Source organism: Dysidea avara, chromosome 6, assembly GCF_963678975.1.
Source record: "Dysidea avara chromosome 6, odDysAvar1.4, whole genome shotgun sequence".
Classification (NCBI taxonomy): domain Eukaryota; kingdom Metazoa; phylum Porifera; class Demospongiae; order Dictyoceratida; family Dysideidae; genus Dysidea; species Dysidea avara.
The window spans coordinates 35,440,732-36,017,447 of NC_089277.1; the positions used below are offsets into that span (position 1 = coordinate 35,440,732).

General features: G+C 37.6%; 25 protein-coding genes, 6 long non-coding RNA genes and 1 pseudogene across 53 annotated transcripts in view; 11 read left to right on the top strand and 21 right to left on the bottom strand.

The window, feature by feature from the left end:
• Positions 1-948: 948 nt before the first annotated feature.
• LOC136258111 (talin-like) lies at positions 949-14,541 on the top strand. The gene is made up of 48 exons (XM_066051410.1): positions 949-1,137; positions 1,198-1,301; positions 2,768-2,842; positions 2,892-2,946; positions 3,038-3,251; positions 3,295-3,367; positions 3,601-3,678; positions 4,905-4,954; positions 5,218-5,281; positions 5,329-5,691; positions 5,741-5,817; positions 5,865-5,959; positions 6,016-6,101; positions 6,157-6,297; positions 6,346-6,509; positions 6,559-6,712; positions 6,769-7,137; positions 7,185-7,538; positions 7,582-7,824; positions 7,879-7,992; positions 8,047-8,181; positions 8,231-8,359; positions 8,410-8,546; positions 8,623-8,797; positions 8,848-8,967; positions 9,040-9,210; positions 9,261-9,421; positions 9,468-9,561; positions 9,726-9,938; positions 10,000-10,143; positions 10,203-10,364; positions 10,409-10,731; positions 10,781-10,913; positions 10,964-11,065; positions 11,114-11,284; positions 11,336-11,584; positions 11,643-11,762; positions 11,814-11,960; positions 12,007-12,363; positions 12,409-12,534; positions 12,586-12,702; positions 13,018-13,203; positions 13,251-13,355; positions 13,408-13,513; positions 13,563-13,693; positions 13,747-13,920; positions 13,972-14,154; positions 14,216-14,541. The coding sequence occupies exons 1-48, from the start codon at positions 1,002-1,004 to the stop codon at positions 14,453-14,455; spliced, it is 7,620 nt and encodes a 2,539-aa protein (XP_065907482.1). The 5' UTR covers positions 949-1,001; the 3' UTR covers positions 14,456-14,541.
• Positions 14,542-19,096: 4,555 nt separating this feature from the next.
• Positions 19,097-31,146, top strand: LOC136258170 (NACHT, LRR and PYD domains-containing protein 12-like). Of its 2 annotated transcripts, XM_066051490.1 has the most exons (5): positions 19,115-19,205; positions 20,822-20,871; positions 24,952-25,311; positions 28,316-30,962; positions 31,008-31,146. In XM_066051490.1, exons 3-5 carry the CDS (start codon positions 24,963-24,965, stop codon positions 31,054-31,056), a joined length of 3,045 nt encoding a protein of 1,014 aa, XP_065907562.1. In that variant the 5' UTR covers positions 19,115-19,205; positions 20,822-20,871; positions 24,952-24,962; the 3' UTR covers positions 31,057-31,146. The 2 variants fall into 2 exon arrangements, with proteins under 2 accessions (XP_065907561.1, XP_065907562.1); XM_066051489.1 differs by lacking the exon at positions 20,822-20,871 and having other exon boundaries at positions 19,097-19,205.
• A 9,253-nt stretch (positions 31,147-40,399) lies between these two features.
• LOC136259435 (zinc finger protein 77-like) lies at positions 40,400-41,391 on the bottom strand (annotated as a pseudogene).
• A 319-nt stretch (positions 41,392-41,710) lies between these two features.
• On the bottom strand, positions 41,711-55,904 carry LOC136259436 (uncharacterized). The gene is made up of 6 exons (XM_066052922.1): positions 55,811-55,904; positions 50,528-50,583; positions 48,976-49,094; positions 48,846-48,922; positions 41,866-42,071; positions 41,711-41,779 (listed from the first exon to the last, which is right to left on the bottom strand). Exons 1-6 carry the CDS (start codon positions 55,830-55,832, stop codon positions 41,711-41,713), a joined length of 549 nt encoding a protein of 182 aa, XP_065908994.1. The 5' UTR covers positions 55,833-55,904.
• Positions 55,905-68,209: 12,305 nt separating this feature from the next.
• Positions 68,210-79,404, top strand: LOC136257880 (NACHT, LRR and PYD domains-containing protein 12-like). Its single transcript, XM_066051197.1, has 4 exons — positions 68,210-68,316; positions 73,355-73,714; positions 76,584-79,224; positions 79,270-79,404. Exons 2-4 carry the CDS (start codon positions 73,366-73,368, stop codon positions 79,316-79,318), a joined length of 3,039 nt encoding a protein of 1,012 aa, XP_065907269.1. The 5' UTR covers positions 68,210-68,316; positions 73,355-73,365; the 3' UTR covers positions 79,319-79,404.
• A 9,405-nt stretch (positions 79,405-88,809) lies between these two features.
• On the bottom strand, positions 88,810-105,960 carry LOC136257881 (zinc finger protein 431-like). The gene is made up of 5 exons (XM_066051198.1): positions 105,860-105,960; positions 99,015-99,070; positions 97,437-97,555; positions 97,307-97,383; positions 88,810-90,543 (listed from the first exon to the last, which is right to left on the bottom strand). The coding sequence occupies exons 1-5, from the start codon at positions 105,879-105,881 to the stop codon at positions 88,940-88,942; spliced, it is 1,878 nt and encodes a 625-aa protein (XP_065907270.1). The 5' UTR covers positions 105,882-105,960; the 3' UTR covers positions 88,810-88,939.
• A 3,864-nt stretch (positions 105,961-109,824) lies between these two features.
• On the bottom strand, positions 109,825-111,460 carry LOC136259437 (NLR family CARD domain-containing protein 3-like). Its single transcript, XM_066052923.1, has 4 exons — positions 111,167-111,460; positions 110,801-110,852; positions 110,543-110,686; positions 109,825-110,279 (listed from the first exon to the last, which is right to left on the bottom strand). Exons 1-4 carry the CDS (start codon positions 111,458-111,460, stop codon positions 109,825-109,827), a joined length of 945 nt encoding a protein of 314 aa, XP_065908995.1.
• Positions 111,461-114,977: 3,517 nt separating this feature from the next.
• On the bottom strand, positions 114,978-126,986 carry LOC136258506 (zinc finger protein 431-like). The gene is made up of 5 exons (XM_066051822.1): positions 126,873-126,986; positions 122,715-122,770; positions 119,219-119,337; positions 119,089-119,165; positions 114,978-116,651 (listed from the first exon to the last, which is right to left on the bottom strand). Exons 1-5 carry the CDS (start codon positions 126,892-126,894, stop codon positions 115,222-115,224), a joined length of 1,704 nt encoding a protein of 567 aa, XP_065907894.1. The 5' UTR covers positions 126,895-126,986; the 3' UTR covers positions 114,978-115,221.
• Positions 126,987-133,171: 6,185 nt separating this feature from the next.
• On the bottom strand, positions 133,172-135,083 carry LOC136259438 (zinc finger protein 709-like). Its single transcript, XM_066052924.1, has one exon. It carries the CDS (start codon positions 135,081-135,083, stop codon positions 133,416-133,418), a length of 1,668 nt encoding a protein of 555 aa, XP_065908996.1. The 3' UTR covers positions 133,172-133,415.
• A 4,880-nt stretch (positions 135,084-139,963) lies between these two features.
• LOC136259439 (protein NLRC5-like) lies at positions 139,964-176,902 on the bottom strand. The gene is made up of 7 exons (XM_066052925.1): positions 176,830-176,902; positions 173,279-173,572; positions 167,630-167,734; positions 150,661-155,781; positions 140,321-140,376; positions 140,240-140,250; positions 139,964-140,162 (listed from the first exon to the last, which is right to left on the bottom strand). The coding sequence occupies exons 1-7, from the start codon at positions 176,879-176,881 to the stop codon at positions 139,964-139,966; spliced, it is 5,838 nt and encodes a 1,945-aa protein (XP_065908997.1). The 5' UTR covers positions 176,882-176,902.
• Position 176,903: 1 nt separating this feature from the next.
• Positions 176,904-193,477, top strand: LOC136258352 (uncharacterized). Its single transcript, XM_066051668.1, has 8 exons — positions 176,904-177,289; positions 180,912-181,078; positions 184,522-185,320; positions 185,373-185,527; positions 185,917-186,505; positions 187,871-189,710; positions 192,295-192,917; positions 193,144-193,477. Exons 1-8 carry the CDS (start codon positions 176,929-176,931, stop codon positions 193,173-193,175), a joined length of 4,566 nt encoding a protein of 1,521 aa, XP_065907740.1. The 5' UTR covers positions 176,904-176,928; the 3' UTR covers positions 193,176-193,477.
• A 3,412-nt stretch (positions 193,478-196,889) lies between these two features.
• On the top strand, positions 196,890-220,939 carry LOC136257813 (uncharacterized). The gene is made up of 8 exons (XM_066051118.1): positions 196,890-197,311; positions 198,476-198,642; positions 201,912-202,725; positions 203,239-203,393; positions 206,579-207,167; positions 210,076-211,897; positions 212,529-213,166; positions 220,665-220,939. The coding sequence occupies exons 1-8, from the start codon at positions 196,915-196,917 to the stop codon at positions 220,700-220,702; spliced, it is 4,620 nt and encodes a 1,539-aa protein (XP_065907190.1). The 5' UTR covers positions 196,890-196,914; the 3' UTR covers positions 220,703-220,939.
• A 2,240-nt stretch (positions 220,940-223,179) lies between these two features.
• Positions 223,180-241,794, bottom strand: LOC136257677 (probable iron/ascorbate oxidoreductase DDB_G0283291). 2 transcript variants are annotated; one of them, XM_066050963.1, is made up of 4 exons: positions 241,744-241,794; positions 232,013-232,239; positions 230,101-230,575; positions 223,180-223,621 (listed from the first exon to the last, which is right to left on the bottom strand). In XM_066050963.1, exons 1-4 carry the CDS (start codon positions 241,766-241,768, stop codon positions 223,293-223,295), a joined length of 1,056 nt encoding a protein of 351 aa, XP_065907035.1. In that variant the 5' UTR covers positions 241,769-241,794; the 3' UTR covers positions 223,180-223,292. The 2 variants fall into 2 exon arrangements, with proteins under 2 accessions (XP_065907035.1, XP_065907036.1); XM_066050964.1 differs by lacking the exon at positions 241,744-241,794 and adding an exon at positions 237,648-237,770.
• LOC136257676 (52 kDa repressor of the inhibitor of the protein kinase-like) lies at positions 224,431-227,942 on the top strand. Its single transcript, XM_066050962.1, has one exon. The coding sequence runs from the start codon at positions 225,167-225,169 to the stop codon at positions 227,927-227,929; it is 2,763 nt and encodes a 920-aa protein (XP_065907034.1). The 5' UTR covers positions 224,431-225,166; the 3' UTR covers positions 227,930-227,942.
• A 3,033-nt stretch (positions 241,795-244,827) lies between the features above and the next one.
• On the bottom strand, positions 244,828-260,062 carry LOC136257678 (probable iron/ascorbate oxidoreductase DDB_G0283291). Of its 3 annotated transcripts, XM_066050967.1 has the most exons (5): positions 257,210-257,331; positions 256,855-256,963; positions 251,589-251,815; positions 249,686-250,160; positions 244,829-245,237 (listed from the first exon to the last, which is right to left on the bottom strand). In XM_066050967.1, the coding sequence occupies exons 3-5, from the start codon at positions 251,688-251,690 to the stop codon at positions 244,909-244,911; spliced, it is 906 nt and encodes a 301-aa protein (XP_065907039.1). In that variant the 5' UTR covers positions 251,691-251,815; positions 256,855-256,963; positions 257,210-257,331; the 3' UTR covers positions 244,829-244,908. The 3 variants fall into 3 exon arrangements, with proteins under 3 accessions (XP_065907040.1, XP_065907039.1, XP_065907037.1); XM_066050968.1 differs by lacking the exon at positions 251,589-251,815 and having other exon boundaries at positions 244,828-245,237; XM_066050965.1 differs by lacking the exons at positions 256,855-256,963; positions 257,210-257,331 and adding an exon at positions 259,878-260,062.
• Positions 260,063-263,356: 3,294 nt separating this feature from the next.
• On the bottom strand, positions 263,357-313,688 carry LOC136258805 (probable iron/ascorbate oxidoreductase DDB_G0283291). 2 transcript variants are annotated; one of them, XM_066052150.1, is made up of 4 exons: positions 313,549-313,688; positions 268,174-268,400; positions 266,760-267,234; positions 263,357-263,828 (listed from the first exon to the last, which is right to left on the bottom strand). In XM_066052150.1, the coding sequence occupies exons 1-4, from the start codon at positions 313,571-313,573 to the stop codon at positions 263,500-263,502; spliced, it is 1,056 nt and encodes a 351-aa protein (XP_065908222.1). In that variant the 5' UTR covers positions 313,574-313,688; the 3' UTR covers positions 263,357-263,499. The 2 variants fall into 2 exon arrangements, with proteins under 2 accessions (XP_065908222.1, XP_065908223.1); XM_066052151.1 differs by lacking the exon at positions 313,549-313,688 and adding an exon at positions 269,793-269,860.
• Positions 275,526-277,730, bottom strand: LOC136257692 (uncharacterized). Of its 6 annotated transcripts, XR_010702111.1 has the most exons (12): positions 277,463-277,730; positions 277,318-277,415; positions 277,225-277,266; positions 277,149-277,182; positions 276,658-277,084; positions 276,526-276,611; positions 276,396-276,471; positions 276,228-276,346; positions 276,098-276,173; positions 275,975-276,038; positions 275,823-275,928; positions 275,526-275,771 (listed from the first exon to the last, which is right to left on the bottom strand). It is a non-coding gene; the product is annotated as an uncharacterized lncRNA (long non-coding RNA). The 6 variants fall into 6 exon arrangements; XR_010702112.1 differs by lacking the exon at positions 277,149-277,182; XR_010702110.1 differs by having other exon boundaries at positions 276,228-276,272; positions 277,149-277,266.
• Positions 277,700-282,635, top strand: LOC136257693 (uncharacterized). Of its 7 annotated transcripts, none has more exons than XR_010702117.1 (6): positions 277,700-277,835; positions 277,897-278,008; positions 278,060-278,216; positions 280,522-280,705; positions 281,186-282,420; positions 282,472-282,635. It is a non-coding gene; the product is annotated as an uncharacterized lncRNA (long non-coding RNA). The 7 variants fall into 7 exon arrangements; XR_010702121.1 differs by having other exon boundaries at positions 277,703-278,008; positions 281,186-281,503; positions 281,639-282,420; XR_010702116.1 differs by having other exon boundaries at positions 277,704-278,008; positions 281,186-282,179; positions 282,230-282,420.
• LOC136259013 (uncharacterized) lies at positions 284,636-289,957 on the bottom strand. Of its 4 annotated transcripts, none has more exons than XR_010703157.1 (6): positions 289,782-289,957; positions 286,739-286,867; positions 286,468-286,684; positions 285,842-286,236; positions 284,858-284,937; positions 284,636-284,806 (listed from the first exon to the last, which is right to left on the bottom strand). It is a non-coding gene; the product is annotated as an uncharacterized lncRNA (long non-coding RNA). The 4 variants fall into 4 exon arrangements; XR_010703159.1 differs by having other exon boundaries at positions 285,842-285,989; positions 286,086-286,684; XR_010703158.1 differs by adding an exon at positions 288,851-288,916 and having other exon boundaries at positions 285,842-286,684.
• On the top strand, positions 290,015-292,296 carry LOC136258374 (uncharacterized protein C14orf93-like). The gene is made up of 6 exons (XM_066051684.1): positions 290,015-290,089; positions 290,382-290,819; positions 291,285-291,346; positions 291,397-291,500; positions 291,802-291,890; positions 291,944-292,296. Exons 1-6 carry the CDS (start codon positions 290,015-290,017, stop codon positions 292,253-292,255), a joined length of 1,080 nt encoding a protein of 359 aa, XP_065907756.1. The 3' UTR covers positions 292,256-292,296.
• Positions 313,689-334,626: 20,938 nt separating the features above from the next.
• On the bottom strand, positions 334,627-365,869 carry LOC136258029 (uncharacterized). The gene is made up of 7 exons (XM_066051332.1): positions 365,630-365,869; positions 360,068-360,155; positions 356,198-356,313; positions 355,515-355,599; positions 352,072-352,220; positions 336,133-336,259; positions 334,627-334,825 (listed from the first exon to the last, which is right to left on the bottom strand). The coding sequence occupies exons 1-7, from the start codon at positions 365,797-365,799 to the stop codon at positions 334,754-334,756; spliced, it is 807 nt and encodes a 268-aa protein (XP_065907404.1). The 5' UTR covers positions 365,800-365,869; the 3' UTR covers positions 334,627-334,753.
• Positions 365,870-367,823: 1,954 nt separating this feature from the next.
• On the bottom strand, positions 367,824-401,537 carry LOC136257999 (uncharacterized). Its single transcript, XM_066051299.1, has 8 exons — positions 401,249-401,537; positions 398,782-398,869; positions 397,988-398,103; positions 394,869-394,953; positions 390,477-390,622; positions 368,569-368,695; positions 368,168-368,216; positions 367,824-368,113 (listed from the first exon to the last, which is right to left on the bottom strand). Exons 1-8 carry the CDS (start codon positions 401,446-401,448, stop codon positions 368,076-368,078), a joined length of 849 nt encoding a protein of 282 aa, XP_065907371.1. The 5' UTR covers positions 401,449-401,537; the 3' UTR covers positions 367,824-368,075.
• A 785-nt stretch (positions 401,538-402,322) lies between these two features.
• Positions 402,323-425,012, bottom strand: LOC136258030 (uncharacterized). The gene is made up of 7 exons (XM_066051333.1): positions 424,788-425,012; positions 420,980-421,067; positions 419,914-420,029; positions 416,903-416,987; positions 414,193-414,329; positions 406,594-406,720; positions 402,323-402,608 (listed from the first exon to the last, which is right to left on the bottom strand). Exons 1-7 carry the CDS (start codon positions 424,949-424,951, stop codon positions 402,534-402,536), a joined length of 792 nt encoding a protein of 263 aa, XP_065907405.1. The 5' UTR covers positions 424,952-425,012; the 3' UTR covers positions 402,323-402,533.
• Positions 425,013-435,627: 10,615 nt separating this feature from the next.
• On the bottom strand, positions 435,628-438,444 carry LOC136258010 (uncharacterized). Its single transcript, XR_010702507.1, has 2 exons — positions 437,797-438,444; positions 435,628-435,847 (listed from the first exon to the last, which is right to left on the bottom strand). It is a non-coding gene; the product is annotated as an uncharacterized lncRNA (long non-coding RNA).
• Positions 438,445-442,954: 4,510 nt separating this feature from the next.
• LOC136258778 (uncharacterized) lies at positions 442,955-460,604 on the bottom strand. The gene is made up of 7 exons (XM_066052131.1): positions 460,367-460,604; positions 455,630-455,720; positions 449,528-449,646; positions 449,052-449,136; positions 447,363-447,475; positions 444,082-444,208; positions 442,955-443,187 (listed from the first exon to the last, which is right to left on the bottom strand). Exons 1-7 carry the CDS (start codon positions 460,519-460,521, stop codon positions 443,104-443,106), a joined length of 774 nt encoding a protein of 257 aa, XP_065908203.1. The 5' UTR covers positions 460,522-460,604; the 3' UTR covers positions 442,955-443,103.
• A 1,914-nt stretch (positions 460,605-462,518) lies between these two features.
• LOC136258540 (uncharacterized) lies at positions 462,519-479,963 on the bottom strand. 2 transcript variants are annotated; one of them, XM_066051854.1, is made up of 7 exons: positions 479,745-479,963; positions 473,075-473,165; positions 471,355-471,473; positions 469,280-469,364; positions 467,416-467,531; positions 464,845-464,971; positions 462,520-462,922 (listed from the first exon to the last, which is right to left on the bottom strand). In XM_066051854.1, the coding sequence occupies exons 1-7, from the start codon at positions 479,900-479,902 to the stop codon at positions 462,839-462,841; spliced, it is 780 nt and encodes a 259-aa protein (XP_065907926.1). In that variant the 5' UTR covers positions 479,903-479,963; the 3' UTR covers positions 462,520-462,838. The 2 variants fall into 2 exon arrangements, with proteins under 2 accessions (XP_065907927.1, XP_065907926.1); XM_066051855.1 differs by lacking the exon at positions 464,845-464,971 and having other exon boundaries at positions 462,519-462,922.
• A 12,298-nt stretch (positions 479,964-492,261) lies between these two features.
• Positions 492,262-496,297, bottom strand: LOC136258031 (zinc finger TRAF-type-containing protein 1-like). The gene is made up of 4 exons (XM_066051335.1): positions 493,787-496,297; positions 493,302-493,537; positions 492,970-493,166; positions 492,262-492,709 (listed from the first exon to the last, which is right to left on the bottom strand). The coding sequence occupies exons 1-4, from the start codon at positions 493,949-493,951 to the stop codon at positions 492,351-492,353; spliced, it is 957 nt and encodes a 318-aa protein (XP_065907407.1). The 5' UTR covers positions 493,952-496,297; the 3' UTR covers positions 492,262-492,350.
• Positions 496,298-497,536: 1,239 nt separating this feature from the next.
• Positions 497,537-512,255, bottom strand: LOC136257989 (uncharacterized). Its single transcript, XM_066051288.1, has 7 exons — positions 511,986-512,255; positions 508,593-508,686; positions 505,905-506,023; positions 505,269-505,353; positions 501,489-501,604; positions 499,987-500,113; positions 497,537-497,770 (listed from the first exon to the last, which is right to left on the bottom strand). The coding sequence occupies exons 1-7, from the start codon at positions 512,144-512,146 to the stop codon at positions 497,687-497,689; spliced, it is 786 nt and encodes a 261-aa protein (XP_065907360.1). The 5' UTR covers positions 512,147-512,255; the 3' UTR covers positions 497,537-497,686.
• Positions 512,256-523,272: 11,017 nt separating this feature from the next.
• On the bottom strand, positions 523,273-543,073 carry LOC136258080 (uncharacterized). 2 transcript variants are annotated; one of them, XM_066051383.1, is made up of 7 exons: positions 542,851-543,073; positions 541,459-541,552; positions 533,346-533,473; positions 527,829-527,910; positions 526,552-526,670; positions 524,464-524,590; positions 523,273-523,473 (listed from the first exon to the last, which is right to left on the bottom strand). In XM_066051383.1, the coding sequence occupies exons 1-7, from the start codon at positions 543,024-543,026 to the stop codon at positions 523,378-523,380; spliced, it is 822 nt and encodes a 273-aa protein (XP_065907455.1). In that variant the 5' UTR covers positions 543,027-543,073; the 3' UTR covers positions 523,273-523,377. The 2 variants fall into 2 exon arrangements, with proteins under 2 accessions (XP_065907455.1, XP_065907456.1); XM_066051384.1 differs by lacking the exon at positions 524,464-524,590.
• On the top strand, positions 528,597-558,655 carry LOC136258081 (uncharacterized). Of its 2 annotated transcripts, XR_010702563.1 has the most exons (4): positions 528,597-529,050; positions 529,105-529,452; positions 557,802-558,172; positions 558,361-558,655. It is a non-coding gene; the product is annotated as an uncharacterized lncRNA (long non-coding RNA). The 2 variants fall into 2 exon arrangements; XR_010702564.1 differs by lacking the exons at positions 528,597-529,050; positions 529,105-529,452 and having other exon boundaries at positions 556,852-557,940; positions 558,097-558,172.
• LOC136258082 (uncharacterized) lies at positions 549,566-551,291 on the top strand. The gene is made up of 3 exons (XR_010702565.1): positions 549,566-550,540; positions 550,627-550,657; positions 550,709-551,291. It is a non-coding gene; the product is annotated as an uncharacterized lncRNA (long non-coding RNA).
• A 12,334-nt stretch (positions 558,656-570,989) lies between the features above and the next one.
• LOC136258205 (uncharacterized) overlaps positions 570,990-576,716 on the top strand; it is a 23,005-nt gene continuing 17,278 nt past the window's right edge. The window contains exons 1-2 of the mRNA XM_066051535.1: positions 570,990-571,275; positions 573,037-573,133. Coding sequence (XP_065907607.1) covers positions 571,100-571,275; positions 573,037-573,133 — 273 coding nt within the window. The 5' untranslated portion in view covers positions 570,990-571,099. The remainder of the gene's footprint in view (positions 571,276-573,036; positions 573,134-576,716) is intronic.

Consider the following 576,716-nt stretch of genomic DNA (forward strand, 5'->3'; position numbering starts at 1 on the left):
AATACATGCCTGAAAAACCTCGGTCACATGCACAAAGACTGGTTCCAAAATTGAAAACCAGTGTGGGCATGGCAAGGAAATACAAAAATATAATGTTATAGCTACTTATACATCAAAATAAAATTAGACTACAAGTTCTAAGTAGGGCATAGCCACTCTCTGCAGTCGTTCTACTTAACCTTTTTCTTGTATGTAGATTACTAACTTGTATATTCAATTTGTTTTTTGTAATGTTTAACTACTGCATGTGTGTTTTCTTGTTTTTATATTGTTTTTTTGTAGGTGGTAGCTACCCCTATAGGCTTTGTTGCTTCCTGAACACCCACCTTTATTTGCCTTGTGGTGAAATAAATAGCTAATTAGTTAGCTAGATAAAAACTTCTAATAAATCTACGTAGCTAGGATTTTTCGAAAGGATCTTGACATCTCTTAAAAGAATCTTTAAGTTAGTAGGAATATCGTCATGACTCATGATCTATAAATCTATAGCTAGTCGGAATCCCACAAAAACTAATCAGAATAATAAAATTTTAATACAAACAAAATAAGAGGAACCCTGGAATCCGCAGAAAATTTCATGACGGATTCGGAATCTCGTCAACGGCACCGGATATCCGGCAATACTCCCATTATAAGATAGTGTCGCTTCCTCGATCTATTAATTTTTATGTTAATGTTAGCTATTATCTACTGACTAATTGTAACTAAGGTAAATGCGGGTATTTCCGGACAGCGCACAATTCCGGACACTTTGGCACCTTTACCAAGCTAGCCCAGGAACGAAACAACGGATTGCCTTGAAATTTCTGGTGTGAATAGCTATTCTTATAGGGATTATAAAAATCGAAAAGTGTGTTCTAGTTGATTCATTCTTGGGTGCTATACATAAAGTGTCCGGAATTGTGCGCTGTCCGGAAATACCCGCATTTACCTTACTTAGTTCCTTCACTGTCCCGTCCTGTTAGCTAATTGTCACACTTGAAGAGAGGAAAGGGGACAAGATGACGACCCTGTCACTTCGTATCAGCATTGTGAAGAGTAACAACATAAAAACCATGCTGTTTAACGACACTGTAGAAGTGCACGACGCGGTGAGCATCATCCGAGAGAGAGTACCAGACGCGGTTCATGGACAAGGTAAACTGCAGCTGAAACAACACCCCCTTCATGATCATCACAATTTTTGTTGCATTATAGCTGCTGATAATGAGTATGGACTGTTTAAACCTGACGAGGACCCTGTAAAAGGTCGCTGGCTAGAGCAAGGAAAGACTCTGGGCTACTACCATTTCAAGAATGGAGTGAGTCACGGTAGCTAGCTATGTATGATTATAATTAGCGGTTTCAGATCACACCGTCGATATAACCATTATACCTATATAACTAGCTAGCTATGATTAGTCTATGTCAGTACGTACGTAGCTATAGCTAATGCTTAACACCTTGAAAATGCTTAAGCCATACACCTTTTAATGCTTCATTGCTAACAGAGTACTTTCAACTAACCAAAGTTTAAATTTATTATAATTAGTCTAGCTATATGATATTTCTTTCGACTGAGTCATATAGGTAGCTACAGGTTGCCAGAGTCAGTCTTCACACAAGCGAACATCTTAGCTGGTATAGCTAGCTAGTACAATCATGTGCAACTTTTAATACGTATGGGGCCCCGAAGAAGAAAAAATGTGCCGATAGTAATGTGAAAATGCATTTTACCTTGTACGGTATACTTTGTGTAATAATGTATGTATAATTATTAGCTTTAGGTGTCTTACTAGAGATTTAATTAAAATGTACTAAATCAGCATAGAGGTTTAGCGACCATTATAGTGGACAAACATTAAATTTTTAATATGTGCACTAGGTCATACAGTTAATCTCTTAGCAAATGTTACTGCGGTGCCGTATTTTTAATGGGCAAGCGTGTATTCAAAATTCTATACACAGTCAGACATTTTGAGCAATATATAACAGATATAAAAATCTTGTTTATGGAATGATCTTTATAGTGGCAAATCTAGGATTTTTTTTTTTAAAGTTGGTAGCTATAGCTAAAAAATAAGGCACCTGAGTACATTTCTTCAGAAATTTTCGAGATTTCAGAAGCTTTGAGATTGGATTTTATGCTGCTTTCGGTTAGCAATATAATAATCCAATGCTTTTAACTGTAATTATTATAGCTAACTATAGGGCAAAAGTTATGACTAAAGAAAACCATCATTATTAAATGAGAAAACATGTAAATACATTACAATAATGATAAGACCTTGGTCTTGTGAGACCACAACTAGATTCTTTAAAGAGATCTGTGTGGGAACGGCAAGGTTAAACAAACAAAGAAACAAAAAAACCTAAACTATTACACACAAAAATAGAAAATTTGGTACATTTACTATAATTTTGACTGCTCTATTAGAGTATCTCGATCGTTTTTAATGTTCTGGGAGGTGAAAAGTAACATGTTGCTGAGAATTTAATTAATAGCTATGAATGGTGTTAGTTAAGTGTAATTGCATGCGTACTACTGACATACAGTGGTATATAGTTGTTTGTTATGACAAATTGTCAATACAACAGTAATGAAGCTAGTTAGACTGCCACAAAGCTAAATTTAAAAGGGGGTTTCTGTCAAAACTACAAAAACCCATCTAGATCTACCACTGTTTACAAACCCAGAATTTTAAATAGTCTTTATTATAAATGGTCTGAAATTGCCACTAGTGGATGGTGTTAGGGTATTATAAAAAAATACTGATTATTGTGGTAGGATTTATTAGAGTATCGTAAGAAGATTAGGCCCTTACGTGTGAAGACACTGGACGATACTCAGAAAATGATATTGGTAAGATATAATAGCATTAAGTATCATGTTATTACTTGATGTATACTAGGTGGATGACAGTCTAAATGTTGGGGAACTGATCAAGACTTGCTGTTTACGGATTGGTGAGTAGGGGATGTGGTCATTTAGTTGTACAATCCAACAATACCTTTATTCCATTGGTGGGCTATAATAAGACATATTATATTGTTACAGGATTGAGTAATCCTGAGGAGTTCTCATTCTCCTTGGATGAGGGTAGCTCAGCTGCTGCTGAACAGAAGACAAAGACTAGTACTATTGTCAGGGACCAGAAGAAGTTGGATGCTATGAAGAAGCGTCTTCATACAGATGATGAACTGGCCTGGCTGAACCATGACAAATCACTACGGGAACAAGGGATTGATGAAACACAGATGCTTGTTCTAAGGTTAGTCACTACTTTGCAGCTACCGCAACCAATGACTCTTTAGGAAAAAGTTTCACTTCTCTGATCAGAATGTTGACCACAACGATCCTGTACAACTCAACCTCTTGTTTCATCAGGTGTGTGTGTATGTGTGTGTGTGTGTGTGTGTGTGTGTGTGTGTGTGTGTGTGTGTGTGTGTGTGTGTGTGTGTGTGTGTGTGTGTGTGTGTGTGTGTGTGTGTGTGTGTGTGTGTGTGTGTGTGTGTGTGTGTGTGTGTGTGTGTGTGTGTGTGTGTGTGTGTGTGTGTGTGTGTGTGTGTGTGTGTGTGTGTGTGGTGAGTGTGTGAGTGTCATCATCCTGTCTGTCATAGTCACATGATGGTATTCTCAATGGAAGTCACCCAACAACCAAAGATGAAGCTGTACAATTTGCAGCTCTGCAGTGCCAAGTGAGATATTATTATGTAGTTAAGTGTGCATTACATGTTAGTGTACATTATTGCCTTATTGTCAATCCTGGGAGGTGTATGCATACAGTGTGCGTGTGTGTGTGTGTGTGTGTGTGTGTGTGCGTGCATGCGTGTGTGTGTGTGTATGTGCGTGTGTAAGTGCATGTGTGTGTTGTGTATGTGTGTGTGTGTGTGTATGTGTGTAGTGTGTGTTGTGTGTAGTGTGTGTGTGTGCGTGTGCGTGTGCGTGTGCGTGTGTGTGTGTGTGTGTGTGTGTGTGTGTGTGTGTGTGTGCACGTGTGTGTAGTATGTATGTATGTAAGTGTGTAGTGTATAGTATTGATTCTAGTTTCCAGTAGCTGCATGACATGTTTATGTTTAGCAGCCTACTATGAGCCTAGCTGATTAACAAGATATTTAAACCAATGTCATATTTTCACATTGTTTTGTTAGTGCAAACATATCACACAACTATATCTTCCCAGAGCACTTAGTGATGGAGCTTTTAACAGCATGATGTTAATCTTTGCAAAATTATTTGATAACCTTTTTATCATGGCACCAAAAATAGTCGCAAATTGAAAAAATTTAGTGAATGTCCTCAAATGCTAAACTTTATGTCTCGCCATAGAAACCCACCATAATTGTATGGTGGTCAGCAATTTAGCTGTGGTTCTCCATAATAATTATCCTTATTCCATTTCTTAAATTAAATCAAACTGCTGGGGGGTTGCAATTGTTTTTGCTTGGAAAGTAGTGGAGCAAACCAGATCCACATCCCTAGTATGATTTTCTTCAATACTTTACATGTTTATATTTAACTATAAATCTCTCTCCGTTCAAAACAGGGAACTTGGCTGTTGATTACGTACATAGCCTTTAATAATATTTCAGGCGGTTACGTACATAGCCTTTAATAATATTTCAGACGTGACTGCTCTCAGATTTTGTTACACAGCACAATAATCCTAGCTGTTGTTTATAGTTAACAAAACACATAACATGTTAACATGTGTTGGGACTACATGTTATCAAAAGATGTCATGTATCACTGTTGGTCTGAACCCAGAAACATTGTAAGCATATTGTACTGCTTACATCAGTCACACCATTTACACTATAAACAGTGTGCATACTACATTACACAATACACAATACGTAAACACACTATACTCACCACACATATACTATTATGCATTAACCCTATAATAATATTTTCTCAATAGATGCAGTTTGGTAATCACAATGAGGCTAAACACAAGCCAGGATTTCTGGAGTAAGTAATACCTTTTAGGGCTTGTATGTAGTCAGACCCAGTAGCCCATGCCACTAATATGTATTTGGTTGTGTTGTAAACTTGTAGTGTATCAGTAGTGCAAAATGATAGTTTGGCAGATCAAAGTGACAAACAGTTAGTAGGTTCAACTTTGAATTTGGCAAAATTACTTTCAATTTCAACTATCTTTATTCTGCATGCCAAACTTAATCCCACTAGAAGAATTTTAAATCATTTAGGCACATTTTTATATGGTGGTGTAGGCTTAAGAAGTTTCTACCACGAGAATATGTCAAGATCAAAGGGATTGAGAAATCCATTTTTGCTGTAAGCTGAGGTGTGTCTATAGTAGTGTTGCTATGGTGATGACATAGGAACATCGTAAACTATACAATATGTCAGAACTCAATGCAAAGTTACGTTACATCCAGCTATGTCGATCGTTGAGAACTTATGGAGTAACTTTCTTCCTTGTTAAAGACAAGATGAAGGGACGTCATCGTCTTGTACCTTGTCTCCTTGGCATCAGTAAGAAGTCTGTCATGAAAGTGGATGAGAATACCAAACAAGTATTAAAAACATGGCCATTGACGGCAGTGCATTGGTGGAATGCCTCTCCTAATGCCTTCACACTGGACTTTGGTGACCATTCTGGAGGTTGTTACTCGGTACAGACCACTGAAGGAGAAACTATATCACAATTAATTGCTGGATACATTGATATCATTATTAAAAAGGTTTTTTGTTGGTTAGCTAATATGACACAATGATTAATTTGTTAACTAGCATCCAGCCATTCACAAACAACTTGATTCTGATGATGAAGAAAGTATCATTAGTGAATTCCAAGTTGGTGGAATAAGGTAAGGAAAATTCCACATACTGAAGAATGTGTTACATATTGCTGCAGGGCAGACATGACATCACTCATAGCTGGTGGACAAGGCATGGGCTCAGAAGAGGGTGTGGTCCATCATGGCGAAATACAGAGTGTTAAACAAGACAGTATGTATTCTAATATATTAGAGCAAGATATGACATGCATGTACATGCACACACAGACCAGCTACAGGTACATCTGAATGAAGGAGCCCAACATGGAATCATGACAGGAAGTGGAGCTTACCGGGAATACCCCAAAGGAATGGTAAACCTTCCCCCTACTTCTGGGGAAATTGTGTCATACGCATACTTTGCTGTAGGGACCAGTGAAGGGACAACTATTAGAAGCACAGAAGAAACTACAGGCAAACTTAGATGGTGCTCTTGAGATTTGTAATACAGTGTTGACCGAATGTGAAACTTCAACCGACCTGTCTCCCATTGCAGGGGGCACTGATAGTGTATGTTACCTTAGTTACTGAAGATGCAATATAATGTATTTGGAACAGGAATTGGCTGCTTTGGGACAAAACAGTATGAATGTTGCCCAACAGAATGTCAGCTCTGCCTTGTCAGCCATTTTGGCATCAACTGCTGCCCTAGTAACACTAACTGGTACAGGAGATCCTTCAGACATCAATTACACTGCAGCTGGAGCTGCTGTCACTACTATGTAAGTGACAAGGTGTATGAGCTTGTAACCCTTACTGGTTGCCTTGTAGTTCTACTAACTTAACTGCACTGGCTAAAGCCTGTCGGCTGATTGCTGCTTTAAAGGGACACAGCAGAGGTAGTGATGACTTGTTGGATGCTACTAGAAAACTAGCCTCAGCCACTGCAAACTTGCTAAACTTAGCTCAGCCAGAAAAACTAGAGGTAACTAACTCATTGATCTTGCTGTATCAGTGTAAATGCTTCCTTCTGATAATTAGCACAGACAGGAGTTGCTGAAGGGTGCAGTAGAAATGGCTGAAACAGGTGGTTACCTGTTACTATTGGCTGGAAGTTGTGAAGTGGACAAAAAGACACAAGATGAATTAGTAACTATGGCTAAAGCCATAACCACAGCAACAGCAGTACTTGTAAACAATGCTCAGATAGTTGCTCAGAAGTGTGAAGACCAAGCTCTCCAAAATCAAGTCATGAATGCTTGTAAACTGACCACTATGGCCACACAGGCTCTGAATACATGCACCAAAGTGCTGGCTCCATGTATAGACAGTAAACTGTGCCAAGAGCAGCTCATGGAGGCATGTAAACTGGTCACTGCAGCTGCTGAAAAGATTGTGATGTTTGCACAGGTGTGTATCTGTCTGTATGTGTGTGATGATTTCACTACTACCTTCAGGTGAACTGTGGAGATGATGCATTCAAAGATTTTGGAGCAGCTGCTCGTGCCGTCACTGAGGCACTAAATTCTCTCATTAACCAAATAAGTGATGGACATAGTCTGGCTGAGTCACAGAAGTATGATGAAGCTTGTGAAACCATACTGGAATCTACAGAGATGTTGGTTGGCTCAATGGGCAATGCTCAGGAGATGGTTAAACAAGCTAAGTTAATAGCTGAAGCCACATCAATGCTGGTTAGAGCTATAAGGGCAGAGTCGGATGGGCAAATGGATGCCGATGCTCGACGTTGTCTCCTTGACTCTGCCAAAAACCTTGCTGATGCTACATCTCGTATGGTTGAGGCTGCCAAGGTAATCATCACCTGATAAAGTTTGGTTGTATGGCCATTGTTAGGGTGCTGCTCATGATCCAAATAATATTGCTGCACAAGAGGCTCTTCACAAGGCTGCTGAAGGTGTTTGTATGATCACTAATACTACTGCAAGTGTTGCATTGAAGAAGAAAGCTATTAAGAAACTAGTAATTGCAGCAAAACAGACTGGTGTCATTGCTACACAGTGTATAGCAGCTGCTCAAGGGGCCGGAGCCTCTAACAGAAATGATGCCTCTCAGCAGCAACTGATAAACCATTGCAAAGTAAGCTAGTGTGTCACAAGATCTACGTATGAAACCATGATTACATCACTACAGTCAGTGGCAGAGCAGATCAGCAGATTGGTCCAATCTGTTACAACAAGTGTGAATAATCCTGACAGTGCCAGTGCTCAACTTGGTCTAATTAATACCTCCCAATCCATGATAGCAGTATGTCATGATGTCTGTCATCACATTGTAATCATGTGTGTTGTGTCCCATTAGCCGGCTGGAAAAATGATTGCTGCAGCTAAGGGTGCTATGCCTACAGTGGGTGATCAATCTGCTGCTCTCCAATTAGGGAACTTTGCCAAATTAATGGCAGCTACACTTGCTGAACTGTGTACAGCATCTACTAAGGTGGTTGTGGCTGTGTGTAGATCACATGATCATAAGTACCTCCCACTAGGCTGCAGAAGTGTGTGACAGTTTAGAAATAGACAGTGCAATAGATTTAGTCAAGGGTTTGTCACATGATCTTACTAAGATGCAGAAGGAAGCTAAGGAAGGCAAACTACTGTTGTTGCCTGGAGAATCAGTGAGTGATCCACTATAGTATAATATCAACTGTAATGCTGTCATTATTAGCCTGAGAGCTGTGCACTGGATTTGGGAGCTATCAGCAAGACTGTCGGTTCATGTATGGCTCAGTTTTTAACAGCTGTTAGCCAAGCAATTGAGTCCTATGCTGGAACAGCTGCCTGGGACACCGCTAATGCCTTGAAGTTAGTAGGTCATGTGATCTGATGTTGATCATGTGATCCTTGTTGTATGATGCATGATGTTGATCATATGATGCAGGGTGCTGGCTGGAGCAGTGAGGGGTGTGGCCGCAGGATCAAAGGACAAGTCAACACAGAAATATATTTTGACAACAGCTCAAAAATTAATGGATCAAACAGTGGCCCTGATTACAGAGGCTAAATATGCTGTAGAAAATCCAACACAACCCAATATGCAAATGAGACTGGCTCAGGTGATGCATTGTCATGCCCATGCTCAAATATTGACTGTCAGTTACTACAGGCAGCAAAGGCTGTGTCCCAGGCTCTTAACACTGTAGTTAACTGCTTGCCTGGAACTAGGGACGTAGACCAAGCCATCAAGAGTATTGCAATTGCCAGCCAGGCTCTGCAGAGCAAAGAGGTCTGTTATTGTTTTGTACTTGATTGATTGATGGTGTACTCCAATCTCTATTTCACATTCTTCCCATTTCAGTTCCCTTGTGCCAAAGGTGAAACTTACCAAGTACTACAAAGCAAACTTAGTGCAGCAGCTGCCAGTCTCAACATAGCTAGCAATGAATTAGTATCTGGTTCCCATGGTACTCCTGAACAGCTGGCTATAGTGTCCGCCGATATTGCTACCAAATTCCAAGAATTGCTAATTGTAAGTAATATTGTATTTATTGCAAAAGATAAGTGACATACAACCTTCAGGCTGGCCTCACACTGGTGGGAAATTCCGAAGACCAAGACGTTCAGAACTCCATTATTGGATATCTTCGCTCCATTTCAGTAACTACTAGTAAACTGCTATTAGCTGCTAAAGGACTCAGTGTTGATCCTAATGCTCCAAATGTACTGGCAGCTGCAGCCCGGTAACTTCACAACATGATATGATAATGTATCATGTGATCATACTAGGGCTGTAACGGATTCAATCAATTCACTGCTCAACAATTGTTCCACCTTCAGACCAGGCCAGAAAGAGTGTGATAATGCTCTTCGTAACATTGAGGTCTGTTTTGTGCCTTTGTGTGAGTGTGTGTGTCTGTTTGTGTGTAGTGGGTGCGTAATGTGTGTGTGTGTGTGCTCACTGTACATATGTGTCACTGTTTCCACTTCACTGAATGTGCGTATGTCACTGTTATATACTCACGCTATTACATGACTTATACATAGGTGATTGCCGCATTGTTGGACAGACCCAATGAGCCAGTCAATGAGTTCACCTATTTTGACTGTATGGATACAATTGTGCAGAAATCTAAATTGTTGGAAGAGACTGGAACACTCATTACTACACATGCTAAGAATGTAGACTATGACCAGTTTGGTAAAGTTGTTAATACCACATCTGAAGCTGTTTGTCAACTGACCGAAGCTGCTGCCCAGGTGTGTCACCACTACCCTCTGTCTGGATCACACTGTGTTTCATTTGTTACCCACTGTGTAGGCAGCTTACTTGATTGGCATAGCTGATCCCACCAGTACCAGTACCACTCCAGGGATAGTAGACCAGTCACAGATTGCTAGAGCCAATCATGCTATCAGTATGACTTGCCAGAGTCTGCTCAACTCCGACTCCTCCCAGCATCAGGTAGCCATAATGCATGGGTGTGGATGAATTATGTGCCTGCTATCCCATGTGATCCACAGGTGCTGTCTGCTGCCTCAGTGATAGCTAAGCACGCGAGTATTTTGTGTAATACTTGTAAATTGGCTTCTGTAAAAACTAGCAATCCAGTTGCCAAACAACACTTTGTACATGCAGCTAAAGATGTAGCCAACAGTACAACCACCTTGATAAAGAATATCAAGGTAAAAACTGATTGTGTTATCAAGTTATTGATCCTTCTTGTTAGGCACTTGCTGGACAAATGACACCAGAGAACAGAGAAGCTTGTTCTCAGGCCACTAAGCCAATCGTAAAAGCAGTGGAAGCTTTAACTACATTTGCATCATCTCAAGAATTTTCCAGTATTCCTGCTAAGACCAGTGCTCAGGCTCACAAGGCACAAGAGCCAATAATATCATCCGGCAAAGGCGTGATCAAGGCCAGCACTAGTTTGTTGACCACATCAAAGAGTTTGGCAATCAACACAAATGATGCTGCCACTTGGCAGTTACTGGCCAGCCATTCAAAGGCAATCAGTGAATCTACCAAAGCTCTGCTCAGCGCTATGAAGTATGTATTGTTGTGATAGTGATGTAGTAATCATGGATATGGTTACTAGGGAGAAATGTCCAGGACAGAAGGAGTGTGAAGAAGCCATAAGAGTGGTCAACAGCACAATTAATATGTTGGACCAGGCAGTACTTGCTGGATTATCACAAAGTCTCAAACCAAACACCTCATCCACCCACCAGGTAAACTGTAGCTGTATCTACAAGCGGTTGTCATGGTGAAGTACTTGTAGGGATTACTGGAGCAACTAGTTGAGAGTATCAATGTCATCAAGGGAGCTATTGAGCCAATCAAAGTTGCCGCTAACACTGCAGCAGAGAAAATTGGTCACCAGGTATAGTATGCATGGTGATGATACTTCATGTGATAGACATCATGTCAGGTGATGGCTATGATGAACATGTTTCCGGGATTAGCTGAGTCAGCTATTGGACTAGCTAGTAAGACCCCATCATCCCAGCAACAAACAATGTTACTAGAGCAAACTAAAAGTCTGGCTGTGATAGTCATACAACTGCTGTATGCTGTACAAGAATCTGGGGGAAATCCCAAGGTGTAGTTGCCATAATGAACTGGAAGAATGTATGGTGCTGTTTATTGCTAGGCAACAGAGGCATACAAGAAGACAGAGGAAGCAGCAGAGAATGCACAGGAAGCAGTTAGAAACCTCACAAAGACTGTTAAACAACTTGGAGGAGATACTAGCTGGGTGTCAACTATATTGGAGGATGTTATCAAGGTGATGGAGAAGATTGATGATGGCCACAATTTCACAGTGGAGAAGACATCTGTTGGCTACCAGACATCAATGTTGCAGCTATGCCATAGTTTGGCCAAGAATTTGCAAGACCTGGTAAATACTCTGGGGATATTTACTGTACATGTGTACTATACCATTGTTGTTACCACAGACACTGAAGGGTACATCTTCTCCAGAAGAAACGGCTGGTATATGTCAAGTGATTTCAGCCAATTACACCGAGTTAGTTGTGTCCACCCAAGGAGCACTGGCTACTACAGAATCAGAAGATGTATGTTGAAACCTGTTGGAAACATCACAATGCAGTACCACACTTTTACAGGCATCGCAGAAGCTACGTTCCAACATTCATGCAGTCGGTGATTCTACAATAGATCTACTTCACTGTATGGTAAACTCTCAGATTGCTCCTGATGATGCACAAGCAATCAAGGACCTTAATGACGCATCGAAAGTGTTAGCTGAAAAGGTGCTGTCTGTCTGTCTGTAAGTATTGTTACCCTGCTACACATTAGTTGTCATACGTCATCACCATGCTGAAGGCAGCTAGTAAGGGAACACAAGCTTGTAATGAAGCCATATCAACAATCAATGGTATTATGGGTGAGCTTGAAACCATGGCAATGTTTGCCACTGCTGGAGCCCTCAACAGTGAGGATGGGTCAAAGGGAAACATTGCTCTAAACAAAGAAGAGATCTTGAAAACTGCCAAAATTCTTGTAGAAGACACAAAATGCTTGGTAAACAGTGCTAAGGGATCACAAGAACAACTAGCTCAAGCAGTACATGCTGCAGTTAACACTATTTCTCAAGAAGCAGAGGCTGTGAAACTGGGAGCCATTGCTCTGGGTTCTGATGATTTTGACGCTCAGGTGATCTTGAGTGATAAATAATTTAGTAGTCAAGGTTACACACAGGTACTGTTGCTGAATGCTGTGAGAGATGTTGCTAATGCTCTCTCTAATTTGATTGATACAACACAAGCAGCATCTGGTAAGAGTATTAATGACCCAGCCATGGAACAGCTGAAGACTTCAGCTAAGGTGAGCCTAGCACTGTTCTAGTATACTAAAACATACTGTTGTGATAATTAGGATATGGTGACTGGGGTCAGTGCACTTTTAAAGACTGTGAAGGATATTGAAAGTGAGACAAGCAAAGGGCTCAGGTCCCTGGAGAATGCCATCGATGCTATTAATGAAGGATTGAAGGTATTGCTGCTATGGTAACCTGTGTACTAGTATTGATAACTCAGTACAAAATAATTATGTTAAAAGCTGTGACTCTCCCTTGAGACCAATTAGTGACAAACATGCAATTGATTAATTTTATGTTAGTGAACCATAAATCGGTTTTGTAACATAAAAAGTTCCCCAAGTGTAATCAGATGCAACACAATAGGTAATACTCAAGTTAGTCCAACTTTTCAAGTTGGACACCAGTTACCCAGTGTGTGTGTGTGTGTGTGTGTGGGGGGGGGGGGGGGGGGGGTAAGTACATTATTACCTCTGCTCCCATACCTACAGGAGTACGAGTCAGATAATGCCCCTAAAAGAGATGCTCTACCTGAGGACCTTGTCCGTGCTACTAAGGGAGTCACCTTGTCTACAGCTAAAGCTGTGCAGGCAGGGTCATCATACCGGCAAGAGGACATTATGGCTTGTGCTAACATGGGTAGTAAAGCACTAACTAATATGATGGTGATATGCAAGGTGTGCTCAGTGTGAAAAATGTTTCTGGCTTATAATTACAGCAATAGGGTACTGCTGCTCATTCGGAAAGTCCCAAGCTTAAGCGTAGAGCGATGGCTACTGGGAAGCACTGTGCTGTTAGTTATTGTAAACTATTAGAGCAAGTACATTTTGTAAGTGTTAATGTCATGGATATCATAGTAATATGGTTATGTTGGGTTGTAGATTGTCCAAAAGCCAACCTACCAAGCTAAACAACAGCTAGCTGAGTTGTCACGAGAAGTAGCACAGAATGTAGCACAGATGGTGCATTGTGCAGAAATATTGAAAGGTGGGTGGGACTAGATCAGGTGATTAATATGTTGTGATCATTATCGCAGGATCTGATTGGGTGGATGTTAAAGATCCTACTGTTGTTGCTGAAACAGAATTGCTTAACGCAGCTGCTGCCATTGAAGATGCTGCTAAGAAACTGGAACGGTTGGAACAGATACAGCCTCGACCAGAAGCTGTAAGCTCTAACAGATTATAAAGACACTCTGTTATGTTGCTCTGTGTAATAAGGATTTGACATTTAATGAGCAAATTGTTGAGGCTGCTAAGAGTATTGGCAAGGCAACTTCTGCTCTTGTCAAAGCTGCCACAGCTGCTCATCGGGAGTTAGTAGATCAGGGAATGCTGAAAGTTTTTGAAGCAGAAAGTGATGACAGCCAATGGTCTGAAGGTCTTGTATCAGCTGTAAGTATTTGTAAATGTTAGTAGAGTGTATTAATTAGAGTAATATCACAGGCTAAACTTGTTGCTGCAGCAACTAGTAGTTTATGTGAAGCAGCTAATCTTGTTTTAACTGGAGGTGTTATTGAGGATAAACTGATTGCTGGGGCTAAAGCAGTGGCTAGCTCCACTGCTCAACTACTGATGGCTTGTCAGGTGAAAGCTGAGGCTCGATCTGAGAACAACAAACGATTACAGGTTTGTATGTCTACATCACTTGAGCTATTGTATTAATGCATGTTTGTCATTATATACATAGTTGGCTGGATCTGCAGTCAAGAAAGCAACAGAGGCATTAGTTAGGGCAGCACGCAATGCCTCCCAAGAAGTTACACATGATCTGAACATAAATCAGCCAAAGTCAGCCATCCAGCAGATGATGCTCAAGCTTGAGGCTCAAGCAGCAATAAACAAAAAGGAGCGTGAGCTACATGAGGCCAAACAACGACTTAAGGCTATTCGAATGCAATTTAATCATCCCCAACATAGCCAAACTTGAACTATGGGCTGAACAAAGCTAACTGTTATTGTACTGTTCATTGTATGTATTTGAATTTTATTGTAAGTGATCAGGTGTAGTATAAAAGAAATTGGTCCTTTTTCACCTGCGTGGTTAGTACTTAGTAAGTATTGGCCATGCATACGCCATATCAGGACACTGTAAACACTCTGGATTGCTCCTTGACTACTTGGCTGCACATATGTATACCACATTGATCCATCCTTTTATCCTTAGTCAGTCCAAACTGAGCAAAGAATCCTTGCTCCACCAAATTAGACATTACACAGCAGTAAATATGGTTGATGGAAGGTGGTGTATCAAACTTATACATAGTAACAAAAAGGTAAGTATTAATTAACTTTGTTGGCATGAAGATTTTGACATAAATTTATTAAAACGTTGAGCAATTTGTGTTGTTGGTAGAACACAAATTAGTCAACAACATGCTTGAGAATCTTGATCAGTGAAAAATAAACTAAGAATACAGTGGAATTTCAGTTATCTGAACTCTTTGGGGTGAGGGGTGGTCCATAAGCCTGAAAAGTTCATATCTCAGAAACTGCATAAATAAACATTTTGCAGTATTCAACTACCCCAATAGAGCAGTCACTACTCTAATAGAGCAGTCATTTCTGTAGTATCCAATGACTGTATCTGGAAAACTGAGGTTCCATTGTATATAAATTGTTGTGTAGAAGAATCAGTGCAATAGGCTAAATTTATGAAGACTAACTTTGGCAGCATGCACACATGCAGCCATTTTGAGTGCTAAAGATGGTGGGAGAGTGGGCATATCTACTGACTTACAACTCCTTATGTTGCCAGAGAAGTATACACATAATATAAACATATTAGTGCATATAACTGTACTAGTAAAATGTGCCAATAGTAATAGTTGCTTTTTTTTTAATGTAAGTAGAAGGATTACCACTACTTGTAGTGGACATGTAAACAGTAAAGTATCGGTGCAGCTACCCATAATACTTTCTTCATGTATGGCATTGCAAATAGTTCATGTAAAAGATATCAAATCCAAGGAGTTGTAATACACAACTGAGTTAGCAACAAGCTTAATTTGTGCTGCTATATACAAATGTGTTGCTCATCTGTGAATTTTGTACTATAGCTGGTTAAAGGGACAGGTCACCTGTTTTCTACTTTTTAAAGAAAATACCTAAAATATTATGCATTGAGCAACAGATTCACATTCACCAAAGCTATTGAATAAGTGCAAAAGTGTGTGTGTGTGCATGTGTGTGTGCATGTGTGTGTGCATGTGTGTGTGCATATGTGTGGGAGGGGGGGTAAGCATAGCCAAGTGGTTAGGGTGTCCGCCTGGTAATTGAAAGGTTCCAGGTTTGATTTCCAGCTGGACCACTTTGGTGTTGCTGTTGTTTCCTTGAGCAAGAAACTTTACTCACATTGTTTCAGTCTACCCAGTTGTTAAAATGGGGACCTGGTGGCCCGGTGCCAACTAGAGAAACAGCCCACTCAGCTGTAATATCAATGGGTACCTGGTGTAAACTGGGGAAGCAAATGCTCAACTGTCCATGTCTCATATAGTAGTTGAAGGGACTTTGGGGTACCCACACCTTCACCTGTGAGACCTGGTACAGCCTGCTGCAGGTTACTAGTCCTGCCCCAGGAGGGCATACCTGCGCTGACTCATAGCACCTGAGTAGTGCACAGGTGCCCCAGTGCTGGTCACTGGGCAGCGTGACCGCATAGCGGCAGCTGAAGGCCTTTGTGTGTGTGTGTGTGTGTGTGCGTGTGTGTGTGCGTGCATGCGTGCGCGTGGGATAGTTCAGCTAGAAGAAATCACCCTGTAAAGAGATAGTTCAGCTAGAAGAAATCACCTTGTAGAATTCAGCTACAAACAAATCTCCCTGTAGAGAGATCAGCTAGAAGAAGTTACCTTGTAGAGAGTTCAGCTACAAAGAAATCATCATGTAGAGAGTTCAGCTGCAAAAAAATCACCTGTAGAGAGTTCAACTACAAACAAATCTCCCTGTAGAGAGATCAGCTAGAAGAAGTTCCTTGTAGAGAGTTCAGCTTCAAACAAATCACCCTGTAGAAAGATCAGCTAGAAGAAGTCACCTTGTATAGAGAGTTCAGTTACAAAGAAACCACCATGTAGAGAGCTCAGCTACAAACTAGTGACCTTGTAGAGACATCAGCTAGAAGAAGTTACCTTGTAGAGAGTTCAGCTACAAGGTGATTTCTTCTAGCTGAACTATCTCTCTACAGGGTGATTGTTTGTAGCTGAATTCTGTACAGGTGATTTGTTTGCTGCTGAGCTCTTTACAGAATGGTTTCTTTGTAGCTGAACTCTCTACAAGGTAACTTCTTCTAACTGATCTTTCTACAAGGCAATTTGTTTGTGGCTGAATTTTCTACAGGGTGATTTCTTTGCAGCTGAACTCTCTACATGATGATTTCTTTGTAGCTGAACTCTCTACAAGGTAACTTCTTCTAGCTGATCTCTCTACAGGGAGATTTGTTTGTAGCTGAACTCTCTATATGATGGTTTCTTTGTAGCTGAACTCTCTGCAAGTTAACTTCTTCTATTGATCTCTCTACAGGGCGATTTGTTTGTAGCTGAATTCTACAAGGTGATTTCTTCTAGCTGAACTATCTCTTTCCATAGTTGCATGAACTACCTACATGGTAACTTCTTCTAGCTGATCTCTCTACAGGGTGATTGTTTGTAGCTGAATTCTGTACAGGTGATTTGTTTGCAGCTGAGCTCTTTACAAAATGGTTTCTTTGTAGCTGAACTCTCTACAAGGTAACTTCTTCTAACTGATCTTTCTACAGGGTGATTTGTTTGTAGCTGAACTATCTACAAGGTAATTTCATCTAGCTGATCTCTCTACAGGGTGATTTGTTTGTAGCTGAATTCTGTACAGGTGATTTGTTTGCAGCTGAGCTCTTTATAGAATAGTTTCTTTGTAGCTGAACTCTCTACAAGGTAACTTTTTCTAGCTGATCTCTCTACAGGGAGATTTGTTTGTAGCTGAACTCTGTACAGGTGATTTGTTTGAAGCTGAACTCTCTAAAAGAAATTTTTCTTTGTAGTTGAACTCTCTACAAGGTAACTTCTTCTAGCTGATCTCTCTACAGGGTGATTTGTTTCTAGCTGAACTATCTACAAGATAACTTCTTCTAGCTGATCTCTCTATAGGGTGATTTGTTTGTAGCTGAATTCTGTATAGGTGATTTGTTTGCAGCTGAGCTCTTTACAAAATGGTTTCTTTGTAGCTGAAGTCTCTACAAGGTAACTTCTTCTAGCTGATGTCTCTACAGGGCAACTAGTTTTTAGCTGAATTCTTTACATGGTGGTTTCTTTGTAACTGAACTCTCTACAAGGTAATCTCTTCTAGCTGATCTCTCTACAGGGAGATTTGTTTATAGCTGAACTCTCTACATGATGGTTTCTTTGTAGCTGAACTCTCTGCAAGGTAACTTCTTTTATTGATCTCTCTACAGGGCGATTTGTTTGTAGCTGAACTCTCTACATGCTGGTTTCTTTGTAGCTGAACTCTAAGGGTGATTTCTTCTAGCTGAACTATCTCTTTCCATAGTTGCATGAACTCCCCACAAGGTAACTTCTTCTAGCTGATCTCTCTACAGGGTGACTTGTGTGTAGCTGATCTCTATAAAGGTTCCTTGTTTCTAGCTGATCTCTTGAATTCTCTTCAGGGTGACTGCTCTATTAGGATGACTGCTCTATTAGAGTATCTCGATCTCGCACTTGCTGCACCAAGTTGGATTTCGTGTTATAACTCCGTGGCTTTAAGTCTGATTCTTCTACACCATTGATGAGCCTTTCTAAGATGATTACTCCATCTGTACAACGATTTTCAAAGCATTACCCCAAGTGGTTTATCTGGTAGGCGTGGCAAGCAGTCGTTTTTTTTATTAGCTAATCTCGATTGCGTAATTGTTACACACTGTTGGTTTTTTCGTTGTATCTTCCTGTTTTTTAGCTCGATTACTTTCAAACCACAAAAGGTTTGAGGTTCAATAGTTAACCTATTCACCCATCGATTTTCAGCTTCTTCCCATACGCGGTTTACCCTACAACATATTGGTGTTATTGTTCGTCAATAATCGCTCATAACTCTTTGCCTGTTTATTGTATTCCAGCCAAAGTTGGTACCGAGGTGCGCCTTTATATCCCCCTTCTGTGTGCCAACTTTCAAGGCAATCGGATGTGGCGTTCGCGTTTTATAACAGTTTTTGTAAGTGTGCGACAAGAAAAAGAAAAATAAGAAAAAAAAAACGAAGAAACTGAGCCAATTTTTGAAGTCGCATACGTACGTATCTCGGGAACGCGCGAAACGATTTCGCTCAAATTTGGAATGTGGAGTGCTGCAGTTGGGGGGCATGTCCACAGCAAAAATCGTCTTGTTTCATCAAGGAAGCACAGAGCTACGGAGGTGCGAAAATTACGTTTTCTTTCTTCCTGTCAATATACTCACGGGTGTTACGCGCCGGCTTCTTGGGCCGCACGACACACTACCGTGTGTCTTGATAAAGTCTGATCTGGCCTCACTGTCATAGTCTCGTTCACAGCATAGCATAAATATCTGCGCAGCGACAGTTGATCGATAAGCGCCTGGCGAGGGAGTGACCACATAATTTGCGGTTTGGCGTCACGTGAGATTTGTGGTGTAGGAAGCGGACTCTGCAAGTGGAGTTGGAACGATCTGATATTAGAGTGATCACTGTATCGATACTTATCGTGAGTATGATTGTGCTGTATGAAGCATAATACAGTGGAATTGGTACCTGTCTTAGTGACTATACCTGGGGAGTAGGGAGGAGTCTCGACCTGGGGGATATGCTCGGGGATATGACACCTCTAACAGACACTAGCATTCAAAAATCAGAGAAGTTTCCATCCGTGAAAATAATTAGAACTTTCTGAAAACTAAGTCTCACAAACATACTACTAATAATGTAAGCTTGTGATGACACAAAGCTAATAGAGGATATGCATACCGAAAACCTTGAAATTAGGTTAGGTAATCCTAAGGCTGCATCACATGTTGCTGTAGACCTTCAGTGCTGGTCACTGTAAAGTGTTAATAATAATAAAAAACAATAAAAACATTCTAATAAGCACTTGATATTTTGACCGTGAATGAAGTGTGAATTGATTCATAGTGTGGCAGTATCAGCGATTCTTACGGAGAGGTGATTTCTTCTACCCAGGAGATAGTATAACTGGCGAGCGAAAGGCTTCCCGTAGCGTCAGTGGTGAGTAATAGTCCTAGCGAAGTTATCAGCGTTTCTTACGGAGAGGTGATTTCTTCTACCTAGGAGGTAGTACACCTGGCGAGAGAAAGCCTGCCCATAACATTAGTGGTGAGTTATAGTCTGAGCCGCATTAGCTACCCATACTTTTGTATGGGATTTTTACAAAATTTCAATTGTTGTTCACCGTCAACTTTTTTTGGAAAGTGCCGCCACGCTACTGTAATTGAGCATTTTTCTTTAGTACACATATCCTCTATTATTATTTTTCAAACAATACATAATAAGCAAATACAAGTGAAGCTAATGTTAAATGGCATGGCATGACTTATGTCCCTTTAGAACCCAGTAATAGCCTCACATGTCGCACTACGGCAATCACGCCAGGATTTTCGAATCATGAAAAGATAGCTTACAGAATAATTTTTTTTTTTGCTTACAGAATAATACAGTGTGTGTAGCTTCGGTCCCACCCCAGTCCAGAAATCTAATAAATCATTTATTTGGTAGCACTAATAATGATGTCATTTAGTACATCATAGCTTTAGCAGTCTAAACTTAACTCATCACTCAGTCAGAGAATGATCCATGAGCCTTTTTAAGATCTATTAGAGCAGTCAGATAAATTCTATTCATACGGAGAAGTTTGCTACAAGGAACGGACACCACTGTGCTCAATCACAGAAACACTGTAATTTTCACAAACTAACCTGCAGAACTATATTATAATACTTTTGTTTTATTGTAAAACTAATGTAATGAAGGTTAATGGGTGTCAAGATGTCGAAATAGCTTCAGAGCGTTCCCTTCTAAATATCCGCTATTCGATTCCTTATTAAAAAGTAAGTGATTTTCAACCTTAAAATGATGCGCTTAAATTTCCTCTGATTTCCTTCTGCTATAGCTCATTTAATTCGTTATTCACTGCTATTTCCAAATCTGGTCTGAGATCTGATGTATCTATCATGTGTTGTGCACCTTTTATTACATGCCCCCAAAATATTCAATACAAAATGTGTGGGGAAATTTGCTACACCAGGTTGGTTTAGGCCGTTTTGATGTGCCTGAATTGGACTTATTCTGGCATCATTGTACTTGCAGAGAGTTGCTCTACACATATCACACTTGGAATGTTACTAAACGGACTTGAGGTAGGCAGTACACAATAATTAATTTAATTTGTAATGGTGCTTCAGTCGAAATGTATTGGACATGCCTGTTCCAGCTGGCATTATTGCCATGAACAAAAGTATAGCAAATGTCTGCAAACTTCTTGATATGAGAGCAGTAAAATAGTTATACTATATATATATATATATATATATATTTATTAAGAGAAACGTCTTTGTTGAAAATGTGTAAGGTGCTAAATTCAGATATTTACATGATATTTTTTAGTAAGAACTGCATCCAATCAACTTGTTCATTGGGATTTTAATTTCACCTCATTAGAGAAGTGACTTTCTATACAGGTAATCAGGGGTATAGCCAGGATTTCTCAAAGCATAAAAGAACATAGAGTCACCAGATTCAGGGGACAACCCCCAGACACACATATGCACAAAGAGATCTTCAACAGTCCAAAACTCAACAAATTGCTATAATATACGTTTCATATACATTACAGGTATATTAGGTTGTATTATTAGTTTGTAGTATGGTGCAGATCACAGGCTGTGCCTATGCTACAAATCAGTTTTAATAATGAAGTCGAAGAGGAGAATGTCCAGCACAGTACAAGACCAATGTTACTGCCTTGGTGGTTTGCTAATACATTGTTGATTTACCAGCATATGATATAGTGATGCCAATTCAATTAACTGCTTCCCATTCAGATGATGCATGGCTGAATAATATGGTGATGAAATAAGTCTTCCGTAACTTAATCAAATTATTCATAAGTCTTCCTTTAATTGTTCATAGTTTGTCTGAAATTAGTGGCCAGACTGTGTGGCCAAAAGGTGGTGCTTTGCCATCTTGCATTCATTTGTGGACCAGCAAACAACCAAGAGGTGACAATAGAACCTCTATACAAATGATTCTGTAGTGATTCCTTAGTAAAACTCTGTAATTTGTAGTATATTGTACAGGTGTTTTTTTTGTTCTCCCGGTGTGTACTTGTTAACACATTTGATGGAATCCCTTTGACTCCCACAATCTCATCAAATGTAGTCACCTTCTTACAGTAACCATTTAAAGTCCGTTGGTCTGTAGAGACCAGCTCAGTGTGTAGTTCCAGTGTAATTATATGTAGCTATGTATATAGCTGTGTGTATTTGTAGCTATGTATTTCTGTATGTGTTGTTAATGTTTTAGTTTCTTTGTCATGCTTGTGTTGTGTATTCTATACAGATCGTCTCATATTTCTGATTTGTCTGTAATTGTACAAGTACAAGAAAAAAACGAAACTTTAACCTTGATTGAAAAGAAATGAAGCAAGGAAGGTCACCTACACATGCAGATATACAAATAGACACTTAATCCCTACTTCAGTCTATACCCCGCATGACTGAATTAGGGATTAACCACTTGTATATCTGCACGTATTATAGGTAACCCTCCTTGTTTCATTACCTTTATTCCCTGTGATCCTAAATCCAGGAGTTAAATTTTAAAGTTTCCTTGTACTTGTTTGTTTGTTTTTTGCAACATAGTTATGACTGGTGAACCTGTGCAAACCACATTAAAAGAAAGAATGGCAACAGATTAATTGTTTTTGTATGAATGCATTTCACCACCTATCAAGTACTGAAAAAGTGAAGTAGCCCTTTTAGCTAGTTCAGCGTTGTAAGTGGGTCAGTACTGTTGGCCCGTTTGACCCACTGACCTGAATAGTAATCCGGATGGGACCCGCATCTGACCCAGTTTAATTAAAATAGAGGTGTGCCCCAAGAGCTAGATTAAAAGTCCACAAGTTCCCCTAGTCAGCCCTACATTTTTTTACACAATAAAAAAAATTGTCTACAAGAAGTGAGTAGCTACATATTATCAAGTGGGGGTGGCTCCACATAAGTTTACATGCAGCTACAGAATTTCCAGAAGTTAGTTACCTACATTTCAAGTAGCAACACGGATCTGGTGATGCATGCAGCCCACAGAGCACAGCTGGTACAATTTCAATAAGTAGGCGTGACTCTACAAACCCCGCACAGACAGCAAAGCATATTCCTGAATAGTGGGTGTGGCTCCACATAAGTTTCTTGAGTGTTTACAACTGCATTTCCATCAATACAATCGAGCTTGTTAACTTATAGTCATATGTGATCTCATCCGGGTCAGACCCAGATATTCAGTGAAGTGGATAAGACCCACTTGACCCAGACAAAATGTGACCAGATAATCCGGATGATCCGGCCCACTTATAACGCTGAGCTAGTTGCACAGCATTACAAACAAAGAACAATACAAGAAGTACCTCTGCAATCAATCAGTTGCTACAGAGAACATGGACAATTCCTGGAAGCCACCATGTGTGCTACTGCGAATTAATACCTCAAGCTGTCAGTTGAAAAAGAAATGGAATACAAAGGAGGACAAAGGTATGTACTGTAAGCCCATGATGTGTGCAGTATACATTCTGTATTTTGCCCAAAGGCATCTGTTGGGCTGAAGTGACATCGAACAGTGAAAAAATCAAGCCCGTAGCCTTAGCAGTTATCGAGTTGTGCTTGCCTGAAGGCATCATGTAGTCAATCAGTCAGTAAACAGAAATTTCTACTGAATAAAAATATATTTGTAGCGACCTAGTGGAAGCATTTTAGCTTGCACTGAAGACACTTTTGTGCTTGATTATATACCTAACCAATACTGTCAAGGTGCCATGAAGGTATTGTGAGGCTAGTTTGGGATGATATTTGGCCAGAAAAGCCAAAACCTTTATGGTCCCTAAAGGGAGCACACGCAGCTATTGACACAGTACCCACAAAATAGTGCCTACATTGTAGTGGAGATAGAAATGAGGCATAAAGGAGGACAAAGCTAAGTTCGCAATGAATGCACTATAGCTGCGGTGGTTGCAAAAAGTATGGTCCGGGCATAAGTAACATTCTAACAGTGAAAAAATGAAGCATGCAGCATCCATCAACTGTTGTTGAGTTATACTTGTATTGCAGTAGTTCATTTACTATTTGCTAAATCTTTGAGTGTGTACTTTAAATAAAAATTTGAATGTCTTTTTTGATATGTTTGCACTGCACAATGCTTGATGCTTTTCCTACCCTGCTTTGCTGGCCTAATAGGCATATAATAGGACAACAGTATCAACAATAATTATTGTGACCGGATCACAATCGCGCATTTTTTCAACTTCCTGTTTATTAAATATTTATGATCTACTTAGCCAAGTGTATACTCTGGCAAAGTTTCAGCCTGATATGCCAATAACTTTGTGAGTTACAGCCCTATAAAGTAACAAAAGCAGAAACATCGATTTGTACAGCGAGTATTAGGAAAATAGATTACAGGCGCTTACTAAAATGTTTATAATTTACAAGCAGAGTGACATACGGAGTTGAACTTCACACCATCATGTTCACATGAATAGGGGAATCAATTACTTGGTAGGTTTTTTCCTTTCACCTTCTTCACTACGTACAAAAGCAGAAAAATTGATTGCTTCCTATTGTTTCGATGTGAAACGCCCATAATTTGCATATCCTTATGTCTACTGCAACGAAACTAAGATTTTCAAACTCTTCTTGAGTAGCCGAATAAGTTGATATTCAGCGTTTTGTTGTTAGGCCCTTTCTTCACTACGAGCAAAGTGTTTAAAATTTTTTTGATAATGTGCAAGTATTTCACCTATTGTATTCAGTGCTTTATTATAGTGTAAATTTAGGCTTGCACAATTGTGTTGGGTTTTCACAGATCTTATATAGTAAAATGAAATATCTCACAGTCTTAAGGTAAAGACTCATAAGCTGCTAAAAGGGACACTGCCCTTTATTTGAACAGGCAAACACTCTAATAGAGCATTCAGTTATCTACAGTATGATCAGAGTTTAAACAATTCTACAAAATTTGGCAGCTTTAAGCCTGTAACTTCTATGCGTCTGTGCTGTTATTATAACATTGTATCACCAAACATTGTACTGCTCTAAAGTTGCTTCTGTGTATGGTTTTAAAATACTAAAAGGTAATTCTAAGTTACTCATTTGAGGTAAGGGAGTATAGAAATGTACGTATGTTTAGTGTTGGTGTTAATTATTATTGTATCTGTTTTAACATTATAGGGTTAATCACAATGTCTATTTCCCGACCTAATAAGGAGTATACTGTCTTCACAAATCACTATGCCCAACTATGTGACACAATGGTGGATGTTTGTAACTTGTTGCCGTACTTTGTGCAAGAGAAATTGATCAAAGTAGGTGACCTGGAAGAGATAAATGCTAAAGAAAGAACAAAGTATAAAGTAATGAGGCTATTACACTTCATTGATGGTCCCTTACAAGCTGGTAGCATAGAGTGCTTTTACACTTTGCTGAGAATAATGGAACGTCATGGTACAGTATCAACAGCTGAACTAGCCAGTACAATGAGAGGTCGTGTCAATACATGTGAAGATCTGTCCAGTACTACTTGCTGTGTAGGTCAGTTCACACGTCATGCACTTATCCAATGGTCAACAAGAAGAAGGAAAAATTAGGCATTCTGAAATAGGGATTAAATGTCCACTAGTATATCTGTAGGTGTAGGTGACCTCCTTGGTTTTTTTTGTTACCTTTAAATTTGTTGTACTTATTTGTTTATTATAACTGGTGAACCGACACGTACGGAAAAGTAAAGTGGCCATCACACATTGCTTTCAGCTATGTTCAGCTTGTTACACAGCGTTACGAATAAAGAACATTAATTACCCTGAAATTAATCAAGTTACAATGGAAAATACGGATGATTTCTACTACAAACGTAGGGAAGCCATCACATGCTCACTACTGTGAACTGTGAACAACTGCCACTATAAAAATGTTACTTTAAAAGTTTGGATGCCATTGTATAGAGAAATTCAAGGGTTTTGTTTTTATATGCAGTTTGTCGGAGAACTATTGATTCTAATGGATGCGTTTTGTATTTTATTGCATATGAGGTAAATACATGTATTTTCCATTGGACAAAACACAAATTACAATGGCTATGTTGACAAGATTTTTAACTGATCGGTGGGACTCTAAAACTACCAAAAGAACATGAAGTAGTTTTAGGCTTGCTTCATAAGAATTGAGGTTAATATTCAGTGCTATGTAAAATTTTCTCAAGTTGATAATTTTTAGTAAAATGTTTATAATTTTTAGCAGCCTTTTTTGATATGGGAATGGCAAGGTGAGCTTGTTATGAATGTTGCTATTGGCCATTATTACTTTTAAGAGATCATATAACAATCATTAAGAAGACAGGAAGTGTGATAATTGTGACTTTATTTAAACTGTCTGTTGCGGTACCAGATTATTGGCTGAACTAACTGTTTGTTACCAGACAGCAATCGCTATTATATGAGTTGAAGTTATGTACCATATAGTGATTCAGGCGAATGCTTGGTTTGCTATTGTGTGCGTTAGACAGGTGACAGCAGGGGCGGAGAAATAGGGGAGCAGCTGCCCCCCCCACTTTTACAAGTGCAGGGGCAGGGCCCCCTCACTTTTTCCAATGCCCAGTTGCCAACTATTTTAGTCATTAGCCAACTTACTTTGCCTTTATTTACTGGAATTTGTGCTAAAGGTTATGCAAGCATGGAAGACTGCATGAATCAATACTGGGAGTGCACGAGATCAATATACTCTAATAGAGCAGTCACCTAACTACTCTAATAGAACATTCAGCGGAATCATTATTAGTTTGTCCTACTATATGCAATTAATTCAATAAGTCTTCACTACACCACTTATATCTATATGTATATAATCAACAGCATGAGTCTATCTGAAATGCCTTCATTTACTGATGTATCTAATTGTACAGTGTCTCAATGATAGTCATTGCATAGGAGTATCCTATTCAAGTACACATGTTCCACTGAAAATGCTCTCAGATTCAATCTCAAAGCATCCAAATCTCAAAATGTTCCTGTGGGGGCATGCCTCCAGACCCCCTTCGTATTGGCGTGCTTTGCATGCTAGAGTGCAAAGCACACTAGTTACAGTTAATGATTTTAAAACACTTTGTAACTTACAACCAACCCACATGACTTGCCCCCCCCCCCCCACTCTTGAGTACTGTTCTCCGCCCTTGGGTGACAGACCATAATGCAAACATTTATAAAGGAAAATGTTTGGGACCTTGTGACCATGGTCACTACACAAAGGTGACCACGTAATTGTAGTGACTGTTAACACAGAGAGTTACAGTACAGGAACACAACCCATCTACAACAGGTTTGCTAGACACAAATGTGACGGATACTTTTGTGGATGCAGTCACATAGATATTGTCTGGGTGATTACCAACTAGTTACCAGATTTCATGTTTTGCCTGATAATCTTTATACCATTGCTCTCAGGATTGTATGTGGCCCTTACGTTTTGGGTGCTTATAAACGGAAGTTGTAGTTTACTACACCAGAACATAATTTCACAGATCATGGAAAATTCTAGATTGTTTCTAGAGCATTCTATGTGTGTTGTATTAGAAATGCTTGGGAAATGTGTGAAAAAAGTTTAAAAGGCTATATACCAAACATACACAAGAAACACATGGATAAGATACTCTAATAGAGCAGTCCGCCTTGCTGCAATTTGTTTTAAAGCCTCCAGCTAAACTACTTATATACAAACTAGTTGAATTTTGTTACACGTGTTGGGTAGTTACAGTATTAAAGTACCTTCAGTAATGCAATGGAAATCTGTTTAAATATCAATGAGTTAAAACGTGAAAACCAACCATAAATCATGCACTTACCAAGCGCATTTCACCTTTGATATCAAATCTTTTTCACACTATATAGCTTATTTTTGGTCACACCTTATTCTGCAGCTTGGCTGTGCTACTATGTATGGATTATAGTTGTATCACAGGCCTGATTAATTTACCTGAAATTACAAAAATAAAGTGAGGGGAGCACCTGAAAGCAGTGGCAGAGTGGTAAAGGGCCAGATGTGTAGGTGTGTAGGTCTCTGATTTGATTCCTGGACTTTCCCAATGTTTTATGTGCACAATTGTTTTACTTCTCAGAAACTGTTCTATTAGAGTATCTCAGTCTCACTTGTTTCGCATGTTTAATTTTTTACTTTATATAAGTACTTTCAAAAGGTGCGCACTAAAATGGACAGCTATCCTATCTGCAAACCAATTTCAACTTGTTTCTGTGAGTGGTTTATCCTGCAGGCATGACAAAAAATCACAATTGTAATTTTTGAAAATCGCTCATAACCTTGTACTTGACCGATTTAGCTCAAATTTGGTAAGGAAGATGTCTCACCCCCAAAGAATGTTTCACAGAAAATTGTTTAGCTGTTAGTGAGGTACGAATGTGTGAAACTCATGTTTTGTTGGTTCCTGTATTGCATGCCTAGATACATTGGCTTTCCTTAGCTACATGCACAGCACACTATTGTGTGTCCTGATCTGTTTGTACATAAATTGAACTCATGGTTTCCACAGGTGTTGGCTCAAAACAATGTAAAGAATATTTGCAGTCATGTTACCAGAAGAGAGGAATGGAGCCTACCAGGTGGTCTAAACTGGGAGGGTCAACAATTTATTTGAATGTTACTATAACACAGTCAGTTTGTCTTGAAAACAAGTTCCATGAGGAGCATGCTATGGGTCATGCAGATGGTGTAAAATATGTTACTATTAGCAACATTTTATCAGCTGGATATCAAAAGATCTCATTGATTGAGGGAGACCCTGGAGCTGGTAAAACTACACTAATGTCTAGACTATGTAAGCAATGGGCCGACGGTAAATTACTACCAAATGATTTCTTGTTTTTGATCCCACTTCGTGATAGTTACTATCACAAAATAACAAGATTGAATGAACTGTTTGATAAACTCAACTGCCCTAAAATGTTAGAATATGCTCAACAGTACAATGGTAAAGGTTTAGTATTTATTCTAGATGGATGGGATGAGCTCCCTGACCATTTGCAATGTCAGTCTTTCTTTCATGATATAATATTCAAAAAGAGTGCACTAACTTGTTCTACCATCATAGTAACTTCTCGTCCTTCTTGTTCTGATTGCATAGCTGAAACTGTAGATGATCGTTATTATCAAATACTGGGGTTTACTCCACACATGGTTGAAATTTATGTCAAAGAATACTTCGAAAGTAATTTGCGAGCTGCAGTTGCTTTGCTTGATGTCTTAAGAGGCAATGAAAATCTATGTCAACATTTTTACATCCCCGTCACAGTGGTCATAATGTGTTTTGTGTATCGCAACAGTGACTACCAACTGCCAACACATCTTTCAAAACTCTATGAAAAGTTTGTTCTTTTGTGCATTCGCTGTAATATACCTGAACCTCAGAAAAAGCAATTTAAAAGTCTGCAAAACATTCCTAAAGTAGTGAGACCAACGTTTGGGAAGTTATGTGACTTGGCTTTGAAAATGTTGCTTGATAGTAAGCTGGTTTGTGTTGAAGATGATTTGGAGAATATTCTTGCAAATACAGAACAGTTTGACGGGTTTGGATTACTACACATTGAACACTTTACTGATGAGTTTAGTGAAACAGTAAAATACTACAGTTTTATTCATCGTGCAGTGCAAGAACTTATGGCAGCCATATCAATATTGAACTCTGACAGTGTAGAGGACACAATAGATAAACACTTTTATGTAAGATCTTATCTAATCAATGTGTTCCCATTTGTTATTGGGTTAATGCCCAGAGAAGGTTTAAAACCTCTTGTTAAGCAGTTGAGAAGGGTGTTTATCAAATCAGAGAGAAACCCCACATTGCTCAATGCTATTCTTTATTGCTTGTTTGAGGTGCAAGATAACGTCCTTTGCAATAAATTTGGTCAAGTGTTTAAGGAACAGAATGAAGTCTACTTTTTGCCAAACTCTTTTTTAGAATATCACTACGTGTTTTACTTTCTTTTTGCCTGCAATTGTGCCAAGTTAACTGTTTCATTTCCTACATTACGTGAGTTGAGCGACAATCATATTAAAATAATGGAAAGATATTTTTATGGATCTTCTACTGAAATGTTATCTTTCAGTTGTGGTATACTTTTGTCATTGAGTGGAATTGAAACTTTGTCTAAAATTCTTTCCTGTCAGCATAACCTGGTGTCATTAGTACTTCCTTCTACAAAAGTACATATGCCAGGCTGTATCAAAGTGCTGTGTGATAGTATCTGCATTCATCATCTTCACCTTACTACCCTTAAATTGCCATCAGCTAAAATGAACAAACAAGATCTAGACAGTCTTGGCCGTGTTATTGCAACCTTAAAATCACTTGAGACATTGGACTTGCGTGGATGCTCTTTTAACGATGGAACAAGTTTAAAATTATCAGATATTTTCTGTAATGCACTTTGCAATACAAAGTGCTTGAAGATGTGCATATTTGGCGGTTGCCAATTTTCAATAGATGATGGTGACTTGTTCAGTACAATAATTACTCAAAATGAAAGCTTGAGAATGCTTACTGCATTTGATGTTGTTGATAATGTCATGATTGCTTCCATTTTGCAGGGCCTTTCATTTAACACAACTATAACATCACTCACTGCATGGCCGGGTCCTTTGAGTGCTACTCATATGCTAGGGCAGTGCTTAGGGAAATGTCTTGCATCAAACCAATCACTAACTGTCATAGATTTTACCAGCTCTGAGTACAAACAACCTATTGATTATGTTCGTTGGTCATCAGAGCATGTTTGCTGTATCTGTACTGGCCTACAATCCAACAACAGTTTAGTGACACTGGACATTTCTGGTTGCTGCATAGACAAGGCAGCCAGTGATGCTGTATGTGACATGTTGATAGCAAACACATCATTAAAACATCTCTTCCTTAATCCAAGCCACATGGAGAAGCCAGAAGCTATAACAATTCTCACTGGTTGCAATAATAACACAACACTAAAATTATTGGCATTGTTTTGGTTGTCGGGATGGCAATCACCTTATTTACTTCCTGCAACATGGTCACCATCTGATGACAAGTCATTTTGGTCTCGACCAACAGGTTTTACATTCATCAATGACAGAGATGTTGTCTTCATAATGGAACAAGTACAGAAATGCCGACAGAACAGTAAACAACCACCACTGAGAATTCTATGGTGAGTGTGTAATCATTGTAATAATTATCATTGTCTTTTGTGCAGGAAATACGATGAAATTAGTAAAGCCAAGTTTGATATTTACTACCACTAATTGTTGGTGCAATTATGCTACCCTACACCCTGTACATATATTACATTGTGTGTATTGGTATTATTATTATGTTTACTTGTAATGACTGCATCTGGATCATAATTTTGCCATCTGTACAATTTATGTAAATGCAAATTGTACAGCACATGGCTGTACAAAAAGGGTGCATCCATTAGAGTAAAAGTTACTGGTGACTAAACAAGAATTGATATCTAATGTGGTCAAAAATGAAATTAATGTTAATGCAACTCTTTATGATTGACTCATGTTCTACATTCAGTTTTGCTGCATCACTACTCTTAACAGAAGCTAAGGAGCCTGATACTAGTGGTTTCAACATTACTTATACCTCAAGTCCATATAGGGTATTCATCCTTTATTCACTGCTGCTCAGTGGTTTATTGCATCATCACCTTCAAGCTGTTTATGATACTGGTTCTTCAAAACAAAGCCATGATGAGTCTAAGCACTTATGTGAAATTTGTACACTAAAGAGCCTGAACAACTCTTAAAAAGTAACTATTTTGTAAGCTCTGTTCTGTAGAGGACCAGACCAGAAACAGAACTTTGTTGAAATCATTCTTTTAATTACCCTACTAGTATTACTGACATTCTATGGCTGCATATTAATTGCTAGGTTAATTAGCATAACTAGGCAATGACTGCTCTCATCATATAAGGACATGTGGCTACAAAGACATTTCAGAATATATACAGTTTACAGGAAGAAAAGCTTTATTCAGGTATTTGGAATCCCCAGTAAATGTATTTCTGTACATTTCCGGTGTTCATGAAATTTGCACATTTCCTTGACATTTCCTGAAGTAGTATAGGGCACAATTTCCATGACATTTCCTAATAGCAGGATTGATAGTAGAACAGCTAAGCAACAAATTTTGATGAAATTGTTCACTTTGTGATAAAAGCACCAAATTTTCTGTGGAAGTTGAGATAATACAGTGCCATGTCAAATTATTGCCAAAGGGCATGTTTGGAAGCTTTCAAACGAAGTTATAAGCCCATTTCTAGCTGGTCAGGAAACCATACAAGTGCATTTAGAATCTTCATTTTTGTTTAATAGTATGAATTGAATGTATTTCAAATTTACAGGAAAATCTTTCAAAATGTGGTAAAATATCCTGTTTTTAAACACTTTTAATGGAGCCAAGATTTCAGTGTAAAATGTACAGGCACAACCCAATAGAAACATTACATTACATATCTATGGCTTCATATACCTTGACCCTCTGTGCTTCTTAACATGGCTAGCTAATGACCTGGATAGACACTTCCATAGATCAGCTTTTGGATATGACCATCCCTTGCTCATCTATGCAGATGCAAAGTTCAAGTACATTTCCTATGGAGTACTTTATGGCTTCTCTAATACATTTTCTATTGATTTTACTCTTCAGGTTCTTTAGGCGTGATATTATTGGTAATTTTAATGGTAGTATCTAATATGAAATAGTATGAATTAAGCAAATGTACCAAGTTAGGTGCTTTTATCAAAAAGTGAATGATTTTTTTGCTTAGCCACTCTACTATGATGGTATTTCTTGACATTTCCTAATGCAGGATAGATGAAATTTACTGACACTTCTGAGCACAGAAAAAATCAAATTTTCAGAAATTTCTTGCATTCAGGTGTCAAAATGCAAATTTTCTATCTGGCCATGGGAAACGTCAGTAAATATCATGTGTCATCACATTTCTGAAATACAGTATAGATGGGGGACAGTATGGTGCCACTAATGTGCATTATCCTCTCCACCAGTTCAGGACACATCACATTGCATGACATTGATGGACATTTCCTAAATGGCAAGAAAAAGACAGCATTAGTACATTACAACTAGCTACCTTACCTACTTTAATAGAGTTTGATAACTTCCAAGATATTATTTCATTGTGGGTTTGGGTTATCACATTTCCTGTTACTGTAGGAAATTAAATATCCAGTAAATATGACATTTCTTGAAATTATGATGTGTCCTTGGCCTATAAGAATGTCTATTATGTACTGTATAAATTGCACTTTCAAATACACAGGTTACACAGAGACCTTATCCTGATCTGTAAAGTGTTACAGTAGTCAGGTATGACAACAGTTGGAGTGACAATCTTGGACTAAAGTGTCACTACATGCCATGTGTCCTTGACATAGGAAATCTCATGTAAAATTATCAACTTTCTGAACTGCTATATACATACAGGAAATCTAACAACATGTCAAATTTTTGGCAGAGGAAATGTCTATATATACTTCCAATGTTTTAGGAAATGTCACAACATGTGACATTTACGGTATACTGATTTACTCCAGGTTTGATATAGTAAATTCAATACTGACATTTCCAGTACATTTCATTGCTGATTTTTGGTCTGAAAATGTCACTTTTTTCCTGTGGCTGTATCCTGAGTGTCACACTCTCCTTTGCAACTTATGACGCATATGTTCTTAATCAGCTAGTAATCTGCATGTAGTAATGTTGAAATTAAATGTTTGATGGTATACAGTAGTGGTTCCCTTACATGAAGTCAAGCTCATACAATCATTTTTACATTGTGTGTGTTGAAGTATTCACAATGGTTTTTTAACTGTTTGATACTCCAATCCTTACTTTGTCATTTCATTCGTTCTTCTCAAAGATAACTTTTCCTACTACCAGAATGTGGACATATAAGTGTAAATCGTAGCATAGCCTACCCATGTTTTTAAGAGTGTAAAATATTTTTATTGCCTAATTCTGTATACTGTTCTTCAAAAATGGAATACTGCCCATCTTAAGTAATCTGCAATATAGCCACCATAGAAAAAAGGCAGCCAAATTACTGGACAACTAGAGTTAGCAGGATTAGGAATGCAGCAAAACTGAAGTATCTGTAAAATGTGAGTCATGGGTTTTGCCATTAAAAGTCATTTGTATTTTGTAAATATATAAATGCAGTGGTATGCACAGCTGATAATAAGTATGATAATCATTGTTCAAAACTTCATAATGTACATTATATATTATATTATAAAATATAATTCATGGATAAACACAAAGTGCAGTGGGACCTCCAGGGGTAGGTAGATCTAGGGGAGTACTAAGCTAAGGGCATATAGTGGGGGTAAAAAAATGTGGCAACTGGTTGACACAACTAGGTGTAGTACTAATGCGAGAAGCACATTCAGCACTCAGCATGAGGAGCATGCTTTATCTATATAGGGCATACTAGACCTGCGTCAAGTGTGACTGGATCTGGTCTGATAGCCTTTTCAAATTTCCAAGTATGATGAGTCATAGCACATCATGATCATGTGTTTAACCTATTGTCTTAAAATTACACCCAGGAATAGTGCTATGTTAGGAGTGTAAATGTCAGTATATATGGTACCATACTCACAAGTCAAATTATGGATTGCCAAGTACATGCAATTGGAAAGGCTATAGGACCCCTTTTTTGTTGATCCCTTCACAAATACGCCAGCATTATAAAAAGCATAATATGCTGGAGTGCTATGCCAGCATAATGCTGGCATAATAGGTGGATATTTTAAACTTTGGAACTTAATTCTATGGAAATAGATTGATACTCCCTAATAGAGAAGTCAGTGGAAACTGAAACTCAAAATGCATTGTACCATAAATACTCTCTAATAGAACAGTCACTTTGTAGTAAAATACTTTAACAGAGCATTCACTGATTAAAATAATCATAGATAATTGTAAAAAATGTTGTTAATCTAGGAGCATAATGCAAGAATAATGGGAACACACTGAAGAGCATAATAGGTGAAAATTTAAGGAAATTACTGAAAGCATTTAGGGAAAAGGTTTGAGCATATTTAACTCAGGCCTAATTCGGCATGTCTTTCTGAATTCTGAGATCGAATTTGGCAATAGCATTGTCTTTTTGAATTAGCTAATTATGCATTGTGAGCCACTTTAACTAAGTGAAATCATTTTCTAGCAGTATGGTTTGACTTCAAGGTGAAGTTAAAGGGGTTTATATAAGAGTTGGTCTTTGTTCTTTATATATAAAAAGATTTTAATGGTGGATGTTCTATTAGAGTATTTTGATCTGCTCGATTAGCTCTTCTCTTATCACTCTTTCCATGTTTTCATTGCCCATGCACATATGCTTTAGATGTAACTGCACTTGTGCTGTAGCTTATACCATCTTTCCAGTTTAGCACCTAGTAAAGTTTTGGAGCCGGGGAGTGATTCAGCCCCCATACGCCCCCATTATCCTTCCTCAATTACCTTAAAATCTATGTGCTAGCTCAATCACAAAAGTATTCAAATTGTATATAACTAGCATGCATGATGTACTTTGCATGTTGGGGTTGGGTGATATTTAATTTGTGACTAGTGCATGAGCTATTTATGCAATTATTGCAATATTGCATGTGAAAGTTGAAACACAACCATACATTTTGAAAAGTCTGCAATGTCAATAATTATAAGTGCTTGTTTTTACTTAGAATTAGTTTACTAGTTTTCTAAAAGGTTAACCAATTGACAAGGTCAATAATGTGCACAAACTGTAATTCCGTGACACAAACACACACACACACACAAAGATCCCCTACCCACTCCCCAAAAGGGACTAAGTGTGAGCCCGACCCACTTGCTTGTATGCCAAACCTTAATGCAAGTGAGCTGGGCTCCTTGCACCTCCCCTGAAGGGGGGAAGGGGATAGTTATTTTCCACCATAAACACATACATCTACTTAACCTTACCTATCATACAATTGTTTTAAGTAATTAGCCCTTTGTCACTCCAAAGTTAGCTAGTAAATGCTATAAACACCACAATCTGTTTATAGCGTGCAATGCGTGCAATTTTTTAGTTGTAATCATAAATATACAGACATCAATGGCATACATGCAGAGGCAGATCCAGACTTTTTAAAATGGGGCTTCCACCCTGGATCGCACTAGCTGTAAGTCAAAGAACAAAAAAGTCATTACATGCTGACCCCTCACCAACTACATCTCTTTATTTATAACTACATACATAGCTTACTACACTGCTCTTCTGAAGAATACTGTGACTGCTCTATTAGAGTATATCGAGTAAGAGGCTCTACCACAAAAGGGGTTCCAAGTCATCCACACTGAGTAGTGCTTATTGTTACCATGAACAAGAGAAGCAATGTACATATGAGGACTTGAGAGGTGGAGCATAGCTGCTTCACTCTGTGGTTTTTCAACATCTGGTGGAATGGGAAAAGCTGTCACTGCTATGCACAAGTGTTTAGCTAACCTCCTGTCTAGCTGATGAAACACCCCTTACCCTTCATTAGCTACATTGTACCATAGTAAGGTATATAATATCTATGATTGTACCTTGAATTTTTTACTACTTTTTTAAGTCTTCCATCTTGTGTATTCGTGGCTCCAGATCAAGACCCGTACACCCTGCGTGCCCTGTCAGTTCTGACTGACCTCTTAATTGCTAAGTCCAGGGTGTTCACTTTTCATAATTTACCCCCCTAGTAGGCTCCTTTTCTCTCCTCTCAGTTCTATTCTTTGTTCTCTTTTCTAGCTCTGTAGGTGTAGGTATAGGCAAAACCATTTTATCAGAACATCTTAGCATAGAGTTAAAGTGTGGCAGATGGGCATGTCATTAGGGCCGGTTCTTATTTTTATTAATCTTATTCATAACTCTTACTCATTATAGGTAGCTATGGCCTAATGCGGTAGTATAACTAATTAAAAGTTTCCCCTTTATCATAATAACCCTATAACCTTTATCATAATAACCCTATAACCTTTATCATAATAACACTATAGCCTTTATCATAATAAGCCTATAACCTTTATCATAATAACCCTATAACCTTTATCATAATAACACTATAGCCTTTATCATAATAACCCTATAACCTTTATCATAATATACCGTAACCCTATAACCTTTATCATAATAACCCTATAACCTTTATCATAATAACCCTATAACCTTTATCATAATAACCCTATAGCTAATCTATGCAAGACTGCAACAGTTGTGTTTCTAGTTACCTCTCTATGGCATTTAGGGAATTAGTGTGTATACGTACGTAGACCAATTTCTTGCAGTACCTTGCATGTACCATCTGGCTATCAGCCTTGGTGTAGCATCTGCCAGTTTAGGCCACTCCAATTAAATTCTCTGTTTCCCGTCCACCGCCCGCATCTGGTTACTGCCAGTTCTAAATATTCCATTATTCCGTATTCTTCCATTATTTTCCGGCTATTCTTGCATACTGACAATACCTGACAGCAATACACTCACGGGTGTGGCGCGCCGGCTTCTTGGGCCGCACGACACACTACCGTGTGTCTTGATACTCTCTAATAGAGCAGTCAGCAAAACTGCAACAGAGCACTAAAATAATTACACATAGCTCCCTTTGTAGTGAAATACTCTAATTGAGCATTCAAAATGTTGTCAACTTAGGAGCATAATGCCATAATGGGAACAATGAAGATCATAATTATTATTATTAGTACTTTACAGTGACCAGCACTGAAGGTCTGACAACATGTGCTGCAGCCTTTGGATTACCTAACCAACAATAACTGGAGACTTTAAATGATTACTTAACCTAACTAGTAATGCAAGCATGATGGGAACACTGAAAAGCATAAGTGAAAAATTTGGGAAATTTCTGAAAGCATTTTGGGCAAATTAAAGTTTTGAACATATTTGACTCAGGCCTATGTTTGCCACCCTAAACCTCTGTTTTGAGCTTATGGTCTTGAGAAGTCTAATGAACAATTCCACTTCAATGTCATCTATATTATGCTTCTGGCCACTTCCTAGCTAACAAACTAAAGGATGCAGGTAGCCAAGCAGATGATCAGGACAGGACTTCAAGACTATAGATTCTTACATGTACACCAGTAATGTATACTGTAGTGACATACTGTAACCTGATTTTACTGTACAATTTCACTGATTCTTAACCAAGCAAAGCTTCTGGAGTTCACTCTCCCAGATCCATTGAGCTTCAACCTTTAAACTCTGCAGCATTCATACAGTGCAAATTAACTAAAAGGAGTTAGTTTTAACTAAAAACTAGCCAGTTGTGTATGTATGTAGAAGTGACTTGTAATAGTGATGGGACCAGTTATTTAAATAGCAACCTATAGCTACCTCAAAATTGAATATTGTTTTAGTAGTGCTTTGTAGTATCATATAGCTTAAATATAGGGGCAAATTGTTTGAGGTTGAGCAATGTAAGTTGCTAAAAATTTTTTTAATTGTGGATTTGCAAACATTCCCAAAACATGTTAAACTATATAGATATGTTTTTCACTGGTAACCCCCAAAACCTCAAAATCAGTGAAAATAATCTCCCTTGATCTATTTAGGCTATACGGTAGTGCTGAAAGGAATCAATTATTGACTAATTAGTGGCTTGAGATTTTTTGATTCATTAACACTATTTGAATAGTTGTTAGAGCTGTGACAAGAAGACCAAGCTTGAATTTGTGAACAAAGTGATACAGTAAAAATTCTATTGTAGCAGACATATAAAAAGCTCTCAAGCTTTACTACCTCACTCCTTAACAAATGTCTCAGTACTTATTCAACAAGTACACAGAAAAATTTGGAATTTTCAACTAGATTTGGGACCATAGCACATCAATAAAAAGTACTGAAACAAGCTGGAGTAGTGCACAATATTAAATCACAGTAAAACAAGAAGTGTTATATCCCTACTGTGCATTTCCATAATGGTATCTTGAGCACAGTAGGGATATAACACTAGGGATGCGGCAATTATGCCGGCAAGAATTATGCTAGCATTTTGACGTGATTATAAAGCTTTAACAGTAGGAAAATCAGCAGATTGTATAAAAAATCGAGATACTCTAATAGAGCAGTCAGAAACTCTAATAGAACAGTCACTGAAGATTATTTCCTCTAATGAAGCAGTCACATTGAAATATACTCTAATACAGCAACCAGCTAAAGAATTCAAGACTGTTTGAAGCTTAAACATCAATGAAAATGGTCTGATACAGCAATAAACTGGCATTATTAGCCAATTATGGTGGCATAATTTTGGGAATAATGGGCAATTCTCAAAAGCATAATAGGTGTTTTTTTGAGCACTGCTCAAAAGCATAATGCTCAATTTTTGGAGCATAATAGCCTCATGCCTATATAACACTTCTTATTGTTTTACTGTGATTTAATATCGTGAACTACTCCAGCTTGCTTCAGTACTTTTTATCAATGTGCTATGGTCCTACTCTACTTGAAAATTCCAAATTTTTCTGTGTACTTGTTTGGTAACTTTTTTTGTAAATAATTATTATGACTGGTGAACCCACGCATACCGCATCTGAAATGATCCCACGCGCCCCAATTATTGTCTGAAAAGTGAAGTATTCATTACTCTTCATTGTCAGCTTTGTTTCCATTACGCAGCATTTCGAATCAAGAACTGCTCGAAAAGCTCCACGCATATTGAAAGAAATGGTGCCGCGTGCCCCAGGTTATAGCAATAATTATTTTCTGAAAAGTGAAGTATCCATTATGCTTCTTTGTCAACTATGTTCAACCCATTACACAGCAGTACAAATCAAGAACTGTTTGAAAAATGCCTCTGCTATCAAAATATCCACTATGACAAATATAGACAATTTCTGTGCGAAGGGAAGCCATCACGTGCTATCCCCAAATCGACACTTTTCTCTGTCAACAAAGATAAATGGGACACAAAGGAGGACACTAGTAAGTACATGAAGAAGGCATTGCATGTACTGCGTTCGGTATGCCAAAAGGCACCTGTCGGGCCAAAGCAATGTCGAACAGTAAAAAATCAAGTATGTAGCCTTGGCTGGTACCAAGTTATGGTATGAAGGCATCAGTCAGTCAGTTACTGTCAGTAGAAAATTTCCGTTACATAAATTATTTTTAAAATTCCATAGCAACTTGTTGAAAGCTTGTTTGGGCTTTGTTTTACCTAACCAATACTGCCTCATTGTCGTCAGGGAAAATTGAGGTTGTTTTTGGGTGATTTTATTTTGTGGGCCACGCCTACTCCTTTGTGGTCACTACTATACACTACTATCGTAGTGTATGATGAAATCCACACTTAAGAATATTTGGTCATTTTGTTCACAACTGGTAAAAAAAGCTATTCATTTCAGCACTAATGTTTAGATTATACATTATGCACACATTCTGAGGGTAATTAGTTTCAACTGTTCCAAACAACAAGATTTCTACTTCCAGCCAGCAAGCTATAGTGCTTTGCTACTAGATTGTGCATGACTGATTAACTGTCCACAGTGAGTGACACTAAAGCTTTTGTATGCAATATTGTCAACTATAGTATACACATATTGATACATCAGAGTAATTGATGTGTGTGTGTGGTTGATTGCTCTTATATACAAATAGTTTGAATACATAATCTACCAGTGTTAACATCAGGGTACCTCTCCTGAATAGGTTCTTAAATGTTTCTTTAGATTCCGGTTGACTGTACATGATTTACTGCAATAATGACATTGGTAGGGCTTTTCTCCGGTATGAGTCATTAAATGTGTCTGTAGATTGCCTGTTGCTGCAAATGTTTTACTACAAATCTGACATTGGTATGGCTTTTCTCCGGTATGAGTTCTTATGTGTGTTTTTAGATAAGCTCTACTACAATACTGACATTGATATGGCTTCTCTCCAGTATGGGTCCTTGAATGTATTTGTAGATTGCTTTTCAACGCAAAAGCTTTACCACAATATTGACATTGGTATCGCTTCTCTCCTGTATGGGTTCTTACATGTCTTCGAAGACCTCTAGTGGTTCTAAATCCTTTACTACAATGCTGACATTGGTGTGGTTTCTCTCCTTTATGGTCCCATAAATGTCTTTTTAGACTACTCCCGTTTGCAAGACTTAGTACAATGCTGGCATTGATATGGCTTCTCCCCTGTATGAGTTCTTACGTGTGATTTTAGAGCACTTGATTGTATAAAAGTTTTACTACAATATTGACAGTGGTATGGCCTTTCTCCTGTATGAGTTCTTACATGTGTTCGTAGACAACTAGTTGTTGCAAATGCTTTACTACAATGTTGACATTGGTATGGCTTTTCTCCTGTATGAGTTTTTACATGAGACTGAAGATTACCATTTGTTGTAAACACTTTACTACAATATTGACATTGGTATGGCTTCTCCCTTGTATGACTTTTTGAATGCATTTTCAGAGTATTAGATCTTGCAAATGCTTCACCACAAATATGACATGTGTAAGGCTTCTCGCCTGTGTGAGTTCTCAAATGTGTTCGTAGACTACTAGACCTTGCAAATGCTTTGCCACAATTTTGACACGTGTAAGGTTTCTCACCTGTATGAGCTCTTAAATGTGTTTGTAAGCCACTGTTTTGATTGAACGCTCTACCACAATATTGACATCTGTAAGGCTTCTCACCTGTATGAGTTCTTAAATGTGTTCGAAAGCCGTGATAATCTGCAAATGCTTTACTGCAATATTGACATGTGTATGGTTTCTCTCCAGTATGAACTCTCAAATGTGCTCGTAGATTCTTTGTTGCTGAAAATGATTTACTACAATATTGACACTTGTATGGTTTTTCTCTTGTATGACTTCTTAAATGATTTTGTAGAGTAGCACATCGTGGGAACGATCTACTACAATATTGACATCGGTATGGCTTCTCCCCAGTGTGAGTCATTATGTGCCTTCTTAGACCATTGGATCTTGAAAAAGTTTTATTACAATATTCACATTGGTTGGGTTTTTTGCCATTAGAGCTTTTGACAAACTTCTTCATTGTACTGCTTACGTTCTTTAAACCCAGGGAATCATTTTGGTCATGTCTCCTGATATGTTGTTGAAGGTTGATCAGTGTAATCAACTCTTCTCCACATTTTCCACACTTGAACACTTGTGGATTAGCATCACGACAAGCTTGCCTGCATTTCAAGTGAATATCAAAATTACTTTTGTTCATGAATTTTACTTTGCAGTGAGCACAAGTATAGTTGTCATCTGCAACAAGAACAACTGAATGCCACGTATGATTATTGTGATTAAACCCACAATCAAAATTTGAACTACAGAAACAAGAGTTGCTGTTGTTTATTGCATCCTTCACATCATGTAAGCCTATGCACACTTCCAATCATTGTGTAGTTTTATGGTAGCTAGGAAGTAGTGTTGCCACGATATATTGATACATCAATAATATCGATATAACAAGGTGGTGATATAGCCAATCAGTTATATCAATGGTTGCACAATAGTGGCGCTGCTTAGTATAATGATGTGGGGGAGGCCAGACATATGGTATTCGGCATCTAATTAAGTTATGTGTTGATGGTGTAGTGTGGTAAACAAGCCAATGTGTGGTAAACAAGCCAATCCTAAAGCAAACTGGGAGCTTTTAAGGTTTCTATGCAGTGCCAGCCACTTGTCTCAACTGTAAAGTAGTAGTAAAATGCATTTAAAACCTGATAAACAAGAGTAGCTTTTGCTTGTGGTATACATCCAACTGAAACATACAATGAAGAGCATGTATATGTTTGTCTTGCAGATGTTACAGTTAGTTCTATATCGTGACATGTTACACTTTCACACTTCAGATCAAAGGAAAGCCAGTGCAAATATATCACATATTGCACTGGTTCAGAAAAGTTAATGAGATATAGCATATCTCGTTAAACCAGTGCATATATCTCGTTAACTCGAGATATTGCACACCTAATAGGAGTGCACACTATATCCAGAAATCATTAGATTTCTTTGATACTTTATCTCTCTTCTCATATATACGGAAGCAAGAAAGCTGTGATTGTGGGTTTGAATTTTTCCAAACAAGCTGTGATTGTGGAATTCAATTTTAATACATCAACAGTGGTTTTTAAAATTTTTTTTTTTTTTTTGCTTTTGTAAATGTAGAAATTAACACTAGTCTCTTAAAATTGCTATAATTTTTTTTATTAGCAAAAGTAAAATCAAACTACTGTTTGATGTATTAAAATTGAATCCCACAATCACAGTTTGTTTGGCAAAATTCAATCCCACAATCACAGCCTACTTGGTTCCCTATATAAATGAAGGGTATAGCAACTAAACATTTTGCCAATTAGGCAAGTCTGCATGTTATACCACAGGCATTTGTGCTTTGCCTGTATATATGCACTCGCCCTCGAGCCTGTGGCCCTTGGGCTTGTGCGTATATATCAGGCAAAGCACTCGTGCCCATAGTATAACTATTACATAAACCTTGGTGATATATGATATAGAGTTTTTCTATATATATCGAGGCAGCACTAGTAGGAAGAAAGGCATTATTTCTACACATGGTTGACACAAAATTAAATGTTGGCAAATTGTGTTTTGAAATATTTCGTGCTCTGTAGCATCATGATTAAATATGTATTTATACCAAGAGCAAGAGTGAATAATAACAGAAAAGAATATCTAACTGCAGTATAGTACATCAAAGATGAGCGCCGAAAGTCCATAGACTTTCCGCTAATTTGGAGGAGGAGTGTCGATATGCTTTGGTTTGCATACACCAGGGGCTCGTGCTAACATATATTCAATTAACTTGGTGCATGTGATAAAGCTTTATTTTTAATGGCATCACAAGTAGGACCTCAAGGATGGAAGGTGAAGCCAAAGCTAACACATGGGTCGAAGTTGAATGAATGGCCTATCTGTAAAAATAAATCTAACAGAACAAGAAAGTTCCAGAAAATTTATCCATGGCGGATCAAGGGACTACAGCTTCTACAGTTGTTAAAAGAACTCGCAAGGTACTCAACAAAAAAATAAAGGAACAGCTTTAGTGACTACTTAAACTCTGTTGACTATGATGCTTTAAACTGTGCTGTTCACACTAAACTAGCAGAACAAAGCTTAGCAGATTCACTTTCTCAGTTCATGGACGTTTTGCTCAAGAATGAACCGCTTCTTTGCAATATTCTAATCCACCACGGCTGCAGATTTTTGGAGTTATTCCTTGAATGTCAGAAGGGGATGGACTCATTCTTACCCTTCCAACTGCAGTGGCACCAGCACTGTAGTGCATTCCTACCCTGCAGAAGTTATCCACTTGCATCAATTCAGTTTATCAAGGATGCTGAGGCTTCAGTAGCTGATTTAAGAGCCAGTGACTTGATTTCTATGAGAACAATGGCATTTCAGATTTAGACAGCAAGAAGATAATGATCCCTATTTTATCAGCAGTGTATGAACTATTGTTAGAAATAACTGAAGAGTTTAAAGAAATCTCAATCCCGAGATTTGTGGCTCAAGTAGTTCTAGCTGTGTTGGTGGTAATGATGTGTACTTTACTTCAGTGGTGCCACACTTTGTGATATGTTGCATCAATGTTACCAGCATATTAAAAGTTGTCAGGACACACAGAGGGATATTATTTCACAAGAAATAACTATTTACAGGCTATAAATACAAAAGACAAAGGCCAAAATACCCTAATACCTTTGATACCGTGACAGAGGGTTTATGTATTTCCCAGATATTTCTTTTATACCTTTTTAGTGGAGTCTAGATGAGGTTGTGAAGGAAGTTGTGAGTAGAGATGTCGAAATACAACACCACAGGAGCGCCACAGCAACAACTTCACTGTCAGAACTGATTTATTAAAAGTAAGAATAAAATCTGTATAAGCACAATTTATAGGTACAGATAAAGATTGTTCTAGAAATTCCTGGATCTGATATACAACGTTATAACTACGTTTATTAATTAATTACACAATAAATAATACAATTACGTAATCGTTCATTACAACATGAGACACTTTGCAAGAAAATGATGGAATCATTTAGGTATGTCATTTCTTCTAACATCACCCATGCCTTAATATTCTTCTTTGTGTACATAGGCTGCACATGACAGAATTAAAGGAAAAAGATGACCTTAAAATGACCTTCCTGACAACATTAGAAGAGTGACTACCAAATATTGGTACATTCAGTCAGGATGTATTGGATAATGTTTATGATGTGTTTGTTCGGAAATTGTGTAACACTAGAGTCCAAGAAGTTGTGTCTGCTACAAAGCAACAGATGGACAGCAAGAAAGGATTAGTATCGACAGTCGATGTTAACCTGTGACCAGTTTTGTTGGCACCAGTGAATTTCTCACAAAACCTGCTCTTGCTGTAGTTTTAAAACAACCAAAAGTAAATAACTGTTTAACAATATCAAGAGTGAATGATAAGAGCATATTTACTCTTGACAATGTACTATACTGTATTTTGACCACAGAATTAACAAAACTCACTTACTTGCATAATCTTTGCAGGATGTACATTCAGTTTGGTCCAGGCATCACGCATACAGTGTGCCTCTTTGAGATGGGGAACCATTCTTGTTAGATTCTGGCTTACTCGTTCCAATTTCCATTGGTACAAGTCATCAATTGTTTGCCAACCAAATGTACCCTTGTCTGCTTATCTGAATTGCATTTACATAAATTCATGTGGACTTGGGTTACCTGGTGAGATGGACAAATAAAACAACACATCTTGTGTGGAGGATTGAAAGGATTGAGCATCCAAGGTTCCTCACTGTATATATCTGTATCACCATCCTCACAACTCTTTACAGAATAGGCTCCACGGCAACCATGACTGGCTTTAATAGCAGCAACATTAGAAGACCCACCATGACAGTCTAAAACGCTTGTCTTCAAATTGTGCAACTGGAACAACTTGACAGTTCCCAATACACAAACCAAAACAAACTTCCCATCAACTGAATTTGCACGGGTAAAGTATGGGCCGACAATGTCGAACTCACTAGTGAGGTCTCTCCACAAGGACTGTAATATGTATGATGTCTGTTTACTGGTGTCAGAGCTGTGTAGCAGGGTATATATGTCATACAATGAAGCCAGAAATTTTGGAGTCATAGCCAATCCCATCAACTTATTGTTTCTAGAGTTCCACATTAGTTGACAAGCAACCTTAACCTCATCAAAAATAGGTGCATACTGATGATATCATTGCCCTGTGTAAAATAACAAGTGACGGCTCACACTATAAGTTTTGTCCAGGAATTGATCCCAAAATATATATGAAGGAATATAATGCAGCCATTCAATTCTATTCAAAAATGTATGCCTCACTGACTTTCCGTTCCATCGTGTGGACTCAGTGAAGTGTGACTTGTTGTTTGAGCTGGCTCACAATGCAAGTAGGGAGGAGAAGGATGCAGTAGAAGTAAAATGCTACCTGTGTAAATGTCTAGTTGGAATCCTGGATCGCCAGAAAGAGGACTTTTAGAGGAAACCCCAACAAGAAAGGCCAAGAGACAGCGCCCTTCTTCCAAAGCTAGACTAACCTATACGAGTCCTGCCAGAATTAGCCTGGTATGACAGAACCAACAACATTAGGAAGCTAGCATCACATGAGTGAGGAACATGAAGTCACTTTGGATGGTGATCAAAATGAAGAAATGTGAGCTGTAATGAAGAAATAGAAGACGAGGAATTGCAGAAGTTGTGTGATGAAGGAGAGAAATATGGCGTCAGCGGAATAATAAAAGATATTTGGACTACAGCTTTAGACCATCAAAGAATGGAATTTTCCCATGATCAGGCCTCCAACAGAGAGTTTATTCTGATTGTATATCTATATTTAAGTGGTTTTATGCAGGTAATGGTGGAAGAGATAATCATAATCACAATAAGAATTGGGTAAATTACATAACTGCAGTTGTTATAATTGTTTGTCAAGATTGAAAACAACTCTAATGTCTTTTCAGCTTTAGCAATCTATCTACTCACTAAGTCCTGCAGCATACAAGGCATTGAAAGATTTCAATATTCTTAGTTTACCAGCCAAGTGTATATAGTTTGCAGGCATATTCCTGTGCTTTCATTCATGCACCAGGAGCTAGCACAGCTTGCATTGCTGATCAAGTGTCACAATACATGGTCTGCAAGGAGGAGTGTACAGGTTTGCTGATTGTTAAACCGGGAGCTTCCTTGCTGTCTACTGCTACATGTGACATCGCAAAACAAAGGCTAGGAAAATGCACTGCAATTTGTTCGTGGATCTTGGATAGAAAATCCTCTTGGACTTCCAATTGAAACTTCTGGTAAACTCACTACAGTGTTAGGCAGCGTAGAAATCTCCGGAGATGGTATCTCCTGGACCATATCGTTTTCAATAACGGCATCACTGACAGGGGGGTTGTTAACGCTGCCAACACTGGAATCGTTGTCGATAATACTGACCAGCGATGCTTCGACTAGGCGTAGTCATAAGACGAGTTCAGTGTCGAAGTGGCTCTCACCTTCGAGAGTGTTAAATGGCTCCATCAATACTTATAATCATATGCGTAAGTTTACTATAATAACCGGAAAGACTTTTGGAGCTCAGACCATATCACAGTTACGTATATACTCTCTGTGTTATTATTCACTCTTGCCAAGAGGTTGAAAGAAGTCTTATAATTGCATGTGTTCTAGCTAGAGAGGGGAAGTGGGGGGCATGCACTCTTCTACTTGAGAAGCTATCACAGGATTGAATTTTAAGCAAAGAGTAACCACCTGTAAGTATACACAATTGATTTGATAATTTAAATTTTTTTTAAAAATTGTAAAAAATTATAAAGCATTCTTAGATTTTAAGGAGATTTTTAAATAAATTATTCAAAGCAGTGTAATCATCAGCACACCTCCATTCAAATATTGGAAGGCAGCTTATTGATCAAACTTATAGCACAAGATATCAATTTGTCTAACAAAGCAGACACAGTGTAGTACTACTGTTACAGTGAATTTTACAAAAATTGAGATACGTACTCTAATTGAGGAGTGTTAACCTTGCACCTTCAAGTATATCCGGTTGTATGTAATGGAAAATAATTATTCAAGTATTAGGACAATCACTGTAGCCATGAATGTATGGAAAATGAGCAATCTTGGACACAAAAGCTATTTTCATATACAATTTAAAACAGAAATCTAAACATTAGAAACTACATTTATTTCTACACTATGTGACATTTATTTACTGTAAATATGTTAAGTCATTGTATTGGTAACTTATCAGCCTATAAGAATTTAGTTGAAAAAAATGTTTTGTGGAGATGAAGCACATAAGCAGCTACTGAAGACACAATAAAAGAACAAGACCCATATGGGCTCACTGAATACATTGATAACTTGTTGGCCTGTCATGGTAATTTAGTATTTTCCTGCTAAGCAATTCACAACCATACACTGTGCTAGGGTTCCTGAATGGTTTTCTAATTCTCAACTCATGAATACCAACTGTGGGAAGCTTGGTGTGGAAACATTTCTAATTTCAGCCCAATAAATCAGGTCTTATTCATCCTATTTACAGCAGATGACTACAGAAGAATATAGAGATATCAACATAGTTTCTTTCCATGTACAGAAAGTTGGAACACACCATATACTTTGTAAGTAACAGAAGTTTTACGGCTGATTATCACTATTTTTTCAAACATTTTTATGGTATCCATAGCATCCAATGGTTGTGCAATACACTGATTGCACTCCTAAGGTCTTACATGCAACTGGACCATTAAGACTAAATTTTCCAAAGGGATCTCCTGATTCAAGAGTATGTATTGTACCAATTCCTAACAGTGTCCCTGCCTGTATCTACAACACAATCAAAGCACAACCAGCTTAAGTACATAGAAGTACTCGAAAAAGAAGTGATCATAAGTACAAGTACATTTATAAAGCTGAGAAAGTACATACTGTGTATATCTACTGGGATCCATGTCTAATGTACATGCATGCACTCACACATGTTGTCATCATCATCTGATACAACTGGTTCCTCATAATGAGTAGTTCCCTTCTTAGTTAATTTCTTTGATCTTCTACACATCCAATAAGACACATGAATATATTGCAAGTGACGATATATACAAACCTTTTGCTCACAGCAACCTTATCAGTTTTACTCCTCTTCGGCGTATTAGTGATAGCTTCATCATTATCACATGAAGATCTACTCCTTTTGGTTGAACATGTCTTTGTAACTGTTTCTGACTGAAATAATAGTCACATGTGATAAACAAGTGTTGCATAAAATGGCAGACCAATATGGAGTTTGTTTTTTAAAACTGTTGGTATAGTGAACCCTCAGTAACCTGAACCACAATGTGTCTCAGGCAATGATAAAAGTGTTCACATCAGTCAATTGTTTGGATAACTGAAGCCCATACAGAGCTCTGTTGAAATATTCTAATAGAACATACACATGTGCTCAAAATACTCTAATAAAACAGTCATTGATAAACGAGGGTATGGATAACCGAGGATCTACTGTATAGCTAGTTATAGTGCTACCATTGAATATTTATAATCATTGTCTTCGTCAAAACAACTCAACCACTTTATTACAACAACATAATTACCAACACTATTTCCAGCCTGTTATACATCATAATTTATTTTGCTAGCATTGCATTTATGATGATAGTTATGATTACGATTGGCACGAGTGACTATTAATCAGTATCAGAATACCTAAATAACCGATACTGATCGATACCAAAAGCCCAATATCGGCTCCAATATGATACCGATCCGATTATCAGTAGAACACCATATTACACAAGCACAGCCTACTTGTACTCAACTACATTCTTCGGTGTTTTGGGTTGCATACCACTTCAGATAGGCCCACATAGGCCCAAGAAATGATGCAATAGTCACAGTAACAAGTCAACTATATACTGATATACTGTGATAATTTCCTTCAAATTTCAATACTGCTGAGCACTATTTTATATAGAGGTTCCAAAATACCAGACTTCCTAGTTGGTATGCTAAAAATCATACCTATAACATTAGGGGACCAGAAACATTTCTAAAATCCCCCTTTCAAAAAATGACCATTGATCCAGTGCAAGGCCTGATATTGACAATTAACTTACAAAATAGCTTTAGTGTATTTGCTATATTAACCTCAGGCCAATCACAGAATTGGAAATAGAACCATCAGGAAGTGTAATGAGAGAATATGGCTTTCGCATTGGGTATAACCCTCTAAGGAATACTGTACCTCGAGAAAGAGGCTCAGTGGGTAGAGTGATTGGTCCAATTAGTGACAAACCCTTAGCAGTTCAAATTAATGTGTGTGATTCTGAAACACCACCAACCAGGAAAGTGGAGGATTATAGTACACCTGTCCTCCCCTGACAAAGCCAGTGTCAATGATGGTATTAAATGTTTTCTCTGAGCTATGCATCTGTTGATGATGCACAGTGAAGCAGCCTTTAGTACAGGTTGTCTACCATTTTGCTCACATGGTCTCTATGGACAAGCACTGACAGACATACAGGTATAGTTTCATAGCTGACCACAAACTGTTACAAGAAAAGTCTGTACCCACAACCTGCCTAATTTAAAAAGTCTCAGACTAGTATGACACACATCAACACACTCAATTTACAACTGTTAATAGCTCTAACACATACCTGTGGATCATGTGATGTCACCTTCAAGTTGTCAGGAACACTCTTGAGATCACGATCTACATGTCAAGTAATATCACAAAACAAGCTGATGACTAGCGCCGACTGGTAAAAATATCCCCCCCCCTAAGTTTTTCCCTATATACCAACTCTCCTTCCCTAAACAATATTAAGATGTTTTGTGATTTCTGCACAGCAAAACAAAACTACAACACATTACAGGGTATATCAGTGCATTATATCTACTGGTATTAAGATGGGTCAACTGACTTCTCTTACATGCCCGGTCTAGGAGTTATTTGAATTGCCAGGATGCAATGCAATTGAACAATTTGCACATGTGATTGTTCGAACACGTGAGCTGTTTCCTTTCAACCAAGCTCCTTTTAATAATAAAACTACATTATTCGCCTTCTTAGATCATTAGACAATGCCAGGGGCATACTGAGGTAGTTATTCAATACATTAAAACACTGCACATAAGCATTCACACGATCACATTCGAAAATCATGTGTGCAAATTGTTCAATTGCAATTGCAAGCAACCTGAAATTGACTGTACTTTACCTTGCATTGCATTGTTCTAAACTGTGGGATGATTATGAGATGATTATATAAATCATCTCACTACCACTTACATCCAATGCCATCTGGTGCACACAAAGAAATAATAACACTTGAACCAAACTAGATAAGAAGTTTATGAGAGAACCTGTACCATATCACCAGCCAAGCTGTTTAATTCAAGGGAAGTGTCAAGTAGAAGAAATGAAGTACACATACTAACAGTCTGTTTACCAGCAACTTCACTTTTCTTAATTTAACCAAATTTAGATATTTGCCTATATATTATAGCTAATGGCAAGATACACAGCTAGGGTGTAGCATACTGGACTATTATTAATACTAACTCCCACTTCATGTCAAAAAGTTTGGCTTAAAAGTGAGCATCAGTTGCAGTTTGGTGAGCATCAATTGGATGAGTATCAGCTGCTATAACAACTTAGGTGATTAGTCCAATCAAGATCTTAAGCAACTGCAAATAATTTAATTTCTAAAGACTCTACTGTTGCTGAATTTTCATTTTTTAGGTTTTGGGACATTTCTGTAAAATGAATCACCACAGACCGGCTATGCTGAGTAGTGCAACTGATGACGGATGTACTAGAAATTTTTGTACGCACATAGAATTTCTTTAAAGGGGCAATGCATCATGAATGATTTACACATGAAGCCGTTCAACTTTATGATGTAATCATAAACAAATTATGTCATTGTTAAGGAGCACATGTGCCATTATGTGACAGTCTTTGTATATTTGTCCTTGTATTATGATTGTAAGCCTGTCCAACAATGTAACAAATGTGATACATTATAGTAGAAGGGTGATTATCTTGTTGGACATGAAGTGATTGTTTTATACAATAACATTGCTGTTACAAGTTGTTGTGTAGTGTCATTTACTCCCCAGCTGCTTGTTTATCAAACCATATCAAACAATAGTACTGTTTGAGTAGGATCCCTAAAAATTTTGCACACCACCAAAAATTACGCCTTTAAAAAACATCCTAGAGACATTTTACGCCACGAAAATCACCCTTACAGAATAGTACTAGTCCTTATAATACCACTAAATTTAACAAACACTTACAGGTGGCCGGATATAGATCTTTTTAAATCACCAAAACTTGGATTTTAGTCTGGCTCACTGCCTGCCTGACCACAGTTGCAAGGCTAGAGGCCAAATGAAGCAGTGCACAGCCACTATTTTATGCCACAACAACAAATTCACCAGTGGAGTGTGCCTTTTGGGGTTCTGATGAGCATAGGCCCTCTGCGCCTCATCTTTTCTTTTATTTTCAATTGGGCTGCTTGTTTTTTTCTTCAACCAACAAAATCCATATCGAGGCATTAATTTCTATATCAACACTTTCTTTCAGCAGCATATTTAGAAGCAACAGAATTATTTCCGAGCTGCATTTCAGAAGTGTTTCAGTCCCGGCGCTACTATAGAAGAGATAAACTAGCTAGATATCTGCCTGCAACTCCACAATTGGGATCCTGTTCGCGATAAGTTTGCGACCACGCCCATCAAAATAAAGACCTGTAGCCTATATAGCGATAGAGTATGGAGACCACATGCACCTCTTAACAATCTAGCTATTTACTTATCAGTAAACAAGATTACCTCACCCCAGCCCTTATTAGTCTAGCTAGGTGCACACCCCTCGGCTGACTTGAGATATACTCTAATAGAACAGTCACTCTAATACAACAGATATTCTAATAGAACAGTCACAAGTTACATTGTAGCTAGCTGTGCTACAAAAAACTAGTATTTTTCGTTAAAAAATTTGTTAATAAAAAGGAACTAGGGATCTTTGCAATAAAAAGTAGTGAAACAATTAAGAGATGAATGATGCATGCTATTACAGCATAACTCGATGGGAAAGTCCCTACCTTGGCACATTAGCTATAACAATTATTTTATTCAGTGCTAAAGTAGGGACTTTCCCATTGAGCTATGCTGTACAGGGGCGGATCCAGAGTTTCGAAAGAGGGGGGGCACCTTTCTGAAAAACAGTTGAAGACCAAAAAAAAAAAAAAAAAAAAAAAAAAAAAAGGTCACTACAATAATAGCTAGTTATCCTTACCAACTATATCACGTCTGTTATGTAAAATAAAATCCTATTTATAGCTTCATAGGTAAGCTACACTGCCTCATGAACATTGTGACTGCTTTATTAGAGTAATTGACTGCTCTATTAGAGTATCTCGATCTTGTATGCAATTTCTTGAGGGGGGGGGGGGGGGGGGGGGGGGGCATTTGCCCCAAATGCCCCATCCTGGATCCGCCACTGCTGTAATAGCATGTATCATTCATCGCTTGTTTCACTACCTTTTATTGCATAGATTCCTACTTCCTTTTTTAAATTAACAATATTTTAAAATACTAGTTCCTTTTACAGCCATATGTGATTGTTTTATACAATAACATTGCTGTTACAACTTGTTATGTAGTGTCAATTACTCACCAGCTGCTTGTTTATTCCTTTTACAGCCATACAATAAAATCCATGGATAGTTTTTAAGATTGTTCTCCCAGGCACTGAACACAGTGATTTTATTGTACACAAAATAATCATGTGTTTATGCAACCTTGAATGGCTTCACAACAAATTTGAAAGTTAATTGCATACCTTAAAACCTTTCATCAATAAAACAATACTCTATGGTTCACGTGTCGGCCCTCCTCTGCCTTCAGACAAGCGTAACTCAACTACAGCTAAGGCAACAGGCTTGATTTTTTCACTGTTTGACGTGCTTCAGCTGGACATGTGCCTTTTGGCATACCACACTACAATGTATTCTTTGTGGACTTACCAGTGTCCTCCTTTGTTTCCCATCTATCTTTGCCGACAGCAAAAGATGTCGATTTGCGGTACTGTGTGATGGCTAGGGGTTCAAAACCAAGCAAAATTGCCTATGAGATTTTGAAATCTTTAAATTTAATCCAAAATTTCAAGATTCTGGTGAAGATTTTTAAAGACACCACTGGTGTTGTGACTCATGTAATATTCGGGTGTATCCAAAAACTGCCGAAAACTTAAATCTTGACCTGCCAAAATTCTGCTTTGAATTGTGACTAATTTCCTTCTTCAATCTTTGACCGGTGACTTAGTGACTACATTTCAGTACATTTTGATTGTGGGTTAGAATTTTTTACCCTTGACCATTGACTTGACCTTTGACTTAGACCGCGGTTGCAGATCTACCTACAGTGAGTGCCTGTATCACCCCCTTGTAGTAGGGAGGTTGCCTACACCTGCAGATATACTAGTGGACATTCAATCCCTAATTCAGACTAGCTGTAGCTACCTAGCATGACCGAAATGCCCACTGGCATATTTGCAGGTGTAGACAACCTTCCTTGTTTCCCTCTTTTTTCTTTCTATGATATCTAATTGAACTTTAATTCTAATCTCGCTCAGAATTGTCTGCATATTTCACCTTTGAATTCGGAATCATTTTGACAAGTGATAATTCCAGCTATCACTGGACTCAGTGCTCACTATGACTCACTAGAATCGCTCAAGAAGAGGCTAAAAAAATCCAGCAGTGAATCTGGAAACATGTCATGGTATATGAATGAATGTATACGAATCTTCAGAGAAACTGAGTGATAGCTTTCTTTCATTGCTGAAATGACGAGTGCAATTGTCATATAGTACCATCCTGTTTGCCGACAGTTGCTCTTTCTCATGGTACTTGCAAATCTGTGATAAGCATTTGAATGAAAAGATATGTGAATATAAAGTGTCAATAAAATAGAAACTATGGTGAACAAATCGGTGCAGCTCGACCAAACTTCTTTCCAGGGGGGCATACATACATAGGGGATTACCAAGGAATTAGACCCAGTTGACCTTCACAGGTGGGACATTTGACCATTCAATGAATTTAAATAATACTTTACGCAAGGAAATTTTGGCGGCAGAAAAATTTGACAAATTGATTTAATTCATCAAATTTAAATTCGTCAATTGCCTATAAGCGTCTTTAAAAGTATAGGTTTTATCTACAATTTCTTGATTTTTGTCAACATCATATTTGTCAAAAACTGCTGAAGTGTGAATTCGTCAAATTTTCTTGCGTCTAAATTTCTTTGTGTACGGTACAGGCTACACACCTCCTGCATGAATTACCTACAGTGTACTTTAGTACTGTGTGGGGATTTGTTTGCTACCACTTGGTGTATCCTCACAAAAATGATATGAAAAGCTACCATGCAATAGAGAAGCATAGATTTTAGAGAAGGGGGTATCACATTGGTACGCACTGTAGGTAGGTCTACAACCGCGGTCAAAGTCCTGACCCTACAAAACTTCGCTTTGACCTGTGACTAAGAGCCTTTTTCAGGTGACTTAGCGACGATATTTTAGTACTTTTCGATTGTGGGTTGGAAATTTTTACTCTTGACCGTTGATTTGGCACGAATTTGGTGACCTTGACCTTTAATCTACCTACAGTGAGTACCTGTGTGTCACCCTTGTTTAGAGGCTCTAAAATATATGGGGAGCAGGGAAAAGCAATCATATGAATACACTTACATGCTTTACTACATCTGAGAGTAAAATATTAATTTAAAATAACCACGATCCAATAAATAGCAGGTCATTTGAGGACGATGAAACTTAATTAGGACCGGCCATTGGAAGAGGGATATTGATTCGTAGGTACATAAATCTAGGCTTGAATACGCGTTAAGAACTGTCGAGCACTCACTTCGAAGACTGTATTTCATCATGAAAACGTCAACATCAAACTCTACACTGAAGCACACCACGGACACGAACACTGTACACGTGGCATTATTCTGGCGCCGCCGACCCTATTTTAGGCGCTTATAAGCCTTAGTGATGGGCGATATCAGGATTTTCAGAACGATACGATATCGATACGATATTGACTAAAATTGACCGATATTGATACTTTTCGATACGATATTGTAACATTATTTGTTCATGTAAATTGCCAGTTTTCTTACATAATTTGATAGTAGGTAGCTATAGCTATACACAATGGAGATTCCCCGCCCACATACACAAGAGTAAGTGATTTGAAAATTGCTGAAGGTAATGGAAAGCTACAATTAACAATTAAATAAGCTAAAATGCATTTTAAAATTAAATTCAGATCACGTGATGTATCGTATCGAAATATCGGATTCTGTAAAATATATCGATACTTTTCGATATCAGCAAAAAATCAAACGATACGATATAATATCGATATATCGCCCAACACTAATAAGCCTATAGGCGCCTAAAATAGGGTCGGTGGCGCCATGCAGACTAACGTGGCATACGCGCGGGAAACTCTGTTGCTTTGGCTACAGGTGGGCGATACCAAAAAAAGTTTTATTTTATAAAAATATAAATCAATAATAAACACTCAAACAGTGGGCAGAGAGTCAAACTCTGCCCAATCCTGTGATGATGGAATTGTTGCCATCACAGAAGCATGTAGTATCAGGCACTGACCTTTCTTGGGACAGTGGGACCTTCACCAACCAGGTAGTGTATTTATCGTTCTACTATCAATTACTCTTATTCCCATTAATTCCGAAATTCTTTGTCACAAGTGACGGTATTATATATTGATCAGAAGTGACAGATTAATTAGCGGTATCAAGACACACGGTAGTGTGTCGTGCGGCCCAAGAAGCCGGCGCGCCACACCGTGAGTATATTGACAGGAAGAAAGAAAACGTCATTTTCACACCTTTGTATCTCGGTGATCACTTATCTGATTGGAACCAAATTTGCTACACAGTTGCCCGCCAGCCAAGGGAGTCTACATTCCAAATTTGAAGGAAATCGCTCCAGCCATTTCCGAGATACGAGCTGCCAAAGTTTCGTTTTTTTTCTTCGTTTTTTTTCTTCTTTTTCTTCTTCGTCTTTTCGCACACTTGCAAAAATTGCTATAACAAGCAAACGCGTACTCTGATCGCCTTGAAATTTGGCACACAGAAAGGGAGTCTAAAGGCGAATCCTAGCATCAAATTTGGTACAAATCCGATGAATGGTTCAGGAGTTATGACCGATTATTCGCGTAAAACAAGATTGATTTGTTGTCACGCCTACAGGGTAAACCGCTTCATGGAATGAGTTGAAAATTGCTATGTAGATGGAGTAACTATCGTAGGAGTGCCTTTTGGTGGTTTGAAAGGAATCGATATAAAGACCACGGAGATATGACACAAAACCCAACCTGTGTCACAATTACGCGTTCGATTTTTATGAATAAAAAAGTATTAGTTTTCACGCCTACTAGGCAAACCGCTTAGAGCAATGAGCTGAAAATCGGTGTATAGCTGGAATAATCTTCATAGAAAGTCCTTGAAGTAGTACAGAAGAATCGGATTACAAACCACTGAGTTATGATTCGAAAGCCAACTCCGTGTAGCAAATGCGAGATCGAGATACTCTAATAGAACAGTCGCCCTAATAGAGCATTCGGCTAATTTATTTACTCCATTATAGAATTTTATTACATCACAAGTTATTCTGTAGGGAGTTCAGCTGCAAACAGTTAATCTTATAGACAGTTCAGCAAGAAGACAGTCACCATGTGGAGAGTTAAGCAAATATACCACTATAGAGATTCAGAACATTACAAGTCACACTGAAGAAAGTTCAGCTATAAACAAGTCATGCACTGTGTAGAGAATTCAGCTACAATTAAGTCACTCTCTAGAGAATTCAGTTACACAGAATTCAGCTACACACAAGTCACTGTGGAGAGAGTTCAGCTACAAACAAATTACCCTTTAGAGTGATCAGCTACAAACAAAACACTTTGCAGGGTGTTCAACTGCAACAAATCAATTACCTTTAGAGCAATCAGCAATGAACAAATCAACACAAATCTACCTGTAGAGAGATCAGCTAGAAACAAACCACCCTGAAGAGAGTTCAGCTACAAAAAATCACCCTGTAGAGACATCAGCTACAAACAAATTACCCTGTAGAGAGATCGGCTACAAACAAATCAGCCTGTAGAGAATTCAGCTAAAACAAATCAACCTGCAGAGAGATCAGCTACAAACAAATCACCTTATAGAGAGTTCAGCTACAAACAGATTACCTGTAGAGAGATCGGCTACAAACAAATCAACCTGCAGAGAGATCAGCTATATACACACAAATCAACTTGTAGAGAGATCAGCTACAAACAAATCACCCTGTAGAGAGATCAGCTACAAACTAGACACAAAGTAAGGAGTTCAGCTACAAGCAAATTACCCTGTAGAGAGTTCATCTACAAACAAATCAACCTGTAGAGCAATCAGCTAGAAAAAAATCACCCTGAAGAGAGGTCAGCTACAAAAAATCACCCTGTAGAGAGATCAGCTAGAAACAAATCACCCTGAAGAGAGGTCAGCTACAAAAAAATCACCCTGTAGAGAGATCAGCTACAAACAAATTGCCCTGTAAAGAGATCGGCTACAAACAAATCAACCTGCAGAGAGATCAGCTACACACAAATCAACTTGTAGAGAGTTCAGCTACAAACAAATTACCCTGTAGAGAGATCGGCTACAAACAAATCAGCCTGTAGAGAGTTCAGCTAAAACAAATCAACCTGCAGAGAGATCAACTACAAACAAATCACCTTATAGAGAGTTCAGCTACAAACAAATTACCCTATAGATAGATCGGCTACAAACAAATCAACCTGCAGAGAGATCAGCTACACACAAATCAACTTGTAGAGAGTTCAGCTACAAACAAATTACCCTGTAGAGAGATCGGCTACAAACAAATCAGCCTGTAGAGAGTTCAGCTAAAACAAATCAACCTGCAGAGAGATCAACTACAAACAAATCACCTTATAGAGAGTTCAGCTACAAACAAATTACCCTATAGATAGATCGGCTACAAACAAATCAACCTGCAGAGAGATCAGCTACACACAAATCAACTTGTAGAGAGTTCAGCTACAAACAAATTACCCTGTAGAGAGATCGGCTACAAACAAATCAGCCTGTAGAGAGTTCAGCTAAAACAAATCAACCTGCAGAGAGATCAACTACAAACAAATCACCTTATAGAGAGTTCAGCTACAAACAAATTACCCTATAGATAGATCGGCTACAAACAAATCAACCTGCAGAGAGATCAGCTACACACAAATCAACTTGTAGAGAGATCAATTACAAACAAATCACCCTGTAGAGAGATCAGCTAGAAACTACACACAATGTAAGGAGTTCAGCTACAAATAAATCACCTTATAGAGAGTTCAGCTACAAGCAAATCACCCTTTAGTGAGTTCAGCTACAAACAAATTAACCTGCAGTGATATCACCTACAAAAAAGCACCTTGTACAGAGTTCAGCTACAAACAAATTACCCTGTAGATAGATCGGCTACAAACAAATCAACCAGTAGAAAGATTAGCTACACACAAATCAACTTGTTGGGAGATCAGCTACAAACAAATCACCCTGTAGAGAGATCAGCTAGAAACTAGTCACAATGTAAGGAGTTCAGCTACAAGTAAATCACCCTGTAGAGAGTTCAGCTAAAACAAATCAACCTGCAGAGAGATCAGCTACAAATAAATCACTTTATAGACAGTTCAGCTACAAACAAATTACCTTGTAGAGAGATCGGCTGCAAATTAATCAACCTGCAGAGAGATCAGCTACACACAAATCAACTTGTAGAGAGATCAGCTACAAACAAATCACCCTGTAGAAAGATCAGCTAGAAACTAGATACAATGCAAGGAGTTCAGCTACAAGCAAAATCACCCTTTAGTGAGTTCAGCTACAAACAAATCAACCTGCGGTGAGATCACCCATAAAAACGCACTTGTACAGAGTTCAGTTACAAACAAATCACCCTGTAGAGAGATCAGGTAGAAGAATTCACCTTGTAGAGAGTTCATTTACAAAGAAACCATCATATAGAGAGTTCAGCTACAAAGAAATTACCCCGTAGAGAGTTCAGCTAGAAGAAGTCACCTTGTAAAGAGTTTAGCTACAAAGAAACCATCATGTACAGAGTTCAGCTACAAAGAAACCACCTGTACAGAATTCAACTACAAACAAATCATCCTGTATAGAGATCAGCTAGAAGAAGTTACCTTGTAGATAGTTCAGCTACAACAATTCACCCTGTAGAAAGATCATGCTAGAAGAAGTCACCTTGTAGAGTGTTCAGTTACAAAGAAACCATCATGTAGAGAGTTCAGCTGCAAACAAATCACTCTGTAGAGAGTTCAGCTACAAATAAACCGCCATGTAGAGAGTTCAGCCTCATACAAACCACCTAGTAGAGAATTCAACTACAACAAATCACCCTGTAGAGAAGAAGTTACCTTGTAGAGAGTTCAGCTACAAAGAAACCACCATGTAGAGAGTTTAGCTGCAAACAATTCACCTGTAGAGAGTTCAGCTAGAAACAAATCACCCCGTAGAGAGATCAACTGGACGAAGTCACCTTGTAGAGAGTTCAGCTACAAAGAAACCATCATGTAGAGAGTTCAGCTGCAAACAAATCACCCTGCAGAGAGTTCAGCTCCAAAAAAATCACCCTGTAGAGAGTTCAGCTAGACGAAGTCACCTTATAGAGAGTTCAGCTACAAAGAAACCATCATGTAGAGAGTTCGGCTATAAAGACACCACCATGTAGAGAGTTTAGCTGCAAACAAATCACCTGTTACAGAGAGTTCATCTACAAAGAAACCATCCTGTATATAGTTCAGCTACATTTCAAGTCACCCAGTAGAGAGATCAGCTGCAAAAAAATCCTGTGGGGAATAATGAGCATGTAATAAATATATGTATATAATTTGTATAATTACTAATAAAATCAAAAATAATTGAAGTACTAAAATTCTTCTTTAAGTTCTTTTCTTCTTCCTGTGGTAAAGAAAAAAACACATTGGTTAAAAAAGCCCCAAAGCCAGCCATAGGCCGGCTTCGCAGTATACAAATACAAAAAGAAGTGATATCTAACCCAAAACAGCCAAGCTGTAAAAAAAGTGTGCGGCCCTCAGAAAGGCTATGGTGAAAAAAGATGTGAAATCCAAGGTGGCGGCCAAGAAATGGCTGTGATGGTAGGTTAATGGTAAAAATTTTAATAATGACAATTTAGGTAAATTTTGTGAAGCGGCACAAAAATTCACCTGAATTGTCGTTATTAAAATTTTTACCATTAACCTACCATCACAGCCATTTCTTGGCCGCCACCTTGGATTTCACATCTTTTTTCACCATAGCCTTTCTGAGGGCCGCACACTTTTTTTACAGCTTGGCTGTTTTGGGTTAGACATAACCCACAATAGCTAAGTAGCTATGCGAAGCGGGTGAAATAAAAGTGCCACGCCCTAAAAAGTCAAGAGGTCTGTAAGCGCCAGACGAGGGAGTGTCCGCACAATTATGCGGTTTGGTACGTGTCACGTAAGACGTATATATGAACGGTATGATTTGTGGTGTAGGAAGTGGACGACCTGATTTAGAGTTCTCACTGTACTGACACTTATCGTAAGTATTGCTAATGATCTTTATAATTATAATGACACATGACTGTGCCGTATGAAGCGTTTACAGTGGAATCGAGCCCTTTTAGGGCGTGTCCCTGTGTAAAGTTTTTTTGTTTTTTTCACTATAAGACTTTTGAGATTTTTTTTTTTCAATCATAAACGCTCAAACAGTGGGCAGAGGAGCAAACTCTGCCCAATCCAGTGCTGATGGAATTGTTGCCTTTAAAGAAGCAGCATTGCCATGTTGAACATCAATAACAACCTTCTGATTCAAAAATTAGGTGACCCTATTATTACCAGACTGTTCCATTACCGTGGAACCTATCCGCCTCACTAATGAGTGTGCACATGATCCCCAAGCACCCAGGGTCTCAACACAAATATAGAGGGGAGAAGTGAAATGATAGAATCAGAGAAGAATACTTTCTGGACTTAGCTGACTCTGCAGAGTTTGCCAGCTGGCTGGCACCACTTGCAGAAGTAGGTAAATTAGATGGGGCCAGGGTGTCTGAACAGGTAAAGTCCCAGAGCAAGGGTAAGCCCCGTGACCAAGGAATTAATGACATGCCATCTGGCCTCTTACCATCACTACAATTCACACTGACAGGCTCCAAAACATCAGGTACACCTCCAAACACCAGAGCACGATGAATAGTTTCATTCACTGCAGCGTACCGAGGAATACGGCCTCCACTATGCCTGCAAGATTAACCGTGAGTTCAAAAAACATCAACTTTACTGCCACAAACACTCATATGCTTGACAATGATGGGAACACCAAGACGTAGATCAAGAGCAATCTATTTGAGATTATAATCAACTCAGCAAAGATACAAAATAAACATTAAACACAGGAGCATATGCTTTTGTTTTGGCATAGACTACCATATATTTGTGGCCAAAACAAGGGGTCTGACACCAACTGGAATCCAAAACAAACTGATCCCAAGAGGAAATTTAGAATCCAAGAATCTGGAATCTCGAGGAATTTTGATGAACCTCGAGACAAATCTTTTGTCAGTTCGATTATTGTTGCAATCAGTCGTGAGCTGTCTCAGCAGAATCATGAGAATTGGTTCTGAATATAGTATGTACACGTTGAGCTGAATCCTCAAAAACATTTGATAACTCATGAATGCAATTACACACAATCTTGAAATTTGGCTCATTTGTAGTACTGCTTGACCCGCTAAAAATATTTCAAAATCTTTTTGTTTAAATGTCTGAAAATAATATTTACGGCCAATCAAATTTTTCACAATAGATTTCCTATGGGAAGCCATATAAGTACACTGTCCATTACAGCCCTTTCCCGCACTTGTAATGGAGCCAAACCGTACGTGTCTGTTGTTGACACCTTTGCTGTTGCCACTAATCATCTGGTTGGCTGAAATGTTAACTCTGTTGAGAAAAAATCCACTTTTAATTTTTAGCTGTTTTTCAGGACTCAGTTCAACTTGTACATACTATAGTAAGGGCACATTAGCACCCTTTTACTCCAGAGGAACCTCTTCTCTCTAATTTTATAAAATGGGCCCAATAAAATTGCCCTGCCTCGACACATTTGTACACAACATTAATCTGTATTTCTGGCCTCGCCAGTGATCCAATTAACCTTGAAGCCAGCTGAGTGCATAAAAGTGTTAATACAAATTTAGGATTCTGGAATCTTTGTTTAGAATCTAGAATCTTTGCAAAAATTCGGAATCTTGCATGCGATTTTTGAGCGGTGTCGGACCCATCAGGTCAAAAAATCAACAGAAAATTCATCTTTGTAGATGGTATGGAGTATTCTATGATACATAACATTTTATAAGCATTTAAGTAGTAGTGAAGTCTGAATTGCAGAGTACATTTTCAGCAACTTTTTGCTACCCCCTAAAACTCAAGATTTGTGACTTCATACAGTACTAAAGAATGTAAGCTCACAATGATACAAAACCAGTGTTAATCATGGCATGACTTCAGAAGCCAGCTCATATAACACACACTATACTATGACAGTCATGCCTGAATTTTTTAACCAGATTTCAAATCACAAATTAATTTTGGTTTCAAATCACAAAAGATATTTCGATCACATACAGAGTGTGAAGCTTTGATCTCGCTCCAGTCCAGAAATCTTTATCTGGCAGCACTAATAGTGACGTACCTTGTAGCTAACAACATTCAGTACATCATAGCTATAGCAATGTAAACTTACATTCATCTCTCAGGGAATTATAATTTATACAGGAGACATGAGCCTTTTGAAAAGTTTTTTTTAAGATCTAGCTATTAGTCTAAGAGTAGTCAGGTATACTTTAATAGAGCAAAGTATACTCTAATATTTACAAGTATAAGGGAAATTAGGAATTTTAAGTTTGACAAGTACAGTATCGCTCATATTTAATGTCATGTTGCAAGTGTGGGAGTGATTAATAACTCGCTAATTAAAGAGAGTGGCCCCCATTTTGCTTGCAAGTATTCAGCTCATTTCATTTGGGATGAATACTTGCAAATGAAATAGGTGCCACTCCCTTTAATTAGCAAGTGTTTTTGCTCACGCTCTCGCAAGACAACATTACATGTACTGTATAAGGAAAGATCATGAATTTTAAGTTCAATTAGGGATCATAAAAAAAGTAGTGAAACAAGTGACACCTGCAGATATACTAGTGAATATTTAATTCCAAACTTAAAATTCCTAATACTATTATTTTTTCTTTATACTTGTGTTTGTGTACTTTTTTATAGCATTATTTTGACTGGTAAACTCACACATGCCACATCAAAAGAAATTAGAGCATCAGAGTTAATGTTTTCATCTGAACGTGCACCCCAGTGTTCAGACTCTAAATTACTAACTATAAATTGAATGGCCATTATGCTTCGTTTTCAGGTATGTTCAGCCCGTTACACAACACTACAAATGAAGAGTAATAGGGCCTCTGCAATCGATCCAGTAACCACGAAAAATAGGGACAATTTGCACTCCCCAACTATGAAATACTGACTTGTATGTGGATATCACGCTTCGCTTTCAGCTTTGTTCAACGTATTTCACAGTGTTACAAATGAAGAACAGTAGAAGCGCCTCTGCAGTCACCATGGAAATACGAACAATTTCCATAGGGAAGCCATCACGCTAGCTACTACGAATCAACACCTTGAGCTGTCAAGAAAAATAATAAAGAAAGACAAGGTAAGTCCATGGAGGGTGTATTATATGTACTGTGGTATGCCAAAAGGCATGTCTCTAGATGAAACGATGTCAAACAGTGAAAGAATCAAGCCCATAGTCTTAGCTGTTATCAAATTACGTTTGTCTGAAAGCATTGGTCAATCAGCCAGTCAGTCAGTCAGTCAGTCAGTCAGAAAATTTCACTAAATTTTAAAACTTTGTTCATCGCTGTACAATTGATTTTTCTGCTGTTGCCACTTTGTTGTACTGTAACTTCAAAAGTTTTTTCTTCTATTTTGGTTGGCCATTCCTTTGGCTATCTAGATAAAGTAGTAGTTGTCTATATTCTTGCTACCACTAGACTAACTAGTAGTACTTGTAGTAGTTGTCTATATTAAAGAAAATGTAGTAAAATGGAATTTGAAAAAGGCACTAACTAATGAGGTTCTTGCATATCCGGTCATCTATGTTTGTAAACAGGAATCGTCTGTATTTTCCGTGGTGACTAGATTGATTGTAGAGGTGCTTCTTCATTTGTAACACTATGTAATGGGCTGAAAATACATGAATTGAAGCATAATGGCTACTTCGCTTTCGAGTCAGTAATTGATAGCTGGAGCGTGCAAATCATCCGTATTTTTTGGGGTGCATGACTGGGTTGATTGCAGAGGCACTTCTACTACAGTTCTTTGTTTGTAGCACTGTGTAATGGGCTGAACATATAATAGCTGAAAGCGAAGCATAATGGCCACTTCACCTTCGAGTCGGTAATTGATAGCTGAGGCATGCATTCAGATGAAATCTTTAATTCTGGCGCCATCCTTTCTTTGATGCATCATAATAATGTTACAAAAAATTAAATGAACAAAGTATAAGAAAAATTAGGAGTTCGATTAGGGATCATAAAAAGTAGGGGAAACAAGGAAGGTCACCTACACCTGCAGATATTCTAGTGAACATTTAATCCCTAATTCAGTCAGCGATTAAATGTTCACTAGTATACCTGCAGGTGTAGGCGACCTTCCTTGTTTTCCTATGATCCCTAATCATGCAGTACGGTAGTACTCTGTATTAGGGATCATGAAGGTGGGCTTTTCTGGCCAAAAATATCACCTAAAACCAGCCTCACAATACCTTCATGGCTCCTTGGCAGTATTTGTTAGGTATAACCAAGCCCAAAAGTGCTTTCAGTATGACCTGAAATGCTTCCAAAAAGTTGCCTACAGGAAATTAACTACAGGCGCTTAAATAAACGGTCATAACTTTCGAATGCAGTCCTCTACCAAGATGCAACTTTCACAATTGGATTCTCCATTAAAAGGCGAATCCATCGCTGGGTGAGTTTTGTCTTCCAGGCCTTTCCTACAAGTTGGGATAAGGCGAAAGCATGGGAAAAAACGATGACAAAATGCTTGTCCAACGTAAGGCAAACTAACACTCGTATCTTCTCTCTCCTTAGGAGTACTGACACGAAACAAAGATTTTGAACTCCTCTTGCTTTGGGGAATACAATACCATCATAGTTTGTGCTGTTATCACCTTTCTTCATTGTGAAACAATTAAGTGCTCAAAGATTTTATGGAATTATTTCCGATTTCATAAATATTTCACCCAGTGCCAGAGGAGGTTGGATGCGCTTTAAGCACTACTTAAATATATTGCTCTTAATTGCATTCTTTTGTTTGGTATTTCACGTGACCCTCAATAGTCGCAATACTAAACTGAAAACCTATGGGGTTCACTGGGGTTTGTTAGATATTCAGATCGTCCTTCATGTAAGCTTCAAGGCAATGTACTTTGTTTTCTAAAAGCACTCTAGATTTGGGATGAAATTAATAAATTGTGATTTGATACATACAACTTCACCAGACTTGTCATGTACATTTTCTATAATGAAACAACGACTCTTCACTGCGTTATACTGAGATCGCTCCTCAATAAAACAGATTTTGCGTAATTTATTTTATTGGCACTTTAAACTCTGGCTTTTTTACCAGCTTAATCAGTGGGGTTGACTGGGGTTTATCACGCCGTTAGATTTAGAAATACATAAGCTTTCAAATACACTATGTTTTTAATTAAATTGTCTTTAAATAAAGATTTTCCAATGAAAATGTACAGCTCACATGAACGCGTCCATCCTCCTCTGACCTATTGCAATCACTGTAAACTAGGCTTGCACTAACATATGGGATTCTTGCAGATCCAGTCACATAGGGAAGACATGCATTGTGCTACCATGAATCGACACCTTTGCTGTCAGCAAGAGAAATGGGACACAAAGGAGGACAAAGGTAAGTCCATGATGCGTGCATTGTACATACTGCAGTGAAAAAAATCAAGTCCATAGCTTATTCGTTATCGAGTTACACTTGCTGAAGACATCAGGCAGGCAGTTAGTCAGTAGAAAATTCCATTGAATTTTTTTTTAATTTTGTAACGAAGCATTTAGGGTTGTACTGAAGGCACTTTTGGTTATACCCACCCAATACTGCCAAGGTAAGAATGGTATTGTAAAGCTGGTTTTGGGGTGATATGTATTTTTTACCAAACCTTCATGGTCCCTAATTTACAGTACTACCGTGCTGTATGATTAATTATGATAAGGAACTTTGTTGAAATGTAAGGTGCTAAATTTAATATATATTTGCATTGTGAACCATATTTTTAGTGAGAACTGTGTCCAAGGAACTTGTCAATTGGAATTTAAATTTGGCCTTATTAGAGAGGGTGGCTTTCTATATAGGGTTATGGCTATATTTGCATTGATATAGCGAACCATCAAGGCAAAAACATTGTGCTGCCTCTCCACTCCAGCTCTATTTACTGTTTCCCATTCAGAGCAGACAAGTGCTTCAGATATTCATTACTGAGGTAATAAGTCTTCCTTGACTTACGTAATCAAATTATTCATAGTTTGTGTTGGTGCTTCCTACCTTTGACCAGACTGTGTAGCCAAAAGGTGGTGCTTCATCATCTTACAACCATTTGTATACAACCATGAGTTAATAATAACACCTCTACAAATGATTCAGTGTGAGTCAAAGGGATCTCTTTGTATAACTCTGTAATTTGTAGTATACTGTGTAGATGGGGAATCACTGCCAGTGTGTACTTGTTAACACGTTTGATGGAATCCCTTTGACTCCCACAGAATGATCCAATGGTCTAATCAAATGTAGTCACCTACTTACAGTTACCCATGTAAAGGCCATAAAATTTTATACTATGATACGGCTCATTTACAGGTTTACTAAATCACCGACTTGTTCACTTAGTCACCTACACATGTTCACTTAATCAGCCTCCCTCAAGCTATTTTGTACATGATAAATATTTCTAACATGAAAGGCACACTGCAGTATTTGATAACACTGTATTACTATTCTCCGTGTTCTGCAAATAATTCTGGACAAATAGTAGACTAAGTGGCGTATCTACTGTAGCTGTAGTTGTTACTCTGGTTACTGGTTGAATAATTATTTTTGTCGGTGTTGTAAGGACTTCAGGAAGAAACCGTTCCACTGTTCTACATTGCTCTTTCACCCCACCCTCATACTTGGCTATAAAGGTATGTACTTTAAATCAGTCAAAATAAGTTAAACACCATGACCAACAGGAACTAAGCAATTTAGTAACCCCTCAGGCCCTTAGTAGTGCCCTCAATGTGATCAGGATGCTACAGCCTCAGGCCATTGGGGTTACTAAATCACTTAGTTCTCTTGGTCTTGGTGTCTAACAATTATTTGGTTTATACGATTAGAAGATCAGCTTAATGTGGTTCCAGTGTAATTACATGTAGCCATGTGTATAACTATGTGTATTTGTAGCTATATGTAACCACGTGTTTTTGTATGTATTGTTTATGTTTCTTTGCCATGTGTATACTGTACAGATTGTCTCATATGTTTGATTTGTTTGTAATTGTACAAGTTCAAGAAAAAATTGAAATTTTATTGATTGAAAAGTAATGAAACAAGGAAGGTCAACAATTTTTGCTTAGGTTCCTTGGCTAATGGTAAGCACCTCATACAGGCTTTGCCTCCAGTGTTCTGCCTCCAGTGTTCTGCCTCCAGTGTTCTGCCTCCAGTGTTCTGCCTCCAGTGTTTGCCCTCCAGTTCTTAACTGTTAGTTTAAAAGCAGATAAAAACAACAACAAAAAAAACAAGGTCAACTATGTCTGTAGATATACAGGTAGACATTTAATCCCTATACCCCACGTGGTTAATTTAATATCCACTTGTATATCTGCAGGTATATACGTTACCCTCCTTGTTTCATTACATCTAATTGTAAATTTATTTGTACTTGTTTATTTACAACATCGTAACCTGTACATACCACATCAAAAGAAAGAATGGCGCCAGAGTTAATTGTTTTTTGTATGAATGCATGCCCTCACCTATCAATTACTGAAAAACTGAAGTAGCCATTATGTTCTGTTTTTAGCTAGCTGCACAGCATTACAAACAAAGAAGCACCTCTGTAATCAATCAGGAAAACGTGGACAATTTCTGGAACTCACTACATGTGCTACCGACAGGGCCGGGGGAACTCTTGCCGGGGCAATATTTTTAATTTGTATTTTTAATTTGTGGTAATTATTACTTTATTTAAAAGAGCAAACCCACAATCGAATCGAATTACGTTTTTGGCATGCACGCGGAAGGCTGCGGCAGCTCTGAACAGGTGCCCATGGAAGTTGATTATAACGAAGACTTGTTTCTTCCAGTGTTGGGTGATAAACCCAATCACCCGAAGACTTTTGCTTTTCCGAAGAGGAAGTTTGGGGACAAAAAGCCGACCTATCATTCCTTCCAATCTTCGTGGTTCGATAAGTGGCCATGGATCACGTACAACGAGACGGAAGATAAAGCTTTTTGCTTTGTTTGTATTAAGGCAGTGCAACAAGAAAAAATCAGGAATTGCTCACTGATCAGAAAAACATCGGATGCATTTCTCACCCGCGGCTATATGTATTGGAAGGATGCCACTGGAGAGAAACACGGAGGATTTCCTCTTCACGAACGCTCCCACGTAAGGTTTTATTATTATTCATAGCTATATCGTAACAAACTGCTTTGTTTAATACCGCACTAGTTTGAGCATCACTACATTCGTTTCTCTATTTTTTAATTTAGATGCACAAGTGGGCAGCTGATTTAGTCATGAACAAATACAAAGATATTGGTGAGCATTATGCTGCTGCTGGTACCAACCAAAGGGCAATCAACAGAGCTTACTTGCAAAAAGTTCTTCAAAATGTCATCTTTCTTGCCAGACAAGGCCTACCATTCAGAGGCAATTGGATTCCATCAGAAGATGGCGGTGGTGGCTGTGAGAAGGAATCCAACCTTTACCAATTAATGCTGCTGCGTGCAAATGACAATCCAGGGATCTTAGAAATAATGAAACGTAAAACAAACAAGTACACAGATCACCACATACAGGATGAGGTGATTAAGCTTTTGGCTCACAGTCACTTGCGTAGAATTGCTGCAGACATAAAGGCAGCAGGTTATTTTGCAGTGGAGGCAGATGAAGTCACGGATTCTTCAAATAAAGAGCAGGTTGTTGTGTGTATAAGATGGGTCGATGACAAGTTCGAAGCACATGAGGATTTTGTAGGCCTCCATCATGTTGATGACATAACTGCTGCTACCATTGTTCATGTTGTCACTGATACTGTGCGCTGCATGACTCTTTCAATGTCAATGTGTAGAGCCCAGTGTTATGATGGGGCTTCCAACATGAAGCCAGTGGCATCTGACATTCAAAAACTTGAGCCACGAGCACTTTATTTGCATTGCTATGGCCATAGTTTAAATCTTGCTGTATCCGACACTTTGAAAAGTATTAAATGCATGTGTGATGCTCTCAATGTAGCGCTTGAAATATGCAAGCTTTTCAAATATTCACCTAGGAGAGATGCCATTTTTCACAAGTTTCATCAAGAACTCACACCACAAGCCCCAGGCATACGAAACTTTTGTCCAACCCGTTGGACTGTGCGTGCTTTATCCCTTGAGAGCATACGCGTCAACTATTCTGCTTTAGAAGCAACGTGGGATGAAGCATTAGAAGTTTGCTCACAATCAGAAATAAAGGCTAGAATAAATGGAGTTCGATCAAAAATGAAGGATTTTGATTTTTTGTTTGGTCTTTTGTTAGGTGAGCGGATTCTAAAGCACACCGACAATTTAAGCAAAACTTTGCAAGCTACAGCCATGTCAGCAGTAGAGGCTTATAGTGTGGCAAAACTATGCATAGAAGTTCTCAAGAAAATTCGAACAGATGACGATTTTGATTTGTTTTGGGAACTTGCTAAAACTACCCAAAACTCATTGGAAGTCAAAGATCCAACCTTACCTCGTGCTCGCAAACGTCCTAGACGTTATGAAGATGGCACTGCTGAACCTTATCACCCTCCTGATGTCAAACAGCATTATAAGCAAATATACTTTCAAAGTGTTGATTCAATCATTGCTACAATTGAAAATAGTTTTCAGCAAAAGGATTATAAAACATACTCAACATTAGAGCAGCTTATTATTAAGGCTGCAACTAAGAAAGACCATTTGCAGGAGCTCAATGAAGTGGTGTCTTTTTACGCATCAGATTTTAGTAAATCTGAACTTGAAACTCAACTTGAGCTACTTGAACAAATGAAAATTGCAGTTAGTGGCCGTCACCTACAATTCTGTGACATTCATAAATGTTTTCAATCTTTGCCTCCAGCACAGCTATCTCTATTATCACAAGTGTCTTTGCTTGTAAAGCTGATTGCTTTGATGCCAGCCACCAACGCTGTTTCAGAGAGAAGCGCATCAGCACTCCGCCGTGTTAAAACCTATTTGGGGTCTTCAATGACACAATTACGTTTGAGCAACATGATGGTAGTACATATACATAAATCTCTAACTAATACCGTAGATGTTAAATCAATACTAACTGAGTTTTCAACTGCCAATGAAGAAAGAAGAAAAGTGTTTGGCAGCTTTGAACTGGAAATCATTTGATGGCTATGTGCATGTAACTATTGTATTTGCGTCAGTGTCCAGTGTGACTACCTACATAAAAGAAACATTTAAATTATATTATTGTTGTACATGTATATGTCTTAACATGCAGGATGTGCATGTTTATATTTTCATAAAGTGTACAGCAATACTGAGAGTTTGTTAATATTAACCTATGCAAATGGGTTTTAAGCATATTATACAGCCCATAGCTACTATTTGCTGTACTAGTATTACATAAATCAAATACCACATGCTTAAGACAAACAAAACTTCTTTTTATCTGTATGCCAATTTTCAGTCAAAATTGTCACCAAATTTAAACTCAGAAGGTTATATTTTCAAAATTTTTCTGAGGGGGCATGCCCCCAGACTCCCCTAGAAGGCGAAATGCGAACGCACACTGTACGGTTACTCCTTTCAGTGTGCTCCCCTAGATAGTGTGCCTGACCAAAAATATTTTTGCTTCCTCCAGCCCTGGCTACTGAAAATTAGCACCTCAAGCTGTCAGCTAAAAGAAGTGGAACACAATGGAGGACAAAAGTACTAAAGTCCATGATGTGTGCAGTATACATACTGCATTATGCCCAAAGGCACCTGGCGGGCTGAAGCAACATCAGACAGTGAAGAAATCAAAAGCTCATAGCCTTAGCAGTTATCAAGTTGTGCTTGCCTGAAGGCATCATGCAGTCAATGCGTCAGTCAGCAGAAATTTCCACTGAATAAATAAATATTAATAACTTATTGGAAGTATTTTGGGTTGCACTGAAGACACTTTTGTGCTTAATTATATGTACTTAACTAATACTGCCAAGGTGCCATGAAAAAAGACTAGTTTTGGGGTGATATTTGGCCAGAAAAGCCAAAACCTTTACAATCCCAAAGGGCAGCACAAGAAGCCATGGACACGATACCCACAAATTATCACCTACACAATAGTGGAGAAAGAAATGAGGCAAAAGGGGGACAAATCTAAGTCCACAATGAATGCACTATATAGCTGCTGCGGTAGGCAAAAAGGATGTCTCGAGTAAAAGTAACATCCTAACAGTGAAGAAATCAAGCATGTACCATCAACTGTTGTCGAGTTATACTTGTATTGTAGTACTATTTGCTAAATCTTTGAGTGTGTGCAGTGCCCACTTTAAATTTTTTTTTAATTTGAATGTATTTTTGTTGATTTTTTGATGCTTTTCCTATCCTACTTTGCCAGCCTAATAGGCATAATATGTGACAACAGTATTAACAATGAATGATTAGTAAAATGAATATCTCACAGTCAAAAGAATATTCCTAGGAGAAGGCTCATAAACTGGTAAAGATACATTGCACTATTAGGCAAACACTCTAAAACAGCTTTCAGTTATTGTATGATCAGAGTTTACACAATTTTGCAAAATTTGGCAACTCTAAGCCAACATTGTACCAAACATTGTACTGTTCTACAGTTGCACATGCTTCTGCGTATGGTTTTAAAATGCTAAAAGGTAATTTCAAGTTACTCTTCTAAGGTAAAGGAGTGTAGAAATGTACGTATGTGTAGTGTTGGGGTTGATTGTTATTGTACATATATCTGTTTTAACATTATAGAGTTAATCATAATGTCTACACCCCAACCTAACAAGGAGTATACTGTCTTCACAGATCACTATGCCCAGCTATGTGACACAATGGTGGATGTTTGTAACTTGTTGCCGTACTTTGTGCAAGAGAAATTGATCAAAGTAGGTGACCTGGAAGAGATAAATGCTAAAGAAAGAACAAAGGATAAAGTAATAAAACTATTGCACTACATTGATGGTCCCTTACAAGCTGGCAGCGTAGAGTGCTTTTACACTTTGCTAAGAATAATGGAACGTCATGGCACAGTATCGACAGCTGAATTAGCCAATGCAATGAGAGGTCATGTCAATGCACGTGAAGATCTGTCCAGTACTGCTTGTTCTGTAGGTCAGTTCACACATCATGCACTTTTCCAATGGTCAACAATTACAAGGAAAAAAACCAGGCATTCTGAATTAGGGATTAAATATCCACTAGTATACGTATCTGCAGGTGTATTTGTTTTTTACCTAATTTCATGTTAAATTTGTTGTACTTATTTTTTTATTATAATTGGTGAACTGGCACATACTGAAAAGTAAAGTGGCTATTACACATTGCTTTCAGCTATGTTCAGCTTGTTACACAACGTTACGAATAAAGAACATTTGCAAGAAGTACCCCTGCAATCAATCAAGTTACAATGGAAAATATATATACGGATTATTCCATTAAAAACGTAGGGAATCCATCACATGCTTGCTACTGTGAACTGTGAACAACTGCCACTATAAAATGTCACATCATGCAAAAGTTGAATTCCATTATATAGAGGAATTCAAGGGCTTTGTTTTTATGTATGGTTTGTCGGAAAATCTATTGATTCTAATGGATGTGCTTTTGTATATTTTTTTTGTATATGAGGTAAATTCCATTGGACAAAACACAAATTACAACTGATGGTTATGTAGACAAGATTTTTTAACTGATCGGTGGGACTCTAAAACTACATAAAGGATATGAAGTAGTTTTTAGGCTTACTTCATAAGAATCGAGGTTAAAATTTAGTGCTGTGTAAAATTTTCTAAAGTTGACAATTTCCTTAGCCTTTTTTGATAAGGATTGAGAGCTTGTTATGAATGTTGCTGTTGCATGGCCATTAATATTGTTAAGAGATCATATAGCATTCATTAAAAGACAGGAAGTGTGATAATTATGAGTTTATTGAAACAATCTATCATGGTACCAGATTATTGGCTGAACTAACTGTTCGTTACCAGACAACAATTGTTAGTTGAAGTGATGTACCACATACTGATTCAGTGATTCATAGGCGAATTCTTGGCTTGCTATTGTGTACGTTAGACAGATGACAGACCATAATACAATCATTTGTAAGGGAAAATATTTGGGACGGTCACTACACAAAGGTGACCACATAATTGTGGTGACTGTTGACACAGAGAGTTACAGTACAGGAACACAACCCATCTACAACAGGTTTTCAAGACACAAATGTGACGGATGCTTTTGTGGATACAGTCACATAGATATCATCTGGGTGATTACCAATTAGTTACCAGATTTCATGTTTTGCCTGATAATCTTTATACCATTGCTCTCAGGATTGCATGTGGCCCTTACATTTTGGGTGCTTATAAATGGAAGTTGTAGTTTACTACGCCAGAACATAATTCACAGATCATGGAAATTGTATTAGAAATGTTCTGGAAAAATGTGTGGAAAAAAATTTAAAAGGCTATATACCAAACATACACCAAACATACATAAGAAACACATGATTACAGTGCTCAAAATAACCAAAAAATTATGTACTGCAGTAATTGCAGACCAAAACGGACTTTGTCCTGCAGTTACTGATTGTTGGCCTACACTTTGCAATGTTACAATATGTGTTACAATATGATTTAGCCATTGAGGCAAGCAATTTTGCTTGCCCAAGTTTATTAAGCTTGTTCTTGTAGTTCACGCCTTGTTCCTATGTTGATTCTAAGTAGTTCCAGCTACACACACTTGTCACAAGACATGCTATTGTATTCAAATGCCTGGTAGTAATTGCAGATCAAGCAAATGTTGCTCGGCTATTTGTGGCATTTGTACTGAAAACTGCCGACTGCCAACCATTATTTTGAGCTCTGTGGTTAAGATACTCTAATAGAGCAGTCCGCCTTGCTACAATTTGTTTTAAAGCCTCCAGCTGAACTACTTACAGTAATACAAACTCGTTGAATTTGTTGTATGTGTTGAGTAACTACAGTATTAATGTGCCTTCAGTAATGCAATGGAATCTGTTTAAACATCAATGAGTTATAATGTGAAAACCAACTATACATTATGCACGTACCAAGCGCATTTCACCTATGATATCATATCTTTTCCACACTAGTTTATTTTTGGTCACACCATATTTCACAGCTTGGCTGCGCCTCGGATTAAATAAGCTATGTATAGTTGTATCACAGGCCTGATTAATTTACCCAAATTACAAAAATTAAGTGAGGTGAGCAACTGAAAGTAGTAGCAGATTAGTACAGGGTCCAGATGTATAGGTGTGTACCGTATACATAAAAAGTTTCGAGGTGGAAAACTTTCATAGATGAGCAACTATGGCAAGATTCGGAGGAAAATTGTTGTAGCTAGGCAATCATAATAGCTAATTATATGCATAATTGCTGGTTTTGGAGGAAAATTTTCGTAGGTAAAAGATGATCTTTGAAATCTACAATTTTTACGTATACGGTAGGTCCCTGATTTGATTCCTGGACTTCTCCCAATGTTTTGTGTGCACAATTGTTTTACTTCTCAGTAACTGTTCTATTAGAGTATCTCAATCTCACTTTTCACATGTTTAGTTTTTTACTTTATAAAAGTACTTTTGAAAGGTACGCACTACAATGGTCAGCTATCCTTTCTGCAAACCAATTTCAACTTGTTTCTGTCAGTGGTTTACCCTGCAGGCATGACAAAAAATCACAATTGTAATTTTCAAAAATCGCTCATAACCTTGTACTTGACCAATTTAGCTTAAATTTGGTATGGAAGATATCTCACCCCCAAAGAATGTTTCACAGAAATTGGGTATTTTTGTTTAACAGTTAGTGAGGTACGAATGTGTGAAACTCATGTTTTGTTGGTTCCTGTATTGCACGCCTAGATGCATTGGCTTTCCTTGGCTACACAGCACACTATTGTGTGCCCTGATCTGTTTGTACATAAATTGTGTGAAATACGTAAGTTGAACTCATGGTTTCCACAGGTGTTGGCTCAAAACAATGTAAAGAATATTTGCAATCATGCTACCAGAAGAGAGGAATGGAGCCTACCAGGTGGTCTAAACTGGGAGGATCAACAATTTATTTGAATGTTACTATAACACAGTCAGTTTGTCTTGAAAACAAGTTCTATGAGGAGCATGCTATGGGTCATGCAGATAATGTAAAATATGTTACTATTAGCAACATTTTATCAGCTGGATATCAAAAGATCTCATTGATTGATGGAGACCCTGGAGCTGGTAAAACTACACTAATGTCTAGAATATGTAAGCAATGGGCTGATGGTGAATTGCTACCAAACGATTTCTTGTTTTTGATCCCACTTCGTGATAGTTGCTATCACAAAATAACGAGATTGAATGAACTGTTTGATAAACTAAACTGCCATAAAATGTTAGAATATGCTCAGCAGTACAATGGTAAAGGTTTAGTGTTTATCCTAGATGGATGGGATGAGCTCCCTGGTCACTTGCAGTCTCAGTCTTTCTTTCACGATATAATATTCAAAAAGAGTGCACTAACTTGTTCTACCATCATAGTAACCTCTCGGCCTTCTTGTTCTGATTGCATAGCTGAGACTGTAGATGATCGTTATTATCAAATACTGGGGTTTACTCCACACATGGTTGAAATTTATGTCAAAGAGTACTTCAAAAGTAATTTGCGAGCTGCAGATGCTTTGCTTGATGTCTTAAGAGGCAATGAAAATCTATGTCAACATTTTTACATCCCTGTCACAGTGGTCATAATGTGTTTTGTGTATCGCAACAGTGACTACCAACTGCCAACACATCTTTCAAAACTATATGAAAAGTTTGTTCTTTTGTGCATTCGCTGTAATATACCTGAACCTCAGAAAAAGCAATTTAAAAGTCTGCAAAACATTCCAAAAGCAGTGAGACCAGTGTTTGGACAATTATGTGACTTGGCTCTGGAAATGTTGCTTGATAGTAAGCTGGTTTGTGTTGAAGATGATTTGGAGAATATTCTTGCAAACGCAGAACAGTTTGATGGGTTTGGACTACTACACATTGAACACTTTACTGATGAGTTTACTGAAACAGTAAAATACTACAGTTTTATTCATCGTGCAGTGCAAGAACTTATGGCAGCCATATCAATATTGAACTCTGACAGTGTAGAGGACACAATAGATAAACACTTTTATGTAAGATCTTATCTAATCAATGTGTTCCCATTTGTTATTGGGTTAATGCCCAGAGAAGGTTTAAAACCTCTTAAGCAGTTGAGAAGGGTGTTTATCAAATCAGAGAGAAACCCCACATTGCTCAATGCCATTCTTTATTGCTTGTTTGAAGCTCAAGATAACGTCCTTTGCAATAAATTTGGTCAAGTGTTTAAGGAACAGAATGAAGTCTACTTTTTGCCAAACTCTTTTTTAGAATATCACTATGTGTTTTACTTTCTTTTTGCCTGCAATTGTGCCAAGTTAACTGTTTCATTTCCTACATTACGTGAGTTAAGCGACAATTATATTAAAATAATGGAAAAATATTTTTACGGATCTTCTACTGAAATGTTATCTTTCAGTTGTGGTATACTTTTGTCATTGAACGGAATTGAAACTTTGTCTAAAATTCTTTCCTGTCAGCATAGCCTGGTGTCGTTAGTACTTCCTTCTACAAAAGTACATATGCCAGGCTGTATCAAAGTGTTGTGTGATAGTATCTGCATTCATCATCTTCACCTTACTACCCTTAAATTGCCATCAGCTAAAATGAACAAACAAGATCTAGACAGTCTTGGCCGTGTTATTGCAACTTTAAAATCACTTGAGACATTGGACTTGCGTGGATGCTCTTTTAATGAAGGAACAAGTTTAAAATTATCAGATATTTTCTGTAATGCACTTTGCAATACTTCGTGCTTGAAGATGTGCATATTTGGCGGTTGTCAATTTTCAATAGATGATGGCGATGTGTTCAGTACAATAATTACTCAAAACGAAAGCTTGAGAATGCTTACTGCATTTGATGTTGTTGACAATGTCATGATCACTTCCATTTTGCAGGGCCTTTCATTTAACACAACTATAACATCACTCACTGCATGGCCGGGTCCTTTGAGTGCTACTCATATGCTAGGACAGTGCTTAGGGAAATGTCTTGCATCAAACCAATCACTAACTGTCATAGATTTTACCAGCTCTGAGTACAAACAACCTATTGATTATGTTCGTTGGTCATCAGAGCATGTTTGCTGTATCTGTACTGGCCTACAATCCAACAACAGTTTAGTGACACTGGACATTTCTGGTTGTTGCATAGACAAGGCAGCCAGTGATGCTGTATGTGACATGTTGTTAGCAAATACATCATTAAAACATCTCTTCCTTAATCCAAACCACATGGAGAAGCCAGAAGCTATTAAAATTCTCAATGGTTGTAATAATAACACAACACTAAAATTATTGGCATTGTTTTGGTTGTCGGGATGGCAATCACCTTATTTACTTCCTGCAACGTGGTCACCATTTGATGATTCATTTTGGTCTCCACCAAAAGGTTTTACATTTATCAATGACAGAGATGTTGTCTTCATAATGGAACAGGTACAAAAATGCCGACAAAACAGAAAACAACCACCACTGAGAATTCTATGGTGAGTGTGTAATCATTGTAATAATTATCATTGTCTTTTGTGCAGGAAATACGATGAAATTAGTAAAGCCAAGTTTGATATTTACTACCACTAAATGTTGGTGCATATATGCTACCCTACACCCTGTATGTATATTATATTGTGTGTATTGCTATATTATGTTTACTTGTAGTGACTACATCTGGATCATAATTTTGCCATCCATATAATCAAGAGTTCATAATACTCTCTATTATGAACTCTTGATATAATTCATAGTTGTATAGCACATGGCTGTACAAAAAGGGTGCATCCATTAGAGTAAAAGTTACTGGTGACTGAAAAAGAATTGATATCTAATGTGGTCAAAAACGAAATTAATGTTAATGCAACTCTTTATGATTGACTCATGTTCTACATTCAGTTTTGTTGCATTACTATAACAACATTTTACTAATTACTTAAACCTCAAGTCCATATAAGGTATTCATCCTATATTCACTGCTGCTCAGTGGTTTATTGCATTATCACCTTCAAGCTGTTTATGATACTGGTTCTTCAAAACAAAGCCATGATGAGTCTATGTACTTATGTGAAATTTGTACACTAAAGAGCCTGACCAACTCTTAACAATGAACTAAAGTAACTATTTTGTAAGCTCTCTGTTCTGTAGAGGACCAGGCCAGAAACAGAAACAGAACTTTGTTGAAACCTTACTAGTATTACTGACATTTTATGGCTGCATATTAATTGCTAGACTTGTTGATTTACATAAATAACCAGGCTATGACTGCTCTTGCAGTCATAGCCTGGTTATTTGCTCATATATGTAAAGTTCCAGTATATTTCCTATGGAGTACTTTATGGCTTCTCTAATACATTTTCCATTGATTTTACTTTTCAGGTTCTTTGAGCATGATATTATTGGTAATTTTAATGGTGCTGTATCTAATATGAAATAGTATGAATTAAGAAAATGTACCAAGTTAAGTGCTTTTATCAAAATATGGGAATTTTTTTGCTTAGCCGCTCTACTATGATGGTATTTCTTGACACTTCCTATAGTATGTTCACGTTGAGCTGAATCCTGAAAAACAGCTAAAAATTAGAAGTGGATTTTTTCTCAACGGAGTTAACATTTCAGCCAACCAGATGATTATTGGTAACAGCAAAGGTGTCAACAACAGACACATACGGTTTGGCTCCATTACAAGTTCGGGAAAGGGCTGTAATGGACACTGTACTTATATGACTTCCCCTAGAAAATGTATTGAAAAATTTTTGATTGGCTGTAAATATTATGTCAAACATTTGAACAAAAAGATTTTGAAATATTTTTAGCGGGTCAAGCACTACTACAAATGGGCCAAATTTCAAGATCGTGTGTAATTGCACCCATGAGTTATTAAATGTTTTTGAGGATTCAGCTCAACGTGAACATACTATAATGCAGGATAGATGAAATTTACTGAAACTTCTGAACGCAGGAAAGATCAAATTTTAGGAAATGTGATGACACATGATATTTACTGACATTTCCCAGACAGGAAATTTGCATTTTGACACCACCTATCCTGAATGCAAGAAATTTCTGAAAACACAGTATAGATGGGGGACAGTATGGTACCAATGTGCATTATCCTCTCCACCAGTTCAGCACATTGCATGACATTGATGGACATTTCCTAAATGGCAAGAAACAGACAGCATTAGTACATTACAACTAGCTAGCTTACCTACTTTAATAGAGTTTGCAAAATGTATAACTACCATCGGATGGCTGCAGGTTCAAGGCTACCTAGGTCCAGTCATGGATTTTTCTCCTTTCTCCAAATTTTCAAACACGCATTGTGTGGCTACCTGGTCCAGTCTTTGAGCAGGCTGTAGGTGTCCTATACAGACCTTCAGCACTTGTGCTGTAAAGCATTAATAAAAAATAAAATACCAAGATACTATTTCATTGTGGGTTTGGGTTATCACATTTCCTGTTACTGTAGGAAATTAAATATCCAGTAAATATGATATTTCTTGAAATTATGATGTGTCCTTGGCCTATAATAAAGTCTATTATGTACTGTACAAATTGCACTTCCAAATACACAGGTTACACAGAGACCTTATCCTGATCTGTAAAGTGTTACAGTAGTCAGGTATGACAACAGTTGGAGTGACAATCTTGGACTAAAGTGTCACTACATGCCATGTGTCCTTGACATAGGAAATCTCATCTAAAATTATCAACTTTCTGAATAGCTATATACATGCAGGAAATCTGTCAAATTTTTGGCAGAGGAAATGTCTATATACTTCCAGTGTTTTAGGAAATGTCACAACATGTGATATTTACGGTATAGCTGATTTACTCCAGGTTTGATAATATAGTAAATTCAACACTGACATTTCCTGTACATTTCATTGCTGATTTTTGGTCTGGAAATGTCACTTTTTTCCTGTGGCTGTATCCTGAGTGTCACACTCTCATTTGCAGCTTACGACGCATATGTTCTTAATCAGCTAGTAATCTGCATGTAGGGTTGGGTGGATTAATAAAGGTAGTGTTAGCCAAAAGGCACCTGTTGGGCCGAAGTGAAGTCGAACAGTGAAAAATCAAGCCTGTAGCCTTAGCCGTTATCGAGTTACGCTTGTCCGAAGACATCAGTACTGATGTGGGTTTTCTAAAAAATAATACTGAATACTGAATTTAATGTTGTAATTAAATGTTTGATGGTATATTATAGTGATTCCCTTGTCATTTCATTCATTCTCCTCAGAGATAACTTTTCCTACTAGCACAATGTGGGCATATAAGTATAAATTGTAGCATAGCTTACCCATGTTTTTAAGAGTGTAAAATATTTTTATTTCCTAATTCTGTATACTGTTCTTCAAAAATGGAATACTGCCCATCTCAAGTAATCTGCAATATAGCCACCATAGAAAAAAGGCAGCCAAATTACTGTACAATTAGAATTAGAAGGATTAGGAATGCTACAAAACTGAAATACCTGTAAAACATGCATTCGTGAGTCATGGGTTTTGCTCATTAAAAGTCATTTGTATTTTGTAAATGTATAAATGCAGTGGTATGCATAGCTGATAATAAGTATGGTAATAAATCATTGTTCAAAAACTTTGTAATGTACGTTATATAATTCATGGCTAAACACAAAAAGCAGTGGGACCTCCAGGCGTATGTATATCTAGGGGAGTACTAAGCTAGGAGCATATTTTAAACTTTGGAGCTTAATTCTATGGAAATAGATTGATACTCCCTAATGGAGAAGTCAGTGGAAACTGAAAACTCAAAATGTATTGTATCATAATTACTCTCTAATAGAACAGTCACTTTGTAGTAAAATACTCTAACAGAGCATTCACTGATTAAAATGTTCTAAGATAGTTGTAAGAGATGTTGCTAAACTAGGAGCATAATGGGAACACATTGAAGAGCATAATGGGAACACACTGAAGAGCATAATAGGTGGAAATTACTAAAAGCATTCAGGGCAAAGTTTTGAGCATATTTGACTCAGGCCTAATTCAGCATGCCCTTTCTGAATTCTGAGATCGAATTTGGCAATAACATTGTCTTTTTGAATTAGCTAATTATGTATTGTGAGCCAAGTGAAATCACTTTCTAGCAGTATGGTTTGACTTCAAGGTGAAGTTGAAGAGGTTTATATAAGAGTTGGTCTTTGTTCTTTATATTTAAAAAAAATTAATGGTGTATGTTCTATTAGAGTATTTTGATATTTAGCAGCTTTTTACCACTTTTATCCGCTCTTGTTGATTCCTACAAGAAATCAGCTCTTCTCTTATTTAGCAGCTTTTAAAACAGTTTTACCACTTTTATCTGCTCTTGTTGATTCCTACAAGAAATCAGCTCTTCTCTTATCACTCTTTCCATGTTTTCATTTCCCATGTACATATGCTTTAGATGCAACTACTGTAGCTTATACCATCTATCCAGCTTAACACATAGTAAAGTTTTGGAGTCGGGGAGTGGTGCAGCTCCCTACACTGCTTGAAGTTTCTTAGTTTACTAGAGTAGTATATCTCCAGTATATGGAACAGTTAATTGATTGGTATTTTAGTAGTTTTTCAGTAAACCCGCATTCACTGATGTTTTACTGAGAGTTTAAAACTTAGTAAAACAATTATGTTCCATATACTTAAAGTTACTGACATTTTACTGTCAGTATAACTGGGTACAACTGCAGTAAAGCAGCTTAACAATTTAGTAAACTAAGAACCTTCAAGCAGTGCTATGCACCCTGTAAATCCACCCTTAACGTCCCTCAATTACCTAAACTAGCATGCATGATGTGCCTTGTGTGTTGGAGTTGGATGATATTTACAGTAAATTCTTTGAAGTATAGCTTCACTGGGATATAATTTAAAGTGAGATATCCAGGTTATCAAGCCTGAGGCAAAGTCGAGCGTTTACATATTATCCATCTCTTAAGGTAAATCACCATAAAAGTGTTCTGCTACACTGTGATTTATAGTGCCTAATTGTTTACATACTCTTGATATAATTTTGTCATGCCTATGTAATATACCATACTAGATATAATGTAATGTACATACCTATATAGTATGTGCAAATACCTACTGTATGTTACGAACACAAACTTATGTGATGCCTGTATATTGCTAGCAATGTATAGACTGTACTGATGGAGCTACAGTTGGTAAAATACAACACAGCACATCAACACAAATAACAGATTATTGGGATGTGCATGCACACTACTGTACACTACCTGATCATAGACATAATCTAAGATTGAACTATGTACATTGTTAACGTTCTTTAACACATTTCTCAGCTTTTAGTGGAACAGTTTTGACTTTTGTAGGATACACTGATAATCCTGAGTGAGGAGAAACAATTTTGTTACAGAAAGTAGTGTTGTTCCAGTATCAGCTAGTTATTACAGTTCTAGTTCCAGTTTTGGAACCATAACCTTTAGAATTACAGTTCTTGAACCATAATCTTTAAAATTACAGTTCTAGTTCCAGTTCTGGAACCATAATCTTTAGAATTACGGTTCTAGTTCCAGTTCTGGAACCATAATTTTTAGAATTACAGTTCTAGTTCCAGTTCAGGAGCCATGACATTTACTTGATATTCTAGAACAACACTTATTTTAACTTAAGTATTACCAAAAGCCCATAATGAAATATGGAAACTCACTATTAAGTTATATAAGCTAATATGCTACAGGTTTACTTGTTTCATATATGTAGCTAATACTGTATAGTATGTAGCCAATACTGTATAGTTATCAGCATTGTTACACTAACAACTATAACCCTAACACTCTATAGGGTGGTACTAAAAGACTTGTAGCTACATGTAATTATCAAACACTGAACCAGACATAACATGTGACTGAGCCAGCATTTTGCATTCTGTTCTAATATTATAGCTAATCAGTTGTTTCAAGCAGTTTTTAGCACATTGATGTATACATGGTTGTAATACAGACATCTTTTATGAAGTTATATACTACATTAAGTGCTTTTGTCAGCAGATAAATTCTGGTCTTATAAGAACATAAAATCTCATTGGCTAAAGCTGTATGGTTATGACCAATTCCAGTTCCAGTATTAGTTCCAGTACTTGATAAAATTTCTTTATAGTTCTAGTTCTAGTTCCAGTCTTGAAGAAAGTAAAATTATAGTTCTATAGTTCCAGTTCCAGTCTTATGAAAAGCAAAATTATTGTTCCAGTTCCAGTTCTAGTTCTAGAACTGGAACTGGAATAAAAAGGGCAGAAACTGGAATTATTTTAGTTCCAGTACTGAGAACTGGAACAACACTAAGTCAGAAAGCTAGTATAACTGAACACCATACAGTTGAATGAAGGAAATGCAGTTTTGATAAAGCACATATTGTATGATGTGCAACTAGAATCAAGCAAAGCAATGACCAGAATAATTGTAGACTACATACTTGTAGCTACATTTAGTCTGCACTAAAAAGTAGTTTTTTAGTATTGAAGAAGAGGTTGAAGGGAATAAATAGTTAACAGTAATGTTGTGGGCATTGTCAAGTTGCCATTACAGATATTTTACATTTGAGCAGGTAATGTAAAATACTTGTCAAGTACTAAGTATTTATTCTGGACTATAATAAGCACAATAATTGTGTGAAAAGACTGAAAACTGGTATTTGTTTTTCACCAAGAACAAAAAAAACTACATGAATAAAATATCAAATTTCACAATCAACCTAAAATTTGCTTTTATTGGCTGCTTTTCACAAGTACAGGGGTAAGCCATAAAAAGCAGTCTGAAACCTTATTGTTGTTTTGAGGATGGTTGTATGTGGCTGCATGGCTCTGTGGTAAAATGACATGCACTTTTACTTTAGCAACTTTTGAGACCTGAATGGGCCTCATAATTTTGCCTAATTCATCCCTACACATTCCCCTTTCATTTCTTAAACAACCTTTGTCACTAAGCCTGTATCAAATATGTCAGCATAATGCTAGTGTATTATATAGGTGGATATTTCAAACTATGGAGCTTAATCCCATGAAAATAGATCAATACTCTCTAATAGAGCATTCAGCAAAACTGCAACAGAGCACTAAACTAATTACACATAGCTCCCTTTGTAGTAAAATACTCTAATTGAGCACTCGAAATGTTGATAACCTAGGAGCATAATGCCATAATGGGAACAATGAAGAGCATAATTATTATTATTATTAGTACTTTACAGTGACCAGCACTGAAGGTCTGACAGCAATGTGTGCTGCAGCCTTTGGATTACCTAACCAACAATAACTGGAGACATTAAATGATTACTTAACCTAGCTATAGCTATAGTAATGCAAGCATGATGGGAACACTGAAAAGCATAAGTGAAAAATTTGGGAAATTTCTAAAAGTATTAAAGTTTTGAACATATTTGACTCAGGCCTATATTATATGTTTGCCACCCCCACCTCTGTTTTGAGCTTATGGCCTTGAGGGTCTGCCAGAAGTCTAATGACACAATTCCACTTCATTGTCATCTGTGTTTCTGGCCACTTCCTAGCTAACAAATTAATGGATGCAGGCAGCTAGGCAGATGATCAGGACAGGACTTCAAGACTAGACTCTTACATGTACACCAGTAACGTTATACTGTAGTGACATACTGTAACCTGATTTTACACAGTGTATGTACAATTTAGCTAATTCATGTTATAAGTTAGCCAAGCAAAGCTTCTGGAGTTCACTCTCCCAGATCCATTGAGCTTCAACCTTTAAACTCTGCAGCATTCATACAGTGCACATTAACTAAAAGGAGTTAGTTTTAACCAAAAATTAGCCAGTTGTGTACGTATATAGAAGTGACTTGTAATAGTGATGGGACCAGTTATTTAAATAGCAACCTATAGCTACCTCAAAATTGAATAATATTTTAGTACTGCTCTGTAGTATCATATAGCTTAAATATAAGGGCAAATTTTTCGAGGTTGAGCAATGTAAGTTGCTAAAAATATTTTTTATTGTGGATTTGCAAACATTCCCAAAACGTGTTAAACTATATCAAGGATTAAATATTTCAAGGATATGTTTTTCACTGGTAACCCCCAAAACCTCAAAATCAGTGAAAATAATCTCCCTTGATATATTTAGGCTATACGGTAGTGCTGAAAGGAATCAATTATTGACTGTTTGGTGGCTTGAGATTTTTTGATTCATTAACACTATTTGAATAGTTGTTAGAGCTGTGATAAGAAGACTAAGCTTGAATTTGTGAACAAAGTGATACAGTAAAAATTCTATTGTAGCAGACATATAAAAAGCTCTCAAGCTTTACTACCTCACTCCTTAACAAATGTCTCAGTACTTATTCAACAAGTACACAGAAAAATTTGGAATTTTCAACTAGAGTTGGGACCATAGCACATCAATAAAAAGTACTGAAACAAGCTGGAGTAGTAAATCACAGTAAAACAACAAGAAGTGTTATATCCCTACTGTGCATTTCCATAATGGTATCTTGAGCACAGTACGTATAGGGATATAACACTAGGGATGTGGCGATTATGCCTACATAATTTCGGGCATAATAGGTGTGTGGGAATCAGGAATTATGCTAGCATTTTGAGGTGATTATAATTAACAGTAGGAAAATCTGCAGATTGTACAATTCCGTTTAAAAAATCGAGATACTCTAATAGAGCAGTCAGAAACTCTAATAGAACAGTCACTGAAGATTATTTACTCTAATAAAGCAGTCACATTGAAATAACATACTCTAATACAGCAACCATCTAAAGAATTCAAGACTGTTTGAAGCTTAAACATCAATGAAAATGGTCTGATACAGCAATAAACTGGCCAATTATGGCGGCATAATTTTGGGAATAATGGGCAATTCTCAAAAATATAATAGGTGATTTTTGAGCACTGCTCAAAAACATAATGCTCAATTTTTGGAGCATAATAGCCTCATGCCTATATAACACTTCTTATTGTTTTACTGTGATTTAATATCGTACACTACTCCAGCTTGTTTCAGTACTTTTTATCAATGTGCTATGGTCCTACTCTACTTGAAAATTCCAAATTTTTCTGTGTACTTGTTTGGTAACTTTTTTGTAAATAATTATTATGACTGGTGAACCCACGCATACCACATCTGAAATGATCCCACGCGCCCCAATTATTGTCTGAAAAGTGAAGTATTCATTACATTTCATTGTCAGCTTTGTTTCCATTACGCAGCATTTCGAATCAAGAACTGCTCGAAAAGCACCTCTGCAATCCACGCATATTGAAAGAAATGGTGCCGCGCGCCCCGGGTTATAGCAATAATTATTGTCTGAAAAGTGAAGTATCCATTATGCTTCGTTGTCAGCTATGTTCAACCCATTACACAGCAGTATGAATCAAGAACTGTTTGAAAAACGCCTCTGCTATCAAAATATCCACTATGACAAATACAGACAATTTCTGTGCAAAGGGAAGCCATCACGTGCTATCACCAAATCGACACTTTTCTCTGTCAACAAAGATAAACGGGACACAAAGGAGGACACTAGTAAGTACATGAAGAAGGCATTGCATGTAATGCATGCGGTATGCCAAAAGGCACCTGTTGGGCCAAAGCAATGTCGAACAGTGAAAAATCAAGTATGTAGCCTTGGCTGGTATCAAGTTATGGTATGAAGGCATCAGTCAGTCAGTAGAAAATTTCCATTACATAAATTATTTTTAAAATTCCATAGCAACTTGTTGAAAGCTTGTTTAGGCTTAGTTTTACCTAACCAATACTACCTCATTGTCATCAGGAAAAATTGAGGTTGTTTTAGAGTGATTTTATTTTGTGGGCCATGCCTACTCCTTTGTGGTCCCTACTATACACTACTATCGTAGTGTATGATGAAATCCACACTTAAGAATATTTGGTCATTTTGTTCACAACTGGTAAAAAAAGCTATTCATTTCAGCACTAATGTTTAGATTATACATTATGCACACATTCTGAGGGTAATCAGTTCCAAACAACAAGATTTCTACTTCCAGCCAGCAAGCTATAGTGCTTTGCTACTAGATTGTGCATGACTGATTAACTGTCCACAGTGAGTGACACTAAAGCTTTTGTAGTATACAATATTGTCAACTACAGTATACGCATATTGATACATCAGAGTAATTGATGTGTGTGTGTGGTTGATTGCTCTTATATACAAATAGTTTGAATACATAATCTACCAGTGTTAACATCAGGGTACCTCTCCTGAATGGGTTCTTAAATGTTTCTTTAGATTCCAGTTGACTGTATATGATTTACTGCAATAATGACATTGGTAGGGCTTTTCTCCGGTATGAGTCATTAAATGTGTCTGTAGATTGCCTGTTGCTGCAAATGTTTTACTACAAATCTGACATTGGTATGGCTTTTCTCCTGTATGAGTTCTTATGTGTGTTTTTAGATGACCACTTGTTGTAAAAGCTCTACTACAATACTGACATTGGTATGGTTTCTCTCCGGTATGGGTCCTTGAATGTATTCGCAGATTGCTTTTCAATGCAAAAGCTTTACCACAACATTGGCATTGGTATGGCTTCTCTCCTGTATGGGTTCTTACATGTCTTCGAAGACCTCTAGTGGTTGTAAATCCTTTACTACAATACTGACATTGGTGTGGTTTCTCTCTTTTATGGTCCCATGAATGTCTTTTTAGACTACTTCCATTTGCAAAAGACTTAGTACAATGCTGGCATTGATATGGCTTCTCCCCTGTATGAGTTCTTACATGTGATTTTAGAGTATTTGATTGTATAAAAGTTTTACTACAGTATCGACAGTGGTATGGCCTTTCTCCTGTATGAGTTCTTACATGTGTTCGTAGATGACTAGTTGTTGCAAATGCTTTACTACAATGTTGACATTGGTATGGCTTTTCTCCTGTATGAGTTTTTACATGAGACTGAAGATTACCATTTGTTGTAAAAACTTTACTACAATACTGACATTGGTATGGCTTCTCCCTTGTATGACTTTTTGAATGCATTTTCAGAGTATTAGATCTTGCAAATGCTTCACCACAAATATGACATGTGTAAGGCTTCTCGCCTGTGTGAGTTCTCAAATGTATTCGTAGACTACTAGACCTTGCAAATGCTTTGCCACAATTTTGACACGTGTAAGGTTTCTCACCTGTATGAGTTCTTAAATGTGTTTGTAAGCCACTGTTTTGATTGAACGCTCTACCACAATATTGACATTTGTAAGGCTTCTCACCTGTATGAGTTCTTACATGTTTTCGAAAGCCGTGATGATCTGCAAATGCTTTACTGCAATATTGACATGTGTATGGTTTCTCTCCAGTATGAACTCTCAAATGTGCTCGTAGATTCTTTGTTGCTGAAAATGATTTACTACAATATTGGCACTTGTATGGTTTTTCTCCTGTATGACTTCTTAAATGATTTTGTAGAGTAGCACGTCGTGGGAATGATCTACTACAATATTGACATTGGTATGGCTTCTCCCCAGTGTGAGTCATTATGTGCCTTCTTAGACCGTTGGATCTTGAAAAAGTTTTATTACAATATTCACATTGGTTGGGTTTTTTGCCATTAGAGCTTTTGGCAAGCTTCTTCGATGTACTGTTTATCTTCTTTAAACTCAGGGAATCATTTTGATCATGTCTCTTGATATGTTGCTGAAGGTTGATCAGTGTAGTTAACTCTTCTCCACATTTCCCACACTTGAACACTTGTGGATTAGCATCACGACAAGCTTGTCTGTATTTCAAGTGAATATCAAAATTACTTTTGTCCACAAATTTTACTTTGCAGTGAGCACAAGTATAGTTGTCATCTGCAACAAGAACAACTGAATGCCACATATGATTATTGTGATTAAACCCACAATCAAAATTTGAACCACAGAAACATGAGTTGCTGTTGTTCATTGCATCCTTCACATCATGTAAGCCTATATGCACACTTCCAATCATTGTGTAGTTTTATGGTAGCTAGGAAGTAGTGTTGCCACGATATATTGATACATCAATAATATCAATATAACAAGGTGGTGATATAGACAATCAGTTATATCGATGGTTGCACAATAGTGGCGCTGCTTAGTATAATGATGTGGGGGAGGCCAGACATATGGTATTCGGCATTTAATTAAGTTATGTGTTGATGGTGTAGTGGTAAACAAGCCAATGTGTGGTAATCAAGCCAACCCTAAAGCAAACTGGGAGCTTTTAAGGTTTCTATGCAGTGCCAGCCACTTGTCTCAACTGTAAAGCAGTAGCAAAACGCATTTAAAACCTGATAAACAAGAGTAGCTTTTGCTTGTGGTATACATCCAACTTAAACATACAAAGAGCATGTATATGTTTGTCTTGCAAATGTTATAGTTAGTTCTATATCGTGACATGTACCACTTTCACACTTCAGATCAAAGGAAAGCCAGTGCAAATATATCACATATTGCACTGGTTCAGAAAAGTTAATGAGATATGGTATATCTCGTTAAACCAGTGCATATATCTCGTTAACTCGAGATATTGCACACCTAATAGGAGTGCACACTATATCCAGAAATCATTAGATTTCTTTGATACTTTATCTCTCTTCTCATATATACGGAAGCAAGAAAGCTGTGATTGTGGGTTTGAATTTTTCCAAACAAGCTGTGATTGTGGAATTCAATTTTAATACATCAACAGTGGTTTAAAAAAATTTTTTTTTTTGCTTTTGTAAATGTAGAAATTAACACTAGTCTCTTAAAATTGCTATATTAGCAAAAGTAAAATCAAACTACTGTTTGATGTATTAAAATTGAATCCCACAATCACAGTTTGTTTGGCAAAATTCAATCCCACAATCACAGCCTACTTGGTTCCCTATATAAATGAAGGGTATAGCAACTAAACATTTTGCCAATTAGGAAAGTCTGCATGTTATACCACAGGCATTTGTGCTTTACCTGTATATATGCACTCGCCCTTGGGCCTGTGGCCCTTGGGCTTGTGCGTATATATCAGGCAAAGCACTCGTGCCCATAGTATAACTATTACATAAACCTTGGTGATATATGATCTAGAGTTTTTCTATATCGTGGCAGCACTAGTAGGAAGAAAGGCATTATTTCTACACATGATTGACACAAAATTAAATGTTGGCAAATTGTGTTTTGAAATATTTCGTGCTCTGTAGCATCATGATTAAATATGTATTTATACCAAGAGCAAGAACGAACAATAACAGAAAAGAATATCTAACTGCAGTATAGTACATCAAAGATGAGCGCTGAAAGTCCATAGACTTTCCGCTAATTTGGAGGAAGAGTGTCGATATGCTTTGGTTTGCATACGCCAGGGGCTTGTGCTAACATATAATCAATTAACTCGGTGCACGTGATAAAGCTTTATTTTTAATGGCATCACAAGTAGGACCTCAAGGACGGAAGGTGAAGTCAAAGCTAACACATGGGTCGAAGTTGAATGAATGGCCTGTCTGTAAAAATAAATCTAACAGAACAAGAAAGTTCCAGAAAATTTATCCAAGGCGGATCAAGGGACTACAGCTTCCACTGACTCTACAGTTGTTAAAAGAACTCGCAAGGTACTCAACAAAAATAAAGGAACAGCTTTAGTGACTACTTAAACTCTGTTGACTATGATGCTTTAAACTGTGCTGTTCACACTAAACTAGCAGAACAAAGCTTAGCAGATTCACTTTCTCAGTTCATGGACATTTTGCTCAAGAATGAACCGCTTCTTTGCAATATTCTAATCCACCACCGCTGCAGATTTTTGGAGTTATTCCATGAATGTCAGAAGGGGATGGACTCATTCTTACCCTTCCAACTGCAGTGGCACCAGCACTGTAGTGCATTCCTACCCTGCAGAAGTTATCCACTTGCATCAATTCAGTTTATCAAGGATGCTGAGGCTTCAGTAGCTGATTTAAGAGCCAGTGACTTGATTTCTATGAGAACAATGGCATTTCAGATTTAGACAGCAAGAAGATAATGATCCCTATTTTATCAGCAGTGTATGAACTATTGTTAGAAATAACTGAAGAGTTTCAAAGAAATCTCAATCCCGAGATTCGTGGCTCAAGTAGTTCTAGCTGTGTTGGTGGTAATGATGTGTACTTTACTTCAGTGGTGCCACACTTTGTGATATGTTGCATCAATGTTACCAGCATATTAAAAGTTGTCAGGACACACAGAGGGATATTATTTCACAAGAAATAACTATTTACAGGCTATAAATACAAAAGACAAAGGCCAAGATACCCTAATACCTTTGATACCGTGACAGAGGGTTTATATATTTCCCAGATATTTCTTTTATACCTTTTTAGTGGAATCTAGATGAGGTTGTGAAGGAAGTTGTGAGTAGAGATGTCGAAATACAACACCGCAGGAGCGCCACAGCAACAACTTCACTGTCAGAACTGATTTATTAAAAGTAAGAATAAAATCTGTACAAGTACAATTTATAGGTACAGATAAAGATTGTTCTAGAAATTCCTGGATCTGATATACAACGTTATAACTACGTTTATTAATTAATTACACAATAAATAATACAATTACGTAATCGTTCATTACAACATGAGACACTTTGCAAGAAAATGATGGAATAATTTAGGTATGTCATTTCTTCTAACATCACCCATGCCTTAATATTCTTTTTAGGCTGCACATGACAGAATAAAGGAAAAAGACGACCTTAAAATGACCTTCCTGACAACATTAGAAGAGTGACTACCAAATATTGGTACATTTAGTCAGGATGTATTGGATAATGTTTATGATGTGTTTGTTCAGAAATTGTGTAACACTAGAGTCCAAGAAGTTGTGTCTGCTACAAAGCAACAGATGGACAGCAAGAAAGGATTAGTATCGACAGTCGATGTTAACCTGTGACCAGTTTTGTTGGCACCAGTGAAGTTCTCACAAAACCTACTCTTGCTGTAGTTTTAAAACAACCAAAGGTAAATAACTGTTTAACAATATCAAGAGTGAATGATAAGAGTATATTTACTTTTGACAATGTACTATACTGTATTTTGACCACAGAATTAACAAAACTCACTTACTTGCATAATCTTTGCAGGATGTACATTCAGTTTGGTCCAGGCATCACGCATACAGTGTGCCTCTTTGAGATGGGGAACCATTCTTGTTAGATTCTGGCTTACTTGTTCCAATTCCCATTGGTACAAGTCATCAATTGTTTGCCAACCAAATGTACGCTTGTCTGCTCATCTGAATTGCATTTACATAAATTTATGTGGACTTGGGTTACCTGGTGAGATGGACAAATCAAACTATATATCTTGTGTGGAGGATTGAAAGGATTGAGCATCCAAGGTTCCTCACTATATATATCTGTATCACCATCCTCACAACTCTTTACAGAATAGGCTCCACGGCAACCATGACTGGCTTTAATGACAGCACCATTAGAAGACCCACCATGACAGTCTAAAATGCTTGTCTTCAAATTGTGCAACTGGAACAACTTGACAGTTCCCAATACACAAACCAAAACAAACTTCCCATCAACCGAATTTGCACAGGTAAAGTATGGGCCGACAATGTCGAACTCACTAGTGAGGTCTCTCCACAAGGACTGTAATATGTATGATGTCTGTTTACTGGTGTCAGAGCTGTGTAGCAGGGTATATATGTCATACAATGAAGCCAGAAATTTTGGAGTCATAGCCAATCCCATCAACTTATTGTTTCTAGAGTTCCACATTAGTTGACAAGCAACCTTAACCTCATCAAAAATAGGTGCACACTGATGATATCATTGCCCTGTGTAAAATAACAAGTGAGGGCTCACACTACAAGTTTTGTCCAGGAATTGATCACAAATTATATATGAAGGAATATCATGCAGCCATTCAATTCTATTCAAAAATGTATTCCTCACTGACTTTCCGTTCCATCGTGTGGACTCAGTGAAGTGTAACTTGTTGTTTGAGCTGGCTCACAATGCAAGTAGGGAGGAAAAGGATGCAGTAGAAGTAAAATGCTACCTGTGTAAATGTCTAGTTGGAATCCTGGATCGCCAGAAAGAGGACTTTAGAGGAAACCCCAACAAGAAAGGCCAAGAGACAGCGCCCATCTTCCAAAGCTAGACTAACCTACATGAGTCCTGCCAGAATTAGCCCAGTATGACAGAACGAACAACATTAGGAAGCTAGCATCACATGAGTGAGGAACATGAAGTCACTTTGGATGGTGATCAAAATGAAGAAATGTGAACTGTAATGAAGAAATAGGAGACGAGGAATTGCAGAAGTTGTGTGATGAAGGAGAGAAATATGGCGTCAGCGGAATAATAAAATATATTTGGACTACAGCTTTAGACCATCAAAGAATGGAATTTTCCCATGATCAGGCCTCCAACAGAGAGTTTATTCTGATTGTATATCTATATTTAAGTGGTTTTATGCAGGTAATGGTGAGAGAGATAATCGTAATCACAATAAGAATGGGTAAATTACATAACTGCAGTTGTTATAATTGTTTGTCAAGATTGAAAACAACTCTAATGTCTTTTCAGCTTTAGCAATCTATCTACTCACTAAGTCCTGCAGCATACAAGGCATTGAAAGATTTCAATATTCTTAGTTTACCAGCCAAGTGTATATAGTTTGCAGGCATATTCCGGTGCTTTCATTCATGCGCCAGGAGCCAGCACAGCTTGCATTGCTGATCAAGTGTCATAATACGTGGTCTGCAAGGAGGAGTGTACAGGTTTGCTGATTGTTAAACCAGGAGCTTCCTTGCTGTCTACTGCTACATGTGACATCGCAAAACAAAGGCTAGGAAAATGCACTGCAATTTGTTCGTGGATCTTGGATAGAAAATCCTCTTGGACTTCCAATTGAAACTTCTGGTAAACTCACTACAGTGTTAGGCAGCGTAGAAATCTCCGGAGATGGTATCTCCTGGACCATATCGTTTTCACTAACAGCATTGCTGACAGGAGGGTTGTTAACACTGCCAACACTGGAATCGTTGTCGATAATACTGAACCGAAATCCAGCGATGCTTCAACTAGGCGTATTCATAAGACAAGTTCAGTGTCGAAGCGGCTCCCACCTTCGAGAGTGTTAACTGGCTCCATCAACATTTGTAATCGTATGTGTGAGTTCACTATAATAAGCGGAAAAACTTTTGGTGCTCATTTTTGATAGACCATATCACAGTTACGTATATACTCTCTCTGTTGTTATTCACTCTTGCCAAGAGGTTGAAAGAAGTCTTATAATTGCATGTGTTCTAACTAGAGAGGGGAAGTGGGGGGCATACACTCTTCTACTTGAGAAGCTATCACAGGATTGAATTTTAAACAAAGAGTAACTACCTGTAAGTATACACAATTGATTTGATAATTTAATTTTTTTTTAAATTATAAAACATTCTTAGATTTTAAGGAGATTTTTAAATAAATTATTCAAAGCAGTGTAATTCCACAATTATCAGCACACCTCCATTCAAATATTGGAAGGCAGCTTATTGATCAAACCTATAGCACAAGATATCAATTTGTCTAACAAAGCAGACACAGTGTAGTACTACTGTTACAGTGAATTTTACAAAAATTGAGATACGTACTCTAATTGAGGAGTGTTAACCTTGCACCTTCAAGTATATCCAGTTGTATGTAATGGAAAATTAATTATTCAAGTAATTGGACAATCACTGTAGCCATGAATGTATGGAAAATGAGCAATCTTGGACACAAAAGCTATTTTCATATACAATTTAAAACAGAAATCTAAACATTAGAAACTACATTTATTTCTACACTATGTGACATTTATTTACTGTAAATATGTTAAGTCATTGTATTGGTAACTTATCAGTCTATAAGAATTTAGTTGAAAAAAATGTTTTGTGGAGATGAAGCACATAAGCAGCTACTGAAGACACAATAAAAGAACAAGACCCATATGGGCTCACTGAATACATTGATAACTTGTTGGCCTGTCATGGTAATTTAGTATTTTCCTGCTAAGCAATTCACAACCATACACTCTGCTAGGGTTCCTGAATGGTTTTCTAATTCTCAACTCATGAATACCAACTGTGGGAAGCTTGGTGTGGAAACATTTCTAATTTCAGCCCTATAAATCAGGTCTTATTCATCCTATTTACAGCAGACGACTACAGAAGAATATAGAGATATCAACATAGTTTCTTTCCATGTACAGAAAGTTGGAACACACTATATACTTTGTAAGTAACAGAAGTTTTACGGATGATTATCACTATTTTTTCAAACGTTTTTATGGTATCCATAGCATCCAATGGTTGTGCAATACACTGATTGCACTCCTAAGGCCTTACATGCAACTGGACCATTAAGACTAAATTTTCCAAAGGGATCTCCTGATTCAAGAGTATGTTTTGTACCAATTCCTAACAGTGTCCCTGCCTGTATCTACAACACAATCAAAGCACAACCAGCTTAAGTACATAGAAGTACTCGAAAAAGAACTGATCATAATTACAAGCACATTTATAAAGCTGAGAAAGTACATACTGTGTATATCTACTGGGATCCATGACTAATGTACATGCATGCACTCACACATGTTGTCATCATCATCTGATACAACTGGTTCCTCATAATGAGTAGTTCCCTTCTTAGCTAATTTCTTTGATCTTCTACACATCCAATAAGACAAATGAATATATTGCAAGTGACGATATATACAAACCTTTTGCTCACAGCAACCTTATCAGTTTTACTCCTCTTCGGCGTATTAGTGATAGCTTCATCATTATCACATGAAGATCTACTCCTTTTGGTTGAACATGTCTTTGTAACTGTTTCTGACTGAAATAATAGTCACATGTGATAAACAAGTGTTGCATAAAATGGCAGACCAATATGGAGGTTGTTTTTTAAAACTGTTGGTATAGTGAACCCTCAGTAACTTGAACCACAATGTGTCTCAGGAAATGATAAAAGTGTTCACATCAGTCAATTGTTTGGATAACTGAAGCCCATACAGAGCTCTGTTGAAATATTCTAATAGAACATACACATGTGCTCAAAATACTCTAATAAAACAGTCATTGATAAACAAGGGTACGGATAACCAAGGATCTACTGTATAGCTAGTTATAGTACTACCATTGAATATTTATAATCATTGTCTTCATCAAAACAACTCAACCACTTTATTACAACAACATAATTATCAACACTATTTCCAGCCTGTTATACCTCATAATTTATTTTGCTAGCATAGCATTTATGATGATAGTTATGATGACGATTGGCACAAGTGACTATTAATCAGTATCAGAATACCTAAATAACCGATACTGATCGATACCAAAAGCCCAATATCGGCTCCAATATGATACCGATCCGATTATCAGTAGAACACCATATTACACAAGCACAGCCTACTTGTACTCAACTACATTCTTCGGTGTTTTGGGTTGCATACCACTTCAGATAGGCCCACATAGGCCCAAGAAATGATGCAATAGTCACAGTAACAAGCCAACTATATACTGATATACTGTGATAATTTCCTTCAAATTTCAATACTGCTGAGCACTATTTTATATAGAGGTTCTAAAATACCACACTTCCTAGTTGGTATGCTAAAAATCATACCTATAACATTAGGGGACCAGAAACATTTCTAAAATCCCCCTTTCAAAAAGTGACCATTGATTCACTGCTGGTATGTATAGCAGTTGTTATGTGCAAGGTGTGATAATGACAATTAACTTACAAAATAACTTTAGTGTATTTGCTATATTAACCTCAGGCCAATCACAGAATTGGAAATAGAACCATCAGGAAGTGCAATGAGAGAATATGGCTTTCGCATTGGGTATAACCCTCTAAGGAATACTGTACCTCGAGAAAGAGGCTCAGTGGGTAGAGTGATTGGTCCAATTAATGACAAACCCTTAGCAGTTCAAATTAATGTGTGTGATTCTGAAACACCACCAACCAGGAAAGTGGAGGATTATAGTACACCTGTCCTCCCCTGACAAAGCCAGTGTCAATGATGGTATTAAATGTTTTCTCTGAGCTATGCATCTGTTGATGATGCACAGTGAAGCAGCCTTTAGTACAGGTTGTCTACCATTTTGCTCACATGGTCTCCATGGACAAGCACTGACAGACATACAGGTATAGTTTCATAGCTGACCACAAACTGTTACAAGAAAAGTCTGCACCCACAACCTGCCTAATTTAAAAAGTCTCAGACTAATATGACACACATCAACACACTCAATTTACAACTGTTAATAGCTCTAGCACATACCTGTGGATCATGTGATGTCACCTTCAAGTTGTCAGGAACACTCTTGAGATCATGACCTACATGTCAAGTAATATCACAAAACAAGCTGATGACTAGTGCCGACTGGTAAAAATACCCCCCCCCCCCCCTCCCCCCAAGTTTTTCCCTATATACTAACTCTCCTTCCCTAAACAATATTTGATGTTTTGTGATTTCTGCACAGCAAAACAAAACTACATCACACTACAGGGTATATCAGTGCATTATATCTACTGATATTAAGATGGGTCAACTGACTTCTCTTACATGCCTGGTCTAGGAGTTATTTGAATTGCCAGGATGCAATGCAATTGAACAATTCGCACATGTGATTGTTCAAACACGTGAGCTGTTTCCTTTCAACCAAGCTCCTTTTAATAATGCAACTACATTATTCGCCTCCTTAGATCATTAGACAATGCCAGGGACATACTGAGGTAGTTATTCAATACATTAAAACACTGCACAAAAGCATTCACACGATCACATTAAAAAATCATGTGTGCGAATTGTTCAATTGCAATTGCAAGCAACCTGAAATTGACTGTACTTTACCTCGCATTGTTCTAAACTGTGAGATGATTATATAAATCATCTCTATAAATCATCTCACACCATTTAAATCCAATGCCATCTGGTGCACACAAAGAAATAAACACTTGAACCAAACTAGATAAGAAGTTTATGAGAAAACCTGTTACCATATCACCAGCCAAGCTGTTTAATTCAAGGGAAGTGTCAAGTAGAAGAAATGAAGTACACATACTAACAGTCTGTTTACCAGCAACTTCACTTTCCTTAATTTAACCATATTTAGATATTTGCCTATATATAGCTAATGGCAAGATACACAGCTAGGGTGTAGCAAACTGGCCTATTATTAATACTAACTCCCACTTCATATCAAAAGGTTTGGCTCAAAAGTGAGCATTGGTGAGCATCAGTTGCAGTTTGGTGAGCATCAATTGGATGAGTATCAGCTGCAATAACAACTTAGGTGATTAGTACAATCAAGATCTTAAGCAACTGCAAATAATTTAACTTCTAAAGACTCTACCGTTGCTGAATTTTCATTGTTTAGGTTTTGGGACATTTCTGTAAAATGAATCACCACAGACCGGCTATGCTGAGTAGTGCAACTGATGATGGATGTACTGGAAATTTTTGTACGCACATAGAATTTCTTTAAGGGGCAATGCATCATGAATGATTTACACATGAAGCTGTTCAACTTTATGATGTAATCATAAACAAATTATGTCATTGTTAAGGAGCACATGTGCCATTATGTGACAGTCTTTGTATATTTGTCCTTGTATGATGATTGTAAGCCTGTCCAACAATGTAACAAAGGTGATATATTATAGTAGAAGGGTGATCATCTTGTTGGACATGAAGTGATTGTTTTATACAATAACAGTGCTGTTACAAGTTGTTGTGTAGTGTCATTTACTCCCCAGCTGCTTGTTTATTAAACCATATCAAACAGTAGTACCAAGAGTTAATAATAAGAGAGGAGAGTGTCTAACGCAGGCTGGCTAGTATATTTTCGCATTTAACCACAAAGGCTATCCCAGACACAAGGGCGTGCGTTCGACTCGATGTTCAAGTTCACCACGAGGAGCATCGCTCTGTTGCGTAAAGAAGTGTGGCTGTTAACCTCGAAGGTAACTCTGGGGGAGAGCGTCTGAGAAACCAATAAACACTGAATCAAAGGCGGAGTATCGCTTCGAATTTTCACTGCATCGCCATGTTACCCTACCTTTGAGCATTCTTCAATTGAAGGAGTACTGTTCCCTGTACATACAGCTCAGTCTTTGGTTCAGTCTTCGAATATTCTCGAGGATTCATCACGGTGCGGCTAAACTAATTGCGGTAAGGAAACAAACAAATACTACAAGCCTATACGTTACACGGAAAGGAAGCCGTTTAACTTTTGCGCAATCATCTATTACAGGACTATACAGCATTAGACACTCTCCTCTCTTATTATTAACTCTTGGTAGTACTGTTTGAGTAGGATACCTAAAAAGTTTGCACACCGCCAAAAATTACGCCTTTAAAAAACATCCTAGAGACAGGGCGTCACTATTCAGTGGACTGGACTACTGGACTGGAACACTGGACTGGACTACTGGACTGGAACACTGGACTGGACTACTGGACTGACATATTTTTGGTTTTTGCACATTCTATGGTTGGATTTTTGCTAGTAAGAACCCTTTGGGCACCTGCAGCCCACTTCTAAACACTTCTAAATACTGAAGACAAACAGTGGAGTATGCGAAAACTGTCTCTTAATAATTTCGCTACTGTTCATTATGCCACTATACAACACTTAGCTATTCCTTACCTGGTGTGTAGTAATGCTGCAGGCAGTGCAGGGAATTCCGCCAGTGAATGTGACAGCAATAGTTAACCAGCAATCAACTAGCCAGTAGACAATATCCTTCAAGATATATCCTTAGAGCAAGCTAGCAGCAAGCTAGTCTCATTAGTCTTGCTCTCACTAGTCTCGCTGTTTCAGTGTAGGGGCTTATCAAATAAAGATTATAAGTACCCATGCTGAAAAATCTCTAATTGGTAAGCCCCTGCACTGACTGGCCATGCTGGCGAGACTAGCTTGCTCCTCAAAGATATCTCGAAAGATTGTCTACTGGCTAGTTGATCGCTGGTTAACTATTGCTGTCATATTCAGTTCCCTGCACTGCCTGCAGCATTAATACACACCAGGTAAGCGGGAATAAGTGTTGTATAGTGGCATAATGAATAGTAGCGAAATTATTAAGAGACAGTTTTCACATATTCCACTGTTTGTCTTCAGTGTTTAGAAGTGGGCTGCAGGTACCCAAAGGGTTCTTACTAGCAAGACTCAATAAAACCAACCTCAGAATGTGTGAAAACCAAAAATATGTCAGTCCAGTAGTCCAGTCCAGTGTTCCAGTCCAGTAGTCCAGTCCACTGAATAGTAACCCCCCTAGAGACATTTTACGCCACAAAAATCACCTTTACAGAATAGTACTAGTCCTTATAATATATAATACCACTAAATTTAACAAACACTTACAGGTGGCCGGATATAGATTTTTTTAAATCACCAAAACTTGGATTTTAGTCTGGTTCACTGCCTGCCTGACCACAGTTGCAAGGCTAGAGGCCAAATGAAGCAGTGCAAAGCCACTATTTTACGCCACAACAACAAATTCACCAGTGGAGTGTGCCTTTTGGGGTTCCGATGAGCATAGGCCCTCTGCGCCTCGTCTTTTCTTTTATTTTCAATTGGGCTGCTTGTCTTTTTCTTCAACCAACAAAATCCATATCGAGGCATTAATTTCTATATCAACACTTTCTTTCAGCAGCATATTTAGAAGCAACAGAATTATTTCCGAGCTGCATTTCAGAAGTGCTTCAGTCCCGGCGCTACTATAGAAGAGATATACTAGCTAGATATCTGCCTGCAACTCCACGATTGGGATCCTGTTCGCGATAGGTTTGCAACCACGCCCATCAAAATAAAGACCTATATATTGACTAATAGCGATCGAGTATGGAGACCACATGCACCTCTTAACAATCTAGCTATTTACTTATCAGTAAACAAGATTACCTCACCCCAGCCCTTATTAGTCTAGCTAGCTGCACACCCCTTGGCAGACTTGAGATATACTCTAATACAACAGTCACTCTAATACAACAGATATTCTAATAGAACAGTCACAGTTACATTGTAGCTAGCTGTGCTACAAAAAAAACCAGTATTTTCCGTTAAAAAATTTGTTAATAAAAATGAAGTAGGGATCTTTGCAATAAAAAGTAGCGAAACAAGAGATGAATGATACATGCTATTACAGCATAGCTCGATGGGAAAGTCCCTACCTAGGCACATTAGCTATAACAATTATTTTGTTCAGTGCTAAAGTAGGACTTTCCCATTGAGCTATGCTGTAATAGCATGTTATTGTATCATTCATCTCTTGTTTCACTACCTTTTATTGCATAGATCCCTACTTCCTTTTAAATCAACAATATTTTAAAATACTAGTTCCTTTTACAGCCATACGTGATTGTTTATACAATAACATTGCTGTTACAACTTGTTGTGTAGTGTCAATTACTCACCAGCTGCTTGTTTATTCCTTTTACAACCATACAATAAAATCCGTGGATAGTTTTTAAGATTGTTCTCCCAGGCACTGAACACAGTGATTTTATTGTACTCAAAATAATCATGTGTTTATGCAATCTTGAATGGCTTCACAACAAATTTGAAAGTTAATTGCATACCTTAAAACCTTTCATCAATAAAACAATACTCTATGTATGGTTCACGTGAATGTGTCGGCCCTCCTCTGCCTTCAGACAAGTGTAACTCAACTACACCTAAGGCAACAGGCTTGATTTTTTCACTGTTTGACGTGCTTCAGCTGGACATGTGCCTTTTGGCATACCACACTACAATGCATTCTTTGTGGACTTACCAGTGTCCTCCTTTGTTTCCCATCTATCTTTGCCGACAGCAAAAGATGTCGATTTGCGGTACTGTGTGATGGCTAGGGGTTCAAAACCAAGCAAAATTGCCTATGAGATTTTGAAATCTTTAAATTTAATCCAAAATTTCAAGATTCTGGTGAAGATTTTTAAAGACACCACTGGTGTTGTGACTCATGTAATATTCGGGTGTATCCAAAAACTGCCGGAAACTTAAATCTTGACCTGCCAAAATTCTGCTTTGAATTGTGACTAAGTGCCTTCTTCAATCTTTGACCGGTGATTTAGTGACTATATTTCAGTACATGGGTTAGAATTTTTTAACCTTGACCATTAATTTGACCTTTGACTTAGACCGCGGTTGCAGATCTACCTACAGTGAGTGCCTGTGCCACCCCTAGGGAGGTTGCCTACACCTGCAGATATACTAGTGGACATTCAATCCCTAATTCAGACTAGCTGTAGCTACCTAACATGACTGAAATGCCCACTGGCATATTTGCAGGTGTAGGCAACCTTCCTTGTTTCCCTCTTTTTTCTTTCTATGATATCTAATTGAACTTTAAAAAAAATTACTAATGGTAAAGCTTCTATCCAGACTGAGCTAAACAGGCAGAGCCTGCAGTAAAAATACAGTTCTAATCTCACTCAGAATTGTTTGCATATTTCACCTTTGAATTCGGAATCATTTTGACAAGTGATAATTCCAGCTATCACTGGACTCAGTGCTCACTATGGCTCACTAGAATCACTCAAGAAGAGGCTAAAAGAATCTAGCAGTGAATCTGGAAACATGTCATGGTATATGAATGAATGTATACGAATCTTCAGAGAAACTGAGTGATAGCTTTCTTTCATTGCTGAAATGATGAGTGCAATTGTCATATAGTACCATCCTGTTTGCTGACAGTTGCTCTTTCTCATGGTACTTGCAAATCTGTGATAGGCACCGGCCTATTATGCCCAAAATTTTACCTATTATGCTTTTGAGCATTGCTCAAAAATTCAGCCTATTATGCTCAAAATTATGCTTTCAAAATCAAGATTATGCTCTAGAACTGACTGTTTTATTAGAGTATATCAGCCTTTCCTGACTGCTGTATTAGAGTAAGTGACTGCTCTATTAGAGTATCTCGATCTTATTTCTGCAAAGTGTGAATAACCAACAAAGAAATGGTTTAATAAGTTATATTACGTGTTTTTAAATGTGAAATTCACTAATAATACTATTGGCAGTGAATATTTGCTTTCTTTCAGGCGCGCGTATGCGCATTTTAATTAAATTTTCAAACATCGTCCCTATTATGCTGGCATTATGCTTGATGCTTTTGGTCACCTATTATACTTTAAATTATGCTGGCATAATCGGCCGGTGCCTAATCTGTGATAAGCATTTGAGTGAAAAGATATGTGAATATAGTGTCAATAAAATAGAAACTATGGTGAACAAATCGGTGCAGCTCGACCAAACTTCTTTCCAGGGGGGCATACATACATAGGGGATTATCAAGGAATTAGACCCAGTTGACCTTCACCGGTGGGACATTTGACCATTCAATGAATTTAAATAATACTGTACGCAAGGAAATTGTGGCGGCAGAAAAAATTGACAAATCAATTTAATTCATCAAATTTAAATTCGTTAATTGCCTACAAGCGTCTTTAAAAGTGTGAATTCGTCAAATTTTCTTGCATCAAAATTTCTTTGTGTACGGTACAGGCTACACACCTCCTGCATGAATTACCTACAGTGTACTAAAATACACTGTGTGGGGATTTGTTTGCTACCACTTGGTGTATCCTCACAAAAATGATATGAAAAGCTACCATGCAATAGAGAAGCATAGATTTGAGAGAAGGGGGTATCACATTGGTACGCACTGTAGGTAGGTCTACAACCGCGGTCAAAGTCCTGACCCTATAAAACTTCGCTTTGACCTGTGACTAAGAGCCTTTTTCAGTCTTTGACTGGTGACTTAGCGACAATATTTTAGTACTTTTCGATTGTGAGTAGGAAATTTTTACTCTTGACCATTGACTTGGCACGAATTTGGTGACCTTGACCTTTAATCTACCTACAGTGAGTACCTGTGTGTCACCCCCTTGTTTAGAGGCTCTAAAATCTATGGGGAGCAGGGAAAAGCAATCATATGAATACACTTACATGCTTTACTACATCTGAGAGTAAAATATTAATTTAAAATAACCACGATCCAATAAATAGCAGGTCATTTGAGGACGATGAAACTTAATTAGGACCGGCCATTGGAAGAGGGATATTGATTCGTAGGTACATAAATCTAGGCTTGAATACGCGTTAAGAACTGTCGAGCACTCACTTCGAAGACTGTATTTCATCATGAAAACGTCAACATCAAACTCTACACTGAAGCACACCAAGGACACGAACCACCACTTAACTGTACACGTGGCATTATAATTCTGGCGCCGCCGACCCTATTTTAGGCGCTTATAAGCCTATAGGCGCCTAAAATAGGGTCGGTGGCGCCATGCAGACTAACGTGGCATACGCGCGGGAAACTCTGTTGCTTTGGCTACAGGTGGGCGATACCAAAAAAAAGTTTTATTTTATAACAATATAAATCAATAATAAACACTCAAACAGTGGGCAGAGAGTCAAACTCTGCCCAATCCTGTGATGATGGAATTGTTGCCATCACAGAAGCAGCATTGCCATGTTGAACATCAATGGCAACCTTCTGAATCAAAAATTGGGTGACCCTATTATCACCAGACTGTTCCATTACCCGGGAACCTATTCGCCTCACTAATGAGCGTGCACATGATCCTCAAGCACCCAGGGTCTCAACACATAGAGGGGAGAAGTCAGTGAAATGATGGAATCAGAAAAGAATACCGGCTTTCTCAGTGGACTTAGCTGACTCTGCAGAGTTTGCCAGCCGGCTGGCACCACTTGCAGAAGTAGGTAAATGCCAGAAAAATTTGCTCTCGATACGATTCCAAGTACTTCTGTCATGGTGTTGATGAGTACCGATACTGAGTACTCAGACATGCCAACTCTCACGCATTAGACGTGAGTCTCACTCTTTGGCTAGTAATCTCACGCTCTCACGCCTAACCCACTCTATTAGCTTAGTTCTCACGCATTTGTCCTTGCATTTGTCACGCCTTATCTGCTTCATCATTAGCCCTGTGCTTAAAATTGGACAGCCCTGAGCTTATTTTTGTACTTTGAGCATGCAGTGACCTTTTTTTTTTTTTTTTTTGGTCTTCACTACCAAAAATACTGGAGCTGCACTGGAGTCTGGTCCACATTGCTGGTAGTATTTGAGGTCTCACTCCTAAAATTGTTCAGAGGTTGGCATCTCTGAGTACTTGTGATTTTTGTGCTTAGTAGCCAATTAGTAACCTCACAGTGCTGAAAATTTCTCAATGATGACTTTTGGGTTGAATAAAGCTTGCATTATAGTACAGTATTGGCTGAAACATTCCATTTTTTTAGTGTTTACATCCGTAACACATAGCTACGTTTTGCATGCACAATGTAAGAAAAATATTACATGATCACCAAGTATCGAATTTTCCGATTCTTCGTAGAAAGTACTGGTGAGATAGCTGAAATTAAACCTCTTCATCTTCAACTGTATAATATGTGCACTGCTATCTCACCATTACAATTATACATATTATTGAATAATAAGACATCAATTCTTTTTTGAAAGACAAAAAATTCTTATGATTTAATTGGGTAGGCATAGTGACTTAGTGGGTAATTAGCCGCAAACTTGATGTTGGGTTAAAATGCTTCATGGTTACAGCATCTACATGGGGGGCTGCATGTACCCAAGAAATTACAATACTTAATCAAGCTCCATGCCACACAGTTTCTTAAATTCCCAGCTTTAGAACAAAACAAAATGTGAACATTTCAATAGCGGACCCAGGATGGGGCATTTGGGGCAAATGCCCCCCCCCCCCCCTTCAAGAAATTGCATACAAGATCGAGATACTCTAATAGAGCAGTCAATTACTCTAATAAAGCAGTCACAATCTTCATGAGGTAGTGCAGCTTACTTATGAAGCTATAAATAGGATTTTACTTTACATAACATATGTGATATAATATATTTGGTAAAGGATAACTAGCTATTATTGTTGTGACCTTTTTTTTTTTTTTGCTCTCAACTTTTTTCAGCAAGGTCCCCCCCCCCTCTTTCCAGACTCTGGATCCGCCCCTACATTTGTTAGTATGTTTTATTAAAGTACATAATAGGTGTATCAAGCTTAAGTTCTTTATCATCATACTGTAAATGTTGAAAGCACACCATCACCTTATAGTCCAACTTTCCAAAGGAGACAGGAACTCTTGTCCATAAGTGATTACCTATCTCTGGTGAATATAATCAAAACCTATTGAAAGCAGTTGCAACATAGATCAGTAATATTGCTGGTGGTTTTATTTCTAGTGTTATTAGCATCAGTTTAGGCTAATATAGTAGAGCGGCATCTATAGCACCAAATAATGGGCATTTCGTGCACTTTGTGATACAATTATGAAACTTTCCACACAAATTGTGCTCCTCACAACATATGTTTTTGATGTAGAGCCATCATGGATTTGACCTTTGGTGACCTTTTGAGCCATGTTTTCACTGAAAATTAATCATTTTTGCCTTTATCTCCCTGAGGCATTATTTTACACTGCTAAAACATGGTATCAAATTAAAGGTGTTGATCTAAGAACTATATTGACTTTTGTTTGAAGTTTGTATCTCATTCCACTACAAAGTTATGATCATTTTTGTAAGTCATGAAATTCTTTGCCCTTGGGGTATAAATTACTAATGGGCAAGTAATTCATAGAATTTCATGGTTATATAATGGGGAGGGCCCATTGATATAAATGATCATAACTTTAAATTTTGGAATGCAATCACACATTTACTTCAAATAAAAGCCGAGTAGTTCATTTTAACAGCACTTAATTTGAAACTGTGCAAAATGATGCCTCAGGGAAATAAAGACAAAAACAATGAATTTTCAATACAAAAAATATGGCTGTAAAGGTCACCAAGGTCAAATATGTGATGGCTCTATATCATGTCACAAGGAGTACAACTTATATGGAAAGTTTCATAATTGTATCAAAAATTGCACAACTATCACACTATGCCGCTCTACTAATACAATACACAGCTTCTGGAGGTTGCATTTCTGTTATAGGCCCCAACTTTGAACTCAAGCCATACTGCAGCTTCAAAGGAGATGCTGCACATGTGCAATAACTACAGTTTGACCTGGTCCAAGATTTCCCTTCCACAACTTTTTATTATAAAGGAGGCATTTCCCTCCCTGGTGAAAAAGTTCTGTCAGTAAAGCACCAAATACAATCAAAGTATAAAATTTCAAAAAAATCTGTGAGTGCATACTTACTTCCGACATCAACATAGCCCCCCCTCTGGATAACACATGCAGAGTCTGTTGCTTTGCCAAAACACTGCACCAATAGTCCAGTTATTACATTCATTTTTGCTAAATCCCTATTAGCACTTTCCATTTTCTAAATCCACACCTGACACACATCCTAAATTGTTATAAATTAAAATCTTTTAACCTAATGTTGCTTTTGTGGTGTGTATACATAGTAATAATGTATAGTGATTAGCTAGGAGGTTTTGTGACAAACGTTGCTTGCCATGCTTTTGGTGAGGGGTACGCAACCATAGGCGATTCTAAGGGGGGGCCAAGGCCCCCCCTGTTAAAAAATAACTTTTAAAAATTCTTGGGGAAAAGTTGCTGTATAGATTGGCATTGTTATTTTTAGCATTTTTCATCTTTTTAGAACAAATTTTAGGCTGTTTTCAAGCCTTTAAATTGCAAAAATCCTACAGCTTCTGGGGGTTGCACCCCCAGACCCCCCTGAAAATTCTACTTTATTCTATAGCCAAACAACAATAGTTATGTTGTTCCCTACTGGGCCCCCCCTGCAGGTCAGGTCTAGAATCGCCACTGTACACAACATGCAGTTAAACTCATAATATGCATATACAATATAAACACTCAAAACTATTATATTGCTGTGTTGTAGCTAATCAAAATTCCATGGAGTTGGGAGTACTTGGCTTTATGAAATGTTAATCTTTAATGTAGAAAATATCTGAGCACTATCAAAAAATACTTTTGCCCCTTTACTAGTGATACTATTTCCAGACAAATTTAGCTCTTCTAATGTGTTGTTGTTTCTTAGACAGTTACAGATGGCCAATGCTCCATCATCGGAGATGTCATTGCATGAGATATCAACTAATTTTGTGTTAGTATTCTAGATCTTATATAAAATATTTGATATTATAACTGCACCAGTGTTGCCAATGCTCTTATAAGACAACTTATAAAACAAATCCACCGTGCTAATAGTAAATGTGTCATATTTCCATGACAGTTTCAGTTCTTGTAATGTTTCACTGTATTTGTAAGCATCACTGATTGCTATGGCCCCTTCATCAGGTATGTTGCAGTAAGAAATATCTAATGTTTTCAGTGTGGTGTTGATTTTAATTAATTCTGCAATCTTCTTTGCCCCATTGTTACTGATGGTGTTACATGACATGATAAGCTCTTGTAATGTGGTGTTTTGCTGACTTGTAAGACTATCACAAATGATGATGATGCAGTCATCTTTCATCCCACACATTGAAATATGAAGTTTTGAAATGTGCAAATTCATTTCAATCAATTCTCCAATTCTTTTAGCTCCACTGATACCAATACAATTTGCTGAAATATTTAGTTCACGTATGGCACTGTTATTGTTCAGACAGTTACAAATGGCTATTATTCCATAATGTTGTGAGAAATGTCAAGCGTTGTTGTCTTTGTACTGTTGTGTAAAAGATTAGATATTATTATTACTCCAGTGTCACCAATGTGTTTGCTAGGTAAATCAAGATGCAAAGATTTTGTATTGATGGTAACTCAGTTGTTTTTCAATGACATTATGAGTTCATTGAGTGTTTTGTTGCTTCTTGTGTAAGACTTACTAATTAGTAATGATCCAGCATCAGAAATGTTGCAGTAAGAGACGTCAAGTTTCTTTAATGCTGGCATGGCTTGAACAGGCTCAGCAATACTATTCGCTCCATCAATGTCAATGTTGTTGTGTGACATATTGAGGTCTTGCAGTACTGTATAGTGTTCTTTGCAATGTCATGGCAAATATATTTAATGCTATCATTTTGAAAACAGTTTGAAATGTCAAGCTTAAGAAGAGTGAAGTTGTTTGCTATATATAGCTTCACCTATTTTCATTGCTCCTTCATTACTAACAAAATTCATTGACACATTTAATTCCTGTAAAGTAGTATTTTCCATAAGACAATAACTGATGGCTATCATACCATAATTTGATATTTTGTTAGACGAAATATCAAGTTTCTTTACATTAGTGTTTTTGCACAAAATTGCATTTTATTAGCCACGTTGAATACAGATTTTTCTACATTAATACACAATGATAAAGGACAGCATGGAACTGTTATAATAAATTCGCATAATTTATTGCTCTTTTTAAAGTAGTTGCTGATAAAAAGAATGCTGCGTCTAGTAATTTTGTTTCCTGAAATGTCTAGCTTTTGCATTGTATTAGATACAACATTGGCATTTACAATCTTGATTGCTCCTGGGGCTGTGATAGCATTGTATGATAGGTTAAGTTCTTCTAGTGAATTAGTACACTTGAGACATTGGCTGATAGCTAAGGCTCCATCATTAGATATGCTATTATTTGAAATGTTGAGTATTTTTATTGCTGTATTAAATTCAATTACTCGTGCAATTACTACTGCACTTTTGTCATCAATGCCATTATGAGACAAGTTAATTTCATTTAAAGTATTGTTGCTTTTTAGGCAATCATTAATAGCTACAATTGCATTGTCAGATATTTTATTACAAGACATATCAAGTTTTTTTTATCGCATTGTTATTGCATACCACTGCAAATGCAACTGATGCTGCAGAATCATCTATTTCTTTACTGGATATACCAAATACTATATCACCTCTACTCAGATACACCATATTTTTATCTGTGGTAGCCGGTAGAACAAAACCTACCATTGAAGAAGACATCATCAGATGAAATAGTTCGACCACCTACATGTGGCACTGATATACTAAGTCCTAATAATGTGCTATTACTTTTGATACAATTGATAATTGTTTCAAAATTAGATATTGAATTTTGTGACTCATCAAGTTTCAGCAGCACTGTATTTTTTATGATACTTGTAAATATTTCATTCATACCACTAGTATCGATTTCATTTGTAGAGATGTTAAGATGTTGAAGTGTGCTATTATATTTAAGACACTCACTAATCGCTACAGCTCCTTCGTGACTTATCATGTTCCATGAAATGTCAATTGATATTTGACTTGAGTTTCCCATTATATAGAATTGAAAATATTACTTGCTCCAACATCTCCTATATCTGATTATTGGAGATGTTAAGTCTTTGAAGTGTACTATTGTATCTAAGAGACTCACCAAATACCACAGCTCCTTCATCACCTATATTGTTATTTGAGCTTTTGTACTGATGTGTTAAAGTATAAACCAAATGCGATCAATGCAGCAGAATTATTATTGATTTTGTCTCTAGGAATTTCAATTGTGTTTAGGGAACACTCAACATGACTGTCCCACCATATATTGACATGTATTTTGTGGCTACCTATGTTTCGTTGATCACTTTTAAACTCTGAACATAGCAGAATGTCTGAATTAGCCTTTAAGTTGCTACCAAATTTCTTGCATGACAAATTCACATCACATAAAGTTGTGTTGTTGGCTAAAACTTTATAAAATGACTGTACAGTCTACACCAATCTTGCCAATATTGCACAATGTCAGTGATATTATAGTTGTGCATTCCAGAGTGTGACTTTTCTGTACAGGTGGTTTATGAATGCAAAATTTAAATCACTTAATTCCCAAAACTAACTTATAGTGTTTGAAAAGTAACTGATTATTCCATGCCCTAGTTTATTAATGGTTTTAGTCTTCAAAGTACTCACTTTTAGTGTTGTTTGATAAGTTAGTTGCAGTTGACATTACATTTCTTTTGCTCTACAATAATTTGCACACATATATGATGCAATTTTATGACCACACCTCCTCTACAAGGTGACTTGTTTCTAGCTGATCTCTCTAAAAATTTTAGAACTATATATATATATATATATGTGACCAGATTTTACAGAACCGAACCAAATCGCACATCAGGCAAAATCAAACTAACACCACCAGTGGATAGCTACACTATCGTACTACAAGTTTTGACCCTCAGCACTACTCAAACTACACGAGGTTGGTTTTAATAGACGTCTTTTCTGGGTGGTGTGGAGTGCCCAAATGGCGGTTTCAGGCCTTGTGAAGGACCTGGCTTGGCAAGAATCAGTGGTTTACTGGTGGACAGCCTTATAATGTTGGCCAGACGTGTTCTCTGTAGATTTTGCTACATATCAGCCACTAAGGAGCCAGCACAGCCCTGTAATCTCGTGTCTGGACTCCAATCGTGGTCTGCCTCCATTTTGATGCCTATCTCCATTTTGATGCCTATCTCCATTTTGATGCCTATCTCCATTTTGATGCCTATCTCCATTTTGATGCCTATCTTTTGCCCTCCCCGCCACCCCCAGCCTCCACCCCTTTGTGAGCACTCGTGATACTACTTCGCTAGTCCAACTGCTCAGATTTTCTATCTTATTTGGCGGGAAACTCTACTAGCAGCTACAAGTACTGGAAGTGGCTTGAAAGGTAACAGATTGATGCATCTTTTGTGTAAATTTCATACGCGTGCTTGCTATCCTTGGAGAGTTATGCTGGCTTCAATTCTTTAAAACCGTTTATCTCGAAACTTCTAATAATGTGCGATTTGGATCGTTTTTCCAAAATCCAGTCACATATATATAATGACTAAGCCAACCTTCAATATTGTTAGCAATCAATTTGTCAGTCATAAAGTCTTCACCTTAGTAACTATTAGTAATTTTCTTGCTATAGTCATAAATTTGATCACCAATAACACAGTTTAGGAGCAAAGTATTTTTACTGCATATCCACTGTTTATTACTTTTAAAAAATCATTAGACTAAACTCACAAATGTAATTCAGTTAACCTTTTTCCTGGAATTTTTTCACCTATTATTTCCAAAAACTTTGCAGAGTTTTTCCAAGAGTGATAGCATACATAAATCAAGTAATAATGTAATTTCTCTACAATGGCCAGATGTTTTCCAATTGTACTGTATGCCAGCATAATTGACTAGTAAAAGCATCAAGAATTATACCAGCATATTACATAGGATGATTTTCAAGATTTTTGTATAAAATGTACAATGTGTATGCTAATAGGACAGTAAAACTTGATTACACTACACATTATACTGCATTTCATAAGGTAAATCATTGACGATATTAACAACAACAACAAGAGGGGACCAAGTGCTGAGCTCTGTGGTACACCAGAAACAACTGGGGATGGTGCACTAAATTATTATCGAAAACAACTTGCATTGTTGACTTCTACTGGTAAGAAATTCTTTAAGTACAGGCCCCTGATTCCATAGTAATCAATAGCTTGCTGAATAGTTGTGCATGTAGACCTTACCAAAAGCCTTAGAAAAGTCAAGTAAGAGGACGTCACTCCTTGGTTGAGTAGAGAAGCTATTTCATTAATGGGAGTTGTGTCTCACAAGAGTGAGACTTTCTGAATCCATGCTGTGCATTACACAAAACAGAATTCTTTACCAGATGTTTGCAGATTGAAGTGATCAAAAATCTTGCAAGGAATTCTTGTTAATGATACAGGTTATTGGAAGGATACTTGCGAGAGCCTTTCTGAAAAATAGGGAATACATGAGCCATTTTCCAGTCCCAAGCAAGTTTGCATTGCATGATGTAGAAAAGCCTTAAAGATGAGGGTGAGCATGGGGATATCATCAGGACCATGATGAGCCTTATACCTTGAAGGTCTGCTGGAAGTCTAATGACACCTTCCACTTCAATGTCATCTGTGTTTCTGGTCACTTCCTAGCTAACAAACTAAATAGTGCAGCATGTAGCTAGGTAGATGATCAGGACAGGACTTCAAGACTATAGATTCTTACATGTACACCAGTAATGTATACTGTAGTGACATACTGTAACCTGATTTTACTGTACAACTTCGCTAATTCATGTTATAAGTTAACCAAGCAAAGCTTCTTGAGTTTGGACTCCCAAATCCGTTGAACTTTAACCTTTAAACTCTGCAGCAATTCTATTGAGCTAAAAGGGGTTAGTTTTGACCAGCTTTACTTTACTTCTTAACAAATGTTTTAGTACTTATTCAATGAAATCCATGCTTAAGAATACTTGGTCGTTTTGTTCACAACTATTTGAATAGTAAAAAATGTTATTCATTTCAGCACTAATGTTTAGACTACATTATACATACATTCTAAGGGTAATCAGTTTCAATTGTTCCAAACAAAATTTCTACTTCCAGCCAGAGCGCTCTGTCCACAGTGTGTGACACTAAATCTTTTGTAGTATACAATATTGTCATCTAGTATATAAGTATATTGATACATTACAGCAATGTGCATGTGGTTTTCTTGGGGTTGAATGCTCTTACAAAAATAAGTAGTTCTACAGTAATAACATCAGGGTACCTCAGTCTCCTGAATGAGTTCTTAAATGATATTGAAGAGTCCAGTTGACTGTAAATGCTTTACTGCAAAAATGACATTGGTATGGCTTTTCTCCTGTATGAGTTCTTATATGTGTTTTAAGATGACCACTTGTTGTAAAAGCTTTACTACAATACTGGCATCGGTGTGGCTTCTCTCCCGTGTGAGTCCTTGTATGTATTCGCAGATTGTTTTTCGTTGCAAACGCTTTACTACAATATTGACATTGGTATGGCTTTTCTCCTGTATGGGTTCTTACATGTTTTCGTAGATCTTTCTTGTTTGTAAATCCTTTACTACAATACTGACATTGGAATGGCTTCTCCCCTTTATGATCCCATGAATGAGCTTTTAGGCTACTCCAGTTTGCAAAAGACTTAGTACAATGCTGACAATGATATGGCTTTTCCCCTGTATGGGTTCTGACATGTGATTTTAGAGCATTTGATTGTATAAAAGTTTTACTACAATATCGACAGTGGTATGGCCTTTCTCCTGTATGAGTTCTTTCATGTATTCGTAGATGACTAGTTGCTGCAAATGCTTTACTACAATGTTGGCATTGGTATGGCTTTTCTCCTGTATGACTTTTTACATGAGACTGAAGATTATAATTTGTTGTAAACACTTTACTACAATACTGACATTGGTATGGCTTCTCCCTTGTATGACTTTTTGAATGACTTTGTAGGGTATTAGATCTTGCAAATGCTTTGCCACAATTTTGACACGTGTAAGGTTTCTCACCTGTATGAGTTCTTAAATGCATTTGTAAGCCACTATGTTGTTTGAATGCTTTACTACAATATTGACATTGGTAAGGCTTCTCACCTGTATGAGTTCTTAAATGTGTTCGAAAGCCGTGATGATCTGCAAATGCTTTACTACAATAGTGACATTTGTATGGTTTATCTCCAGTATGAACTCTCAAATGTGCTCGTAGATTACTTGTTCCCGAAAATGATTTACTACAATATTGACATTTGTATGGTTTCTCCCCTGTATGGCTTCTCAAATGTGTTAGTAGGGCAGCGTGTACTGGGAACGATCTACTACAATATTGACATTGGTATGGCTTCTCCCCAGTGTGGGTCATTATATGCCTTCGTAGACTGTTGGATCTTGAAAAAGTTTTATTACAATATTCACATTGGTTGGGCTTTTTGCCATTAGACCTTTTGACAAGCTTCTTCGTTGTACTGTTTACCTTCTTTACACCCAGGGAATCATTTTGGTCATGTCTCCTTATATGTTGTTGAAGGTTGATCAGTGTAGTTAACTCTTCTCCACATTTCCCACATTTGAAGACTTGTGGATTAGCATCACGACAAGCTTGACTGTACTTCAAGTGAATATCAAAATTACTTTTGTCCATGAATTTTACTTTGCAGTGAGGACAAGTGTAGTTGTCATCTGCAACAAGAACAACTGAATGCCACATATGACTCTTAAGATTAAACCCACAATTGAAATTGAACACAGAGTAATAATTTGAACCACATAAACATGAGTTGTAGCTGTTGTTCATTAATTCCTTCACATCAAGTAAATGCAGAGTTTCAGTCATTGTGTAGTTTAGGGTAAAGGAGTTAAGTTACCCATGCACCTAACATTTTCATGCATACCTTTATTGTGTAAACACTTGTTCCCCAAAAGTGTAGTGGACAGGAAGAAAGGCATTACTACACATGTTTGGCACAAAATTATATGTTGGCAAATTGTGTTTTGAAATATTTCGTGCTCTGTAGCATCATGGTTAAATATGTATTTATACCAAGAGGTTGAAAGAAGCCTCATAATGGCATGTACATGTACATGCTCTAGCTAGAGAGGGGATGTGGCTCTTCTATTGGAGAAACTTTTGAAAAATCACTGTAGCCATGAAATGTACGAAAAATGAACAACTTTGGACACAAAGCTATTTTCATATAGAATTCAAGAAAGAAATTTAAGCACTAGAAACTACATTGATTTCTATGCTGTGTGGCATTTGTCTGCTGTAAATATGCTAAGCCATTGTATTGGTAACTTATGAACCTGTAAAAATTTAGCTGAAAAAAATGTTTTCTGGGGCCAAACCTACTGATTACTGCAATGAAGGCACCAATAAGAGAACAAGACTCATCTGGGCTCACTGAATACACTGATAACTTGTTGGCCTGTCATGGTGATTTAGCATTTTCTTTGAAGTGATTCACAACCATTACAATGTGCTAGGGTTCCTGAATGGTTTTCTGATTCTGAACTCATGAATATATCAGTTGTGGGGAGCTTGGTGTGGAAACATTTTCTAATTGTGTGGAAACATTTCTAATTTCAGCAGTGACTCAGGTCTCACTCATCCTATTTACAGTGTATGACCACAGAAGGATAGAGAAATTAATTTAGTTTCTTTTCATGTATAGATAATAGGAACACATCGTAAGTAACAGACGTTTTACTGCTGATTATCACTGTTTTTTTTTTTGAATGGCTTCAATATGTTTTTAGGGCATCCAATGCATTCAATGGTTGTGCAATACACAATTAGTACTGATTGCATTCCTAAGGCCTTACATGCAACATTACCATTAAGACTAAATTTTTTTCCAAAGGGATCTCCTGATTTAAGAGTATAATGTATTGTGTAGTAACTTCTAACAGTGTCGCTACCTGTATCTAAAATACAATCAAAGCAGGACCGGCTTTTTAAGATCCTAAGCAGGGGCGGATCCAGGGGGGTTCAAAGGGTTCCATGGAACCCCCCTTATGAAAGAACCTCTCTTACTCGAGATACTCTAATAGAGCAGTCACAGTAGTCTCAGGCTTTGAGGAGCAGTGTAGCAAGCTATGTATTTAGTTATAAATAAGGAAATATAGTTGGCCAGTGAAGGCATCTATGGTGAGAGGCAGCTATTGTCAGCAGGTGATGACCTTTTTTTTGGTCTTCGTCTTCAACTTATAGCTAGGCTGAAGTTGCTTTTTATATAACAGTTATTTTCATACCTAACATTGTTTTTACAGCAGTCTTCGCTTCCAGACCTGGGTGTCGATCTTATCATAGCGCTTATCCATTTATAAGTGCATGTGCGAAGGTCTAGACCAGCACTCCACAGAATGCCATATAGTGTTGTAAACATACTATAAAGTCTAATACAGAGTTAAATAATCGTAGAGATTAGCTTGTACCCCATGCAACTTAACTTTGCAGGCCAAATCCACAATCTTACGTCTTTTAGTACAAGGCGCAGGCGCTTATACCAACTGTTGAGGATTTCAAGGACCTGGCCTACACGAATAGGTTGGGATATGCCAGTTTAATCTCTATGACACTGAATTAGATTTCTAGAGCACGTGTACAACATTATATGGTCTTTAGAGTGCTAGTCTATCCTTCACACATGTGCTTATAAATGAATAAGGGCTATGACAATATCAACGCCTGGGTCTGGAAGCGAATGCTGCCGTATAAACAACGTTAGGTATGAAAAATAACTGTTTTGTAAATGTAAAAGTATATTTTTTAAATAATCGTGTCCATGTCTGCATCCAACCGTATCTGCCTTTTCAAGATAGCCTTTGCTTCTTGATAAATATCAAAGGCTTGTTTACTAGATTTAGCCCCAATCAAGACATTGTCTACATATATATTACTCATGATATTCAGGGCCAACTACCCCTTCCCCTCTGCCCACTAAACTACATAGTACTAACTGATAGCCATAATGGCAATATTTGTTTTTCAAATTATCACTTTAGCATAATAGCATGCTATTCTTAGTTACGGACATTTCTGAGATACAGACAGTAGTATGTACCAGACCGCCTGGATAAGAGAGGCTTCACTGTACATGTATACTACTACACTCACACGTGTCATCATCATCATCTGATACAACTGGTTCCTCATAATGAGTAGTTCCCTTCTTAGCTAATCTCTTTGATCTTCTACACATCCAATAAGACACATGTACATATTGCAAGTGACGACATATGCAAACCTTTTGATCACAGCAACCTTATCAGTTTTACTCCTCTTTGGTGCATTAGTGATAGCTTCATCATCATCACATGAAGATCTACTCCTTTTGGTTGAACATGTCTTGGTAACTGTTTTTGACTGAAATAAAAGTGACACGTGATAAACAAGTGTTGCATAAAATGGCAGACCAATATGGAGTTTGTTTTCAAAACTATAACTGGTACAGTGAACCCTTGTCGTCCGAACCACAATGTGTCTCAGGCAATGATAAAAGTGTTCAACTAAGTGAATTGTTTGGATAACTGATGCCCATACATTTATATACAAAGCTCTGTTGAAATACTCTAATAGAACATATACATGTGTGCTCAAAATACTCTAATAGAACAGTCATTTCCAATTTTGGATAAACAAGGGCACGGATAACTGAGGATCTACTGTATAGCTAGTTATAGTGTCGCCATTGAATATTTACAATCATTGTCTTCATCAAAACAACTCAACCACTTTATTACAACAACATAAATAAAAATAACAAACACAGCTAACACCCCAGCCTTGATTCTATTAAACAGATTGAGATACTCTACTAGAACAGTAAACCACTCTAATAGAACAGTCACTTAATGACATCTATTCATGATCACTTGGTCATTGTGATTTGTTATACATTATTTGTGTAACAGAGAGCCTAGCAACAGTTGAAGTGGTAGGTATCAAGTACCTATAGCTACATTAAACTGACAATAAAATAAAAATGGTTAGCTTACCAATAGTGCTCGGTGATATACTGGTAATATACTTGTACTGAACTACATTCTTCAGTTTTTGGGTTGCATACTATTCAGATAGGCCCAAGAAATGATGCAATGGTCACAGTAACAAGCTAACTACAGCAGTAACATCGCACTCACTCGCATCTCTCAATTGTGTAAAAACTCGCTAATTAAAAGGCGTGGCACCAGTTTCCTTCATGAGTATTCTCCCATACGAATCAGGATGAATACTTGTGAAGGAAACGGGTGCCACGCCCTTTAATTAGCACATTTTTTAATCACTCGCAATCGACATTCCGTTTGAGCGGTACCGCATTTACCAATATACCGTGACAATTTCCTCAATACTGCTAAGCACTATTTTATATAGAGGTTCTAAAATACCAGACTTCCTAGTTCGTATGCTAAAAGTCATATCTATAACATTAGGGGACTAGAAACATTTCTAAAATCCCCCTTTTAAAAAGTGACCATTGATCCACTGCTGGTATGTGTTGCTGTTGTTATGTGCAAGGTCTGATATTGACAACTAACTTACAAAATAGCTTTAGCGTATTTGCTAAATTAACCCCAGGCCAATCACAGAATTGGGAATAGAACTATCAGGAAGTGTAATGAGAGGAGAATATGGCTTTCACATTGGGTATAACCCCTCTAAGGCCAAGTGTGTTAATGCTAAGAGAAACATTCAATCAGCCCAACAGCATTAATCAGTGTTGGACGAATACTGTACCTCGAGAAAGAGGCTTCAATGGGTAGAGTGATTGGTCCACTTAGTGACAAACCCTTATGAGTCCAAATTGATAATGTGTGTGATTCTTAGGGATGAGCCTATTTTGCTTTTTTCCCCACCTATTTTTCTTTCCAGCAATTCTTTTATTTTTCACCTATTTTGCTCAATATTTTGCTCGGGTTTTTTCTATTTTGCTGAGCATCAGTAAAAATTAATTGCAGTATCTCAAGCTTGCAAGCATGTGTGACTGCTCTATTAGAATATTTTGTACATAGTGACTGCTCTATTAGAGTATCTCGATCTTTTGTCACCATTTCCTATGAGCTCATGTTATCCTAATTATGCTAATACCATGCGTGACTGTTCTATTAGAGTATCTCGATCTTTTTCATACAAAATGTGCTAAGTTGCCATTCCTTGGTGCCTATTTTTCCAATTTTCCACCTATTTTTCCAGCATTTTGCTCTCTGCTTTTACCAACGTATTTTTCCAAAAAATTTGCCGGCAAAATCGGCGCATCCCTAGTGATTCTGAAAAACCACCAACCAGGAAAGTCAAGGATTATAGTACACCCAGAGCTTATGATAAGAATTCTGTTGTCCTGTCACAATGTCTTGGCAAACCAGAATTGGCCGGACAAAATAGCCAAAATTGACTGGACATGTGGAAGATGAATGCCTAATATGTCCACTATAACATAGCAAATGAACATCATAGTCTGTCACATGCCTTACTGCAGCAGCATGTGCTTACAGTACACCAGAGGGTTGGCATTGGTACAGCGGTTCTAAGAGACCTTGCGCGACAACAAAACAAGCGAAAATCACATGCACAAGATTTCGTACAATCAAATCAATTCATTTTTGATGTTCTTAGGGAGCAAGGCATTTCATCTGACCAATCTTGTCCTGGCAACATATACCACCCTGACTTCATCTTGGTCGTCCTGCCTATTTTGATCTCTCCGTCAGGAGTACCACTCAGTCTGCTGTCATATCTTCTGCTTCTTCTCAGGCTGGGGTGGCTGCTGCTGTTGGTGAGATAGCTAAGGACAACCAATACCAGGACATTGTGAATGATAATGGAGATTTTATCCCTCTTGTATGTGAGACCTTTGGTGTTTGGTCACCATATACCCTATCAATTTTAGGATCCATAGCTGACAGAACAACTGTTAGAAACGATTTACCTCAAAAGTTTGCTAGGCACCAACTTCTCCAGCAACTGTCTGTGACTTTGTGGAGGTACAATGCGAAAATGATACTCCGCCAGTATTCACTTACTGCTGAGGACGAATTTCCTGACTTAGACATTGGTTAAGTTAAGTACGTAGGTAGTAATAAGTATATAGTTAGGTAATAAGTAGTAGTATGGTGTAGTTTTCAGTATGTACGTGTGTTATGTCCCATATTCTTATCATTCATTTTTGAAGTTCAAACTATAATTATCGCACGTGACGTTTTGTTGTCGCGCAAGGTCTCTTAGAACTGCTGTACATTTGTGGTCACTCCCTTGGGTTGTAAGAATGTATATTATCTTCTGGCAACCAAGTGACCATTACTGTTGAAAGCATGCCAGCTCAGCCCTCAGGCTCCCTCCTTGCTTTGATGGGACACCGTGTCTGGACAAATTGCATTATGGTCAGACATCTATGCAATTTGACTGGATTTTGTCCAGTGTCTGGACATTATCATAAGCTCTGTACACCTGTCCTCCCCTGACAAAGCCAGTGTCAATGATGACATTAGTCAAGAAATGTATTCTCTAAACTATGCGTCTGTTGATGATGGACAGTGAAGCAGCCTTTAGTACAGGTTGTCTACCATTTTGTTCACATGGTCTATATGGACAAGCACAGACAGACATTCAGGTATAGTTTCATTGCTGACCACAAACTGTTACAAGAAAAGTCTGCACCCACAACCTGCCTAATTTAAAAAGTCTCACACTAGTACAACACACATCAACACACTCAATTTACAACTGTTAATAGCTCTACCACATACCTGTGGATCATGTGATGTTACCCTCAAGTTGTCAGGAACACTCTGGAGATCACGATCTACATGTCAAGTAACATAGCAAAATAAGCTGATGACTAGACTTCCCCCCTGCTGTAAGCCCCTTTCCCACTACATTCCCTGAGATGCTTTGTGATTTCTGCACTGCAAAACAAAACTATTACACTATACATCACATTATATCGGTGTAGTATATCTACTGGTATTAAGATGGGTCAACTAACCTCTTACATGTCTGGTAATTCATACACAGTAGTTATTATTGAACAACACACATCTAGCAGTTATTTGAATTGCCAGGGTGCTAAAATCGTATTCTTATAAACGCCAGAATAGTGTACTACATTGGCATTTGCATACTGGATAAATATACTCCACCTCACATTTCATTGTTGAGCTGTAAGTTGATTACGGTACCATAGTCTCAAGAGGGTGTGAGTAAAATTAAATAAAGGAAATCATCCGTATTTTCTTAGTGGCTATACTATGATTGTAGAGGCACTTTTTGAACAGTTCTTCATTCGCAATGCTGTGTGATGGGGCTGAACATAGCTGGCAACAAAGCGTAATGGCTACTGACTTTTCAGACAGCAATTGATGGTTGAGGTACATGTTCAGACGAAAACGTTATGTCTGCCACCATTCCTTCTTTTGATGTGGTTTGCACGGGGTTCTATAACGTTTAAAAAGTAAACAAACAAGTAAATGGAAAATTTAGTAATGTTAAGTTCAATTATAGAAAGAAAAAGTAGCACAGGGATGCCACATAGATATGCATCTGCGACCACGCAGTGTCAAAGTGCGACTAAGTGTCAGGTTGTGACTAAGTGCCTTTTTCAATCTTTGACTGGTGACTTAGTGACAATATTTTAATACTTTTCGATTGTGTTAGAAATTTTTACCCTTGACTTGACCTTTGACTGAGACTTTGACTGCGGTCACAGATCTACCTACAGTGAGTGCGTGTGTCACACCCTTGTAGTAGGGAAACAAGGAAGATTGTCTACACCTGCAGATATACTAGTGGAAATCCAATCCCTAATTCAGACTAGCTGTAGCTACCATGCATGACTGAAATGGCATACAGTGGAACCTTGATTACCAAACTAATTGGGGGAAAGGGTGTTCATATAATCAAACAGTACATAAAATCAAACTTCCATACATTTATATACAGATCTTTGCTCAACTACTCTAATAAAGCATACACTTGCTGACAAAATACCCTAATTGAACAGTCAATTTGGTGTTCGAGAGTTCGGTTAATCGGTGTTCAGGTTCCCTGTATTAGCAGGTGTAGGTAACCTTCCTTGTTGCTATTTTTTTCTTTCAATGATCCCTAATTGAACTTAAAATTACTAACTGTTCCATTTTCTTGTTTATAGGTAAAGCTTCGCTGTGCATCACTAACCAGACTGAGCTACATAGGCAGACCCGGTGCCAAAACACAACACTAATCTTGCTCAGAATTGCCTGCATATTTTACCTCTGACTTCGGAATCATTTTGACAAACAATAATTCGGTAATCAGGGCTGAACAAGGTGCGAAACATCGACAACACTAATCCGTACAAGGAAACTGTTAAAATAGTGTACAAGACCAGCATGTGTTATCTTTGTGCTGGGGGTGGTAGGAAAGGGCAGTCCATCCAGCCTGGGAAAAAAATTTAAAAAATGGTGAACAAATCGGTGCAGTTGGACCAAATCGCTGCATACTTCTTGATATGCCCCTTCCAGGGGGCATACAGAGGGGATTACCAAGAAATTAAATCCAGTTGACCTTCACCAGTGGGACATTTGAGGAATTTAATCACTACAGGCTATGGCCTCCTGCACAAATAACCTGCAGTTTACTAAAGTACACAGTGTGGGGATTTGTTTGCCACTACTTGGTATATCCTCACAAAAAAATGATACGAAAAGCCACCTTTGCCCTAACTGGTCGGTTACCTAAGGGTGACATACAGACAATTACTGTAGGTAGATCTGTGACCACAGTCTAAGTAAAAGGTCAAGGCGACCAAAATTTGTACCAAGTCAACGGAGTATGTATTATCGTGGCACAGCCATTGGAATAGCCTTTCCACCTTATTAACTGAAGTGGAATCACTACATAGGTTTAAGATGAATTATTTAGTAGGGTCAGCAATGAAAAAAATCGACCCTCTTTGGATTAACTTGTAACTCAGGGGATGGAGCCTACCAATGGTCTAGTTTTAAACGGTGGGTTAGGTAGTGACCAAATGCCTTCCATTTGGGATATAGCCATGTCGTAAATTTTGACGGATTTTGGCTCATTTTCATAAACATGGGCAGGAACATCTAGAATGTTGTCCATTGCTTTTTTGGGTTATTGGGTGAGGTGCTCTACAAAATACACTTGCTTAAGGTTACGGGATACTGTAAACCCCACATGTACACTATCAATCATTTTTCATGATTAGGAGTTTGATTTTTCTTAATGCATTGTTATCAAATATTTATGCATTCTTAACTTCTCATTAATTGACATGAAATTCAAATGTTGTTATGGAAACATGAGTTGTCCCCATGGCAATTAATGAAAACTATGAACCAAGAATCAGACCAATGAAGAGCCATGAGAACTTACTAACAATTCTAAGATTTGAAGAACATCACTTGTGAGGGACTGACAAGAGGATTTGTGAATAATGTGTATAGTTGTTGAAATACGACTACAATATGGCCTAAAGCAAGACACTGTAGTCACAAAATTTATTTTTAAATTGATATCACAAACACTAGAAACATTATTTCTAACAAAAGGCTCCGTCAGGACCTAGACAAGAAGTCAAACTAGTAGTCTGTTTATACAAAATGTTAACAACTAGTTTGACAGTCCTGATTTTTGGTTCAGGAAAATATCGCCATTAGTCAGCAAAACTACGCATGCACTTACAGGTGCCTAAGTGTGTTGTATCTATGTTATCTTGTACTGTTACGTGTTTTCTTGTACCTTGTACCTGTCCAGTCAGCACGCTATGATTCTCCCAACAATTTAAGCCTGTTACCAGCTGATACACAACACAACACAACACCAAGCTGGCCTTATTTACATAATAAAATTTTGTTTGACAGTCGCTCAGTATCCCGTAACCTTAAAAGGTGATTCGCGGTACTTCAATTTTCGCTAAAACGGCAATTGACGGGACTGCAATGAAAAATCAACCCACTGAAACTCAACAAAGTCCAAGGTTGGTTTACTAACTCCCAGGAACCTTTTTGCACCTTATTAAGTGGAGCTTTACAGTGTTTATGTACCAACGCAAACTGATGCTCTCGCTCACGCCATGGTTTAGAAACTCACAGCATCTGTTTCACCAAGAATACGCATCTGTTTTCGATAGTATAATTACCACCATCTAATGCATCATTCATGGAAACATTGAAGCGTTCTAAACAGCATCACTTATACTGCTGCCCATTTTTATTTAAAAACGCGAAAACTTAAAATGCGCGCTACAGAAACAGCAAGGGGAATCACCGTATTCCTACCCTACGGTTTTGATGTAGACTTCGGTAGGATTAATCACCCAGAGTTGGAGGAGAAACTATAGAGGTTGATTTTTTTCATTGCCAACCCTATATTTAGCCATGCTTTAATTTGTAATTTATTGATGTATGTTTGGGGCACAGCTGAAAATCAGCTTCGCTGATGCTGTCTCCTTGTTAAAATAACTATTTTAAAAACGGTCATGATCAAGGGTGAAAGTTTCTAACCCACAATCGAAAAGTACTGAAATATCGTCGATAGGTCACCAGTCTAAGATTGAAAAAGGCTTAGTCACAGGTCAAAGCGAAAACTTCGGCCTGTAAAGACTTTGATCGAGGTCGCAGATCTACCTACAGCGCGTACCCCCTTTCCATTCAATCTCAAACGCTGTACTGCTAGTAGAGAAGCATAGATTTTAGAGGCTCTGAAATCGATGGGAGCAGGGAGAAACAACCATATGAATACACTTTACTATAACTGAGAGTAAAATAATTTTAAATAACGATATTCACGATCCATTAGCAGGTTATTTAAGGCTGATGAAACTTAGGAAGGGCCGCATAGATGGAGATATTGACTCGTAGGTGCATAAATCTAGGTCTGAATACGCGTTAACAACTGACACTCACTTCGAAGACCGTACTTCATCATGAAAACGTCGACACCAAACTCAGCACTGAAGCACACCACGGGCACGAACCACCACTGTCTCGACCACTATACTGTACACGTGGCATACGCGCGGGAAACTCTGTTACTTTGGCGGCGTGCGCACAGTGTATTTAAAATTCAGTAAAATAAAGTGGTACAGTATACAAAACATTTATACTGAATAGCTATCATTCCTGCTAATCTTGTTGTGACTCATGTGACACCTTGCCGCAGCCATGCAGCTGACACCAATGAATAGGGACCCGCCGATTATGCTCATAATTTTACCTATTATGCTATGCTGCACTGCTCAATAATTCACCTATTGTGCTTAAATTAATGCTCAATATTTACCTATTACGCTCGATTATGCTCAATGTTCATGCCTTAGTTCATATGCTTTGCTGCTAGTATAGAAAGAAAAAAAATGAGTGGCTGGAACACAAATAAATTCTTGCTGCATGTAAGAGAAAAGATCGATATACTCTAATAGAACAGTCAGTTTGATGATTGTTCTATTAGAGTTACTGACTGCTCTATTAGAGTATATCGATCTTATTTTGTAATTGTCATTTTTCCAGCAAGAATTTACACTATCGTACAAATATTTAACCTATTATGCTGGCATTATGTTCAATGCTTTTAGGTACCTATTATGCTCAAAATTATGCCAGCATAATCGGCGGGTCCCTACCAATGAATTTTAGTGATATTGTTGCCGCACGAATGCTGGTTTTTGTGTCCAGCACTTAAACACCTAATGCTGGGGGTGGTGGCAAGGGCAGTCTATCTATCACAGGAAAAAAATGAAAATAAGTAAAGAACCTGACAAAAATAATAGCAAAAAAAAACAATGAACACAAATTTGGCCAGATGGAACATGATTGTTAACTTGGCCAGTTTGTGTCAGTCAATAGGGACCCGCCGATTATGCTGTCATAATTATGAGCACAATAGGTGCCTGAAAGCATTGAGCATAATGCTAGCATAATAGGTAAAATATTTGTACAGCTATCACAGAAAGATCGATAGACTAATAGAACAGTCAATAACTCTAATAGAACAATCAAATAGCTGACTGTTCTATTAGAGAATATCGAATTATCGATCTTTTCTGTGATATGTATTTTGGCAAGTAAATTTTTGCTTCAGCAACTTATTATTTATCCATAAACTGGAAATTATTAGCAGAGCATGAGAACTGAGGCATAAACAATTGGGCATAATTTGAGCATAATAGGTAAGTATTGAGCATAAATTTAAGCATAATAGGTAAATTTTTGAGCAGTGCAGCATAGCATAATATGTAAAATTATGAGCATAATCGGCGGGTCCCTATCAGTCAACCCAGCTGACAAGTCACAACTAATCATATTTAATCTCCATGACTCTTGATCAGGGCTTGGGGAGATGCATGTACTATGATTGGTTTTGCAAGTACATTTGTTCCCACTCTTCAAGAGAGATTTACCTCCTAGCTTATTACTGGTTTGATTGACTATTTTTTTAACCTCATGGTAGTCAGCAAAAGCTGTTCTTCCCTACCAGAGCACATACAGCAATAAACGCAATACAAAACACAACTACTACAAAACACAACTACAAGCTATATAACCATACTGATAATAGAAGATAAGCTATCAAGTAAAAGTCCTTAACTGAGAATGTAAGTTCATTATAATTAAAAGTAGCCCATGTGGCTACAGTAAGAGAATTCCACCAAGCAGTGGCTGACAAACGGGAAAAACTTTTTGGTAGAGGAGAGACAAGTTTGTAGGTTAGCAAAGCTGTCCTTGCAACATGTGAGGTAATTATGTTGGGGACCAAATAGGATTGGTGGATCAAGGACTAAGCAGGCCTTACTGTTACTGTTATAGTAACGAAACATAGCACAAGTAGAATTCAATCACACATAGATAACCAGTTTAATTGTTGATGATGTCCTGAAACATGATCATATTTCCTTAAACTGGTCACCCTTATCTTGTTAGCATTATATTATAGCCATTCCATCTAACCTCTCATCTCCATTAAGCAGACCTAGACTTCCATCATATTGCTTGACCTACCAACTAATACAAGCATATAATTATTATTATCATCTACTGGCAGCCATATACAGGAAACAAGATTGCTATGGCTCAATGTTACACATATTGCTCTCTGCTGAGCTTGTGACAATCAAAGTTGGAAGTTTATGCCAACAACAATTTAAAGTAATATCATCTACCCAGAAGCCCTATCCAATGCAATCCCTTGTTCATACAGAATTGATTATCAACATCATGGGACGTCGTCAAAGAATATAAATAATGGAATCGATGGTGAGCAACTGTACATGTTTACATTATATTATTTTTTGTCCATATAGCTATTAAAATGAAACTTGATATATACACTCACAAGTCAAATGTAACACCAGAAAACATGCATGGTTTTATAATACATTTTGCATACCTGAGAAGTACTGTACAAGTATAGGCTGGTGTTCAAACCTGTGTGTCGTCAGCACAAATTAACCATCAACAAGTTGCTTAATCAAATATACCACAGTTACCACTACTACTATATATGTTATAGCTTAGTTGAGCAACAATAAAGTTGAGAGACCAATAGACTTATCACACATAGTGGATCGTGCAACAACCTTAACTATATATGTGACCGGATTTGCGAAAACGTACCTTTTCCACACATTTGACATACCAGTACACAAAATGATGTAACACTTGACTCCTTATACTGAGTAACTTGCTCTTAGTATCAAAATGTAGCCAGATACTGTAGCTACATTTATTAAAAAATTCAAGCAATTATGTTTCATTATCAAAAAGTTATGAAGCTTTGAAGTTCAAAAAATGGGTCAAATTTTGTGTGTGAAAAAGGTACCTTTTCGCAAATCCGGTCACATATGTTACATCATCCATGCATTGCATAACATCTTGTATCATGCACTTCTGTTGCAGGCAAACACAGCTAGAAATAGATAAAGCAAATAGAAAGTTCAAAACTGCAATATTTTATACTCTAAAGCTGCTTGGCAATTAGTCTATAGATAAAATAACTCAAAGGCCTGGCATGGGTGGTAACTTGGTTTTATAATAAATCAACAAAACCATATAAGATATCAATATTACCATGCCATGGTAGCTATTTAATCTCACTCATGTTATTACAATGTCTGTGCAGCGTGCAGTGGAATTGGTTGATAAGAGGGGGAAGGGACCATTGTAACTGTACATGTATTATTATACTTTTAGCTTTGATGCAATATGTCTTAATGTTCACCGGAATAATTAATTAATTAATATTGAAACATTGTAACTACAAACATCAATTTATATGCGTATTTAAAAAGACTGTAATTGACTGTTTCAATGAATATCAATCTGTCAAGACTCAAAAGTGCTATTACTACAGTTATTGTCCAAGAGGGAAAGGAAAATGGGTAATGACACAGAAGGAAGAGAGCAAGGTGGAAATAATTCCAGTGGTAGGAGGGGAGAAGTGGAGTTTCGTTCATCTCGGTGCAATTTTTAGTGCTATGTACTACATCTTGGTAGGATTAATACAAAGCAGTCTTTAGGCTATTGGAAACAGTTGGTATATAGTGGGGAGATACAACATTAAACTACTAAAAAATTGGAAGTATACCATACAAAATTTCGACAGGATGACTTTTGTATGATACTCTAATAGTAGTCTCGCGTTGCCAGACCGCTTTTTCTCCCACGGCGCTTATTGATTAGAAATTATAAGTGCCTGCTATAGTAATTAACAAGCGTCATGGGAGAAAAAGACTACACACAAGACTAATAGGATGGTCAACTACTCTATAACATCTGCAATGATTTATACTACTTCACATATTGCTTTATATCTCCTACATGCATTACAAGGAATCACGATGAAATGAGTTATATGTGCATCCTAGTGACCAATTGAGAACATTGGCATGATTATAGAATAATTGACTAGATGGATTTAAATGTAAAAAACACTTTCATTGATTTTTATACAGAGCTATATTGTATTGGATAGCTTAACAGGATTCAGCTACAAACTAAACAAAAAGGGACATTCTGTGATGATTATTTTTATGACAGGAATAAGACTAACTTTTGCTATATAAGAGGTTAATGATCCAATAAAATGGGTGTTTATACAAAGCACTTTCCATCCAGCTAAAAAAATCATTTCAAAGAGGTGCATGGGAAATAGATGCTGGGAAATTACTGTGTGACCATTCAATTTCAGACCACTGTGTGAGCTGAAATTGAATGTCTATTTTCGTGCATGGCTATAATACCATTGTGCTGCCATACCAATTGCTTAAAATTTTAAAAAATTGTATCAAGGGCAGATTTAGGGGGTGCATGGGGTGCTGAGGCACACCCCTTCTCCAAACTTTTACCATGTGCTAGCTAGAAGACTAATAAAAGCTACAGTACAGGTGTATAACATCTAAAGCATAATTATTTGGGCAATGAAAAGATGGAAAGAGCAAGTAGGGAAGAGCCAGTCTCTTCTAGGAAATTAACAAATTATTTTTTAGCAGTGAATTAAAACCACTAGATATAATTTAAAGCTGCATGCTAAAATAAAAATGCTCTAATAGAACATCGATCACTAAAACTGTAAGGAACAAAGACCAGTGTGTGAGCTGAAATTGAACCTCTTCCTCTTCACCTATTCATGTACACTGCACATGAACAATTACAATACTGAAATACCAATTACATAAAAGTTACAAGTCTATATATATACCTATTATGTACTAAGACATCAGTTTTTCTGAAAGACAAAATAACTTTTTAATGTGTAGTTAAGTTACCTGGTGGGTAATTAGCTGCAAACTTGCATGCTTGAGTTAAAATTCTTCCTTTTAAAAATTTAAGCATCTATAAAATTAACAGGGTTACAGCATCTGCATGGGTGGCTGCATGCACCCACGAAAATACAGTACTCGATCAAGCTCCTCCACACAGTTTCTAAAAATTCTCAGCTTTAGAACAAAACAAAATGTGAACACTGTATGCTTCATTTGAAAGTTATTATTGGTGCCCCAAGCTTGGGAAATCCTAGATCCACTCCTGCATATATGTATATAATACCTTTTTGTGCATTGAACCATTACAATCAAAAACGTCTGGTGAATCAAATTTGAAAGACCATTCTAATAATAACTTATATTAAATGGCTTATACTGGTACTTATTAGCTAGAAACTTGATGCTTGGGTTGAAATGGTTCCATTTGTAACTAAGCTATTAATTTTAGTAAACATTTTAATATTAATTAAGAGTGACATCTGTGGTTGCGCTCCCAGACTAGACCCCCAATTATCAGACATTTTATGCTTGATCAATTCTCTACACATTAACATTTACTTTTAGTGTAAAGAAACTATGATCTTGACCACTGTATATATATATATAGGTTTTATCCCACTAGAGACCAGTGAGAATGCTATAATCCCTCCTAGCTACTTGCAAATAAATTGCACATTGGACATTAACACTGGTGAAAGGCTAGGATTGCAGAAGGATGGTTAGCTAGAGGCCTTAAACTTTTTATAGGTGGTTCAGCCTTCTTACTTATGAAAAGCAGTTAGCTATACTAATAGAGCTTAAACATACACCTATTGAGGGCTTTGTCAACATAAACAGCTAATTACAGCATCCCTTTAAATTCAAAGGGAGGTGCTGCACATGTACAACTACAGTTTGACCTGTCCAGGAATTCCCTTCCACAACTTCATAAATGCTTATTATATAAAGGAAGCATTTCCCTTCCCTGGGATATCATCAGGACCATGATGAGCCTTATACCTTGAAGGTCTGCTGGAAGTCTAATGACACCTTCCACTTCAATGTCATCTGTGTTTCTGGTCACTTCCTAGCTAACAAACTAAATAGTGCAGCATGTAGCTAGGCAGATGATCAGGACAGGACTTCAAGACTATAGATTCTTACATGTACACCAGTAATGTATACTGTAGTGACATACTGTAACCTGATTTTACTGTACAATTTCGCTAATTCATGTTATAAGTTAACCAAGCAAAGCTTCTTGAGTTTGGACTCCCAAATCCGTTGAACTTTAACCTTTAAACTCTGCAGCAATTCTATTGAGCTAAAAGGGGTTAGTTTTGACCAGCTTTACTTTACTTATTAACAAATGTTTTAGTACTTATTCAATGAAATCCATGCTTAAGAATACTTGGTCGTTTTGTTCACAACTATTTGAATAGTAAAAAATGTTATTCATTTCAGCACTAATGTTTAGACTACATTATACATACATTCTAAGGGTAATCAGTTTCAATTGTTCCAAACAAAATTTCTACTTCCAGCCAGAGCGCTCTGTCCACAGTGTGTGACACTAAATCTTTTGTAGTATACAATATTGTCATCTAGTATATAAGTATATTGATACATTACAGCAATGTGCATGTGGTTTTCTTGGGGTTGAATGCTCTTACAAAAATAAGTAGTTCTACAGTAATAACATCAGGGTACCTCAGTCTCCTGAATGAGTTCTTAAATGATATTGAAGAGTCCAGTTGACTGTAAATGCTTTACTGCAAAAATGACATTGGTATGGCTTTTCTCCTGTATGAGTTCTTATATGTGTTTTAAGATGACCACTTGTTGTAAAAGCTTTACTACAATACTGGCATCGGTGTGGCTTCTCTCCCGTGTGAGTCCTTGTATGTATTCGCAGACTGTTTTTCGTTGTAAACGCTTTACTACAATATTGACATTGGTATGGCTTTTCTCCTGTATGGGTTCTTACATGTTTTCGTAGATCTTTCTTGTTTGTAAATCCTTTACTACAATACTGACATTGGAATGGCTTCTCCCCTTTATGATCCCATGAATGAGCTTTTAGGCTACTCCAGTTTGCAAAAGACTTAGTACAATGCTGACAATGATATGGCTTTTCCCCTGTATGGGTTCTGACATGTGATTTTAGAGCATTTGATTGTATAAAAGTTTTACTACAATATCGACAGTGGTATGGCCTTTCTCCTGTATGAGTTCTTACATGTGTTCGTAGATGACTAGTTGTTGCAAATGCTTTACTACAATGTTGGCATTGGTATGGCTTTTCTCCTGTATGAGTTTTTACATGAGACTGAAGACTCCCATTTGTTGTAAAAACTTTACTACAATACTGACATTGGTATGGCTTCTCCCTTGTATGACTTTTTGAATGCATTTTCAGAGTATTAGATCTTGCAAATGCTTCACCACAAATATGACATGTGTAAGGCTTCTCGCCTGTGTGAGTTCTCAAATGTATTCGTAGACTACTAGACCTTGCAAATGCTTTGCCACAATTTTGACACGTGTAAGGTTTCTCACCTGTATGAGTTCTTAAATGTGTTTGTAAGCCACTGTTTTGATTGAACGCTCTACCACAATATTGACATTTGTAAGGCTTCTCACCTGTATGAGTTCTTAAATGTTTTCGAAAGCCGTGATGATCTGCAAATGCTTTACTGCAATATTGACATGTGTATGGTTTCTCTCCAGTATGAACTCTCAAATGTGCTCGTAGATTCTTTGTTGCTGAAAATGATTTACTACAATATTGACATTTGTATGGTTTCTCCCCTGTACGGCTTCTCAAATGTGTTAGTAGGGTGGCGTGTACTGGGAACGATCTACTACAATATTGACATTGGTATGGCTTCTCCCCAGTGTGGGTCATTATATGCCTTCGTAGACCGTTGGATCTTGAAAAAGTTTTATTACAATATTCACATTGGTTGGGCTTTTTGCCATTAGACCTCTTGACAAGCTTCTTCGTTGTACTGTTTACCTTCTTTACACCCAGGGAATCATTTTGGTCATGTCTCCTTATATGTTGTTGAAGGTTGATCAGTGTAGTTAAGTCTTCTCCACATTTCCCACATTTGAAGACTTGTGGATTAGCATCACGACAAGCTTGACTGTACTTCAAGTGAATATCAAAATTACTTTTGTCCATGAATTTTACTTTGCAGTGAGGACAAGTGTAGTTGTCATCTGCAACAAGAACAACTGAATGCCACATATGACTCTTGAGATTAAACTCACAATTGAAATTGAACACAGAGTAATAATTTGAACCACATAAACATGAGTTGTAGCTGTTGTTCATTAATTCCTTCACATCAAGTAAATGCAGAGTTTCAGTCATTGTGTAGTTTAGGGTAAAGGAGTTAAGTTACCCATGCACCTAACATTTTCATGCATACCTTTATTGTGTAAACACTTGTTCCCCAAAAGTGTAGTGGACAGGAAGAAAGGCATTACTACACATGTTTGGCACAAAATTATATGTTGGCAAATTGTGTTTTGAAATATTTCGTGCTCTGTAGCATCATGGTTAAATATGTATTTATACCAAGAGGTTGAAAGAAGCCTCATAATGGCATGTACATGTACATGCTCTAGCTAGAGAGGGGATGTGGCTCTTCTATTGGAGAAACTTTTGAAAAATCACTGTAGCCATGAAATGTACGAAAAATGAACAACTTTGGACACAAAGCTATTTTCATATAGAATTCAAGAAAGAAATTTAAGCACTAGAAACTACATTGATTTCTATGCTGTGTGGCATTTGTCTGCTGTAAATATGCTAAGCCATTGTATTGGTAACTTATGAACCTGTAAAAATTTAGCTGAAAAAAATGTTTTCTGGGGCCAAACCTACTGATTACTGCAATGAAGGCACCAATAAGAGAACAAGACTCATCTGGGCTCACTGAAGACTCATCTGGGCTCACTGAATACATTGATAACTTGTTGGCCTGTCATGGTGATTTAGTATTTTCTTTGAAGTGATTCACAACCATTACAATGTGCTAGGGTTCCTGAATGGTTTTCTGATTCTGAACTCATGAATATATCAGTTGTGGGGAGCTTGGTGTGGAAACATTTTCTAATTGTGTGGAAACATTTTCTAATTGTGTGGAAACATTTCTAATTTCAGCAGTGACTCAGGTCTCACTCATCCTATTTACAGTGTATGACCACAGAAGGATAGAGAAATTAATTTAGTCTCTTTTCATGTATAGATAATAGGAACACATTGTAAGTAACAGACGTTTTACTGCTGATTATCACTGTTTGTTTATTTTGAATGGATTCAATATGTTTTTAGGGCATCCAAAGCATTCAATGGTTGTGCAATACACAATTAGTACTGACTGCATTCCTAAGGCCTTACATGCAACATTACCATTAAGACTACATTTGTTTCCAAAGGGATCTCATGATTTAAGAGTATAATGTATTGTGTAGTAACTTCTAACAGTGTCGCTACCTGTATCTAAAATACAATCAAAGCAGGACCGGCTTTTTAAGATCCTAAGCAGGGGTGGATCCATGGGGGTTCAAAGGGTTCCATGTAACCCCCCTTTTAAAAGAACCTCTCTTACTCGAGATACTCTAATAGAGCAGTCACAGCAATTTCAGGCTTTGAGGGGCAGTGTAGCAAGCTATGTATTTAGTTATAATTAAGGAAATATAGTTGGTCAGTGAAGGCATCTATGGTGAGTGGCAGCTATTGTCAGCAGGTGATGACCTTTTTTTGGTCTTCGTCTTCAACTTATAGCTAGGCTGAAGTTGCAATTTCAAAGTGGAACCCCACTTTTTAAAAGTCTGGATCCGCCCCTGCTAAGTATATAGAAGTACTTGACAAAGAACTGATCATAAGTACAAGTACATTTATATAGTTGAGAAAGTACAAACTATGTATCTACTGGGATCCAAGACTAACGTACAGTGGAACCTCCCATATCCGGACCTCTATTATCTGGACAGCCTAAATTGGTCATGTGGTTTGTAGTTTATTGACCATAATGAAGTTTGGTTTAGATAAAACCACAAGGAGGGAGCCTAAAGGTTGCTGTTTACCTATTTTGTGGCTTGTTTAATAACCACAAAATAGGTTGGTTGCTAGGTGATAATGCATTTTTACAGCCCAGGGGAGTGACCATGAATGCTCTGTAGTGACTTCCCCTTGGGTAGTTGGAAAAGGTGGATACAGTCGGACGCGGACATTTTCAAAAAGCACTTTATATTTATATAACAGTTATTTTCATACCTAACATTGTTTTTACAGCAGTCTTCGCTTCCAGACCTGGGTGTCGATCTTATCATAGCGCTTATCCATTTATAAGTGCATGTGCGAAGGTCTAGACCAGCACTCCACAGAATGCCAAAGACCATATAGTGTTGTAAACATGCTATAAAGTCTAATACAGAGTTAAATAATTGTAGAGATTAGCTTGTACCCTATGCAACTTAACTTTGCAGGCCAAATCCACAATCTTACGCCTTTTAGTATAAGGCACAGGCGCTTATACCAACTGTTGAGGGTTTCAAGGACCTGGCCTACAAGATTAGGTTGGGATATGCCAGTTTAATCTCTATGACACTGAATTAGATTTCTAGAGCACGTGTACAACACTATATGGTCTTTAGAGTGCTAGTCTATCCTTCACACATGCGCTTATAAATGAATAAGGGCTATGATAATATCAACGCCTGGGTCTGGAAGCGAATGCTGCCGTATAAACAACGTTAGGTATGAAAAATAACTGTTTTGTAACTGTAAAAGTATATATTTTAAATAATCGTGTCCATGTCTGCATCCAACCGTATCTGCCTTTTCATGATAGCCTTTGCTTCTTGATAAATATCAAAGGTTTGTTTACTAGATTTAGCCCCAATCAAGATATTGTCTACATATATATTACTCATGATATTCAGGGCCAACTACCCCTTCCCCTCTGCCCACTAAACTACATAGTACTAACTGATAGCCATAATGGCAATATTTGTTTTTCAAATTATCACTTTAGCATAATAGCATGCTATTCTTAGTTACGGACATTTCTGAGATACGGACAGTAGTATGTACCAGACCGCCTGGATAAGAGAGGTTTCACTGTACATGTATACTACTACACTCACACGTGTCATCATCATCTGATACAACTGGTTCCTCATAATGAGTAGTTCCCTTCTTAGCTAATCTCTTTGATCTTCTACACATCCAATAAGACACATGTACATATTGCAAGTGACGATATATGCAAACCTTTTGATCACAGCAACCTTATCAGTTTTACTCCTCTTTGGTGCATTAGTGATAGCTTCATCATCATCACATGAAGATCTACTCCTTTTGGTTGAACATGTCTTGGTAACTGTTTTTAACTGAAATAAAAGTGACACGTGATAAACAAGTGTTGCATAAAATGGCAGACCAATATGGAGTTTGTTTTCAAAACTATAACTGGTACAGTGAACCCTTGTCGTCCGAACCACAATGTGTCTCAGGCAATGATAAAAGTGTTCAGCTAAGTGAATTGTTTGGATAACTGATGCCCATACATTTATATACAAAGCTCTGTTGAAATACTCTAATAGAACATATACATGTGTGCTCAAAATACTCTAATAGAACAGTCATTTCCAATTTTGGATAAACAAGGGCACGGATAACTGAGGATCTACTGTATAGCTAGTTATAGTGTCGCCATTGAATATTTACAATCATTGTCTTCATCAAAACAACTCAACCACTTTATTACAACAACATAAATAAAAATAACAAACACAGCTAACACCCCAGCCTTGATTCTATTAAACAGACCGAGATACTCTACTAGAACAGTAAACCACTCTAATAGAACAGTCACTTAATGACATCTATTCATGATCACTTGGTCATTGTGATTTGTTATACATTATTTGTGTAACAGAGAGCCTAGCAACAGTTGAAGTGGTAGGTATCAAGTACCTATAGCTACATTAAACTGACAATAAAATAAAAATGGTTAGTTTACCAATAGTGCTCGGTGATATACTGGTAATATACTTGTACTGAACTACATTCTTCAGTTTTTGGGTTGCATACTATTCAGATAGGCCCAAGAAATGATGCAATGGTCACAGTAACAAGCTAACTACAGCAGTAACATCGCACTCACTCGCATCTCTCAATTGTGTAAAAACTCGCTAATTAAAGGGCGTGGCACCAGTTTCCTTCATGAGTATTCTCCCATACGAATCAGGATGAATACTTGTGAAGGAAACGGGTGCCACGCCCTTTAATTAGCGCATTTTTTAATCACTCGCAATCGACATTCCGTTTGAGCGGTACCGCATTTACCAATATACCGTGACAATTTCCTCAATACTGCTAAGCACTATTTTATATAGAGGTTCTAAAATACCAGACTTCCTAGTTCGTATGCTAAAAATCATATCTATACCATTAGGGGACTAGAAACATTTCTAAAATCCCCCTTTTAAAAAGTGACCATTGATCCATTGCTGGTATGTGTTGCTGTTGTTATGTGCAAGGTCTGATATTGACAACTAACTTACAAAATAGCTTTAGCGTATTTGCTAAATTAACCCCAGGCCAATCACAGAATTGGAAATAGAACCATCAGGAAGTGTAATGAGAGGAGAATATGGCTTTCGCATTGGGTATAACTCCTCTAAGGCCAAGTGTGTTAGTGCTTAGAGAAACATTCAATCAGCCTGACAGCATTAATCAGTGTTGGACGAATACTGTACCTTGAGAAAGAGGCTTCAATGGGTAGAGTGATTGGTCCACTTAGTGACAAACCCTTATGAGTCCAAATTGATAATGTGTGTGATTCTGAAAAACCACCAACCAGGAAAGTCAAGGATTATAGTACACCCAGAGCTTATAATAAGAATTCTGTTGTCCTGTCACAATGTCTTGGCAAACCAGAATTGGCCAGACAAAATAGCCAAAATTGACTGGACATGTGGAAGATGAATGCCTAATATGTCCACTATAACATAGCAAATGAACATCATAGTCTGTCACATGCCTTACTGCAGCAGCATGTGCTTACAGTACACCAGAGGGTTGGCATTGGTACATTTGTGGTCACTCCCTTGGGTTGTAAGAATGTATATTATCTTCTGGCAACCAAGTGACCATTACTGTTGAAAGCATGCCAGCTCAGCCCTCAGGCTCCCTCCTTGCTTTGATGGGACACTGTGTCTGGACAAATTGCATTATGGTCAGACATCTATGCAATTTGACTGGATTTTGTCCAGTATTTGGACATTATCATAAGCTCTGTACACCTGTCCTCCCCTGACAAAGCCAGTGTCCATGATGACATTAGTCAAGAAATGTATTCTCTGAACTATGCGTCTGTTGATGATGCACAGTGAAGCAGCCTTTAGTACAGGTTGTCTACCATTTAGTTCACATGGTCTATATGGACAAGCACAGACAGACATTCAGGTATAGTTTCATTGCTGACCACAAACTGTTACAAGAAAAGTCTGCACCCACAACCTGCCTAATTTAAAAAGTCTCACAACACACATCAACACACTCAATTTACAACTGTTAATAGCTCTACCACATACCTGTGGATCATGTGATGTTACCCTCAAGTTGTCAGGAACACTCTGGAGATCACGATCTACATATCAAGTAACATAACAAAATAAGCTGATGACTAGACTTCCCCCCTCTGTGCAAGCTGTAAGCCCCTTTCCCACTACATTCCCTGAGATGCTTTGTGATTTCTGCACTGCAAAACAAAACTATTACACTATACATCACATTATATCGGTGTAGTATATCTACTGGTATTAAGATGGGTCAACTAACCTCTTACATGTCTGGTAATTCATACACAGTAGTTATTATTGAACAACACACATCTAGCAGTTATTTGAATTGCCAGGGTGCTAAAATCTTATTCTTATAAACGCCAGAATAGTGTACTACATTGGCATTTGCATACTGGATAAATATACTCCACCTCACATTTCATTGTTGAGCTGTAAGTTGATTACGGTATCATTGTCTCAAGAGAGTGTGAGTAAAATTAAATAAAGGAAATCATCTGTATTTTCTTAGTGGCTATACTATGATTGTAGAGGCACTTTTTGAACAGCTCTTCATTCGCAATGCTGTGTGATGGGGCTGAACATAGCTGGCAACAAAGCGTAATGGCTACTGACTTTTCAGACAGCAATTGATGGTTGAGGCACATGTTTAGACGAAAACGTTATGTCTGCCACCATTCCTTCTTTTGATGTGGTTTGCACAGGGTTCTATAACGTTTAAAAAGTAAACAAACAAGTAAATGGAAAATTTAGTAATGTTAAGTTCAATTATAGAAAGAAAAAGTAGCACAGGGATGCCACATAGATATGCATCTGCGACCACGCAGTGTCAAAGTGCGACTAAGTGTCAGGTTGTGACTAAGTGCCTTTTTCAATCTTTGACTGGTGACTTAGTGACAATATTTTAATACTTTTCGATTGTGTTAGAAATTTTTACCCTTGACTTGACCTTTGACTGAGACTTTGACTGCGGTCGCAGATCTACCTACAGTGAGTGCCTGTGTGTCACACCCTTGTAGTAGGGAAACAAGGAAGATTGTCTACACCTGCAGATATACTAGTGGAAATCCAATCCCTAATTCAGACTAGCTGTAGCTACCATGCATGACTGAAATGGCATACAGTGGAACCTTGATTACCAAACTAATTGGGGGAAAGGGTGTTCATATAATCAAACAGTACATAAAATCAAACTTCCATACATTTATATACAGATCTTTGCTCAACTACTCTAATAAAGCATACACTTGCTGACAAAATACCCTAATTGAACAGTCAATTTGGTGTTCGAGAGTTCGGTTAATCGGTGTTCAGATAATCAAGGTTCCCTGTATTAGCAGGTGTAGGCAACCTTCCTTGTTGCTATTTGTTTATGATCCCTAATTGAACTTAAAATTACTAACTGTTCCATTTTCTTGTTTATAGGTAAAGCTTCGCCGTACATCACTAACCAGACTGAGCTACATAGGCAGACCCGGTGTCAAAACACAACACTAATCTTGCTCAGAATTGCCTGCATATTTTATCTCTGACTTCGGAATCATTTTGACAAGCGATAATTCGGTTATCAGGGCTGAACAAGGTGCGAAATATCGACAACACTAATCCGTACAAGGAAACTGTTAAAGTTAAAATAGTGTACAAGACCAGCATGTGCTATCTTTGTGCTGGGGCCAGTCCATCCAGCCTGGGAAAATTGTTTTTAAAAATGGTGAACAAATCGGTGCAGCTGGACCAAATCACTGTATACTTCTTGATATGCCCCTTCCAGTGGATATACATAGGGGATTACCAAGAAATTAAATCCAGTTGACCTTCGCCAGTGGGACATTTGAGGAATTTAATCACTACAGGCTATGGCCTCCTGGATGAATAACCTACAGTTTACTAAAGTACACTGTGTGGGGATTTGTTTGCCACTACTTGGTATATCCTCACAAAAAATGATATGAAAAGCCACCTTTGCCCTAACTGGTTGGTTACCTAAGGGTGACATACAGACACTTACTGTAGGTAGATCTGTGACCACAGTCTAAGTAAAAGGTCAAGGCAACCAAATTTGTACCAAGTCAACGGAATATGTATTATCATGGCACAGCCATTGGAATAGCCTTTCCACCTTATTAACTGAAGTGGAATCACTACATAGTTTTAAGATGAATTATTTAGCCAAGCTTTAATTTGTAATTTATTTTGGGGCACAACTGAAAAACAACTTCGCTGATGCTGTCTCCCTGTTAAAATAACTATTTTAAAAACGGTCAAGGGTGAAAATTTCCAACCCACAATCGAAAAGTACTGAATATCGTCGATAGGTCACCAGTCTAGGATTGAAAAAGGCTCTTAGTCACAAGTCAAAGCATAATTTCGGCGTCGCAGATCTACATACAGCGCGTACCCCCTTTCCATTCAATCTCAAACGCTGTACTACCTAGCTATACGTGCAATAGAGAAGCATAGATTCCATCAGTAAAATGGAGTAAGCGTAAACTCAAGCATTGGTTCTCCCATTCAACCATTGAACTAATTCACAAAAAGCGACAACTATACAAAGCTTATAAACTCAATCCCACTCCAGCACTTCATGATCAGTATAGAAAATTCAGTAATGTTGTGCGCAAGTGCTGTCGGGACGATACTATCAATCATTCAGTTTCTGTGTCTGCGAGTTATCATTCTAACCCTAAGAGATTTTGACGATGGATTAACTCAGTTAAGAGGTTTAGAACTCCAATTCCTCCACTGTCTCATGCTGGACATAACGTTGCAGATGATTCTGAGAAGGCTGGTGTTTTTAATCAGTATTTCTGTTCAGTTTTTACAAAAGAAAATGTATCGAATCTTAATGAGCTTAAACCTAAGATCTCCCCAGTTACTACTATTGATTCAATCATAATTTCACCTGATGATGTTCTTGGCCAGTTGAGCTCTCTGGATGTTACAAAGTCCTGTGGCCCTGATTGTATTACACCTCGTATGCTGAAGCTAACAGCTGATCATGTGTGCTATTCACTGAGTAGAGTGATGAATAAGTCTGTTATTTCAGGATCGTTACCTTTTGACTGGATTTCTGCCAACATTGTTCCCATTCATAAGAAAAACGACCGACATTCTCCTGACAATTATCATCCAATTAGTTTGACCTCAATCATTGTGAAAGTTTTGGAACGTATAATTCACAAACATTTATATTCAGTATTGAGAAAAAATGACCTTTAGAGTCAACACCAGTATGGCTTTCAACCGAATCGTTCTACAACTACACTTCTGCTTCAAGCTTTAGATGACTGGACACTCTCACTGGAGCGCCGTGAGTCTGTTCACTGCTTGTTTTTGGACTATGCCAAAGCTTTTGACTCGGTTCCACATGAACGGCTACTTTTGAAATTAGAATCCCTTGGGATAAGTGGTAATCTGTTAGAATGGATGCGCTCCTTCCTTACTAAGAGATTTCAGAGGGTGGTTGTAAATGGTTCTTACTCAGATTGGGCACCATTCACTTCTGGAGTGCCACAAGGGTCTGTTCTGGGCCCTTTGTTGTTTTTACTTTACATAGATGAGCTGTCTTCAATACCTAATGTGTGCAAATTAAAGCTGTTTGCCGATGATGTACTCCTTTATTTTTGTGTGAAATCAGTGAAAGATTGCCAGCTATTACAGAATGATCTCTCTGCTATAGTCTCATGGTCTAAACTGTGGCAGCTTAATTTGAATCCTCTTAAGTGTGAGGCTTTATCTATTACCAACAAAAGGAAGCCTATTACTTTTACTTATTTTATTGGAGATCAACCAATACAATGGACTAATCTTGTGAAGTATCTGGGGGTTCAAATTAATAGCAAATTACAATGGTCTACTCAATGTCAGGCTGTTGCTACTAAGGCTACTAGGGTTTGGAATGTTTTAAAACATACCATGTTTGGGTGTGATTCGGAGGCTAGATGTAGAGCATACAAGGCTATAGTAAGGCCACTGTTGGAGTATGCTTGTGTAGTGTGGTCTCCACATACTGCTAAAGATGTGAATTTGTTGGAGGCTGTCCAGAGACGTGCTGCACGGTGGGCTTGTGGTAGTCGTTGGAACCCAACCACATGTTCTTGGTCTCTTCCCCATGAAACCTGTTATCAAAAGTTGCATTTACCTCCCTTGTGTTCCAGGCGTGACTATTTATCAGTTTGTACTCTTCAGGACATTTGTCACAATGGTTCCTGAAGTACTGTACTTACAACACGTTGGCTACACGTAGTCATTCTCTTTCTCTTGTACCACCCCTGTCAACAATTATGCTAGGAGGTATTCTTACTTTGTACAGGTATGTTTTGTCTGGAATCAAGTGCCTATTGATATCTTGGGAATTGCAACCCATACTGCCTTTCGCCATGCTGCATATAAACACTTCTGTGGCATTTTCTAAGTAATTTATTGTTAATGTTGTATTGCTTTCGTGTATAGGTATTTTGTTGTGTAATGTTGTCTTTGTTTTATTTTGTAGTTATTTTTGTATTCTGGACAGTACCTTGTACAGGCTTACACCTTTTGTACTTGTCCTTCCCGGTCTGTGGTAAATTGATAATAATAATAATAATAATAGATTTTAGAGGCTATGAAATGTATGGGGCCCAGGGGCGTAGTCAGGATTTTTTGAAGGGGGGTTCCAGCACCAGCATTGAGTTACTAGAAGCAGGGGTCTGGGGGCGCAGCCCCCAGCCGCTGAGAGACTTTCAATATTTTAATAAATTAAAACTCAGCAAATTGCTATATTTTATGCAAAAAGTACATTAATTATGATGCATTAAGTGCCCCTGGGATGAAGGTAGTACTAGATAAAGTCACCTAGTGGAAACAGACAGCATAACACATAGAGACACATATAGCTAGTAATCTGTAAGTGATGGTTATATCTCACTGTGGTATAGGAGCCATGAATCCACTAATACAAATGACGATCGAACAATATAACTATACAAATATGCATAGCATGAATTCATTTCGCATAACACAAGTGATAAATTACTGGAGCTCTATATCTTTAAACACTGCACACCAAAGCTATAGCAGTATAAGGTCATGCTAAGTTTTGCATTTAATGTTGGAATGTCTGAAAAACTTCATATGGACATGGATATTTACATGCATGTTCTATTAGAGTATACCTGACTGCTCTATTAGAGTATATACCTGACTGCTCTATTAGAGTATATCGATCTTTTTAACAAGTTTTGAAGAGGGCTCATGTTACCTTTGTAAATCCTTCCCTGAGAGATGAATGTAAGTTTTATCAATTGTTGTGCTGTGCCATTACACTATATTGCTCACTTATTTTGTCCTGCCACACTAAATGGTGTGTTAGGATCCTGCTTGCAGAAGTCTAAACTTTACAGGGGGGTTCCTGAACCCCCCCTCCCTAAGCCCTGTGGGGGCAGGAAGAAACAATCATGTGAATACACTTACTATAACTGAGAGTAAAATAATTTAAAATAACGATATTCACGATCCATTAGCAGGTTATTTAAGGCTGATGAAACTTAGGAAGGGCGATGGGGATATTGACTTGTAGGTGCATAAATCTACTGTAGGCTTGATACGCGTTAACAACTGTCGAGCACTATTTACACTCACTTCGAAGACTGTACTTCATCATGAAAACGTCGACACCAAACTCAACACTGAATCACACCACGGACACGAACTACCACTGTACTGTTCACGTGGCATCTATACGCGCGGGAAACTCTGTTGTTTTTGCGGCGTGTGCACAGTGTATAAAATCGCTCGAGTAAAATATAGTCGTGTGACACCTTGCCGCAGCCATGCAGCTAACACCAATGAATTTGAGTGATTTAATATTGTTGTCTTGATAGAGTGAATGCTGGTTTTTCCAACTATCCACCACTTAAGGCACCTAGTGCTGCATGGGGGTGGTGGCAAGCGAGGTGGCAAGGGTAGTCTATCTATCACGGGAAAGAAATGAAAATAATTAAAGAACCTGACAACATAGCAAAAAAAAAAGAAAAAGATACCCACAAATTTGGCCAGATGGAACATGATTGTTAACCTGGCCAGTTTGTGTCAGTCAACCCAGCTGACAAGTCACAATTTTTAAACTGGCTGTTCCATGACTCTTGATCAGGGCCCAGGGAGATGCATGTACTATGATTGGTTTTACAAGTACAATTGTTCCCGCTTTTTAAGAGAGATTTACCTCCTAGCTTATATTACTGGTTTGACTAATTGATTGATTATTTGTTTAACCTCATGGTAGTTGGCAAAAGCTGTTCGAGTACATACAGCAATAAACACAATACAAAACACAACTACTTAGCTACAAAACACAACTACAAGCTATACAACAATACTGATAATACAAGATAAGCTATCAAGTAAAAGTCCTTAACAGAGGATGTAAATTCATTATAATCACAAGTAGCCCATGTGGCTACAGCGAGGGAATTCCAACAAGCAGTGGCTGATGAGCAGAAAAACTTTTTGGTAGAGGAGAGATGACAAGTTTGTAGGTTAGCAAAGCTGTCCTTGCAATGTGTGTAGTACTTATGTTGGGGACCAAATAGGATTGGTGGATCAAGGACTAACTACCCTGTAAGTAGGGCTTACTGTTACTGTTATAGTAACAAAACATAGCACAAGTAGATTTAAACTTGATTTGATCACACACAGGTAACCAATTTAATTGTTGACAATGTCCTGAAACGTGATCATATTCCTTAAACTGGTCACCCTGCATGGATCTTGGTAGCATTATATTATAGCCATTCCATCTAACCTCTCAGCTCTATTAAGCAGACCTAGACTTCCATCACATTGCTTGACCTACCAACTAATACATGCAGCATATACGTTTTTGGCAGCCATATTCAGGAAACAAGATTGCTATGACCCAATGTTACACATACTGCTCTATCTGTTGAGCTTGTGACAATCAAAGTTGGAAGTTTAAGCCAATAATATCATCTAGCCAGAAGCCCAAGCATGTTTTCTGGTGTTACATTTGACCTGTTAGTGTATATATCAAGCTTCATTTTAATAGCTATATGGACAAAAATTAATAATATGTAAATATGTACGGTTGCTCACCATCAATTCTGTAAGTTGTATTCCTTGACAACATCCCATGATGCTGATAATCAATTCTGTATGAACAGGGGATTACACTGCTGGTTAAAAGATTGAGGTTTTATAATACATTTTGTATACCTGAGAAGTACTGTACAAGTATAGGCTGGTGTTCAAACCTCAAAGTTTGTGTGGTTCAGCACAAATTAACCATCAACAAGTTGCTTAATCAAATATACCATAGTTACCACTACTACTATATATATTATAGTTTAGTTGAGCAACAATATAAAATTGAGAGACCAAAAGACTTATCACTTGTGCAACAACCTTTACTATGTTACATCATCCAACCCATTGCATAACACCTTGTATCATGCACTTCTGTTGCAGGCAAACACAGCTACAAATAGATAAATAAAGCAAAATAGAAAGTTCAAAACTACACTATTTTACACACTACAAAGCTGCTTGGCAATTAGTCTATAGATAAAATAACTCAAAGGCCTGGCATGGGTGGTAACTTAGTTTTACAATAGTAAATCAACAAAACTATACTGATATTAATAATGAAACATTGTAACTATACAAACATCAGTTTATATACGTATTTAAAAAGACTATAATTGACTGTTTCAATGAATATCAATCTGTCAAAAGTACTATTAATACAGTCATTGGAAGGGAAAATGGGCAATGACACATAAGGAAGAGAGCAAGGTGGAAGTAACTCCAGTGGTACTAGGAATGGAGAGGAGGAATTTTGTTTTTCTTGGTGCAATTTTTAGTGCTATGTACTACATCTTGGTAGGATTAATACAAAGCAGTCTTTAGACTCTTGGAAACAGTTGGTATATAGTGGGAAGATACAACTCTCACATTACGTTAAGCTGCTAAAGAATCAAAAACTACATTGTAAAATTGGAAGTATGAATATCATACAAAATTTCCACAGGATGACTTTTGTATAATACTTATACTTCTGAATTTACAGTGTAATACTCTAATAGTAGTCTCGCGTGGCCAGACCACTTTTTCTCCCACAGCGCTTATTGATTAGGTATAAGTGTCTGCTAAAGTAATTAATAAGCGTCGTGGGAGAAAAAATACACACAAGACTACTCTAATAGAATGGTCAACTACTCTACAATGATTTACACTACTTCACATATTGCTTTATATCTCCTACATGCATTATAAGGAATCACGATGAAATGAGTTATATGTGCATCCTAGTGACCAATTGAGAGCATTGGCATGATTATAGAATAATCGACTAGATGGATTTAAATGTAAAAAACATTTTCATTGATTTTTATACACAGCTATATTGTATTGGATAGCTATACAGTAGTCAGCTACAAACTAAACAAAAAAGGACATTCTGTGATGATTTTGTGACAGAAATAAGACTAACTTTAGCTATATATGAGGTTACTGATCCAATAAAATGAGTGCTTATACAAAGCACTTTCCATCCAGCTACAAAAAACATTTCAAAGAGATGCATGGGAACAGATGCTGGGAAATTACGGGTTAGGCCACTGTGTGAGCTGAAATTGAATGTCTATTTTCATGCACGGCATTGTGCTGCCATACCAATTGCTTAAAGATTTAAAAAAAATTATATCAAGGATGGATTTAAGGGGTGCATGGAGTGCTAAGACACACCCCCTCTCCAAAAGTTTACCATGTGCTAGCTAGAAGACTAAAAAAAAGCTACAGTACAGGTGTATAATATATTGCATCTAAAGCATATTTGGGCAATGAAAAGATGGAAAGAGCAAGTAGGGAAGAGATAGTCTCTTCTAGGAAATTAACAAATTATTTTTTTAGCAGTAAATTAAAACCACTAGCTACAATTTAAAGCTGCTAAAAATCAAAATGCTCTAATAGAACATCGATCACTAAAACTGTAAGGAACAGAGAGTGGCTGTATGCACCCAAGAAATTACAGTACTCGATCAAGCTCCTCCACACAGTTTCTAGCATTCTCAGCTTTAGAACAAAACAAAAATAAACACTGTATGTATCTCTTCTACTTGCATGTTTCATTTGAAAGTTCATAATTATATTATTGGTGCCCAAAGCTTGGGAAATCCTAGATCCGCTCCTGCACATATATATATATCTTTTTATGCGTTGAATCATTACAATAAAAAATGTCTGGTGAATCAAATTTGAAAGACCATTCTAAAAATAACTTATATTAAATGGCTTATACCGGTATTTAATTAGCTAGAAACTTGATGCTTGGGTTGAAATGGTTCTATTTGTAACTAAGCTATTAATTTTAGTAAGCATTTCAAAAGTTATAATTAAGAGTGACATCTGTGGTTGCACTCCCAGACTAGACCCCTTATATATTTATAGGTTTTATCCTACTAGGGACCAGTGAGAAAGCTATAATCTCTCCTATCCTAGATACTTGCAATTAAATTGCACATTGGACATGTGAAGAAATTAGCACTGATGAAAGGATTGCAGAAGGATGGATTGCAGAAGGATGGATTGCAGAAGGATGGTTAGCTAGAGGCCTTAAACTTTTTATAGGTGGTTCAGCTTTCTTACTTATGAAAAGCAGTTAGCTATACTAATAGAACATAAACATACACCTATTGAGGGTTAACCTTCTTTTATCAACATAAACAACTAATTACAGCATTTCTTTAAATTCAAAGGAAGGCGCTGCACATGTACAACTACAGTTTGACCTGGTCCAGGAATTCCCTTCCACAACTTCATAAATACTTATTATATATGTGTATGTGTGTGTGTATATAAAGGAAGCAGAAGCCAAGAATAAATTTTCAAAAAAATTCTGTGAGCACATTATGTGCATCCAACGTCGGCCTGGCCTTCCTCTAGATAACGCATTCTGAATCAGGTGCTTTGCACATTGCACTGATAGTCCATGCTGTTATTACTTTCATTTTTGCCAAACCCCTGTTAGCACTTTCCACCTTCTAAATCCACACCTGACACACAACATAAAGTTTTATAAATTAAAATATTTTAATTTAATGTTGCTTTTGTAATGTGTATACATAACAACAATGCACAATAATTAGCTAGGAGGTTTAGTGTCAACAGTCGTTGCCATATTTTGGTGAGGGGTACACAACATACAGTTAAACTCATATACAATATAAACACTCAAATCATATTATTGTGTTGTCAGTGTAGCTAATCAAAATTCCATGGAGTTGGGAGTGCTTGGCTTTAAGAAATGATCTTTAATGTAGAAAATATCTGAGCACTATCGAAAAACACTCCTTTACTAGTGATACTATTTCCAGACACAATTAGCTCTTCTAACGTGCTGTTGTTTCTTAGACAGTTACAAATGGCCAATGCTCCATCATCGGAGATGTTATTGTATGAGATATCAACTATTTTTGTGTTAGTATTCTTGTATAAAATATTTGATATTATAACTGCATCAGTGTCGTCAATGCTCTTATAAGACAACTTATAAAACAATTCCACCGTGCTAATTGTAATTGTGTCATTTTTCCATGATAATTTCAGCTCTTGTAATGTTTCACTGTATTTGTAAGCATCACTGATTGCTATAGCCCCTTCATCAGGTATGTTGCAGTAAGAAATATCTAATGTTTTCAGTGTGGTGTTGATTTTAATTAATTCTGCAATCTTCTTTGCCCCTTTGTTACTGATGGTGTTACATGACATGATAAGCTCTTGCAATGTGGCATTTCGCTGTCTTGTAATGCTATCACAAATGATGATGATGCAGTCATCTTTCATCCCACACATTGAAATGCGAAGTTTTAAAATGTACAAATTCACTTCAATCAGTTCTCCAATTTTTGTGGCCCCTTGGATACCAATAAAATTGCCTGATACATTTAGTTCTTGTGCAGCATTATAATTTTTCAAACAGTTACCGATGGTTATTATTCCATCACCACATATATGGTTGTGAGAAATTTCCAGTATATTTATTATTGTATTTCTGTACAAAAGGTTAGATATTATTACTGTCCCAGTGTCGCCAATGTGTTTACCTGGCAAGATGAAAAATAAAGATTTTGTATTAATTGTAATTTGGTCATTTTTCCATGATATTATGAGCTCTTGTAATGTTTTGCTACTTTTGTAAGACTCACTAATTATCAATGCTCCACCATCAGGAATGCTGCAGTGAGAGATATCAAGCTTCTTTAGTGCATTTGTAGTTTGAATAAGCTCAGCAATGCATCTAGCTATCTCAATTGTGTCAATGCTGTTAAATGACATATTGAGCTCTTGTAATGTTGTGTTTTTAGGAATCCTGCTACAAATTATTTTAATGCTATCATTTTGTAAACAGTTTGAAATATCAAGTTTGAGAAGGTCAAAATTATTTTCAATAGCTTCACTAATTTTTACTGCTCCAATGTTGCTAATAGAATTCATTGATACATTGATTTCCTGTAGTGTAGTATTTTCTTTGAGGCAGTGACTAATGGAAATTATACCATCATTAGTTATTTTGTTAGATGAAATATCAAGTTTCTTAACAACAGTATTCTTGTGCAACATGGCCATTATGACTGATGTTTCAATGTTACCAATCATTTTATTGGCCATGTTACATACTGAGCTTTCTACATTTATAGTCAATGGAATATTACTCCATGGAAATGATATTACTAATGTTAGCAATGTGCTGTTACTTTTAAGAGCATCACTGATGGAAAGAATGCCATCTTTTACAAATTTGATTTGTGAAATGTTGAGCTTTCTTAGTGCTTTAGACACAGTAATGGCATTTATAACCATCACTGCTCCCTTGCTAGTAATGGCACTGTGTGAAAGGTCAAGTTCTTCTAGAGATTTATTACACTTCAGACACTGACTGATAGCCAATGCTCCATTATTAGATATGTTGTTATGTGAAATATTGAGTAATTTTATTGCTGTATTAAATCTAATAGTTTGTGCAATAATTGCAGCTCCTTTGTCAGTAATATTATTATGGGAAATGTTGATCTCCCATAAATCATTATTATGTTTAAGACAATCATCAATAGCTACAACTCCACTGTCAGATAACCTATTCCATGAAATGTCAAGTTTTCTTGTGATAGTATTGTTGTGCAACATTGCTAGCACTAAAGCAACCAATTCTTCAGAATCACCAATTTTATTACCAGAGACATCAATTATTTCATCCCGTCTATTTAAAGTTATCATTGCAACCCATAAATGCTTTAAACCTTTTGGCATTGACACAGTAAGTTCTAATAGTGTGCTATTGATTTTAAGACAATCAGAAATAGCTTCACAGTCTGATAATTCATTGTATGATATATCAATTTTCTGCAGTGTTGTGTTTTTATTCATGGCATTAACAATTTTTACTATTCCATCATTATTTATCTTGTTATAAGAGATGTTAAGATTTTGAAGTGTGTTATTATATTTAAGACACTCAGCAATTGCTGTGGCTCCTTCATCACTAATTTGGTTGTTTGAAATGTCAAGTAACTTTAGACTTGAATTTTCAATAGCATTAATAAAAATACTACTTGCCCCAGCATCTTTTATTTCATTATTGGAGATAATCAGAATCTGCAGTGTTTTATTGATCTTAAGACTCTTGCCGATGGTAACTGCTCCATCATCATTAATACTATTATGGGAAATTTTAAGATTATGTAGTGTCTTATTGAACTTAAGACTCTTACCAATGGCAACTGCTCCATCATCATTAATAAGGTTATGGGAGATGTCAAGAGTCTGCACTGTGGTGTTAAAATATAAACCAAATGCTATGAATACTGCAGAAGTATCATTTATATTGCTGCTATACAGGTGAATCGTGTAGGGTGGCCATTCATGATAACTATCCCACCATATGTTGATTTTGACCTTGTGGTTATCTGTTCTTGCTTTGTTCATAAACTCTGTGTACAATAAAACTACTGGTTTATCATCAGAATTGCTTCTAATTTTCCTCTGTGATACGTTTACTTCAAATAAAGTTGTGTTTTTGACTAAAACCTTTTTGATTGATTCAATGCCATTCCTACCAATACCACAAAGTGTTAGTGAAGTTAGCATTGTATTTGATTCTAGACAGTCTGTTAGTTGCTCAATATATGTTTCTATGCCGTTATCTCCACAAACAGTTAAACTATGGACACAGCAATTTTTAATAAAAGCACAATAGACAGCCCAAGGGGATGCCTCGTTATCACTGAGATCAACATATTCCAGTGTTGATGTGTTTATTTCATTTTTAGCAATATGTTCTAGTAAAGTGTTCATACCAATGCTTCTGAGATTACATTTTCCTAGTTCCAGTGCCTTCCACTTCTGTGAGGTCGAAGCTGACATAAAAAATACTAGAGATGAAATATGATGTGGTAGTAGTGTAATGTTACTAAGTGCAACAACACCATCTTTAACCATGGACGAAATTGATTGTGGTATACTATGATTCCTTTTGGCCTCTATGAAGCACTGAAATATATGTAAATATTTCCTTTTATCACTTTCCAAATCCTGACGTAATAGTGGTGACCTATCAGGAATTGTGAATGGCAGCTTTAATTCCACTTCACTCATCGAATTGTCGTCTTTAGTGTCAAAAACATCTTCTGCTTCAATAATATCATCACTGCTTTCTTCAGTGCTTACATCGTTAGCATGATCACTATGCATGTAAGTAGTAACGCCATAATCCATAATAACATCATCAACACCAAGTGAATTGTCAAGAGTAAGGAGATTATTGCTATCACTGGTGTTAACATTACTTTCATTGCCAGTGTCAGCATTATCAAGAGTATCAATTATATTTGAGGCAGATAAGTTATCAGTGTTAACCTTTAACTTGGTAGTGTTAACAACATCAAATTCATTTGTACTGATAAAAGCATTACATTTGTTAGTAATGTTAGAAATGTCATGATGTTCATCATTAAAGACCATAAAGTAATCAGAGTCCATGGTACCGGTATCACTTTTATCATCACTTATTTTTGACTCTTGCAGTTCATCTCTGCTGATGTATTTTGAGAAAAAATTTAACACATGTGAACGTATTCCAAGAATTCCAACATACATCATCCACATAAAGTTATACTGGCCATCCCAAAATGTCTTTTCCATCAGTTCTGACTGTTTAGAAACAGTAAGAGTAGACACATGTAGGGCAGCAAGGTATTCTTGCATTGTGAAGTGAAGGAAATTAAAAGATATGGTCCTTCCAGCTCCTCTATGAACGTAATGGCGTACAGCTTGCAAAAGACCATACCCATATATATCTCCAGTGGTGTTACATATTTCTGGACAGACATTGTTCATTTCATCATATGAAAATACTAACTGGTTTTTTTTCAGCCCAGTAAAGGCTAATGCAGACAACTTTCGGATAACTTGATAAATGTTTTTAGGCAGATCAGCAAGTCTTTTTATTTCATGCTCATCATATGGATCTAATTTATTCAAATGTCGATACACTGTATGGACAATAAAGTATTCGTTCATTTCAGTTAAAGTTTCTGGCAAGCTATCCATCTGAAGAAGAAACAAAAGAATTGCTAAATGAAGTGGAACAAAACAAAGACTGTTTATAATGGGATATTTTTGAAGATGTTTATCCAATTTTTCTCTCTTATTGTCAGGTGCACCAAGAAGTGATAGTGTGATATACCTGTCACGTTCTTCTGTAGAAAATCCCAGTATTTCAATTTTTCTGTCAACTAAATCATGTAGGAACAATGTGGCGGTTGGTCTTGAAGTGATCACTACTGTGGATTTTGAAAATTTGTAACCTTTAATAATGTCTGTAACCAATGAATCTTTTTGTAGCGAAGGGGAGTATTCATCAAACCCATCAAACACAAATGCTATGTTTTTTCCTTTGGACTCTTCAATGTCTTTCTCTAAATCTTGTGCTAATTCATCACTGGTGAACAGCTGCAATAAATCTTTCACTGATTTTATTGTATGCACTCTTGGGTCCCTAAGAAAAATCAAGAATGTTAACTTGCATTCTTTAAGCAGTTCGCCCTGAGCCCAAAAATAAGTAATTTCTTTAGCTAATATAGTTTTTCCAATTCCAGGAGCACCTTCTATTAGAATGCGCTTTGGGAGTTTAGAAGAGCTAGAATGGGTCGTAGTATGGTCTACAAGAGGATCTGCTTCAAAAATGTTTTGAATGTTTTTTGTGACCTTTGGATCTGTTGACACTAACTTATCAATAAAAGGAGCACCTTCTTTGAATCGTGTAGATATTTCAATCAGTTCTAGTTCGGTTCGTCTAGTTTTATAATGTATCAGTGCAACACTTACAATTGAATTTGGCTGGTGTGGAGGCCATTCTTCTTCCTGAGGCTTTTGTCTGGTTTCAATATAATCAAAACGCAAATCATCAGCTAGTTTTTTTACTGTACAAAAATAACACAGATTACGTTAAATACAACGTAACTTAGAGGAAGAAATGTGTATCTATTAATAACAATTTTTCTGGCTACTTTATTTTTCTCAAAGCTATTGCACATTGTAGTGATAGACACTAGTATGGTTATGTATTGTGATTTTGTAATTATAGTACACTATGTAACAGGGTATGTGAGATGTGAACATGTCATTAGGGAGGGACAATGTGATTGTACATGGTGTAAGTTGTATGATTTTCAATCAGTCTTAATCTCATCTATATAAATCTCTGAATGTAACACTACATTGTAACAGGAGTCTATGAACCATTTCTTTAACATTTTCAAAGTTGTACACTATCACTTCACCCAGTTTTCAGCTTAACACATGGCCAGTTACTAAGTGGTAGCACCTGAGCTGGTTAATGTCAGTTGCCCCTCTGAGTGGGAGAAATGGATACGCTAATTTAAACGATGTACATTAGCATCAGAAATTCACAAAAAGGAGGAGGCCTCACAAATAAACACTGTAATATACTCAATGGGCAATACAGCGGATGATATTTGATCCTTATGTCTCACTGAAGAAGATGCAAAAGAAATACAAGACTGTTAAAGAGAAATTTGACAGTTACTTTGTTAAGTGGCACAATACAATTTAAAGCAGACTTGATTTAATGTATGCAAACAAGAACAGGGCAAATCAGTTGATGTAGCACTATATTATAAGTTAGCCGAACATTGCTCCTATGGCCAACTACACAATGAAATGATTAGTGGTGGGCATCAGAGACTCCAACCTCACTGAGAAACTGCAGCTCGATGACAAACTAACTCTGAAAACAGCTATCCATTGGCAATGTGTCCGTCAATCTGAAACTGTTAAGCAGCAACAAGAGAAGAGCAACAAAGTGGACACACATAGATGATATTCCAATTAGCTCTGTTTGAAGCTGCCAGTAAGTTACTTCACACATGTAATGTACGTAGATCGCCCACCACAGCACATAAATAAACAGTATTACCCTTGTTTGTATTTACGTGGTAAAACAACTACTTGTGCACGTAAATACTGGATACTATTATTTTGCAGTCTTTGTGAAAATTGGGCCACTTTTAAATTATGCATCAAAGTTCAACAACAACATGTGATATGTACACACACAATCCAGTTTCACAGGCTTGTGTTAATTTACTAAGCAACTATGACAGAAGTGACAATGGGTAGTGACTTACAAGACACCACTACAAACCTATGGCAGCAACAATCCAACTCCCATCAAATTCCAGGAGCTGAGGTCATGATTATTACTGTGGCCCTTGGTTCCCTCCCCTGATGGCACCAGATGAAACCCTCAAGGGTACTAACAACCAATCTCTCAGTGTGAAAGGCATGTTTGTATAAACTGTATCAATTACTGTGATACTTACACCGATCAACACTCCTATGCTATTACAGATACGTACTGTTGGGCTGGTGGTCCAGTCATAGAGAAGTTAAATTTGTTGGCCAGGGTATGAGCTATACAAAAAGCTACATCAGCCACTGAACGATTTCCACAACTATTTACGGGCTTGAAAAAGCTTCCAGGGTCATATATGTACTAGCAAGTCTCAGACAGGGCTAAGCCCTTTTCTCTGCATGTGCTCCACCAGGTAGCTGTGCCCTTCATGGAAGCAGTGAAACAAAAGTTAAATTATATGGAACAATTGGGGGCCAGTGCTCGGGTTTAAGAGCCAACAGCCTGGTGCTCGAGGATGGTAGTTGTTTCAAAACCTAATGGTCAAGTGCAAATCTGCATGGACCTAACCTAATTCAATAAGAGCATCTGTAGAGAGAGGTATCCACTTCCAGATGTAGAACAAATTCTCTCACAGTTGGCATGCGCAGGTGTGACGATTTTTTTTCAGAACTGGATGCAACTTCCAGTTGACCAGAGTTGACTCTTCTGACAATGTTTATCACACCTGTAGTAACATCAACTTATATTTATCACTGATTATTGTAATTATAATTATAATTGACTATGTATTTCTTAAGTGTTTTGTGTACACAATTAGAGTCAGTATGCTGTAAATAGAGTTGTGTGTGAACATGTGTTGAGAAGCATTGATTAATATTGTTTTACACTGGTAGCAGAGGATGGCAGGTCACATTAGTCTTCCCAAGCCTTTCGCAAGTGGTGATGTAAAAGAGTGGCTTCAGTGATTCGAGATCTGCTCGCGAGCAAATGGATGGGACGCAACAAAACGGGCAAAGAAATTACCAATGCTACTTGAAGGTGAAGCATTGGCAGTCTGGATAGAACTGACTACTGAACAACAAACTAGACAATTATGATCAAGTTAAGATGGCACTGGAAAAAGCGATGATGCCCATCAACCTTGTGCCACTAGATGATTTTCATCATAGAAGACTTCGACCAAGTGAAGCCATCACACTGTATGCACATGATTTGAGGAAACTGCTCACACATGCTATTCTGGGTATGGCTCAAGCATCAAAAGAGCCTCTGTTGCTGCATCAGTTTTTTGCAGGAATCCCTGAGCCAATCTCATGACAACTAAGAGCCTCAGGTGAAGTAACAACTTTAGACAAGGCAATTGAACAAGCGAGACTGCTGATGACCATTAACCCAGAGCCAGTGGCTGCTCTTCAGGAGCTCACAAGCCAGATGACATGCAGATTTTAAGAGAACAAATGGCTGCTCTTACAGAGAACAAGTGGCTGTGTTGACAACCAAGCAGTCAAGGGTTAGACAACCAACAAGAAGACTTCCTCCTCGCTGTTTTAATTATAATCAAGTTGGCAACCTGCAACGTTACTGTCACAATCAAATATACTTCTTCTGTGGTAAACTGAGTCATGTCTCCAAGGATTGCTGGCATCAGGGAAACGCCAACAGGGCGCCTGTACAGGGCAGCAGGCGTCCAAACCAATAAGCCCTGATATGAATTACATTGACAATGATCATGCAGTTATAACAGTAGCAGCTATGAAGCCCATAGCAACAATGATTAAAGGACGATTTGGAGGAGTGGAAGTAAAATTAATGCTGGACTCTGACTCATCAGTCTCCTTAGTACAACATGATGTTCTGCAAAATGCACACAATATCACTCAAGTAGCAGCACGGCCGATACAGTTGGTGACAGCATCAGGTGATCGGCTGCCTATTCTACAACACATCAAGGCTTCAGTGCAGCCGGGTAAGTTAAATGTCTCACATGAATTTTTTGCAGTTAAGACCCTTGTTGCCCCTGTGATTTTGGGAATTGACTTCTTACAGGGAAACAGGCTAATGTTAGATTTTACACAAAATCCAGTAGCAGTTACTAACCAGCCACTCCAAAGAACTGCTCTGACAGTGGATAGTATGGCAATAGCCCAAGTGGTCCCAATATTTGAAGCATCTCAGAACTTAACTTTTCAAACATGTCCCATACCTATATGTGACTGGATTTTGGAAAAACGATCCAAATCACACATTAGAAGTTTCGAGATAAATGGTTTTAAAGAATTGAAGCCAGCATAACTCTCCAAGGATAGCAAGCACGCGTATGAAAGTTACACAAAAGATGCATCTATCTGTTACCTTTCAAGCCACTTCCAGTACTTGTAGCTGCTTGTACAGTTTCCCGCCAAATAAGATAGAAAATCTGAGCAGTTGGACGAGCGAAGTAGTATCACTAGTGCTCACAAAGGGGTGGAGGCTGGGGGGTGGCGGGGAGGGAAAAAGATAGGCCTCAAAATGGAGGCAGACCACGATTGGAGTCCAGACACGAGATTACAGGGCTGTGCTGGCTCCTTAGTGGCTGATATGTAACAAAATCTACAGAGAACACGTCTGGCCAACATTATAAGGCTGTCCACCAGTAAACCACTGATTCTTGCCAAGCCAGGTCCTTCACAAGGCCTGAAACCGCCATTTGGGCACTCCACACCACCCAGAAAAGATTTTTATTAAAACCAGCCTAGTGTAGCTTGAGTAGTGCTGAGGGTCAAAACTTGTAGTACGATAGTGTAGCTATCCACTGGTGGTGTTAGTTTGATTTTGCCTGATGTGCGATTTGGTTCGGTTCTGTAAAATCTGGTCACATATACTAATCAAGAACCAGGGGTTGATATCATTGATGACTGTGCCGTCCCTAATTATGGTGCCCCATCAAACTCAGAACTGCCGACATGTTTGCTCCTTAATCTTCAACATGTCATAGAAAAATACTGTGACCTGTTCAGTTCTAGACCTGGGTACACTGAAGACGCATGGCATTATATCCCCACAGTGTGAAACCCGGTGAAGGTACCACCTAGATGGATCCCTGCTCATTACCGCACTGAGGTTTGCTAGCAACTTAAGACCATGTTAGATGAGGGAATTATTTGACAAAGTAAGAGTCCCTGGATGGCACCAGCTGTTTTTGTCCCCAAAAAGTCTGGGCAACTTAGAATTTCAAAATTGTTTATCGTAAAGGTTCCTCCAACAGTAATGCTGATTCTCTCTCTCGTCTTTCCTCAAAACCTTGTGCTGTCACTATAAGCTTACCTCACTATTCCCACGAAGAATTCCGCAGTGGTCAGTCTAAGGATAATACTTTATCTATGGTTCTCCAAGCTAGTTTGGAATTAACAGACACTCCACAAGCTCCAATGTGGAACAAAGCTCCTTTCTATAGATGGAAACAACTTTGGCACCAACTTAAAAGTAGTGGATGGTGTACTGTATTGTCTTGAATTACAGCTGGTCTTGTATAAATGCCTGTTCCCATTTAGTTGCCGGGGGTATACAGCATCATTACAAAAATAAATTCCAGGTCTTGAATAAACGCCGGGTCTCAAATAAACGTCTAGTGCAGTCATTATTTTTAATAATTCCACGTGGTATTATAAACGATGAAGTGAAGAACGTTTTATAGAGTTCTTTTTAAGCTTAAATCTGTGAAATATGCTGAGGAAAACATCAAGGAGAGTCCAGGAGAGCACAACACCAAAGTATGAAGTTGACTTGTGAATGCTGATCAGGTATATAAATGCCAGGCTTGTATAGTTGCCGGTCTCGTTTAGTAGCCGGGGTAAAAAGTTGCTTGAAAGAAATAAACACCCAGGCCGTAATTCGAGACAATACAGTATTCTGTTGCCAGTGCTCACCTAGCCCTATATGCATCAGTCAGTCACAGTACCTGTATTACCACATGATCTCCAACAAGGTGCAATTAGTTGTCATCATGATGCTCCTACTGCAGGCCACTTAATAGGTGTGGAAAAGACTCTTAATCGTCTATGCCACAATGCCTTCTGGATCAACATGGCCAGAGATGTAGATGAATATTGTAGGCAGTGTCCCATTTTCCAACAGTCTAAGCTCACTATACCACAACCAGCACCACTACAAAACATTTCTATTGAACAGCTATGGCAAATGGTAGCCATTGATAACTTACAAGTGCCATTATCAACAAACAATAACTGTTATCTACTGGCAGTTTTGGGAGTAACGCGTTACTTATGTAACGTGTTACGTAATATTATTACTTTTGTGGTAACTAAATAATATAATGAAATACGCTATAAATCAGGTAATATACGTAACTCAAGTTACTTTACTTACAAATCTAATGCGTTACCTAAGTAATATAGTTACTGCAACGAGTCTAATATTACATAATATTATTACTACAAGTAACTAGGTTACTAGTCTCGTTAATTATCGTCTAAGTAACGCCTAGCCACAACGAAGTAACAAAGCCTACTGAACGAAGCTTATCACCTGCTTCTTACTTATAACTAAGATTGCACATTGTCCAACAATGCAATCATGTCACGTGATAAGGTGGTAGTTTCACACGTGACAACTTAAGGCTGTGGACACAAAGTAATATAATATTTATTATTATATATAGTTACTTTATTTTATGGGTAATATGTAACTGTAACTAAATAGTTCAGTTGCAAGTAATATATAATATGTAACTAGTTACTTTTACCAAGTAACTTGCCCAACACTGTCTACTGGTGATCCAAGACTACTTCACCAAATGGGCTTATGCTATCTCCATTCCAGACCAAACAGCTCCTCGCATTACATCTGAGCTTATAAAGTTTTTCAGCACATATATGGCCTCCACAGATTCTCCACTCGGACCAAGGCCGTATTTTGAAAGTACTATCCTTACTCAAACCTTGGATGCTTTTGGTATCTGAAAGTCACGCACAACTCCCTATCATCCTCAAGGAGACGGTATGGTAGAACGATTTAATAGAACTCTGCTACAACTTTTGAGGGCTTATGTCACTTCACAGCACGATTGGAGCCTACTTGCCTTATGTTCTGTATGCATATAGAACATCTCAACACTCTTCCACTGGAGCCTCACCGTTCCTCTTGATATATGGTAGACATCCAACACCTTGCCCACTGGCAACACAAATAGGGTATGAAACTTTATCCCACCCAGCACAAATTCAAGATAAACTTGCAGAACTTCAGGACTTTGTTCATTCAAATCTCACTCAGGTAGCTCATTCACAAAAATGTTACTATGATCAACATGCTAAGTAACACACGTTTAACCCTGGTGACCCAGTGTGGCTATCCATACCAACAGCAAGAAAATTGGACCCCTAATGGGAGGGGGAATGGGTTATCCAATCAGTTAAAAGCCCAGTTACTATAGAAATATGTAGAGGTAGACAGACTAAAGTTGTACATATCAATAGACTGCAGTGTTGTTATGTTCCAGGTACTCAAGATTCTGTTGTTAATGATACTGAGATCAATCACAAGATTCCTAAATGGCCACCCCCTTCAGTATACCACATGATTCTTCCATCAGCTCAGCAAGCTGAGACTTCCCATTATCATCAATGCCACCAAAGACCACCAGACCGCTACAGACCATAAGCTTGTGGTCAAGCTTTAACTGGAAGGGGCGAGTAACACTAACTTACATTTATCATTGATTATAATATCATTGTAATTATAATTGTAATTGACTATGTATTTCTTAGTAGTGTTTGGTGTATGCAATTAGAGAGTCAGTGTGCTGAAAATAGAGTTGTGTGTGTGTGAATAAGTGTTGAGAAACATTGATTAATATTGTTTTACACACCCTTTGGTCATTATTGTTTTTACAGACTTCCCTTTGGCATTATGTGTGTCTGCCCCTGGACATTTCCAACACCAAAAGACACAAATCTTCAAATATCTGTGTGTTTCCCTATATATGACAATATGACAAGATGCAATAAAAGCACTATTACCATTGTATTACAATTACAATCTACTGGTATGATTCTGAACAAGGCAAAACATCAGTTTTGTCAAAGACGAGTCCTTTTTTTGGGACAGTTAATTGATGGAATGCAGATTGAGCCAAAGTTTTAGCAATTCAGATAATGCCAACTCCTAAGAACAATTTCATGCTACATAGATTTTAGGCATTGTTAACCATCTTAGCAAGTTTATGCCATGCTGGCAACAAGACAAACCCTTGAGAGACTTACTCGTGAAAGATTGTCATTGGGTATGGGGAGCAGTGTAAATTAACTTAAGGCATTTGAAAACCTAAAACAAATGCTCTGGTACTTACCTGCTTTGTTATCTAAGGTACCCTATAATGGTTTTGGCTGATGCATCTTCATATGGCCTAGGGGTCATGCTGCTCCAACAACAACTACATGTCAAGGGAACCATAAACCGTGTTCAGTGCTAAAAATCTCAATTATTTGCCAATTCAAGTTCAGAGGTTCCACATGGAAATGACTATACAATATCGTGTGTTTCAGGATATGTTGTACTGGATACCAGCAGACCACCTAGTACCAGTGATCTTCAATTTAAGCCCAAACACAAGCATTTGTCAATACAGTCCTACAAAGTATTCCAGCTACTGAACAGCACCTCACAGAAATCAAAGAAGCACAATCAACAGATAGAGTCTGTGTTCAAGTGAAGAATACTGCCAGTGGCTTAACAGGACCTATCTCTTAAAGAATTTCTTCTATACTACGTACCTCATTTGTACAGAACTATCAATTGTAGATGGATTGTTAATGGGAGGTTACCAAATTATAATTCCAATACAACTGCTGTATGAGATTTTGGACAAGCTACATGATCGTCACCTAGGATTATAAAGTACTGGGCTTGAACCAGACAATCTGTTTGGTGGCCAGGACTTGCAATTCACCTTGCAGGGAAAGTTACATAAGAACTGTACAGAAAATACACCAGTGCAGAACCCATGTTGTCCTCTTCCTTACCTGATCTCCCATGGAAAAAAAGTTGGCACAGATTTGTTTGAATGGAAGAAGAATCATTCCACTCTGTAGAGAATTCAGCTATAAGCAAATTATCCTGTATAGAGTTCAGCTGCAAACAAATCACCCTGTGGAGAGTTCAGCTACAAACAAATCACAGTTCAGTCACAAATGAATAACCCTGTTGAGAGTTCAACTACAAATAAATCACCATGTGGAGAAGTCAGTTGTGAACAAGTCACCTGGTGGAGAGATCAGCTACAAAATAAATCACCATGTGGAACTACAAAAAAGAGAGCAAACAAATCACACTGTAGAGAATTCAGCTACAAACAAGTCACAGAGTTCATCCACAAACAAGTCACCTATAGAGTTCAGCTACAAAAAGTCACCCAGTAGATTGCTTAGCTACAAACAAATCACCCTGTAGATACTTCAGCTACAAACAAATTACCCTGTGGAGAGTTTATTAATAAAAAAATTTGCCTTGTGGAGAGTTCAGCTACAAGCATGTCACTCTGTAGAGAGTTCAACTACAAACAAGTCACCGGTAGAGAGTTGAAGCTACAACTTGTGGAGAGATCAGTAATAAACAAGTCACCCGTAGAATGTTCAGCTGCAAATCAGTAACCCTGTAGAGATTTCAACTATAAACAAATCACCCTGTGGAGAGTTCAGCTACAAACAAGTAACCTTGCAGATAGGTCAGCTACAACAAGTCACCCTGTAGAGAGTCCAGCTATACATTGGAAGTGACTCTGTGGAGAGTTCAAGTTGCTTTGTAGAGTTTCTGCTACAAGCCAACCTGCAGGAGGGTTCATGTGATAATTTTCATACAGTATTAATTTTAAAAAGATTGGATCATTATAAGCAAAAATGGAAATATCCACAGAATTCAGCTCTTAAACTCTTCCTCCTTTCTGCAGTAAAGAAAAAAGACAGGTAAAAGAAGCTCCAAGCCAGCCATAGGCCGGCTTTGGAGAATATACGGTGGAACCTGTCTATAACTTTGGGACCAGATATATCTGGCCTTTATATACAGGTGGCTGTTATAGAGAAAACCTGCATAAGGTGGTCAGCAGCATTTTAGTGGCTATGACCGTTATAAATGAGTAATTATTATTAAGAGGCTCGCGCCAACTGCAATACAAAAATATTGTACTAGTTTTTAGTACAGAAAGGGCAAGGTGAATGCTAGTTATAGCTATTGAATACGTGTATGAAGCTTAATAGATTACATAGCATTCATTGAAAGGCAGGAAGTGTGACAATTGTGCATTAATTGAAACGGTGCTGTGGTGCCAGGCAATTGGCTTAACAAGCCACCACAAAAGGTAGCGACTGCTATACGGAGGATGAAGTTATGTATACAGTGATTCATAGGCAAATTCTTGGTTGGTTATTGTACACGTTAGACAAGTGACCACTTAATACAGACCACAATGCATACTTTTGTATAGGGAAATATTTGGGACCTCTTGACCATGGCTGTTATTAGTCTCATGCCTAGACCGCTTTTTTCTTTTTGTGTGGGGGCGGAGAAAAAAAGGGTCTGGTGGATCTCCAATGCTTTTTTTTGTGCAACCAGATCTACAACTTTTGGGGATCGTTGATTAGTGGTGATGAATAGCAAAGGCCTGTTAACGAAGCGACAATAAGAAATACGGCACACGTGCCCAAGGATGCAGCTTTGCCAAACAAACGCACGCCATCTTTCCTATTGTTGCTTCATTAACAGGCCTTTGTTTTTCATCACCACTAATCAATGATCCCCAAAAATTGTAGATTCGGCTGCACACATTGGAGATCCACCAGACCCTATTCTCCGCCCCCCAAAAAAGCGGTCTGGGAACGAGACTAGGCTGTTATGCAAAGGTGACCGCTTAATCCAGGTGACTGCTTAATCCAGGTGACCATAACACAAGTTCCACTGTACATGTAAATACAAAAAGAAGTAATATCTAAACCAAAACAGCCAAGCTGTGAATTAATGGTGCTGCCTCCAAAAAGACCAGGGTGAAAAAGATTATGAAATCCAAGGTGGTGGCTAAGACATGGCTGTGATGGTAGGTTAATAGTAAAATCATACAGTACGCTAGCACTGTATATTAGGGATCATGGAGATTCCGGTTTTCCTAGCCAAAAAATTCACCCAAAAACCAGCTTCACAACTCCATCCTGGCACCTTGGCAGTATTGATTAGGTATAACCAAGCCCAAAAGTACCTTCAGTACAATCCTAAAGGCTTCCAATAAATTGTTACAAAATTTAAAAAAAATTATTCAATGGAATTTTCTACTGACTAATTGCCCGCCTGCCTGCCTGCCCGCCCGCCCGCCCGCCCGTCTGCCTGATGCCTTCAGGCAAGCGTAATTCAATAACAGCTAAGGCTATGGGCTTGATTGTTTCACTGTTCAAATTCGCTTCCTCCCGAGATGTGCCTTTTGGCATACCGCAGTACATAAAATGCACACATCATGGACTTACCTTTATCCTCCTTTGTGTCCCATTTCTTTTTGGTGACAGCCCAAGGTGTCGATTCGCGGTAGCGTGATGCATGGCTTCCCTACAGCACATTTGTAAATGGGAATTGTCCGTATTTTCCGTGATGACTCATATCAAACATTTGTAAAATTTACCATACATTACGTTTTTACACATTCCGGCATGGTTGTGGTTGTATCAAAAATATACCAACTTTACACATGGTACCATAACTTCCCCATACTATGGTTTATGGAGGTGAAATACGGCTCATTGTAATCCTTATTGACTGAATTAGGCATTAAATGTTCACTAGTACATCTGCAGGACTGGTGTAGGCAACCTCCCTTGTTTCCATACTTTTTTTATGATCCCTAATTGAACTTAAAATTTCTAGTTTTTCCTTAAACTTGTTTTAATAACAATAATTCAGGTGAATTTGGTGCTGAATGGAGAAGGCAACACAAAGTTCATTTGAATTGTTGTCATTAAAATTTTTGTCATTAACTTGCCATTTCTTGGCCGTCACCCTGTATTTTACAATAGTTTTCACCCTTGCTTTTTTGGGGACCTCACCTTTTTTTGCAGCTTGGCTGTTTTGGTGTAGATATACAGTGTGATGATGCCAAGCATGGGTATAAGCGATCAAGATTAAAAACATAGTTTGTCACTTCTAGGAAACAATTTATTGGTGCATGGATATTATAGCCTAACCATCATGGTAATTGAACATATGAGTTGAATGGAGTTATAGAAGACACAACTGCAATAATAATGAATGTGCAGTAATTGAGGGCTACACAAAATTAGCATAATTATCTGTGTATGTACTTACATACTTATATAAAAACTTTTTTCACTTTACTCCAGCTAATTCTCACATGTTCAATATCATGACATCACGCTAGATTACTACACAGTTCTACACCTTAAGTCACATAAAGTCCTACAAGTCTCAGTTGTATTACATTTATAATCCTTGTATTAATTTTCTGGTTGCTTTTGTTAGTAATAACTATTTAACATAATAGTAAACAATCAGTTACTCTTCATTTATACACCACTACTTATAATGGTGATGGTCTTCAATCAACAAATTACTGCTAATCTCACCTTGGGCACCGTCAGCTTTTGGTTTATCAGTCTGGATCTCCTCACGTTTGTTACTATTTGCAATTTTCTCACTAGTAGTGGTGGGGATATCACTTATTTCAGATTCTAAGAATAAAAGATAAAATTTAACTTGTTAAATGATTATAGCAAATTTTGTACCAAATAAATAGGAAAATGTGTGGAATACAGCCAAGGTAGAGTACCATTATGGAGTGGGTGCATGGGCTGATGAAGCTACATACGAACATAGTTTGTGGAGTGCAGTGGTGGCAAAGACTGAGCAATAGTAAAACTACACTGCACATTCCCTTAATATGTACGTAATGACATAGTTAGCCTCTAATTCCATTCTGTATTGTACTTCCCCAATTATGGTGAGGAAGTAGCCACGAGACTATCATATAAAGCTACAAAACTTTCTTTGTATTGCAACATCATCAGAAGTAGAGATGGCTAGTTGGGCTACAGTTTCCCCACCTCTATTTAGAGGGGATTCAAACTCAGAAGGCTAAAATTAAAATATATATATATACATATATATTCCTGTGTGGTATGTTGTTTTTATACCCCTGTAACAAGTCTGATTAATGCTCAGCACATAACTACTACATCGTGTGGCACAAAATGACTAATTATGGCTACAACCAACATAGTAACAATAGCATCACCCGCGAGTGCCTTTAGTATTATACGTTACTTCCCCTTTCTGGGCTAAACAAATTACAGGAAATAATAACATATTGTATTCACATGTGATTATTAATACAAAATCAATTGTGCGTAGTGCTATGTAATGATTTCAGTTTTTTCATGTGTGAGCATATAAGCAAACAGTCAATAGTCAATCATTTTATACCTATACAGGTGGCCTGATTACCATGCCATACCTGGACTGCCTCTCATCCGCAGAGGCGTAGGCAGGTGGGGTTCGGATGGTTTGGGCGAACCCCCTTTCAGTGACATTTTTTAAAATTTAACTGTCAGCCTTGGAACTCTTCAGTAGGTATATGCTTGCTGTTGCGGATCCCTGAGAATCAAATTGTGAATCATTAATGATAAAACAAAGTGATTCTATAGGGTGTATCATGTGAGCAAATTGTGCACGTGATACCTGGTGGAAACAGGAAATCTGATTGTGAAAATGTTGGAGATTAGTCGAAGGGCAGCAGCTGCAATAATCGTGATATACACATGTCAGGTTAGTACAATGTATTGAATATGATATATTTACACTGTGAATGTCTGTTTATTACAATGTTTAGTGCCATAAGGCGTGCACGTGATGTCTCGAATGTATTGGAGTACAAGCCAGTCTAGTGACGAGTTGAGAGAGAACCAAGAAAGATGTTAAAGTTTGTACTTGAAATAACGCTTTGCTAACAAAAGGAGCTCAGGAGAGGATCCTGGAGAAGGACGGTGCGCTAGAAGATTAAAGCTGGGAATCAGTTTGCTATCCAGAAGTGAAGTTTCATACATTAGGGTTATAGTGTTTATAAGCTGCATAAACAGCAGTGTAGGTTTCAGCTAGATAGATGCACACACATTTTAATGTTACTGCCTAAGGGCAGATTATGTGTATGCATGATTTTCATCTAGATACTGGCTGTAGGAGAATACCCTGGGAATTTTCCAGATATTCCACTTCCAAATTCGAACCACCTTCCAAACTTTCCTGGCTACACACCTGATCTGGTTGTGGTGGTGTTAGGTATGGAAGCACTTCAAGTGGTGGTTGATTGTCTGAGGAAGTCAGTACTATTTTCATTATCAGTAAAGTCATTAAGTGTGCTACCAGCATCTTTGGTTTGTTTCATGTGATATCTGGATCTTCTAATCACAGTTCTTTGAACAGTTTAAATGTGAATGGTATGAAAATGAGTTGTCATACTGTAACAGGCTTCCAAGATCTGTTAACTTCGTGGTCTAGGTCAGGTAGTGGTTTTTCTCCTGATGTTTCTGTTTCTGTTGGTGCTGTGTAAATTTCTCCACTGATGGTAGGCTAGAGCATGGCAGAAATTGTTGGCATGCATGTGTGTGATCACAGATGTCTAATCGTTAAGAATGGGGCTGGTGACTTATCCAGTCCTCTGATAGAGGTATTTTGAAGTAGAGAATTCAGAGCATTAGCCAAATCATGGAATTTCCAGATAGTCACATTATCCACAATCAAATGGTCTGGTGGATTGCAATGTGCATACTTGTTCAACAAGGCTCGAGATGACGACAAAGGTACGGAGATGGCTTTATTTGGGTGAGAGTTCTTGAAACGAGTTTCCCTATTTGAAGTAGGCAGGCTCCCAGTCCAGACTGGATAGCATAAATGAATAATGCCTACAGCTATTGGGTCAAAGTAGTGCAAAACTGGACCAGAGTAGATGATAAAAACATTTCTCAGTGCTGTAGTTTGCTTGGCTCCCTAATCAGAGAGCACATCAAATTTCAACAGACATCTTTAAGGGGGGGGTAGTAATGTGATACGAGTCATTGGCTTCAAGAAAATTGATACCGAGCAAGCGTGGATGTCTGCCTGGTCAATAAATTGGTGAAACTATCTCAGCTATTGCCTTCACATTAGCTCTGGCAGTAAAGCACACTGAACCACAATGGTTTAACACAACAATTGACAGACAATTACTACACATGATTACCTGCTCCTGCGAGATGACACAGCTTGATCATACAAGGGATCACCACTGGAACGGTAGTAAACTTTTCAGAAAACAGACTCCACACTCCAGTCAACTATTTTCAGTATGCAATCCCAGAGTCAGTGGCAAACTGAGGATGAAGCACCTCTTGTGGAATGTGCTATAAATGTAGTAACATCAATGCCTGACAACTCCTTTAACCACTGCTTTGCAGTTTATTGGGCTGCCACGGTGCAAGTTTGAAATATGGAGAACATTTGAAGACATTGTAATTTTCCGATTAGCTGTACGGGTATAAAACTACCAAAAATGGCATATTTGTAGGGCGCACGCTAATAGTCATGTGACCATTCAGAACTCTTTTGAACTTTAATTAATGCTGTCTTGTATGATTTGTTGTAACTGTTGTGATTTAATATTCTGATCAATATCATCATAACCTCCGCAACAATTGGTGACCCTGACACGGAAATGACAGAAGAAAACAACCAACAGTAAGAGCTCGCTTGCGTTGCCGCAATTCAGCTGAAGATTCAAGCTTTCGCCATTTTGGCCAGCTGACCCCCTAGTATGGTTCGCACAAGTCGAAGCCCAATATACCAGAGACCAGAGGTAATTCATGACCAGAGGTATCATGATGCAGAAGACCAAGTTTGACTATGCTGTGGCCTCCCTTGCTCCTGAGTTCACAATGGAAGTCTGTGACCTTATATTACAGCCTCCTGAGGCTACCCCATATGACAAACTCAAAGAGCTACTGATCAAATGCAGTGCCTCCTCAGAGCAATGCCGCTTACAGCAATTGTTTAATGCAGAAGACCTGAAACCAACACAATTTCTACGACGAATGCAACAGCTCCTTGAAGAGAAAGTGACCAACACAGATGAGAGAATTATTTCTACAACGTTTACCATCAAATGTCTGCATGGTCCTTGCTTCCACTCCAGACACTGAAAACAAAGAAGACATATCTGTAACTTTGTAGGCTACCAAGAATAATGAATTCCTTGAAAGCGAAATGGGTGTGCCCCATTCATCCTCGAACTAATAAACGGCAGCCTCAATTTTTTTCTCTAGAGAATTTGCACAAGAAAATACTGTATGATAGATGGACCATAAAATTGTTGAGAAGAATGTTTTGTGTATACAGTGTGCAAGGCGGTTTGTTTGAAATACAGTACTTATTCTTACCTGTGCATAGCAATATAATGGATTACAACACGATTCATGACAAATACACAAGCTTTTTACAAAATTAATTGTCTAAATTTGTAATATCATAGAATTTAATTTTATACACAACTGAATGATTAACTGCATGCCTTTTAGACCTAGCATAATATCAACTTGTTAAAGGATTCCATTACTACGTATTACCTTTGGTCTACGTTCTTTAGAAAGACTATGAGCATGTCATTACCATGTGTATGTCTATGACTACACTTTCACACTTTCAGCCATTTCTAGCACACTAGTTTTGATTGTTTTTGTATCTACACTATTGAATTTTCCATCATGATACAGTTACAGTACCTGGAGATTACTCAGAAGTACTTGCTCCTATGCAACAGACACTTATAAGAATGGAAGAACACCTGCTAACTGTGCAAGCTGATGTGGAGAGTTTGAAATGCACTCAAACTCCAAGAGGGTAGGTAGGGAGCACGTCTCTCTGAGAGTCATAAAATCTTGCTTGTTACAAAGTAAAACAGTGCAAAGCATTTTTTCAACCCCAGAACTGGATTCAGCAGTAAGGATGACGACAACATTGCCACATGCCTGATTTGGGAAGCTTGAACACTATCCAGAAAGAGTTATAAATCCACAGTCCAGTCACACTCATGCATTCAGGCACTGTTCCTGGATTCATTTGGCCCTCTCACAGATCTATTAGATAATATCAACAAGGAAAACCCAAATTGTAGAAGATGTAGAGCCTACAGTAAAGGCTGCTCTGATCTATCATGAGAAATACATATCTGCATGCACATGTACGACAATACTCAATCTGAGTCTGTACAGTACTGAAATAAATGAATACATTTTTCATCCCAGTGCAACACTGAAAGGAGGACAACTGTATCAGAAGGGTACAATAAAGACCTTGCCTGACTTTGATCAGCAGACCACCCGGATACTGGCCAAGAGCCACATTCGGTGGTCAAACCAGGGAGATAATTAGATCAACATTGACACATACTTGTGTCATTCGGACAGAGTTTGAATCTGTTCTCTTCAGTAACAAATACATTATTTGGACTGTCTTTTTCAGAGAAGGTAATGGAGCACCTCACAAAGCTTATGACCCTCTGACAAGCTCAAGGTGCTGGTCTGAAGACAAGCCAGGCTTTTTCCAAGAATCCCTCACAATATAATCAGTAAGGGGGCAGATTCAAAACAAGTGGCAAAGCAGTTACCAACATTCCAGAGGAGGGACCAGCTCAATGGACAAGGGTCCAGCAGCCTACAGTCAACATACAAGGCCCAACAAATGAGTAGAACTCAATACATGCATCCCTTTAATATCAACTTCAAAAGTGTAAATCGAAAATTGTTCATCTTACACAATAGGGTTTTGTGAAGCCTCAGGCAGCACAGCTGTTACAGTACTACAGGCTCTATTCATTACTCATAATACAGGCCATTTTTAGTGCAAAGATATTGTTCACAGGAGTTCAGAAAGACAAACAAATATACGAACACACACTTCAAGGAAACCAGGTTTGTACCCACAGTCAGCCTGATCATGAGGTCGGCTATGGGCATGCGTTTGGTTTAAAAATTCAATGTCCTAGACAATAATTATATGATTTTCTACACATACACATATAATTTACTTAAGCACAATCGCCACATTCTAGCTTCTTCTTGTACACGACGTATATATATACACCTACACATCAATGCCTACACACAAAAGCTAACAAAACCTCAAGCTTTGCACGCTGTTTCACAATGATTAAATGTATAATTTGACAATGAAATGTAAATGCTCTGTACCTTCAGTGGCTTCTAATAACATTTCTTCAATTTTAGTTGCTGCATCATTCATTTCAATACCAGGTGCCCTCACAGCTTCTATTAACATTTTCCAAGTTGCCTTTGGCTGTTTGCAAAGCCATAACTCCAACATCTCTTCACAAGCCTTACCGATGTTAGTAGCATGGTTTGTTTTAATTATATGTAAGTCTTTTACATCTTCTTCATCCATCAACTCCAACCCAACATCATACCATTTTGGAGCAACTAACTTTCTAATATGTCTCAAATGCTTATGAGCAGGATGATCAGAACCTGTTATGGGGAAGGAACAACATTATTATGTACAGAGTGCTATCACAAAGCAACCTTGCAATGAGACATTTTGAGATCTTAATTAAGATGTCTACATATTAAAAGTGTGAAACGTGTGAACCTAAGTGGTTTGATGGGTGGGAAAGTTGACAAGTTGATGAATATACAGCATATTGGTGGATTATTAATTTGGTAAAGGATTGCTTTTAAGTCATGCGAGACTGTATCGGCAAAATACTTTGGCAGAGGCATATTTTGGTAAACAAAGCTACCATGTGCTAAAATTCTTGCAAAACTGACCATGTATTTAGTGTACATATATTGCTATGAATATTAATGCAACTCAGTGTTAATGCCATTTTCATGTATCCAAAGCTTGATATTTCCTGAATGGAAATTTACCATGTCTGCTGTGGAAGTGTAGGTAACTCACACATTCTTTAGTTGGTTTACTTCAAATTTGGATGGCAGTAGGAGCATAATGCAGCACAATAACAGTGTTACTTATGTATAGATGGGATTACGAACAAAAAGGAGTTTATTGTGAAAAGTTTCCAGTCTTATAATGGACTAATGGAATGCACCACGTGCACCAGCCTGTATGCAAATATTCTGGATAGGAAACATGCAAAGAATTTATTAGTCTGGTGCCGCCCACCCTTTCACGAAAAGTAAGGGTCAGATAAAATACAGATCCCATATCAATTTTAGCATAGAAATTCCATGCTAGCCAATTAATGTGGGCCAATGACATTCAGCAAACACGAAACACAAATTGCCTTGGCAATGCAATGTCTGTATTCAAATATCTTACATACAGTAACTAGTAGTTACATACGTTGTCTAACTGAATTAATTTGAAACTGATAGGGGATCTGAAAAGGACCAACCAGACTGAGAATTTATTTGGAGTGGCCTAAGCAGAGATGTGTCTGGAAGAGTGAAGGGAGCCCAAGCTAGTCTCTTGAGATCGCTACCTTTCTTTCCTCTCTGGGATGGAAAAGAATTGTTATAGCTATATGACCTTACCCTGCCCACACTGGTTTCATCCTGTGAGCAGTCTTTGTGATCATATGTGACTGATCATGAGGTTGAGGTTATCACACATAATATTAAGGCCACTCCAAGAAAATTCATTTTTCCCATTTCCCGCCCGCATGCAGATTCTCTTCCCACATGGTCATTCATTATTGCTGTCAACTGAACATTTTATTCATTATTTATCCTGTGATTGCATAGCAGCAAGAGTAGCAGTAACTAGTTTAGCATTCAGAAAGCTCATTTAGCTAGCTTTTCATTGTACAGGTTCTTATAGTAGTTCAAATATTTCTACTGTATTCTTACCTGTAAGTTAGTTATGAATTTCGAAAATTAGTGGAAATATCTATAATGGATAATGAACCGCCCTCCCGCATGTATTTGTGAGGTCAATGAAATGGGAAACAAGGAATTTTCTTGGAGTGGCCTAATGTTCACTGGATATGCGAGACCAAATTCAAGTTTACGTGCACATGACCATGATCATGAGTGCCCAAACTTAGCCCGGTGATCAGGCGTAATATACAGTGAAACCTGTACATGCGACTCTCGTGTACATGTCTATGGATGATGATGATAATGTCATGAAAAGTATGACAACATACAAGAGAAAATGGGGCCCAGACTGAGGGGTATCGAGTTGAAATAACAAGGGCCCTGGCAAGGCTGCTGACATAAAATGGCCTTAACAGCCAACTTCAACCGTCACATGCTCAACAAAAATTTAAGATCTTGTAGCAGTGGACCATAATGATATTGTTTTCTATGGCTAGCAGCTAATAAGTAGTGCTTGGTATTAGTAACTACAGAAAGTTATAATAATGTGAAGGAATCGGAGGAGACTAACACCAAGTCTGGTCTACTTAACGATGTTGAAAGATTAGAAGGAATGGTGCTAGGAGGGCTCTCACTAGTAAGATGGCCAGGGAGATCAGCATAAAGCTTAGAACTGGGTGACAAATCTTTCAGAAGACTACGAACAAAAACTTGTAAAACCAAGTCATGGTGCCAAGTGTATCAAGAGCCACAGAACAGCCAGTTAAAATGTGGTTGGTTGTGGGCTGAGTTGACTGACACAGAGCACAAACTGGATTAGTAATCATTTTCCAAATTTATTGGTGCTGGCAGTGTATCACAACCAGCACGGAGAAGAAATGACAGTTACTTTTCCGGAAGTCCAAACATCAGCCTCTTCCACAGAGGACAAGCTTGTTCCAAGTCAACTATATCCAAGAATTTGTTCTGTACCGTCAGTGACTCAAGCATAGAATCCAAATAACTTATATGAGATTATCTCAGATTGCTATGAGCAGCCTTAGCAATAGTAGCAGAGTGGATATTAGATACAGAAGCTTTAGCAGCAGATAGAGTGCCACAGACAGACAAACTGAGACTCAGAAGCCAATAGGGAATGGCGCAATTCAACAATCAGTGGTCTGAAGAACGTTCAATGGCCAAAACATATGACAGCTTTACACGCACCTTAAAATGAGGTAGAAAAGGAAGATCTAACACTAGGATGAAAATCGGTACCAGGCCAGTGGGGCACAATTCCGAGGTAGATTCAACCATCTTTCAACAAAGTTGATTGAATGGATGTAATTGAAGACACACTGAGCCTCTCTATGGCAGTATGAAAATGAATAACAGAAGACACGTAATTTTTTAAGATCCACACTTTGTATTCACCTCTTATAGAACAGTTATCAATATGTTGTAAATAACCTAAAATTTGCTGCTTCATATTGTCAGAGGCTAACTTCTGGGTAGCTGAAAAAGAATAACCAATGGTCTTACCCAGGAACTTTGTTCAATTGACATCACATATATTGATAGTAGCTATTACCATTAGACATGGAAAATTTTGTGGTGGACTGATATAACATGATGGCCATTAAAGTGAAGAGAAACACACTTGGAAAGTTGGAACTGAATCGAAGCAGATCTCAATTGCCTTTAGGACTAAAAAGTATACCTATATATGGGCCAAAATTTTCATCAAGCAGGTGGTTGCATTAGATAGATAACTTTGTAACATTTGGCGAATATTACAATGGCCTATTTAGACAGGTGACCTCTTTACAATAGCAAGAGTAAATAATGGAAGATTATTAATTTTACTCTTGATAATAGTGACTGTGACTAGCTAGACAGGTTTCACTGTAGTGATAACCTGAATAAAGTTATATAGAAATCAATGCAAATAACAGCGTACTTACGTTTCTGAGGTATTCTCACAGCTCGATTAACTTGCTGGTATTTCCCAGCCATTGTCACGAACCACTCCCTTCTCAGTCACGTGATACAGGGTTTTCAGTATGGCGGACGTACTGGCGAATAATTTACAGAAACAGTTCGACTTCATAAATTGGCCTCCAACCAAGCCTTTACAGTCATTGACTACAGATACAGAAGGGCAATTAGATGAAACTCTTTGTGGCAAATTTCTAGACGAGTTATGCAAGCTACTAAGGAACCATTGCGGACGCCAGAACCACATTGATGGAGTAGCTGTATCTCAGCTCATATGCTACACAGATAAATTACTTGGAGTGTTCAATCATCCAAATATATGCGTGCAATTACAAGCAGCTAAATTGTTATTTTACGATGAATTTAAAGTTGTAAAACTAGTGACGGAATTATCACTTGGTGATCTGGACGCCAAAGACATAAACAGTAAGTGCATTTGTGTTTTGTGTCAAAATAATTGTTCATGATAACTCACAATGTTGGCACCAAGCTATACAAATGCAATCAGTATAATAGCCCAGCACGATGTCAAGGTATGTCAATCCTATAATGTGATCTAGTGTGGAAAGCCAGTCTTATGCTGGTTTAATTAAATTTTAGTGTGATGTAGCTCGACAATGGCTGAAGCTGCACGTACCAATTTTTCACAGCTTCTAAACTGTCCACTGTGACTACAAGTATAGCCAACAACCAGTGGCGATTCTAGACCTGACCTACAGGGGGGGAGCCAAGTAGGGAACAGCTTAACTATTGTTGTTTGGCTGTAGTATAGTGCTGGACATCATAACTTTCCAAAATCGTAACGTGCTGTATAATTTGGTTGACCACTACTCATGTACACTGTATATAACCAAAGCGCTGTAATTTTCATAGTGTTTGTCCTATGACTACGCAATCAACGTCAGTTTACACTCAGGCATATGGCTCACCACTGGGCTTGGTAAAAACAGCCAGCAATAGTAGACAACTCAAGCCTGGCTGATTTTGACCGTGAAATTTGATAGTGTTTGTGGTGAAAAATCAAACCTGCTGTCATGGGTGATAAGACCGGCTTTCCCGGATTAAGTCACCTATTAGTCTTACTCTGCCTACTCTAATTTCTTAGGACAGGCAGTACCGAGACATACTGAAAATGTAGTCATGCAATAAAAATCCTTACAAGATAAAAATAATGCTCTCTTTTAATCCTGGCACCATAACTTCTGCATACTTTAATATACAGAGATGGGATTAATTAAATCATCTGAACCCTTGATATAGTGATTCAAGTGATATAAGAGTTTGTGCAGGAACATAAGGAAAAGGCAGGATAGAATCTTGCATCAGAAAATTATGTCTATATATATACGTGTGTATAATACAGCAAAAACTTAGGATTTTATTTGCGAGTTCCACAATGTATCTGTATACTGTATCTCTGTAAAATAAACAATGACTCACTTTGGACAAATTCTTAATTAGCATGCTTCAATGTGGAATAACACCAAGGTTGCTAAATTCAAGCTCGCTGTACTTTAAATTTGTAATTTCCTAGTAACTCTGGTCGGAAACTTCTCCAATAGAAAAATATGAGGTAGTGAATGAATCTCACCATGGTAACATCACAACAAAAGTTCGGGTAGCATTGTATAGAGAAATACAAGAGCAGCTTTTGTGTTTGTTTGTTTGTTTGTTTAGAACACTATGGACATTATGGGTGCTAATGACTACACTTAGCATTTTTGTAAGAACAGTAAAGTACATGTAAATTGCATAGGACAAGGACAATGTCTGTCAACAAAAGTTTTTAATTAACTGGCTAGCTAATCAAAAGGACATTGATGCATAATTCATAATTACCAAGGGTAAATTCAGTGTTATGTTAAAATTTTGTTCAGTTGACAAATCCCAATACTGTACGTATATATACCATGTTTTAATATGACTAATCAACTGCATACATGATAGCAACTTGAAGTCGTCTCTAGGGGAACATAGAATGACTTCAACTTTATTTTCTGTAATGGATGGAAATGACATTGATGGGTACATAAAACCTGTGAGAGTAATGGAACTTAGCAAATGTAATAAAAGTTTGTAGACTGAAAAAAGAAACTGACTGAGATTTCAGATCATATTGAGTAGATAGTATTTTTTATCCGGCCATGCTTGTAAATAGATTTGAAACAACCATGGATTTTTAGTATTCTCTAGTGTTAGCTCACAAATTCTGCGACATGTTTTATTCCAGACCTTCAGCAGTTAGCAACTTTTCAAGTAACAGCACATGTGGTGTATTAAAGTACTGAATCAGATGTTGGTGTTCCTGACAAGCATTAAATTCAAACTCTACAGCCTTCATGATGTCATTTCATAACAAATACATCATGTGATCTGAGTTCTAAAGGAGTACTCGAGTACCAATTTACTATCAAACTACCAAATGAAAGCAGCACCATGCACATGAGTACTTTTCTGCCTTAGTTGCAAATGCCCCTACCCTGGGTATAACTTTTGGTAGCAAATCTACCCAACTTACAGTAGGTTGGGCATGACATTGGAGGGTATGTTGACTGTGTCCACTGAACATACTGTATAGCACAGTGTCTAAGTAACAGATGTGACGTTGTGGTTGACGTTTTTGTAATAACTTTATACCATACATTCTGTAGACAAAACCACATAGAGCCTATAATAATTGAATTGCCTGCACGTAGTGTGATCTATATGGATACAGTGCAGAGGAGGCTGTTAATGCATTATAATATAACCATAATGACGTATTGTTGTGCATTGCTGTACAACTAAGCATGATGCCCTGAATTGGTATAAATTGATATTTTTGAAATATTTTTGTTACATCATGCGAAATATAGTTTCACAACACTCTACCCCAGTTTATTTGGTTAGTGGAATTATTTCAAGGAAGATATTTATTTTTGTGATTTTTGTGGATCCACGAAAATTTTCTCCATCGAAATTTGCAGCTCGATCTAAATAAACATTATAAATTCATGAAGAAGCAAAAGTTTCCGCCCTCAAAGTTTTGGATGGTGGCAATCATTTTCCCATCAAAAATTTCCCACTATACGGTACTTCTAAAAATGTTAAGGTGGGTACAGTTCCGTATATGTACAAATTTTCAAGAGACGTAATTTTAGCAGATTTTGCAGTTGCTTGGCTGTCCACGAAATTTTCATTCTGAAAAATTAGCAATTATCAGGGTTAGCTCTGTGCTTTCTAACAGTGAAAAATGAGTGGTCCTCGAAAATAAAACCATGAAAATCCTGAAATTAGTCAATCCACAAAATTACGTCCCTTGAATATTTGTACGTGTACAGTACTTGTTTGTTAGCTAGGAAAGCCACACAAAGTGTTTGGTGACTAAAAGAAGGGCTCTTGGAGGTGTGACACATGGATTTATTAATTTATGCATTAGAGTACTTTTGGTCTAATACTGCAGAGTCAGGGTGAATTGTTTATGGGCTATTCTCAAGATGTGATTTTTGACGACCCACTTGGATATGAATCTTGCCATAGTAATGCTATGTGAGACGAGATCATAAATGACTCCTGATATAATTGTAAACAACTTTAACTTAAATTTATGAATAATAATTGAATAGTTTAATGTGCATGGCATCCATTAATTTTTTACCTCAGACTCCTAAAATAATTTTTTTTAAATTATACACATGTGGTTTCAGGAGTGTGCACAGGAATTTTGAAATGGGGTTCGATAGCAGTTATATGACTGTTTTATTAGAGTACCTGAAAGCCCTGAATATCTCAACCTTTTCACTATAATTATGTATTGTTCAGAATAGCATTAAATTGATATGCTATAATGCATATCATGTGATAAATCATTGTTATCTAAAATAAGGAGCTGTGAAGTACAGTACGTATGTCCCACTTTTCCGTGATCTTTAAATTTGGAAACCTGAATTCTTAGTTTCGTAATATTCCAAGCATTGTGTAAAATCTCCTGAAAACCCTTGGGTATGTCGCTGAATTTGAACTGTATAGTTTCTGATTATGTATTAATCATGTACTTTTACCATTTTAGACAAACTTATTTTCAGCCAAAGCTTGTTACTGTTGGAATGTGCTATGCTAAACTGTTTGTCATCATTTCCAGCCACTGAGATCACTAATGATAATGGAAAAGTGCTCTTGTCCTTATTGTATAAACATCTCATAAATATTCCGCACTTGAATAAGTCTCAAAACATGGTAGGCATTTGCATATGTGTATTACGTGCATGTAGTGTGTGTGTGTGTGTGTGTGTGTGTGTTTGTGTGTGTGTGTGTGTGTGTCTGTGTGTGTGTTTGCGTGTGTGTGTGTTTGTGTGTGTTTGCGTGTGTGTTTGTGTGTGTGTGTGTGTGTTTGTGTGTGTGTGTGTGTGTTTGTGTGTGTGTGTGTGTGTGTAGTGTGTGTGTGTAGTGTGTGTGTGTGTGTGTGTGTGTGTAGTGTGTAGTGTGTGTGTGCGTGTGTGTGTGTGTAGTGTGTGTGGGTGTGTGTGTGTGTGTGTGTAGTGTGTGTGTGTGTGTGTGTGTGTGTGTGTGTGTGTGTGTGTGTGTGTGTGTGCGTAGTGTGTGGGTGTGTGAGTGGGTGCGTGCGTGCGTGGGTGTGTGTGTTGTGCGTGCGTGTGTGCGTGCGAGTAAGTGTGTATTTGTATGTGCGAGTGAGTAAGTGTGTATTTGTGTGTGTTTAGTGTGTATGTGTGTGTTTGTATTGTGTGTTGTGCACGTGATTCAACATCTCTTTTTATTACATCATTTTACATGCATGACGTATACTATACTAATGTGCTGGGTGGACTTAAGGAGCAAAACTACAGAGAACTTTTTGTGAAACATTGGTGGAATTTATCTTGGGAATGCGTGCGGAGATGTTAATTAAGTACTCTGATTTGGTATATGGACTACTGAAAGAGAATCATGCAATTGTTTGATTTGGAAAGAAGAAAACAGCCATGTTTGTAGGAAAATTTTATACTAGCACACTCAATTGTTGCACTGCCTTCTTGGGCAGCATCGCTCTTCTTTGTTTAATTGTCCTATTTTCAGTACATCGTACCTGTATAATGTATATACACATTTAAAAGTTCCAATTCCTGCAATTTGACATGATCTGATGAATAAGCATTAATTAATCATCTACCATTTCATGCACTACACCGATATATGTGCAGCATGCACTGCTCAAACGCAACGTCATCTCAGGGTGTGAGAGATTAAAACACTTGCTAATTAAATGGCATGGCACCCATTACGCTTGTGAGCATTCATCCCAAACGAAATGGGATGAATACTCGTGAGGAAAATGAGTACCACACCCTTTAATTAGTGAGTTTTTTAATCACTTAAAATCTTGCGAGATGACGTTGCATTTGAGCGGTACATGTAATAGTTGTAACACAAGCATGAGGGCTTTGCCTGATATGTATGCCCGACTTCCCGAGGGTCGCAGGCCCTAGGCAGAAAGCATACATATCAGGCAAAGCCCAAATGCCCCATGTTATAGCTAATATGTAAGGCTGATGGCCTGTACAGGGTGATCAATCACCCAAGCCAATACGAGTGCAGCCACTGGATGTATTATATATGCATACCTAAAGTTTTCAATTATGGATCAGTTGCTATTTCGTTCTGGTTATGTTTGGTTATGATGAACGGACATATCCTAGAGATATCACGGAGAATTTCGGTTACGTGAGTTTAATGTTTTAATCAGTGCTATTGAATCGTGTATGGAAAAATTATGAAGTTTACTAAGGGCCTAGATAGGTAAGCTTGCTTGTAGAGTTGTTACTCCATGCAGATGATCAGTGAATAAGCTATAGCACCAGTTCTCACCTTAGCTCAACGTTTTTCAAGTGGTAGGATGGCGAGGATAACAAAGCACTCTCCGTCTGAGTGGTTTTCATGGCGAAATCCAAGTTGTGCATTCTAATCACATGAGTATTAATCGATCCCCGCATTCAATTTCAGCCTCAACATCTATATAATCACTTCCCAGTTGTAGCCCGGCTACATTTTGTATGTAGCCTGGCTAACTGGGCTACATATGAAATGCAGTCAGGGCGGTTCCTTTGATCTGAGGTGTGAAAGTGTTACATGCTGTATTAATTGATGTCAACAGTTTACAAAGTGAATAGTAAAAACTTGCAATGTCCATTATCAACTTACTTTTTTGACTCAAGTATTATAAAATTTATTAAATTATACTGGAATAATGCCTGATGTTTTTGCTACGCTATTATGCTGGCTTTTTTAGTACAAGCCCATTGAATGTGCGGTAGCAGTTTTTTCTGAAGTATGTGAAAAGCATAAGTAGGGCCTACGCAGCAGGTGAAAATTATTTTTTTCCAACACAAATCATGTGGGAGGTAACTCATTCAAAAATGAGCAAGTTATTTCTTCAGGGTGGGCCATAACATGCTTGATTTGAATTAGTCCAGCTAATTTTAAAATCCTCGTCTTTAAAGTTTCTGCATAATTCATTTGTAACCTTTCCTTGGCAGCAAGACACTATGCTGAAAATTTTGTGCATGCTCTACATAATAGTTAGACATCGAAACACTATGTTCTATGGAATTTAGTAGCCTGAAAGGCCTTGAGTTGTGGTGCCCAGGCGAAGGAAGGGTGCTACTGCACATAGTAGATTATAACTGGTCTTCGTTGATCTGACATTATGTCAGATCAAAGTCAAAGTTGATCTGACATGATTTGACATTGTATGACAATGCATGTGCAAAGCAACAGCATGCTAAGCTAGGGGAATCTGGGGTGTGTTCCCTGCAGAAAATTGTGGATTCTCATTGCTTGGAGATTTCAAATTATGAATATTCTGACACCCAAAACTCCTTCAACAGCCATGCACTGCATCACTGTTAAGCCACATACATAAGAATAAATCTACATACTGTAATAACATTATGGTGATATTATCCATGCATATATGTACTGTAGCTATAGAAACTACTATAAAATTGTGTGAACACGTGGTAGAATAGTGCAGATTATGCTTCACTGAAAGGTGCAGGTTTGATTCCCTAAGTCAGACGACTTTCCCCCAGACTTTTTAGGTACACCTTTTTAGAAACTCTTCGATTGCTCTATTAGAGTAGCTGACTGTCCTATTAGAGTATATTGATCTTTTTAGCGGAAAGTGGTTGGCCATCCTTGACAGGTGCAGTATGTAATTGGGTGGTCTTCGAGCTAAATTGGTTGATGGCAAACTGTTATAATCTGCTCTGCTACTACAGGGCCTGAGGGTTTCTAAATTCCATGGAACCCTGTGCCTCGATGTCTAACTAATTTAGACCACAGCTTGTTGTACCATCACAGCTGCTTGTGACATGAGAAATTTAGCGTTCAGTAGTAGAAACAAGCCCAATACACCTCCCTGTAACTTGTAACATCACTTAATTGCTATCCAGTTAAACTCCCATGTGTTGCCAATTTTACATGTGTTAGTGGGTGTCTATTGAGACATAAGGAAGGGATCTATAGGATTTAGATACCTGTAAGTAGCCAATGAAATTTGAGTATTTCATCTTGCTGTGGTCTAAAGTATACGTATATGCTTGAATGTATATGAACACTTTTACTTCTTGTGCACTGAGAGAATATCTAAAGACTGAGTATTATTGTGATTTCATATTTGGTAGGTCAAGTTGATGGTGATACATTCTGTCCTTGGTACAGTTTATCACTTGCTAAAGAATATGTCAACAGGCTCGTGTGTTCTGCCTGACCCAGAATGTGTTAAAGCTATTGAAACAGTAGCTGTTTATCCTATTCAAATGCTACGAATCCTTGCCAAGTCCATTCTCGGAACTCTGTATCCTTATGTGTCCACTATCAAAAAGGAGTCTATGCTTTTAGATGATGCTGAGATTTTAAGTTTCATCAACCTCTTGTATGCCAAGCCATGCTATAACAAGTCTGTGATTGTGCCAATATGTAGTTATATGGAAAGCATACTGGCTATCAATGAAAACAGAATTGCTCTTTTGCAGTGCAATCTTCCTAAGATAATACTGGCAGTAAGAGGAAAACAAAATGATCCAGTTATCATATCACTTTTTGACAAGGTAGTATCGCTATTAACTATACCAGTGCAAGAATCGAAACTTGATAGTATTCAGGAAGTAGCAACACAGTCTTCTCCTAGCTGTTTGAATTCTGATGACTCAAATGTTGCAGATTACAATCATTTAACAACTTCAACGCTGGAATTGTTTGATGTGTTTTTATGTGCACTAAAGCATTTCACATTGTATGTCAAAAGCATTCTGTCATCATCAGTTGAGTTAGGCATCTTTACAATGAACAGTGTTACCTTAATGTTGGGTTTTATCAGACATTTGGTGACTTTTCCGAGCCTGAGAGTTAAAATTGTTCATTTTATAGCTGACAACTCTAATCTCCTGTCACTGCTATTAAAGCTTCTTGAGCGATGGAATGGTATGCTATAATGTGTGTATTTGTACGTGTGTTCTTTCATATTGTGTAATAGTAATTGCAGATATTCCACTGTTTGGTAATGCTATGTATGGGTGTCTTATGACTGGATCAAACTATGATCGGTTTTGCTATGAGTTAGGAAGGAGTGGTTTTCTGTGTTGGATGCTTTCATTTCTTTATACAGGATTTCAAGGGGATATGCTGAAAGTATGTCATTATAAAGGTTTGCCCATGCCAATGGGTATATGTATGTTTTGTGTGTATTTGTGCATAATGTGCAATGTACATACTGTACAGTATGTATAGAGGGAAATTTTGGCAGGGAAAACTTTGGCGAATTTGGAGAATTGCTACAAATTTGCCAGTTTAACCCACCAATTACTCGTAGCACCTGAGATTAGCATCTTTATAGCTAAAGACTGACTTAATTCGCCAATAGAATTTTCCAAATGCAATTTAACTTGCTATTCGTCAAAGTTTATCCCTCCCAAAGTTTATCTCCACCAAAGTTTCCCCCTATATGGTACGTACATTAAATAGATTAACTATATAATAGTTGTTACTTATATTTCTAAAACATCACTGTTTTCATACAGTTTGGGGATGTTGGTGAAGTACTTGGAATTCTTGCTATAATTTACAATTGTGCTCAAAGACAGCAGATGTTACCGGCATTAGAGCTGGTCAGCACTGTAAAAGTTCTTTCGTTGTACGCACAGTGCTCCAATCTGCGGGTGAAAATGTTAGCTAAATTTATTCTATGCTTGATGGATTTTTCATTGCATGACAGTTGCATATTAGATTTAAGTGGTGAAGAAATTGAATATTACAAAAGTCAACTGATTGAAGCTATAGCGAAAGGATCCACATCTCACTGGTATACATATCAAGAACTATTACAGCTATTAGTTTATTTTATCAGAAATGATTTAAAACATTTTCCTGCATTTTTGGATGCAATTTTTGATTTATTAATGGAAGCGGTGAGGTCAGATGACATAACAGTGCTAAGAGAATTCCAAAAAGTTGTCGTAAATTTGTGCACAAGGTCAGTATACAAGCAACTGCCTAGTATTCGATTGTCACAAGTTGATGAGAAGATTAATCTACTGTGTTTGCATGAAGAACCTACTATTAAAGATTCAGCGATCTATATTAAACTACTGATAGGAAATGCGTTTGAAAGTAAGCTGCATACAACTGTATATACTTCTGTGTAAGTAGAATCTATACTAATCTGTTAAAAAGCGTGTGGCCCCAGGGGTGTATTTAAGGGGATTTCCTGGGGTTCCAGAAACCCATTCGAAATTTGAACTTGTGCGCTTGCAGCAAGAAAATCAACCATCACAGTTTGGAAGTATACAGAAAGATGGGAATAGAGTAGATCTACAGTGCATGTAATAGGAAACTTGCTCAGCGAAAGGGCTTTGTGGAAAAACAAGAGTATGTACGTATACAAGAAAAAACATTAGTAGAGATCGAGATATTCTAATAGAGCAGTCAAGAGTACTCTAATAGAGCATTTATTATTTACTATTATTAGCACTTTACAGTGACCAGCACTGAAGGTTTATAATGGATGACAGGCTCGTACATATATATGTATGCATGTATGTATGTATGTATGTATGTATGTTTGTAATGTGGTGTGTGAACGGCTGCCACCAATGATTTGTAAACTGGTTACAAATGGTTGTAATGGGTGACACAGTCTGACCACTAATTAGTTCAAAGGCATCAAAAGAAACCATACATTGCAGCACCATAGGAATTCACAAAATATCAGGCTATGAATTTGGCCAATGCACCAAGCTCATAAATTGCTCAGGAATGAATATCTACAACTTCGGTTTTGCACTTACTGTCTGAATGAATGGAAGGACTGAGGCCAGCTCAGCAGGGTGGGCCATGGCCACCTACTAATGTTTGGCCGAGATCAAGATACTCAATTAGAACAGTCATGTATAATAAAGCAGTCATATGCTGCAGTATACTAGCTTTGGACTAACAAAACCATAATCGTGATTGGTATCCATATACCACCTGCTCATTCTTCCATAAATTAACAAAGATTATTATTGTATATCACTAAATCACTCAGCAATGAATATCAATTTAGCTAGTCTAAATGTGAAACAGTACACTAATTGGCATCTACGCATTCAGTGCTACCAACTAATGAACTAGGTACCAACTAAATATCAAGACAATAATTAGTGAGTAAATCGTTTCTTGGGCATAGAATTCAGCAATAGCCAATATTAGCTTTTTCGCAAATCTTCCTTGTTACAAATAGGTGCCTTTGATCTGTGCATGCTCCATACCTCAAATCGGTTATACGTAACACACTCATTCATTCAGTTTGTATCTGATTTGTAAACACTCCACCCTCGGGCCTGCGGCCATTGGGTATCATCTTTATAAATTCAATACGAACATGTTATTAAACAGCATAAACAACATTATACAGTACATGTGCATGATGTACGTATGTATGTATGTGTGTAATTTAGGCATAAGATTATTATAAGTATTTCAAATTTGTTTCAGGCACAGAAGAATTACTTAAATGCATTGAATTTTGCCACCAGTTTACTTTACATGAGAAGTGTTGTGAATTGTGTAGTAACCCTTTGGTTGTCAATATGCACCAAGCTCAACTATTTAAGGCGAAAAGTTTGTACCACTGGTATAGATGGGAACATAAGTACCTTTCAAGACATTACTCCTTAATCAGTAGGGAACTAGCTGATGAAAAAATGAAATCTTGCTACTCAAAAGCAGAAGAATGCATTAGATTACTGAGTCGTTTGTTGGACAACAATGAAATTGATTATGAAGGTTCAAAATTTCTTGACCAGTCATTATTGGATTACATACACAGAACTAATAAGCTTGACAAATTGAAGAGGTGCCTTCTCTGTAGAACAAGAAGCGACCTTAAGAGGAGTCACTTATGGCCAAAGTCATTTTTAAAAAGATACAGTACATATGTTAGCAGCAGTGTTGCTACTCGAGTGTTTGTTTCATGTGCTTCACATTCAACTACATCCAAGGAAAAATCACCTGGTGAAGTGACGTATTGGATGTTGTGTGGTAAATGTGAGCAAATACTTAGCCAAAATGGTGAAGATACATTTTTTACTGAAATGTTTGACCTAGTTTGCTCCAAAGGTGACAATGTTGATAGAAACGTTTCTTATGGGTCTTGGTTATATAACTTTGCTATTGGCTTACTATTTCGAAGTTTTATCTTCTTTGATTTGGAAATTGAAGAGAACTACTTAGTGTTTCTTCATTGCCGTAATCATTTGCTTAGCCTCCCTGTCAAGCATGTTGATTATGCGGAAAATTCTCAAAGGAGTTTAAATAATGCACAACTATTTTATGATGTTAGTCAAGTAAGCAATCCACTTTCAGTTTTTATTTTAGTCAATCCGACTACACTGAATTTCGATCATCCACGAAAAGCAATGTTATTTCGTGCTTTGATGGATGCAGGGTCTGCCAAGATGTCACCTTTTTATTTAAGCACTGGCGAGCATGATTGCAGTGGACAATATCATTTCATTGTTGTGCGACTTCGAAATTTTAATTTTCTCATACAACTTAGTGGGTCAACAGATTATACCCCACCACTTACAAGTATCGTTAACCCGTCAGGTGGTCTGTTGTTTGTTCCGTGTGAAAAGAATAGGTGGGATTGCATTCCTGATGGTTTGTGGGCTGCAATTGATGAAATAGCTGAAGTTATTGAAGAAGCAACTCTCCGCCACTATGCTTATAAAGCTCGTTCAGGTACTTTAAAACCATTCAACTCACCAGAATTGCAACAATATCCATTATCATCAGTTAGACTGGAGATCCTGGACAATGAAAGAAAGTTACATGGTGCCCTCCAGGAATCTTCCAGAGGTGTATATTCCTCTTTTGTGACCAGGTTTCTAGAAGGAGCACAACCTTCATTAAGCTTTCTTCCAAAAGAGTTTCAGATAATTCAGAAACATTTTCATACACATAAAGAATATTTGGAGCTGCCTCAGTCACACAAAATTCTCTCTCATCTCACACTGTGTTTTACTGAAGCTATCATAACTGTATTTTTAGCATCGTATTTTTACAGTAATAATTCTGATCCAAAGTTTTACGTGATTGTTGTGGAGCAAATTCATGGAGTCCAAGTAGCCTATGGAGTTCATGTTGTAGGTAGTTCAGACCACAGTCAACTTGAAGTAACTGAACCTCTTATTGACATGAGCAAGGTCTCGGAGTATCATAAAAATCGCTTTCAGCATTATTGTACTGTTATTAAGAGAGTTTTCATCTATTTCTTCAAGATCAAGCAAGTAGAAAGTTTTGAAGTACTTACTCAGCGTGTAAAGTGTACCAGGTTAGCTAAGTGTAACAGACAGTGGTTAAACTGTTCTATGTAACATAGTTTATGCATATGTGACCAAAACCGGTCTTATTGCCCATGTCAGCAGATTCGATTTTTCACCCAGGACACAAAGCTACATGAATAAACTATCTAATTCCACAATCAAAATCAGCTAGACTTGAGTGGTCTGGTTTTGCTGGCTGCTTTTCCCAACCCAGTGGCGATCCATACATGCAGTGTGGGGCCTTAATGGAGCTCTGGTCAGCTTGGGGATGACTGTATGTGGCTGTACAGCTCTGTGGTGTTGAATAAGTACAGTACCTCTGCTGTGAATCTCCTTTCATTTTAGCCAATTTTGAGACCTCAATGGCCCAATACTTGGCCTAATTCATCTCTACGCCTTCCTTTTCAATTTTTGAGCACCATCTTGCCCGCTTTCCAGGCCCCCCCCGCCTTCCACCCATTTTGCAGCTTGCCTTATACAGTCAACCTCAGTTTAAAAACTATCTAAAATGGCGGGAAACTTAGTTGTTGGCTACTTGCACAGTGGATACTGTGGAAGGTAAGGAATTGGTGTAAAACGTGTGAAATTTGGTACACATAGTTTCAACCATTGGCAAGCTACAACACACTAAATACTTAAAACCGGCGAGCATAGCTATAAAATACACGTGCTGCTATGACTGCTGTATTAGAGTATTTCTATCTATACACCTGTACACCCCTGTACTCAGCTACACAGGTGTGTGTTTGTGTGGGGAGGGGATGGTACAATGCCTTGTTTTCTATGGAGCTAGATCATTGATAGCCTCAGCACTGCTTACTCAGGAGGTTTCATGGCATGTTCTGTTCGTTAAAGTGGGTGTGGCTCATTACTAGTATTTTTTAAAAATGAATGAAGTAGGGATCCATGCAATAAAAAGTAGTGAAACAAGAGATGAATGATGTTATTACAGCATAGCTCAGTGGGAAAGTCCCTACTTTGGCATCGAACAAAATAGTTGTTATAGCTATTGTGCCAAAGTAGGGACTTTCTCACTGAGCTATGCTGTATTACCAGCATTCATCTCTTGTTTCACTACATTTTCCCTACTTCATTTTTAAAATAACAGTTTTTAGTTTATTTAGTTTTTGTTGTAGCACAGCTCAAGTAACTTGTGACTGTTCTGTTAGAATATCATACCTAACTGTTGTATTAGAGTATATCTCAAGTCAGCCAAGGTGTGTGCAGCTAGCTAGTCCAACGAGAGGTGAGGTCATCGTGTTTACTGTTAAGTAAATAGCTAGATTGTTAAGAGGTGTGGTATCCATACTCTATCACTGTTAGTCCACCTAGATCTTTAATTGATGGGCATGGCCGCAAACCTATCGTGAACAAGATCCCAATCGCGAAGTTCCAGTTATCTAGCTAGTATATCTTTTATAGTAGTGCCAGGACTAAAGCGCTTCTGAAATCCAGCTCTAAAGTAATTCTCTAGCATCTAAATATGCTGCTGAAAGGAAGAAAAATTAATGCCTCCATATAGTTTTGTTGGATGAATAGCAGCTTGATTGAAGATAAAAGAAAAGACAAGGCGCAGAAGGCCTGGAACCCCAAAAGACATGTCACTGGTGAGTTTGTTATTGTGGCTTAAAATGGTGGCCTTGTACTGCTTCGTTTGGCCTCTAGCCTTGCGACTCTGGTCAGGCATGCAGGCAGTGTAGCAGTGAGACTAAAGTTCGAGTTTTGATGATTTAAAAAAAATCTATATCGGCCACCTGTAAGTGTTTTGTTATATTTAATGCTGCATTATATATTATATAGACTAGTACTATTCCGTAAAGGTGATTTTCTTCTCGTAAGATGTCTCCAGGATCATTTTCAAAGGCAGAATTTTGGGCAGCGCACAAAATTTCTGATAAGCACAGTTTAGCTGCTACCTGATACTACCAGAGATACTACAGTCCATTAAATGCTTTAAATAGCTTTGTGACATCTGAATACACTCCTGCAAGAAGAGTGCCAATGCAGAAAATTAATGCCTTGGTATGGTTTCCTGAAGACGACCATTTTCATTTAATTGAAGATAAAAGGAATGGCTCAGCACAGAAGGTAGAATTCATTGGAACCACAAAAGGCACATTCCACTTGTGATTTTGTTGTTGTACGTAAAATGGTAGCATTGCATGTGCTGCTTTGTTTTAGCCTCTAGAAATGAGTGAGGCAGGTAAACAAAAACATGAGATATGACTTCTTTTAAAACATTCTATATCTGGACACTTATATATAAGTGCGTGTTTTCTTGATTTTAATGCTTCGATGTTGGACTATTCTGTAAAGGTGACTTTCAACGTGTATGATTTTACTATGATGGATTTTAGATGTGGGATTTTTAGTAGCAGTCAGGTAGGTAGTAGACCCAAAATCTGGTTTTGGCATTTGTATAAATTTAGTACTGATGATTCTGTACGAATCTTCTTAGTTTTAATACTAGTCACTAGATATACCAACACTGTAATAGACATAATACATGGTAGCCAAAGCAGATGTTTATTTGGTTTGTTTGATTTAGTAGTATATAGAGCTGCACATAAGAATGTGTACTTCTGTTTGCAGGCTAAAGAAGTTACTACTCTCTGTGGATCTTAAGTGTGTGGATGGATGCTGGTATTGTAATGAAAGATGCCGGCACTGTTTACAACCAGCCATGCTTGGTAATTCACTTAGAAATATCGAAGGAGAAGTAATAAAGTTTTGTAAAATTAATCCTTGCTATGTGTTCTACACTTCCTCACCTGATAACACACCTGCATTAATCCTTCCACTACCTCATGATGCTCCAAGAGATTCAGAACTGTTACTACAGATTACTAAGCTAATTGGTACTGGTTGGAGCAGCAATACTGTGTTAGTGATACAGTTATGTATTAACACTAAATCATTTGATGAACACAAGGGTGAATTATATGTTCTCATGCAGTTCCGTACTGCTACATTTCAGTCATTTTTTGACTTCTTCATTTCAAAGGATTACAACCCACTGGATGTACTGTCATACATGAAACACAAAAAGTCATTGATCATGAAGAATTGTACACTTTTCATGTTGATGTTGAAGTTGATTGTTGAAGATTCACTGCTAGCTACTACACATCATGACTTGGATAGTCTACTTAGAGCTTACTATCAATCTTGTGCTAACAAAGTTGATGATCAAAATGAAGCAGTAAAAGAATCAGGTAAAGCAAATTGACAGCATGTACAATGTTGTACTGCATGACTTCACGCTGTACGCCTGGATAAATACACACATGTGCTAACACGTACACACACACACACACACACACACACACACACACACACACACACACACACACACACACACACACACACACACTACACGCACGCAAGCACACACACACATGCACACTTACTCACTTGACTGATTATACTTGTTACATACAGGTGATGATGATGATTTGTCTTCACTATTTTAAACCCACTGCTGATGTGCATCACCACTAATTATTATTTATGCGTACATGCACATAACTGCTTCCTATACTTTGTTCATGTTGAGTATACACTTTTTTGTAGAAATTTAGACATAGCAATATAATATTTTGAGTTTGTGTGTAGTTCTGTTATCTAGTATAAGAGCTCTATTATTTGCTCTTGATAGTACACACTTGATTTTCTTTGCATCTTTGTCATTTCCCTATTGTTGTTAAAAACTTTGCATACCCTGTGTACATCTTTGTGTGAATGCATACGTATGAGATCCATATACTTTTAATCACAGCTACTGTAAGTGAAGGAGCAGGGTTTGCTCTGCACAACTGCTTAGCTTAAGTAACTTGTGTATATATTTTAATGCTCAGCGGTATTGCAATTTAAATACACAGTATTAGGCCACAAATCATATGTTTCTGGTTCCCTTCCTGGTCACTTTTTCGCTGAATGAATTGCACAATCACTGTACAATAATTTATAACATTTTATATCTGTTCAAAGTTTTCATGTCTTGTAAACACTGTTTTCTTATAAAGATGCACTAACTTTATGCGTTAACTTTGTTTTTTAATAATTTCATATACTGTTATGTCAAATGAGTGTACCACATCAATAACAATAATAAAGCCTGGTCACCTGGCCAATTTAGAGGAATTGGTAGGACATATAATTAACTTTGCACGGCCTTATTAACAGGAAATTATCATTGTATATAGTTAGCTTGTTATTGTAACTATGAGCCTTATCTGTAATTACATCACAGACATAAAATGGCCACTGTAGTGTGGGGACGTCCATAAAATTTGTATGGGCAACTATGGGAAGAAAATTTTTGAACAGCGATATCTCAGCTAAGACGGAAGATGTCAAGCTCTAACCAGCAGGTATGGTTATAAATTAGCTGAAAGAATAGGAATCTAGCGTTGTTTTGAAAATCATTTTTACGCACTTACTGTAATATCTTATAGCCATACCTGCTAGTTAGAGTTCGATATCTTCCTTCTTGGCTGAAATATTGCCATTCAAAATTTTTCTTCCCATAGTCGCCCGTACAAATTTTACGAATGTCCCCACACTGCAGCGGCCATTTTTATGTATAGCTGTGACGTAGTTTCGGATAAAGCTCATTTCTGTGTTTTATTTATTTATTAGTACTTTACAGAACTGTACAGATCAAAAAAACAAAATTAAACAATATAGCTTAAGCGATTAAATTACAGAACTGAAGGTCTCAAGACACTGGTAGCCAAAATTAATTACTTATAAATTACAATAAGCTATATAACTACAAATAATAATTACAAGAGGTAGCTATAAAGAGTACAGTTAAAGAATAAAATAGAACAGGGCAACGGAAATAAAAAGTACATAGATTATTACTGTCAAAATTATTAACGAAATGATTCCAAAAATAATGTAGTTCAGAAAAGTAGGCAGGTGCTTGTAATGTGACATCATCAGTGTTTATTTAGGGTATAGCTTAATTCTTTTCACTGCTAAACCATCAACAAATTGAGTAACTAAACACCAAAGGCTGCAAGCAACCACCAGAATCTGGTTTTCAAAGACTATCTGTCATGGTATGATAACTGATTATGTTATTTTTGCAATAAATGGTATATCACCAAGTTTATCTAATTAGCATAGTCTTTTTCTCTCTTTTCCATTTGTCATGCAGCCTCTTAAATTTTTTAGGCCACTTAGGTGACGTCAACATTTTTTCTATGCACTTGTTAGCACTGGGCAATATAGCTAAGCCAGACAAACTGATCACTAGTTTCTCATCCTGGTATTTGCAACGTAGGTGCATTGCCATGGGAGTTCATTTTCAGTATTCATTATAAATATTATAATGCTCTGTATCACAAGCAGCATGCTGTATGTCAAAGTAAGTACATTTTCCTGCCTTTAAGATGTTTTCTGTGCTGTAAAATGATTATAATTGCATGGCCAATCCTTTCCACACCAAATATATAAACATCATCAGTGGTTGTAATGAAATTTGAGGTGAGCAGCAATAAGTAGCAACTAATCAGGTTTTGCTATGGATGATTAATAAATCTATGTACAGCAGTGGAAACTACAAAGTGTTGATGTAGAGTTAGTTGCATCCCACATCAAAGGCAGATATAGGGTGAGGGAGGAGGTGCTGAACACTACTGCGCTAGCTAGAAGGACAGAAACTACAGTACAGGTACGATTGCATGCACACTTGGGCTTTGAGAGATGGAAACAAGAAGCTAATCTTGGAACCAACAAAAGGGGGTCAAAATTATATTTAAGGGGTAAAAGCCACTACAAGTCAAACATCCCAGCTGACATATACCGATTGCTCAAAAGTATTATGTTCGGCTCGGGCTGTGATTATAGGCATCAACAGTTCTATTTTAAAGGCAAATAACTTCTTTGTATGGTTTTATGTGCATGTATATATTATAGTGGGTAATTTCATTTGTAGATACAAACTTGATGCTTGCCCAATGGGTTGAAATGCTTAATTGGAATTAACAAGTATTCCCACTTCTTACTTAGATTGCTCATGCTTACGATATAGATGAAAGAGAATTAGTTACATATACACCACTGATCAAAATATTATTGTAAACTGAAAAAGATATTTGAGAATAGTTGCAACATAGATATACGAATGGTACAAAGATGCTTTAACTGTGCACTGTTATCTCACCATTGCTGCAATGCCAACTAGTAATTAAAGTTAGAATTCTATATTATCTTGTCCTTGAATCATAAAAATTGAAAGGTTATAATATATAATATTGGTTTAAACCCCCCCGCCAACACACACACACACGCACCATGGACGCACCCACACACACCTAAAGTTATGAGAGTTGTCAAATCATAGATTTATATATATATGCACGTGGGCAAATAATTATTTGGGGATCAAAAAAAACAAGTTGATGTTGTGCTACTTCTAAAAACCAGGCGCCAAGCAGCTAGCTAACTCATCTGGAATAACTATAGACAGTATATACTACTATGAATTAACCAACTATGTATTACTACTTTACAATAGGGTAGTTTGATAATATAATTAGCTTTTTCTCGTATTTCGTAATTCATGAAATATTCCTAATTCGTTCAATTACGTTGCTATGCACTGCTAAGGAAGCGTTTGTTAAATAAACCGCTTTAACCAACATATTATGCACAAAACTATCTTCTAAACTGTTTTATAGTGTGACTAACGTGTTTTTTCCCACAAATTCTCTCGACAAAGCCTTAAAGCTGCTCTTCATTTTCGTTCGTGTACGTAAGGGATACGCCCCCTTTCAACTCGAAGCGATAGGCTATTCCTGGCAGTGTACGAGGCCTGCACCGTTGTTTTTCAGTTGCTAAATGCCTGAAAACCTCAAGGGGAAGGTAGTCTGAGGAAAGTCACCACACCCGTATTTCAGTCCGCCGAAAAGAAACCACCTCAGAGCAAAGTTCACCTGTGCAGAAGTTTAATACAGACTTCATTTCACTTTTACTTCTTACGTAAAAGCTGCTTTTACCGTTATTAAACGATTTTGCTCACGTGAGTGCGTACGGACAAACATAGGTAGATAGATAGGTACACACACACACACTTTTACGGAAACAATTACAGTAAACCAAGCGCACGCCCACAGCCGGCCTTCGGCCGGCTGTGGGCGTGCGCCTGGTTAAAAAAATTTGCGGTTTTAATTATTTGGTTGGGGGAACATTCTCGCGGTAATGGCTAAACAGGCAGACATTCAACAACGCTGGACTGAACATCCAAGCAAAGGCTTTGACTTTGTAAACTGGCCGGATGTAAAGGGAATGGAACCGCTCACAAAGGAAGGGTATTTAGACGAAGTGACGAGTATCGAATTTCTGGATAAGTTTTATAAATTTTTGCGTTTTTACTCGGCAAGATTAGTTGGACGCAAGGACGCACATAAAGGAGAGGTGGACGGAGTTACCTTATCTCAAATGTTATTCTATATGGACAAACTGTTAGAAATATTTTCCAGCACTAATCAGTGTGTACAATTGCAAGCAGGAAAACTGTTGTTCACAAATAAATTGAGCATATTAAAACTCGTAATGGATCTGTCATTGAACGAGATGGATACAAAAGATATAACTAGTAAGTGAACCAATGTAGCTATGATGATCAAATCAGGCAATTCAGTAGCCCAGTTGTTTTTACAAGTCCAACTGATCCACTGTGTTATAGATAGCTAAAAATCTATTTATTATCAAACTAAAGCAAAATCATTACCCTTTTGGGCAAGACTTTTGTACCCTTTCTAATGTATCTACTCATTTGGATACTAAAGTGCATCACCTCAAAATTTACATACAGTGTATAATGTAATATAAACTACAGTGAATGTTTTGTTGTGACCACACCCTCTTGCTTGAATATAAGTGTAACACTTCAATTTCTGTACTCCTTTTTAGCTAGTTTTATTCAACCTACCAACCTTGTAGTCCTGACGATTACAATTAAATCTTTTTGCATTAGTCTCTTTGATCAAGGAAATACGGACCAAGGTTATGGGTTAGGGGTCTCGTCTAGTTCAAATACCCATTCATTTTGGCGTCCACCTGAGGTGGACATTGTTAAGTGGAATATGACCAAATTATTATCTTTAATCACCACAATTTTAGTACTATTGTTACATATTTAGGTCACTTAAACATACATTCATAATAACATAACAACAATATGGATCTATTAAAACTTGTATATTCTATGGTTTGAATTGTTCTAGTGATATTATGCTGTTTTAATCAAAATGTGACATATATAAATTAACAACCTCATGCGGTAAATGGAGGTGTATATACTCAAGAAACCTACACCCATTTATCGAGAATTGTGTGTTGCTGTTAATATGCCATGGTCACAGGGGCGGATCCAGGACCTGGCTAGGGGAGGGGCACAAACAGGCTGCTAAGTTGTAGGTGGTTGGGGAGAGCCAGATTCTTTTGTTAGTTGCTGCATTTTTGAAGCAGCAAATGTACACCTCTTAGTCCTATTATGAACCCACTATCGTGGTTCATGATATTAATCCCTTTTAAATATCATACACAATATACCATACCATAGATACCCATGTTAATAATCCTTTTTGTCATTGACAGTGACAAATTATCAGTGTGCGTGTGTGTGTGTGTGCGTGCGTGTGTTTGTGTGTGCGTGCGTGTGTGCGTGTGTAACAATGTTTGGCTGTATACTGTAGGTGCAGTGCAATTGCACAGTATATGCCTTGGTAAATGTTGTGTGTGCATTTTACCGGTATAGATGCAGTGGCTACTACCAGGGGCTTGCTTCTACTTGAGTGTGCCATGCTAAATTGTGTGTTGAAATTCCCGTTATCTGAAATTTCTGAAGACGATGTGCAATTACTGTTGTCCATGTTGTATAAACATTTGGAGGACATTCCACACTTAGAGGATTCTCAAAACATGGTAATTAAGTGTAATGGAATAGCATGCAATAGTTTATTAAAGCATGAGTAGTATAGCTGTAGTTCAGCTATAGTTCTGGCTGGTGTGATTATCAGTAAATCTGAAACATTTTAGCATTCCTAAAAGTGATGAGATGATCAGGAACATCAATGACTAAAATCTATAATCAATTAATCACAATGTAGTTTTACTAAAACTTTTAATCTTGATACACATGTAAATTTCTCAATGACCAATGGGTCATGGATACTGAACCTGATGACCCACAAAACTAAATAGCTATCCAGGATGTGATTGAGGTACCATATACCAGGAATTTTATGGTATGTATGTTTCACGGTTATGAACTCTTGTTACAGCAATGGGTAATTACGTGTGAATTATTTTCAACCTATTAACCAGTACAGGCTCCGTATGGCACACAGCAATATAACTTGTGAGTAGAATATAATTTTGACTCACTATCAATGATGCTGTGTGTCAGTATAGAGTACCTAAACTGAAATAGGCGTGAACTACATACTGTTATTATAGTCACTTATAGTGTTGTGTATTACAATAAAGAACAGATCTATAGTACTTACCTGTGGTGATTGTACTCCCATCGTCTGAAGAAAAAAGAAGTGGCCACATGCTGTTTAGCACATGCACGAACAAGTTTTGCTGAAACTAGCAGAAAGCAGCCTTAGAAGAAGGGAAACACTGTAGTGATAGAGACTGATTCAACTTACTTGTTTGATGCTGTTACATTTGCAATACCTTTTAAAACAAATTATTATATAGTTATACAACGGGCATGAGTGCTCTGCCTGATATAAAGGCAAGTGCATTTATACAGGCAGAGCACGAGTGCACGTTGTATAACTGTTATGTACCACTCACCTAATAGGTGGGGAGACAGCTGTAACACTTATAAAGGCGAGGTTTCTAACATCGATTGTGGGTAACCAAGCCGAACGTTGTGATGATGTTCCTCTACAGTACTGCAGCCACCCGAGATATTGAAAGCTAGTGCGCTATGGGTTATATCACTAACCTGCATTTGCTGTTCGACTCTCATCATGTAGTGCTCAGCATGCCAGCGTGATGACTCAATCGCCATATAGACTAAGCACCAGACTAAGGCCAACAATTGTAAATACCTTGTTTTCTGTCCTAGTCAGACAAAAAATACCATGCGGGCGGGCGGGCGGGCGGGCGGGCGACTATTATTTATTATATTGTTAAAATCTATTATTAAATATCAAGGATATCAAAGGGAGCCCATTAACTCCAATTGCTTTTTTCTCTCTTAAATTCAGGAGAGCTAGATTCAAGGTTAGTTAAAGATTTTACTAAGATTCAAACCTCTAGAAGGTTAGATTTGATGTGTTGCAGTGTTTCCGGAAAGGCATTTATGTATAGAGCTGCTGGGCTGCCATGCTTGTGGTGATACGTGCTAGTTAGTACTGTACTTACTAGCCTGACTCTGTACCATAACTTCAACAGTACGAATTTTCCGAGTGTTAACAACAGATTGAGAATGCTCGTGTTGATATGCATCTCAAGTTTAGAAGAAAATTCACTGTTTCCCATTTCCCGCCCGCATGCAGATTCTCTTCCCGCATGGTCATTAATTATTACTGTAAACTGAACATTTTATTCATTATTTATCCTGTGATGCATAGCAGTAACTAGTTTAGCATTCAGAAAGCTTGCTGTTCAGGTTCTTGGTTTAAATGTTTCTAGCTACTGTATTCTTACCTGTATATAAATTAGTTATGAATTTTGAAAATTAGTCGAAATATCTATAATGAATAATAGATAATGAACCGCCTGCCCGCATGTATTTTTGAGGACAATGAAATGGGAAACAAGGAATTTTCTTGGAGTGGCCTTACCAATGGCTACTAGAAGAGATTCACTGCTAGTATTAGGCCGGATGCCATGCACTAAATAACAACACAAACTCACATCAGAGTCCACCTATCCAATAACCTAGTCTTCCAATGACACGACCACACAACTAGCGAGTATTAAATATATTTAGCTCACGTGACTATCAAATGCAATAATAAATTTGCATGCGGCTCGAAAATTACCATGAGGGCGGGTGACAGGAAACAAGGAATCTACAATTGGTGGCCTAATCGCCATAGTGATTCTCTCAAGTGAAAAAAGCAGCTAATAGATGGTTTAAGTAAACAAAATCTAACTACTAAACGATACCAGTCTAATTCTTACTATTCATACTGGCTAAACTTGAATCTGGTGGCATGACAAAAACTGGTTACCACTATTGAACATAAAGATGAGCATTATTTAGAATATAATAGTTTTATTGAGTCATTGTTGAAGTAGACTACAGTTTAATCTGGGCTCAGATGGCACCAGACTAATAAGGTGTATAAGTGCGTTTATATATATGTAGACCAGAGTTGTGTCCACCGCATTGGCTTTTCGATCGCCATTGGCTGCTTGGTAAACATTATACATATTGGTGACGTTATGGCCCACAATCGACCTTCACATGTCAGGCTATAAAAGAACTCTAGTAATCTGTGAGGTGTCTTTCCACCTATTAGGTGAGGTGTCATAGTGGTCTAGGCTGCCGGCACTTGTGCATTGCTGCACAAAATCGCAGCCAGTGCAATATCTGTATATTGCACCACGGTTCGGTGCATTATAACTTATAAGCACTCGTTGTGGTCTGCAAAAACTGCAACCAGTGCGTTATAAGTTATAATGCACTTGCTGCGGTCAGCAAGAGTGCCATATACAAATTATGGCACTGGAGGGGCCTTTGAACTGCCCACGCAGAGTGGTACATATCTTTTACATGTTTATTGTTTAATATCAACTTTGTGGTTAACAATATGTGAACAAAAGCAGTCCATGACCTATTTATAAATGTATATTGCAATGATAACATCCATTTTAAAAGCGAATTTGGCTGTTGTAGGTTTGCTTTGCCATTGAGTAGCAGTGTACGTTAGAACTCTGTATGACATTGTATTCATTAATTTTACTCATTGTAGTTTATTTTCTGTTATTGCTGTAGAAATCTATCTTTTCTGGTATGACTGTTATACTTTTGTAGAGCTGTAGCTTTTAAATTTCTGTAATGCTACTGAAACTTTTAAGAATACCTTTCAGCTATTAGGATAAAGGTAATACAATAAAAAAGAAGTGCGATTACCTGGAAGGGGGGATTGAAAATCATGTCAAAGTTTACTACTATAATTATTCTAGAAACACATGTAAGTTCATATTTTTACTTAAATTTACAGGTTAAACTGATAGCGATTCAATCAGTACTGGACACCATTTACCACCTGTTGAATTATTCTACCACTGGTCCCTGCATTTTACCACGTCCATCTTGTGTGAAGTGTATTATGACAGTAACAACATCTGGTATACAAATGCTAAGGATTTTAGCTAAAGTAATACTCAGCAGACTGTTTCCCTTCCTTACCTGCATAAACAAGCAATCCATGATTTTAGATACAATTGAAATACAAAGCTTTCTCAACTACCTACAATCACAGCCTACTTATAATGAAGTAACAACTTATCCTATTTGTCATTACATGAAAGATATTCTAGTGTTGGATGAAAACAGAGTTGCCTTTCTCCAATGGAATACTCCTGCCTTGGTACTGGCTTTTCAGAAGAAACACACTGATCCCGGTATCCTGGAGTTGTTTGATCAATTGGTGTCTATGATGATAACACCAGAAGTGGTAGTACCACTGAAGAAAAACACAGAAATAGTTGTGTCCGATGGTGAACATGTACGTTCTGATCCTGCCGAGCTGGTTATTGAGTCTGCTGAGAATTTTGATAATCTGACAGCAATGTCATTGTGTCCTTTCGATTTGTTTATTTGTGCTATGAAGCACTTTTCACGGTTTGCTCAGGAAGTTTTGTCTGCATCAACTGGACTTACTAAGTTTATCCTGAATAGTCTCACCATTTTGTTAGGATTTATCCGAGATATGATGACACTTAGTCAAGATATTCAGGACAGAATTGTAGCTTTCTTTGCTGAAAACTCAGTTTGCTTATCATCACTGCATGAGCTGGTAGATCACTGGCATGGTATGTACATATTAATTTATACTATGTCAGCATTCATTAAACATGCATACCACATGTACATACCATACAACACAGAAGTTTGATGGGCAAGGCAAAGCTGATTGCTGTATTATATACATGGTCTTGAGACATCCTCAAGTGCTGTGTTTTTTGTGTGCACAAGCATAGCCAGTGCTTTTAAGCATTCTATTGTACAGTTCACTTACAACCTCACATATGCATGGTATTTTATACATGATAGCCATGTCTCTTTCAGCATGTGTAAAAGCAAATGTCTAAATAAAGCTGAAGCCACACATGGGTGCACCAAAGTCCACGCACCTTGCCATACATGGAGAATTCCATGGCTACATGTGGGCAGTGATATGTATTAAATGTCAAATAATTTTACTGTTTTGATGCATGTTCAGGTAAATTGAGGTGGAGTTTTGCGACTATTTGAGACCAATTAAATTTTGTACTTTAGTACAACTTCAAGTGACAGTTATTACATATAATTTATGTATTGTTTAGTGCTCACAGATTTTCCTTTATTTGGCAATGCTGTCTACGGTTGTCTCATGACTGGATCTAATGATGATAAATTTTGTTTTCAATTGGGAAAAAGCAAATTTTGCTTTTGGATGTTATCATTTCTTTATGTTGGAATAAAAAATGATTTTCTTCAGGTTTGTTATTTAGTATCTTTATGTGTGCATACATAGGGAACCCCACTATAAATCCACCATGAATTGTAGACATGGGGAACCCCACTATAAATCCACCATGAATTGTAGACATGGGGAACCCCACTATAAATCCACCATGAATTGCAGACATGGGGAACCCCACTATAAATCCACCATGAATTGTAGACATGGGGAACCCCACTATAAATCCACCATGAATTGTAGACATGGGGAACCTCACTATAAATCCACCATGAATTGCAGACATGGGGAACCCCACTATAAATCCACCATGAATTGCAGACATGGGGGACCCCACTATAAATCCACCATGAATTGTAGACATGGGGAACCTCACTATAAATCCACCATGAATTGCAGACATGGGGAACCCCACTATAAATCCACCATGAATTGTAGACATGGGGAACCCCACTATAAATCCACCATGAATTGCAGACATGGGGAACCCCACTATAAATCCACCATGAATTGTAGACATGGGAACCCCACTATAAATCCACCATGAATTGTAGACATGGGGAACCCCACTATAAATCCACCATGAATTTGCAGACATGGGGAACCCCACTATAAATCCACCATGAATTGCAGACATGGGGACCCCACTATAAATCCACCATGAATTGTAGACATGGGGAACCTCACTATAAATCCACCATGAATTGCAGACATGGGGAACCCCACTATAAATCCACCATGAATTGTAGACATGGGGAACCCCACTATAAATCCACCATGAATTGCAGACATGGGGAACCCCACTATAAATCCACCATGAATTGTAGACATGGGAACCCCACTATAAATCCACCATGAATTGTAGACATGGGGAACCCCACTATAAATCCACCATGAATTTGCAGACATGGGGAACCCCACTATAAATCCACCATGAATTGTAGACATGGGAACCCCACTATAAATCCACCATGAATTGCAGACATGGGGAACCCCACTATAAATCCACCATGAATTGCAGACATGGGGAACCCCACTATAAATCCACCATGAATTGCAGACATGGGGAACCCCACTATAAATCCACCATGAATTGTAGACATGCAATTTCTTATAGTGAAAATGTGCCAATTATAGTCAGCTCACATTCATCAGAGTCCTGCCAAATATAGTAATATCAAATAGGTGAACATGTGTTCACTCCCAATGGTTTTGCACTGGAACAAGCATGTTTTCGTGTTGTAAACATGTTTGCACACCTGAATTAATTGTCCATACTAAATGTATGAGATATTTTAAAGGCCTCATAACTCACTTGTTCTTGTCTCATAACTCACTTGTTCTTGTCTCATAACTCACTTGTTCTTTTCTCATAACTCACTTGTTCTTTTCTCATAACTCACTTGTTCTTGTCGGTATAAAGTGCTTGTTTGATGAAAGTTGCAGTATTTATAGGGTTTCATGGTACTACTAAATGTTTGGGCAGCTGGACCATGTTATTAACTAGAAACAAGGGCTCAGGTTAATGCAAACTGACTGTTATAATAATAGTCCACACACCCTCCAAATAAGGACAGTTCTTCAAGAATAAATTCCCAGATAGTGTCCATCTTAGAGAAGTTCCACTGTTATAATTTTGTTTACTGACTGTTTACTGACTGTACTTCAGGTACCAGTATGAAAGTAGGGCCCCATTGTAATGATAAGCATCCTTTTTGTATGCATGTTGTTATCAATGCTGAGAATACTTAATCAAAGTTATGCACTTCATTCATGTTAATGTTCTTACACTTCATTAAGAATTGATTAATCTATGACAAATTCCATTGGTAATGTGGGATAAATTGCACATAATTATAATCAACCATATAGAGCTGGGCGGTATAAGAATTTTAAAAGCCGGTATGGTATTATAGAAAATATCACGATACAAATACACACCATGCTATGGATTGTATGTATATGTTAAAACATAGCCGCGAGTGCTATATGAAAAATAAAGTACGAGGCGCACGGCCAAGATGCTAATAAAGCACGAGGCGAAGCCGAGTGCTTTATTAGCATCGAGGCCAAGCGCCTCGTACTTTATTTTTCATATAGCACGAGCAAGGCTATGCTTTAAATGATTTATGGAACTTTCTAGTCGTGTAGCTTCACCATACACTAGGACTCGCAATTAACAAGCGTTGCACAAACTATTAGTAGCCTGAACGCACACAAACTAGTTTAACAAAGTAACTCACGCATATTTCACCATAGTTTGGCATAGTAGACATTCATCGCGTCTTTTGGCAGGTTTTGCTCGCAACCCACAATCGATTCTATTGTGAGTCACATGGTGAAGTATTTCCGTGATATCTCCAGGACTTGTCCGTTTACATTAACAAACGTAACAGCAACGTTACCTTCTCCCACCCATCATCGAAGCATTTAGGTATGTCTATAAAAGCAATCCAGTGGTGGAACTCGTATTGGCTGGGGTGATTGATCACTCAGCCCGGCAAGGCTATCAGCCTTCACCGGCTTGGGTGATTAGTCGTATTGGCGCGAGCCCCGTAGGCTATTAGCCTACACTAAGGCACGTGGGCAACTGTACTTTATTTCCCACAAAGAGTGCTTTATTGAACGAATAAAGCACTCTTTGCAGTGCAATAAAGCACTCTTTGGGGTCGATGAAGCAGTTGGCCGGCTGAGAGTGTACTTTATGATATTTAAAGTACACTTTTTCCTTTGATCTCGCCCACGCAAAGTTCTATAAATTTTAGATAATATGTCAAATGAACTTTCTTTTGGAAGTGTGAAGACAGTTGATGAAACATGCTAAAATGACTTTAGAAGGTTATCTTTCACATTGGTAAAGGCAGGAAAAAACATGATGGTATGAATCAGCTGTCATCTACAGACTGTAGCTCTAGACGATATGGCGGTATTTTCTAAATTCGTCCGGTACAGTAATGAGTGAATAGTAAAATTCACTCTTGGTATCATTAAAATACCTTCTCCTACAATACATACTGGTATATCACCCAGCTGTACAATCATATACGTAATTATAATTATCATGGTTGAATGTCGTCAGGAAATTATCACATTTTACTCATAAAGTGGTTTGTGTACTGCTAGATACGTATATCTTTATGCTGACATACAGTACGCTATATATTTCATTATATTGTAGTATTACTGTTGTATTTCACCTTTAGTTTGGTGATATTGGTCACATTCTCGGAATTCTCATTGTGATATTCAACTGTGCTCAGAGACCACAGATGCTGCCTGCATTAGAGTTGGTCAGCACAATGACTGTTCTTCCCCTTTATGCTCAGTGTTCTAATATGCGAATAAAGATGCTGGCAAAGTTTGCTTTAAGCTTCATGGACTGTGCACTTCAAGACTTCTGTGTACTAGAATTAAATAGTGAAGAGATAAAATATTGCAAGGAACAGCTGGCAGAAGCCGTCGCTAAGGGATCAACCTCTCACTGGTACACACATTCTGAAATATTACGAGTGCTTATTAATTTGATCAGAAGTAATCCCAAAAATTTGTCACTGATTAATCAGTGTGCCAATCCAGTTATTGATTTAATAATTAAGTCTATGCTATCTGACAAAGAGGAAGTACAGAAGGAGTCACTTAAAGCATTTCTAAACCTGCATACACTGTACAAGTTGTTCACCGATGAACAAATACTGCAGAGCAATAAACACATTGCAAAGTTGTCCCAGAATGAAGACAGTGATGTTAAAGATTTAGCTTTGTGTGCTGAAAGGCTCATGAAAGATGTAGAAAGTATGTTTTAGCTTCATGTACAGTATTACGTACATCTGTACATATACATGTATGCATGTACATATATATGTAATAGTTGTAACATGAGCATGAGGGCTTTGCCTGACATGTATGCCTGACTGCCCGAGGGCCGCAGGCCCAAGGGCAGAGGGCATACATATCAGGCAAATGCCCCGTGTTGCAGCTAATATGTAACACTCATCAGGCTGTTAGCCTGTACAGGGTGATCAATCACCCAAGCCAATACGAGTGCAGCCACTGAATATATATAATTAATGCATACATAAAATTTTCGATTATGGGTCAGCAGCTAGTATATTCTGGTTATATTCGGTTACGATGAATGGACATATCCTAGAGATATCATGGAAAACTTCGGTTATGTGAGTTTAATGTGCTATTGAATTGTTTATGGAAAAAATATGGAGTTTACTAAAGGCCTAGATAGGTAAGCTTGCTTGTAGAATGACTACTCCATCCAGAGTGGTAGCTTCATGATGGGGGCGTGTCCATATTTGAAAACATGTGGAAATGATTGGTGAATAAGCTATAGTACTAGTTCTCACCTTAGCCCAACGTTTTCAACTCATAGGATGGCGAGGATAACAAAATACTCTCCATCTGAGTGGGTTTCATGGTGAAATTCAAATTGTACATCATAATCACGTGAGTATTAATTGATCCCCACAGCCTCAACGTCTATATAATCACTGCCTAGTTGTACATTTTGTATGTAGCCCACTAGCTGGGCTACATACGAAATGTAGCCCGGGTGGCTCCTTTGATCTGAGGTGTGAAAGTGTTACATGTATGCATACACTTCAATTATGCACAGTACATTAATTTCACCCCACAAAAATTTATGTACATGCATTTGTATGTGAGAATTGTCCAGTGAATACAGTGTTTATATTGTAAGTCACAAAGTGTGCTAAGTACGCATGCTTGTGGAAAAAATTATTCTTGAAAATTTCTCTGCTGAAAAGTTAACATTATGGTGTATGCTTTTGTTATTCCCTAATTTTTAATGTTTTCTTTACTTCTCTGATCAAAATGTTCAGCAAGACTTTGAAGCAGCAAAATTGCTAAATCTACAATTTGCCTGGAAAGCTAGTACAAATGATACTTAGTGACTAATGTAATAAAGTAATGAACCATTCCGCTGATTGTTCTACTACAAAAGTAAGTGACTGCTTTATTAGAGCATCTCAATCTCACATGTATTTCATTTGATGTACAGAATGTCACTGGTAATATTATTCACACCAAGCCACTCTTTTTATAGCAATTTCGTGCAATTCACATGTAATTAATAAATTGGTTTTTTGCTTTATATCTATATTAAAGCCGGGCTCAAATAAATGCCGGAATCTAAATTAAGACCAGGGGGTGCCATCCTAATGCGAGGTTTTGTACAATATTACAATGGCTTGATTAGTTGAGCAAGGCTTACTACAACTAATGAAACCTGTGACTTGTCACAAGAATGCTGCTACAATGAGCAACAACATTTTTCAGCTGGTTCGCAATTATCCAAAATAATCGCCCAGACATCTACGTATCAAAAAATACAGTATATGTTTGGAGCTGCATAGTAATAAATTTAAGATCCTTTCTGAAGAATTCCTACTATCAAGAGTTCATTATATATATGTATACTGAGGAGAGTATCCTACTCTCATATACCCCTGTAGAAGGGGGTATCGTGAAGTTATGACGTAATGACAAGATGTTGTGGTTTGTGACGTACGGGCAGCTGTAAAAGTGCAAGAATCATTAGTATCATTCTACACTCGCGATGCTCAGGATAGCCGTATTTGCGAATAGCCTAGCAAAAAATGCCTATGAAGCGGTCTGAATCCATGAAGGAACGATTGTAGTTCTGTGAGGAACGCTTAGAGCTAGAGTTAATTTGGTTGCTAATGACATTGTTAGGCATGTGTTCAATCAATATTATGTTCAATTTATGACATCATTAATTACACAAAGAGAAACAGGAGAACCCGGAAGCATTACATCATCACAATACGCCCTTCTACAGGAGTATATGAGAGTAGGATATACTCTCCTCAGTATATATATTATGAACTCTTGCTACTATTAATGTACTACTTTAATTAATGATTATTGATTATTATAGAACTTTGCGTGGGCGAGATCAAAGGAAAAAGCGTGCTTTAAATATCATAAAGTACACTCTCAGCCGGCCAACTGCTTCATCGACCACAAAGAGTGCTTTATTGCACCGTAAAGAGTGCTTTATTCGTTCAATAAAGCACTCTTTTCGGTGCAATAAAGCACTCTTTGTGGGCAATAAAGCACAGTTGCCCACTTGCCTTGGTGTAGGCTAATAGCCTACGGGGCTCGCGCCAGTACGACTAATCACCCAAGCCGGTGAAGGCTGATAGCCTCGCCGCGCTGAGTGATCAATCACCCCAGCCAATACGAGTTCCACCACTGGATTGCTTTTATAGACATACCTAAATGCTTCGATGATGGGTGGGAAAAGGTAACGTTGCTGTTACGTTTGTTAATGTAAACGGACAAGTCCTGGAGATATCACGGAAATACTTCTCCATGTGACTCACAATAGAATCGATTGTGGGTTGCGAGCAAAACCTGCCAAAAGACGCAATGAACGTCTACTATGCCAAACTATGGTGAAATACGCGTGAGTTACTTTGTTAAACTAGTTTGTGTGCGTTCAGGCTGCTAATAGTTCGTGCAACGCTTGTTAGTTATGAGTCCTAGTGTATGGTGAAGCTACACGACTAGAAAGTTCCATAAATCATTTAAAGCATAGCCTTGCTCGTGCTATATGAAAAATAAAGTACTCGGCCGCGCGCCTCGTACTTTATTTTTCATATAGCACTCGCGGCTATGCTTTAACATATACTTATTGTTTTAGATGCAGATATACTTGGACTAATCGAGCATTGTTACAAATCTGATTTGTATGACAAATGCATAGAGCTGTGCTCACTGTCTTCAGTTGCTGCTTCACCTCAGGCTGTTTTGTCTAAGGCAAAATGCTTATACCATCTTTACAGAAAAGAACAGGAATATCTGAACAGACATTATTCAACATTTAATCAACAAGTGGCCAATGAAAAAATGAACTCTTGTTATACCAAGACAGAAGAATGCATTAAATTGCTGAGTACTTTGTTGGACAGCAGTGAAATTGATTCTGAAGGTTCAAGAATACTTGATCAGTCATTGTTGGATTATATCCACAGAACCAACAAGCTTAACAAACTCAAAAGGTGTCTCCTTTGCCGTACAAAGAGTGATCTTAAAAGGAGTCATTTGTGGCCAAAATCATTTTTGAAAAGATATCACTCACATACAAGTTCTAGTACTTCTTCTCGGGTATTCGTTTCTTGTGCATCACATTTAATTTCACCCAAGGAGAAGGCTCCCGGTGAGATAACTTATTGGATGCTGTGTGGGAAATGTGAGCAACGACTTAGTCAAAATGGTGAAGACAAATTTTCAACAGAACTGTTTGATGTTGTCTGCTCCAGTGCAGAAGATGACGGTGATGTGCATGTGTCATATGGATCATGGCTTTATGATTTTGTTATTGGAATGCTGTTTCGTGGTTTTATATTCTTTGATTTGACCAGTGAGTTTTATCCAATATTCCTTCACTGTCGCCATCATTTGCTTGGCTTGCCTGTGAAGTATACCCAAACAAAAGGTAAACCTGCAGAGGGTGAGCCAGTACCAAGCCAGTTAGCTTTTGAATCCATATCAGACAGTTTTCTTTCTCTTTTTATGCTCATTAATCCCAGCAACTTGGATATAAAGCACCCCCGAAAATCAATGTTAACTCGTGCTTTGTTTGATGCGGGATCTGTGAAACTGTCACATTATTCATTGAGTACAGGGAAACGGGATTTCAGTGCTCAGAATCATTTCATTGTAGTTCGACTGGCTAATTTAAATTTTATTTTAAAACTTAATGGATCAGTTGAGTACACTCCACCACTTGGAAGTGTTGTTATTCCCGAAGGAGGTAAAATGTTCGTTCCCAGTGAGAAAAACAGATGGGAGTATATCCCAGAAGCTCTTTGGGTAACCATTGATGATGTTGCAGAAATGATTGAAGCCACCACATTACGCCATTACTTGTACAAAGTGTCTTCAGGAACTTGGAAGCCATCAGATTCACCAGAAATGCGTCAACTGCCATCCTCTTTAGAAGTGGAGTCAGATAAGGAAAGAGAAATGCACACAATATTGAAAGAGTCATCAAGTACAGCTTACTCCAGTTTTATTTCAAGATTTCTACATCAGGCACAGCCTTCCTTAAGCTTTCTCCCTAAAGGATTTACTTTAATTCAAAAGCATCCTCGTACTCACGAGCCATATTTGCAACTACCTGACTCTCATGCTATTCTGTGCCACCTTACATCTTTTTTAAAGGAAGCTAATTTTACTCAATTTCTAGGTGCTCACTATGAATATGGTACAACCAAACTTTATGTGATCATCGTTGAAAATATTCAAGGAGTGCAGCTGGCTTATGGGGCTTATGTTGAGAGTGACCAAGACCAGAAATTTGTAATCAACAAGCCTCTAATTGACATCAACAAAATTTCAGATCACCACAAAGCTCGTTTCATTCATTACTGCAAAATTGTTGAAAGTGCTTTTCATTTGTTTCTTGAAATAAATAAAGTTGATAATTTGGAATTACTCATCCAAAGAGTAAATTGTACTAGGTCAGCAATGTATTATGTATGGATCAGATATATTTAAAAGTCACTGTATAATGTATATGTTTAAATTTATACGTAGTGCACTTCCTAAGAATTTTCCTCTAATCTGCAATTTTTTTTTATAAAATGCAAATATATTGCTTAATTCCTTGAAATTTAGGTAAGATAAAAAGTGAATTACGCATGTACAATGCTAAGTTTGCTGATAAGAAAAGATTGTATATTTGTCATGGCTACAGGGTAAACCTCTTCAGGGAATAACTTTATATTATGTACATACTATAAGTTAACCATTATACCCTTACATTTTAGTGATTTGAAAGAAATCGGAGTACTGGCTACAACCAATGTAGCCATTGAGCTATGCTGTAATACCATCATTCGTCTCTTGTTTCACTACTTTTTATTGCTTGGATCCCTGCTTCATTTTTAAATTAATAATTTTTAATATACCTGTAGTAGTACTCTAAAACTGTGTGAATAAGTTTCCTATTGTCACTGCAGCATTGCAACTTATGAACCTGTACATACGACACACCAAAATCTTACACATGAAATATTAATATCTTTATAATTGGTATATAGCCACATTGCTTAATTTTATGTACTTCTGTAATGTTGTTTAATTGCACAGATTGGACCATTCACTGATGTCCCTACTCTCAGTCGATTCCAAGTGTAATAAAGGATGCTGGTATTGTGAAGAAAAATGCTATCACTGTTTGCAACCAGCTGCGCTCGGTCATTCATTAAGGAAGGTGGATGGGCTAATTAAGTTTTGTAAGGTTAATCCTTGCTATGTGTTCTACACTTCCTCACCTGATAATGCACCTGCATTAATCCTTCCACTACCTCATGATGCTCCAAGAGATTCAGAACTGTTACTACAGATTACTAAGCTAATTGGTACCGGTTGGAGCAGCAATACTGTGTTGGTGATACAGTTATGTATTAACACTAAATCATTTGATGAACACAAGGGTGAACTATATGTTCTCATGCAGTTCCGTACTTCTATGTTACAGTCATTTTTTGACTTCTTCATTTCAAAGGATTTCCAACCAATAAATGTACTCTGGTATATGAGAAAAAAGCAATCAGTGATCATGAGGAATGGTACGCTTTTTATGCTGATGTTGAAGTTGATCATAGAAGAGTCACTACAAGCTACAACTTATCAAGACTTGGATGGTCTACTTGGAGCTTATCAAAAGGCCTGTGCTGACCCAAATGATTGTCAAAATGAAACAAACAAGTTGGAAAAGGAGTCAGGTAAGTTCATAAGCATATTATGTACACAATACAGGAACAGTGCAAAAGTAGGGATTATAAAATTAAAAGTAGCAAAACAAGGGAGGTTGCCTCTACCTGCAGATACACTGGTGGACATTTTATTTCTGTTTCAGTATGTGAAGTGAATGTTATGCTTTGTTTTCAACTATGTTCACCCCATTATACAGGGTCACAAACGAAACACAGTATGAGAAATTCCTCTGCCACCAATCCAGTCACTACGAAATATAAGGGCAATTCCTGTCATAAATGTGACTGGGTGCTGCAAACTTTTTAAAGTGCTTACACTCGGTGGATACCAGTAACTTCACGATAGGTTCAATACCACACAATCTTGGTTGATTAATAAAGATTGAGCACCGAGACCACACCTATTAGCAATCTATTTACTTGATCACGATGACACATCCCTTTATTATAGGTCTAGTTGTATTCATAATTGTAGCACAATGAAAATATGAAATAGTGACACACACTCTGCTAGGTAAAAGACTGACACAAGATACTCTGATACAGCAGTCACTCTTATAGAACAGTCACACATATGCTATAACAAAAAACACCCCAAGCAAACTAGTATATTATAAAATATTAAAAATGAAAGAAGGATCCAAGTTATGAAAAGTAATGAAACAAGAGATGAATGATGGTATTACAGCATAGCTCAGTGGGAACATCCCTACATTGACATTGAACAAAATCATTGCTATAACATGCAAATGTAGGCCACCGAGCTATCCTGTAATACCATCATTCATCTTTGTTTCACTACTTTTTATCACTTGGATTCCTAACTTTTTAATATACTAGTTTATGATATAGTGTTTATTCAAACTAGAGCATTAGTGTTAAAGCTAATCCAAAACAGCCAAGCTGTAAAAAAAGAGTGCGGCCTACAAAAAGGCTATGGTGAAAAAAGATGTGAAATCCAAGGTGGCGGCCAAGAAATGGCTGTGATGGTAGGTTAATGGTAAAAATTTTAATAACGACAATTCAGGTGAATTTTGGTGCCACTTGGTCTTGGCACAAAATTCACCTGAATTGTCATTATTAAAATTTTTACCATTAACCTACCATCACAGCCATTTCTTGGCCGCCACCTTGGATTTCACATCTTTTTCACCATAGCCTTTTTGAGGGGCGCACTCTTTTTTTACAGCTTGGCTGTTTTGGATTAGATTTCACTTCTTTTTGTATTTAGGCCAGCTTTGGGGGTTTTTAACCTATCTTTTTTTTTCTTTACCACAGGAAGAAGAAATGATGAAGCAGACGTTAAATACTTTAAATATTTCTGATTTTATTAGTAAATGTACAAATTATATATATAATACATATATTTATTACAGAACTCTCTACGTGGTAGTTTCTTTGTAACTGAACACTCTACAAGGTGACTTCTTCTAGCTGATCTCTCTACAGAGTGATTTGTTTGTAGCTGAACTCTCCACATGATGGTTTCTTTGTAGCTGAACTCTCTACAAGGTAACTTCTTCTAGCTGATCTCTCTACAGGGTCACTTGTTTGTAGTTGAACTCTCTACATGATGGTTTCTTTGTAACTGAATTCTCTACAAAGTGACTTCTTCCAGCTGATCTTTCTACAGGGTGATTTTTTTGTAGCTGAACTCTCTACAAGGTAACTTCTTCTAGCTGATCTCTGTACAGGGTGAATTCTTTGTAGCTGAACTCTCTACAGGTGATTTGTTTGCAGCTGAACTCTCTACATGATGGTTTCTTTGTAGCTGAACTCTCTACAAGGTAACTTCTTCTAGCTGATCTCTCTATAGGGCGATTTGTTTGTAGCTGAACTCTCTACAAGGTGACTTCTTCTAGCTGATCTCTCTACAGGGTGAATTGTTTGTAGCTGAACTCTCTACAGGGTAATTTGTTTGTAGCTGATCTCTATACAGGTTACTTGTTTCTAGCTGATCTCATTCTCTTCAGGATGACTGCTCTATTAGAGTATCTCGATCTCGCACTTGCTACACCAAGTTTGATTTCGTGTTATAACTCTGTGGCTTTAGTATCTGATTCTTCTACACCATTGAAGAGCCTTTCTAAGATGATTACTGTGTGATAACAATGCATGCGCAATAACTATTATTCCAAACAAAGTACAACATACATATAAGTTACAACAAACATACACTATAGTATACAGCAACTATAGTGATACAGTTTACATGTTACATCTTCCCCCCTAGGTCAATACCTCAGACGATCTGGAGCATGGACAACAGTCAGTTAGAGATCTAGTGGCTGGTCTGCTGGGCCCAATAAAAGACTGAGTGGGAACAATAGTCTCTTCAGCTTCAGAGCGAGTTCTTAAATGGGGACGGTTCCTTCTTAAATCCCCTGAGGCTGTTTCAACAACATATTACCTCGGTGTATCAGCTGCATGTGAAACTCGTCCTGGGGTTTTAAGTCCTCTGGTCTCAACCCAGACTGATTGGTCTTCTGGCAGTGATGGTAGTGGTCTTACTCTGTGGCGCTTGTCATAGTATTCCTTTTGCAATCGTTTGTACTTCTCATCAAGACTTCTAAAGTTTGAAATGTGAAGCCATTTGGGTATGAAGTTCTCTTTCACCTGGGGAATATCTGTCCGTATTCTTCTCCCCATCAGCAGTTCTACAGGACTGAGGGAACACCAGGGCATGGGCGTTGACCTGTAGCTGAGGAGAGCCTTGTAATGATCTGTAGAATTCTCAAACAAACGTTTGATGGTTTTTACCATTCTCTTTGCTAACCTATTGGCTTGGGGGTAATGTGGACTTGTTGTAATATGTCTAATCCATAAGTCTCAGAAAATTCCGTCATTTCCTGTGAATTGAATTGTGGCCCATTGTCTGATATCATCTCAGCTGGAATGCCAAACCTTGCAAAAATAGATTTTAAGTGTGTGATGACACTGGATGATGTTGTTGAATTCAGCTTTTGCACTTCTACAAACCTGGAGTAATAATCAACTGTCAATAGATAGGTAGAATTCTTAAGCTCAAACAGGTCTGAAGCAATGTGCTCCCAAGGATGACCTGGTAATGCTGTACTAATCAGAGGTTCTCTGTTGGGAGTTGTGGTTTTCTGACAAACAGGATATGATTGTACAAAATTCTCAATTTCCCTAGATACACCTGGCCACCAGATTGAAGAAGAGACACGCATCCTACAGCGTTGGATGCCCTGGTGACCCTGATGAATCTTCTCTAGGGTTGCTTGTCTCATACTCACTGGGATGACTATCCTGGATTGGTAAAGTAATAGTGCGTGTGTCACTGAGGGTGAGTTCACCTCGAAATCTCCAAAAGTCTTTCAATTCTCTAGACAGGTTATTTCTATTAGGCCAGCCTGAAGTGCAGTACTCGATTAGCTTTGAACAAATACTGTCCTCAGCTTGGGACTTACGATAGCTGTCCAAACGGTCAGGGCTTGCAGGAAAAGCTGCAGTGATTGCTTGTACAAACTGTTCGATTTCTTGAGAGGAGTAAGAGCTACTGTCATCTGAAATATCCTTAACTGGTGCTCTTGACAAGGTGTCAGCTGTATACAGAGTCTTTCCAGGTACGTGCTGAATGAAATACTGGAACCTCATCAAACGAAGTCTGAACCGAAGCACTCGTGGTGGGAGCTGATCTAAACTCTTCCTACCTAATATAGGTACTAAGGGCTTGTGGTCAGTTTCTAATATAACACTCTTGCCAAAGACATACTCAGCAAACTTCTCTAAAGCCCATGTCAAAGCCAGTGCCTCTTTTTCAATTTGGGCATAACGAGTTTCAGCTTCATTGAGTGCCCGTGAAGCAAAGGCTACTGGTCGCCATGCTCCTTGTTGTTGTTGCTGCATTAGGATGGCTCCAATCCCATAGGCTGAAGCATCAGCACTGACTTTTGTCTTTGCTTCTATGTCATAGAGGGAAAGTACATGGGATGAGCATACCTCCTTCTTTAGTTGAATAAATTCCTCTTCTTGGTCAGCTATCCATGTCCATGATGTCTTAGAACTCAACAATTCCCGGAATGGCTTTGAGATATGTGCAATATTTGGGGAGGATTTACTCATCTGGTTGATCATACCCATGAATCTTCTGAGCTCAGTAACTGAGGATAGTGGTGTCATCCCTAGTATCACAGTGGTTTTCTTTGGGTCAGGTGAAATTCCGTGCTTGTTTATCACATGGCCTAAGAAACATATGCAAGACTGGTAAAAGCTGCATTTACCTTCGTTTAAGGTGATACCGGCTGACTGAATTCTTTGAAGTGTGGCCTGTAGTCTAGACTCATGTTCAGCTGTGTCTTTACCATACACCAGAATATCATTGACATGACAAAGCACCCCTGGTAGGCCTGAAAGTACTTCATTCATGTGGTGTTGAAAGATTTCTGGAGCACTGGATATTCCGAATCGTAGTTTATTAAAACAAAACTTCCCAAAAAGGGTTATGAAAGTGGTCAGCAACTTAGACTCATTGGCTAAGAGGATCTGCCAGAATCCGCTATTGGCATCCAATTTACTGAACACAGTTGCTCCTGATAATTGTGCAAGTGTGGTATCCACTTTTGGCATAGGGTGCACTTCTCGTAATACATTTTCATTTAGTAGCTTAAGGTCAACACAGATTCGGACTGCCCCTGAGTCCTTGGGCACCACCACCATTGCTGCACGCCATGGGGTTGGTTCTTCGACAGGTGAAATTACCCCCAAACTTTGCATGCGTTTTAATTCACACTGCACTTTTGAGCGTAGTGGGAGAGGAATGTTTCGTGGAGCATATAACGCAAATGGTTGGCTGTTTGGTCTAAGCTTGATTGTATATTCACGTGCAAATGTTCCCAACCCTGTAAACAACGAAGGATACTGTGAAATGATAGTTTTTCCAACAGAGCATACATTAAACAACAGTTCTAATTCCTTTATTGCTGGAAGTCCCAGAAGATCACTCTTTAGGTCTTTAATGATGTACACATCTTGTGTGCAGCATCTCCCCTGGTAGGTGAGGGAAAGGTTTATCTTACCAAGGATATTCAAGCAGTCTGGTCTGGACCATAAAGTGACACTTCAGTCTCTTCCAATAGCATGGCAATGTCCATGGACTTCCAGGTTGAATCTGATATGGCAGTAACTTCAGCACCGGTGTCTACTTTAACAACTATCGGCTTGCCTTGGATTTGAATCGTTATAGCCCACATGTTATTTTTATTACCTTCCACTGTGTCTAAATACCTGTCAGGTGTTTCTGGCTGTGAGTAATTTGATTGGCTGGAGAGTTCATGCACATCCCTGGTCTGCCAGGCAACTGTGGTAGATAAACACTGACTGCTATAATGTCCTTTCCTGTTGCAGCAGTAACATGACACATCTCTTGCTGGGCAGGACTGTCGTGGATGAGAGCCCTTTCCACATCTTCTACAATTCTGGTGTGTTATTGTTTGCCTTACTGCTGGAGGTGGTATTACTGGTAGCTTCCTTCTGGGACCTGTTTTAGCTACTGCATCAAGGGATGTCTCTTCTTTAACAGGTTTTTTCAATACTTCTGGTTGCTCCTTCACAGCTTCACGTTGGCAGCTTACCCGTTTGGCTTTGTCCAACGTGAGTTCCGCCTCCATCTGCAAAAGTTCAGACAGGGTATGGTCGCGGATCCCGACTACAAGACGGTCCCGGATGAATTCTTCCTTCATCTCACCAAATTCACAGTTATCACCTAGTCGGTGTATCTCAGTTATAAATTGTTCCACTGACTCGTTCGGCAACTGACTTCTCTTGTTAAAACGCGCCTGTTCGAAGATTAAGTTCTTTCGCACCTTGAAGTGATCGTCAAACGCGTCAACAACTTTACTGTACTTCTTCCTATTCTCAGAGGTTATTTTCGTTGTGTCTAATACGTCTTCCGCGTCCTCTCCAAGGCAGTAAAGAAGGGTGCTTACTTGTCGTTCTTCCCCCTTGTCTGCTAGTTCTGACGCCAGTCAATATTGTTCGAAGCGACGCTTCCATTAGGCCACTTGTCAGTCTTTTGAAAACAAAACAGAGCTGGGGGCTGTAGGTTCACCGTAGCCATCACGAAACGACAGTCACTTCTGACACCATGTGTGATAACGACGCATACGACGCATGCGCAATAACTATTATTTTAAACAAAGCACAACATACATATAGGTTACAACAAACATACACTATAGTATACAGCAACTATGGTGATACAGTTTACATGTTACAATTACTCCATCTGTACAGCAATTTTCAAAGCAATACCCCAAGCGGTTTTTCTGGTAGGCGTGGCAAGTAGTGATTTTTTATTAGCTATTCACAATTGCATAATTGTTACGCACTGTTGGTTTTTTCGTTGTATCTTCGTGGTTTTTAGCTCGATTTCTTTCAAACCACAAATGGTTTGAGGTTCAATAGTTACCCTATTCACCCACTGATTTTCAGCTTCTTCCCATGCGCGGTTTACCCTGTAGGCGTGACAACATTGGTGTTATTTTTCGTGAATAATTGTGCTAATAACTCTTTGCCTGTTTATCATATTCCAGCCAAAGTTGGTACTGATATGTGCCTTTATACCCCCCTTCTGTGTGCCAAATTTCAAGGCAATCGGATAAGGCGTTCGCGTTTTATGGCAATTTTTATAAGTGTGCGAAAAGAGGAAGAAAAATAAGAAGAAACATAAGAAGAAAATATGCTAATTTTTGAAATCGCATATCTCTGGAACGCTTGAAGTGATTTCGCTCAAAGTTGGTATGTGGAGTGCTGAAGTTGGCGGGCATGTCCACAGCAAAAATCGTCTTGTTTCATCAAGGCAGCACAGAGCTACGGAGGTACGAAAATTTGCGTTTTCGTTCTTCCTGTCAATATACTCATGGGTGTTGCACGCTGGCTTCTTGGGCCGCACGACACATTACTGTGTGTCTTGATTTAAGTACACAGCTTGACTAGCAGACACTATTAAAAGTGCTACATGTAAAATTAGTATAGGTAATCACACACATTTGAGTGTGATTAGGGAATAATTGTACAAGTATTAGTCAAAATTGCACAAGGCAATTTGAGCTGAGTGCAATTTTGAGTAGAATTATTCCATAATTGCACTCAAATGTGTGTGATTACCTACTAATCACATAGTGATCACCCTTCATGGTTTCTAGTACACATCTATCTAGTTCTGTGTGGCCATTAACTTCTAATAAGTGATTGCATCATTCTTTCAGCACTTAAAAGGTTTCTCAATATCACTTTGTTGTAGCACTTGAAAGGCATCTGTAATTCTGTTATTTTATTGGCTATTTTACAGTGCAATTACGGAAACAAACCATGCCAATTGGGATTAATTATGCTCCTACATAATACTATTGGGACTAATGTATGGCAAACTAAATCACTATGTGATTAATGTAGTATTCAACTATGTGTAAACTGTTTCTTGGAATGTGATATACATATTCTATAGATGACATAAAGTTGATACGATGCTCTTGTTTACTTGTAGGTGATGATGATCTGTCCACTATTTTTCAAGCTAACTAAACCACACTCCAATAATTCATTACACTAGTACTGCAACTACACACATACAGTATACACTATACTTGGACTAGATGTTTGCTATAGACATTAATAGTGTAGCTAGCCACCTTATGTATGATACTTGTTTAACTAACTAATTAGTATATAGTTTAGCTAACTAATTTACATATAGCTATGTCACCCTTTTATCTTTTTGTCGCATAGAGCTTATTACTAAATTGTTGTTCTCGCATGTGATGTTATTATTTAAAATGCATGTACATGTACACATGGTGTAAATTTAGGCTGAAAGCATACTACAGTATTGTATAGTAAGAATCATGAAATGTGTGTTTTTCCAGCCAAAAATATCACTTGATAAACAAGCTTCAAAGCTGCTTCATTAAATTCTTTTTGCGGCAATTTAACAGGTAGAATATGATTAAATCCAAGCATGCACTCAGTGCAGCTTAAATGCATTGGTTATATAACAAGAAACATACAGTTACTTTATTGTGCCTATTAGGCTAACATTATGCTTGATGCTTCGGTTCACCTATGATGTTCAAAACAGTGCCAGCCTAATAGGCTGGTACCTAAACTTGCATCATTATACAGTGATGCAATCTACTTATTTAAACCAATAAAATTAATGTAGTATCATAGCTAACTATACTACATACTATTCACTATATACACCTTTCATTCTGGCCTGTCAACCATAACATCTGTGCACCTGTATATTATGGACTGGTATATGTTAACCATGTTAGTTAGCTATAATATAATGTGTTACGAGTTGCCAAGTTTGTCAGCTTTTTTTTACTTTATACTTCAATACCAATTAACATAGTGTTATTTTGTGACATGTAATAGCTGGTCATTTGATGACTTCTAGTCTGTGCAAGCAAGAAAAGAGATCAAATTGCAGCAACTATCTAAACAAGGCTCGCTCCACAATGGTATACATTCATCTTAGACCAATAAAACTGATAAATGCACAATACTTTTGGCAACGATTTATAATTATGGTGCTTGTTGTACATTAATAATTATGAATTTAATAATTCTTGTCAGAAACATAAGCAGTGCACAATAAATGCAACTCTGACATATGTATCTTTGGTCAGAGTGATTATAGTTGAGTGATTTGATTGAAAGCCATGCTGGTTTTCAATTAAAACATTGTTTTGGTTAAAATGGTCCATAATGGAATGGTAAATAACATGCACGTATTCCATAGTAGTAAAAAACCCAGGATTTTTGCACTGCATGTATGTCAACGTTACAGCAGGTGTTTGTATGAGGTCTCTTTGTGGTTGCTTATAAGATCTTTCATTACCATATATTTCAAGTTGGTGCTGTGTCAGCTGTGTGGGATCCGTACTATAATTCACATATCCAACAATTAGAAAGGTGCAATGTCATGCAGCCCAATGGATTTATAACGACTATAGTAGATTTAGTTCAGTCTGGCCATGTTAAGGCCATCTCTTGAGACCCATGATAAGATATCTAGATATGTTCTACACAAGGCACTGTATCACCAGCTTGCTATTTCCATTCAATCATAATTATTACTTACCGTCAATGAGAACAACCAGATCATATTACCCATTAACCATCTTCATCCACAAAGTCATATCAGAACAGTTATTTCTCCAGAACTATTAAAGAATGGAACACCTTGCCTCTTATTATTGAAACCTCTGACTCTGATTTATTTATGTCACCTTTAATTGCATTTTATAATTAGACAATTAGTTAGTGTATTGTAACTCTCCTTTTTCCTGAGCATATGTGACCAAATTTTGGAAAATCACCCATATGAGTGCGCGTGAAATAATTAGAAGTTTCATGTTTGGTGGGTTACTATTATGAGCAGCGGAGAGCTATAAAATATTTCTAAAATTTTCTAGTAATTTAAGGTATTGAGAATGGCTTAAAACCATCAACAAGTACATTTGCACTATAAAGCTTATTATTTGGTCATTGAATATTTTAAGTGTCAAATGTGCCCATATGGTTGATTTTCCAAAATTCGGTCACATATATACTAGCAGGGCTGACCACTCAACTAACAAATAGATAAACAGCTCACTGAATTACCCGCCTGGAACTGAGACATCTGTATTCCAATATATTGGTGCAATAACAATGAAATGTGAACTCCCAGAGATCAAAGCCGTACTGTGCTATGACTGTCATGGTATAAGCATGCATGTATATATTCTATGTTATATATCAATATGCCAGTGGTTTCTTCTTAAGCAAATTCAAAGTGTTTCTGTACATGTGAAGGAAGTAGGGCTGTAGCTATAGCCACTTTTCTGCTATGCTTGACTGAATGCATCAGGCAGGCAATGTTGAATAATTTAAAAAAAAATTCTGTTACGGCAACTTGATGAAAATGTTTGAAGGCATTGTAACCAATCAATACTGTCATGTTGTTGTGAAGGGAAATTTGTCTCTATACTATACAGTACTATTGCACTGTATGACAATAACATAAAATTAATGTATTATTAATACTTATGTGATCCATTCATAGTTGCATACAGCAAAGAAATAAAAACAAACAATGAGATGTTCACATACAGCAATGTTGCAACTAGTCTTTTGTTAAACTATGCACCAGCTGTTGGGTAGCGTGTTCCCCTGCACTGGTGCAATGATTCTCTTCAATAATATTCCTCACATGATCACTGACCCCATCACCAATGTGTTCCACTGACATGTCCAGATCAAAGTGAGGAGATACAAAGGTTGTTACTGAGTATCGATCACTTGATGTTGGCTTTAGTACTCTGTGTACACTTGATTTGCAGTATCCATTAGTGATGTAGTCAAGATAATCATTGACCAGAATTATTACTGCTTCCTCAACTACTGGAACATCAACCCAAATATTAGCATCTGGAAGCTGCACTTGCAGGCCACCTGTATAATTATGTTTTGTAAACATTAAAATAATATGCAATGTATGTAAGTATATTATAATAAGGTGATTTAGGGTTGTAATAAATTTATCATCATTATGCATTTATCAAGTAAAGGAATATTTAAGAGCTGGAATGAAGGGTGTTCATCTAAAATTACATGCAGAGCTGTGGTGCACAGCCCTCGCCATATGCCCTATCTGTCGCCTGCAGCTGACAGAACAACAGTCAAGAATGGATTGTTTCCTAAGTTTGCTGGGATACAGCAGGTTTCAGTGACTTTTTGGCAGTATAGTGCCAAAATGATGCTCCACCAATATTCTCTTTCTTCTGAGAGTTAGTGCAATGACTATAGAGTTACTGACTATTCTATTAGATTATTCCTAAAAGCTAAGATAATTTAGATCAATAGGGAAATCTTATCTGTATTTGTAGAAAACATTTTAATGGCTGTTGATCGATGATGCAACTAATTATAACGATATATATTTGCCATACAAGCTTCCTACAGTAGGTTGTTATAGAACAGTCAGGCTTGTCTCACTTTCTAAAATTTTCTGGGCTACACTCTTGATATCATAAATCACAGATAACATATGTGACCAGATTTGCGATATCTTCTATACACATCCAATTTACCAACTGGTTGGAAAATGTTATTGACTTGAACTTTAGTCAGTGGTGAGTACCAACATAGCTTATAAGGTTAGAGAATTTCAGGTTTATGTGTTACTTGAACACTAAAAAATTGATATGTGTGTGGAAGACCACTTACCACAAATCCAGTCACATATTATCATACCAGGGGCTGATCCAGGAATAAATGAAAGGGGGTGGCTGGCTTAGTTCACAAGCTTTACATGTGCAGTAAGGGTGTAGCTATACACTGGTGAGAGAGGTGACTGCAGACAGCGTGCGGAGCACGCTTAGCGAAGTGCGAAGCACGAGCTGTCTAGGGGGGTCTGGGGGCATGCCCCCCCAGGAAAATTTTTAAAATTAGGTGTTCAAAACATGCTATTTAGATCAAATTTTACTTAGTTTCAAAACTTTTGTTCTTATACAGTAACTGTTGGCTGCTACTGCTACTGCCCTAACTACACTATAGTGTACAGATACAATATCCTAAAAGGGTCCCTTTAGGATAAATTGTATCTGTACACTGTAGTGTAGTTAGAGCAGTAGCAGCTAAGAAAAGCAGTAGCAGCTAACAGTTACTGTATAAGAACAAAAGTTTTACCGTAGCCCCCTTCCCTCCACCCTGAATCCACCAAAGAATTAGATTGAATCTGGAAGTGATTTTGACTGAAAAGAACAATTGTATGTAGCTACTAGCTAGAATTTCAGACAGTGTACTAGCTGTTTAGAAGAAACACTGTAAAGCTAGCTACAGCATATAGTTTAAAAACTTGTTGGCAGCTGTGCTATTATGTCCATTTAACAACTGCAGCTGTAAATGAACAAAACCATAATAATAAATGTCCACCTGAAGGTTTTGCTTCAAATAAAGTGCACTGTTAGTGTAGATGCCATGTGCTAGTTTGTACAGATGTCCAGGTCTATTTTAGATTATTTTAGATCAAAAGTTATAGCCCAACAAGGACAGAATCCTCTAAGTGAAACCCTTACTACTGATGGAAGTAACAGTGACAGTGAAGTTGGGGAAGAAGGTTTGATTGACAATGAGACTGAGTCTGGAAGTGAAACTCCAGTCACAATCACTAATGAAAGTGGTATCAACAATGACAGTGATGGGAATGAATGTCAATCTCAGGGCATAAATGAAGAGACAGAGGCTACCCCTTCCACTACTGAAAGTATTAGAGTTAATGCGGATTTCATTGAAGCAGCTAACTGGCCAGATAATTTGACAGTGAGCCTTCAACAATCAACTGGTGAGCTTTGCCGTGAGGTTGCACCAGAAACTTTCCATGATAGTGATCCTGTTGAATTTAATAGCAATGGTGAGCCATCTTATCCTAACGTGAACTTTGTATCTAACTCAGAATCTAGTGATATTCTGCAAGTGGCCATTAGTAGATCAAGAATAATAAAAGATCATGAAAAATATGAATTGATTACTTCATCACAAAGCAATCTAAGGAGCACTGATTTTGACACAGTCTACTTCACTGTTTCTGGAGGAAGGAAAAGAAAACAGATAACTTTTCAATCTCGATGGCTTCAAGATTACAAATGGTTACGTTATGGTTTGGAGAATAGTCAAGGAGGATGGTGTTTGCCCTGCATTTTGTTTTTAACTGACAGTGAAAAGACACATCTCGGTGCATTTGTGTGTACGCCCTTCAAGAATTACAACAAATCCAAGGAGTTGATGGAGAGGCATGCCAAACATGCATATCATTTGAGAGCAGTAGATCATGCCTTTGAATTTACAAGAAGGTGGGCTAATCCTGAATCAAGAATCGATAGTCAGTTAATTGATAAAAGCTCTAAGAATTTTAAATTTAATACTGAAGTATTGCCAACAATTGCTGAGACAGTATTATTGTGTGCAAAGCAACGAATTTCTCTCCAAGGTCACAATCAGGATAAGGTGAACTTTACACAGGAGCCATTAAGAAATGAAGGAAATTTCATTGCCATACTTAGATTGCTGGCAAAGAACAATAAAGCACTGAGCGAACACTTAATACTTTGTCCAAAGAATGCAAAATATACCAGTAAGACCGTTCAAAACGAGATACTGGAAATAGCTGCTGACCAAATTCGTGCATTTTATCGAACCTGCATACAGAAGTGTCCACATTTTTCATTAATTGCTGATGAAGCTACATCTCATGGTAAGGAGATTTTGTCGGTTTGCTTAAGGTTCTTGGAAATTGATAATGAAAATTTTCGTGTGAAGCCAATAAAGCACGAAGTGTTACTTGACTTCCATTTTCTTCAGAGGATAACTGGGAAAAGCATTGCAGATGGCATCTTGCAAGTTTTACAAAAACATGAAATTGATGTTAAAAATTGCCGAGGGCAGGCATACGATACAACAGCTTCCATGAGCTCTTCAAATTCTGGTGTACAAGCACATATAAAGAATAATGCACCAGATGCAGAATTTCAAGGTTGCTGCCTGCATAGTTTGAATCTAGTAATATGCCATTCTTCAAAGGTTCAAGCTGTAAAAAATATGATTGATAACTGTCATCAGGCGTTCTTATACTTCCACAACTCTCCAAAGAGACAACGGTTTCTTGAACACATAATTCAGCGCTTGTGTCCATCTGCCAGGAAATCTAAGATAAATGGGCTGTGTAAAACAAGATGGGTTGAACGGCATAATACTTTCACCACAATTTTAGAATTGTATCCTTACCTTATTAAGACTTGGGAACATATTTGTTCACCTGCTGATGATGACAATGAAATTTATCCTGATGGAAATACTTGGAACTGGGATTCTGAATCTCGTAGCACTGCTAATGGTTTGAAGCACATTTTTACTAGCTTTGAGCACGTGGTTGCATTTTTGCTATCAAAAGAATTATTGGAGCCGATTAAACCAATTGCAGAATGTTTACAAGGTAGACTACAAGAGGTATACTTTGGTTTTAAAAAAGTTGATGAAGTCAAGGAGCATTACAAGCAACTTCGTGAAAATGTAAATGCTGAACATAATAGAATTTATCATAAAGCTCTAAATCTATGCAGGGATATTAGCAGCAGCGAAAGTATGCCCCGTGTTATAAGAGGCCGTCAAACTAGACCAAACCCTACAGTAAGCTCACCAACTGATTACTGGAGAGTGACAATTACCATTCCTTTGTTAGACTCAATTATAAGTGAATTGGAAGCCAGATTTTCTGTAGATACACGAGCACATTATGAACTGTGTGCATTGGTGCCCACTGTAATTACCACAAAAGACGAACATCAACTGTGTACCATCTTAAAATCTAAATGGAGTCATTTGCTACCAGCAGAAGATGACCTTGACAGTGAACTTGCTAGATGGAAAGCTCACTGCAATAAATTCCATGCCACTTTAAAGGAGAAGTCTATAACTCACTTGCTGAGTGAAGATGCAGATCCAATATTCTTCCCCAATATAAGAGAACTCCTGTGCATATTGGTAATACTTCCGATTGGAAGCACTGAAGCAGAAAGGACCTTTTCTTGTCTCAGGCAAATTCATTTGTGGTTGCGCACCACTATGACGGATGAAAGACTGGGCAACCTTGGGGTGTTAGCAATGCAAGGATTTAGCTTTCAACTGAATGTTGAACAAATATGTAAAGAGTTTGCAACTAAACATAGCAGAAAAATGTGTACAAGTAGTGTTTTATATGATTAGTATGAGCTGTTAATGCTTAATTTGCATGCCGTGATATATAGTTTAATCCAGGGTGGGTGGCTAGCCACCCCATCCACCCCCCCTGGATCAGCCCCTGCATACAATATGGTAATGCAATACAGTACACTAGTGCAGGGATCATGGAGGTTTGGGCTTTCTAGCTTGCCCAAGAATCAGTCTCACGTTTCTTCATAACAACGTGGCAGCAGTGGTTAGGTATAACCAGCTCAATAAATGTCTTCAGATCAACCCTAAACCATTCCAACAAGTTTCTATAAAGTTTTAAAGTGATTTAGTCAGCTACATTTTTCTACTAACTGATTGCCTGCCTGTCTGCCTAACTGAAGATGCTTTCAACCTAACATAACTTTGACTATGAATAAATTATGGGCTTGATTTCTTCACTATTCGATATCACTTTGACCAGAAGTGTTTTTTTTTTTTCCAGCCACAGTAGTTATAATGCATGCATCATGGCCTTATATACCTTTGTTTCCCATTTCTGGCACTGTGTATATAGGTGTTGATTGGCGATAATGTGTCCTGGCTTCAATATTTTAATTTTCATGGATTGATTACACATATGCTTCTAATATTCTTCTTCGTTAGTAATGCTGTATAACATAACTGAAACTATAGTGGAGTGGACATTTTTCATTTCAATAATTGATAGTCGGGCATGCGTTCAGTTGTAATTTTGTTATTTCTGTAGTGATTGGATTGATTGTAGAGTACTGTTCTTTGTTTTTTTTACTGTTGTATAATGGATGGAACATACTGATATTTTCATCAGCATGGGAATCATGCATGACTGTGTAGTGTCATGCATATAGTGGTTAGCATGATGACAAACGCGTGAGTTTGCAGTAATGATCAAAACTTTATGAACATGCTCACACCATACACAATCGTTATGTGATTTGAATTCTGATGAAAATATCAGTAGCTAATAACAAAGCAGATTGGCCACTTCGTAATTGATAGTTGAAGCGTTGATGCACATGCTCAGTCACTTTATAATGTGTCTGGTGCCATTCTTTCCTTTAATGTAGTATGCCATGGTTCACCAGTACTGAATTATGTTGTTACAAAGAAGTAAGCAAATAAGGGTAAGAACAAAATTAGATATTTTATACTTGACATAGTTGAAGCACTGAAACAAAGGAGGTCATCTATCTACACCTGCAGCTATACCAGTTGACATTTAATCCCTGCTTTATACTATTTACAGGCCGTGTATGAAGTAAAGTAGGAATTATATGTCAACTAGTAATGTACAGTGTAGTTGCAGATGTAGATGGTCTCCTTTGTTTCACTGCTTTTTATTTCTATGACCCCTACTCAAATGTAGAATTTCTGTTTTTCCTTACACTTGTTCATGATATACATAGTCACATAATAAACACCACCCACAAAATGGTGTAACTTTCTGTATGTTTTAGGCCTTCACTTAACATGCAGGCATAAGAATTATAGGTCTCCAATTTTGTCAGGATGTTATACCAGCATAATTTGAGCCATTGACAGGAATAATCTTTAAACAGGCTGTAGGACCAGGTGTCCTACAGACCTTCAGCACTCGTGTTGTAAAGTCTTAATAAAAAAAATTGTCTTCTTAATTAGCCAAAAGAATGGCTTACAAATGATGTCTTGCTGATATACCGTATACTAGCTGATGATGGGGAAAAGAAATCTGATGCCTGGGCAATGCAAGGGTCTGGCTATGCCAAGTGGCAGACTGTGAATGTTTAGTGTCAGAAACAGTATATCCATGCTCCCCAACTTAAATAACAGATTTAGTAATGTGTTTTACTGCAGTAACTGAATAAAGTCACATGATGGCAAATCTATGTACAAAGGTAGCAACTGAGGACAAGCAGGAAAGCAAAATCACTTAATGTGTTTTTCTTTGAAACTCCAGTATTTGACTTCATTGTAATTTTCTGTTATAGCAACAGGCAGGGATAATTTAGGTATAAAATCACATACCATTGTTTGAGGAATTTAAAATCATGCATTGTATTAAACAAAGGAACATATGGAACGGATAAATTGCAGCCCCAAGAACCATTAGCAATACCAGACCATAACTAAGTGCCACTGCACACTGTCTATGTATCTGTGAAGACATAGACAATGATATAGCTAGCAAGTATATACACGTAACTTACCAGCATCACTAGTTACCATTGTGATTAATCCACGATCAGAATGTGCACCAACTCCCCAATCTGATTGGATGCTATCATCTTTGATTTTGTGATATCGAAACATACCAAGCTGTTTAAATGTGGAGATTGTGTTTACACTAAAGTAATCTGTTCCCCATCCTAGTTCACTGGAAATACATCTGCATATAGCATGAGCTGTCTGATCTACTTCATCAAAATGTGACTCAACTGAAGACTTGAACTTTGGAAAGTCCTTCTGGCATGGCCACTTGTTGGGTCCTCTTAAAGCAAACCCAGAGAAAATAGCATCTCGGCTTGACATTTCAGATCGCAAGTAGATACCTTCCTTCATATCTGGTACTCCTTGTGTCCTCTCCCCTAACAATCTAAAGTGGCCCCAAATTCCATCACCCTTTGATGCTGCTATTTTCTTGTCAGTGGAACTACTAAGGAAGTGCTTAGACGTATCAAGTATCTGTAGTAATACCATCAATCAATACAAAGTTGTACTGTACATAAAGCAGTTACTCACAGTAATCGGTGTCTAATTGTATAACGGTATGTGATTGTTGTATACCACTAACTAACTTTCATTTAGCAAACTACTACAACATGCTACTACTGTGCACAACAACTAATTTTACAACAGAAGAGGGTGGAAGCATTTTAGGTGCTTATGTTAATTGCATTAGAATATCATGCACATGTACCTCAATAGTCACAATACAAAGACAACAAATGGCAGGAATTACTAGGGATCATTGGCCCTTTCGATTATGCTTCATGAAGCCTATTACCCCAAACCCAGTGCTTATAGTTCATACCCCCAAACCCAGTCCTTATATTAGAAATAAGATGATGTATTTTCTTTAGAAAATGCGGCTTAGTTTATTTATTTATTATTGATACTGTGCAGACCTCCATTAGGGAGTATAAAGCACAGATACACGCAAGAAAACATACATAAGCACAAAGTGTACAGCATTTTAGTCTACAGCTGGGCTAATACAAAAATCGTCTACAATCCTTTTCTTAAAGTCATCTATATTGCTTGCTTCAATTGCAGTAGCTGGGAGGCTATTCCATATTTTAATAGTGGCAGGAAAAAATGAGTGAGAATAAATATTTAAGTGAGCTGACACCAGTCTGAATCTTTGAGAGTGCCCTCTTGTACATGTAGTTATTGGCATAGGAAGGTGGTGACTGGGAATGGAAATTTCATTATGCAAAATGTAACTGTTTTTTTGTAGGTAAAACTGATGAACACTCTTTTGCACATAATTTATATGTACAGTATAGTGATCTAGTACTAGTCAAGTGTGCATATTCTAAACATAACAACGATGCCACACTTTCTCCAATCATCCACACATTTTGGCTCATTTTAAAACCAAGCTTAAGGGTTTTGTATAATTCTTTTTAACAACACTTAACCGCGTCCACCATCCACTGATTTTATAGGGAGCTATGGATTCCATCAATTAGAAATATTCCCATCAATAAAAGCTTATGATAGCATTTTTGCAAGCTCCTATAGTGGAACGGTAATTATTAGACTAAACTCTTAAATACATAAGGTTCTTATTCATGAAACTTTTAGTTCACTACATAGTTACAACACAACAATCGGATGCAGAAAAAGCCCACATAATGTGGTGACTTGATCCATAGCTTGGCATCACAAATCCTTTTGTAAGTCATTCAGTTGTGACAATTAATTGGTAGCTATAATTTCCAAAATTCTTTTTTATTTTGTGGATTTTTTATGCAAAAGATATATAACTGTAATTTGTTTTATGGTTAATATTTCATATAGTGTACACCTGTAATAATTATAATTATTGTGGAGTCTTTCTCTTTTGATCTAATGCTACATTATAAATGACAAATATTTTGCACAATAATACGATACCTGTTTGGTGCTTATTCCATGATTGATAACTTGAAATGCACCAACTGTATTGGCTGCAGAAATAATGTCTCTGGCCACAGTAGCCTTATACCTTCCCCACATAATGGCATCAACATCAATTACAGGGATTTGTGGTGACAAAGTAGATGTGGTACTCTGAAGTCCATAGCTCAGTGATCTCACTCGAAGAACACCACAAGCCTTGTACAAATTTTGCCATAATCTGACTGTATATAAAGTTAGTATTCAAGATAATTACGTTATGCACCACATCTACAAGATTGAACAATATTGGTTTAGTTTAACCACAAAGGTAAGGTGCGTAAAATGGCGCAGGCCTATACGGATATCACTTACTAAAGCACAAAAAACGAAAACTATATTATATATAGCAAAACAACTATAATACACACCAAACTACAGTATAATGATAAAATATTGTACATATGAATGAAATTAGCTACTGTGAACACAAACATTGGTACAACAAATTTCCAATTGTAGAGGGACAAGATATTGCAAAGGATACAATTCCAAAAACAAATGTGACCCAGTATGACAAAATGGGGCTTATAGCCCATCAAATTTTAACCATAATTTCAAAGTTTGAAATTTTATAGCTTTTTCTGTGGACATGGTAACTATTTAAAGTTTTCATCACTTATGTAGAACTTTATGGAGATGTTACTGAAACTTACAGAATTGTTATAGCTTATACAGAAACGGAGATGCACATTATTACGCAAACAGATGTATTTCTGGCTATAAGCCCCATGTTGTCAGAATACCATTTAGCCTGTAATTTTACTAAAGAGGTTTCTGGAGAATTTGACAAATTGAGCAAACTTTATTTGCCAATTTCAGTAGTTATCTTATGTTGCCCAATGTGGCTGCATGGTAAGTAAACTTTATCTACCACCCTATTTCGTATCTTTGCTGATTTGCTTTAGCAAAAATTATGCATCAAATTCTTGGGGTGGAAGTGAAAGATCACCCGAAATGTGGATTGATCACTATCGTAATTTCTACAAAGTGATGCAGCCCATGACCAACTACAAACTCCTCAACTGTTTCAAGAAATGCAAGCTGCACAGATACAGATTAGGTATGAACAACACAATTAACAATGATGACAATGAGTTTCCTGATAATGACAAGTATGTGAATTCTTACACTGAGAACAAGGTCAGTGGATGCAACTACGTGAACTAAATTCTAGATTTTCTACATCAGTTCAGTCTAGCTCTACTACTGATAGGGAAGCAGCTACACGTGAACTACCACCCCCTCTACTCAGAGATGCCGCAAAGTGCAAGGACATCAATATAATAGATCTCTTTCCACTACACACCAATCACAAAATAATAAAGTGTCGATATTCAATCACTTAATTCTAAGCAACCGTATGCTTATACAGTCATTCAACAACATAGTACACAGTATGCCTTAATCCAAGATATTCAACAAATGTATATATTATGATACTATTTAGCACTGCAGGAACTGGTAAATCATATATTACCTCATTACCACTATCTTAGGCTCACAATGCCTACCACTGACTTGTACCACAGGAATGACCTTTTTCAATAACTCAGGTTGCATTCTATATTCTGCTCTTTCTCTGCCAGTTAATCACCATGCATGGCGCACAGGAAATACAATACAATAACTACAGATAAGGTTATTACCGATATAATTGCATTATGTATGTGTGCATAGGTGAACAAACATCTATACCAAGCAACTGGTACTACTGTTAACGCAGTAGTACCAGAACAACACGTCTATTTGATGACTTTAAATTTGAGTGTTCCTACTGTAGCTCACTGAAGCCCACACCAAGAATTTCAGATTGCATCACGAAAGCCCTAGCGATAGGCATAGCAGCTCATTACAAGTGATAGCTTCAAATAGTGTAACCTTGGGTACAAATGTAGCTATCTGGGATACATCAGTAGAGTCAGTAGACAAGGAATACCCCTAACCCACATAAACAATTACAGAGAAACGTTTGGCTGAAGCTGTGGGATTATGCTCAGTAGCTACCAATGTTAGCTAGGTCTTCATCAGAACAAGCTACATAGGTTCATAGGCCTTTACTTGAATTTCTCTGTGTTTTCTATCTCTTTAGTTAGCCAGATACATATTTGAATTTGACTAGCTATTTCAGTGAAAATTCACCAACCACCAAAATTAATTCCCTGTTGAATTTTCTGCTTGTACAGTAGTTAGTGACTTTGGTCTGCAGCTGTTGGAGACAAACCTTAGTATACTGTACCCATTAGCAGTGAATGACACTTCGCCGATCATATGACACTTTATCACTATCATATGACACTTTGACATTATCATATGACACTTTATCATTATCATATGACACTTTGACACTATCATTATGACACTTTGACATTATCATATGACACTTTATCACTATCATATGACACTTTGACACTATCATTATGACACTTTGACACTATCATATGGCACTTTGCCTATCATAATTATGCCACTTTTATTATGACACTTTAACTCCTACTATATGATGCTTGCCTAGATCACATGACACTGCCTATCACAATATAACACTTTGTTATGACTTTTTTCCTATCATAATATAGATGCTTTGTATTCATGTTAGGGCGCAGCTAGAAATTTTAAATGGGTGAGGCAGATCATGAAATGATGCACATTCTCTAGTGTGTGAAGCATCTGGTGTGTGAAGCATCTGGTGTGTGAAGCATCTAGTGTGTGAAGCATCTAGTGTGTGAAGCACATGGCTAGGAGGTCTGGGGGCAGGGAAATTAGGTGTTGCAAGTTTGTATTTGGAGGTAATTTTGATCACACTATTAACTATAGCAATTGCAAAAGATGTGCATATATATTATATCAATTAGCTGTAGCTCACACCTTGACTCTGGCTGAAACGTACGAGCACCACTACCCAAGTTATCATAAACAATTAAAATCTAGATAATTAAACTCACCCCATAGTTGTACAATAGTCTTTTGGAACTTCATTTTTTCATTCAACATTAGCAATCTGGTCCTTACTGTACCCACACACACACCACACACACTACAGATGCATATGAGCTGAACCCTCAAATGCATTCAATAACCCAAGGATGCAATTACACAAGTTCTTGAAATTTGGCTCATTTGTAGTACTGCTTGACCTGCTAAGAATATTTCACTATCATTTTGTTCTAATGTCTGACACAATATTTACGGCCAATCAAAATTTTCACAATCAATTTCCTATGGTATGTCCACAATTGAAAATTGACTTTTACCAAATTAGCTAGCTACTCCTAACCATTTCAACATGTTAGTATTATACTATACATACCATCAAACCGGATCATTCTTTACATGACAGGAATTGCGATACTTTCCCACACGCAATTAAATATATTTCACAATCATTTTGTTCAAATGTCTGACACAATAATAGGCAATCAAAATTTTCACAATAAATTGGCTATGGAAAAGCCATAAAATGTACTGTCCATTATGCCCTATTTCCGGACTTTTAGTGGAGCTATACCACACATATCTGTTGCTGACACCTTTAGACCAGGAAAACTTGATTAACTGTTTCTCATCCCTGCCTGCGTCACTTTTTACCCCACCGCCTCAAATTGCTATTATCAATCATGTTCGCCTATACAATAATATTGTAAAGTTTGTCTTTTTGATAGCACATCACAAGCTGCACTGCTGACCTTCCTAGAGTATAATTGTACTACAGGCAAAACTGGGAAACTGTAGTTTCATAGCCCCAGCATGTTGCTGAAAATTATTGGATAATTAGAGACACTTTAAGAGTACGTTGAAATTGGTGCAACACAACCCCTGCTAAGAATATTTAGCCAAAATTCAAAGTTGTATACATACAGCATGGTAGGCTGTTTCTGTACAAAACATATTTTTTCCTTAGTCTCTACCATATCCATTGAGTCCAAATAGAGATCTGTGTGTAGGCCTGCATCAAATATGGCAGCATAATACTAGCATAATAAGTGGATATTCCAAACTTTGGAGCTTAATTCCATTACAATAGATCAGTACTCCCTAATAGGGTAGTCAATGGAAACTGCAAACACATGCATACCTCAATACTCTCTAATAAAACACCACTTTGTACTCTAATAGTGCATTCACTGATTAAAATGTTCCACAAGATAACTGTAAGAGTTGCTAACCTAGGAACATAATGGAAGCATAATGGGAACACTATAAAGAGCATAATAGGTGAAAACATTGGGAAATTACTGAAAGCAGTTTGGGCAATACTTTTTACTCAGGCCTATCTGTATGATTGTGTGACAATTTGAAGTGCTAAGAGTAACTATGCTGAAAACAACCCTTGGCTTGCTAAGAATATCACATGTAGCTAGCTGCCTTTGCCATGTCTAAAAATTAAAAACGGTATGCGTTTTCATGCATGTTAGCTATACAGAAACATTCTCAGTAGCTACTCATCTGCTCCTGATTTATGTTCACTTAGTCTCTAATATATCCAATTGAGTCCAAACAGAGATCTGCAGCTGTGTGTGACAATTTCAAGTGTTAGGCTTTTAGGCATTTGACATGTCCCACTGTAGTCCTAGAACAGTTTACCATGCTGATTTGTTTGACTATTTTCTTTTGTTTATTTTAGCAGTCTCCATTTCCCATATTTTAAAATAATAATACTATACATTATAAATCCATTTAAGGATACCATGATAATGATATAAAACAAAAGATGCCGGTGATGCTTGATACAAAATTATATCGAGCCAATTATTAAGTTGCATGTACAGTATTCAGTTCAAACCAACGTTAACAACACTGGTGTATTTTTTCCTTACAGTTGAGTGTACTTTGTACTATAGAGTTCTGATCTATCCACCTGTGGCAGTGTATAGCATGCTGTGGTCACCAATGTGTATTTGTGTTTAGCTTCCAGTGTGTATGCACACATGTGCAGCTCTATGATCATGGTACGTCAAGTAGGCTTAAGGGTGCTTTGTACAGTTGCGCGTATGGCTTCCCATAAATTATTTTTTCTGCTGTAACTTACGAACGCATTAAACTATTCTGCTAAACTCTTTTTATTTGCAATAAGCTATCACTACTGCACAGTTTAGTCCAAATCCCATGTCTTAACTCACTGTAGAAGGCAACTTTTAAATTTTCGCTTCAAACTAGAACTAGTCCCACAGTTTATGCCCTAGAGACTTGATTCTTTTAAAATACATTATTGAAAACTGTACAAACAAACGTGCGTTTCTATTTTTTTGTTCTCTCTGGCTTCTCAGTCATCAGATACTCTTCTTCCCCTTTTGTGCTGGCACTAATCAGTCTTCTTTACCTCCACGCCATTCCTCGCCAGAAGGAGCTATCAAAAAACGACAAGCGCTCTTTTAATGCATAAATACCATGCTTGCCCATCTGAAATTTTCATGCCTATCGGGTCTAAAATGACGAACTAGTTCTAATTTTAGTATCAAGGTGTAGAAACTGAGGCGCACGCAGCTGTTCTATGGCCACAGTTATTGTTTCTTAATTGCGTAACCGGAAGATAATCGGTAAATTACGGATCGCCATATTCATTAGACCACGATGAAGAAGATACATCACTTACTTCGCTTCCTTCATGTATATCGATCTTCTTTCTTCGTTTGTGGTAGGTTATTTCATCATAAAAGACATTTTCTTGTTGGGCGCGCCACGCGTTAAACAAGCCACAGACTAATTAGATAATTACTGGTGACCATTAGTAAACCCCAGCTGTGCTAACCTCAGAAGCCATACGCGGAACTGTACAGAGCATACTTGCATGTTTTCAGCAGAAAAAAGCCAAATGACAGCTGCTGTGTTCTTCCTCAATAGTAAAAATGTTACTTTAGCATGTATACATAGTTTGTATCCAAAGGAACATGTTAACTTGTTAACTAGTTAATACTATTATACACTCAATTACACAAAGCACTATAGCTGAATCAAACTAACTTACCTTCTTTGCTGACTCTTATGTACTCAACTATATACTCTCAGTTAGCTATATCATGTAACCTCTAACACAATGTACATTGAACATCTATAGTAACAATATTTTGGTCTGTACTTTTCACATCATAATTATATAATAGATATTTTATACTTATGTGTGAGGCTTAATGGCTTATGCACAAGTGCATCACCTAACCTATGTAGCTATTTTTTGCTGATCTACAAGAAAATCTGTTTATACTCTTTGAGAATAAAACTACATAGCCTTTTCCTTCCTACTGCATGTCGTTCTTCATACTGCAATGATGTTTCCATTCTCAAGCTATTCTTGTAGGTTTGCTTTGCCATTGATCTAAAGAGTGAAGCCTTATGCTGCAGGGAAACCACAACATGTCAATTATGTTAGGGTCCGCAATCCGAAAAATCAACTTCTACAAATCAATCCCCCTACCATTGTGGGATGTTCATTGTAGTATCCCAGTGCTTGATCCACCATGAAACCGGAGGCACGATTGTTGTCTTCACAGAAATATTGTTTTCAGTATTTCGCAAGATGCAAACTTTATTTTTAAAACTTCGTGCTCCACACATAGGACCGGATTAAACTTGCTACTTAGCCAAATGGTATCCAGAGTTGTTGTAGTTGAAAAGTACGCACAGAAATAAGTAAATAACTCGCTGGGTGCCCGGCACAAGGTTGCTTTCTTTGAAAAAACCGACAGACAAAGAGATACGACGTTTCGAATTCAAACTGCCCTACCACCCAGGGCAAGAGAAGCCAACTCTTCCTCATAGTGTTTCGATACGGTTGGGTGCATAGTCTGTTTATGCTGTTAGTTTGGAAAAGATCTGAGACTTCTCACCATCTGGGTGACGAACGTCAAAATTTTCTGCAGCATCAAAGAATTGTGTCGCGCTTTCTAGCCAATTCCAGCGCCTCTGCAGCCACAACAATCATCAATTATAAACTAAAACTATGGCAAAAGATGTCCCTGAACGTTTGGTAGCAGCGGTTGTCAATTATTATTTCATCTACGGCTTCCACGCCTCGTTCTAAGCTATGCATCAAGGGAGGCAGCAAAATCGTCCAAATTTGACTTCACCTCTTACGCTCCACAGCGGCTTCAAATCTTCACTAGATCACCCTACATCACCATTATGCTGCAAAACATACCGAAAAAAGCACATAATCTGTCATTTCTGATTCGAGCTGGGTGGAGCTCCTGGTGAGCTGCTGGTATACTGCATCACCTACAGATGATCTTACCCCTAAACTTTCAAGTTTAAGGAGTGGCTACTATCACCAACCAATGACTCTAATTGATACATACAAATTTTCCTTTTTCCCATCAACCATCAAATTATGGAACCAACTCCCTGCTGATGTAATTAATTCCTCTACCCCTATAATGAGTTTTGTAATAACTTAAGTAACTTTTATGATCACACCTGTGCGTTATAATCTTTTGATTTCTGCACAGTAATAAATATAATAATAATATATATCATATGAAATCACAGAAACACCAACTACTACTACCAAGAGTAAATAATGGAAGAGAGAGTATCCAACTGCCATATACTGCATCAAAAATGAGCACATCAAGTAGAGAAGTCATCCTGTAGTGCTTTCAAAGACAGTGTTGAATGAAGTAATAAACACCTGCTAGGTCAGTCTGTTTGAAGTGCCCAGGTATGATTTGAAGTCAAACAGTCTGAGCTAGAAGGTGTTTATTACTTCATTCAACACTCACTTTGATAGCACTAAGGGATGGCTTCTCTACTTGATGTGCTCATTTTTGATGCAGTATATGGCAGTTGGATACTCTCTCTTCCATTATTTACTCTTGCTACTACTACTACCAAATGTTTTGATCCATCATTTATCATCATTCTAAACAAAACTAAGTGACCAGTGTGGCATCAGAAGTACTGGAAAGCACTTTGGTACCATTGAGAGAATCCCTTGAAATGACGCACGAAACTTTTGACGTTCTTCACCCAGATGGTGAGAAGTCTCAGATTCAATCCAGACTAACAGCATAGACAGACTATGCATCCAACCTTATCACATTACTATGAGGAAGAGTTGGCTTTTCTTGTCTTGGCTGGTATAGGGCAGTTTGAATTCGAAAATTTGTGTTTCGTTTTCTGCTTTTTGAGAGAAAGCGACCCTGTGCCGGGAACCCAGTGAACCATTTGCTTATTACTGTGCGTACTTTTTAACTACATTAACTCTAGATAATATCTAGCTAAGCAGCAAGTTCTATCCTGTTCTTTGTGTGGAGCACGAAATTTAAAAAATAATATTTGCATCTCACGAAATACTAAAATCGATATTTCTGTGAAGACAACAATCGTGCCTCCGGTTTCATGGTGAATCTTGCAATGGGATACCACAATGAACATCCCACAATGGTAGGGGATCGATTTGTAAAAGTTGATTTTTCGAATTGCGGACCCTAATTATGTGTTAATAAGTATCAAGTTAACATGTTCATTTGGAAACCCTATCCCATTATCCATTATGTTGTTGTGTACTACTACCTACTTGTGATCACAGAACTACAGGTTTTGGATTAGATAATAATAGTGAATAAATATTTAGATTCTTGATGCGTTCTTGGTAAGGTAGATTTGCTAATCGGGGTATCAGTTTTGTAGCACGGTGCTGGAGTTTCTCTAACATATCTGTATCCAGAGGCGTAGCCAAGGGGTGGCAAGGGGAGGCATTTGCCCCCCCATCACCGTAGTGGTTTTGTTAAAAAACCTCCGTCACAAGCTTACCAGTATTAAACTAACACGCAAATGACTATAAATTATGTGCGCTACTACGCGGTATCACCAGGGGTTGCTAGTGAACGCGCAAACACAACATTCAACTCGCTCGTGAATCCACCGAACGAAAATATTAGAGACACACTTCTATATTTAGCCTAGATTACTCATGTGATAGGGCATTTTCGAATCTAAAGAGTTACCGCTCTAAGGACCTCGCCGCAGCAGGAGTCACAACTCACAAGTGACAAAGGAGACCAGATGACGCTACGAACCTACTGCCTACGAGGTGATAAAGTGTTAAATGTACCAAGTTTATTTTCTCGAGTCGATCACACTAGATCTTTGTACGGCAGTGCAGTCTAATTTTTTTACTTTATCAGTGAGTCAGGCGGATCAGTCACAAGCTTAGAAATTCTGCTAGCAAGAAAGACAAGTGGGATTTCAAGCAATACGTGGCATTTGAATTTCGCCGTGTGAAGTGAGTGAACATGTCATCCTGTCAGCAGTGTGCTAGGACTGCAACACAAGCTGTGGCTAACGTAAAGTAACTTGTATTGGCACTAAAATATATAGCTCTACCGGACTGTGCATGAATTTGTTGGAGTACAGTTGTGGCACTTGCGGTGATGCTCGACGAATATACCTCCACTGAATCATTGATATAAGTGATAAGCGATCAGTGCATCTACTGAAATAGTTACGTAGCTAGTTACATAAGCTGTAATAATACAACACCGTATGTTGGCTAGCCCACCATTGGGTCATTAGCCCTTTTTGCAACCATGAATGATTTTGAGCGTTTCGTGGGGACATGCCTGCCCCTCCATCACCTTCTGGCTAGCTACGCCCCTGTCTGTATCCTTAGCATAATGGACTCCAATCCTGAATACAGTACTCAATATGTGGTCGAATGGCATCAGTAGGTATTACATAGCTATTACGCTAACCTGGCCCGTTGACAAACTGTTGCATGATCAATCAAACAATCAGATGAGAGGCGGGTCCGACAGAAAAATATTTGAACTGATAACTAGTTAATCAAAAAAAATTCAATCAATCAGATGAGAGGTCCTATCCTTTGGGTCCTATACTCGTAGCTACGGTAGCTACCAACAAAACCCTTGAGAATCCTAGATTCCCAATTCCAAGAAATGAGTTGCTGTAATTAGTTATTGTAAAGTAACTATGTGACCGAATTTGACAAAACAAGGCTTCCACACACATCCACTTTTATGGCTTTGAAGTACCATACCTCAATGTCGGAGTATGCCATTAGTTTCAAATTTTACCTGTTATTGCATGTACTATGCTATGGAAGGACTTTGTGAAAAGGTTAGGGCAATAGCTTGCTAAGTAGTCAAGTTACAGTTGATTAAAGTCAGAAAAGTGGATGTGTGTGGAAGCCTTGTTTTGTCAAATTCGGTCACCTATAGTTCTGTAGCTTTTGAGATTTCAGATTACATAATATTATAGCTATCACAACGGGTTTGATTTCCCAGCGCCGGCAAAATATTCGCGAAATTTATTTCTAATAGAAGGGGCGGCTGTGCCAGGTGACTAGCTAATGCTTCGCAAGAATTACCCCTTTAACTGGCAAGAGTATACTAGCTACGTATGTCAGGATCTGCCTAACATAACATACGTGTACATACCAAAATATGAATGAAGTTTTTGATTTCATCCCTAAAACTACACTGATTTTCAATCACAAAATAATAGAACAAAAGTCACTGTGACCTTTCAAAGTAGGACTGCGTACAGATTATATCACACACACACACACACACCACACAATTTTGTACTTATTCAATAGCCTTAGTGAATGTCTGTTGCTCGATGTATTATGCATGCTATGCTTTGGTAGCTACAGAACAACAACTATAAGTGATTAACCACATGTGCACCTGTACACATGCAAGCATTGTCAAGCAACAGTGGCAGATCTAGAAATTTTTAGAGGGGGGTTTCAGGTTCAGAAAGTTTTCAATAACTGTAATCCCAGCTGGGGTGAATTGTTAACTTGATAGCTCAGTGGCCTATAGCTATATACAGATCTATAGCAAAAACTAGCTACTAGTAGAATCAGTAAAATAGCTCCACACTATTGTTTCACAGTTGAATCTTGCTAATCCAGGACATAATGGCATTTTCAGTGATTTCAAAGGCAAAAGTATGAAGAGTTTGGCCAATAGAAAAAGTCCCAATATAATGTGATTTCATCCTCCACACAAATCGTAAATAAATTTGGGGCGCACGCACTATTTTCAGAGGGGGTTTCAGCTGAAACCATAATTGCAAACTCCCTGTATATCCACCACTGGACAAATCTGTAGAGCTCCATACATTGCACTGAGTCTGTAAAAGCCAAAACAAAAACTGTGTCTTTATATAAGTAGCACACAAAGTGATGTTAGGAATAGGGGTGGATCTAGGATTTCCAAGGAGGGGTGCTAAGCTGAAGGAATCAATAGTGAGGACAAAAATGTGGTAACTGCATGGTTGATGCAACTATATATTATAGTAGTGCAGCGCATGTGAACACACTCAGCATGCTTTATCTAGCTAGGGAGTCTGGGGGGCATACCCTCACATTGACACACTCAAAGAATTTTATTTATTTTTTTTGCATTCTGAGGTTGAATTTGGTAATAATATTGACTGAAGCTTATTGAATAAGCATTGTGATCCATTTTAACTAAGTGAAATTATTTTCTAGCAGTGGTAACTAGCTGTCATATAAAGGGTGTAAATGTTGCAGTGTGGTTTGAGTTCAAAGATAATTTCAAAGGCTCTAGAAGTTGAAACTGCTGAATTGACTACTAAACATCACAATACTCAGTCAACTACTCTAATAGAACATCCATCATTAAACAAAAAGAACAAAGACCTTATAAATGCTATCCTCTAGGGACAGTGTTTATTCTAGGATTTCTCCTTTTGGGGAATCAGGAATTTGGGGGGTGACCAGGTGAAAGTCTGCTATATAGTTGTCCAAGTTCACAACTATGTTAAACACTTGAAATAGTTGCCAAACACTAGTTAGTCATTTAACGTTGTGTCATGAGTGTTGATTTTGATATTTGTGATTGGGTAAAGCCAGATTGTATGATCAGGCTTTCTGAGATTAAATCCGGTGGGTATTTGTGGTGACTGTGTATGCCATTTTGAAAGTAGAAATTTTTACAAATCACACTTTCTGAGATTGAATTTATAAGGACAATTTTCAGAGTTAAGCATGCTAGTTGGAAAAACTGGGTAGACTTTGGCTCTCAGGTATTGAATAGCCATCACTTGCATGAAATTTAGTTTTGTATATGTACCCTATAGTTGTAGCAGATTTTTAAAAATTAATTGATCTGATACTGAATCTGATAGCATTTTAAGGTTGCATTTGCAATTTTTAACCTGGGAAAATTTTTCATATTAACCACTCTGAGAAGGAATCTGAGAGCATGTTTGGTGTGCCATTTTAAAAACAAGCTTAACCTGTAAGTATAGTGTAGTAGTCACTCACAATTTTAGGGGGTGAGTCTGAGATTTTAGGGGGGGGGGAGGAAGTTCCCCCCCTAACAGCCCTAGAATAAACACTGTCTAAGGACCTGTGAGAAGACAGTTTTACCCACCTTGTTAATTCCTAGAAGGGATTTATTAGCTCTTTTTCCTCTTTCCAAGAATGTTTTCAATTTTTCATTGCCCATGTATATACGCTTTTAGATGCAACTGCTATACTAAAAAAATAATATTTATTTATTTGTGATGTACAGGACTCAAAGTTGAGCATAATTTACATGTATACAGATACATTAAAAAGAGATGACTTTCTAAAAGTGTTGATTCTGGATGAATATGCTTCACCCTACCCCCCCAATCTACCCTTGTGGAATTATCAGCAGTTTTAGTTGTCCAATCAAACTCTTAGCTAACCCGTTGGTCAGTCACCAGCTTCAAGGAAAAGCACAGCGTTGTATGTGATATGTATGTGAGAATTTATTGTATATATCAACATACAATTAATAGTTTATGTAATGTACAAGATAAACAAAGCAACAAAATTAATAATTATATAAATTGAAATATATTAATGAAATATAGCAATTTTAACAATGTTGTAACTAGTCCTTTGTTAAACTATAGACCAGCTGTTGAGTAACATGTTCCCCTGCACTGGTGCAATGATTCTGTTCAATAATATCCCTCACATGATCACTGACCCCATCACCAATGTGCTCCACTGACATGTCCAGATCAAAGTGAGGAGATACAAAGGTAGTTACTGAGTATCGATCACTTGATGTTGGCTTTAGTACTCTGTGTACACTTGATTTGCAGTATCCATTAGTGATGTAGTCAAGATAATCGTTGACCAGAATTATTACTGCTCCCTCAACTACTGGAACATCAAACCAAATATTGGCATCTGGAAGCTGCACCTGTAGGCCACCTGTATATATTTGCAAATATCAAAGTATTCAAGTATTAGTAAAACAATAAGGTGATTTAGAAGAATAATACATTCATCAAGTAGAGCAATATATATTAAGATCTGGAATGAATCCAAAATAACATGCAAAGCTGTGGTGTACAGCCCTCACCATGATTATATGATATTATGTCCTGTCAATAGCTGACAGGACTACAGTTATGGTTAGTTTGCATCCTAAATTTGCCAGGTGAGAATTGCTACAGCAGGTTCAGTGACTTTGTGGCAGTATCTAGTGCTAAGATGATACTAAGCCAAATTCTTCTAAGGATGACTCGGACTTGCATTGGTTATAGTAAATAGTGCAGTTAAATACACGTATGACTGAATGTACGCCCAACTATCAAGTACTGTAACATCAAATGTCCACAGACTGCACGCCACTTCACTTTCAGTTGTGTTATATCTATTGTACAACATATCCACAGAAATTAAAGTAATAAAACTAGTCTAACTTTCCGTACATTTTAGGCCTGCCCTAATATATATGCAGACATAATTTATGTCTCCAGTTTTGTGAGAACAATTCTAGAATTATGTGTAGGATGTTTACCAGCATAATTTTTGAATAATTGGGCCATTAACAGGAATAATCAGTAGAAGGGGACATAGTTGCAAAGCTCTTCTCAGTTAGCTAGAAGAATGCATGCATGGGTTAGAAGTGATATCTTGCTTTGTAAGAGTGTGGTCTGCTTTTGTTCATTTTGTAAACAATTTTCATGTAAAAAAATTATAATTTCTTGCACAAATTGTTTGCACAACTAGCTATTGAAAGTTTCCAGTATACAGTGGAACCTTGATTATCCAAACACCAGTTAACCGGACACTCAATTATCTGAACACCAAATCGACTTGTGCGATTAGAGTAGTTTGTCAATAAGTGTATACTTTATTAGAGTAGTAGAGCAAAGAAATGTATGGATGTTCAATTTTACATATTTATATGAACACCCTTTCCCCATATTAGTTTGGATAATTGAGGTTCCACTATGCTCTGTATTACTGCAACCACGTCTGTGTGGTTCTTTGTCTTTAGCTAATACTTCAGCTATTGGTAACCATGTGTCCAGTAACTACTTAACTACTTTAAAATTACTTGCCTACAGAGTATCTTTAAATTTATCATAGATACATAATTATTATGGCAGATTCATGAAGGATCTGAACCAGTTCCAGATACCACACATAGATGTTTTTCAATATAAATACTTGTTATTATAACAATAGCATTCATAACAATAATAATTATTATGGTAATGGAGACTGAGGTAATGATGCGCCTATTAAAACAACTACCAGTCCAGTGTTGGGCAAGTTACTTTATAAAAGTGACTAGTTACACATTACATATTACTTGCAACTGAACTATTTAGTTACAGTTACATATTACCCATAAAATAAAGTAACTATAATAATATTACATATTATATTACTTTGTGTCCACAGCCTTAAGCTGTCACGTGTGAAACTACCACTTTATCACGTGACATGATTGCGTTGTTGGACCATGTGCAAATCTTGGTTATAAGTAAGAAGCTGGTGAATAAGTTTCATTCAGTAGGCTTCATTACTTCGTTGTGGCTAGGCGTTACTCAGTGGATTACCAACGAGATTAGTAACTTCGTTACTTGTACTTATAATATCACGTAATATTAGATTCGTTACAGTAACTATACTACTTAGGTAAAGCATTACATTTGTAAGTAAAGTAACTTGAGTTATATTACCTGTTTTTATAGCGAATTTCATTATATTACTTAGTTACCACAAAAGTAATAATATTACGTAATGCGTTACATATGTAACGCGTTACTCCCAACACTGAGTCAACTACATAAGGCGTGAGCAACAGAAATGGTTGTACAAATTACATGGTATGAATTCTCAGCCTGTTGTAAGGTCAAGTTTAGACCAATTTAAAGCAAGGCTAGCTGAACATCAATTAACCACATAATTAATTTTGCTGATTTATTATCTGTGCTTGTATATACTCTTTGTAAGAGGTTTTGCACAGTAAACAATAATAATAATAAGGCCAAAAACTGCATGGGGTGCAAAATTTCCTATAGAGATCATATGAACTGTGGTTCGCTGTGAGGATTGCAAAACCATTGCTACGCATAAATAACTTATGTAGTGGTTGCACTTGCATTCACGTTTACTTTCTTGGCCACGTGAATCATTATGGTGAGTCTTGATATATAAACAAACAAAAAATGGACACAATTCACTTTGAAGTCTCTTTAATTTTCCAGTCTTGGAGTTAGCTATGGTACCAACATGCCTTGCCACAACCTGTAGCAATAAGTGCTAGACAAATACTGGAATCTTTTCATAAGCCAATGAGCTGGAGCCACCTGAACCACAGCAAGTGAAAGGTCAGGCAAAAATGACACGGTTAGTGTTATTTACATCCTCACAAAAACAGCCAAGCTGTGAAAAAATGGTGCGGCCTTAAAAAACCTGGGTGAAAAAAGTTGTGAAATCAAAGGTGGCGGCCAAGAAATGGCTGCAATGATGTTAATGCTAATAAATTTTAACAATGCACACAGCCATTATTAAAATTTTTAGCATTAACATCATTGCAGCCATTTCTTGGCCGCCACCTTTGATTTCACAACTTTTTTCACCCAGGCTTTTTAAGGCCGCACCATTTTTTCACAGCTTGGCTGTTTTTGTGTTGATTTCACTCCTTTTTGTACTTTACAAGGCCCCAAAACCAGCCTATGGCTGACTTTGAGGTTTGTCTTTACTCACATTTCTTCTTTTCTATGTAGATACAATGATGATTATTGCAGACAGACTTATAAATGTATTTCATTGCATGATTTAATTCAATATTTGATAATATTATTGTAATACTCTAATAGAGTGCACATTTTTTGAGGACTTCTAATAGAACATACATAGAATGTTCTAGAACAGTCTAGAACTTCTATTGGTAGATCTATGAAATTACAAACGTTTGACTATAAGCAGATTTCAACTAGAAATTTCATTTATAAAGCAGAAATTAAGTAAGGTGATCAGTCAAGGTAGCAGTGGTTCAGTGGTTAAGGATGGAGATGTTAGGTATGGAGGTCCCTGGTTCGAACTCTGGTAAGTTTTGTTTTTTTCGACATTTTTTGTGCACCTTTTTTACCCTGTGGTGACTGCTCTATTAGAGTATCTCGATCCCGCGATTTTACACTTGCTTAGTTTTTGCTTTATAACTTTGTCGCTGTAACTCTATTGCTATTCAAACTATCAAAAGGCACTGCTACGATGATCAGCCTATCTACACACCAATTATCAAGTTATTTCTAAGCTTGGTTTACCCTGTAGCCGTGACAGAAGTTTGATCTGTTTTTATGTGAATAAACGTCCATAACTCCTTGAATACTACTCAGACTTACAACAAACTTGGTACGTGAATCCACCGTTACACGTTCTTAATTTGTGCCAAAGATCGAGGCAACCGAGGTACACGTTTGCATTTTATAGCACTTTTTGCAAAGTGTGCGAAAAGAAACCGAAGCCCCCGTAGCCCCCCGTACGGCATAAGAAGAAAAAAACGAAGAAATTAAAACGAAATTTTGGACGCCCATATCTCGCAAATGGCTGTTGCGAATTTAATCTAATTTGCTGTGTGGCGTACCCTACCTGGGGGACAGCTATAATGCAAAAATAGTGTGCTTTAGAGAAGAGGCCATGGAGCTATGCATACGTGAAAAAGCTGTTTTCTTTCTTCCTGTAAATATACTCACGGTGTGGTCGCCGGCTTTCTTGGCCGCACGACACACTACCGTGTGTCTTGATGTAACGTGTGCTACTTATTCTTGTATAATCATGGATGTCATCTTAGTTGAGTATGGATCCAGCCCATGTCTTTAAATACTCTGGGTAGCTGATGGTGGGGCAAAGAAGTCTGCATGATACCTGGGCTTGCCCGGTCTGGCTATGCCACTGTTACAGACTGTGAATTATTGGTGTCAGAAACAGTATATCAAGACTCTTTAGTATTATATGTACATTCCCTAACTAAAATAACAGATTTAGTAATGTGTTTTACTGCAGTAACTGAATAAAGTCACATGATGGCAAATCTATGTACAAAGGTAGCAACTGAGGACAAGCAGGAAAGCAAAATCACTTAATGTGTTTTTCTTTGAAACTCCAGTATTTGACTTCATTGTAATTTTCTGTTATAGCAACAGGCAGGGATAATTTAGGTATAAAATCACATACCATTGTTTGAGGAATTTAAAATCATGCATTGTATTAAACAAAGGAACATATGGAACGGATAAATTGCAGCCCCAAGAACCATTAGCAATACCAGACCATAACTAAGTGCCACTGCACACTGTCTATGTATCTGTGAAGACATAGACAATGGTATAGCTAACATGTATATACACGTAACTTACCAGCATCACTAGTTACCATTGTGATTAATCCACGATCAGAATGTGCACCAACTCCCCAATCTGATTGGATGCTATCATCTTTGATTTTGTGATATCGAAACATACCAAGCTGTTTAAATGTGGAGATTGTGTTTACACTAAAGTAATCTGTTCCCCATCCTAGTTCACTGGAAATACATCTGCATATAGCATGAGCTGTCTGATCTACTTCATCAAAATGTGACTCAACTGAAGACTTGAACTTTGGAAAGTCCTTCTGGCATGGCCACTTGTTGGGTCCTCTTAAAACAAACCCAGAGAAAATAGCATCTCGGCTTGACATTTCAGATCGCAAGTAGATACCTTCCTTCATATCTGGTGCTCCTTGGGTCCTCTCCCCTAACAATCCAAAGTGGCCCCAAATTCCATCACCCTTTGATGCTGCCATTTTCTTGTCAGTGGAACTACTAAGGAAGTGCTTAGACGTATCAAGTATCTGTAGTAATACCATCAATCAATACAAAGTTGTACTGTACATAAAGCAGATACTCACAGTAATCGGTGTCTAATTGTATAACGGTATGTGATTGCTGTATGCCACTAACTAACTTTCATTTAGCAAACTACTACAACATGCTGCTACTGTGCACAACAACTAATTTTACAACAGAAGAGGGTGGAAGCATTTTAGGTGCTTATGTTAATTGTATTGGAATATCATGCACATGTACCTCAATAGTCAAAATATATACAAAGACAACAAATGGCAGGAATTACTAGGGATCATTGATTATGCTTCATGAAGCGTATTACTCCAAATCCAGTGCTTATAGTTCATACCCCCAAACCCAGTACTTTTATTAGAAATAAGACGATGTATCTTCTTTAGAAAAATGCGGCTTAGTTTATTTATTATTGATACTGTGCAGACCTCCATTAGGGAGTATAAAGCACAGATACACGCAAGAAAACATACATAAGCACAAAGTGTACAGCATTTTAGTCTACAGCTGGGCTAATACAAAAATCGTCTACATTCCTTTTCTTAAAGTCATCTATATTGCTTGCTTCAATTGCAGTAGCTGGGAGGCTGTTCCATATTTTAATAGTGGCAGGAAAAAATGATTGAGAATAAACATTTAAGTGAGCTGACACCAGTCTGAATCTTTGAGAGTGCCCTCTTGTACATGTAGTTATTGGCATAGGAAGGTGGTGACTGGGAATGGAAATTTCATTATGTAAATTGTAACTGTTTTTTGTAGGCAAAACTGATGAACACTCTTTTGCACATAATTTATATGTACAGTATAGTGATCTAGTACTAGTCAAGTATGCATATTCTAAACATAACAACGATGCCACACTTTCTCCAATCATCCACACATTTTGGCTCATTTTAAAACCAAGCTTAAGGGTTTTGTATAATTCTTTTTAACAACACTTAACCGCGTCCACCATCCACTGATTTTATAGGGAGCTATGGATTCCATCAATTAGAAATATTCCCCTCAACAAAAGCTTTTGATAGCATTTTTGCAAGCTCCTATAGTGGAACGGTAATTATTAGACTAAACTCTTAAATACATAAGGTTCTTATTCATGAAACTGTTAGTTCACTACATAGTTACAACACAACAATCGGATGCAGAAAAAGCCCACATAATGCGGTGACTTGATCCATAGCTTGGCATCACAAATCCTTTTGTAAGTCATTCAGTTGTGACAATTAATTGGTAGCTATAATTTCCAAAATTCTTTTTTATTTTGTGGATTTTTTATGCAAAAGATATATAACTGTAATTTGTTTTATGGTTAATATTTCATATAGTGTACACCTGTAATAATTATAATTATTGTGGAGTCTTTCTCTTTTGATCTAATGCTACATTATAAATGACAAATATTTTGCACAATAATACGATACCTGTTTGGTGCTTATTCCATGATTGATAACTTGAAATGCACCAACTGTGTTGGCTGCAGAAATAATATCTCTGGCCACAGTAGCCTTATACCTTCCCCACATAATGGCATCAACATCAATTACAGGGATTTGTGGTGACAAAGTAGATGTGGTACTCTGAAGTCCATAGCTCAGTGATCTCACTCGAAGAACACCACAAGCCTTGTACAAATTTTGCCATAATCTGACTGTATATAAAGTTAGTATTCAAGATAATTACGTTATGCTCCACATCTACAAGATTGAACAATATTGGTTTAGTTTAACCACAAAGGTAAGGTGCGTAAAATGGCGCAGGCCTATACGGATATCACTTACTAAAGCACAAAAAACGAAAACTATATTATATATAGCAAAACAACTATAATACACACCAAACTACAGTATAATGATAAAATATTGTACATATGAATGAAATTAGCTACTGTGAACACAAACATTGGTACAACAAATTTCCAATTGTAGAGGGACAAGATATTGCAAAGGATACAATTCCAAAAACAAATGTGACCCAGTATGACAAAATGGGGCTTATAGCCCATCACATTTTAACCATAATTTCAAAGTTTGAAATTTTATAGCTTTTTCTGTGGACATGGTAACTATTTAAAGTTTTCATCACTTATGTAGAACTTTATGGAGATGTTACTGAAACTTACAGAATTGTTATAGCTTATACAGAAACGGAGATGCACATTATTACGCAAACAGATGTATTTCTGGCTATAAGCCCCATGTTGTCAGAATACCATTTAGCCTGTAATTTTACTAAAGAGGTTTCTGGAGAATTTGACAAATTGAGCAAACTTTATTTGCCAATTTCAGTAGTTATCTTATGTTGCCCAATGTGGCTGCATGGTAAGTAAACTTTATCTACCACCCTATTTCGTATCTTTGCTGATTTGCTTTAGCAAAAATTATGCATCAAATTCTTGGGGTGGAAGTGAAAGATCACCCGAAATGTGGATTGATCACTATCGTAATTTCTACAAAGTGATGCAGCCCATGACCAACTACAAACTCCTCAACTGTTTCAAGAAATGCAAGCTGCACAGATACAGATTAGGTATGAACAACACAATTAACAATGATGACAATGAGTTTCCTGATAATGACAAGTATGTGAATTCTTACACTGAGAACAAGGTCAGTGGATGCAACTACGTGAACTAAATTCTAGATTTTCTACATCAGTTCAGTCTAGCTCTACTACTGATAGGGAAGCAGCTACACGTGAACTACCACCCCCTCTACTCAGAGATGCCGCAAAGTGCAAGGACATCAATATAATAGATCTCTTTCCACTACACACCAATCACAAAATAATAAAGTGTCGATATTCAATCACTTAATTCTAAGCAACCGTATGCTTATACAGTCATTCAACAACATAGTACACAGTATGCCTTAATCCAAGATATTCAACAAATGTATATATTATGATACTATTTAGCACTGCAGGAACTGGTAAATCATATATTACCTCATTACCACTATCTTAGGCTCACAATGCCTACCACTGACTTGTACCACAGGAATGACCTTTTTCAATAACTCAGGTTGCATTCTATATTCTGCTCTTTCTCTGCCAGTTAATCACCATGCATGGCGCACAGGAAATACAATACAATAACTACAGATAAGGTTATTACCGATATAATTGCATTATGTATGTGTGCATAGGTGAACAAACATCTATACCAAGCAACTGGTACTACTGTTAACGCAGTAGTACCAGAACAACACGTCTATTTGATGACTTTAAATTTGAGTGTTCCTACTGTAGCTCACTGAAGCCCACACCAAGAATTTCAGATTGCATCACGAAAGCCCTAGCGATAGGCATAGCAGCTCATTACAAGTGATAGCTTCAAATAGTGTAACCTTGGGTACAAATGTAGCTATCTGGGATACATCAGTAGAGTCAGTAGACAAGGAATACCCCTAACCCACATAAACAATTACAGAGAAACGTTTGGCTGAAGCTGTGGGATCATGCTCAGTAGCTACCAATGTTAGCTAGGTCTTCATCAGAACAAGCTACATAGGTTCATAGGCCTTTACTTGAATTTCTCTGTGTTTTCTATCTCTTTAGTTAGCCAGATACATATTTGAATTTGACTAGCTATTTCAGTGAAAATTCACCAACCACCAAAATTAATTCCCTGTTGAATTTTCTGCTTGTACAGTAGTTAGTGACTTTGGTCTGCAGCTGTTGGAGATAAACCTTAGTATACTGTACCCATTAGCAGTGAATGACACTTCGCCGATCATATGACACTTTATCACTATCATATGACACTTTGACATTATCATATGACACTTTATCATTATCATATGACACTTTGACACTATCATTATGACACTTTGACATTATCATATGACACTTTATCACTATATCATATGACACTTTGACACTATCATATGGCACTTTGCCTATCATAATTATGCCACTTTTATTATGACACTTTAACTCCTACTATATGATGCTTGCCTAGATCACATGACACTGCCTATCACAATATAACACTTTGTTATGACTTTTTTCCTATCATAATATAGATGCTTTGTATTCATGTTAGGGCGCAGCTAGAAATTTTAAATGGGTGAGGCAGATCATGAAATGATGCACATTCTCTAGTGTGTGAAGCATCTGGTGTGTGAAGCATCTGGTGTGTGAAGCATCTAGTGTGTGAAGCATCTAGTGTGTGAAGCACATGGCTAGGAGGTCTGGGGGCAGGGAAATTAGGTGTTGCAAGTTTGTATTTGGAGGTAATTTTGATCACACTATTAACTATAGCAATTGCAAAAGATGTGCATATATATTATATCAATTAGCTGTAGCTCACACCTTGACTCTGGCTGAAACGTACGAGCACCACTACCCAAGTTATCATAAACAATTAAAATCTAGATAATTAAACTCACCCCATAGTTGTACAATAGTCTTTTGGAACTTCATTTTTTCATTCAACATTAGCAATCTGGTCCTTACTGTACCCACACACACACCACACATGCATATGAGCTGAACCCTCAAATGCATTCAATAACCCAAGGATGCAATTACACAAGTTCTTGAAATTTGGCTCATTTGTAGTACTGCTTGACCTGCTAAGAATATTTCACTATCATTTTGTTCTAATGTCTGACACAATATTTACGGCCAATCAAAATTTTCACAATCAATTTCCTATGGTATGTCCACAATTGAAAATTGACTTTTACCAAATTAGCTAGCTACTCCTAACCATTTCAACATGTTAGTATTATACTATACATACCATCAAACCGGATCATTCTTTGCATGACAGGAATTGCGATACTTTCCCACACGCAATTAAATATATTTCACAATCATTTTGTTCAAATGTCTGACACAATAATAGGCAATCAAAATTTTCACAATAAATTGGCTATGGAAAAGCCATAAAATGTACTGTCCATTATGCCCTATTTCCGGACTTTTAGTGGAGCTATACCACACATATCTGTTGCTGACACCTTTAGACCAGGAAAACTTGATTAACTGTTTCTCATCCCTGCCTGCGTCACTTTTTACCCCACCGCCTCAAATTGCTATTATCAATCATGTTCACCTATACAATAATATTGTAAAGTTTGTCTTTTTGATAGCACATCACAAGCTGCACTGCTGACCTTCCTAGAGTATAATTGTACTACAGGCAAAACTGGGAAACTGTAGTTTCATAGCCCCAGCATGTTGCTGAAAATTATTGGATAATTAGAGACACTTTAAGAGTACGTTGAAATTGGTGCAACACAACCCCTGCTAAGAATATTTAGCCAAAATTCAAAGTTGTATACATACAGCATGGTAGGCTGTTTCTGTACAAAAACATTTTTTTTCCTTAGTCTCTACCATATACATTGAGTCCAAATAGAGATCTGTGTGTAGGCCTGCATCAAATATGGCAGCATAATACTAGCATAATAAGTGGATATTCCAAACTATGGAGCTTAATTCCATTACAATAGATCAGTACTCCCTAATATAGGGTAGTCAATGGAAACTGCAAACACATGCATACCTCAATACTCTCTAATAAAACACCACTTTGTACTCTAATAGTGCATTCACTGATTAAAATGTTCCACAAGATAACTGTAAGAGTTGCTAACCTAGGAACACAATGGAAGCATAATGGGAACACTAAAGAAAACATTGGGAAATTACTGAAAGCAGTTTGGGCAATACTTTTTACTCAGGCCTATCTGTATGATTGTGTGACAATTTGAAGTGCTAAGAGTAACTATGCTGAAAACAACCCTTGGCTTGCTAAGAATATCACATGTAGCTAGCTGCCTTTGCCATGTCTAAAAATTAAAAACGGTATACGTTTTCATGCATGTTAGCTATACAGAAACATTCTCAGTAGCTACTCATCTGCTCCTGATTTATGTTCACTTAGTCTCTAATATATCCAATTGAGTCCAAATAGAGATCTGCAGCTGTGTGTGACAATTTCAAGTGTTAGGCTTTTAGGCATTTGACATGTCCCACTGTAGTCCTAGAACAGTTTAGCATGCTGATTTGTTTGACTATTTTCTTTTGTTTATTTTAGCAGTCTCCATTTCCCATATTTTAAAATAATAATACTAGTTTTATAAATCCATTTAAGGATACCATGATAATGATATAAAACAAAAGATGCCGGTGATGCTTGATACAAAATTATATCAAGCCAATTATTAAGTTGCATGTACAGTATTCTGTACAAACCAACGTTAACAACACTGGTGTATTTTTTTCCTTGCAGTTGAGTGTACTTTGTACTATAGAGTTCTGATCTATCCACCTGTGGCAGTGTATAGCATGCTGTGGTCACCAATGTGTATTTGTGTTTGGTTTCAGGTGTGTATGCACACATGTGCAGCTCTATGATCATGGTACGTCAAGTAGGCAGTGGTATATGCAACATACATTGCTGGACTTAAGGGTGCTCTGTACAGTTGCACGTATGGCTTCCCATAAATTATGTTTTCTGCTATAACTTACGAACGCATTAAACTATTCTGCTAAACTCTTTTTATTTGCAATAAGCTATCACTACTGCACAGTTCAGTCCAAATCCCATGTCTTAACTCACTGTAGAAGGCAACTTTTAAATTTTCGCTTCAAACTAGAACTATAGTCCCACAGTTTATGCCCAAGAGACTTGATTCTTTAAAAATACATTATTGAAAACTGTACAAACAAACGTACGTTTCTATTTTTGTTCTCTGGCTTCTCAGTCATCAGATACTCTTCTTCCGCTTTTGTGCTGGTACTAATCAGTCTTCTTTACCTCCACGCCATTCCTCGCCAGAAGGAGCTATCAAAAAACGACAAGCGCTCTTTTAATGCATAAATACCATGCTTGCCCATCTGAAATTTTCATGCCTATCAGGTCTAAAATGACGAACTAGTTCTAATTTTAGTATCAAGGTGTAGAAACTGAGGCGCACGCAGCTGTTCTATGGCCACAGTTATTGTTTCTTAATTGCGTAACCGGAAGATAATCGGTAAATTACGGATCGCCATATTCATTAGACCACGATGAAGAAGATACATCACTTACTTCGCTTCCTTCATGTATATCGATCTTCTTTCTTCGTTTGTGGCAGGTTATTTCATCATAAAAGACATTTTCTTGTTGGGCGCGCCACACGTTAAACAAGCCACAGACTAATTAGATAATTACGGATGTAGCTACAGGCATAAGCCTTTATCCTTAAAATACAAATACAAATTACTGGTGACCATGGGAATCCATTAGTAAACCCCAGCTGTGCTAACCTCAGAAGCCATACGCGGAACTGTACAGAGCATACTTGATTAATATAGGGTATCCAAAGGAACATGTTAACTTGTTAACTAGTTATACGCTCAATTACACAAAGCACTATAGCTGAATCAAACTAACTTACCTTCTTTGCTGACTCTTATGTACTCAACTATACTCTCAGTTAGCTATATTAATCATGTAACCTCTAACACAATGTACATTGAACATCTATAGTAACACTATTTGGTCTGTACTTTTCACATCATAATTATATAATAGATATTTTATACTTATGTGTGAGGCTTAATGGCTTATGTACAAGTGCATCACCTAACCTATATGTAGCTATTTTTTTGCTGATCTACAAGAAAATCTGTTTATACTCTTTGAGAATAAAACTACATAGCCTTTTCCTTCCTACTGTATGTCGTTCTTCATACTGCAATGATGTTTCCATTCTCAAGCTATTCTTGTAGGTTTGTTTTGCCATTGATCTAAAGAGTGAAGCCTTATGCTGCAGGGAAACCACAACATGTCAATTATGTTAGGGTCCGCAATCCGAAAAATCAACTTCTACAAATCAATCCCCCTACCATTGTGGGATGTTCATTGTAGTATCCCAGTGCTTGATCCACCATGAAACCGGAGGCACGATTGTTGTCTTCACAGAAATATTGTTTTCAGTATTTCGCAAGATGCAAACTTTATTTTTAAAATTTCGTGCTCCACACATAGGACCGGATGAAACTTGCTACTTAGCCAAATGGTATCCAGAGTTGTTGTAGTTGAAAAGTACTCACAGAAATAAGTAAATAACTCGCTGGGTGCCCGGCACAGGGTTGCTTTCTTTGAAAAAAACAGACAAAGAGATACGACGTTTCGAATTCAAACTGCCCTACCACCCAGGGCAAGAGAAGCCAACTCTTCCTCATAGTGTTTCGATACGGTTGGGTGCATAGTCTGTCTATGCTGTTAGTTTGGAAAAGATCTGAGACTTCTCACCATCTGGGTGACAAACGTCAAAATTTTCTGCAACACCAAAGAATTGTGTCACGCTTTCTAGCCAATTCCAGCGCCTCTGCAGCCACAACAATCATCAATTATAAACTAAAACTATGGCAAAAGATGTCCCTGAACGTTTGATAGCAGCGGTTGTCAATTATTATTTCATCCACGGCTTCCACGCCTCGTTCTAAGCTATGCATCAAGGGAGGCAGCAAAACCGTCCAAATTTGACTTCACCTCTTACGCTCCATAGCGGCTTCAAATCTTCACTAGATCACCCTACATCACCATTATGCTGCAAAACATCCAAAAACAAACCGAAAAAAGCACATAATCTGTCATTTTTGATTCGAGCTGGGTGGAGCTCCTGGTGAGCTGCTGGTATACTGCATCATATGAAATCACAGAAACACTAACTACTACTACTACCAAACGTTTTGATCCATCATTTATCATCATTCTAAACAAAATTAAGTGACCAGTGTGGCATCAGAAGCACTGGAAAGCACTTTGGTACCATTGAGAGAATCCCTTGAAATGACGCACGAAACTTTTGACGTTCTTCACCCAGATAGTGAGAAGTCTCAGATCCTTTCCAGACTAACAGCATAGACAGACTATGCATCCAACCTTATCACATCACTATGAGGAAGAGTTGGCTTTTCTTGTCTTGGCTGGTAGGGCAGTTTGAATTCGAAAATTTGTTTCGTTTTCTGCTTTTTGAGAGAAAACGACCCTGTGCCGGGAACCCAGTGAATCATTTGCTTATTACTGTGCGTACTTTTTAACTACATTAACTCTAGATAATATCTAGCTAAGCAGCAAGTTCTATCCTGTTCTTTGTGTGGAGCACGAAATTTTAAAAATAATATTTGCATCTCACGAAATACTAAAATCGATATTTCTGTGAAGACAACAATCGTGCCTCCGGTTTCATGGTGAATCTTGCAATGGGATACCACAATGAACATCCCACAATGGTAGGGGGATCGATTTGTAAAAGTTGATTTTTCGGATTGCAGACACTAATTATGTTATTATTATTTTTTTATTATTATTGTTTACTGAGCAGTCAGCCCTGCTGGTGTGCTCAGGAATCACATAAACAAATATATTATGTGTTAATAAGTATCAAGTTAACATGTTCATTTGGAAACCCTATCCCATTACCCATTATGTTCTCAGTGCCAGAGCAGCAGTGTTGTTGTGTACTACTACCTACTTGTGATCACAGAACTACAGGTTTTGGATTAGATAATAATAGTGAATAAATATTTAGATTCTTGATGCGTTCTTGGTAAGGTAGATTTGCTAATCGGGGTATCAGTTTTGTAGCACGGTGCTGGAGTTTCTCTAACGTATCTGTATCCTTAGCATAATGGACTCCAATCCTGAATGCAGTACTCAATATGTGGTCGAATGGCATCAGTAGGTATTACATAGCTATTACGCTAACCTGGCCCGTTGACAAACTGTTGCATGATCAATCAATCAATCAGATGAGAGGTCCGACAGAAAAATCTTTGAACTGATAACTAGTTAATCAAAAAAATTCAATCAATCAGATGAGAGGTCCTATCCCTTGGGTCCTATACTCGTAGCTACGGTAGCTACCAACAAAACCCTTGAGAATCCTAGCATAGATAGTATATACTACGTACCCGGGATTGCGTACCGCCGGTTTTCAAAGGAACGATCATCGTTGTACTCGTTAATTGAACACTTTTCCTTTGGCCGCGCAAGTGTTGTATTAGGCGGCATAGTACTGGAGCTCAACAGCATCATATCTGCTACCCTATACAGTTCCAATGGCTAGAGAACAGATCCTGATAGGCTAAGTGTCAAAGCTAGAAAATCGGCTCGAGCTGAGTGGTAAAATAGTGGTGTCCGCTTCGTGTTGTTAGAAGGTGTTTGGGGATCTCAGCTCTTGTTAAATGGCTAAATATGTCACTTACTATGATGCTGTTGGTTGAGTGGACACAGACGAATCGTTTAAGATAGACATGACGATTGTAGCTTGGTTTTTTGAGTCGTTACTCGATGAAATATGGTGGCGGATTTGAGGCTTGTAAAATCACTTTCACGATGCTTATGCTGTATTTCAAGCGTTTTCCTGGTAATTCAGTGTATTGAGAAGTGTTTGAGTGCATCCTTTCACTGTTTACATAATGTTGAAGAGGTTAAATCTTTCGCATTAGTAAAATCGCCAGGAGGTGGCCAGTTTTACGGGAAACGTTTACGATTTCTAACAGAAGACCGTATATTGAAGTACAACGCGGATTGGCAGTGTTGATAAGTGTTAACGAAGTCGGTACGCAATCCCGGGTACGTAGTATATAATATCTATGATCCTAGATTCCCAATTCCAAGAAATGTTGCTGTAATTAGTTATTGTAAGGTAACTATAGTTCTGTAGCTTTTGAGATTCAGATTACATAATATTACAACGGGTTTGATTTCCCAGCGCCGGAAAAATATTCGCTAAATTTATTTCTAATAGAAGGGGCGGCTGTGCCAGGTGACTAGCTAATGATTCGCAAAAATTACGCCTTTAACTGGCAAGACTATACTAGCTATGTCAGGATCTGCCTAACATAACATACGTGTACATACCAAAATATGAATGAAGTTTTTGATTTCATCCCTAAAACTACACTGATTTTCAATCACAAAATAATAGAACAAAAGTCACTGTGACCTTTCAAAGTAGGACTGCGTACAGATTATATCACACACACACACACACACCACACACAATTTTGTACTTATTCAATAGCCTTAGTGAATGTCTGTTGCTCGATGTATTATGCATGCTATGCTTTGGTAGCTACAGAACAACAACTATAAGTGATTAACCACATGTGCACCTGTACACATGCAAGCATTGTCAAGCAACAGTGGCAGATCTAGAAATTTTTAGAGGGGGGTTTCAGGTTCAGAAAGTTTTCAATAACTGTAATCCCAGCTGGGGTGAATTGTTAACTTGATAGCTCAGTGGCCTATAGCTATATACAGATCTATAGCGAAAACTAGCTAGTAGAATCAGTAAAATAATTCCACACTATTGTTTCACAGTTGAATCTTACTAATCCAGGACATAATGGCATTTTCAGTGATTTCAAAGGCAAAAGTATGAAGAGTTTGGCCAATAGAAAAAGTCCCAATATAATGTGATTTCATCCTCCACACAAATCATAAATAAATTTGGGGCGCAAGCACTATTTTCAGAGGGGGTTTCAGCTGGAACCATAATTGCAAACCCCCTGTATATCCACCACTGGACAAATTTGTAGAGCTCCATACATTGCACTGAGTCTGTAAAAGCCAAAACAAAAACTGTGTCTTTATAAGTAGCACACAAAGTGATGTTAGGAATAGGGGTGGATCTAGGATTTCCAAGGAGGGGTGCTAAGCTAAGGGAATCAATAGTGAAGACAAAAATGTGGTAACTGCATGGTTGATGCAACTATATATTATAGTAGTGCAGCGCATGTGAACACACTCAGCATGCTTTATCTAGCTAGGGAGTCTGGGGGGCATACCCTCACATTGACACACTCAAAGAATTTTATTTATTTTTTTTGCATTCTGAGGTTGAATTTGGTAATAATATTGACTGAAGCTTATTGAATAAGCATTGTGATCCATTTTAACTAAGTGAAATTATTTTCTAGCAGTGGTAACTAGCTGTCATATAAAGGGTGTAAATGTTGCAGTGTGGTTTGAGTTCAAAGATAATTTCAAAGGCTCTAGAAGTTGAAACTGCTGAATTGACTACTAAACATCACAATACTCAGTCAACTACTCTAATAGAACATCCATCATTAAACAAAAAGAACAAAGACCTTATAAATGCTATCCTCTAGGGACAGTGTTTATTCTAGGATTTCTCCTTTGGGGGAATCAGGAATTTGGGGGGTGACCAGGTGAAAGTCTGCTATATAGTTGTCCAAGTTCACAACTATGTTAAACACTTGAAATAGTTGCCAAACACTAGTTAGTCATTTAACGTTGTGTCATGAGTGTTGATTTTGATATTTGTGATTGGGTAAAGCCAGATTGTATGATCAGGCTTTCTGAGATTAAATCCGGTGGGTATTTGTGGTGACTGTGTATGCCATTTTGAAAGTAGAAATTTTTACAAATCACACTTTCTGAGATTGAATTTATAAGGACAATTTTCAGAGTTAAGCATGCTAGTTGGAAAAACTGGGTAGACTTTGGCTCTCAGGTATTGAATAGCCATCACTTGCATGAAATTTAGTTTTGTATATGTACCCTATAGTTGTAGCAGATTTTTAAAAATTAATTGATCTGATACTGAATCTGATAGCATTTTAAGGTTGCATTTGCAATTTTTAACCTGGGAAAATTTTTCATATTAACCACTCTGAGAAGGAATCTGAGAGCATGTTTGGTGTGCCATTTTAAAAACAAGCTTAACCTGTAAGTATAGTGTAGTAGTCACTCACAATTTTAGGGGGTGAGTCTGAGATTTTAGGGGGGGGGGGGGGGGGGGGAAGTTCCCCCCCTAACAGCCCTAGAATAAACACTGTCTAAGGACCTGTGAGAAGACAGTTTTACCCACCTTGTTAATTCCTAGAAGGGATTTATTAGCTCTTTTTCCTCTTTCCAAGAATGTTTTCAATTTTTCATTGCCCATGTATATACGCTTTTAGATGCAACTGCTATACTAAAAAAATAATATTTATTTATTTGTGATGTACAGGACTCAAAGTTGAGCATAATTTACATGTACAGATACATTAAAAAGAGATGACTTTCTAAAAGTGTTGATTCTGGATGAATATGCTTCACCCTACCCCCCCAATCTACCCTTGTGGAATTATCAGCAGTTTTAGTTGTCCAATCAAACTCTTAGCTAACCTGTTGGTCAGTCACCAGCTTCAAGGAAAAGCACAGCATAATTGTATGTGATATGTATGTGAGAATTTATTGTATATATCAACATACAATTAATAGTTTATGTAATGTACAAAATAAACAAAGCAACAAAATTAATAATTATATAAATTGAAATATATTAATGAAATATAGCAATTTTAACAATGTTGTAACTAGTCCTTTGTTAAACTATAGACCAGCTGTTGAGTAGCATGTTCCCCTGCACTGGTGCAATGATACTGTTCAATAATATCCCTCACATGATCACTGACCCCATCACCAATGTGCTCCACTGACATGTCCAGATCAAAGTGAGGAGATACAAAGGTTGTTACTGAGTATCGATCACTTGATGTTGGCTTTAGTACTCTGTGTACACTTGATTTGCAGTATCCATTAGTGATGTAGTCAAGATAATCGTTGACCAGAATTATTACTGCTCCCTCAACCACTGGAACATCAAACCAAATATTGGCATCTGGAAGCTGCACCTGTAGGCCACCTGTATATATTTGCAAATATCAAAGTATTCAAGAATTAGTAAAACAATAAGGTGATTTAGAAGAATAATACATTCATCAAGTAGAGCAATATATATTAAGATCTGGAATGAATCCAAAATAACATGCAAAGCTGTGGTGTACAGCCCTCACCATGATTATATGATATTATGTCCTGTCAATAGCTGACAGGACTACAGTTATGGTTAGTTTGCATCCTAAATTTGCCAGGTGAGAATTGCTACAGCAGGTTCAGTGACTTTGTGGCAGTATCTAGTGCTAAGGTGATACTAAGCCAAATTCTTCTAAGGATGACTCGGACTTGCATTGGTTATAGCAAATAGTGCAGTTAAATACACGTATGACTGAATGTACGCCCAACTATCAAGTACTGTAACATCAAATGTCCACAGACTGCACACCACTTCACTTTCAGTTGTGTTATATCCATTGTTCAACATATCCACAGAAATTAAAGTAATAAAACTAGTCTAACTTTCCGTACATTTTAGGCCTGCCCTAATATATATGCAGGCATAATTTATGTATCCAGTTTTGTGAGAACAATTCTAGAATTATGTGTAGGATGTTTACCAGCATAAGTTTTGAATAATTGAGCCATTAACAGGAATAATCAGTAGAAGGGGACATAGTTGCAAAGCTCTTCTCAGTTAGCTAGAAGAATGCATGCATGGGTTAGAAGTGATATCTTGCTTTGTAAGAGTGTGGTCTGCTTTTGTTCATTTTGTAAACAATTTTCATGTAAAAAAATTATAATTTCTTGCACAAATTTTTTTGCACAACTAGCTATTGAAAGTTTCCAGTATACAGTGGAACCTTGATTATCCAAACACCAGTTAACCGGACACTCAATTATCTGAACACCAAATCGACTTGCGCGATTAGAGTAGTTTGTCAATAAGTGTATACTTTATTAGAGTAGTAGAGCAAAGAAATGTATGGATGTTCAATTTTACATATTATTTGATTATATGAACACCCTTTCCCCAAATTAGTTCGGATAATTGAGGTTCCACTATGCTCTGTATTACTGCAACCACGTCTGTGTGGTTCTTTGTCTTTAGCTAATACTTCAGCTATTGGTCACCATGTGTCCATGTAACTACTTACCTACTTTAACATTACTTGCCTACAGAGTATCTTTAAATTTATCATAGGAAATTAAAGTTACATATGGCAAATTCATGAAGGATCTGAACCAGTTCCAAATACCACACATAGATGTTTTTCAATATAAATACTTGTTATTATAACAATAGCATTCATAACAATAATAATTATTATGGTAATGGAGACTGAGGTAATGATACGCCTATTAAAACAACTACCAGTCCAGTGTTGGGCAAGTTACTTTATAAAAGTGACTAGTTACATATTACATATTACTTGCAACTGAACTATTTAGTTACAGTTACATATTACCCATAAAATAAAGTAACTATAATAATATTACATATTATATTACTTTGTGTCCACAGCCTTAAGCTGTCACGTGTGAAACTACCACCTTATCACGTGACATGATTGCGTTGTTGGACCATGTGCAAATCTTGGTTATTAGTAAGAAGCTGGTGAATAAGCTTCATTCAGTAGGCTTCATTACTTCGTTGTGGCTAGGCGTTACTCAGTGGATTACCAACGAGATTAGTAACTTCGTTACTTGTAGTTATAATATTACGTAATATTAGATTCGTTACAGTAACTATACTACTTAGATAAAGCGTTACATTTGTAAGTAAAGTAACTTGAGTTATATTACCTGTTTTTATAGCGAATTTCGTTATATTACTTAGTTACCACAAAAGTAATAATATTACGTAACGCGTTACATATGTAACTCGTTACTCCCAACACTGAGTCAACTACATAAGGCGTGAGCAACAGAAATGGCTGTACAAATTACATGGTATGAATTCTCAGCCTGTTGTAAGGCCAAAAACTGCATGGGGTGCAAAATTTCCTATAAAGATCATATGAATTGTGGTTCGCTGTGAGGATTGCAAAACCATTGCTACGCATAAATAACTTATGTAGTGGTTGCACTTGCATTCACGTTTACTTTCTTGGCCACGTGAATCATTATGGTGAGTCTTGATATATAAACAAACAAAAAATGGACACAATTCACTTTGAAGTCTCTTTAATTTTCCAGTCTTGGAGTTAGCTATGGTACCAACATGCCTTGCCACAACCTCTAGCAATAAGTGCTAGACAAATACTGGAATCTTTTCATAAGCCAATGAGCTGGAGCCACCTGAACCACAGCAAGTGAAAGGTCAAGCAAAAATGACACGGCTAGTGTTATTTACATGTAACGTGTGCTACTTATTCTTGTATAATCATGGATGTCATCTTAGTTGAGTATGGATCCAGCCCACGTCTTTAAATACTCTGGGTAGCTGATGGTGGGGCAAAGAAGTCTGCATGATACCTGGGCTTGCCCGGTCTGGCTATGCCACTGTTACAGACTGTGAATTTTTGGTGTCAGAAACAGTATATCAAGACTCTTTAGTATTATATGCATATTCCCTAACTAAAATAACAGATTTAGTAATGTGTTTTACTGCAGTAACTGAATAAAGTCAAATCTATGTACAAAGGTAGCAACTGAGGACAAGCAGGAAAGCAAAATCACTTAAGGTGTTTTTCTTTGAAACTCCAGTATTTGACTTCATTGTAATTTTCTGTTATAGCAACAGGCAGGGATAATTTAGGTACAAAGTCACATACCATTGTTTGAGGAATTTAAAATCATGCATTGTATTAAACAAAGGAACATATGGAATGGATAAATTGCAGCCCCAAGAACCATTAGCAATACCAGACCATAACCAAGTGCCACTGCACACTGTCTATGTATCTGTGAAGACATAGACAATGATATAGCTAGCAAGTATATACACATAACTTACCAGCATCACTAGTTACCATTGTGATTAATCCACGATCAGAATGTGCACCAACTCCCCAATCTGATTGGATGCTATCATCTTTGATTTTGTGATATCGAAACATACCAAGCTGTTTAAATGTGGAGATTGTGTTTACACTAAAGTAATCTGTTCCCCATCCTAGTTCACTGGAAATACATCTGCATATAGCATGAGCTGTCTGATCTACTTCATCAAAATGTGACTCAACTGAAGACTTGAACTTTGGAAAGTCCTTCTGGCATGGCCACTTGTTGGGTCCTCTTAAAACAAACCCAGAGAAAATAGCATCTCGGCTTGACATTTCAGATCGCAAGTAGATACCTTCCTTCATATCTGGTGCTCCTTGGGTCCTCTCCCCTAACAATCCAAAGTGGCCCCAAATTCCATCACTCTTCGATGCCGCCATTTTCTTGTCAGTAGAACTGCCAAGGAAGTGCTTAGACATATCAAGTATCTGCAGTACAATACAAAATTACACATAAAGTCTTTACTACACATAGTTGCAGTTACTCAGTGTCTAATTGTATAATGGTGTATGATTGCTGTATACCACTAACCAAATTTCATTTAGCAAACTACAACTTATATTAATATTATAGATATCACAACATGCTACCATTGTGCACAATGACTAATTTTATAGCAAAAGAGGTTGGAAGCATTATATATAGATGCTACTTGAAAATAATATTATTACGTATGTGGGATATCACATGTACCTCAATAGTCACAATACAAACCCACAAAATGGCAGGAATCGTTAGCTTTTTCAATTGTGCTTCATATTTGGATTAAGATGATATTCTTTCTTTTATAAAAAGCACTTTGAAACACTATTTCACACGTAGTGATTAATACACACTTAGCTATAGTTTAAGTACTATAGCTAGGTGTATATTCCAAACACAACAATGATGCCACACGCTGTTCTATCATCCACACATTTTAAATCAGTTCATTGCAAAACAACACAATGTATTTTAATGGCACTTAAACTGCTTCCACCCTCCTCGGATCATGATTTTATAGATTCCATGAATAACACTGATTTCTCACAATTGCAACACAGGAATTTGATAGCTTTCTTGCACAATCTTAGTGGAATGGTATTTAAGTACTTACATAAATGCATGTAAAGTTTGTAATTCATGGAACCATTAGTTCACTATGAATGCAGAAAAAGCCAGTGACTCAATCCATAGCTTGGCATCACAAATCCATTTGTGAGTCATACAGTTGTGAAAATCATTAGCTATAGTTTTCCCAAATACTTTTGTTATTTTATGAGTTTTCACACATAAATATATAACTGTAATTGGAGCCTTTCTCTTTACAATGCTTTGATTTACAACCACATTATAAATTACAAATATTTTGCCCAATAATACGATACCTGCCTGGTGTTTATTCCATGATTAATAACTTGAAATGCACCAACTGTGTTGGCTGCAAAAATAATATCTCTAGCCACACTTTCCCTATACCATCCACACATAATGGCCTCAACATCAATTACAGGGATTTGTGGTGACAAAGCTGACGTCACACTTTTAGGTCCATAGTTCATTGATCTCACCCAGGGAATAGCACAAGCCTTGTGCAAATTTTGCCATAATCTAACTGTACATAAAACAGTATCAAGATAACATGATAGTATATTATATGTTAACAAAGGTAAAGTATACAAGTACAAAAAGAATAGGCTATAGGGATATCACCAATAAAACATGAAACTAGCCAAACAACTACTTATATAAATACACACCACAACTAAATAATGAAAAACATGTACATACAAAAGGAATTAGCCATGCACTCTGAACACAAAACAATGGTACAACAGATTTCTATATGTGGAACAACAAGACACAGATAGTATATTGTGAGGGCAAAATTAGTAATATTGGCCTATAATATTATTAAAGAGGCTTCTGTACTATATAAATGGTCACTTCATAGTATATAATACATATATACAATAAGTCAAGTAGGCAGTGGTATATGCAACAACATTGCTAACTGGACTTACTATACTGTGGTTAAAATGTATAGGTAATGATATCGGATTTCCAATGGAACGTGTAACCAGAATTCACTGCGGACTATTAGCTTTTTATGTACGAATATTATGTGTGTGAATTTTATTCCTTTGCACTGATAGAAGGGTTGTGAAAGCTTACATAAACAATCTGGAAAATATGCCAATCAACAATATGAAAGAGAACTCCATGTAGATACCAGACATGTGCATTCACTATCTAAAGTGTGCGTGGTGCATGTACATGTAGCTATACTGTATGTAGATTTTTTAATGCTAAAGAATAAGTAAAAGAAAATTCTTTTTACATGTCTTCAGCATGCATGCAGTGAAAAATAAATAACATATAATATTATGTATTATGTACTGTATTTACAACATTTCCAATGTAAAGGTTCAGTTGACATATGCTCTACTACAGGACGAGTTTCAGAGATCTTATGACAGATACATTTACACATGCAGATATCTTGGTGTGTACTACAGTGGAAGTATTCATGTTTTGTCCTGCACTAAGGTTTAGTCCAGATGTACTTGGAATGTCCTGCATTATATAAGAAAGATGCAGAAGTTCATGTGGAAGGTACAGTAAATCTACTGGAAATCTGTGGCCTATGTTTCCTGCATTTCCTGAACTCACAAAACCATTGGAAATTAGATTTTTCTCCCATGCAGTGATAGGTAGCGGATTATGATTGACAGTAGCTTTGAGGTTTGTTTTTTGCACAAATCATTGATCTTTTTATCTACAGATGCAATTGAGATGATATAATACAAACCAGTGCTCTACCAATACAGAAAATACCTGCATACCTAGTATTTTTATAATAAAGTGAAGTTCTTCTAAGTTAGGTATCAGTACTGTTTATCTATAAGGACTTTGCAGTGACTTTTCTATTATAGAGTGTCTTGATTTTTCATTTAAAATGTGAAAAGTTGGAGTTGCTCAATTATAAACATAGCAAATACTGCACCTTTTATGCTAGAATACGATTTTAACCTGTTGTCACACTTTTTGGGCACTCCTCAGGGGCGGATCCAGAGTCTGGAAAGAGGGGGGGCACCTTGCTGAAAAAAAGTTGAAGAGCAAAAAAAAAAAAAAAAAAAGGTCACAACAATAATAGCTAGTTATCCTTTACCAAATATATTATATCACGTATGTCATGTAAAATAAAATCCTATTTATAGCTTCCTAAGTAAGCTACACTTCCCCATGAACACTGTGACTGCTTTATTAGAGTGATTGGCGATTGACTGCTCTATTAGAGTATCTCGATCTTATATACATTTTTTTAAGGGAGGGGGGGGCACGTGCCCCCTGTGCCCCCCCCTGGATCCGACACTGCTCCTAACTGATAAATTTTCTGTTTCCCTTCCTGGACTCCGAATATTTGAATGAGGGCGGGTGGTCCATTTGCATTATTCCATTATATTAACAATGACAGCTTTTCAAGTCATTATCTGCTGGGCACTGCCAACTATTAAAAGCTGCATAAAAACATGCTTAAGCTTGTTCCTTCTTTTTTCATGTTACTTTGTGCTGACTTGATCGCATACTGCACTCATTACAAGATCGCTTTTACTGAGTAGCTCAGGTATAAATATCGATCACTAATCATTTATGGCACTATTATAACAGGCCTGCCAACCTGGAAAGTAAAAAAATCTTGAGATTTCTGTACCTTTATTGTAATACAATACAATACAATACAATAATACAGTATTGCAGTGTGTAGTAAAAAAAAACTGGTAGATGCTATGTGAGACCAAATAAAAAAGGTCTCGACTTTTTAAACTTGAAATCCGTGACATTCGCTCTACAAACCGTGAGATTCTATCCAACGAAGGTTAGTGAAACCGTGAGAGTTAGCAGGCCTCAAAAACCGTGAGATTCGATCTGCTGCCCTTGAGCAGGGTAGTGAAACCGTGAGACTCACGGTAAACCCGTGAGAGTTGGCAGGCCTGTTATAAAGACCTATGACTATAAACTCACGTATAAAATTAGGTTTCAGTGTGTGGCTTGGGCTAGCTCCATCAAACATAATGCATTGCTATATTGCTTTAATCCAATACTTGTGTACCAGTCATAATACTGATCACAAACAGAAACAAATCAAAATAAGCAAACCTTTTCAGGTACCATTTCCAGACCATATCAATTTGCCGCAGTACAACAGCTTTTAAATTTAAGAGGTTGAGAAGAACACCACACAACCCACAATCAGTTGTTTCATCAAGGTGGTTGTGACTATTATTACTATTGTTATTACTGCACTGGCCTCTGTTCAGAGTGCACATAAGTGCACAAAGATTACAATTACAGAAAAGACAGTTACATGCTAACTGGAAATCATCTATGGAGTTAACACCAATCACTGAGTTGGAAGTGAATTCCAGAGTCCAATTGCTGTAGGATAAAAAGAGTATTTGTAGGCATCAATGTTTGTATGCAATTGAATAAATCTTAATGGGTGACCACGAGTGCACACTGAGTGCTCCTTTGTACTAGGGTTAAATACTATCTGGTAATAGAACATTACCAGCATTATTTCTCAAACTAAGCTCTGGTCTTGTAGCCGACAAGTATCAGTGCAGTAAAAGGTAAACACCACAAGAAATTATTTGGTGAAGGTTGATTTTATTTCAATGGGAACCTTACAGTATTGTAGCTACAGCAACAATGCGGCAAATAAATTACAATCTCTTTAATTATTTTATCGATCATAACTCACAACTAAAACAGTCTACAAAGGTGGGACTTGGTTCACTATGAATTTACAAATTCATCAAGGTATAGTACTTTCCTCTGTGCGAACAAAGAGGTGGGCAATTTCAACGATGATTTTCAAAATAGAAATTAGGAATCACAGTGATGAATTTTGTTTCTACTGCATCATAAATAAGCACCCATAAACATGAAACTAAGGTTTTTTTTTTTGTTCTCTTCATGAACAGACAAATCTGATGGTATATAAGTTTTATTGATTTGAGCATTGCTAGCTAGCTAAAATGTCTGCTTACACTATTAATCACATAGTGATTCAGTTTGCCATATATTCATTAGTCCCAATAGAGTAGGAGTGCAATTAATCATGGCTTAATTCTGCAATTGCACTGTAAAGTAGCCAATAAAATAACAGAATTACAGAAGCCTTTTAAATGCAACAAAAGTGATACAATAATAGCCAATCAAATAAGCTGACAATGAAAGCCTTTTAAGTGAAACTTGAGTCAGAATTCCTGACATGTGAAGCCTTTTAAGGTGCAACAACAGATGATATCATAATTAGCCAATCAGATTAAGAGACCTTTTAAGTGCTGGAAGAATGATGCAATCACCTGTTAGAAGTAAATAGCCATAGAAATGTGTAGGGTGTCACAGTGTGATTAGTATGCAATCACCACATATTTGTGCAATTATGGAACAAGTACACGAATAATTTTTTTAACTAGAGTAGGGACCATAGCACATCGATAAATAGTACAGAAACAAGTTGGAGTAGTCCATGATATTAAATCACAGTAAAACAATAAGAAGTGTTATATCCAGCACTACTCCACACTGCACTACACACTCCACACTCCACACTGCACTACACACTCCACACTCTACACTGGGTTCCAAAATTATCCAGCACTACTCCAGCTTGTTCAAGTTACTCTAGTGTTACTAACATGCTAAGCACACTTAACTTACCCCCTTTACAACAAAGAAGAGAGAGAGCTAAACTTATAATGATGTATAAAATTATTAATGATCTTATTGATATCCCCAAAGAGTACTTTACCCCTAATGATTCGCGATTAAGAAAAGGATACTACAGGCAACTGACGACAAACATTGACTCGTATAAATTTTCCTTTTTCCCCTCTGCAATTAAACTTTGGAACCCCCTTCCCCCCTACATAATTAATTCCCCTTCCCTGGATAATTTTTGTAACAACTTAAGTAATTATATCTGTGCATTATAATCATTTGTGATTTCTGCACAGTAAAAACAAATAATAATAAACAAATAATAATAATCCCTACTGTGCTCAAGATACCATAACGGAAATGCACAGCAGGGATATAACACTTCTTATTGTTTTACTGTGATTTAATATCATGCACTACTCCAGCTTGTTTCAGTACTTTTTATTGATGTGCTATGGTCCCTACTCTTAGTTGAAAATTCCAAATTTCCCCATGTACTTGTTTGTTAACTTTTTTTGTAAATAATTCTATTATGACTGGTGAACCCACGCATACCACATCTGAAATTCCCAGCCCCTTATTGTCTGAAAAGTGAACTATACATTATGCTTCATTGTCAACTGTGTTCAACCCATTGCAGGGCCAGGGCCCAGAGATTTTGAGTGGTCCAGCCAGACATAGACCACAATGAAGGTCTTAGTCATGCACACTACTCAGTTTTCATTGATCTAATATGATCTGTAAATCAGAGATTATGTGCTTTGGTGTGTTACTTAACTGCATGTGCTATAAGCACACACACCATGCTAAGCTGGAGCATGCTACCCCATGGAAACTTTTAAAAACAGATGCTCTGAAATGGCATCTGCATGGAGGCTATTTTACATGTAAAGTCTCCTCTTTTTATTAACACATCAATGGTAATTTTGTGCTATATTACCAATTAATTGAGTTTCATATCTGACTATTTAGCTAGTAGCTAATTTTATTTTCATGATGTATACAAAAGTTTTTCAACATGAAAGTTTAGTTTTAGATTGTAACTGCATGTTAATGTATGACATGCATGATCAATTAGCTCAATGCAGTGTGCCATGCAGATGACTCACTGGGTAATTTTGGGACAGTTAACACAGATGTAATGGCTTGGACTATAAGCTATATTCTATACTGAATGCTTTATTAGAGTATCACGATGACTGTTCTTTTAGAGTATATTTTGATGACTGCTCTATTAGATTATCTCGATCCTTTCACTAAAATCAAGTAAGTAGCTGAAAAATGATTGGCCGGACCTTGGGCTCCCGTCCTGACCCATTGCACAGCATTTTGAATCAAGAACTGTTCGTAAAGTACCTCTGCAATTCACGAATACCAAAAAAATCGTACCGCGCGCCCCAAACATATAGAGCAGTTTCAAAACCATGGTAACCAAAAATTACGCAATGGACCACACCCAAATCGCCATGTTTTTGTACCAGATTGCTAGATGTTGCAAGTTGAATTCCTCGCTAAATCCATGCCAAGACTTATTAATACGTGAGTAAAATAGATGCCAGTGATAGAATAAAATGTGCAGGTGAGTTATTAGGCATTAAAAGATACGTACTGCCTCCCAACAGGGCAGTTTCGAAGGAAAGAGAAATGCGTAAAAATGGATTTGGCCAAATTACGACCTATTCACCGCCCAAAGGTGGTTAAAACTAGGGAAAACTTACAGTATACGTCTTTACCCAGCACCACAGCAGCGTACAGCCACATCCAGCTATCCCAGGATTAGCCAGAGCTCCTGAAAGGCACGAGACCGGTAATGGCGTACTACCAAACTGTGATAAAACGCCAGAAAAAGAAGACTCTTAGTGGTGAATTTTGCTAGAGTTAAGTTTTATTGTCGAAATCAACCATCAGTTAAACTTTAGCGGTCTTATTTTGGTGTCTGCTTTTTCACACGAAGTGGAAATCCCAGCACATGAGCGATTCTGGCTAACTCGGGGATAGCTCGATGTGGCTGTACGATGCTGTGGTGCTGGATAAAGACCTATACTGCAGGTTTCCCCTAGTTTTAACCACCTTTGGGCGGTGAATAGGTCGCAATTTGGCCAAATCCATCTTTACGCATTTCTCCTTCCTACGAAACTGCCCTGTTGGGAGGCAGTACGGATCTTTTAATGCGTAATAACTCACCTACATACTTTATTCTATCACTGGCATCTCTTTTCCTTACGTATTAATAATCTTGGCATGAATTTAGCGAGGAATTCAACTTGCAACATGAAACAGTCTGGTACAAAAACATGGCGATTTGGGTGTGTCCATTGCGTAATTTTTGGTTACCATGGTTTTGAAACTGCTCTATTAATAATTATTGTCTGAAAAGTGAAGGATGTCGATGTTCAACCCGTTACACCAGGGGCTAAAAAAGGGGGCTAGTTGTGGCCAAAAAGCTGACTTTTGGCTATTTGTAAATGGTGATTTGGCGGCTAGTTGTAAAAGTCAATGGAATACGCTAGTACGACCGTCAATGGAATACCGTCAATGGAATACGCTGCAGTGGAATACGATAGTACGACCGTCAATGGAATACGCTGCAGTCATCTGGGACCCATACCACCATAACAATATTCAACAGCTAGAGAAAGTACAGCGTAGGGCAGCTAGATGGGTCCTAAATGATTTCAATCGATTCAGTTCAGTCACAGCCACCATGCAAAAAGTTTGAAATACTTAGGTGTATAACTGATGTATGATTATGATATACGCTAAGAGTACACATGTGTGGCACATCTGTTATACACCATGGTTGCACCTGTGTATAGATACCATTTACAATACTATGTATAATTATGAGTATAATTGACTCATACACTACTGGTTAACCATGTGTATAACCTCTGTTTACATAAGTATAATGTGTGTATATATAAGATATACATACTTAGATATACAGACCATTGTATAATTGTGGTGTAACAGCTGAGTATAACTGATGCATATTTCTGCTATTATAAGATTAGAGGTTTTTAAAAATTTAATTAAAATATTTTATACAACATTAAATAAACATTGTTGCATGTGTTCAGTACAGTGTTCACATTTCTTGGATAGCTACAGCTACGTTGTTCTTCCTTCCTCTATATAGGTCTCATCATCAAACAATGAAAGAGATCACTTGACAATGATTCGCATGCTCTCTTGCTATATCACCACTGAAAACAATTATATTGACCAGGTGTACAGTACCGACATATTCCTCTTCCTAGAAAAGGCACAATTATAATAATTAGACAACTGTGCAAAGCCATTATACCTGTTCACTACATAAACACATTTAGATCAAAGGCTGACTCAATTGTGATCATGTGCCTGTACATCTAAACATGAAGTATCAGTGGGATTGATTCTACTAGCCAACCCTACAAGATGAAACTTAACAGTCAGTAATTCAACATTAATACATACCTGCAAAAATATTGATGTGCCGTACAGTCGTAATAAGCAGTGGCAGTTCCACTGTCACTTATTCCTGGAATTAAAAATGATTGGACATTAAAACTGACAAGAAAATGTAGTACAACTGCTTACCTATCCACAATGTGGCAAAGTGATGCCAGCATTTCTAGCCATCTGAAATGCATCATCTGCCGTTTAAAACACACACCTAGCAAACAATAAGATTTAGTATACCCCTATATCAAAGAATTGACAGACTCACATGTGGAAGTGCTCCTGTAAAAGTGTTCCTATGACTAGCAACATCCTAGAACAATGCACGATGAAATAAATGAAATGAACTACCAGAGTCTGCACATTTGAATAACTTGCTGAAATAAGCTATCGTCATTCACAGTTAATTCAAATGTTGTTTTATTTGTGGTCTCACCATTGAATCTGGTATATTCCCGTGTGTGTTCTTCTTTGGAGTTTACATCTCTATAAACCCCAGTGAATTACAAATACTAATGTCAATAGGAATAGCACATTGTTAAATAGACAATGTAAGCCCACTATACCTGTTGGTTACACAAACACAGTTAGATCAAAGACTGACTTGATCAACACTGTATTCCTGTACATCTACTGATTGTACCAACCAGTCCTACAAGATTAATTTTTAACAGTCAGTAATTCCACATTAAACATACCTGCAAAGTACAGGCCTTATGGTTGTAATGAGCCTTATCCAAATCACGTCACAAACATAAATAGGCCACCATAGTAGGGGCACTTTCATGACTTTTGTATGGGCAACTATCGGAAGAAGACTTTGAATGGTCATATCTCAGGTAAAAATGAAGATATCGAGCACTAACTACCAAGTATGATTATAAGGCATTACAATAACTACAAACTAGCGGTTTTCAGTTGATTTTCAAAACAACATTAGATCCCTCTTCTTTCAGTTAATATATAACCATACCTGCTGGGTATACCTCGACATCTTTGTTCTTGGCTGAAATATGGCCATTCAAAAATCTTCGTCCGATAGTTGCCTACACAAAAGTCATGAGAGCTCGCATGAGAGTCCCCTACTATAGCAGCCATTTTTATGTCTGACATATTCCACTATTACTGGGATGAAAAAATGATTTAATTAAGTAATTATAACTGACAAGAACATAGTGCAACTACTTACCTACCAGCAATGTGCCAAATTGATGACAGCATTTCTAGCTGACAGTTAAGTTTAGACAAGAAGTGAACAAACACACCTTTCAAATGTCTCATAATTGCTATTGTACTCCAAGCAAAATCTAAATTAAAACAACTTCAACAAGCACAGGTACAAATTGATGTACACTCACACCACAGCAAGTGACACACGACCCCTGTCTCTAGCCAAGTGAACAGAGAATACAGCTTGACAGGCACAGCTACACGAGCCTTACCAGCTAACGTACACCTAAAACAATAACATTAACACCACTAGAATTGAACATAGTCGTTCACCTGTGTGGAAGAATGGCTATCGGAAGAACGGCTATCTTTAACCCAGAACAGGAGGTTAATAAATAATCAATTACTTCTGGAAGTGCACCTGTAAAGGTGCCCCCCTACCCGCCACATCCCAGAACAATGCGCGATGAAACATATCGACGAAATAAACCACCAGACTCCACACATTCTAATCACTTGCTGCTCAAACTGTTGAGTCTTCACCCAATGGTCCAGAATGATCTAACCGCATCCGGTAGTAGCTAGTGTGTTTATAAATTCGAGCACTTAGTTAATTGATTCAAGTGTATATGTTTACTTTTGTCTCCAGGAATCTGCCCCTGGTTCAGTCCCGTCTTTCCTTGCCCCGTACAGAATTTCCATCGAAGTTAAGGCAGATCTGTTTCTCTCGAGCGTGCGTGTCATTGATGTTTTCCTTCTTTGCTTAGTGATCATTATTTAGAGTTTAAGCGTCTCGACATCAAAGAACTCGTTGCCCTAATATGTCACAACTGAACAGCCAGTAGTCTTGTGAGGGTGGTGTTACTGATATTTCGCTAGGTGAGTGGTTATGTTGTTAATGCACCTATCAATGTAATCCTTGACTACCAGGGATACTAGTGTCGCGTGTTTGGGTGGGGAGAAAAGAATCTGGTGCAACTCCAGTAGCTGTTTACTTCTGAGCCGTTCCCAGAATCTGGGGACGTTAATTGAATAACATTGTCCACAAAGGAGGCGTGTGAGGGTGGTGTTAATGACATTTCGCTAGGTGAGTAGATATGTTGTTCTGCACCTATCAATGTAATTCCGCGACTACCAGGGATACTAGTGTCGCGTTTTTTCCGTGTATTGGGTGGGGAAAAAAGAGTCTGATGCAACTCCAGTAGCTGTTTACTTCTGAGCCGTTCCCAGACTTTGGGGACGCTAATTGAATAGCATTGGCCGCAAAGGAGGCGCCAATGACATCAGTAAGTAAACTCGAGATGGCTTCGATCTGTTTATCCTTTAAATGATTCTTAATTTGCTCCGATATCTCTTTCATAGCATCTTGAAAGTTCATCCTCATTGTGTAGCAAGACTCACAACCACAACAGGAGTGTACGAATATTTCATTCTTTTACTGATGTTATGATGCCTCTTTTGCAGTCAATGTTATTCAATTAGTGTCCTTAGAGTCTTCAGAAGTAAACAGCTATTGGAGTTGCACCAAACCCTTTTTTCCCACCCAATATATGGAAAAAAGTGGTCTGGCCACACGAGACTACAGGGATATGGGCTAAGGTGGGGGAAGGTGGGGATTTGCATCACAGAAGATTACTATTCCTCACCTACTGGGGAAGTATTGGTCATACAAACCCTGACTAAGCCTCGACTAGCAAACCCTGGGGATAGTGTGGCTTGGAGGGGATTTGTATGATAATGTGGCATTCAGGTGTTGGCCAAGAGATTCAGGTTGTGAGTGAGTACAAGTGGATTCTAGTAGTTAGCTAGCATCTGAGTAACTCCTTTCTAAAACACACGCCTTTGTTTCAGTAAATTTCTTAGTGAAGACAACCCCCCATGGAAATTTGGCGATTGATTCCCCCATCATCCCCAACCTTCCCCCACCCTCAGCCTGTATCTGTGGTAGTTGGGCATTACATTGATAGATGCATTATAGTGCAAGGGGGTGTCACACATATACTCACTGTAGGTCGATCTGCAACCGCAGTTAAAGTCTTGACCCACCCAAAATTTTGCTATGACCTGTAACTAATAGTCTTTCGATCTTTGACTGGTGACTTTAGCAACGATATTTCACTAAGTACTTTTCAATTGTGGGTTGGAAATTTTCACTCTTGACCGTTGACTTAGCACGAATTTGGTGGCCTTGACCTTTGACTTAGACTTTGGTTGCAGATCTACCTACAGTGAGTGTCTGTGTGTCACCACCATGTAGTGCCGTTCCTTGAAGTTAAGAATACCCATAGAGCATTCACATATCCATGGTAACATAATTAAGGCCATGTTCTTGTACCAAGCTGAAACTTCTATCAGCTGAATTGGGCCAGAAACTAAGTCAATAAGTAAGTGATTTAGGTGTAGATAACAGGAATGATATTTTAAAAAGGTACCAGGCCTAGGAGATCTGTACTGAATCCCAAAAGGGCAGTTTTGTAGGGAAGGGAAACGTATATTGATCTATTAGGCCAGGTTACAGGCAATTCACGACTCCAAACTGGCTAGAACAACACAATCTGTAGTACAGGATTATATCCACCACCACAGAACCATACAGCAACGTTCAACTTCAGCCAGAGCTCCATCAATGTCCCATACCAAACGCATTCTAGCTTACCACTCAGTTCGGAAAAGTAGCTAGCAAAACCAAACCACTTAACTCTGGTTGGTTTTACACATGAAGTTCGAATGTAACATATTTATTGTCAAAAGTCAATTAAGTGGTCTGCCTTTACTGGTTCCATTTAGGACGGGTCTCCTATACCTGGTAACTTTTCTAAATAGCATTCCTGTCACTTACACCTAAATCACTCACTTATTGACTTAGTTTCTGGCCCGATTCAGCTGATAGAAATCCCAGCTTGGTACAAGAACATGGCGTCGATTACGTTACCATGGATATGCAAACGCTTTATGCTGAAGCATACACACTGTGATGTACTATGACACATTGGGCATACAAAATAATAGAAGGCTCTATAGTTGAGATAAGGCTAGTGGGATCATTACAGTGATGGTGCAGCCATTAAACAGCCCTCCACTAATAATCCTACCTCCCCAGAAATGCATTCATTAATGATGGTTGTAAGTGCTTGAGTGTGACGGTCCCACTCTGTCATGTTGGTCATTTCACTGTGTCATTTTGTATGTCCGCTGTGTAACTTTTTGTGATGTGCAATTGTAATATTACATATTATGATGAGTTTCTATATTCATGAGTGTACACTACAAATGGGACCATGGATTAAAACTAAAAGTGTCTTGATTAGTATTTGACTGAACTTAACGTTTGCTACATGCATGTGCTTAATCTTTTCCCAGATTGCAAAATTTATATGTGTGTGTGTATGCAGAGCTGTGTTGTGGGAGCCATGATTATATGTAAGCACTGATGTACATAAGTTGGAATACATTATGATATTCAAAATGATGAAGTACCAGTGCTTTATATTGATGTCAGTGGATTGGTCAGTTAGTACGCCCATCCTAGACGTGCTGCTTGTCACTTGAGAGATTATCAATTACCCATTAATGCTGGTGAGTATATTATATGCTATATACGTGTGTATTGAGTATAAACTAAACAAACATGAGCAAAATCGTTTATTCTCATTTGTAACTCTGTGCAAGTGAAACATGTAGAGTCAAAATAAAGTAAACGACTGGAATTTTTAAAACAAATAATAATCTGTGCACACACAGTACATACACTGTATGTAAAGCCGTCAGCTTTCTAAAGCTCTTTGCTACATAGTTGATCTTGTATGTTTCACAAAGCGAAGGATGTAATGTACTTAAAAGGAAAATTACTTATGGGTATAAATGCAAGTGTGCACTATTAGGAATTCACTTGGGTGTCTGAGTGGTGCATAAGCACCCCAGTTGTCATTCACTGGGAGGTGATAGTTATGGTAGTAGGGCTGGGCTGCCATTTGTAGTGCACACACACATACACTACACTACACACACACACACAAAACATGGGAGGTGTTACTCATATTTCGTGGTGTTGATTAGTATGAGAGGCGCAGGCCAAAGTCAAATGATGGTGAAAGACACATTCTTCTACTGAACGAGAGGACGCGGCAAATCAATCCGAGGTTGGGTTCCATATCATGCATTTTTGCAGGATGATCCAGATTGCTCCAATCACCCAGTATGTGCACGATGGTAAGTCCCCTTATACTTGCATGTTTTACCCTCTCTTTGGAGTTTTTCTCTAGCAAACATTGTACCAATTTATAAAGTGATACTTTTATTTGTAAATCATTATTGTTAGTGTAATAGTGTGGATGGTCAAGTTTAAGGAACTGCAAGTTGAACCATTATTAAGAGGTAAAGGTGTGGACTCAGTGCATACAGGGTAGGCTTTTGTGATATACTGGGCGACTGTTCGTGATACGTATGTAAATACTTACACATAGTGTATGTGTCATACACACTGCTATACCTCTATTGTGTTTCATACAGGCTGCTGTCGGTGATGAAGATAAGATTGTCCATAGTTCTTTTCCTAGTTCTAGTGTGTTTGTGTGTGTAGTGGTATGTCGTGTTTGCATTGCACAACCCACAGTGTCACGCACACAGACACTCTCACATACACACATGCACACACACATGCAATATATACACATGTGACAAGATGTGGGAAGAAAAATTGTTACATGTGCGCACATACATACACGTACGCATGCACGCACGCGTGCATGCACACACACACATGCACAACACGAGCACGTACACGTGCACATACACGCACATGTACATACACACTCGCATACAAGCATATTCCTGAAATTTACAGTACAGTGTATTTGTTGCTTTTTTAAATTAGTGCTTGTTGAAGATACTCATGATCACTTAGGGTTGTCTATTGCGATTACGTCGTTTGCTTTTAAATGCATTCTAAATGCATTGTATGCTACATGTTTGCAATGGTCAAGCCTTGTTTCGTAATATCTACTGTACCATTGCAACTACAGAGCACAATGAGTATGGTATATGCTCATAAGTTAGTCATTTATACTGTTACATTTCATTTCATGCTGTTTGAATTTATAGGGGCTGTTGAAATGTAGTCTTACCATTGAGACAGGTATCATGTGGTGTACTGCAGTGTTTCTTGCTTGTTTGTTTGTTTTGTTTTTTACAGTATAGGTACTCATGCAATCAATATTTTATATACTGTGGTCTTTAGTATTTCTACAATGCATCCATATGCATCTACCATATTGAGTATGAGTGGATAAATAGTGAGTTCTCTCTCATGTTTCGTCTAGTCCATTTTATGCTTCAATTTATAGAATTCCATTTGTGAACGTGGGTGGATTATCATGCAGCTCGGACCTCTTATCATCATGGAAATTGTGACAGTGTCTTGAATGTTTATATGCATAGTACGCATGATTATTATATTATGTATATAGTATGTATGATTTTATTTTATCAAGTGATAGAGAATTTATAATAATTGTAGTATAGAAAGGTAGTGACGTACTGGAGCAGTTGGGTGGTTTATCAAATTAAGTTGCATGGCTTCATAAATAAAATATAAACAGCATTAATAGTAAACAGTGTAAATATTTCATACAATTGTTAAATAAATCATACAAAACTAACAATTTCATTAGTGATGCTTACCCATCACTTATTTGTAAAGGAAGAGAATTTCCCGTTGGCTCATATGGCTTCTCAAATAATTGAGTTGGACAGGTTGGTGGCAAAGTATAAGTTTCACACTCCTTGTACTCTAATAGAACATCACTGCTTGGAAACACAATCAATTGAATGAATAATAAGACCACCCATGGCCACACATGGTAAATTCACTGTCTCACAGGTGTGAGGCATAAAGTGCTGTGGAAGAGTTTTGATACTAAAGTCAGATTGAGTGGAAATATGTAATTGATCATGATGACTTTCAGTTTACGGAATTTGACATCCTATAAAAGAATCGAACTTATTGCTAACGACATGCACGCATAAGTACAATTCTTTTTTGCATACGTGGATACACAATACCACTACCCACCACTAGAGTTTCACCCATTAAATAATTATTATTATTTTATTGAATTGCGGAGATTAACATAATTTGAAATTCATTCCATGTTCAAGTTCATAATATTATTCTGACCACAGGATACACCCAAATATGTTTGTTATGGATTTTTAAGTTTATTTATGGCCTCTATGACACTTTACATCATCCAAAACATCAGTATTGATGCTTCAAGTGCCTATAGGTTTACAAATTTGAGGTACTATTAATTTTTATGTTTTAATAATCATAACTATTATAATATTTTTAAGGATACTCCCACTAGGCTCAATTTTTTTATAGAAGGTATTACTTAAGGCTTGTAATATTTTTTTGGCCAAAGGAACCTTGTACATCACACGCTGTTTGATATAGAGAGCAAATAGTGATAAAAATCCTGTAAAAAGTACACTCTTTGCAAGGCAAGTTAAGGTTACTGTAGGCACTGTAGCTATTTTTATGATGTGCACCTTTAGCCAATTTTATCACTATTTGCTCTCTATATCAAACAGCGTGTGATGTACAAGGTTCCTTTGTCCAAATAAATATTACAAGCCTTAAATAACACCTTCTATAAAAAAATTGAGCCTAGTGGGAGTATCCTTAAATATATTATAATAGTTATGATTATTAAGTTTAAACTAAATTATAAAATTATTGTTACCTCAAGTTTGTAAACCTATAGGTACTTGAAGCATTAATTTGATGTTTTGGATGGTGTGAAGTGTCATTGTGGTCCTAAACAAACTTCGAAATTCGTAACAAACATATTTGGGCGTGTCCTGTGGTCAAAACATGAACTTGAAACAGGGAATGAATTTCAAATCATGTTAGAATCTCCGGATGTCAATAAATAATTATGTAATGGATGAAACTCTAGTGGTGGGCAGTGGTATTATGTATAAAATTGTACATCCACATGGTTAGCAATAAGTTATTTTATGGGATGTTGAATTCTGTAGTCATCATGAACAACGCATATTATATTTCCACTTTATTTGACTTAATGTTTTTTATCAAAAAACTCTTCCACAACACTTCATGCCTCACACCCACTGATCATGACTCTGTGAGACAGTGCATTTACCATGTGTGGGTGGTCGTACGCGTATTATTCATTCAATTGTGTTTCCAAGCAGTGATGTACTATTAGAGTACAAGGAGTGTGAAACTTATACTTTGCCACCAACCTGTCCAACTCAATTATTTAGGAAGCCATATGAGCCAACAGGGCAATTCTCTTCCTTTACAAATAAGTGGGTAATCACCACAAAAAATTGTTAGCTTTGTATGATTTATTTAACAATTATATGAAATATTTACACTGCTTACTATTAATGCTGTTTATATTTTATTTATGAAGCCATGCAACTTAATTTGATAAACCACCCAACTGCTCCAGTACGTCACTACCTTTCTATACTACAATTATTATAAATTCTCTATCACTTGATAAAATAAAATCATACATACTATATACATAATATAATAATCATGCGTACTATGCATATAAACATTCAAGACACTGTCACAATTTCCATGATGATAAGAGGTCTGAGCTGCATGAGATAATCCACCCCACATTCACCAATGGAATTCTATAAATTGAAGCATAAAATAGACTAGACGAAACATGAGAAAGAACTCACCCAGTGTAGCCAATATGGCAGATATAAATCAGGTTGATTGTTAACTAATATGTGTGGTAGCAATAAGTGACAACTCCCATCTAAAGAAAAGAATAATTTGTATGTGTATCTGTATTGTTCACATATGTGTATGTATGTGTATGTGCATGTGAGTGTGCGTACATGTGTCTGTACATGTGTCTGTACATGTGTCTGTACATGTGTCTGTACATGTATGCACATAAATAATAACAAACACTGCAGTACACACAATTTAATAATGAATTCATTACCAGCTCCCCTACAGCTACTATCACCTCTCACGATTCCAATATCACAACTGTGTTGAAGCTAATTTTTTACAGCTAGTCCTAAATCAAGAGTTTGGGAAGTGTAGCAGTATGGAGGAAATTGACGTATACCACTCGCAATCTACTTTGACCTACACAATGATCCTGTATATAAAAATGGATACTCTGAATGTGTGCTTACATTATTACCCTTAAGTTTGACTTTTATACAGTTCTGTGATGTACGTAACTTACATCTATCGCCATCACCATTTGTTAGATCCACAAAAGGCCATTCCAGGTTTGACTAATCTTACCTCCTCGTGTTTTAGCCTATCACCTTCAAAGCAATATTTATAGGGATACAATGTGATGCTGGTACCACATTCACAAGCCAAGGTATGGGTTGCCAGGTAGTAATTATAAGTCCCTTTATTGCAGATCTGGTCACATTAATTTTGCTTTATGCTCTGATCTCTGATTTTTGACAGCTTTGGAGTAATAAAACAACTTTCAAGGTCTGAAGCTATGTCCCAGCACTAGTGTACGTGTGCACACACACAAGTGCAATCAAATGTCCTGAGACAGAACCAGTAACCCACAGGAGTGCCAATTTTTGTATGAGGTCATGTAATTGGTACATGTTAACATCAGGAGTAAATAAGCACCACTATAAAATAATGTTTTTTTTATGGGCTACATGTATGTTGCTTACTTATTCCCCAGAAAATTTGGGACTGCTACGTCACCTGCTGTGAGTTGACCAGAACTAGTGATTCCATGCTACAGAACATTTTGTAGGAATTGGCAAATACCACTCCTTAAATCGTCATTGGGAAGCCATGTAGCAATCTCTGCTGGACCTGCCAACAGAACAGCATGGCAACAATGAAAATGGCAAATAATTCAGACCACCAAAAAGAAATGGTACTGTAGATACACCATGCATATTACATTACCAATGATCGCCTTTACACAGATCATTGATGAAGACACAGTAACGACTAAAATGTTATTGGATCACAATGCCTGCAAATCCAGCAGAGAAACCCTGAATTTTCACCACAGAAGACTTGTTCCAGCCTCCATCATACTCACTGTATCTATTACCTAAGAGTCACAAGAGTACAGCACATTACAGCTTTGGCACGACATGACAAGTGAAAATATGCTATATGTAAATGCACAAAACTTTACTACTAATAGGTTCACTATCTCAGCAAGCATAAGTAAAATTGCAATATCAATACTATTAAGTGACATACTTGATTGGCCTTCAATGTCAGCAAGAGAACTAACTCTATAATGCATGATGTACTACCTAATGTGGCGAGTTCTTACCGGTCTACATGAGGAGGTGAAGATCTTACTTTTACCATTCGAGCACACAGAATTAGGACTCCTTACACAGAGATTCTGGGTACAAAGATTGGGGATTTTGACAATACCACCAACAGCGTCCCTCTGTCTTCAGTAAATGTAGCACAGCTTGGTGGTTCACTGGATGGCACCAATTTTGTTTCTATGTACAATTGGAGTGAAGATCAGATCATCATAACTGCATTGAAGGGATTTAATCAGATGCACCATTTCAGATATATTTCATGCTCACCTGGTGTAGTATTTGTCAAGTCAGTGGGATCAGGAGCAGGGTGAAAGTGCTCAAGAACACAACATGGGCATGAACTGCCTGCTGTAATAGTTCCCATGGGGCTTAATTTCCACTGAGATTAAGCAGTATCTATTTGACAAAATTAGAGAGCAATGTCAAAAACCAAACTAACAAAACACCTGTACGTATTACATTTATCATTAACTGTGTAGCTAGTATTTGGTAAAAACTGACAAGAAGGTGGTTGTTGAATGAAAATTCACTAAACCAAGGCCATTTGCTGTACTTTTTTAACTTCTCATATGTAGTAATGCACAGATTAATTGATAAATAATTGGAAATCAGTTTATGGCCAAATTTCAGCAATACTGGTATCAGTAATTGTGACCGGATTTGCGAAAAGGGGTCTTCCACACACATCCAATTTACCAACTTTGGCAATCTGTAACTTCAGCTTGGAAAATGCTAATGACTTGAAATTTGGTCAGCAGTGAGTACCATCTTTAACTTAATGGATGGAGAAAATTTCAGGCTTATATATTACTTGAACACTAAGTTATGGTCTTCCAAGTTCATAGAATTGGATGTGTGTGGAAGACCCCTTTTCGCAAATCCGGTCACAATTATTAGCAGATTATTCAGCTGATTAATTATACTGACCCTTATGCTACAATTTTCATCAAGTTCAAAAATGACAATTTTTCAATATACGTGTGAAATTTCAGTAAACATAAATATCAGATTGGTTATCGGTATCAGACATTTCCTTATATGAATTTCAATAACGGCTAACTGGTAAAATCTCTTATCAGTGCATCACTACTCATAGGACCATATATTGACATTAATATACTGTGCTCCATCCCTTTGTAATGCTTACCGGTGACCATGTGTATCTGGAATAAAGAATGTTATATATTACTAGGTAAATAACTAGACTGGTTTTAGTATCAACAGTATAAGGGTCTTGTTACAATAGTGACACTTTACCACTATTTGAATTCCAGGAGTCACTCACAACCATCCAAAATAACATCTGGTCTTGAATCAAGGCTCCATTGAATTGTAGGTCTGGTCAAACTACACTCTTGAGCCTTCTTTATAGTACATTTAAAGTACTTTTGTTGGCGAGATCAAAGCAAAAATAGTACTCTATTTTCTGTAACGTATTCAAGTGTGCTATATTTTTCATTTGCATCACAATAAAGTAGTTATGGAAGATAAAGAACAGTTATGCATTGATTGGAAAATAAATACTAAAAACAAGATCATGTGCGTAACATTTCTAATCACCAAAAGTAGCCAAAAAGATACTATTTGCTTATATTACTACCACAACTGTACTACATAGACACTAACCGATTGTCTGATGGCTGAAAGCTGACGCGGTTCAAATTCACTAAATGAATGCTCCAAGACAAGACAGCACTCTAAACCAGTTAAAGCACCGCTATACTTGTACAATATGAAAATAATAGCACTTGGGCATGGTATAAAGCCTAATATAGCACGAGGCGAAGCCGAGTGCTATATTAGGCTCGATACCATGTTTGAGTGCTTTTATTTCCATATTGTATGCGTGGTGGTGCTTTAAATAGTATGTAATTGGTACACATTAACATCAGAAGCCCATGCACATAAGCATTAAACTCCACTGATACAGTTATTAACAGTCATCAATTTGTGACCCACTGAGCAAAAACCCAACTTGTTTGCATGATTCTGTTTTAGAGATAATGTCATTGAAATACATTAAGTAAAAATGCATAATTTTATGTAACGTTTGAATCACTTCAGTATGCAGTGAAGGAAGACTCAAAGTGAAATGTCTAAATATACCAATGGATTAGCATCTTCATGGAGAGTACGAATAATTATAATTGTTTCATTTCTGTGCTATGAAGTAAATGTGAGTTAGCTTACATTGCAGTAAAACTCAACTTTATTGTCGCCATTTTAAAGCACCTTCTTACTTGATAGCATGGGTGTATTTAGGTCAAAACATATACTTTTATGAATTCTCCAGTTCATTGTAAATAAGCTCATTGAGCCATTACAAAAATCATGCTTAACATTTTACGTAGGACACATACGCACACACACATACCATACCTTCCTGTTGCACCACTGTGTGCACATGCTATTTACTTGGCAACAGGTTCAGCCTCATTTTTATACCTACATAAATATTTAATTTCACATGCAGTACACTAAAATGTAGCAATTTTAAAATTTTAGTAAGGATGGTACAACTAAAAATGCAACGTTTCACATACGTAGTGTGGAGCATGTGTGCACATGTGTGTGTGTGAGGCAGCATAGCGAGGTGGTTAGAACATTGGCCTGGCAATTAATTTGGTATTTTCCTTGTGTAAGAAACTTTCTCTGTTTTCTCCAGTATTGTAAAAAAAGCAGCCCATCCAGTTGTAACATAAAAGGGCACCCGATATTGACTGGGGAAGCAAATACCAAACTGTATTTGTCTCACTTAGCTGTGTTGAGGTCACTGTGGAACTTTGGAATCCGAACCTTTCCGTAAGACCTGGTAGTCCTCCTGCGGGTTACTGTATGTGCGTGTGTGTGTGTGCGTGGTAGACATGTATCCCATATACATTAGCAGCACATTCATCAATTTGTATATCATATAAGTTAATAACAACTGAGACAGCCAAATTAAGACTGTGACCTACATGTACCACCACTATTTATACAATAATTCTAAGAAATTCTACACATAATTATAGTGAGGCAATTATTTTTCGTGCTGCGGTTAACCTGTCTACGTTGCTACAGCCGCCTCATCAATTTTTTTTATATAGCTAACAGCAAGGAATAGAGTACATCATTCCGTGAGGCCGCGTGGGCGAACAACTGAAATACGCCTGCATTTCCACATTGACTAGCGAGGTGCATCGTTGTTTAGTGTGTAATGTAAAACAAGGACCTGTAGAGCTGATATTATACCCTCATATTATCCCTGAGCCTTGGTGGAGGCTCTGCATAGCAATATTAAAGTAAATAATATTATTATGGAAAAACTGACCTTATATTAATACTCATCATTCAAAGAGGCAGCGAGAGTTGCGCCACTCCATTGTCAATCACACGATTTCAAGGGAAGCCGGTCTTCATCTCTGTCATTCGCCCCTCTTGGTGAGCCCACAGATAGTATAACTACGTACAAGCCTTTGAGTGTTTCTTTTTCCTTTCCTGTCATCACGTGCTATCACGTGAACTAGAAATAAACCCGCGAGTTTCTGGTACCTTTGGCGCAAGATGACTTCTCTATCAAGACCTGCAACTGGTGTACGTATACGAGTATCTGGAAACAGGGCACCCCAGCAGCATCCGGTAACTATTTTTATACAGTGACACTTTAATAGCTAACATTATGTCAACATGAGCAGCTAGACGGGCGCACCGCATCATCGAGTGCTGAAACTCGAGGCAAAATTATTATGTTTAGGGATATAAGCATCAAGGCGCTCATGTAGTAAAAGTGTAACTATACCTAGTCTGGTAAATTCATTCCAGCATGTGCTCACTGCCATGTCCCTATAGCTGTTGTCTGTGTGAGTGGGATAGCATTGTGGAAATTGTTTTATTCGCAGTAGCTATATTTTGTACTTTATCATGATTACAGCCTCCAGCAAGACGCAACTTGTTTGTTTCTGGATCTGCAAATTCTGATGAATGGTCAACTACCAGCGGCCTTGAATATAACACAGCAGTTCCCACCAACCGGTTCTATGGCAGTAGCCAACCATTGTCTACTCACTATGATGCTGAGCTCGAGCCCCAAGACTCCACTCAACGCTGGCTACCTGGACAGACAATCCCCATTGTGGCTAATGATATTCATGCCATTTTGGCTGAAATGCAATGTTGCATCACAAGGGAATTTGATAGGCTAAATGGTGCTATTGAAGACATTTCGCATCGCCTTGATGCAATTGAGAATACCATGGCTTCTCATGCTGTTACAATTGAATCTCTTCCTTCAGTAACTCCAACTACATCTCCATCATGTGAGGGGGTTGGTAGTGGCAAACGAAAACGTCATGTACCGACAGAACTCACTGTAAGTGAACAAAGGGTTTACAATTGTTTGTCAATGTAGGTGTCATTGCTTTTTATTATTTATTATTATCAAGTCTACCAGTTGGGCACCAAAAAGTTTGAACAGAAGGCAGAGCCTGTACAAGTACTTCACCGCTTGCTAGTGTTGGCTTCCCTTTACCAGCCTGCTGAACTACATGATTCCATAGCTATTAATTTTGATCATGCAACCTCAAGTCACTATTACTAACCACAAGGTGATGATGAATAGACCTCTCACCTGAAACCATACAAGAAAAACTATCAAACTTATTAATAATTAGTCTTGAGTATTAGCTAATTATTGTCAAGTTATAAATTTTCAAAAATAGCTACATTGACGATGTGTCAGCTATTTCCAAGGCCAATTAAATGGGAAACAATAACTATTTATCACATGTGTAGAAGTACTATTTATTAACTATACTGTATTGTTCCAATTTTCTAGAATTTGGTCCATGTTGTATACAACAACTTTCCAAATGAAAAACGGTTGAAGTTGGAGGAACCGTATGTTTATCTAGTAGTAAAATATTGTACCAATGACATTTAAATTGCAGAATTAATAGTGAGCACAATAACCGTGTAGTTGGGTGGGTGATGGAGCAGGTAAATGCATCTAAAACAAGTGAAGAAATTCCACACTCACTAAGTGATGTCAAAAGTAAGTAAATAGATTAGTGAAATAGGACTTTTACACAACTTCTATGGATCACTGATTCATTAATGTTAATGACTAGAAATCAGCAGTGAGCAACAATGGGTACAAAGGTTTGGGAACTTTAAATTTTAGAACTTTATGGTATGGTATTTGAATTTCATAGAATTGGGTGTGTACCCTTTTCACAAACCTGGTCACATTATAGCAGAGTGTGCACAACCACATAGATCAATGCACATGAAAACACTAGTAAAATATATACATTTAGTTACAGGTATAGATTAGATGTTGTTATCTATAATAGGTTCTTTGCAAACATACCGCAGAACATTAAACCGAAAGCATACAGATGAAGAAAAGGAGAAACGCTTAACAAGATCAAGAAAGCAAAGGGTAAGGATTTTATGCAAATGTTTGTATTTCTATATATCCTGTACATATATTAGAAATATGAAAGGAGGGGAAGGTACGTTACAGAAGAGGAAATGGATAAGTGGCAAGACATCACGCCTATGATGATGTCAGATGAGGAGGAAATGGATGGGAAATTCAAAGTGCATCGACCAGAATGGAGGTCTAGGGAACTAAATGATTTATTTAAGACCCTGGATATGAGGGCCAATACCTCTGAAAGAGCATCTGGCCATCCAAGAAAAGAAAGGGTGGATGGAACTCCTATAAAGTGCCCCCCACCTTTATGCATTGGTGATGGCTGCTGGATGGTGGCAGATGAAGCACCAAATAGTGATTTAGATTAGTTACTGTTATAGTTATGACATATTAGTGTAATATTACAATTTTTTGGCAAATTAGTTATTTATACATATAATAATGACTTAAATTAGTTACTGCTATATAGTTATGAATACATATGTGGTATCTTTAATGTAATGTTACAATGTTTTGGTAGTATTATTTTTAAACCATTAGGAAGTGCATAAGCACCATTACATTATTATTACACAACTGGCTTGAGATGTTCGGTATAACAAAATATATCTAGATGCATGTTAATAAATAAATATATTGTGATCTGACTATAGTACAGTAGTATCAGTGTGAAGTGCTGTACAAGTGTGATCATATTACATTTTCAAATTGTTGGTAACCTGCATCATATAATTACTTCAACATAATGAATTACCTCATAACATGTATTGTCTTTACATGGTTTTGGAACTATGCCTATATTGTATTTCCTTTGCAATTATATCCTGTCAGTCCTTATATGTATAAAGTTCACTGAAGCTGATATGACATTACACTAACCTCAACTACCAAAGTGATGATATGCCTGGCAAAGGGACTTCTTACTTAATTTAGTGCTTATGAATACACTACCATGCACATATGAATACACTACATCACATCCTACACTGCCATATAAAACAAGATAAAAATAAATTTCATACATTGTAGTTGTTAGAGTTAGATATATCTGTTTTGATGGCAAGTGAAGCGGCAAGGAAACGAGGACGAGATAAGTGCATTAAATGCAACCAAGAGCTTTCACATGCTGCTTTGAACCGTCATAAAAATCCAGCTGTCTGTCCTGGTAGACAGACTGCACAGCAAGTACTTAATGACATAACTGCTGATGATCACGAATCATTTAGTGTTGATGAAAGCTTGGAGCAGTTAGATTACAGTGGTAATCACGCAGGGTATCATGAAAACTCTGAGCAACAGCAGCAAAATATTATTTCACCTTTAGCCACAAGCACAGATTTGAACAATGACTACAGTGGAAGTGATACTGATAGTAGCTCAGAAAGCACAGTAAGTGAAGGGAATGAAGATACAATCCTAGTAAGTGATAATGAAGAAATAGATGACTTTGATAATCTCTTTGCACAAAATAGCCAAAACAGCAATGTGTATACTTTACAAGTTCCAGTCTCAAACAATGATACTGAAGTAAAGGAGGTGAAATCTATAGTATTTCATATTTGTTTGTTTCTAAGCTTTTTTCAAATATTTTATCGAATATCTGAACGTGGAATTTCTTTGCTCCTGGAGTTTATCAAGTGCTTATTAACATGGTTGCTGTCACTATCTTCACAATCAAGTTACCTGCAGTTACTACGTGATCATATGCCATCAAATGTTTACTACTTCAAAAAGTTGCTTGGAGATGAAACTAACATTGACTTGCAAGTTGTATGTCCTAAATGCAATTCATTGTATAGATTTACAGACTGCATTATCAGGCATCGGACAGGAGATGATGAATCAGCCAAGTGTTCATTTATAGAATATCCTAACCATCCTCAGTTAGCTCGTCGTAAGAAATGTGATACTGCTCTTCTCAAACGCATAAAACATGGCTCATCCTACAAGTTTATACCAAAGAAAGTTTATGCCTATTGTAGCATAACCACATCCATTTCAAAACTATGCAGCAAGCCAAGTTTTCTAACTAAATGTGAACATTGGAGAGATTCATTTCAACCCTTTACTTCAATTGAAAATTCAAATGGATTATTAACTGATATTTATAATGGCGAAATCTGGAATAAGTACCAAGTTGTAAATGGAAAGCCTTTTCTTGCAGTTCCTCATAACCTTGCACTGATTATGAACTTGGATTGGTTTACTCCTTTTAAACACATTCAGTACAGTATTGGAATACTCTATGCTGTTGTTGCAAACCTTCCTAGATCAGAAAGATACAAACTAGAAAATGTAATTATTATTGGTTGTATTCCTGGTCCAAAAGAACCAAAGAAAAATGTCAACTCATTCTTAAAACCTGTTGTAGCAGAGCTGCATAGACTTTGGGAAGGAGTTTATTTGAAAACATCTTCATTCTTTACATTTGTACCAGTGAGGTGTGCCTTGATATGTGTCACCTGTGATTTACCAGCTACACGAAAACTATGTGGATTTACGGCAGTTACTTCATTCAAAGGTTGTTCAAAGTGCAACAAGGAATTTCCTTGTAAAAAATTTGGTGAAAAGTCTGACTATTCTGGATTCAATAGACATGACTATACAATGAGAACGTACAGTGAACATAAGCAACAAGTCGATGAGCTACTAGCTGCTAATACATTGACCAAGAAAAAGGAAATACAAAAGAAGTATGGAGTTCGATATTCAGAACTGTCAAAGCTTACTTATTTTGATATTGTCTCATGTCATGTAGTTGATCCCATGCATAACCTCTTGCTTGGGACTGCTAAACACATGATGGATGTATGGAAGGAATTAAAGGTACTTAAAAAAGAAAATTTTACAGAATTGCAAGAAAAGGCAGATAAAATAATGGTACCTGCTAGAGTAGGAAGGATTCCATTCAAAATTGAGTCAAACTTCAGCTCATTTACAGCAGACCAGTGGAAGAACTGGGTAACTATCTATTCTTTGCACTGCCTAAATGGAATATTGCCCTTAGAACATTACTCCTGTTGGGATTTGTTTGTAAATGGATGTACTATCATGTTGCAACCTACTATAACAATGCAAGAACTTATTAAAGCAGATGAATACTTAATGGAATTCTGTTTAACATTTGAATTATTATATTCCAAAGAACATTGTTCGCCAAACATGCACATGAATTTGCACATTAGGGAATCTATTTTAAATTATGGACCATCACCTTCGTTCTGGTGCTTTCCTTTTGAGAGATATAATGGAATACTTGGAAGCTTACAAAAGAATTGGATAAAACCAGAGGTGCAAATGATTAAAAAATTTTTAAATTATCAAAGTTTACTAATGTCAAACATATCAACTGCTCTACCACCACAACTAAAAGAATTCTTTGAAATGCAGCTTGGAAAACAGAGTACAGATATAATGTTAACTGAAGGCTCTGTTGAACAAAGTCATGCAGACACATCTTCACTTCTGGAATTTAAAGCAAACCACCACTGCACTTTGTCAAGCATTAATGCCACCTACTGCAGCTTGTATAAAACAAATAAGAAATACGAAAAATTCTTTGATTATGAAGAAGTAGCTTGGCTTACAGTAATCTATAAAACACTGTACACAACAGCAGATATCATGTTTGTTCCAATGGCACATGAACGGTTTAATGAGGTAACAATTGCTGGGGAAAAATATGTGGCAAATAGAGCTAAGGGAAATCATTCAGCAGCAATAAGTGCTTATTGGTCAATGAGTTACAATGATGCAGATGGAATTTTGTCATCTGCAACAGTAAAACTTCATGTAGGTATGGTCGAGTACTTCTTCAAACACTCTGTTACTATAACAATTGGTTCCAATGAAAAGGTGGTCACCCATGTATTTGCCTATGTTGAGTGGTTTGAGGTGCACCCAAGAGAGAACTGGTTCCATCCTTCGATAATTGTTGTATCAACAGAGAAACAAATTGGTGGACCATCAAGGTTTCTTCCTATGAGTAGAATTTTATCCCGCTGTGCTCTGGTAAAAGAGCAAGTAAGTTTTGACTATGGGGAAGACAGTGTAATAATAGCAATACAATTATCACCTAAAATTGTATAAACTAAACATGCCCATCTACTGTATTATTGATTATTAGATGCACAATGTCACCAAAACTCTTCACACTTTCTTGTATGTATATAATTAGTTTAACATTACATTACTACTTTGTTTGAGAAATGTATTATATGCATGTGTGCATGATTAATGTATTTCAATACATTAACACAGAAAATAGTAATGTATATGCATGTACAGATGGTACATAGCAATCATTTATAACTGAAGTTATAATAATTAATTTCATACACTGTAGTCAGGTCAAGTGGATTTATTATACACTTGTTTCTTTGATTTAAAGCAGCAATATCGCTGGCTCATTCTGTGGTATTTTTATATCTGCACTCATTCTCACTCAAGTTTCCTAAATAATTATATTGACAGGTGAAAGCTATTCTACACTCAGTTTCACACATGCAGTATCATATACTATCTAGCAGTGGTTCATGTTACTGGTATGTACTTTATATACACAGAGTTGTCAGATTAGTGATTGTTATAGACCACAGCCATCAAATAATTTACATATAGCTATGGCTGCAAAATAGCTGAACTTGCTAATTGCTACATGCAACTCAGATAAGGTATACTCCATTGTGTATATCATGACCATATGTGCACATGTAGTCTACGCCATGTGTATAATTGTATCATTAGCACACTTAAGCTATACACACTGGTGTATATTATCCAAGTGGTTATACACAAGATATACATAATAAGTATATCATATTCATACATGTCTGAGTATACCACATGTATAATTGAATTATACACACTGTGTATACTTGAGTATAACAATTTTTTTGCACAGTGAGCTATGTTACAGCATCTTTCTTGGCCAAGCCTTCAGCTGAGACGTAAAATATCCAGATTACAAGCACTTTTTAAAATTATACATCAAGATTATTCACTGTCAATTCCTCCTCATTTTATTTCAATGACAAGATCCACCAGACTATATCACCCACATCGTTTTATTCTACCAAATTCATCTACCTATTCATACCAACAGAGCTTTTTCTCCAGATCAATTAAGGATTGGAACAACTTACCATCTTCCATCATTGAGAGCAACAATATTGACTCTTTTTCAGCGGAACTACAAACATTGTATGGAACCCAATAACTGTAATCTTTGTAACTACGTAGCTAAATTCATTTTATGATTGCTTTTTTTTTTCCTGAGCATATCAGCTGTGCTGTCTGCTCAGTAACAATAATAATAATAATAATAAAGTCAGACTAAAATAGCAAGTTGCACCACAGAAAAGAATAGGGTCAAAAGTTATATGTGCTGTGCATGCTTACAGTGTAATACAGGAATTTGACTAAAAGTACCTCAAGGTCCAATCTTGAGATAGCCATTTTCAAAAATTTTCCATTTGTGGTCCACTAAAATTGCAACTTATAAGTTATGGTCATTTTCACAGTCCACTATAGACATAAAATAATTGCTTTAAAACTAATACAACAATATAAAGAATTGGCTTGTACGTCACAGTAAGTTTGTTTGCTATTTCCAGATCTCAGTCAGTGATCTCCAATTGCTTCCCCTTGCCACAATTAAATATGCATGCCCCTGAAATCCCTTCAATCATTCCCTTCACTGCAGACATTTCACTACATAACAATTGTGATACTAGCTATAGAGCACAAAATACAAAATATGTAATTCTAATGCAAAAGCAAATTTGTTTATATGTGCTATACCTCCCCCGGTCTCAGGTTTGGGCTAGTAGTTTTTTTTAGCTACTGCGTTACACAGCTCGAAAAGCACCTCTGCAATCAAAATAGCCACTATGAAAAATACGGACGATTTCCGTTTCGAAGGAAAGCCATCACGTGCTACCCTTAAATCGACACCTTTCGCATTCAGCAAAGATGAATGGCACACAAAGGAGGACGCTGGTAAGTCCATGAAGAATGCATTGTACGTACTGCGGTATGCCAATAGGCACCTCTCGGGACGAAGCGACGTCAAAATTCAAGCCCATACATAGCCTTAGCCGTTAACGAGTTGCTCTTGTAATTGTAATTTTTTAACACTAGAGGGGATCCACTCAGTAACTGAATACTGATTTTCAGTGGAACCCTGTAAAGATTAAAAGTATAATACAATATAGTTACAGGGGCGGATCTAAGATTTATAAAAGGGGGGGCTAACTCAAGGTACTAATCTCTTGGGTAGAGGTGTGCAAAGCATGCTGGAACTAGGGGGTCTCAGGGGCGTAGGGAGGGGGGGTTCCGGAACCCCCCCTGTAAAATTTAGACTTCTGCAAGCAGGATCCTAACACACCATTTAGTGTGGCAGGACAAAATGAGTGAGCAATATAGTGTAATGGCACAGCACAACAATTGATTCATCTCTCAGGGAAGGATTTACAGAGGTAACATGAGCCCTCTTCAAAACTTGTTAAAAAGATCGATATACTCTAATAGAGCAGTCAGGTATATACTCTAATAGAGCAGTCAGGTATACTCTAATAGAACATACATGTAAATATCCATATCCATAAGAAGTTTTTCAGACATTCCAACATTAAATGCAAAACTTAGCATGACCTTATACTGCTATAGCTTTGGTATGCAGTGTTTAAAGATATAGAGCTCCAGTAATTTATCACTTGTGTTATGCAAAATGAATTCATGCTATGCATATTTGTATAGTTATATTGTTTGATCGTCATTTGTATCAGTGGATTCATGGCTCCTATACCACAGTGAGATATAACCATCACCTACAGATTACTAGCTATATGTGTCTCTATGTGTTATGCTGTCTGTTTCCACTAGGTGACTTTATCTAGTACTACAGTACCTTCATCCCAGGGCCACTTAATGCATCATAATTAATGTACTTTTTGCATAAAATATAGCGATTTGCTGAGTTTTGATTTATTAAAATATTGAAAGTCTCTCAGCGGCTGGGGGCTGTGCCCCCAGACCCCTGCTTCTAGTAACTCAATCCTGGTGCTGGAACCCCCTTCAAAAAATCCTGGCTATGCCCCTGGGTCTGGGGGCATGCCCCCTCCAGGAAATTTTTGAAAAATAGATGCTAAAATACTGCAATTTGGAGACATTTCCACATAAAATTCATAATATTTTCTGCCTGTAGATATTTTATATACTGCCTTTAGATTATAGGTATGGCTCTCTGAAGCATTTTTCTAATGAAAAAGTTTGGGTAGGTACAAACAACCAAGTACATGATGCACCCCTCTCACAATTGCACAACACTGAATAGGTGCTTGTTAGAATAAGAATGTTGAAAGTGGAAAATTTTGAAATTTGAACAATACAAGATTGAATCTGAGAGCATTTTCAATGGAAATTGTGTACCTGAATTAAGTATTGCCATACATATTAACTACACAAGTAGATGAATGAAGCCCTTTAAAGAGACCAATGCACTTCATTGTATGTATAGGTGCAGGCAGATTTGGAAAAATTCCATAACAGAACCAACTACGTGTTTCCAGTGAATGTTCTATTAGAGTAGTTAGCTGACTACTCTATTAGAGTATCTCGATCTTGTACACCTCCAATCCTGATCCGAGTCCTTGTTACACAAACTTTAGCATAAATCCACTGATAATACCTTGGAAAGATGTTTATAAGGTGGTTTTATGAGTATTTGTATTATTAGTGATCATATAATTATGCTAAGACAAAATTTCATTATAATACTCAGCATATTGATCAAGTAAAGCCTACATATGAAGGGGGGGCTTCAGCCCCCCCCCCCCCTGGATCCGCCCCTGAGTTAAATACAAAACACACATACACTAAATAATTGCAAACAGGAATACACACACATACAAAACAAGTTAATGAAAGTACAACTTTTTAAACAAAACAAAGAAGCAACCTCTACAACAGCAGATCTTAAATTGTTCTACAGAACAGACCCAGTCAGTCAGGCAGTCAGTAGAAAATTCTATTAGTATATTTTTAAAACTCCGTAGCAACTTGTTGAAAGTGTTTCTGGTCGATTTGAAAACTTGTTTGGGCTTAGTTTTGCCTAACGAATACTGCCTCATTGTTGTCTGGTTTTTATTGATGTGCTATGGTCCCTACTCTAGTTGAAAATTCCAATTTTTTTTGTTTATATATAGGGAGGGCCCTATGTATTATATGAACTCTTAAGAGAACAAAGGATTATCATATAGAGGTTGCTTCAGATTTTTATTGATAAGTAGACTCATCACATGACCCTTCCTCAAGTGTGCTTATTGATTTTAGATTATAAGTGCTCATCAAAAAGCACTTATATTATAATCTAAAATCGATAAGCACGTTTGAGGAAGTGTCTGGCTGACAAAACTAATTGATAAATGATAAGATAGAAAATATGGGATATTAGTATATCTGACCGTCTCAGCAAAAAACCCGACTTGTTCGCACAATAAAACAAAAAAAATTTTATTCACTCAGCAATATCTGCAGTATCCAAGGAATGGACCACCAAAGTTTCAGCCTTCTCTGGTGTGTAGTTTTGGAATTATAGCGATAGACAGTAGGAAGAGCAAGATAATCGATTTGTACAGCGACTATACTGAAAATAAACTACAGGCGCTTACATTCGCAGCCATAACTTCCGTTTGGATTAGTCTACAATGTAGCAATTTGGCTTAAAGGTTCACCATGGATCAGCACATCAGCCAAGGAATAGTATTAGCCCTGTAGATTTTTTTTTTTTTTTTTTAACTTATTATTTTATTTTATTTTATTTTTTTAGATAAAACAGTACATAATAAACAAAAACAAATTATCTTACATATGGGCCTCAGCGACCTGCACTGCAATCGGTGCCTCAGCAATGGGACAGCGCAAACTGGACCTGGCACCGCGAATGCACATAATTGCAGACCTCAACAAAGAGAAGCTCAATTTGCATCTCAGCCATCCCATCACTATTCCGTAGGAAAGACTGTGCTTTGCACTCAAAAGGTTGGCCAATCTCTTATAAAACTGAGTAGCAGCATCACCCATTCCACCAGTAGTGGTAAAAATTAAGGGAGTAAATGAGGCATTCTCTACTTCATGAACCCGTTGTTGGTATTCACGTCTCTTTTCCTTGTCATGATGTCGGTATGTAGAGTGTAGGGGTTGATTTGAGGGTGCACTAGGGTTAAAAATTCTGACATCAAAGTATGACCTCTCAAACCGTCCTCCCCAAAAACCATTAGCTACAATGTCAAGCCTTGCGTTATCATCACGATTAGCTGTTTTGTATTGAAGGGTCTCACCAGAAAGAGGCTGAAGGTGGGGTTCAGTGACAACATTGTTACAGACCTCGGAAAGTAAATTGGCAGTTAGATCACGCACTTCATTATGTCTCAGAGAAGGAAACCCACCCTTTGGGCAAGACAGAGCATGTTCTATGGTAAAAGAGTGACCACAGGCACAGGAAGTAGGGCAGGCAGATGGTAGCCAATGATAGCGAAGCGCAATTGCATCACGAAAAGCAGTTTTATGAAGCACAAAATTATGCGACTTCAATGGAAGACAAGAGAGCCAATTCGATGCACCCTTCTCCTGAGCCAACATGACTGAGGAACGCAAAGCCCTGTAGATACTTGCGTATATGGATATGAAGGCGGTTTGGTAGAAGAAATGACGATTTTGTTTACGTTTACCACATTGTAAACAAACGCACGTGACACGCATACCGTTGGAGCTAGAGAAACGAAACAAAGATTTTCAAACCCTCCATGTACAGGCGAATAAGATAGTATATAGTTTTAATTGATTTGAGTCTTCCTTCTTCAAGTACTGGCCCGATAAAAACTTGCGTAGTTTTTCTTATAGTATGCGTAATTTTACGAATTATTTTATTATTTCGATTTTCTCAATACGCATGCTTGTGCGAACAAGTCGGGTTTTGCTGAGACGGTCACATATAGCTGGTAGCGATTCTCTTTACGGCATGAATGCCAGACTCGATTCCCAAGAGAACTATGATTAGTTTAATACCCTTTTTGGTGACATGTTTTTGTTTAAGGTTTTTCAATTAGTTAACATTCCTTCTACCAGCTTTATATCCTCTACCAAAATGCTTTAATGAGTGACCAGGTTAATGACTCAATAAAGTAAAGATGTATGTGGTAAGAGTCGTGGTTGCACAAGACTAGACATTTCAGGGTGACAGTTGACCAATTTTTGTATATTCTATACCACTGAAGCCCTATAGAAAGTAAAAGATTAGGAGGATATGGTAGTTAAATGCTGGGAGTGGAAGTTAAACCCCAATAGGTGAGAATCCTTAAAGATGAGGGACAGGTTGATTTGCGCATTCAGTTGAAACACAAGGAAACTTGAAGCCAAACAAGGAAAGATGAAACCTATGAAGGAAACATTGAGGAAACAAGGAAGTAAACACTAAACAAGGAAACAGGAAAATAAGGAAACGTGTAGATAAAATGAGCGCTTCTTGGAAACACAAGCAAACATGAAACCATATAATATAAAATTCCAAGCACAGCAAAATTTAAACCATACACAACTTTACTTGCCTCATTGTAGTTCTGTACAAGTAAAAGTTAGGAATTTTAAGTTTGATTAGAGATCATAGAAAAAAGTAGGAGAAAAAGGTCACCTGCACATGCAGTACTATAGTGAACATTTAATCCCTGATTCAGTCATGGTATAGACCATGACTAAATTAGGGATTAATAGTTCACTAGTATAGGTGTAGGTGACCTCTCTCCCATACTTTTTTTGTAACATTATTATGACTGGTAAACCTGCGCATACCGCATCAAAGAAAAACAGTTTTCGTCTAAACGCGCGCCCCAACTATCAATTAATGACTCGAAAATGAAGTGGTTATACGCTTCGCTTTCAGCTATGTTACATAGTACTACAACGAAGAACAGTAGGAGAAGCGCCCCTGTATTAGCAGCAATCAATCCAGTCATCACGGACTATTCCCGTGTACAAACGCACGGAAGCCATTCATCGCCAGATCGCGCTACCGCGAATCGACACCTTGGGCAGTCAGCAAAAAGAAATGGGAGACAATGGAGAACAAAGGTAAGTCCATGATGCGTGTATAGTACGTACTGCGGTATGCCAAAAGGCACGTCTTGGGACGAAGCAACGTGGAACAGTGAAAAGATTAGCCCGTAGCCTTAGCCGTTAACGAGTCTGGCTTGTGGCTTTTTTTTTTTTTTTTTGGCTTGTGGCTTAAGACAAACAACATCTTAACCAGCCCATGACAACAGAGTAGTTATCACTCCACTTAAAAGCAAGTAAAGAAGCCAAGTGTTGTTATAATAGCTGCTTCATGAACTAGATCCTCAGAAGCAGACACAACTTGGGGTGGGGGGTGCATGCTCCACTTCACGAATGTGTGTGCTTAAGCATGCTTCTTGGTATTTTCATGCCTCCAGAAGCAAGAAATTAATAAGAATGATGCATTAGAAGCGGACAAAGGTTTAAATACCTGTACATCCACAAAACACCATTTAGTTCTTCCACCCCAGAAACCGCTCATTGCAAGGTCAAGTCGAACACCATCCTGGATGTTGGCAGATAAAGGATAGTCTGTAAGACCATGGCAGCACTACAGAAGAGTGCGGAGACAAGAGATGGAGGTCACACTAACAGAATTAAGGCAACGAGAGGAGTGTGAACACAATGAAGGAGTAATGTTATCTTGTAGTCTATTATTGAATGTAACACTTTCACACCTCACATCAAAGGAGCTGCCCAGGCTGCATTTTATATGTAGCTCAGCTAGCCAGGCTACGTATGAAATGTAGCCCGGGCTATGTACAACTGGACAGTGATTATATAGATGTTGAGGCCGAAATTGATTGTGGGGATCAATTAATACAGCTTGCTTATAGAGTGATTACTCCGTGCAGAGCAGTAGCTTCATGATGGTGGCATGTCCGTAATAGAAAATGTGTGGAAACGATTAGTGAATAAGTTATAGCACTAGTTCTCACCTTAGCCCAACGTTTTTCAACTCGCAGGATGGCGAGGATAACAAAACACTCTCCGTCTGAGTGTTTTTCATGTGGAAATCCAGGTTGTGCACCCTAATCACGTGTATATAGTACATCCAATGGCTGTACTCGTATTGGCTTGGATGATTGATTGCACTGTACAGGCTCTTAGCAGCCTGATAAGTGTTACATATTAGCCATAACACGGTTCATTCGGGCTTTGCCAATTGATATGTATTCCCTCTTCCTTCGGGCCTGCAACCCTTGGGCAGTTAGGCATACATATCAGGCAAAGCCCTCATGCCTGTGTTACAACTATTACTTGTAAATCATCAACAATTTTGTGATTATAAAATCATTGCTCAGGTCAAACAGTGTATTTAACCAGCGCACTATACTACAACTTGGAGGTCTGATAAGTGACAAGATTAGTGCCAACAATTACAATCAGTGATTTCAGTATTACAGTTAGTTCCTGCTCACATCAGAAGACTTTAGAATGGACTTCTGTTCCAATCAAATGCTTTTCATTAAGCTGTTAAGATTTTTAATGGTGCCATACATTACTATGTATTCGTGTTGTTGTTTTTTACAAATATGTTTTCTGTGTAATTATTTGGATTACTGTGTAAGACAGCTGTATGATGATGCAACACAGGGGTGCAACTGCGCAACCCCAAATAATAAACACAATGCATTATATAATTATAATAAATATGTGACCAGATTTGACAAAACCAGGTTTCCACACACATCTGATTCTTTGACTTTAACCGCTTGTAACTTCTCCACTCATTATGCTATTAAGCTGCAATTTTCACAATTCTTTCTATGGACATTCCAAGCACAGGTCAATAATTGAAAGCAATAGCATACTCCTGCATAGAGTTATGGTCCTTTAAAGTCACAAATCTGGATGAGTGTGGAAGCCAGCTGGTTTTGTCAAATTCAGTCACATATGAAGTTACATCAGAGCACAAAGCCATGGAATGTGACTTGTGTGATTAATGGCAGCATGTCACTTGTGTAAGGGAGTGTGATCAAGTGGATCAAGAATTATATCTTGCCCTGTGGCTTGGGAGTCATTTGACCATAGATAGTATGGTTTGACAGGCTCTTTACTTGAGTCATAACACTGAGGGTAGGCATCACCATGCTCTTTATACTGGAGTCGGCCTTGTAATAATATTTACATGGTAAATCCACTCAGTAAAACTGATTTTTAGTGGAGCCCTGCACATATACACACAAATATTGTACACAAAATACTAACTACTGTAGCTATATACAAAAATTGCATAAAACTCAACTAGCTATAATTACATACAACACAAAGGCAAACAAAATAAAACTACAACACAACTAAAAACAACAAAAAATCACGAATTCAGGTAAAAATTCTTAATGATGGCAATGTGGCAGCCTCAGAAACACTTGCTGATAGATTGTTCCATAACACAGCCCCTCGTTAAAAGAAACTCTTTTACCATAGCTGGTAAATACTCTCAGTCTGGGGACAAAGAGTCAATTAATGTTATGACTAACATGACCAGTTATGTCCTTTGAAAAGATTATGTAAATAAGGAGAAGAAATCTGATGTAAAGACTTGAAAATCTGAATCTGTCTCATTGAGTAGTATGAATATACTTAACAGTTGTAAGGATTTCATTACCTGAATAAGTAACTAGTTGACCACTAAAGAAGGCAATATAGAGCAACTGATTTTAACTACAATTGTTTCTGGCATATGATAACAATTATTTTGAAGTTATCTAATAAAGCAGTGGGCCAGATTTGGATTTAAGTTTTTTACAATAAACAGTGATAATTTGAAGAAAAGTTGAAGGGTTTGGTTAAAGAAAATCAATGCAAGGTAGAAAAGGCTTACTGTCACATATTGACATATGAATATAATTTGTACTTGTAGGGATTTCATTGGTTAGATAGGCAACTGATCAACAACTAAAGACGTCTGTATACATCAATCATCTCTCAGTATAGCTTTCTCTTTTACATGATAGAAAGATTTTCAAGCACTCTAATAAAGCAGTCTGTCATTATTTTGTTCCATATGTAAAACTATAGTTGCTGGAGCATCAACAATGGAGTTGGTAACTAAGCTGTTCCAGTAATTTTATGACGTAATTACTAAAAAAATGCGAACTTGAACAACAGCTGGTATGAGACTTGAAAATCTTTTATTACCATGGGTAACATCATTCAGTTGATGTAGGTGAGAAAATGTTGAGGGGTTTAGCTACATCAACTATAGTATGAAAAATTTGGTAAACTACAATCATATCTTCTTTCCAAAAAGAGACGGCAAAATAAGAGTTTTTAGTTGCTCCTCATATGCATAACACAAGTTCTTTAAGCTTGAAACCATGTGAGTGTGGCATGTCTTTGTACCTTTTCTAACATCATAGTAACTTGGTGAGTTGAGAAATAGGGACCCCAGACAACATTGGCATACTCGCGTACTGGTCAGACTAAAGGCTTGTATAGCTAATAGGGGAAAACATACACAAAATATTCTTCCTATGTGACTTCATCCACATCAGAGGTTGCCAGCTCTACCAAGACGAGCCCACACCCTATTGGATTCCTAGTGTTAACCAGTTGAGGAGACAAGTTCAGTGGCAGGCAAGCAGAAGACAACTTCCAGTTCTGGCTGCAAGATTGTGTAGAGCTACTGGCAACTGTGCATGCTGGGATGATCAAATGGGCTAGGTGGTTTTCTGGTTCCTGGAAGGACATGCTAAGGCTACCTGGCAACAGACAATGTCAGCAGAACACAAGGCTGACTATGGTAAGATATTATACACTGGCCCAGTCTTTATCCAAGAACAGTTTATGAGTGTTGCCATGAACTACGATATGGGCAGTTAGGGTCAGCCAAGGGCTACTTAATGTCATGAGGGAGTAACAATGCATAGCTCTGCTCAAGCTAACTAATGAGGTACTAGCGTCAGTCTTGTAGTGAATATTGCCGAGAATATTTATTTGCTATGAAATATAACTGCTAGGCACCTAGACTGAAGTTGCAGTTGCCATGTTCCAGAGTGGACCCCCTTTTGAAAGTCTGGATCCACCCCTGCAGAGGGTGACACTGTCCCTGATGATGGAGAGGATGAGGAAGTAACTGAGAAACCAACCAAACGAGCCAGAACCTTGGATGTGAACTATCACCATGGACTCCAGTGCTAGTGATGTGGACCGGGAGGAACCTAATCAAGTGGCAAGCAGATGGCCTACATACAAGGTAGGTGTAACACTGGATAGCGTATGCACTAGAGGACTGTTGGACCATAGCGCTCAGGTTTATTTTATCAAGTGCTTACTATTTAAGAGAAACACCATCCTTCTCACTTTGTATATCTACTAGTCTCAGCCACATCACATTACTTTTCAAGAACAATAATGAGTGGAACAACTTAAAAACATTTATCATTATCCTAGACACAACTTACTATGACATTTTCTCAACAAATAATTACTCTTAATCACTAAATGTAAACGGGCCTATGAAAACAGTGCATGTGGACACAAACTACACCCTATCACACAATAGTAGGTTATATCGTAGTACTGGAACAGAATATCTGCATTTTGTAACTTGCATCATAAAAGCCAATTAAATGCTTACCACAAGCTGAAATTTGCATTGCAATAGCATAATGGTATAAAAAGGTATGAGTGATGGAAGTTTGAAAAGTAGGCAAAAATCATGTGCCCACATGCCCTATTTTGTAGGCCCAGTCACAATTAATTGTGCATATGTGAAATAAAGACCTTACAATTATGATGTAATGTGTGAATATTTTGTAATATGTGCTTTTTTTTGTAATGTGTCTAGTATATACTGTAGCAGACTGATTGTAGTTTGGGCTGTTATTGCTGCCGCTGATAAAAATTACTCTGCCTATAATCTTTCTATTGAGATCCTGCTACCAAGGAACTTCTGAGTTTGGCAGGATTGAAACTTTTGGAGGAGGAAGGAAGATAAAAGGTCATAGATTTGGCAGTGAGGTACTATTATTATTAATAACCTGTAGCAGAGTAGAGTAGACATACTGTAGTCTAAGACTTTTGTTGATTAGTATAGTAGAACTGTTAGTGGATGATGAATTCTTCACCTAGTGTGGTGGAAGGAGAAGCCTTCTCCCCTTCTGACTCAGCCATTAGTGACTAGCAATACATCAACCGTAATGCAAGTGCATTCTGAAGGAGATATTTTTTATCAGGAGGAGCTGTTGTGTCAAAATGTCAGTCTAGCCAAAAAATCCCATTGCGTAGAAGTAAATGTGGAGGTAACCGGTGATATTGATACTGGATCTTATATCACAATTTTGAAAGCAGACATGTTCTACAGCATCTGATCTCAATGTACAGAATCGCAAGGCTGCAGAACAAGTTTAAACCTTGTACTTATGATCATCAAAGGCCAATATGTTTAGATGGGTAAATGGATATCTAATCCAAAACGGCCAAGCTGTAAAAGAAGTTTGCGGTCCTCAAAAAAGCTATGGTGAAAAAAGATGTGAAATCCAAGGTGGTGGCCAAGAAATGGCAGTGATGGTAGGTTAATGGTAAAAATTTTAATAACGACAATTCAGGTGAATTTGGTGCCGCTTGGTCTTGGCACAAAATTCACCTGAATTGTCGTTATTAAAATTTTTACCATTAACCTACCATCACAGCCATTTCTTGGCCGCCACCTTGGATTTCATTCACCATAGCCTTTCTGAGGGCTGCACTCTTTTTTTACAGCTTGGCTGTTTGGATTAAACTTCACTTCTTTTTGTATTTGTATACCCCAAAACTGGCCTATGTCCAGCTTTAGAGCTTTTTAACCTATCATTTTTTCTTTACCACAGGAAGAAGAACAATTTTAAATACTTTAGCTAATTCATTTTTTATCAGTAAATGTACAAATTATATATATAATACAAATACACACATTTATTACATGTAAACTATTTCCTATAGATAACTTGTTTGCAGCTGATCTCTCTACTGGGTGACTTGAAATGTAGCTGAACTCTCTAGTACAGGGTGATTTTGTTTGTAGCGGAACTCTCTACAAGGTGATTTGTTTCTTACTGATATATCTACAGGGTTACTTTGTCTGGCTTATCTCTCTAAAGGGTGATTTGTTTTTGTAGCTGAACTCTCTACAGGTTGATCCTTCTAGCTGATCTCTCTACAGGAAGACTTGTTTGTAGCTGAACTATCTGCAAGGTGATTTCTTTGTGACTGAACCCTCTACAAGGTGATCCTTCTAGCTGATCTCTCTACAGGATGACTTGTTTCTAGCTGAACTCTCTACAGGGTGATATGTTTGTAGCTGAACTCTCTACAAGGTAACTTCTTCTAGCCGATCTTTTTACAGGGCGATTTGTTTGTAGCTGAATTCTCTACAGGGTGATTTGTTTGCAGCTGAACTCTCTACATGGTAGTTTCTTTGTAGCTGAACTCTCTACAATGTAACTTCTTCTAGCTGATCTCTCTACAGGGTGACTTGTTTCTAGCTGAACTCTCTACAGGTGATTTGTTTGCAGTTGAACTCTCTTACATGGTGGTTTCTTTGTAGCTGAACTCTCTACAAGGTGATTTATTCTAGCTGATCTCTCTACAGGATGACTTGTTTCTAACTGAACTCTCTACAGGGTGATCTTTTCAAAGCTGAACTTTCTACTGGGTGGTTTGTTTGCAGCTGAACTCTCTACATAGTGGTTTCTTTGTAACTGAACTCTCTACAAGGTAACTTCTTCTAGCTGATCTCTCTATACAGGGCAATTTGTTTGTAGCTGAATTCTCTACAGGGTGATTTGTTACAGCTGAACTCTCTACATGATGGTTTCTTAGTAGCTGAACTATCTACATCGTGACTTCTTTTAGCTGAACTCTCTACAGAGTGATCTTTTCGTAGCTGAACTCTCTACAGGATGATTTGTTTGCAGCTGAACTCTCTACATCATGGTTTCTTTGTAGCTAAACTCTCTATTAAGTAGCTGATCTGACTACAGGATGGCTTGTTTGTAGCTGAATTGCCTACAGAATAACTTGCAAGGTAATTTAATTGAGTAAATTATAAAAGCAGCTGAATGCTCTATTAGGGTGACTGTTCTATTAGAGTATCTCGATCTCGCATTTGCTACACGTTGTTGTATGCCTTTCGAATCATAACTCAGTGGTTTGTAATCCGATTCTTCTGTACTACTGCAAGGACTTTCTATGATGATTATTCCAACTACATACTGATTTTCAGCTCATTGTTCTAAGCGGCTCGAAGCGGTTTGCCTGGCAGACACGAAAACTAATAGTTTTTTATTCATAAAAATCAATCGCGTAGTTTTGATACAGGTTGTTGTTATTATAGTGCTTTACAGTGACCAGCACTGAGGTTGGGTTTTGTGTCATATAAAAACGAAGAAATTAAAACGAAATTTGTTCGCTCGTATCTCGGAAATGGCTGGAGTGATTTTCTTCAGTCAAATTTGTATGTAGACTTCCCTAACTGGCCGGCACTTCTCTAGCAAATTTGGTTCCAATCGGATTAGGAATCACAGAGCTACATAGGTGTGAAATTGCGTTTTCTTTCTTCCTGTTAATGTATACTCACGGTGTGGCGCGCCGGCTTCTTATTTTTCTTTTTTGGGCCGCACGACACACCTACCGTGTGCCTTGCCGGATATATGAAGAACAGTTTTGCTGAGAAAGTACCTGATTACAACTGCTGTTTACATCAAGCTAATTGCACCGGATTAGTTATTACTGTCAGAGAAAGTGTGTCACCAATTAGAAATCATCCCAGTGAGAAGTATGTTGAAGTATGTTGACAGATGTCAGCCAGTTGTTGATATAAGTTTTGCTAAAAAGGAACCTACATCTTGTAATAGTGAAGCATCATGTGTGATCAAAATAGCAGTGAGTTGATTGATCACAAAGCGCCAGCCAAGAATTTATTAACTCCAGGGATAGTTTCTGTGAACAACAATCAAGAGATCCTACTCTTAAGCCCATGATGTCTTACCTTAATTTTAGAAGGGATTTTGCCTGATGATTCACCTGAGGAGGCAGCAAAGATAATTGTCCAAGTTTTGTTGCATACAATAGTAGATGGAACATTGAGAGAGAGAGAACCATCATTATAGTAATAAAAATTATGATGATACATACAATACATTATTAGTCCTCGGTCTCGTGCGACAACAGTCAGATCAAGCAAAATGAGATCTTGTGGGCACGGCAAGGGGTGTGTACATGTAAAAAAAGCTCTGTTGACCAATCACTACAATTCCTGGCCAAGAAAATCTTTTGCGAACATGTCATACATTGACGAGCTGCATTGTCAAGGATCTTTTGGATGGAAGATTTGGTGGTTACACAAAGTTGTTCAATATTATAATTATTGATCAAAAGAGTGACAAGAGTGACTTCTATAACTGATTCAATCATTGGTAGATGCCAAAGCAACTTAGACATTAATTAGTTTGTAAATGGGTGCTTGTGATTCATAGACGCGAGTGACTATGTACTTTTTGAATATGTATCACGTTTCTTTGCTTAACACTACCCAATTATCCAGGTAGTGTCGGGGATTCGAACCAGACTGGACCCTTTTTTTCTCCCTACCCAATGACAGAGTAAAAAGTGGTCTGGCCACATGAAAGTAGCTATTGAAACTGATCGATTGTCGATTTCAACAAGCGCTATAGCTTGCCTAGAACTCACCAAAAACTTTCCTTCATACAGACATTGAAAGACATCATAATGCTTAATAATTAATAGGCAAACTTTAGTGTTAGCATTAGAGTTAGGTTTGGGTCCAGCCTTAATTGGTTTCTTCTTCACTGGTCTTCTTAAATATATATAACATCTCTTTCCTGCTTATTTATTTATTTATTTGTTTATATTATTGTTTTACAACACCGGATACAAGATTACAGAATTAAAATGGCTATGTACAAAAATAGTGTTGTGGTGTTGAGGGTCAGATGGCAACATGTGCCAACTGCTCAAATTAATTACTTACAGTATAATACTAGTTAAGAAAGAAGAGAAGTTGATATACAGCTGGCACCAGCATAGTTGAATGGTTATCACAGTGGACTAGAGCATCCTAATGGCCAAAACAATTATTGTGTTGCTGGGTATTTAACGGCTTTCAAGACTTTACGAAGGCCAAAATAGCAAAAATAAGTAATAGGACAATACTAAGAGGTAATTATTTGCTGCTTCAAAATACAAGAGAATATATGCTCTCCCCAATCACTTACAACTTAGTCTGTTTGTGCCCCTCCCCTTGCCAGCTCCTGGATCCGCCCCTGAACATGATCATGCCTGTGCAGTGATATTCCGACGGACTCCACAATTTAGCAGTGTCTTTGCAGACGCTGGAGTGAGTGACCTATTTGTACTTAGCAAACAAAGCCAGGGGCAAAGGTTCACGTCCGACCAGGCATCCTACATACCCAGGCTGAAGCCTTTATAATAAATAAATAAAACGTTAAGACATAGTAAACTATCTTCAACCTTAGTAGCTACAAGGGCTCACGTTATATTCCTCTATTCATGGCGAGCATGATGGTGCAGATTTTAACGCCATGTGTCATTTTGCTCGTAAGTTACTAGCTACCGCCAATTTTAGTAAGTTCCTATAATTTACTTGCTGTAAAAATCGATTTTACTATTACTAGCTAATTTATAGGGCTTCAACTTCCAAAGTTATTGCCAAATCAGGCTGAAACTTTTCCAGACCATTTTGGTAGCTGGTCGAAATAATTATGTGCGATTGAGCGTTCGTGCGCGATTCAGTGTTTCAGTTGGGTTTTTGCAGATCTTTATTATGATTATGATTTAATACGGGTAAAGGCAAAGCCTGTATACCCGATCAATACATTAACATTATACAAAAGTAAATCTAAAATCTAATAAATAATTATCTAACAGCGATTTAAAAGTGTTAGCTAATTGAAGTACTTTCTACAACAAAGGTAGGCAAACTGTTCCAATCGTTAGCTAATCACTCTATTCATAAAGTAAGTTGATCTGCATAATAATCTTGAATGTTGCTTAAAGCGGCCCTAAAATGGCACTCTCTTCTCGCCGATCTCAGTCTATAGCTAGAAGTAAGACTAGTTTGCTTGCAAGAAAAACTAACCTACTGAGCCTACATAGACATTTTTGATGGTTTGGGCAAGGAGGCTATTCTTTATTACAACCGTCTGGCAAATCTTTTATCACAGAAGCACAATACAACCAGACACTCTCCTGGGTGCACTGTGCTTTGTCATTTTCACTACTACGTTCCGCTGCACTGGCTATTCGTGTGAGTAGAAAGCTGCAGTCAGCAGACCTCCCTGCATGCTGTCTCCACTGAGCTGCCTGTAGTGGAGAGCCGTATTCTTGTTGATTAGAACAATTGTTGTTTTGTTTATTTTTTCATTTCTTTTAAAAATATTAGCTATAATAACATTGAAAGTAACAAGTAACACAGCATTGATTTCCAGCTAACACAAAATCAACCCCTAACAGGGGCTTTGACCAGGAAGCCCTACATTTTTGCAATTTACAGTATAGCTAGCTATTACAGAGCAATTACGCTAACCTGGACCGTTGACAAGTTGCTGCATGATAAATCAATCAGGTGAGAGGTCCGACACGTACCAACAAAAAGTCCTATAGACGGATACGGCTAGATTTAGCTAGCTACGGCACTCTATAAAATCATGCACTACATATTCTTCTGTATAACCACTCCTTTATCATACCCACACAGGCCTTTTTAGGTCATACTAAACTTGCGGTTGCATTTGACCGAGGACTCACCACATTAATTTTGTTGATTGGAGTTTAAATTCAAACGCAACTAGCTCGGCAACTAGCTATATCCCCACCACACCCCTCCCTGCTGCACTCTTCCCTTTCCCTACCGATTCTGGTGCCTGTGTGATGTACTATTGTTTGCATATACGTGTATAGATATATTTATGATTGAAGTTTGACTAAACGTAGAATCTACGGAGCTCCGGACACTCTCAGACGCGCGCCCACCAATTAAAGGTGACAAACAGATATTGTACAGCACTTATACCTTTGTGATTGTTTGGGCTTAATCAGCTTTGCTGTCTGCCCTTTTCCTCCAAATAATAATACTTTATAATATATTTTAAACAGGATAATCAGGTTGGGTGACATCCCGTTGTTAGAAACCCGATGTCACTGCAGCGTAAAGTCTGTTGTGAGGTCTGGTGCTGCTTCTCATGATGCAGTCAAGGTTTATTCGCTTTTTAAGGACGTCCGAGACAGTCTGGCTACGCTTAGAGAAGAAGTATACCGGTCACAGTGTATCATACTGAGCCCGTAAAATAAAATTACAAGACTATTCAGTTCTATATGCACCCGATGGAGTGTCGGTAGGGCCCCGTACACGACATGACGACAGGCTCACTCCAGCCTTTCCAGTCAAGGTGTATATATGTTTTGTCAGTGTACCAATGCAGTTGGGTTTAGGCCACTTCAGCTAAATCCTTTTTTTTCTTTATTATTAATTACTATAGGCAGGCAGCACAGCTGGTTTTCCTAGGATGTAAATCACAGAACACGTTACAATCAATAAGTTAAAGTATGTATGCTACATTGTGTATGTAATAAACAGTGCATGTGTTGATTACAATTACTATTCATAAATAATAAGATACAGCATACAATACATACATATAACTGCTAGTTATAATCAATCAGTGAGTTATATGCATATATTACAATAAAAAAGAAAAGTTACGATAATATAGTTATACAATTAATAACTTACGTAGTTGATTAGTGAAATTATCTAGAGTAGCAGCTTCGATAGCAGAAATGGGTAGTAAGTTATGTTTCTCGGGCGAAATTCAGCCAATTATAAAAGGTCGGTAGGTCGGTAAAATTTAAAATTACATTTAATTTTGCTAGCTGAAGAGTGAATTTGCTAGTCAAACAGTGGCTAAACTACATTACGGTTGCTGTATCACTTGTAAGTAGGCAGCTATATGGTGAAATATCGAGTGCTCAGAGGAGGATCCAGGAGCTGGCAAGGGGAGGGGCACAAAGAGGCTAAGTTGTAGGTGGTTGGGGAGTGGTTAGTCAGGGGTGGATCCAGAGTCTGGAAAGAGGGGGACACTGCTGAAAAAAGTTGAAGAGCAAAAAAAAAAGAAGGTCACAACAATAATAGCTAGTTATCCTTTACCAAATATATTATATCACGTATGTTATGTAAAATAAAATCCTATTTATAGCTTCATAAGTAAGCTGCACTACCTCATGAACATTGTGACTGCTTTATTAGAGTAATTGACTGCTCTATTAGTATCTCGATCTTGTATGCAATTTCTTGAAGATGGGGGGCATTTGCCCCAAATGCCCCCCATCCTGGATCCGCCATTGTTAGTAGCTGCATTTTTGAAGCTGCAAATGATCACCTCTGAGTAGTGTCTCACTTTTGATTTTTGCCACTGTGACCTTTGAAAATGGCTGTGAAGACTTCAGAACTGTTTAAATGGCTCTTACTACGGATGATATATATGTTGCACATATCTGACTGTCTTAAACCACAGCAACACGAAAATTATTTTTATAGGCGCTTATTACATACGAAGGTGCTGGCTCGGGTGCTGGTGACAATTCCACCGCGAGTTTGACTTTGCAATTGGTTCGCTTTGGTCTCAGGTGAATTTATAATAAATTCTAGTAAAATGTGCATATTTTCATGTGTTTTATGAACTGATCGTGGCCTGACAAAGTTTAGTAGAAGTCCTCCGGGGGATCCTGGATCTGCCATTGGTGTTACTTACTTTTTGAGAGCTTAAAGGTAAATTTGTAACTCCTTCGTGGCGTTATGCCTCTTTGCTGCAATGCAAGGAGAACACGTGATTAGCATAATTATTTTATGCTGAAAAATATAGGGTCGGTGGGGCACGAGAAACAAAAGATTGGGTTGAAGTGGCCTTAATCAACTTTGCTGTCTGCCCTTTTCCCCCGGTTACTGAACCTAAAGGTTTTTATTTTCGTATCTAGTAGTTGCCCCGAGCACTCGACTTTAGGCATAGATTATTATTATTATCGTATAATGTACAAACCTCAATCACGAGTATAATGCACATGATTAATTAACAAACTAAACGTTAATAAATTTAATGAATTACATGTAAGTAACTATAATAGTAAAGATTTAAAAGTATCAACATTATCAGTTTCCACGAGGTGATTCCATAGTCTAATTGCTCTAGGGAAGAATGATTGCATGTAGGAACCAATTCTTGAGGGTAAATAGACCATATGCGCAGTCTAAAAACTCGAACGGAATTTTTTTCAAAAGAAAGTTGATGGTGATCGACTATCGAGTTGTAGTTTTGCGAGGCATACAGTGTGACACTGAAAGCTCATGTCTAGACGACAGTGTTGTATATGGGCTTGCCATAAAAAAAGGGACGATGTGCAGAAGATATTGATGGAAATCGGCTGTGCGGATGCCCAGTGCTTCAAGTAGATGGCTGTCCCCAACCGGAAATATTGACTCTCCACGCCATCAACAGAATGCCAAAATCGGTCAGAGAGGAGGTCATTCATAAGATAAACGGTACCAGACAAAATCCCCGTGGTGGCAAGTGGCGTCCTCCTCAAGGCGCCTTTATTTGCAATATGCATTATTACGATTTTAAAGGGCCAGGTAAAGCAAACAGAGATGTTATTCCAGTCTATTTTAAAAAGCCTAATAGCCGTGGTTCTACTCCTCCAAAGAGAAGAAGAGTGTTACAGAGAGGATGCTCAACTTCTGGAGAAGCTCAAGATGTTACACGTAGTGTGGAAGATGACGTTATACGTAGTGTGGAAGGTGATGTTACACATAGTGTGGAAGGTGACATTACACGTAGTGTGGAAGGTGACATCACACGTAGTGTGGAAGGTGATGTTACACGTAGTGTGGAAGGTGATGTTACACGTAGTGTGGAAGGTGATGTTACACGTAGTGTGGAAGGTGATGTTACACGTAGTGTGGAAGGTGATGTTACACGTAGTGTGGAAGGTGATGTTACACGTAGTGTGGAAGGTGATGTTACATGTAGTGTGGACGGTCATGATACTGCACATTTTAGCAGTACAGGGGTTGGTGATTTAGATGTATCTTGTCCTGTTGATGGATTTATTAGAGACCACGACACAGAACTAGAACAATCCACAGGGATCATTTCTGTGAGCCGTGGCAATACTGAACATGAACCTGAGCCTGAAAATGTTCCTGCAAATGCTGTTTCTGTTTCTCCCAATCAGCTGGAGCAAGAAAATGCTAAGTTGCGTTTAGAAAATTTACAACTGAAACGAATTATTGAAACTTTGAATACAACAGTGCAGCGGTTGGATTTGGCTTTACTTAATGATTGCCAAGTACTAATGTATACTGGTATTTCTCGTCAAATATTTGAATGCCTGGTAGCATGGTTACAACCAGTATCACGAAAAAAGAAAGCAAGTGATGAGTTGTCTACAACACAGAAGTTGCTTCTTGTGCTGATGCGGCTTCGTCACAACTTCCCACAAAGTGATTTAGCTTGTAGGTTCAACATTGGCCAGAGTTCAGTCTCCCGTACACTGAACCAGTGGATACCACTATTGCGAACGCAACTGAATACACTTATAAGGTGGCCACAAACTAATGTAGGGCCCACTGAACCACCATACAATTTATTGCCAAATGCAGTCGGTATAATAGATGGCACTGAAATTTTTATACAGAGGCCTAGTAACTTGGAATCCCAGAAGTCATCTTACAGTGATTATAAAAGTCACAACACTGTAAAATACCTAGTCGGTATCGATACTTTTACAGGTGTTTTTATTTTTGCTTCACCAGGATTTTCTGGCAACAGTAGTGACCGGTTTACTATCCAACACAGTGGGATTTTGGAGCAGCTTAAACCAGAGCAAAGGGTGCTGGCTGATAAGGGGTACAATGCAAGAGACCTCTTTGCCCAGAAAAGATGCTTTTTAACTATTCCTAGTTTCCTAAGTGAAGGACGTCTTTCTGCACAGGAAGGCATGCAATCCCGATTAATAGCCAGTGCAAGAATCAGAGTGGAAAATGCCATCAAAAGGTTGAAGGAATATAAAGTTTTCTCTGAAACGCTGTCAAACCACACTAACAAAAGGATAGTTGATGATATGCTTGTCATTGTATGTGCACTATGTAATTTAAAACAAAAACTCATCAAGTAGCTATGTGTGCCATTTTTAAGAACTTGTAACTTCCAATTAACATTACATTGATAAGTAATTACAATTACAATGGTTACAAAAATCAATCATTTAAAGGACAGAAGTGCTGATTGCATCACATATTACATAATCTATCCAATGCTTGTACACCTAAACATGTATAGTAAAAATGAGCAAGTCTTTCCTTCATTTCCGTCCACAGAGCAGCGTCAAGTAGAACTCGTTCAATGTGAATGTCTACTTCCGTCCAGACAACGAAATCGCAAAACTCAGCTTTTGTAAGTGCGATCTGCCCTGTGACTTGAAAGTAGTAGTTGTGCTGTCGGTTTAGTTGTACTTGATCATCTGATTTCGACAGGCAAAAAGCCTTATCTTCACAGGCCACTTCAATCAAGTTCTGTCGATGTTTATAAGGGCATTTGACTTCTAGCACAGCAAATTTTCCGGCGTTTTCAAGCTGAATAATGCCGTCAGGAGTTGTGGCCAAATACGGAAAGTCTTCACTCAAAAAAACTCCACATTCCTTAACAGTGGCTCCTGTGAATTGTACATACTGTTCAATGGCATCTGTCTCGTAATCACATCCCCACTGCAAAGCTGCAGTCGTAGGAAAACCATAGTCTCCAAGAAGTGATTTCACTAGTGACGGAGGGTACGACTGACTAAAAGACCTGTTACAGACTTTCCCAAAGTTGCTAGATGTCACCCGCCACTGCCTTGCATCTAGCCATAGCGGATTATTTCTTTGGCCAACGCTCATGCTTTGTACTAGCTCCACTTCTTCTGCTGTTGGTTTCAAGGCCTCAACTAGATCATCTACTGAAAGATCTTGGGTTGCAGCTAAATCACGCAATTTGTCAATCAGGTCAATTAAAACTGGATTGTTACTTGGTGGCGGAACTGACTGACTGCCTCTATCAGCTTCCTGGTTAAAGTACTGTTGCACTCCCACATCACATCCAGCACTCTCCATGGCCAATTGTTGTAGCAAGTCTTCTACTTGCAGCACAGGTCCAGTGTATTCAACATACCCAGTTAGCGATGACTGTCCAAAATCTAAGTCGGTGACAAAGGATGGCTTTCCACCCTGTGTAGGCCTAGACCATGCACACCGCATACTTGTACATGAGTTTGGAGTGACTTCTGATAAAGTAATAAGAAGTGCAGCAACATGCACGCAAGTCTGGGTCTCCCCAGCAGGGCATTTACAGTTAGCAGCTGTTGGTATACCATTCTTTACCTCCACAAAAAGTGAATAAAATGCAGGTTCCTTTCTCATGGTTGGTCTGCACTTGGCCTTGATGTGGGTAGTAGTAGCTAACTTGGCCATCTCCAGATCAAACAAGTGTCCACACTGGCATAAACGAACTCCCGTACGAAAGTTCTTTGTGTAGCCACTTCGTGCCTTTAGATACGTGGTAACACTGCTTTCCATGACGAGAGGAAGGTCATCATCAACCCAGTTATCAGCTGGCAGCTTGTCGAAGCCAGGAGGCGGTGGGAACTCGGTATTCTGGAATGGTATAGCTTCGATATCTTCCTCGAGCCTGTCTGTGTGCACAATATCCGTCACTTTTTGAACCAGTTCTTTCTTGTTCCCTGACAGTGGAATCCGCCTTTCTCATACAGCTGTACAACAGTCCAGGAACGATACGATTCATCACTTTCAGCCATTATCCGTTCACCGTCAACTATTATTACGTCACTAAAAATCACGAGATATTTAGAAACTTACGGCATGCATATGGTCTATGTGCGGCCCAAGAAGCCGGCGTGCCACCCGTGAGTATATTAAAAGGAAGAAAGAAAACGCAATTTGCACACCTATGTAGCTCTGTGATCCCTTATCCGATTGGAACCAAATTTGCTAGAGAGGTGCCGGCCAGCAAGGGGAGTCTACACACCAAATTTGAAGAAAATCGCTCTAGCCATTTCTGAGATACGAGCGCACAACATTTCGTTTTTATTTCTTCGTTTTTCTTCTTCTACTTCTTCATTTCGCACACTTCGCAAAATCCTCCATAAAACACGAATGCATGCTCGGATCGGGCTGAAATTTGGCACACTTAATGGGCTCATTAAGGCGGATCTCTGTACCAACTTTGGTAGGAATCCGATGAACATTCACGGAGTTATAACCGATTATTTGCGTAGAATAAGGTCGAAGGTGTGTCACGCCTACAGGGTAAACTCCTTTAAGGAATCAGTTAAAAATTGCTATGTAGATGGAGCAACCATCGTAGGAGTGCCTTTCTGTGGTTTGAAAGGAATCGGGATAAAGACCACGGAGATATGACACAAAACCCGACCTGTGTCAAAATTTCGCGATCGATTTTTATGAATAAAAAAACTATTAGTTTTCGTGTCTATCAGGCAAACCGCTTAGAGCAATGAGCTGAAAATCAGTATGTAGCTGGAATAATCATCATAGAAAGTCCTTGCTGTAGTACAGAAGAATCGGATTACAAACCACTGAGTTGTGATTCGAAAGGCAACTACGTGTAGCAAATGCGAGATCGAGATACTCTAATAGAACAGTCACCCTAATAAAGCATTCAGCTGCATTTATAATTTACTCAATTATATTACATTGCAAGTTATTCTGTAGGGAATTCAGCTACAAACCAGTCACCCTGTAGTCAGATCAGCCAGAAGAAGGTACCTAATAGAGAGTTCAGCTACAAAGAAACCATCATGTAGAGAGTTCAGCTCAAACAAATTGCCCTGTAGAGAGATCAGCTAGACGAAGTTACCTTGTAGAGAGTTCAGTTACAAAGAAACAATCATACAAAGTGTTCAGCTACAAACAAATCACCCAGTAGAAAGCTCCGCTATGAACAGATCACACTGTAGAGAGTTTAGTTAGAAACAAGTCATCTTGTAGAGAGATCAGCTAGAAGAAGTCACCTTGTAGAAAGTTCAGCTACAAAGAAACCACCATGTAAGAGAGTTCAGCTGCAAACAAATCACCTGTAGAGAGTTCAGCTAGAAACAAGTCACCCTGTAGAGAGATCAGCTAGAAACAAGTCACCCTGTAGAGAATTCAGCTACAAACAAATCACCCTGTAGAAAGATCAGCTAGAAGAAGTTACCTTGTAGAGAGTTCAGCTACAAACAAATCACCCAGTAGAGAGTTCAGCTAGAAACAAGTCACCCTGTAGAGAGATCAGCTAGAAACAAGTCACCCTGTAGAGAGTTCAGCTAGAAACAAGTCACCCTGTAGAGAGATCAGCTAGAAACAAGTCACCCTGTAGAGAGTTCAGCTAGAAACAATTCACCCTGTAGAGAGATCAGCTAGAAACAAGTCACCCTGTAGAGAGTTCAGCTAGAAGAAGTTACATTGTAGATAGTTCAGCTACAAAGAAACTACCATGTAGAGAGTTCAGCTGAAAACAAATCGCCCTGTAGAAAATTCAGCTACAAAAAAACCACCCTGTAGAGAGTTCAGCTACAAACAAGTCATCCTGTAGAGAGATCAGCTAGAAGGATAACCTTGTAGAGAGGTCAGCTACAAAGAAATCACCCTGCTTCATCTTTTCTTCTTCCTGTGGTATAGAAAAAATGATAGGTTAAAAAAAGCCCTAAAGCCGGCCATAGGCCAGCTTTGGGGTATACAAATACCAAAAGAAGTGAAATCTAATCCAAAAACAGCCAAGCTGTAAAAAAAGTGCGGCCCTCAGACAGGTTATAATGAAAAAAGATGTGAAATCCAAGGTGGCGGCCAAGAAATGGCTGTGATGGTAGGTTAATGGTAAAATTTAAATAATGGCAATTCAAGTGAATTTTGTGCAAAGACCAAGCGGCACCAAATTCACCTGAATTGTCGTTATTAAAATATTTACATAAAACACGAATGCGTACGCGGATAGGGCTGAAAATTGGCACACTTGAAGGGCTCATTAAGGCGGATCTCAGTACCAACTTTGGTAGGAATCCAATGAACATACACGGAATTATGACCGATTATGTTCGTAAAATAAGGTCGAAGGCAATGGCGGATCCAGGATGGGGCATTTGGGGCAAATGCCCCCCCCCCCCCCCCCCCCCCTTCAAGAAATTGCATACAAGGTCGAGATACTCTAATAGAGCAGTCAGTTACTCTAATAAAGCAGTCACAATGTTCATGAGGCAGTGTAGCTTACCTATGAAGCTATAAATAGGATTTTATTTTACATAACAGACGTGATATATTTGGTAAAGGATCTCTTTTTTTTTTTGGTCTTCAACTGTTTTTCAGCAAGGTGCCCCCCCTCTTTCCAAACTCTGGATCCGCCCCTGGAAGGTCTGTCACGCCTACAGGGTAAACTCCTTGGAGGAATGAGTTGAACATTTATATGTAGATGGTGTAACCATCGTAGGAGTGCCTTTTTGTGGTTTGAAAGGAATTGAGATAAGACCATGGAGATATGACACCAAACCCAACCTGTGTCAAAATTACGCGATCGATTTTTATGAATAAAAAAACTATTAGTTTTCGCATCTACCAGGCAAACCGCTTAGAGCAATGAGCTGAAAATCAGAGTGTAGCTGGAATAATGATCATAGAAAGTCCTTGCAGTAGTACAGAAGAATCGGATTACAAACCACTGAGTTATGATTCGAAAGGCAACTACGTGTAGCAAATGCGAGATCGAGATACTCTAATAGAACAGTCACCCTAATAGAGCATTCAGCTACCTTTATAACTTACTCCATTACAGAATAATATTACATTGCAGGATATTCTGTACGGAATTCAGCTACAAACAGTTAATCTGATAGACAATTCAGCTACATGCAAGTCACCCTGTAGAGAGTTCATCTAGAAACAAGTCACCCTGTATCAGCTAGAAGAAGTCACCTTGTAGAGAGTTCAGCTACAAAGAAACCATCATGTAGAGAGTTCAGCTGCAAACAAATCACCCTGTAGAGAACTCAGCTACAAACAAACATGCCCTGTAAAAAGATCAGCTAGAAGAAGTTACCTTGTAGAGAGTTCAGCTACAAAGAAACCACCATGTAGAGAGTTAAGCTGCAAACAAATCACCCAGTAGAAAGTTCAGCTATGAACAGATCACCCTGTTGAGAGTTCAGTTAGAAACAAGTCATCCTGTAGAGAGATCAGCTAGAAGTATCACCTTGTAGAACGTTCAGCTACAAACAAATCACCTGTAGAGAGTTCAGCTAGAAACAAATCACCCTGTAGAGAGATCAGCTAGAAGAAGTCACCTTGTAGAGAGTTCAGCTACAAAAAAACCACCATGTAGAGAGTTCAGCTGCAAACAAATCACCCAGTAGAAAGTTCAGCTAGAAACAAATCACCCTGTAGAGAGTTCAGCTAGAAGAAGTCACATTGTAGAGAGTTCAGCTACAAAGAAACTACCATGTAGAGAGTTCAGCTGCAAACAAATCACCCTGTAGAGAACTCAGCTACAAACAAATCGCCCTGTAGAAAGATCAGCTAGAAGAAGTTACCTTGTAGTGAGTTCAGTTACGAACAGATCACCCAGTAGAGAGTTCAGCTACAAACAAATCACCCTGTAGAGAGTTCAGTTACATAGAAACCACAATGTAGAGAGTTCAGCTGCAAAAAAATCAATCACTCTGTAGAGAGTTCAGCTAGAAGAAGTCACCTTGTAGAGAGTTCAGCTGCAAATAAATCACCCTATAGAGAATTCAGCTACAAACAAATCACCCTGTAGAAAGATCAGCTAGAAGAAGTTACCTTGTAGAGAGTTCAGCTACAAAGAAACCACCATGTAGAGAGTTCAGCTGCAAACAAATCACCTGTAGAGAGATCAGCTAGAAACAAGTCACCCTGTAGAGAGTTCAGCTAGAAGAAGTCACATTGTAGAGAGTTCAGCTACAAAGAAACCACCATGTAGAGAGTTCAGCTGCAAACAAACACCCTGTAGAGAACTCAGCTACAAACAAATCGCCCTGTAGATAGATCAGCTAGAAGAAGTTACCTTGTAGGGAGTTCAGCTACAAACAAATCACCCTGTAGAGAGTTCAACTAAAAGAAATCATCATTTAGAGAGTTCAGCTGCAAACAAATCATCCTGTAGAGAGTTCAGCTATGAAAAGATCACCCTGTAGAGAGTTCAGCTAGAAGAAGTCACCTTTTAGAGAGTTCAGCTACAAAGCTACCACCATGTAGAGTTCAGCTGCAAAAAAAATCAATCACTCTGTAGAGAGTTCAGCTAGAAGAAGTCACCTTGTAGAGAATTCAGCTACAAATAAATCACCCTGTAGAAAGATCAGCTAGAAGAAGTTACCTTGTAGAGAGTTCAGCTACAAAGAAACCAGAGTTCAGCTGTAAACAAATCACCTGTAGAGAGTTCAGCTAGAAACAAGTCACCCTGTAGAGAGATCAGCTAGAAACAAGTCACCCTGTAGAGAGTTCAGCTAGAAGAAGTCACATTGTAGAGAGTTCAGCTACAAAGAAACTATCATGTAGAGAGTTCAGCTGCAAACAAACACCCTGTAGTGAACTCAGCTACAAACAAATCGCCCTGTAGATAGATCAGCTAGAAGAAGTTACCTTGTAGGGAGTTCAGCTACAAACAAATCACCCTGTAGAGAGTTCAACAACAAAGAAATAATCATTTAGAGAGTTCAGCTGCAAACAAATCATCCTGTAGAGAGTTCAGCTATGAAAAGATCACCCTGTAGAGAGTTCAGCTAGAAGAAGTCACCTTTTAGAGAGTTCAGCTACAAAGCTACCACCATGTAGAGAGTTCAGCTGCAAACAAATCATCCTTTAGAGAGTTCAGCTATGAAAAGATCACCCTGTAGAGAGTTCAGCTAGAAGAAGTCACCTTTTAGAGAGTTCAGCTACAAAGCTACCACCATGTAGAGAGTTCAGCTGCAAAAAAATTCAATCACTCTGTAGAGAGTTCAGCTAGAAGAAGTCACCTTGTAGAGAATTTAGCTACAAATAAATCATCCTGTAGAAAGATCAGCTAGAAGAAGTTACCTTGTAGAGAGTTCAGCTACAAAGAAACCAGAGTTCAGCTGCAAACAAATCACCTGTAGAGAGTTCAGCTAGAAACAAGTCACCCTGTAGAGAGTTCAGCTAGAAGAAGTCACCTTGTAGAGAGTTCAGCTATAAAGAAACCATCATGTAGAGTATTCAGCTGCAAACAAACACCCTGTAGAGAACTCAGCCACAAACAAATCACCCTGTAGAAAGATCAGCTAGAAGAAGTTGCCTTGTAGGGATTTCAGCTACAAACAAATCACCCTGTAGAGAGTTCAGATACAAAGAAATCATCATGTAGAGAGTTCAGCTGCAAACAAATCATCCTGTAGAGAGTTCAGCTATGAAAAGATCACCCTGTAGATAGTTCAGCTAGAAGAAGTCACCTTTTAGAGAGTTCAGCTACAAAGCAACCACCATGTAGAGCGTTCAGCTGCAAACACATCACCCTGTAGAGAATTCAGCTACAAACACATCGCCCTGTAGAGAGACCAGCTAGAAACAAGTCACCCTGTAGACAGATCAGCTAGAAGAAGTTACCTTGTAGAAAATTCAGCTGCAAACAAATCACCCTGTAGGGAATTCAACTACAAACAGATAACCCTGCAGAGAGTTCAGCTAGAGTCAAGTCACCCTGTAGAGAGAATCCTGTAAAGAGTTCATCTACGTACAAGCAGATCACCCTGTAGAGAGTTCAGTTACATTTCAAGTCACCCAGTAGAGAGATCAGCTGCAAATTATCCTGTGGGGATTAATTGACATGTAATAAATATATGCTCTCTTTTATATTATGAACTCTTGATATATATATGCATTATATATATAATTTGTACATTTACTGATAAAATCAGAATGAGTTAAAGTATTTATAAAATCTGCTTCATCTTTTTCTTTTTCCTGTGATAAAGAAAAATATATAGGTTAAAAAGCCCCAAAGCTGGCCATAGGCCGGCTTTGGGGTATACAAATACAAAAAGAAGTGAAATCTAATCAAAAGACCAAATTGGCACAAAATTCACCTGAATTGTCGTTATTAAAATTTTTACCATTAACCTACCATCACAGCCATTTCTTGGCCGCCACCTTGGATTTCACATCTTTTTTCACCATAGTCTTTTCAAGGGCCGCACTCCTTTTTTTACAGCTTGGCTGTTTTTGATTAGATGTAGATATTTCCTGCTACTACTACGGGTGGTGCTTGGGACTTTATGAAGGATATGATCATAAGAGATATCTACATACTGATTAATAATTTTGTGAAACATAACTAAGATTTAGTCATCTCTTCACTTTTCTAATGATTTCCAATAAAGTTCATTCAACATTGCTGTAACACTAGAATGTCGAGAATAATCATTGAACACAAACCTAGCAGCCTTCCTTTGAATCATCTCTAATTATCATATCACACACCACATGCTCACTAACAGTTTATTTTCTCCAAGCCAACATGGTTTCATTGCTGGCAGGTCGAGCACAACACAGCTTCTTAGAGCAATGGACTACTGGACCCAATCACTTAATGATGGCTATCCTGTTGACATTATATATTTAGATTTCCGAAAGGCGTTTGATTCTAGTGTTGCACCGATAATCGATTCAATAATCGGTATCGGGCCGATATTGGCTACTAGCCGATTAATCGGTTTTGATTAAATCAAGGCCGATGTTAATCTCCACTGCGCTGTGTAGTATAATGATGTGGGGGAGGCTAGACATAAGTTATTTGGCATTTTAATTAAGTTATGTGTTAATGGTTTAGCAGTGACTACAAGCTATGCCCATAATAAACTGTCAGGGTTTAGGCCATGCCCAACAATAAACTGAGGTTTTTAGGTTTCTATGTAGTGCCAGCCACTTGTCTCAACTGTATAGCAGTAGTAAAATGTACTTAAAACCTGTTTACCATGAGTAACTTTTACTTGTGGTATACATCTTAACTTTACATTTTAGCCTATAATGAGCTGTATATCAATGGTTATGTCACTAATATGAGCCATTTAATAATGATGAGGATGAGTGTTAGTGTTATTAGTGTATATCGGATCGGTTATCGGTATCGGCTAATTCTGTTGCTTAATATCGGTTATCGGAATAATCGGCTAATTTGGATATCAGTGCAACACTATTTGATTCTGCCCCTCATAATTGACTACTGATGAAATTGAAGGCAAATGGCATGGGCGGGTCTCTACTAAGATGGGTACAGAATTTTCTTTCTGGTAGAAGGCAACGAGTTGTGCTTAATGGTGATCACTCTAGTTGGTCCATGCACAGTCTCTAGCGGGGTTCCCCAAGGTTCAGTCCTTGGCCCCCTGCTCTTTCTGTTATATGTTAATGATATTCCGTTATCTGTGGACAGCCCAATCTTACTATTTGCTGATGATGCCAAGATCTTTCGATCAATTAGATGTGAAGCCGATTACTTACAACTTCAACGGGATATTGATATATTGTTTGAATGGTCGAGAACCTGGTTGCTTAATTTTAATATTAGCAAGTGTTATGTTTTGCATTTAGGTCTCACCCACTCCTATGGAAATTATTGTATTGACGGTAATGTTATATATAACATCTACTGAGTCAGTCAAAGATTTGGGAATCGTCGTTGACTCTTCTCTGAAGTTTGATAACCATATTGCTATAGTAACTGCAAAAGCTAATCGTATACTAGCTGTGATTAATAAATCGTTTGAGTACTTGAACACCAACGTGTTACTCCAACTGTACAAATCTTTTGTTCGTCCCATATTAGAATATGGAAATATTATATGGGGTCCACAGTTCATACTTGATCAGCAGTCAGTTGAAAAAATTCAAAGAAGAGCTACCAAGTTAGTGAGCGAAATTAAAGACTTGCAATATGTTGACAGATTAAACCACCTAAACTTACCATCTCTCAGATATCGACGTCGTAGAGGGGACTTAATTTACACATACAGACTATTTCATAACATGCTGGACATGGATAGTTCATCTTTATTTACCCTTTGATCATCTTCTATAACGAGGTCATGATTTAAAGATCTACAAACCACACGCTACCTGCTTGCCACGCCGTCACTTTTATTCAGTAAAAATTATAAATGATTGGAATGGACTCCCATATGACTCAGTTAGTGTTAATTCAACCAATTTGTTTAAGACACACCTAGATAGATTTTATTATGATTACCAGTATGATATTGTATAGTTATTTTTGTAGTAGTTTGATTGTTTAGATCAGGTTTTTACAGGCTTTGCCTCCTTACCTGTACTCCCAATAATAATAATAATAGGTGGATGTTAGTCTGTACGTGGGGTGACCAGATGACTGCATAGATTATAGGGGACCTATGCTTTAGGGGATCTACTGAGTCCTAAAGGGAAACAGTAGATCCCCTGGGACCACTGAGTCCAAGTTGATCTACTATTAAAATATCCGCCACAGAGGACTAAATCTCCTAGTCTTCTGTGGAGTAGATCCGTGTCCGTAAATGTCCGTATTAACACATTCTCTCAGCAACATCAACTATGTATTATATAGACGCCACAGAGCTAGAATTATTTCAGAGTTGGATTTCAGAAGCGCTTCAGTCCTGACGCTACTATAAGACTACCATACACAAGGAAATTTTGACGGCTAAAAAATTTGACGAATCGGTTTAATTCGTCAAATTCAAATCAAATGTTTATAAGTGCCTTTAAAAATACAGATTTTCTCTACAATTTCTTGATTTTCGTCAAAATTTTATCGTCAAATTTGCCGAAGTCTGAATTCGTCAAATTTTTCTTAAGTCAAAATTTCCTTGCGTACGATAGATACCGTATATAACTTAATTCACTGAATTAATTTCATAACGCTTATAACTCGTTGCGAAGGAGTTGTCCGCCAATATTCGCCATTTGCAGTACAAAACCATAGTAACATCACAATTCTCCGCCAAATTCTCCATTTGCAGTACCATAACTATGGTAACATTTATTTATTTATTGATTGATTAGCAAAACCCATCAAAGGTATAACGCTAATGTACAAAAAAAAGGTCATGTAAGTGATTAACTAGATAAATAATCTTTAAAAATTCTAGATTACAATTACTTAAATTATCAATATTCAAGTTATTCCAGTCAGGGATTGTCCTTGGCAGAAATGAATAAAGATATCGGTTCGTTCTGGCATACTGTTGCACAAACTTTTGATCGTGGTTAGCCCTGGTAGTTGTTAAGGGGGATGGCACTGGCAAATACTGGGTAGGAATATGTATCAACAGTCTGTCTATGCTGTTAGTTTGGTAAGGATCTGAGACTTCTCACTATCTGGGTGAAGAACGCCAAAATTTTAGTGCATCATTTCAAGGGATTCTCTCAATGGTATCAAAGTGCTTTCCGATACTTCTGATGCCACATTGGTCACTTAATTTTGTTTAGAATGATGATAAATGATGGTTCAAAACGTTTGGCAGTAGTAGAAGTTGGTGTTTCTGTGATTTCATATGATGCAGTATACCAGCGGCTCACCAGGAGCTCCACCCAGCTCAAATAAAAAATGAAAGATTTTGTGCATTTTTCGGGTTTGTTTTTGGGATGTTTTGCAGCATAATGGTGATGTAGGGTGATCTAGTGAAGATTTGAAGCTGTTGTGGAGCATTAGAGGTGAAGTCAAATTTGGACGATTTTGAGCGAGGCGTGGAAGCTGTGGATGAAATAATAATTGACAACCGCTGTTACCAAACGTTCAGGGACATCTTTTGTCATAGTTTTAGTCTATAATTGATGATTGTTGTGGCTGCAGAAGCGCTGGAAATTGGTAGAATTCGCAACACAATTCTTTGATGCTGTAAAACATTTTGACGCTCGTCACCCAGATGGTGAGAAGTCTCAGATCTTTTCCAAACTAACGGCATAGACAGACTATGCACCCAACCATATCGAAACACTATGAGGAAGAGTTGGCTTCTCTTGCCCTGGGTGGTAGGGCAGTTTGAATTCGAAACTTCGTATTTCTTTGTCTGTTTTTTCAAAGAAAGCAACCCTGTGCCGGGCACCCAGCAAACCATTTACTTATTTCTGTGCGTAGTTTTCAACTACAACAACTCTGGATACGATTTGGCTAAGTAGCAAGTTTCATCCGGTCCTTTGTGTTGAGCACAAAATTTTAAAAATAAATCTTGCATCTTGTGAGATACTGAAAATGATATTTCTGTGAAGACAACAATCGTGCCTCCGTTTCATGGTGGATCAAACAATGGGATACTACAATGAACATCCCACAATGATAGGGGGATTGATTTGTAGAAGTTGATTTTTCGGATTGCGGACCCTATCTATGGAAACATCCAAGCTCCCTGAGAACAATTCCAAGTAACAGACAAATGATTCTTACGCCGTTTTGACTTGGTTATCGCTCTCATCCAGTTGGTTTTTAAGGGAAATAGCAAGGAAAATCGCTTTCCATCGCGGTTTCAAATGTCGAAGTTTGGAGGTTTTAGAGCATTGCCAGAGCTGTTATCATTAGGTTTGCTGTGTATTTCCAAGAATTCAGTCTTATAGTAGATGTTTTGTCGGTTTTTTCTGGCTGCTGTCAGTAGGCATTGCTCTGAAATATTTATTTTTAAAAACCTGATGTGTTGTATGTGTATCATAATTACTTAATTTGTCTGTGTTTTTACAGCACAATGACAGGAGAAGGAAAAGACCACTCAGGCTCGCTCACTAGTAGAAAGCATTTTAAGTCTAAGCCTGATGGGTATCAATCCCATTGAGTGAAGTTTCAGTCCTGAAAGTTTCTTTGCCCTTGTCGTTCAATGTCAAGCTACCATTGTCAGCATAGCTACTGTGATGCACCAGTCGAAAGCTTAGAAGCACTACACAGTAGATTGAAGGAGTGTGCTGTTGTACCTACAGGTATGCGTATTAATATGAAACATTTGTATTAGCTCTTCATGTGACTGCAGGTTGGATCGAATCATATGATAATGATCAAATTATGATCTACAAATTGGATTCCTCTGAATATGGCTGTGTAGTTTTGCTATCCTTAACCGTCAGGAAGAACTTGAGCTCCTTATAGTTGAGCGGAAGCTATTACCCTAATCAAATAAATATTTTGAAGAACATATAGATTGCAATAATAATTGTACAATTATGTAATTGAACAATCTTGTTGCATAATAAATCTACATACTGCTGTCGTATAAACCTCTACAAAGACTCTTGGATCGCTGTGTACTCTTTGGTTTTCTGTTTGTATTTTTCAAGCCATGCACTGGTGAAAGAAAAACCCTGTATATGCACAGTTCCACTATCTTGCTTAAGAGTTCTTGATGCACTTCTCTTTCATCAACTTCAAAATCAGCTGTCCAATAGAATTCAACGTCATCATTTGCAGAGTGACCCTTTGAATAATTTCATCCTTTTTGGCATCCCAGTGAGTGTGTGAAGACACTCCTTCAATTCTTCCTCAATAGCTAGAAATACATTAAAAGTGGCCTCCTTAGCTTGATATGACATAATCCCCTTCTATTCATCTTCACAGTCCATTCTTCAGAATTGTCACAGGTGCTATCTTTATCTTTGACCATGCAACTCCATAAAGCACAATACCATTTCTTCTTTGTAGTCATGTTTACTCTCAATTTTTTTTCCCGATGCCTTCTTACATATGTAACCAGCAGCATATATAGTATGGCATTTCCTTCATGCTACATAATTGCAGAAGATAATGATTCACTGTGGGATGAGGTTGTGCAATGATCATCTAAAGGTTTCCGAAATAAAATCAGTGTCAATGAGATGCTGGTACAGGATTGGCATTAGAGATAAATCCGCCAGCTGAAAAATGTAAACCACTGAGCTATAAACTTTTCTGATGACAGTAGCAAAAAGTATTTCTTCCATAATTTTTCTCTGTTGAAGTAATGTTTTTTTACTAGAAAGGATAGGTTGGTTTACTTCCTTTAATAGTGTTGTGGTGAACAAATAATAATTATCCACATTGACTCCATTTGAACACCAGGCTAACAAATTCATTGCAACCTTTCTAGCCTCAGCTGCAACCGGAGACTTTATTTCAAATGAACTCTCTTCCAGAACCGCGTTTCTAATGGCCGCTATGAATGTATCTAGGCTTTCCTTTTCCTTTAGGCCACTCCAAATAAATTCTCTGTTTCCCGTCCTGGACTCAAGCATATTTGCATGCGGGCGGGCGGTCCATTTCCATTATTTCATTATAAGATTGGCAGCTTTTCAAGCCATTATTTGCCTGGCGTAATCATGCTTAAGCTTGATCCTTCCTTTTTAAGTTGCAAAAATAACACATGCGTGAAGTGTGGGCCAACTTGATAGCACTGCTGACACGTAAGCTGACACCGTTTCGAGATGGCTTTTACGAAGCCTATCAGTATGCAAGAATAACCGGAAAATAATTGAAGAATACGGAATAATGCAAGTTTTAGAGCTGAGTAACCAGATGCGGGTGGTGGACGGGAAACAGAGAATTTATTTGGAGTGGCCTTATATGATGGGACAATAGTTCAGTACGAAATTTCGAGGATCCTTATAATTATATGAAACTTACTCTTCAGTTTCATCTGTATCGTTTGTAGCGTCTTTAGTACTCTTCTTTCATACTCCTTTTGGCCTGCCATCACTTGTGACATCTTATCGCGTAGAGTCAAGAACACAGTATAGTGAAACGAGATTCCGTTATACTACACTACAACGCTGAGTGAAACTGTTGATTGGTGTAAATTGCCTTGGTTTCCAATCCCGGTAAGGAATATATAATCTATGCTATTAATTGCAAAAGACAATTCAACTGAATTTGTGTCAAGTGGCCTAGTGAAAGTAAACTTGGAGAAGGCAGCACAGATTCATAATTATGAATTGCTATTAAAATTTTTGCCATTAACCCACCATCACATGCAGCCATTTCTTGGGCGCCACTTTGGATTTCACATATTTGGTCTTTTGGGGAACTGCACCCTTGGTATACGTATATAGATTATGTCATCCTAGGGATGAGATAATCTATCAATGAGATAAAAGATGCAGTATGAAGACCATTTACAATCTCTATCTGTCCAATCCAAATTTCAGAACTCAGCTGAGTTAGAAACTTCCTGTAGAACTTGGAACAGGCTGGTGATGGATTTTCACCCTAGTCAATTGTCTTTTCTCCTTCGTGCTGCATCTGATACTCTACCCACTGCTGTTAATTTATTGAGATGGTCTATTCAATCTGAAGCTAAGTGTGCTCTTTGTGATTCTCAGCGCCCAACAACTGCTCGTGTTAAGTAGCTGCCCTGCAGCACTCAATCAGTCACGGTATACTTATCGTCATGACCAAGTTCTTTTCGTACTGAGCACTAAGCTTACTGAATTCTTTGCTGGCACCCCACACATTCAAGTATTTGCAGATCTTCCTAATTTCCATGCAAACCATTGCCCCCAGTCAACAATTCCATCTAGTCTGCTTATCACATCATACCGTCCAGACATTGTGTTATATAATTCTCAGAGTTCATCTGTTGCTTTGTTGGAATTAACTTGCCCTCTGGACTCTAACCATCATATCGAGTCTGCTCATGCACGAAAGCAGAAAAAACCAGAATATCTCCAGCTGTTGGCTGAGTAAATATAGCCTGAGTTTGATTGCTTGAATGTTACTAATTATTATGACACTATTGAAATAACAGTACTGGGCCACTATCAAGTTTCCTCTATCAAGAATTTACTCAATCTTTTAAAGTTTGTTCACCCCGATATTGATTCTCCAAAGTCTGCTGTCAAGAATTGGTTGGATGATGCTGCCTTTGCCAGTATTTCTGCTTCTCAGAGGATATTTCTGGCAAGAAACTGTAAGGAGTGGTACACAAACTAATGATAGGCTCTTTTATTCTTTATTTTTGTATTGTAATAGCTACTTTTTTTTTTGCCTTGCCATGCCCACGGTATGATTCTGTTGTGGTGATTCACTTTGTGGTCGCATGTTGCCCAAGGCCTCACATACAATTTAAGTTATGTACATTTAATTTGTTCATCATTATAATGATGGTTTCTCTCTTACCTTTGCATGCAATTAATGATAAAATGCATAAAATTAATTTAATGATTGCTAACGATTTATTACATTGTTAATCATAATCAGTTAGCTATAACACCTAACCAGTTTGAGTAAGCCTTTATTTGAAATACACACGTATACCAATTCTGATGTGATTACATTATCACTTGTAAATATCATTGCACAGTCAGAAACACTTTTAAAATGTTCTATTATTAAAGAAGCCATAGCATGGAATTTGAAATGAAACTTGGTGTGTGATTTTGTCTCATGACAGACTGTCTATGTGTCAAATGTGAAGAAATTTGGAGATAGTGTCAATTATTAAGATGTGACAATGAATGACCCCAATGCTGAGTTAATATCTTATGCGGTGGTTTTGAGTAACCTTTTGTAGCATAAAATGAACTATAAACCACATTGCAATGTTCAGCCAAAAAACCTTTCTTCTGCCAGAATAACAGTACATGAAAATTTAAGTAGAATGTTTGCATGTACCAATGTAGAAAAATATGGTCTATGAAAATAATTATATCAATTAACAAAGTACTGTAACTACATTTTGGAGTATCCACCTCCTTTGTTACAAGCTGCACGACAAGGAGTGAATGTGAGGACAACACCATCCTGTAGAGAGAGAGAGAGATGTACATTGACAAATTAATAATCACACATGTATATACAGCCCAAAGACGTTTTGACTAATGACATAGGCACAAAAAGTACTATTGTGAACAAATTACACTACACACAAAGCCTAAAAGCAAAGCCTATAGCAGCCGTACGAAACACAGTTATTGCCGCTGAACCAACAATGGGATGCCTATGCACCACTCAGGTATTTGAGGCAAATCCTCCTGGAGCAGGGATAATAACCAGCAGGAGGACTGTCATACAGCCGGGTAGACTGGAGCAATGTGAGTAAATATTCTTTGCTCATGGAAACAATAACATCAATTTGACATAGCCAGGCATCAAATCTGGAACCTTTCAATTACCAGGCCAATGCCCTAGCCACTTGGCTATGCTATCTCACCATGTACTAGCCACATACACCACACACACACACACGCACGCACACGCACGCACACACACACACGCACACCCGCACGCACACCCGCACGCACACACCCACGCACACACACACACACACATGCACGCACACACACACGTACATACACACGCACACACACACGCATACACACACGCACACGCACACACACGCGCATGCAAACAATCACACACACACACGCGCATGCAATCAATCACACACACACACACACACACACACACACACACACACACACACACACACACACACACACACACACACACACACACACACACACACACACACACACACACACACACACACACACACACACACACACACACACACACACACACACACACACACACACACACACACACACACACACACACACACACACACACACACACACACACACACACACACACACACACACACACACACACACACACACACACACACACACACACACACACACACACACACACACACACACACACACACACACACACACACACACACACACACACACACACACACACACACACACACACACACACACACACACACACACACACACACACACACACACACACACACACACACACACACACACACACACACACACACACACACACACACACACACACACACACACACACACACACACACACACACACACACACACACACACACACACACACACACACACACACACACACACACACACACACACACACACACACACACACACACACACACACACACACACACACACACACACACACACACACACACACACACACACACACACACACACACACACACACACACACACACACACACACACACAATCATAGTAGTACAATGCCATTTCCTTTACCTTCACAAGAGATGGTAGAGCAAACCACAGCCTCTTATTAGGAATAACATCACCACCTGTCTTATCATACTTCACTCTCATCACTATCATACCAATCACACAATAGGCAGTGACAGCTATCAAGAACCTGAAGAGAAAAAAATACATTAGGCAGTGATGGCTATGAAGCATCTTTGGCAGGAAATGGAACATTTGTACACCTAAACACTCACTCTCAAGGGCGTAGGCAGGGGGGTTTGGACGAACCCCCCTTTCAGAGGCAGAATATTTTAAAATTAAAGATCACACCAAATCTTACAGTTCTGGAGCTCTCCAGTAACTACTTTCCCACTGGCGCTCCTCTGTAATACTCTTGAGGGTCACATCACATTAATGCTGAACCATTGCAAAGCATATCTATTGAATCACTTGATCAAATACGCACGTGATGCATGGTTGAAATGGCGCGAGTGAAATGGCGAAGGGCTGTTAAATGGTCGGTTGGGACATATTACAAGGCAGCAACTGCTAAACTTGAGTGGTTGTGTTATACATGTGTCAGGTTAGCACAAACTGTGAACTGTTGATGTATATGTGACTGAATTTGACAAAACAAGGCTTCGACGCACAAAGCTTTGTTAGGAGATATGGCGATTTTAAGGAATCATTGTGTAATAACTTCCCAGTGCCTACAGCTGTGCAAACAAAATTTGCACCAATTGTTCATCTGTTCACTAGCTATCACTGAGTGGGTGTATACATTTCTGATACCCAAAATTTGCCCTGTTTTGAGCAGCTTTTTTCGAGCGGGTAATAATATCACAGGTGGTAGTAATAGGGTGGGAGGGTGGGGGTGGACGGTGGTCTTAATATACGGGTATAAAATGAAGTAAGAAGACGATTGGAATCCAGAGGCCAAGTTTGGGCTCTCCATGGCCCTCCATGGCCCTCAAATTACTCCAAGTTGACTGAGAACACTATTGGCGAGCTCTCTGTGAAGTCCCAGCTCACTACACACCATTATCACAAAGCCTTGGCCATTTAATGGTGCCAATCTCACACTCGTGGCTTTGACAGGGTCGGAAGAAAGCTGCTACAGAAACCAGACTTGTCAGTGCTGAAGGAAGTACAGTGTGAAATATGATAGTGTATTAGACCAGCAATCCATTTCTGGTAAAATCGTAAGTTTGATTTTGTGTGTGTGGAAGCCTTGTTATGTGAAATCCGGTCACATATTTACTTGATGAATGATTTGTTTGTTACATGTTGTGGGCACATGATGTCTCGAACATATTGGAGTACAAGCCAAGTCTGAAGTTATTGACCATCATCAGGAGGACCGGCCTAGAATATTGTATAGCTGGAAAGAAGCATTGCCAACTAAAGGGACTCGAGTGTGGAGGGCTTTCGTGTGCTATGAGGTTAAAGTTGGCTGTCATTATGCTGTCTAGAAGTGAAGATTAGTTAGTTTTACAATAGGTTTATAGTTTCTATAAGCTGCATAAACAGCAGTGTGTAGGTTTTAGCTAGTTAGATGCACAAACAGTACCTTTTATTGTTACTGCCTAAGGGCACATTTTGTGTATGCATCATTTTCGACCCAACATGGTATAGGGGAAGCACCCAGGCCTTTCCCTTGAGACATTCCACTTTAAACCGAACCCCCTTCAAAAAAATCCTGGCTATGCCCCTGACTCTATATAAATTCCAAACCAAACATAATCAAAACTTAACATGAATGTTAGAGTTATGAGTTATGCCAATTCCCACTAAGCCAATATCCAATAATCTTTTGCTTTATTAATCCCCAATTGTAGAGATAATTACAAGTACATGAAAAAAATTGGAGTTTTCAACTAGAGTAGAGACCGTAGCACATCGATAAAAAGTACTGAAATGAGTTGAAGTAGTTCATGATATTAAATCACAGTAAAACAATAAGAAATGTTAAATTCCTACTGTGCTCAAGGTACCATAACAGAAATGCACAGTAGGGACATAATACTTCGTATTGTTTTGCTGTGATTTAATATCATGGACTACTCCAACTTGTTTCAGTACTTTTTATCAATGTGCTATGGTCCCTATACTCTTGTTGAAAATTCTAAATTTTTCATGTACCTGTTTGTTAACGTTTTTTGTAAATAATTTTATTATGAATGGTGAATCCACGCATACCGCATCTGAAATGGCGCAGTGTGCCCCAGCCCCTTATTGTCTGAAAAGTGAACTATCCATTATGCTTCATTGTCAGCTATGTTCAACCCATTGCAGTGCTGGGGCCCAGAGATTTTGAGTGGTCCAGGCAGACATGGACTGTAATGAAGGTCATAAGCATGCACACTACTCAGTTTTTATATTGATCTAATATGATCTGTAAATCAGAGATTATCTGCTTTCGTATGTTACTTAACTGCATGTGTTATAAGCACACACAGCATGCTAAGCTAGAGGGGTAAGGGGGCATGCTCCCCCAAGGGAAACTTTTAAAAATAGATGCTCTGAAATGGCATCTGGAGGCTATTTTGCATGCAAAGTCTCTTCTTTTTGTTAACATCAATGGTAATTTTGTGCTATATGATCGACAAGTGAGTTTCATATCTGACTATTATAACTAGTAGATAATTTTATTTCTATGATGTATAAAAAGAATTTCACAACGTAAAAGTTTAGTTTTAGATTGTAACTGCATGCTAATGCATGATATGCATGATCAATTCACTCAATGCAGTATGCTATGCAGATGACTCACTGGGTAATTTTAAGACAGTTAACACAGATGTAATGGCTTAGACTATAAGCTATATTCTATACTGAATGCTTTACTAGAGTATCATGATGACTGTTCTATTAGAGTATCTCGAACTTTTCACTAAAATCAAGTAGCTGAAAAGTGATTGGCCAGTCTGTGGGCTCTGGCCCTGACCCATTGCACAGCATTTCGAATCAAGAACTGTTCGTAAAGTACTTCTGCAATTCGTGCATACCAAAAGAGAAATCGTGCCGCATGCCCCAATCATCAAGACACACGGTAGTGTGTCGTGCGGCCCAAGAAGCTGGCGCGCCACACCGTGAGTATATTGACAGGAAGAACGAAAACGTCATTTTCACACCTTTGTATCTCGGTCATCACTTATCTGATTGGAACCAAATTTGCTACACAGTTGCCCGCCAGCCAAGGGAGTCTACATTCCAAATTTGAAGGAAATCGCTCCAGCCATTTCCGAGATACGAGCTGCCAAAGTTTCGTTTTTTTTTCTTCTTCTTCGTCTTTTCGCACACTTGCAAAAATTGCTGTAACAAGCAAACGCGTACTCCGATCGCCTTGAAATTTGGCACACAGAAAGGGAGTCCAAAGGCGAATCCTAGCATCAAATTTGGTACAAATCCGATGAATGTTTCAGGAATTATGACCGATTATTCGCGTAAAACAAGATCGATTTGTTGTCACGCCTACAGGGTAAACCGCTTCATGGAATGAGTTGAAAATTGCTATGTAGATGGAGTAACCATCGCAGGAGTGCCTTTTGGTGGTTTGAAAGGAATCGAGATAAAGACCACGGAGATATGACACAAAACCCAACCTGTGTCACAATTACGCGATCGATTTTTATGAATAAAAAAGTATTAGTTTTCACGCCTATTAGGCAAACCGCTTAGAGCAATGAGCTGAAAATCGGTGTATAGCTGGAATAATCTTCATTGAAAGTCCTTGCAGTAGTACAGAAGAATCGGATTACAAACCACTGAGTTATGATTCGAAAGCCAACTCCGTGTAGCAAATGCGAGATCGAGATACTCTAATAGAACAGTCACCCTAATAGAGCATTCGGATAATTTATTCCATTATAGAATTTTATTACATCACAAGTTATTCTGTAGGGAGTTCAGCTGCAAACAGTTAATCTTATAGACAGTTCAGCAAGAAGACAGTCACCATGTGGAGAGTTAAGCAAATATATCACTATAGAGATTCAGAACATTACAAGTCATACTGAAGAAAGTTCAGCTATAAACAAGTCATGCACTGTGTAGAGAATTCAGCTACAATTAAGTCACTCTCTAGAGAATTCAGTTACACAGAATTCAGCTACACACAAGTCACTGTGGAGAGAGTTCAGCTACAAACAAATTACCCTTTAGAGTGATCAGCTACAAACAAAACACTTTGCAGGGTGTTCAGCTGCAACAAATCAACCTTTAGAGCGATCAGCAATGAACAAATCAACACAAATCTACCTGTAGAGAGATAAGATAGAAACAAATCACCCTGTAGAGAGTTCAGCTACAAAAAATCACCCTGTAGAGACATCAGCTAGAAACTAGACACAATGTAAGGAGTTCAGCTACAAGCAATCACCCTGTAGAGAGTTCAGCTAAAACAAACCAACCTGCAGAGAGATCAGCTACAGACAAATCACCTTATAGAGAGTTCCGCTACAAACAGATTACATGTAGAGAGATCGGCTACAAACAAATCAACCTGCAGAGAGATCAGCTACACACAAATCAACTTGTAGAGAGATCAGCTACAAACAAATCACCCTGTAGGGAGATCAGCTAGAAACTACACACAATGTAAGGAGTTCAGCTAAAAACAAATCACCCTGTAGAGAGTTCAGCTAAAACAAATCAACCTGCAGAGAGATCAGCTACAAACAAATCACCTTATAGATAGTTCAGCTACAAACAAATTACCTTGTAGAGAGATCGGCTACAAACAAATCAACCTGCAGAGAGATCAGCTACACACAATTCAACTTGTAGAGATCAGCTACAAACAAATCACCCTGTAGAGCGATCAGCTAGAAACTAGACACAATGTAAGGAGTTCAGCTACAAGCAAATCACCCTGTAGAGAGTTCAGCTACAAACAAACCAACCTGTAGAGCGATCAGCTAGAAACAAATTACCCTGAAGAGAGGTCAGCTACAAAAAATCACCCTGTAGAGATATCAGCTAGAAACAAATCACCCTGAAGAGAGGTCAGCTACAAAAAATCACCTTGTAGAGAAATCAACTACAAACAAAACATTTTGCAGAGAGTTCAGCTACAAACAAATCAACCTTTAGAGCGATCAGCAACAAACAAATCAACCGGTAGAGAGATCAGCTACAAACAAATCAACCTGCAGAGTTATCAGCTACAAACAAATCAGCTTGTAGAGAGATCAGTTACACACAAATCAACCTGTACAGAGATAAGCTAAAAACAAATCAGAGTTCAGCTAAAACAAATCAATCTGCAGAGAGATTAGCTACATACAAATCACCTTATAGATAGTTCAGCTACAAACAAATTACCTTGTAGAGAGATCGGCTACAAACAAATCACCCTGCAGAGAGATCAGCTACACACAAATCAACTTGTATAGAGATCAGCTACAAACAAATCACCCTGTAGAGAGATCAGCTAGAAACTACACACAATGTAAGGAGTTCAGCTACAAACAAATCACCCTTTAGAGAGATCAGCTACAAACTAGACACAATGTAAGGAGTTCAGCTACAAGCAAGTTACCCTGTAGAGAGTTCATCTACAAGCAAATCAACCTACAGAGCAATCAGCTAGAAACAAATCACCCTGAAGAGAGGTCAGCTACAAAACATCACCCTGTAGAGAGATCAGCTAGAAACAAATCACCCTGAAGAGAGGTCAGCTACAAAAAAATCACCCTGTAGAGAGATCAGCTAGAAACAAATCATCCTGAAGAGAGGTCAGCTACAAACAAAACACTTTGCAGAGAATTCAGCTACAAACAAATCAGCTTGTAGAGAAATCAGTTACTTACAAATCAACCTGTAGAGAGATAAACTAGAAACAAATCACCCTGTAGAGAGTTCAGCTACAAGCAAAACACCCTGTAGAGAGTTCAGCAACAAAGAAACCACCATGTAGAGAGTTCAGCTGCAAACAAATCACCTTATAGAGAGTTCAGCTACAAACAAATCACCCTGTAGAGAAATCAGCTAGAAACTAGACACAATGTAAGGTGTTCAGCTACAAGCAAATCACCCTTTAGTGAGTTCAGCTACAAACAAATCAACCTGCAGAGAGATCAACTACAAACAAATCACCTTACAGAGAGTTCAGCTACAAACAAATTACCCTGTAGAGAGATCGGCTAGAAACAAATCAACCTGTAGAAAGATCAGCTACACACAAATCAACTTGTAGAGAGTTCAGCTACAAGCAAAACACCCTGTAGAGAGTTCAGCAACAAAGAAACCACCATGTAGACAGTTCAGCTGCAAACAAATCACCCTGTAGAGAGTTCAGCTACAAAAAAATCACCCTGTAGAGAGTTCAGCTAGACGAAGTCACCTTATAGAGAGTTCAGCTACAAAGAAACCATCATGTAGAGAGTTCGGCTACAAAGACACCACCATGTAGAGAGTTTAGCTGCAAACAAATCACCTGTAGAGAGTTCAGCTAGAAACAAAATACCCTGTAGAGAGACCAGCTAGAAGAGGTTACCTTGTAGAGAGTTCAGCTACAAAGAAACCATCCTGTATATAGTTCAGCTACATTTCAAGTCACCCAGTAGAGAGATCAGCTGCAAAAAAATATCCTGTGGGGCATAATGGGCATGTAATAAATATATGTATATAATTTGTATAATTACTAATAAAATCAAAAATAATTGAAGTACTAAAATTCTTCTTTAAGTTCTTTTGTTCTTCCTGTAGTAAAGAAAAAAACACATGGGTTAAAAAAGCCCCAAAGCCAGCCATAGGCCGGCTTTGCAGTATACAAATAGAAAAAGAAGTGATATCTAATCAAAAACAGCCAAGCTGTAAAAAAAGGTGCGGCCCCCAAAAAGGCCATGGTGAAAAAAGATGTGAAATCCAAGGTGGCGGCCAAGAAATGGCTGTGATGGTAGGTTAATGGTTACATTTTAATAACAACAATTCAGGTGAATTTGGTGCCAAGACCAAGCGGCACAAAATTCACCTGAATTGTTGTTATTATATTAAAATGTAACCATTAACCTACCATCACAGCCATTTCTTGGCCGCCACCTTGGATTTCACATCTTTTTTCACCATGGCCTTTTTGGGGGCCGCACCATTTTTTTACAGCTTGGCTGTTTTTGATTAGATATTAATTATCGTCTGAAAAGTGAAGTATCCATTACGCTTCACTATCGGCTATGTTCAACCTGTTACACAGCAGTATGAATCAAGAGCTGTTCTAAGGCACCTCTGCCATCAAAATAGCCACTATGAAAAATGTGACTGAATTTTGGAAAATCACCCTTATGGGTGCATTTGACACATTAAATATTTAGTTCTGAAACACAGCATTATAAGTTAAATTCCTATCCAAGTAAGGGTAGAAAAAACCATAGATATCCTGAATTACAAGAAAATTTTTATAAATATTTGAAAAGTGCTTTCTGCTTTTAACAGCACCATGCTAGTTTCAAAAATTCTAATTGTTTCAGGCATGACCATAAGAATGATTTTCCAAAATTCAGTCACAAATACGGACGAGGGAAGCCATCACATGCTACCGCCAACTCGACACCTTTTGCTGTCAGCAAAGATGAATGGGACACAAAGGAGGACACTGGTAAGTCCATGAAGAATGCATTGTGCGTACTGCGGTATGCCAAAAGGCACCTCTCGGGACGAAGTGATGTAGAACAGTGAAAAAATCAAGCCCGTAGCTCAGTCATTACCGAGTTATGCTTGTCTGAACACATCAGTCAGTCAGTTAGGCAGTCAGTCAGTAGAAAATTCCATTAAATAAATAATTTTTTAAATTCTGTAGCAACTTGTTGAAAGCATTTTGGGTCGATCTGAAAGCTTGTTTGGGCCTAGTTTTACCTAACGAATACTGCCTCATCATTGTCTGGGAAAATTAAGGCTGGTTTTTGGGTGATGTTATTTCATGGGTCACACCTACTCCTTTGTGGTCCCTACTATACAGTAACTATCATACATTATCATGGTAATGGTTCATAATAGGTATGGCCTATGTTTTTCCAAAATCCTAATAAAACACTCACCTAAACACCACCATAGAAACCTCAAAAGAGGCCTTATACGTTAATTTGTAAGAAGTTTAGGTCCACTAGCAATTATGAAGTCAAAATGACCTGATAAAAGTATATTTTAAAGAACAAAATTATTTTTCCACAGGGCTAGAGCAAAATGGGAGTACTTTTTGGGGATAAAAACTACAAAACTTTCCTTCCTATGTCTTTCTTCATGTATTTTTAAATACATAGTACATTGAAAATGCCCACTCTCAAATAAATTGGCTTCTTGTGGGTTTATTTTGTCATTGATCTTCTGACCTAGTTTCTGCAAGGGTAACCAATGTGTTAATATGTAAGTATCCATCTATTCATTTTAAACATGTTCAATTGGAAACCTTATATCATTACCTATACTTTAACCACAGTATATTAAGTTCATAACAAGAGCAGCAATGTTGTTGTGCACATTAGATAACTGCATAAGTCTGCAAAAGCCATACTACTGCTGGCTACATGCAGCATGCTATATGCTACCTCTATAGTTGGATATATCAAAGTTGTATAGTACAAAGTACATTCTATTGTAAGGAAACAATAGAGCTACTGTACATGACCATACTAACTTGATAGTTGATACACATGTTTAGTACTATCAAGCACCACCAGCACCTCTTATTATCATGTTAGCTATCCATATATGGATTTATAAAAAGTAAACAAAAATAATTTTAAAAGTTAAAACATGGGAATAGAGATCTTTGAAAAAGTAAAGAAACAAGAATCAGCATGTTAAACACAGAGAAATCTCTAGGTTCAAATAAACATTTAATAATAGTGCTTGGCAGTATTGAAATTAGAATACATGGTTAGGGATGAGTCTATTTTGCTTTTTTCCACTTATTTTTCTTGCCATAATTCTTTTATTTTTCACCCATTATGTAGCAAGAAATATCCATATATAACTTTGTGAATTGACCATTTCTACAAATACCACAGCGCAACTGGAAGCATATACGGATATATACAAAACCATCATTTTCAGACTTATATGGAGAATATACAGACTAGGGCTGTGCAATAATGGAAAAACCTACATCTTGATAAGTTTTGATAACAAGAATCATTTTATCACGATAAACGATATTATCTCGATAACAAAATATTGCCATAGAGTACTTTTACAAGCACAGTTTTGTCTAATAATAATTCTTTAAGACTACTATCTCTTGCAAAAATTGCCGTTTTCAGAATTGCCACAGCTGGTTGTGGCCTACTCACAAGACCTACTTTTATTATACAATGGTCTGTGGAGATTTACTATTATTATCGATAATAAGAAAATTCATTATATTTGTACTAGTAATAGCATGGGTAGCAGTGAAATTTGGGATAAATACAGTACCATGAGTGTTGTATTGGAAATTTACCATTTCCAATACAACAAGAGTGGTATTCATCCCAAATTTCATTGATATACCCATGCTATTCTCAGTTAATACCATACTCGCTGCATATACGCATGCTGTGCATTAACGCTGCTATGTACACAATTTGTCACTATGTACTAAACACACGTTAACACTAATTGGCGCTACATTGTTAACATAAATTCTAGCCAATGAAATTGCAATTACAACTTTTTCACTGCTACCAGTGAAATACGGGATAAATTTCACTGCTACTATTGAGACTTTTGTATGGGCAGTGAAACAGGTATGGTATTAATCACGATAATCACATAGATAAATGATAATCACGTTATTGCTATTATTGCACAACCCTAGCCTACCTAATACAGAAACGGAGAAAGATGGCAGGCCGTATACAGGCATATAGCTTGCCAATGAATGGCGTTACATATACATGAACGCCTTCTTCTGTTCACATAATTGTGGTCAAGACTACATTGTGTGAAACATCAGGGGCGAATCACTATCATGGTAGAGAACCAGCTACTGAATGACTGACACTCGAGTGGCAGTATGGTGCAGAAGTGACTGATGTTTCGAGTGAGTATTAGTTTATATGTACAAATATAACAAGAGTTTACAGCAGTTAGCTGCTGTCCTTGTCGAGTTACCGGCTGCCCAACGGGAGGGAAGAACTGGTTTTGTTACTCGTGGTATATCATACGCCTTTGCTCATTTGTCCCTTTTATTCTTTTAGTCAATGGGTTAGGAAAAAGAATGAACCATGGATGAAAAATCATGCGGCTAGCTATACTCAGAAAGAAAAGAAAGTCTTTGGGTAACATGCTGCCACAAACAGTGTCATGTACAGTCTTGGTGGACATGCATGGAACCATAGATAATATAACCCCCCTCCTGGATTGGGAACTAGTAAGTACCACTGCTTACAGTGCCCCCTTCAATAACAAAACAAGTTTCTCTGCAGCTGGGTGAAACAAGACTCACCTCTGGTAAAGGGTTCTTTCTCAAGATGTTTTGTAAGCCAACAGCAAGTTTTGAAGCAAATAGGCTCTTTATTGTGTGAAAGGTAGAAGCATAACTGAATGCAAGATGTGATGGTTTGGACACATTCAAGGAAAAGACCAAAACCCTGTGTGCTACCCAGACCAGTCCACAGAGCATTATTTGATGACTTCACAGTTATATAATAAATTGTGTAGGGATACTATTTAGAATCACAGAGAGAATGTGCTTCCCGTTTTACCAAAAAATACCATCTCAAAACCTGCCAAAGAAGTTATGGGAAGGAATATTATTTAGCCGAGGCCATTCTATAATGCATAGTTAACATTGTGATACTTTCTTTTTCTACCTACAACACTTTGTTTAGCCAAGAATGTTCTTCCCCCAAAGCATGTAATCCGTCATTGTAAGACTTCTAACCAAAAGTGATGCGAAGTGGTCAAACTTGCCAAAACAATTATCATAACAACACCACAAGTCATTCTCGTTATAAAATAAAGTCATTAATGTTTGTAATAGACAAATGTCATAATAAGGCTTTATATTTATAGAAAATAGAATTAACCGCTGTCCCTAGCAACCTGAATTTCCCAGTATCATTAGGTGATAACGTCTAAAGTAACTTCTCCAAATAAGATATGACATTTTGAAATTTGTGGTTTTCCCATACATATCTATGTGAGAGGGCTACAGTTGCCCCCTCTGGACAATCACAAAAATGTGGTATTTCAACGTATGCAAAAACTAAAAATTCAAAGGTACATATATCTCAGTATTACATAATTTGTAGGTGTGAATGACACCAATAATCTCTCCAAGTTTTAAATGGATAGTGTATATAGGTCATAAGATATGACCATAGATACTACACCTTGAATCTCATGATTTGCGTGATTACTGAGAAAGGGCACTGTTGCCCCTCTCATTGACAATGTATGGGAAAAGTGCAACTTCAAATGTCATATCTCATGACTTATTTATGCTATCCTTTTAAAACTTGAAGAAGTGACTTAAGACATTGACACCTACGAAAAATGTAAAATTTAAGTTGCTAGGGGCAACCATTGAATTTTTTATCATTATGAAATTTGTCTATTAAGTAATTAAGTTTGGCTGTAATAGAATTAAATTGTTGAGGTGCAAAACCAGCCTAAGGACACTGCATGGTTCTTGTACAAAGTCTATGGCCATGCGGTGCAGTTTCCAATCCTCACAACAGACTAGTAGAGCCAATCCAATGGTCCCAGCATAGAATCTGGATTGGCCTGATTTCTATGGTCCTGGAACAGAGGTATAAAAGTCTGAGTGGGTTAATGAAGGTGAATCCACCACAGAATTAATTTTTGTTGAGTCAGTCTGGCAGTGCTCACCCCTTCAAAAAGAACAACAGAAGCTTGCAAATGCACAGTAGTAAGCATGGAATAGCTTGAGTGTGGGATTGTAATGGGTCATTCTCTACATGTACTCATAAAACTGTCAACACGCTTTACTAACCAGTTTTACTTGTCTAACTTACCTGACACAGATGGGTCTGTCAATGCATTGCACAGATGCAAAGGATCTTACAGAATGTCTACGCAATAGACCAGACATAATAAATACTTTATTGCTGTGATATTCTTGTAATGTGCTTTAAATCTCCATGCCATGTTATTATAAAGTGCCCAGTTAGTTAATATAATATAATATGGTTACAGACAAAAGTGTAATTGTTGCATCTTTGTCTCATCTCTCTTGGGTGTGGTGCATGTGACTGACCAGCCCAAGCCCAAGACAACATGCAGCCTTGTATACCCTTTAGCTTTGTGTGCTAATAGTGTACAGTATCCTCTACTTATAGCTGCATGTGGTCTCAAGAACACCAAATGATGACACAGGCAATTTTAATTCTTAGGAAGGATGTCGGTGAGCTGTAAAGTCAGATAAACAATGCAAAATCGTAGTAAGGGAAAGTCCATGCAGTGAGCCATTACCAAGCACTTTGAAGGTAGTGTTATTATCACTATTAATTTTTATTTATAACAACTTCATATTATAGGTTTTTTGACTGTTATATTCAACAGCTTGCTAACGAGTTTACTCAAGGAAAGCTGATGACTAATATCTTAAGTTGTAAATTTGTCTTTTATTCATTTATATGTCTAATTCCGTTCACAGAGCAGTACATCGACACTATGACACAAGTGTTTGCAACATCAACCATAAAGGAGTGAGCGGATCGCACAAACAGTTAAAAAAAGAGGTACACATGAACTACAGATAGTCAGATATTGTAATATGCAAACTGTGCATTGACTCTGCATATGTCTTTTCGTAGTAGAATAATTACATGCAGGACATCGACTTAAGAGAAGAGTGACGATGAAGGTGATAAGGTGCTACATGTCCTACCAATCACTGTGGAGATCTGATAGTATGTTTATATGTGCGCCCTATATGGTGACTGTGTGCTGCAATAAAAGCTACATTATTATTATATTGTGTAATGTACAAGACCTCAATATGAGTATAAAGTACATGATTAGCTACCAGCTAAACTCGAGTAAAATTTAAAAGTGTTAATATTGTCAGCTTCTACAACACGATCATGAAGAGAAATCCACAATCTAATAGCTCTGGGGAAAAAGGAGTTCAGATAAGAATAAATCCTGGAGGATAAGTGTAAATATTTCTTATTACTTCTACAGGTGGAGTTAGGAGTGATTTGAGGGATGTGATCATAAGGGATGTCTACTTGATCATTTTGTAAAACATTACTAGTAGAGGTGTACCGATAGGGAAATTTTCAACCAATCCGATATAAACCGATACTGAGTCTGAACACCGATACCGATCCGATATACCGATATAACTAAGTGTAGCTATTTATATTGAGGAACCACATATGCCATGTTCAACTTTATTTTAACTACTGAAGACAGTCTTAAGATTATTGGCTATGCTTGGTTACCCATGGTGGTGTGGCCTCTATTGATAGCTCAGACTAGAAGGCACCCACAAATATTTTAATACATGCCCCTGCCAAGATTAGTCCGGATTACTCCGCATTTTAATGGCTTGTAGAGATGGCTGGTTGTTTTATGCTGTTCTCTTGGTTCATCTTAATGCTGTTTCCCCAGGCCCACCACTATGAGTGTATATTGTATGATTGGTAAGCTTTGTGACAACAAAACAGTAAGTATACATGCACTTAGATGACTTTGCGTAGCGTACTGCTTTTAGACAAGGAAGATAACTACTGTTTCCCGCCCTTGTTAGCTAAATAATAGAGTTTATAATGTGGCTTGATCATTGGACAGTGTCCTCAAGATAGTTCAGTTGTATATCGGTGTATCGTATCGGTTTTTAGCAGCAATATTGGCTTCCACTGATATAGTAGAAATGTCTATATCGGCCACCAATACAATATGTATCGGTATATCTGTACACCTCTAATTACTAGAGTTAGTTAGTCTCTTCTTTTTCACTGTTTGCCAATGAAGTTGGTGTAGCATAGTTGTAAAACTTGAATGTCTCGAGTAATCTCCAAATACAAATCTAGCAGCATTGTTTTGTAACATCTCTACTTGCTGTGTGCTAGCTTGTATATGAGGAGACCAAATTACTGTGCATTAGGCTTGTGCCAATTATGCTTTGAAAATTGCCTATTATGCTTTTGAGCAGTGCTCAAAAATCCAGCCTATTATGCTCAAAATTATGTTCTAAGATTATGCTCGAGAGCTGACTGTTTTATTAGAGTATATCTGCATTTCCTGACTGTTGTATTAGAGTAAGTGACTGCTCTATTAGAGTATCTCGATCTTATTTCCTGAATAATCAGTCAAGAAATACTAAAAATAATAACACCGCAAGGTTTTTGATATGAAATGCAGTAATAATGTGCAGTGTGTTCATGTTGTGCAGTACTTTTCGCACGCATTGTGCGTTTTAATTAAATTTCTTGAAAATCGTCCTATTATGCTGGCATAATGCTTGATGCTTTTGCTAGCCTATTATGCTCGAAATTATCCCGGCATAATTGGTGCAAGCCTACTGTACATACTCAAGAATAAGGCATACTAAACACCAAAGAATGTAGTTCAGTGCAAGTAGGTTGGTACTTGTAATGTGGCAACCTCAGTGTTTGTTTAGGGTGTGGCTTGCTAAATCATTAACAAATTGAGTAATTAACACCAAAGGCTGTGTTAAAAACAATCCTGTACTGGTATTTCGATAAACCAGTTATCAAAGACTGTCACGGTATGATAACTGGTTACGTATGTTAATTTAAACAGTATTACTGGTATATCACCAAACACTATTTTAATACAGAAGCATTCTCAGTACTTATCTGCCAGTGATTGATATAAAACTATTTCTTTTTCCTTAGTCTCTAGCTACCATATCCATAGAGTTGAAAGAGAGATCTCCGTGTGTTTAACATGCTGGCTTGTTTGACTCTTGTTTCTTTACTTTTTTCGGCGATCTCTATTCCCATGTTTTAATTTTTAAGATCACTTTTACATGCACGTTACTGTACACTTGTGCATTGTTGGGTAATGTTCTTAAAGCTAATGCTATGAAGTTGTACACATACGTATGTACCAAATTCAAAACTACTAATCAGACAAGTGAGCTAGGGCTCCAATATTTGTGGTTACCACAATCCAAGGGGACCCATGTGAATTTTATAGACGCAATGTACATTCCATACTTCTACTAGATAACTTTGTAAGTCACAATGCATAGTTTTGTATATATAGCCAAACCACTCTTTCTCTGTTACAGTGCCTCATACAATACCTAAAGCATAGATAAACGCCTACTAAAATGGGTCTGGGTGCAAATGGATAGTATTGGCAACTCATTCATCACATTTCCAGCAACTGGTGGTATATATGTGTTAATCAAAGGCTACAAATTCTAATAACATGTACCACATGCCACACAAAGTCTGTTTCTTGAGCTGCTTGTGTAAATTGCAATGATCACTTCATTGCAGTAATATTTGTTTACACAAAGTTTCTGAATTTTAGCAGCTAGACAACATAATAGGAAAGTGTGCTCATTTTGTCACATGAGTGGCCTAATGCAGTTAGTTGCAGATCCCTTTTTATAAGCAATTATAATTTCTACTTGACATAAACATTATTTGAGAATATACATACAAACACACACTACACACGCACGCACGCACACACGCACACACACACACTCACTACACACACGTACACTCACTACACACACGTACACACACACGCACACCACACACACACACCACACACTCACTACACACACACACACACACACACTCACTACACACACGTACACACACACTCACTACACACACGTACACACACGTACACGCACACCACACACACACACCACACACTCACTACACACACACACACACACACACACACACACACACACACACACACACACACACACACACCCGCACTACACAGTCACACAGTCACTACATACACATACAAATACACACCATATGCACACGTACATATAGAGTATATATACACACAGTACACACACACTACACTTACAAAGAGAGGACCACTAGTCCTGGTATTCCTATTCTACTAGCTTTACTATGGTGACTTCCACTCCCTCCTTTACCACTGTGTCCTCCTCCACTTGGTCCATTCTCAGTACAGTCCCCAGGGCAGGCACATACACTGGTTAAATTGAATGTCTATATACAGTAAAACAAAACAAAAGCAAATCACAGTTTTTACAGTTACACATTACAGTGGTATGCATTTTATCAGTACATACAATATTACAGTATACATAAATATAATTATTTACGGGTATATGGGTGACATTGTTGTTAGGACACAAGACTGAAGCACAGCCAAGGTTGAGTGTAAATGTACAGTAGATAACAATAATATCATCCAAGATTGCAGGATATTTTTATCCCAGTGCAAATGAGGTTATGGATATTAGACTAGGTTCCTGTTTGTTTCCTGTTAGTGTGCACAAGATTTTGTCTGGATACTGCATAGATTTAATTAACCTCTTAGCTCCTCCAAAGATACTAGATACACAGCAACAGACAGTTTTATGAAGCAGCAGTGTACAGGTATGATTAGTCTTATTTGGTCAACTTAGTAGAGTGGTATGTGGCATACAAAAGCTAAAACAACTGGTGAGCAGTGAGGATTACTCTGAGAGAGTGAGGGGTTGTCATAAGAAGTCAGTCTACATCACACACTGCTGGGACTGATTACTAGACAAAGCATCAACACTGACTGTTTCATTTAAACACTTAATTACTGCAATAGTATAATGGCACTGTGTAAAGACATAACTGTAAAATTTAGCAAGAGTACAAGTAAGTGTGATAGTAGTGTTTTTTGGAATAACACTTCATATTTGACTATTATTTTGTTTCATTTGCAACAATACACCATTTGTGGTTGTTAAGAGTGGCTCCACTACTGTGTGATAAGTTTGTCATCACTATAGTATGTACAAGTTGAGCTGGTTCCTGAAAAACAACAAAAATTAAAAGTGGATTTTTTTCTCTAGAGAGTTAACATTTCAGCTAACCAGATGATTAGTGGTGACAGAAAAGGTGTCAACAACAGACACGTACAGTTTGGCTCAATCACAAATCCGGGAAAGAGCTGCAATGGACAGTGCACTTTATGGCTTCCCCATAGGAAATGTATTGTGAAAATTTTTAACCGTAAATATGTGACTGGGCCAGCGAAAACAGGGCATGTGGGCACAAACTACACCCCCTCACAGTACAGGTCATATCTCAGTATTGGAACAAAATATTTGCATTCTGTAACTTGCATCATAAAGCCAATTACGTAAATGCTTACTATTACTTGAAAATTGCATTGCAATAGCATAATGGTATTAAACGTTATGTGTGATGGAACGTTGAAAAAGTAGGCAAAAATCATGTTCCCACATGCCCTATTTTTGTAGGCCCGGTCACATATTATGTTGGACATTTGAACAAAAAGATTTTAAAATATTTTTAGCAGGTCAAGCAGTACTACAAATGAGCAAAATTCCAAGATCATGTGTAATTGCATCATCCATGAGTTATTAAATGTTTTTGAGGATCCAGCCCTACAGATACATACTAGGTGATATCACCAAGTAACGGAGCCATTCTGTCTATTAGCTGTGTCAGCGTTGTAAGTGGACCGGGTCATCTGGATTATCCGGGTCATTTGGGTCACATTTTGTCTGGGTCAAGTGGGTCTTATCCACTTCACTGAATATCTGGGTCTGACTTGGATGAGATCATGTGTGACGATAAGTTAACAAGCTTGGTTGTATTGGTGGAAATGCAGTTGTAAGCACTCAAGAAACTTACGTGGAGCCACACCCACCATTCAAGAATATGTTTTGCTGTCTGTGCGAGGCATGTAGAGCCATGCCCACTTATTGGAATTGTATCAGCTGTGCTCTGTGGGCATGCATGGCATCACCAGATCTGTGTTGCTACTTGGCATGTAAACTTACAGTACGTGGAGCCACACCTACTTGAGAATACGTAGCTACCCACTTCTTGCAGACAATCTCCTTTCTATAGTGTAAAAAAAATGTAGGGCTGACTAGTGGAACTTGTGGACTTTTAATCTAGTCTTGGGGGACGCCTCTATTTTATATTAAACTAGGCCACATGCGGGTCAGATCCAGGTCCCATCTGGATTACTATTCAAGTCAGTGGGTCAGATGGGTCAACAGTACTGACCCACTTACAATGCTGAGCTGTGTAGTTGTTATAATGCAGCACTTCACATTCACACTCCCATGCACTAGGATTAAGCAGTTATAATTTCAAGTTCAGCATATAACATTTTTGACCATCTCTGTCAGTGCTACACAGTACACAAGCTTATGTTTTGCTAATTCTAAAACCAGATATCCAGTAGATACAATTACAGAGAATCAATCAATCATGCATAAAAATCAATTTATTAAAGTACATGTAAAAACAAGCTATGCTATTGTTTAATTTTTAGGTATGTAAATTGCAATTTTTTTTCATTTTGTAGTGTATCAATTATGTGCAGTAGTAATCCATTAATTCATTGTTAAGCTAAGGAAGCATAACTTGAACAAACTACTTTAACACTGTCAGTGACAGGTTGGTGTTTTGTGTAGATCACACGTAAACAAACACACATAACCTATATTCACTTAATGATTCAGAAACAACAAAGCAATATATATACATCAATTCAAGTCTTCTTTTACTGCTTACTGAGAAGCAACTTGTACGCATAAAATCTTTGAGCACACATTTTTTATCCATTTCATTTCAAATGTAACAGTTGGGTTTTCACTCAGCAGGTTACATTTGCTATGCTGGTAACCTGCTATAGGATACCAACTCTGTTCATTTGGTTTCTTCAATGCCCGTAGAGTCTGTTAAGGATGGTCCTTCAGAAACTCATACCATGTAACCTAAATATTTTGAGGGAGAAATTTTTGCTGATTTCACAGTTTTGGGGGTATCAGCAAAACTTTATCCTTGAAATATTTAGACCTCCATATAATTGGAATGTTTGCAAATCTGCAAAATATTAAATTAAGTAACATTGATCAACCTTGAACAATTTTCCCCTTGAAATATTTAAGCTATACATACAGTAGTTATTATACCAGCACAATCATGACACATCACAACAAAGCATACTGTTGCACATACAGCTTTCGTTTTTCATGTACTGGAATTATTTAACATTAAGTATTTAACATTAAGTATTTTGTTCACAGACATTGGAAAACAATTTCAAGAAATTACCATGTGCCCACAACCAATCTTTAAACAATTTACACGTCTATATATCATCATAATGTAGCACTGATATACAGCAGTTTGTAAAGTGAGTAATTTTGCTCTTCATTTAAATATCTACTACAAAATAGTACAATATCTATGTACATAACAATACATACACAGCAAACATGGTTATATTAGAACTTTCGCATGAATACATATAATACTTACATATTGATTCTTGGAAGTTTCACCAACAAATCCAAATTCAGGCTTGTTTTGACTTTTCTTGCACACAAGATTAACAACCATATTCCTGAGGAAGTGATGACACAGATATATGCACTTCACAGAGTTTATACATGTGAAGCTCATGTGGCTAAAAATTTTTGAGGGACAATAATTGGGCCTGAGTTTATTATGTTTTTGAAATTACCTATTATGCTTTTGAGTGACTCTAAAATTCCCCTATAATGTTCAAATTATGCTCAGTTGTATCCTATTATACTCCAAATATGCTCTCATATAAAATTGTGTCTTGACTGCTCTATTAGAATATCTAATGCATCTGTGAAAGTTCTATTAGGATATTTCAACATGCGCTGATTAGTATATTGATCTTTAACTACTATTCAATTACAAGTAGCCATAAAACTGATATTTCACTTTATTCCATTACACATATGCAGAGTTTCAGCTTTTTTTCATAACCAATGAACAAAACTGTGCCTATTGTGATGGAATTATGTTCAATGCTTTTGCCAACTTATTATGCCAATAATGTGAGCACGACTTCTCACTATTGTAAGAATACATGTTCTAACTATTACTTGATGCATATGGAAACTGTCTTGGACATTGTGACATAATAGTATTGGTTGTCCCCCAGCTCCCACTATAACATTTCAACTAACCTTCCTCCATTTCCTCCTATATATGCAATAGACACTGCCCCATTATCGGCAGTGTTGAATGATGCTTTGTCTGGTGTTCCAATGGACCGGTATGATCTACCATCCTTTTGACAACCCTGTACATGTACATGGTGTTCACCTTACAACATTTTCTAATTTGGGAACTTCACTTAAACTAAAGCTTGCAATTGGGTGCTGGGCAGTCAGCTCAACTGGTTTGCCAAGAAATGTTTTCCATAGATTTTTTGGTATATAGTGACTAATGAACACAATATCCATGCAAGCAAAATGACTATACATTGTGATTATTGTATATACCACATCTCATAATTTTAGATCAATATCTTCCTACATTGATCGTATACTCAGTCAATAATAACAAATTTTCAGGGCAAGCCATAATTTTGAAGATTTCTGGTTAATACATATTGAAAACCTTAAAGTTCCCCCTACTGTTAAGCACTGTCAACTTGAAGGGAATGCATTTTTCATTAAAGGCAGAGTACGAATGCTACACATATACAGCTACTATTGCTAGCATGGCTACACACGTTGTGTGGGCTTTAGCAGTAAAAAAAAGATTATTGTACTACTACATGTATTGTAAATGCTTGTAAACTAAGAATTTTAACAATATGCATGTTGGTAAATCAAACATAATCATGGCACACATATCCGAATATTCTACGCAATTAACTGATACCATTTTCTCCGATCTGCACTGTTATCAACATGAAAAGGATATTGTTAGGCACAATCTGCAGTTTATAAATTGTGCTGCACATTTTGTGAATTCATAAAATGCGAAACAATTTATATATTGTGCAGGTGTCGTGCTGACACATGGCAAGACGAGATGAGAGTCATGCGACACAGTGCAGTTGTATCAGTTGCTGAACTACTGTCGTTCCAAGTGTTGGATCACGAGATTTCCTCGTGGCAGTGTATCATCGGTGAGGTGTGAGTTTCATTATATAAGTTTAGAGATACATTAAAAGAGGATCACAGAGAGCTATTTGAAAGGTTCTGTAGAGGAAAATATCTTGATCCCAATCACACTTCCTAAAGCAAAACAATAACGGAGGAGGAGAAGGTGTAGAAGATAACAGACATTTTGAATGGATTGGAAAGAAGTAATATTTCTAATTAGCCCTTTCATTACTAAAACAAAGAAGTTTGTTTTGTTAGACTACCCAGAGCTGAAGTTGGAAGATGTTACAAAACTGTCTTTGGCCACCATCGTTTAATTACAACAGTTGAGAAATTTTATGACATAGAGCATGTGCATTCAACTGAAAGTGTACATGTAGACTACAAGAAAATACTTGCAGAGGTATGGAAGCATAGTGAATTATGTACGCTATAATATTCTCAAGCATCACAAAAATTTATAGCCACCAGTCATAAGACACTGGACATTGTGGAGATGGCCGGGTGGTTAATTATATTGCAATATTCTATACTGAACACGTAGTCCGGTTCCCAAGTTTGTAATAATGCCAAGCTGTTGTGAAGGAAAAGTCAGGCTGGATTTTAGCTGGTATTTTTGCAAGAGACCAAACTTTTGTGATCCCCACAGGCATAGCAACCACCTATCAATTTTCTGATATATTATTTTACAAAAAGATTAAGACACTCTAACAGAACAGTCATTTGTTCTGATAGAGCAGTTAGTAAGTGATCTCTGAAGAAATCTGTAGGGGCATGCCTCCAGACCCCTAGTAAGACCATGTGTGTATTTTGCACACGGTACTTAGCTTTACAACTATAACTGGAACAGACACCCTAATACAAACTTGATTTCTTCACTGTTCAACGTTGCTTGGTACCATAATTTGGCATACCACAGTACGTATAATGCGAACATCATGGACCTACTTGAGTCTTCTTTTATGTATCTTTGCTGACAGTGGAAGGTGTTGATTTGTGGTAGCTAGTACCATGTAATGGCTTCCCTACACATGTAACAGAAGTTATCTGTATTAATTTTTCTGTTACTGTAGTAACTGGAATGATCGCAGGGGAACTCCCATGCAATCATGTGAAACTGGCTGAACAAAGCTGAAAGCAAAGTGTGTGTGTGTGCGTGCGTGTGTGTGTGATAGCCTAATTATTGTTGGGGGCACGTTCAGATGAATACATAAAGTCTGGCACCTCTTTACTCTGTTTGTGCAGACTATACCCACTCAAATAGTTACATAATCCTTTGTTTAAAATGAAATGTATTGAAATACATTATACTACAGTATGCCACAAAAATTATTATAATTATGCACCTTATTAATTGCTGTAGCTGACAGTTTGATATACATCATCACATTCTGTGTATTCATTTGTACCATTAAGTAAACATGTTTGCGTTTGTCCATGTTGCGGTAAAATTAATCTATATTGTTCTAGCTTAAATAACTTTCTTGGTGAATAGTTGGATTTATTTTCATAGTCTGTTGTATATTCCGATGAGTTATGATCGCATGCATTAACTGATAATGTTTGTTTATTTAAAATCATTGGATGACTATTGTCATTCTTGTGGAAACAATAATTAGTTTGGATGATGATATGACTGATATGCATGGTGAAGTCTAGTTATGCAAACAAATTGTCTATTCATGTGTGGATTCCATAGGTCAGGTGCAATAGTTACTCATCGGTGTACCATGAACAGTGTTTAGGAAGACATGTGGTTACAGCCAGGCAAGATGAAAATGAAAATAACTTTTCTAAGTCTTGTTGTTCATCATTAATGGAGTTGTGCTTTTGTAGCTCATGTATTGGAGTATACTTTACTATAATATGTGTAACACAGTTTCCAAACACTGTATGTTTGCACTAATAACTGTATCACACAGAGGTGGCATTATGTAACCGCGTGTTGCATGCATGGGATAATGTGAGAGTGAAACTATAAGTACATGTACCATTTTGCTAAACTAGACATTAAGGACATAATGCTGGGCATGATTTACAATGCACCAAACCTTTTGTGCTGGTAATACATTTCATTACTGGTGCAGCATGTACAGAGTTTGTATGTGCTGGGAAACTGCTAAAAAAAGTAAAACATACAGGCTGGACTGAGCCCATCAATATCAGCTGATTAAAACGAGATGTACCACAAATGCTGTAGTACACAGAGGGCGACACTGACATAGAAAGACAGTATGCACCTTAGCTATCCAGGCCAGTTGTAGAGTATGCAAAGGAACCTTGGAGGGAGAGATAGTCTGCAATATAACTAGGAACCGGCCAAGAACGTAATGGCAGTACGCTGAATGGACCAGAATACAGTTCATAAAAATTCGCAGCTCTTACGGTAGTTCACAAACTGCGCAACCAGGGCCGCCCACAGGGGGGGAAACTGGGGCATTTTTCCCTAGGTCCCAGCCTGAAAGGGGCCCCAGGAGGCCCCATGAAGACCCTTTGAATACCTGTTTAAAAGATTGATATACTCTAATAGAGCATTCAGATCTAAATACTCTAATAGAGCAGTTACAGTATTCTTCAGAGGAACAGTGTAGAAAGCTTATAGGTAAGGAGATTTGTGGTTGGTGAGGGGTAGCTATTGTCATTGTTAGCAGGTCATGACCTTTTTTTTTCTTTTTTGGTCTTCAACTTACAGTACAGCTTGGGTGAAGTTGTCATTCAGAATGGAAACCTCCTTACCTCTGGGGCCCCACTTTAACTCTTTGCCCTGGGCCCCTTAATTTCTCTGGGCGGCCCTGTGCACAACAATTTATAAATTATTGCGCATTTTATGAATTCACAAAATGCGCAGTGCAATTTATAAACTGCGCAAATTCACAGATTGCGCCTAACAACTATATACATACATACATAATGTTGTACTACAGTATAGTTTGAACATACAGCAACATCTTTGCAGTCTTTTTCAGTGAACCCTTTACAAGGGTTGTAGTAGTACGTTGCTTTATCACTTCCTACCACACTAAATGCACTATGAACAATAACACAAAGACAACAATAACACAAAGACAACAATAACACAAAGACAACAATAAACACAAAGACAACAATAAACACAAAGACAACAATAATGTACAATTTATGAACAAACACAATTTCTGAGGCACAACATGTATGTAACAATAATAATCTTAACTGTGGGATGTCCAGTAAAGTTATTTAGTGGATAATAGTTTTGTTTGACTGGACACAAGTCAGGTATACACATGAACATGGTGCATCGTGTTGTTTCAAACATTACTTACAGGTTCTACACTTTGTTGCCATTACCACTACGGCATGCGTGTTTTATTAAATAATGGATAGCTTATTATTATTTTATGGTGTACTTATTATCACTTGCATCAAGAGTTTGTAATATATATTTAGGAGAGTATCCAACACTGTATTTCCCCTTCAAAACGCACTGCATAATAATGTTATGCAATAGTCATCATCACCAAAGATGTTAACTTGCTTCAAGAGCTATAAAAGCCTTGAAGTACTTGCAAGTCTTCACTTTGGTATATCAATGCCTATCAATAAGTCTTTCAAGGCAAAGCCATGTGTTGGAGTTTACTGGAATTATACTAAAATATTCGAATATGTTATACAATGTTGCACAATTATTACACAGTGCAGTGCCTTTCGAAGGGGCAATACAGGCATTGGATACTCTCCTAAATATATATATTATGAACTCTTGCTCGCATTAAAGAATGGTTTCAAGCACAGGGCTTGATATCAGTTTGAGTACACTTTATAATCACCATCAATGGGTTGTGATAGCTGTTTGTTGATACTGTCATTGGAATACTCCTCGAGGTATGTTCCTGAACCATTATTGGCAGGTTTTGATAAACCTACTTTTTGCCATTTTTGGCAACTTTTAGAGCTTCCAAAACTGGCAACTTCAAAAGCTGCCAAAACTGGCAACTTCATAAGCTGCCAAAACTGGCAACTTTAGAGCTGTCAAAACTGGCAACTTTTAGAGCTGCTTCAAAAATGTATCACTAGCAGCTTTATGATACTTCCAAAAGTGGCATAAATTCCATGTCCTTTTATAGTTGCAAAAGTATCTTTTAAATGTGGGATTGAATTTCAGTGTGGGGTTTCAAAACTGGAAGCTTTTATAGTTACCAAAATTGGCAAGTTGTAGTAAGTTTATAAAATTTCCAAAACGGGAAAGTTCTGTAGTTATCAAAATTGGCAAGTTTTGTAATATCCAGTGTTGGTAAGTTTGGATTTCCAAAATTGGCAAGTTTGAATTTCCAAAATTAGCAAGTTCTATAATTGGTTGATTGGCAAGTTTCAATTTCCAAATGTAGCAAGTCAAAACTATTTTAATTTCTAAAATCAGCAAATTTTGTAATATCCAATTTGTACATTCCAAAATTAGCAAATTTGGTAATGTTAATTTGCAAGGCAAACACTGTCATATTTGGCTTCATGACTGATTTAAGAATCTACATAAAATACAAAACTGCAGATTATAAACATAACAATTACACATTACATTAATCCTTCTCTACATAGTCACCAACTTTTAAAAATGTATATGGAATCGTGTTGATAGATGATCATCTTTTGGAATGCCTAATTTCTTAGTAACATCTTGTTTTTTTTATTGCTAAGAAGAGTGATACAGTGTGCATGAAATTTTCATGTGACATATAGGCTAACTGGCTTTTTATACGCTGCAAACCAGCATTGGCTTGTTCGTTGACTTGACTGTTGATGGTGTTTGTCAGTGCTGATTTGTAAAGGTTAAAATTGTAGCCTGACGAACAGCTTACATGAACTTTCCAGTGAAATCAATCCACAGATAATTGTGTGCGACTGAAAAAGGCTGGTTCACGATTAAGACAGTATTGATGTAATTTGCAGGCATTATCATAGATGATTAACTTTGGGGCACTTGTAAATCTAGAGCGAAAGATTTTAAATGGATAGTGTGGTGATTCATGTGAATCCATTACTTGAAAACCATAGCAAATTCCATGCTGATAATATATGGTAAAGATTCCAGGTGTAAGAACTGGATGAGAATCTGGATATTTGTGACATTCATCCGGCGTAGATTTAATGTTGAGGTGATCAATAGCATAGTTTCCTTGGCCATGCAGGTAAGTTTGGAAAAAGCTAAGTGAATCTTCTTGAGGAGGTAAATAGTGAGATGAGCTGGGCTCTGGCATAGTATTTGGTATTGTTTACACTAAACAATAAAAGACCAAGAAGAGACGTTTAGCTGAAGACTTTACTCCACTTGCTATCAGACATCCTCGAAGAAAATGACTTGCATAGTTATATAAGATTTAGTGTATTATTGTTCTCTTTAGTATGCATATTAATGATTAAAGTATAATAAAAAAGTTTGATTGGGGAACAACAAATTGATTGTGGGTTTCAGCTTGTGGTATTCTATAAGTGCAGAACTTTGATGAATCAGTGATTTGTAAATGTTTTGCACTAGACTATAATAATTCATGTAGAGATAGCATTATGCATTGTTGTCAACATCAAAATGCAGACTTGAAAGTTGTCAGTTTTGGTAGCCTATAAAATTGCTAGTTTTGGAATTTGCCAGGTTTGGCAGCCCCAGTTTGACAGCCTTGAAAGTAGCCAGGTTTACTTGAGCAGCCTTGGAAATTGTCAGTTTTGGCAGCCTTGAAAACTGCCCTATTTAAATTGCCACAATTGACAATTAGATATTTCCCATTACTACCAAAATTAGAATCTATACCACAGTCAGATATATCACACACCAATATATAAAGTACAATACAAGTGTGGCATTGTGCATTGTTGTCAATATCAAAAGCCAGACTTGAAATTTGCCAGTATTGGCAGCCTTGAAAATTGCCAATTGTGGCAGTTTTTTTTTTTGAATTCACAATTGGCAAATAGATAATTTCCCATTACTAACAAATATGAATCTATACCACAATCAGATATATCACACACCGATATAATTTGCAATAAGTTGCCAGTTTTGGCAGCTTTGAAAGTTGCCAAAATGGCAAAAAGTAGGTTTACCAAAACCTACCAAAAATGGCTTGTGAACATACCTGGAATACTATACTGTAACACCTGTACTGGAAAATCCATGTTTTAGGGTTGCACGAGCCAGTTCATTGGGTCTGTTTTCCAGTCTGTTCTGCATTAGTCATGTCCATTATTCTATGCATGCGCCCCAGCTCATGTTACAGCATACGAACCTAAGTTTAAAATCCTGAGTTAAAACCACACTGCTGACTCTGGTAGTGCGAACAGGGTGTTAGATGCACAGCTGGGAATCCAGAATTCCCACTTGCAGCTGATAGTCCCAAGACCTTCTTATTAAAGGAGCTGCCCTCAGATAAGAGCCACTGTTAAACATACTGATTGGAAGACACGTTTGAAGCAGAAACCATGGTTTAAGCCACAGTTATAGTAGTTGGAGTTTACAAAATATAGCTAGTCTAGTGCATATCAAATGGTCGAGGAAGACCAGTTAAACATGGCCAGTCATCAAAACTCCACGCACACCCGCACACACACACACACCATGGGAATACTGCTACACAAGCCCAGAGTAGCTGCCCACAAATGCTCTAGTAGACATCTTTGCATAGTAATCACAAGTACTTTTCTTCATGCTGAAAGTATAGTATTAATAATGGTTGTTACCACTAAATACTGTACTCTTAAATGGCATGCCTTATGTATCATGGCATGCCATGATGTATATGGTCTTCCTCGACCATATATGGTCTTCCTAAGGCATGCCTTATATGGTCTTCCTAAGGCATGCCTTATGTATCATGGCATGCCTTATGCATGCCTTATGTATCACAAGGGTTGTTCTTAATTAAAATTATCTGCCAGCTACACATGTATGAGGAAAGTCAGAATAGCGATATCGATACATTTGCTTGCTAGACATCTAATCATTTATTAGAGAAACCTTTATCACCATCTTATGTACACACAAAAACCTCAAGGGGGTTAAAATTCAACTGTGGTTCTCACAACACCTGAAGTTATACTCACTGGTTTATATTGTGTGGTTGTGTGGCTTTGATTTCATCATTTCTTTTTATCACAGTTCTAAAAACAGGATTATGTCTAGCTTATGCAATCATTGTGCTTTTGTCAGTTGACCAAACGTTTTGAGATGAACACAACAAGTGTAATTCCTTTCAACTCAAAAATGTAATTTCTAAATGATAAAAAATGATCACAGATTTTTAGTATTCCAGTAAATATTCTCTTGTGTTACCGATCGACCACTCACAACCACTCACGAATATCAGCTATCTGTATTTGCACCTATGTGACATGTTTTATACCAACTTTATCTGATGATACACACAGTCACACACTGCTATTATATACTCTTGATTCTATGTCTCACTTCTTGGTGACAAATGCATAATATGAAAAAGGTTACACGGTACTACACAAATGTTACATCGCACTTGCTCAAAGCAAGTGATTAAAAAACTCACTAATTAAAGGGCGCGGCACCTGTTTTCTTCACGAGTTTTTATCCCATGCAAAACAGGATGACTACTCACAAAGGAAACGGCTGCCACACCCTTTAATAGCTAGTTTTTTAATCACTCGCAATTGAGCGATGCGACATTACGTTTGAGCGGTACTGTACTTAACAAAAAAATATCCAAGTATTTATTCAAGTATCTGTTTCAGCCCTAGCCATATTTGTTGCATGCCCTACAGTTTCCATACAGCATGTAACAAAGCACTCATTACAAAATCAATACACTAACTTAAGAGCTATAGACACTACACATGACTGCATCCAACAGATCTCAATTTATGGCCAGTACCTGTTTCATATAATGCCAATTCATGATCTTTTTTAGTCTGCAGAGGTAACGAACGTCACAAGTGAAGTAAACACATTAGCACCATGTATTAAATATCTATCAATGCTGCGAATCAAATACTTGAGCAAAATGCCTTGTTGCAAATTATATTTCCATTAATGTACAGACTCAGGTATGAGTATTGTCGTACATGTATAGATGCCACGTCTCAAATAGATGTTAGCTATTGTAAGTATCAAATAAATGCTGGGTATCAAATATTTCCTGTACAGTCAGAACCGGCTATGCAGTGCCAAAAATAACTAAAAAGCATCTCTTATAAATTTGTGAAATATACACTATCCCTAGCAAAACATCAAAGCGGATGGTGCATCATGAATCTGATTTCAAGGAATTAGCTACAGTTTTATTTTTTATTATTTATTTATTTTTTGTAGTGTCCAGCACTGAAGGTGTATCATTTGCTCATCAGCTCAGTACTGTAGCTATAGATACGTACGTTACAACTCTCGACAACTCTTAATAAGACCTAGCTAAGAAATGAACGTCCTAGCGGTCCTACAATGGCAGGGGGGTTAGCTACTTTTCGGAGCCTAGCAAAGGCTCTTATTTTCACACAACTAGCTGAACTTACGCAGTTCCATCTTTGTGCCCCAAACTTCTCAAGTCTACACTTTTCTTGTCAAAAACACACACGCAGCCTTTGTTGTTCGGGTCTTCCTCGCACTGGTCTGCACTGTCACATCTTGAGGCGAACAGAAACAGCAAACATAACAAAGCACCAATCAGTCGTGACATCTTCATCCTAACGCGGTAATGAACTGAAGCGGGGGCACTCGAGTGCCTCACGTGAGAGGATCCACATGAGACATGATGTAACTCGATGCAACATAGATATAATTTATATGGGTGCGTAGCTATGGATGCAATCATTCAGTGTTTTTTTACTCATCTACATGTATCCAACTTGTATTGTGTATTGATTGATTGATTGATTGCCAGTGATCATTCGTTGTTTGATGGATGCTTTCCTATGAGGTTAAATTGAAAGTCGATAAATCATTGAGCTTCACCTGGAAACACTTTATGGCAGTGGTAGCTACGTTGTAGACAAGTTTTTAATCTCACTGTGAGGATCACCTCCAAAAACTATTACAATTCAGTGCAACTCTGATGATTTAGCTAAGCTGGAAGCTATCTTGGAATCAGGTTTCTATTCCTTTCTGTTATGGGTTTCATCTGACACGTTACCAACTGCTGTTAACTTACGAAGATGTAATATATCCAGTGCTGTGCACCATGTGTCTTAAGTTAAGTGATTCCCACATCCCACTACTGCCTAATAGTATGTTTTGAATGGCTGCCCCGGCTTTGTCACAGAAAAGATATACTTACCAACATAATTTAGTTGGCATCCAACATTTTTTGAAAATCTACCGTTTATATCAAGTTTTTGCTGACCTCCCAAACTTACAAGCCAGTGATTCACCTCCAGCCACAATTCCACCAGCTGTGACGGTGACTCCTTGTGATTCAGACCTTGTTATTCTTAATACTGCCACTAATTCAATCACCTTACTTGAGTTGACCTGCCCATTGGATTCAGAATACCATCTTCAGTCAGCCAGGTCATGTAAACAGAACAAGGGTAGAGTATCAACAACTATATTGGCAGAAATGGATCACAGCATTTGCAACTAGTAATATATTTATACTACAAAACTCTCGAAGTTAGTGTTTTGCCACCATTTCTTTATGGAACCTGTTATATTTTATAGACCAGGATACACTAGTGTCAAAAGTAGCACCATGGAAAGTTCTGGATGATGCAGTGTTACGGCTTTCCAAAAATATTAATTTTATGGCTTGGAATTGCTGCAAGTGGTTCCCCTCCCCAGACTAACTTTCTTTGTACATGCATGCTTTAGATGCATGCAATTGCACCTGTAGTTACTGTAGTAGCTTCAACTATATTATTTCCAGCTACCACACACACACACACCTAAAATATAAATCCGCCCTTGCAGCCCCTACTCCCTCAGCCCTTATGAGGTTATGCATTTATATTAGGCCTGAGTCAAATATGCTTAGTCAAAATTTTGTATACTTGTTTGTTTTTTGTACTCTCTTCATTGCCATACCCAGTGGCGGATCCAGATGGGTTTTTGGGGTTTCGACAGAAACCCCCTTTCAAATTTAGCTCAGTGACAGTCTAAATACATAAACATTGTTGTACTGACATTTTGTCATAGCAAACAACTATATACCACTGTATTTCAGTAGTATGCATGCAGTTGCACTTAACTAACACCATTCATAGCTATTAAACCCTCAGCAACACTTCATTTTTCATCCCCCACTGCATTAAAATCGATCGAGATATACTCTAATAGAGCAGTCAAGTAACTACTCTAATAGAGCAATCAAAGCTACAGCTCATAGTTACCATCTTTGCCTAGTTAGCTACAGTTTAAAGCAATGGATTTATTGTAATTGCTAACTAAAAGTAGCCTAAAATCCAATTTCACTGCTTCTAAATCTCAAATTTTTCTGGAGAAGTGTTATCAGATTCCTTATTCAGCTATACTAACTTACAGAAACCCCCTTTTAAAAATCCTAGATCCGCTACTGATACCCACACAGGTGTTAATTCACTAACCCTGTTTGGTGGTTGCATGCAACCGAAGACTCATTTATGTACTTTTATATTGGTTCATCTCCTTTTGGAACACGTGATGTTTTATGAAGCATTATAACTGCTCTACTGTGAAGAAACTCTTGCTAGTGTTAGCCCCAGTGTCCGGCTGATGTCCATGAGTTATCAGTGGTCTTATTATTATTATTATTGTTTACTGTGTAAAACCTCTTACAAAGAGTATATACAAGCACAGATAATAAATCAGCAAAATTAATTATGTGATTAATTGATGTTCAGCTAGCCTTGCTTTAAGTTGGTCTAAACTTGAACAGGTGATGAGGTCGTTGGGTGAATTATTCCAAATCTTTATACTTGAAGGGAAGAATGAGTTAAGGTATGAGTTTACTCTTGTGTTTGGCTGTAACAGCCTCATTGAATGACCTCATAGAGAGTAGTTAGATGGAGCCAAAAATATATGGTCTATGAAAAAATATATCAATTAACAAAGTAACTACATTTTGGAGTATCCACCACCTTTGTTACAAGCTGCACGATAAGGAGTGAACGTGAGGACAACACCATCCTGTAGAGAGAGAGATGTACATTGATAAATTAATAATCACACACGTATAATATACAGCCCAAAGAGGTTTTGACTAATGACACAGGCACAAAAGTACTATTATGAACAAATTGCACTAAACACAAAGCCTAAAAGCAAAGCCTACGGCAGCCATGCGAAACACAGCTATTGCCACTGAACCAGCAATGGGATTCCTATGCACCACTCAGACACACACACACACACACACACACACACACACACACACACACACACACACACACACACACACACACACACACACACACACACACACACACACACACACACACACACTACACACATCATTGTAGTACTATGCCATTTCCTTTACCCTCACAAGAGATGGTAGATCAAACCACAACACCTTATTAGGAATAACATCACTACCCGTCCTATCATACTTCACTCTCATCCCTATCATACCAATCACACAATAAGCAGTAACGCCTATCGAGAACCTGAAAAGAAAAAGCAATAATACAATAGGCAGTGAAGGCTATGAAGCATCTATGGCAGGAAATGGAACATTTGTACACATGAACACCCACTCACTCTATATACATTTCATACCAAACATAATCAAAACTTAACATGAATGTTAGCTTGATGTTAGAGTTATACCAATTCCCACTAAGCCAATATCCAATATTCTTTTGCTCTATCAATGCCCAATTGTACGGGTCTATATATAATCTAATCAAAAACAGCCAAGCTGTAAAAAAAGGTGCAGCCCCCAAAAAGGCCATGGTGAAAAAAGATGTGAAATCCAAGGTGGCGGCCAAGAAATGGCTGTGATGGTAGGTTAATGGTTACATTTTAATAACAACAATTCAGGTGAATTTGGTGCCAAGACCAAGCGGCACAAAATTCATCTGAATTGTCGTTATTAAAATGTAACCATTAACCTACCATCACAGCCATTTCTTGGCCGCCACCTTGGATTTCACATCTTTTTTCACCATGGCCTTTTTGGGGGCCGCACCTTTTTTTACAGCTTGGCTGTTTTTGATTAGATATCACTTCTTTTTGTATTTGTATACTGCAAAGCCGGCCTATGGCTGGCTTTGGGGCTTTTTAAACCATGTGTTTTTTTCTTTACCACAGGAAGAAGAAAAGAACTTAAAGAAGAATTTTAGTACTTCAATTATTTTTGATTTTATTAGTAATTATACAAATTATATACATATATTTATTACATGCCCATTATTCCCCACAGGATATTTTTTGCAGCTGTTCTCTCTACTGGGTGATTTGAAATGTAGCTGAACTATATACAGGATGGTTTCTTTGTAGCTGAACTCTCTACAAGGTAACCTCTTCTAGCTGGTCTCTCTACAGGGTTTTTTGTTTCTAGCTGAACTCTCTACAGGTGATTTGTTTGCAGCTAAACTCTCTACATGGTGGTGTATTTGTAGCCGAACTCTCTACATGATGGTTTCTTTGTAGCTGAACTCTCTATAAGGTGACTTCGTCTAGCTGAACTCTCTACAGGGTGATTTTTTTGCAGCTGAACTCTCTGCAGGGTGATTTGTTTGCAGCTAAACTCTCTACATGATGGTTTCTTTGTAGCTGAACTCCCTACATGATGGTTTCTTTGTAGCTGAACTCTCTACAAGGTAACTTCTTCTCTACAGGGTGATTTGTTGTAGTTGAATTCTCTACAAGGTGGTTTGTATGAGGCTGAACTCTCTACATGGCGGTTTCTTTGTAGCTGAACTCTCTACAGAGTGATTTGTTTGCAGCTGAACTCTCTACATGATGGTTTCTTTGTAACTGAACACTTTACAAGGTGACTTCTTCTATAGCTGATCTTTCTACAGGGTGAATTGTTGTAGCTGAACTATCTACAAGGTAACTTCTTCTAGCTGATCTCTATACAGGGTGATTTGTTTGTAGTTGAATTCTGTACAGGTGGTTTCTTTGTAGCTGAACTCTGTACATGATGGTTTCTTTGTAGCTGAACTCTTTACAAGGTGACTTCTTCTAGCTGAACTCTCTACGGGGTAATTTCTTTGTAGCTGAACTCTCTATATGATGGTTTCTTTGTAACTGAACTCTCTACAAGGTAACTTCTTCCAGCTGATCTTTCTACTGGGTGATTTGTTTGCAGCTGAAATCTCTACATGGTGGTTTCTTTGTTGCTGAACTCTCTACAAGGTGAATTCTTCTACCTGATCTCTCTACAGGGTGATTTGTTTGTAACTGAACTCTGTACAAGTACGTTTTTGTGGGTGATCTCACTGCAGGGTGATTTGTTTGTAGCTGAACTCACTAAAGGGTGATTTTGCTTGTAGCTTAACTCCTTGCATTGTATCTAGTTTCTAGCTGATCTCTCTACAGGGTGATTTGTTTGTAGCTGATCTCTCTACAAGTTGATTTGTGTGTAGCTGATCTCTCTGCAGGTTGATTAATTTGCAGCCGATCTCTCTACAAGGTAATTTGTTTGTAGCTGAACTGTCTATAAAGTGTTTTATTTGTAGCTGATCTCTCTGCAGGTTGATTTGTTTTAGCTGAACTCTCTACAGGGTGATTTACTTGTAGCTGAACTCCTTACATTGTGTCTAGTTTCTAGCTGATCTCTCTACAGGGTGATTTGTTTGTAGCTGATCTCTCTACAAGTTGATTTGTGTGTAGCTGATCTTTCTACTGGTTGATTTGTTTGTAGCCGATCTCTCTACAGGGTAATTTGCTTGTAGCTGAACTCTATACAAGGTGCTTTTTTGTAGGTGATCTCACTGCAGGTTGATTTGTTTGTAGCTGAACTCACTAAAGGGTGATTTGCTTGTAGCTGAACTCCTTACATTGTGTGTAGTTTCTAGCTGATCTCTCTACAGGGTGATTTGTTTGTAGCTGAACTCTCTATAAGGTGATTTGTTTGCAGCTGAACTCTCTACATGGTGGTTTCTTTGTTGCTGAACTCTCTACAGGGTGTTTTGCTTGTAGCTGAACTCTCTACAGGGTGATTTGTTTCTAGCTTATCTCTCTACAGGTTGATTTGTGTGTAACTGATCTCTCTACAAGCTGATTTGTTTGTAGCTAAATTCTCTGCAAAGTGTTTTGTATGTAGCTGACCTCTCTTCAGGGTGATTTGTTTCTAGCTGATCTCTCTACAGGGTGATTTTTTGTAGCTGACCTCTCTTCAGGGTGATTTGTTTCTAGCTGATTGCTCTGCAGGTTGATTTGCTTGTAGATGAACTCTCTACAGGGTAACTTGCTTGTAGCTGAACTCCTTACTTTGTGTCTAGTTTGTAGCTGATCTCTCTACAGGGTGAATTGTTTGTAGCTGAACTCCTTACATTGTGTGTAGTTTCTAGCTGATCTCTCTACAGGGTGATTTGTTTGTAGCTGATCTCTCTACAAGTTGATTTGTGTGTAGCTGATCTCTCTGCAGGTTGATTTGTTTGTAGCCGATCTCTCTACAAGGTAATTTGTTTTGTAGCTGAACTATCTATAAGGTGATTTGTATGTAGCTAATCTCTCTGCAGATTGATTTGTTTTAGCTGAACTCTGATTTGTTTTTAGCTTATCTCTGTACAGGTTGATTTGTGTGTAACTGATCTCTCTACAAGCTGATTTGTTTGTAGCTGATCACTCTGCAGGTTGATTTGTTTCTAGATGATCTCTCTACAGGTTGATTTGTTTGTTGCTGATCGCTCTAAAGGTTGATTTGTTTGTAGCTGAACTCTCTGCAAAATGTTTTGTTTGTAGTTGATCTCTCTACAAGGTGATTTTTTGTAGCTGACCTCTCTTCAGGGTGATTTGTTTCTAGCTGATATCTCTACAGGGTGATTTTTTGTAGCTGACCTCTCTTCAGGGTGATTTGTTTCTAGCTGATCGCTCTACAGGTTGGTTTGTTCGTAGCTGAACTCTCTACACGGTGATTTGCTTGTAGCTGAACTCCTTACATTGTGTCTAGTTTCTAGCTGATCTCTCTACAGGATGATTTGTTTGTAGCAGATCTCTCTACAGGGTGATTTTTTTGTAGCTGACCTCTCTTCAGGGTGATTTGTTTGTAGCTGATCTCTCTACAGGGTGATTTTTTGTAGTTGACCTCTCTTCAGGGTGATTTGTTTCTAGCTGATTGCTCTACAGGTTGATTTGTTTGTAGATGAACTCTCTACAGGGTAATTTGCTTGTAGCTGAACTCCTTACTTTGTGTCTAGTTTGTAGCTGATCTCTCTACAGGGTGATTTGTTTGTAGCTGAACTCCTTACATTGTGTGTAGTTTCTAGCTGATCTCTCTACAGGGTGATTTGTTTGTAGCTGATCTCTCTACAAGTTGATTTGTGTGTAGCTGATCCCTCTGCAGGTTGATTTGTTTGTAGTCGATCTCTCTACAGGTAGTCTGTTTGTAGCTGAACTCTCTATAAGGTGATTTGTTTGTAGCTGATCTCTCTGCAGGTTGATTTGTTTTAGCTGAACTCTCTACAGGGTGATTGCTTGTAGCTGAACTCCTTACATTGTGTCTAGTTTCTAGCTGATGTCTCTACAGGGTGATTTTTTGTAGCTGAACTCTCTTCAGGGTGATTTGTTTCTAGTTGATCTCTCTACAGGTAGATTTGTGTTGATTTGTTCATTGCTGATCGCTCTAAAGGTTGATTTGTTGCAGCTGAACACCCTGCAACGTGTTTTGTTTGTAGCTGATCACTCTAAAGGGTAATTTGTTTGTAGCTGAACTCTCTCCACAGTGACTTGTGTGTAGCTGAATTCTGTGTAACTGAATTCTCTAGAGAGTGACTTAATTGTAGCTGAATTCTCTACACAGTGCATGACTTGTTTATAGCTGAACTTTCTTCAGTGTGACTTGTAATGTTCTGAATCTCTATAGTGATATATTTGCTTAACTCTCCACATGTTGACTGTCTTCTTGCTGAACTGTCTATAAGATTAACTGTTTGCAGCTGAACTCCCTACAGAATAACTTGTGATGTAATAAAATTCTATAATGGAGTAAATAAATTAGCCGAATGCTCTATTAGGGTGACTGTTCTATTAGAGTATCTCGATCTCGCATTTGCTACACGGAGTTGGCTTTCGAATCATAACTCAGTGGTTTGTAATCCGATTCTTCTGTACTACTGCAAAGACTTTCTATGAAGATTATTCCAGCTATACACCGATTTTCAGCTCATTGCTCTAAGCAGTTTGCCTAGTAGGTGTGAAAACTAATACTTTTTTATTCATAAAAATCGATCGCGTAATTGTGACACAGGTTGGATTTTGTGTCATATCTCCGTGGTCTTTATCTCGATTCCTTTCAAACCACCAAAAGGCACTCCTAGGATGGTTACTCCATCTACATAGCAATTTTCAACTCATTCCATGAAACGGTTTACCCTGTAGGCGTGACAACAAATCGATCTTGTTTTACGCGAATAATCGGTCATAACTCCTGAACCATTCATCGGATGTGTACCAAATTTGATGCTAGGATTCGCCTTTGGACTCCCTTTCTGTGTGCCAAATTTCAAGGTGATCGGAGTACGCGTTTGCTTGTTATAGCAATTTTTGCAAGTGTGCGAAAAGACGAAGAAGAAGAAAAAAAAAACGAAGAAAAAAAAAACGAAACTTTGGCAGCTCGTATCTCGGAAATGGCTGGAGCGATGTCCTTCAAATTTGGAATGTAGACTCCCTTGGCTGGCGGGCAACTGTGTAGCAAATTTGGTTCCAATCAGATAAGTGATCACCGAGATACAAAGGTGTGAAAATGACGTTTTCGTTCTTCCTGTCAATATACTCACGGGTGTGGCGCGCCGGCTTCTTGGGCCGCACGACACACTACCGTGTGTCTTGATTATACATTATCATGGTAATGGTTCATATTAAAGATCGTCTATGTTATTCCAAAATCCTAATAAAACACTCACCTAAACACCACCTTAGACATCTCAAAAGAAGCCTTAGAAGTTATTTAGTAAGAAGGTTAGGTCCACTAGCAAATATGAAGTCAAAAGGACCTGATAAAAGTAGTTTTAAAGAACTGAAATCTGCCATTTTAAGCCTCTTTTTTTACCTTCTTCGTATTATTCCACAGAGCTAGAGCAAAATGTGAGTACTTTTTGGGAATAAAAACTACACAATTTTCCTTCTTATGTCTTTCTTCATGTCCATGACCTATTTTTAAATTTGGTACCATATGGGGTACTTTGAGATAATAAGTTACTCTCTAGAGTTCCTTGAATACATATACATGAAATTGACAAGGAGAAAACATTCTGACCACCTGGCAGACTCCCGTAAGCGTTCAAGTGTTAATCGGATGGCTGTAGGTTTGAGGCTGCCTATGGAATTTTTCTCCTTTCTCCACCTTTTCAAACACACTTTCTGTAACAACTTTAAACAGGCTATAGGACCAAGTGTCCTACAGACCTTCAGCACTTGTGCTGTAAAGCCTTAACAAATAAAGGAAATAAATAAATAAATGTATCTTACAATGATAACAACCATTCTCAAGCAAATTTGCTTCTTGTAGGTTCACTTTGCTATTGATCTTCTGACATAGTCTCTGCAAGGGTAACCAACTTGTTAATCTATTCATATTAACATGTTCAATTGGAAACCTTATATCATTACCTATATTTTAACGAAGTTCATACCAGAGCAACAATGTTGTTGTGCACTTTAGATAGCTGCACAAGTGTACAGAGGCCATACTACTACTGATCACATGCAGCGTGCTATATATGACCTGCTGGGCGAAAATCAACCGTATTTACAAAATTCTATTTTGCCATAAAATTGTATTGAAATACACTGGGTAAAAATATGTGTGCTATGTACATGAAAAATTTATTAGTGCTTTAATTGCATCTAAAATTAAAAAACCTATTTACCACTGGATTTTCCTGTTTATGGAGTTTAATATCTTTGTTTCGTGTTCACACAGCAAAGGATACGTGAGTTATGGGCATTTATTTATGATGCAGTAAAAATTTCTTAGTTGGAGTGGCCGTCTTTTTTGTCAACATGGAGGAGTTCATGCAGGGAAAGCACTATACCTTGATTCTTTATGGTACACAGATCAAGCCAATTCCCATCTTCGTAGCTTGTTTCAACGTGAATTATGATCGATTATCTAAGCACCTCTGATTTTTTTTTGAATAATGGAGAATGATCATGTGAAAATGACAACAAATGCTATAAATTGGAATTTACAAAACAAAATATGTGACCCAGTCTAACAAAACCGGGCTTATCGCCTATTTAAAAGTATCGAGAAATGCCAGTTTTAAGTATTTAGTGTGTTGTAGCTCGCCAATGGTTGAAGCTATGTGTACCAAATTTTCACACGTTTTACACCAATTCCTTACCTTCCAGAGCATCCACTGTGCAAGTAGCCAACAACTAAGTTTCCCGCCATTTTAGATAGTTTTTAAACCGAGGTTGACTGTACCAGGCGAGCTGCAAATTGGGTGGGAGGTGGGGGCCCTGAAAGGCGGGCAAGATGGTGTTCAAAAATTGAATAGGAAGGCCAAGGGATGAATTAGGCCAAGTTTTGAGCCAATGAGGTCTCAAAACTGGCTAAAATGAAAGGAAACTCACAGCAGAGGTACTTATTCAACACCACAGAGCTGTACAGCCACACACAGTCATCCCCAGGCTGACCAGAGCTCCATTAAGGCCCCACATCACACGTACGGATAGCCACTGGGCTTGGAAAAAGCAGCCAGAAAAACCAGACCATTCAAGTCTAGCTGATTTTAAATGTGGAATTAGATAGTTTATTCATGTAACTGTGTGTCGTGGGTGAAAAATCGAATCTGCTGACATGGGCGATAAGACCGGTTATCTCAGACTGGGTCACATATAGCTAACTACAACCAACTATGGAGAAAAAGAAAGAACAACTACGGGGAAAGGGGAAAGTCATCATCACCACCTTGCAGAGCCCAATATCTTACAAGCATTATTCATCCATAAACACACAGAAAGTTGTTGAAATTAATTTTCTTCTGGCCTCTTTAGGTTAATACCACTTCCGGTGGTGGTACGATCAGCAATACAACGAAGAACTGACAAAGCAAAAGGTGTCCATATCCCAAAACTTTCTACAACTAGAGGAATGAAATCTCCTCCTGCTTGTAATAGCATCTGTAATTTATTTCCCATATTGTAGCTGTACAAATTCAGTTTAATTTATCACTGTTCCAACTGTCAAGCGCTATAACTCCAAGACCGTTCATCATAAAAGGCTGAAACTTTGGCTGTCTACTCTTTTGTTATTATAGATCACAGAGGTACAATAAAATGGAATTCGAGGAATGTGCGAAAATGGCTGGGTTTTGCTCAGCCGATCACATATTATGTTGCCTCTATAGTTAGATATATCAAAGTTGTATAGTACAAAGTACATTCAATTGTAAGGAAACAATACAACTACTATACACGACTATACTAACTTGATATACATGTTTAGTACTGTGTAATATCAACACCTCTTATTATCATATTAGCTATCCATAAATGGATTTATAAAAAGTAAACAGACTAGAGTAAAAATAATTTTAAAAATTAAACTTGGGAATAAAGATTACTGAAAAGAAGAGTCAAACAAGCCAGCATGTTAAACACACAGAGATCTCCATTTGGACTCAAATAAACATTTAATACAGTGCTTGGCGGTATTGGCATATGTAATAGGACAGACGACTGTGGTATTTGGGATTAATAGGCAAGCATTGCAAACAGCAGCAGGAAGGAGTAAAATAGTGCGAGGTGAAGGCGAACACTATTTCCTTCCTGATTACAATGCGAGAACTATTAATCCCTAATACCACAGCCATCCATGCTATTGCAAATTAAAACAACCAAAAATTAACCACTGCAAAAGTTCAATCACACATAGCAACCATTGCCTAGCAACTGTTGCTGAGGCCTCAAAATGATGTTTACCTTAGCAATGGTTACTTAGAAATCATTGCTAAGCAACCATATGTCATTGGGCATCTATCACTATGGTAACACTAGTTGTCAAGTCGGACATTTACTTCTAATAGGAACACACCACACTACCTTAGCCAATTAAATTAGTATTACAGATTTTTATCAAGGGGCCTTGTCAAACAAGTGTAATACTAATTCTATTGGCTAATCGCTTAACATATTTCAAAATAATTATGTCAAATTGCTATTGAGAGTATTATAGTGTAACACATTCACTTGTTGAATTAGGATCAAGACACACGGTAGTGTGTCGTGCGGCCCAAGAAGCCGGCGCGTAACACCCGTGAGTATATTGACAGGAAGAAAGAAAACGCAATTTTCGCACCTCCGTAGCTCTGTGCTGCCTTGATGAAACAAGACGGTTTTTGCTGTGGACACTCCCTCCACCTTCAGCACTCCACATTACAAATTTGAGCGAAATTGCTTCAAGTGTTCCCGAGATATGCGACTTCAAAAATTGGCTTAGTTTCTTCGTTTTTTTTCTTCTTATTTTTCTTCCTCTTTTCGCACACTTACAAAAACTGCTATAAAACGCGAACGCCATATCCGTTTGCCTTGAACTTTGGCACACAGAAGGGAGATATAAAGGTGCATCTCTGCACCAACTTTGGCTGGAATACGATAAACAGGCAAAGAGTTATGAGCGATTATTCACGACAAATAACACCAATATGTTGTCACGCCTACAGGGTAAACCGCGTATGGGAAGAAGCTGAAAATCGGTGGGTGAATAGGTTAACTATTGAACCTCAAACCTTTTGTGGTTTGAAAGAAATCGAGCTAAAAACCAGGAAGATACAACGAAAAAACCAACAGTGTGTAACAATTACGCAATCGAGATTAGCTAATAAAAGAAACGACTGCTTGCCACGCCTACCAGGTAAACCGCTTGGGGTAATGCTTTGAAAATCGCTGTACAGATGGAGTTATCATCTTAGAAAGGCTCTTCAATGGTGTAGAAGAATCAGACTTAAAGCCACGGAGTTATAACACGAAATCCAACTTGGTGTAGCAAGTGCGAGATCGAGATACTCTAATAGAGCAGTCATCCTAATAGAGCAGTCATCCTAATAGAGCAGTCATCCTAATAGAGCAGTCACCCGAAGAGAATTCAAGAGATCAGCTAGAAACAAGTAACCTGTATAGAGATCAGATACAAACAAATCACCCTGTAGAGAGATCAGCTAGAAGAAGTTAACTTGTAGAGAGTTCAGCTACAAAGAAACCATCATGTAGAGAGTTCAGCTGCAAACGAATCACCTGTAGAGAGTTCAGCTACAAAGAAATCTCCCTGTAGAGAGATCAGCTAGAAGAAGTTTCCTTGTAGAGAGTTCAGTTACAAAGAAACCACCATGTAGAGAATTCGTTTACAAACTAGTGACCCTGTAGAGACATCAGCTAGAAGAAGTTACCTTGTAAAGAGTTCAGCCACAAAGAAACCATTCTGTAAAGAGCTCAGCTGCAAAAAAAATCACCTGTACAGAATTCCACTACAAACAAGTCACCCTATAGAAAGATCAGCTAGAAGACGTTACCTCGTAGAGAGTTCAGTTACAAAGAAACCACCATGTAGAGAATTCATTTACAAACTAGTGACCCTGTAGAGACATCAACTAGAAGAAGTTACCTTGTAAAGATTCAGCTACATAGAAACCATTCTGTAAAGAGCTCAGCTGCAAACAAATCACCCTGTAGAGAGATCAGCTAGAAGAAGTTACCTTGTTGATAGTTCAGCTACAAACAAATCACCCTGTAGAGAGATCAGCTAGAAGAAGTTACCTTGTAGAGAGTTCAGCTACAAAGAAACCATCATGTGGAGAGTTCAGCTGCAAACAAATCACCTGTAGAGAGTTCAGCTACAAACAAATCTCCGTGTAGAGAGATCAGCTAGAAGAAGTTACCTTGTAGAGAGTTCAGTTACAAAGAAACCACCATGTAGAAAGTTCAGCTACAAACTAGTGACCTTGTGGAGACATCAGCTAGAAGAAACTACCTTGTAGAGAGCTCAGCTACAAAGAAACCATTCTGTAAAGAGCTCAGCTGCAAACAAATCACTTGTACAGAATTCAGCTACAAACAAATCACCCTGTAGAAAGATCAGCTAGAAGAAGTTACCTTGCAGAGAGTTCAGTTACAAAGAAACCACCATGTAGAAAGTTCAGCTACAAACTAGTGACCTTGTGGAGACATCAGCTAGAAGAAACTACCTTGTAGAGAGCTCAGCTACAAAGAAACCATTCTGTAAAGAGCTCAGCTGCAAACAAATCACCTGTACAGAATTCAGCTACAAACAAATCACCCTGTAGAAAGATCAGCTAGAAGAAGTCACCTTGTAGAGAGTTCAGCTACAAAGAAGCCACCATGTAGGGAGTTCAGCTAGAAGAAGTTACCTTGTAGAGAGTTCAGCTACAAAGAAACCATCATGAAGAGAGTTCAGCTGCAATCAAATCTCCCTGTAGAGAGTTTAGTTAGAAGAAGTTACCTTGTAGAGAGTTCAGCTACAAAGAAACCATTCTGTAAAGAGCTCAGCTGCAAACAAATCACCTGTACAGAATTCAGCTACAAACAATTAACCCTGTAGAAAGATCAGCTAGAAGAAGTCACCTTGCAGAGAGTTCAGTTACAAAGAAACCACCATGTAGGGAGTTCAGCTAGAAGAAGTTACCTTGTAGAGAGTTCAGCTACAAAGAAACCAATCTGTAAAGAGCTCAGCTGCAAACAAATCACCTGTACAGAATTCAGCTACAAACAAATCACCCTGTAGAGAGGTCAGCTAGAAGAAATTACCTTGTAGATAGTTCAGCTACAAAGAAACCACCATGTAGAGAGTTCAGCTGCAAAGAAATCACCCTGTACAAAATTCAGCCACAAACAAATTGCCCTGTAGAAAGATCAGTTAGAAGAAGTTACCTTTTAGAGAATTCAGCTACAAAGAATCCATTCTGTAAAGAGCTCAGCTGCAAACAAATCACCTGTACAGAATTCAGCTACAAACAAACCACCCTGTAGAGAGATCAGCTAGAAGAAGTTACCTTGTAGATCGTTCAGCTACAAACAAATCACCCTGTAGAGAGATCAGCTAGAAGAAGTTACCTGGTAGAGAGTTCAGCTACAAAGAACCATCATGTAGAGAGTTCAGCTACAAACAAATCTCCCTGTAGAGAGATCAGCTAGAAGAAGTTACCTTGTAGAGAGTTCAGCTTCAAACAAATCACCCTGTAGAAAAATTAGCTAGAAGAGGTCACCTTGTAGAGAGTTCAGTTACAAAGAAACCACCATGTAGAGAGTTCAGCTACAAACTAGTGACCTTGTAGAGACATCAGCTAGAAGAAGTTACCTTGTAGAGAGTTCAGCTACAAAGTAACCATTCTATAAAGAGCTCAGCTGCAAATAAATCACCTGTACAGAATTCAGCTACAAACAAATCACCCTGTAGAAAGATCAACTAGAAAAAGTTACCTTGTAGAGAGTTCAGTTACAAAGAAACCACCATGTAGAGAATTCAGCTACAAACTAGTGACCCTGTAAAGACATCAGCTAGAAGAAGTTACCTTGTAGAGAGTTCAGCTACAAAGAAACCATTCTGTAAAGAGCTCAGCTGCAAACAAATCACCTATACAGAATTCAGATACAAACAAATTACCATGTAGAGAGATCAGCTAGAAGAAGTTATCTTGTAGATAGTTCAGCTACAAACAAATCACCCTGTAGAGAGATCAGCTAGAAGAAGTTAACTTGTAGAGAGTTCAGCTACAAACAAATCACCCTGTAGAGAGATCAGCTAGAAGAATTTATCTTGTAGATAGTTCAGCTACAAACAAATCACCCTGTAGAGAGATCAGCTAGAAGAAGTTAACTTGTAGAGAGTTCAGCTACAAAGAAACCATCATTTAGAGAGTTCAGCTTCAAACAAATCACCTGTAGAGAGTTCAGCTACAAACAAATCTCCCTGTAGAGAGATCAGCTAGAAGAAGTTACCTTGTAGAGAGTTCAGCTACAAACAAATCACCCTGTAGAAAGATCAGCTAGAAGAAGTCACCTTGTAGAAAGTTCAGTTACAAAGAAACCACCATGTAGAGAGTTCAGCTACAAACTAGTGACCTTGAAGAGACATCAGCTAGAAGAAGTTACCTTGTAGAGAGTTCAGCTACAAAGAAACCATTCTGTAAAGAGCTCAGCTGCAAACAAATCACCTGTACAGAATTCAGCTACAAACAAATCACCCTGTAGAGAGGTCAGCTAGAAGAAATTACCTTGTAGATAGTGCAGCTACAAAGAAACCACCATGTAGAGAGTTCAGCTGCAAAGAAATCACCCTGTACAAAATTCAGCCACAAACAAATTGCCCTGTAGAAAGATCAGTTAGAAGAAGTTACCTTTTAGAGAATTCAGCTACAAAGAAACCATTCTGTAAAGAGCTCAGCTGCAAACAAATCACCTGTACAGAATTCAGCTACAAACAAACCACCCTGTAGAGAGATCAGCTAGAAGAAGTTACCTTGTAGATCGTTCAGCTACAAAAAAATCACCCTGTAGAGAGATCAGCTAGAAGAAGTTACCTTGTAGAGAGTTCATCCACAAAGAAACCACCATGTAGAGCGTTCAGCTGCACCCTGTATAATATTCTGCCACAAACAAATTGCCCTGTAGAAAGATCAGTTAGAAGAATTTACCTTGTAGAGAGTTCAGCTACAAAGAAACCATTCTGTAAAGAGCTCAGCTGCAAACAAGTCGCCTGTACAGAATTCAGCTACAAACAAATCACCCAGTAGAGAGATCAGCTAGAAGAAGTTACCTTGTAGATTGTTCAGCTACAAATAATTCACCCTGTAGAGAGAGCATCTAGAAGAAGTCACCTTGTAGAGTGTTCAGTTACAAAGAAACCACCATGGAGATTTCTGTAATCAATATATGTATTATATATATAATTTGTACATTTACTGATAAAATATTTAAAGTACATTTACTTCATCTTTTCTTCTTCCTGTGGTAAAAAAAAGATAGGTTAAAAAAGTCCCAAAGCTGGCCATAGGCCAGCTTTGGGGTATACAAATACAAAAAGAAATGAAATCTAATCCAAAACAGCCGAGCTGTAATAAAAGTGTGCGGCCCTCAAAAAGGCTATGGTGAAAAAAGATGTGAAATCCAAGGTGGTGGCCAAGAAATGGCTGTGATGGTAGGTTAATGGCAAAAATTTTAATAATGACAATTCAGGTGAATTTTGTGCCAAGACCAAGCGGCACAAAAATTCACCTGAATTGTCGTTATTAAAATTTTTACCATTAACCTACCATCACAGCCATTTCTTGGCCGCCACCTTGGATTTCACATCTTTTTTCACCATAGCCTTTTTGAGGGCCGCACACTTTTTTTTTACAGCTCAGCTGTTTTGGATTAGATTATCTAAGCGCCTGTAATTTATTTCCCATATTGTTGCAGTACAAATCGAGTTTATCACTGTTCCAACTGTGAAGCACTATAACTCCAAGAGCATTCATCACAAAAGGCTGAAACTTTGGCTGTCCACTCTTTTGTTACTATAGATTATAGAGATGCAATAAAATGGAATCCGATGAATGTGCAAAAATGGCCAGGATTTTGTTCTGTGGATCACAGATATCTATTTTACTCAGCATATAAATTTGTTAATTTCTATAAGTGCAAAGCTACCATTTAACCGTAAAGTGACTGTTCTATAAGAGTATCTCGATCTGCACTTGCTCTAACTATATATAGCAGAAGCTAGCAATATATTATTACTTATGTGATGGCTCAATTAGGGTATCTTGTTCACCACTTGCTCTTCCCGTAACAAATTAGCTAGATATTTTATCACATGTCACTGTTCTATTAAAGCCTCTCTATCTTTTGTGCAATACTTTGTCCACTTCACAAAATTGCACCTACTATGCCATCATTTTGCTATTTGTGACTGAAATTGACAAAACAAGGCTTCGACGCACAAAGCTTTGTTAGGAGATATGGCGATTTTAAGGAATCATTGTGTAATAACTTCCCAGTGCCTACAGCTGTGCAAACAAAATTTGCACCAATTATTCATCTGTTTACTAGCTATCACTGAGTGGGTGTATACATTTCTGATACCCAAAATTTGCCCTGTTTTGGGCAGCTTTTTTCGAGTGGGTAATAATATCACAGCTGGTAGTACAAGGGTGGGAGGGTGGGGGTGGACGGTGGTCTTAATATAGGGGTATAAGATGAAGTAAGAAGACGGTTGGAATCCAGAGGCCAAGTTTGGGCTCTCCATGGCCCTCCATGGCCCTCAAATTACTCCAAATTGACTGTGAGCACTATTGGCGTGTGAAGTCCCAGCTCACTACACACCATTATCACAAAGCCATGGCCATTGAATGGTGCCAATCTCCCACTCGTGGCTTTGACAGGGTCGGAAGAAAGCTGCTACAGAAACCAGACTTGCCAGTGCTGAAGGAAGTACAGTGTGAAATATGATAGTGTATTAGACCAGCAATCCATTTCTGGTAAAATCGTAAGTTTGATTTTGTGTGTGTGGAAGCCTTGTTATATGAAATCCGGTCACATTTGCTTTTATCTACCCATTATTCCCAAAATTTGCTGGCAAAATGACATGTCTCTATACACGGTATTAATAACAGGAAATTATCACAGTATATCGGTATATAGTTAGCTTGTTACAGTGACTATTGCACCATTTCTTGGGCCTATTATGAAGTGGTATGCAACCCAAAAACCAAAGAATGTAGTTCAGTGCAAGTAGGCAGGTGCTTGTAATGTGGCAACCTCAATGTTTTTTTAGGGTGTGGCTTGTTAAACCATTAACAAATTGAGTAATTAAACACCAAAGGCTGGGTTAAAAATAATCCTACACCGGTATTTCAATATACAGGTTATCAAAGACTGTCACCATATGATAACTGGTTATGTTAATTTATCACAATAAATGGTAGTACTGATATATCACTATTCACTATTTAATGAGAAGCATTCTTGGTACTTATCTGCCCCTGATTTATATAAAACTTTTTCCTTAGTCTCTAGCTACCATATCCATTGAGTCAAAATCAAGAGCGGTGGAGCAGGCAAAAGAGTGAGGGGGCCAGGCCAGCTGTAAGTTGAAGACCAAAAAAAAAAAGGGTCACAGCCTGCTGACAATAGCTGCTCTCCACCAGTTACATCTCCTTATTTATAACTACACATACGTAGCTAAGAAATTTTCTACACTGCTTCTCTGAATACTGTGACTGCTCTATTAGAGTATCCAGATCCTGACTGTTCTATTAGAGTATCTCGATCTTTTCTTGCAAACAGTGTCCCAAAAAGTGGGGAAGGGGGGGCATGGCCCTCCTGGCCCCCCGTCTCCACCGCCTATGGTCCAAATAGAGATCTCTGTGTGTTTAACATGCTGACTTGTTTGACTCTTGTTTCTTTACTTTTTCAGCAATCTCTATTCCCATGTTTTATTTTTTTTAATTTATTTTTATATACAAGTTACTGTACACTTGTGCATTATAGGGTAATGCTCGTAAAGCTAATGCTATGAAGTTGTACACATATATATGTAACACAGTTCAAAACTACTAATCAGATATACACAAAAAGTTGGGTCACCTAGGATTGTGATAACCACAAACCAAACCTAAAATAAACTGTGATGATTGGAGCCCAAAGAAGTAGGCGTGGCCCACGAAATAATATCACCCAAAAACAGCCTCAATTTCCCCTAACGATGATGAGGCAGTATTGGTTAGGTAAAACTAAGCTTTCAGATTGACCCAAAATGCTTTCAACAAGTTGCTACGGAATTTTTAAAATATTTTATTTACAGAATTTTCTACTGACTGACTGAGTAAGTAAGTAGCTGACTGACTAGTGCCTTCAGACCGAGGGGTCCTTCACTTCCAGAAATGTCGTCGATGACCATAGAAATTTGGCAATTTTTATTAGAAATGTAGAAATTTTTGTTGGGAATTCAGAAATATTAACTGAAATTTTAAATACATAAATCCATACGATTAAAATTTTTATAATGTTTGGCATTGAATTTTGATTATTTGTAAGTTATATTACATGGATTTATATGTGTATATACACGAGGCCAGATGCAAGGAAGAGGGGTCACTATCAAGACGTATAGCGCCATCTAGATTATACGCACTAACATTTGTCCGTAATCTGCTTCGTAAATTTGTTGTATACTTTCGAGCTGATTCGATTCCCACAGTGCAAAGGCCACAGTACAAGTCGTTTTGGTGTGTCCGTGGATTACTGGTGAGTGTTTCATTCAAATTCCTACCTCACCCCAACCATGATAGAGTCACGACGACTTACCAGACCTCTAGTGAACCGTTCGGCTCGGCTTGAACCCATACTGAAACCATAATACAGTAGCCTAAGGCACGGAATATACTACAACTCAAGCTACAACTTCGTAGCACTCAAGAATTTCCAAGTCAGAAATTTGGAAATTTGGTAGAAATTTATCCAGAAATTAGAAATTTGGTTGGCAAATTTCCATATTTCGAAATTTCGTAGATGGATTTTGTATGTGAAGGACCCCCCGCTTCAGACAAGCGTAACTCGATAATGGCTAAGGCTACGGGCTTGATTTTTTCACAGTTTGACATCGCTTCGGCCTGACAGGTGCCTTTTGGCATACCGCAGTACATACAATGCATTCTTCATGGACTTACCAGTTTCTTTCTTTGTCTCCCATTCATCTTTGCTGACAGCGAAAGTGTCGATTTGGCAATAGCACGTGATGGCTTCCCTTCGTAATGGAAATTGTCAATATTTTTCATTGTGGCTATTTTGATAGCAGAGGTGCTTTTCAAACAGTTCTTGATTGTACTGCTGTGTAACGGGTTGAACATAGCAGCGTAATGGATACTTCACGATAATTGATATCTAATCCAAAACAGCAAAGCTGTGAAAAAATAGTGCGGCCCTCAAAAAGGCTATGGTGAAAAAAGATGTGAAATCCAAGGTGGCGGCCAAGAAATGGCTGTGATGGTAGGTTAATGGTAAAACGTTTAATAATGACAATTCAGGTGAATTTTTTTGCCGCTTGGCCTTGGCACAAAATTTACCTGAATTGTCGTTATTAAATTTTTACCACTAACCTACCATCACAGCCATTTCTTGGCCGCCACCTTGGATTTCACATCTTTTTTCCCCATAGCCTTTTTGAGGGCTGCACTCTTTTTTTACAGCTTGGCTGTTTAGGATTAGATTTCACTTCTTTTTGTATTTGTATACCATAAGCTGGCTTTGGAACTTTTTAAACCTATCTTTTTTCTTTACCACAGGAAGAAGAAAAGATGAAGCAGATGTTAAATACTTTAAATATTTCTGTTTTATCAGTAAATGTACAAATTATATAATACATATATTTATTACAGAACTCTCCATCGTGGTTTCTTTGTAACTGAACACTCTACAAGGTGACTTCTTCTTGCTGCTCTCTCTACAGGGTGAATTGTTTGTAGCTGAATAATCTACAAGGTAACTTTTTCTAGCTGATCTCTCTATAGGGTGATTTGTTTGTAGCTGAACTATCTACAAGGCAACTTCTTCTAGATGATCTCTCTACAGGGTGATTTGTTTGTAGTTGAACTATCTACAAGGCAACTTCTTCTAGCTGATCTCTCTACAGGGTGATTTGTTTGTAGCTGAACGATCTACAAGGTAACTTCTTTTAGCTGGTCTCTCTACAGGATGATTTGTTTGTAGTTGAACTATCTACAAGGCAACTTCTTCTAGCTGATCTCTCTACAGGGTGATTTGTTTGTAGCTGAATTCTGTACAGGTGATTTGTTTGCAGCTGAGCTCTTTACAGAATGGTTTCTTTGTAGCTGAACTCTCTACAAGGTAACTTCTTCTAGCTGATCTTTCTACAGGGCAATTTGTTTGTGGCTGGATTTTCTACAGGGTGATTTGTTTGCAGCTGAACTCTTTACATGGTGGTTTCTTTGTAGCTGAACTCTCTATAAGGTGACTTCTTCTAGCTGATCTTTCTACAGAGTGATGTGTTTGTAACTGAACTCTCTACAAGGAAACTTCTTCTAACTGAGCTCTGTACAGGGTGAATTGTTTGTAGCTGAATTATCTACAAGGTAATTTCTTCTAGCTAATCTCTCTACAGGATGATTTGTTTGTAGCTGAATTCTGTACAGGTGATTTGTTTGCAGTTGAGCTCTTTACAGAATGGTTTCTTTGTACTTCTTCTAACTGATCTTTCTACAGGGCGATTTGTTTGTAGCTGAACTCTCTACATGGTGGTTTCTTTGTAGCTGAACTCTCTACAAGGTGACTTCTTCTAGCTGATATTTCTACAGAGTGATTTGTTTGTAGCTGAACTATCTACAAGGTAACTTCTTCTAACTGATGTCTCTACAGGGTCACTAGTTTGTAGCTGAATTCTCTACATGGTGGTTTCTTTGTAACTGAACTCTCTACAAGGTAACTTCTTCTAGCTGATCTACAGGGTGATTTGTTTGTAGCTGAACTCTCTACAAGAAAACTTCTCCTAACTGATCTCTGAACAGAGTGAATTGTTTGTAGCTGAACTCTCTACATGGTGGTTTCTTAGTAGCTGAACTCTACAAGGTGATTTCTTCTAGCTGAACTATCTCTTTCCGTAGTTGAACTCCCTACAAGGTAACTTCTTCTAGCTGATCTCTCTACAGGGTGACATGTTTGAAGCTGATCTCTATACAGGTTACTTGTTTCTAGCTGATCTCTTGAATTCTCTTCAGGGTGACTGCTCTACTAGAGTATCTCGATCTCGCACTTGCTACACCAAGTTGGATTTCGTGTTATAACTCCGTGGCTTTAAGTCTGATTCTTCTACACCATTGATGAGCCTTTCTAAGATGATTACTCCATCTGTACAACGATTTTCAAAGCATTACCCCCAAGCGGTTTATCTGGTAGGCGTGGCAAGTTTATTATTATTATTACTATTATTGTCAATTTTGTCAAAATGACAGGGTCGTACAGAAGGACAAGCCTGCAAACGTACTCCCACAATTAAACATACATACAGTAACATTAAATGCACACTAATACAATAACTAAGACGAGACAGATAGCTAATAACAGAGCAATACACAACAGGACAAGAAATAGAAAGTTATTTGAATAGAAATCGGCGAAGGGCAGCACGTAATGGATTTGACTTCTTAATCTGTAGGATGGAATGCGGTATGGTGTTCCAAAGAAAAGGGCTGTTTACAAAAAAAGAGAAGCGATATGAATTAATAGTAGATACAACTGGCCAGATCGATAGAGGATGAGATCTAGTTGAGGTTTCAGGTAACTGAAAATGATTGTGAAAAGGAAAAGAGCTTCTGTGGTGCAGACTATCATGTACATGGCAAATGGAGAAATACTTGTGGCGCTGCTTGATGGTAGGCTAGTGTAACTCTTGCATACAGTCATCAGAAGATTTACTCCAGCAATATGATAATGGATTCCACCTACTATTGGAAGCCCAATGGGTAGCCTTATGTTGTATGGATTCCAAATGGTATTGGAGTAAAGATGCCACTCTGGACAGGCATATTCCAGGACAGGCCGGACAATACACTTATAAGCAATGGACTTAATAGATATTGAATAGTTGTAGAAACGATGACGGAGGAAGTTTAATGATCTAGAAGCCTTAGCTGAAACATATTTACAATGTTCATTCCAATTGAGTTTGGAGTCAACAAGTAGTCGTTTTTTATTAGCTAATCTTGATTGCATAATTGTTACACACTGTTGGTTTTTTTGTTGTATCTTCCTGGTTTTTAGCTCGATTTCTTTCAAATCACAAAAGGTTTGAGGTACAATAGCTAACCTATTCACCCACCGATTTTCAGCTTCTTCCTGTAAGCGGTTTACACTGTAGGCGTGACAACATATCGGTGTTATTTTTCGTGAATAATCACTCATAACTCTTTGCCTGTTTATCGTATTCCAGTCACAGTTGGTACTGAGATGCGCCTTTATATCCCCCTTCTGTGTGCCAAATGTCAAGGCAATTGGATATGGTGTTCGCATTTTATAGCAGTTTTTGTAAGTGTGTGAAAAGAGGAAGGAAAATAAGAAGAAAAAAAAACGAAGAAACTAAGCCAATTTTTGAAGTCGCATATCTCAGGAACACTTGAAGTGATTTCGCTCAAATTTGGAATGTGGTGTGCTGAAGTTGGAGGACGTGTCCACAGCAAAAAATCATCTTGTTTCATCAAGGCAGCACAGAGCTACGGAGGTGCGAATATTGTGTTTTCATTCTTCCTGTCAATATACTCACGGGTGTTGCACGCCGGCTTCTTGAGCCACACAACACACTACCGTGTGTCTTGATAACTGGGGCGTGCGGCACCATTTCTTTCGGTATGCGTGGATTGCAGTGGTGCTTTTCAAACAGGTTGAACATAGCTGACAACCAAGCATAACTTCACTTTTCAGACAACAATAGGGGCGCGCGGCGCCATTTCAGATGCAGTATGCATGGATTCACCAGTCATAATAATTATTTACAAAAAAAGTTAACAAACAAGTACACAGAAAATTTTGGAATTTTCAACTAGAGTAGGGACCATAACACATCGACAAAAAGTACTGAAACAAGCTGGATTAGTGCACGATATTAAATCACAGTAAAACAACAATAAGTGTTATATCCCTACTGTGCATTTCATCGTGTACTAATCCAGCTCATTTCAGTACTTTTTATCGATGTATTATGGTCTCTACTCTAGTTGAAAATTTCAAAATTTCTGTGTACTTGTTTCACAATGGACATTCCATACTTCTACTAGATAACTTTGTAAGTCACAATGCATAGTTTTTTATATATAGCCAGGCTACTCTTTCTCTGTTACAGTGTCTCATACGATACCTAAACCATAGATAAATACCGGTCTGGGTGTGGATGCATAGTATAGGTCACTCATTCTTCACATTTCCAGCAACTGGTGGTATATACATATTAATCAAGGGCTGCAATACTGTATGTACCACATGCCATGTTTCTTGAGTTGCTTGTGTAACTTGCAGTGATAACAGCTATTTCCTTGGAATATTTGTCTCATTTTGCCGCATGAGTGGCCTAATGCAGTTAATTGCAGACCCTTTTCAGAGGCACTTATAATTCCTACTTGATATATACATCATGTGGGAATACACATACAAACACGCACTACACACACACACACACACACACACACACACACACACACACACACACACTACATGCACACGCACGCATATAGTATAACATTATACACAATACACACGCACTACACTTACAAAGAGAGGACCACTAGTCCTGGTATTCCTATTGTACTAGCTTTACTATGATGACTTCCACTCCCTCCTCCTCCACTGTGTCCACCACTTGGTCCATTCTCAGTACAGTCCCCAGGGCAGGCGCACACACTGGTTAAATTGAATGACTACAGTAAAATAAAACAACTTGTTATAAAAGCAGATCACGATGTAAACAGTTACCAATGACGATGCCATGCATTCTATCAGTAAGTACAGTACACTATGTTACAGTATATATACATATAGTTATATACTGGTGTACGGGTGACATTGTTGTTATGACACAAGACTGAAGCACAGCCGAAGTTGAGTGTAAATAGGTAGTAGTGATATCATCAAAGATTGCGGGATATTTTTTATCCCAGTGCAGATGAATTTATGGATATTAGACCAGGTTCCTGTTTGCTTCCTGTTAGTGTGCACAAGATTTGTCTGGATAGTACATAGATTTAATCAACCTTTTAGTTCCTCCAAAGATACTAGATGCACAGCAATGGACAGTTTTATGAAGCAGCACTGAGTGTACAAGTATGATTAATCTTATTTGGAGTTAGTGTCAACTTAGTTGAGTGGTATTATGTGACATGCAAAGACTAAAACTACTGGTGAGCAATGAGGATTATTCTGAGAGAGTAAGAGTGAAGTCAGTCTACATCACACACTGCTGGGACTGATAACTAGACTGAGCATCAACACTGACTGTTTCATTTAATTACTTAACTACTGCAGTAGTATAATGTCACTGTGTAAAGGCATAACTGTATGATTTAGCAGGAGTATACGTAAGTGTGATAGTAGTGTGATTTTTTAGAATAACATTTTCATATTTGACTATTACTTTGTTTCATTTGCAACGATACCGTTTGTGGTTGTTATGAGTGGCTCCACTACTGTGTGATAAGTTTGTCATCGTTAGGTGATATCACTAAGTAGTGGAGCCATTCTGTCTATCAGCTGTGTAGTTGTTATAATGCAGCACTTCACTTTCACACTCCCATGTACTGGGAAATAAGCAGTTGTAATTCAAGTTTACATTTTTGACCATCTCCGTCAGTGTTACACAGTACACAAGCTTATGTTGTGCTAATTCTAAAACCAGACATCCATTAGATGCAATTACAGAGAACCAATCAACCATGTATAAAAATTAATTTATTAAAGTTGTAAAAACAGGCTTGTTTAATTTCTAGGTACCGTACGCAAAGAAATTTTGACGTCAAAAAAATTTGACAAATTTGACGAATCGGTTTAATTCGTCAAATTTAAATTCGTCAAATGTTTATAAGCGCCCTTAAAAGTACAGGTTTTGCCTACAATTTCTTGATTTTCGTCAACTTTTTATTCATCAAATCTGCTGAAGTCTGAATTCGTCAAATTTTTTTGACGTCAAAATTTCCTTGCGCACGGTATGTCCAATTAAAATTTCATGCATTTTTGTAGTGTATTAATTATGTACAGTAGTAATCCATTTGTGACCCAATTTTTGAAAACCATCCTTTTTAGCACATTGGTCAATTTTGTCTTTTTTAGCTTAAATGAGTCATTGAGAGGTTAACTAGTCAAAATTTCAGCTTGATACCTTGTAGGGTTCTAGAGATATGGTCAATTTACTGTCTAATACATTAAAAAGTAGCTTTTCATAGAAATGCATTGAATTCTGTGAGTGATGAAATTCGACAAAGTGTGACAAATCACTTTGTTTACAAATAATTTCATTCCTACTGTCTAGAAGTGTTATAAAGAGACTTCTGATAGTTAACTCAAGTGTTCCTGGTCCTTTTCTTCAATTAAATAACATGTATCATAGTCTAAATACTCAGTTTTAACCATTTCATCACCTGAACAAATCACCCCATTAGTAAGTTAATTGGTGTCCCACGCATTGTGAAATTACTACATGATCTGATAAAATCATCCATATCTCCTAGCAGAAAGAAGCTTTGGGTGTGAAATTTCACAGCAAGAAAGTTTAATAGTTGCTTTATCAAAATGTGCAAAAAATGGATTTTTTTAAAAAATTGTTGAAAATTTCAATTGAGTTTTCCTGCAAATTTAGCATGTGCCAAAAAGGAAAATTGGTTCATTCATTGCTAAACACTAAGGAAGCACAACAAACTAATTTTAACACAGTTTGCTGTATTTGTGTAGATTACACGTAAACAAACACACATACATAACCTATATTCACTCAGTGATTCAGAAATAACAAAATAAATACCGTATATTCCCTAAAAATTTGGCAGAAATAAATTAATTCAGTTTGTGTCTGGCCAAACAATTAGGAAAAAATGTACCAACCCGGTGTTATTGTCAAATTTTTAGGGATTTATCCCTAATACAGTCTGCACGCTTCATGGCTATGTTATTTGCGATCCGTTTACTGCTTACTTTCTGGATTTCTTTCTACCGAGACCAACAGGAATACCTTGCGGCGGAACTGATGATACTGGCCGCAGCACTCACTTGGCTGCTGCACTAACTTATATACCGTGATTGCCTACATTATCCAGGAGAGATGATCAATGTCATTACTACATCGCTTTTGTATACAGTCACTCGACAACTAATAAAAATAGAAACCACAACCAATACTATTAAACTAGCTATATCTTGTGATAATTAATTAATCTCGCTAGCTCCCAGTTGCTGCATGAAGTGTTCCATGACTTAACAGAGTGTTACATCTGAGGGTGTATCGTGTTTGTGGGCTCCAGGAGAGATGTTATTCTGTGAACAGAAACGAAGATCGTTTTGCAGTGGACACGTTCGCTGAACAATTTCACACTTGGTGCTTCATCCAACATTGAGGTAGCATATTATGTGAGGCCACTGGGAATCCTCAGTACTAAAGAAACCTTCATCAACTAGTACTCCAAGTGCCAAAAATCAGCACACTTTTAATAGAAATTTTCTTTCCCCTTGCCAAAATTTAGAGCACATTGTATTCAAAGCACGGGGGGGAGTGCCAAATATTTAGAGATGCCGAAATTTTAGAGAATCTACGGTATACATCGATTCAAGTCATCTTCACTGTTTACTGAAGCAACGTATATGCATAAAATCTTAGAGCACATGTTTTTTATCCATTAGTTTTCATTTCAAATGTAATGGTTGGGCTTCACTGAGCAGGTTACTGTACATTTGCTATGTTGGTAACCTACTATAGGAGACCAGCTCTGTTCATTTGGTTTTTTCAATGTCTGTAAAGCCTGTTAGGGATGGTCCTTCAGGAACTCATTACATCCATACTGTAGAGCCTAAATATTTCAAAGAGGAAATTTTTGCTGATTTCAAAGTTTTGGGAGTTATCAGCAAACATTGTATCTTTGAAATATTTAGGCCTCCATATAGTCTAATAAAATACTTTTTGGGAGTGGTTGCAAATCCGTGAAACATTTAAATTAGGTAACATTGATCAACCTTGAAAATTTGCCCCTAGAAATATTTAGGCTATATACACAGTAGTTTAAATACCAGCACAATTATGACACATCAGAACAAAGCGTACTGTTGCACATACAGCTTTCATTTCTCATGTACTGGAAGTATTTAGTGTTAATTATAAGTATTTTACTCACAGACATTTGGAAAACAATTTCAAGAAATTACCATGTGCCCACAACCAATCTTTAAACAATTTACACCTCTACATATCATTGGGGGTAACGAGTTACATTTACATGTTACATAATATTACTTATGTTGTAATGAAGTAAAATAACACATTACATGACAAAGTAACAAGTAATATATAACAGATATTAAATACGGAAATTGTAACGCGTTACTTCTTTTTAATGCGCATTGTGTCCAGTATGTGATTGGCTGCATTTATAGCACTGAAGACGACTTTCCAGACAAGAACAAAGAGAGATAGTGTAAGGGGAGTGCCCTTGAGACCAAGATGCTACAACAAAGTATGTTTTGGAGGCTTAACTACACCAGAGAAACACGTGTCTCACTCGTGTCACTTGTAGTTGTAGGTTGGGAGCATATAGTTAGAAGGTTGGGCTTAGTTTAATGCTTGTAACAAACAAATGTAATATGTAATAATATTACTAGTTACTTCCCTTAGAGTAAGTAATATGTAACCCGTTACTTGTTTTCTGGGAGTAATATGTAACTGTAATGCATTACATTGTATAGAAGTTACTAGCAATATGTAACTCAATGTAATGAGTTACAGTTATAGAGTAGCGACCCCACTTCTGATCATCGTGATGCAGCACCGATATACAGCAGTTTGTAAGGTCAGTAATTTTGCTCTTCATTTTAAATACCTACTGCAAAGTAGTAAAATACGTACATACATAACAATACATGCAAAGCCGGTACACAAGTATATACTAGAAGTAATGCATTAATACTTACATATTGATTCTTGGCAGTTTCACCAACAAATACAAATTCAGGCTTGTTTTGACTTTTCTTGCACACAAGATTGACAACCATATTCCTGAGGAAGTGATGACACAGATATATGCACTTCACACAATTTATACATACAAATGTCAAGCTCATGTGGCTAAAAATTTTTGAGGGACAATAACTAGGCCTGAGCCTATTATGTTTTTGAAATTACCTATTATGCTTTTGAGCAACTCTCTACAATTCCCCCTATTATGCTTGAATTATACCCAGTTGTGTCCCATTATGCTCCAAATATGCTCTCATATAAAACTCTGTCTTGACTGCTCTATTAGAGTATTTAGTACATCTGTGAACATTCTATTAGAATATTTCAACATTTGGTGACTGTTCTATTAGAGTATATTTATCTTTAACTACTCTTCAATTGCAAGTAGTTGTAAAACTGATGTTTGTACATAATATGCAGAGTTTCAGCTTTTTGATAATCAATGTACAAAAACCATGCCTATTATGCTGGAATTATGTTCAATGCTTTTGCCAACTTATTATGCCCAAAATCATGCTGGCATAATCAGCGCAGGCCTAACAATAATCCCCAGTAGAGAACCAAGGCTAGTGAATGTGGCAAAATGTACACTACCACTGGTGCATATATCTGAGAAAACTACATGTATTGGCCAATATGGCTTTTGTGATGATTCAGATGAATTCTTACTTGCACCTCTGGACAAAATACTTTAATAGAACATACTGTAAATACTCATTTGTGCAACATTGCTGGTTACTAAGGTAAAATGTGTCTTACTGAGTTGGATGGAGCACAAAAGGAGTACAAATAACATGTGAGTTGGCATGGTTTCAACAAAATAACATTAGCACATTTGCAGCCAAAGAGTGTTTTAAAGAAGTTTTTTTTTAGCAGGTGAATAGTGCAAGAGAGAAATCTGGCCTAGGCATAATTGGTGAAGTTGATATTGACCACAAATTTTCTCCATCTAAATATTTTGTTCATGAGAATATGTCACAAAGTGACTTGATAATCAGCCACTTGATTTTCTCTTTTGTAGACATGTCAATTTTGCAATGTTTAAAGTGTGTAAACAAACAACTGCTATATATTGATGAAACCTCTGTGCCACAATGGCTACTGTGTAATAAAGCTAAAGATAACAGATCTGTCAGATCCCACAGTTCTGAGGAGCAAGCATTGAAAATTCCGTATATTAAGTAGGATATTACAATTCTGGCAGCTTGATCAAACAATGGCTTACAGCTCTGGAAGGAAACTTGCATGCACGAGATATGTTGATCACTGCATCTTCTAGTCTTAGAATATGATTATGGTTACCATTGAACTACTGAACTAGGTAGTTAGTACGTATACTATACTCATGGTATTCTCACCCTAACGTTGGAGTCCAAACAAAATGTGACTGCTGCAATATTCCAGAGGGGTGATTCAGTGTACTTAATTACCACAAAGACTGCATGGTAACCATCTACATTTGCATGCTATGTATATCAATTAGTAATAACTAAAGCAGGCGTACTGTGCAAAAATTTAACTTAATTTTAGTTTGCTATTCACCAAAACGTCAGTCCACCAAATCAAAGTCTCCTTCTGTATTTAAGCCATACTAGGATTATCCTCAAGTGGTATATAATTTCAAAACTTATTTTCAACACCAGGTAGGCCTGTGCTGTAGGGACCTGCTGATCATGCTCATTATTTTACCTATTGTGCTATGTTGCACTGCTCAAAAAGTTTGCCTATTATGCTTAAATTATGCTTAATATTTATACCTCTGTTCCCATGTTTTTCTAATAAATTGTAAGTGGCTGAAGCACAGACTGTAAATCCCTGTTGTCAATGCATGTCACAGGAAAGATTGATATACTCTAATAGAACAGTCAGCTACCTGATTATTCCAGTAGAGTTATTGACTATTAGAGTAGATCGATCTTTTTCTGTGATATGCATTTTGATCAGCAAGAATTTATAGTATAGCTAGCATTATACTCCAACGTTGAAACCGGGTCACTACTGCTGACCCGGATGACCCACTGACCCGGATGTGACCCGGATTAATTAAAGCCGAGACGTGTTTCGGCTAGTCTCGAGCGAGCGAACGAGTCTACATTTTGAGCGTTCGATTCATGTTGAGTAAATATTGCAACTTCAGCCTAGCTGTAGGTTGAACACCAAAAAAAAAAAAGAAAGGTCTTCACCTACTGACAATAGCTACCCCTCACCATAGATACCCTCAGTTTCGTGCTACATACTACACTTACTAACAAATGGACGTGGCTGAGTGTATGTTGGTAATGCGATAAGTGGGCGTGGCTCACGAAAGAACTACGCGATAGCGTTTATAAGTTTTCAGCCATCAAAAGAACAATTTCGTTTCTCACGTGATCCAATCCGGGTCAGACCCGGATAAATTGTAAACCGGGTCAGAGAGAAAATGTGACCCGGATGACCCGACCCGGTTTCAACGCTGTTATGCTCAATGCTTTCAGGCACCTATTATGCTCATTATTATTCCAGCATAATCGGCGGATCCCTGCTGTGCTGTGGTTTACCTGGCCCAATCCATCTTAAAAGTACAGTAATATGGCCTCTCAAAGCATCCTTTAGAAAATTTATAAGTAAAATTTTCTTTGAAATTAAAACCTGTAGTGGAATTACCAAAATAGTTATATATAAACTTGTGGTCTAGTCCATGGTTGTTTACTGCATTTTATCAAGCAAAAATTGACTAAGCCAAAAGCAAAATGTCCTTACTGTTAGCTTACTCTCTGGACAAGACAGGCATTACTGGGCATCACTAGTACTTTGTACAGTGTGGCACTCACACAATAAACTCAAAGGGCAACCATCAATGCCAGTACATACAGTTCGCCACTCTTTCATTATCTGCTTTACTCAGGGAAACTTTCTAAAGTACTTAGAATAAGCCAACAAGTTTTCTATGCCATTTAGATGATGTGAGCACGACTCCTCACTATTGTAAGCATGCAAGTTCTAACTATTACTTGATGTATATGTAAACTGTCTTGGACATTTTGACATAATAGTATTGGTTGTCCCCAGCTCCCACTACAACATTTCAACTGACCTTCCTCCATTGCCTCCTTCGTAAGCAATAGACACTGCCCCATTATCGGCAGTGCTGAACGTTGCTTTGTCTTGTGTTCCGATGGACCGGTATGCTCTACCATCTTCTTGACAACCCTGTACATGTACATGGTATTCACCTTACAAAATTTTCTAATTTGGGGACTTTATTTAAACTAAAGCCTGGGTGCTGGGCAATCAGCTAAACTGGTTTTGCCAAGTAATATTTTCTATAGCAATTAACTAGATTTTTTGTATATAATAGTGACTAATGAACACGAGATCCATGTAAGCAAAATGATTACATTGTGATTATTATTATATACCACATCTTTTAGTTTTAGATCAATATCTTCCTACATTGATCGTACACTCAGTCAATAACAACAAATTTTCAGGGCAAGGCATAATTCTGAAGTTGATACATAATTGAAAACCTTAAATTTGTTCCCCTACCGTTAAGCACTATTACCTTGAAAGGAGCACTATATACACTACAGAGAGATAGTGACTGCATAACATTGTATGGACTTTAACAGTAAACAAAACAATTCTGAGAATTACAACATGATTGATGCTATAGTTTATAGCAAATTTTACTACTGTATTTTTAACGAAGAATTTGAACAATGTACATGTTGGTCAACAAGCATATCATGGCGGCACACATATCCAAATATTCTACTAACACAATCCATTTTCTCCAACCTGTACTGTTATCAAAGTGAAAAATGATATAATTATGTACATACAAATATTGACATAATGCTGTACTACAATATAGTCTGAACATACAGCAACATCTTTGCAGTCTTTTTCAGTGAATTTTTCACAAGGGTTGTAGTAGTACGTTGCTTTATCACTTCCTACCACACTAAATGCACTATAAACAATAACACAAAGACAACAATAATGTACAATTCATAAACAAACACAATTTCTGAGGTACAAAATGGGATACACACAAAAATTTAATATGGATGCTTTACATTAGCTGTTATAATATAAAATATTCAGTTCTCCATAAACAAACATGTCTCTATGTATTGTGTGTAATGAACCATTGCCACCTGCTTTTGAAATTCACTAGATAAAAGACACATTCACTACAATACAAATTGATGATCTTTACACCATTCCATAATTTACACACTCAGGCTCGCCCCATGATGTTGATAGTAATCACCAGAGTAATCACCATCAATGGGTTGTGAAAGGTGTCTGTTGATATTGTCGTTGGAATGCTATACTGTAACCTGTACTGGAAAATCCATGTTTTAGGCTTGTATGAGCCAGTCTATCGAGTCTGTTTTCCAGTCTGTTCTGCATTAGTCACGTCCATTATTCTATACATGCTCCCCAGTTCATGTAACAGCATACGAACCCAAGTTTAGAATCCTGAGTTGAAAACACACTGCTGACTCTGGTAGAACAGGTTGTTAGATGCACAGCTGGGAACCTAGAATTCCCACTTGCAGCTGATAGCCCCAGGACCTTCTTGTCAAAGGAGCTTCCCTCAGATAAGAGCCACTGCTAAATATACTGATTGGAAGACACGTTTGAAGCAGAAACCATGTGTTTACTGAAACCAGTGGAATGTACAGCTATAGTAGTTAGAGTTTACAATAAGCTAGTCTAGTGCATATAAGGAAGACCAGTTAAACATTGCCAGTCATTTAAAACTCCACACACACACCACCACCATGGGATTACTGCTACACAAGCTCAGAGTAGCTGCCCTCAAATACTGTAGTAGACATCCTCCCATAATAGCCACAAGTACTTTTCTTCATGCTGAAAGTATAGTAGTAAGAATTATTACCACTAAAATACTGTACTCTTAAATGGCATGCATGACTTATGTATCACAAGGATTGTTTTTAATTAAGCAAGCAAACCTGTATGTACATGTATGCAATGAAGAATAGTGATATTGATATAATTTGCCTGCTAGACATCTAATCATTTATTACAGAGAAAACTTTATCACCATCTTATGTACACATAAAAACCTCAAGGGGTTGAAGTTCAACTGTGGTTCTCACAACACCTGAGATTATACCCACTGGTTTATATTGTGTGGTTGTGTGGCTTTGATTTCATCATTAATTTTTCTTTTTATCACAGTTCCAAAATAAAAACAGTTAATCTACCTTATACAATCATTGTGCTTTTGTCAGCTGACCAAACTTTTAGAGCTGAACACAACAAGCATGCCTTTCAACTCAAAAATGTAATTTCTAAGTGATAAAATGATCACAGATTTTTAGTATTCCAGTACGTACTCTCTTGTGTTACTGATCAACCACTCATGAATACCAGCTATCTGTATTCACACCTACATGACATGTTTTATACCGGCCAACTTTATCAAGTAACACTGATGATACACAGTCACACACTGTTATTATGTACTCTTGATTCTATGTCTCACTTCTTGGTGACAAATGCATATTGTGAGCTGATTGAAAAAGGTTATACTTAAGTACCAGCTCAGTTATTACTGGAATAATAGCATGGCCAGTACCTGTTTCATATTATATGCAAATTTCTGATCTATTTTAGTCTTCAGGAGTAATGAACATCGCAAATGAGGTAAGCACATTAGCACCATGTAGCCACGAATCAAATACATTCTTCCCTTCAAGTATAAAGATTTGGAATAACTTACCCAACAACCTCATCACCTGTTCAAGTTTAGACCAATTTAAAGCAAGGCTAGCTGAACATCAATTAACCACATAATTAATTTTGCTGATTTATTATCTGTGCTTGTATATACTCTTTGTAAGAGGTTTTGCACAGTAAACAATAATAATAATAATAATGAGCTAAATGCTATTGTAGGTATCAAGGTATTAAATAATTATCGTACAGTCAGAGCAGGCTAAACAGTGCCAAAAATGCCTACAAAGCATCTCAATATAAATTTGTGAAATATACCGGCACTGTCCCTAGCAAAACATCAAAGCCGGATGGTGCATCCGAGTCATGAATGGTGTAAATCTGAATAATATATAAGAAATTAGCTACAAGTATTTTATTTTGTTTATAGTGTTCAGCACTGAAACTGTATCATTTGCTCATTATAATTAGCTCAGTACTGTAGCTAGCCGGCTACGTACGGTTAACTACAACAACTCTTGACCTGGCTAAGAAAAGAATGTCCTACAATAGCTAGGGGTTAGCTAGCTACTTAGTAAAAGTTGACTTTTCGGATTGAGGAGCCTAGCAAATTCACTGCACAACTAGCTGAACTTACGCAGTTCCATCTTTGTGCCCCAAACTTCTCAAGTCTACGTTTTTCTTGTCAAAAACACACACGCAGCCCTTGTTGTTCGGGTCTTCCTCACACTGGTCTGCACTGTCACATCTTGAGGCGAACAGAAACAGCAAACATAACAAAGCACCAATCAGTCGCGACCTTTTCATCTTAAACGTGAGAGGATCCACGTGAGACATGAACTTAGCTTGATACAATCATTCAGTGCTTTTTACTTCACCATTCATCCACATGTATCCATAGGCGATTCTAAGACGGAGGGGGCGCTGAAAAATAACTTTAAAATCTTGGGCAGTATAGCTAGATTCTCTTCCAGCAGATGTTATTTCTGCACGGTTGCATTATCTGAAGTCCTGTTTGGTGGTTGCATGCAACTGAAGATTCATTTATGTACTTTTTATGTTGGTTCACCTCTCTTTTTGGAACACATGACGTTTTATGAAGCACTTTAACTGCTCTACTGTGAAGAAACTCTTTTGCTAGTGTTAGCCCAGTGACCAGCTGATGTCCATAAGCTATCAGTGGACTAATGCTATTTTATCAATGGCTTTTGTTTACCTTGTGCAGTTAGTTGCTTATTTCCCAAGTGTAAAGAGCTAGTTGTCAAAAATTTGTATATTTATCACTCAATCAAGGAAGATCATAAACAAAATAACAAGTGCCACTCATGTAAATGTTTAGTAATGGTGATGACATGTCATAAAGAGCTTATAAGCACCGAAGGCACCTACACCTTTGGCACTCATAAGCTCCCAACAATACAAGTCAGTTACAGTGTACATCAGAAATGGTCACTTGCTGAGTTCATGTTTTAAAATTTACTTCAAATATCTTTTATTAGTTATGCTGCAGTTTAAAAAAATGTATGGATAGATTGCCATAATCTTCATGATTGCACATTACTGAGAAATAAATTGTACATCTAGACTGGAATGACAAAGCCTGCCTGGATGTGAATGAAAGTCTCACACACCATATACCAACATGTGTAATTGCTGTATACGTTTACTGTAACAAGAACGTCTCAAATGTAATAATATACAAATAGAGGCATTCTGTGAAAACATTTAATCGACATGTATATCATGATATCAGTGATTACGTGTATCACACACAAAACATCTAGTAGTTGCTGTACAACTATACAGTAGTGTGAATATTAATACATAGTAAAACTTAAGAAAAAGATTGTAGAATGTTTGCATGTACCAATACTGGTCTAGGAAAAGTAGATTAAAATAATATTATAATGATTGACTAAGTGTCACATTTTGGAGTATCCTCCTCCTCCTCTGTTACAAGCTGCACGACATGGAGTGAACATGAACATTACACCATCCTGTAGAGAGAGAGAGAGAGGTACAGTACATGACTAAATCAACAATCAAACACATGTACTGTATAATTATTGCCGAGCGCCTTAGCGTGAGGCAAATAATTGTGTCATTTTGAAGTGTCTGTATAATGTCTTTATTTTTTTAATTTATTTATGTGTCTGTCTGCAACGGAAGTTAAGTGGATGATGTAATTCGGCGAAGGATTGCAGAAGCAAAGAGTTTTTGAGTCCTGGATACTACCGATTTGTATTTATAACCTCTACAAATGTTATTTGAAGTGATTGTGGAACAAATTATTAATATTTTAATAATTAGTTCAGCTATAAAATATATCAATCGTCAATACCGTTATCAATTCCAGCATAGGCTAGCTATGTCTAAGTCATCAGTTTTTTGCTGCAGTACCTTTTAATTTTGGTAACTAATGAATAGTACAACGCGTTTGTGACTATCTAGGTCTCGTTTTACCGAGCAGCAAAGAGCTCAAATCAGACAACAAGATAGAAGAACAGCTATCTTTTGTCTTAGCGAGCAGCAAAGAGCTCAAGATGCAGAAAGACAAGCAGCTGTTAGGCAACACGAGACTGATCTTCGTAGGTCTGTTAGGTTAGCTGATAACAGGATGCGAGAGACACAAAGAAGTCTAGGACAGTCTATAGAGCAAAAGTAAACACAAAAATCCCTAGCCAGAATGTGTAGCTACCATTTTTAGCTATAGCTATACACTAATAAACACTTTGTTGTTTCTTACACAGGGAGCATCGTTTGTCACAAGTACGAGACAATAACACTGTTGATTGCCCAGATTTAATACGTAACCAGTTCAAGGTGGGTGGTCTGCATGGAAATGCAATGGCTGAAACTCCATTTAGATGTGATGAGTCAGTTTTGCTGCAAAACTATTGAGGCACAGGATGGCAAATCTCGAATGAAGACGTCACGTGTGAGGGTGATATTCATGATGATCCAGAACTGGAACTGGAAGACAGCGTCAATGTTCCTGGTGATGTTTGTTTTCCTTAGTTGCCCAAGTCCTTCTCTTTGTACTGAGTTCCTTTGTGCAATGTGCCATACTTTTTCTGGAGTAAATTGTTCTTTTCACTCATCAGCTTCGGCTTCTTCAGGTATGCATGTGTGCATGCACAAAATACCTAGCCACCATAGGACTTTACAGGCTCATTTTCCACATGTATAGCACAGTTCGACACTCTCCCTCCCCAATTATATACTCTAGATATTGCTGGTGAATAGACATGGTGTGTATAATAGTCACTCCCAGACAGTAGCCACATAACAGCTGAGAATTATTATGGAAATAACACACAGCTTGTTTCTAAATATATGCAAATCAAGAAACAGAGTTAAACCAGTTGTTTTCTTCAAATGGCATTTTTGTGAGGGGTCATGTGAATAAAATATTAAAACAGTAGAAAATGATGTCAGTCATTGTTTACACACTACACTACATCACATACTACTCCATGACTACACACAAACAGTAGACTAAGTTATGTGGCCCTAGTTAATCGCTCATTCGATTTTACAGGTTTTGAATTTGTCATGTTGGCACAAGAATTCGTCATAATTAAATTATCTTCAAGAAGCAATCACTCATCATGAAGTGAATCATTTTTGCCATGGAGAGTTACGCTTGAGACACTAGAAGGTAATTGAAGCTGGTTGTACGCTAAGCTGATACTTGTCTGGCAAATTAATTAGGCTGTTCGCGAGTGACCACGCCCCATTGCTAATAGCGTAGTACAGTTGTGATGTTGCTGAAGAAGTTGTAACGGAAAATTTTTTATCACCTCATAATTAGTTGTTTACTACAGTTGTACCTGAACAAAGTCTTGTAGCAGCTGCTACATCCGTTTTCTCCAGCTGTCAATCTTATTATGGATGCATTCTGATGCCAAAGCGATGAATAAAATTGCCAAAGTGATGAATTCAATTGCCAACGGGACAAATTTAATCACCAATTCGACAAAAACTAAGAGTGTGTGCCTGTATTGTGTGTCAGCATATGTGACAGGGACAGAGGAACGGACTAGCCAAGTTTCAGCTTCCTAAGTTAAGCAGCTTTGGAAATACAGCACTAGACAGCCGTACGAGCAAATAATTAGATATGTACAGAAGCTATCGAGAAAAGAATCTACAGGCGCTTACATAAACCATCATAACTTGCTGATACAACGACGTACGGAATTGAATCTTGGCTCAATGTGTTCGCCATGAATTTGTGCATGCACCGAAGTATAGTTTTTTCCTCAGGCAGGCTTGTTTGTTCGAGAAGGAAGGCAAATTCATTGAAAAACGATCGTTGGTAAATTCTTTAGTCACTGCAACATAAACAAACGTCTGTAACTTTGGAATTTTTTCGTGTAGGGAGATGAAACAAAGCTTTTTGTACTCCCCATGGACAGGCGAACACGATGATTCCCAGGATTTATCCATTGGTGGCTTAATTCGCCCACCAGCGAGGCGATAAAAACTTGCGTAATGTTTTTTTTCTGGAGCTTGCATTTTTTTACGTATAGGGTTTTTAAATGCGTTTTATTACAAAAGTACTGTTGTGCATATATCGACGGTTTTCCAAAATTGGGTCACATATGTTCTATTAGAGTATTCTGTTATTGGATAAGCTCTATATCAGCAGTATTTTTTTGTATATTGATATTGGATCGGCATTATAACAGAAAAAGCAGCAGATACTTAGAAACATCTTATGTAATGAAAAACGATTATGGAATAATAGTTCAGCTAACATCAAATACAGCATTAAAAGCAAGAAAACATTTACAGGCAGCTGGATATCAAATTTTTTTTAAAATCACAGAAACTCAATTTTTTGTCTGACCACAGTCACAAGACTGGAGGCCAAACAAAAGCAGTGCATGACAACTATTTCATGCCACAATAACAAACTCACCAGTGGGATGTGCCTTTCGGGGTTCCAACAAGTGTGTGCCCTCTGCGCCTTGTCTTTTCCTTTATCTTCAATCTGGCTGGATGGTTTCGTTCTTCTTCATGTAATGTGAGATATCAATTTTCCCTATCAACACTTTTCTTGAGCAGCACACTTATGTAAACACTTATGCTCGGTAGATACCTGTAACTTTACGATAGGTTCAAAGCCACATCTACTACATAATCTTGATCAAGCACCAATACTACACCTCTTAACAATCTATTGACTCGATCATATTGACACACACCCTTATTATTGGTCTCAATGTATAATACAATGAAAGTATGAAATAGTGACACACACCCTGATGCTAACTTGAGATACTCTAATACAGCAGTCACCCTAATAGAACAGTCACATGTGTATAGCTGTATGCTAGGGCTGTGTGGTAATCATGATTATGATAGTACGGTACTGCCCAAGTGCCACGTTGTCTCGCAAGTGAAACAGTTGCCACGCCCCTTAATTAGCAATTTTTAAAAAATCTCGAGCAAAGTTGTGTGTGCGAGCGAGTGCGACGTTGTGCTTGGGCAGTACCGTATGCTATCATACTATCGTGATATGTTAGTCAAAAAAGAAGCAAACATGATATTGTTAAGGTAACTGTGAAAGTCCAGTAGAGCACACACAACACAGATTACAACTGTAATACATAAATTTTTACCGATATAGTCGGTTAGAAAAGCTGATATGTGGTGTGTAATTGGATTATTCATGGTGAGGTTGAGTGTTTTTGATAACTAGTAGTAATATCGTGATACTATTGCTATCGCGATATAAAAGTTACAATCAATCGTTAATAGTGATAGTTGTACTATTGCTCAGTTCTAATACCATGGGCTCAACATCACATAAACACAAAAGGCAAAGCCTTTGGCTGTTGTATGCATGGTCACACACCTATGTGTTCGACTAGTCCACTTGCAGGTGTCTAGAAGTTAGTCTGACACACATGCACACACACACGAGCATACACACACACTACACACATCATTGTAGTACAATTCCATTTCCTTTACCTTCACAAGAGATGGTAGAGCAAACCACAGCCCCTTATTTGGAATAACATCACTACCCGTCCTATCATACTTCACTCTCATCACTATCATACCAATCACACAATAAGCAGTGACGGCTATGAAGAACCTGAACAGAAAAAAAGGAAGAACATTTTATACCTACACATGTACAGTATAAGTACAGTCACTTACAATATGTACACTTCATGATCAATACTTTGTTATATGTGACCCAATTTTGGAAAATCATTCTTAATGTCACATTTGAAATACATAGAAATCCACACTTATATGTGTCACCACTAAAGCACTTATGCACCTGTTAAACTATTTCACAGAATTAGTACTGACTAATATTTCTAATCATTGTGAAGCTGATCGGTGGGTTAGAAATGCCATCATAATACTTGAGTTTTACAATGAAAATTCAGTCACATAATATGATATGTGAGCATGAGCTTTTAGACTGAAGGTCTACTACTTATGCAGTGAACCCCACTCAGTTACACCACCTCTTTAATAAGACTATGTCATTATAGTGGCCACCACTAGTAGGTTTCAAACACAGCTAAGATATACTTTTATGACCTCACCAATAAGGCCACCTTGCTATAGAGGCCACATTTTTAGGTCACAGAAGTGGCTACGTTAATGAAATTTTGTTGTGCTACAATATGTACTATGTACTTCATGTAAAGTCCTACAAACCAATTTCAAGCATTTTTGATAGAGGGAAACTTTAGTGGTGGTAAACTTTGGTGAATAGCCAGCTACAGTGTAAATTACATTTGACAAAATAAACTTTTGGTGAATTCAAGCACTATAAGATGCTAATCCCAAGCACTACGAGTACTTAGCAGTTGTAACAAATCGCCAAAGTTTCCCTATGCCGGATGCTCTATTAGAACATGACTGTTCTATATCAAGACACACGGTAGTGTGTCGTGCGGCCCAAGAAGCCGGCGTGCCACCCGTGAGTATATTAACAGGAAGAAAGAAAACGCAATTTTCACACCTATGTAGCTCTGTGATCCCTTATCCGATTGGAACCAAATTTGCTAGAGAGGTGCCGGCCAGTAAGGGGAGTCTACACACCAACTTTGAAGAAAATCGCTCCAGTTATTTCCGAGATACGAGCGAACAAAATTTCGTTTTAATTTCTTCGTTTTAATTTCTTCGTTTTTTTCTTCTTCTTCTTCTACTTCTTCATTTCTCACATTCGCAAAATCCGCCATAAAACACGAATGCGTGCTCGGATCGGGCTGAAATTTGGCACACGTAAAGGGCTCATTAAGGCGGATCTGTGTACCAACTTTGGTAGGAATCCGATGAGCATTCACGGAGTTATGACCGATTATTTGCGTAAAATAAGGTCGAAGGTCTGTCACGCCTACAGGGTAAACTCCTTTGAGGAATCAGTTGAAAATTGATATGTAGATGGAGCAACCATCGTAGGAGTGCCTTTTTGTGGTTTGAAAGGAATCGGGATAAAGACCACGGAGATATGACACAAAACCCGACCTGTGTCAAAATTACGCAATCGATTTTTATGAATAAAAAAACTATTAGTTTTTGTATCTACCAGGCAAACCGCTTAGAGCAATGAGCTGAAAATCAGTATGTAGCTGGAATAATCATCATAGAAAGTCCTTGCAGTAGTACAGAAGAATCGGATTACAAACCACTGAGTTATGATTCGAAAGGCAACTACGTGTAGCAAATGCGAGATCGAGATACTCTAATAGAACAGTCACCCTAATAAAGCATTCAGCTGCATTTATAATTTACTCAATTATAATTTATTACATTGCAAATTATTCTGTAGGGAATTCAGTTACAAACAAGTCACCCTGTAGTCAGATCAGCCAGAAGAAGGTACCTAATAGAGAGTTCAGCTACAAAGAAACCATCATGTAGAGAGTTCAGCTCAAACAAATTGCCCTGTAGAGAGATCAGCTAGAAGAAGTTACCTTGTAGAGAGTTCAGTTACAAAGAAACAATCATGCAAAGTGTTCAGCTACAAACAAATCACCCAGTAGAAAGTTCCACTATGAACAGATCACACTGTAGAGAGTTCAGTTAGAAGCAAGTCATGTTGTAGAGAGATCAGCTAGAAGAAGTAACCTTGTAGAGAGTTCAGCTACAAAGAAACCACCATGTAAGAGAGTTCAGCTGCAAACAAATCACCTGTAGAGAGTTCAGCAGGAACAAGTCACCCTGTACAGAGATCAGCTAGAAAAAAGTCACCCTGTAGAGAATTCAGCTACAAACAAATCACCCAGTAGAAAGATCAGGTAGAAGAAGTTACCTTGTAGAGAGTTCAGCTGCAAACAAATCCACTGTAGAGAGTTCAGCTAGAAACAAGTCACCCTGTAGAGAGATCAGCTAGAAACAAGTCACCCTGTAGAGAGTTCAGCTAGAAGAAGTCGCATTGTAGAGAGTTCAGCTACAAAGAAACTACCATGTAGAGAGTTCAGCTGCAAACAAATCACCCTGTAGAGAACTCAGCTACAAACAAATAGCCCTGTAAAAAGATCAGCTAGAAGAAGTTACCTTGTAGGGAGTTCAGCTACGAACAGATCACCCTGTAGAGAGTTCAGCTACAAACAAATCACACTGTAGAGAGTTCAGTTACAAAGAAACCACAATGTAGAGAGTTCAGCTGCAAAAATATCAATCACTCTGTAGAGAGTTCAGCTGCAAATAAATCACCCTGTAGAGAATTCAGCTAAAAACAAATCACCCTGTAGAAAGGTCAGCTAGAAGAAGTTACCTTGTAGAGAGTTCAGCTACAAAGAAACTACCATGTAGAGAGTTCAGCTGCAAACAAATCATCCTGTAGAGAGTTCAGCTATGAAAAGATCACCCTTTAGAGAGTTCAGCTAGAATAAGTCACCTTTTAGAGAGTTCAGCTACAAAGCTACCACCATGTAGAGAGTTCAGCTGCAAAAAAATCAATCACTCTGTAGAGAGTTCAGCTAGAAGAAGTCACCTTGTAGAGAGTTCAGCTGCAAATAAATCACCCTGTAGAGAATTCAGCTACAAACAAATCACCCTGTAGAAAGATCAGCTAGAAGAAGTTACCTTGCAGAGAGTTCAGCTACAAAGAAACCAGAGTTCAGCTGCAAAGAAATCACCTGTAGAGAGTTCAGCTAGAAGAAGTCACATTGTAGAGAGTTCAGTTACAATGAAACTCCCATGTAGAGAGTTCAGCTGCAAACAAATCACCCTGTAGAGAACTCAGCTACAAACAAATATGCCCTGTAAAAAGATCAGCTAGAAAACAAGTCACCTTGTAGAGAGTTCAGCTAGAAGAAGTCACATTGTAGAGAATTCAGCTACAAAGAAATCACCTGTAGAGAGATCAGCTAGAAAACAAGTCACCTTGTAGAGAGTTCAGCTAGAAGAAGTCACATTGTAGAGAATTCAGCTACAAAGAAACTACCATGTATAGAGAGTTCAGCTGCAAACAAATCACCCCGTAGAAAGTTCAGCTATGAACAGATCACCCTGCAGAGAGATCAGCTAGAAACAAGTCACCCTGTAGAAAGATCAGCTATAAGAAGTTACCTTGTAGAGAGTTCAGCTACAAAGAAACCAGAGTTCAGCTGCAAAGAAATCACCGGCAGAGAGTTCAGCTAGAAGAAGTCACATTGTAGAGAGTTCAGTTACAATGAAACTCCCATGTAGAGAGTTCAGCTGCAAACAAATCACCCTGTAGAGAACTCAGCTACAAACAAATATGCCCTGTAAAAAGATCAGCTAGAAGAAGTTACCTTGTAGAGAGTTCAGCTACAACAAAACCATCATGTAGAGAGTTCAGCTACAAAGAAATCACCTGTAGAGAGTTCAGCTAGAAACAAGTCACCCTGTAGAGAGATCAGCTAGAAAACAAGTCACCTTGTAGAGAGTTCAGCTAGAAGAAGTCACATTGTAGAGAATTCAGCTACAAAGAAACTACCATGTATAGAGAGTTCAGCTGCAAACAAATCACCCCGTAGAAAGTTCAGCTATGAACAGATCACCCTGCAGAGAGATCAGCTAGAAACAAGTCACCCTATAGCAGTGGCGGATCCAGGGGGTTTCATTGGTTTCCACGGAAACCCCCTTTGAAAAATGATTGCGTAACAATTAAATGTTTTAATTATCGCGGCGTGCGTCTCGATCGAGATACTGTAATTAGAGCAGTCACAGTAGCTACTAAAGTAGTGTGTAGGAAGTTTTTAATATATTTTATGTACTATTACTAGGCTGTGACCTTTTTTTTTTTTTTTTTTTTTGGTCTCACCTTACCAAACCAGACGATGTAGTGCAAACGTTTGCGTATCTCATGTCAATATATATCTCCACCTTCTAAACTGGAAACCCCCTTTATAAATTCCTAGATCCGCCACTGTATAGAGAGTTCAGCTAGAAGAAATTACCTTGTAGAGAGTTCAGCTACAAAGAAACCACCATGTAGAGAGTTCAGCTGCAAACAAATCACCCAGTAGAAAGTTCAGCTATGAACAGATCACCCTGTTGAGAGTTCAGTTAGAAACAAGTCATCCTGTAGAGAGATCACCTAGAAGTATCACCTTGTAGAGAGTTCAGCTACAAACAAATCACCTGTAGAAAGTTCAGCTACAAACAAATCACCCTGTAGAGAGATCAGCTAGAAAAAGTCCCCTTTAGAGAGTTCAGCTATAAAGAAACCACCATGTAGCGAATTCAGCTGCAAACGAACACCCTGTAGAGAACTCAGCTACAAACAAATCGCCCTGTAGAAAGATCAGCTAGAAGAAGTTACCTTGTAGGGATTTCAGCTACAAACAAATCACCCTGTAGAGAGTTCAGCTACAAAGAAATCATCAAGTAGAGAGTTCAGCTGCAAACAAATCATCCTGTAGAGAGTTCAGCTATGAAAAGATCACCCTGTAGAGAGTTCAGCTAGAAGAAGTCACTTATTAGAGAGTTTAGCTACAAAGCAACCACCATGTAGAGAGTTCAGCTGCAAACACATCACCCTGTAGAGAATTCTGCTACAAACAAATCGCCCTGTAGAGAGACCAGCTAGAAACAAGTCACCCTGTAGACAGATCAGCTAGAAGAAGTTACCTTGTAGAGAGTTCATCAGCTGCAAACAAATCACCCTGTAGAGAATTCAACTACAAACAGATAACCCTGCAGAGGGTTCAGCTAGAGTCAAGTCACCCTGTAGAGAGAATCCTGTAAAGAGTTCATCTACATACAAGCAGATCACCCTGTAGAGAGTTCAGCTACATTTCAAGTCACCCAGTAGAGAAATCAGCTGCAAATTATCCTGTGGGGATTAATTGACATGTAATAAATATATTCTCTCTTTTTATATTATGAACTCTTGATATATGCATTATATATATAATTTGTACATTTACTGATAAAATCAGAATGAGTTAAAGTATTTATAAAATCTGATTCATCTTTTTCTTTTTCCTGTGGTAAAGAAAAATATATAGGTTAAAAAGCCCCAAAGCTGGCCATAGGCCGGCTTTGGGGTATACAAATACAAAAAGAAGTGAAATCTAATCAAAAACAGCCAAGCTGTAAAAAAAGGAGTGCGGCCCTTGAAAAGGCTATGGTGAAAAAAGATGTGAAATCCAAGGTGGCGGCCAAGAAATGGCTGTGATGGTAGGTTAATGGTAAAAATTTTAATAACAACAATTCAGGTGAATTTTGTGCCAATTGACCAAGCGGCACCAAATTCACCTGAATTGTCGTTATTAAAATTTTTACCATTAACCTACCATCACAGCCATTTCTTGGCCGCCACCTTGGATTTCACATCTTTTTTCACCATAGCCTTTTCAAGGGCCGCACTCCTTTTTTTACAGCTTGGCTGTTTTTGATTAGATAGTATGTACAGCACTCCCTTGATTATCCAAACATTTGATTATCTAAACAGTGTAATGACTGCTCTATTAGAGTATTGTGTCTATGACTGCTCTATTAGAGTATTGTGTCTATGACTGCTCTATTAGAGTATTGTGTCTATGACTGCTCTATTAGAGTATATTGTCTAAGATGTAGAGTACACTGTATTTGAACACGGCTCTGTACATGTATATATATGAACGGGCTTTGATTATCCAAACTTTTTGATGTCTTTGTCAGATAATTGAGGAAGCACAGTATAGATTTCCACTTGTTTGCTTATCAAATTAAAATTCTGATTCATTTGTAAACATAAACTAAATGTACTGTGATACTGTGACTATCCACAAATTGATTTTCAGTTTATTCATAATATGTAAGCAGTAAGGGATCACTTCAGCATTTTCACAAGAATACAGAGAGTACGCTAGAGGGAAAGGGGAGAAAATTCCCCCATACGCTTTTTAAAAGTGTTGGTCTTAGCAGCACCATGTAAAGAAAGAATTCATAACGGTATGGAAGACAGGGTCTGAACAATTGTTTCCATAGACAAGTAGTGTTCACAAGGTTCCAAGTAATCAATATTCTGTAAGTGCTGCACTGTGACAAATCCAGTGGAAGAAGTAGGGAGATGCATTGAGGAAAACAACACTGGTTGTTTAAATACATTAAAACATCAACATTTTAATAAGGGCTTTTGTGTAGGAGGAAGGGGGTAAGTACTCTCTGAATACTTGTGAAAATGCTGAAAATTATGGATGATCCCTAAGCAATACAAAAGATTAACAATAATTTACAAATGTGACTGGATCTGAAGAATCTGCACATTTTCAAATTCCTGTTCATTATTATCTACTTATATGGTCTGGCAAAGTTTCAGCCTCATATAGTTTTGGAGTTACAGCCCTACAAAGTAGCAACAACAGAAAGATCAATTACAGTGGAACCTCGATTATCTGAACACCGATTAACCAAACTCTCGATTACCCGAACACAAAATCGACTGCTCAATTAGAGTATTTAGTCAACCAGTGTATGCTTTATTAGAGTAGTTGAGCAAAGCTCTGTATATAAATGTATGGAAGTTTGATTTTACGTACTATTCGATTATATGAACACCCTTTCCTCCAATTAGTTCGGATAATCGAGGTTCCACTTTAGTACAGCACGTATTGGGAAAATAAATTACAGGTGCTTACAAACACAATGACATAAGGATTTGCACACTCTTTAGAAGTGAAGGAAACAACAACACCGTACCCGGGAATTGAACCTGGGGCCTATTGATCACTAGGCTGATGCCCTAACCACTTGGCTATGCTGTGTAGTTATGACTTAATGTTACACTATCGCTGGTAGACCCTCAGAATTATAACTCTTGTACAATGGCCCTACAATTTACCCTATAGACATGACAAAAATAGACACCCATAACTTCGGTGAACGATTAATGGCAATTGCCCTGGACTAGCACTAGTGCCACATTCTAAGATTAGATTACGCATTTCTCTTCCAGATTATAAAAAGGCAAAAGACAAAAGTTATGCATGTGGACTGACCTACCTGGCAGATAACTCCATGGTAAAAATCGTTACATTGGAAAATACATGCAACACAGAACTACGTATGTACATGTGAAAATTCTACACACACACACACACACACACACACGCACGCACACACACACACGCACGCACATGCACTTACAGAGAGATGGCCACTAGTCCTGGTATTCCTATTTTACTAGCTTTACTGTGATGACTTCCACTCCCTCCTCCACCACCACTTGGTCCATTCTCAGTACATTCCCCAGGGCAAGCACACACACTGGTTAAATTGAATGTCTACAATAAAAACAACACATTGTTCTAAAAGCAAACTACAATTTAAACAACAATAACTTGCATCCTATGTATATGCTACAGCATAATTATATTCTGGTATAAGGGTGATATTGCTGTTATCACATGAGACTAAGGCAGAGATGAAGTTAAGACACATATCACCCAAGAATGCAGGATATTGTATATCCCAGTGTGCATGAGTTTATGGAGTACACAAGATCGTGTAGAATCAACCTTGTAGCTCCAAGAGAGACACTACATGTAAGCTTTACATTACGGTAATGGATGGCTTTATGAAGCAGCAGAGTACCGGCATGATTCACTTTTAGCATCAACTTGGTATGGTGGTATTATGTGACACACAAAGGCTATGAAGACTGGAAAGCAGTGAGGATTATTCTTAGAGAGCCAAAGATGGTCAAAAGAAGTTGGCTCTACATCATGCACTGCTGGGACTGATGGCCAGACCGAACAAAAACACTGACTGTATTATTTAAAACATCACAATAGTATTGTATATAGTGTCAGGTTTAACCATTTGATTTAGCAGGTGTAAGTATAGTAGTGATATTTTTTTGCAATAAAATCTCCATATTTGGCTATTTGCCTCTTAGGCAACAATACCAGTTATGATGTCACAAACTAGGTCTGCTACAATAGTCACAATAAATAAATTATCACCAAGCAAATGGTGGTGTCTAGCTGTATAGTTGTCATAACAACCCAGAATTTCACTTTGACATTCATACACACTGGCAGTTACAATTTCAAAATCAGATTAATCATTTTTGACCATCTCAACAAAAATCTTCACAGCTCACAGCAATATCCTGTTCTGTGTTTCCTTACAAACTTCTCTAGGCAAGCCTCAGGCGGCTTTTCATTATTATATGCATGCTGAAGGGACATGGTCCCTTTCATCTCATAAGTATTTGTGACCCGCTGAGTGCAACCCCAACTAGTTTGAATTTTTCGACTTCTTAGTTGTCTAGAGGGAAAAACCAATGGGTCGTTAAAGTTCTGGAGAATACTTTTGGGAATTATAGCAATAATCAGCAAAAAGAAGAAAAGGGTATTCCATTTGTACAATTTAAGGGGTCAATAGAAAAAGGTTGGTACCCCACGTTTTGAAATTTGCCATTTTGTAAAAAAAAAAAAATAGCTTGGTTAGGCATGTCAATAATAATTTAACAACAGGACTTAAAGTTCAAGTCACATTAGTCTATGGCAATTCAGGAATGTCAGAAAATTCTATTTAATGCCCACTATACACCCATTTTATTTTTCAAATGTGGGTTACCCCTTTTTCCACTGACCCCTTCAATTATAGGCACTCATTCAATCGATCATAAATCACGAGTGCAACAAGCTATGGAGTTGGGATTTGTCACTGGGGAATTCATCAAGGAACAGTTTTAGAGTCTTCTTTCCATTGCTTACTAATGCAACCAAAATACACACAAAAATTATTTTTATATCACACATCTTTTACCCGATGAATTATGTAAACTAGTCAGGCAGGTCTCACTGGGTAACCTACCGTACAAGACCAGCTATATTGTTTTCAGTTGTTAATTAAATGTCCATAGGGAAGGCATACGTACATAACATCTTATATTGAAACAACACAATTAAGACATAACAGCTAATGTTGCATATACAGCTTTCAGTTCTCATGCACTGGCAGCATTAAACATTTTGCCCACATGATGGAAATGTACACACACACAGACACACACACACCTCCTCCTACAGCAGCCATGCAAAACATAGCTATTGCCGTCCAGTGAACCAGCACTGGGATGCCTGTGCACCACTCAGTCACTTGAGGCAAATCCTTCTGGGGCAGGGCTAGTAACCCGCAGGTGGACTGTCCAGGTCTCATGGAGAGAGGTCGCAGAACCTAAAGTTCCACAACAACCCCAACACCACTAAGCGAGACAAGGACAGTTGGGACACACACACATACACACACTTTTTGGAAAATACTTTAAGGAATCACCACATGCCCACAACCAATTTTTAACATTCGCACCTCTATTAGTCATTGTGATACAATACCAGCCACTGTACTTAACAATGCAAGAGCAAAGCCTACGGCAGCCTTGTAACACAGCTATTGCCACCCAGTGAACCAGCACTGGGATACCTGTGCACCATTCAGGCGCTTGAGCGTTGTACAGGAAAATCCTCCTGGGGTAGGGCTAGTAACCCACAAGAGGACTGTCCAGGTCTCACGGAGAGAGGTTGTGGAACCCAAAGTTCCACAACGACCCTAACACCGCTAAGCGAGACAACAAAAGTTAGGCATTTGCTTCCCCAGTAAACACCAGGTACCCATTGATGTTACAGCTGGGTGGGCTGCTTCTACAGATGACACCAGGTCACCAGGTCCCCATTTAAACGGCTGAGTAGACTGGAGCAATGTGAATAAAGTTTCTTGCTCAAGGAAACAACAACAACACCAAAGTGGCATAACCGGGCATCGAACCTGGGACCTCTCGACTACCAGGCCGATACACAGTACACAAGTAAGTGCTAGCACATATGTTCAGTATAAGTACTGTACTCACATATTGATTTTTGACAATTTCACCATAAAATGTAAATTCAGCCTTGTGTTGACTTTTCTTGCACTTAAGATAAACAAGCATAGTCCTGAGGAGATGATGATACAAATGATACACATACTGTATACATACTACGCACATGCCAAGCAGATGTATTTATTAAATAATACCATACCTGTTTCACTGCCCATACAAAAGTCTCAATAGTAGCAGTGAAATTTATCCCGTATTTCACTGACAGCAGTGAAAAAGTTGTAATTGCAATTTCATTGGCTAGAATTTATGTTAACAATGTAGCGCCAATTAGTGTCAACACGTGTTTAGTACATAGTGAGTACATAGTGACAAATTGCGTACATAGCAAAGCTAATGCAGCATATGCAGCGAGTATGGTATTAACTGGAATAGCATGGGTAGCAGTGAAATTTGGGATAAATACCACTCTTGTTGTATTGGAAATGGTAAATTTCAATACAACACTCGTGATATTTATCCCAAATTTCACTGCTACCCATGCTATTACTAGTACTAATCAAACAAAAAAGATTGAGTAACAATATTCTTCAAAACTTTAGAGATTATTAACCCTTAACAAGGCTAGCTGAGTTGTATGGAGTACTGACAAAATTAATGGGACAAGTTCACATGATTTTATAAATGGTTAGCAGATTAACCAGGCAGGTTCTCTTTAGCACATAGTAACAATTGAGTGACTACAATGTTTTAAGTATTCTTCCCACCATAATAAGGCTCAAACGAATAGTAGATGAATAAATTATGAATAAATGAATAATCCATGAATAAATTACTGAAAGAAAACTCCTTCTGAATGGATTATCACAGTGATATTGTGTTATAACAAAATAAGTTAACAAATTCATGCAATAAAATATTAAGGAGGGTTCTAACAAGTTAAACTAGAGATAGTTGTAGCTATGAGGGAAAATCCCTATTTAGCATTGTGGCAATGTGGGAAAATCCCTACTTTGGCATTGAAAAGATGGTGAAGACATACCAATTTATGGATTTTCCCACAATGCTACAGAGATTTACTAGGATCCTACTAATATTTTTTATTGCACCAGTAATTTAGGCTAGTATTGTAAACCAGGTATGTCCACAGCCGACCAAAGGCCAACTGTAGGTGCACACTTGGTTTCCTGAAATTATTTTCCATGAAATGTGTGAATATATGTTTGTGTCTTTCCATACCCACATGAGCAAAATTTGTAAGCTGAAAGCAGCCTGTACTTGAGAAATGAAAGCCTGCATTAAGCTTCCTGGCAGGTAAGCTTTAGTTGATTCGTGCCTGTTTGAAATATGGGTGTAGCGACTCTCCACAAACTTTGTAAACTATGTTCCCATTGAGCTCTTCATGTATTTAACAATTGAATAACAGTGTAGCAGGCCTCATAGGCTACCAGGAAAAGGTATGCCTCTTTGACTCGAAAGGAGGTGTGCTGTATGTGAATGAAAATAAAAGGCAGTCTTGAGGCTATATTTGTGGAAAAAAATCAACTTGTTTAAATTGTACTGTAATACTCTATTATTTTTGACTGATTACTAAAGGAGCAATGCTGCCATTAACTTTGATGATTTGGGCCAGTGAAATAATGTAAGTCACAAAAGGGAACTTAGATTGTAACTGTACTGTACATGGCCACTACTTGACACAAGTGTGGTAGCTAATGGATGCTAATGGACACTAATTGACACCATTACTTAAATACTTGTACATTAACAGGTTAATAATGACATTATTTTTTGTGGTTGCTTGTGATTTCAATCACGTAAAGCAACAATTATAAGGTCACTAGTCCATAGTAATCACTAAATAGAGGCATAGTTACTAAACAGCTTGAATACTGCAGCACGTACTGACTGTATTCTCAGCTGGAAAATTCACAGTTTTAACATGAGAGTTCAAATATTTGACAACTCTATAATCCGAGAGGTCACTCATGTTAAATATCTAGGTGTAGTCATTGATCAACATCTTAACTGGAACGAACACACAAAACAAGTTGCTAGTAAAGCCACCAGAATTATTGCATTCTTACATCATAACCTTTATCAATGCCCTCCCACAGTTAAATGTAATATTTATAAAGTAATGGTTCACCCTATTATGGAGTATTCTTCCACAGTCTGGGACCACACACATGTGTTAACATTAATCAATTAGAAGCTGTATAGAGATCTGCCGCAAGAATGTGTTATAAAGACTTTTCTAGATTCTCCAGTGTTTCCACAATGTTAACTGATCTTAATCTACCCACCCTGCAGAGCAGAAGGAAAAATTAAAATTACAAATGCTGTATAAAATCATTCATCGTTTAGCTGATATCCCAGATGATTGTTTAACTCCCACTCCCTCCTTTTTACGAAGTGGCTATTTCAATCAACTAAATACTAGAGTGGACAGTCATAAATTTTCCTTCTTCCTTTCAGTGATTAAACTATAGAATAATCTACCCCAGAACATTGTTAACACTCCCACATACACTGAGTTTTGTAATGATTTGGACACTTTTATAACTACACCTGTGCATTATAATCATACATGATTCCTGCACAGTACACAATATAATAATAATAAATGAGGAAAGCACACTAAGGCCACCTCAACTTGATCAGTTGCTTGATGTCAACAGTGTAGGGTTGATAGAAATAAAAATATTGTCAGAATAGCTGGTTTATAACTGGATTACATGGAATAACACCCGGGTGTCTATATGGATAAATATGGTAGTTTAAATGCATTAAGAGGCACATGCTCAGAAATTATAGCTGTAATTTAACTCAATCTCTATACTCATGTACACATTTTAAATGTATGAAAAGAGTCAGTCAATTGAGCCTGTGAATTTTGGTTGACGTGGCAACTTAGTTAAGGTCTAAAATTACTATTTAGGAAATAAAGTGACTTGGAAAATTTGGACATGTTGATAATCAGATAACTGTTAGTTGGTCCCAAGGTGTCTGTATTATACAGTTCCTAACATTCGACTAACCTTTCTCCATTGCCTCCTCCATACATGATAGATACCAAGCCAGTATCATCAGTATAGAACGTAGTTTTGTTTGGTGCTCCAATGGACCGATATGCTCCACCATCCTCTTGACAACCCTGTAGTATACATGGGACTTTATTGCTAACAATATCATTAACCAACACAACCAATTTTCAGGGCAGCCATTTGAACATGATTTCTGATTGGAGGATTTATAACCTTTTTGACCCCTCTTTCCACACTTAAAAAATGAAGCATCACATTGTTGAAAGAAATACGGTAGATCAAAGTGATAAAAACATGACCATTAGGATATCAGGACTATAGTATGTTCACAGCTGAACCCTGAAAAACAGCTAAAATTTAAATGTGGATTTTTTCTCAACAGAGTTAACATTTCAGCCAACCAGATGATTATTGGTAACAGCAAAGGTGTCAACAACAGACACGTATGGTTTGGCTCCATTACAAGTTCGGGAAACGGCTGTAATGGACACTGTACTTATATGGCTTCCCCATAGGAAATGTATTGTGAAAATTTTGATTGGCCATAAATATTATGTCAAACATTTTAACAAAAAGATTTTGAAATATTTTTAGCGGGTCAAGCAGTACTACAAATGAGCCAAATTTCAAGATCGTGAGTAATTGCATCCATGAGTTATTAAATGTTTTTGAGGATTCAGCTCAACGTGGACATACTATAATAAGGGTAACTAAATTTGATTTTAGTTCTATATCGTAATAGCGAGTCATGCATGAACTTCAGTACATAGCTAGCCAGCTGTTTTAGGAAATGTTCAAAAAAGAGCTTGGATGTAGTTTTACTAAACTTTGAATATTCAATAATCGTCAGTCATTAGTTCACAACTATTGGAATTTTGAATAGTGCTATCATAGACCTTTTTCACTGCTACAAGGCCCCATAGCCATCTCCTTGTAGCTATACCTTTATATAGAGTAACAGATGGCAGTGTGGGGGGGAGCATTTACTGAAACTAGTAAACTGATATACAAGCACGGATACACATAATGTTGTACTACAATAACAATGGTTTTAACGTACAGCAACATTTACGCAGTCTTTTTCAGTGAACCCTTTACAAGGGTTGTAGTAGTACGTTGCTTTATCAGTTCCTACCACACTATACGCACTATGAACAATAACACAAACACATAAAATAATAATATATTTGAAATACCACAAACACACAGATGTTAGGCAACCATACTGTGGACTAGCTACTAGAAGAGTACCCATGAAAACCAAATGAAAAAAGTACCCGTCTTCTATGAAGTCATTTTTCATTGTACATCTTTTAACCACACAATGGAATTAAAACAATTTCATAGGGAAACCTATGAAATTTCAATGAAAATTTACCACTGATACGTACAGTACAGTAACTCAACAAAACTGGTTTCATGTATGTACTTTTCATTGGAAAATTTCACTGGGATTTCACAGCTTTGCCAGATGTTTAGCTGACCCAATACCGATATTACAGTGTATCAGTATCGGTCATGACTATCGGTCAATTACAAGGTGCATATCACTAATATTTCATTTATGTAGTATGTACAAGTACTATTACTGGCCACGGTGTCATGTAAGTGATTCTATAGTATAAACTATAATATGTGGGTGGGAAATCTGATGTTGTTGGTGTGTGGGCTTGTATCCCAGGGTGGTTAGCTTTATTATTTCTTCACTGAAATCTAATCAAAACATTTTACAAACACATCATAGGTGACTAGCTAAAATATTGGACTATTGTAGATTAATATCGGTAACTATATCACTTGTATCTCACAATAAGGGATATTCTATACTTTTTAAGCATTGGCTGTTTCTGTAAAATTGGCACATCCGAAAACATGTATTGGTACTAGATAATATTAGATTGGATGTAAAAACATGGTATCTACTGTGGACCCTGTACACAATGGACAATGGACCAATTAAAAGCCACAAAATCCATAGGGATCGACCCATAAAAGGCTGAATATAGTAGGGAACTTGACCACTGAATAAAATGTTACACAAAGTGATAACTTGATCCCCTAGTCTAGAATGTTGCTACGGAGCCATAGTGGATGCAGAAATCTCTCTGTTAAAAGCCACCCCCTGGACAGTGGCTACATCACAACCTTGGATTTATTTAAATAAAGATGTTAAATGCAAGACACTCTTGAAAAAGGAGGACTAGTTTCGATTTTGAAATAGCTAGTAGCTTCCTCCAAGTGGATTAATATCAGCGGCCAATAACTGGTATAATACATAGACAGCCCAAATTTCTACCATAAATACACTGAGGCATACCAAATAGGCACCTGTTAGGCTAAAGCAATGAAAACGTCAAGTCCATAACATGAATTCCACTTGTCAGAAAACATTCGTACATAAGTAAGTCAGTCAGCAGTCAGTAGACTTGTTTTCCAGAAACACTTATGTACACACAATAACCTCTTAAAGATCAATATGGTTTTTAAAACAATACCTGAAACAGTGACGTAGCCAAGGGTGGGCCTGGGTGGGCACAACAGCAGCGCCCACTCGCGAATAATATTACAAAGAAGAAACAAGTAGTGCATACCTTGGCATGCAAAGCCATATTTTTGTTGTAAATCAACAGCTGATATCGAGGCAAGTTCAATAATTACATCACATGATCCAAGTAGCTTTAATGTTTTCTATTTAATTCACGGCATCACGTAGTACAAATTTTAGGTGGGGGGGAAAAGCACGCGGAAGGAGGGAATCCAGTTTTTTCATATCTGGAATACTGAGTTGTAAGGAGCAGCACAGATTCTGTTGTTGACGAGGTTATATGATAAACGAAAAATTAAATTCTCCCGTTTAGACACGTCGGTTGGATATGAAAGATTCAGAGGTGACTGAATTAAGCCATACGACTATCTCAAGAGTCAGGCTGGAGTAGAATGAGTTGTGTACAAGTACATATGAGCTAAAAGAGAACAAGACAAGGAGGTGTATTAAGTTCATTTTCATTTCTAGCGGCTTTTATATCATTTATGCAGTAGCATTAGACTAGTGAAATAAACTGCAGGAACAGCAGCGTGGCATATAATCAGCTAGCTAGATACATTTATGCACTTTTGAAACAGTTTTTAAACCAAATGTATGTAGAGTCCACTAAGGATGGACTCGCATTTTGTGCTAGTTAGTTGCATGGGGTGAAATGTGCCATAGATTATATATTCCCTATGAGTGTGCCCACCCATCCCTAAAGGGCTGGCTACGCCACTGACCTGAAATAATAATTCAGCTGGTTTACATTATGTGGTTGTGTGGCTTTGATTTCATCATTATTATAATATAACCACAGTTCCATTATGTCTATATATCAGGACATCACCCTGCACAAATATCTGGCTATACTGTATGTAGTAAGAGCATACCTATAAGTACTGTACAAACGTGTACTGTATGCAAGGAAAATTTGACGCAATAAAACAAATTCACACTTCCTCAGATATGATGAATTGAAAAGGGTGTATCCATTCACTGGACTGGACTACTGGACTCGAGTTTTTTTGTTTTGTTTTCTTGCCTTTTATTGCCAGACTTAAAAAAAGTGTCTTAGAAACTGACATCATTCACCTTGAGCCATAACTCTTGTAGCTACATAGCACTAAAACCTCAGTGCAGTTCGTTATCGAATAATTTGCCTACTGCTAGCAATGTTTCAAGCACTGTGGAATGTGAACACTGCAAATACATGTCCGTCTTCTCTAGCATTCTTTTGTAAAATAGCACACCATATATATGTTTTAACCATGCAATTACATAGAAATTGCTTGTAGCCTGCACATTCACTCTAGATTTGCCAGCTGTTTGGTATTTGTAAATAGCAACGAGTATGCAGTTACATTTTTAAAAGGATTGCTTCCCAATGCGCACAATTTCAAAACAGGAATGTAAGGTTATACACTCATCGGTGCGTCCTTTGCAGCCAATGGTATTCAATTAGCATCCCCAGTGGCTATTTTAGTTGCACCAGACCCTTTTTTCCCCACCCAATACACAGAAAAAAGCGGTCTGGCCACACAAGACTAAGGGGTGGTCACTACCAATGGTCCTGTAGAACCATCTGTGACCAGTTTTGATCGATGAAAATATACCTTGATAACTTGACTTCGCCTTAAAAACAGCCTTGATTGTTTGATAATTTAGTAAATTCTCATTCCTCATTCTCATGTTATTTGCAAGTTAGCTTAATAGGACATCTTGATTGCTTGATTCAGTGCTAATTTACCCCTTGATCGCTTGATTTAAATTTGATCCCGGTTGCAGATGGTTCTATAGGACTACTCCGGGTAGTGACTACCCCTTGCCAGCATGACTTCGTGGCCTAGTGTCACATCGTGCTAGTCTCGTGTAGCCAGGCCCTTTTCTTTATTTTGTGTGGGGGCGGGGAAAGAAAAGGGTCTGGTGAACATAGTATAGCATAGCCGTTGGGCCATCCCGAGATTGTGGGGATTCTACTGTGCAGCTTCCGGATTGTTGTTTGGTGCAAATGACGTGATCTGCTGCATTTGCGTCCTGTTACCATAGATATTTCATTAGTAGCTATGGTAACAGGATGCAAATGACGCAAATATTAGCAAATCACGTCATTCGTGCCAATCAACAATCCGGAAGCTGCGCAGTAGAATCCCCACAATCTCGGGATGGCCCAACGACTATGCCATACTATGTTCACCAGACCCTTTTCTTTCCCGACCCCACACAAAAGAAAGAAAAAGGTCTGGCTACGCGAGACTAACATAGTGCAAAACAATGCCCCAAAATCAAACCCTTTTCAAAGTAAAGAAATCGTCTAGATCCACACAACCAGCTATTAACTTACAAAGTTCCATCTTTGTGCCCCAAACTTCTCAAGTCGACATTCTTGTTCTCAAAAGTACATACGCAGCCCTTGTTGTTCTGGTCTTCCTTACACTCGTCTGCGCTATCACATCTTGACGTAAACAGAAGCAGCAAACACAACGAAGCACCGATCAATCGCGACATTTTTGATTCCTTTTTTCTTCTTTTGTAATGAGCTGCAGTGGGCGGAAACCCCAAAACTCACGTGAGACGTACGAGCTTTAGATTTTTGTTCACTAAGCTTCATCAATTCAAGCTATGATTCAAGTTACAAAACTGATTGATGATTTGTTGGTTATGATTGATCATTGATTAACTACAGTGATGATTGGTTGATGGATTGATTGATCATTGATCGATTGGATTGTTTGATTTTGCATATATTAAGTTAAACAAATAGATGGAGTGCTCAGTCTACATGAAGTACCAAATGAATCAATCATTGATTATCATTAGTTAATCAATTGCAATCAATCATTAATTTATTTAATCAATCAATCAAACAATCATCATTCATTACTTTCTTCTAAACTGGCCGACTGAAATCCTCTACCTGCAGACATGACAATTAGCTAATGGTAAGTTTTCCAGCCGGCTAGCTACCAATAACATCTAAAGGATCATTATTGCTTATAGTCATTCTTTTTAATTTGTTCATTATCTTTGTAATTTACCTTAACATTGTTGCATTTGTATCAGCTATGTGTTTTGTATTGTATTTGTGTCCCTCCATGTATTTGTGTCACTCCATGTATTTGTGTCCCTCCATGTATTTGTGTCCCTCCATGTATTTGTGTCCCTCCATGTATTTGTGTCACTCCATGTATTTGTGTCCCTCCATGTATTTGTGTCCCTCCATGTATTTGTGTCACTCCATGTATTTGTGTCACTCCATGTATTTGTGTCGCTCCATGTATTTGTGTCCCTCCATGTATTTGTGTCGCTCCATGTATTTGTGTCCCTCCATGTATTTGTGTCCCTCCATGTATTTGTGTCACTCCATGTATTTGTGTCGCTCCATGTATTTGTGTCGCTCCATGTATTTGTGTCGCTCCATGTATTTGTGTCGCTCCATGTATTTGTGTCGCTCCATGTATTTGTGTCGCTCCATGTATTTGTGTCGCTCCATGTATTTGTGTCGCTCCATGTATTTGTGTCGCTCCATGTATTTGTGTCGCTCCATGTATTTGTGTCCCTCCATGTATTTGTGTCCCTCCATGTATTTGTGTCCCTCCATGTATTTGTGTCGCTCCATGTATTTGTGTCCCTCCATGTATTTGTGTCCCTCCATGTATTTGTATTATTTTTTACAATTTATATGGGCTCAGTTAAGTTTTGTACTTATTAGCTAACTCTAACTAATGTGTAGCTATTTGTCTGTGTTCTGCTCTGGCCCTAAGGAACAGCAGTTGCTGATAGTCAGAGGGTAATTCATAAATCAAACTAAAGACATTGTTTACTGTTAGCCTCCTTACAGGTCTCTAGAGGGATAGTTGTCCACTAAATAAATAAGTCAAACCGATCGAGGGCTACTCACTGAGCTATCAAGGCAGCATGCATTTCCTTTTTGTATAGTTTCAAATTATTGCATGTACCGGTAGCTACTCATATTTTGTAAACACTCCATTTACTATTCTACATGCACTGTATTTATTAAGGTTGAATTAATTATAAGCCTTTTGGAAAGCTTTGAAAACCTTATTCTTTTAGCTTGTACAGTCTAGCTTGTCTCTGTACATGTCTGTATAATGTAACCATGTGTGCATGTGACTTCTTTTTCTGTACATCTATGTATCTTGGAGAAGCACCTGAGTCTTTGGGTGCAACCCTGTCTTGACAAATTAGATGATAATTATATGAGTGAATGCGTAGGGGTGGAGGGTGGTAACGGATAGGCTTAAAATGGATGGAAACCGTGACTGAAGTTCAGACGCAAACTTGCAGAGTTCTGCTAATTTCTTAGTAAGCAAGGTGAAAATGTCAGGCCATTATCGTTAATGTCATGGACAAAGAAGTGAAGGCATACCAAACTAGGGGCATTAAACAAATTTAATTGAAAAAGCCGAATTATCTATGTGATGGTAACTTATAGTTGACTGCTCTATTAGAGTATTTCATGTTAAATTTAAGTGCCCAAAACAAAACGGCTTAATTACTATAGCCCTCCCTGCACTACCAATATGAGTATAATGTATATAATGCTGATACCTATAAGTGCTACAACTAATAATAAGGTCCACTTAATATAACCTGATCCCGCAATCTGGATTGGGTTTGTATACAATTTGGTCACATGTAGTCTGTTCACCAGCTTCCGCTAACAGAATATTTAGCTCTTACCCCTGGGAGACTAAAGATCTATAGGTCCATTGTTTTCATTTATTCTGTACAAGAAAACAATAGGCACATGAATGGATTGTAGCTAGTCTAAACTATAGACTGCCACACTGGTTTTGATGCTATTTATACTAAGATGAAGAAGCATGTACACTCAACAAAGACGTCACTAAGGCATCCCCCATTTACTGTACGATCTTTCAGAAGCTGCAGACATTTGCAAAAATAATTACTGCATAAGTTCTGACTGCTCTATTAGAGTATTTGACTGTTCTCTAAGCCTTATAAATACAAACACCTTTGGCAAGTCCATAACCTGATATTTCCATCCCTATTAATTTTGAGCTCAGCTCTAGCAAATAAGCAAACCATTTAACAATGGTGAATCATATAAATATATGCAGTGTGTTATCATACAGTAGTTGGAAATAATTATAGAGTTATGTACAATAAGCAAGTATATGCAAATTTTGGTAGAAGCTGTATATATAGCATTACGTGTTACATTTAACTTTGTGGTCTTAAACAAACAAATTAACACTGGTTCCAAGGGGGTTTCTGAGGTTTTCAAAAACCAGTCAAGTGTATTCAAGCACTTAAAAATATATTTTGCATTAATTTGCAATGGCACAAGGCATTCAGGCCAAGACACGCTAGAGCAGTCGAAAACTGTAATAAAGCAGTCACAGAGAAAGCTTTATAGGTGAAAAATATTAAGGAAATTTTCAAAAATTTCATGAGTGAATGTTAACAAATTTGTGAAAACGTACGTAATTGTGATCATGAATGAATATGGTTGAGTTTAAAATATTATTTTACTAGGCTGCACAATCTAGAATTTTATGAATAATAATAGCTAATTATGAAAATCACTTTTTACATGATTTTGTTCATCCTTAGCTTGATTCTGCCTATATGTTATGATAACAGGTTTGAATGGCAACAATAAAAATGAAAGTATATTCACATAATCATCAAATGCTTATTAATTATTAACATTCAAATATCAAAGAATATGAATATCCTGCTGTACAGATTTATTACCAACCATCGTTCATAAAAATGGAGAGGCAAACTACCTTGGAGCTATGTGTCAATATAAAATTATATTATGGCCATATAATAGTCTTTGGTTGTTTTTTATTTTCATAGCACAGCAGTAGGATTAATATATGTGAATGTTTTCAATATATGCTGTATTCACTTTATTCTCCTGCAGACTATATATATGGAGTGATTAGCCTTCTATACTTGATATCACTTAATCTGTTACACAGGATTTAATCAGTGCATACTGCTGAATATTATAGTTTTCCTATCCTGACAATTAATACAGTTGTAAACTAAGCTACTTAAACAAAATCATGTAGCCTGATACCATACGTAGTTACTGTAATCACCTCAGGGTTATTTTGCTGTGGTATGTAGATAGACAAATGGCTGCATTAGACAAGCAGGCTTTTACCATACAATACAGTTTTTTTTGAATTTGCTGTTCCAGTGTTCCTGGTATGGAGAGGTGGTCTCTTTACACAGGTGGTTACTAAGACAGGGTCCACTATATAACTGTATAACAATTACTCAGGATGTAATAGAACTATATATGTGAAAACACTGTAGTATACAGTACATACAACTATCATGTATGGTGTGCGTGGGCCGATATGATCTTATAAATGACTGTAACTTTTAAATAGAGAAAGCTACAGACTTTCTGTAAGCATCAACTTACTCTTCAGAGTAAGAGCATTAATTTGGCACCAAGTTTGTGGATTTTGAGTCATGTGAAATAGAGGAAAAACCATCAATTTTAAGTATAAAATTGTATACAAAGGTCACCAAAGGTCAAATCTGATGTGGTTCCCAATTTTAAAATGACCTTTATGGTATATACAAACTACGTACCAAGTTTCATGCTTTTATCAAAAAGTGCACAAAACATGCTTTTTTAAAGGGAGCTCTACTAAGTATATTTTACAACAGATTACTGTAGGTTCAGCACGAGCACACTGTACATGTGTTATAACTCAAACAGCTGTTATTGATGAATAAAGTAGAAAGTATATAGCAATCCTTCTACAGTATATTCTGGTGTACAGTTTTATCACCCTTACTGTTTTAACATTCATCAACTATATCCCACAAGACCTCCACTGCACTGCTAGAATCTATGCAGATGATAGCTATCTTAATTTACAACACTATTTTTCTCCCAACAACTCTGAGCATTTTCAACAAGACTTAATTTTACTTTACAAACATGGGCCAGAAGATGGTAAATGGAGTTGAACTCAGCTAAGTATGTATATCTTACAGTTTCTAATAGACATCACATTATCAACCATATATAACTATTATAAAGTCTCCAATGCAAAATAGCTAGGAATAACATTCATAGTAATTTTGTGCAGTGTGTATGTTTTTTCTGTTTGTATAGCTACAATACCAACAGAAAATAATACACAATGCACTACAACAGCTAGGTTACAGTTGTTTACAGTAGATTATGATTGGTTACATTAGGTTACAGAAGGTTATAAGATCATTACTATAAGTTAAGGTACAGGTAGGTTACAATTGGTTACAGTGGTAGTTACGGAAGATCACAACAAGTTGTGTGGGTAACAAAAGGTTGTGGTGAGCTACAGATGGGTAATTCAGGGGCAGATTTAGGAGTGTTCTGGGGTTTCAGAAACCCCTTTGGGGCTGGGCTTACTTCAGAACAGCTGTCCAGTCCTATTACTGATTCTTCCTTAACTACAACTAAAGACCCATAGGACATAACACACAAATCATACTCACCAATGCCCATCATACTAATTCTCAGTCAAAACAAGTAGTCTCTCTTTTTATATTATGAACTCTTGGTCATATAGACTTTTCAGTTTTCACATGCAATATTGCAATTATCACATTAAACGACTCATGCAATAATCACATGTCACAGATTCAATATCACCCAACCCTAGTACAAGATTGAGATACTCTAATAGAACATTCAGTTGAAACATTCTAGTTCCACAATTTATATATTTTTAGCTTTTTAGGATGCAATTTATCCAAACCTGTCTGCAATTAGATATGAATCTTTACAAGTTTATGTGTGTATTTCAAAGGCCTTTCATTTATTGGTATCTACTTGCAAAGTACTTAATGACAGTCATTGAGGAATACTGTATTCATGTACGCATGCACTACTGAAATTGCTCTCAGATTCAATCTCAAAGTATTCAACCTTCAAAATGTTCCTGTGTGGTGATGCAAATATGCACTAATGATGTGATTTGCACACTAAGGTGCCGTTAATGATTCTTAGATGCTTCCTGAATGTTAACCACCTCATATGACTTTAGAGTACTTTTTCATCCCTGTTAAATGCTAGTGAACATCAGTAGATCAGAAACTCTGTAAAATAGTAGGCTTTCAACAGCAAGTTTTATTAAATTTCAAGTATTGTAAAAGCAAAACCTTGTCAGTGCCCCCAGCATATCTGAGTCCTACAAGCTACAACTGGAAACTCCCTTCGAAAAATTCTAGATCCGCCCCTGTAGTTACAACAGGTTACAGTGGGTTACAGCAGGTCATGGTATATAGACTACAACAATAATTATAATAGAGGATTTAAAACATGTGTACAAAATTGCTCTCTATAGTTTACAGGTTCTGATAAGGTACAGTGATTGGTTACAAAAAGCTTAAGGTTACTATGGCAGATTAATTATGGTAGGCTACGAAAGGATATTACTATACTACCTTTTTGCCTGATGAATTCCAGGCAGTGGAGTTTCCAACAGAGTATTTAAATTCTCTGGAAGTGTCAGGGTTGCCTCCACACTTACCTTCATTGAAGGTTGGTGCACCAATCATAATTTTGTGCTCCTTGGACCATCAATTTATAAACCCCAGGCACCTAGGCTATGCTTGGACCCCCCATGAGTCACCAATGGTACTAAGTGTGAGATCACTAAACTTTCTGCCAACACTACAGAAGCCTAAATTTCTCATGGTACAAAGGCATGCATTTCTTTACGCATTTATATCTTACCTTTTGAATTTAGACACATAGTTTCCTGTTTTGCAATGATTATTAACAAAAGCCAGGGTCTGCAGCTACTGTTATTATTGTGGATTAGCTCAGAGATGTGGTGAGGACTGTGTCATGGTAAACATGTCATCAGCATGTGTAGTTATTGGACCATCTCACTTATGTGATGTTACTTTTTTTTTAGCAGTTGCAGACTATATGCAATATAAGTTACAGATTGATACTATCAATGGTGCTATCTATCTACCATAACCCATGGTAACCTACTGTAACCTATCGTAACCTATCATAACCCATTGTAACCTACCACAACCCATTGTAACTTACCATAACCTGCTGTAGCCCATTGTAACCTGTTGCAACCCATTGTAACTTACCGTAACCTGTTGTAACCTATTGTAATTTAATCTACCATAACCCATGGTAACCTACTGTAACCTATCGTAACCCATTGTAAACTATATACCATAACCCATTGTAACCTCTCGTAACCTGTTATAACCTACTGTAACCTGTTGTAACCCATTGTAACCTACCATAACCCATTGAAACCTACTGTAAACTGTTGCAACCCATTGTAACGTACCATAACCTACTATAATTACCCTTTCTAACCTACCATAACCTACTGTAACCCATTGTAACCTACCGTAACCTGTTGTAACCCACTGTATCCCACCGTAACCCGTTGTAAACTACTGTAACCTACTGTATCCCACCGTAACCTACTGTAATCCATTGTAACCTACCGTAACCTGTTGTAACCCAATGTAACCTACTGTAACCCACTGTAACCTACTGTAATCCATTGTAACCTACCATAACCTACTGTAACCTACCGTAACCTGTTGTAACCCATTGTAACCTACCATAACCTGTTGTAACCTATTGTAACCCACTGTATCCCACCTTAACCCATTGTAAACTACTGTAACCCACTGTATCCCACCGTAACCTACTGTGATCCATTGTAACCTACCATATAACCTGTTGTAACCCATTGTAACCTACTGCAACCCATTGTAACCTACTATAACCCACTGTATCCCACCGTAATCTGTTGTACTAATCTGGGTATAGTCAAACCTATGTACTACTGCTATTTCAACAATTGATGTCTTCAAGAGAAAACATGTGCAATCATGACTGTAACCTACTGTAACCTGTTGTACTGTACTATAATATGGGTAAGGTCAAACCTATGTACTACTGCTAATTCAACAATCAGTGTCTTCAAGAGAAAAAAATGTGTAATCATGACAGTGAACAGCAGTGAGATTGACAATGAGTAGTAGTGAGATTGACTATAAAGAATGGATGAGGGTTTAAGATGTCTGTAACCTTGTAACCTTGTAACCTTTGTAACCATGCAGTTACAAGAAGAAGTAAAAGTAACAGTAAGACAAAATATACCTCATATTGAGCCACATATGTTCAACACAGAACCATAGCAAGGTGAAAAGTGTCAGGCCATTATTGTTAATGTAAGAAGTGAAGGCATACCAAACTAGGGGTATTCAGCAAATTTAATAATTATCTAACCCATAGTTGACTGCTCTATTAGAGTATTTCATGTTAAATGAAAAGTGCCCAAAATAAAATGGCTTAATTGCTATAGCCCTCCCTGCACTACCAATATGAGTGTAGTGCTGATACCTACTGTATAACTAATAATAAAGTAGTGTAGCTACCCACTATTACCTGATGTGCTGGGTTTGTAAAATTTGGTCACATATAGTTGTTCACCATACATGCTCAGCCCTAGAATCTTCTGCTAACAGAATATTTAGCTCATACCCCTGGGAGACTAAAGGTCCATAGGTCCATTGTTTTCATTTATTCTGTACAAGAAAACAATAGGCACATGAATGGATTGTAGCTAGTCTAAACTATAAACTACCACACTGGTTTTGATGCTATTTATACCAAGATGAAGAAACATGTACACTCAACAAGGATGTCACTAAGACATCCCCCATCTACTGTAAGATCTTTCAGAAGCTGTAGGTATTTTCAAAAACAATTACTGCATAGGTCCTGACTTCTCTATTAGAGTATTTGACTGTTCTCTAAGCCATATAAATACAAACACCTTTGGCAGGCCCATACCCTGCTATTTCCATCCCTACTGATTTTTACCTCAGCTCTAACAATAAGCAAACTGCTTTATAACAATGGTGAATCATATACATATATGTAGTATCATAGATGGAGATATAGAGTCATGCACAATAAGTAAGTATATGCATTTTGGTAGAAGCTATATTACGTGTTACATTTAACTTTGTGGTCTTAAACAAACAAATTAACACTGGTTCCAGAGGGGTTCTGAGGTTTTCAAAAACCGGTCAAATGTATTCAAACACTTAATATACTTTGCATTGATTTGCAAAGGCACAAGGCATTCAGGCCGAGACATTCTAGAGCAGTCAATCACTCTAATAAAGAAGTCACAGTATTCAGAGAAGCAGTGTAGCAAAGTCATTCTCAGCAGGCAGTTACCTTCTTTTTGTCTTCACCAAAAGTCTATAGCTAGCTATGCTCCTGATCATAAACCAGTCACCAAATATCCTGGAGCTACTCTGAGTGCTGGCTATATTATGGCAAGTGGCAATGTTTTATACATGTCCTATGGATAGGTTGGATTGTATGTGACCTTGTCCTAGTAATAAATTAATGTAGCATTACTAAACCCATTTCACGTCCACGTAGTACAGCAATTATTGTCCAGTTAAACACCCATATGTTGCCATACCAATATTACAGGCAAGTAATTGCCATGTTTGGTGCTTCAGAGACAGGATCTATTGAGGGGTCTACCATACAACAGGAAATTTTGACGAATTGGTTACATCCTTCAAAATGTAATGTTAACAAGTGCCTCAAAACTCAATGTTTAGGTCTGTGATTTCTTGCTTTTCATCAAATTTTAATTTGTCTAAAGTGATTAATTGTGAATTCATCAATTTCTCCTTTTGTCAATATTTCCTGTTGTACAGTACAGGATTCATATACCTGTATAAAGTAGCCTATACATTTTGAGTATTTCATCTTGCTGTAGTCTAAGCTGTAGCTATGCTATTGCAGTGTATACTAAATTTCTGATCTTTCCTTGCACTCGTTTGTTTACATTTTGTAACATAATCAATAACTGGTGAATTCAACAAATGTCACATCAAAGGAAAGAATAGTGCTGGACAGATCTTAATTTGTAAAAATTAATTAACTTAACACATGTCATGACTATAAATTAAATAAGGCCATTCCATTTGTTTTCAGCTATGTTGCACATTATACAGTGTTACAAATGAAGAACAGTATGAGAAACCTCCACAATCAATCCAGTCACTACGGATATTGCTACTATATGTGTGCACCAACCTCAATTACTAAGAAATGAAGTAGCCATTCTACTTCATTTTCTGGTATGTTCTGTAGCATTAATATTGAAGAACAGTATGACAAGTACCTCTGTAATCAATCCAGCCACTACAGAACTTGTTACAGGCAGCTGCAATGCCAATATGCATTATCATGAATCAACACCGAACTATATATGTGACCGGATTTAACAAAACCAGGCTTCCACACACATCCAGATTTGTGACTTTGAAGGACCATAACTCAATATAGGAGTACGCTATCACTTTCAAATTTTGACCTGTTATTGCATAATGCAGTGGCAAACGTTTGTAAAAATTGTAGATCAATAGCATACTGATCATGAGTAGTAAAGTTACAAAGGGTTATTGTCAAAGAATCGGACATGTGTGGATCCTTTCATACCAGCTTGGAAATAATAAAAAAAAAAGGTTATAGGCATGACCCAGACCAAAGTTACCTTTCGAGCAACCCCAAACCCTTCCAACAAATTTTCTAACTCTACTTATGGTTAATGCTATGTGCTTGAGTTCTTCACTGTTCGATTTCACTTCGACCCAATTGCAAGTACATGACCGGATTTGACAAAACCAGGCTTGTGGGCAAGAAAGCCCAATCCTCCATGATGCCTACTATAAAGTATTACCACATAATGTGTGTCTTGTACTGCACAATCAACTGCAATATTCTCTATGGCATATATATTCTACTGATGTGTATTATTTCAATTGTTCTATTAGGAAACAATTAAAATATCAATTAATAACACAAGTCATGCCATTACTATGGTATGTATGTGTTGAGCTGAGCTCGGTTGCACAAGTTCGTTATATTTGGCTCATTTGTAGTACTTTTAACCTCCAAAAATTTTTTTTATAATTCAAACAGCCAACACTTTGCTCATTACCAATTACAATATTTGCAGTCTGTTGCAATCCTCTCCTGACCTTGTAATGCTGTTCTCAACACCTTTAATGACACATCACTCATCATCTGGTTGGCTAGCTTGAAACACTATTTCTTTGAGAAAAATCCTTTTTTTTTTCTTTTCTCAGACTCAGCTAAACATGTACATACTATTATCTACAGTCAAAAATAACTGATACAATAATAAGCCATTGTATGCTACCTAATGTGCAGTACATCTAAGTTCAGTACAACAGTAGAAGTATTCCATCTAGCATTCAAAGATTTTCTCCAATGTCCTTTAGTGGTCCAATGGGACCATTCAAATCACATGCTCCAGGACAGGCACAAATGCTGGTCAGATTAAAACTCTACATGGAAAATATACAATCATAAAACAATCAAATGTTTACTGAGCATAAGCACGGAGGCACGAGACATATACATAAAATTTATAATACTTTACACATTGTAATTAATGCTTTGAACTATGTAAGTCCATAGTTGCATTAATAATGCTCCTATTGCATAGGCACAACCTTTATATGCACCAATCAGATCTGTAATTGATCTATGATCCAAATTTATAAAGCCACTGTTTTATGTGTGCAGATCAAAGGACTCGATTTGTAACATGGAAGGAGACATTTAGTACTAACTAGTTTTGCATGAATCAGTGTGTGGTGTATCAATGAGATTCAGACCGGCCATTGCACTGCTTCCCATTCAGAGTGTTGCAAATGTTCATTGCAGAGTAATATAGTGTATATCAGGACACACAATAGTGTGTTGAGTGGCTAAGGAAAGCCAATGAATCCGGTTGCATGACAGGCAAGAATGTATTTTACAGGAACCAAGAAAATGTGGTTTACACATATTTGTACCTTAGTAATGGCTGAACAGGAAATATCCCATTTTTTTCTGTGCAACATTGCTCAGGATGGGAGATCTCCCATACCAACTTTGAGTTAAAATGGTCAAGCTGTCTTTGTGATACACTCCTTCAAAGTTCATCTTATTTTCTTCATAGTTTTCATGAAATTTTCTTCTCACACCACTTACAAAAATTGCCATACCTTGTGCAAGCTTTATTGGATTCTTTTCAAATTACAAGGGTACAAAGAGCATAAATTATGGTACTGTACTGACCAATTCGTTAACAGATTAGTACATGTAAAAGTGGCTATGAGTGATTTCAAAAATTACAAGTGTGATTTATTGTCACGCTTGCAGATATACAAGTTAAGACTTGGTAGGCAGATACATACTATTAGGCTGACCAACATTATGCAAACCTTTAGTGATTTGAAAGCACTGAGAGTAATCACTATAAGGGGATATAAAGCAAAAACCGAACATGTGAAACAAGAAAATTACTTCAGGTGTAGGTGACCTCCTTCATTTCACTACAATATTTCTATGATCCCTAACTGAACTTAACATTCTTAATTTTGCCCTTGCACTTGAATATTTTTGTAACATAATTATGACTGCATGGTGAGCAAGTCCATACTGCATCAAAAGAAAGAATGGTGTCAACTTGTTGTTTTCATCTGAATGCATGCCCCAACCATACAATTTGAATTCAATGTACTGAATGTTACAAGGTATAGCTACAATAAGAAACAAAGCCAAGACTGCATGAAACAATAAAACTTATTATGCACGGGGTTGACATGAAGCTGGTTTGGGAAAATAAAAAGCTTTATGAAGTTAAACTAAAACATACAGTATGGAAGTAACTGTGTGTTAGCCTCTTACAATACCTTCATGGTACATTAGCAGTATTGGTTAGGTATAAATAAGCCAAAACGTGCCTTCAGTATTACTCAAAATCCTTCCAATAGGTTGATATGAAATTTATAAACCATTGGTTTAGAGGAATTTTCTACTGATTAACTGACTTACTGATTGATGCCTTCAGACAAGCGGCTTTCTCACATTTGTAACAGAAACCATTTCTATTTTCCATAGTAACTGGATTTATTGCAGAGGTTCTTCTCACACTGTTCATTTGTAATGCTGTGTAATAAGGTGAACATAGCTGAAAATGAAGCATAATGGTCACTTGACACTTTTCAGTAATCATTATTGTATAACAATATTACAGAGGCGCTTGTTGGCATGATAACCTCTAACAGTAAATATTGATGGTACTGTTTTAAAATTCATTTCAAATATTTTCTGTGGTCATATCCCCAAACCCAACCCCACCTCCCCTAAAATTCCTGCATTTGGCAGGAATCTAAATACTAAATCTTACCACCTTCGTATTTGCCTGTAATACTCTAATACAGAAATCTTATATAGTTGAACGTACAAACTGATTCTTGGCTATTTCTCCATTGAACTTGAGTTTACCCAGTTGTAGAGCACACACGAGGTTCACAATCATGGTTCTACAAAATAAATATGATCAAGTTATAGCGGGCTTATGACAATAAATAGCTTGAACTCTTAAAAGTTAACAGTTCTGTACCACTTAAACACAAAAATTCTACATTGTGCTGTCTAGGCTTGAACCAATTAGCTATGCTTTGGAAATGGTTTGTTATGCTTCTGACTGATGATATAATATCATGCTTAAAAATATTTATGCTTCTATGTTCAATGGCTGACCATTTTATCAGTTTCCTGACTGCTTTTAGAGTGACTGTTGTATCTTTATCTTACTACTGTATAAAGTGTACTGTACATACAAGTACATAAGCAACCAAAAATTAACAACCATGATGGAAATGCAAGAAACAATTAATTAATATCATAATCTGCTATCAATATAATATGTACGCAGTGTAGTCTTTTCAGCGAATGTATTGCGAATTATAGTTATGTAGCTGAAAATTACCTTTAATATGCTGGTAATACCACTTGATGTTTTTGCTAACCTGTTAAACTAGAAATTATGACAGCATAATTAGTGCAAGCCTATGGTCCCCTCATATTATGAGCATAAAGGAGCATTAGATTTATTTGTTTATTATCAATTTTGTCAAGAAATCGGGTTGTACAAAAGGACAAGCCTGCAAACGTACTCCCCACAAACATATACAAACAGTAACACAAGACACAATGAAACCACAAGGACTACAAGGACAAAGCAACAGGATTGTACAATAACAAAATAAACACCTTAATATGAATACGCAACAACAAAAATTTCAGAATAGAAAATGACAGAGGGTTGAATGAATCTGCAGAATGGCATGAGGTATGGTGTTCTACAAAGACGGGCTGTCGACAAAGAAAGAATAATGGAAAGAATTAATAGAAGGAGCAACAGGTTGAATAGATAGAAGAGATGATCTTGTAGGAACTTGAGACAACTGAAAATGTCAAAAAGGTAAACGAGTTCCTGTGGAGAAGACTATCATGAATATAACAAATGGAAAAATAGCTATGATGTTGTTAGATAGTTTAACTCTTGTAAGCAGACATCAGAAGACTTGCTCCAACAATACGGTGAAGGAACCCACCTGCTGTTGGAAGCCCAACGAGAAGCTCTTTGCTGTACTGATTCTAAAACATTAATGTTTTTAGCAGTATGAGGATGCCAAACAGGACAGGCATACTCCTGCACATGCATCTGTAAGCAGTAGATTTAATTGATGTAGAAGCATTGACTAAACAGTGATGAAGAAAGTTAAGCAATCTTGTAGCTTTGGCTGAAATGTATTTAGAAGTTCACAAGTATGCCTGCTTCGAATATGTCAGCATAATGAAAAGTATAATAGGTTCCAGCATAATGCTAGCATATTAGGTGGATATTTCAAACTATGGAGCTTAATTCTATGAAAATAGATCGATACTCCCTAATAAAGTGGTCAGTGGAAACTGCAATAGAACACTCAAATTCATACTACATAACTCTTTAGATTGATGCTCTCTAATAGAGCAGTCACTTTGCGGTGAAATACTTTCACAGAGCATTCACTGATTAAAACATTCCAAGTTAATTGTAAGAAATGTTGTTAACCTAGGAGCATAATGCAAGCATTATGGGAACACTAAAGACCATAATAGGTGAAAATACCCTTTTTTATATTTTACCTTAAGGTGACTAAATTTAGCGATACACTAGATTTAGCGATTTTGGATATTGGCGAAATTAACGCATACACAATTTAGAGACTTTATGAATTTGTGAATTGACATAATGAATTAAGCATAAATTGAGACCCAGTTTGAGAAAACCGGGCTTATCGCCTATTTAAAAGTATCGAGAACGCCGGTTTAAGTATTTAGTGTGTTGTAGCTCGCCAATGGTTGAAGCTATGTGTACCAAATTTTCACATGTTTTACACCAATTCCTTACCTTCCAGAGCATCCACTGTACAAGTAGACAACAATTGAGTTTCCCGACATTATAGATAGTTTTTAAACCGAGCATCAGGCGAGCTGCAAGTTGGGTGGGAGGCGGGGGCCCTGGGAGGCGGGGGCCCTGGAAGGCGGGCAAGATGGTGTTCAAAAATTGAAAAGGAAGGCCAAGGGGTGAATTAGGCCAAGTTTTGGGCCATTGAGGTCTCAAAACTGGCTAAAATGAAAGGAAATTCACAGCAGAGGTACTTATTCAACACCACAGCGATGTACAGCCACATACAGTCATCCCCAGGCTGACCAGAGCTCCATTAAGGCCCCACATCACACGTACAGATCACCACTGTGCTTGAGAAAAGCAGCCAGCAAAACCAGACCACTCAAGTCTAGCTTATTTTGATTGTGGAATTAGATAGTATATTCATGTAGCTTTGTGTCCTGGGTGAAAAATCGAATCTGCTGACATGGGCGATAAGACCGGTTTTTCAGACTGGGTCACAATTTTGCAGGTTTAGCATGCACTATTATAAATTTAGCGAAAAAACCAAAATCGCTAAATTTAGTGACCTTAAGGTAATGTTCCCTATTAGCTTGAATAATTTCTACATTTCTTTTTAAACATTTTTACATCATTTGTAAACTTAGTGACAGTAGCTACAGGTAGTTAGGAATTATTCAAAGAAAAACATGGTGATTGTGAAATACTACTGGTGTGTACTGTGTAGGAATATTGACCGCTCACTAATGCACTCAGTCTGCTTAACTTGACATACAAACATTAACTATGTAGCTATAATTATGTACATGCATAATATTGTAATACACATAATAAAATGCATCTATTTGATTTGATTATGACTTTACAGTACTGCATACAGGTATATGATAATTACACTGACCAATGAGTATATGCTATAATAGCTCTTAGCAAGCTTTCTAAGCATGCCCTAGAACCACGACACTGAGCAGTAACATGCAAACAACTCGACAATTGCACATTGACAATGGTAATGTGTAACTACGTTTCATATGTGCTATATACTTACGGAGTTCCATCTCTCTTCCCTAGAATTCGTAAGTCAATAGTTTTGTTTTGAATTCAGCACACACATGGTGGGTGATCAGGGATTGATACACAGTTGTGAGTCTGACAGTTAACAATACAGATGAACACTAACAGTTCAATAACTAGAGCCGAGTGTGTTAGTGAACAGGCCGGGTCCATTATCCAGATACCTACGGTGATTCACACATCAGGCATTGTACTTGGAGCTACTGTAAGAACCCAACTATAGATATATATAGACAAAAGCTTAACTATAAAACGGTGTTACTGCCACGTCACCTTGCAGATATTAGTTGACCGCATGCAAATGTAAACTGTACGTGTAGCTACTGTACCTCGAAGTATTGATGGACAGTGGTGGACGAATGTGGCAAACACTTCTAACTAATTTGCTGTCTCTGATCGGAGCCGGCTATCAGTGGTACACGTCACACTCGCTGACGCATTCGCAGACTCGAGGAGGAACTATACTCAGCCGTGAATCACGTGCCAAAAACATTGTGACGGTCAGCTGCAGTGGTGAGTAGAATTACAGGGGCGGATCCAGGGGAGGGGCTTTGGGGGCTGAAGCCCCCCCCTTCATATTTAGGCTTTACTTGATCAATATGCTGAGTATTATAATGAAATTTTGTCTTAGCATAATTATATGATTACTAATAATACAAATACTTATAAAACCACCTTATAAACATCTTTCCAAGGTATTATCAGTGGATTTATGTTAAAGTTTATGCAACAAGGACCTGGATCAGCATTGGAGGTGTACAAGATCGAGATACTCTAATAGAGCAGTCAGCTAACTACTCTAATAGAACATCCACTGGAAACATGTAGTTGGTTCTGTTATGGAATTTTTCCAAATCTGCCTGCGCCTATACATACAATGAAGTGCATTGGTTTGTTTAAAGGGCTTCATTCATCTATACTTGCGTAGTTAATATGTATGGCAATACTTAATTCAGGTACACAATTACCATTGAAAATGTTCTCAGATTCAATCTTGTATTGTACAAATTTCCGGCAAAATTTTCCACTTTCAATATTCTTATTCTAATATGCACATATTCAGTGTTGTGCAATTGTGAGAGGGGTGCATCATGTACTTGGTTGTCTGCAGGGCCGCCCACGGGGGGGGGGGGGGGGGGGGACAACTGGGGCATTTTGCCCCGGGCCCCAGCATGAAAGGGGCCCCAGGAGGCCCCATGAAGGGCCCCCTGAATACCTGTTTAAAAGATCGATATACTCTAATAGAACAGTCAGATCTAAATACTCTAATAGAGCAGTCACAGTATTCTTCAGAGGAGCAGTATAGCAGGCTTATAGATAAGGAGATATGGTTGGTGATGGGCATTGTCAGCAGGTTGTGCCCTTTTTTTTTTTTTTTTTTTTGGTCTTCCACTTACAGCTTGGGTGAAGGGCCCCACTTTAACTCTTTGCCCTGGGCCCCTTAATTTCTCTGGGCGGCCCTGGTTGTCTGTACCTACCCAAACTTTTCCATTAGCAAAATGCTTCAGAGAGCCATACCTATAATCTAAAGGCAGTATAGAAAATATCTGCAGGCAGAAAATATTATGAATTTTATGTGGAAATGTCTCCAAATTGCAGTATTTTAGCATCTATTTTTCAAAATTTTCCTGGGGGGGCATGCCCCCAGGCCCCCCTAGTTCCAGCATGCAAACCTCTACCCAAGAGATTAGTACCTTGAGTTAGCCCCCCCCCCTTTTATAAATCGTAGATCCGCCCCTGAATTATAGCTGTATAATTGCACAGGTATGCTGCACACCTTTAGATTAGGTGTATAATATTACTTCTCAGCATGATCCTATGACAAGAACCCCTAACAGCACCGAAAAACGGGACCCGCGCGCTTGCTTGCACATTTATCATGTTTAGCTTGACATTTAACGATCACTGATTTTAATTTCCACACCATGCCTTTATATTGTAGCTAGCTAGCTAAGCTACAGTACATGACTACATGTAGAGTGCTTATGTCATATTCTCTAAGTGCCGAGATTCTGATGGAAGAATATAAGTTAGCTATAATTGTACTAAAAACATCACACTTAAAAAAAATTATTTACATTTTGTGGCTGCACACTGCTTGAATTTATACACACACAAAATGAATAGTACATCACCAACCAAATTAGTAAATATACGTATATAAATAAAAACTATACACTCATGGCTATGTACAAAATCTATGAATAAAATGGATCCCATGCACTTCATTATATGTTATCATGATTTGTCCATAGTGGAGTAACCTTGTTTGTCACGTCCCATACACTTCAGACAAGGAGTAAATGTGAACAAGACCCCATCCTATAGAAATGTAACAGTACAGGATAATAATTATTACATATTGTAAGTACGTTATATAAGGCCACCCAGCTACTGCATGTATGTACATAACTATTATACCCACAGAAATAAATTTAATCCTTACTGTAAGCAGTGTTGGGCAAGTTACTTTTTAAAAGTAACTAGTTACATATTACATATTACTTGCAGCTGAACTATTTAGTTACAGTTACATATTACCCATAAAATAAAGTAACTGTAATAATATTACATATTATATTACTTTGTGTCCATAGCCTTAAGCTGTCACATGTGAAACTACCAACTTATCACGTGACACGATTGCGTTGTTGGACAATGTGCAAGTCTTGATATAAGTAAGTTGCTGGTGAATAAGCCTCACTTAGTAGGCTTCATTACTTCGTTGTGGCTAGGCGTTACTCAGTGGGTTACTAACGAGATTAGTAACTTCGTTACTTTTAGTAATAATATTACGTAATATTAGATTCGTTACAGTAACTATATTACTTAGGTAACGCGTTACATTTGCAAGTAAAGTAACTTGAGTTATATTACCTGTTTTTATAGTGTATTTCGTTATATTACTTTGTTACCACAAAAGTAATAATATTACGTAACGCGTTACATAAGTAGCGCGTTACTCCCAACACTGATTGTAAGCTACTTTCTAGACATCATACATTTTAAGTACTGTCATAAATGTACTTCATAAAGTTTTATGAAATACAGTTGTAGGGCCATCAAATACAGTTCACAGTGACACCTCAACTGTACTTCATGGGGAAAAATTCCCCTTTTACTTTGATCTCGTGCGTGCAAAATTATTTAAGCTATGAATAATGATAAAAAAACTATTATCATAATTAATTGTACAGTAGTATAATAGTTATTCACCTTCACAAGAAATGGTAAACTCATCCAGAATGTCTTGTTAGGAATAATATCTGATCCAGTCTTATCATACTTCACTCTCATGATTATCATACCAACCACAAAGTAGACAATTACTACGATAACTAACCTGTTGATGGCAGAAAACATTAAAGCATATATAATACAGTGCTCATGCTCCCTTGATTACCCGACTCCCTTACTACCACAGATTATCAAAAAGTTTGGATAATCAAAGTCCATTCATTCACATGTTGCTGTCAGACCTTCAGTGCTGGTCACTGTAAAGTGCTAATAATAATAATAATAATAATTTATAGTTCTAATACCCTAGACAAAATACTCTAATAGAGTAGTCATTTCTACTATTCGGATAACCAAGTGTTTGGATAATCGAGGGAGCACTGTAATTCAATCATAGTATGAATTGTTAAATTGACTAACTCTAAAATAGTTCTGTCTCCTATCCTAAGTGTTTAAATAATTATAATTTTTTAAATTTATTAAGGCTTTACAGCACAAGTGCTGAAGGTCTGTTTAAAGTTGTAGTAATCATTTAGAGTGTTGTAGCTTTCCCAAAACTAAGCGTTTGAAATTTTGTGACAGGAAAGTACACTACATACGTATTGTTACTAATCTTGATAATAAGTCTATGCACCTCATTACAGTCACCTTGCGGATTTGTTCTCAAAATGTCCATCATGATTCTATTTTAAATTTCTCCAAAAAGTTTACATTATTCTTTTATATATTCCAATTTGTCTAATTATTCCACATTTTTATAACTTAATAATCTAAACATTTAGCAATGCTGCTGTATGAAACAATTATACTACAGCTGGTGCTTAAAATTGCAGCCACAACTTTTGTTTGCATTGGTCTACAAAGTGAATAGGGACCCGCCGATTATGCAGCATAATAGGCGCCTGAAAGCATTGATCATAATGCTAGCATAATAGGCAGAACACTTATGCATTACCATAAAACATCTTGCTTATCAAAATACATATCACAAAAAAATAATCATATAGCTGACTGTTCTATTATTGATCTTTTCTGTGACATGCATTTTGACAAGCAAGGAAGTCTGTGCTTCAACTTCAACAACTTATTAATTTCCCATAAAATGCAAATTCACTATAAAAACATGGGAACTAATTTATAAATATTGAGCATAAATTTAAGCATAATAGGCAAAATTTTGAGCAGTGCAGCATAGCATAATAAATAAATTAATAGACATAATTGGCAGGTCCCTAAAAGTTAATGTTGGCTTAAAATCTTTTGACTAGCCAGCTCTTGCGCCTGTAATCATTTAGTCAGTGGTGGATCTAGAAATTTTCAGAGGGGGTTATAGGTTGAGGAAGTTTTCAATAACTGTCAGGGTAAAAAGATCCAGGCTTTTTGAAAGGGGAGTTCCACTCTGGAAATGCAACTTCAGCCTAGTAGCTTTAAGTCGAAGACCCAAAAAAAGGCATAACGTATGCCAGTAGATAAAGTCCTAATATAATACACTATGTATAATTCTTGGTGATGTTATCACCCACACGATCGCAAATCGTCACCCACACGAATCGTAAATAAATTAGGGGTGAGCACTATTCTCAGAAGGGGTTTCAGCTGAAACCATTGCAACCTGCCTGTATCCGCCACTCTTTAGTGTATACAAATATGAAGGCATTTCAAATGAAGAATTGACAATGATTTGCTAACATCCACCACATGCATGACAGTCATACCCTTGAAACTACAGGAATGAAGCAAAGATATTTAAACTGACTATGAGCAGGCAAATAAGATGGTGTATAGCTAGGTTTAATTGATTACATACTTGCTTCTCTGGTTAAACTATAACTTACAGTATATTTTTTTAATTGTAGCATGCGTAATTTTCTGTACCTATATTTTAAACTTTCACATTAAAAGCATACTTGTGTGAACTATAAGCTGGTTTTTGCTGAGATGGTCACATATATATGTGTATTCATTTGAATCAATTCCTCATTAAATTAAGTAACCTATGTGACAAAAATACAGACTCAATAGATGACCTTTGCTGATGCAAATTTAAAACTAGAACTAAAAATTGAAAGAACCTTAAAAGCTGATACATGTCAAAACTTTATATAATATGCTATGTACTATAGTAATCACTTCTTTACAAACAATGCACCAACTCATTTTATAATATTGTAGTGACCGCTTTGATTAGTAGAGGTGTACTGATATGGAAATTTACCAATATACTGAACTGATACATAAGCTTCAAAATTACCAATTCCCATACCAATACCAAGCATTGGGTTGCATCTGAAAATAAAAGGTTTCAGTATGGACACTACAATAAATGATAACTAAGAAGTAAAAAGGTGGTTGCCAAAACGTTTTTGTGAAAACAAAAAGAAAACAAGAAAAAAGACTTGCGAAAGAGGTGTGATGAAATGGTGGTCTGAGCAAAACAAAAAAGCAGCTTAACTTGGGAATTGAAATGTAGCTGCTGTAAAACAGTTAACAACTTCTGCTTTACGCTCTATACACAGTGTTACAAGATCAAGCCAACAGAAAACAGAGCAATTATAGTGCTTCAGTGAAATATCTACTAAAATGTCAACTTTTTATTAATATTGCAATATCGTTACCAATACCAATAATTATATCAGTCCACCTCTATTGAGTAGGTCTAAGAAAACTGTTAGCACACTTCATGACCATTTGTTTCCAATAGCCCAAAGTTACGTACATTTTTATTATTGTGGCACTTTGTTGCATTGTAATGATTTTAACATCGCTAACACTGCTGTATGTAGCAAATATACCATGAAATATGCAATACAATAATATGTATTTTTATGTTGCAAAATGCACTAAAAATTGGCCAAGCTAGAAATTGCACGTGTTTGACAATGTAAACATGGATGCAATTATGATGTGTGCAAGCGATACCTATTGCATAAATGTATGCGTACCATACGTTTTGTACCAGTCTGAAATGAGTGAATAAAATTAAACAAGGAAGAATTACTTTCTCCCAAGAATAAGCTTTGACATCCCTTTCACCATCGACACATAATTCAAGGTTTTAGAGGTGCATTTTTTGACTACTTAATTAGTGTCAAAGGTGATGTGACCATTCTATTAGAATATTTGACTGCTATATTAGAGTAACTTAGACTCGTACAATAAAACATGTACAATACTCTTGTACCACTAATTGATTTACCAACTGCACATACGTACTAATACACAACTTCGCACTACACTTGTAACAACATAGCCACACTTACACAGATAACAGGACAATTCCCACTATCCCAGGTTCAGAACTGCTCTTGTGATTACTGCCACTTGAGCCAGAACATAATCCAGGACAGTTACACTTGCTTGTCATTGTAAGTACCTGTAGCAAAACTGCATGGATTAGTTATGACATAATCGCACAAGCTAATTATACAGCATAAAGCATTGATTACAGTGGGTAAAATACATGCATAATGATTCCATAACTTTATAAAAATGGTTTATTCTATGTGAAGAAAGGGTCAAACGGATTTCATCTTATTCGCCTACTCAACAGGAATTTAAGTTTTGTTGCAATAGGACCCATAAGTCCTGTCTTCGTAGCTTGTTTCAGTTCATGAGATAGGACCAATTAAATAAGAGCCTGTAATTTATTTGCTGTATTGTTGCTGTACAAATTGAATTTATTCCTGTTCCAAGTGTCTAGCGCTATGCTATTCATCGTAAAAGGATGAAACTTTAGCTGTCTACTCCTTTGTTACTATAGATAACAGAGAAGTAATAAAATGGAATTTGAGGAATGTGCGTATTGTGATATTAGTTCTTTCAAACTGTACATATTAATAATCTTGTTAGCAAGGCTAAACAGTCAATAAAGATTCTAAAATGTATAGCTTCAAAACGTTTATCAGGAATGCTGAAGTGATTGCAATTGATGAATTAGCCAATCTGCATCTGTTACGATGGCAACTGAATTCATGACACATTGGCAATCAAATTCATTATAGCTGGAAAAACACAAATACAAAGTTGTTAGATTCAGCTTGCTTAGGTACAATTGTAGTAAACCACTCTTTAAGGCAATAACGCTTCATGTAGAGTTACAACTAACACATGAGAAAGTGACTGCATGCAAAGCCATTAGCCCTTTTGCCAGTTACGATGCCCTTTACAACTATTTACCCCATGAAGAACTTGTGGACAATATAAATACAACAAATATTTGTGCCAATGCCAAATTGAATTTATTTGCTAAAATCTATAGTGTAGCAGTTATTATACAGTTATACATAATAATTAGGCTTACATTACATTTTTTAAGCATAATAGGCTAATATAAGCATCAAGTATTATGCCAGCATAATAAGCGCAATGAAATATACAACAAAGCATGACCACATCACACTAATATTGCATTTCATCTCAAGAAAATGTGAATTACTATTTTTATATTTTTATTATTTCGTGGCTGATCATGAAATAGATCGAGATACTCTAATAGAGCAGTCACTTACTCTAATAGAGCAGTCACTTACTCTAATAGAGCAGTCACTTTCAGAAAAGGCTGATTGATATTAAACAGCTAATTCTAGAACATAATCTTGATTTTGAAAGTATAATTATGCTGGATTTTTGAGCACTGCTCAAAAGCATAGTAGGTTATTTTCAGAGCATAATTGGCTCAAACCTAATAATAATAATTGTGACCTGATTTGTGAAACAAGGCATGCAGTTGAGCACATAACTTTTTAAACTTTCATTGCTGATAATTATGTAATATGCAATTTTCACATGCACCAATACGTTATATTCTACTTCAGCACTGTTTTGTGATGAGGTATAGCTTGTGCCTATATGAACTGTTTTCACAGGCCTGTTTATATTATTTTGACAAAGATTTGTATTCTTATTAAAGTAACACATTATTAGCCAGCATGACAGCTATGTAGTCTCACATAGGTTTTCTGTGGGCTTTCTTCATCATACTTCAGCTCAGGTGTTGTGGCAGTTTTGTCACACTTAAGTTTCACTACAGTGGTCCTGAAATGAAAATATAGATAGCTAAGTTTATGTGCATTATAGATTGTGAAATCCATTATAGCATAAATCGTTTTTATGCCAGATTATCATACACAGATACCAATACTCATTAGAATGATTAATTATAAGACCATTACAATACATAATGTTACCTACAGAGAACAGACATTTACTATATTACAGTACGCAAGGAATATTGGGAACATCACAAGCTGGTGTGGATCTTTACTATAAAAATGCTTAAAGTCTCACTAAAATGGATAGCGCAGTTTGGCTATAATTTATCCCCTCACTACTTGGTACATGTGATTAGGTTCAATTTTGTATTGTTCAGTACACATTGCAGTGATTGACAATAGCTACAAACTAAAATAATAGAGTATGTCTGTACCTGTCATCAGTTCCACCAGTGTATGTAATCTTCAGGTTGGAACCTTCATACTCAAACTTAGCATTCTCCTGTGTCCCAAGTGAGTAGTAAGAGTTGCTATCTGGAAGGTACTGGCATGCCTGTATAGTTTGAATGTAAATTGTATGATAAGTTGAAGCTGCATGAACTCTTCAATAAATACAAAATATGTTAGGAAATAATAAATTGGCTGTGTATACACATGCTAACCATTAGCCTAAAACCATGCAAGACATTGACTGAAAGATCAGGGACAGTTCTAGAAAATTTGCTGACTGGTTTCCATACAGAAACCCATCTAGAACCATGCCTATGAAAGATTAATTAGTAAAAACTACTAAAACTATATAATACGTACATATCTGCAGTGACTGGTTATCATACATTAGCAATTTAGCACAGCACAGCAGCACCCAAAGCTTTTTAACAATCATAATGGCAGACAGTTTCTTTCATAATTATCTACATGTCATGTAAGTTTTGAATGGTATCATTAAATTGCAAATCAAACGACATATTTTTCACATGAATGATGATGGACTGCAAAGGAATATCAATGACTTTTAAGAATAGTATTGCAGATATGTGAGCACGTCTCTGTACATTACAGCAAAAGTTTAATAAACAGCCACCTCTTTAACAATAGTACCTCATTACCATGACCATATTTAGTAGCACAAGTTAAGCAAGACAACTTGACAATCAGGAAGGTGGTATATTCAAGCTCCAATATATGTCAAGTCAGTTACACATTATCAGATGTGTGCAAAACTAGGCCTGCGCCAAATGTGCCAGCACAAAGCTAGCATATTAGGTGGATGTTTCAAACTTAATTCCATGAAAATAGATTGATACTCCTTAATAGAGCAGTCAGTGGAAACTGCAATAGAGCACTCAAATACACTGTACATAAGTCCTTAGATCGATACTCTCTAATAAAAACAGTCACTTTGTAGTGAAATATTCTAGTAAAGCATTCACTGATTAAAATGTTTCAAGATAATAGTAAGAAATGTTGTTCACCTAGGAGCATAATGGGAACACTGAAAAGCATAATAGGTGAAATTTCCTGAAAGCATTTTGGGTAAATTTTGAGACTCAAACGTACACATAAACAACACAAAATATGTAACGATGCATCTAGCACATCCAAGGTAGTTTGATAAAAAAACTGGACCTTTCTCTGGAAACTATTCACCACACTCTGATTAACTATTTTCTCCCTCTTGTAAAATGTGTACATCACTCATCTCCTAGGTGCTATCATGTAACTTTCTATATGTAATAACCCATTATATTCTAGTAGAGCAGTTAGGTAATTCTAATAGAGAATTATCACTAGTCTATATAATTTGTGCACACCCGTAACATGCAGCTCAGCTACTTACAACCATACACATGTATAGTTACTTACCTAGCTTGTGTCTGCACCTGTATACCCATCTTCATCATTCACACAATTTCATGGGCTGTGTAGCACTATGATAGCTGTTGTAGTTAACCAAGACTTATGCCAACTCAGCTTTTAAAATTGCACATTGCACATTGTAGTTGGTTTTTGTTGTTCAATGTATTTTTGTTACTGTAGATTGCATATATATGTATGTAGTAGGGAAATGAGCTGCCATATTCTAAAGATCAATCTATTTTGCTTTTTGTTCCAAGTATATTTTTCTTTCAGCAATTTTTTTCATTTTACACCTATGTATTTACTGCTCTGCATTAATCACTTCCAACTGCATAATTATAGCACCATGAAGTAAGTGCTCTACAGGTGTATTTGAATATCTCAGTTTTCACTTGTTTTTACTATAGCAAGAATTTTATTGTGTGTGACTGTTCTATTACAGTACCTCAAGCATAATATGTAACGCTTAGGCCATGCCTATTTGAAAAGTTGTTGCTCGGATCCGACTGACCCAATTTTGCAGGGAAAATAATTAAAAAGAAAAAAATATCACGTGATTCTTACTTCATGGTTTTGCTGCATACACGTGTTTGTCTGCATTAGCAAAGTGAAGACAACTATTATAGTTAGTGTACTGATACATTTCCAATAGTGATAAATGTAGGGTTGTAGCTAAGATAATTATCGAATGATTGCAATGAGAGTTTTTTAGCTGTGCCTAGTCTAGCGGCACCTGACCCTAAAAAGAGGGTCTGGTGAAACTGTGTACAAAAAGTTTGGCGCTGCCGGAATGTTGGAAGCTCCAATCAGATCGCTCCATTTCAAATTGATTATGTAATGCGTACATTTCAAAAGATTCGCGGCTTACGGTTAATTACATCTGGAGACTTTGCCGCTTAAAATCATTGAGATAACGGCCATACAATTCTGTTGGGTTCGTTTTTAGGTTGAACAAATAAAGTATCGCCATTAGTTTGGTGATGCTGTAAGCGGATCCGGTTGAATGGATGTTGTGATGTAAACATCGCACTTACGTAACACGTAAACGTCATCCAATAAACATTCCAGAGCTCAAACTTTTTGTACAGAGTTTCACCAGACCCTCTTTTTAGGGTCGGGCGCCACGAGACTAAGCTGTGCCATATGTAACCAGATCTGCGAAAACCTGACATAATCGCCCAAGCCTTAATTTTCAGTATAAAGCCGAGTATAAAACATTGAATACAATGGGTAAATAATTGCGTATTTTGAAAAAAAATCTGTAACTTTATAAACGCCTAGTTCTTAGCGAAGAAAAGGTCAAACGATTAAAACCTTAGTATCAAGTTATTCGCCTACACAAGAGGCGTTCGAAAATCTTTGTTTCATTGCAGTACACCAAAGGAAACGTAAGTTATGGCCATTTGTTTATATATGGTCTAAGCGATAGTAAGCAATCAATTTTTCTTCATGAAATTCATCTTTGTTTGGGGTGAAGGAAGGAAACAGAAGAATTAACATGTCCAGAAATCGATTCCCCTGTTCATAGCGAACACAATGGTGCACATTTCAAATCTGTACAGCATTTCATTGGTAAGTTACAACCGTTTTAGTAAGCGCCTGTAATATTTTTTCCCTATACTTGCTGTACAAATCAATCTTTCTGTTGCTGCTACTTTGTAGGGCTGTAACTCCAAGAGTTTTTGGCACATGAAACTGAAACTTTCCAGAGCATACACTTGGCTATGTAGATATAAATATTGATTATGTCGATATAAAGGTGATTATGTCGGGTTTTCGCAGATCCAGTCACATATTGTAGGATTAAGCTCACATGTAAAATGCACTCATTCATCTGCTGATGTGATATTTAAGCTATAATTCAATACACGGGTATGATTTTTGTTCTTTTTTTTGCCTATCGACCGACCCATTTCGCTCTAGAAAAAATCCGAGCAACAACTTTTCAAATAAATATGGCCTTATGTTGCCCAGTACAAAACTTGCCTTTTTATGTCAACATCGCAATGTTTTTACCCACCTATTTATTATGTCACAAATTTGCCAATGAATCAATGTAAACTAGTTATTTACACATGCAACAGTATTATACATATGATGATACAAAACAAAAATATTCTGCCAGCTATAAACATGCCTACTGTCTTGTAGAGCTCAAATTTCTGCTCTTGCTGGAGTAATAATTACATTGTCCAGTACTTAGAAAATGACCCACTAAAGGCTATGAGTAATTGAAATACAATGTCTACACAAAGCATGCATCAATGTATGTGTCACATAAAACATGGTGCTATATGACCCTTTAAAGTACAGCTAACTATCAGAGATGATTTCATCTTCAATACAATACTAATGGCACAGCATAATTGTGGTGTAATGATGTAATCTACGACCATTGGAAAGCGTATTGTATCTATATGGTGCTAATGTAGTGGACAGAGGGAAAGCCACCACGGAATAGGTTCCCAGGAGATGTAACAACTTACTATATATCTGTTATTGTAAATTTGATAATAAGCAAGCCACTATATGGGATACAGGTTTCCTCCTTGTGCTCTGATCTACAGTATAATAGAAACTGTTCTATTCAAATATCAAGTGATCAACCAACACTGACATTAGCATATATTGGACCTATTTTGGCAGCATCAGCGGTATCAGTAAAACTATAAATGCCCGATACTTTGTATGATACTATAATGTGACCCAACTGGCCACTGAGTGAAAAACCTGACTTGTTTGCATAATTCTGTTTTTGAACTGAAATACACTGGGAAAACAACATGTGCTACATAAATAATTTTACGCATGTTTTAATCGCTAACGGTGAACTAACACTCAGACAAATTGAAATATCTAACATACCAATAGATTCATCTCTTCATGGAGAGTAAGAATATTTTTGTTTTACTTAAGTACCATGAAGCAAGTTTGCGTTACATGTACTTGGTTACGTTGTGGTGAAACAAGACTTTATCATAATCATTTGTAAGCTTGAACAACTTTCTTGCTTAAATGCAGGGATGCATTTAGGCTAAAATCTATACCTTGATGAATGCCCCAGTTCATGGTAAACAGAACTACCCCCCTACTCTATAGCTTGTTGCCCTTGAGACTTATGACTGATTAAACAAGCACCAGTAAAATTGATTGTTTCTGCTATTCTTGGTGTGTATAGCTATAGTATAACTCCAAAAGCACTTACCAAATAAGGCTGAAACTTTAACAGCCCATTTGGTTTTTCCCTCTAGAAAACAAAGAAGTCAAAATGAAGTTCAAGGAAAATGGAAACAAGTCGGGGTTTTACTCAGTGGGTCACAATTGCTTTGTAAGATGGTAGCAGATATGAAGGCAAATACAAAAATTATGAATATTTTTTTGGATGAAACCAACCAGTACAGTAATTAATACCAGTAGAACAGCAGTAAACCACAAAGTGTAATTCATTGAAGCCATCAACATTGAAGGCCAAAAAAACAGCAAACTACTGTTTACTTGTGAATAATGATATTGTACAAAGGATCACATCAGATCAGTACAGGTGTATTACTAGATTACTAGTAATATGTAACAATAAAGATCCTACAGTGTACTTTGAATAATTGTCGGTAGAAAAATAAAAACAATACAAATATAAAAACAAGTGCCCAAATGACAGCTGTAAACCACCACTGGTACTTGGCTGGTCTTGCCAGACCAGCCTGTATTTGGCCTGGGCCAAATGACAAAAGAAAATATACAGGCTGGCCTGGCAAGACTAACATTTTAAAATATGAAATGAAGTATGTACGTTAGCCAGGCTCTGTAAACAGTGTCGAAATTGTTTGTAACTACCAGTGAAATGCCAACGGTGTGTAGGCGGACATTTTAAAATGGGTTCCCACTGCAGCTAAGTGACAATATTGAATGACTGCTTTATTAAAGTATCTTGATCTCTTCACTCAAACTATTGTTCAGAATAACACTAATACATGTACAACACTATGCTATTATGTGAGAAATTGTATATCCTGGTTCACAACAGATGCCTAACATTTGGAAACCCAAATTCTCTATTCCTTAATTTTTCAAGCATTGTGTAAAACAAAAAGGGGTTGTAAAACCCCCCCTGAATGTAAAGCATTACACTTACATATTGCTTTATAATGATAGTAACTAGAAATCATCAGAAACGTCTTCTTCCACCTGTATCTAGTTCCAGAACTTGACAATGTTTCAGTCACACGTCAACACGTGTTTTTATATGTTTCTGCTGAATGTTCTATGAAAGTAGTTTGGTGACTGCTCTATTAGAGTATCTCGATCTCGTGTATTCTCAATACTAAAAAGAGGTGCTAATCTTAAGGAGGCTGAGACCCAGTATTTCCCTTGTGTACAACCAGTACTAGCAGCATATGTAGCATATAGCTGTCACTATTAGAACTAATCAGTTAACAACCATTTCTTGGTCACCTCCACCAATTTTATTTAGTTTGAATACATCACACCATTTTCATAGCTTGATTGTTTTGGCACATAGAATCAGGTAGTGCTACCACACTTACGTATGCTACTACAGCATACAAGCATGCAAACAAAGTCATCATTTGCTTATGAACATAATACACAGAAGATTCCCAACCAGATATATCTGACATTGTCTAATTTAGTACAGAATTCTTTCTGTATAAACTTACAGCAGCTTTATAGCAAGCACCATCACCTTCAGTGAATGAATAACAAGGGTTGTAGGAGTACTGGTAATCTCCACCAGTAATCTTGTCAAAACTGTAAAATATTATAAATAAGTTAAAGATATTAAGTAGATCTACTAGTGTACAAAACATGGAAATGTATTAGACTAGATAAGCCAGCTTGACATTAAAAGACTGGAAGTTTTGCTTGAAATAGTACAACCAACAGTTCATCTTGGTACAACCAATACAATAAGTACATTGCATGGTACCTTTCTATTCCTGATGTACCATAGCCCATGGGACTATATGTATAATGTTATGGAGATCGGTGTTGTGATTATGTATACAAGTAACAGAACCATAGTTGTCAGGGACCCTGGTTAACCCATTAATGGCCACTGCCACCATATGGCAGCATGGCATCATAACTCACTAATAAAAATAAACTTGTAAAGTGCATTATATAGCAAGATGCACTAGTACTGAAACGGACATGCCCGTAGAGGTCCCTTTTCTGGGATAACTGGATCCTTCCTGGGCTAGTGTGCATTTGTTATGTAATAGCGTAAAGTGTAACCTTACAATAGGCAAATTAAATCGTGCTTCAAATTGAAACTAGTGGCTGATAACAAAGAAAGTGTTATACGTACATGGATAGAGACAGGTAGAGTCGACAGTCGGCTGCTTTATCTCAGACATGGCATGGTGGACACGAGTACAGATATGCATGCGCAACAGCAGAAATGGGACAAATCACAAAGAAATCAGCTGTGGAATAGATCATACTGTAAGTAAACTGTATAGAATAGTTCTTTGAAGTGTAATACACCTTAGCAAATAGCTAGTTGGGGTTCCATTGTTTCTTTGGGCTGTTTTTTTACCGAAGTTTAGACTTTGTTTGTTGTTTGATAACTTTGTTGCAGTTACAGTTATGTAAGCAATAACAACATGTTGACCTCCTTAGTTTCTAGCGAGTATTTAGATATATGGTTACTAAGTAGTTCTGTGTACTGGACGGTTAGTATGATGTGATTTGGCAATTTGGCCAGTGGCCCCAGCGAATTTGGCCATGAATGGGTTAAATGATTTCATCTTACAGCCTCAAATTTATGTAAACCAATAAACTTAAGCATGATAAACGCATTTTGGGATTACAATGCATGCATCTATATAATTATTATGTACTATCTACTAGGGCTGGGACGAATATCAAAATTTACCTTCGAATATTGTTAATAAAATGTTCGAACATTTGAAGCTTCAGCGTTAGCTTTCAAGTTACAGGTTTTCTTGTATTAAAATTTATGCACATCCTTCTTAATTTTTATCTTTCTAAACCTAGTTAATAAGTTTGTAAGCATTTGGAAAATGCATAGCAGCAGTACTGAATGACACGATCGATCGATTGCAAATGGGCGTGTCCGCTATACTGCAACCATGCATAGGTAAACACCAAGTAATGGCTAAAAGCACGTTTTCCATGCATTGTCTATCACTTTATAAAGTGTTTTAAGGCTGCAACTATGGTAGCAAGCTGAATTGGGGTGGTTTAAAAGTAGGCGTGGCACACAAAGATCAATTGCGAAGAGACGAACATTGATCACACAAGAGTAATAAGCAGTTGCAATAAAGATAACAACGTTTATTTGTAATTGTTTTGTAGACTATGAGTGTATTACGAAGCTTCGAAGGATACTTTTATAATTCGAAATTTACTTAACCTTCGAGCCCACAAAACATCCGAAGCTTCGTCCCAGTCCTACTATCTACATGCAGCCACGTCATTATCATTCATCTCCAATTAGTCTTCTCATCATTACTTGTGAAAAGGCTTTTTCAAAGCACACATTTTTCATGCCAACAACAAGCACAACTTGAAGTACTAATGCACTACCATAAATAAGAGTTAATACAGTATATTCATAGCTGCAGATATTTGCTATATATACAAATAAGAAAATTATGGTGAGTGGCTACATGCCTTAATGGCAGGAAACACTTTGGTTTTAGTCTCATGTGGCCAGACCAATTATACATGCTAGGCACTTAGAGCTGGCGCTTATAATCTGGCGCAACAGGCGCTTAGCAATTACTCACCACCTGGCATTGATATTCACTTAGTGTGGTATGTATATAAATGGTCTGGCCATGTAGATTCTCTGTATTAGCAGATCATGGAAAGATTGTGGATCAACGGATCATGTGATATTATTATATGCCCGGATCAATTTTGAATACAGCTACTATGGGAAGGACATAAACACTGAAAGGAAAAGAATCAAAATCAAGCTAAAAACTGTTACTTCATGACTAAGCCACTGCTTTCAGCTGGAATGAGTATAAAAACTACTGCACTAGCTAGTCTGTGTGGGAAATTCCCTACTTTGACATTGTTTTATAATTATACTGCTTGTGAGGTATTCCAAATAATAAATGATACCAAACTGTGCAGGGTGCTTTATAAGGGATATGCTAAGACATTGACATGCTCAATATAGCAATGATTGGACCTAAAATGGTCAGTATGCATTATTATTACTCTCTCTTACTGTATATAAGAGGTTAAAACAATTAAAATAGCATACAACATATTGTTAGACTATATAAGAATGTCATGTGACCTGGCTCACATGTGTAGGCAGTCAAGGTGAGAAGTTGTGGCATACCTGCCTTGAATGTGAGAATGGTCACAAGGTGAAACAAGAAAGGATATATATAGCAGATCGGTAGAAGAGCTTAATTGATTTACAATAGATTTTTTTATCGTTATCAAGATAAAAATAGTTATAGCTATACATGTCACACAGGCTATGTTTTTAAATCTGTTTGTTTAGTGACCTTCCCATCTCAAGGTAGCCTAAGCATTTATGAAAAGAGGTTAACTAGACAGATCCAATTCTGTGAACTATAGATAAAGTGTATAATATGCATCATAAAGCTGTATGCATGGAACCTGAAATTTTTCTCCATCTGTTAAAGTGAATTGCTCACAATAGATAGAATATTAACCAAAAGCTGATACAAATTAATAAAGGTGTCTTTTCACAAATCCTATTGAAAATCTACAAATTAGGTCTTATTGCACAGTGTGCTTGGATTCACCTGAGTTCACCTTTTAACAACTTCAGTTATTTTAGGCCACGCGATAGCAATGAACTGTGTGATATGATGTACTCATAAGCATTATTAGAAACCAAGACTGCTAGGTATTGTTAGATATTTAGATTGTGCTTTGTGTAAAGACTCAAGTGATTGACATACAGATATTATTTTCTTTTGTGAACATGGTTAGTATAGTTTTGTAGGCAAAGACACAAAATACTACATCGTTCTTACAGTAGCAATTCTAGCATTGGCCAAGTATTGATCACACACTACTTAATCATCCTCACATTGTAGAAACAATGCTTTTACATAATTAGTTTTATAACTGCACATGCTCCACCTTAATTCCTCTGATATACCTTACTTTTGAACATCAACAAGGCTATACTTGTCAACTTTTAGTTCATCTGAAGGTGAGTATTTATATCTATGATTTTTGTCAGCATTTGATTTATAAAAGCTGATGAAGTATGGGTTCATCAACTTTTCCTTGTGACAGAATTTCCTGTCATAAGATACATATATAGCTATTTGGCCAGTTATATGCAGATCAAAAACCTCAAACTTAATGCACTATACATGATGTCGAGGCACACGCAGCATTGCTATTCCTGGAAATGAAGCTCTTGCATTGAAATAATTATTCCAAGAATTCATGCATTGTTTAAGCAGTCCTCTAATAGCTAAAAACGGAGAGGAACAACTTAAGCCGTCTAAGAAAAGTCATAAATGTTTACAGAGAATCTCACTCATTAAAGTAATAAACAACTCACCAACTACAAGTTGGATAGTGGGTCGGGATTTTTCACCCATACTTTTATCCCCAAATGAAGTTGTCCGGAGATTTGGGAAATTGTCATAATAGCTATACAACTTTCCAGTAGCCACGTAGGTTGTGACAGTGATAAATGCGAATAGCTAAAATAAAATCTATAGCTACTTTCCACCCTCTCGCTACTGATAATTCAGCACATCTCATAATCTTTTTTTTTTTTTGGAACCATCGTATTAGATTAAGTGCTAAATAATACATACAATTCCTCAGTCACATGCTACCACAAAGACCAAAGTATGGCAAAGATATATACAAAACAAAAACAAACAGACAAAAGCAATTAAAATAGATAAATTAGTCCAAGTTGGGTTGCTGCGGGCAAAGAATATTCTCTGGGGTGCAGTGATAGCAATTGCTGCTGCTCTACCAAGTGACATTTTGGAATAGGAGAAACTTTGTTTTGAATTGTTTTTCATTGCTGTAAATTGATTAGGTCTACGATGTGCCAGACTAACCAGCAATAGCTATATTTCTTCCACCCCCCCCTCTGGGACCAGATAGACACCACCCCTCGCACCACCCCCAGCACTAGTTGTCACAGTGCTGGACAGCCGGAAACACTAAGACCCCCACACATAGATGATATACCTACCTCCAGAATCAAGGCGACCTCGGAGTAGGCCAGACTGACATTAAATGTGACTACTAGTCTAGTTAGTTGATAGCTAACCGATGACACCGCAAACCTGCCACATCCCCGCCGTAGCTAGGGTCTATAGCTACCGGCAGCTAGCTATAGCTAATAATTTTGTGACGATAGATTTAGCACACATTACACATTCTATTGCATCACTAACCGTGGTTTTGTCTTGCTTCCAACACTTCTTAGATCGATTATTTTACCATCAGAGTTTACGCACCTGCACGCTGGATACTTCTGATCAGCCAGACATACTTCACTACGTGTATGATGCATAAACATCAGTAGAATGGCTAACGCTGTGATGAACATCTTGTAGTAGCTACCAACGACGAAACAAGAATAGATCGATCTGAAGTAGAGGTCACCAGCAAAGAATGTGATTTATTACTCACGTGGGGCCTGCCAGTGTATACATGGGATAGAAGTTACTTGTGCATAGTGAAGTCATCATATTGCTTAACGCTTGCATGGCTTCAAACTTACATGCATGACTTCTGCATTGCTTGCACGCTATCTACCACGACTCCCTGCTCAGTGTCTTTTAAGATATTGTTGACACTTGACAGAGTGTAGAAGGAAAAGGAGTAATGTTTGTAATTCTCAGATGACAAAAAATGTTTCACTGACCTAGAGCTCAAGCTCTGCAGTAATGAAATCATATGACTCACTAGCTCCTTTGATATGATTGTAACTAGCTATGCGTATGCTCAGTTGTCTTTGTATCGGTTATACCTTACTTTGCTTAGTTTTGTGTGTACTATCTATGTATTGTAATGTGTCCCTCTGGGCACGGAAGAACAGCTGTAGTCGATTGCTTGCGATCGGACGTTAAATGTATAAATCAATCAATCAGTAAAGATTTTAAGCATTGATTGTAATCAATGATTGTAGTAGCTAATTTTATGGGGATACACTCAATGAAAACACTGACGTTCATGTAGTCATGTAGAAGGCTAGTCTCTAGCTACTTCTTTCCCTTGATGATGATGACAGTTTTATAGCAAAGCTGCTAATGAGCCAAACTTGACACTAAACCCGAAATGGAGTGATTGTTACCTATTGTGGCTGCCAAGTTAACAACTCTTGACCTAATTCTATAACCAACAACTACTGTAGATTCTATATAGGTACTTAGCTACTGTAAATGTAATGAATTCAAAGTTTTGTACACTAATATTAACGTGTAAACTTTGCAATGCAATTTGCTGAACCCTCCAGATATTATTTTCACCACTAAAGTTATTCCCAAAGCTCATTGACAAACAAACCCTATTGATGAAACAAGATTGAATATTCCAGGATTTAAAATGTTTATAACATAATTAATGTGGGTGTCAATCCCATTACTGAATATTGAATGTATTTAGTCCTGCTGCCAATACAAAATCCCTTGCATGGTGACTTACTTAGTGCAGCAGCCACTCAACTATTAATCAGTGGTTTAAATTTTTTCTCCTTTCTCCACCTTTTCAAACACACTTTATGTAACAACTTCAAACAGGCTGTAGGACCAGGTGTCCTACAGACCTTCAGCACTTGTCCTGTAAAGCCTTAATAAACATAATAATACAAAATATGGACCTACAACATAGGTCATGCACATTGGTGATACACCAGGTTATTGATAAACTAAATGACCTTTTCCACTAGCTACCAACATGTTAATGAGCAAGAAATAGAAGACACCCAACACCTCAGATCTATAGTTATCACATTAGTCACATCAGTACTAGTATTGCATATTAGAGACACCAACAGCAACATATCAGTTGACTTGTTCATGCCATATAGTTGTATGGTTGTGTGCAAGTTTCGGATAAAACAGACAAGAAGATCATCAGTAAAATTAGTAACTTTAATTTTGGTTGTGCCCACAGAACCCTATAAACTCTCAAGTCTGGGGAGTGACTATTATCATCAACCAATGCACTACAACTGTATTTGACCCATACTCCAACAATTATAGACTTTGATCATGTGCGTCAAGTGCAGGCAAACAATACAGATTAGTTTTCCTGCATTCCAGAGTCACTTATCTCTGATTGATATCCATATGGCTTGCAGACCTTTATCACAAATACAACATAATTATTCTTAAATGAAGTGTAGCTACCAGCCTCTCGTCCTCAGCTATAAGCTTTGTACACAACAGTACAGCTTTATTTTATATTAGCATTTCTCACTTCACTTCAGTGCCACACTGCATGAATATTATGTGCACACGTCAAACTATAAACATATATATATATATATATATATATGCAGCTATACTTTATGAAAATGTATATGTGACCGGATTTGCAAAAAGGGATAACTCAGTGTTCAAGTTACATATAAGTGTGAAAGTTTCTCCATCCATTACACTATGTTGGTACTCACTACTCACCACATTTCAAGTCATTAGCTTGTTCCAGTCTGAAGTCATGGATTGTCAACGTTGGTAAATTGGATGTGTGTGGAAGACCCCTTTTCGCAAATCCAGTCACATATGGATTTACAGTAGCTACATATGCATGCATGCATTTAAAACAAGTGCACACGGAGATGCACATACACATAATCTATAAATAAGTGGTTACAACTGGTGAGCTACTGCAGGCTGCAGCATAATAATATTAGGTAGCTATCATGACTTGTTCATAGTGGAGTAACCTTGCTTGTCATGTCCTGCACACCTCCGACAAGGAGTAAATGTAAACACAACTCCATCCTAAAAAAATAATAGAAAACAGTTTATTTATAGCATAATTGTTTAAAAACTGCAAGTATGGCAGACCACCAATAGTGCAAGCAGTTCTATGGTAAGTGTAGAGTTCTCTGTGTTATGTAACTTTCAACTTGAGCATAATATAATCATGCCTGCACTAAGTCTAAGGCTTTGGGAACTCTACAACAAATATGTTGCACAAGATTTTCAGCTTTAAAATTGAGCAAATGAACCCTGTACTATCACACCCCCGGCCTGTATGGGAGTAGAGGTATAGGAGCCTTAACTATACGTACAACCAACGGTTCATAATATTATAGGAAAACCCTTATAATATTATGAACTCGATCTTGGCACAACCTTTTCTGGGCCCAAACGAATGATGTCTAACACCATGGTCAAAAGGACAAGAGTCAAGCAAGTCAGTTGTGGTGACTAAATAATACTAACAACTTGGCCCACAGACCAAATTAATCAACTGGTTATATGTGTGCACCATTCTTTGCAGTGGCAAGTAGCATACTAATACACTAAGTACCCAGCAGGAGTGTCAGCAACCCATTTGTCAATTAACTCGTTTAAATTCATATAAATTCAAACTTTACTAATACACTGGAACCTACTTTAAATCATGCAAGACACTTAAAAATGAGGACACTTGTGTTATCTAGACACTTAGTAATGGTAGCAAAGTATCCCTTAGCATGTAAACTAATCTGGAAAATCAGAACACTTTTGGTTGGTCCCAAGGTACAGGTTTCAATGTACACTGTTTACTGTCCCTCTATATGTGTGTATAGCTGAATAAGTTGACCATTTTACACACCTAACCTGCTATGAAGTCAGAACAGTTACACTAACATGAGTTGGGTACACTACTTGTTGAAATTTCCTGAACTAAACAGCTTAAACATCATCATTTGCATAACTTCTGAAAGCTGAACATTTTATACTGTAGGTAAGTAAGAGCTGTGACCTTGAGAGTATTGGTCAGACTAGACATAACGTTAATAACTCGGGCTTCTGAAAAGCATCAAGTGTGCATATTGGAGTCATTGCTGAGCATTTGCAGCATCCTAAGGTATGCAGCTTTTAAAGCCATATATCCTCGGCAGAAATTTTTATTAATATTATAGCTGCAATTTCCTTCAAAAGCTGACAGTTTCTTACAAAATAAATTGATTACACTAGAAACTACAGTTTTGAGGAATCATGCAGACTTAAAATCAAACCAAAAATAAAAATTCCCCTTTTCATAAGGCACGACTATATACTAACATAGTAAAGCCTTACTTAGAGGCTCACTCACAGTGAACACTAGTGAGGTGTACTGTAGTTAGGCCTGAGTCAAATATGCTTAAAAGTTTGTCCAAAATGCTTTCAGGAAATTCCCAAAATTTTTACCTATTTTGCTCTTCATTATGCTAGCTAGCATTGTGCTCCTAGGAATATAATTGTAGAAGTTGAAACATTTTAATCAGTGAATGCTCTATGAAAGCATTTCACTACAAAGGGACTGTTCTATTAGAGAGTATCAATCAATTTCATAGAATCAAGCTCTATAGTTTGAAAAATCTACCTAATATGCTAGCATTATGCTGGCATAGCACTCTAGTGTATTATACTTTTTATTCTACTGGTATATTTGACACAGGCCTTAGCTGTATGCTGATTCCCTCAACTAGAGATGTGCAGATGCCTATCTGCAACCTCATTAGAAGTCTCCAACCACTTTAGAGAACCACTCCAAAGATCAAACATTTTATGCATACCATTTCACTAACTAACCATGAATCATGATGGGTGATAGTACCCAAGTCTGGCTTCTGTACTTTAAAGTGTAAATGTTGCAATTAAGCTTACAACTTCAAAACAAAGTAATGTATTAATAATGTAGTTTAGTATCATCACACAATGTTCTTCACCTTCACAAGAAAAGGTAAAGTAGTCCAGAATGTCTTGTTAGGAATAATATCCGATCCAGACTTTTCATACTTTACTCTCATAATTATCATACCAGCCACAAAGTAGACAATTATTGCAACAACTAACCTGTTGATAGCAGAATAAACATACAAAAATGTATTACGCACCAATGCCATGTACACTTTTATGCCAATTTGATGCAAAACAATTGAATTGTATTATCAATTGCATAGTCACTTTCTGATCACCAAATCCTATACTATAATTATTATGAATTAACTACTTTCAATTACTCACAGTTTTGCATATAACTTTCCAAGGCTAAGTATATTGACAACTGGAACTTTAATGGCAATTATCACCACTGTGAAAAGACCATTTCATTATAATGACCTCATGGAGAAGTCCCAAAATAGCTGAACTGTACTTCATATGATACCACCTAATCGTAGTGACCATGTCATCAAGGAGGAGCTGATATATAACCTTGTTAAGTGTGGTAACTCTGAGACCAAAAATATGGTCTCAAGTTTATATGAAATCATGAATAAAGACACATGTTTGCAATATTAGCTAGCTTCTTGCTATAGAAATATAATGGTAAGAGCAAGTGCAGATTGAGATACTTTAATAGAACAGTCACTTTAAGGTGAATTTGCACTTAGAAATGATCAATTAATGATTAATCTTGAGCAAAATATACGTAGGTGAAAGAATTGCTGGAAAGAAAATTACATTGTAGGTGGAAAAAAGCAAAATAGACTTGGAAGTGCACCACTTAGGACCTACACAACATGCCACTACATACGTAGTGAGGTGTTCTTATAAAAGAGGTTAGGTATAGCTATCTCATTATTGTGGTCACTTAAATATTAAGAAACCCAATCAATAAAACAATGATGATGGCATATCAAAACACAGATATGTGGAAATATCCCTCCTACGTTGGCATGTTATCATATTTTAATGCTATTAATACTGCATTAAAAATTAAACAGATTTTTCTCCACCTATAACTATATACTGTATCTTGTATTATATCATCATTCATGTTACTTGTTCACTACCTCTATTCTCAGATCTGGTCCCTTCTTAATTTTCATATTAATAATTCACCTATTTTATTTAGCCTACGTATCTATGATACAGATATGAAGCTATGATACACAAATATGAACCTGGGTATTAGAGTGACTGCTTGATATTACTGCTGCTCTTGAATGACATTAAAGGGTGTGATTCCAGGTCTGATTCTGGATTGTCATTTGTGAAGAGGTGACCACTATAGCATATTGTATTAACCGATTTCAGATTTTCAATTTTTTAAAGTAACTAAACCCTTTACAGCAGAATTGTTCATATGGGAATAAACCTAAAATACATACACCAAAACCGGACATTTATCTTCAGAATAAGGATGCTAAAAACAATAAACATACTATTATATACATGTGTATTATTACAAGTACACAGAAAAATTTGGAATTTTCAACTAGAGTAGGAACCATAACACATCGATAAAAAGTACTGAAACAAGCTGGAGTAGTGCACGCTATTAAATCACAGTAAAACAATAAGAAGTGTTATATCCCTACTGTGCATTTCCATTATGGTATCTTGAGCACAGTAGGGATATAACACTTCTCATTGTTTTATTGTGATTTAATATCATGCAATACAGCTTGTTTCAGTACTTTTTATCAATGTGTTATGGTCCCTACTCTAGTTGAAAATTCCAAATGTTTCTGTGTACTTGTTTGTTAACTTTTTTGTAAATTAATTATTATGACTGGTGAACCCATGCATACCGCATCTGAAATGGCACCACACACCCCAATTATCATCTGAAAAGGGAAGTATCCATTGCTCTTTGTTGTCGCAGCATTTCGAATCAAGAGCTGTTCAAAAAGCACCACTGCAATCCATGTATACCAAAAGAAAGAAATGGTGCCATGTGCCCCAGTTATATCAATTATTGTCTGAAAAGAGAAGTATCCATTACGCTTTGTTGTCAGCTATGTTCAACCCGTCGTTACACAGCAATACAAATCAAGAACTGTTTTAAAAGCACCTCTACTTTCAAAGTAGCCACTATGACAAATACGGACGATTTCCGTTACAAAGGGAAGCCATCACATGCTATCGCCAAATTGACACTTTTCGCTGTGAATGGGACACAAAGGAGGACACCGGTAAGTCCATGAAGAATGTATTGTATGTATAGCGGTATGCCAAAAGGCACCTGTCGGGCTGAAGCGATGTCAAACAGTGAAACAACCAAGCCTGTAGCCTTAGCCGTTCTCGAGTTACGCTTGTCTGAAGGCATCAGTCAGTTACTCATTCAGTCAGTAGAAAATTCTGTTAAATCCCATAGCAACTTGTTGAAAGCGTTTCGGGTCAATCTGAAAGCTTGTTTGGGCTTGGTTTTACCTAACCAATACTGCCTCATCATCGTCTGGGAAAATTGAGGCTGTTTTTTGGGTGATGTTATTTTGTGGGCCATGCCTACTCCTTTGTGGTCCCTACTATACACTACTATCGTAGTGTATGATACTACATGTAGTACTTACACTGATAGTACAACAATTCCCACTATCCCAGGATCTGCACTGCTTTTGTGATTACTACTACCACTTGAGCCAGAACACAATCCAGGGCAGTTACACTTGCTTGTCATTGTGAATTTCTGCAACAAAATGCATGAATGTTCTTATGAAACACTGAATATCTCTAAGGACTGCTTTAGCTACCTATCTGAACTAGTATATACACTGTAACTTCAAAATGCTGAGTAGGAAGGTTTAATACAAGTTATGGTAACTGAATTAATCCTGTTTCCATAGCTTATTTTAGTAACAAATGTGTCCCACCTTACTTGTTTAATTTTTCTCGAAATTCATTTTAAGACATTTTATTGTCAGGAAGGAAATACCAATGGGCTGTTAAAGTTACAGCCTTATCTGCTAAGTGCTTCAGAGTTATAGAGACACAAAACCAAGAAGAGCAAAATGATTGATTTGTACAGTGCCAGAAAGATATTACAGGCACTTATTAATTGATCACAAGTCTCGAGTGCAATGGGCTACAGAGTTGGGACTTGTGTCATTCTAGTTACTGTGAACTGGGACATTCATCATAGTACATAGCACACGTTTTACCCAATGTATTTTGGTGGCATTTATCTCAAAACAGAATTATCCAAACAAAAGTCAGGTTTTTGCTCAGTGGGATTTGTCAAGATGAAAAATGAGTTCATGTCATTTTGGCAATTAAATGTGTTATTCTAGCATTAGCCAGAATATGTCTGTAACAAGCTGGAAAATAACACATTGCGTGCAGCTGACAGAATACTTCGCTTTGGTACAACAGCTGTAAGCCACACCTTTTAAGGCAATAAGATGCTTGTTGGCTTTGTGTACAACTATAGCTTCAGTTACCTATACTAGTGTAATTCTCCATAGTGAAAATTATTCACCTTGTGAAGAATGGTTGGTTACTTGCAGATGATTTGATTATGTATAATATGTTTTTGTTCTAATCCAATTTAATGTCAAACAATGAATGTAACTGCCAAAGCAGTAAATTAAACAGGATGAGGTCAATTGACAAAATATGTAACAGACTAGTATAGACATTTATGTCAAATATATAACTATTATAATTACAGTAATTATAGGGGTAGATCCAGGAGTTGGCAAGGGGAAGGGTACAAACAAGTTAAGGGAACAACTAGTAATTGTGACTGGGCCTGCGAAAATAGGACATGTGGGCACATGATTTTTGCCTACTTTTTCACATTTTCATCACTCATAACGTTTTGTAACATTATGCTATTACAGTGCACTTTTCAACTCTTGGTGAGCATTTAATTGGCTTTATGGTACAAGTTACAGAATGCAGATATTCTATTCCAATACTGAGATATGACCTGTAAAGTGACAGGGTGTAGTTTGTGCCCACATACCCTGTTTTCGCAGGCCCGGTCACAATTACAGTCTGTTATAGTTGATTTCATACACATAACAGCAAATATTGCCAAATTATCTCCGGTCAGTTGTGTTGAATTTTACCATTTAAGTCATTGTAGAAAATTGTGAAGCATTAAAACTAATGCAAAAGCAATTAATGGTTGAACACCTGCCAAACAATATATAATTTTAGAGGTGCTTTGGTGCTGGATGATAGTGTGAGTTTGGTTTTACAGAAAAGGAAGGAGATACTAGTGAAAAAATCTGATTTGTCAAAAATGCTGATTTTGGCATATCAAAGTGATATAACTTTTCAAAAATGAAAAGGGCGGAAGGGGGGAGGAGTCATTTGCCCTGAATGTCCCATGCTGGAACCGCATTGAATTACTCTTAATTTTGATAATGCACTAAAAAATCTCATCAAAGTAACAAAAAATAATATAAACTTCTAGTATTAAGGACTCACATAAGTTTTCGATGGTTTTTCTTCATCAAACTTCAGTTCAGGATGATGAGCAGTTTTGTTGCAAACCAGTTTAACCTCAGCAATCCTTTAGAAAATGAAACACCAGAAATAAGATGTTGTGTCATATAGAAACATGAATTATGTATCAGCAATTCTGTTCATTATTATTGTAGATACCAATGCAGATTATAATTCCAAATTCACTTATTAAAGTACACCAAAAAATCTGGAATTTTCAACTAGGGTAGGGACCATAGCACATTGATAAAAACAGTGTTGGGAGTAACGCGTTATGTAATATTATTACTTTTGTAGTAACTAAGTAATATAACGAAATACGCTATAAAAACATGTAATATAACTCAAGCTACTTTACCTACAAATGTAACTTGTTACCTAAGTAATATAGTTACTGTAACGAATCTAATATTATTACTACAAGTAACAAAGTTACTAATCTCGTAGTTATCCTCTGAGTAACGCCTAGCCATAACGAAGTAACGAAGCCTACTGAATGAAGCTTATTCACTAGCTCCTTACTTATAACCAAGATTTACACATTGTCCAACAACACAATCATGTCACGTGATAAAGTGGTAGTTTCACACCTGACAGCTTAAGGCTGTAGACACAAAGTAATATAATATGTAATATTATTATAGTTACTTTATTTTATGAGTAATATGTAACTGAAACTAAATAGTTCAGTTGCAAGTAATATGTAATATGTAACTAGTTACTTTTACAAAGTAACTGCCCAACACTGGATAAAAAGTACTGAAACAAGTTGGAGTAATCCATGGTATTAAATCACAGTAAAACAATAAGAAGTGTTATATCCCTACTGTGCATTTCCATTAGGTATCTTGAGCAGAGTGGGGATATAACACTTCTTATTGTTTACTGTGATTTAATATCATGCACTACTCCAGCTTGTTTCAGACTGTTATATCAGAGATAGTAATTAATTGTTATAGGAATTTACAGGGAGTACAGAGTACTTATAAGTCCACTGAAGTGGAAAAATGCACCTCCCTCTTATACAGTAAGTTAATATATATAAGTTGCATCATGGAGTTGAGCATATTACATACACCACGATATTTTTTTTAGTAAAGAGTCATGTGATACAGACAAGTGTTTATGCACAAGTCATACCAGTCATGGTGACTTGCATGGAGTGGGTTTGTGGGTATATGGTTGAGAATGCTAACTGTGCAGTGCTTTACATTCACTGCTTAGTTGTTTCTATTACATTTAATTGTATATGTATGGATCCTTTCAATGTACAGGGTTGAGTAATGCTATTCATGGTGCCGTTACTGTAGATATTTAGGCTATACACACAAGGCTATTGCCCAAGTCAAGTAAGTCTTAACAACAATCGTACTAGAGAGATGCATAATAAAGCTTGAGCTTTGATAGCACAGTGAAACCTACATATTTGTTTACCATCAAAAGTCACACAAGCTTGGAAGGCTACATTGTTGATAAGGAAAGCCCTATAGGTATCACTACCTGTAGACTTTCATGGATCATCCCCAATATGAATAACAGTACCATTATTAAATTTTTTGATTGCACATCAAAATGTGACTAATATGGCTTAAGATCTCAGTGTAACAATATAATTGAATTGTTTTTGTGTATTGCATGACATAAACAATCCAACAACAAGCTTTCACTCAATGAAATGACATAAGATCAAGAATTTTCCATTGTAAACAAGGGATGAAAATTTAAGCCTTATATACTTCATAGCTTAAATAGGGATCGAATTTGTTCAGCAGGAGATAATCTCCCTTGTGTAGTTTCACATTGACTATTTCTACTGATTACTGCCAAGTTATCATGAAGGAAAGATAAGGCTGGTTTTGACTTAAACCAAACATAGAAGATTTTTAGTGAGTGTGCCTTTAATCAAACAAGTTGCTGAGTCATTTACTTGTGATAAAATATAATGTTGGATATACAGTAGTCCAGTGAGTATTACTCACTCTATTACATTTATGCACTGACTTAAATGCACTTGTCTAATTAAATTCCTGCTGACATACATACAAGCTGTTCCATACCTGTCATCAGTTCCACCAGTGTACTTAATCTTCAGGTTTGAACCGTCATGCTCAAACTTAGCATTCTGCTGTGTCCCAAGTGAGTAGTAAGATTTATCACTTGGGAGGTACTGGCATGCCTGTATGTAAATTGCAACAGAATGCTGAATTAAATTTTTAATATAATAAATAAATAAACAACTATACACCCCAATAAGCAGAATCATGCATCAATGCAAAAATCATTCAATACACTATATACTAACCAATGGGCAAAATTGAATGATCAACGGCCAATGACTTGTTATCACACAATAGAACACAATCTTTCCAAGTAAAGACACTAGTATTTTTATCCTGTGTTTAAATCATGTGACTGGCTTTACCATTTTTGTCACTGAATGTGCAAGTACATAAATAACAGTTACCATATTACTGTATAATAAAAGTGTATGTCTAAGTGAACATGGTGATTACATGAAGTGGTACAGTCAAATTAAATAAGAGTTATATATATTATAAAGAAATAAGTATAGACTGCTCCACTAGAGGAAGTTGGTTTCAGCAATGGGAAATGAATACTCTTCACAATCGATTTGCTATGGGCTTGGCTGCTGGTTGCAGTGTTATTAAGAAAGTGAAGTTGTTGGCCAGGAATGAAAAGACATATCCATTCATTTTTCTACTTGGAACAATAAGATATTCCTATTAGCAATGTTAATTATCTACGCTGTTAGTTGTAGAATTCATCACAAGGCAGCTTTATATTCGAAGAGTTAACTTTTCGTAGTTCGAATAGCTCAAAAATTTAAATCCTTAAAAAATAACTGTATACGGAGTCTAATTCAACACAGCAAAGTTATGTAATTTCAAAGCTCCTGACAATTTTAGTGTACTGTCAAACTGCCAGATTTTGTCCTGGTAAAACATAAAAATGTACTGGTTGGGTTTTGTTTTTCAGTGCTCAAAATGTACAATAATTATAGTCATGTCAAAAGCAGTTTAACAAGTACAGCAAGAAAACAGGTGCTTTAAGCTACAGTTCATGTATTCCGCAAGTCAAATATAACACTGGAAAACATTGTTCTTTTATAGCTGACAAGTACATACAAGTAGGATGGTGTACAAACCTCAAAGTTTGTTTTATATTTTGCTCAGGCAGCCTGGTACCATCACACTGCTCTTCATATCTCTGAAATGTCTGTAACTATGAAGCAGGCTGATTATATAGGGATTAAATGTATCTTCAAGTGTAGGTTACCTTCCTTGTTTCACTACCTTTTGTTTCTTTCATCCCTAATGTAACATTATTATGACTAGTGAACCATGCAAAGCAAATTATAAAAAGACTATAACTATCAATTACTGAATTAGAAAAGTGGCAATTACAATTGATTTGCAAGTTTGTTCAGCTCATTGCGCGGCATCATAAATGCACAGAGCCACAGCCTGAGATCCTGAATTTCCTCTGAGCATCACTTAATAAACAGGACTTCTCATGCAGCTATTATTATTATTAAGTGACTGGCATAAACATAATTGCAGTCATTTCTTGGCCATTACTGTATGTTTAATGATTCACATTTAAAATCATGTTATTTTGAAGGACACATCCTTTACAATATTGTTTGTCTGATTTACATAGCATGGCCATACTTATACTAGCATGCATCTTGCATACAAATTTTCAATATCTGTTTATGGGCATAACATACAGAGCAGATATCACATATATACTTACAGCAGATTTGTAGCAAGCACCATCACCTTCAGTGAATGAATAACAAGGGTTGTAGGAGTACTTGAAATCTCCACCAGTAATCAGGTCAAAACTGTTAGACAAATATATGTTTAAAATATCATACATGAATTAGGTAATATTACATGTGTAAAAAGCATTTAGACTAGCTTTGCTGGTGTAAATTCATCTCCAGGGGCATATCTGGGGAATTTCTGAGGATTCCAGAAACTGGTCAAGTATATTCAGGCAAATTTACACAAGGCTCAAATCAAAATACTCTAATAGAGCAGCCAACTACCCTAATAGAACAGTCACCTTTAAAAGTACTTCTACCAACACAGTAACAACAATTTAAAATTGTCTCAGAGTGCTTAAAGCCTAAAATTCCTTTCTGGGGCATGTTCCCTCCAGACCCCAAATCACATTCATGTTTGTTGTACGTGTGCTTCAAACTTCACATAACTCCACTCTTACGTCTTCAACCAGTTCCAGATACAGTGCCGGCAGAACCAAGCAAACCTAAAACAATCAATTTCTAAAACTGTCAGCTTTCAAGATATTTGGTGAAAATTGTCACCAGATTCAATCTCAGAATGTCAAAACTTTCCTGGGGAAGCATACCCTGGACCCTCTAGATTACAATTTTGGAGCCGCCTTTGTTCATCTACAGTATACAGAAGCCTGCATGTTTGAACCTGGATTTTAGAAAAGAAAAGCATCTATTCTAGACTGAGTTTTGTGGTATATCATGTGACAGAGGACATATCATAGACTAGTTTTCAGCACTCAGCTAGATATCAACACATGCAGTCCTCTTTACAATACATGGTCTAACTAGAATGATTATCACTACCACATCAGTGAGTACCAGAACTTTGAGAGAGTCACTTCTGTATAAGGCAAAATCCTATTTTTGTCATACCCTCGTACCTCTCAACGAACAGATTTTCTAGTGTCAGTAACTAGCTATCCATACATAACTAGCTAGCTACTTTAACATTGCTTGAGAAGATTAATAGCTTATTTGGCAGTGCAGCTGTTTCACAGGCAAGCTCACAGATCCTGGCTACATCTTGCAGAAAAATAATTAACGATAGGTGACTGGGTCTGAGAAAACCGGTTCTATCACCCACATCAACAGATTTGATTTTTCACCAAGAACATAAAGCTATATGAATAAACTATCTAATTTCACAATAAAAAATCAGCTAGACTTGAGTGGTCTACTTTAGTTCAAAGCCCAGTGGCAATCTGTGCATATGGTGTGGGGCTTTAATGGGGTTCTAGTCAGCTTGGGGACGACTATATGTGGCTGTACAGCAGCTCTGTAAAGACCTGTGCTGTAATTTCCTTTCAGTTTTGAGACCTGAATGGTTCACAACATAGCCTAATTCATCCCTATGCCTTCCTCTTAAAATTTTAAAACAGCCTCTTATCCTCCTTCTGGGCCCCCACCCTTTGGAGCTTGCCTGATACAGTCAACCTCAGTTTAAAAACTATCTAAAATGGCAAAAAACCTAGCTGTTGGCTCTTTGTACAGTAGGTGCTCTGGAAGGTAATGAATTGGTGTAAAACTTGTGAAAAAATGGTACACGTAATGTAGCTTAAACCATTGGTGAGCTACAACACACTGAGTACTTAAAACCAGCATTTCTCAACACTTTTAAATAGGCAATAAGACTGGTTTTCCCACATAATTATATTGAGGGGAGTAGTTAAACCTAAGACCAGAAATACATGAATAATGAGAAGCGGAAATCACAAGAGCTCAGTTCATTTGTGACATGCAAGAAAGAGCAAGAGTTGTAGAAATTAAGAACAGACTAACAATGCTTGTAAGAAATTAGTTTGCTTGTCTACTAGTACTGTTGTCTACTTATGGTTAGTAGCTACCATAATTTGCTTTATTTTCGTGCAAAAAAAACTTCCACGATAAAAATTTTTGTGTAAAACTATTTTCATATGATTTACGTGAATGACTGCTCTATTAGAGTAGTTCGATCTTGTGTAAAAATTGTCGTGTAAGAAATTTTCCAGGGGTAGTTTTAGAGGAGTTTCTAGAGTTTCCAGAAACCCCTTTGGGGCTGGACTTACTTCAGAACAGCTGTCCAGCCTTAGGCAACTAGTATTGTACTGATTCTTCTTCTTTAACTACAACAATAAACTTATAGGACATAACACATGAATCATAGTTTCCTGTAGTAAAACTCAAAGATCACGAGTATTTTGAGAGTATAGGATCGAGATACCCAAATAGAACAGTCATCTACTCTAATAGAACATTCACTTGAAGCGTTAAACAAGATGCTAGTTCTGCAATTTATTTATTTTTAGGATGCAATTTATCCAAACCTGTCTGTAATTAGAGATATATCTATGTGTGTACTTAATTTATTGATATCCACTTGTACAGTAATTTAAATGTCAGTCACTGAGGAATACTGTATTCATGTACACATGCACCACTGAAATTGCTCTCAAATCTAATCTCAAGCATTCAACCTTCATAATTTTCCTGTGGCAATATTGTGATTTACACACTAAAGTGCTGTTAATGATGATTCTTATATCATAGATACTTCCTGTATGCTAACAACCTTGAAAGACTTCACCAATTTAGAGTACTGTTCTCCGCCCCTGTTAATTTTTGTTATTGACATAGCAGTAATACAGAGCAAACAGAAGAGGATATAGAAGGTGATGGTAATAGTGATAATGAAGGAAAAATGCTAAGTAGTTATGAAGCAGCAAAGAGTTGATAAACAGAATCATGACTAGTTTGCTATAAAGCTAGCTAACTGCTTGAAGCTAATCATAAAAATTCAGTAGACCAATCTATCATAGCTAACTATACACAACTATTGGTTAAAACATGACATATTGAATGCTAGTGAGCATCAACAGATCAGAAATTCTGTAAAATAGTAGGTTTTAAACAGTAAGTTTTATGAAAATACAAGCATTGTAAAATTGAAGCTTTATAATATTGAAGCGTTGTCAGCATCTGGAGGTGTGTGCCCCAGACCCCCACAGCTGAGTCCTACTACCACTGGAAACCCCCTTCTAAAAATCCTAGATCCATCCTTTGATTTTCGTACAAGTTTTGCATACGAAAATTGTTTTACAACGATAAAAAGCAAAATACAGTAGATCAAAATGACTGCCTCATTGACTGCTGACCGCTCCATAAGGAGAAAATAAGAAAACCTGACCTCTCTATTAGAGTAACTCAATTAGTTTTATTCTGTGAATGATTTAATGGAAGGGTTTACAAAAGGCCATCATTATTATATTGCTTGTCTCCTGTCACCCAATGGAACAAAAACTGATACAGGTGGAGGTGATTATTGATTATACACATGACTCTTGTTATTTCAGTCCCTGACTGCTCTGTTAGAGTATTTCAATCTTGAAGGCTGTACACCCATGCACCCTGTCAACCAATTGCAAGAGTGGATGGATTTCTACCCTTCTGCTATTTTTATATGCACAGCTAATGTATTTACCTTAAAACTTGGTCACTCTGTGCCTCATTGTATCATGAAATTAATTAATAGTGCATTCACGTGATCTATAATCAATTAATTAAATTTGGTGCGGCTACCTAAAAACATAGATTACGTAGATTATATGTGACCGGGCCTGCAAAATAGGGCATGTGGGCACATGAATTTTGCCTACTTTTTCAAACTTTCATCACTCATAACTTTTTGTACCAGTATGCTATGGCAATGCAATTTTGAAGAAGATAACCATCATTAACAATTGTGATGAAAAGATGTACAACAAAACAAATAGGCATGTGAAACCTCGGACAGCATGCGAACACAAAAAGTAGAAGACTACACTGTGGGCATGGCAAGGCAAAAACAACAACAACAAAAAAGACTAATTACTGTAATTACAAAAATAAAACTGTCTAATTTGTGCACCACTCTGTACAGTTTCGTGCTAGAAAAATTCTCTGAGAGGCAGAGATACTGGCAGAGGCAGCAGCATCTAACCATTCCTTAATAATGTGCTTCGAAATCCTTATATCAGCTTGAACAAAGTTTAACAAACGAGATAAATTCTTGATGGAAGACACTTGAAAATGACCAAGTACCGTGATTTCAATGGTGTCATAATAGTTAGCAATATTTAGGCGATCAAATTCAGCCAACAGCTGCAGATACTCAGTTTTGCTCTGCTTCCTATTGCGAGCAGACTGGATGTGATGGATGGAGTCCAGAGGGCATGTTAGTTCCAACAGAGTGATGGAAGAACTCTGGGAATTATATATTACAATGTCTGGACGGTAGGATGTAATAAGGAGACTCATCGGAATTGTAGACTGTGGAGAATTATCAGCATGGAAATTAGGTATATCAGCAAACACTTTAACAAATGGGATGTCAGCAAATGCTTCAGAAAGTTTAGTGGCCAAAACACGAAGAACCTGATCATGACAGTAGGTATACCGCTGTTGATTTAATGCTGCAGGGCAGCTACTTAAAACATGAGCAGTTGTTGGGCGCCGTGAATCGCAAAGCAAACACTTCGCTTCACATAGGATGGACCATCTCTGTAAATTCACAGCGGTGGGTAGAGTGTCAGATGCTGCACGAAGGAGGAATGACAATTGACCGGGGTGGAATCCCTTCAGTAGCCTGTTCCAAGTTTTACAGGAGCTCTCTAGTTCAGCGGAACTCTCAAACTTTGACTGAACAGTTAGTGACTGTAAATGGTCTTTGCATTGAGCTTTGATGGAATCTGACAACTGGTGCTTAGCCTTAATATATAACGACCGAGCTGATGGGAAGGCAGATAATTGTTTTTGAGTAATCGACAGGATGGAATAGTCATTGTCTTGGATTTGTAGAGCAACATTCCCAAGACGCAAATGGAGGTTAAGTTCCTGGAGCCACAAGTCAGAGGAGGCACTGACACAGGCTAGCAAACTTAGTTTTGCCTCCCTGGAGACATGAGAAATACTAGGACAACAAACACCTGGGTAGTACAGAATAACTCGTGTAGCACTCCGGGGCAAATTCAGCCATTTCTTCAGAAACCGTGTGGCAATAGATTCTAACTTGGAGATGGTCCCCCTGGAGACAGCATCAACACACAAATGAAACCGTGTCAGTGAGAGAATATAGTTCCGGTAAATCCACAGTTTGTACTCACCACGGGTGGGGAGTGAGTCAGATGCAGAAAGTAGGTCAGTAAGATGGCTTATCATACGCTTGCCTGCAGCTTTCTTGGTAGCACTCAAAGAGACATCAATTAACTTTCCTAAAAATTTGGTTTGGCCTTCTGTGATGGGTCTAGTTGTACCTTTGGATAATGGCAAGCCCATTGGCGCAACTTTGGAGCCATCAAATAGAAAGGAAATACATTTAGATGGTTTAAAAGTCAAGTCCAAATCTGCTGCCTTCAGGTCAATTGTTTGTAAAACTGATTTATGAATATCGATATCACAGGAGATCAAAGTGACATCGTCAGCATATCCTTTGAGTGAGTGTTCCATTGAGTCAGCAAATTTAACTGATGGTTTCCCATTGGCTTTGGTAAAAGCAGGTTTCCCATCAAGGGAGACAAAGTTCCTTGCTCTTTTAGCACATGGTTTCCACTCTATTGTATGTAAAGCAACAACTTCAGAAACAACTTGATCATCACTGTCATCATAAACAATTTTACACGATCTGTCTAGAAAGTACTGACCAACTCGCGCCTTGTACCAACCAGGTGGTTCCTCTCCAGCTTCTGTCCACTTTACATACACCTAGGAATCAACAGGAGGAAGAGCTTCAGAGTCCTCAATCGGAATCTTGATATGATAACCATGTGGGTGGTTCAAAGATTCAGCTAACTTTAATAAGGGATTAAAGGCAAGTAAAAACATTACAGGTGATAGAGTATCACCTTGAAAAACGCCTCTTCGAAATGGAATTGGCTCAGTTTCCCAAGTTTTAGTTGTTATAATAACAGACAAAACAGAATAAAAGGATTGAATGTAGCGAACCACTGACATGGGAACTTTGACAGCTTCCAACATATTAAACATCAAGCCATGTGGGACAGAGCCAAATGCATTTTTCAGGTCCAGAAATGTCATCATAAGGGGACACTTGTTTGTGAGAGCATCTTGCATAATTGCAGACAAAGTATAAATGTGCTCAAAGACTCCTGGAAGCCCAGAAACAAACCCTTTCTGTACACTAGTATCAATACATCTAGTAAGAATTTAATTGGTTTTATGATGCAAGTAACAAAATACAAATATTCTGTTCCAGCACTGAGATATGACCTGTAGAGTGACACGGTGTAGTTTGTGCCCACATTCCCTGTTTTTGCAGGCCCGGTCACATATAGGGAATATATAATCGCTAAAAATTGATGCGGGCGGTGACGATTGCGGTGAAGGAATTTAATAATGATGGGCAAATGTTGCCAGGAAGGTATTTTTATAGCAGAGCTACATTGCTCTTTTTTTATTCTCTAGACTCTGCTTGACCCTTCTTGCATGCTACGAGCATAGACACTACTTAATTTAGAGGCGCGCCTCTAATAAATGCTTTAACTCACGTGATCTCCCATTCCGCATTCCATCGCTTCATGCGGAACGACGAACCATTTCATCAGTTTTGTGGCGACAAATTTAATACACAACACACATCCTCTCACTTACCGTGGTTTTGATGTCTTGCTTCCAATACTCCTTAGATCAACTGCCTTACCATCTGAATCTATACACCTACACTCTGGAAACTTCTCATCTGCCACACATACTTCACTACGTGTATGATGTATTAACGTCAGCAAAATAGCTATAGCTGTGATGGACATGTTTTGTAGTCAGCTAACAACGAACCACGAAACACGTATATAGAGATCTGAAGGAGAGGTCACCAACTCAGTCAGCAAGATTATAATATAATTCATGAGTCACGTGCACGTGGGATCTGTTTGCACGGGATGGCTAGACTATTGCAGTATACGGCTACAGGTAGAGAAAAGATTTGTAAAAGGAATTGGAGACATTTTAAATTGCCAACACATGCAACACATCATATACCAGAGACAGCACAAAGTTGCTATGAAATGCTCATGTCAGACTGAAATTGAACGGACTTTAACTTTCATGGATAACTGCACTCCCAATGAAATTACTTTCTAGTAGCTACATTCCATGCTGGGAATGAATTCACTATTCGTGGCTAAGACATGGTAGAGAGTAAACCATCATTATGATGTCTAAAATACATACAATTACAATTACACCTCGGACACATGTAAGTATACATATGTACACAAAACACAGTATAGGCATGGCAAGGAAGCTATATAAAGTTACAGTACAACACACACAAAGAAACAAACAAGAAAAAGACTAATTAAATGTTCCAATTTGCATAATCACATACCAAAAAGATTATTTCATTCCAATCTACATAGCTATGCATATACAATTGCACACAAGTTGCATACATAGTTATTATTAATGTGCATGGCCTCGGCCTCAACCAGGAAGTATAAGGCACAGGAAATTACAATTATGCACAATAGATAGGATGAGTAGCTACAAGCTAGTTAAATAAATTATGTGAACATCCTTCTTCCCACCAGCAACAAAGTTATGGAACAGCCTACCGCCTGATGCAGCAGGAACAACACTAGAGAGGTTTCATATTATTATTATTAACACTTTACAGTGACCAGCACTGAAGGTCTACAACAACATGTGCTGCAGCCTTAGGATTACCTAACCTAATTTCAAGGACTTAGACTTAGTGACTATAAACAGTCTATTCTTGATAAGGGTCTATCATGTAGCAGTAATGATGACCTTAGGTTGTGCATGTGGTATGGAGAGGGGTTATTCATTGTTGAGTTTCTGAATCAGTTTTTATAAAGGGTTACAAGTTCTTCTTTGTGATAAAGATAAAAGGTTTAACTTACTTAACAGTTCAGTAACACTTGCTTGGTAGGAGTAGTTGCTAGTGATAAAATGGCATGGGCATGTAACACTTATCAGGCTGATAGCCTGTACAGGGTGATCAATCACCCAAGCCAATACGAGTGCAGCCACTGGATGCATTATATATGCATACCTAAAATTTTCATGCAAATGGCATGTTTCAAGAATCATCATTCAAACGCATAATTGGTCAATGTTCACCGATAGTTGCATCAGATGATTATTCAATTTGGTGCTGACCAATGTAATATTTGGCTATATATTTCACGTCAAAACACAACTGATAAGGATGCAGCTTATTTATTTACCCTCTCCAAATAAGAGTATATAACCGAGTATAAATTATAATCTGCACTACACACTGTATTTTATTTTCTACAGAAACGTAAGGAGTTCCTGTGTGTCAGAGTGCTTTCAGAATTATTTGAGTACTAGAATTTATCAAGGTAAATAATCTACCCAGTTCTCTGTGCTGTGATCAACATGGCCATTATGTTGGGCGAGGTTTGGCTACAGAATTCAAGATAAGCAATAGAGCAGCTGCTGCTGTAGCACTGAGAGGTAGTTCCACAGTAGGCCATCAAAATGTTAAGTAATTTGGAAGGTTTAAACCTCTCCAGATAGCAGACTATACAGTTATCTCAACATGCTGATGGCACTACCTGATCTGCTGGAGAAGCAACGCAGCTGCTCTGTTGAATTCACAGCTGCTGTTGATCTCTAATTTCATTACTGATAGATATGCTAACTTGCTTTGAAGGCCCATATGATCAACAGCTGATGCATTTTGCGACTTTGTGACAACTATATAATGAATTATAAATTTTGGACATGATATTCTGTGTAACTATGCAATGTAGCTACATAATAAGCATGGTATTCCAAAACTACAAAGGGTGAAACTTCCAACAAGTGATCTGACACACGCTGTGAAAGATATTTAAGGTGGCAGCCAAGAAATAACCAGAATGATGACATAATACCATTTAATGGTCAATTACTGAGTTAGCTAGCATGCACTATAAGAATTGGCTTTATCTAATCAAGACACACGGTAGTGTGTCGTGCGGCCCAAGAAGCCGGCGCGCCACACCGTGAGTATATTGACAGGAAGAAAGAAAACGTCATTTTCACACTTTTGTATCTCGGTGATGGCTTATCCGATTGAAACCAAATTTGCTGCAGAGTTGCCCGCCAGCTAGGGGAGTCTACATTCCAAATTTAAAGGAAATCACTCAAGCCATTTCCGAGATATGAGCGGCCAAAGTTTCGTTTTTTTTCTTCGTTTTTTTTTTTTTTTCTTCTTCTTCTTCGTCTTTTCGCACACTTGCAAAAATTGCTATAAAACGCAAACTCGTGCTCCGATCGCCTTGAAATTTGGCACACAGAAAGGGAGTCCAAAGGCGCATCCTACTATCAAATTTGGTGCACATCCGATGAATGGTTCAGGAGTTATGACCGATTATTCGCGTAAAACAAGATCGATTTGTTGTCACGCCTACAGGGTAAACCGCTTCATGGAATGAGCTGCAAATTGCTATGTAGATGGAGTAACCATCGTAGGAGTGCCTTTTGGTGCTTTGAAAAGAATCGAGATTAAGACCACGGAGATATGACACAAAACCCAACCTGTGTCATAATTACGCGATCGATTTTTAGTAATAAAAAAGTATTAGTTTTTACGCCTACTAGGCAAACCGCTAAGAGCAATGAGCTGAAAATCGGTGTATAGCTGGAATAATCTTCATAGAAAGTCCTTGCAGTAGTATAGAAGAATTGGATTACAAACCACTGAGTTATGATTCGAAAGCCAACTCTGTGTAGCAAATGCGAGATCGAGATACTCTAATAGAACAGTCACCCTAATAGAGCATTCAGCTAATTTATTTACTCCATTATAGAATTCTATTACATTACAAGTTAATCTGTAGGGACTTCAGCTGCAAAAAGTTAATCTTATAGACAGTTCAGCAAGAAGCAAGTCACCCTGTGGAGAGCTAAGCTACAATTATATCACTGTAGAGATTCAGAACATTACAAGTCACACTGAAGAAAGTTCAGATATAAACAAGTCATGCACCTGTAGAGAGTTCACCTACAATTAAATCACTCTCTAGAGAATTCAGCTACACACAAATCACTGTGCAGAGAGTTCAGCTACAAACAAATTATCCTGTAGAGAGATCAGCTACAAACAAAACACTTTGAAGAGAGTTCAGCTACAAACAAATCAATCTTTAGAGTGATCAGCAACAAACAAATCAACTTGTAGAGAGATCAGCTAGAAACAAATCAACCTGCAGAGAGATCAGCTACAAACAAATCAGCTTGTAGAGAGATCAGTTACACACAAATCAACCTGTAGAGAGATAAGCTAGAAACAAATCACCCTGTAGAGAGTTCAGCTAAAACAAATCAACCTGCAGAGAGATCAGCTACAAACATACCACCTTATAGACAGTTCAGCTACAAACAAGTTACCCTGTAGGGAGATCGACTACAAACAAATCAACTTGCAGAGAGATCAGCTACACACAAATCAACTTGTAGAGAGATCAGCTAGAAACAAATCACCTTGTAGAGAGTTCAGCTACAAACAAATCAGTGTGCAGAGAGATCAACTACAAACAAATCACCCTGTAGAGAGATCATCTAGGAACTAGACACAATGTAAGGAGTTCAGCTACAAGCAAATCACCCTTTAGAGAGTTCAGCTACAAACAAATCAACCTGCAGAGAGATCAAATCACCTTATAGAGAGTTCAGCTACAAACAAATTGCCCTGTAGAGAGATCAGTTACAAACAAATCAACCTGCAGAGAGATCAGCTACACACAAATCAACTTGTAGAGAGATCAGCTACAAACAAATCACACTGTGGAGATCAGCTAGAAATTAGACACAATGTAAGAAGTTCAGCTACAAGCAAATCACCCTGTAGAGATTTCAGCTGCAAACAAATCACCCTGTAGAGAGATCAGGTAGAAACTAGACACCATGTAAAGAGTTCACCTATAGAAGAGGTCACCTTATAGAGAGTTCAGCTACAAAGAAACCATCATGTAGAGAGTTCAGCTGCAAACAAATTACTCTGTATAGAGTTCAGCTAGAAAAAGTCACCTCGTAGAGAGTTCAGCTACAAAGAAACTGCCATGTAGAGAGTTCAGCCTCAAACAAATTACTGTGTAGAGAATTCAACAACAAGCAAATCGCCCTGTAGAGGGATCAGCTAGAAGAAGTTACCTTGTAGAGAGTTCAGCTACAAAGAAAGCACCATGTAGAGAGTTAAGCTAGAAACAAATCACGCTGTAGAGAGATCAGCTAGAAGAGGTCACCTTGGAGAGAGTTCAGCTACAAAGAAATCACCACCTAAAGAGTTCAGCTACAAAGAAATCACCACCTAAAGAGTTCAGCTACAAAGAAATCACCACCTAAAGAGTTCAGCTACAAAGAAATCACCGTGTAGAGAGTTCAGCTAGAAGAAGTCACCTTGTAGAGAGTTCAGCTACAAAGAAACCATCATGTAGAGAGTTCAGCTACAAAGAAAGCACCATGTAGAGAGTTTAGCTGCAAACAAATCACCTGTAGAGAGTTCAGCTAGAAACAAATCACCCTGTAGAGAGATCAGTTAGAAGAGGTCACCTTGTAGAGAGTTCAGCTACAAAGAAATCACCACCTAAAGAGTTCAGCTGCAAACAAATCACCCTGTAGGGATCAGCTAAAAGAAGTCACCTTGTAGAGAGTTCAGCTACAAAGAAACCATCATGTGGAGAGTTCAGCTACAAAGAAATCACCCTGTAGAGAGTTCAGCTAGAAGAAGTCACCTTGTAGAGAGTTCAGATACAAAGAAACCATCATGTAGAGAGTTCAGTTACAAAGAAACCACCATGGATGTAGAGAGTTTAGTTGCAAACAAATAACCTGTAGAGAGCTCAGCTAGAAACAAATCACCCTGTAGAGAAATCAGCTAGAAGAGGTCACCTTGTAGAGAGTTCAGCTACAAAGAAAGCACCATGTAGAGAGTTTAGCTACAAACAAATCACCTGTAGAGAGTTCAGCTAGAAGAAGTCACCTTGTAGAGAGTTCAGCTACAAATAAATCCTCCTGTAGAGGGATCAGCTAGAAGAAGTCACCTTGTAGAGAGTTCAGCTACAAAGAAACCATCATGTAGAGAGTTCAGTTACAAACAAATCACCCTGTATAGAGATCAGCTAGAAGAAGTTACCTTGTAGATAGTTCAGCTACAAACAATTCACCCTGTAGAATGATCAGCTAGAAGAAGTCACCTTGTAGAGTGTTCAGTTACAAAGAAACCATCATGTAGAGAGTTCAGCTGCAAACAAATCACTCTGTAGAGAGTTCAGCTACAAAGAAACTGCCATGTAGAGAGTTCAGCCTCAAACAAAACACCTTGTAGAGAATTCAACCACAACAAATCACCCTGTAGAGAAGAAGTCACCTTGTAGAGTGTTCAGTTACAAAGAAACCATCATGTAGAGAGTTCAGCTGCAAACAAATCACTCTGTAGAGAGTTCAGCTACAAAGAAACTGCCATGTAGAGAGTTCAGCCTCAAACAAAACACCTTGTAGAGAATTCAACCACAACAAATCACCCTGTAGAGAAGAAGTTACCTTGTAGAGAGTTCAGCTACAAAGAAACCACCATGTAGGGAGTTTAGCTGCAAACAAATCGCCTGTAGAGAGTTCAGCTAGAAACAAATCACCCCGTAGAGAGATCAGCTGGACGAAGTCACCTTGTAGAGAGTTCAGCTACAAAGAAACCATTATGTAGAGAGTTCAGCTACAAAGAAACGACCATGTAGAGAGTTTAGGTGCAAACAAATCACCCTGTAGAGAGAACAGCTACGTAGAAGAGGTCACCTTGTAAAGAGTTCAGCTACAAAGAAACCATCCTGTATATAGTTCAGCTACATTTCAAGTCACCCAGTAGAGAGATCAGCTGCAAAAAATATCCTGTGGGGAATAATGGGCATGTAATAAATATATGTATATAATTTGTATAATTACTAATAAAATCAAAAATAATTGAACTATTACAAATCTTCTTTAAGTTCTTTTCTTCTTCCTGTGGTAAAGAAAAAAAACACATGGGTTAAAAAAGCCCCAAAGCCAGCCATAGGCCGGCTTTGCAGTATACAAATACAAAAAGAAGTGATATCTAATCAAAAACAGCCAAGCTGTAAAAAAAGGTGCGGCCCCCTCAAAAGGCCATGGTGAAAAAAGATGTGAAATCCAAGGAGGCGGCCAAGAAATGACTGTGATGGTAGGTTAATGGTTACATTTTAATAACGACAATTCAGGTGAATTTGGTGCCAAGACCAAGCGGCACAAAATTCACTTGAATTGTCGTTATTAAAATGTAACCATTAACCTACCATCACAGCCATTTCTTGGCCGCCTCCTTGGATTTCACATCTTTTTTCACCATGGCCTTTTGGGGGGGCCGCACCTTTTTTTACAGCTTGGCTGTTTTTGATTAGATTAATGTATATCATGTGAGTATAATATGTGACCCAGTCTGGCAAAACAAACTATTTTAAAGTTTGAAGTTTAACAACTATCTAAACATAACTATAATTAAAATTTTTCCACTTATGTAAAAATCCCTGGGATTTTACAGGATTATTATATAATTATAGGCTAATACAGAGAAGGGGATGATTGCATGGCTGATAGCTACCATACAAACTTTTCTATTTTGAGAGACTCTGGAAATATCACACGTTGTCAAGTAGCTCTACAATTATTTGTAAATGGCAGTGGGAAAAGGTAAATCCATTGGTGTCATGAAATGTATCTCTGAATCAAATTCTGATGTATAAATATACGTAGCTACATTCAATCTCCAAATGAAACAAAATTCCCATATTCGTGCATTTTAAAAAAATGTGAATCAAATTTAATTATTACAAATTTGACAGCCTAAGTCTGTATATAGCTACATAAAGGAATTTTAACATCTGTGATTGACAGGAAAAATGTACTATTGTGTATTCTCATATTGTATATTGTATGCCAACAGCAACAACACTTCTTGAGGTTGCACTGAGTAATTAAGTTTTCTATCAGTTGACTTGTTGATGCTACGTACATAGGTGCATCAAGCTTTTAAGTAATTAGCAATGTTAAACTTCTGCTTCAGCAAAATATCGGTCAACTTTCAATTTCTTTGCTTGGCTCTTGAAAGTCTTTAGTTACTGTACCAATTATTAAATATATATCTTAAAAACTAAGTTTGGCTACTAGTACTGCTGACTCATGATCACCCAAAACATCATGTATAATTATCATCATATCCACAATACACACACACACACACACACACACACACACACACACACACACACACACACACACACACACACACACACACACACACACACACACACACACACACACACACACACACACACACACACACACACACACACACACACACACACACACACACACACACACACACACACACACACACACACACACACACACACACACACACACACACACACATTCCTATCTGATAGCAAACATGTAGCTACAGAAGAATTAAGGAAACATGTAAAGTGGACGGAAATATTCAATGGAAAAGCTGGCAGCTCTAGGGGGGTTTCTGAGGTTTCCAGAAACCAGATTGATATTATTGTAGTCAAGCACTCTATTAAAGCAGTCACAGTGTTCAGAGCAGCAGTGTAGCAAGCTTGTAGCTATAAATAAGGATTTTTATGTACTTTATCAGTGATATTAATATATAGTTAGTGGAGGGCAGTTATTCTCAGCATGCAGTTACCTTCTTTTTTTGGTCTTCATGCACCTTCTTGATCAGAACCAGTCACCAAAAATCCTAGAGCCGCCCTTGATAAACATTAGTAGTAAAGGGTGTAGTCACAATTTCTTAGGCGTACATAATATTATGTGTATAGCACTCAGAAATTATTACTGAGGAAATTGTAAAGCTCTATGGTGTTGCAGGTTCATTAACACTGTATAGCTAATAGAACAGTCAACAATTCTACTGACTGAAACATGCAGTTACATCAATTATACTATACTCTAACAAAGCAGTCAGGTAGATGAGATAAACGCTCTAATATATAGCAACCAGTTAGCAGGATAGAAGATTATTGAACACTGAAACATCTATGTAAATAGTCTGAATTAAAGATGGTGTATTATATGAGAACCGACAAACCCACCTTACACACAAAACAGGCATCATTTGGACTGTAAGCAGATGTTTGTATTACCTGGAGGTTATAATTCAGATGTGTAGTGTGGAAATAATACTTGAGCTAAATGCATACATCATGTCCCTAAAATTTGATTACTATAATAGTTACAGGTAACAGGTAAGTTTCTTGTAGTATGTATCTACCGTAAATCAGGAAAAATTCGCCATCAAAAAAATTTGTTGCTGGCTGTAGCTATCAATGATAATGAAAACGACGAATTGTTACTATTTTTTTTTTTTAGTCAAACAATTTTGCTGATTATGCCAGTAGTACTATAGACCATGTGCGCGCAAAGGCGTGGCACTTTATTACATCATCAAAATAATGCATCCGCCATTCATTTTGAGGGTATGCCTAGGAAATTTTTTTAATGCTAATACAAAGGAATCGTACTGAAAGATAGAGTAGCGCTGGTATAAAGGTAAAAGTATATAACATACTTGCTGCATGGCAAATTATTCCGCTTAGGGAAGGTTTTTGCAATAGAACGCACAATAGCTACTTTAGCCATCACTTTTCTCGTAAACTAGCTATCGTGAAACTTGAAGGCATAGCAACTTTTTTTCAGTTTTTGCCTGACCACGCCTTAGAACACACAAGGTCAATATGCCAGTGATGAAAATTTATTAAATCGAAATTAATAGGCAAAAATTTTCTACGGCAAAATTTTCTACGGCAAAATTTTCCTGATTTATGGTAGTAGTTCTTCGTGTTTTGGCCACTAAACTTTCTGAAGCATTTGCTGACATCCCATTTGTTAAAGTGTTTGCTGATATACCTAATTTCCATGCTGATAATTCTCCACAGTCTACAATTCCGATGAGTCTCCTTATAGAACAGTTTCAAAACCATGGTAACCAAAAATTACGCAATGGACCACACCCAAATCGCCATGTTTTTGTACCAGATTGCTTGATGTTGCAAGTTGAATTCCTCGCTAAATCCATGCCAAGACTTATTAATTCGTGAGTAAAATAGATGCCAGTGATAGAATAAAATGTGCAGGTGAGTTATTAGGCATTAAAAGATACGTACTGCCTCCCAACAGGGCAGCTTCGAAGGAAAGAGAAATGAGTAAAAATGGATTTGGCCAAATTACGACCTATTCACCGCCCAAAGGTGGTTAAAACTAGGGGAAACTTACAGTATAGGTCTTTACCCAGCACCACAGCAGCGTACAGCCACATCCAGCTATCACAGGATTAGCCAGAGCTCCTGAAAGGCACGAGACCGGTGATGGCGTACTACCAAACTGTGATAAAACGCCAGCAAAAGAAGACTCTTAGTGGTGAATTTTGCTAGAGTTAAGTTTTATTGTCGAAATCAACCATCAGTTAAACTTTAGCGGTCTTATTTTGCTGTCTGATTTTTCTCACGAAGTGGGAATCCCAGCACATGAGCGATTCTGGCTAACTCGGGGATAGCTCGATGTGGCTGTGGTGCTGGATAAAGACCTATACTGCAGGTTTCCCCTAGTTTTAACCACCTTTGGGCAGTGAATAGGTCGAAATTTGGCCAAATCCATCTTTACGCATTTCTCCTTCCTACGAAACTACCCTGTTGGGAGGCAGTACGGATCTTTTAATGCGTAATAATTCACCTACATGCTTTATTCTATCACTGGCATCTCTTTTACTTACGTATTAATAAGTCTTGGCATGAATTTAGCGAGGAATTCAACTTGCAACATGAAACAGTCTGGTACAAAAACATGGCGATTTCAGAGATGCCAACCTCTGAACAATTTTAGGAGTGAGACCTCAAATACTACCAGCAATGTGGACCTAGTCTCGCGTGGCCAGACCCTTTCCACGCAGCCGCTTATCGATTGGAAATTATAAGCGCCGCGCTACAAGGGTCTGGAATAGTTCATGAACATGAAATTTTTCGACACGTTATTGGTGACAATTGATTGATTGGGTAATACCTAAGATACAAAGGTACAAAATGCAACGTTGTTCCCTTGAATCTTTAGTCTGTTTTGATCGGCAAATCCGCTTAAAACCTTTCGCCTACTTTCCTTGTAACTCGAGATGAACTGAGCTTGTTTGTCTTTATTCAGCCGTACTTGTTGAAGATTCAGTAGTAGGTAGAAGGAAAAACCTACACGGGTCGATACTCGTCATCCCCAGAGGCCTTCTTCAGCTCATTCTTCAGTAATCAGATCACTTTGGCGATTAAGGGATCGCGTGAGCCAATTTACACTCCCCAACCACTGGGGATTGTAGATTTTTTTAAATACGTGAACTATTCCAGACCCTTGTAGCGCGGCGCTTATAATTTCCAATCGATAAGCGGTTGCGCGGAAAGGGTCTGGCCACGCGAGACTAATGTGGACCAGACTCCAGTGCAGCTCCAGGATTTTTGGTAGTGAAGACCAAAAAAAAAAAAAAAAAAAAGTCGCTGCATGCTCAAAGTACAAAAATAAGTACAGGGCTGTCCAATTTTAAGTACAGGGCTAATGATGAAGCAGATCAGGCGTGACAAATGCGTGAGAACTAAGCTAATAGAGTGAGAAACAGAGGGTCAGGCGTGAGAGCGTGAGATTACTAGCCAAAGAGTGAGACTCACGCATTAGGTTGGCATGTCTGCGATTTGGGTGTGTCCATGCATTGCGTAATTTTTGGTTACCATGGTTTTGAAACTGCTCTATTACATCCTACCGTCCAGACATTGTAATATATAATTCCCAGAGTTCTTCCATCACTCTGTTGGAACTAACATGCCCTCTGGACTCCATCCATCACATCCAGTCTGCTCGCAATAGGAAGCAGAGCAAAACTGAGTATCTGCAGCTGTTGGCTGAATTTGATCGCCTAAATATTGCTAACTATTATGACACCATTGAAATCACGGTACTTGGTCATTTTCAAGTGTCTTCCATCAAGAATTTATCTCGTTTGTTAAACTTTGTTCAAGCTGATATAAGGATTTCGAAGCACGTTATTAAGGAATGGTTAGATGCTGCTGCCTCTGCCAGTATCTCTGCCTCTCAGAGAATTTTTCTAGCACAAAACTGTACAGAGTGGTGCACAAATTAGACAGTTTTATTTTTGTAATTACAGTAATTAGTTTTTTGTTGTTGTTGTTTTTGCCTTGCCATGCCCACAGTGTAGTCCTCTACTTTTTGTGTTCGCATGCTGTCCGAGGTTTCACATGCCTATTTGTTTTGTTGTACATCTTTTCATCACAATTGTTAATGATGGTTATCTTCTTCAGACAGTAGCTAGCTGTGCGATATATACATCCTCACTTAATTTTTACCTTGTAAATGAAATTCCACCTTAGATTCAAACGTTTACAATTTCAGAATGTAGCTACCAACGGAAACTCTAAACTGTTCTATATGGAATGTACATTATTACAAATCCTCAAAAAATTTGAAAATGTTCTGCACTCTATTAGATAGAAAAGAAATAAATTCTCAGTGGCGGATACAGGGGGGTTGCAATGGTTTCAGCTGAAACCCCTCTGAAAATAGCGTGCGCCCCAAATTTATTGACGAGTCGTCGTGTAGGTGATTGTATTGTATTGTATTAATGCTTTACAGTGACCAGCGATAAAATCGCCACGAGTTATATACAGGTTGTGACCTTTTTTTTGTTTTTGGTCTTCGACTTACATCTAGGCTGAATTTGAGTGAAATCTGAAACCCCCTCTGAAAATTTCTAGATCCACCACTGATTCTAATGTCTGTGTATTAACATCATTGCAGCTGGCCACCACTTTTGATTTCACAACTTTTCACCTAAGCTTTTTAAGGCTGCACCTTTTTCACATCTTGGCTACATGTTTTAATTTGTGTATATGTAGCTTCCACATAAGTTAAATAGATTCCACATCTACCAGTGTTTTCCTTTATGAAGAGCACTAAATAGCTACAGCATACATAACATGAGGTGTCATTTTATTATAACAAAAAATCATGATTGCAATTGTAAGATTATTTTAAAATCAATGCAAAATCTCATGATAAATACAGAAAGCTGTAATTATTGTAACTTATGCAATTAATAGTAAATTTTACAGAATTTACAGACAATTAGTTCCATAGTCAGTTTTGATCTCAAGCTCTTAACACTGAAATAATAAGTCTAAATGTAGCGTTTTTAGACAATAGTAACTGACTAATTCCTGCTATATCAATATCTAACTTGAATTCAGGGGATCGACACCGACCATTTTTCTCAACTGTAAACACGTTGGTTTCACTTTTATCATTGCTCTTAATGACACCCTGTACTACTGTGAACTCTACCATCGTATCTTCTTGGCTGTCACCTTTTGCCATTAACTGATAATACAAACTACAAGGTCCAGTTTCTCCACCATCTCTAATGCTTATCATTAGCTGACAGCTAAGAGGGAAAACTTTAAAATCGTTGCTCCGATACATTCCAGGTTCAACATGGGAAACAAGAACATCTGCAAAGAAAAACAGGTTTGTACAATACAATGTGTGATAATATCACCTCCGTACATACTGCATGCTAAGTACATGTATATGTCAAGAAAGATATCAAGACAGATCTAGCAAACGTTTCGCTAATTAGTAGCATTATAAAGGAACAAACACAATAAAATAATTATACATAGTTGCTTGTTATCACCGTCTGTCTAGTGCAAAAAAAAATGCATAGGGCTACATATATACTATTCCATTTTTCACTTTTTTAAAAACTTACCCATCACTTGGGTGGCATCTTCACGAATAAACCTCATTAGGCTGTTGTTACTTTTAGCTGCTAATCTTGTTTGTACACAAGTAATCATTTCATCTAGTGGTTTGGTGAGAAATTCACAACTAGCTTCGTGTTGTTGTAGTGAGTTCCGTATGCCTTGCCATTCACAGCCAAGAATGTGATATTTACACAGGCAAGCCCTAAATACAAAAATAATGTAATACTCATTATGAAAAGATGCTATATGTGTAATTATAAGTGTTTCTACATAAATAACCTCTTAAAAATACATTTTAGTTTGACAGATATAAATTAACATTACAGTAGTATCATACGTCTCACTACACTGGTTTGCTTGGTGCTCTGCCAGTTCACTCCTTTTGACCTCTAAACTACATGTTGGACATTGTGACAAAAGTTCAGCCAGTGCTGATTGGGCCACCAGGCTTCTCACACAGCTATTCCCAATGGTAACCCTACAAACTGGACACACTACTGTCCGTTCCTGTAGAATGGCATCTGCTAACAGCTTGGTGTGACAGAATATGCACATCAGATGTCCATTATTACACTAAAGTGAGATGAAAAGTAGTAGGTTGTAAATATAACAAGTAATTCATACAATAAAGCTCGTGATGTCTAATTCAGTTTACAAAATAAGCAACTTAAGGAGTTATTAAATTCTAATCAATCACCAATAACTTACTACTGAAATTTTGCTCATATCACAGTATTAAATTTTTATCTTATAGCCACGAGCATAAATCAGGTACACATTTGATTCTAACTGATATAAGAAAAAAATTCTTATCATTTTCACCTGCATGACTGAAGATGGTGGAAGGTCACGGCACACCACACAGCACAGCATGTTGTTTAGTTGAGTCACCAGGGAAGAGTTTTGTAGCTTTTGTTTCTTTGCAATTGGAGCTACAGCTCCCTCAGAAGTTCTTGAATTCTTTTTTTGCTGACTTTCTTCCATCATCTGTTCTGATGCTTCTTTACAAAAGTGTTGTGTATCACTGAATTTATAAATGCCACACTGCTGACATTTCACATGTCAGCAAAAACAAGAATGTTCATGCCTCAATAACATTCAAGTTACTATAGGTCTTGAATATTTAACACCATTCAGTGATATTAATGTGTCAGCATTCTGGCTTGAATCAACAGGCCAACCATACTGTGGGCCAGGGTTGGTGTTACATGTACTAGTACCAGAACTCAAGACAAGTATCACTTATATAATATAGCATATTATGCTGAGGATCTACAAGATGACAATGTGCTAGTTCTATACACATTGAGCTGATCCCTAAAAAACATTAAACAATTCATGGATGGGATTACCAAAGTTCTTGAACTTTGGCTCATTTGTAGTTTGATTTGCTAAAATATTTCAAAATTATTTATTCAAATGTCTGACACTTTATCTACAACCAATCAAATCACTGCTATATGTGCTGGTATACAAAAGATATAGGTAAGATGCTTCACATCCCACCTAGCTTATCTTAGCAACTGGTCTAATTTGTTTACCTTAGTAACCAAATGAACTTCCCTGGGACAAAGGATTTAGAGAATGTGCTGTGTTGAAAATACCTCAATTTGATAGATGCATGGTGCTGACCATGCTGATAACCAGCCTAGCTACTTAACATAGTCACTATAATGGGCGTCTAGATTCAGTGGAATGGAATGGTGGAATGGAATAGTACTTAGGTAATTTCAATTAGTGGTCACCTCTTTAAAAAGACCACCTTCTAACAAAGACCACCTCTTTACAAAGACCATTTTACTTTAATATCTGAATTGTTGTTTTAGTGCCCTATAAGACAGTATTATTGATGAATTGTGTGTCACATGTTATGTCTTGAAAAGCCAGTGATATCTGATTTATGATACAATACAGTAATAGCTATATACCCCATACAAAAGCAGCTTAGCTATACACAAAAAAATGTGTCCATGAAACTAAAAGCAACTGACAACTAAAGGAACTAATATCTAGAAATGAATGTCAATATATACCGGAAACTAAGTATAATTTATCATTGAATTGTGCAGTCTGACTGTGTTCCTAATTAATTCCCTGTAAATCTAATAGGCTAGTGAATTGGTAACTTTCTCAATAGTCCAGCATTGTAGAGGAGAAAAAAGGCCACTAAATTACTAGCCAATTAGAGTTACAGGGAATTAATTAGGAATGCAGCAAGACTGTATGAGTCAATGATAAAGGACCACATTTTTATAAATTATAGCAAGTTATGTGTCAGTATTTCTTGGCCTCACCCAAATAAAAGCTCCCTTAGTTGTCAATTACGTTTAGTTTGATGGGGATGTCACTTTTATACAGCCAAACTGTTTATGCATGGGGTATATTGCTGTATTACAAATCAGATATCACCCTGACTTTTCTAGGCATGTGGCGCACAACTGATCAATAAGACCATTCTATGGGGATACACTCTAAAACAAAAAGATAGCAGCATTTTAAACATCAAAGTAAAACGGTCTTTATAAAGAGGTGACCACCAATTGAAATTACCAAAGTACTGTTCCATTCCAGTGCACCATTCCATTCCACTGAATCCAGACACCCCACTATAACCAAGAGTTCATAATATAGTCACTACTATATTATGAACTCTTGCTATAATGATTCATATGTGGCTTAATATGAAGTAATATTCTCCTTAAAAAAATCATTGTAACCAGTTACACAAGTTACAACTTAAGCTACTAATATCTTAGTTACAAAGCTATAACTTTAACTACTAATACGAAGTTTTAAACATGTTCAGCTGAAGTTTCAATTCTTGCACTGTTGTCATGAATTGTTTAGAAATACAACATAGCCAAGGTGTACTTCATGACCTCAACAAGAAGACCACCTCATAATAATGACCAGTCCCATTCATAACCTCATTAATAAGTCCACCTCACCATGTCAAGTACTGTTGGTCCCAAACGCAGCTAAAGTGTACTTCATGACCTCACGCATAAATAAGACCACCTTATAATAGTGACCATGTCAAGTATAGGTCCCAAATGTAGCTAAGGTTTACTTCATGACCTCATTACAGTGACCATGTCAAGTAGGTCCCAAATTCTTAGCTAAAGTGTGCAGCATGTCTTATTACTAAGACCACCTATATCTTCATTAGCAGTTTTGTTAGAATTTCTTCCAGATTCAGTCTTAAAGTGTTATACATAGTGATACAGTGTGACTGTAACTTGTATGGGGCTATCAAAGGCTACGTGATTTAATACCTTGTCATATAATATGCATTATTTCTTACCAATTTTAACCAGTTGTGCTACAGCTAGTTGGAAAAGGACTGAAAACATAAAGTAAACAAGTATTTCAAAAAAATTGGAACTTTCAACTAGAGTATGGACCATAGCACATTGATAAAAAGTACCGAAACAAGTTGGAGTAGTGCACGATATTAAATCACAGCAAAACAATAAGTGTTATATCCCTACTGTGCTCAAGATACCATAATGGAAAAGCACAGTAGGGATATAACACTTCTTATTGTTTTACTGTGATTTAATATGGTGCACTTGTTTCAGTACTTTTTATTGATGTGCTATGGTCCCTACTCTAGTTGAAAGTTCTAATTTTTGAAATACTTGTTTGCTAACTTTTCTTTGTAAATAATATTATTATGATTGGTGAACCCATGCATACCGCATTTGAAATAGCGCCGCGCGCCCCAGCTATATCGTCTGAAAAGTGAAGTATCCATTACGCTTCGTTGTCAGCTATGTTCAACCCCTTACACAGCAGTACGAATCAAGAGCTGTTCGAAAAGCATCTCTGCAACCCACGCATACCAAAAGAAAGGGTTGGTGTCGTGTGCCCCAGTTACATATATAAATTATCATCTGAAAAGTGAAGCATCCATTACACTTCGTTGTTGGCTATGTTCGACCCGTTACACAGCAGAAACAGTTTTAAAAACACCTCTGCAATCGAAGTAGCCACTATGAAAAATACAGACGATTTCTGTTATGAAGGGAAGCCATCATGTGCTACCACCAATTTGACACAAAGGAGGACACTGATAAATACATGAAGAATGCATTGTATGTACTGCGGTATGCTAAAAGGCACCTCTCGGGCTGAAGCAATGTCGAACAGTGAAAAAATCAAGCCCGTAGCCTTAGCCGTTACCAAGTTACGCTTGTCTGAAGGCATCAGTCAGTCAGTAGAAAATTCCATTAAACAGAAAAATTTTAAACTCCGTAGCAACTTGTTGAAAGCATTTCTAGTCGATCTGAAAGCTTGTTTGGGCTTAGTTTTACCTAACCAATACTGCCTCATCGTCGTCTGAGGCTGTCTTTTGGGTGATGTTATTTCATGGACCACGCCTACTCCTTTGTGGTCCCTACTATATATGATGAAAAATAGAGCAAATGGTATAAAACATGCAAACCTTTGTAGTCCCATGTTATAATGTACAGAAACTGTGTAATTGCTGTATCAGAAAAGTTTCAAAATGTAGTCCAGGCCTAGGAAGTTACTTGTATGACCACCATCTCAAACATACTTATTGAGGGATTAAGCTTTATATTAACAATGCTATATCACCACCAAATTATGTAAGTATACATACAATAAGTGTAAGTGTTAATAAAATACATCCACTCATGGCTGTGTAGGTAATCTATAAACAAGTGGAGTCAATTGGAGAGGCGCCACCTCAATACATCATGATTTGTTCATAGTGGAGTAGCCTTGCTTGTCACGTCTCACAAGCATTAAGCAAGGAGTGAATGTGAACACAACTCCATCCTGTAGAAGTAATACAGTAGTAATACAGTAGTAATACAGTAGTAATACAGTAGTAATACAGTAGTAATACAGTAGTAATACAGTAGTAATACAGTAGTAATACAGTAGTAATACAGTAGTAATACAGTAGAAATATGTAAGGCCGAGTAGCCATATGCATGCATACCCAGAGAAACAAAATTCAAATTTCAACAACACTGTAATTATCTGCCTCCAATCTAACTACGTGCATTAACATCACTGCAGCCATTTCTTGGCCGCCACCTATGATTTCACAACTCTTTCACGATTTTCAAAGGCTGCATCCTTTTTTATAGCTTGGATGGCTTTTTTTGCATAGATATCTTTTATGATTGTAGCTACTGTATCATGTATACTGTCACATCAAGACTCACATTATACCTTGCAGAATACATGATAATTCCTAAAAACAGGCCCACTATATTATAGGATACTGTGCTGAAACCTGAAGTCAGGTTAGCTTCGTATTCCGAGCTTGCACGAATGGTCTATTCAAACAGAGCTAACAATTTTAAATAATCAATTAAAGGGGGAAATAGTCTAATCCGGTACAAACAAGTTGATGCTGTGCTACTTCTAAAAGCCAGGCACCATGCAGCTAGCTCATCTGGAATTAATCAATTACGTATGCATAATACTGCTATTAACTAATAGGTTTGTGTTTTATGAATTAATTTAGCAATTGTGATTGTGGATTTAATAATTTATGAAATACTTTGTAATTCCCTAATATTATTATGTTGCTATGCATTGCTAAAGAAGTACTATTTAAACAAACAGCATAGTATTACACACAGAAGTGTCTTCTCAAATTTTTAATAGTTTATCTATCAAATTGTTTACACAAATTCTCTCAACTGTAAAACACAGAACTGTTAAAGAGTGGAACACACTAACCCCCTCATGCTATGACAAAGACTTAGTAATTGATGCACACCTTAACTAGTTACATGTAATTACTTCCCCCTAATTTTTATCTTTACTTTTTCCATATGAGAGGGGCTAGGGGGCTGAAGTCCTCCTTCGGTTTGCTGAAGGGGGGTGGGGCTTAGGCTCCCTCAGATTGATATCTCGTTGAAATTCTTCTTCTTGAAGTGCGGTTGAAAACTGGGAAAAGATTAATATACTCCAATAGAATGTTCAAATACCCTAATAGAGCAGTCAAACCACTTCATTAAAACGTGTTCCGAAAAGTGGTCTAAAAACAAAAAAAATTACCTACCGTGGGAATCAAACCACTGATCTCTTACTTTGAGAGTTGGTGTCCTACCACTGTACCAAGTATTTTCAAGTTTCTAAATGCTGTATTGTACTTAAATGTGCTGCACTTGGCTTTTATTGACTCATTTTAAATACTTCAGTTGGTATTCTCATTGAAATACGTCAAATCATACTTACAGCTCTGGTAAACTTTGAGACATTGTGAATTCTAAAATGGCTATAGCTTCCAGGAGGCTGTGCCCCCCAGACCACCTGCTGCCAGAAATTCTCTACTCTGGACAGCCCCCTCACATCAACTACTTCCTCCTCCACTGACTTTATCATTGGACAATTTTTGTAAAAACAATTTCAGGGAATCAGCTGAGAGTACACACCTCACAAGTTATGCTAACATAAGTTAAACACCACATACTTGATTACCCTGAATACATTTGCAAGGAGGGAATTTACAAGCATCTGAAAGTTGCTGATTTGTATTTGTCTGTAAGCAATGGTGTGCAGTTGAGCATTTAAGTATTTTGCACCATGTGTTTGAGCATTCAGAGAATCCTAAGGTGCGCAGTTCATTAAAATCATGTACCCTCAGATCCCCTCATCCAGATCGAAAGCTAATGTGTTACCACCTCCCCATTCAGGCTATACATGACAAAATTTGTGATCTGTAAGACTACATATTTTGAAGAACACAGAATACGTCCCTTAACACTTGTACATGTCAAGGCAGAAAGATGTGCATAAATCTATTTTGAGCTGAGTGAGATGCAAACCCCTTACATGCATAATCCTTTATTATGTAAAACGTTATCCATCAGAAGACCACCTGATGGTTGTGGGTGCACTGCTTGTCAGAGATGTGGCCTACAGTCCCCATACTCATGACACAGATGTGTTATTTGAACATCCCTACCCAAAACTTGAGAATGTGTGTACTTTTGTAACATTACAGTTAAGCATCATTACACAATGTTATTCACCTTCACAAGAAATGGTAAACTCATCCAGAATGTCTTGTTGGGGATAATATCTGATCCAGTCCTATCAAACTTCACTCTCATGATTATCATACCAACCACAAAGTAGACTACAATTGCTATAACTAACCTGTTGATGGCAGAAAACATTACTACAAAATATGTGACCCAGTCTAGGAAAACCGGTCTTATCGCCTATTTAAAAGTATCAAGAAGTGCCGGTTTAAGTATTTAGTGTGTTGTATGGTTGAAGCTATGTGTACCAAATTTTCACATGTTTTACACCAATTCCTTACCTTCCAGAGCATCCACTGTGCAAGTAGCCAACAACTAAGTTTCCCGCCATTTTAGATAGTTTTTAAACCGAAGTTGACTGTATCAGGCGAGATTCAAAAGGGGTGGGAGGCAGAAGGCCTGGAAGGCAGGTAATATGGTGTTCAAAAATTGAAAAGGATGGCATAGGGATGAATTAGGACAGGTTTTGGGCCATTCTGGTCTCAAAATTGGCTTAAATGAAAGGAAATTCACAGCAGAAGTACTTATTCAACACCACAGAGCTGTACAGCCACATACAGCCATCCCCAGGCTGACCAGAGCTCCATTAAGGCCCCACACCGCACATACAGATCACCACTGGGCTTGGGAAAAGCAGCCAGCAAAACCAGACCACTCAAGTCTAACTGATTTTGATTGTGGAATTAGATAGATTATTCATGTAGCTTTGTGTCCTGGGTGAAAAATCAAATCTGCTGACATGGGCGGTAAGACCGGTTTTCCCAGACTGGGTCACAAATATTATGTACAGGTAATAATACCATGTACACATACAGTATAGTAGCAATTATTTAGTGTAATTATTATTTCCAGCAGCAAAGTCATAGTAATGATGTTTCGTGCATAGTAATGTTTCACAATCAAGCTCACGCCCAAGGCTGGCAAGTTGTAGGTACATGTCCATTTACTAATATTATTTAACAAACAAACTGCAAACTTCTTTTTGTGAAAAAGGAAGCAAAGACTACCACAAATTATGTAGTTTGTGGAAACACTGTGACAATTGAAATATTGTTATTATATAAAATAGGAAATTGGTGGGAACACAATACTCATGGTTAAATGAGATGCCATTACTTCTTATACTTTTGTAAGGATGAATTTGACATTATTGTTACAGTGGTTTAGAGCTAAATTACTGTCAAGATCCATGATTCAGTTTATTTTTAAAACATATGTACGCTCATTCCAAAAACAAATATCAGGAAAAGCACATGTGACTGTTTTCTTTGGGCTTGACTGCTCTGTATTACAAATATCTGACTGCTCTATTAGAGTATACATATGAAATTCCTTTAATGAAATTCGTAATTTTACTAAGGCAGCTGACAGGATTGCCTCAACGGGAATATAATTACATCTTTGTATTTAGAATATATGAAGTGATTTTTTCCCAGAATGTGGTTAAAAAATACGTTTTGTAATACAATATACTATATTACCATACTTACACTGATAATAGAACAATTCCCACTATCCCGGGATCACTCCCTTCACTCTTGTAATTGCCGCCACTTGAACTAGAGCACGATCCTGGACAGTTACACTTGCTTGTCATCGTGAATTTCTGTAACAAAACAATATTAACCCTTAAAGCTATACAAAACTTTACAAAAATAATGTGTGCACTGTATCCGCATAGTATAATCCATTATAGTGGCTATAGATATTCATTGATCAATAATCCATAATACGGAAGGTCACACAGACTTGCACTTTAAACTTTCAGGACAACGTTGCTAAATGATCACCAATTGCAATGTTCCTTTCCTACAATTTAAACACAGGGTGTAACTCATGTAGTGTTCACAAAGAGTTAGTTTGTTAGCTCTGTAAATTCTAGTCATAAACAAAATCACTAAGATTGATCGCCTTCTTGTCATCTTCATGAGCATAGCCTTCAAGTGAGCTACTGGTATTATTCTTGTCAATTGAGAGTATTCTCAACTACAATCAGTTGAAGAAGACCACGAAACCAATAGAGAAACTAACTAGTATATTAAAAGTTATAAATCTAAAAATGAAGTAGGGATAAAAGCAAATGAAACAAAAGATGAACGATGGTAACTATTACAGCATTGAAATCCCTAATTTGGCATCGAAAACAAAGTACGTAATTGTTATACCATGCCAAAGTAGGGATTTCCCACTAAGTAATGCTATAATAGCTACGTACCATCGTCCATCTCTTGTTTCACTACTTTTTATCGCTTGGATCCCTACTTCATTTTTAAATTTATAATTTTTATATACTAGTCTGTTTAATTTTTTTTGTTAAAGCATACAGCTAGCAATAAACATGTGAGTATCTCGAGTCAGCCTGCAAAGATGTGTGCTTGCCCCCAAAGGGGTGTGGTGATTGTGGTTTTGATCAATTTTTGGAGTATCTTGAGTCAGCCTACCAACTTGAAGGTGTGTGGTCACTATTCCGTTATAAATACACAGCTAGCGTAAAAGGGGTATGGTCATCGTGGTCTCGATCAATAGATCCATAATGCATGCATAGAAGAATGGGTGTGATCTTGTGACCTAACGTGAAAATGCAGGTATAGCTATCTAGTACTGGTACCTCCGAACAGTAGCGTAGTCTAAGTGCCTTAAATAATTTTGTGGCATCTATCATGCTGCTTAAAGAAAGTGTTGATACAGAAAATTAATGCCCCGGTATAGTTTCGTTGGATGAAGAAGACAAGCAGCCTGATTGAAGATAAAAGAAAAGACAAGGTGCAGAGGACACACACTCTTCGGAACCCAAAGACACATCCCACTGGTGAGTTTGTTATTGTAGCGGAAAATGGTGGCTGTGCGCTGCTTCGTTTGGCCTCTAGGCTTGCAAATGTGGTAAGTGAGCGAGTGAGTAAGTGGGTGAGTGAGTGAGTGAGTGAGTGAGGGAAACTTCTTTTTATAACTTCTTTGTTATCCAGAGGGAAATACTAATGGGCTGTCAAAGTTTCAGCCTTATCTGGTGAATAGTTGTGGAGTTATAGCGATAGACAGCAGGAAGTGCAAAACAATTGATTTGTACAGTGACTACATGGGAAAAAATTACAGGTGCTTGTTTAATCGATCATAACTCACAAAAGAAACAAGCTATGGAGATGGGCATTCTTCATAATGAATTGGGGAATTAAGCAAGGTATGGTTTTTGCCCTACATACACCCATGAATTTAAGCAAAAAGGCTGTTTAAACATAGAAACAGCGACGTTTACGTTATATTTTACCACAACATAAACAAACGCTTATAACTTACGTTTGCTTCATGGCACTGAAATGAAACAAAGATATTGTTACTCACCATTAACAGGTGAATCCATTGGTCACTTAGTTTTCTTGATTCAAGTCTTGTTTCACTGTTTACTAAAGCGATTAAAACTCATGTCAAGTTAATTTTTTAATATGCATTTTTTACCCAATGTATTTCAATGCCAAAAACGAAATTATGCAAACTAGTCAGGTTTTCGCTCAGTGGGTCACATATCCGGCAGCCAGTAAATGTTTCTTGTTTTTAATGCTACATTTGATGTTAGATGGACTAATATTATTCCGTAAAAGTGATATTCATTGAAGACGTTTCTAAGCTGGTATTTAAAATGCAGCATTTTTGGCAGTGCGCGTCATTTCAGGTGATCCCTACTTAAACAATACGACCGTACTGTTTGATATCTGTGAGTAAAATAATTTTTAAACATCATGCATTTTTCATGCATTTTTTATTTTGCCACTGTAGTGGCTGATGCACCTTTAAGTGTTAAATTAATAATGTGTGTATAATATAAACTATAGGGTAGATACATAACAAGCCCTTTAGACACCTGCATATAGTTAAATACCTTCTACCGAGAAATTTGTTATTTCACTAGAGACCTGTGAGAAAGCTACAGCCAGTACACACAGATTTTGACATGATATTAAAACATTGTACAGTGGAACCTGTTGCTATGGCAGTGATGTTCCCATAGTGGTGGCTACAAAAGACATGGTTGAGTACAGAAATGTGTGTAGAGCCTTAACTTGTGTATGTCAGAGGTGAATCTGTAGTGGTTATGGGTGGCAGCAGTGACTATTTTATTTGAGTAGTACTTGATAAGGCTGCTGTGGGTGCATCCCTGCTATGAACTGAAACTCAGGACATCTGCATAATCTGGCTATGTTGACAAGAAACTTCAACATTGCTAATTATGAAAATATGTTTATTGGAATATTTTAACCATTACTACAAGCAATAGTACTTTTACAATGCACCTCATATTTTTAGCACTTTGTTATGGCCAGTCAGTCAATAGAGATAAATACACATACTGTAAGTTATAGTTATATCCCGGTACGAGGGTGATATCATTGTTATTACACGAGTCCGAGGCGGAGCCGAGGACGAGTGTAATAACAATGATATCATCTGAGTATACGGGATATAACTGTTTTATATCCCAGTGCGCGGGAGTGCGCAGAAGTTTACGGATAGTAAATTAAGTTCCGGTTTGAGTTCCTGTCACTGTGATCAAGATTTCGTCCGAATTGTGTGGAGATTCTACTTCGTAGCTACAAGAGAGACCTTACATACTGCCTACAAACTGTAGCGAAGGGCGGTGTTATGAAGCAGTGGTTCCAGGTACGATTCGCCTTCGTCAGAAATTGGTATGGTGGTGTCGCGTGGTGTGCAAGAGAAAAATAAAGACCAACAAGTGGCTACCATAGTCCAAGATAGAACAATGAAGCTAGAGGAAGTTAGTTCTTCACCATAGTGACCGTTGGGAGTGATTGCTGGAGCGAAATCGTCACGTACTATTCTTGACATTTGTTGAACTATCGTATTGGTAACTTGTAGTGTTATTGTGTAAAGGATTAACAGTTTTCTTGTAAGATTTAGGTAGTTTTAAGTGCTGTATTGGTGTGTTTTATATCAATATTTCCTTATTTGGCTCTTTGTTCCATCAGTAAACAATGCCATTCGCGGTTATTATGATGTCACGAAAGAGACTGAGTGGCTCCGCAACAGGGTGATAAGTTAGTTATCACTGGGTGATAACTAATATATCGTACAGTAGCAGCGCCGCTCTGTCTAGCTGTATGGTAGTTATAACCCAGCGCGGCGCTTTGATACTCCCACGCACTGGGGTTTAAGCTATAGCTATAGCCGGGAAAGCTCATCAGCACAGCAATACATTAGCATAATAAAGTGCAAAGACTTTTTGCAACCAATCACAGTATAAGTCATTATATAGGTCTCACATAGGTTTTTTGTGGACTTTCTTCATCAAACTTCAGTTCAGATTTTGTGGCAGTTTGGTCACACTTCAGTGTTACTTCAGACATCCTTAAAAATAAAAATACAATATACCTACGTAGCTATATAAGTGTTTATTAACACCATAAACAAGACGTTGTTATGTTATTATAAAGCTGATTAAATACATCCAAATTTGCTTACTATATAGATTAAAATATTGTCTGAGAGTAACTGTAAATTGGAGAGCACACGTGTTTGATTGTGGTATTAGGGTGAGTAAATATAGTACTGCTCAACTGCCACATTGTCTTTCAAGACTGCTGGCAATTTAAAAACTTGCTAATTAAAAGGTATGGCACCCATTTGAGTAATCATCTTGTATGAATACCCACAAGCGAAACAGGTGCCGTGCTCTTTAACTAGTATGTTTGTCAATCGCTTGCACTCTCCCGAGATGACATTACATTTGAGCAGTACCGTATTTGATTTGAGACTTTAAAAAAAAAAATCAGCCAAAATTACTGAACAAGAATCCTTATATGGCACACTTTGTGTATTTAATCAAAAGTAACAGCCTCTTATATAGTAGGTGGGCAAACATGAGCCGGATACTTCACTACATTAACAGTAGCTAATACCTGTCATCAGTTCCACCGCTGTATGTAATTTTCAGGCCTGTTGCAGTATCATCCACAAACTGAGCAGACTCTTGTGTCCCAAGCGAATAAGAAGTGGTTTCATCAACGTGCTGACACATCTGTGTATAGTATAAAAATGTAAAAGCAAAACTAATTATAAACCAGTTTATGATGTTACTCAAAATCCAGGACATTTACACATTCCAGGCCTTTTCATTTTTGGTAGAAGTATCCATTAACTTTGTAGGGTTTCTTAATTGACTGCTGGAGTACCTTATGTCAACCAAAATACCACAACCTCAATAGGCTCCTGTACATTTTAGCTCTTTTTAAAAATTCTGTGGTTGTGTAACCTTACCGTATATCCTAATAAACAGTGTACTAGTAAATAGACCAAAGCCTGCTCTACACACTGGTGGTGGTCTGGGATTAATCTGTCAAGACAATCCTGAATAGTGAAGCAATAATGCTGACATGGTTTTGTGGTCAAAATGCGCTATTGATATATGTGATTGGTGCAAAGAGATAGGTTTAACAATACAATAAACTGGTAAGGACTCTTCTTTGTAATGTGAATTAACACTTTAGGTAGTAGCGAACTTACTAAAAAACTAATTAACTTTATCGCTTCACTACACAAGATTGCCTTGACAGATTAATCCCAGACCACCACCAGTGTGTAGGGCAGGCTTTGGTCTATTTAACAGTACACTGTATATTGGAATATACGGTACGGTTACACAACCACAGAATTTTTAAAAAGGTAAAAATGTATTGAGCCTATTGAGGTTTGGAGTATTTTCACAGAAGAATGTACTCCAGCGCATACATCATCAGTAATTAGTCTGATTGCATACCTTAGGCCCAAAAATGAAATGGCCTATTGGTTAAGGTTGACCTCAAATGTCTGGGAAAGGTCTGACAGATCCATGATTCAGAGTAAGGTAAGAGTAACAGAGTAAGGTCTGGTTCTCCAATATAACATACATTCTAATACTGTAATTGTGGCACTTCCAGTTATACGTACTTAAATTGTGCCTATGGTAACTATTTTGCACATATTATCAATTGATATGTGGCCTATAGCATAAAACTCCAAAACTCATAGACTTACATACCTACTGTATAGTAATTTCTCATTCACCACCCAAATATAGTCATATCAGAGAGATGAACATGTGTTCATTTTCATGGTTTTGTACTGGAGCAAGTATGTTTTTAAGTTGTAAACATGTTTACGTGCCTGCAATGTCCATACTAATACTTTTTTTAAGCCTCATAATTTGCTTGTTCTTTGCCTGCAATGCTTTTTTGAATAAACAATTCCAGCATTTAAGGGCATTGTAGTGCTACCATGTGTTTGGGCAGCTGGCCAGTTATTAACAAGAAATGACACTCAGATAATTGTAGACTGACTATCATACAGTAAGTAGTACTGTACATTAGGGATCATGAAGGTTTGGGTCTTTCTGGCCAAATATATATCACCCAAAAACTGGCAACTTGGTAGTATTGGTTAGGTGCAGCACTTATGATACATGAGCTCCTGGTAAAGTCAAGTCCAGAAGTACCTTCAGTATGTATGACACTAAATGCAATAATGCTAAAAAAAATTTTAAAGTTTCACCTAAAATTTGATTCAATGGAATTTTCTACTGACTATAACTGACTGATGCCTTCACACAAGCACAGCTAAGGCTACGGGCTTGATTTTTTTACTGTTTGACATCGCTTCTGCATGACAGGTGCCTTTTGGCACACCACAGTATGTACAATGCATGCATATGGACTTACCTTTGTCCTCCTTTGTGTCCCAATTCTTAGCAGGTGTTGATTTGTGGTAGTGCAATTGGATTCCCTACGTTTGTAATTGGGAATCGTCTTCGTGGCAACTGGGTAAATTGCAGAGGCGTTTCTCCTACTGTTCTTTGTTTGTAGCATTGTGTAACAAGCTGAACATAGCTGAAAGCAAAGCGTGATAGCCACTTCACTTTCAAGTCAGTAATTGATAGTTGGGGTGCACATTCAATCAAAAATGTTACCTCTGGCGCCATCCTTCCTTTGATGCAGTATACACTGGTTCACCAGTCATAATAATGTTACAAAAAAGTAAGCAAATAAGTATAACAATTTAAGGAAGGTCACCTACACCTGTTGATATACTAGTGGACATTTAATCCCTAATTCAGTTATGCATGGGTATAGAGTGATCAAGGCATTACAATTTAATGTCCAGTAGTAGATCTGAGGTGTAGGTGACCTCACATGTTTCCCTGCTTTTTTCTATTAATTCTTTTCTAATCAAACTTAAAATTCTTAATATTTCCTTATACTTGCATATGTAGCAGCTACATCTAAGTTGAAATTTCTAATGGTTGGAGAATTGTAATTAAGAATTAAGAATTAAATGGGTCTTACTGATAGAATGTCGTGTGCAAATATACTGTGAATTGAAACTTTGATAACTCAGGAGATACAATAGAGAGAGAAATACAGCTTGTGCAAAGGAGTCTCTCTTGTGTTCAGGTCATCTGCCTAATTCATTTACTGTAAATAATCCCTCAAATATGTCGCTTGTGTGCAAAGTGACCTACCTTTGCTTAAATAGATCAGAAAATTTTGGCCTAAAGACTGGAATACGAAGATTAACTGTATATATTATAATCTAGTGTATACATGCATACTTACAGCAACATTATTGCAGTTACTATCTGCAGTGAAGGGGTAACAAGGGTTGTAGGAGTATTTGTAGCTATCTACACCACTAGGAATCTTGTCAAACCTATAACAACATACATAACATGTAAAAGACAACACTATACCTACTAGAAATTAACAACATTTAATAGTTATACCACAGCTGCGAGGGATTTTGCTGATATATACACCCAAAGCCCGAGGGCTGCAGATGTATGTCAGCAAAATCCCAAGCAGCCGTGGTATAAGTGATATATATCACTTGGGGTGCACTCACCTAATAGGTGCAAGAACTAACGAGAACTCATCCCATTTGTTTTATACAGTAGCATCTGAAAATCAATCATGCTACAACTGGGCAGTGATTATATGGACGCCAAAGCTGAAATCAATTGTGGGGATCAGTTAATACTCATGAGATTCGGATGCATGACTTGGATTTTGCCATGAAAATCACTCAGACTGAGACCGTTGTGTTATCCTCACCATCCTACAAGTTGAAAAACATTTGGCTAAAGTAAGGTGAGAACTAGTGCTACAGCTTATTCACAGATCGTTTCTGCATGTTTTCGAATATGGATATGCCCCCATCATGAAGCTACCACTCTGCATGGAGTTAACCTCTCTACAAGCAAGCTTACCTATTTAGGCCTTTAGCGAACTCCATACATTTTTCAATAGCACTGACTAAAACATTCTCCGTGATATCTCTAGGATATGTCCGTTCATTGTAACTGAACATAACGAACATACTAGCTGCTGACCCATAATCGAAAATTTTAGGTATGCATATATAATAAATTATATCCAGCTGATATGTATGCCCGGCCATCAAGGTGCAAGGAAATTAATAATATTATTATGGTGAAATAACCTTTGTTAGCAAATCATGCTTAAGGTGGTCAGGTGGCCACACTTTAGTGTTCTCTTAGTGTCATTTCAATTAGACCATTGTCAGTCACACTCAGTCGTACTACAATAATTATAACTCATGATGTGAAAATCAACCAATGAGACATATTTCAAATCCAAACAAATCATCCTTCGTCAGGTGATATCATTAACAAAAGAATTGTAAATGACAACTGTCTTACATTTTACTGTAAATCAGCTCTAGAGACAACTCAGCAAATATCATGACATCTGGGTCTTGTGTTTAGTGAGGGTCAGAAAGTGTATATGGTGGTGAAGACTAAGTCCCAGTTCAGCAAAATAACTCTTTTGTGTCAGTGACTGGATACATTGGAAGTGCACTATTTTGTAAAACTACAAGCAAGACTTCAGTCCTACTAACTAACAAGTTACAGTGTTATTATTATTATGTTAAATGGTTTACACAGCAACAAACGGGGAAATAAGCTGTATAATATAGCATATATCTTAAACCATCACTTTTTCCATAAACAGAAAACCATTACCATATGTGCTGCACATACATTTGAAAAGTACTAAAAACTGTCAGAAAATGATATAGTGAATTAAAATGTACTGAATTTTTTACACAAAACTTGTATCAATCTCAACACAGTGTACACAACTTGCATAAACATGACTGTATACCCAAGATTTGTCTTTATCTTTATTTAGTTTGTAGTAATTAATGTTCATTGATTTTGTCCCTGAAAGCTTGAGTTGTGTATGATGGTGTTTGTGTTATTCTGTGTATGGTTTTACATGTTTTTTGTAAGCTTGTCTATAGAAGAAAAATTATTATTCTAATTGATCTTTTTATAAGGCACCTAACTACAGTAGCTTCAGTTGCACATGTATACACAAACCACCAGCTAGAAAAAAATGTGATCCTCATGTGGGTAACTAACAGTGGACCTGTATGGCTGTTGCAGCTTAAAAGGGTAGTTATAACAGATGTTATTGACATACTTTTATAAATTTTATATCAGGTGTTCCCCTGTCCTTGACATATGTCATAGCTAATTTGATTACCTCAAGTGGTTAAGTAAAATATACTGACCACCACCATGTACACACCCACCAAGTCACCATATGGGGTAAGTCACATGACATCCTCTTTAGTGTAAATGTATTCACTGACATTGTGAATACCATCATGTGACATTGTAATGTTACTTTGATGTGCTCACTGAAAAAAAACGCTGGCACCTTGAGAGCTGGTGTGCATGCAGGGGGCACAGACCCCCCCCCTTAGCATCACAGTACACTATAAAAACAATGCATTGGCAATAGAGGCACAAAACATTATATCCTTTACCTAAAAACATAGTCTTCAAACAGTATAGCTATTTAATCATGTCAATTTCTCTCTTTCTAGCTGTTTATACTATAACTGCTTTAATAAAAATTAATAATGTCATGGGATGAACCCCTCTCCATAACATCATTATGACGTTAAGCGTACCAAAATCAGGTTGGAGATACTGTACCCCCTTAGTACACCATAATAAAAACAGTCTACACGACTCTCAGGTGCATGAACCATGGTTTGCAACAACAGAAAAGCCGAACCCCATAACTTTCACACTTCCTTAATTTGTTTGTTTAGCTACGTATGTCTGGAGGTTACAACATTTAGAGATATTGCATTAAGTAACTTGATCAAGGAAGCAAGAATACTGGAAGCAGTTACTGCTCAATTTTCACGCCAATTGTTTATAGTGTGGTTTAAAAGCTCTCAAACTTCCACACATTGGTGTACCAGCCTCCTGCGCATAGCTATGTACAGTTAATAGCTGTGAAGAGAGAAACCATCATTGATGGAATGATGAAAACGTGTTAACAAATGTGGGTGAGTCCCAGCCTCAGACACATGTGACCACAAGCATGACCTCAAAAGGCCTGTGTGGGCATGGCAAGGGTGTGAAAGATTACTTCAGTAACTGAATCCAGCCACGTACTCTGTAGATGTTCTTGCCAGATAGACCCTTTTCAGGTGAGCTGCTGCCATAGCAACATACGCCATCTTGGAGTACAACCCGTTTTGAAACCCTGGTAGCATTGTTTTCTATAAGACTAAAACAATACCCAGGAAGTAGAGCTTCTTCTGCATTCCACAGCAAAGGTTGACCTGGTTAAACGTACGCTTTCTCCCATGCTACCAGGGTTTCAAAACGGGTTGTACTCTAAAATGGCAGATGTTGCTATGGTAGCAGCCTTACCTGAAAAGGGTCTAAACTATCCTCTCTGAGGCGGTGGGCAAGCACTTTCTAACAGATGAAGGGAATAGCATGGTTAAAAAATTTGAAAATTCCCAGCCGGTATAGGCCGATTGATAATGACTAAGTGCTGAGATCGTCATATTCGTGATACTGCATGGCGTAGGCAGTAAAAACTACGTAAGTCTCTTTCTGACAGTCGAAACACATTATAGCTAGCTACATATCACACAGAACTCATATTCTTACTAACAGTGGTTTTGATGACTTCTTGCTTCCAATACTTGTAAGATCAACCTTCTTCCCATCTGTGTTCGTACACGTGCACGCCGGATGCTGCGTGTCTGCCACACACGATTGACTATGTGCATGGTGTATCAACACCAATAGAATAGCCAACAATGTGATGGACATCTTGTACGAGGCTGATACTGAGAAATACTAGAGGTCACCAACTCGAGCTCCCGGCGTCAGCAAGGCTTTAATCTGATTCATGAGCCACGTGGGATCTGTTATGGGACGGGTCAAACCAGTGAGTGTTAATTTCAATTAGCTAGCTTAGTATTTAAATAAAATATTTCTGAGTCTCTGTGATAGCTAATGTGTCCCCTGTATGTAACGTAGATGCTGGTATGCTGGGTTAAGGATTATTAAGGGTCGCATACACTGAGTAGATTAAAATAGCTATGTCCAAGTTTAGGAAGAAATGAAAATAGCTATATACTTCAGATCAACATTGACAGTAATCAGCTAAGCACAAATCTTGACAAATCCATATAACATACCAATTATGGTAAATGTTATGGAAATATTTACAGACACTCCTAATGACATTCAAAACACCGTAATTGACTGGGTTTTTATCTTCATGCACTACATGGTGAGGTGGCTAATCTGAGACAGTATTACTCTGTGAACATATATACTGACTCATAATGGAAGCACGTACGGTACTTTAAAGAGAAAAAAACCATACAGCCCACCACATGGTAGGATAATATTTGAAATTTTTGTTTATTGTTACACCATTGCCTACAGGTACTATGAAAAATTGGGGTGCACATTATTAGGTGACTCGTGAATATGCTTATAAATTAAGTGACTCTAATTACCACATATACCTTATAGCTAAATTTGTGATCCTATTATTCCTAGACTAGTAACATCCTTTGTTCCTCATCAAAAGTTATTAGCTATCTGGAGTGGCGACCACAACTCTTTTACTGTCATCAGTATTGTCGCCATAATACCAGTGGTATGTAGTTCATTGTAGTAACCATTGTTGGAGAAGTATAGCATGGCACATTTCATATTGACTATCTTGTGTTTTCAGTGATGGCTATTGAGTGATTATAGTAGTGTCTACATCTTTTCAATTGACTTAACTACTTCTATTGTCCCTCAAATACAAGAGACGTTTCAGCTACCATATTGATATATTTTCTGTAATAAGTGCATCTGCTTCTTAGTAACTACTTGAATGTGTCATCAATTGTAGCTACCAAGTACTGTACATGTTATAGGAGTCCTGTCAGCTGGTCAACTGACGTTGTACTATCACAAGATCAGAAGTGTCTTCCCAGTGGCGTAACTAGACTTGTACCGACACCAGGGCCCAGTGCAATAAGTTGAAGTCGTATTCACAAGTAAAGTTATTACAGTAGTGGAATTATCGAAACGATAATTATTTCTAGAGGTGATTATACCGATAACCTGGTTGTTTGAAGTGATTTCACTATAACATAGCTGTTTTGCAGCCAAAAATGTGTGCTGTTGTCAAGGTCTAGATCGATTATTTGGTGAAATAGTATTTTTCTACTACTCTATTCCGTGGGCATGACTTGATTGCTGACACCCGGGCCCGGGTTTAGTTACACCACTGTGTCTTCCTGTTAGCTAACCTCTCATTTTAATCTCATTATCTGAGTTCCATTTTTAAATAGGGATATCTGGTGCAAAAGCCAAGTGTTAGCGAAGGCAACAAAAAGAAGCCATGTGGCTGTGATGATAAAACAGAGTTTTCATGGGGTTTAGATGCATGATACCCAGGATTTTTGAAACGTATATATTCTGAGGTCAAATCTGATAAAATTTTTCTTTGAAAATAACTATATTACAAATTACAAAATGTGACTATTATGCTTTATTAGAGTATTTCAATGTAGATACTTTTGCAAATCAATGCAAAATCATTTTGATCTGAAAGCTAAACTTGACCAGTTTCTGGAAACCTCAGAAACCCCCTTTGGATATTACCCTGGTGCCAGCCATGGTTGTAATTTCCCAAAAGTCATAAACAAGTAAATCAATAAGTACACACCTATACCGACAAAAGGATACCTAATCTTATCTATATGTTATCTTAGTATCAATTCTTCATTGTATCACATTAGTTTCTGTATCAAATTAGTTCTTTGTGTCAATTGGTTCTTTTAAAAAATAACACCACATCAATTCTTTGCCAAAACTAACAATGACTGCCCAGCCTACTGTTAATCACAACAGTGAAATCATAATAAATACATGTACTCTCTCTCCATTAAATTTTGTATGCTGAAGTTGTTGAAATCCTGTGACTATATGAATGTATCACAGAGTAACGTTTTTTTGTTTTTTTTTTGTTTTTTTTTAATGTTATTTGTATGCTTGTTCAGGGCACAGCTGAAAAACAGCTTTTGCTGATGCTATCTCCCTGTTTAAATAACTTTTTTTTTTAAAAAACTTGTGTGGGAGAATTATATTATTTTGCTATAACTATAATGAAAATGGTTCTATATGCGTCAAATTTCTGAACCACAAGAATCATATAGTTTAGCTATAATCATTAATTGTACAGTTGAGGTTTATCCTCATATGCATAATAGCATGGATTAATATGACAATGTTATACCCATTCTAATTTATAGCAGGCAAAATCCAACGTTTGGAAACAGAATTTATGATGCAGATAAAAATAATATTATAAAATGTCATGCGCATTTTATCAAAACAGTCACTACATTTTGATATTTTGATTGTTAATATTTTATTTGTATGCATATAGTTCAATAGTGATGTTACATCATTTCTCAGAACAGTGAGATACTAATATAAGATTTGTCCATGCAAGTATGAGACAATCCAATAAGCTTAATTGTCTTTATTAATACCTCCTGTATGGTTCAGTGATCTATTAAAAACTGTTTTGTCTTCTCCTGCCATATAATGATAACATAGTAAGTAGATAAAAGACAATCTGTTCTTTGGGTGGTGGCTAGATGCGTATAGATGAGCATGCATTATTGTCTTTGAGCTCACTTCAGAAAGAGAAGCTGCAATGATCTCAAGCATCAATAACATAAAATATAATTTGAATTAAATAAAAGAATGAATAGCTATACTAACTTATTGATTCTGGATGCTTTGTTAAAGAGACAACGCAATCTATTTATAACACTTTGATGATTTCACTGTCCATGAATTTATTACATTACCAGGATTTCATCAAGTTCAGGATTTGGCACACTCCAGGGTGATCAATCATTGTGCACAGTGTGTCATTAAAATGGTGGGGGAGTACAACAGATGCACACCTTCCTTTCCACCAGAGTTAGTAGAACACACGCACATCACAACTATTAGTATAATAATTATTTGATTTTTAACCAGCTTGAGAGAAGGACATGTTCACCTCTCAACTCATCCATTAATCATCCATTAGAAAACTTCAAGTAAAAGACTCTAATAGAACAGTCATCTTTTATAACGCTACCGGTAATCAAGAAATTGTGAGTATAAATTTATTGCAAATGCAAACTTCAAGGCTGCTAATACCTTATTGATAAATAGGATCAAATATAATAAGTACAATAGTCAAAAATTTATCTGCATGCCAGAATCAGAATCCTCATGCAAAAATATTTCACAATAAAATTTTCATGTAAAAACAATCCACACAAAAACAGCCAAGCTGTGAAAAAATGGTGCGGCCTTAAAAAGCCTGGGTGAAAAAAGTTGTGAAATCAAAGGTGGCGGCCAAGAAATGGCTGCAATGATGTTAATGCTAATAAATTTTAACAATGCACACAGCCATTATTAAAATTTTTAGCATTAACATCATTGCAGCCATTTCTTGGCCGCCACCTTTGATTTCACAACTTTTTCACCCAGGCTTTTTAAGGCCGCACCATTTTTTCACAGCTTGGCTGTTTTTGTGTGGATTTCACTCCTTTTTGCACTTTACAAGGCCCCAAAACCAGCCTATGGCTGACTTTGAGGTTTGTTTTTACTCACATTTCTTCTTTTCTATGTAGGTACAATGATGATTATTGAAGGCAGACTTATAAATGTATTTCATTGCATGATTTAATTCAATATTTGATAATATTATCTAATCCAAAACAGCCAAGCTGTAAAAAAAGTGTGCGGCCCTCAGAAAGGCTATGGTGAAAAAAGATGTGAAATCCAAGGTGGCGGCCAAGAAATGGCTGTGATGGTAGGTTAGTGGTAAAAATTTTAATAATGACAATTCAGGTGAATTTTTGTGCCGCTTCACAAAAATTCACCTGAATTGTCGTTATTAAAATTTTTACCACTAACCTACCATCACAGCCATTTCTTGGCCGCCACCTTGGATTTCACATCTTTTTTCACCATAGCCTTTCTGAGGGCCGCACACTTTTTTTACAGCTTGGCTGTTTTGGATTAGATTTCATTTCTTTTTGTATTTGTATACCCCAAAGCCGGCCTATGGCCAGCTTTGAGACTTTTTTAACCTATGTTTTTTTCTTTACTACAGGAAGAAGAAAAGATGAAATAGATGTACTTTAAATATTTTATCAGTAAATGTACAAATTATATATACTGTATAATACATATGTGACCGGATTTGCGAAAAGGGGTCCAATTTGCCAACTTTGACAATTGATAACTTCAGATTGGAAAGAGCTATTGCCTTGATATTTGGGCAGTGGTGAGCACCACTATAGCTGAATACATGGTGAAATGTTCAGGTTAATATGTTACTTGAACACTGAGTTATGGTCTCCAACATTTACGGAATTGGATGTGTGTGGAAGACCCCTTTTCGCAAATCCGGTCACATATATTGATTACAGAAATCTCCATGGTGGTTTCTTTGTAACTGAACACTCTACAAGGTGACTTCTTCTAATTGCTCTCTCTACAGGGTGAATTGTTTGTAGCTGAACGATCTACAAGGTAACTTCTTCTAGCTGATCTCTCTACAGGGTGATGTGTTTGTAGCTGAATTTTGTATAGGTGATTTGTTTGCAGCTGAGCTCTTTACAGAATGGTTTCTTTGTAGCTGAACTCTCTAAAAGGTAACTTCTTCTAACTGATCTTTCTTCAGGGCAATTTGTTTCTGGCAGAATTTTCTACAGGGTGATTTCTTTGCAGCTGAACTCTATACATGGTGGTTTCTTTGTAGCTGAACTCTCTACAAGGTAATTTCTTCTAGCTGATCTCTCTACAGGGAGGTATGTTTGTAGCTGAACTATCTACAAGGTAACTTCTTATAGCTGATCTCTACAGGGTGATTTGTTCGTAGTTGAATTCTGTACAGGTGATTTGTTTGCAGCTGAGCTCTTTACAAAATGGTTTCTTTGTAGCTGAACTTTCTCCAAGGTAACTTCTTCTAACTGATCTTTCTACAGGGTGATTTGTTTGTAGCTGAACTATCTACAAGGTAATTTCTTCTAGCTGATCTCTCTACAGGGCGATTTGTTTGTAGCTGAATTCTGTACAAGTGATTTGTTTGCAGCTGAGCTCTTTACAAAATAGTTTCTTTGTAGCTGAACTCTCTACAGGGTGATTTGTTTGTAGCTGAAATCCCTACAAGGTAACTTCTTCTAGCTGATCTCTCTACAGGGTGATTTGTTTGTAGCTGAACTCTCTACAGGTGATTTGTTTGTAGCTGAACTCTACAAGGCGATACTTCTAGGTGATCTCTCTACAGGATTCCTTGTTTCTAACTGAACTCTCAACAGGGTGATCTGTTCATAGCTGAACTTTCTACGGGGTGATTTGTTTGCAGCTGAACTCTCTAAATGGTGGTTTCTTTGTAGCTGAACTCTCTACAATGTGACTTCTTCTAGCTGAACTCTCTACAAGGTGACTTGTTTCTAGCTGATCTCTCTACAGGGTGACTTGTTTCTAACTGAACTCTCTACAGGTGATTTGTTTGTAGCTGAACTCTCTACATGGTGGTTTCGTTGTAGCTGAACTCTCTACAAGGTAACTTCTTCTAGCTGATCTTTTTCACTGCATATTTGTTTGTAGCTGAGTTCTCTACAGGGTGATTTGTTTGCAGCTGAACTCTCTACATGGGAGTTTCATTGTAGCTGAACTCTCTACAATGTGACTTCTTCTAGCTGAACTCTCTACAGGGTGACTTGTTTCTAGCTGAACTCTCTACAGGTGATTTGTTTGCAGCTGAACTCTCTACATGGTGGTTTCTTTGTAGCTGAACTCTCTACAAGGTAACTTCTTCTAGCCGATCTTTCTACAAGGTAATTGAGTTTTTTTCAGCTGAACTCTTTACATGGTGGTTGCTTTGTAGCTGAACTCTCTAAAAGGTGACTTCTTCTAGCTGAACTCTCTACAGGATGATTTGTTTGCAGCTGGATTCTCTACGTGGTAGTTTCTTTGTAGCTGAACTCTCTACAATGTGACTTCTTCTAGCTGAACTCTCTACAGGATGATTTGTTTGCAGCTGGATTCTCTACGTGGTAGTTTCTTTGTAGCTGAACTCTCTACAATGTGACTTCTTCTAGCTGAACTCTCTACAGGGTGACTTGTTTTTAGCTGATCTCTCTACAGGGTGACTTGTTTCTAGCTGAACTCTCTACAGGTGATTTGTTTGCAGCTGAACTCTCTACATGGTGGTTTCTTTGTAGCTGAACTCTCTACAAGGTAACTTCTTCTAGCTGATCTTTCTACAGGGTGATTTGTTTGTAGCTGAATTCTCTACAGGGTGATTTATTTGCAGCTTAACTCTCTACAAGGTGACTTCTTCTAGCTGAACTCTCTACAGAGTGATTGATTTTTTTTGCAGCTGAACTCTCTACATGGTGGTTTCTTTGTAACTTAACTCTCTACAGGGTGATTTGTTTGTAGCTGAACTCTCTACAGGGTGATCTATTCATAGCTGAACTCCCTATAAGGTAACTTCTTCTAGCTAATCTTTCTACAGGGCGATTTGTTTGTAGCTGAGTTCTCTACAGGGTGATTTGTTTGCAGCTGAACTCTACATGGTAGCTTCTTTGTAGCTCTACAATGTTACTTCTTCTAGCTGAACTCTCTACAAGGTGACTTGTTTCTAGCTGATCTCTCTACAGGGTGACTTGTTTCTAGCTGAACTCTCTACAGGTGATTTGTTTGCAGCTGAACTCTCTACATGATTGTTTCTTTGTAGCTGAACTCTCTACAAGGTAATTTCTTCTAGCTGATCTCTCTACAGGCCGATTTGTTTGTAGCTGAACTCTCTACATGATGGTTTCTTTGTAGCTGAACTCTCTACAAGGTAATTTCTTCTAGCTGATCTCTCTACAGGCCGATTTGTTTGTAGCTGAACTCTCTACATGATGGTTTCTTTGTAGCTGAACTCTCTACAAGGTAATTTCTTCTAGCTGATCTCTCTACAGGCCGATTTGTTTGTAGCTGAACTCTCTACATGATTGTTTCTTTGTAGCTGAACTCTCTACAAGGTAATTTCTTCTAGCTGATCTCTCTACAGGCCGATTTGTTTGTAGCTGAACTCTCTACATGATTGTTTCTTTGTAGCTGAACTCTCTACAAGGTAATTTCTTCTAGCTGATCTCTCTACAGGCCGATTTGTTCGTAGCTGAACTCTCTACATGATTGTTTCTTTGTAGCTGAACTCTCTACAAGGTAATTTCTTCTAGCTGATCTCTCTACAGGCCGATTTGTTTGTAGCTGAACTCTCTACATGATGGTTTCTTTGTAGCTGAACTCTCTACAAGGTGATTTCTTCTATAGCTGATCTTTCTACAGGGTGATTTGTTTGTAGTTAAACTCTCTACACGATAGATTCTTTGTAGCTGAACTCTCTACAAGGTGATTTCTTCTATAGCTGATCTTTCTACAGGGTGATTTGTTTGTACCTGAACTATCTACATGATGGTTTCTTTGTAGCTGAACTCTCTACAAGGTAACTTCTTCTAGCTGATCTCTCTACAGGACAATTTGTTTGTAGCTGAACTCTCTACATGATTGTTTCTTTGTAGCTGAACTCTCTACAAGGTAATTTCTTCTAGCTGATCTCTCTACAGGCCGATTTGTTTGTAGCTGAACTCTCTACATGATGGTTTCTTTGTAGCTGAACTCTCTACAAGGTAATTTCTTCTAGCTGATCTCTCTACAGGCCGATTTGTTTGTAGCTGAACTCTCTACATGATGGTTTCTTTGTAGCTGAACTCTCTACAAGGTGATTTCTTCTATAGCTGATCTTTCTACAGGGTGATTTGTTTGTAGTTAAACTCTCTACACGATAGATTCTTTGTAGCTGAACTCTCTACAAGGTGATTTCTTCTATAGCTGATCTTTCTACAGGGTGATTTGTTTGTACCTGAACTATCTACATGATGGTTTCTTTGTAGCTGAACTCTCTACAAGGTAACTTCTTCTAGCTGATCTCTCTACAGGACAATTTGTTTGTACCTGAACTCTCACATGATTGTTTCTTTGAAGCTGAACTCTCTACGAGGTGATTTCTTCTAGCTGATCTTTCTACAGGGTGATTTGTTTGTAGCAGAACTCTCTACAAGGAAACTTCTTCTAGCTGATCTCTCTACAGGGAGATTTGTTTGTAGCTGAACTCTCTATACATGATTTGTTTGCGGCTGAATTCTCTACATGATGGTTTCTTTGTAGCTGAACTCTCTACAAGGTAACTTCTTCTAGCTGATCTCTTTACAGGGTGAATTGTTTGTAGCAGAACGATCTACAAGGTAACTTCTTCTTACTTATCTCTCTACAGGGTGATTTGTTTGTAGCTGAACTTTTTACAAGGAAACCTCTTTTAACTGAGCTCTGTACAGGGTGAATTGTTTGTAGCTGAACTATCTACAAGGTAACTTCTTCTAGCTGATCTCTCTACAGGATGATTTGTTTGTAGCTGAACTATCTACAAGGTAACTTCTTCTAGCTGATCTCTCTACAGGGTGATTTGTTTGTAGCTGAATTCTGTATAGGTGATTTGTTTGCAGCTGAGCTCTTTACAGAATGGTTTCTTTGTAGCTGAACTCTCTACAAGGTAACTTCTTCTAGCTGATGTATCTACAGGGTCACTAGTTTGTAGCTGAATTCTCTACATGGTGGTTTCTTTGTAACTGAAGTATCTACAAGGTGACATCTTCTAGCTGATCTTTCAACAGGGTGAATTGTTTGTATCTGAACTCTCTACAAGAAATCTTCTTCTAACTAATGTTTTAACAGGGTGAATTGTTTGTAGCTGAACTCTCTACAGGGTGATTTGTTTGTAGCTGATCTCTATACAGGTTACTTATTTCTAACTGATCTCTTGAATTCTGTTCAGGGTGACTGCTCTATTAGGATGACTGCTCTATTAGAGTATCTCGATCTCGCACTTGCTACACCAAGTTGGATTTCGTGTTATAACTCCGTGGCTTTAAGTCTGATTCTTCTACACCATTGAAGAGCCTTTCTAAGATGATAACTCCATCTGTACAGCGATTTTGAAAGCATTACCCCAAGCGGTTTACCTGGTAGGCGTGGCAAGCATAATAATAATAATAATAATAAAATAAAAATATTAAAAATTAGCTAATCTCGATTGCGTAATTGTTACACACTGTTGATTTTTTCGCTGTATCTTCCTGGTTTTTAGCTCGATTTCTTTCAAACCACAAAAGGTTTGAGGTTCAATAGTTAACCTATTCACCCACCGATTTTCAGCTTCTTCCCATACGCGGTTTACCCTGTAGGCGTGACAACATATTGGTGTTATTTTTCGTGCATAATTGCTCATAACTCTTTGTCTGTTTATGGTATTCCAGCCAAAGTTGGTACCGAGATGCGCCTTTATACCCCTCTTCTGTGTGCCAAATTTCAAGGCAATCGGATAACGCGTTCGAGTTTTATAGCAGTTTTTGTAAGTGTGCGACAAGAAAAAGAAAAATAAGAAGAAAAAAAAACGAAGAAACTCAGCCAATTTTTGAAGTCGCATATCTCGGGAACGCGCGAAGCGATTTCGCTCAAATTTGGAATGTAGAGTGCTGCAGTTGGGGGGCATGTCCACAGCAAAAATCGTCTTGTTTAATCAAGGAAGCACAGAGCTACGGAGGTGCGAAAATTGCGTTTTCTTTCTTCCTGTCAATATACTCACGGGTGTTACGCGCCGGCTTCTTGGGCCGCACGACACACTACCGTGTGTCTTGATTGTAATACTCTAATAGAGTGCACATTTTTTTTGAGGACTTCTAATAGAACATACATAGAATGTTCTAGAACAGTCTAGAACTTCTATTGGTAGATCTATGAAATTACAAACATTTGACTATAAACAGATTTCTACTAGAAATTTCATTTATAAAGCAGAAATTAAGTAAGGTGATCAGTCAAGGTAGCAGTGGTTCAGTGGTTAAGGATGCAGGTGTTAGGTTGGTTCGAACTCTGGTAAGTTTTTTCCGACATTTTTTGCACACCTTTTTTACCCCGTGGTGACTGCTCTATTAGAGTATCTCGATCCGCGATTTTACACTTGCTTAGTTTTTGCTTTATAATTTTGTCGCTGTAACTCTATTGCTATTCAAACTATCAAAAGGCACTGCTACGATGATCAGCCTATCTACACACCAATTTTCAAGTTATTTCTATGCTTGGTTTACCCTGTAGCCGTGACAGAACCTTGATCTGTTTTTACGTGAATAAACGTCCATAACTCCTTGAATACTACTTAGACTTACAACAAACTTGGTACGTGAATCCACCGTTACACGTTCTTAATTTGTGCCAAAGATCGAGGCAATCGAGTTACACGTTTGCATTTTATAGCAATTTTTGCAAAGTGTGCGAAAAGAAATCGAAGCCCCCGTACGGCATAAGAAAAAAACGAAGAAATTAAAACGAAATTTTGGACGCCCATATCTCGCAAATGGCTGTTGCGAATTTAATCTAATTTGCTGTGTGGCGTACCCTACCTGGGGGACAGCTATAATGCAAAAATAGTGTGCTTTGGAGAAGGGGCCATGGAGCTATGCATGCGTGAAAAAGCTGTTTTCTTTCTTCCTGTAAATATACTCACGGTGTGGTCGCCGGCTTTCTTGTCCGCACGACACACTACCGTGTGTCTTGATTTTGTATGATTTATGTGAATGACTATTCTATTAGAGTATCACAATTGTTTGCTTAGAACTACTTATTATCAAAAGAGTTTGTTTGGGAGCAAACATATATGTTTCAGCATTACTTTGATAATAGTCGGTGGTGCTTAGATGAATGCAAACCAAATACGTAGCTATATGGCTTCTAAAATATATGCAGTTCCCCAGATTCCCACATATTATACATTATGATTAATGGCACATAATCCAACAATATGTAAGGTACACAGCTAAATGCACAAAATCATTTATTATTCTCATTGTAACTGTATGAACAAAAGTTTAATATTTTTCTTGTTTAAGAACTTCATTTAAACTTTCATACTCTTTGCGTTGACTGCAATGCACACAAGGTGAGCAGGTGAACACAACACCATCCTGTGAATGTTATGTAAAATGTGATGCTGATCTCAGTTGAAATACAGTTAGTTACAATACATTACAATAAAATTGTAGCTTGCTACATTTAAGGTATTGGCTTACTGAATTCTACACAACAAACATTTACGATAATTACATTAAACCTGTGTAATTAATATATAACAAATGGACACTATAGTAATACTGTATATACATCATACCAGTGCAGCATTGGGAAATGCAAAACTACAAACAGGCAGAGAGTTGGTTGTTTTATTAGAATATATTAGCCTTTATTGACTGTTGTATTAGTGTTAGAGTATCTTGATCATATTTCAGTGAAGTGTGAATAATCAGCCAAGAAATAATAAAAATATTAACATTGCACTATTAAATGCAGTATTAAGGTGTAGTGTGTTCATGTTTTGCTGTATTTTTGTGCGCACATTTAATTAATAGCCTTGAAAATTGCCCTATGATAATAGCTACTGGCTTGATGTCTACTATGATGTCAGCAAAATTGGTGCATGCCTATCTACAAACTTTATTTACTGTAGTAGCACTACATATGATTCAACTGTATATTAATCATACAAGACATTGGCAGTACACAAACCATAAATCAGGAAACTTTTAGCATAGTAAATTTTTGTGTATTAAAATTTTTATGCAACATATTTTCATCACATTCATAATTGACGAAAAAGTTTTGACAGAATAACTAGCTATACATTAATATTCTGTAAGTTATATTTCCAACTCATAATTATTTCAGTGCAGTACATCCACTGTCATTGCTGGCAGCACATGTAATGGATAAGTAGTTCAAGCAATGGCCATTCATTCATCATATAGCATCACAGCTATAATATAAATTATTAACTGTACATGCAAATTATTCATAGTCACAAAAAAACTGTCATTTTAATTTTTGTCGATACAGCTAGTGAAATTTTTTGACAACAAATTTTTCCTGATTTACAGTACCATAGCTATTTCAACATTTACCTTTACTAAGAAGGGCAATGTTATCCAGAATTTCTTGTTTGGAATAATATCACTCCCAATAGCTTTATAGTTATATTTCATTATCAGTGCGCCAATGATGAAGTATAGGATGATGACAGCTACTAACCTACAGCATGTGTAGTCGTGATGGACTTAAGCTTAATAGTGTATTATGTTATCATACAGTATGTAACTATATATTAGGGAATGAAAGTTTGCACTTTCTCACAAAAATTATTGACCACAAACTAGCCTCACAATACCTTCATGGTGCCTTGGAAGTATTGATTAGGTATAACCAAGCCCAATAGTGCCTTCAGTATGATCCTAAACAATTCCAATGTATAGGTAGGCAGGAGTCTATTATGTTTTTATTCTTTCAATTATTCTTTCTGGCAATTCTTTTTAAATTGACCTATTATTCCCAAAATTATTCCTGGAATTTGTGCAAAAGAAAGCATATTAATCAGAGTTTTACATAAGTGACTAGAATTATGGACTCAAAGTTGACTGCTCTATTAGAGTAAGTGACTGCTCTATTAGAGTATCTTGATCTTTTCAACCGTTTTTATGCTTGCACTGTTTCAGTGGTGTATTCAAAAGATTTTTGCATCACACTACAAGAAAAACTTATAACTTTGCACTAATTATTCCTAGAACTCATCCAATTATTCCGGAATATTCCCTAATTCTTTTCACTACCTATTATTCCCGAAATTATTCCGGCATAATAGACGCGTCCCTATATAGATACTAACTGACTGACTGACTGACGCCTTCAGACAAGTGTAATTTGATAACAGCTACGGCTACAGGAGTGATTTTCACTTTTCAACATTGTTTTAGCCCGACAAGTGCCTTTTGGTATACCACAGTGCATACAATGCACACAACATGGACTTACCTATGTTCCCATTTGTGTACATTTTTCTTCACTGACAGCTCAAGGTGTCAATTTGCAGTAGTGCATGATGGTTTTCCCAATATTTCTCAGTACAAAGTCCCACACTATTGTTGCCAATTTTATTTTGCGACAAAAGATAGATAAGGTCTATAATAATATTCATCTAAACACTGCACATGGTATCCTTAAAGGATGAGGGGGACTAAAGCCTATTTTTGTAGAGGATGTGAGATCAAGATATTCTAATAGAGAAGTCCTGTACTTTACTTAATTCAGATGAATTTTTCAAATGAAATTCATTTGCAATTATGATTCCAGAAGACCAATTTTCAACACTTTCTCATGTTTCCAGACTCTACTAAATAAAGAATATGCAGAGTTAAGCAATCTGTGCAAATTGTATCAACCAGATATCATTATTCTTAGCCCCTAAATTTTACCTCTGAGCCACATGAGAAGGACCAGATAAGAATATCATAGCAAATAAAAGTAGTGTCTTGAAATTCAAATGTTACTGTACTGGTAATAAGTGTGAAGGTTAAAAGTCCAAGTCCATTGATTATACTATTGCAAAGCTTGAGCAGGGCTGCCCATGGGGTCGGGGGGACTGGAGCCTGAAAGGGGCCCCAGGAGGCCCCATCAAGGGCCCCTTGAATACCTGTTTAAAAGATCAATATACTCTAATAGAGCAGTCACATTATTCTTCAGAGGAACAGTGTAGTAAGTTATAATTAAGGAGATATGATTGGTGATGGGAAGCTATTGTCGTTGTCAGTATGTAATGACCTATTTTTTTTTTTTTTGGTCTTCAACTTACAGTTAGGCTGAAGTTGTGATTCAGAGTGGAACCCTTCCTTGCCCCTGCAGAGGCCCCTCTTTAACTCTTTGCCCTGGGCCCCCTAGTTTCTCTGGGTGGCCCTGAGCTTGAGGAATTAACGTTTATTCTAAAAGGACAGAAATAATTTAGATTCTGGTTCCATGGAGTGCTTAGATTCACCACTGGACTATAACATTAATTTTATTACAAAAAACAGTTCAAGAGTATACCTCCCTGCAAAGCTTGGCAAAAATGTATAATTTATACAAGCTCAATTTGCATCTGATGAAATTTTGATATAGAGTTGCAAAATAAAATTGTAACCAAGTGTATAATACAAAGTAGTAATCAACATTTATAAACATACCCTGATAATACTCCTATTCCAATATATCCTGGATCTATGCTGCTCTTGTGATTTCTGCGAGGTTCACTCTTACATCCATCAGCACAGGAACACTTACTGGTCAGTATGAAGTTTTGTCCCTACATTGTGAATATAAATCAATTGCAGATCCCAGCATATATAAGCAGTTGGGACAAATGCCCCTCCCTTCCCCATCCTCTTCTCCAACTTTCAAAGTGTAGCTCAACAAGTTTTAAACATAATATTATTATGGTACTATACAAATCATGTGTAGAAAATCTGTATTCATGCCTGGAGGAGGACAAACATTTACCCCACAGCCTTATACAGCTTAGCCAGGTAACTACAAAACAACTGTCATTGAGATACTCTAATAGAGCAGTCAAACAACTCTAATAATACACACTTTTTAATTCCATGCATTTTATTGGGGTCTTAACATCAACATTGTCATTACCTATGTTGCAGCCTATTTTAACCAATCTGATTTAATCTTTAGGTATCTTGTAAAACTAAGTGTACCTTTAGCACCGTACTATTAAAGTTTTATCCCCAGCCATCTCCATTTGCCTGAGTATACCCTTTCCCTTGCCAGCTTCTGAATCTACTCTGATAACATTGAGGGAGGAATTTCAGCAGTTGAAATTACTCAGTCAAGTGTAAAGTGCTTAGCATACATACATGTATGCCATTCTAGGGGTGTGGGTGAAAGGCTTACTTAGTCTTACTATCTGGTTAATGTATGTGTATTGAATTGTCTAACATTCCATTGTTTTGCATTAAGTTTGTCATTTTTTGTATGTTCTTCATTTTTGTACTTTAGCTTTGTGTGCTTTTATGTACTTAGACATGGAAGAATGGCTATGCTGAATTTCAATAGTTTAACAAAAATCAAATCAGGCTCCTAGAGGGTCTGAGGGCATGCCCCCCAGGAATTTTTTTTAGAAATATATAGATTTTTTTAGACTATTATCACTGTGTAAATATCTTACGCATATACCGATAGCTCACTTACAACCTGTGTGAATGAGAAGTTTGTTAACTAATTTCAATGTATGCTTCAAATTTTATATGCTCAATCACATGTGACAAGTTTTCATAATGTGACTAGGCAATGCCATATGTACTGTACCTGCAACAGACTAAAGTTTTGGCATATTATAAAAGCACTCTTTACACATAACTGTTCCTTCTTGATGAGTAAAAGTTATAAGCACAAGTAGATTTTGTCAATGACTAATGACTAATCATTTCATATGTGAGTAATCAATACTCACAGTGTCATCCAGATATCCATTGTCAATGACCATATTTGGAGATGAAGATGTGTTATCACACCTCAAAGTCACTTTACTTTGACTAAATAGATACACAACACATACGTATATAAGCATCAACAAATTATACTGTATGTATAATGTACCTAATCCAAAACAGTCAAGCTGTAAAAAAAGGGTGCAGCCCCCAAAAAGCCATAGTGAAAAAAGATGTGAAATCCAAGATGGTGGCCAAGAAATGGCTGTGATGGTATAGGGAAATGGCGAAAATTTTAATAACAACAATACAGATGAATTTGTAGTGCCTCCTCCAAGTTTCACTAGGACTCAGAAACAAATTCATCTGAATTGTCATTATTAAAAATTTTGTCATTTCCCTATTCCATTACAGCCATTTCTTGGCTGCCAACTTGGATTTCATACCTTTTCACCATGGTTTTGGGGGGGGGCGCATCCTTTTTTTAACAGCTTGGCTGTTTTGGATGAGATATCACTTCTTTTGTATTTGTATACTCCAAAGCTGGCCATAGGCCAGCTTTATGTCTTTTTTCTTTACTACAGGAAGGAAAAAGAAGATGTAAAGCAGTTGTAGGGTTGAACATACATTTTTTATAATCGCACAATTTTTTTATATAATGAACTTTTCTCAACAGGCCAACAGAATGTACAGTAACTATCCAACTTGTTGCAATTTTGGACAGTTAAATGAGTTAATCCTTGTTACAAATTATTATGTAACTATTTATATTACCGTAGTTACTGCATAATTTAGTTACAGAAGTATAGCTGAACTCTCTACTATATCACTTGCTTGTAACTGAATTTTCTGCCGGGTAACTAGCTTATAGCTGAACTTTCTACAGGGTTATTTGTTTGTAGCTGAACTCTACACAGGGTGATTTGTTTGTAGCTGGACTCTCTACTGGGTGACTTGTTTGTAACTGAACTCTCTACTGGGTAGCTTGTTTGCAGTTGAAGTCTCTAAAGATAACTTGTTTGTAGCTGAACACTCTACTCGGTGACTTGTTTTTTGTAAATGAACTCCATACAGGTGATTTGTTTGTAGCTGAACTCTTCACAAGGTGATTTGTTCATAACTGATAATTTCTGGTATGTTTATTTTGCAGCTGAATTCTCCATATATATATACTATGATCACGTGAAACTTCAAAGGCATGGCACCGCTGGTTGCATATAGGGCATATACACCCCAAACCCACAGGTGAGTATATATATACCTACCTCACCTGGGAACATTATTGTGTCACAATTACAGGCTGATAGTCCGATGTGGGTGGGCGAACAATGCCCACACTAGCGTGACTAACCACCCAGATGACTCAGGCTAATAAATAGCCTTCATCGTGCTAGGCGATCAATCACTCCAGCCAGTAAGAGTCCAACCACTAGATTCATTTTATAACCATACCTTGCGACTTCGATGATGGGTGGCAGCAAGTAACGTTGCTCCTATGTTTGTTGATATGAACGGACAAGTCCTGGGGATATACGGAGATAGGTTTACTAAGTCCCACAATCAATTTGATTCTTCATTGTGAGCAAGCTGAATTACAAGAGGAATACTACCGGTGTGTCTACCATGCCAAACTATGGCAAATTAAGTGTAAGTATATACTTTAAGTTGGGTTGTGTGCATATGGGTTGTTAGTAAGTAATGTAGTGTAGATTAATTTAGAAACATAGTATATATCATATGAACCATGGCTCACTTCGGTGTATTGCACTTATATATACCCCGACTCCGAAGTCAGAGGAAGTTTACTGTTGACAAATGCCAAGGCGAATAGCCATGGTTTATATATTACATATACAGGGTGATTTGTTTGTAAGTAAACTCTCTACAGGGTGATTTGTTAGTAACTGAACTTTCTAAAGGGTGACCTGTTTGTAGCTGAACTCTCTACAGGTGACTTGTTTGTAGCTAAATTCTCTACAAGGTGACTTGTTTGTAGCTGAATTCTCTACTGGGTGACTAGCTTGTAGCTGAACTCTCCACAGGGTGACTTGTGTGAAGCTGAGCTTTCTACTGGGTGACCTGTTCACAGCTGAGCTCTCTACAAGTGGCTTTTTGTAACTGAACTCTGCACTGTATAATTTGTTTGTGGCTAAACTCTCTAAAAGTAACATAAAATTATTTCCAAGATGCATGTGCTGAACTCTCTACAGGGTGGCTTATTTGCAATTGAAAACTCTCCACAGGGTGATTGGTTTGTAGTTAAACTTTCTACAGTGTGACTTTTTGTGGTTGAATTCTCTACTGGATGATTTGTTTGTGGCTGAACTCTCTATTCAAGCAGCATCCAGTTTATCTACAGTGCTGGTAGCTATGAATTCCTGTGCTTTTTTCTTAGCAAAAATAACAGCATCAAAACCATCATTATTGTAATAATAGAACGCAATGAAGTAACTATATAATTTAAGTATGTAATTTGAACTGCATACAAACTGAATGTTCTAATAGGGTGACTGTACTATTAGAGTATCTCGATCATGCACTTGCTACACATAGTTGGATCTTGCATTGCAACTTGGTGGCTTTTACTTCAATTCTTCCTCTACTCCATGGTTTTTTGCTGAGAATGTCTCATACAGTGTATACAGCAACTATTAACATTCACAATTCACATTAGACCAATCACAATAAAAAAAACAGGTCATCACTTGCTACATTCATCATTAATTTTAGTTATGCGCGTAAGCAAAAATTTATTGCAACTTTAACAATAACCATTCCTCCAATAGCCATATCATAATACATCATGTGTGGCATATGTGAAGTAATTGCACACACCCAAGTTGTGAGTGAAATTTATAGCCTTCTCACAGGTCCTTAGTGGGATAGCATTTAATAATAAAATTATGTTTACTAGAATGTACACACTGTAACTAACTAGGCCAAACATGTCATGGTGTAAATTCACACATTTTGAAAAAGCCTCAAGTATAATGGTAAGCAACTCCACACCTACATTGACCTACTATAATCATCTTAATATCATGTACCTGGGAACATCACTGAGTGTAGCCTTCTTCCTAACTTGGACACTTCAGAAATCGTGAGTGCTGTACATTTGTCCATTAAAAGAGTCCTAAACACTAACTATATGGGATAAATCCACTGATTTCTACCACTAACAGATTCTGTTTTGCTATAAATTGCTGCATCTCATCTATACTCATGACATGTAGCATAATATGCTAAAACAGCCAAGCTGTGCAAAAAGAATGTGGTCATCCAAAAACGCAAAGATGAGAAAAGTGTGAAATCAAAGGTGGCAGCCAAGAAATGGCTGCAATGATGTAAATACTAATCATTTTAATGGTCTTAGCATCATCGCAGCCATTTCTTGGCCGCCAGTTTTGATTTTGTAACATTTTTCACCCTGAGGGCTGCACCCTTTTTACAGATTGGCTGTTTTGGTATAGATATCACTTCTTTTTTGCAATTGCAAGCCACAAAGTCGGCCTATGTCCTGACTTTAAGGCTTCCTTTTTATTTTTTTTCTTTACTGCAGAAATCAATGAACAAGAAAAAGACTAGCTACTAGTTATTTTTGTGAAAATGATTATCATGTAGCTATTAGTGTGACTTATTATGCATGTACAGGGTGTTATGTATATATAGCTGAACTATCATTGGATGACTTTGAATGGCTTTCTGTGAATGGAGCTGAGCTGTGAATAGAGCTGTAGCTGAACTGTCATTGGACATGGCTGAGCACTCTACAGGGCCTAAAAGTTGCTTTTGTTTCAAAAATTGCATATAAGTTCCTTGTTCATTATCCAATGCATACGACATGAGGACAGTGAATGTGCTGCATTGTGGTCGTACTGCCATCCAAATTTGAAGCAAAACAACTAAAGCATGCACAAGTTATACCGATTTATCTAAGTGAAACAAAAAGATGAAGAAAACTAATGAAGGCACTTATCTCAGTGATGGCTGGGCAGATTCAGCCCAAATCTGAAACAGGAAGTGCCCCATTTCTAAAACAATATATTAATGGTTAATTTCCATTCAGACACTATTGTGATAGCTGTGGATGCATGAAAACAAAGTTCTCCTTGGCTCCTGTAAATACACACTTGTCTGTTGTGTTCCTGCGCTTACTGTACTTGGCCATATGACACACTATTGTGTGTCTTGATAGGTATAGCATGATTACGAATATGACACACTTCTTCAAAGCTCTGTATGCTTTCAGGAATCATGCATATATTTCAGTCATACATATCCCTTGTAAGAGTATACAGTTGGTAGTACTGTATATAGTAGTAATCATGGAGGTTTGGACTTCTTGCCCCTTACTTCTCTATAATGACAGCTTGACAATATTGAACAGGCACAACTAAACCCATAAATGTCTTCAGTGACCACAAACCCTTACAAAAAGTTTGATATGAAATTTATATTTTTCCAAAAAGTTTATATGAAATTAGAATTTTTAATTTGGCTGAATTTTTACAATTTGACTGCCTGTGACTAGTAGCCTACCTTTTACATTATAGAAAGATGTGTTGTAATAATCACATGTACAACACAGTGAAAGAAAAATTCATTTAGGCTATAATAATTATTCTCAACATCAGTATCCAGACCAGAGGTAGATACTTTCATATACTGAATGGAACTTATTTGGCTTATTGCAGTAACACAGACATAAGCAAATTGCAAACACAACAATGGCAAAGAGAGCTAATATGTTTTTAATCTCTGTAAATCAAGTTTCCTTTACAGATTTGACTTTTCTGCTTCCACAAGGCTTTGGTACTAGGGATTTTCATATTTAGCTTAGTGCGATAATGACCAGATTTGACAAAAACCAGACTTCCACACATATCCGATTCCTGTCCAGTCCAATGATTAGACACTACCATGCCTAACCAAGTTCACAATTCATGTAGTATATATGGTTAATACTTTCAGCCAAGCAGTCTATCTGGAAAATGAATGGCCATTCTGCTTCATTTTCAGGTACTGTATGTTCTACCCATTAATACAGTGATATTGTAGAAACAAAGAAAACAGTACAAGAAGCACCAATCCAGTCACTATAAAAAAGTACATACTAAATCTACTGCACATATATATTGCCACACACAGAAAGAAATAGGACACAATTATCCATGATGCATGCACTGTTGCTGCTGCTATTGATGAAATGGTATGTCTCAGACCAAAGTGACATCAAATAGTGAAGAAATCAAGCATGTAGCATTACCATAGTCAAGTTGTGCAGCATCAGTCAGGGAGTCAGTTAGTTAAAAATTCAGTTTTTTTAATTAGGAAATTCCATAGAAACTTTTTGGAAGGATTTTGGATCACTCTGAAGGGCATGCAGTTATGCCCAACCACTACTGTCAAGCTGTTATGAAAGAAAAGTGAGGATTTTTTGCTGATATTCTTGTGCAAGGAAGCCCAAACCTCCATGATCCTACTCACTGTATGATAAATAAGTACTAACAACAGTATGCACAGTATATATACAAGCTTACATTTCTGTTGTTTCTCCATCAATATACTTAATATACAATTGGTTACTAGATTCCACCACAAAACTTGATCCTTCTGGGTTATAATTGTTCACAGTAGTATCAGCTTTACCGGAAACTTGTTTGCAAATCTATAATATTAATAATGTTGATCATAATAAAACACAACTATGCAGGGGCATTAAATATTACATGCTAAAAATTGCATGATGCTCTGAATATATGTCAATGCAATAGCTTCTGCAGATTACAATATGACAAATTTTATAAAAATAACATGCCATGCACAGTTTTACACAGTACTGCACACAACAGTATCACATATTCAGTGAGTGTATATACAGTGTAACCACAGATAATGTATGTAGTCTTAATGGATTGAAAATGCCAGTTAAATTATTTTCGTATCCTAGTTATGGTGCACCAATACATTAGGAAATATACTGAGTGGCTGTTTGGCTTTCTCTCACTTGTTTGAAGGGCCAGTTTGAAGGTGTGGATTGTGTACTGAACAAGAATACAGCATGTCTGTGGACATAGGGAGAAATATTGTTTGCAACAGGTGACAATGGCAGGTACGCACCAGTTAATATTTCAGCAGCAATACTAATAGCCAACTTCTTGTCACCACATTTACACAACCTAAAGAAATGTGTGATACATTGAAATAGATTTTATGCCACAGTACTGCTCAGCTTGAGCTAAAAAATTGCACAAAGTAGTACCTGTTTTTTGAAGTTTTATCGAAAAAGTGGAAATATACAGCAAAGCAGTGAATATCTAGCTAGCCTACTACACTCTAACTGCTACAAGTGGTGTAAAAAGCAGCAAAGAAACAATGAAACAATGCTGCACTTTCTGTTTCTTCGGGAAATTTGTACAACTGTTTTGAAGCACCATATTTCACCTTTGAACCTGAATTTTTTTATGCTGTTGTTTACTACTCTCCAGCATCCCTACACAGTCGAGCCTCCAATTAGTGTAGGTGGTAATTAGCCCAGCTTTAAACAACAAACACTAATTCGCTGGTTACAAGAACAGTGAAATCTTCCACCTGTGGAGGCCATAAAGTTTATATGCACCGAAACAAGGATGGCCCATGACATCACTATGTAAATAATATGGGCGTTTCCAATCCATTAGGAATGCATACATTATCTATGGTGTAACAGATATTAGCCATTCTATCACAATCCTGACAGTGCAACAGGGAATCGGGTGAGCTTACAATATGCATGTGGACTGGACATCATGCAGGCATGTGTGTACAATTAATTGACTCCTCCCTTTTCAAGCATTTATGATCCATACCATTTATTGCTGCACCTGTGCCCATAATTTTTTATATAACCAATGCTTAAATCTGAAAAGTAACCTTCTTTGTGATACAGTGTAGACACATTCAAGTCTGTTACTGATAATATCAGCTATCCAGTATACCAAATCAATCAATCAATCAATCACTCACTCAATCAATCAATCAATCAATCAATCAATCAATCAATCAATCAGTCAGTCAGACTCTTGACACTAAAGTTCTGCTGACTGCAGACAAAAATTCAAGATTCTTTGATCCTCTATAGCAACATGTAGTTTTAGCCATATTATGCCAAAGGAGCCACAATAGTTGTTGACTTTTTGTTGGCTAAGAGAAGTGTTATTTTAATCAAAACCAAAACAGCAAAGCTGTAAAAAAAAAGAGTGCAGCCCCCAAAGAGGCCAGGGTGAAAAAAGATGTAAAATCAAAGGTGGCAGCCAAGAAATGGCTGTGATGGTAGATTAATGGCATAAATTTTAATAACGACAATTCAGGTGAATTTGCATTGCCTCCTCCAAGTTTCACTAGGATTCGGCACCAAATTCACCTGGATTATCGTTATTAAATTTTTTGCCATAAACCTACCATCACAGCCATTTCTTGGCCGCCACCTTGGATTTCACATCTTTTTTCATCCTGGCCTTTTTGGGGGCTGCACTCTTTTTTACAGCTTTGCTCTTTTCATTTAGATATCACTTCTTTTTGTTTTGCAAGCCATAAAGCCAGCCATAAACTGGCTTTGGTGCTTCCCTTTTAAGTTGTTTTTTTCTTCACTGCAGGAATTGTGGAACATCAGATTAAATATTTGTATATTTAACACTGACTGATATTCACATAGGTATATAATAAGGTGACTTCTTATGTAACTGAACTGTAGCTGAAACTCTCACCTCATTGTTTGTAGTTGAACTCCTTTCAGGGTGACTTGTTTCTAGCTGAACTCTCTACATGGTGATTTGTTTCCAGCACATATTTCTAAAGGATGATTTGTTTGTAGCTGATCTCTCTATATGATGACTTGTTTCTAGCTGATTCTCTACAGGGTGACTTGTTTTCAGCTGATCTTTCTACAGGGTGATTTGTTTGTAGCAGATCTCTTTTCAGGGTGACTTGTTACTAGCTGAACTCTCTACTGGGTGACTTGTTCCTAACCAATCTCTCTACATGGTGATTTGTTCCAGCACATATTTCTACTGGGTGATTTGTTTGTAGCTGATCTCTATATGGATTACTTGTTTCTGGCTGATCTCTCTTCAGGGTGACTGCTCTATTAGGTGACTTGCTCTATTAGAGTATCTCAATCTCACACTTGCTACACCAAGTTGGATTTTGTGAGTCTGATTCTTCTACATCATTTAAGAGCCTTTTAAAGATAATTACTCCATCTGTACAGTGATTTTCAAAGTATTGTTTCAAGCGGTTTTTCTGGAAGGCGTGGGAAGTAGTAGTTTTTTATTAGCTAATCCCGATCATGTAATTGTTACATACTGTTGGTATTTTCATTGTATCTTTGTGGTTTTTACCTCGATTTCTTTCAAACCACAAAAGGTTTGAGGTCCAACAGTTAACCTATTCATGCATCGAGTTTCAGCTTCTTCCCAATAGCGGTTTACCCTGTAGGCGTGACAACATATTAGTGGTTTTTTTTTCGTGAATAATCACTAATAACTCTTTGCCTGTTTATTGTATTCCAGCCAAACTTGGTACTAAGATGTATCATTATACCTCCCTTTTTTGTGCCAAATGCCAAGGCAATCAGATATGGAATTTGCATTTTATGGCAGTTTTTGTAAGTGTACAAAAAGATTAAGAAAAAGAAGAAAAAAACCAAAGAAACTAAACTAATTTTTGAAGTCGTATATCTCGGAATGGTCGAAGTGATTTCACTTAAATTTGGTGTGGGGAATACTGATGTTGGTGGGCATGTACACAGCAAACATCATCTTGTTTTGTATAGGCAGCACAGAACTACAGATGTACGAAAATCGCATTTTCTTTCTTCCTGTCAATATACTCACGGTGTTACATGCTGGCTTCTTGAGCTGTATGACACACTACCATGTGTCTTGATACTTAATAAAGTAGGGATAGGCAAGAAATCATATGGATTTGTAAAGTTTGCACTTTAAAAACAGCCTTGCAATAAGTTTTAAACCACCTGGAATACATTAGCACTGCTGTAATAGCATGCTGTACTTTGGTTAATCGAAGTGAAAAATCAAATGTTTTGAAGTACAGTGAGTTTTAAAATTCACCCCTGAATTTCATCTTCCTGCCTAAGACCCATAGGTGGTGTATGGCGCTCAGACACCAATTAATGTAACAATGCAGGGTTCACGAATCTGTTGTTCTGATTATGTTTTGTCAACTGCACCACACTGTTCATTCTCATCATTCATTGGCCTTTATTGTTTTCCTGAAGGATAATTGATAGTTGTAGTTAAGGCTCAAACGAATAGAGGTAATTGCTGACCGAATAATTACTTCCTGTTTTACCGAATATCCGAGTATTCGTCTGTTCTTACTGTGTGTTAGTTTATAAAGCTAATTGAGTAATGTAGTGGTTAATTATAGCCAGACCAGGTATTAAATTTTTTGGTCACTTGTAATGCTGTACCATGTGTACACACACTTATTATGCTTATTCAGCAGCTGACATGGCAAGGACCAATAGCCACCAGTCTCCACCCATGAAGACATTTAGGAGTTAGAGAAGATGAAACTTGTACATTTACTGTATATTTGCTACATGAATATTTAGCGATGTATTACATAGAAAAATAGTATAATATTTATTACTGTCTACAACATTAACATGTACTACAAGTACAAGTAGCCAACTACTATCACAGTTTGCTAACTGTCTAACTGTTCTTGTTTAAGAAAACCAACATGTTTACATGTTCAGGTGTTAGTGAAGAGCGTAATCGAGTAACAGTCAACCCTGCGGCAGAAAAAACTCGTTCTGAAGGAGTGGAAGTAATAGGTATGGTAAGAAACCTTCTTGCTACTTTGGAAATCATAGGGAACCTGTGCTGATTCTCTCTCCACCACACCAAAGGTGGTTCTTCCCGATCAATAGGCCTTTCCTTGAAAAACAGGTCTACCTCATTTAATATTGGATCAGAATCCGATTCATTATCTTCACTACCATTGGTGTAGTCATCCCCTAACAGTATGTCAAGGCCAGAACATTTCTTCTTTGGAACAGGTCCATTGGATTCTTCCGGATGACTAATCCGTGTAGTCTCATAGCTTTCCTTCTCTTCACACACCAAGGTTGTTAAAGCAGTCTTAACTTCAAATTGTTTGTTAGCTCCCAAGAATTTACATTCTTTGAACCTTGGATCTACAATACAAGAGATCAAAGGTGCATTCTTAAGAATCCTTCCCTTATCGATGGATGTTAACGAGTCTAGTTTCCACCTTTGTTTAATTTCTTCAGCAACTGTGGTTTTACACTGTTGAATAGCTGGCAGATCATTATCAACGCATTGTAAAGACTTTAGTAGCCCGTGAAGCACTGGATATAATGCTGAAGAAGACACATTGAATTCTTTGCTGAAATAAGTGGTGGCAACCTGTAAAGGATGTAACAATTTTTTTAGTGCTATAAGAAGCTCCCACTGCTCCGATTTAAAATCCAAATTCCTGTCACCAGATTTAGTGATGGTACTGTCCGACATTACAGCTGTGAGTGGCCACCTCTGTTCAATAAGACGTTCAATCATGTAGTAAGTACTATTCCAACGGGTTTTCACATCTTGTATGAGCTGATGTTGTTCTACCCTCATGTCTCTGACGATTTCTTAAAGCACGCAGGGCTGGTTCACTCTTATGAAAATGAGTTGTCAGGCGCCTTCCTGCCGCTACAACATTACTTATAGCTGGGATTTTCAACCCAGCATTCACACAGAGTTGCAAAGTGTGCCCCACACATCCCAAAGAAAACCACCCATATACTTCCTCTAAACTGTTTCCAGCATTTTCGATGTTCTTGCAATTATCATGAACAAAAGCTACCACCTTCTCTGTAGCAATGCTTACATCATCTACCAGCTCTTTGATCCATGTCACAATGTTGTTAGCAGTATGACTTTCACACAAGGGTAGTGTTCCAGATACAACACTCTTCATCTGCCACTGTGCATCGAGGTAGTGAAATGTAACTGTCATATAACTTTCAGTGGCAACGCTTGTCCACAGATCAGCTGTAATTGCGATATACACAGCTTGCTCCTGTAAAATGTGGCGAACTCTTTCTTTGACAACATCATATTTGCGCTCAATTAAATGTGTAAAGTGTGTAGCAGAAGGTAAGTGATAGCCAGGTTCCAGATAAGTCATGAGGTCCTTAAACCCTTTTCCAGCCACTAAATTGATAGGGCGTAAATCCTTCACTATGAAGCTGGCTATCCTATCACTGATCGCCCCAGCTCGTTCATTGGAGCAGGCACGCTTCCGAGTAAAGACATCTAAATTTGTCTGCTAACGTCCGTCTGAAGTCTTCACGACATTTTCGGCATGATGTTTTCGGCTTAAATGTTGTAACATTGAACTGGTGCCTCCATGATATGCTAAACTTTTGTTGCAAAGTGTGCAAACAACGGATTTTGCATTCTTTTTAGTAAAAAACTTCCACACTTGCGATTTATATTTACGAGTTTCTTCACTAGTAGAAGTAGCAGTAGTACTCCCGTCATTATCTTCCCCGTTATCCTCTTCATCTTCTTCGCCTTGTGAATCATTATCACTATATTGCTCAACATCAGACTCACTGCTAATAACATCCGCCATCTTAACTTTATTGAATTATTAGTTATCACCTATACGGTGCACGTGCGAATATTCGTTGTGTAATTCATTATTCGAATACAGTTGTGCCGAATATTGTTCCGAATAATCGACTATTCGTTTGAGCCTTAGTTGTAGTATGCATCACTTCCCTAACACATGGTTTTTGCATGTGATTTTAACAAACTGTGAATGTGTAATATAGCTATCTAGGTAGCTAAACATCAAAATTAACAAACCAGCTATTAATAAAGGAAGCAAGGATTCAATATAATACATGCACATGCTACAAATAGTATAAGGAAACAAGCTCCAGTTGAATGAGAAAACCTATGCAACAAAAAGTAATGAACAAGCTGAACAAGATTAGTTGCTAAAATGAGACGCATTTTTATTCTTATTTCTGGTTAACATCTCGTAAACTAGCCAAAAGTAAGCATTAAAACGTGTCTCACTTTAGCAAGTAGCCATCTAATCTTGTTCGATTTTGTTTCCTTACTTTTCGTTGGTGGATTGTTCTCATTTCAGCTATAGCATTTTTGAGCTTGTTTCCTTATACTTTTTGTAGCATGTGTTATCAATCCTTACTTCCCTTTAAAAATATATTTAATCGATAGTATATTCCACCAGGACTCGATGAGCTCCTGATTCCACAAAGGGCTCATATGGATTTGATGATTCAAGTTAGTGTGATGAAATGGATGTACGTGGTGTATTTAAGTTAAACAATTGGCTTAAGTTAATTACTGTAATCGCATTAGTTAACTATAACTTATTGGCTGTTGGTACGCAATGAGTAGAGTTAGGGGTAATGCATTACAATTGTAATGTGCTAATAGTTTAAAACTTGTAACAAACAAACAAATGTCCATCATAGCAAAGTATAATATGACATTAGTACTGTAACTTGGAGTGACTGTAGCACACTACATTGCATAGAAGTAATAAGCATATTGTAGGCATTTCTAGGGGAGGGGGGGAGAGAGAATGGCTCTCCTGCTGAAAATAACTTTTATAAAATCTTGGGGAAAAGTTGCACAATAGATTTGCATTGTTATTTCATGTTTTTAGCATAAACCTTAGGCCGTTTTCAAGCCTTCAAATTGCAAAAATCTGGTGGTTGTATCCCCCTGAAATTCAACTTTATATTAGGCTGCAAAAAGTTAATTATATGTTTCTGGTTTCCTTCCTGTTCATTTTTTTGCTGAATGAATTGTGCAATCACCATACAATAATATATAATATTAATTCTGTTGAAAGGTTTTCATGTCTTGTAAACACTCTTTTCATAAAGATGCACTATTATATATTTATTTAAGTTTGTTTTTCCCTATAATACCATGTATTGATGTGTCAAATGTAGTGTACCACATCAAAAAGTTGTAAAAAGCCTGGTCACCTGGTCAATTTTGGGGAATTGTTAACTTTGCACGGCCTTATAGCCATACAACAATAGTCATGCTGATCCCTACTTGCTCCCCCCTGGAAGTCAGGTGTAGAATTGCCACTGGTAGTAAGTATATAGTTTTATTATGAGTTTTGCTGTGTGTTTACTTAACACACAATTTGTTACTTTTGGCCTAGCTAGCTACAGGATTTTGTTAGACCAGGTAACATATATAAAAACGGAATTTTTGCTACTCAATTATAATGCAGCTTTTAAAACACACTAATTCGGTATACTCAAACCTCTAGCAATAAATTTTATTAGCAATTTGCATTTTTAGAGTAACAACCCCACCTCTGACAATGATGGCAGCCCATCAGTACAATCTGTTGAGTATACAATTCCTATACAGAATAGAAACTCTTTTAGGAGAATCATAAGCAATGCAACCTCTCAAGATAAATTATACATTGATAATTGTTTTCATCATGACTCAGTCAGTCACTTACATCATAGATGTACTTAATTTGTCTAATTAGTTCCCTGAGTGTAGGACATTATCAATGTATGTTATTTGATAATCATTTAATATTTACATCAAATTAAACGTTGCATACCGTTGCATTGACGCATCCATGACGAGTGTTGAATGGATAACATGGATCATATGAAAAGGTAGTTGCATCATCCGTACCTTTAATATTGGAAAACCTATAGTACAATTATATACGTATGTAGCTATGAACAATTGCTTATTCAAGCAAAATTGATACATATAATTATATGCAGCTATACACACAGTTACATCAAAAATGAAATACTGTACATTATAGGTCAATATACTGCATCACTGTCACAATAACACAAAGATTTCATTTTCACTTCCAATACACCATAAACAATCAACCAAAATAGTTTTAATAACATTCAAGAGCATGTGATAAAGTAATGCTATAACAAGTGTGACAAAAGTGTTAATTGCAGTGACTTTATCCAACGTATGTTGAAAAATTTGCTGTATGGACCTTATCTGTAATGACGTCAAAGCACAAAATGGTGGCCAATAGTGTGAGCACTTTTGTACAGAGAGTATTGGGAGAGATGGCGGTTTGCTTTGTTAACGTTTACATACTGCAGCAAGGGGCAAGGTGAGGCATACATACTTAATTACAAAACAAATGCGGGTAGTTTTGTGTCGATAGCCAACTTAAGTCTGGTTTCATCTGGTGGGACTATTTCGCATCACCACATCACGCTAACTAGCCTTTTACCTTTATTATCCAATAGCTCCATGTTGTGAAATCGGCAAACAAAGCTCATCTTAGTGATTACGTACGAAGTGCCCACACTAAACACGGCCATTTTGTCAAATATGATGTCATTGCAGATAATTAAGGTCCATTCCTTTGTCATAAATAGCTAGATTACACTGCACAAAAAGATATGTCGCTCCATTGTGTTTAAACTTAAAATGAAATTTTAAATCAGTTTATCACAAAAAATAATGCACATTTTCTGAAAGAAATTTGACACATTCCTTTACATATATTACCAAAAAGTAAATTTATCGTGATAATTCCTTACACAACATTTCCTTTACTCCAGGTTCAGACTGTCTCAAGGAAATGTCACAATTTTTTGATGTACGAAAATGTAAAGAAACACTTTTTTTTGCACAATGGTATACATTTGACCCTGACACTTGCTTGACCTCCCTACATAGCTATTGAAAAAGGCAAGATTTTAGCAGTATATAACTACCAGAATAAACGGAGCTAAATTAATAAAAGCCGGGCCCCTTTAGTCCATCATCATGCTTGGATTTCTCTGGAATGTGAACATGTTAACTCAAGCATATAGCTAGTTAGCCAGTGACATAAACATAAAAGAGCTACGTACAATGAATAATAAAGTTTGCATTTTATAGCTAAGCATGAAACTATGGCGGGTTTAATCTGATTAAACGAAAGGTAGCACTAACTTATCTGTATATTTCACTTTACACACACCTTGGTCGATTCTTACGACTGATACTTCTCAGGTCAATCACTGAGCCGTTGTCAAAGTGGCAGACACAATATGGGTTGGTTGACTCATCAGGAGTACACACGGGCTGCAGTGCGTTTATTCCACCGGTCCACAGAATAATAACTAGAACACCGCTAGACCACCTCATCACATTCATCGTTTCTCTTCTCAATCTTGTTGTAAAAACATTGTTAATTCATCACGTGCGATAGCCTACGAGTAATCATAATTATTGGCACGTGGCTAATACATAGCTACGTCAGTGGAGAAGTCATAGATTGGTGAAGCCGAGGGGTGAAGCCCTCACCAATCTATATATGACTTCACGTAGCTATACAGCTAGCTACTAAATGTCGCGGATAACTTGTACCTGTGCCAAAAACAGCCCAGCTGTAAAAAAAGGCGAGGCCAAGAATGCACAAGTACATGTTCATGGAGTAACTACAACCAAAAGACACAGGGGCGGTGGAACAGGCCAAAGAGTGAGGGGGCCAGGCCAGCTGCAAGTTGAAGACCAAAAAAAAAAAAAAAGGCTACAGCCTGCTGACAATAGCTGATCTCCACCAATTACATCTCCTTATTTATAACTACAAATACGTAGCTAAGGAATTTGCTACACTGCTTCTCTGAATACTGTGACTGCTCTATTAGAGTATCCAGATCCTGACTGTTCTATTAGAGTATCTCGATCTTTTCTTGCAAATGGTGTCCCAAAAAGTGGGTGGACCATGGCCCCCCTGCCCCCCCCCCCCCCCCCCCCCGCCCCCACCACCTATGAAAAGACAAAATCTGGCCAAGAAAGCATTTACAGTATAGGCATGCACTTTTACGCATTCATATTTTATATGCTTCACATTATCACATCCAGCTAGCTGTACATGTGTGCTTGCAATATAAACAATACTACTGAGACGATAAAAGATGATTACACTGCATTGTTACCAAAATTAATTTAACTACAATTGGTTTCTACTTGCATGGCCATCTTTTTAATATACAGTGCAAAAAGATGGCCAAGTAGAAACCAATTGTAAATTTTTAGTTAAATTAATTTTGGTAACAATGCAGTGTAATCATCTTTAATCGTCTCAGTAGTATTGTTTATATTGCAAGCACACATGTACAGCTAGCTGGATGTGATAATGTGAAGCAAATAGAAAATGAATGCATAAACAGTGCCTATACTGTAAATGCTTTCTTGGCCAGATTTTGATATCATGTCTTGGTTGTAGTTATTCCATGAACATGTACTTGTGCATTCTTGGCCTCGCCTTTTTTTACAGCTGGGCTGTTTTTGGCACAGGATATCACTACTTTTTGTTGAATGGAGAACACATAGTTACTGAAGATTGGTTATTATATTACATAGGAGACACTGCATGCATAATAACAGCTTCAGTATCAGATTAGCTAGCTAAATCAGTAGCAAAAACTTCAAGTTCAGTGTTTAGAAGCGCTACTAAAAGTGACTTGCTAAGAGAAAACTCGTTTAAACCGTTCAAATTCCCCTCAAGGACTCACGTGATATTTTGCGTGATGTTTCGGCACGTGAAAATAAGAACCGGGGATAGTGACAAAGTCGAGGCTACCATCTTGATTATGATTATTATGATTATTATTATTACTGAGCAGTCAGCCCTGCTGGTGTGCTCAGATTTGCCCGAATACATGTAACACAATTACAATAATGATCTTAATGGCTCTTCCTGAAGCGGTGGATTGGTGATATAACTAGTCTGTGTGCGTAACAAGTGGAGGCGAATCGGCTGCGAGTTGTTGCTGAATGTATGCCTCGGAATGGACATGAAGGCGCTGAATGCATCACACTATTCTCCCAGCGAATTGCCGAGTAAGTTCGTGTATATAAGTCATTGTAAACGGATATATAACTATCGTCGTAATTTTAGACAGGAACCCCCCACGCCATAGTAGCTTCCTGCGATTATTATGCTTTTGTAGGCCAGATCCTTGCAGCTGAGCAGCTGTGTGGGTCAGACCGAGCTGAACCCTAGTGAGAAAACAGCTAACAATGAAAGATTTTTTCTCAACATTTCAACCAACCAGATGGTTGGTGATGACAACAAAGTTTTCAAGAGCAGACAAATGCTTCCGTTGTGAGGTAGCTCGCACTCGTAATTGTAGTAAGAGATATTATATCAGTGATTAGGCCAATGAAACTTGATTACCAGTTTCTCGCTTAGATTTTTGAAAATTTGATGCGGGCGGGCGGTTATTATTCATTATTCATTATTTTCCAAAAGGCACAACACACATCCCAAACATGAAGATTTCTGCCAAAAAAGTGAGTCTACATTGATTACTCCTGCATTAAATAGCTAAAATACGTTACTAATCCATAAAACAAGTGATTTTTCCATTAGAGTATAGCTCATTGCTCCATTAGAGTAAAAGTGACTGCTCTATTAGAGTATTTCAATCTGAAATACCAATATCAAAAGCATGCGGGCGATGACGCGAAACTGCTAATCAAATTTCATTGGCCTTATAACAGCTATGAGCAGACACAGCACTACAACAATTACAATTCTAAAAGAGACCTATCCTATCACTACCTTCTAGTGTTAATTAACTATTGTTCTGCATGGCTGCCTGTCTTACATCACCCCCCTCCTTTGAGCAGACGTCCCGGATGCTAGATAGCACATAGTCGTTCAGCCGAGCTGGAGGTCTTCTTTGTCTCACTGGATAGCGTCTACTAGTAGATTATTCACTTACAACTTGGGGAGTGGGCTGAGGGCTTGAAATAACATCATCATCCTGATCAATCAATTGTAGGTTTGTTCCAACCGGTGTAGGTGCAGATCTTTCTTGAGTACTATCTGCCATGTCCATAGCACTGTTATCCTCCCTATCAGTAGGCTGAAGTAGTCGAGTGTTCTTCGGACAGGGTTTTAGTCTATTGAAATGGACTACTTGTCGTCGTCGGGCTCCATTAAGGGATTGAATCCTGTACACACACTCACTGATCTTCACAATTGTATAAGGACCCTGCCATGGATGGAAAAGTTTTTTCGTGTTGTTTTTTTGGAACTTTTGGATTTAACACCCAAACCCAGTCACCTGCTACATATGGATCTCCATGAATTTTTCAGTCATACAGTTCTTTCTGTCTCTCGTGGTGAGTTTTGCAAGGTCTGTCGTACTGTTTCATAAGCAGATGTTAGTTGCTTCTTCAAGCTCACAGCATACTCACTCGGTGACTGAGAGTCAGTGGGGGTGCTACCATACATCACATCTACAGGTAAGCGAGCTTGCCTCCCAAACATTAAATAGAAAGGAGTGTAACCAGTAGTAGAATTCACACTAGTATTGTACGCCATACAGACTTTGCGTATGTGTTGCTCCCAGTTCCACGGGTGATCCTTGCAGTGAGTGGCAAGCATGTTGAGCAGTGTTCTGTTAAAGTGCTCCACCATGCATGCCATCACACTGAGGGTGATATGGAGTGGTCCTTGTTTTCTTTATGTGGAGCATTTTACAAACCTCACTAATTAAGTGAGATTCAAACTGATGACCTTGGTCGGAGTGTAGCTGTTCTGGCACTGAATACCTCATGAAAACTTCATCAATCAAGTGAATAGCCACTGTGGAAGCTTCTTGATTGGGCGGTGGAATAGCCTCGATCCATTTGGAAAAATAATCTCCTACCACCATAATGTAAGAATTCTTCTGAGGGCTCTCAGGCAGTGGCCCTAAGAGGTCCACAGCCATAACTTGAGTAGGATATCCAGCTTGAATTGTTCCAAGAGGTGCTCTCCTGGACTGAGTTGGTGACTTACGAGTGGAGCATTCATGGCAGCAGGTAAGGCAAAAATCTCTTGTATCACTCCAGTATCCTGGCCAATAAAAGCGTTTCTGGACACGACTGAATGTCTTCTCATGTCCTAAGTGCCCCCCTGCAATACCACTAAGGAGAGCCTCTAGCACTTCTTCCCTTAAATTTGCAGGAACCACGAACTGAAAATGATTAGACTTATCATCTTGGCCCACAAATGCACGATACAGTACACCATCCTTTACAACTATTTGATCCCATAGTTGAGCAAGCCTTCGGAACATGAGGTTATCTGCTGCTGAGACTTGAGGCTTTTGCTCTGTTTCTTTGGACAGGAGTATGGGTCCAATGACGGGATCTGCTAACTGAGAGGCACGCAGTTCTACAGGGCCACATACGCTAAGAGATAAATCCAACATCTGTACAGCACTGATTACCGGTTGATTCACCTCATGGGGAGATTTACCACACTGACGGCATGGTATTCTTGACAGTGCATCTGCATTGCTGTGTTTCTTTCCAGGGCGGTGCACTATATTGAAGTCGTACTCTTGCAGTTTCTGGAGCCAGCGAGCCATTTGTCCTTCCGGTTGCTTAAATGTTTGATGGTCTGTGCGGATAGTGATTGGCCTCCCCAACAAATATGGCCTAAAATGCTCAAGGAATACTACTACTGCAAGAAGTTCTTTCTTTGTTGCATAATAATTTCGCTCAGATTTGGAAAGTGTTCTACTGCCATATGCTACTACAGTTTCATTGCATCCATTCACTTGAGAAAGTACAGCACCCACACCCATATCACTAGCATCTGTATCCAATACAAATGGCTTTGGCCAATCTGGTAATGCCAGTATGGGAGCTGATGTCAGTCTGTTTTTGAGATTGCAGAAGGCCTCTTCACAGGATGGCGTCCATTGAAACACAGAATGTTTTTCAGTAAGCTTATGCAGTGGAGCTGCGATGGATGCAAAAGTTTTTAACAAACCGGCGATCGTAACTGGCAAGCCCCAAAAAGTGTTGCACTTCTTTAGTTGATTGTGGTGTTGGCCAATGCTTGACCTTCTCTGTTTTTTGTGTATCAGGTGAAACTCCTTTGGTGGATATAACGTGTCCAAGGAATTGAACTTCAGACTGCAGTAGGTGGCACTTCTGTGGCTGTAGCTTCAATCCTGCACACTCAATACGTCTCAATACTCCTGCTAGGTTTTCGAGGTGTTGTTCAAAAGTTCTTCCAAAAATGATGATATCATCAATATAGACAAGGCAACTGTGCCATAGCAATCCCTTTAAAACCATATCCATGAGCCTTTGAAACGTTGCTGGTGCATTGCAAAGTCCAACAGGCATGACATTAAATTGGTAAAGACCCTCATGCGTCCAAAAGGCAGTCTTCTCTCTATCATCTTTGTGAACCTCCACCTGCCAATAGCCACTCTTGAGATCTAGAGTGGAAAACCATCTCAATCCAGCCAGGGTGTCTAACGTATCGTCAATCCTGGAGATAGGATATGCATCCTTTCGGGTGACTTCGTTTACTTTATGATAGTCAACGCACAGGCGGATAGAGGCATCTTTCTTGGGTACAAGTACAATTGGGGAGGCCCATGGACTGCTTGATGGTGACACAATGTTCTTATTCTTCATTTCATCTAACAACTTTCCGACTGCCTCTCGTTGCAAAGGTGGTGTCTGTCTAATGCTCTGACGAATTGGGGCACCTGTAGTCTCAATACGGTGTGTTATAGCATCTGTACGACCCAATTCACTGGTATTGGTATATAGCAAAACAATTACATGTGCATAATTCACCAACAAGGCATTGATTTGCTCCTTTTGACAGTTACTCAGATCACCTGGGAGAGTTTCCATCAGCTTCTCAACCAAACTATGCTGCTCCTGTTCAGCACTACAATCCTCATTTACTATAGACACTGTCGCTATATCATTCTCCAACAGCTCGGCTTTGGCTTAGTATCACCGAGTTGTTCTGGAGGATGAATGTAATGACGTAACGAAAATGGTCTTAACGGAAGTGCCTCACTCAAAATTGTGGCAGTGATATTGAACTTCCTTCGCCTTTACACTGGCGAAAGTGGATTGGTCTACTTTTATAGAATAGACACGTCTCCCTACCTAGGAAATCAGAGCGAGCGTAACCCGGGTTTTTCGCGTATCAAACAAGGCGAAAAGCCCTTCCCGAAATAACACTTTCTTCTCTTCGTTCTTTATTAGCTAACTCCTTTTGTTTCTTTCAGCACTGTTAGGGAATTTGATTCATTCTTCTGACGTAACATAAACAAAAATGCACTGATTAAACGAGGAGCGTTCTGATTGGTTGCACTAGTTTTGGTAATCCGGTACAACTCTACTATACTAAGCATACCAGACCCTTACTCTATGCGAAGGGGCGGGCGCCGCCAGACTACCACAGACCCGGATTGATTAAAGCCGAGACGTGTTTCAGCTAGTCTCGAGCGAGCGAACGAGTCTACATTTTGAGCGTTCCATTCGTGTTGAGTAAATATTGCAACTTCAGCCTAGCTGTAGGTTGAAGACCAAAAAAAAAAAAAAGTCTTCACCTACTGACAATAGCTACCCCTCACCATAGATACCCTCAGTTTCGTGCTACATACTACACTTACTAACAAATGGGCGTGGCTGAGCGTATGTTGGTAATGCGGTAAGTGGGCGTGGCTCACGAAAGAGCTACGCGATAGCGTTTATAAGTTTCCACGTCGTCAAACGAACAATTTCGTTTCTCACGTGATCCAATCCTGGTCAGACCCGGATAAATTGTAAACCGCGGGGATGACCCGGAGAAAATGTGACCTGGATGACCCGACCCGGTTTCAACGCTGGTATTGTTCATATTACTGTGCAAACCAGTGTTTATCCATAGATAATATACCCACCTGGATATGAAACTAATCACGTGCGCGCATGAGTTTCTATTGAGATTCAAAGTCCTATCCTAGTTTCGCGCGTAAAAAAAGAAGCCGTATGGTTTGTGGCCTAGCCAGCTGATAAACGCTTACAAGTGCTGCAAGTAGTTTGTTTAGGTGGTTTAGTGGATTGTTCTCTGGTTGAAGCCACTTATCGTAAGTGGGTTTAATATGTTGATATTGTGGTCAGTCATATTTGTCAACGCATTGCTCGCTAACGTATTGGTTGAGCTGTAATGTCGTTGCTAAATCTTGCTTTGTTACTCTGTAACGTGTGTCATTATCCCTGTTTTGAATGGATTCGGTGTTGTTTGCTGCGTGTGTTTATTCCATGCAATCGATTTTGTCACCACATTCATTTGGTGCCTGTATAACCCAGATCTTTAAAGCTCACATGATTTAATCTTTGTACATTATACTATGTTATAAAACAAATCCCATAGCCACAGTGTATTTTACCACAGATTTATATTATCATGAAATCAGTGTATTGAATTGTTGTATTTATCACTGTAGCTATAGCCCTCACTCTCCCTGCGTATCACTTGATGTACCGCTGATGCCCAGAACACAGAGGAAGCATGGTAAAGGCCCCAGAAGCAAGGCTCGTATAGGTCGTAGATATAAAAACAACTTGTGGAGCAGAAAAAAGACCAACTTGGATAATGAATTTGGATCCGGCAGCCGGATTGGAAGATGAAAGTGGGAAGCCACCAGATAGTAGCAGGGAGCCATCACATGATAATGTGAAGATAACAAGGAGCCACCAATAACTGGGCCGAACCACATGAAGATAGCAGAGAGCCACCAGATGATAGCAGGGAGCCACCAGATGATAGCAGGGAGCCACTAGGAGATAGTGGTGAACCAGTGCTGGGTGTTTCATTAGGTGCTATCAATGAAATTGTGTCAGAGCTGACACCCACTGTTCCTGTAAGTTGTGGCGTAGACATCAATGATTGTGATATTAATGCTCTTGTTTAGTAATTAATAGTATACAGTCACATGTTTTTGTATAGATAATTACCAGACAAGGAATAAAGATTTGTGGTAAGTGTCACTGCATTTTAAAGGTGATGCTAAAAAGCTGCTATTGTTTAGTTCATTCACTGAGAGAAGTAATCAAGTTTCTATTGGATCAAAATGGAATAAGAGTACATGTTGATGGAACGCTTTAATCAGGACCTATTGGAAATCTTATTTGGCCAGCAGAGATCCAGGGATTGACAACCCATCTGTGAAGCAGTGCTTGGAGAATGCCCAGGCGCTAGTCGTTCAAAAGTCACTAGCCTGTGGCGGGAGTAGCAACATGGCCAAGAAAAGAAAGAGCATGGGCTCATTATCCCCATTGTCCAGACCCTTACCTAAGCGTAAATGCAAACGACTTAATTTTAATTAATTACTATGACTTGAAAAGAAATTAAATTTATAACAATGTGACAATGTTTAATTACTAACATAATGATTGTACTAATGTAATTCTTTTCTTGTTCCTTTTGTACCTTTGACGTTCTTTTTGGTAGCTAATTTGCACTGCTCCAGAAGCTGGCTTGCAACGGAGAACCCTCTGATAGTAAACCACTCTTGAGCGACTTCTCATAAGTGACATCTTTAATTTTTCATCAGAAATATCAGTAGCAATTTCCCACAGGAACTTTACATTTTCATCACAAACCACCTCGCACATCACCTTTTCTTTTTTGCTCACCTGCTGCAATAAGCCTATAGGTGATCATCTCAATGGTGAGAAAGCACCTATATGTATCATCAGATACATGCCGCAAGCCTCCCCTATCATTAGTGTGGGTCCACATTTTGACATAGTCCAGGTATGAGCTGGTGTCCTGAGGGATGTCCCCAACAGCATCTTGATCAACCATGGACAATAATGCTCCCACAATTTTAACTGCCTTCCTTTCTGCCGATGTTTTTGATTAGTTTATAAGCAACATATCCAGCTGCATAGTAAATAGCATTTTCTTCAATCTGCGACAACTGGCGTGTTGGCTCTGCTTCAGTGGGCACTAGTAGGTCTTCTGCATTATCAACTTGAAATAATTTGTCCACAATTATCTATATATATATAAAACTTAATGTATTTAAGCTCGGTAAGCAGACATAATATACTCCACATGGATATGAAACTAGGAAGTGCACTCATTCTACACTACTAGACTGCTTTAGTACGATATTATTATAAATTTAAAAGATTAAAACAATGGTTAAAAATACTTGCCTGCAGACTGAGTAGCTATATTATTCAGCTACACAGGTGCAAGCACATCTACACTGAGTTGGAATTTCTTGATATCACGCCAAATGAACATATTCAAAGGCGCCCGGTACGGTCAAGAGATGTGACCTGCCTACTGTTGAAAAAGCTACAGTGTAACCGGCTAACCTGCCACAATAATTATAATGTCGTTCATGCTGCCTTCTTCCTCGGTCCCTATAGTCGCTGCAGCACAACAGGCAACCTCCGGCTCTCTACTTGATATAAGTATGCAGCTTGAAACAACTTTTGTTTAACGGTCACCGTCTTCTTCTCTTGTATTCAGTTCTTCGCGCATTAACTTGTACCATAGACTAATTATCAAGGCCGGAGCCCACGGTCCGGCCGGTCCGGCATTGGCCGGACCACTTTTCAGCCACTTGAATTTGCAAAAAGATCGAGATACTCTAATAGAGCAGTCATCGCATTATACTCTAATAGAACAGTCATGGTGATAGAGCATTCGGTATACAATATCAATACTCTTATTACACTGGTTGATCTAAGCCATTATATCCATTTTAAGTGTTTTCAAATTACTTTCTAATGAACCATCTGCATAGAATTGCACAATAGGCTAATTGATAATGTATGTTATGTATTAACAATTACAATCAAAATTGCTTCTGTATCTCAAAAGAATTAAACTCACTTTGTATCATGAAAGTAAAATTAGCTACTAGCTATATATTAAATTGAATTAATTGGTATACAGTAGCACAAAATTACCTGGATATATTCTTGGTGTAAAAAAAACAGAAAGAGACCATGTATGAAAAATAGCTTCCAGATGCCATTTCAGAACATGTATTTTCAAAAATTTTCCCAGGGAGCATGTCCCCAGACTTCCTTAGCTTAGCATGTTAATACATGCTGTAGCTAGCACACACAAAATACATTACAGTAGATAATGTGATTTAAATTTCAAATCAATAAAATGTAGTGTGCATGACTATGACCTCCATTGTAGTCCATGAATGGCCTGACCACTCAAAATCTCTGGGCTCCGGCCCTGACCATAGATAATATACCCACCGTGCTTGTACACAGCACAAAAATCATTGTTCTCTTTAGCACACAAACCGTTTTACATCGATCAGACTGAATCCACTTCAAATCTTCAGAAAAATAAATATCTCGCAAGACTTCTTGGAAACCAACTAACTGTGCCTTCTGTGAGGGATTTTTACCTTTAGCCACAAGCCGCCATATCTGCATTAATAATGGTGTAGGGGGCGCGCGAGGGGCGCGAAACCAGCCTAGAACTGGGGGCGCTTATTAGTTTCATATCCAGGTGGGTATATTATCTATGGTTTATCCTAGGATTTCTCTTTTTGGGGGAATCAGGAATTTGGGGGATGACTAGGTGAAAGTCTGCTATATAGTTGTCCAAGTTCACAACTATGCTAAACACTTGAAATAGTTACCAAACACTGGTTAGCTAGTTATTTAATGCTGTGTCATGAGCATTGATTTTGATATTTGTGATTGGGTGAAGCCAGATTGTATGATCAGGTTTTCTGAGATTAAATCTTGGGGGAAGGTGTGCATGCCGTTTTGAAAGTAGAAATTTTTACAGATTACACTTTCTGAGATTGAATTTAAAGACAATTTTGAGAGTTAAGCATGCTAGTAAGAAAAAACTGGGTAGACTTGGGCTCTTGAATAGCCATCACCATATGCATGAGATTTAGTTAATTGTATATGTACCCTAGCAGATTTTAAAAAATTAATTGATCTGATACTGAATCTGATAGCATTTTAAGGTTGCATTTGCAATTTTAACGAAATTTTTACACATCAACCACTCTGAGATTGAATCTGAGAGCATTTTTGATGTACCATTTTAAAAACAAGCTTAATGTATAAAATAATAGTCATTTACACTGTTAGGGGGTGAGTCCGATATTTTAGGGAGGGGGAGTTCCACTCTAACCCATGAATACAGCATCTGAAATGGTGCCGCGCGCCCCAGCCATATCAATTATCGTCTGAAAAGTGAAGTATCGGTTGTCAGCTGACATGTTCAATCCGTTAAACAGCATTTCGAACAGCGTTGAAACCGGGTCGAGTCATCCGGGTCCGACCAGGTTTACAAATTATCCGGGTCTAACCCGGATTGGATCACGTGAGAAACAAAATTGTTCGTTTGACGACGTGGAAACTTAGAAACACTATCGCGTAGCTCTTTCGTGAGCCACACCCACTTATCGCGTTGCAAACATACGCTCAGCCACGCCCATTTATTAGTAAGTGCAGTCTGTAGCACGAAACTGTGTCCGTTGGCTGTCTGCAAGCTTACGTGGAGCCACGCCCACTAATCAATTATTGTAAGAGTTGTATATAGTCAAGTTTTGCAGCAGGATAAGTACTTTTGTGAGCCACACCCACTTCAATATATCGGGAAATTGTAATACTGGGTATGCACGAAGCCACACCCAATTGCTGTCTGTAAATTCGCAATGGAACCAAAATTCATTGACTGATTTTAAATTATAAACTTACCGGCTTAATTCACATAACTACTCGTTTACTCAACACGAATCGAACGCTCAAAACGTAGTCTCGCTCACTCTGGACTACCCGAAACATAGCTCTTATCGCACGCCTCGGCTTTAAAATTAATCCGGGTCAGCAGTACTGACCCGGTTTCAACGCTGATTACGAATCAAGAACTTTTCCAGAAGCACCTCTACAATCAGGGGTGTAGGAAGCATGGGTGCCATGGGTGCTTGGGCACCCATAATGCACCTATCAAAGTTTTTCCCCACCTACCCCCATGCGGGCAAACGAGGGGCCTAACGAAGGGATTAGTCTAAAAATTTGGCCCCGGGTGCGGGGCTTTAGACTATGCTGCTTATTTTAACCATATAATTGAAAAAAACTTACTTCTGTGAAGATATCTTGCTTTCGGCGTATAGCTATGTATTCAGTCAGTGTACAGAAGCTAAATAACTACCAGTATACCAGTTATTGAATTAATACCAACACACTATGACTTGGACCCATCTACATTTTTTACTTTAAATACTGATACCACCAGGGGCCATTCTCTTAAGCTTTTTAAAGAAAGATCAAGATTACTTGTTAGGCAGAACTTTTTTACAAATAGAATAGTCAATCTATGGAACTCCTTACCTGACTTTATCATTTCAGCACCAACAGTTGCAACCTTCAAGCTGCGCTTGGATAATTTTTGGAAGCAATCTAGATATGGGCACCTTCAAAGGCCTGCGGCCTAGCCTGGCAAGTTAGCTTGCCTTGGCATCTACAAGCCCATTAAATAATAATAATAATAATAACACGTTCGTGTATTCTAATACATTCGTTTGCGCATGGTGTGGTCTGTTATCCTTGTGCTGTTAATCAATCGTTTATTCTCCAGTGTCCTATCTGCCTTTATTTCAAGGTACGATATAAGGTTTCACTTTTTGCATTGTTAACACTATAAATTTTCTTAGCGGGTGATTGAAAGGTTTCTGTTGGCAGCAGCGGCGGAGGAAGTAGTTGATATGAGGGGGGGGCTGGGCTGATATTCATAGTTAAGTTTTGTTTATTGCATCTAATTTATGTAAGTGTATGTATGTAAATGAATGGGTGTACAGGCTTTTAAGCCTCAACCCAAATCACATCATAATCATAATCTACGCATACCAAAAGAAATAGTGCTGTTCTATACCATATGCGTATTTTGTACCATACGCGTATGGTACATACCGTATGCGTATACGTGTACGGTACAACCATACGCGTATGGTACGGAAAATCGTACCATCTGAGTATAGCTAACCTGGTATATGTATAATAACAAGCAGAAGGTTTTTGCACTGTCGTACCTATTGACTACGCCGGATGGCGTTCTGCTTTCATTTCTTTTCGGGAAGAGGGAGGGGGGAGGAGTTAGTCTAGCTTACTTGTTTCTGTTCATTGAAGATCGAGCGGATACTCTAATAGAGCAATCATATTTTGATCTGATTAGCTATTCTATTCTCTAGAGCTGAGATGTATTTAGCTTTACTGCGATTAAGATATAATTTGCTTTACCTATTTAAAATAAAGCATTCCTTAAAATAAAAGAATATTGATGGAATGATATCTCGTATGACTATATGTGACTGGGCCTGCGATAATAGGGCATGTGGGCACAAACTACACCCTGTCACACATCGGATCATATCTCAGTACTGAAGTAGAATATTTGCATCCTATTACTTGCATTAAAAAGCCAATTAAATGTGTGAAAATTTCACGGCCATGCCTTAATGGTATTAAACGTTATGAGCCATGAAAGCTTGAAAAATTAGGCAAATTTTATGTGCCAAAATGCCCTATTTTCGCAGGCCCAGTCACATATATAAGTGATGAAACTGATATTTTGATTTAGGACAATACATCAGTTCCACAAAATACAATAGTGCCATCACCCATCATATTTATGTAAGCGCCTGTAGATTATTTTCTTGACGTCTTCTGACTTTTGTACATATTGATTTATTGGCTCATCTGCCTTATTTGTCATGGATTTCCATCTTGCATTTTTATAACAAATGACTTCATTTCTCCACAGTGGAAATGCTATTGATTTGAAAGTACACAAGCTGGTATACTGTATGTTCTTTAGAATAGTTGAATTAACATAACCGGATTTGTTAAAAGGTACCTTTCCCACACATTTTACATACCAGCAAACAAAATGGTGTAACACTTGACTCCTAGCTTACGCTGATAAACTTACTCTTATACTAAAATGCTGCTAGATACTATAGTACTATAGCTACTGTAGCTACTGTAGCAACACTCATGGATAATTGCAGGCAATTATAAGGTATATGTTCAAAAACTTATGAAACCCTTGTGTGTGAAAAGGGTATATTTTTGCAAATTCGGTCACAAATCATCTAGTTGTTGCTTAGCAACTGCACACACTGACAACATATGGTAAATTTTAATTTTGTTTCTTCTTCCACACAGTACATTGTGGCTGCAATTGCTACACATATATTGCTTCCTATTGGATTCATGCATGGTCCATTGTTTAATTGATATACTATGCATGAAAATTCAAAAACTAGGCCATTATTATACATAATGCTACACCTCCTTCATATCTGTAAAAGAGTTAATGATGTAATGTAATGATGTGACATGAAGTAATATAATGTAATTTATGCATACCTGTAATATTGATATTGTGTATTGTAGTTGTAAGAGTTAGTTGTTGTGTACTTTCAGTTATTGATTAATAATATTATATGAAGTGGTCTGTTTTGCCTATAAATGGTCTGCCCAAGAGCCTACGCTTTCCTACAATTAGAACAATACCCACACATATGTGTTTACAAATACATCCTAAGATAGTCAAAGATTAGTACTATATGAATTAAAAGCTATAGAGCTATATTACCCAAAAAACTCTACTAGGGGCTTCTCTATACTTGTATATATGAACTTTGTAAAAATGTGTTTGGGTTTAAAGGTGCCCAATTATCCTTTCAACATAAAACAAGAGCAGTATGCTCCTTGCCTTACTCAGAAATTGAAATTTGAGGTTTGATCTTCTAAAGCATTATTTAAGACAAAAGACATTGATTCTGTTAGACTGTATAGAATTGTGCCAGCATATTGTTATTCACGATTTTTCAATGAATATAACTACTGGAATGCATAGTGATATAAACACTAAGCAATAGAGGTAGCATTGTAGCTAAATATAAACATAAGATTTTGGTATAATTATCCATATAAATACACATCAAAATACTGCATTCTGATTGGTTAAAACATAGCAACCATATTAAGTAATTTGCATCCATTGGCAAATCGAGCCAATTTTTTCAGGCATATATATGTATATTATTTCATTAAATATTTTATTCTATTGTTGCTACATATATAATCAATTGTTTACCTTTAATTTGTTAGTACACTTGCCTGGTGGCACTATATAAAGGAGTGTTGAGCAGACAATTTCAATCAGATAGGTTCAAGAAGTACAATGTAATGATTGCTGAAACAGAGGAAGACCTGGAGAATGCTGATACAATAACATTGAGGGAGCTAGGTATAGCAAAGAGATATATAACTGTAGAGAAAGTAATGTTTCAGTTTGCAAATTAATGTAAACCTGCATGGCTGTAGCTTATAGCAATATTGGACATGCTAGCTATACTCTAAGACTGATGTGCATGAATTGTGCAATAATTTTTTTAAACTGTAGTTTGCTGAATCTTTGCTATTGAATGAAGCATGTGCATTGCCTACTGAGGAAAACACAACATGGCAGAGATTTTATGGTGAGTTTATGAGTTCTAATGAATCATAGTAAATCAGTAATGAATGTATATTATCTAGCATTGTTTAATTGTTAAGTGTGTCACTACTCACTACTTACTGTCATGCTTGTGGATGGGAAGACAATGTGTTTAGCTACTCTATACTCTTTAAAGTAAACAACATCCACTATCATTAATTTGTGCTGTAGGTCCAGTGTGATGAATGTGAGTGGTGGTACTATTTACAGTATGTATAAACAAGAAAAGTACGTAAACAAGAAATTGGATCCTCAAAAGATGAAGAGTGTACATAGTACGACATAAAAATGCAAATACAGTGAGGAGCCATGTTGCACAAGTGATGACACTTACGAAGTTCATTTTTCAAGTAATTAGCTTTGCACAAGCAGTATATGTATATAATTCAGTTAGAACTTACTAGCTACCATGCACGTTGTAATTGCTCTCCTTAAATTGCTTATTTACCCAATTAAAAATTGTCAGTTATCCACACTTATAATTGAGTACTATATATAAGACCATCTGCATGCTTCTGATAGCTATAAAGTAGCATATGATGCACATATGCAGTACCATGTATTCATGTGAAGTTCTGCAGACAAAGTGAGATATGTACATAAGATTTATAGGTACATCAGTATATATAGGACCATGCACACAGGAAAAGGCACAGTGATATTATACTTAAAAATTCTACAATAGGTTTTTTGCTCTATAGAATAATTGCTGAATTGAACAGGTTATGACTGTATAGAGAGTTATGCTAGATTATTCATGTTACTATAGCTAGTTTGTTCAATTTGGCATTAATTTTACAGAGCAACTAAACGTATTGTAGAATTGTGTGTATTATTCTGCTGTAAATTTACCTGTGCTATATGAATGCATGAGCATGGCAAAGATAAAATGCTCAGTTGTGTGAGTGCATGTGTTGATGAATAAGTTTAGTTACAGCTCAGTAGTAAGCAGATTATTATGTTGTGTTCTAAGTTTAGGCTCAGCTAGAAATAATTGTAAAGACAGCCCATTGTAGCTAGGTGATGGAAAGCCGAGGCTAAAAGACACTGGTGATGGAAAGGCTAAAAGAAACTGAGAAAGGGTATAATACGCGTATGGTACGTACCATACGCGTATGTCTATACCGTACGCGTATGGTACGGAAAATTGTACCATACGCGTATGGTACATACCGGGCCATACGCGTACGGTACAAAATACGCATATGGTATAGAACAGTGCCACTCCCCAATTTTATTAATTATCGTCTGAAAAGTGAAGTATCCATTATGCTTCGCTGTCGGCTATGTTCAACCCGTTACTCAGCAATACGAATCAAGAACTGTTTGGAAAGCGCCTCTGCAATCAAAATAGCCACTATAAAAAATACGGAGATTTCCGTTTCGAAGGGAAGCCATCACATGCTTGCGCCAAATCGACACCTTTCCCTGTCAGCAAAGATGAATGGGACACAAAGAAGGACACTGGCAAGTCCATGAAGAATGCATTATACGTACTGCGGTATGCCAAAAGGCACCTGTCGGGCCGAAGCGACGTCGAACAGTGAAAAAATCAAGCCGTTATGAAAAATGTTATACGGACGTCAGAGTTTTTAACCCACTTGCACCATCCAACAGTGGAACCACCTTTCAGTCATGTTACAGGAAACACGAAATAACAAAGAAGAGAGCTTATGAGTTGCGAATCCGTGAAGTGGAACACAGTTCTTTTACCCCTCTAGTGTTCTCTGCTTCCGGGGGAATGGGCCATGAAGCCAGTGTTTTTTACAAGCGATTGGCGAGTTTATTGTCTGACAAATGGAATGACCCTTATGCCACAGTACTAGGATGGATTAGATGTAGATTGTCATTTTGTTTACTGCGTTCAGCAATCCAATGCATTAGAGGAGCACGATCTTCACAAGGTCGTTACATCAAAAGTGCTCCTGTGGCCTTGGTGCAATCAGAGACTCAGTTTTTGATTTAATTGTTTATCTGTTATTTGCATGTTCTAATCTTTAAAAAAAAAAAAAAATCAAGCCTGTAGCCTTAGCCGTTATCGAGTTACGCTTGTCTGAAGGCATCAGTCAGTTACTCCATAGATATACTATACACATAGGGATTGGAAACGGAACTCGCGCACTATAACATCCGTGTTTCGGTTTGCGTCATAGTGCGGTTGCTAAGGACGATGATGGCGAGCAGATGTGTCCGTAGTTTGGTTTATCTGTTTGTCGCTAACTTCACTTCACGATGAAGCAGTTAAGTCTCCCAGGACAATAACAAAAGTTTGAAGAGTTTGCAAGAGCCGTATTTCGGCGAATTTTCGGTAGTGACACATAGGACGCTGGTGCATGATTTATCCAGTTTGTTTAGTGACTGATTTCAACGACCCGTGACCTTGTACTGAGTCGTATATTTGAAAGAACGGACTTTAGATGTATTCCATACCATACCATACCATACTGTCCTGCAAGTGTGTCTGCAACTAGCTAATAGAACACTTGGTCCACCAGGCCACATTCTTCAATTCCCAGTCCAGGTCATTCTATGATTTCATAGATTTGCAGGAGGCCTGTATGGAAGCTTCAGTGCTTATGTGGCATTATACTACAAAGTGGATAAACATGATTGATTGGTCCCAGTGTGACTTCAGTTAATTACACAAGCCATTCACCATTGCAACAGAGTTGGCTAAAGGTAGCCGCACAAACTGTGTTAAGTCGACAATCCCTCACACTAACAAAGAAACCATACACTTTGAATATTTAACTGTACAGTGTAATATGTGTACGTTGATTATGAATTACGTGTGCAATGTAGCTAGCTATAAGTGTTTATGTCACTTTTGAAAGTACACGTACTATTTAAACATATAATTTGGTAGTGCATCTTGAGCTCTTGCTTGTTGGTCATTAGTACACTGTCATTTGGTGTTCTTTGATGGATGTCTAATCATGTGGCTTGGATGATTTCTTCAAAATTTTGTGTCTTATTAGAAGGTTCTGTCTTTCATCCCTGTGCCATACAGCTTTGGTTTCAGAGCAATCCAACACACACTTTACACCCCCCAAGTGTGGTAGTAGTTGATGGTATGGTAAATTGATATCTAGCATTGGTCATGGGCCTACTAAAAGTCCACAAGTTTTAAGTGCACTGTTAAAAATAAAGAGTAACCACAACTCTGAAGAGTTCCCAGTATAGGGAGGATTTAACACCCCATGGAGAGTAACCAACACTCTGAAGAGAATAACCATTACTCTGAAGAGTAAGTGACACCACCTTCTGAGCATGTGTTACTCCCCAGTTACTCCTTTAGAGTAATGGTTACTCTCCAGGGGTGTTAAATCCTCCCTACACTGGGAACTCCTTGAGAGTTGTGGTTACTCTTCATTTTAACAGTGTGGTAAGCAGTAATTTTATACAATATGACAATTGATACAATAACTCCAAGTTGCCTATTACACTACACACTTGACATAGATTTCAAAACAAAGCTACCTAAGCTGCTTCCCAACACAGAGAATCTGTGAAAAGTCTACAAAAATGAGACGGTGTGGCCATAACATAATTCGCTTACCTCTTGACATACTGGTGGCTTGTTTATTACGAACAACAGCCTTTTGTGGCTGCACACGCATTCCTGCTATTGTGTACAAGGCTAGGTTAACCAATTTGTCAAGTTAAAAGTCGACAAATTGGCAAATAAAGCCATTAGAAATAATATCGCGCTCGTAACTACGGACAGTATCTATGGCGACTAACTAGCGCAAGCGAAACATGGATGTTTTTCGAGCTCGTTACGTCACATTGGGAATTTGTACAGAGACGTCACGTGAATTACTTCCGTTTCCAATCCCGTTGTAAAGTTTAGTATATCTATGGTTACTCACTCAGTCGGTCGAAAATTCCGTCAAATGTAGCAACTTGTTGAAAGCGTTTCGGATCGATCTGAAAGCTTGTTTGGGCTTAGTTTTACCTCACCAATACTGCCTCATCGTCGTCAGGGAAAATTGAGGCTGGTTTTTGGGTAATGTTATCTCGTGGCCCACGCCTACTCCTTTCAGTGTGGTCCCTACTATCATGAACCACGATAGTGGGTTCATAATAGGGATCGCCCATGTTTTTTGCAAAAATCCTAATAGAACGCACACCTAAAAACCACCTTGAAAAGCATCCTTCAACTCAAAACAACCCTCTGGTGGTTCTTTGCAATGAGTATAGGTCCACTAGTAAGTATCAAGTGAAAAGGAAACAGTATGTGTATTTCAGACAAAACTGAAATATGCCCGTTTGTTCATATTATTATTATTCATAATAATATTATTATTATTAATTATTCTTTCACAGGCATAGCGAAGTTTACAAGGAGAATCCTGGGATAAAAAGTAGCAAGGCTTGCTGAATGGATCACTGTGCGTGTCCATGACCTATTTTTGATTTCGTTTTCGGATGGAAACAGCCCAAACCGGGCGAATTTTTTTTTTGGGCCCACTTTGACTTAGAAAATTTTTCACTTTTTGTGAACTTACCGTTTTCATTTGTTTTACGGAGTCACATTTCTCGGTTGAATGGAATGACATAGCCAGTGTATTCCTCACGATATTGTGAACTCTATAGACAGCTACGTGGGTGAACATTTCCTTCCTCAACATGGCACTTCTTCTCGCAACATGTGGCCATGGGATGACTGCATGAGGCCAGACTAGCTGGGAGTGATCGTAAGACCGTGTCACACTGAAATAGTAGCTTGTGAAATTGAATGTAGTCTATGCGGTGTGACAGTTTAAGCTGCAATTGTTGGTTAGTTGCATGCTCTGAAACTACATAAGTAGCTATCTGGCTTACACGTGGATGTCATGGGTTAAGTTTGTGACCCCAGTAGTTGGTTTGTTTGATTGAAATAATATCTAATCATGTCAGTGAAGTGGAATTAGTTAGCAGGGCCGCCAAGAAAATTTAGGGGGCCTGTGGCTAATCAAGAATGTGGGGCCCTATAACTACAGTTAATGTAGCTTTGGGACCCAGGGAAAATTTCCCCAGTTGCCACCCGTCAGTGGTCCTGATAATTAGCATCACTTACTCCGCTAGTATTTGCATCAACTGGGTTATTATTGTTATTGTTACTGAGCAGACAGCACAGCTGATATGCTCAGGAAAAAAAAAAGCAATCATAAAATGAATTTAGCTACGTAGTTACAAAGATTACAGTTATTAGGTTCCATACAATGTTTGCAGTTCCGCTGAAAAAGAGTCAATATTGTTGCTCTCAATGATGGAAGATAGTAAGTTGTTCCAATCCTTAATTGATCTGGAGAAAAAGCTCTGTTGGTATGAATAGGTAGATGAATTTGGTAGAATAAAACGATGTGGGTGATATAGTCTGGTGGATCTTGTCATTGAAATAAAATGAGGAGGAATTGACAGTGAATAATCTTGATGTATAATTTTAAAAAGTGCTTGTAATCTGGATATTTTACGTCTCAGCTGAAGGCTTGGCCAAGAAAGATGCTGTAACATAGCTGTGACTGAACTGAATCGATTGAAATCATTTAGGACCCATCTAGCTGCCCTACGCTGTACTTTCTCTAGCTGTTGAATATTGTTATGGTGGTATGGGTCCCAGATGACTGCAGCGTATTCCATTGACGGTCGTACTATCGTAAGGTAGGCTGTTGCTTTGATGTTAGACGAGCAGCAACTCAGATTGCGTTTCAAGAAGTTTAATGTTCTATTGGCCTTAGCAGCTATATTACTAATATGTGGAGACCATGATAGTTTGTTATCCAATATAACACCAAGGTAGGAGTGTTGGTTTGATGTACCCAAGTTGTGATTGTTTAGCTTGTAGTTGAAAATGATTGGTGATAATGATCTGGTAAACCGCATAATAGTACATTTGGTTACATTGAATCTTAATTGCCACTTAGTTGCCCATTCGTGTAGTTGATCAAGATCATGCTGAAGTTGAATGGTATCCTCCTTGGTGGTGATAATTCTGTAAAGTAAACAGTCATCAGCAAATAACCGTAGTGGCGAATTTACATGTTCTGTTATATCATTAATGTATAGAAGAAACATCAAAGGGCCGAGAACCGTCCCTTGAGGGACTCCTGAGTGAACAGCTATCGAGTCAGAAAAAGTACCGTCCAAAGCTACTTGCTGTGACCTTCTGGTCAGCCAAGTATTGACCCACTGACAGATGTGATCGTTGATACCATAGTGTCTTAATTTAACTAATAGTCTTTGATGTGGGACACTATCAAACGCTTTAGCAAAGTCAAGGAGAATGACATCGGTTTGTTTCTGTTGGTCTAGAGCATGTGACAAGTCTTCTATCAGTGAAATAAGTTGGGTAACACAAGAGTGCTGGGATCTGAAGCCGTGCTGGGTATCAATGAGAATGCTATTTGAGTTTAAATGATTCATTATGGAATGATATATAATATGTTCCATAGTTTTGGAGCATACAGAAGTCAATGATATTGGTCGGTAGTTTGCGGTACTAGTACGGTTTCCTTTCTTGAAAACTGGACATACATTGGCCATGAGCCAATCGGAAGGTTGTATACCTGTGTCTAGTGATTGAGTGAATATAACTTGCAGTATAGGAGATATTTCGTTTGCACAATTCTTCAAGATATATGGATGAATGTTGTCTGGCCCACTGGCTTTGTTGGTATCTAATAGGGATAATTGATGTTGGATACCAGCCACTGAAAATGTAATACTTGGCATAGTAGGCAGAGCATTCACAGGGTTGTTGCAACCATTCATGGAAGGGATATTAGATAAGTTTTCTTTAGTGAAGACTGACTCAAAATAGTTGTTTAATGCATTGGCTTTACTCTTTGTATCTGAGATAGATTCACCATCTACAATTAGGGTGGAGATATTATGGTAGTCCTTACGTTTTGCTCTAATATACTTCCAAAATTGTCTACGATTTCCATTAAATGAGTTGTCAAACATTCTATTAAAATAATTATTGTGTGCTACTTTAATCTTGCTATTTATAGAGTTTTTAATCTTGCGATAGGCATTCCAGTCATTACTAGATTTGGTTCTTTTAGCTATGTTGTATAATTGTTTACGTCTCTTCATATCCCTCTTTATTTCTCTGTTTATCCATGGTAATTTGGAGTTGGAACGTATAGTTTTGTATGGCACGTGCTTTGCAACACTGTCATTGATTACACCTTTTAGATCAGTCCAGTTTTGTTCGACGGTTTTACAGTAAGGATCATTCCCAAGAAAATGAGTTTGAAATTCAAGTAGGTCTCTTTTAATATTCTCAAGATTAGCTCGGTGGTATAAAGCAACTTTGTGTTCAGATTTAGTATTAATATTTGTGTTATCTATATTATGATGGAAGACAACGGCCTCATGATCCGACATTCCTGGTGCAGTAGTTAAGTCCAAAATGGTAGATGAGGTAGAAAGTACAAGATCAAGTATGTTGTTGTTTCTAGTCGGAGTATTGACAAATTGATTAAGGCCAATATCATTAATTTGATCAAGAAATACATTATTTAGTTCTACTCCATAGCTAGGATTAGAGGTAACTGGGTTAATGGGAACAGACACTTTTGCTATAGCTATGTGAGAAACTGTGATAAAATCAAAACTAATGACTGCCTGCCAACCTGCATAATTGGAAGTCTTTAAAATAGAAGTCTATTGCAAGGTGTAGTAGCAATGGGAAGGGATGGTGCTCATCAAAATAGCCTTACAAGATACTCTAATAGAGCAGCCATTTTACTCTGATATATCAGTCCGAATTTTTTTGTCAAACTGCCAGATCACTACTAGAGGAATGAAAACTTTATGAAACGTAATATTAATTTGGTATGGCCTAATTGTGGTCACCTACCTATTTTGATTAAGGAAGGGCACAATGGTGGATTCAACACTGCCTTCATTGACCTGTTATTGGTGTTGAAAAGAAGAGTTGCATATAGTAACATTAGCAATGTGGAAAGGGATTTGTCCGCTTGCTGCTCACTCCTCTGATAAAATTTGTATATTATCAAAAGTGAAGCTTGTGGTGGTTATAGACAAAAGTTCTACATTATATACTCGTTTGTGAAGTAAAATTTATTGCCTGGTAATTTTGTCCAACTAGTTCATACAAATGTTTTTGAATTTACCATTTTTAATAATTATAGGTCCACCCGATCATATCAACTGTTGAAAATACCCTATGTCGGCTTTGTTTGTATCAGGTTGAAAAATGTAGTGAACAAGCAGCAGATACAGCTGTACAAGTTTCTGTAGAGGTATGTACATACTTGAACATCATACAGTGGTCTCATAATATCCTAAACACATACACTGTATGTTTACGTATACAGAATTTTGGTTTCACACTATTCCATTTAGATCACAAATGATTATTGTTGAAGAAAACGTTTCTTCCAGTTTATCATATCAAATTGGTTTGAGAATAATAGCTAATATTGATAGTTCAACATAACAAAAAGTTCTATCGTTGCATTTTGAATTATTGTACTGGCAATTTCACCAACATGCATTGGCACTACTACTGAATTGCTGTATATGTGCCCCCAAGTTTTGCCTTAGGCCTTACCAACTTAATTAGCTATTTCACAGGCCTGACCGACCCATATTTTGTGTAGATTAAAATACAGTATATATTTCTTGCCTATGTAATACTCTGAAGAAGTCTGACCAGTTAGTGAACCAGTGATTCTGTACCCCACAACATGGTGGCTAACTAGTCTAGACAAGTACACTATAGTTTCTGGAATCTGGACTCCACTCTAGCAATATATGCTTCCAAAGCTACTTTCATGCAAGGCTACTAAATTTGAGAAAATCTGGCAGCAAATTCTTGCTGCCTGGACAATTTAAAAAGTAAGAAAATCAGTATGTGGTTACAGCTTTATCCTGTGAAGTTACAATGTTTGAACACTTTTATTCCATACATGATGTCTAAAAATCTCAAGCATTTTGCATGAATATATGGGATTCTTGCAGATATTAATCAGTGCATGAATATTGCTAGACAAAATTCTCCATTAAACATGCCAATACATGAATTAACTGTGTACCTATTAAATGCATACATTAATAAGTTTTGTGTAGCATTTTATAATGTGCACTATAGCAGTATAGCAGTAGTTGTAAACATCACTACTATAGTCAAGTATGTACACAGAGACCTTCTATTGCCTCAAACTTCCATTGATTGAACAATAGTCCCTCAAAGAAGTTGGCCAAGGCTGAAACTTAAAAGGAAGGACACCACCAGGAGTTGAGCCTGTGGCTTAATTTGGCGCAAAATGGGAAAACTCACCATGTTCATATATGGTAAGGATTAACAGACCAAGAGCTCTTTCTTGATTTTATGGGTGATGATGCATGGTCATTCTTAGTTGATGCAGTGATTTGTCTTATTCCATTATATAAAGTAGGGTGTGCAAAATTCTTTAATGCACACTTCATTTTTCTTTTTATGCATACACAGATGTGCATATAAGCATTGCATGACTTTCCCTCTATGTGGACATGACAAGTATGCAAATACAGCAAAAACACCAAGTGGCTTCCTTCAATATAGTCGAGTGAGTAATGTAAGTCTCAAACTCAGCTAAGATGACCTTCATGATCCTATCAATAAGACCACCTCATTACAGTGACCATGTCAAGGAAGTCCCAAACATAGCTAAGGTGTACTTCATGATCTCATTAATAGGACCACCTCATTATAGTGACCATTTCAAGTAGGTCCCAAACATAGCCACAGTGTACTTCATGGCCTCATTAATAAAGCCACCTCATTATAGTGACCATGTTAAGTAGGTCCCAAAACATAGCTAAGGCATACTTTATGACCTCATAAATAAGTAATTATTGACACCATTCCAAAAGTGGCCACATTGTATACTACACGGATTTCAGGACTCTGTAATTCTGGAAGTAAAATTAAATTTTCAAAATACCTGCAGATGCATCATTTAAAGTAGTAACCACCAAACCATTCAGTCGTGCGATTAAACTTCCCATCTACACCACTGAGACCAGTCACCTCTCTGCTGCTGTAATAGGTTATAGCGTGACAGATACTTGCATAGTCATATTCCTGGCTCAGTGTTGCCACATATATGTAACAATACACATTGGCAAACATGCCACACACTTTGTTTAAGTATACCCATGTAAATGTTTCTGGCAAGTGGAATGCACTGAATTTCACAACTCAGATTCCACAGCATTCATGGCATCATTCTTATGGCAAAATATGTGTGTATCTTGAGTACTAATTTTACCATCCAAATACCAAAGTACTATTACTTTTTAAATCAGATATTTCAACCACTGATCCCACTTCATACATGCATGCATATTTAAAGGATTTGTATATGTGTAGCATGGGTGTGAGGTTTAGCAGGGCTACATTCTTGGAAAGACTTTTACAAGATCTGGTAGTGAGCTTTGAGGCTTAAAAGGCTTCTACTGTACAGATTGAAAGGCCTAATTTTGGCCAATTGCTGCTCTGGTATCTTACTATGCTGTGCACTTTACACTAAATGTAATTCCATCATACGTACAGTAAACCTGACATTCATCAAGATAGGATTTGCAGCATGACGTAAATCATCGTAATTGCTAAGCAACCGTAGCTGTCGGCCATGTTTTGGGACAGCATTGTGGCTGAAAAGAGCTTTATCAGGATTTGGTACAGGCTGTAATGAAGCGAATCAGTGTTGAATTGTGTTGTAAATACCACCCAGCTCATTAAAAAAGGCGAAGTGGTGAGTAATGTATCGAAATTTAATTAGCCACCTATTTTACAAAGCCAATGATAAGATCTTGATATTTCTTGCTTCCCGGTGCCACTATACCCAGCACTTAGTGAATAAATCTCGTTACCTTCATTCTGACCCAATATGTGCCATAGAAAGTTGTCCCGAAACATGTCCACCTAGCAACCGTTGCTTCACACATGCAAGTCCTCTATTACATGGCTGATGCAACAAACAGTGTCAAACTATAGCAGTACTCTGGATTACAGAGGTGTCTGATTAGAGCAGTTTCACTGTAGCACGGTTATGTAGAGGTGTCCAATTAGAGCACAAACTGCTCTAATTGGACACCCCCGAATCCAGAATACCAACTACTGAGTAGCTGGATACAATGACTGACATCCACTAAACTGAGACACTCAATCGTGGAGTCTCAAAGCAGTTTTAACTGTCACACCATGTACATCAGCTTCACAGTGCTCACTACCTTACGAGTAGTAGCCTTCATTCCCAGCTTTAGTCATTCAGGCTTCAATCGATCTTGTCACAGTCGTCATGGTTGCCAGTGTGAAAACATGTCTTGTTGAGGAGGGAAATGTTCACCTACGTAGTTGTCTGTAGAGTTCAAAACATCGCTTGAGGAATAGATTTTGATGTGCCATTCCGTGCCATATTCAACCCGAGATTCAATCTGGTCCGAGATCTGGTCAAACCAACCTGCCTTTCCGTAAAACAAACAAAAACGGTAAGTTCACAAAATGTGAAAAATTTTCCAAGTCAAAGTGGGCCCAAAAAAAAATTCGCCCAAACCGGGCAGTTTCTTCTTGCCAAAACGCCATTACGCTCGAGAAGCCATACAAGATCGCGCTCAGAGTTAAGTTTTTTGGTGTGCGCTACTTGTGGCTAATAGAATCCGTCTTTATTAAACTCAGTATAGGCCAGGAAGCTTAATCTGGGCTGATGACTTTGTTGCAAGGTGGTTTTTTCGCTCCGTGATTATTGTACGTGGGCGGGTTATCCAAATTAAATACTCTAATAGAGCAGTCATGTAAATACTCTAGTAATGCAGTCAAGTGTATACCAACAATCCTTGCACTGAATTTGACAGCTATTAAAGGCACCAGTAATGTAAATTGTAGCTCATATTGGGAGACTCTCAGTCTGTATGCACATTGCAATTTGATCAGTTTCATGTTTGTACTGAAACGTTGACGGTGTTACTATGCAGAATGCAAAATTATAGTATTCACAACAGTCTTCATTATCGATCAAAGAAATCCATGTTAATTTGTACACGTGATATTGTAGTCAATAGTGTGAGAAGATATTGCTGAGGAGATGATATGTTCCAACAACTTACAGCAAATACTAGTCAATGATATAGGTCTATAGTTCGATGGATTAGTACAGGGGCCTTTCTTGTATACTAGTGTTACATATGCCCTCTTCCAGTCTGAAGGGAGTTCACCCTGATGAATAATGCAGTCAAGTGTATAACAACAATCCTTGTACTGAATTTGACAGCTATTAAAGGCACCAGTAATGTAAATTGTAGCTCATATTAGGAGACTCTCAGTCTGTATGCACATTGCAATTTGATCAGTTTCATGTGTGTACTGAAATGTTGACGGTGTTACTATGCAGAATGCAAAATTACACTATTCACCACAGTCTTCTTCATAATCCATTACTGGATTAACAAAAGTACACAAACTACCCATGATGAATAAAAAATTTAAAATTTTGAAATGGGAATAGGGATCGCTGAAAAAAGCCACAAAACAAGAAGGGATCACTGGGGTGGTAATGTAAACCACAAATCCCTATTTTGACTCACTTCAAAACAACAGAGCATGTAACTAAAGATTTATGACAGAGAGTCAAAATAGGGATTTGTGGTTTACATTACCACCCCAGTGATCCCTTCTTGTTTTGTGGCTTTTTTCAGCGATCCCTATTCCCATTTTAAAATTTTCAATTTTTGATTCATCTAGTACAGTTACTATCGTACTGTATGATTTTATCAGTTGGTCACTTAATAAGACCAGAGGCGTGCGTTATTTGTCACGTGCAAGTGGTTTATCACGAGTTTATCACCAGTCTATGGTGCAATTCTGATGTACACTTTTGCGACGTGATTCTCGATTTACTTGGAATTAAAGATGCAGGCAACTGTGGCAGTCGTTTCCGTGACACTTGTACTGTTAGCGAGCAGTAGTAATGGACAGATAACGTGTGATACCGGAGTGGGTCAGTACGCGTTGTGTCAGTGCGAGATGAGCGATGGGAGTGGCACCATTGATCTTTCTCCGTACGCTAATGCCAATGGAAATCCTTCGTAAGTGATGTCTATTGAGTGGTTCGATTGTGTTTGATTTGTGCATGGAAGTTTTCGCAGCAATTGAGGGGTGTATCTGTAAGCATGACGTCACTGCGTTTTAATGGCTTCATTAATTTTATCATGTGACTTTCAGGGTTTTTACCGCTGTAAACAAATTTTGATGTCAGTTCGGTGTTTTAACTTCAACATGTTTTTGGCGAGTCTTTGTGCTGTAGCTTTTGCCAAGACAATTGAATTATCCATTTTTGTCAAAATAGCTACATGCGGGTACACAAAAGGCATATAGCTATATAGCCTGTTAACATGGTCCCCACACAAAGCACATACACATGAGAATAAATTTACAATTACCAGCGGCGGATCTAGAAATTTTCAGAGGGGGTTCCACTCAACTTCAGCCTAGCTGTAAGTCGAAGACCAAACAAAAAAGAAAGAAAGAAAGAAAGGTTACTACTACCTGCTGATGAACACCATTGTGGCGAAAAAGATGAGGTTTCGCCAGTAGAAAAAAGTCGTAATATAATACACTACGTATAACTCTTCGTGATTTTATCATAGATATTTGAGTACAAAAACTATGATTTTATCACCCATGGCCACACGACGAGTCGTAAATAAATTAGGGGCGCACGTTATTTTCAGAGGGGGTTTCAGCGAAACCATTGCAACCCCCACCACTGATTACAGTGACACAATGCAATAAACTTGCTGCATAATAGTTGATACAATTCTCCACAGGTTTATTTATTGTAGGTCCCTATAGTAGACATACGTATGTAGTCTATAGTAGTAGTAGTAGTCTAGTAGTCTTCGATAAATCCACTCACTCTGACTGTACACTGCTTGAAGGTTCTTAGTTTACTAATTTGTTAAGATGCCTTACTGTAGTTATACTGATAGTAAAGTGTCAGTAAACTTAAGTATATGGAACATAATTATTTTACTAAGTTTTAAACTCTCAGTAAAACATCAGTGAATGCGGGTTTACTGAAAAACTACTAAAATAACAAACAATTAACTGTTCCATATACTGGGGATATACCACTCTAGTAAACTAAGATACTTCAAGCAGTGGTAGCAGCTAGTCGTAGTGGTTGAACTTATGGATTTGTTGTAGCTATATGCGTGAAAGCAAAGCTGAAACCATTAGCTAATACACAATTGACATCTTTGTATTAGAGGAAAGCTAAATCCATGATGCCTGCATTGTACGCATTTGTATACCAAAATGCCCAATTGTGAAAATATCAAATCCATAATTTTATTAGACATTGTGTTTGTCTATAAGGCTACTGTCAGTCAGTCAGTTAGTTTAGTAGAAGCTTCGTTGAAACATGTAGACTTCCTTGAAGGCATTCTGTGTTTGATTTTTACCCAACAAATAATGCCAATTAAGGCACCATGAAGACTATGAATTTCAGTGACTGTAAATCTCGAGGAGTAGGTAACGAGCCAAAATTGTTTACAAACTTCCAAAGATAGAAAGACATAATTCATCTTTAAAGACACATTTAGTGAATCTTCCTCTGTAAAGTTCAGTAATTCCAAAATTTCTCCATAAAACTCCTGTTACATCCATTCGATTGTCAACCTTCACCTTTCAAATGTACCGAATTTCAGACTTTTTCTGAGGTGGCCTACAAAATTTCAGGTCATTGCCTACAGTACCCCTTGGTAAATCTATATATTATAAGGCTATAGGCTTCTGTGTTACAATTAAGTGGTTATGGAATATATATTGTTATACTTATGACACAGGCTTGAAGCTACTTCTTCAAATGGCTATAGTTATCACGTTAATCTTTGTTTCGCTGTAACAGTAGGAGGATCATGTGCTGCAACTCAAACATCAGCAGTGAGTAATCATTGTGTGTGTGTGTGTGTGTGTGTGTGTGTGTGTGTGTGTGTGTGTGTGTGTGTGTGTGTGTGTGTGTGTGTGTGTGTGTGTGTGTGTGTGTGTGTGTGTGTGTGTGTGTTTCTTATCACCATGTCAGTCAGCACCTCCACGAGGCAATGGCTTTTATCCGGCTAAGCTGATGACAATAATGAGGTTGTGCCAAGTCCAGGATGCCGCCTGATGGTATCACTTGGTACACACCAACCTGGTGCCCCTGTGGAGGTTTTGCAAGGGATACTGAAGTCTGCACTTAGGACAGGCACAGCTTGGTGGACATTGCCTTAGTGCCAGGGCATGTGCTGCTGCTATAGTTCAACAGTTCCTCTGGTTTCCGTGCAGCTGCATCATGACCATTGCCAGTAAACTAGGTGTGCACTGATGGCATGCCCCACAATTGCTGTATTCTCATGCACACAAGCATAGATGGTGCTTAAAGTGTTATATGGTACTTTTTTTAGACTATGATTTGGCTCATTTACAGGTTTACTAAATCACTTAGTCACCTGACATGTATATTCACTTAGTCACCCGCCCTCGAACAATTTTGTATATGTTACACAAAAGGCACACTGCAGTACTGCAATACTCTTCTTCTCCGTGTTCTGCAAATAATTCTGGACAAAAAGTAGACTAAGCAGTATATCTACTGTAGCTCCAGCCGTTACTCTGGTTACTGGTCGAATAATTATTTTGAGGGCACAAATAAGGACTTCAGGAAGAAACTGTTCTGCTGTTCTGCATTGCTCTTTCACCCCACAATCATGTTCTGGCTATAAAGGTACATACTTTAAACCGTAATCTAAATAAGTTAGACACCACAACCAATGGGAACTAAGTGATTTAGTAACCCCTCAGGCCCTTAGTAGCACCCTCACAGCACTTGGAATGCTACAGCCTCGGGCCATCGGGGTTAGTAAATCGCTTAGTTCCCTTGGTCTTGGTGTCTAACTATTATTTAGTTGTCTTCTAAGGAGCATTCATCTTGAATACTCAGTTCTTAGCTATCAGATCATTAGTAAGATTCTACACAATATTTTTCTAGTGGTAGAACTATATCACAAAATAAGTTTTATAGTGATATTACAAAACTGTTTATCTGTAAACACCTTCCCACTTTTCATAGCTATACTGCATCTACCACAGAACTGTTCCTTATTAGCCATTAAGAATCCTCGCTACTTCATGACTAATACACTCTTCATCATTTTGATCCTCCCACACAAAGTACCATATGTGTGACCCGCTGAATGAAAACCAGACTTGTTTGCATAATTCAAATACATTGGATAAAAAACATGCACTATGTAGATAATTTTATGCACGTTTTAATTGCTTTAGCAAAGAGTGGAGGAAGACAAGAATGATATACTAATGGACTCATTTTTCATGGATGATATATAAGAATATCTTTGTTTCGTCCCTGTACCATGAAGTTAAATGCATTGCATTAAAACGTAATTTTATTGTCGCCATTTCTCAGCTTGAACAGCCTTCTTGTTTGATAGCAAGGGTAAATTTAGGCCAAAACTATACCTTGATGAATGCCCCTGTTCATGGTGAATAGAATGCCACGTACTTGAGATTTATGATCAATTAAATGAGCACCTGTATTTTTTCTGTATAAGCACTGTACAAATCGATTGCTTTGCTATTCTTGTTGTCTATCGCTATAATAAAGCTATTACCAGAACACATCTTGAATAATTATAATATCAGCTACAAATCCAGGTTATTAGAACTTCATCTTCTACCATTCATGTATATCATCGAGATTCAGGATGTTTTGTTTGCGATCAAGTCACTTAAGTCACCCACAAGAAACTTTGACATTAATAGGTACATTACATTTACTCAGGGTCACACCAGATCCTCTACACATAATAAACTCAAACATCGTCTCCATAGTACAAACTTAAATAGAAACTCTTATTTCCATCGCCTTCCTCATTTGTGGAATGCTCTTCCTGTAATCAATACCAATTTATCAATTGCAACCATCAAGGCTAAACTAAAGAAATTTATGTGGAATCATTTTGTAACTCATTTTGACGATGACAATCACTGTACCTACCATTATCTATATCCGTGCAGCAAATGTCACGATCTCTCGCCACCATCAAACTTTCAAACACTATAGCTAAGTTATAATTAGTTAAAGTAATTATAATGTATGTATAACTTGTGTTTTAGGCTGCAAGCACCAGTTGCTTGCAGACCTTTGGCATACTTGCCATAAAGTAATAATAAATAAATAAATAAAAAAAATAAAAAAATGAAGTCTGAAAAAATGCAAAGTTGGGTTTTCGCTTATTGGGTCACATATAACAAAAGAAAGTGAACTACAGCATGTATATATATATATGTGCGTGTGTGTGTGTATGTATGTATGTATGTATGTATGTATGTATGTATGTATGTATGTATGTATGTATGTATGTATGTATGTATGTATGTATGTATGTATGTATGTATGTATGTATGCATGCATGTATGTATGTATGTATGTATGTATGTATGTATTTATGTACGTACATAAATACATACAGGAATGTACTAATTTAGTACAGATGTACGTATGTATGTATGGATGTACGTATGTATGGATGTATGTATGTGTGGATGTATGTATGTATGTATGTATGTATGTATGTATGTATGTATGTATGTATGTATGTATGTATGTATGTATGTATGTATGTATGTATTTATGTATGTATGTATGGATGTATGTATGTATGTAAGTACGTATGTATGTATGTATGTATGTATGTATGTATGTATGTATGTATGTATGTATGTATGTATGTATGTATGTACGTACGTACGTACGTACGTACGTATGTATGTATTTATGTATGTATGTATGTATGTATGTATGTATGTACGACGTACGTACATATGTATGTATGTATGTATGTATTATTATTTGTTATTTGTTTTTACTGTGCAGAAATCACAAATGATTATAATGCACAGATATAATTACTTAAGTTGTTACAAAAATTATCCAGGGAAGGGGAATTAATTATGTAGGGGGGAAGGGGGTTCCAAAGTTTAATTGCAGAGGGGGAAAAGGAAAATTTATACGAGTCAATGTTTGTCGTCAGTTGCCTGTAGTATCCTTTTCTTAATCGCGAATCATTAGGGGTAAAGTACTCTTTGTATGTATGTATGTATGTATGTATGTATGTATGTATGTATGTATGTATGTATGTATGTAAGTACGTACGTATGTATGTATGTATGTATGTATGTATGTATGTATGTATGTATGTATGTATGTATGTATGTATTTATGTATTTATGTATGTATGTATGTATGTATGTATGTATGTATGTATTTATGTATTTATGTATGTATGTATGTATGTATGTATGTATGTATGTATGTATTTATGTATTTATGTATGTATGTATGTATGTATGTATGTATGTACGACGTACGTACATATGTATGTATGTATGTATGTATGTATGTATGTATGTATGTATGTATGTATGTATGTATGTATGTATGTATGTATGTATGTATGTATGTATG

Excerpts from the sequence above, each read along its gene's own strand:
- LOC136257881 (XM_066051198.1), bottom strand. The coding sequence starts at position 105,881 with ATGATGAAATACAGTCTTCGAA. Across the intron at positions 97,384-97,436 it reads AAGGTTGCTGTGAGCAAAAG|AAGATCAAAGAAATTAGCTA; the intron begins GTTTGTATATAT and ends TTGGATGTGTAG. Across the intron at positions 90,544-97,306 it reads AGATGATGATGACAACATGT|ATGACAACTATACTTGTGCT; the intron begins GTGAGTGCATGC and ends TTCTTGTTGCAG.
- LOC136257678 (XM_066050965.1), bottom strand. The coding sequence starts at position 259,902 with ATGCAACAGTTTGTCAACGGGCCAG. Across the intron at positions 251,816-259,877 it reads ACAGTTTGTCAACGGGCCAG|TCAGATTATGGCAAAATTTG; the intron begins GTTAGCGTAATA and ends CTTTATATACAG. Across the intron at positions 250,161-251,588 it reads ATGGAATAAGCACCAAACAG|ATACTTGATACGTCTAAGCA; the intron begins GTATCGTATTAT and ends GTATTACTACAG.
- LOC136258030 (XM_066051333.1), bottom strand. The coding sequence starts at position 424,951 with ATGTCGCGATTGATCGGTGCTTCGTTGTGTTTGCTGCTTCTGTTTACG. Across the intron at positions 406,721-414,192 it reads GGACTAGTGGCCATCTCTCT|GTTCTTCATAGCCGTCACTG; the intron begins GTAAGTGCATGT and ends TTTTCTGTTCAG. Across the intron at positions 402,609-406,593 it reads CTCTACCATCTCTTGTGAAG|GATGGTGTAATGTTCATGTT; the intron begins GTAAAGGAAATG and ends CTCTCTCTACAG.
- LOC136258031 (XM_066051335.1), bottom strand. The coding sequence starts at position 493,951 with ATGATGGAAGAAAGTCAGCAAAAAAAGAATTCAAGAACTTCTGAGGGA. Across the intron at positions 493,538-493,786 it reads CACCATCTTCAGTCATGCAG|TGTAATAATGGACATCTGAT; the intron begins GTGAAAATGATA and ends ATCTCACTTTAG. Across the intron at positions 492,710-492,969 it reads AGATGCCACCCAAGTGATGG|ATGTTCTTGTTTCCCATGTT; the intron begins GTAAGTTTTTAA and ends TTTTCTTTGCAG.
- LOC136258352 (XM_066051668.1), top strand. The coding sequence starts at position 176,929 with ATGGCGGACGTACTGGCGAATAATTTACAGAAACAGTTCGACTTCATA. Across the intron at positions 186,506-187,870 it reads GATAGGAAATGCGTTTGAAA|GCACAGAAGAATTACTTAAA; the intron begins GTAAGCTGCATA and ends AATTTGTTTCAG. Across the intron at positions 192,918-193,143 it reads TGAAGCAGTAAAAGAATCAG|GTGATGATGATGATTTGTCT; the intron begins GTAAAGCAAATT and ends TGTTACATACAG.
- LOC136258170 (XM_066051489.1), top strand. The coding sequence starts at position 24,963 with ATGTCTATTTCCCGACCTAATAAGGAGTATACTGTCTTCACAAATCAC. Across the intron at positions 25,312-28,315 it reads CAGTACTACTTGCTGTGTAG|GTGTTGGCTCAAAACAATGT; the intron begins GTCAGTTCACAC and ends TGGTTTCCACAG. Across the intron at positions 30,963-31,007 it reads CCACCACTGAGAATTCTATG|GAAATACGATGAAATTAGTA; the intron begins GTGAGTGTGTAA and ends TCTTTTGTGCAG.
- LOC136257999 (XM_066051299.1), bottom strand. The coding sequence starts at position 401,448 with ATGTCTCACGTGGATCCTCTCACGTTTAAGATGAAAAGGTCGCGACTG. Across the intron at positions 394,954-397,987 it reads GAAGGAGGCAATGGAGGAAG|GAATATGGTTGTCAATCTTG; the intron begins GTCAGTTGAAAT and ends TCACTTCCTCAG. Across the intron at positions 390,623-394,868 it reads AAACTGCCAAGAATCAATAT|TCATTCAATTTAACCAGTGT; the intron begins GTAAGTATTAAT and ends ATTTTACTGTAG.
- LOC136259437 (XM_066052923.1), bottom strand. The coding sequence starts at position 111,460 with ATGTCTTGTAATAAAATATCTGACAATGCAATTGTAGCTATTAATGAT. Across the intron at positions 110,853-111,166 it reads CCCCAGGAGCAATCAAGATT|GAATTAAATGTGTCAATGAA; the intron begins GTAAATGCCAAT and ends ACTACTTTACAG. Across the intron at positions 110,280-110,542 it reads TGCTGGATCATTACTAATTA|CAAATTGTATTGGTATCAGT; the intron begins GTAAGTCTTACA and ends TAAATATTTCAG.
- LOC136257676 (XM_066050962.1), top strand. The coding sequence starts at position 225,167 with ATGTCCAGGTCTATTTTAGATTATTTTAGATCAAAAGTTATAGCCCAA.
- LOC136258506 (XM_066051822.1), bottom strand. The coding sequence starts at position 126,894 with ATGATGAAGTACGGTCTTCGAA. Across the intron at positions 122,771-126,872 it reads GATGAAGTACGGTCTTCGAA|ATCGTGATCTCCAGAGTGTT; the intron begins GTGAGTGTCAGT and ends CTTGACATGTAG. Across the intron at positions 119,338-122,714 it reads TAACATCACATGATCCACAG|TCAAAAACAGTTACCAAGAC; the intron begins GTATGTGGTAGA and ends CTTTTATTTCAG.
- LOC136257989 (XM_066051288.1), bottom strand. The coding sequence starts at position 512,146 with ATGTCCATCACATTGTTGGCTATTCTATTGGTGTTGATACACCATGCA. Across the intron at positions 500,114-501,488 it reads GGAATTGTTCTATTATCAGT|GTTAGTTATAGCAATTGTAG; the intron begins GTAAGTATGGTA and ends TGCCATCAACAG. Across the intron at positions 497,771-499,986 it reads GTTTACCATTTCTTGTGAAG|GATGGAGTTGTGTTCACATT; the intron begins GTGAATAACATT and ends TTACTTCTACAG.
- LOC136259436 (XM_066052922.1), bottom strand. The coding sequence starts at position 55,832 with ATGATGAAATACAGTCTTCGAA. Across the intron at positions 48,923-48,975 it reads AAGGTTGCTGTGAGCAAAAG|AAGATCAAAGAAATTAACTA; the intron begins GTTTGTATATAT and ends TTGGATGTGTAG. Across the intron at positions 42,072-48,845 it reads AGATGATGATGACAACATGT|ATGACAACTATACTTGTGCT; the intron begins GTGAGTGCATGC and ends TTCTTGTTGCAG.
- LOC136258080 (XM_066051383.1), bottom strand. The coding sequence starts at position 543,026 with ATGAATGTGATGAGGTGGTCTAGCGGTGTTCTAGTTATTATTCTGTGG. Across the intron at positions 533,474-541,458 it reads ATGGATGCGTCAATGCAACG|ATTTGCAAACAAGTTTCCGG; the intron begins GTATGCAACGTT and ends TTAATATTATAG. Across the intron at positions 527,911-533,345 it reads GATGGAGAAACAACAGAAAT|TCAAAGTAAAGTGACTTTGA; the intron begins GTAAGCTTGTAT and ends GTATCTATTTAG.
- LOC136258540 (XM_066051854.1), bottom strand. The coding sequence starts at position 479,902 with ATGTCCATCACAGCTATAGCTATTTTGCTGACGTTAATACATCATACA. Across the intron at positions 471,474-473,074 it reads GTGCTTGCTACAAATCTGCT|GCATGCCAGTACCTCCCAAG; the intron begins GTAAGTATATAT and ends ATTTACATACAG. Across the intron at positions 469,365-471,354 it reads ACTGGTGGAACTGATGACAG|GATTGCTGAGGTTAAACTGG; the intron begins GTATGGAACAGC and ends CATTTTCTAAAG.
- LOC136258778 (XM_066052131.1), bottom strand. The coding sequence starts at position 460,521 with ATGTTCATCACAGCGTTAGCCATTCTACTGATGTTTATGCATCATACA. Across the intron at positions 449,647-455,629 it reads GTGCTTGCTATAAAGCTGCT|GCATGCCAGTACCTTCCAGA; the intron begins GTAAGTTTATAC and ends CAAACTATACAG. Across the intron at positions 443,188-444,081 it reads GTTTACCATTTCTTGTGAAG|GATGGGGTCTTGTTCACATT; the intron begins GTGAATAACTAT and ends ACATTTCTATAG.
- LOC136257813 (XM_066051118.1), top strand. The coding sequence starts at position 196,915 with ATGGCTAAACAGGCAGACATTCAACAACGCTGGACTGAACATCCAAGC. Across the intron at positions 207,168-210,075 it reads GCTCATGAAAGATGTAGAAA|ATGCAGATATACTTGGACTA; the intron begins GTATGTTTTAGC and ends TTATTGTTTTAG. Across the intron at positions 211,898-212,528 it reads CAAAGAGTAAATTGTACTAG|ATTGGACCATTCACTGATGT; the intron begins GTCAGCAATGTA and ends TTAATTGCACAG.
- LOC136259439 (XM_066052925.1), bottom strand. The coding sequence starts at position 176,881 with ATGGCTGGGAAATACCAGCAAGTTAATCGAGCTGTGAGAATACCTCAG. Across the intron at positions 167,735-173,278 it reads GTTATTAGAAGCCACTGAAG|AATCTGAAATAAGTGATATC; the intron begins GTACAGAGCATT and ends TTTTATTCTTAG. Across the intron at positions 140,377-150,660 it reads GTCTGGAAATAGTATCACTA|ATCGTGATCTCCAGAGTGTT; the intron begins GTAAAGGAGTGT and ends CTTGATATGTAG.
- LOC136259438 (XM_066052924.1), bottom strand. The coding sequence starts at position 135,083 with ATGACTGAAACTCTGCATTTACTTGATGTGAAGGAATTAATGAACAAC.
- LOC136257677 (XM_066050963.1), bottom strand. The coding sequence starts at position 241,768 with ATGCAACAGTTTGTCAACGGGCCAG. Across the intron at positions 232,240-241,743 it reads ACAGTTTGTCAACGGGCCAG|TCAGATTATGGCAAAATTTG; the intron begins GTTAGCGTAATA and ends CTTTATATACAG. Across the intron at positions 223,622-230,100 it reads AATGGTAACTAGTGATGCTG|GTGGCCTGCAAGTGCAGCTT; the intron begins GTAAGTTACGTG and ends ATAATTATACAG.
- LOC136258111 (XM_066051410.1), top strand. The coding sequence starts at position 1,002 with ATGACGACCCTGTCACTTCGTATCAGCATTGTGAAGAGTAACAACATA. Across the intron at positions 8,798-8,847 it reads TGCAAATGAGACTGGCTCAG|GCAGCAAAGGCTGTGTCCCA; the intron begins GTGATGCATTGT and ends CAGTTACTACAG. Across the intron at positions 8,968-9,039 it reads AGGCTCTGCAGAGCAAAGAG|TTCCCTTGTGCCAAAGGTGA; the intron begins GTCTGTTATTGT and ends TTCCCATTTCAG.
- LOC136258805 (XM_066052150.1), bottom strand. The coding sequence starts at position 313,573 with ATGCAGCAACTTGTCAACGGTCCAG. Across the intron at positions 268,401-313,548 it reads GCAACTTGTCAACGGTCCAG|TTAGATTATGGCAAAATTTG; the intron begins GTTAGCGTAATT and ends TTTTATGTACAG. Across the intron at positions 263,829-266,759 it reads AATGGTAACTAGTGATGCTG|GTGGCCTACAGGTGCAGCTT; the intron begins GTAAGTTATGTG and ends AAATATATACAG.
- LOC136257880 (XM_066051197.1), top strand. The coding sequence starts at position 73,366 with ATGTCTACACCCCAACCTAACAAGGAGTATACTGTCTTCACAGATCAC. Across the intron at positions 73,715-76,583 it reads CAGTACTGCTTGTTCTGTAG|GTGTTGGCTCAAAACAATGT; the intron begins GTCAGTTCACAC and ends TGGTTTCCACAG. Across the intron at positions 79,225-79,269 it reads CCACCACTGAGAATTCTATG|GAAATACGATGAAATTAGTA; the intron begins GTGAGTGTGTAA and ends TCTTTTGTGCAG.
- LOC136258374 (XM_066051684.1), top strand. The coding sequence starts at position 290,015 with ATGACTTCTCTATCAAGACCTGCAACTGGTGTACGTATACGAGTATCT. Across the intron at positions 290,820-291,284 it reads ATGTACCGACAGAACTCACT|AATTTGGTCCATGTTGTATA; the intron begins GTAAGTGAACAA and ends CCAATTTTCTAG. Across the intron at positions 291,891-291,943 it reads CAAGATCAAGAAAGCAAAGG|AAATATGAAAGGAGGGGAAG; the intron begins GTAAGGATTTTA and ends TACATATATTAG.
- LOC136258029 (XM_066051332.1), bottom strand. The coding sequence starts at position 365,799 with ATGAAGATGTCACGACTGATTGGTGCTTTGTTATGTTTGCTGTTTCTG. Across the intron at positions 356,314-360,067 it reads AAGACTGCAAAGATGTTGCT|GGTTGTCAAAAGGATGGTAG; the intron begins GTATGTTCAAAC and ends GTACATGTACAG. Across the intron at positions 334,826-336,132 it reads CTCTACCATCTCTTGTGAAG|GATGGTGTTGTCCTCACATT; the intron begins GTAAAGGAAATG and ends CTCTCTCTACAG.